At 47.2% G+C, this 576,716-nt stretch overlaps 2 protein-coding genes across 4 annotated transcripts; both read left to right on the top strand.

Annotated features, from left to right (window-relative positions):
- Window positions 1–94,836: 94,836 nt before the first annotated feature.
- klf17 (Kruppel-like factor 17) lies at window positions 94,837–98,579 on the top strand. Its single transcript, XM_038794116.1, has 3 exons — window positions 94,837–95,094; window positions 95,960–97,004; window positions 97,437–98,579. The coding sequence occupies exons 1-3, from the start codon at window positions 95,008–95,010 to the stop codon at window positions 97,610–97,612; spliced, it is 1,308 nt and encodes a 435-aa protein (XP_038650044.1). The 5' UTR covers window positions 94,837–95,007; the 3' UTR covers window positions 97,613–98,579.
- Window positions 98,580–302,623: 204,044 nt separating this feature from the next.
- On the top strand, window positions 302,624–562,488 carry slc6a9 (solute carrier family 6 member 9). 3 transcript variants are annotated; one of them, XM_038794114.1, is made up of 15 exons: window positions 302,624–302,816; window positions 307,173–307,227; window positions 333,589–333,760; window positions 500,023–500,179; window positions 509,684–509,815; window positions 512,063–512,324; window positions 525,184–525,316; window positions 528,875–529,009; window positions 531,282–531,385; window positions 534,724–534,961; window positions 539,242–539,376; window positions 541,083–541,182; window positions 547,831–547,931; window positions 554,136–554,306; window positions 556,184–562,488. In XM_038794114.1, exons 3-15 carry the CDS (start codon window positions 333,731–333,733, stop codon window positions 556,415–556,417), a joined length of 1,932 nt encoding a protein of 643 aa, XP_038650042.1. In that variant the 5' UTR covers window positions 302,624–302,816; window positions 307,173–307,227; window positions 333,589–333,730; the 3' UTR covers window positions 556,418–562,488. The 3 variants fall into 3 exon arrangements, with proteins under 3 accessions (XP_038650042.1, XP_038650043.1, XP_038650041.1); XM_038794115.1 differs by lacking the exons at window positions 302,624–302,816; window positions 307,173–307,227; window positions 333,589–333,760 and adding an exon at window positions 410,279–410,409; XM_038794113.1 differs by lacking the exons at window positions 302,624–302,816; window positions 307,173–307,227; window positions 333,589–333,760 and adding an exon at window positions 431,087–431,109.
- The last annotated feature ends 14,228 nt before the right edge of the window (window positions 562,489–576,716 follow it).

The raw sequence follows: 576,716 nt of genomic DNA, 5'->3' as shown, positions 1-576,716 counted from the left end.
GACCTCAGCGCCGTGAGGCGGTTGTGCTAACCACTAGGCCACCGTGCTGCCCATTAACTCATTCATAGGGATATGAAGATCACTAGCCAGATCTCGTCTTTTATTACCCATCCCTAAGTGCCCTTGAGAAGGTGGTGGTGAGCCAGCTTCTTGAACTGCTGCAGGCCCAGTGGTGAAAGTATACCCCACAGTGGTGTTAAGGAGGGAGTTCCAGGATTTTACCTCCGTGACCTGTGCCTTACTTGTGAGGTTTGGCAGTGGGGTAAGCAGCATATCTTCATCTAGTACCATTTTTCCACCGGAAGCCATCCGTGGCAATGCACCTGTTCCAATTGTCCCTGTCTCAGGTAAAATGTTAGCTGCCAGGCAAACTTGCACAAATCTGAAAGAACATAAGAACATAAGAACTAGGAGCAGGAGTAAGCCATCTGGCCCCTCGAGCCTGCTCCGCCATTCAATTAGATCATGGCTGATCTTTTGTGGACTCAGCTCCACTTTCCGGCCCGAACACCATAACCCTTAATCCCTTTATTCTTCAAAAAACTATCTATCTTTACCTTAAAAACATGTAATGAAGGAGCCTCAACTGCTTCACTGGGCAAGGAATTCCATAGATTCACAACCCTTTGGGTGAAGAAGTTCCTCCTAAACTCAGTCCTAAATCTACTTCCCCTTATTTTGAGGCTATGTCCCCTAGTTCTGCTGTCACCCGCCAGTGGAAACAACCTGCCCGCATCTATCCTATCTATTCCCTTCATAATTTTAAATGTTTCTATAAGATCCCCCCTCATCCTTCTAAATTCCAACGAGTACAGTCCCAGTCTACTCAACCTCTCCTCATAATCCATCCCCTTCAGCTCTGGGATTAACCTAGTGAATCTCCTCTGCACACCCTCCAGCGCCAGTACGTCCTTTCTCAAGTAAGGAGACCAAAACTGAACACAATACTCCAGGTGTGGCCGCACTAACACCTTATACAATTGCAACATAACCACGTATGATACACACTGGCTGGATGTTAATGAGTGGAAGTTCCACCTGTTGAAGAATGGTCCAGTATGGGACAATGGGCCTTTTATTAATATAAATTTAGAGTCCCCAATTTATTTTTTCCAATTAAGGGGCAATTTAGCATGTTCAATCCACCTACCCTGCACATCTTTGGGTTGTGGGGACGAAACCCACGCAGACACGGGGAGAATGTGTAAACTCCACACGGACAGTGACCCAGAGCCGGGAACGAACCTGGGACCTCGGCGCCGTGACACTGCAGTGCTACCACTGCGCCACTGTGCTGCCCTGACAATGCGCCTTTAATAGTCACACGGGTGCAGTCAATCACATCCTGCATGAGAATCCTTAAAACCCCTCCGCCGGTTTGGCCTTGGCCAGCTCCCATTTTGACCGGGGGCCCTTCGTCTCTGTCGCAGGGCCCTGTCTTTGTGGTCTCAATCTTGGCCCCCCCCCCCCCCCCCCCATTGTCTATTCTGGCTGTTCCTGTCTCCCCCCCTCCCCTCTCCACAACGCCTCACTTCCCACATCGGCATACCGCCCGCTTGCACACCCGCTCCGTTATACATACTTGCAGTGCTACGAGGTGGGGGTCCTGGGTTGGCAGTAACAGCGGAGTGGCCCATGGGATGGCGGATGATCACAACCCGCCCTGCGATGAGCTCTGGTGCTCCACATTGTATGACAATGTCTGACTCATGCCCACAGTAGCACCTTCCACCTGGGTGATTCCCTGCATGCGAGCCGGCCAGGCCATCACACGGTCCCATTGAATCCCTGGAGTGGGGGTGCTGGGATCAGTCGGGGCACCGGGGGGGGGGGGGGGGGGGGGGGGGGGGGCGGGGGGGGAGAGAGAGAGAGAGAGAGAGAGCACAGTCCTCCCACAATGCGAACGCTGGTTCCCCAGCCCCCCACCCCCACCCCGCCGGCAAGCCGGACCAGCCCACCCCCACACCCATCTGACAGAGCACCGGGGCAGGTTTTAATGGTGGTAACAGGTGTTTATAATGAAGAAAGACATAGAGTCTGTGCCCTAGCCCCTATAAGTAAACTGTGCCATGCACCCATGCCAACGTAACCGGTGTCTACCTTTCTGGCCTTACAGGCCCTAACACTACACCCTGGTGATTCCCCAGATGGTACAGCAGGAGTGGAGTCAGCCTGCTGTGACTCCTGCCCTGTGACAAGCATCCACGTTGGCATGCGTCGCCTCGGGCATCCCGACCAGGATGGGCCCGGCCGCTGTTGGGTACCCTGTTCTGCCCACCAGATGCACCAGGGACAGGAGGGAGGAGTCCGAGGTGCTGTGGTGTTCCGGCACCTCCCCTGCGGGAGTCACCGGCATGGGATCCATCACCTCCTCCTCCCTTGGGGTGCCCGATGGCCCCCGGGCTACTCCATGGGATGAGGGTGCGACCAGAGCCATCTGCTGAGGCCCGCCCACCACCTGGCACTGCCAGTCCTGGAGGCCTGCGCTGGTCTTGACCAGGGTCCGCACGCTCGCTGCCATGGGGCACAGGGAGTGGACCATCTCCGTCTGGGACTGCACCACATCACGCTACGAATGTGCCACAACTCTCTAGGTCTGTGCACCCCTTGTAGTCCCTGGCTGTCTGACTGCATCTGCACTGTGACTGGGAGTAGATATTCCAGAAGGCCGGGACCCGTCTGGACAGCAGCAGGTTCCTGGGGCTGGCTTGCCCTCCGACGTCCAGCCCCACGGCTGCTCCTGCCTCCAACTGCTGTACCGGATAAGCTGTCAGGTGCTCACCAGATATTGTCCAGGTGTTTCCTCACTAGTGTGCCCAACCCGGGTGAGAGTCTCTGGGATGGTGCAGGAGACAGCTGTGACAGAAAGTCAGTGTCAGCCTCCGACCCGAGCTCCGGGGTGTCCTGAGTCTCGGGCAGAGGGCTGGTGTTTGGTCTGAGCTCGGCTGTCTGGGGGGCACCGGCTCTGGCACCGGACAGCACGAATGATTAGACAGCAGGCCGGGGAGGTTGGGGGGGAGAGTGGGAGTGGGGGTCGAGGGGGGGGTGACCATGGAATTGATTGGGTTCCATGTGACGACGATTCTAGCACATTTAAAGTAGCTGAATCGGTGCAGGTGTTGTCGTAAAACACCACACACCCTTCGCTGGCGTCAACATTTAGCCTCAGAAACGGAGAACCCAGCCCCTAGATTGGAGTCTATGCCATAGTTTTGGTGAGTGCCTTTATATTTTTATTTTTATTTTTTATAAATTTAGAGTACGCAATTATTTTTTTCCAATTAAGGGGGCAATTTCGCGTGGCCAAACCACCTAGTCTGCACATCTTTGGTTAAAGTCCAATAGGTTTGTTTCGAATCACTGCCCCTTCCTCAGGTGAACCCTCAGGTGGGTTCCAGAAACATATATACAGACAAAGTCAAAGATGCAAGACGATACTTTGAATGCGCGTCTTTGCAGGTAATTAAGTCTTTACAGGTCTAGACGGTGCAGCTGGAGAGAGGGATAATCACAGGTTAAAGAGGTGCGAGTTGTCTCAAACCAGGACAGTTGGTAGGATTTCGCAAGCCCAGAGTGAAGCCCATCCAGACCAGGGGATCTGTCAGCCCACAGACCCAACAAGTTGCTCAATACCACTTTCCTGGCCACTGTCATTTTCCTGAGGTTCTCCCTCCCTACCATTTCCTAATGTGCAGCTATTTCCAGAATTCCCTTGGGGGGGGAGGGAGGATAATAATAATAATCTTTATTGTCACAAGTAGGCTTACATTAACACTGCAATGAAGTTACTGTGAAAAGCCCCTAGTCGCCACATTCTGGCGCCTGTTCGTATACACAGAGGAAGAATTCAGAATGTCCAAATTACCTAAAGCACATCTTTCAGGACTTGTGGGAGGAAACCGGAGCACCCGGAAGAGACCCACGCAGACACAGGGAGAACGTTCAGACTCCGCACAGACAGTGACCCAAGCGGGAATCAAACCTGGGACCCTGGAGCTGTAAAGCAACAGTGCTAACCACTGTGTCACCATGCCGCCCGTAATGGAATTCTTTGTGGAGTCCTTCATTCCGGGTCCCTGTAGTTTAGAAAAATGCAGTACTCATAGGTAGCAGGCTTTCTGGAGTGACACTTTATTTCTCATCAAACTGGGCCTTCAGCTCAAGGTTCGCATTTAGGCTTCTATCTTTCTGTGGAGAGAGTTGGTCAGCTCTGCCATTTGCCTTTCAGGGGAGAGTGTTAGCTGGTTCTTTCTGGAGAGAGCTACAGCGGTCACCGTAGGCTTTCTGGAGAGAATTTAACTTTATCTTTTTGGAGAGGACTCAGGTTGATCTCTTCACTGGGCTGCCAGAATCAAGACTGAAATCAAACTCAAACCTTGGGAATCTGAAAAACATATCAGTGGGATCAGATCCAATTACCATCTGTTATCAGACAGAGCACGGACTTTTGGGTCAATTCATTAGCCACCAGTCAATAAATCAAACCGAGACTCCACCCATCTCTCTGTCACTGGTCAATATCCAGTTTAAACCAGTTTCTTTTGGGTTCTTCTGTTTTAATTAAAGGTACAGGCTGCTTGACTTAAAGTGAGATGTCCATTTATCATCCATGGATCAAAATGTAATGGCAAAAATAAAAGTATGAGGAAATAAGTGAACATAGATATAGATAGATTGGAGAGTTGGGCAGAGAAATGGCAGATGGAGTTCAATCCAGGCAAATGCGAGGTAATGCATTTTGGAAGATCTAATTCAAGAGCGGACTATTTCGTCAATGGAAGAGTCCTGGAGAAAATTGATGTACAGAGAGATCTGGAAGTTCAGGTCCATTGTACCCTGAAGGTGGCAACGCAGGTTGATAGAGTGGTCAAGAAGGCATACATCATGCTTGCCTTCATCGGACGGGGTATTGAGTACAAGAGTCGGCAGGTCATGTTACAGTTGTATAGGACTTTGGTTAGGCCACATTTGGAATACTGCGTGCAGTTCTGGTCGCCACATTACCAGAAGGATGTGGATGCTTAAGAGAGGGTGCAGAGGAGGTTCACCAGGATGTGGCCTGGTATGGAGGGTTCTAGCTATGAAGAAAGGTTGAGTAGATTAGGATTGTTTTCGTTGGAAAGACGGAGGTTGAGGGGTGACCTGATTGAGGTCTACAAAATTATGAGAAGTATGGACAGGGTGGATAGCAACAAGCTTTTTCCAAGATTGGGGGTGTCAATTACAAGAGGTCACAATTTCAAGGTGAGAGGCGGAAAGTTTAAGGGAGATGGGCGTGGAAAGTTTTTTACGCAGAGGGTGGTGGGTGCCTGGAACGCTTTGCCAGCGGAGGTGGTAGAGGCGGGCACGATAGCATCATTTAAGATGCATCTAGACAGATATATGAACGGGCTGGGAAACAGAGGGAAGTAGACCTTGGAAAATAGAGGACAGGTTTAGATAAAGGATCTGGATCGGCACAGGCTGGGAGGGCCAAAGGGCCTGTTCCTGTGCTGTAATTTTCTTTGTTCTTTGTTTAAACAGAGAACGAACAGAAAGGACCCTTACGCTTGTATCAGGCACTGTTAAAAAATGGCGCTCCAATATTTGACAACCAAAGTTGCTGCCATGGTGGGCTTAATCAGAACCAGAGTGCCCTTGTGAGACCTGGCCCTTCATTTTCCATCAGCTATGTGCCGAACAACAGGGTGGAGAATTTGCCTTTGGGGCTGTCAGCTTCCTCGCGTTTTTTCCGCCCGCTCCGCCACCCTGTCTATTTTTGAGAAAATTCCGCCCTCTGCCCGACCATGTAGGTGGCCTATTAGGTGGCCTGTACATCACTCCCAAATGACTTTTTTCCTTTTACCTTCTCTCATCTTAACCCAAACTGCTGTTGTTCAGCTGCTTCTGAGAGCAACTCTTTTGCATGTCACTTAATTTGTTTTTTCCTCTTTTATGGGCAGACTTAATGGTTGAATCTACACATTTATGATGCATCATCGTAATGCTTTCAATTATTTGAAGTACAGCCCCAATCTAATAGCAGTATCTTGCCGAATAATGTGTGAAAGAATCCATCAGAGTTGTTTTTAGTTGTCCAAAATACCATTTACTGTCACTTCAAAGCAGGCCTCGGGAGGAGGCTTAACATGTTGGTGAGCTAAATTACTGTACTGCAGAGCCATAGGATGTGGATTTTTCTTTGCAATTCCCCTTACAGTGCATTCCAATCTTAGCTGTGTGAAGTTGTGACACAGGAACCAGGCTAATATCATCATAGGGAAGCTGGGATAATCAGAGCTTAACTCTCTATCAACCCTCTGTGCTTCCTAGCAATTGGTTACAGAATATCTTTGGCAGACATGTTGAGCGGAACCCCCAGTGGGATTTTCCAGTTCCGCCAAACCCAATGGACCTTTTAATGGCTCACTGCATTTTCCAGCTCCATCGCGCAAATTGCGTCCATGGAAAAAGAATGGCAGCATAAGTCTTAGGCCTGAATTTAGCGCTCGATGGGTGGGCGTGAAGTTGACAGGCTCGAATGCAAAATGTCAATGTGCCATCTTGTGACATTACAGTGAATGGGCGCAATGGGATAGCTGGAATCACATCCGCTGCTTTTACACTCGATGTGCAGGCCACTTGGCCAGCCGTCCTTCACATTTTTCATGAATTCTGTATCCAAGACAGGGTAAAAGGTTCACTCGGTCTGGGCAAGGTGGGTAGGTAGGAGTTTTGATGTGTGTTGTTTGAATTAGGTTTACAGATTGTTTCTGCCATTTTTTCTGTGCTCTGGAGAACTCTTGGATTCCTCAGCATTTGCAGGGGCTTTCCGCCGAGAGACCCCTTCAGTGCACAATCCTGTGCAATCATCTTCCAAACAATGGGGATTGTCCACTCTGCCTGGACAGACCTCTTCAGAAGAGGAGGAATGGGCCAGAACGGAGAGGAGGTCAGCTGTCCGCAGACACCGCCCCATATTGGGACCTTTTGAATGGGAGGTGCAGCCAGAAGAAGTGCAGGACCAGCAGAAAATGCAAGGCAGAAGGGTCCAGAGAAGGTGCCATTATCCAGCAGGCAGTACAGGCAGTACTCATGTTACCTGGATATATTTGAGGCTCAGTGCTGAAGAAGGCTCCGCCTCTCCAGGGAGGCTGTCACCTTAAGTGACAGTGACCCTGAACCTTTACACTTTGGGTTCTTTCTAGGCGTCAGGAGAAGATCTATGTGGTGTTTCCCACTCGGCTGCCCATGGCTGACAAGGATGTGGGACGGGTGCATGTGTCAGCTGTTAATCCTCTAGGGGGAGGTTCCCTGAGTCCTTTTGGGGCTGTGATGATGAACGACCTGAGGGAGGAAGCAAAAATGTCAGTATCAAACATCATAATGAAGTCAGAGTGCACGCAATTTGGTTCCTACTTAGAATGGACATCTGGCTATTCAATGGCTGAATGGACGAACAATGGGAAAAACTACATTCCTACATTCAACCTTACAACCATAACAATTCTCATACTCTACACCAATTGTTTCCCTTTCCAATGGACCCTTACCCTCATCTGACATCCCTGACTCTCTGTGACCTGTGGACCTGGATCCGCAATTACAGGCTGTTTTCAGGACCAGCTCCACCGCCTGACAGGGGACTAGCAGCTTTGGGATCCCCCCACCCATCCATCCTCACTCCAGCGCATTGTGACTCCTCTTCCCTTGAAAGGGAAAAAGTGCTTCATTCGTCCCCATTCTACATGCCAGGACATTGCAGCCTCACCCCCAAAGATGCCGGTATAGTTGCCCATCACTGTTGCGCATCATCCTGCGATACATGGCAGACATGGTTTATCATGTTACAGGATTCTGCATTTCACATTCTTGAGCATCAACATGTCACCCACAAAGACCCAAGGTTCCAGCTGAAATCGGTACTCATTCCGGCAGAGCACAGAAGGTCATCAAACCTTTTCTGACACTGAATCCAGATTCCGTGCACAATGTCATGGCCACTGACCAGGACTGCCACATCAGTCCAGGTCTTTTGGTGAGGTGAGGTGGCCGTCTCTTGCCATTCCTTGGCAGCAGGATGTCTCCATGGTCATTTACTGCTTCCAGCGGGATCCTAAGGCACTCATTTGAGAAACAGGCCGGGAAAACGCCGGGCATTCCCTCACATCTGGCATGGGGTCGACAACGATGCCCTCCCGGACACAGGAGGAGCACTCGAAAGAACGAACGATGACCAAAACATTCCAACACCCTAAACACCTTCCGGAGTTTCTGCTTGCGGTCTTCCGGTATTCAGGGAGCTAGATTTAAATCTCCCGCCCGCACCCTTCCTGTTCCTGGCACCTACACTCTTCATTCCCCCGCCAGCAGTACTGCACCTCTCTCAGCGTGCATTTCATGCCGCATGTTAAATGGCCAGTCAGCATGAAATTGACTTTGGGAGTCAATTGCTGGAGGTAGCGGATTACACATCCGCTTCCGGTCCCGCCAATCACACTCTAATGCCATGCTGAAAATTCAGGCCTTTAAGAGCAAACCCAGTCTCTCCACTTCGTCTTGTGAATTGAGAGTTTATTTTGCACTGTGTTTTTGTAATTTAGCAGGCAGGGCAGGAGATCCCTGACTGTACTGTTTAGAAAGCATTAATCATTTTAATGAGTCATCTCCATTAATTGCTCCCTAATTAAACAGTGTCACGCAACAGAAAAACACTGACAACATGTTTTTGCAAAAAAGACACCACTAAGTTGATGGGAAGATTTTAACACCCCTCCCCAACTAGTGAGAATGGTGTGAGTGGGGATGAAGATGGTGTTTCCAATGCATTCCTGCCCCATCACCATCTTTACTTGTGTTAATTCAGGCACAAGGTGGCCTGGCAGGTGGGGTCCCACTTTCAAATGGGTAGTTGTGTCCTGATGACTTCATTGGAACTATGACACCATTTTACTTTCCAGACCCCCCGAGTCTTCCATGGGGTTGCCATGACAACAGAACTATGGCTAGAGTCATGTGAAGAGGCAAGGGCAACTTATTAAAAAGAGTACTTTCCTGGGTAATCCATGTGGGCTAGATGGAGCAGAAATGTTATCCCAAGCTTTATGTAGTATCCACTCTCCCAGTATTGCCATCAGCAGCTAACCCCACTGCCATTTTTTATTTGATGTCAAGAAGCCTTCCTGTACCTGGTCCTGAAGCATAAAACACAATATTTCTTCCTGTCCCTTGGCCCTGACACCACTCCTACCAGTTTTGGGCAATGAACGGCACTGGATTATTGAAATTAGGTTTCCCCCCTCTCCCTCACCCACTTCCACCCGAATGCACCACTGTTTAAAATCGAACCCAGTGTATCAGACTGTCTGCTTTGAAAGACATAATTTTTCAATGAGGAGAAAATATTTCCTCTCTTGCTGTTTCGTAACAAAATTATTGATGCATTTACAATTTTGCCTCAAACGATGAAATCTTGCATTTTGAAGTAAATAATTGTCAACTTCCGAATTACATTTTCTTTTTGTTCAATATGCCTTTGAGCCCAATTGTCTTAATCTATGATCAGCTGTTTCCCATCTTCGCTAATAGCAACAGCTTACTTACATGCAGAGGTATACAATTTTGTTGGTGTTATTAGTGGTACACAGTTACCAGATTCATAGGATTCCTATTTAATGCAGGTGGAACCTGTTTATTTAAATGACAACGCTTCCATTAAAATAGCAAACCGGAGAATGCTGTGTAAACAAATTAAGGTTCACTTGCTAATGTCAATAATCATTTCTGGCCTGATTTACCTTGCATCTCCTTGATGAGTTAATGCATCAAAAGTAGGGAAGTAAAGAGTGGTTCTGCAGTTCAATATTCGCAACATTCCAGCTTTCCAGTTCTCACAAGAGGGCATTTTGAAAAATCCTCAGGTTTCCAGCCCATGATACTCCATTGATCCCATTCTGATTTCCCAAAATGTGTTTGGAGTCAAGTCACAGGGATTATTTTGCCTTACTCTGTCTTGTTTTCCTTCTCCTCTCTTTTTTAACCCTCTCAACCTATCTTCCTTTCTCTATGCCTATTATCTGTCCCTGTCTACCATGCCAGTCTCACCTCATTGCCTCATCTACCTGTGACTCTCTGGGAGAAATCTTGGGTCGTTACTTTATATGTGGGCATGAAACATGGCAATGCAATGGTCCGTCAATGAGCAGGAAACAAATAAGGAGGAGGATCAAAGATTTAGTTATTTGGATCATTTTTAAAAACCATGTCAATAATAAAATCTTCTGAGAACATAATTGTGCTGCTTATTCATGGCAATTTTCTGCATGTGTAAACCTGCAGTTATCAACGAATGCAGATGCTATCGTGTTGTTGCTCAGGCCGTATAAATCTTGAGCCATGAATCATCAGATGCTTCACATGATCAACATAATATTTGGTTAATTAACTATTTTGCTGCGGGTTTGCATTGGCTGCATTGTAACATTTCATTCCCACTTGTCTTGGCCTTATCTGCAAACAGCAAATTCTGGTCCTAGCAGGGCTACTGGCACAGATGCAGACAGCTGAAGGGTTTGTGTGCGATGGAAGTAATGGCCACACTTTTTTTTAAATTTAGAGTACCCAATTATTTTTTTTCCAATTAAGGCGCAATTTAGTGTGGCGAATCCAGCTAACCTGCACATCTTTGTGTTGTAGGGGTGAAACCCATGCGCACACGGGGAGAATGTGCAAACTCCACACGGACAGTGACCCAGGGCCGTCCTCAGCGCTGTAGGCAGCAATGTTAACCACTGCACCACGTGCTGCCCATAATTGGCACACTTAAACCCACGCTTCCCCCCTATCCTCGTAATCCAATAACTCCACCTAATCTTTTGGACACTAAGGGGCAATTTAGCATGGCCAATCGACCTAACGTGCACATTTTTGGATTGTGGGAGGAAACCCATACAGACACGGGGAGAACGTGCAAATTTCACATGGTTAGCCGAGGTCGGAATCAAGCCGGGGTCCCTGGCGTTGTGAGGCAGCAGTGCTAACCACTGTGCCACCATGATGTCCCTCTTGCAATTTAATGGCATGCCAAGATGCGGCGCCTCATTCGCACCTCGTCCTTCTCCTCGGCCTATTGGGTAGCCGGCTCTCCATCCTGAGCGGCTGCCTCTTGTTCCTCTGGAGCATGCTTCGCTGCTGCAGCTTCCTCCTCCTCCAGCTCGTATTGCTGTAGTGCATCCCCAGGGCTGCAACAACTAGGCTGGCTGGTTTAGCTCACTGGGCTAAATCACTGGCTTTTAAATCAGACCAAGCAGGCCAGTAGCACGGTTCAATTCCCGTACCAACCTCCCCGGACAGGTGCCAGAATGTGGCGACTAGGGGCTTTCCACAGTAACTTCATTGAAGCCTACTCGTGACAATAAGCGATTTTCATTTCATTTTAGGGGCTGGTTTAGCTCACTCGGCTAAATCGCTGGCTTTTAAAGCAGACCAAGCAGGCCAGTAGCACGGTTCGATTCCCGTACCAGCCTCCCCGGATAGGCGCCGGAATGTGGCGACTAGGGGCTTTTCACAGTAGCTTCATTGAAGCCTACTCGTGACAATAAGCGATTTTCATTTTTCATTTCAGGAGGAAAGTCATCCATTGTCTGCACGGGGTGAAAGGCCGACATGTTAGCATGGTGTGCACTCCTATGCCCAACCAGAGCCCCCTCCCCCTCCCCATCCCCACACTGTGCCCTGCACCGTGGGGGCCACTGACCCTGGTGCCCATCCCTGCTGCCAGGCCTACCATTGGCTGGCACTGCCCATGCCAGCAATACACTCCATTGTCCCTGTCCAGCACCCCCCTGTAGGGGCTACTGTGGTCGTTGCCCTGCCAGTGGGTGGCGGCCAGTTATGCGGGGAGATACGGTGCAGGGTGGGGCTGGGTATGGGGGTACTGAGATGGGGCACCCATATGGCCAGTGTCACTCTGCAAAACCAAGGCCAAGGTGGGTGGTCAATGGAGTGCGCAGCAAGATGACTGCCTTGCAGGCCGCAGCAATGGTGGTCTGTGCCTGGAGACAGCTCCAGACCCATGGGGGTTATCCCGGCCCCATGCCCCTCTCCTGTCCCCCTACCACCCACCCCTGCCCTGGCAGTGCCCCCCCACCTTGCCAGCCCAGCCAGTATCCAGCCCCGTTGCCAATGATCGCGCCTCTCTGTGCCCTACCTCCCCTCTCTCCCTCATTTCCCCGTTTCTCGATTTTAAAAAGCACAAGTGAACCTCACCCTCGGGAATTCCCCGAGTGAAAGCGGAGAAATGCAGAGACCCTGGAGAAAACCAGGCCAGGCCCAATAACGATACGCCAATGACGTTTACTGTATGTGCGGAGTGGAATGCATTGACGCTGCTGCCGAGGCAAGTAGCGATTTGGCGTGAAACTGGCATGAAACCACCACAATTTCGACATCAGAACCAATTCTCCACCCAATCATGTTTTGCACTTGTGGCATAGTAGATCGAGAATTCCGCTCATTGTTTTCACAATGTCATACAAATGGTTGCATATTCAAATAAGCTAGTGTTTGATCTGATTTCTACATTGCTTTTGATTTATATCTACAACACATAGAAAAAATCGTGCATTCATCCCACCTGTCATGTAACCTGTAGCACAATTGAATTTAAAAGTATGGGATGGTTGGCACATGGGTTATCATTTGAATAGTTTAGTCCATGCCAAAATACCCCGCATTATATCAAAACCACAATTAAGCACATTCCTTCCTGTAATTACTGCTTAATTGCCGATTGTTATGCATTCCTATTTATGAAGACTTTCAACCACTTTCCCCGCTGTTCATTCAGGAAGATTGTCAACAACCAGACAGCATTCCCCAAAATTGAAGGAGCACAGATATCTTGGAGGGTTGTGAGGTTGGTGGAGATAACAAAGATAGGGAGGGGCAAAGCCTTGTATGGATTTGAAAACAAGGGTGAGAATTTTAAAATTCAGACCTTGCTTGACTGGGAGCCAATGTAAGCCAGCAAGCATGGGGATGATAGGGGTATGGGACTTTGTGTGAGTTAAGGCACAAACAACAGTGCTTTGGATGGCCTCAGGTTAGCATGGCTGCCTACAGCGCTGAGGACCCAGGGGTACACGGTGGGAGATCTGCCAGGAGTGCATTGGGATAGTTGTGGACGGCACGATGGCACAGTGGTTAGCACTGGTACCTCACAGAACCAAGGACCTTGATTCAATTCTGGCCTTGGGCACTGACTTTGTGGAGTTTGTACGTTCTCCCCGTGTCTGCGTGGGTTTCCACCGGGTGCTCAGGTTTGATTTGACTGAGTCACCTGAGGAAGGAGCAGCACTCCGAAAGCTAGTGATTCGAAACAAACCTGTTGGACTTTAACCTGGTGTTGTAAGACATCTTACTGTGCCCACCTTTGGACTGTGGGAGAAAATCGGAGCACCCGGAGGAAACCCACGCAGACATGGGGAGAACATACAAACTCCACAAAGTCAGTGACCTAAGGCCAGATTTGACTCAAGGTCCCTGGTGTGGTGCAGGTAGCAGTGCTAACCACTGTGCCATCATGCCATCCACAACTACTCAATGCACTCCTGGCAGATCTCCCACCTTCTACCCCCGGGTCCTCAGCGGCGTAGGCCGCAATGCTAACCTGAGTTAACTTAAGTTATGGGGCTACGGTGATAGGGCGGGGTGGACAGTAGAGTGGACATGGGTAGAGTGCCCTTTCGAAGGGTTGATGCAGACCCAATGGGGCAAAAGGCCTCCTTTTTTTAATATAAATTTAGGCAACCCAATTATTTTTTTTTCCAATTAAGGGGCTATTTAGCATGGCCAATCCACCTAACCTGCACATCTTTGGGTTGTGGGAGTGAAATCCACATAGACACAGGGAGAATGTGCAAACTCCACACAGCCAGTGATGTGGGGCCGGGATCGAAACTGGGTCCTCAGTGCCGTAGGCAGCAATGCTAACCACTGTGTCACCGTGCTGCTCGTCGAGAGGCCTCCTTCTATGATAGAGATTCTATGATATTTGAGTCCAAAAGCATGGATGAGGGTTTCAGTGGCAGATGAGCTGAGATAGGGGCAAAGTGAGGTATTGTTATGAAGGTGGAAATAAGCATTTTTCATAATGGCACAAATATGGGATTAGAATCTCATCTCAGGATCAGATGTGACACCAAGATTGCAAACCAAGATTGCAAACAGACTGACTTAATTGCAGATTTTTGCCAGGGAGACAGGTGGTACCAGTAACTAAGGAATTGAGACTGGAGCGGAAAAACAATGGCTTCAGTCTTCCCAATATTGAATGGGGAAAATATTCTGCTCATCCAGTATGGAGGGCAGATGAGCAGTAGGATAATTACCATCTGTGGAGGAGTTGGAAGAGGTGGTGGTGAGTTTGAGCTGTGCCTTCAGATGATGTCGCTGAGGGGCAGTATACAGACGAAAAATAGAAAGAAGCCAAAGGTAGATTCTTGGGGGAACAGACATAACAATGTGGGAACAGGAAGAGCCATTGCAAGGGATTCTCTGACTGCAATTAGATAGATGAAAATAGAACTATGTGAGAGTAGTTACACCCAGCCAGTGTGGAGGTGTTGGAGGAGGATGGTGTGGTCAACCATGTCAAAGCTGCAAACATATCAAGGAGGCAAAGAAGGGCCGGAATTCCCCGGTCGTTGCAGTTCAAAACTCTCACTGGCAACGCCAACAGGTTTCATGGCAGCATGGGGTGGTTATAATGTGAAGTCCTATTGCCAATCGGTAGGAAGATAGAAGATAGAATCCCGCTGTCACGAATGACTGTGAAACACGCGGCTGACAGACCGGAGAATCACGCCCAAGGTCTTTGTCACAGTCACGTAGGATGTCATAATCCCCTTCCAAGGGCTGTATTGTATTGGAACTCAAACAGAGGAAAAATCCAACTAGGATTCTAGGAGCAGAGAGGCAGGTAATCAAGATTAGCTATGGTAGGGAGCAGCACGGGAATGCAGTGTTAGCACTGCTGCCTCATGGTGCCATTGACCCAGGTTTGATCCTGGTCCCGAGTCACTGTCCATGTGGATTTGGCACAGCCTCCCTGTGTCTGCGTGGGTCTCACCCCCACAATCCAAAGATATGCAGGGTAGGTGGATTGGCCAGGATAATTGGAAAACAAAAACTGGGTACTCTAAATTTTTTTTTTTTTAAAGCTTTGGTACTAATATATCTATTGTATATTGAACCTAGGGAATATGGTGAAATGAAAGTATTATCTATATATTAACAATCACGTGTAGAGTAAGGAGAAGAAGTAGGGGTACATGTCATTTTGGTCATAATATTGTATCAATACTTGAAATTGTAAATTGATGGGATCAATTTTCATCTTGATCTTCATGACATAGTCAAGCAGAATGCATCGTCTGTCAGTTGTAGAATCCACTTGGGGTCTTTTCTAAATTCATTTATGGGATGTGGACCAGCATTTTTTGACCATCCCTAGTTGCCCTTCAGAAGGTAATGAGCTGCCTTCTTAAACCACAGCAGTCCCGGAGGTGTAGTTACACCCACAATGCTGTTAGGGAGGGAGTTCCAGGATGTTGCCCCAGCAACAGTGAAGGAACGATGATATATTTCCAAGTCAGGATGATGAGATTCTTGGAGGTGAACATCCAGGTGGTGGGGTTTCAAGGTATCTGCTGCTCTTGTCCTTCTAGATGGTAGTGGTCGTGGATTTGGAAGGTGCTGTCTGAGGAACCTTAGTGAGTTACTGAAGTGCATCTTGTGGACGGTACACACAGCTGTCACTGTTCTTCGGTGGTGGATGGATGAATGTTTGTGGAAGGGGGAGCAATCAAGCGGGCTGCTTTGTCCTGGATGGTGTCGAGCTTTTGAGTGTTGTTGGAGCTGCACTCATGCAGGCAAGTGGATAGTATACGTTGCACTCCTGACTTGTGCCTTGTCGATGGTGGACACGTTTTGGGGGAATCAGGAGGTGAGTTATTCACCGCAGGATTCCGAGCCTTTGAGAGGCTCTGGTAGGCACAGTATTAATATGGCGAGTCCAGTTCAGTTTCTGATCAGTGGTGACCCCACAGGATGTTGATTGTGGGGGACTCAGCGCCGGTAATGCCATTGAATGTCAAGGGGCAATGGTTAGATCGTCTCTTATCGGAGATGGTCATTGTCTGGCACGTGTGTGGCCCAAATGTAGTCACTCTGACTGCACCTCTGGCATTCAGCTCTTTTGTGCATTTTTGAACCAAGGATATAATGAGGTCAGGAGCTGAGTGACCCTGGCGGAACCCAAACTGAGCTTGCGTGAGCAAGTTATTGCTCTGTAAGTGCTATCTGTAAGGTATGATTCTGTGAGTATGACAGGCTGCTTGACTAGTTTGTGAGACAGCTCTCCCAACTTTGGACATGTCCCCAGATGTTAGTAAAGACGACTTTGCAGGATCAACAGGGCTGGGTTTGCCGCTATCGTTTCCAGTACCTGGGTCGATGCCGGCTGGCCCATTCGGTTTCATTCCTTATTTGTGGTTTTGTCGGAGTTGAATAAAACTGAGTAGCTTGCTAGGCCATTTAAGAGTTACCCATGTAGGCTATACCAGGCAGATTGTCTTCCCGAAAGTAAACCATAGGGTTTTTGCGAAAATGGTCGTCATTAGGCTTGTGACTTCAGATATTCTATTGATTTTAAATTCCACCACCTGTTATGGGTGGGATTTGAACCCAGGTCCCCAGATCATTACCCGGGGTCTCTGGACTATTAGCTCAGCAACATGACACCACCACCACTGCCTCCCACTATATTCAATTCCTCTATTGTGCAGTACATGGGTGATGGAAGCTTAACTCAACACAGTACTAACGAAAGGTCGTAACTTGAAACTTTAACTCTGTTTCTCTCGCGACAGATGCTGCCTAACCTGCTGAGTATTTCTGGCATTTTGTGGGGTTTTTTCAGATTCGCAGCAGTATTCTACTTCCTCATCACTACCTTTTGGTACTTGACCTTTGTTCAATGTGTGTGACACCTCGCCCATTAGTACTTCTAAGTGATACAATTGAGGAAAGAGTAGGTGTGTTTTTTGGCTGCAAGATTTCACTGACAGTGGGACTGTGATGACCACAGGTTTCCTGGAACTGTGCAGGGATCATACAGAGGAGTCTGCTATGTCTCACACCAAGCTTGTCCAACCTATTCCTGCAAGGGGCCACTTTTCAATTTTTTTCTAACTCAAGCAAGCGGCTGATGAACAAATTTTAAAAAGCTGATGTTTGGCACAGCAATAAATATTTTTTTTCCCATTTAAGGGGCAATTTAGCGTAGCCAATCCACCTATCCTGCACATCTTTTGGGTTGCGGGGGTGAAACCCACGCAGACACAGGGAGAATGTGCAAACTCCACACGGACAGTGACCCAGGGCCGGGATTCAAACCCGGGTCCTCAGTGCCGTCGGCAGCAATGCTAACCACTGTGCCACTGTGCTGCCCTCACAGCATTAAATATGAATTTCAACACAAATGGTGAGGTGTGGAAAAAAGAAACAACTTGTGCAGCAAAAATAAAGCGATGTCAGAAGCAATAAAAAATATTATTTTTAATGATCTAATTATTGCTTTGACATTGCTTTATTTTGATTTAAATGATCTAAATTAATTAAGATGGCTATTAGAGTGTGAGAGGGCCAAATTGTGTTTATCAAGCTCACTCTCAATCCCACGGTTCTTATTCACCAGCCGTCACACTGTGTGAGTTGCTGTGAGTGCGTTGATGTGCAGCAGTGAGGATGAATATGAGCCCTGAGACTAGAAGTGAGTAAGACTCTCTCCCACCCTCACTCATACCCACCCACTCTCGCTCACACAAACGCACTCTCGCTCACACACTCTCTCACGCACACACTATGGGCTGAATTCTCTGCCGGCGGAATGCTCCATTTTGCCGGCAGCCCGGGGGTTTCCTGACGGCCAGCAGCGACCCTAGGGTTGCTGGCGTGCCGGGCAAGCTGAACTTCGGCGCCCTTGTAGTGATCCTACATAACAGCCCTTACAAGTGCCAATTTTAAAGGCCTCCAGCGCTGCGCTCCATCACCTTTCCCCGCTGCGGATAGCCTTTTCCTGCTCCCCTCGGCGGCCCTCCTCCCGCCGAGGACCCTCCGTGCAGCCACTGCCTCACACAGACACTGAGCAGCCGCCAGCGGCTGAACCAGAGCGCAGTGCTGGAGGCCTTTAAAATTGGCACTTGTAAGGGCTGTTATGTAGGATCACTACAAGGGCGCCGAAGTTCAGCTTGCCCGGCATGCCAGCAACCCTAGGGTTGAGGCCAATCAACATGGCGGCCGCACAGGGGGCGGGGCCGGGGCCAAGGAGCACCCCACGTGACTCCGGGTTGCGCCTGGGCAGCTACTGAGCATGCATAGCTGCTATCAAGCGGAGGCAACATGTTGCAAATGCGCAGATCGTCCTTAGAATCTTACAACCTCAGTACTGATGGCGCCCCCTAGCACATGGCGCCCCGGGCTACTGCCCGAGTTGCCGGTACCTTGAGCCGGCCCTGCTGACGGCCTGGGGCTGCCCCACAATGGGAAACCCCACTGAACAGCTGGCGTAATGGAGCATCCGCCGCCAGCATGCTGAAACAGAAATGTGGCGCAGCGGGCCGGAGAATCCAGCCCACTGTCTTGCTCACACACACACACTCTCTCACACACATATTCAGCAGGATTCTCCGTCCCACCGTCGCCATTCTCCATTTCGCCAGCAGGCCAATGGGGGGGGGGGTTTCTCCAGTCGCCGACGCCGAATTCGCACTCGGTGATCGGCCAGAGAATCAAACTTCCTGACCAATTCGGCCAGTTTCTCTCCCCACCACCAGCAGCCAGATTATCTCTCTCTCCCCCCCCCCCCCCCACCTCACAAGCAAGAAGTTTCTCCTCCCCCGCCACCAGCAGCCAGTTTCACTCCTACCCCACCACCAGCAGTCAGTTTCTCCCTCCCACCAGCAGCCAGCTTCTCCGCCCCTCACACGAACAGCCATTTTCTCCCCCCCACCAGCAGCCAGTTTCTCTCCCCCCCACCACCAGCCAGTTTCTCTCCCCTCACCAGCAGCCAGTTCCTCTCCCCTCACCAGCAGCCAGTTCCTCTCCCCTCACCAGCAGCCAGTTCCTCTCCCCTCACCAGCAGCCAGTTCCTCTCCCCTCACCAGCAGCCAGTTCCTCTCCCCTCACCAGCAGCCAGTTCCTCTCCCCTCACCAACAGCCAGTTCCTCTCCCCTCACCAGCAGCCAGTTCCTCTCCCCTCACCAGCAGCCAGTTCCTCTCCCCTCACCAGCAGCCAGTTCCTCTCCGCTCACCAGCAGCCAGTTCCTCTCCCCTCACCAGCAGCCAGTCTCTGCCCAGTAGTCGTCCCCCCCTCTCCCCCCCCCCCCCCCCCCCCGACTATCCTCGCCAGCATCAACTCGTTCCCTCTCCCACCCCTTCCCGCACAAGGATTTCTGATATTGGGACCCCCATATTGGATCTCCTGTAAGACCCTCCCCCCCAATCGTCAGTATGGATGCCAGTCCCCCTCTCTCTCCCCCAGGTGAGCAACACCCTGCTATGGGGAGAGAGGGGGGAATTCTCCACCCATTCATTCCCCTCTCCCTTACAGCTCTCTACTCATGCACTACCCCTTTCAGTTCCTGCCCCTTGGCAAATACCAGCCCAGCACCCTGACAGTGCCAACCTGGCAGTGCCAAACTGCCAGATTGGCACTGCTAAGAGTACCAGAGGCAGTGCCATGGCACTTACCTACCATGTCCTTAACCGCCTGGGGGGCTCCAATGTACTCCTAGCACCTTCCCCCCTCCGCCCAGGCATGGTCACCATGTCTGGCCTCCAGTGGTGGAGACCAGCAGTGATATCTGCCGGTTTCATGCTGCACCAGTGAGGGGATAATACCAGGAGCCAGGAGCTGAGAGAATCCAGCTAATTTAAATATGCTTATCTGGTTCATGCCCAGTGAGTGTGTGAACCAGATTACATCACCTGCAGCAAGTCGTGAGCACTGTGCTCTGTTCGGTGCCCAATGCTGAGTGGATTTAGGAGCTCCCCCGCTATTCTCCAAGCATATTCTCCAAGCCAGTGTATCACCCCATAATTTGCAACAAAAAAACATTCCTTTAAGGCAGTGTTTTTCAAACTTTTTTTGCCCAGGACCCATTTTTACTAATCGGCCATCCTTCTGGACCCATGCCGGCCGACCTTCGCAACCCACGCCGGCCGACCTTCGCAACCCACGCCAGCCGAAATTCGCGACCCACCATTTTCTCTTACCTTCAATGTGAGAAGTGAGCCTGGGATTATATTCTATAGTAGCGAAGAATAAGAAATGACCTCATTGAAACAGGTATTATTATCTCAGGACTCTACAGAGCAGATGCAGAATGTAAGTTTTCCTCAGATCATAGAATTTACAGTGCTGAAGGAGGGCATTCGCCCATCAAGTCTGCACCGGCCTTTGGAAAGGGCACCCACCCAAGTCCACACCTCCACCCTATCCCAATAACGCAGTAACCCCACTTAAGGGCAATTTATCATGGCCAATCCACCTAACCCACACATCTTTAGACTGTGGGAGGAAACCGGAGCACCCGGAGGAAACCCACGCATACACAGGGAGAACGTGCAGACTCTGCACAGACAGTGACCTAAGCCAGAAATCGAACCTGGAACCCTGGAGCTGTGAACAACTGTGCTAACCACTATCCTGAGGGTATAGGTCGGGATTCTCTCCGACCCCCCGCCGGGTCAGAGAATCGTCAGGGGTCAGCGTGAATCCCGCCCCCACCGTCCTCCAAATTCTCTGGCCCCCCCCAAAAATCGGCCCTGTGTGAATCGCGCCGCCCACCTCGGAGAATGGCATGGACCGGCGCGACTCAATGGGCCCCGGGGCTGCCCGAATTCTCCGGCCCGCGATGGGCCAAAGTCCCGCCCGTTTTTTGCCAGTCCCGCCGGCGTAAATTGGAGTAGGTACTTTACCGGCAGGACCTGGCAGCGCGGGCGGCCTCCGGGGCTTTTGCGGGGGTGCGGGAGGATCTGGCCCGCGATCGGGGGCCCACCCACCCGGCGGGCCTGTGTCATGGGGACACTCTATTGTTCCGCTGCTGTAGCAGTCCGCCATTGCCGGTGCAGAAACGAAGCCCTCTCCGCATGCGCGGGGATGATGCCAGCACATGCTGGCGCTCCTGCGCATGCGCCAACTCGAGCCAGCCACCTTCGGAGCCGGTTGGCGTGACGCCAAGCCCCTTTCCTGCCAGCCGGTGGGGCGCAAACCACTCCGGGGTGGGCCTAGCTCCTGAAGATACGGAGGATTCCGCACCTTTGGGGCGGCCCGGAACCGGAGTGGTTCACGCCACTCCATCCCGCCGGAGTTGCCCACCCCGCCGATTACGGCAGAATCACACCCATATAGACTGCAAATTACAATGCAACGATTTTAGACATAGATTTTTTTTTTTTAAATTTTAGATTACCCAATTATTTTTTCCAATTAAGGGGCAATTTAGCGTGGCCAATCCACCTACTCTGCAAATTTTTGGGTTGTGGGGGCGAAACCCACGCAGACACGGGGAGAATGTGCAAACTCCACACGGACGGTGACCCAGAGCCGGGATTGAACCTGGGACTTCAGCGTCGTGAGGCGGTTGTGCTAACCACTAGGCCACCATGCTGCCCGACTTTAGACATAGATGAGGAGGAATTACTTAACTCAAAGTATTGCGAATCTTTTTAATCTCTAAAATTCACTATCAAAGAGAATTCTGCAGGCTCAGCCATTGAGCAGATTCAAGACAAATGCAGGAAGACTGAATTGAACTTCTAAGAAAAATCTTCTCCTGGGTCAGCGCGCAAACATCAGGAGGAGGCAGTGTTTCTCGCTGAGCTCAGGGCATGCGCACTGATGAGCAGGCATGTCTGCACAGCACACCTGCATTTTTAAACCTGCTTGTAGCCAGCAGTTTTAAAACCCAGCTGCTGCGGCCATTACGCCTGAATTCCCGCGATCGGGAACGTCGCGATGGATGGCTCCTCGACCATCCCAACACCCGCCCGCGACCTGCCCAAGGAATCGCGACCCCTACTTTGAAATGCCTGCTTTAAGGCACAAAAACCCCACAGAAAATGTGGTCCAACCATGGCTAACAAGAGGAGTTAAAGATGGTATCAGTTCAAAGGAAGAGGGTTGTAATTTTGTCAAGAAGAGCAGTGATTTTGACCATTGCAAAGATTTTACAATTTAACAAAGGAGAGTCAAGAAATTGCCAAGGAAAGAGATAAGAGAATGTGAGAGCAGACAAGCAAGAGACATGAAAACAGGTTGTAAACCTTTCTATTGGTATGTAAATATGAAGAGATTAGTGGAAGCAATTGCGGGCCCATTAATGGCAGAGACAGGTGAAATTATAATGGAGCATAAAGAAAAAGCAGAGACATTAAGTAGTACTTTGTATTTATCTTCAGAGAAGAAGACATTCAAAAAGTTAAAGACATAATGGGGAAGAAATCATATTCGAGAAATAAATGGAACTGAGTTGCAACAAATTCCTCAGATCTGACAGCCCACATGCTCAGGTTTTATAAGTGGTAACTACAGTGATAGTAGATGGATGGGTTTTGATCTTCCAGAATTCCTTAGATTCTAGAATGGTCCCCAAGGATAAGCAGGTACAAAAAGTGACGCTGTTATCTAAGAAAGGAGAAATAAAGAAAATAGGGAACTACAGGCCCGTCAGCCTAACATCAGTAGTAGGCAAAATGCTAGAATCTATGATTAGGGTCTTGATAACAGGGCACTTAGAAAATCATAGCATGATTAAACAGGGTCAAAAAGGCTTTATGGAAGAAAAATCAGGCAGCACGGTGGTGCAGTGGGTTAGCACTGTGGCCTCGAGGCGCCAAGGTCCCAGGTTCGATCCCGGCCCTGCATCTCTGCTCATGTGGAGTTTGCACATTCTCCCTGTGTTTGTGTGGGTTTCGCCCCCACAACCCAAAAGATGTGCAGGTTAGGTGGATTGGCCACGCTAAAGTGCCCCTTAATTGGAAAACAAAATGAATTGGATACTCTAAATTTAAAAAAAAATGGACAAAAAATCATAGACTGGAATTTTCTGGTCCTGCCCATCACAGGATCAGAAATTCCCACCCAAATTCAATGGACCTCTGGCTGATCCGTCAAATCGTCTGTCCTGGCGGCAACAATTCCCGGAGTGGGCTGGGCCGGAAAATGCCAGCCATATTTGACAAATCTGTTAGAGTTTGAGGATGTAATACACAACCAATGGGTATTGTGTATTTAGATTTTCAGAAAGCGTTCAATATGGTGCCAAACCATAGGTTCATAGAATCACAACAGTGCAAAAGGAGGCCATTCAGCCAATCGAGTCTGCACCGACCCTCTGAAAGAGCACCCAACTGAGGCACACTCACCCATCCTATCCCTGTAACCCCACCTAACCCATGCATCTTTGGACAATGGGATGAAACCGGAGCAACCGGAGGCAACCCACGCAGACATGGGGATAAAGTGCAAACTCCACACAGTCACCCAAAGCCAGAAATCACACGGGTCCCTGGTGCGGTGAGGCAGCAGTGCTAACCATTGTACCACCTTGCCACCCAGGCATCCAAGATTATTACACATTATTAGGATCTATGGGATTAGCGGAAATATATTAGAATAGATTGCGGATTCGCTGATGAACAGAACACAGAGAGAAGAATTTAACGGTATAATTTTAAGTTGACAAGTTGTAACTAGCAGCAAGGCCACATCTGGATTCCTTGCCTAAGGACCGACATATTTACCCCAGCGAAAGCACAACAGGGGTTCATTAGACTGCCCCCTGGGATGAGGGAATTAACCAATGAGGGGAGATTGATTAAATTAGGCCTAAACTCTCTCCTCATTCCTCTAAATTCCAGGGGTGATCTAATTGAAATATATTGGCTCATAACCATCTGATTCCCCAGCATTGTATTCAGAGAGTACCCCAATAATGTGCTGGAGAATCCCTTGAGGAAGTTCCCGAGTAACGATCCAGCAATTGCCCAGAAGTGCGAACTTCCTCTGGACAATTACGTTGGGCTGGGAACCATTTGAATGGGCAGCACGGTAGCATAGTGGTTAGCACTATGGCTTCACAGCGCCAGGGTCCCAGGTTCAATTGCTGGCTTGGGTCACTGTCTGTGCATTTTCCCTGTGTGTGCGTGGGTTTCCTCCGGGTGCTCCAGTTTCCTCCCACAAGTCCTGAAAGACGTGCTTATTTGGTGGTTTGGACATTCTGAATTCTCCCTCAGTGTACCCGAACAGGCAGCGCAATGTGGTGGCCACGGGCTTTTCACAGTAACTTCATTGCAGTGTCAATCTAAGCCTACTTGTAACAATAAAGATTATTTAAAAATATATAATTTTAATTTGATGCTAAACCTTCATGGATCAGGGCTTGAACCCAGGTAATCCCTGTAAACATGCTCGATTGACTTGGATGCCTGATCCCAGTAGGTGTACCAGCATTGAATGTACACTGAGTCATGTTAAAGACTGAAATTACAAGATTTCCTACGGTAGGTATGTCCGACCGACAGCTTCCTTCCTCACCTCCATCATGTTCCTCATTGTGACCAGCATTTGGATAAAGGTAACCCAAGGCTTTGGCTTCACAGGTCCATCACAGGAAAGTTGCCGCAAGATCAGATAATGTGTATGTAGGTACCAGCCTGGTTTCCCACGTTGGCAATGCCTGCCAAAGTAATGGCAGAGGTCTGCTGGAACACCCAAAGATTTTCAATGTCAATTGTGTAGATAAACCAGAAAGAGCAAGTTTTTCCAGAAACTTTCAATATCCCACAGTTTCCCTCCGAACAGCAAGTTTAATGCAAATGCCCAAAGGTTCCAAACTACCTGTTTGGTTAACCACAATGCTGACGCTGTAATACTGCATCCTGCCAATCTCTGTGATAGATGACACCATCCTACTGTCAATTACAGTAATATCTGATTTAACATCTGCCCTCTCAGTTCTGTATCCTTGTCTTTAATCAAATGGTTTATGTGTGGATTAACTGGTAACTTGAAGTATTTAATCAGCAGAGCAATATCTCATCATTCTGCAGTTCAGACAAAACATAAAATTTCATGTTCCTAACCTCACTGTAGAACCTGCAGAAAGCTTTAAACAGAAAGCACATTTGACTTGCAAAATAACAGTTGCCGTGACATGTTTGTATGTTTGGTTAAAAATAACAATACCAGCACAAGGGCTACATACACAGATTACTCCAAGTTGTTTTGCATTGAGGGCAATTCTCCGGGGCTGTTAGCCCTAGCGGGATTCCCGCTGGCCCATTGTATCAGGAGCGAAGCCCAAAGCGGGATTCTCGCTGGCTGTCAAACCTGTCACTAAGCCCCGGGCTTGCTCCTCCTGGCGAGATCAGCTTCTCGCTCAGAAACAGTGAGAAGCTGATCAGAATACATTATCATTCATCTCAATCTCATTAGCGATGCTCCCTTCCCCCCCCCCAGCTGGAAGCAAGGACCAGGTACAAGTGACAGAAAGGGGGATCAAGTCTTGGGGTGAGTTCTTTCTCTACACTTACCACCAGGGTGCCAATGGGGGGTCACTCGGGGGCAGTAGGGTGGTGGGGGGGGAACTTAGACTTGGGCTGGAGGGACTCAGGTCAGCAGTCTTTCCCCAGATGGGGGTCATGTGGCAAGTCTGCCCGCTGTAGCCTTGTAAACCTTTAACCTCTTTCCCAGGATGTCAATTCCAATGATCTGTCAGATGAAGGTAAGTCTTCCCTCTGTAGCTTTAAAACCAGTGATGCCTCTCCCAGCATGCCACGGCATCGTGGCCCATTGGTTAGCACAGCTGCCTCACAGCACCAGGAACCCTGGCTCAATTCCGGCCTTGGGTGACTGTGTGGAGTTTGCACATTCTCCCCGTGTCGCTGTGGGTTTCCTCCGGGTTCTCCAGTTTCCTCCCACAGTCCAAAGATGTGAAAGTTAGGTGGATTGGCCATGATAAATTGTCCCTTAGTGTCCAAAGATGTGTCGGTTACGTTAGGCTGGGTGAAGGTGTTATTGGGATAGGGCGGGGGAGTGGGCTTGGGTAAAGTGCTCTTTCGGAGGGTCAGTGCATACTCCATTGGCTGAATGGCCTCCTTCTGCACAGTAGGGATTCTATGATTTTATGAATATTAATGATCTATCAGATGAAAGTAAAAATATTCCCTTTGAAGTTCTTTTTTCACATTCAATTTCATTCCACTTTAACTTTTTCAAGCCTTTGGGCTTGCTGAGAATCCTAAAAGATTTGCACTGCATTGTTTGTATTCAATTTCATGGTCTATTACCTTTTACAAGCTTCTTGATTGACAGGTCCAGGCTATTTCTTTTTTTTTAGAAACTATTTTATTCAAGGCATTTTCACATAGACAGACACAAAATCAGAAGAACAACACAACAACTCAAAGAACAACCACACCCCACCTGCCCCCCGATGCCTACCCAACATCGCATCCCACCTTCCCCATTTTAAACCCTTATCCCGCACGAAACTCCTTGCTGACCCCTCAATACCCTTGAAGAAATCAATAAACATCTGCCACCTCCAGGTGAACACTTCTGCTGACCCCCTCAAAGCGAATTTGACCTCCTCCAGCCTCAGGAATTCTGCCAGGTCACTCACCACACTTCTGCTACCACACTCCCGCTTTCAGTGGCTTCAAGTCCCGCCACCCTAGGCAAAATCCGTCTCTGGGCTATCAGGGAGGCAAAGGCCAAAACATCAGCCTCTCTCACCCACCCCCCTGGACTCCTGGGTCTTCCGACACCCCAAATATCACGACTAGTGTAGCCACCTGGGGTGGCCACGTTCCGATTTCAAAATGGATACTCGCAAAGAGTGCAGGGAAAAATGGACAGCACTAGAAAAACAAGCAGGTGCAAGGTTCCTGTGGATTGGAACTTGCAGAACACAGACAGAACTGAAACTATGAGCCATTAGCATAGTAATGAGCTATCTCCGGGGACAAAAAGAAACATTGAAACAATCGGTACCAGGACAGACTTCCCGGCGCCAGTGGAGGCTAAAACAAGGGCAGGCCAACGGTTACCTAGAGCCCGCCCAACGATCAGGGAACGACCCCGTTATTGGAGAGAATCGATACAAACGATTGGGACATGGTCCAATTAATTGGGACCAAGTCCAGGGACCGCCCAGAAGGGCGCGAAACCCTGGGGGCTATAAAACAGAGTCCCCAAGATCAGTTCGCTCTCTTAGAAGCTCTTGAGAACTCTTACTTTCTCCATCTTCACTTTGGCATTTGGCTCTCAGCGACGAGAGGCCCACCAAGCACCAGCCAAGTAAGTCTAAGGTCAACGCACGCTACGAGATAGGTGCTCCTAGCTACTATTCTATACCAGTTCGAAGCCAGCAATGTCAGAACCGGACAACGGCCATTGTTCCTCTGACTGAGTGGGCCACTCGAAGCTAAGTATAGGCTTTTAGTAGTAGTTGTAGTTTAGCGAGTAGAGTTTATGCATGAGTAATAATTGACTGTGTGTGTAAATAAATGTGCATTGATTTCAAACTTACTAACTGGTGTATCGAGTCATTGGTCAGTATTCGGCTTTGAACCCTGTGGTGGTATCAGAAAGATACCTGACGACTCTTGAGCAAAGGTAATTAGAACAGAGCAAATTAAGGGAAAGCATAACGAGCAGCACCTCTGAACTTGGAACCACCTTCCCATCCAGCAGCTCGGACTGTACGTCCAAGAACCCCTGCCAGAACTCCCTCAGTCTTGGACAACCCAGAACATGTGGATATGATTTGTAGGCCATACGCGCATTGCCCACAGCTACCCTCTACCCCCACACAGAACCTACTCATCAAGGGTCACATGAACCCTTTGCACCACTTTATTTTTTTTAATAGATCTAGTGTATCCAATTTTGTTTTCCAATTAAGGGGTAATTTAGCGTGGTCAATCCACCTACCCTGCACATCTTTGAGTTGTGGGGGTGAGACCCACCCAGACACGGGGAAAATGTGCAAACTCCACACGGACAGTGACCCAGGATGGGATTGAATCCGGGTCCTCGGCTCCGTGAGGCAGCAGTGCTAACCATTGCACCACTGTGACGTCAGCTATGCACCACTTTAAACTGTATGAGGCTTAACCTCGCACATGACGTGTTCAACCTCTGCAAGGACTCCGTCCACATCTTGACACCGCCTCCCAGCCCCAGCGCCTCCTCACATTTACACTTAATATCCCCTCGCCAGGGCTCCCTCCCACTCCATCAACTCCTTCTAGATATCCAACACCTTCAACTCCCCTATTTCGTCCTGCGACAGCACATTGTCCTACAACCCCTGGGCGGCAGCCCTAGAAAGGACTGCACCTCTCTCCTTAATAAGTCCTGAACCTGCAGGTACCTAAAACCATTCCCCCAGGGCAACTCATACACTTCCTCCAAGTCCTCCAGCCCCGCAAGCTTTCCACCTCCAAACAAGTCCCCAAAACACTCAATCCCCATCCTCTGCCGGTCCCTAAACCTCACATCCAGCCCCGCTGGTACAAACCTATGGTTATCACAGATTGGCGTCCACACCGAGGTGCCCTCCAGCTGCACACACTGCCGCCACTACCCCCACACCCTTAGGGCCGACACCAATACTGGGCTCACTGAGTACTTGGCTGGCAAGAATGGTAAAGGCGCCAACAACAAAGCCCTCAAACCCCTCCATGATGCCGCCTCCACCAATCCCACACCGACCCTTCGCCACAGCCCATTTCCTTACCATAGCAATATTCGCAGCTGAACAATAGTTCATCATGAGCAGCAATGCAGGCCACATCCCCCCCTCTCACCCCTGCTCCATGAAAGCCCGCTGCACCCGCCCATACAAACCCAGAGATCAGCCTATTGACCGTCCTAAAAAATGACTTGGGAACAAAGATTGGGAGGTTTGAAATACAAACAGAAACCTCGGCTGCGCTGTCATTTTTACAGTCTGCACTCGTCCCGTCAGTGCAGCACATCCCACCTCTTAAAATCTGCCTTCATCTGCTGCACAGCCAAGTTCAGTTTACAAAACTACGTCCAGCTCTGCGCTACCTGGATACCGAAGTACCTGAAACGAGCCCCCACCACCCTTAACGACAACTCCCCTAATCTCCTTTCCTGCCCTCTAGCCTCAATTGGGAACACCTCGCTCTTTCCCATATTCAATTTGCACCCTGAAAACTGGGCAAATTCCCCCAGGATCTCCATGATGTCTCCAATGCTGCCCACCGGGTCTGAAATATGTATTTAACAGGTCGTCCGCATACAATGGCATGTCCCGCCGCTCGATCCCTCTCCAGTCCCTAAGCGCCATTGCCAGCGATTCTATCGCCAAGGCGAAAAGCAAGAGGGAGAGTGGGCACACCTGCCTCATTCCACGATACAGCCCAAAGTACACCAAACTCACTTGGTTCGTCTGCATGCTCACAACTGGCACACCATACAGCTACCTGGCCCAATCCACATAACCCTGCCAGAGCCCGAACCGTCCCATCACCTCCAACAAATACGCCCATTCCACCCGATCAAAAGCCTTCTCCGCATCCATCACCACCATTACCTCCACTTCCTGACCCTCAAAAGGCATCATAATTACATTAAGCAAGGGCGGCATGTGGTACAGTGGTTAGTACTGGGACTACCAACCGCCTCACGGCGCTGAGGTCCCAGGTTCGATCCCGGCTCTGGGTCACTGTCCGTGTGGAGTTTGCACATTCTCCCTGTGTCTGCGTGGGTTTCACCCCCACAGCCCAAAGATGTGCAGGGTAGGTGGATTGACCACACTAAATCGCCCCTTAATTGGAAAAAAAAATAATTGGGTACTCTAAATTTATTTTAAAATTAAAAAATAATTACATTAAGCAGCCTCCTCACATTCGCTGGCAACTGCCTACCCTTCACAAAACCCGTCCTTGCCTGTCACCCCCGGATACAGTCCTCAATTTGCGATGCCAACACCTTCACCAATAACTTGGCATCCGCAGTCAATGTTAATATTTGGTGGTATGACCCACACTGATCCGGGGCCTTGTCCCTCTTCAAAATCAGGGAGATGGAAGCCAACGACAATGTAGGGAGGAGTTCCCCCCTCTCCCTCGCTTCATTATACAACCTCAACAGCAGTGGCCTCAGGCCCGCCAAACCTTTTACAAAACTACCAGAAATCCATCTGGTACCAGGGCCTTCCCTGCCTGCATCGTCTGCATACCCTCCATCACCTCCCTCAGTCCAATTAGGGCCCCTAAGTCTCTGAACCAGCCCCTCCTCCACTTAGAAAAACTCTGACCTACCCAGGAACCGTTGCATTCCCGCCTCCCCAGTTTGGGGCTCTGATTCATACAGCCTCCTATAAAAGGCCTCAAAAACCCCCATTCACCCACTCAAGGTTCATCACCACCTTACCCTTATAGAATCATTGAATTTGCAGTGCAGAAGGAGGCCATTCTTCCCATCGAGTCTGCACCGACCCTTGGAAAGAGCACTCCACCCTATCCCCATAACCCAGTAACCCCACCCAACCTTTTTTTTAACACAAAGGGCAATTTAGCATGGCCAATCCACCTAACCTGCACATCTTTGGACTGTGGGAGGAAACCGGAGCACCCAGAGGAAACCCACATACACACGGGGAGAATGTGCAGACTCCGCACAGTCAGTGGCCCAAGCCGGAATCGAGCCTGAGACCCTGGAGGTGTGAAGCAACTGTGCTACCATGCTGCCCATGCTGTTATCATCCCGAACTCTACCAATCTCCCTCGTCACCTCCTGCTTTCTCAACTGGTGAGCCAAGATCCTACTCGCCTTGCCCCCGTATTCATACATTGCCCCTCTGGCCCTCCGTAACTGCGCCACTGCCTTCCCCATAGAAACTAAGTACTCAGTGAGCCTCTGTCTCTCCTTCAACAACCCTGTCTCCGACGCCTCCGAGTATCCCCTATCCACCCTCAAAATCTTATCCACCAGCCTTGCCCTCTCCTCCCACTCCGCTTTATCCCTATGCGCCCAAATTGATATGAACTCCCCCTGACTACAACCTTGAGCGCCTCCCCACAGCGGAGGGGCTCTGACCTTCCCCCATTTGGTTCAAAACCATGTAGCCATGAATGGCAGCCCGCACCACTCACACACCTCCTCATCCGCCAGCAACCCCAAATCCAGCCCCCACTGTGGCTTATTTGATATCAATCCGGGAGTACACGCAGTGCTCATGGGAGGCGTATGAAAACTCCTTCCCCCTCCACTCTGCCCCCCTAATACACTCCATAAAACCCCTCATCTCCTTCGCCATTGCCAACACCCTTGACGACTTGGTACTCGACCGGTCCAAGCTCGGATCTATGACCGTGTTAAAATCATCCCCCATAATCAACTGATATGAGCCCAAGTCCGGGACGTTCCTTAGCGCCAGCCACATCAAATCCACATCATTCCAATTCTCGGGATAAACGTTTACCAGAACCATCGGCATCCCCTCCAACTTCCCGCTAACCATAGCATATCTCCCCCTCAGATCAGCCACAATATTCCCTATCTTGAATGCAACCCGTTTTTTTTTAATATATAAATTTAGAGTACCCAATTATTTTTTCTAATTAAGGGGCAATTTAGCATGGCCAATCCTGCACATCTTTGGGATGTGGGGGTGAAACCCACGCTAACACGGGGAGAATGTGCAAACTCCACACGGACAGTGACCCAGGGCCGGGATTCGTACCCGGTTCCTCACCACCGTAGTCCCAGTGCTAACCACTGCGCCGCGTGATGCCCCTTCAACCCGCTTATTAACCAACACCGCCACCCCCCTCATCTACATATCCAGCCCTGAATGAACACCTGCCCGACCCACCCCTTTCTCAGCCTCCGCTGGTCCCCCAACCTCAGGTACATCTCCTGCAAAAATGCCACATCCGTCTTCAAACTCTTCAAGTACATGAACATATGCAACTGGTTAACCGGCCCATTCAACCCCCTCACATTCCACGTGTCCTACCTGGTCAGGGGGCTCCCCTCCCCTTTCCCCTGCTGATCAGCCATACCACACCTTGGGCCAGCCTCCAGCCTGTGTCACTTGATACTCCAGGCCCGCCCCTGGATGTCCATCACCAACAATCCCTTCCCGACTGCGTCACACCAACCACTCCCTTGCCAACAACTCCCATCCTAAACAAAAACAACCCCATTCTGCCCCCCGCAAAGCCTTCCTCCTGGCAACACCCCCAATTCAATCCCATTAACTAGCCTGCCTGGCTAGCGTGGTGGTCCCCGCCCAAGGCCTCCAACCCCTCCAACCACCCCTCCTCCCTCCAGTTCCCCTCCCCCATCCAACCATCCCAACCGTCGACACCTAAAGAATAACAAAAGGCACATTCATCATCACTGCTCTCCAGCGAAGACCTGCCCCAGAAAACCCCCCACCCAAATCTTTACAACGCACATTAAACTCCTCCAAATTTCAATGTCCTCACACTCCTCCCAGATCATTGGGCGAAATTCTCCCCTACCCGGCAGGGCGGGGGGTCCAGGCGTAGCGGAGTGACGCCAACCACTCCGGCGTCGGGCCTCCCCAAAGGTGCGGGACACCTTTAGGGGCTAGGCCCGTGCCGGAGTGGCTCCCACTCCGCCGACTGGCGCCAAAACTGGCGCTACGCTGATCGCCGTCGGGGCTGGCCGAAAGGCCTTCGCCGGTCAGCGTGAGTCCACGCATGTGCCGGAGTGTCAGCGGCCCCTGACGTCACCACCGGCGCATGCGCGCTGGAGGGGGTCACTTCCGCCTCCGCCATGGTGGAGGCCGTGGTGGCGGCTGAAGAAAAAGAGTGCCCCCACGGCACTGGCCCGCCCGCCGCTCAGTGGGCCCCGATCGCGGGCCAGACCCCCGTGGGGGCATCCCCAGGGTCTGATCGCCCAGCGACCCCCCCAGGACTCCGGGGGCCCGCTCGCGCCTCCAATCCCGCCGGCACAGAGGTGGTTTAAACCACGTCGGCGGGAGAGGCCTGACAGCGGCGGGACTTTGGCCCATCGCGGGCCGGAGAATCGCCGCGGGGGGCACGCCGATCGGCAGGGCGCAATTCCCGCTCCCGCCGATTCCCGGGTGGCGGAGAATTACGGCCACGGTGGGGGCGGGATTTACGCTGGCCCCAGGCGATTCCCTGACCCTGCGGGGGGTCGGAGAATTCCGCCCATTGTCCCTCACAAATTCCATCGCCTCCTCTGGCGTGTCAAAATAAAGCTCTCGCATCTAGAAAGTCACCCACAGGCGGGCCGGGTATAATAACCCAACTTCAACCCCTTTTCAAAACGGGCAGCCTTAATCCAGTTGAACCCAGGCCACTTCTTCACCAGCTCTGCACCCAGGTCCTAGTACACCCACAGCTCACACTTCCCAGGTACACTTCCTGGTCTGCCTTGCCCCTCAAAGGATCTTCTCCTTGCCCAAAAAGCAGTGGAACTGCACCACCATCGCCCTCGGCGGCTCACCCACCTGAGGCCTCCTCCTCAGCGCCCTGTATGCTCAATCCAACTCCAGAGGCCAATCAAAAGCCCCCTCCCCCATCAATTTCTCCAGCATCCTCGCCACATACACACTGGCCTCTGCACCTTCAATGCCTTCAGGCACCCTGACAATTCTTACATTTTGTCTCCTGGAGCGATTCTCCAGATCCTCCAACTTTTCCCTCAGCCTCTTCCGGTTCTCCTGCATCACTCCCCCCTCCGTCGCCAATGAGGCCAACTGCACCTCATGCTCCCTCAACATCTCCTTCACTTTCTGGTCTCCAGCCTCTGCTCAATCCACTCGATCACAGATCTCTGCAGGTCCACCACCTTGGCAAGGTCTTCCAGTGCCTCTTTCCTCAGAAACCCAACCAACTGCTCAAAAGATCACTGGGTGGGCAGCACGTCCCCCTTGCCCTCCGCCATCTTTACCTGTGATGCACCACAGAGACTCTCCTGCTGCTCAGTCTTTCTTGCACCAGTCCTTGTCCACGGATCCATCCATTAACCACACCAGAGGAGTATTACCTTCCCCAGGCACCCCTGCACCTTTTGCCCTCAAACACTATGCCCTCCAGGCAAGAAAAGATTGAAAAAATCTGCCTTGAGCGGGAGCCTCCAAATGTGCGACCACCCACTTCATGATTGCCACCTGATGTCCCAGGTCCTCTTTTGAGCAGATGCTGTTTTCTAACCGCAGTTTTTTTTAAAGAAGCTTTTTTCTTTGTTCTGAAATGTTTCCTGGGGAGAACAGGTATTGTTTCTAACTGCAGTTTTGTTTGGCTGAGGTTTCCTCTGTTCTGAAGTCCTTCCCAGAAAGACCAGGTGCTCTGACTGAGTGCTGGCCCTTGGCATCTTGGCAGTGCCAAGCTGACACTGCCCTCTGGCACCCTGACAGTGGCACCCTGGCAGTGGCACCCTGGCAGTGGCAACCTGGCACCAGGCAGCAATGCCAGATTGCCACTGGCAGGGTGCCAGGCGACAGTGCCAGGTTGGCACTACTAGGAGTGGGGCCTGAAGGGAAATGAAAAATGAAAATTGCTTATTGTCACAAGTAGGCTTCAAATGAAGTTACTGTGAAAAGCCCCTAGTCGCCACATTCCGGCACCTGTTCGGGGAGGCTGGTACGGGAATTGAACCATACTGCTGGCCTGCCTCGGTCTGCTTTCAAAGCCAGCGATTTAGCCCAGTGCGCTAAACCAGCAATCAGGGAGATACTGAGGGAGGAGCCTGAAGGGGAATGGGCCTGAAGGGGAGCCCTGAAAGTAGGCCTTTCGTGAACCCATAGCGGGGTGTTGCTCACTTGGGAAGACCTTGCCGGCGACTGTGAAGGAAGACCTTGTCAGCAATTGGGGGGGGGGGGGGGGGGGGTTGGGGGTAGCTTGCCAGCAATTTGTGGAGCTGTAGAGTTAACCTGAGATTGCGGGGGGGGGGGGGGGGGGGGGCTTTAAAAATAGCACCACAATCTCTGAGTATTTGAACTTGCCGACTTCTTAGAGTCCCACGGTGCGAATCACCCCGGCTCCAACACAATTTTCTAAATGTGGGTGGATTGCACTCTGGATTGCGCTGATCCACCTGACGGGAATCAATGTCATTTACCGCTGGAAACTACACTTCCAAATGTTTTGAGAGAATTTCGCCATTATCTGGACCGGGTCCGGAATTCTCCATCCATTCACCCCAGTGGGATTCTCCGGATCTGCTGCAGTGAATGAAGTTTTGGCTGAGTGCCAAATTCCGTGTTCTAATTGGCAGTGGTTGTGGAGTGATCTCGGATCAGAGAATCCCGGCCCTGATGTTAATCTCTGCAACAAGTGCTGCATAGATAGAAAACCTAAACTGAAATTAAAATCCATTACTTGCATTGATAAAAAGGCATTATAGGTCACAATGATGTGTATTGTAATGAATAGTTAACTCACTGAAATTGCGCCAATAATTAATATTGCTAATACTCAAATTCCCCTTATCTGACTAAAGGATAACTTTTTCCAGCAACTTTCACCCCTTTAGAACATTCCAAAACTCTTTTTGGCCAATTAAGTGCTTTGGAAGTGTTGACGCTGTTGTCATGTAGGAAACAAGACAGCCAATTTGCACACAGCAAACTCCGTCAAACAACGTTGTGATCACAACCAGATATTTTGCTTTAGTGACGTTTGTTGAGGGATAAATATTGTCGGGGACCGCTGCTTTTGTCTGAATGATAATGCCATGGAATCTTCTACATTAACCTGAGGGGGTAGATGGGGCCTCAGTTTAATGTCTGTGCCGTAAAGGTAGAACCTACTTCAGTGCAGCATTCCCTCAGTACTGCACCAAAGTGTCAGTCTAGATTTTGTGCATAAGTCTCTGGAATGAGACTTGAGCAGAGAACCTCCTGACCCTGAGGCAAAGTGCTACCCTGAGGCAGAGCCGAAAATAATGCAATCGCTCACTGGTGTTACATAAATAACTAGTAGTAGCAGGTGTAACATCCTGAAACGTTACTTGGAGCCAGTAGTAATATTATGGCCCTCTGATATTAATCTTGGAACGACAGTCAGGTTTCTCTTGCACTGCACGAGGTGTGAACAAGCTCTGAGTACTTGACTAGGCCCGATCCTTCCCTCTCTGTATCCTCAGACTTGCGGTTTGTGCGGCTGTGACAACTCTGAATGGGCCATCTGGTTGGAGCCAATCTGCGCTTGTGTTTGCACATCAAGACCAGCCAGTGTAGACCGGCGTGAACCACAAAATTGCCCTTAGTGTTGGGTGGGGTTACTGGGTTATGGGGATAGGGTGGGGAGGTGTTGACCTTGGGTAGGGTGCTCTTTCCAAGAGCTGGTGCAGACTCAATGGGCCAAATGGCCTCCTTCTGCACTGTAAATTCTGTGAAACATCAAGAAATGGCTCAGAGGGCTTCAGCATTTGGACACTTCTCTCGAAGGGCACAAGATCCTAAACTCAGCTCATTATAAATATTTGAAAGCAAAGTCCTGGACTTGGACTCGATAAAGCTTGTTGGTGCTGGCACTCTGTCGATGAACCTCATTTCTCCAAACCCTTTCAATTCCCCCTTTTCAAACACTTATCCCATTTCTTTTTTGGTGATGTTCTACTCTTTGCTGTCATTGCTACTTGTGGTGAAGCATTCCATTGTCAAACAGCTCTCAGTTCTAAAACTTTCCCTCCCCTTGGCTATTCCATTGTCTCTCTCCCTTTGTTCCTTGTTTGTCCACCTGTAGGGCTCCCAGTTTTCAATTGCCATTTTACTGGTTGTGCCTCTCTCAGCATTACTCACGTTATAACCATTGTAACCATCATTCCACCCCACAATACTCCGCTGCCTTGACAGAGCATCAATGTCTTCTGGAATGAACATACAGTAAACACCGTTTGCATATCATTTGCGGGCACAACCCGATATTCTCTGGGGCCACTGCGATTCTCTGTCTCCAATGGGCCGAATTCCCGACGGCGCGGTTCACTTGTGCTTTTAAAAATCGTGGAACCGGCACCGTGGCCGATGAGGGAAAGACAGATAGGCACGACTTTGGTAAGGCGAGTCGGACACTGGCCGGGCTTGCTGGGGTGAGGGGGCCCTACCAGGGCCAGGGGGTAGGGAGGGTGACCCCCTGACCCCCCTCTCCCCCCACGAGACTCGGTTGGTGTCCAAGCATGGATCATCATTACCGTGACCTACAATGCAGCCACCTTGCTGTGCACCCCACTGACCACTCACCTTGGCCCCTGATGCTGCAGTGTGCCATCGACCGTAAGAGTACCCCCACATCCCACCCTCCTTTAACAGGTGAGAGGCGAGTAAATATTGGTATTCATACGGAGTCGGGTGTCCTTGTTCACAAATCACAAAGTTTAAATTGTTTGTAGCAACAATTAAGAAGGGAAATGGTATATCATTCTTTATTGCAAGGTGAATTGAAAATTTTAGAAACGTTTTTCCAAATAAGCAGCAATTTAGCATGGCCAATCCACTTACCCTGCACATCTTTTGGGTTTTGGGGGTGAGACTCACGCAGACACAGGGAGAATGTGCAAACTCCACACGGACAGTAACCCTGGGCTGGAATCAAACCCGGGTCCTTGGCGCAATGAGGCAGTTGTGCTAACTACTGCACCATCATGGGGGTGTCAATTACAAGGGGTCACTATTTCAAGGTGAGAGGGGGAAAGTTTAAGGGGGATGGGCGTGGAAAGTTTTTTACGAAGAGGGTGGTGGGTGCCTGGAACGCTTTGCCAGTGGAGGTGGGCGAGGCGGGCACGATAGCATCATTTAAGATGCATCCAGACAGATATATGAACAGGCGGGGAACAGAGGGAAGTAGATCCTTGGAAAATAGGCGACAGGTTTAGATACAGGATTTGGATTGGCACAGGCTGGGAGGGCCGAAGGGCCTGTTCCTGTGCTGTAATTTTCTTTGTTCTTTGTTCTTTATGCCGTCCCCTAGGTGAATTGAAATACAAGAATAAGGAATTCCTACAGCAATTATCTAGGACATTGAGACCGCACCTGAAATATTGTGCACAGTTATTGTCTCCTGACCTAAGGAGGGTTATGCTTGACTTCGAGAAGGTGCAATGAAAGCTCACTAGTTTGATCCATGGGAGGAGAGATTGAGTAGAATGGAACTTTGTACTCCAATGAGAGAAAAACATCCCCAAACGTTGAGGGGGCCATATGGCTGGGAAACCCTCTAATTTTATTGAAATGTATTAAAATGTATGGAGTTACATCACCAGAGAGGGGTGGGGAATATCCAAAAATGAAATCTCTCCGGCAAGATTCTTGTTTTCCGAGTCTCATGAGATTTTGTTCCCGCGCCGCCATTTGCGCTCATGGCGGACGCTGCCGCCAATTTGTGGCACAATTGTCAGAGGCCGATTGGGATTTTCCAGTCAGCCTCCAGTCCTCTGGGAGCATCAGGGAACAGCTCAGTTGCCTGGAGCTGGCCTTCCAGTGGTATCCAGCTTCTAAGGGCAATTTTCAATCCAAAGTTAAAAAGTTGGAGAAAGGGTACCTCCGTCTCTCTCTGACTTACCTAAGAAATTCAGTGCTGAACAGTCCCCTTTCAGCACTCCAGCTTCAAGAGCCCACCTACCATCCTCAATTGGACAGTGAGCCCACCCAGTTCTGGAAAAGTCACAACTGGAGCTAGAATCCACATAGGGCAGGGTTCTGACCCTTACTTGACCCTGTACGGTACTGAAGCACCTGGGAAAACCTCTGACCTGTGTCTATTTGAAGTACCTTTGCATGTTTTTCCTCGATGAGTGTGTTATATAGATGCCTTCTGCTACTGGTGCTGGAGAGATGGCACAATCATTCTTCTGGGAGATGAATAATTGTACAATTCTTTTTCTGCTAAATGCTCCCTCTGCACCATTCAACAACGTGCCGAAACTTTGATATTCTGGCTTCCGTTGTGCCAAAGGTTGCTGATGCATCCATCCTGAACATGCCAATGATTCCCACCTTACAATTTAGGCTGTAGTTGATATTCCTTGAAGTTGACCAATTTCATTCCCACTCTGCCTCACTTCCACTGACAGGGCGGGGCATCAGACTTCCTACTCTGCTGGGTTTTTTTGTCACGGCAAGTGATTTTTGATTCATTGGTTGATACTTAATGCTTAACAAATTGTGATTTTAGTTTGATTTAATCAGGGAACATTAAGCCTAGAGAGATCTATCCAAAATAATTCAATTCTTTTTGGTCCCAGGAACGTTTTGTGCTTGATGGGAACATGCCAAATTTACAGCTTTTAATCACATAGATATGATTTGTTTTGCATAACTGTGCAATTACAATCAAAGATAAAAGGTCAAACTTCGGTTTGTTTGTCCCTGTAAGTAAATTTGCCAGCTTCATTCTCTTGTGAAAGTGAAATTCCCAGCGTTTGTGATTCTAAATTCTGATCCGGCTAACCAACATTGACAAAGTGTAAATGTGCATTGCACCTTGAGCTTAATTTTCAAAGGACACATTTAACTTTCTTTGTTTTTACAGAGAAAAATTGCTACAAAAACTACTTTTTGATTCTGAAAAGACGACAAAACATTTTGATTTGGTCATGTTCCGATAGGAAGCATGATAAACCCCTGTTTTTAAAAAGCAGATACTTGAAAAAGTGCATCGTTAACTGCTCGTTTAGCTCCCAATAGCACTTTCAAAGTTGTTCAACTGGTTTGTGAATATGTCAACTAATTATCTGTAGTAGGCTCTCATTCTTTTCCCCTTAATCAGCATGTGTTCCCCTCCCAACTTCTACAGATGAGCCTGCGCTTTCATGCACGCATACAGAAAGAAAATAAACCATGATTGCACAAAATAAACAAGGGCGGCAAAAAGAAATGTGATTGAAGTGGAAGCAATATAACCCGATGACTTTTAATATTAAATCAAAAATCGCCAAGAATCCAAACGACCAAAGCTGTGACCATGAGTTATTTTGTTTGTCATAGGTCCTGACATTTGTGAAACTTACTTCTTCAGAAAGTTTTAATTATTTTAAATCTCTGATCAATTAAATCTGATTTGCTTCATCTCTTCAATATCGTGTCTCTCAGTGCAGCACTCTGAATTCTCAGCTGCAGAGTTACTTATATTTAAATGTTACTTTTTGTTTCCACGTCATTCTCTCCTTTGCAATCTCTTGCTGAGAGGGGCCGGAGCAGCAATATTAACTAATAATCTTTATTGTCACAAGGAGGCATACATTAACACTGCAATGAAGTCACTGTGAAAATCTCCTAATCGCCACACTCCGGCACCTGTGGTTAGCACTGTTGCTTCACACTGCCAGGGTCCCAGGATCGATCCCCGGCTGAGTCACTGTCTGTGCGGAGTCTACACATTGTCTGCATGGGTTTCCTCCCATAAGTTCCGAAAGACATGCTGGTTAGGTGAATTGGGCATTCTTAATTCAGTGTACCCGAACAGGCACCGGAATATGATGACTAGGGGATTTTCACAGTAACTTCATTGCAGTGTTAATGTAAGCCTACTTGTTTTTTTATATTTTTAGTGTACCCAATTATTTTTTTCCAATTAAGGGCAATTTAGCATGGCCAATCCACCTAACTGCACACCTTTGGGCTGTGGGGGTGAGACCCACCAGACACGGGAAGAATGTGTAAACTCCACATGGACAGTGGCCTGGGGTTGGTATCGAACCTGGGTCCTCAGCGCCGTACGCAGCAGTGCTAACCACTGTGCCACCGTGCCGCCAGATGTGACACTAATAAAGATTATTATTATTAACCAATTCCAGCCTAATATCAACCCCAATTTGCATAGTAAAACAGGCCAGCCATCTGAAAGAGGTGCGGCCAACAGGCACCATGCACTCTGCCCGTCTCAAATTTTCATCAGCCTCATTGTTGGTGTTAGTGATCGAGGCAGTATGGCTACCCCATCCTGTCAGCGGCAAATGATAAAGAAGTGAACAGTGACCTCTCAGTGTGCATCCTGCTGTCCCTCCCATCTTCAAAATGCGATGTCCTTCGTTAGGGTTGGAATTCAGGCACTCCTAGTGCACCCTCCATTAAGATATGTCAGAAACATATTTAAATGAGATGACTTCCCATAACTGTATTGTGCAAAACCTTATCATTCGGCTGCAGGCATGCGTGGTCTCAATGTGTTGAGGTTCCAGCAGCATTGTGCCAGGAAGCCCTATTCACCCCAAGTAATACTTCTTTCTCCTCTCAGTCTGTATATGTGTTCATATTTTAAAATTCGAGGTAATTACTGATTGAAATAACTATTGAATACAAGATACAATGTCACTGACGGAGAGAATGGTTAACTTCAAAGTCCTTCCTCACATATATGGATCTCTCTAATTAGTTTATTTTCTCCTTTGAGATCGTGGCAAAGGAATAATGTGACCTTTGATGCTGCGGGTTAAGCACTGTCTTCCCACATTTAGGAAGATAAAGTTTACAGACACCACACAAGAAAGCAATCCATAAGTTATCTGGACTGTTGGAACCTGTATACCAGTTGCACACAGGGCAAATTAAGAACCCAACTCCAATGCAGAGAATCTTAGAATCCCTACAGTGCAGAAGGAGGTCATTTAGCCCATTGAGTTGACACCAACCCTCTGAGAGAGCACCCTACCTAGGCCCACTCCCCTGCCCCTAAGCTAACCGTAGGACACTAAGGGGTAACTTAGTATGACCAATCCACCTAACCTACACATCTTTGGACAGTGGGAGCAAACCAGAGCACCTGGGGGAAACCCATGCAGACACAGGAAGAACATGTAAATTCCACATTCACCCAAGGTCAGAATCAAATCCGGGCCCCTGGCGCTATGAGGCAGCAGTGCTAACCACTGTGCCACCCCCGCCTTAACATGAATGAAGCATTTATTGCATAGGTTAAGTGCTGATATATAACAGCCACTGCGGTCTCTTTAGCTGGCTCCCGGTTCTTAAAAGCACGTTGTTGCTTTTGTTGCCACTTCCTATCTTTTTGCTCTTGATGTTGTTGTTGAGCAAGTAAAGGATGAGAAAGATTTTGCAGACTTTCTTACAGCTCTCAATGTACTGCATCTGTCAAGTGTGCCTTTTCATTGATCAAATGATCACTGGGATAAAAGTTTCTGCTTTGGGAGCAACTGGTAAATCAGGGTGCACACTGCACTTGAGGAAGTAATGGGCAACATGGATAGAGGGGAACCTGTAGGCATGATGTATTTGGTTTTCCAGAAGGTATTTGACCAGCTGCTACAACAAAGGTTACAACACAAAATAGGAGCTCATGGTGCAGGGATGTTTCCTCTTGTGGGAGAGTCTAGAACTAGGGGGCACAGTTTAAAAATAGGAGCCCCCTATTTAAGATGGAGACGAGAAGAAAACCTTTCTCTCAGAGGGTCATAAGCCTATGGAATTCTCTTCCCAAGAGAGTGGTGGAGGCAGGATCATTGAATATTTTTAAGGCAGACTTAGTTAGATTCATAACGAACAAGGAAGTCAAAGGATAAATGGGATCGACTGGAAAATGAAGTTGAGCCCACAATCAGGTCAGCCATAATCTTATCAAATGGTAGAGCAGGCGCTAGGGTCGAAAGGTCTACTCATGCTCCTAATTTGGATGTTCATATGTTTGAAAATTTCACCGTTTTTACAAAGTCAAGTTATGGTTCAAGTTTCTGCTCGGAGAATTCCCATTTGTGCCGAAATCAGGGTGGCGCCGCTTTTGCAATGCTCTGCCCCCTGTAGGTCACCACCTGAGGCCTTCCCCTGATGATCTGCCCCTGATGGGCCAAGATCCCGGTGGCGTGGAACACTTGTCCTTTTTATTTTCTTAAACCCGGCATGGCGGCTGCAGACTGAGTTCTGCATGCAGGGGGGCTTTGGCAGTGGCTGGGGACACTGGTGGGGGTGTTCCGGGGTGGCGAGGCTGATTACGGGGGCAGATTTTGGCAGGCCGGATGTGTGTCGGGTTGGTGCCATGTTGCATGGTGCGGCCGCTGCAGGCCGTGTGCGTGCACGGCCACTGACCCGACAATTCGGGGGCTTTACGCTGCGTGCCCGCTAGCCCAGACGGAGGTTCGATGCAGCTTTTGCGCCATTTTTTCTGTGGTAAAACGGCACTGTTCCCACGCTGATGTCAGCACTTCATCTTCAAATCAGAGAATCCAGCCCTATGTTCTCCCGCCGGAGCTCAATGCACCTGATTTATGCTGCCACTGGGAGCGATTCCCAATCCTTAGCCATGCAAATTTATACATGGTGAGGATTGCAAGGGTTCAGGCCGGCATTTTGAGCGGGCAGCCAGATAGCATGGTCCTGCGGCTGTCCACCTCTCCTCTACCCCGCATCGCAATTCAGCCCACCTGCATCGCAATTCTGTCACCCCCCACCCCCCCCCCCCCACCCTCTCCCTCAAGGATCAAGTGTTAGGTAATAATAATCTTTATTGTCACAATAATCTTACATTAACACTGCAATGAAGTTACTGTGAAAATCCCCCAGTCGCCACATTCTGGTGCCTGTTTGGGTACACAGAGGGAGAATTCAGAATGTCTAATTCACCTAACAGCACTTCTTTCGGGACTTGTGGGAGTTTTGTGAAGCTTTCAGCTGAAAGCAAGGCAAGTGGGGGCATATATTGGAGAAATGTGGGAGAAAATGTGTGTAACCAGCTACCTACTTTTGAGGATATAAATAAAGAGTATTCAAAGACTGTGCTGACAGTGTACTTGGTGTTTGTTGCCTGCCATGTTTAGCTGATCACACATTAATATGGTGACATTACAGTGATGCGTAATATTGTGAGCATCTCTGCATTTAGAAAGATTAACTTCTGACAAAGTGTTGTGTGTTCTCCATCTATGATGGTCCACCGTAATTGGAGTTAAGCACAATTCAGTTAAATTTGAAGACAACGTAATCAAATAAAGCTACCTATTAGCACCTATTTGCCTTGACAATTTTACCTTACAAATATCTGCCTCGCCTGCTGCCCATTGCAAACCAAGGGTGAACCATCACTTCCTCTGTCTCTCGGCACTGTGCCAGAATTGTATTATCCACCCCAAAGGTCTCTATCAAGTTTACCATTGCATTACACCGTATAATCTAAAATCCACATCAAATTATACGTTACAGAGATTACCCTGTTTGAGGCATGATAGAACTTGGATGCAGACACAGAAAAGAAAATAGACAAAATGTAAAAAATGTATCATTCCGAATAAGCTGCATTCTGTAATTTTATTTGAAAGGATCAAACAAGATTATTTCTAAAGTTATAAAAGTACATAGCTCTGAAGGATGGATGTATTAGTCCTGTTACAAATAAGGGAAAGAAGCAATCCTTTCTAATATCTGAAGATCTGCTGAAAATATTTAAGCTATGATGCTTTTCAATATTCCAGTGTCAACATTTAATACCTGTTTTCAGGTACTCGAATTTTTTGAATGTCCATTTTCTCACTGCTTCCCCTCTTTCTGCTACATCTTATGCACCTCATAGTGAGCATTCTGGTGACAGGCAAGTTTCACAGAATTATGAAACAATTTTTTCAACTTCCAAACGGCGATATGCCAAAGCCCCACCTCGGCATTGTAAACATTCTTGGGCATGCTCAAGTCTTGCTTGGTTTGCATTTTGCCTTGATTATGGGCTTCATTATATCCTCACTAAATCTCTGTATGAGGTTGACCAGAAATGACATCAATGATGAATGAACTGTGCATGCTTGTCTCTCAGGATGTCTCATGAAGCTTTCATCCAATTTCCCATTTCAAACAATTCAGTCATTTGCACTGCCTTAGTATGAATGAATCCTGCATACTTGTTAAATAATATACATTGACAGGCATAATTTTGAGAACTCGCTTGCAAACCGTGTTCATGTAATAGGGCCCAGGAATATGACCGGAATTCTCTGGCCGCTGGGATTCCCTTTTCCCTCCGGAAGCGCAACCCCGCCCACGGGTTTCCTGGCAATGTGGGGTGGCTTCAATTCCATTGACAAGCAGCGGGAGTACAGAATCGTGTCAACGTGCAGCGCGCTGCCGAGAAATCTGGGGCCGGAGACTGGAGAATCCAGCCCTCTGTGCAGGAACATGAATAGGTTGCGTGTGCTGTCAAAAATAACGTGTACAATTGGACAAGCTGGTAACACGGAAAGTGTCTTCTATTTTCTCAAGCGGCCGGTGTTAATTTTGAACCAAAGGTAAAACAAACTTTCAGTGAAGTAACTACTACCCGATCATTATGGCAGCAGGTCATTGCAAAATTGATTTGGGTTAGGTGTTCTTTGGAAGATGCTGGTAACATGTGTTTTCCATTGGTTTCCATCAATAGTGAGTGCTGTTGCTTTCCCTGATCTTGCCAGCAGATTATGTTGCCATATTTTCTTTGCTCAGCCAAAGCTTCACTACACATTGCTCCTCGGTCGTTTCCAAATTACTTTGTGTGGGAGCATCTTAGCTTGAACTAATTGTTGGATATCCTTGGGCCTGCTCCATTCGCATGAGGTTCCTGGGAAGGGCACTGCTAGCCTCATCTGCTGGCCATGCCAGAATATGTGCAGTCAAAATGAGATCGGCTGATTGTAATACAATCAGTGCTTGTCCCCGGCAAGTATGGGTGCACTTGAGTGACCAGTTAAGGAGGGACGATGGGAAACGTGAGGCTGGATAGCAACTTGAAGGCATTCCCAGTTGGTCAGTCCTCTTTCCAATATGCTGAGCAGAGATCTGTGTTAGCGTCCTTTACAGGGAGCATGATTCAACCAAAAACATTCTTTGTCCGGTTTCGAGCGTGTTTAGTGGGGTGTTTCTCAGAGACTGAGGCACTGAGAAACTCGTTATTCAACGGCACTTTCTCATTTATTTTGACCTCGGGGAGTTTCTCTCTGCCGAGGCCGCACTTAGAGTGCGTTCCTGCTGATGAGCTGAAGCTTGCCAGCAGGAAAGGCTCCTCACAGATCGAGCCACCATTTTGGAAGGCTGCCCTGATCTTTCACCCCTCCCCCCCTTTCATCCCCCCTTCCCTGTTTTTGACTCTCCTCCTCCCCAACCTTAGGGAGGCCCCCAGTAAGAACCCCTCCACCTGGTAAGGACCCCCCCCCCCCCCCTCTCCCGAGTCCGATCCCTGGCAGTGGCCCTGCCAGGCCCTGGCACCCTGGCGTGGGGGTATGTCATGTGATGACATGGAAAATCCATATAACAAGTTTGGGGGCAGTTATTCCAATTGTCACAAACTTAAAGCTCACAGAGATCAAATGCAGTTGTGGAGAGTGGGTGATTGAATACATTGAATGGCATTACATGCACAATAGCACAGTGGTTAGTACTGTTGCTTCACAGCGCCAAGTTCCCAGGTTTGTTTCCCGGCTTGGGTCACTGTCTGTGCGAAATCTGCATGTTCTCCCCGTGTTTGTGTGGGTTTCCTCCGGGTGCTCCGGTTTCCTCTCAAAAGTCCCGAAATGTGTGCTGTTTGGTGAATTAGACATTCTGAATTCTCCCTCTGTGTACCCGAGCAGCTGCCGGAATGTGGCGACTAGGGGCTTTTCACAGTAACTTCATTGCAGTGTTAATCAAAGCCTAATTGTGACAATAAAGATTATTATTATGTCATTCCGTAGTTTACCTGAGTCAGTGATTTTGAAAGCAGGTGATGATTGAGTTTAAAAAAAAATAAATTTAGAATACACAATTATTTTTTTTCCAATTAAGGGGCAATTTAGCTTGGCCAATCCACCTAGCCTGCACATCTTTGGGTTATGGGGGCGAAACCCACGCAAACACGGAGAGAATGTGCAAACTCCACACGAACAGTGACCCAGAACCAGGATTGAACCTGGGACCTTGGCGCCGTGAGGCAGCAGTGCTAACCCACTGCTCCACCGTGCCGCCCTAGGCAATGATTGAGTTGTCTGACTTAGGGGTGGCACAGTGGTTAGCACTGCTGCCTTCAGCACCAGGGACCCAGATTTGATTCTGACTTTGGCTGACTTTCTGTGGAGTTTGTACCTTCTCCCCTTATCTGCATGGGTTTCCTCCTGTTGCTCCAGTTTCCTTCCACAGTCCAAAGATGTGCAGTGCCTTGCCATCCACTCTATCCATGCCCCTCATAATCTTGTAGACCTCTATCAGGTCACCCTCAACCTTCGTCGTTCTAATGAAATCAGTCCGAGTCTATTCAGCCTCGCCACATAGCTAACACCCTCCACACCAGGCAACATCCTGGTAAACCTCCTCTGCACCCACTCCAAAGCCTCCACACCCTTTTGATAGTGTGGCGATCAGAATTATATTCCAAGTGCAGCCTTAACAAGGTTCTATACAACTGCAGCATGACTTTCCAGTTTTTATACTCAATGCTCCGTCCAATGAAGGCAAGCATTGCGTATGCTTTCTTGACTACCTTGTCCACTTGTGTTGCCACTTTCAAAGATCTGTGAACCTGCACGCCCGGATCTCTGACTTTCTATATTCCTAAGAGTTTTACCATTTTCGGTGTATTTCCCCTTTTTGTTAGACCTACCAAAATGCATAGCCTCACATTTGTCTGGATTAAACTTCATTTAGCATTTCTCTGCCCAAGTCTCCAACCTATCTATGTCCTGCTGTATCTACTGACAATCCTCAACACTATCTGCCACTCCACCAACCTTGGTGTCATCCGCGAACTTACTAATCAGCAGCTGAGGTTGAGATGAGTAGGATGATCACTTGCATCGAATCAAAGTAGACGGCCTGCTTTTAGATATCCTGCCTTGATGGGTTCTCAACAGCTTCAGCCCTGTTTGAACATGAATGGAAGTTCCTCCTCTGGAAAGTAGCACCAGTTTCTATACGGAAGAAAGACAGGCTCATTGCAGACATTGTGAAAGAGCAAATAAACCCAAACAAATATGTTTCTGTCTCTTTCATTATTTACTCAAAACTTTACAAATGGGAGGAAATCACCTACAGACGAAAATAACCCAGTTTCCAATGAATTACAATTATCAGCATTCTTTTCATGTGATACCTTTCACATTCTTCATATCAGTTAACACTTTTCAAAATGAATGTGCTGAGTTAAAATAACAGCAACAACTTGCATTAATGTGGCACCTTTGGCAGAGGGAAATGGCCCGAGGCCCTTCACAGAAAAAGAGGGGCACTGAGAGGAGACCAAAACCTTGGTAAAATAGGTGGGGTTGAAACTTCTTGAAAGAGAATAGGAAGGTGGAGAGGCAGAGGAGTTTAGGAAGTGAGTTTCCCTGTTTGAGGCATAGTTATCTGAAGGAAATGTCACCATTCGTGGAACAAAAGGATGCGCAAGTAATCATAGAATTTACAGTACAGAAGGAGGCCATTCGGCCCATCGAGTCTGCACCGGCTCTTGGAAAGAGCACCCTACCCAAGGTCAACACCTCCACCCTATCCCCATAACCCAGTAACCCCACCCAACACTAAGGGCAATTTTGGACACTAAGGGCAATTTATCATGGCCAATCCACCTAACCTGCACATCTTTGGACTGTGGGAGGAAACCGGAGCACCCAGAGGAAACCCACGCACACACGGGGAGGATGTGCAGACTCCGCACAGACAGTGGCCCAAGCCGGTATCGAACCTGGGACCCTGTAGCTGTGAAGCAATTGTGCTATCCACAATGCTACCGTGCTGCGAAGTGAATGGCGAACTTTTAAAAAATTCTCTCATGGGATGTTAGCGCGCTGGCTGGGCCAGAATTTGTTGCCCATCCCCGATCCCATGAAGAGAATGACTCTCTAGGCAATTTCAGAGGGCATTTTAAGAGCATCATTGCTGTGGGTCTGTAATCACATGTAGGCCAGACCAGGTAAGGATGGCAGATTTCCTTCTCTAACGGACATTAGTGAACCAGATGAGTTTTTATAACAATCGACAATGGCTTCATGGTCATCATTAGACTATTAATTCCAGATATTTAAAAATTGAATTCAAATGGCAACAGCTGCTGTGGTGGGATGCGAACCCACGTCTCCAGAACATGACATTGTGCTTGCCGGATAACTAGTCCAGTGACCACACCACTACACCATCACTCTCCTATTTGCATGGAGGTTTGTAAGCTGGAGTCAGTAACAAATGCAATGCCCAGGGATTTCAATGAGGATACCAGGAGGCAACGTAGATCGCCGTGGGCAGGGATGATAATTGGGAATGATCTCATGCAGGAAAGGTTATGGGCAGCTGGGTTTTACGAGAGTCAATGTTTAGAGAAGTTGAAGGGCAGGATAGGACCTGATGTAACTGGTCCCTGACCCTTTTTCTCTTCGCTGCAACTGGGAATTGGCAATTCCCTCAGCCAAAGTGAAAGGAAAAATCTATCCTCGAATAAAGCTGCAATAAATTTTTATGTTGAAATCTTTGATAAAAAACTTAGCAAACTACTTTGAGAATATATTGTGATTGTTCAGTGTGGCAGACGTCCGAAGTATGCAAGCAGTCTGCTAATTACATGCATGTATATTGCCCCTAGATGGGATAGGGTGCAGGATTGGGCCTATGTAGGGTGCTCTTTCAGAGGGCTGAGACTTGATGGGCCAAATGGCCTCTTTCTGCATTGTAGAGATTCTATGGATTCTACATAGTTAGCAGGCTGCTGTCTGAAGATAGTGGTTCACATGAACAGAAAGGAATACCACTCCTTAAAGTTGCAACTGATTTATTCATACAGGAAGAAGTACCTGTACATCAAACAACGTAGCCTGACATTTGCCATGATGCATTGATAATGAGACTGGCTTCTGTAACAGCTATTTGCCAATTAGGAGATAAGAAAACCCAGCTATTGATCTTAAAGGAAAAACGCTAGTATTTATATAGCATCTTTCACAACCTCAGAATATTCCCAAAGAACTTGACATGAAGTGCTTTTTCCTCTGATAAAATATTTTTATCGGAATTTGTCGCTGTGCCTCTGAAGAGTGATACAATGAGGCTCGTGCTTCTACTCTGGTAACTCTGGAACACATGAACCAATATTGAAAATATAATTCTGCTATCAAGTGGTGCTCCATGTTCAGTTATCAGGGATCGTCGTCAGCCCTGGCATCCGATGTAATTGGAGAGAAAAACAACTGAAGGATGAGGAAAATATATGAGAAAGGGAGGACGACTCGGAAGCAGACAATGAAGAGTGGAAGAAAGAAGATTCCTGTGCCTGTCTCAAGAAATGTGAGGGATTCTTTGATAATAGATGTTATCTTGTGGAAATATATAACTTATATAATTATTTGCAGGCGCACCTAGATGGCCATATCCAAACTTGGCATTGAAGAACTGACTTTACCATATTTGGTAAACACACCAGCGTCTCTATTTCCCACAACATTCTGCTTTTGTTCCGTTGACAAAGATCAACATCATTACTCCAGTTTATTGCATTGAAACATGATATACACCACAATTCACTCAGTCTTCATCAGAGAGCATCTCCCCTGCCTTAAATCTTGAATAGAAATTTCTCCGACACGTCCCCAAGGTTATAACAATGGCGTGCTGATTTTTGTGTGCATGAAACTCCTGGGACTGAGGTGGTTGCTGTTTCGATGCTTCCAAAACAAAATGTTAAGGCACCTCATTATGCTGCTGTGAAATCCAGGACCTAATAGGGAGGGCAGAATTTTCTTATCGTGGGCCCTGCCAAAAAAGTGGCACCATTCGTCGGTCAGGAACCCATTGGACTCTTCACGGGGCTTTAGTCGGGATTCTTTAGTTGAGCTATGGCCTGAGCATTCCAGCTCAGGGTCCACAACCAGTCAGGGGGGTGGGCAGGATGAGCCGTAGCATCTTCAACAGAAGAATTTCTCATTAAAGAGACCCCAACATGGGTTTGAATGGGTCAACCAGGCATGAATATTTCAGGCTGAAGAAACAACAGGAATGGAGAGGAGACCTGGGAAAGCTGCTTGCTGGGTCTTATAATAATAATAATGATAATATTTTATTAGTGTCAGAAGCAGGTTTACATTAACACTGCAAAGAAGTTACTGTGAAAATTCCCTTGTCGCCACACTCCGGCACCTATTCGGGTACACTCAGGGAGAATTCAGAATGTCCAATTCACCTCGCAAGCATGTCGTTTGGGACTTGCAGGAGGAAACGGGAGCACCCGGAGGAAACCCACGCAGACACGGGGAGAACGTGCAGACTTCGCACAGACAGTGACCCAAGCGGGAATCGAACCTGGAACCCTGGCGCTGTGAAGCAACTGTGCGAACCACTGTCCTACTGTGCCACCGCCCATTTTTCAACACTTGCCTGGGGATCCTGCTGTAGGATCTGAGGGGCTTCAGGGAGTTGAGCTCTCCCAAGGACAGGAGGAAAAGGGCAACCTTTACAATCAAGCAGGAGTGTGGGGGGGGGTGATGAAGGAAGTCAGCAGCATAAGTGTGATCCCTCCAATCTGGAGTCAGTGCACCACATTGTGCCTTGTCCAACATTCTCCTGCACAGCACACCTTAGGTTAACGCACTCTTGCTACTCCCTGCAGGTACCTCACATCCCCATATGAACAGCCAGCTCTCACACTCAAGCTCATCCTACTGCCTTCTCGCACAAATGCTTTGCAGCCACCTTCCACACACATTGTCTTTCTCTGCACATCATTCTCAACAGTCAAAACTCTCTGATTTCTGGCCTTGCAGGAGAATGGAGTACATAACCTCAGCGAAAGGTAGAGACCTCGGCGGGGTGGCCCTCCTTTATGATTTGTGGCTCTGGTCTTCTGGTCCACAGAGAAGGAGTTCTTGTTCCAGGGACTGCAGATGTCCATAATGATCTGCCATGAAAACCTGAGCCTCCAGAGGCAATGGTGCTCACACACATTGAGAGAGCTGAGTCTCTGCCTGCAGATCCCGTGTTGAGAGGTATCTCGCCTCTTTGGCTCTGCATCTCTGTGTCCATCGCCTCTACTTTGAGGAGTGGCAGGTTGTTGAGGAGAAGACAGCTGGTGCTGCTTCTGTTGGTGTTGAACTTGTTGCTGCTAGTGCTATTAGTTTTGGTGTTCCTTCTCCTTTTTATCTTTGCCAGAGGTGTCAGGTGGAGCTGCAAAAGCTACTTCCATGCTGCAGTTAAAGCTGACAACCTGCAAGTGCAGCTGAAGGTGAGTGAAGTGGAAGATGAAGTTCACTATCACCTGTCCTGCACTGGACACACTGAAGGATTGCTGTGAGCCATAACCTCTCACCTGGTCATGGCTGCAACTCTTCAGCTTTGATGACCAACGGTTTCCCAGCCTGAAGTAGCACTCACACTCTGATCCGTGCGACATGGCGGACTCAGCGGCACCTGGAATGTAGGTCCCCCTGAGATCATGCGCACCCGTGGACCGGTGCCACCCGATCGCTTGCCTGGTCGTCTGTGAGGCCCTACCCCCAGTGAAGGATCCCCCCCCCCACTCCCCACCAGGGCAGGCGCAGACTGAGTCTGGAGCCGCCACCGGCCATTCCCGTTGGGCAAAATGTGGTTAGAACCACGCTGTCAGGAACTCGGCCAGTTGTCCATGAAGAATCGCCATGTCAATGGCCCCCTACCCACGTGCACACAATTCGTGGCAATTCTCTGGGGACCAGAGAATCGCGGGAGCAGCATCACGCCGGATCTCAGCGTCAACTCCCATTCTCCGCCCCCGCGCCAATCGCAATTTCGGGGCGGAGGCTCAGAGAATCCCGCCCAACAGCTTTGATGCCAAGCCAAGGAAGGAGACATCAGAAAGGGTGAACCAAAACTTGATTAAAAGGGTGGATTTAACAGGTGAACAGGGAGGAGGAGAGGTAGAGGAGAAAGAAGGAAATCCCAGAGCCTAGACAGCTGAAAGGAGGATTGAAATTGCATTGAGTACTCTATTTCAGGACAATGATTAACATCTTTGTGTTAAGATTCCTCCGTGGGTTATTTTACCAAAGTCATAAACATATTTAAAATGAAGAGATCCCAAATCAATAGAACCCCAATTTTACACATTAACCATGAGACAAAAAGTAACACTCGGCAGAATTTTAAACCTATTGGTAGTTGTGGAATGGTTCGTGAAGTAAAAATGAATGTTGAATTGATTCTCATAAACCAATGGTAGCAATGAAGGAACATTCTGACTGGTGTGAAGCTGGCAGTATCTGTTGTAGACGCATTTCCCAGAAACAACCTGCGATTAATATTGAGGTTTATTAGCGGTAGCAAAATGCATTGCGGAAAAAAACTTAACTGCAAATAAATCTCGCAATTTTGTATTTGAGTTCAATTTCAGCATCCACAGTCATAGTTGAAAACATAAATACATAAATGTGTGTTCTTGATGGTGTGACACAATAAGTGGAAAGTGAACTATGTATAGAAACAAACAACTTTGAAATGTTGGCTTTGCCAAGTTAATGGAGTGCTCCAGTGGAAACAGTTTTGCTCTTTTCCATAAAAATATATAGCTCCTAGATCAGAATCTGTGGGTAATCATAATAATGACCTCCTGTTTGGTTGATGTTGATGTCCCTGGTAAAGGTGGTGCATCCTCTCCAGGGCCACGTTTTCCACTGAATGATGAAGTTTGGTTTTTATGCATTTCTCTCCAAACATCTAAACTTGTTTGACTCTGTTTGTGTTTTTTAAATATTTGTATTATTTTCCAATAAGCAGTATTGTTTTTTTTAAATTCTGTTCCCCTGTTTCAGAGTCTATGCCCTGTGACGCTGTTTTGTATTCCACTCTCAGCACTGGCATATCTCAGCCATCAATAGTTATGCGGTATGTAGGAGCTGTATGTGAGAAAAGCTGTACATGGCTTTCTCTTGAGCCTTGTGGGAAGCTGTCAAAAAGGCTGTGGTTGGGCAGCACGGTGGCACAGTGGTTAGCCCTGCAGTCTCACGGCGCCGAGGTCCCAAGTTCGGTCCCGGCTCTGGGTCACTGTCCGTGTGGAGTTTGCACATTCTCCCCGTGTCTGCCTGCGTTTTGCCCCCACAACCCAAAGATATGCAGGGTAGGTGGATTGGCCACACTAAATTGCCCCTTAATTGGAAAAAATGAATTGGGTACTCTAAATTTATAAACATTTTTAAAAAGAGGAAAAAAAAGGCTGTGGTTCATCCAGGGTACTCTCATGATGCTTAGTGGACATTTACCTGTGAAGAGCCTGGGACCTCACAAAGAAAAATAAAACATAGTTTTGGAAGGTCATCGGCATACATAACAGCAGGACTTCTGGTAGGAGCAGGAACAAAAATAAAGGACCGGGCCATATACAGACTGTCACTTCTTCATACATTCATAAACTACCTTAAGATCACTAATGAGTTCCCAGCCACCAGTGACTCCCGAAGTTAAAACTTACCGGCCACTGTTGCGCAATAGGGCCACAGCATACAATAGTAAAGGAACCATGACAGAGGGAATTGAGCCATGTTGAGTTCCAAGAGAGTAAGACGAGGCTGGATGGTCTCTACTGCAATGCTAGGAGTATTATAGGTGAGACTGATGAGTTAAGGGCATGGATTGGCATGTGGAATTGTTGCAATCACAATGACATGGTTGAGGTAGGGGCAGGACTGGCAACTCAACATTCCGGGGTTCCGGATCTTCAGGCGAGACAGGGGAGGGTGTAAAAGAGGTGGAATCACAGTATTAATTAAGGAACCAATTGCGACCAGTTAAAAGGCACCCTGATCAGCACAAAAAGGAAACACCCCCAGCCACCCCCCCAACCCCCCTTCACAGACACAGAGGACCCCCTCCCCTCATAGGCATCAGGGACCCTCCCCATATCCCAAGATATTTTAGAAGTATATTAAGGGGAAGAGGATAACCAGGGAAAGAGTAGGGTCCATTAGGGACCAAGCGAGCAATCTGTGCTTGGAGCTGGAGGACATTGATAGGGTGTTAAACAAGTACTTCACATCTGCCTTCTCTCGGGAAAAGGAGGATGCTGGTACAGAATTCCGAGAGAGGGACTGTGAGGTTTTTGAATAGTTTGACATAGGGAGTGAGGAGATATTGGAGGTTTGGAGGGCTTAAAAGTGGACAAATCTCCAGGTCTGGATGAGTTGGCTTTGGGGGTCATGGGTGGGAGGAAGCTACAGGGGCTCTTATCCAAATATTTTATTCTTCTCTGGCCATAGGGAAGCTGCCAGAGAATTGGAGGACAGGGTGGTGGTAGAAAGCTGTTTGTGTAAATGGAGGCCGGTGTCCAGTGGCGTATCACATAGATAAGTGCTTAGTCCCTTATTGTTTGTGATATATCTAAATGATATAGATGAGAATGTGGGAGGATGATAAGTAAGTTTATGGATGACACGACGATTGGCAGAGTGGTTATTAGTGAGGTAGAAGGTCTGAGGTTGCAGAACGGTATGGACAGGATGGTCAAATGGGCAGATCGGTGGCAGATGGAATTTAACTCTGAAAAGTCTGAGGTGATGCCCTTTGGAAAGAGTAACAATGGCAGGACTCTAGGAAGCTCAGAGGAATAGAGGGATCTTGGGATGCTTGCCCACCAATCTCTGAAGGCAGCAGGATGGGTTAATAGCATAGTAAAGAAGGCATACAGGACACTTGCCTTTATCAGTCATGGCATAGATTATAAGAGACAGGAGGTTATGCTGGAGCTGTGCAAATCTTTGGTTAGGCCATTGCTGAAGTACTGTGTGCAGTTCTGGCCGCCTCGCTATAGGAATTGCACTGGAGAGGGTGCAGAAGAGATTCACCAGAATGCTGCCTGGGATGGTGCATTTAAGTTGTGAAGGGAGGCTGGATAGGCTTCGATTGGTTTCTTTAGAGCAGAGGCGGCTGAGAAGGCATCATTTTAAGTTGAGGGGCAGGGGGCTTGGAGGGAATTTGAGGAAACATTTTTTCACAAAGAGGGTGGCGAGAGTCTGGAATGCATTGCCTGGGAGGATGGGAGAGGCGGTAAATCTCACAACTTGTAAAAAGTAATGTTCAAGGCTATGGGCCAGGTGCTGGGAAGTCGGATTAGTGTGGATTTAGTGTAGCTTTATCAGTACATATTTTATGGGTCGATGAGCCTCTTCTATACTGTATGATTCTGTGACATCTCTGGTAAGATTGTGATGCAGGTCTTCTTGCCAGCAAATGCAGATTCAGAACCCCCATTTGGACCTGACGTTGGGGTCCTGAAACCCTCAGGAAACTCCAGCCCCTGGCGTTAGATCATGTACCATGATTTCTCAGATTCGTTCCACCAATTATAGATCTGAAGAGGCCTAGCAAAAATTTGAAATTATTTTTATGGGCCAGGCGACAACCTCCAGGTACCAAGAAAAATAATTCTGGTTGCTGCCACACCAGGGCTCCTTCCCACAATCATGATGCTCTCACACTTACCCTTTTGCCAGTCTGGCTAGGCTATACCAGCTAATTTAAATCTGACGAACTGCATTGGAACACTCATTTCACACCTTACAGCTTTTTCTCAGAGCCCCGGGGGTATTACAGTCATCCTCTAGCACTCAACCATCCAAAGGTCAAAATTGACCCCACATGAGGTGATAAAAAAATTTACCTAAAGAGGCACAGCCATACAGTGAGAAGAAACAGACAAATTACTTTATAATGGAACCAGCAGATAGCTAATGCAAGTCCAACCAGTTTCCTGAGGAAAGTGTTACTCCACCTAGATTCCAGGGAAGTTGTTCTGTCATATAAGCTTGTTCTTTTGATGCCAAATTTTCCAATTTATACTGTAAGGTGGATTCCAGGGCAAACTACAAACTTACAGCTCTTCAAGCGATTGTGAATGTGCTAATTTTAAATATGTTCTATGTTCTATGTAACTTCCTGTTTTCTTACCAGAGCCTTACCTGTTGTAGAAAGGAACGGTTGCAAAGATCCACATAGTGATACACATTCCTCGCCTGGATGTGTGGATTATGGTATCAATCCACCATTGTCCAAAGCAAAAATGGTAGGCTTTACACAAATGCTGATGGCAAAGGCCATTTACCATTGCACTGGAAGCACCGAGCAAGTCCTGTTGTTGCTCTGCACTCACCCAGGCAAGAGGAGAGTTTTCAAACACACTCCTGACTTGTGCCTTGGAGATTGTGCACAGGCTTTCAGGAGTCAGGGAACTAGCTATTTTTTGCAAAATCCTCTGCCTCTCACTGGCTCTTAAAGGACAGTATTGAGATTTACTGATCCAGTTAGGTTTCTGGTCCATGGGGCAGCACAGTGGTGTAGTGGTTAGCACTGCTGCCTCACGGCGCCGAGGTCCCAGGTTCGGTCCCGGCTCTGGGTCACTGTCCGTGTGGAGTTTACGCATTCTTCCCGTGTTTGCTTGGGTTTCGCCCCCACAACCCAAAGATGTGCAGGCTAGGTGGATCAGCCATACTAAATTGCCCCTTAATTGGAAAAAATGAATTAAGTACTCTAAATTTTAAACAAAAAAATGTTGGAAAGAAAGGGCGGTAATGAAGCAGCTGAAGCTGGTTGGCCGAGGAACTACATTTGCCTGGGGAATTCCCGCACGGATGTCCTTGGGCTGAGGTCATTGGGCTCCAATTACCATAACCATCTTCCTTTATGCTAGATATGCCTCCAGCCAGTGGAGAATTCCCCCACTGGTTCCCATTGACATTAGACTTACCAAAAAGGCTCCTCGGTACAGCCTTGGTTAAATGCTGCCTTGGTGTCAGGGGCAGTCACACTCATCTAGCCTCTGAAATTCAGCTCTTTTGTCCAGTGGAATTTAGCTGTGTAAATATCAAAAGCTAGCTCATAAATGTCAGGCCCACAGAATCCAATCCAAAACTGGGTCAGCACAGAAGTGGTTTATGATTAGTACCAGATTTTCTTCTTCAGTGTTCAATGGCTCCTTGTTTTTTTTTCTTTTTTTTTATAAATTTAGAGTACCCAATTCATTTTTTCCAATTAAGGGGCAATTTAACGTGGCCAATCCTGCACATCTTTGGGCTGTGGGGCGAAACCCCTGCAAGCACGGGGAGAATGTGCAAACTCCACATGGACAGTGACCCAGAGCCGGGATCGAACCTGGGATCTCGGCACGGTGAGGCAGCAGTGCTAACCACTGCACCACCTTGCTGCCCTTAATGGCTTCTTATTAATCCAAATCTATTTATTTACTGGGAAAGGAGAGAATGTAAATTGATCTATACACATTGACAGGAGCTGGCAATATACGTGGAATCCAAAGAGTTCATTCTTCACTATGAACTGACAGCAGGAATACACTTAAAGTTTGTAGGAATTCCCGTGTTCAATGAGAAATTCAGTTCCAAATGCTCCTCTGAGAAGGAAAACAACAAACCACAGCTATTCATCTTCTTTTCACTGCTGTCTTCCTGTGGTATTATAAATGACCACCAAAACTTCAAAACAAAATTCAAATTTAAAGCTGACAACTCTCAAAGGTCTCAATGAAATATTGCAATCCTAGGAAAAAGAATGCATTATCTCTGAGAATTCCAGCACTCGTGTTTTCATTTCCCCAGTACATGATAATAATCCCCTGGTTTGAACCGTACAGGTGAGATAATCTCTGACTGGACACAACTCAGCATCAGGATCATAGAAACGGTGCAGAAGGAGGCCATTCGGCCCATTGAGTTTGCACCGATCCTCTGAAAGACACCCTACCTAGGCCCACTCCCCGCTCAACCAGCCCTATCCCTGGTTACCTAACATGCACATCCCTGGATGCTAAGGGCAATTTAGCATGGTCGATCCACCTACCCTGCAAATCTTTGAACTGTGGGAGGAAACCGGAGCACCTGGAGGAAACCCATGCAGACACGGGGAGAATGTCCAAACTCCACACAGTCACCGAAGGCCGGAATTAAACCCCGGTCCCTGGTGCTGTGAGGCAGCAGTGCTAACCACTGTGCCACCCAGTGATGGAAGGATGAAGGTAATGTGAAAAATAGAAGTATAGAATCAGAGTGCAATCCAAAGGAAGAAAAATAGAACGTAAAGGAAAAACTTAAAGTGTGAAAATCACTCACTTCAAAATACATAGCAAATTAAATCCTAACCTGAGAATTAAGAAGTTACTCACTTTGTTTCGAACAATTTCATGGTGTTTTCCCGGTTGTATGTGGTATGAAAAATGAAAAGAAAAACAAAAGGAAAGTACGGTAGGGAGCAAAGCATATTACACAGGAAAACTCTGATTGTCCATTCCAGTCCTGTGAGGTCTCAGGTGGAGTGTTTTAGGAGGGGGCAGAGGAGGCCTCATGCGCAGACCTCAGTTAAATTATGAATTTGCATAGCACTTGTCCCAGTTGGGTGCTTGAAGGGCTGTTTAATACCCAGATACAATTTTTCAGCTGTTGGGAGGAGTTCAGGGCCAGTGACCAGGGAACGGGGCGGGGGCAGAAGTCCAGTAGATCACCCTGCTCAGGCCACAGGTGGGAAAGGATGTGGGGGGGAGGACAGATGGCATCAGCTCCATCACTGGTCCCCTTTCCAGGGGTCCTCCCTATGATCTGCCTTTCCTTCTCATCTGGCCTTGCCATCAACTCCCACCCCTTCTCCCCTTAGGTCTCCCCTCCCATCCTCACCGCAAGACCATGCACTTGCTGTCTGTTCTTATGGGCCCCAGCACTCACACTGGTGGGACAAATTGTAGTCCCAGCAGTGGCCACTGCTCCCGATATCCCTGCTGGAACTATGGAGCTCCTGGCCCATCAGCTAGCTAGCTAGCAGTTCTCTGAGGTGGAATACTCACTCCTGAGTGAGGGGCAGAAGTCTCATCTCCAAACTGTTAGCGCACCTAGTGCCACCCAAACGCCAACTGTTTGAGTACCAAGCACAATTCTGCTACTCAAAGGCAGGTTGTTGTCAATTTAGTTTGCATTTAAATTATCATTTTGATTATGAACATTTTGCAGTTTGCACACTAAGGGTTGATTTCTCCCATTTTGAGACTAACTGCCGTGGCGGGAATAGGACATGGAGGGCGGAATTCTCTAATAACAGGGCTATGTCCCCACGCCGGCGTGAAAGGTGGTGCCAACCACTCCGGCGTCAATGGTCCCCAATAATGGGGAATGCTGCCCTTCCTCAGGGGCTAGGTTGGCGCCGGAGTGGTCCCCTCAGCTCCAGCCGGCACAGAACGGCCCGCGCGTATTCACGCATGCGCAGAACGGCCGGCGTATTTCCGCGCATGCGTGGGGGTTCCCTTCTCCGCACTGTCCCCCGGGCAATATGGCGGAGCCCTACAGGGGCCCGGCATGGAGTAAAATAGGCCCCCACAGAACCAGCGCACCTGCCGATCGGTAGGCCCCAATCATGGGCCAGGCCACCGTCAGGGTCAGATCCCCCCACCCCCACTCCAGGACGGCCTCCACACATTCACCTTCCAGGTCCCGCTGTGTGGGACCTGAGTAACCCACGCCGGCAGGACTCGGCCAAACTTGTCAGCCACTCGGCCCATCGGGGCCCGGAGAATCGCCGGGTGGGCTGCTGTCAATGGCCTCAGGGATCCCGCGGGCACCTGAGAATTGGCGGTGGAGAATGGGGAAGCCGGAGTCAGGCCGGCAGGACCCCTGGAGATTCTCCAACCAGGCGCCGGGTCGGAGAATCCCGGCCGGAATATTTCCTGCTGCAGAGGCCAATGGGGAAACACCCCAAATTTTCTGGTCCCAACCTCATTAGTTATGCACCCAGGTGTTTTACACTGTATACAGGGGTAGGGCAGGCCTGGATGATGTGTAGAAGGACATCGTGTCCAGGTGCCATATTGAAAAGGCATCAACATCACTCACCCACTATTGAAGAAAGAAGATAACATCCTGCAGGTGAAGATAGCTTTCCGGGTGCACTCTGAGGCTAAAAGATGTGCCACCTGAGAAAGAAGATGGATCCCCAGGAACATTCTGAGGCTGGAGGACATTCCCCTTCCAGCACAACAAATCTGGAAGGTCCACCTGCAGATGCGTCCCTGACACATTGCTGTGGTGTTCCAGGGTCCAGAGCTGCAAGCGGCCTCCACCCTGAACTCTGAAGGCAGCCCCAGATATTGTTCAGGTGAGTCCTAACATCTGCATGCCACTTTGTTCTAAATGTGTTTCACATTTACATGTTTTCCCACCAGCATTGTGGAGAATATGGCATGGGAGGGAGTGGGTGCAGGGGCTGTCAAGCCTTCATTTGCATCCCATTGACAGGATGCAAATGAGGACTGCACTGCACTGGTGCCTCCGGTGGGTTTTCTGACACACTATTGGAGGCACCAGCAGAAGTTCCACTGTAAATTCAAGGCAGCATGAAACCGATTTCTGGTCGATTGTTTTTAATCCAAGTATCCAATTAATTTTTTTCCAATTATGGGGCAATTTAGCGTGGCCAATCCACCTACCCTGCACATCTTGGAGTTCTGGGATGAGACCCACACAGACACGGGGAGAATATGCAAATTCCACATGGACGGTTACCCAGGCTGGGATCGAACCCGGGTCCTCGACGGCATGAGGCAGCAGTGCTAACCATTGCACCACCATGCTGCCCATCTGGTCAATTGTTTAGCTATCAAGGGGCTTATTTAGCACAATGGTTAAACAGCTGGCTTGTAATGCAGAACAAGGCCAGCAGCGCAGGTTCAATTCCCGTACCAGCCTCCCCGAACAGGCGCCGGAATGTGGCGACTAGGGCTTTTCACAGTAACTTCATTGAAGCCTACTTGTGACAATAGTGATTATTATTATTATTATCTTTCCCTTCACACTTGAATGTATCTCAAGTACCCTGCCCTGATGCTAACCACAATGTTTATGAGCACTCTTGCTATGATTGACAGCTCCCACTACATCAAAAAGAGCTAAGCACTTTCTCTTACAGACAGCAGATTCCACCATGCACCTGGACAAATAAAACTGTCAATCACTGGTGAGTGAAATATATTGCTGTCTGAAATTGAATGGAAGCTTTGCATTTCAAAAGCTGTCAGGGGATTTCAAGCCCTTTCATGTGTACTTGGCTTTCAAGAAGCCTCTGCCACTAGTAACAGTTGCTGTTTTAAACACTTTTGTCTGAAGCAACAGATGATAGAGAAGGGTGAGTCCAAATGCAGTGGTCCTTTACTGTACTGTCTGGACTGCTGCCCTGTTTTCAGGCAGGGGTTACTGATGTGGGTTTCCGATAGAGGTCTCTGATGGGGGTCTTTGATGTGGGTCTCTGGTGGGGGTCTGATGGGGGGGATGATTGGGGGTGACTGATAGGGGATCTGGTGGGGCTGAGTGATGGGGTCAAATTGGGGGGGGTCTGATGGGGTAACTATTGGGTGGTCTGATGTGAGTGACTGATGGGGGTGTAATGAGGAGGACTGGGAGGGGTCAGTGGGAAGGTTGGTGGAGAGGGGTGGGTAATTCTTATGCATGTATACTGTTGACGTGTGACTCATTATTCCCATGGGGGGAGGATGCCCCTACTTGTCAGTTGGGGGGGTGGGGGTGCAGGATTTGCATTGTGGGGGGAGTGGAGCATTCCAATAGACTTTTGGGAGAACCTCAGTTCTGCATTGACCCCCTTGATCTACCTCAGCATCCACTCAGGCCACGCTTGGGCAAACATGCACCAAAACCCACCTGGTGGGTCTCCTACTGTGGATGTTGGTGCATAATTTGGGGGGGGGGGGGGGGGAACACGCGAATTGGCCTTCCAGCCTGTTAATTATATTGAAATGGCTGAAAATCACTGGTTTGCATCCTCCTGTGGCACACGGCGGCTGCTGTGCTGAGGCCTGAGGCTGCTACAAGGGATCGGAAGCGCCAAACCCATCTTTCTCAGGATGCTCCATTCTCCGCCCGATAGGCAATCCTGGTCACGCCACCAGGCAATGGTGAATCCACAGGTGTATGTTTTCAAGAAGGAATTGGATATAGCTCTTGGGGCTGAAGGGGTCAAAGCACAGTGCGGGCAAGTGGGAGCAGTTGGATGACCAGCCATGATCAGAATGAATGGTGGAGCAGGCTCGAAGGGACAAATGACCTCCTCCTGCTCCCTTGCTTTCCATGTTTCTCTGTTAAAGTAGCCAGCAGCTGGAGCAATGCACCTTGGTTTGTAAATTGGAACAATGAAACTTGCTCCTGGATTGTTGATGAGAAGAGCACCTCCTGATGCAGCATCATTTTCAGGTACAAAGAAGCTTAAGGCACTAGGTTCAGGCAGGGAGAATAGCCCCAAAACTCTGCTTGAGAACAAGTTTCAGTGAATGGATCTGCCATTGCTTCTCAAAATTTCACAGAATGGAGATTCCAGAATTCCGCATTCACTGTAATCATGCTTAGCTGTGGCTGTCAAGGATAACCTTAACTCCCCAAAGAGCATGGTTCACCAACAAGAAAATACAATCACTTCATTTAGTCATGCAAGTATTTCACATTAAAGTGGGCAGTTTCTCTTCCCTCTCTCTCCATGTTGTAATCCATGACTTCATCTTAAACGTTGACCAAATGCATCCTGAGCTGAAGGAGCCATTGTGAGAGTTGAGGTGCAATTTTACTAGTCTCCTAGGATGATTGGAGCCATGCTTTTGAGAACACAGTTCCAGGTTTCCTTGCACCAGCTATAAGCGTAAGTAACAATGCAATTTTTGCAAGTCTCTGCCCCCTCACACGCACGTCTTTGTACTTTCTGTTATGCGCAAGAGCCCTGGAGCTCGGATACATATCTGGTTCCCTCAAATTGATGGGAAGAAACACATCTGTGTCCAAAAGCTCCCCTGAGAAAATGGCTGTGTCTGCTCAAAGGACAGTCCACTTACAATGGCACTTTTACAGATACCAGTGGTTTGGTAGCAAATGGGCCATTCCCATGCTGAACTGACCAACAGTTCAGACTTAAGGTAGACAATGATACATGAGGGGGTGGGGTGATGGCAACCTGGCTGTTGCTCCAGCTTCTTCAACAGGCAAAAGTACTAAAAATGGAATGTGTAGGACAAGGCTTAACAGGGCATTGGTCCAACCTGTATCACTAGAAAATTACAGTCTTTGCTCGGGCTCCTTTAATGTACAACATTCCCTGAACGTGCTCAGTCTTCAAGAATTCTCCATTGCTTCCAACCTGCAAAACAGTCCGAGTGGGATTCTCTGTCCAGCGACACCTGAATCGCGAAATGTGATCAGGCAGAGAATCGTGTGTCGGCCAGAAATTGAGGCCGCGCCAGGCGCCCAACGGAATGCAATGCCTCGACAGCTGCGTGAATGCGTTCCACGCTGCTCGTTGGCATGGGCATGCAATTTGTACAGTAAAGACTGTTGGTATGTCATTAACGGGCCTGACCTGGCATTCTCCAGGCCTCCCACAATTCCACCTCTGCCAGGTGGAATTACCGAATGCAAGGTCCACTTGGGGTATTGAAAATCAGGAAATGGGCATCGTGGTTGCTGAGGGAGAGAGAGGGGATACGAAAAGTGTCCACTATCACTTTAGTGTTCTGGCAGTTGAGCCTCTTGTCGGGGGCATCTGCCAGGGTCAGGGGGACGTAGCAGGTGGGAGGGGGGAGCAGCCAGGAGGTGGGGCATGGGGGTGGGGTGGCCGGGCATGAACCATCATTGCTATAGCCTGCAAGGCAGCTATGTGGCTGTGCACGCCACTGACTGCCCACTGTGAACTGAGCGTCACAATAATAATAATAATAATCTTTATCAGTGTCACAAGTAGGCTTACATTAACACTGCAATGAAGTTACTGTGAAAATCCCCTAGTCGTCACACTCAGGCGCCTCTTCGGATACAGTGAGGGGGAATTCAGAATGTCCAATTCACCTAACAGTCACGTCTTTTGGGACTTGTGAGAGGAAACCGAAGCACCCGGAGGAAACCCACGCAGACACGAGGAGAAAGTCCAGTCTCCGCACAGACAGTGACTCAAGGTGTGAATCGAACCCAGGTCCCTGGTGCTGTGAAGTAACAGTGCTACCCTCAAGTCACATGGGTGCCTCCCCAGGTTATCCCCCTCAGAACCTTCTGGCCGACCCATCAATGGGGTGGGCCTGTTCAAGCATAACCAGGCCCCCTTCTTGGCTGAGATGAGGGTGTGTGGGGAGATGAGTGTCTGTATGCAGCTCCTGCCTGTCAGGATCTCCAATGCCGATCCTGAACCTGTCATATCACACGCCGGCATGCATTGGAATTGCACTAGTTTCACTTGGTGCCGGTGCTAGCCCATTAACCTGTCCTGAATTGCCCAGCAACTGGCAACGCTTTTAGGGCCATTGAGCACTCTCGATTAAGTCCCGGCATCAGCACTTCTCTCAAACTGAGAATTCCGCCCCATGTTCTTGACTGATATTCCAGGATGTGTTGCAGTATCTCCTGAGTGTATCCTTCTTGAGGAACTGATCAACCTCAAGCAAATTCTATAGCCTGATTGCAGTATGAATTTTGCATGAATCCGAGACCAAATTCCCATTGCATTTTTTTTTTAAATTTCCAATTAAGGGGCAATTTAGCATGGCCAATCCAACTACACCAACCAAATCCATCAACCATGATTGAATGGTGGAGTGGACTCGATGGGCTGAATGGCCTTACTTCCGCTCCTATGTCTTATGGTCTTACACTCCGCATCTTTGGATTGTGGGGATAAGTCCCATACACACATGGGAAAATGTGCAAAGTACACACGGACAGTGACCTGAGGCTGGGATCGAAGCCGGGTGCTCAGCACAATGAGGCAGTCGTGCTAACCACTGCGCCACTATGCCGCCCAAAATCCCACCACATTGATTCAAAATCTCCGGAATTATGGATGCAAGTTCATAAAGTTGACTGCATTTTCCCACTCTTTTGTGTAGGTCTTTCCAATTCCTGATCACAGAACAATGTAGCGGTACTGGTCTAACTTGTACCTCTTTCTCAACTTCAATCTAAACAGCTGGCTTGTAATGCAGAACAATGCCAGCAGCGCGGGTTCAATTCCTGTACCGTCCTCCCCGAACAGGGGATGTGGCGACTAGGGGCTTTTAATAGTAACTTCATTGAAGCCCGTTTGTGACAATAAACGATTATTATTATTATCTGAGCAGGTACTGGTGCTAAGCCTCGGGTACAAACACAATGCGAAAATTCAATCAGCATTGAGACCATTAGAATCTGATACTCAAATATTGTGATCAAATGTACAAAATAATATCTAGCCAGGGAATTAATGACAGACATGTATTGGGGAGCGGGGCTTTGTTAGTTTTGGCTTAAATGTGCACAAGTGATTTTGTTGTTTATATACATTCTGGCTTAACACCAACTTTGGTCCCCACGCATGTCTGTCATTGACCTCTGCCCATCCCTTAATTTGTGTGTAATCACAATACTGTTAAATGCTTGCTCTTGTCCTCTTGCAACTAGAAGTTACTTTAAAAATTCTCTAAGTCCATCCCTGAACTCCTGGGATTTTCCTGAATGCGTCTGTTAGCTTTGGCACTTTCCTTACGACCACACCTGTTATCAAAACAGAACAATATATGTGGGCTCAGCAACAAGAAGTCAGATATTAGCTGCAGCCGAAAGTGAATAACTAGCACCCAGAAGGTGCATGTTGAGGCTCATTTTGCCTGTCATTTTTCTAATAATAGTGAAGATTTTGCCTTTGAGAAATGAAATCAGATCAGACATAAGACAGGTCCTTTGACACAGTTTGCATTCTAGCTAAAAGTAGAAAAAAATAACTATAAAGACAATCAACTTACTATCCAAAGCCAAATTATGCTCAGGCAGTAACACTGCTATTAGAGTGCAAAAAATTACACAGTTGCAATTCCCTGATTATGTTGCCAATAGAATGAATGAAACATTAATTCTTCCAGTTCATACTGAAAAACCTGATCGCTGACATCTTATTATTTAGATCACAGAACCGTGTGTACCTCGTGGCCACTACAAGTCAATTATTCCTCGCAAGATATCTACACATCTTTGTCTGGATGGGGATGACTCTCTCGATTATATATTTTTGAAAAAATTGCTTTTGGTTTAACGACAATAGGACCTTTTTGCAAAATCTCAAGTTTTCATCTAACTCACAAACTGAAGAAACAGAGAATGCAGCACCCCCATTGGATAATAGCGTCTGTAACAAAGTCCATATTGTTTGACCTTAATTCTCAAAGAGACCTTTGATCTCAGATCAGATTGGTTCATTGATTTAATTAAGAGATGGTTCCTTTGATCAAAAAATAATCTGGCTTTTTTTCTCCATTGTGAAGATTTGGCTATATGAGTTGTGTTTATAACTACACAAACAAAAATGTACGTTTCCTCTTTTTGTATGTGGTGAGATCAATCTGATATGTTTAGTAGCACAAAGTATGATTTGAATTCTTTGTATAGTTATCTCCTACAATAATCAGCAAGTCGCATGAGATACCGTCTAATCTGATCTGGGAAAGAGAATGCTGCAACTGTTGGGCCTGACACCTACAGAGTTAAAAGCAAGAGCTTTTACACAGCACGGGAGAGTTCTTCTGAAAGCCGGGAGGTCTAAGCAGGCGCTCTCCGAGAGATTCATAGTGCAGTCATCACCAAATTGACAGCAGAAGTAATGGAGCTATTTAGTCTCATTTTAAATTTCAAGCACTTTCTGTCTCTCAGGCCCTTTACTCCCATGTTTTTCAGACTTTTTTCTCCCACCTTTACCAAACGGTCAACCTTTGTTCTTGGGCAGCACGATAGCATAGTGATTAGCACAATTGCTACACAGCTACAGGGTCCCAGGTTCGATTCCTGGCTTGCGTCACTGTCTGTGCGGAGTCTGCACGTTCTCCCCGTGTGTGCGTGGGTTTCCTCTGGGTGCTCCGGTTTCCTCCCACAGTCCAAAGATGTGCAGGTTAGGTGGATTGGCCATGCTAAATTGCCCTTAGTTTCCAAAATTGTCCTTAGTGATGGGTGGGGTTACTAGGTTATGGGGATAGGGTGGAAGTGTGGGCTTGGGTAGGGTGCTCTTTCAAAAGAACCGGTGCAGACTCGATGGGCCAAATGGCCTCCTTCTGCACTGTAAATTCTATGATTCTTTGTTTTGTTCAGGACCCACGCTGCTCGAACTTCGCAACACACCATTTACGCTTGTCTTTAATGGGACAGTTGAGTGTGCTTGGTCCTCACAATCTCACTTGTTTTGTCCTTCAATGTTACATTTCTGCCTAAGGACTTCAGTTGATGATCTAAGTTCTCGCTGCATCATTTGAAAACAATCAAGAGGTTTGTCCTCGAACTCACCATGCTTAGTCTACAAAGGCCTTTGAATTTTTGAGGGTATTAAACTCTTGTTTGCCAGTACTTCCCTGCATATAACACACATGGGCTTTGCAGCCTGAGATGCATTGGCACAATTAACAAAGCCATACCTCAAGAAAACATTTTTATACTGCCTTGTTCCCATTTCAGTTTTTTCTTTGTTGGCTGTTCACCAGAGGCACAGTCCTACAGGGTGCATGACGTCAGTGCACATACCGGGTGCGCAACCGCTTCTGGCTGGAAGACTACATCGTTCGCATTTAAAGCCCAGTCGTGGCCAATATTTCTTTTTTTTTCAGGTTTTCCTTCCACTTTTATTAGGAGTGACAAAAATTCTAACATTAGAAGCAACCAAAAGTGGACACAATGATTGCACTTCAAAAACTGGGTGTTTATTTTTTGAAACTGTTAATTGGGATGGCAGCACGGTGGCGCAGTGGTTAGCACTGCAGTCTCACGGCACTGATGTCCCAGGTTCAATCCCAGCTCTGGGTCACTGTCCGTGTGACATTTGCACATGCTCCCCATGTTTGTGTGGGTTTCGCCCCCACAACCCAAAGATGTGCAAGGTAGGTGAATTGGCCACGTTAAATTGCCCTTTAATTGGAAGCAAAATAATTTGGTACTCTAAATTTAAAAAAAAGTTAATTGGGCTGATGAAAGAATGAACAGCACAAAGCTAATGGCATTAACGTGTCAGCTTTATTCTTTAATCCCAGGTTTCTATGAAGATTCTAACTTCATTATCTCAAATATTCGGTCAGTGAAAGTCTAGAATTTAGGTCTTGGTTCTGGGACTCTCGGCATCTGGTGCAGTTTTCCAAATCCACCTCGACCTGAAACCTAGGAGCTGGTTTAGCACAGGGCTAAATCACTGGCTTTGAAAGCAGACCAAGGCAGGCCAACAGCGTGGGTTCAATTCCCATACCAGCCTCCCTGAACAGGCGCCGGAATGTGGCAACGAGGGGCTTTTCACAGTAACTTCATTTGAAGCCTACTTGTGACAATAAGCGAATTTCATTTCATTTCATTTCATTCACCTGCATCATAATCTGTCCCATATTCATCACATACCTTAACACCAGATTTTCTTTGCCCAAACTCTCTATCTTCTTTGAAACCAGTATCCCAATCTGTTCTGATGATTACTGCATCCAAGCGTGTTCCATTAATAAATCCCATGCACTGTCCAGCATCATTACATGTGTAATATTTCACAAAACAGAATCCACAGAGACTTCCGGTGGCGGCCATGTGTGTTGGTCGTACATTTGGTAGCTCCCACTTGTGCCGGTGTTTTTGGACCTTTTCCCCAATTAACGAGTGGATGTTTTAATGGAAAGAGGTGCAGCAGTGGTGAAGGAAGAGTTTGTTCCATTGGTGGATGGATTTGTGGACCGAAGTGGTTTTAGGTGAAAGGAGCTGTCGGAGCGAGAAACTTTCCCTGCTGCACAGGGGAAGATGGTGGAGGGTAAGTGACCATCTCAGTGGCATATGAGCAACTGGTGGACTTCTTGATCGAGAAGTTCACCCAGCAGAGGAAGGAGTCTCTGGAAGACCTGACAAGGACGATGGTTCCGCTTAAGGTGGGGATGGACCGTGTGGAGATGAGGCTGGAGTCTCAAAGCCAGGCGATCCAGAAGGTGGAGGAGACGGTGGTGGAGCATAAGGAGCAGCTTACTTCATTGGCGGCCGAGATGGGGGTGATGCGTGATCTCCAGAAGCCGCTTCAGGAGAAGGTGGAGGATCTAGAGAACCGCTCCCCGGAACAGAACCTGAAGATCATAGAGTTACCAGAGCGCACTGAGGGAGCTTGTATGTGGCCAAAATGTTGGAGAAGTTGCTGGGAGAGGGGGGTCCTTGAATGGCCTCTGGAGGTGGACCGGACGCACGGTGGGGGAGGTAATGAGGAAGCTGCAGGGTAACGAGCCGCCAAGGGCGATGGTGGTGCGGTTGCACCGGTTTCTGGACAAGAAGTGGATCATGAGGTGGGCCATGCAGAGAGCCGATGTACCTGGGAGGCCAGCGAACTTCAAGTATACTAAGACCTGGCTGTGGAGCTGGCCAAGTGGAGAGCGGGCTTTAGCAAAATGCCCTCTTTAAGAAGCGGATGAAATTTGGGATGCTGTACCCGGCACGCCTCTGGGTGACCTACAATGGTCGCGAATACTATTTTGGGACGCCGGAGGAAATGATGGAGTTTGTGAGAGACAATGGACTGGCAGGAGAAGGAGGACATTGCATTTTGGAGGAGGTGTCCCCTCTGGGGGCCATTGTCCTTTGATCTTGGGCGGGCTAGTACATGGAAGCGCATTGAGGGGTGAGCAGGTGGTTAGAGTGTTGATGGGGGTTGGGATTGTTGTTTTGGGGGGGGAGGAGAGGCTGCTGACAGGGGAGGGTTGTTGAAATATGGTATGAGGAGGGTCAATGACGGTGCACATCCAAGGGTGCACCTGATGGGGTGGGGGATGCAGGCTGGTCCAGGAGGGGCTATGGTTGATCAGCAGGTTAAGCGAGGTGGTTTGTGAGCAGGTGACGGCTGCTATTCTGGGATATGTGGAGCTGAATGGCTGGTTTTGGCCGCTACGCTGTGGAACGCACTAAGTAAGGGGGGGGTTAATTTCAATATGGGCGCACAGAGATAAGGTAGAGCGGGCAGAGATGGCAAGGTTAGTGGGGAAGATTTTGCAGGAGGATAGGAGGTATTTGGAGGCCATGAAGGCGAGGTTGTTGAAGGAGCAACAGAAACCTCAGATGGAGATTGGGCTGATATCCACGGGTAAGGCGGTTGGGCAGTTGAGGAGAGCTAAAGGAGCGGTGTATGAATACGGGGAAAAGGCAAGTAGGATGTGGGCGCATCAATTGAGGAAGCAGGAGGTGGCGAGGGAGATCGGAAAGGTGACGGGTAGGGTGGGGGAACACGGTCTTATATCCGGTGGAGGTGAATGGGGTGTTCAGAGATTTTTATAAGAGATTGTACGATTCAGAGCCGCCGGCTGGGATGGAGGAAATGAGGCATTTTTTGGAGGGGTTGTTGTTCCCCAGGGTGGAGGAGGACCTGGTGGAGGGTTTGGGACCCCCCCCATTGGGCTGGTGGAGGTAATGGGGGGTATGGGGGTGATGCAGGAGGGGAAGGCCACAGGCCCCGACGGGTTTCCAGTGAGATTTTATAAAAGGTTTTCAGGGGACTTGGGGCCCCTGCTGGTAAGGGCGTTTAATGAGGCGAGGGAGCAAGGAGTGCTCCCCTATGCTGTTGCAAACTTCGATCACCTTAATTTTAAAGGGGGACAAGGATCAGCAGCGTGGGTCCTGCAGGCCAATTTCATTGCTGAATGTGGACACTGTTGTTGGCCAAGATCTTGGCCTTAAGAAATTAGGACTGTGTGCCGGGGGTGATGGGGAGAGCCAGACAGGATATGTTAAGGGAAGGCATTTGTTGACTAACATCAAACGGTTGTTAAATGTTATAATGATGCCCCTGAAGGGACAAAATGTGGAGGTGGTGATCACCATGGATGCGGAGAAGGCCTTCGACCAGGTGGAATGAGACTATCTGTGGGAGGTGCTGGGACGGTTTGGGTTTGGGCAGGGGTTTGTACATTGGGTCCGGCTGTTGTACTGGGCGGCAGTTGCAACTTTGTGAATGAACTGCGTGAGTTTGGAATATTTCAGTCTGCATCAGGGAGGCAGGGATGACCACTCTCCCCATTTCTCTTTGCCTTGGCTACAGAGCCATTGGCAATGGCACTGAGAGTGACAAGGGACTGGCAGGGAAAAGGGCGGTGGGGGCGGTGGGGGGGGGGGGGGAGAGGGTGTTGCTGGAGCACAGGGTCTCGTTGTACGCGGACGATCAGCTGCGTTATGTATTAAACCCTTTGGAAGGTATTGGGGGAGTTATGGGCATATGGGAAGAATTTAGCCAGTTCCCAGAATATAAATTGGATATGGGGACAGCGAGTTTTTCCCAATTCAAGCGGGGGGGGGGGGGGGGGGGGGGGGGGGGGGGGGGAGCAGGAAAGAGGCTGGTGGAATTGCCGTTTGGAGTTAGTGGGGGCGAGCTTTCGGTATTTGGGTATTCAGATGGCGCAGGGGTCGGAGTAGTTGCACAAGCTGAATTTGGCTCTGCTGGTGGAACAAATGAAGGGGGATTTTAGGAGGTGGGATGTGCTCCCACTGTCGCTGGGGGGGCGGGTGCAGCTGGTGAAGATGACAGTTCTCCCGAAGTTCTTGTTTGTGTTCCAGAATCTCCCGATCTTCATCCCTAAGGCTTTTTATAGGAAGGTGAATGCACTGATTTTGGGGTTTGTTTGGGCAGGTAAAGCAGGTGAAGAAGGTGCTTCTGGTGTGGGGTCGAGAGTGGGATGGGGGGGGCAGGTTAGCTCTTCCAAATTTGATGAACTACTACTGGGCAGCGAATATAGCCATGTTGAGGAAGTGGGTAGTGGGGGAGGGGTCGATTTGGGAGCAGATGGAGGCAGCCTCTTGTAAACCTCAAGTTTGGGAGCCCTGGTGATGTCACCTATACCGTTCTCGCCGGCCAGGTACTCCACAAGCCCAGTAGTGGTGATGATCCTAAGGGTGTGGTGACAGTGACAGCAGCACCTGAGGCTGGAGGGGGCCTCGGTTTGGGCACCGATCTGTGGGAATCATAGGTTTGCTCCAGGGGGCTGGACGGGAGGTTGCAGGGGTGGCAAGGAGCTGGGATTGAGCGGTATGGGGACCTATTCGCTCGGGGCAGTTTGGATGGGTTGGTGGAGGAATTTGTGTTGCCCACAGGGAATGGGTTCCGGTATTTACAGGTGAGGACGTTTGTTCGGAAGCAGGTGCCGTCCTTTCCTCACCTGCCGCCCCATTACAGGACAAGGTGGTGTCACAATCAGGGGTAGGTGAGGGTAAATTGTCAGAATTTTATAAAGACTGATGGATTGTGAGGGAGCCCCGATAGAGGTAGTGAAGCGTAAGTGGGAGGAAGAGTTGGAGGTGGAGGCTGGGGTGTGGGAGAAGGCGTTGAGGAGAGTCAACACATCCTCATCATGTGCTAGGCTTAGCCTTATTCACTTCAAGGTGGTCCACAGGGCACATGTGACTGTGGTGAGGATGAGCAGGTTTTTTGAAGGGGTGGAGGATAGGTGTGGGCGATGCGCGGGTGGGCCCACGAATCATGTCCACATCTTTTGGGCCTGTCCAAAGCTTGGGGTATCCTGAAAGGGGTTTGCCGATGTTATGACAGAGGTCTTGAAGGTGAAGGTGGCCCAGGTCCAGAAGTGGCGACCTTCGGAGAGTCAGAAGACCGGGTAGTCCAGGGGGCGAGTGAGGCCATCTTGGTCTTTGCTTCCCTGGTAGCCCGGAGACGGATCTTATTGGAATGGAGGGACTCGGGGTCATTGAAACCGGGGATGTGGGTGAGTGACCTGGCAGAGGTTGTTAGACTGGAGAAAATAAAGTTTTCCTTGAGAGGGTCTGTGGAGAGGTTTGCCCGCAGGTGGCAGCCATTCTTTGAGAATTGTTAAGATGTCCGCAGTGGGGGGAGGGGTAAAAAATAGAAGGTAGGGGTGTTGGGGAGTGGGGGTCGGGATGGTGGGGTGTTAGGTATTTAGTTGATTTGATTATTTGCAGCCCCCTTGGCTTGTTTTGTTTGTGGTTGTGTTTGATATGTGGATATATAAATGCCCTAATACAATATTTAGAAAAACCCAGAATATTCTAAAAAGCCAGTCCCGGCCCTTGGCCGCCTCTCCCAAGATCGGGAACACCCTGACCTATCACTCCGCGACCCTCCCGTCACCCACCCACGGGTTGCAAATTGCAGTTTCAATGTCCCTAGTGAAACGTGGCAACAAGTTGTCTAGAAATCCCATTGCCTGTACATTTTGGTTCATCCTTCTTTAAATTTAAAGTACCCAATTAATATTTTTACCAATTAAGGGGTAATTTAGCATGTCCAGTCCATCTACCCTGCACGTCTTTGGATTGTGGAAGAGAGACCCACGCAGACACAGGGAGAATGTGCAAACTCCACACGGTCAGTGACCCGGGGCCGGATCAAACCCGGGTCCTCAGAGCCGTGAGGCAGCAGTGCTAACCACTGCGCCACCGTGTCGCCCTCGTTTTGGTCCATCCGTAAACAATGAGATGCATGAATCTCACAAGTGCCTGTGAGGTTCCTTCACTCAGTTCCATATTTAATCAGGTATTGGCCACAGCCTCTTCTGTCTACTGTTCAAAATGCTAAAAGTCACATGGGAAGTTGCAGGCGCCGTAACAATTATGTGTTCACTTTTTAAAAATATAGCTTTAAAATGTATAATATCTTTATGCCTCTAATGGACAAATCATTCCTTCTTAGTCACTGTCTTATTATTCCCATCTGAAATGATGCTGACTACAACCTGAAGAAATTGTATATGGAGAAAGCATCAGCTGAGGCACAAATATTTTATATGGTTAACCATTATGTACCACCAGCAGGTTTTTACAATTGGGTTACTGCAGAGATTAAGGAACTAACAATAAATATATTTATTTCCAGCACGTAGTTTACATTACTCAGAGTGGGCAAAGAATTATGCACTATGAATAGCAAAATTGTAATAGCCACATGTTGTATGTAACACTTAACACACAGAAATTTTATTTTAATATTAGCATAGACTTTCTGAACTATTAAATGATATCTTAATTAAAAATTACAGGTACCGTTTTCAGAAAGATTATGATGATAGATACCGATTGAAAAATAATTGAATGATGCATGGAACATGTTAGGATGGCTGCTGAGACCACGGAAAATGTAATGTCAGGGAAGGCACCTGTTCCAGGGTGTGTAATACAGGATGGAGGCTTGATAGATATCTGGACTCTGTCTGATTTCCCTTCAGAGGACAGGGATGAACTTTGCAAAGCTTTTCCTTAGGAAATTAACTGAGTTGGATGCAATCCACCGTGGAGTGATTTGCATATCATTGATGAATGTCTTTTTTCATTCCACTTAATTTTATGTCTGTCCTTTCTTCTTTTCTCCTATTTTCTCCGACTCTGATCCAAAAATTGAAGAATTTGATGGGCTAAAGTCCAAGTTATTTTCTCCACACCAATATTTTTTGTAGGTATGCTATTTTAAATTTGTCACTTAAATTTTTTACTTAAAAGCGATTGCGGGCAGCACGGTGGTGCAGTGGGTTATTCCTGCTGCCTCACAGTGCCAAGGTCCCAAGTTCAATTCTGGGTCACTGTCCATGTGGAGTTTGCACATTCTCCCCGTGTTTGCATGGGTTTCGACCCCCAGCTCAAAGATGTGCAGGTTAGGTAGATTGGCCAGACTAAATTGCCCCTTACTTGGGAAAAATTAATTGGGTACTGTAATTTTTTTTTTTTTAAAGGGATTGCAAGTATTTCAAAGAGCCTTGTTGGCTTTTCTAACGATGACCACACAAGCCTCTGGCACTAGTATTTGCTTGCTTGAAATCCCATTGCTGCTTGTCAAGCAATTTGCTTGAAGTGCTTTGCTAAACACATCCAGGCAGGTAGTTTCTCAACATTTATAAAAACCTTTTACCACTAGCACAGGCAAACTGTAATTCATTCCACAAAACGGAATAAATGTACCTGTGGCTTTTACAGTTGGGCAGGAAAGGGACATAGGAGGCTATAGGAAAGGTGGCTGGAGGAGATTGACTTGGGTTGTAGTGGAGTAGGCCCTAAACTCTGGAATGCGATCTCCTATTCCGCTCCATCTCTCTACATCTTATTATTCCTTTCTGATGCTCCTTACAATTTATCTCTGTGACCAACCTTTTAGTCATCTGTCCCAATACCTCCTTACATGGCAGGTTGAATATTTTGTTTGATATTGTTCTGTAAACTGCCACGGAATGTGTTATTACAACAAAACCTCTTTATTCATGTAAGTTGTTGTTGGGAGTTGTTTCCTGCAGTGGGTTTATTTCTCGTTTAACAGTACAAATGTCAAAATCTTTTGATATTACCAGGTGGGAAGCTGATGTCTCGGCGTGGCTAACAACAGAGCATCACAAGTTATTCATAACTCACGGTGCATCTCTTCCTTGCCACAAATGGTTGTTTTATCCTAAATAGCAGTGACAGTGTGCATATTAAACACACCCTTTTTTCCCCAGCAAACTGTGAGGATTGAGGTCAACAAAAGTCTAGCTTATGACGTTCATCATCAATCTTGTCTTTACAGAAAATTCCAGGCCTACAAACGAGGATCTACAAACATTTTTTTTCCAATTAAGGGGCAATTTAGCGTGACCAATCCACCTACCCTGTACCTCTTTGGGTTGTGGAGGTGAGACCCACGCAAACAAGGGGAGAATGTGCAAACTCCACTCGGAGAGTGACCCGGGGCCGGGATCGAACACGGGTACTCGCGCTGTGAGGCAGCAGTGCTAACCACTGCGCTTTGTGCTTCCCCAGGATCTGCAATCTGCAGTTTGGATGTCAAAGCATCACATTTCATTGCTCCTCCTTCAGTGAGATGTGAGAGCCGAGATCCCTGCCTTTAGTCCTTGTTCACGTAACATGTACAAATTCAGCAAAATGAAAACTGTTTCACTTCATTGCTAAAGTTGGCCTGTTAGTGGCCCTTTCACCTTCATCTTAAGATTAACATATTCTTCCGTTTTTTTTCATTCTTGTGGGCTTTCTGTTGATTGTATACAGTGCTGGAGTCAGCCCGGTACATTCTTAGTATAGATATAAGACAGATATCAAGAAGCAACTTCCAGGAATTGAATATCAGTTTTAAAAACGTGTTATTTGTGTAAAATTAAGTGGAATGCAAATTACAAGTATGCTTACATCACACACATGCAGCTTTTCACTTAATTATTAATTTTAAAAAATGAAGAAGCACATAATGCCAGTTAGACAGAAATTAAAGATGTGCAGGTTAGGTGGTTTGGCCATGCTAAATTGCCCCTTAATTTCCAAAAGGTTAGGTGAGGTTGCTGGATTGCGTGGTTAGGGTGGAGGCGTGGGGTGCTCTTTCCAGGGGCCGGTGCAGACCCGATGGGCTGAATGGCCTCTTTCTGCACTGTAAATTCTATGATTCCATGATTCTAAAGTGCACTTCCACAAGCAAATGACAATCTTTCAATCGTTGGAATTAAAATGGTAGTGGGAACATGGATACAGACATGGCTAAAATGGCAGAGATCGTGATGACAGTTGTGTTTCAGATTGGACAAATGTTGTCCTTGTTTCAGGTATTGTTTTAAAAATAAATTTAGAGTGCCCAATTATTTTTTTCCACTTAAGGAGCAATTTAGTGTGGCCAATCCACCTAACCTGCACATGTTTGGGTTGTGGGGATGAAACCCATACAGATATGGGGAGCACATGCAAACTCCACACAGACAGTGACCCGGGGCCTGGATCGAACCTGGGGCCTCAGTGCCGTGTGCAGCAGTGCTAACCACTGCACCACCATACCACCAGATTCAGGTATTGAGGACGAAAGTTTGAAGTTTGCAGATGATGCAAAACTTGGAAATAAAGTATTCACTGAAAAGATCAATTCTCCTTGGACTATCCCTCAGGATCAAGAATTACTTGCAGGGTGGCACAGTAACGCAGTGGTTAGCACTGCTGCCTCATGGTGCCGAGGACCTGGGTTCGATCCTGGCCCTGGGACACTGTCTGCGTGGAGTTTGCACATTCTCCCCGTGTCTGCGTCGGTCTCAACCCCACAACCCAAAGATGTGCAGGCAAGGTGGATTGGCTGCACTAAATTGCCCCTTAATTAGAAAAAAAATAACTGGTAATCGAAATTTATTTTTACAAAATGACTTGCTTCCACTCAGGTTTGGTGGTTTTTGAGATGACAGATGGGTCCAATGCATGATCTGCAGAAGGACATAATAATAATCTTTATTATTGTCACATGTAGGCTTACATTAACACCTCAATGAAGTTGCTGTGAAAACATAGGTTGATGAAATGGGTAGATACATGGCAGGTGAAATGTGAAGCTTTGCATTTTGAATTTTGAGAAAACAAACAATACAGGTGGAAGAACAGAGATGCCAGCATCTTTGGATTTTGATTTATTGCCGCATGTACCGAGGTACAGTGAAAGATATTGTTCTGTATACAGTCCAGACAGATTGGTCCATACATGAAGAACATGGGGAATATGACAGATACACAATGGAAATACATAGACACAGACATCGGGTGAAGCATTTGGAATGTAGTGCTACTCAGTAGAGAAGATGTATGAAGAGATCAGTTCAGTCCAGAAGAGGGTCATTCAGGACCCTGGTAACAGTGGGGAAGAAGCTGTTTTTGAATCTGTTGGTGAGTGTTCAAAGACTTTTGTATCTCCTGCCCGATGGAAGAGGTTGGAAGAGTGAGTAACCCGGGTGGTTGGGGTCCTTGATTATGCTGCCTGCTTTCTCAAGGCAGCCGGAGCTGTAGACAGAGTCAATGGAAGGGGAGCTGGTTAACGTGATGGACTGGGCTATGTTCACGACTCTCTGCAGTTTCTTACGGTCTTTGGCCGAGCAGTTGCCATACTAAACCATGCAGACAGACAGGATGCTTTCTATGGTACATCTGTAAAGATTGGTAAGCTCCCAAACAGGCTCCGGAATGTGGCAACTAGGGGCTTTTCACAGTACCTTCATTGAAGCCTACTTGTGACAAGCGATTATTATTATTATTATTATGTGGACATACCGAATTTCTTTAGTTTCCTGAGGAAATATAGGCACTGTTGTTCTTTCTTGGTCGTCGCATTGACGTGGGTGGACCAGGGCAAATTGTTTTGATATGTACACCTAGGAATTTGAAGGAATTTCATACATTGTTGGGCATACACAACTTTGATGAAGGCAGGATTAGTCAATAAAGCTTTTGAAAAGCATATGGAATGCTTGGCTTTCCAAATAGTGGCAGAGTGTAAAAGTAGGTTATATTAAGGGTGGGAATTTCCAGCCATTTGGGCCCAATGACAGTGAGCCTCTGCCATGGGGTCCCCAGCAGCAGAGGGTGCAAACAACAGGTAACCCCGTTGACAGCGATGAGACCAGAAGATCCCACATAGCCAATGAAGGGCAACCTCCACTTCTGCAAAACATGCCGCGGGAGAGGGTGGGGACATCCAGCCCTAAATCTTTAGAAATCATTGATTAGGCCTCATTTATAACATTGTAACCAGTTCTGAACTCTATCCCTTAGGATGGATATTGGATTGGATTTGTTTATTGTCTCGTGTACCGAGATACAGTGAAAAGTATTTTTCTGCAAGCAGCTCAACAGATCATTCAGTACATGGAAGAAAAAGGAATTAAACAAAATTCAAGAAAATACATGATAATACATAATAGGGCAACACAAGATATACAATGTAACTACATAAGCATTGGCATCGGATGAAGCATACAGGGTGTAGTGTTAATGAGGTCAGTCAATAAGAGGGTCATTTAGGAGTCTGGTGACAGTGGGGAAGAAGCTGTTTTTGAGTCTGTTCGTGCGTGTTCTCAGACTTCTGAATCTCCTGCCCGATGGAAGAAGTTGGAAAAGTGAGTAAGTCGGGTGGGAGGGATCCTTGATTATGCTGTCCGCTTTCCCCCGGCAGCGGGAGGTGTAGATGGAATCAATGGATGGGAGGCAGGTTCGTGTGATGGACTGGGCGGTATTCACGACTCTCTGAAGTTCCTTGCGGTCCTGGGCCGAGCAGTTGCCATACCAGGCTGTGATCAGCCCGATAGGATACTTTCTATAGTGCATTTGTAAAAGTTGGTAAGGGTTAATGTGGACATGCCAAATTTCCTTAGTTTCCTGAGGAAGTATAGGTGCTGTTGTGCTTTCTTGGTGATAGCGCGACGTGAGTGGATCAGGACAGATTTTTGGTGATGTGCATCCCTAGGAATTTGAAACTGCTAACCATCTCCACCTCGGCTCCGTTGATGCTGACAGGGGTGTGTACAGTACTTTGCTTCCTGAAGTCGATGACCAGCTCTTTAGTTTTGCTGGCATTGAGGGAGAGATTGTTGTCGTTACACCACTCCACTAGGTTCTCTATCTCCCTCCTGTATTCGGACTCGTCGTTATTCGAGATCCGGCCCACTATGGTCGTATCGTCAGCAAACTTGTAGATGGAGTTGGAACCAAGTTTTGCCACGCAGTCGTGTGTGTACAGGGAGTAGAGTAGGGGGCTAAGAACGCAGCCTTGCGGGGCACCGATATTGAGGACTATTGTGGAGGAGGTGTTGGTGTTCACTCTTACTGACTGTGGTCTGTTGGTCGGAAAGACAAGGATCCAGTTGCAGAGTGGAGAGCCAAGTCCTAGGTTTCGGAGCTTTGATATGAGCTTGGCTGGGATTATGGTGTTAAAGGCGGAGCTGTAGTCAATAAATAGGAGTCTGATGTAGGAGTCCTTGTTTTCGAGATGCTCTAGGGATGAGTGTAGGGCCAGGGAAATGGCGACTGATGTGGACCGGTTGCGACGGTATGCGAATTGAAGTGGGTCAAGGCGTTCCGGGAGTATGGAGGTGATGCGCTTCATGATCAGCCTCTCGAAGCACTTCATTACAACTGACATCAGGGCCACCGGGCGGTAGTCATTGAGGCATGTTGCCTGGTTCTTCTTTGGTACCGGTATGATGGTGGTCTTCTTGAAGCAGGTGGGGACCTCGGAGTGGAGTAGGGATAGGTTAAAGATGTCTGCCAGCTGGTATGCGCAGGCTCTGAGTGCACGACCAGGGATCCCGTCCGGGCCCATTGCCTTCCATGGGTTCACTTTCAGGAAGGCCGATCTGACTTCGGAAACTGTGATGGTGGGTATGGGTGAATTATGGGCTGCTGGGGCACTCAACAGCGGATTGTTGGTTACCTGCTCAAACCGAGCATAGAATGCATTAAGTTCATCGGGGAGGGGTGTGCTGCTGCCAGAGATACTGCTCGGCTTCGCTTTGTAGCCCGTTATGTTGTTTAACCTGTACCTGATATTATACCTGAGAGAGGATAGAGAGGAGATTCGTCAGACTGATACCAGGATTGGAGCACCTCAGTTATGTGGAGAAAATGGAATTGTTTCCATAGTGCAGGTAAGGTTAAAGGAGATTTGATATAAGTGTTCAAAATTATGAAAGGTTTTGATAGAATAAATAAGGAGAAACTGATTCCACTGGCAGGAGGATTGGTAACAGGTTCAAGGTAATTGGCAAAGGTACCAGAGAGGAAATGAGGAGATTTTGATTTTGCTAGGCCATGAGGACAAGACAGCTAAATTGGAACCAACTGAATAGTTTTCCAAAGAGATAGAATGGGCATAAGGGGCCAACTGGCCTCCTTTAAGTTTATTATTGCATCACATCACTGTCCAATTTCTCTTGATAAAGGGGACAATTCTCCAGCCACGTTGCACCCAGTGCAATCCCATTATGTCAGGAGAATTCCATGAGAAGCCAGAAACAGGATTTGCGCTGGGCATCAGTCAGTTTCTGATGCCCCCGCCTGCTCCAGCTGACGTGATCTAGCATATTAAAAACAGCAAATAAATATTCAAAATTGACTTTAAACCAAATTCACCCGGCTCCTGCTGTTCTCGCACCAGCCAGCACAATACGAAGCCGGTGTGGATTGCTACTGGTCTTGACAAACAGAGACCAGACATGATGATTATGCCAGAGGCGGGGGGGTTTTGGAGGCATTGTAGCCCCCGGATGGTCAGGAATAAGGCACTGCCCCCTGGCACCCTGGCAGTGACAACATGGCAGCATTGCCAAGGAGTAGGTCCTGAAGGGTTGTAGCATGAAGGGGCAGGGCCTGAAGGCAGACCCTTTGGGAAGGTGCTGAAGCCCTGATACTGTCGATCCTGGGTGGTGGGGTGGCAGGGGTTGAGCAGAAAGGCTCACTAAAGCCTATATGCCAGCAATGGTGATAGGTGGGACCTTGACTGTCACTGTGAGAGCTGGGTGCCCTCCCGGTCTCTGTGAAGCCGGGTTTGCCAGTGTGTTTAGGCCTCGCCCGTCTCAATGCCAGTGCAAAGAACACCCCCTCCAAATAAAAGTCTCAGTGTGAATGGATTGTGATCGGGATTGCGCTGATCCATCTGTCGGGGATCACGACAAATTTCCTGCCGGAGCCCACACTTAGAAATTCTTTGGGAGAATTGCACCCACAGGGTGGGAGTCTCCGTTGCCCGACGGCGATATCGTAATCGGCGATCAGGCGGGGAATCCCTTTTCACGACTGAATCGGGGGCTGGTGCCTGTTTTCGGATGCTCCACCCCCTCCAAAATGGCATCATTGGTGAGTATGCCACACGCCGTTGGGACGGCCTCAGGGTGTCACCTTGAAGGCCCATCTCCGATGTTCCACCCCCGATGGGCCGAGTTCTCGATTGCGCGGATCACTTGTGCTCTCAGTTTTCGTCAACCTCACGTGGCGGCTGTGGACCATGTCCAACGTTGCCACAGTCAGGGCGAGGTTGGGGGGGGGGGGGGGTGGAGAGCCGCTGGCCGGGGAGGGCGGCAGTGAGGGCTGGGGGGACTGGTGGTCTGGGGCTGGTGAGGGGGGCGTCCAGGCTATCTGGCAGGTCAGGTCCACGCGCGGCTGCGCCATGTTGTACGGTGCGGCCTCTGCAAGTCGTCGCTGTGCGCATGCACGGCCACGGAACCAGCCATTCTCTGGCCATTTTTGGCGCTGGAGCTGGGAGTTTTACCCGGCGCCACTGCTAGCTCCTCACTGGTCCCATAATCGGTGCGGGTTCGCGCCAATTGTGGCATCATAAAACGCCACTGTTCCCACACTGGCGTTGGTACTTAGCCGCAAAAATAGAGAATCCAGCCCACAATCTCTCAGATTCACCTGTGAAAATCCATTCCTACTGATCATGAGTCCTGACAATAGATGAAAGAGAAAAGAAGGGGAAGGTCAGATCTCGGTGCAGAGGAATCAGTGCACACAGACACTAGGGAAAGCAAGACAGCAGAAAACCACAACTGCAAAGCGTTTCTGTTCCTTAAGGCTGGCCCAAAGAAAAGCTGATGAATAAATTATGTGGGAGGGGAGAGACACAAAGATCTGCCTTTGTAAAGTTAAGTACATGGAAAGGAAAATAAACAAATAGTGCAAGATGTACAAGGTAGTCTAAAGAGAGAAAGAATCAATTAAAATCCCCAACCATGGATTCCTTGTAATCGAGTTAAATCTATCATTTAAAACATTTACTGTTTATTCAGCAACAAATCGAAGATTCCGATCGAATGTTTCCATGTTTTGACGTTATTGTTAGGATGGCCTGTAATATTTTCTGTAAATAATAATGGTAGTCGTTTTTGTGTGTTTACAAAAAATTGTTTTAAAGTCTCACCACATCATACGAAATCCTGAGATATTTAAGCATGATTTGCCAACTGTTTGGCGTTATCAGGCTGACTGAACTATAAAGCTGCTTTAATGTGTTTGGAAGGCAGGAGACTGATGGAGGTGATAGCCTGACTGCTGTTCTGTGTACGTCTGCCTCGCAAACAAACATCTCTAATTACTATTCCCATTGCCATATACTTCCTTTTCATTAAACTTTAGTTACTTGGGAACAACAAGAAAAAGAAGAAAACTATGTGTTACTTTGGTGCTTTCAATGCAATAAAGATGACTGAACTTTGGATAAAGTATGATTAGTATCTCAATAGGTTAATTTAGCAAATACCTTGATTACAGCTAAAACAAATGTCTTGAAAACTTACTGCACTTAATTGCCTCAAAGGGTTTTGTATCATTTCTTTTGTCTGAACTCCTTCTCGACCTGATTGCTGACTTTGACATAGTTGACCACATTATCCTCCTCTAATGCCTCTCCTCCGTCATCCAGTTGAAAGGGACTGTCCTAGTTCTGCTATTATTTATCCAGTTGTAGCCAGAGAATCTCCTGCAATACTTTCTCTTCCCACTCCCACGGTGTTACTTCTGGAATTCACCAGGGATCCATCCTTGGCCCACTCCAAATTCCCATCTACATGTGCCCATTGGTGACATCATCTGAAAACTCAAGATCATATTCCACATGTCCGCTGAGCAAACCCAGCTCTAACTCCCCACCACCTCTCTCTACTTATCCACTAGACCCGCTTGGCATGCTGCTTATTTGCCATATTCTATCGAATGAGCGAAACTTTCCAAAATTAAATATTAGGGTGATCAATTTTATCTTCAGCCCCACAACGTGCTCCACTCCTTAACTCTTCTTGGCATTTGCTGGATGCTGTACAACACAGCTCACAACCTTAGGATTCTCAAATCCTGAGAGGAGTTTATAACTCCATATCTTCTCCATTACCAGGGCAATCTATTTCCACTTCCATAATATCTTCTGTCTCTGTCTCTGCCTCAGCTCATGTCCTGCTGAAACCCTCATCCGTACTTTTGTTACCTCCAGATATGTCTATTCCAATACTCCTCTTAATTAAGATTGTTGATACAGGGAGCCAAGACTGTGTCTGGTAACTTGTAACCATGTTCAGTTGCCCACAGTCATTCATCAGAATGATGCACCTATTAGCCAATGGTGTGTGATGAACAGAATAATTGCTATTGATGGAGTTTCTGGCAAGATCATGAGATACAAATTGTGAAATGAAGGGATGCCCAACCTTTGGCCAAAGGCATCTTCCTGAAATTAAAACAGAAAATGCTGAAAATACATTGCAGATTAGGCAGCATTTGCCGAGAGAGGAACAGAGATTAAGTTACTGTACCAAGTTTGGCAAGTTGTTGAAATATTCAAGCCATTCATGTTCTACGATATATATTGAAATGACAAATATCTGAGTACCAGGTTGATGTGCTTTCATCAGAATTGGGAAAAGTTAGAGATGTACTAGGTTTTGAGCAAGGGGGGAGGGGGGGGGGGGGGGGGACCAAGCTCAAAGTCAGGAGAGACTGAATGACAGAAGAGGTCATCTGACAGGACCAAAGGGAACATGAAAAGAAATAAAGAACTAAGAAATGTGCCCCGAGCAGGTCTGCAGCTGTGTGAAAGCAAAGAAACCCCAAAACATGCAAAGAAAAGGGAACATAAATGGAATGGGGTGGGTTGGGGACAGAGTTTACGGTCTAAAATTGCTGAACTCAAGTTGAGTTGGGAAATCACCATCCTGAGGCTTGGTAATTTGAATTTTAATGGAGCTCAGTCTTATTTGTATATGTAATTCTTCCTTGCTCGTTTATTCTGCTTGGAATTTATGGTTTGGGGATTTAGATAAAGCCGTTCTTTGGTGTGATTGTCTCATTGATATTTAAATCGTAATTCAGATATCTGATGTTTATTATCATTAACCAATTAAGGCATAAACAGATTTTGCATCCCACAGTTTAAACTTTATATTGAGTCCCCAATCTCCATGGTTTGCATATATGGCTATGAAAAGAAAAGGCCTGAACATCACTTGTGGAAAGCAATGATGCACTTTAGCATTCAACCTATATTCACATGGTTCTCAGTAGTCACAATTGAGGAAACAACTGTTAACCTGCACATTATATCTTTGATCAAATCCACATGTCACAAGTTATTGAATTACAGTTGTTTGCAAGGCAATTAGAAGGAATAGTCCACAGTTGATGTTTGCATCTTTCTGTCCCCACCAGGACCCCCACCACCCCACACACTCACACACTACTCCCCTCACACACACACACACACACACACACACCCATACCACCTCCAGTTGACTGTGGCACGCCTCACTAGGACATGGAAAGAGTTTCATGATCCACATTGTGATCTAACATTGGCCGATCAGATCTTTCGGTCTCTCCCAAGAGACTACCATTGATGAGGAAGTCCCGCACCATTCAATGGTGCCAGCACTGCCTTCTTCAAGCTGTGTCAACATGACGTTGACAACAGGGACCTTTGGAAGCCAACGAGGGTCCTGTTTTATAAAGCCATTGTGTTGACCACCCTCCTCTACTGTAGCAAAACCTGGACTGTTTATCAACACCATGTTAAGATCCTTGAGAGCTTCCATCAGTGTTGAATCCTGTGGATCAAATGGGAGGGCCGCAGGACTGACACTAGCATTCTCTATGAAGCTGCGTCTACCATCATCGAAGCTCTGCTCCTGCAGAGCCAAATCTGATGGACAGGTCACTGTGTCTAGATGTCTAGAAACTGTCTCCTTCAGAAGGTTCTCTTCTCTCATTATCCAATGGTATAAGGGCAGCCAAAGGAAAAGGTATTAAGGATACATTCAAAGCCGCCCCAATGCATGAAGGCGTTAACACCACTGACTGGGAGGAGAAGACTGCGGACTGTTTGCTGTGATCCACCTGGTCCATCAAGGCGTAAGCTGCTTCGAGGCTCAGTGACTTGATGGCGAGGGAGCAAGGCAGCATGGCAGCGGCAGAGGAAGGAGAGGGAAGCCAACCTGGGGCTGCGAATTCCACTTCCCCACACAAAAACATGCCCCACTGCGGAAGAACTTGTGCAACCAAAATTGAGCTATTCACTCATCTGAAGACTTATGAACTCTGACGGACATCAACCTCGATTTCGAGGGACCACTGACAATACAATTGAACCAAAATCACTCACATTGACTCCCTACTCAACTATAATAATAATCTTTATTAGTGTCACAAGTAGGCTGACATTAACACTGCAATGAAGTTACTGTGAAAATTCCCTCATCACCACACTTCAGAGCCTGTTCGGGTACATTGACGGAGAATCCAGAATGCCCAATTGACACAGCAAGCTTGTCTTTCGGGACTTTTGGGAGGAAAGCAGAGCACCTGGAGGAAACCCAGGCAGATATGGGGAGAACGGGCAGACTCCGCACAGACAGTGGCCCAAGCTGGAAACAAGCCCGGGCCCCTGACTGTGAAGCAACACTGCTAACCATTGTGCTACCATGCCACCCTACCTCCCTGGCCCCTCAACTCCTCTGCAACCCAACCTGGCAATCACTCGCGACCTAACCGAATTAGCCCTCGGCCCGCCCACCCACTTACTCACCTCACCCATCACCCAACCCACCCAGCAGCGAACCCACCAGCCACTTAACCCACTTACCACACCCACCCTAACTCCTTGCACAAAACTTTACATGGGCCTGTTTGAATTGTAAACTCTTTACGTCCAGAATACAGCAGTTGGTGCATTGAAAAGGGTGTGTGGCTTATCTTCCCCCAACATCTGGCACTAGGAAGAAGTTGTTCTGTGCCATGTACGCTGTGCATTTCTGGAGAATCATGATTCAGGCGATCTGAGCCATTTAATGCAGGGCTTCAGATTGGTAAAGTGCTGAAGGATGAACTAACTCTTGGGATAACCATCACATAAGCTCAGTGGGGAAAGGCCACAGAGAACACTTTGGAACCCCCCCCCCCCCCCCCCCTCCCCACTCCCACCTTGAATTGTGGGCATCATGGAATATATATTGTAAATAGGAGACACCTCAGAGTGTCACTTACTGTGATTAGCAGAAATTAAACTATAAAGGATTCTGTGTAGTATCAAATTTGAATTATTACGTCATGTACTTTTACCAGTTTTAAGAATAAACTCTTCTTTTGGAAGAATGTGTTTAGTTTTAGTTCAACTTTCCACATGATGTTTGGGAGAACATTTGGGCAGTGAGGGGACAGTTCTTTTGTTAAAAAGGAGATCTTTGCTTTGAGGAGATCAAATAAAGGAGTGTGGAATCTACAAGGCACGTCATCTAAGGACAAAGCTCCTTGTTTACATTGAGATTATTTTGTTTCTGTTCCAGGATTCACCAGAGGCCCATCAAAACACTCGATGGGATTCACAAGCCAGGCCTTTCTATGATCAGGTGGGTCGCCTGGAGAGATATGGCATCTTTGCCCAAGCTGAGACCACTAGGGTGGAAGGTGTAATCGTGGGAAGACAGATAAAATGGCCCAGTGGTATAGTCAGAAGAGCGAATCACGAACAACCGAAAGCATCTTTATACCGAGACACCCAAGTCACAGAGATTTGATCTCAATTCAATAGAGGGGGCGCCATAAAACATTCAAAAAGGCAAACTACTGGTTTTCGAATTGATGGACCCCCTCATAGGCACTAGTTTTCTCTTGTGAAGTAAATTGCTTTAAACCAGCACCTCAATACCCCGGGCTCATTTCATATTTCCAAGTCCTATGTTAAATGGTTTTATTACATTGCTGTACCGTCTCGGTTAAACATTCTCTTCTCTTGCTTACTGCCATTAGATTTTATTCAGCTCGAACAGAAACATGCAGATTGTCCTGTCTCTCCCGCACCATGGTTTTGTGCTGGGGGTTTTTTTTTTGACCTAGTGAAAGTTGAAAGTTGGATTGGCGCCAACTTCCCTCTCTCTGTCACTGTCTCTGTGACACGCCGAAGCCCAAACTCCATCAGGAAACTCGCAACATTCCCATTTCCTTCTGGTCCCGGAGCGAGACAATGCCGCATTCTGATTCTGATTTGCGTAGTTAGGTTAAAAATAACAGGGGTATATAAAGAGAAGAGAAGGCGAGGAACCCCGACCACAACACAGCTTTTTTGGCTGAGCTCTCAGAGCTCCCTCGCACAAGTTCAGAGAAGCTCACGCGCTTTCGTTTCCCACTGCAATCGCCAGCAGTAAATGCAAACAAAAGACTGTGGCTGCCGATTATCGTAAATGCATCAAATATATATTGACTCATGTTATTTACCATCAGGTCACCTTATGGAAATGAGTATTTAATCTGCATTTTTATTTGTAAACAGCATCTTCATTTGAGTTACTGTACATGGGACCTAGTAATCATTTAAACATTCACTAAACTGAATCACATGAACATCAAATGCAAACTGTCCAATCTTTGGTAACCCAACTGAGGACTGTAAATATCTTAACAAATTAATTTATGTAGACGTTAGTTTACTGAACCCTGTTTAAATGTATAAAATTAAGGTGAAGTGTTAGACAAGTGCACATTCTCTACACCCTTTCAGTCCTGTTATAATGCATTTATTTTTTAAATCGTTGTGTTCCACAGATCTGAAATGTAATCCGCGCTGAAACCGCTTTCAGTCCAATAATAAGTGGGCTTTATTCATCATTCCAGTTCTGGGATCACTCAGGTACACATCCAAGGGAATTCAGAATATTACCATGAAACTTCGATCATTCCAATTGTCCTGATTATTTACTTTTGTTTTGTTCTGCCGAGTTTCCCATATAATGGGCAGAGTATTTCCAATGTTAGCAAACTTTTACAGCCTGTCTCTAATCTTCAACTCTTGCCCTGATAAGATTCTTTGGGTCCACTTCGGGAACTGTCAAATCCCAGATAAGGATAAATGACTTCAAGGTTAAGAGTCACTTTTTTGTATTTTCTATTTCTCCATAATACAGTAACAGGAATGAACTCAGTCCTGGAGCAGATCAAATCGAATAATACATCACAAGAAAAAGAAACAAATGTTAAAAACTTTTTGTTATCGGATTGGCATTCGACTGTTCAATGACAAAACTTAAGGTCGCATATTGGTCTAAATGATTGTAATTTCCTAGCTAATGGTATCTACAGTATCAGGGTAAAAAGTAAAGTAAAATCACCATAGTGCCAGATGACCGACCATAGGCTGCTTTCTCCTTTTGAGTGGGAGAGGTGGTGATTTCACCTGAAGATCATCACCACCTCAGGCGAGGGGCAAGGTTGAGAAGGCAGGGCCTTCACAAATGACCTCAGCTGGCATGGGAATTGAACCCATGCTGTTGGTCTTATACTGCATCACAAACCCTGCCAACTGAGCTAAATCACGGTAAGCATTAGCGTTGGTACCAGTTTAGTTACAACCCACCCCTAAACACACACACGCACACCCTCATTCCCTCCACTATCACTACTGTCTCTGAGCTGACAAAACGGCTAACACATTTTCCATTCATCCAACACAAAGTAATGGAAGGCAATAATTTGTGAGAGCAGGCAGTGACTTCTGGACTTTGTATATGTGTTTGTGCGTTTCTTAGTCTTTGTGTTGCAGTGTGTGTTTCTGAGTTTGTGTTTTAGTGTGTGTTTCTGTGTGGGTGTGTTTTTCTGTGTCTTTCTGTCTATGTGCGTGTGTTTGTGTATATTCCAGTGCTAATGTGTCTTTCAGTGTGCCTGTGTCTGTGTTGGGGTTGTGTTTCTGTGTGTGTGTATTTCTGTGTGTGTGTTTGTGTTGGGTGTTTGGGTGTGTTTCTGTGTGTGTTTGGGTGTGTGTTTCCTCTGTATTTCTGTGTGTGTGTCTGGGTTGGGATGTTTGGTTATGCATCTGTGTGTATGTGTGTCTGTCTTGGAGTGTTTTGGTGTTTGCTTCTCTGTATTTTCTATGCGTGTGTCTGTGTTGGGATATTTGGGTGTGTATTTCCTATGTGTATTTCTGTGTGTCTGTGTTGGGGTGTTAGGTGTATGTTTTTTTTCTGAGTAAAACTGTGTGTGGCTGTGTTGGGGTGTTTGGTGTGTGTTTCTCTGTATGTTTGTGTGTCTGTGTTGGGGTGTTTGGGTGTGTGTTTCCTCTGTATTTCTGTGTGTGTCTATGTTGAGGTGTTTTGGTGTGTCTGTGTTGGAGTGTTTGTTTCTCTCTATTTCTGTGTGCCTGTGTGTGGGATATTTGGGTGTGTGTTTCTCTGTGTATTTCAGTGTGTGTGTCTGTGTTGGAGTGTAATATTATTATATTATTATATATTATTGGGTGTGTGATTCTCTGTATTTATGTGTGTGTGTATATTGGGATGTATGTGTTTGTGTGTCTATGTTGGAGTGTTAGGGTGTTTGTTTCTCTGTGTATCTGTATTGGGATATTTGGGTGTGTGTTTCTCTGTGTATTTCTGTGTGTGTGTGTCTGTGTTGGGTGTGTGTTTTTTCTGTGTAAAAGAGTGTGTGTCTGTGTTGGGATGTTTGGGTGTGTGTTTCCCTCTATCTGTGTGCCTGTGTTGGAGTGTCTGGGTGTATATCTCTGAGTGTGTCTGTGTTGGAGTGTTTGGGTTTGCATCTGTGTGTATCTGTGTTGGAGTGCTTGAGTGTGTATCTCTGAGTGTGTCTGTGTTGGGATGTTTGGGTGTGTGTTTCCCTCTATCTGTGTGCCTGTGTTGGAGTGGTTTGGGTGTGTGTTGCTCTGTGTATTTCCGTGTGTCATAGAGTCATAGAGGTTTACAGCGTCTGTGTTGGGGTGTTTGGGTGTGTTTCTGCGTGTGTGTGGCTGTGTTGGAGTGTTTGGGTTTGTGTTTTTGTGAATGTGTTGTGTATCTGTGTTGGGATGTGTTCCTGTGACTGTGTGTGTGTGTATTTCTATGTCTGTTTAGTGTAGTCGATTATCTTAGCCCTACTGTTACACATGTCAAATACCTTTGTTGCACCATCATGGAAGATTAAGTTACTGTACCAAATTTGAAAAGTTATTGAAAAAAATCAAGCCATTTTATGTTCTTGTACGATATTTATTTGAATGACAAAGATATGCGCTCATGGTCTATTAGCCTATCGAATCCTTCTTTTCCGTCTCAAATTGAGGGTGGGGTGATTGATCCCTTCCAAAAACCATCGAATATCAAACTTGAGTAACATGTGTCAAATAATTGGTGTTTAGTCGTTTTGCAACATGTCTGTCTCGTTCTAAGTGAACCAGATAATTTTCTTATACTGTAATCGGAAATTGTACATTTTTTAAAAGTCTTGACTTTTAAAGTAGAATTGACAGAATTCTAAAGTAGAATTGACAGAAAATAATTGTGATTTCCATTTTAAGTGGACAGCTGATATGTTTCATTCCTTAACCTTCTTCAAGATTTTCCATGGTTTCCGGTTCGTGGGCAGGGTAGAAAACCTCGAAGTTACCTCGAAAGTTTGGAACTTAGATCTGGAGACAGCTTCTCACCTGAAGAAAAATATACTGTCGACTCCCTTTCTCAATCCACAGATCATTCATTGTATGTGGCTTGAAATGAAACTGGACTTCAACAGGGAGAATACATTCCAAAATTATCACTTTTGCAACAACGCTAAAGGAAGAGATGGCGAGGCAAATATTTAGAAATCAGCGAATACATCATTATTTAAGTACCTCAAAATACAATGAGGGCAAACGGAATCCTGGTGAATTGCACTTCTCTGGCAGACAATATGCATTGTACTGTCGTACAAAGACACCAAGTAACAAGCAAAACAAACACTGTTGCTAGTCAGTTTGTAACATTATTTTTTAAAAAACACTTGGGTTTATTTCATCACAACAATTTCATTTTTTTAAATGGAGTTCCTAAAATTCGTAACTCTGACGAACTTCTTCAAAGAACGTTTCTCTTTCAGACAGGTGTATTTGGTGAGAAGATAGATGTCAAAATTAGCAACTAACCGGATACATGGATGGAACCCACTTGTAATTAAAATGTGAGCGGGGCACAGCCACTTTAAGTTATCCCGCGACATTGTTCATATTCCTGATTGCAAAAGTTAACCTGTAATAAAGGAGAAAGACTGCGGGAAGTCAAAACATTTCATGCATTTCTGAGACTGATCTCACCAATACACTTGACTGCTTATTTGCCACATTGAAGGTAGCCCGCGAATTCTGAGGAATTATTCTGTGGTCGGATCTTTGTGAAACTCTTTCAACTCTATCAAAATAATTGGGACTTGCCCTCCCAGATTGCCCTGTTCCCAGTTGAGACTTTTACCCTTTCGTTGAATGTGTGTTTACTCTCTCAGTTTCTTTATTTACCTTTGCTTCCGGGCTGCTTGTATTTATCCCATTAATCCCAACACTGTGGGATGGTATTCATCCCATTTGCACGGTAAGTATTAAAAATAATTTTGAAAAATGTCTGATCCAGAACTAGAGCCATCCTTCCGGGAAGGCTCCCGTGTGCGCTTCTCAAGCCTTTGCTGCGTCTTCTCTCAATCTCGACTACACTCAGAATAATTAACACAAATTCAAACTCTTCCAAGATATTCCCCAGAATGAGCATGTGGAAATAATGGCTATATCTTCTTATTTTCGTTTCATTATCAGACCGCGAGGTATGTACGTCCTCTGTTAACATGGACAACAAAAGAAGACAACATATAACATTTAATATGAGTTGGTTTGCGTTGCAAGTTTTATTTAATCGAATATGAAGCTGGGCGCGAACATGAGATAACCTCTTAACTGGACCGCTTCCACCGACAATATTCGGAATATTCCCAAATAAACGAAATACACCAGGAAAAGGAGTTTTGTTTGGGGGGTGGGGGGGGGGGGGGGGGGAGAAATTGAATTGATCTTAGAAGACATTAACACATTAACCACATTAACCATGCAAACGGAGTGGACACAATGCAGTGTCAGAAAATGTACTCAGTAACCAGGGTTTCTGAAAAAATGTGTTGTCTTGTGATCCTGTTACAGGTGTGTGTGAATGTGTGTGTGGCGAATGGCAGAAAATGTGTGTGTGAGAGAGAGAGAGAGAGAGAGAATATGTGGGTGTGGGTGTGAGAGAGAATGTTTGAGAATGTATGTTTAAGAATGTTTGCGAATGTGCGAGAATATGAGGCTGTGCGTGTATGAGTGTGTTACAACATACGTTGTATGAACAACATGCTGGAGGGTATGTCTTCCCCGCCAGCATTGAAATCAGTCCCACACTAAAAGTCAAACATTTAGTTCGGTAGGCTGAAGCTGACCTTCACGAATACAACTCTTTCAGGAATTGTTTAAGAAGTTCTATATTGTCCCTAGTTTGACTTTCTGGCCGGAATGTCGGGGTGGGATTAAAATATAATGAACAAATATACACCTTAAATCGGATTAGATATAGATTATTTTTTTTAATATTGGTGTTTTACATCAAGACAGCTCGTTTCAGCTGTCTGCTGAGAACTGCCTTGTGAAGATGTTTGAAGGTATTGTCATGAGAAGTTATTGGAATTTCACCTGCGGGGGGCGGGGGGGGGGGGGGGGGGGGGGGGGGAGGAACTGACTCCGGGAGTTACTGCCTTGCTGCTGCTGTTTGCCTTTCGCGGCCTCGGCAGCGGTTTCAATAAGCCTGGAACAAGGCAATAATCTTTCTGGGTGAACTCACTCTCCGCGCCCCCCCCCCCCCCCCAACCCCCCAACAACCCAACCCCCCAACAACACACACTCCCCCAAAGCCTCTTTTATACCAACACTAAATTTAGATCACGTCAGTGTTACTGACTTGCCTATCTTTCTGTGACATTAGCGACACCATTGGACAAAGTTATAACTTTTTTTGCCCCCCCACAAAAAAAACAAAAACAAACAACTTTAACTCCACATGCACCAATGACAGCCTGGACAGACGACAGAACCAATCGTTGCCCTGCTCCTCCGCCCACCTCTCCAACTGTTTCAGAGTGATGAACCCGAATCCCACCAATTAGGTTTCAGAAGGTCATGTGACGTCTCTTTTTTTTGGAGTTGGCCCCGTCGGATTGGATGATTCGCAATTAGCTATTCATCACGCTCATTAATATTGATGAATCCCTCAGCCAATCAGGTATAGGCTAGAGTGTTAACAAGCCGCACTCCCAGAGTTGGGGAAACAGTTCTGAACTGATTGCTCAGACAGAAACTTCTTTTCACACATTCACAAAGCTGTCCCAGCTTTTTTTTTACTCGTTGGAATTAAGATCCAGGAGGGCAGTTCATTTCTGCTTACCCCTTGTTGTGAAGACAGTCTTCAGGCAAGGAAGGAGGAATGGCCCTGGCAGACACTATGCTTCCTTCAATTGCTACCTTTGCCAGTCATCAAACCTTGATGCAAAAGCAAACTGAGATCATCAATGTAAGTATTTAACAAGCCTGACGGTTTCTTTGCGTTTCCGCGGAAAAGGTGTTTTACTTTCCTCTGGCCCGTGTATGTGCACGCCTTATTTTTAATTCATTTTAGTGGCATCTGGTTTCTGAAACTTTCTTTCCGCCGCAGATCGTGTTAGTTTAATTCGGTGCTAAAACAAGGCTACTTTCAACGATTGACATCTTTCGCCATCTGCCAAACTTTTTACTAACTTGTGGTTATAATATTGCAGTAAAGTTGCAGAGAGGCGCTCGCTCTGGACCCTTTCACTGTCTCAAACGGGCAAATCGTTTGCAATCAAAATCTGTCTTGTGAAGTTTAATCTTTGTTTTAAAATCAGCGTTGCTCTAACAATGTGCATCAGTAAACTTTAAGTCCCCATTGTTAGTCGGGAGAGATTGAGGCAAATTCTGGAATCCGCCTTCTCAAAGAAATACTTGGACTGGGGCACAGGACCAGATAGTAAAGGTGCACGGAGTTAAATGAACGAACAAAATGTTTTAATATTAGGCTTTTGCTGGGGATCGCTGAGTTTTAAGGTGGGTGAACATCTGGTGTGGTGGATTGTCTGGAAGGGAGAGCAGGATTGTGACACAAGGCAGAATTGACTGTACAAATATGTTTTACATATATATATATATGAAGCACGGCTCTTTGAAGAAATCCAAACTGGTTGAGCGGGTTTGGTAAGGTCGGTGCATCAAATAACTCCGTCCGGGAGGTTCCTTAAAGAACATTAGGTGGTGGGGGAGTGGGGGGGGGGGGGGGGGGGAGCTGCCCTCTTTATAACACAGCTCAGCTTTTTTTTTCAACCACCCTCACTGATTCTCTGACTTTGTTTTCGTTCCAATAGAGATGGAAGGTCGAGGAGCCGGTCTCCAAGTGTGCCTACCAGATAAGACCTCCCAACAACGCTGCCTTCAGCTCACTCGAACCCCCTGCTGTCAAAAAGGAAGACGACGAGTTGGGGAAATTCGTGGATTTGGAGTTTATCTTGTCCAATACGATGGGTTCGGAGAGCAGGAGCGGCGGAGGGCACCATTCAACCTACCCTCTGCCTGAGACCCCGGAGAGTTGCAGCACAGTGTATGACAGCGATGGCTCCTACCCGCCTTCCAATAACTATGGGAACAACTTCGCGGGGAGCCCAAACCAGAGTCTGGTGGCTGAATTGCTGACCCCGGATTTGCCAAGCAGCTTTTCAGGCAGCTGCGAGCTCGCTCAGGACTTTAGCATCAAGGCTGCCATGGAGAGTACAGAATATACTGAGTTAAGAACGCCCAACATGGGCAGCGCTATGCAGAGAACCATCCCCATGGAGCATATCCACCACTTGGGACATAAAATCAAGAGAGAGCCGCAGTCAGGCCAGTCTTGTATGCTTGCGGGGTCTCCTTCGGAATGCATGGGACCAATGATGGACCACAAGCCCAGTCTGCCCCCCATGCACCACCACCAGCTGCAGATGCACCGCCACAGCCTCGGGCATCACAGAGTGGCCCATTCAATGCCTTCGGGCCAAATGGTCAGCAAGGAATGCCAGCCGCTGGCCGACATGCACCGCCGTTCGCACCTGCCCTTGCAGCAACAGTACCAGCTCGCCTACCCGCCCCACTATGGCCACCAAGTGCCCACACACTTTCACGGACAGTTCAATGTGTACCGAGATCCGCTGAAAGTCCCCGCCGCAGGCATGCACGGGATGATGCTGACCCCTCCGTCCTCGCCCCTCCTCGACTTCTTCCCGCCCGTCGGCGTCCCGGAGGACAGCAAGCCCAAGAGGGGCCGCAGATCGTGGGCGAGGAAGCGCACCGCAACCCACAACTGCGAGTTCCCGGGCTGCGGCAAGATGTACACCAAGAGTTCACATCTCAAGGCGCACATGAGGACTCACACAGGTGAGTAGCTGCCAAGCAGGAGTGGAACCGTGGGGGGGGGGGGGGGGGGGGTGGAGACAGGAACCGTGCTGTGCTTAGAAAGATAAGACCTTATGGAAAATGTAACTGCGAGAGAGGGAGGGAGAGACAGGTTTAAAACTCATCGAGATATCTTTCAACGACGTTTCCCCAACGTAATCATGTGTGCACAGTATCGAACGGAACAAGTGTCTCCGAAGTGTCAGCTGCATAGACAGATAAGCAGGGCGCGTTCAAGTATTTATTGAGCAGATACAAAGCCACACACCGTTTGTGTCGGGATAGAACAAGCGGGAACAAGAACTTGGCAGATTTTGTTTTTCAAATTGCAGTCAGTGTTTTGGAAATTGGATCCTCCAACTAACTTTGTTCCTTTCTCTCTTTCTCTGTCTGTCTGTCTCTCTCTCTCTCCAGGTGAGAAACCTTATCATTGCAACTGGGAAGGCTGTGGCTGGAAATTCGCTCGGTCGGACGAGCTCACTCGCCACTATCGCAAACACACCGGCCACCGCCCCTTCCAGTGTCACCTCTGTGAGAGGGCATTCTCCAGGTCTGACCACCTTGCCCTGCACATGAAGAGGCACATGTAAACAGTGAGGGCAAACCTGGGCACACTATTTATACAGATCAAATTATTTACAATATTTTGATACTGGGTAATGACTAATTTATGTATATAAAGGATCTTAAAAAGGTAGCACTAAATTATTACTCAGTATTTAAAGAGAGAGAGAACCTCTTGTCACCCTGATATATCTCCCAGAGAAAAAAATAAAGTATTATAACTGAAGACAATAAACTCAGCTGGAGGGAAATGGGTGGGGGGGGGCTTTATGTAAAAGAGACAGGGCCGGACCCAGTTGTACATGAAATGTATATATAGCCTATATTGTTTGGGTTAAAACTGAATTCGCAAGCAGAACTAAATGAAGCAAAAATATACTTTAAATGCAAGCTGTATTGCTGCAGGATTGTTTGTACATGAGCTTATTTGCTAAACGGACACTCACCTAACAAGAGGCAAGCTAAATGAAAATACAGTTGCAATGAACCTTGTTTTATTTAGATGTTGGTTCAAACTGGCACTAATATTTTCACGATAAGATAGACCAGGTACTGCCTTGGATGAAGTTGTTGACCTCTTTTTCTCTAATGTTTATTTTGTTTAGTTCGCATTGTATAAAGAGAAGGCAGCAGCTCCTTTTAAAAAAAATATACTTGAAAAAACTTTCTGACGTAAATACAGCCACACACACAAAAAAAAATAAAAGTTCGCAAAGTATGACTCACTTCATTGTCCCGGGCATAAACTGAAAAGGACGTGTTCTATGCAGATGGTGTTGAAAAGACGTGTTCAAAGTGCAATATTTTGTTTCCTTAATCGGAGTTCTAATGTTAACACCGAGTTATCTAAACACTGGAACTAACTGCTGTTTTATTGATGGGAGGTTTCTGGTGATCCAATACCATCATTACCGTGAAACTCCATTGCATTCTTTATATTCGTGTTTTTGATTTTATATATATATATAATGAATAAAGCATTCAAACACAGTTGTTGCAGGTTCCTTTGTTTTTGTTTTGTTTTGACGACGGGGGGCAGACAATCCCAAACGGTTTGGAGATTCACTTTTTGAATATTTGCTCCAGCACAATTAGTTTCCCAACTGTCCCAGTTTGACACGATGTGTCACTCCCGCCACATCATTCCTACCAACTCCAAAACGTCACTCATTGTTTCTGGAATCATTTAAATCTATATATTGAACGTTTCTGTCAAAACATGAAGGATTTCTGACCACTGCCAGTTTCCATTTCAATATTTAGATGCACCGATTATTTTGAACGGTTCCACGGCTCTCGGCGCTGAGATACCTGTCTGGAGCTCACCAGGACCGGGATCACAGCGAAATGGGCGGGATCACAGCAACTTTGAGAAAAAAAGTCCTGTCACCCACTCACTCCGAAGAGGCTACCGAGAGGCGATTCCCTCTCCATTGTTTAATAGCTCGGTTCGATAGGAGGGAGATGTGTGTCACTTTGAGTTAGAAGTGAAGCGCTGATAAGAGCCGGAATACTATTATAAATCTAGATTCGTTTCCACATTCTTATTTCTCATAAGCAGCTAGACAGGGATTGATGTGTCTCAGAGTCCTGGTTGCCGTTAGGGGTGGCCTTTGATTTGAGAGTGAGTGCAGCTTGGAATTAACCAGATTTACACAGAAACATACATAGAAACATGCACAGAAAATAGAAGCCATTTCTCCTCACCTCAATCCTAAAAGGTTTACCCCTTATCCTCAAACTATGACCACTAGTTCTGGACCCTCCCACCCTCAGAAACACTCTTTCTGAATCGATCCTGTTAGAATTTTGTAAATTGCTATGAGATCCCCCCTCACTCTTCTAAACTCCAATTTACTTCAGAAACTAGAACAGCGAAAGTGGACTAACACACTAGCTTTTGCCAGGTAATTTCAACACTTGCAGGGCAAATTGATGGGGTGAATATCTCGGACATCTGACAGAAAGGATCCCGTGGAATAAATACACTGGGGCAAATTCAATGTCAGTCCTCAGAAACCGCGGGACTGTAATAGGACGCCGTCTAGAATTCGTTATCAAATGCCATTGCATGACCCAATTTATGCAGAAAAGCTGCGAAGCTGGTGTTAAATCCACTCTGCAGCACTGAGGGTGCTGTTCGGAAGTTTGAATGAGAACAGGGAGTGTTGGCTTGTCTGGAGGAGTGCTGGATGCTGAGATTCAGCTCGGCTTTGGCGCTGAAGTGGGTGATCCCCCTAAAGTGAAGAATACCCCCTCCCCCCGCTTCTCAGTAATTAAAATTCACAAGTCTAGTGCCTCTGTAATTTTGTTAGCAGGTCGTCAGATTCAGCGAAAGAGAAACGAAATGGTGTTTATTTGACGTTCCGGTCCCGGCATCACGTTTTCAAACAGCTCACCGCAAATTATCATTAGTTTTTTCAAAGCACAAAACGAACTTCAAAAAACAATCACATTCTGCTCAATTCAGTATCCCCGTGTGGTAAACCGTACTCCCACTTCTCACCTCTCAAGGTCAGAAGTTCACAGACGCATGGCAGGGATTTCATTGTAAATTAATCGAGGCTGACTGCAGTGCATCCACAATATCCTGGCCAATCAGATTTACTAAAACAACAGATTATCTGATCACTATTACATTGCGGTTTATGGCATCTCGCTGTGCAGAAATTGTCTGATTGCTCACATTGCAGCAGTGACTAGTTTTAAAATACAGGTACTCCACTGGCTGTAAAGCATCTTGGACAATCCTGCCGTGTGAAACATATGAAGATGTTTTTTTCTACCTTTTACACTTCAAATCAACTATTAATGAACAAAATCCAAAATAATTCTTGTTTATCATAGAATGGCCACGACTTCAGATGACCTGACTCTCAGATGCCTTCCTCAGTGACAATACTTCATAAATACTGATTACTTAGCTGAGGTATTAGAGAGCAACCAAAGCATTAATAGAGAGGTAACACTTTTAAAATCTGAAGAGTAAATTGATGAGGAAAGGGAATCAATTATTTAAAATATAACTGCTATTAACATTTTAAAAAAATCATTTTAGAGTACCCAATTCATTTTTTCCAATTAAGGGGCAATTTAGCGTGGCTAATCCACCTACACTGCACATCTTTTGGGTTGTGGAGGCGAAACCCACGCAAACACGGGGAGAATGTGCAAACTCCATATGGACAGTGACCCAGAGCTGGGATCAAACCTGCGACCTCGGCGCCATGAGGCAGCTGTTAAAAATTAAAATGTATCCACCGGATAGCTTATTGCTAACAGGAAACCAGTGTCAATAGTTAATTGAATGAACCATTCAACTGACCTATAATTAATCCTAATTTGTAATTAAAAGCATTGTACTTAAAATGATTGGAATGAGTGAATAATACTTTGAAGGGCCAAATAGAAGAACAACACTGTGTTGCTTTAGGACTCTGTAGGATAACTTTGCAATTGATAGTTCAATTTCTGTTCATCAACACGAGGGGTGTTAGGGTCAAGGTATGAACAGCTTTGTTACATTATGCACCCTCTGTCGCTCTCAAGTGCACTCAAATTTGGTATAGGGCTGGCTGCATAAAAGAGAAGCATTGTGAACCATTACATCACTTAATTTACAGCAGGTTTTGACGTGAAAAAACAATGCGGATTTGGGATAATTTATACAGAATATAGGTAATGGAGAATCAAGAACATCATAAATAAAGAGCAAGCCCAAGAATAATAGATGGTGAAAATAAAACTGGGTAATTTAATCTTCAGTGAGTGCACTGTAAATGAATCTGTATCCCATTATTTTCATAACTTACATTCTAAATGGTCTCCAGTAGATATAAGTCATAGAATCATAGAATCCCTCCAATGCAGAAAGAGGCCATTTGGCCCATTGAGTCTGTCCCAGCCCTATGAAGAGTACTCCAAGCTAATCTAACCTACACATCTTTTTTGGACACTAAGGGATAATTTAGCATGGCCAATCTACCTATAATGCACATCCTTGGGTAATAAACATTAAAAATACATATGATTGCCCACTAACACGTCCGTAGGTCTTTATTACAAAACTTCAATCGCTTAGATTTTGCAGTGAAATGACAGCACTTGCCAGTAATCGTAAAGGAAGCTACCAAAAAAAGATGCACTTATATTCTAGTGTGGATTTCCTCTTCATCAATATCAGTTTGAATCTTGCACCAAGAAGATCTCCACGTATCTTGCAGCAGTGATGTCATCAAGCAGGATAAGCAACCAATCGCACTGAAGTATTCTCACAGACATAAAAATGGAAGTAAAATACATTTAAATTGTTCACTTTTAATTAAACACGTATGGCGCACTTCTCCCAAAAAATGACTAGTTGTCATTTTGGATGGATTTGGTGGGATATTTACTGCCGGATTTTTGGGTCAGATCCAGACCTTGATTCATCCATACTGAGTTACATTTATGGGCCTTGAGAGTTTCTTCCCGGTCCAGCCCACACTTGGAATTTTTTTTTAATCAGTGGGGAGCTGAACTTGCTGGTGAGGCCAGCTCCTCAGAGACCGGGACACCATTTTGAAAAGGAGCCCCGATCTGTAAGTGAACTTGAGAGTCCCCCACTCTTGCCATCTATGGACAGTGCCACTCCCTGCAGATATGGGCATTACCCCCCAACTGAGCACACCCTGCTGTGGGATTGCTGAGGGATCACCCTTTCAGGGTCCTCTTTTCATACCCCCCTTCAACACCCCACCCTTCATACCCTTCATACCCCGTTCACCCCACCCTTCACACCAGCATTCACCCTCCTTCACTCCCCTTCATGGGCAAGGCCCCCCTCAGGCCCTGACCCAAGTGGCAACTTGGACCCGGGCACCCTGGCAGTGCCAGTCTGGCACCCAGGCAGGGTGCTCCCTTCCCTGTCCCCAACCATCTGGGGTCTCCAATGGCCTCTGAGTCTCTAGGAGTGGCCATCACAAGTGGAGACCAGTGCTAATTTATTTAGTTTTTGGAATCTTCCACTGTAATTATGAATTTTGTACATTGTAAATATCTAAATACATCTGATTTCAACAAAATGTGATGTTCTCAAAAGTTTATACCATGAGACTAAAATGGTAAGATCACATCAGTTCTGTGATTTCTACTTGATTGCAGACCTGGGTGGAAGAACACTCTGTGGAGAAATGTGGAGTCACTGAGAGTAACTTCTGGATTTCCACATTTAACTGTGCATGTGCAGACGCCCATAGTTGCTGTCTGTTTCAGAGGAGTAATGATGGTGAATTCTGACACTTTACTTTCATTAAAAATTGAGTTCAATGTCATGAAAATCTACTTAGCTTTATTATTAGATGGCTTTCTGAAGTTTTTTTTGTCATGTAAATACATGATTACCTCCCTCCCCTGGCAAGTAACATTAGAATCCGACTATCACCCCTTGGCATTCAATGACATTACCATTCCTGAATCTCCCACCATCAACATCTTGGGGGTTACCATCGACCAGAAGCTTAACTGGATCCGCCACATAAATATTGTGGTTGCAAGAGCAGTTCAGGAATCAGAATCCTGCAGGTGAGCAACTCATCTCCTGACTCCACAAAGTCTGTCCACCATCTACAAAGCACAAGTCAGGAGTGTGATGGAATACTCTCCCCTTGCCTGGTGAGTGCAGCTCCAACAACATTCAGAAACTTGCAACCACCCAGGACAAAATAATCTGCTTGATTGGCACACCACCTACAAACTTTCCCTCCATCACTGTCACATAGTAGCAGCAGTGTGTATCGTCTATAAGATGCACTTCAGCAACTCACCAAGAGGCAGCGCCTTCCAAACCCATGACCACTACCATCTAGGACAAAAGCAGCAGATACCTGGGAACCCCACTACCTGCAAGTTCCCCAAACTACCCACCATCCTGACTTGGAAATATGCCGTTGATCTTTCACCATCACTGGATCAAAATCCTAACAGCACAGTGGGTGTACCTACACCACATGGACTGCAGGAGTTCAAGAAGGCAACTCACCACCATCTTCTCAAGGGAAATTAGGTATGGGAAATAAATGCTGGCCTAGCTCCCGTGAATTAATTAAAGAAATAACCTGCTCATCTCTCTCCAACAAAGCTGGTGAGGGTGGGTTAACTAAAATATCGAAACTGAGATTGATAGATATTTGATTTGGCAGCGGTATTAAGGAATATGGAACTATTGTGGATGAATGGAGTTTTAAAAATAAATTTAAAGTGCCCAATTATTTTTCTTTCCAATTAAGAGGCAATTTAGTGTGGCCAATCCACCTAACCTGCACATCTTTCATTGTGGGGGTGAAACCCATGCATATATGAGGAGAATGTGCAAACTCCACATGGACAATGACCCGGGGCCGGGATCAAACTCGGATCCTCAGCTCCATAGGAAGCAGTGCTAACCATTGCGCTACCGTGGATGAATGGAGTTAAGATACAGTTTAACCATCATCTATCGTACATCGTGGTGTATAAATTGACATTTGAAGCCTCCAGAAGTGGGGATCAGCTTACATGATGAGTATAAAATGTGAACTGCGGTTTAGGTGTTGGGTGGTCGCCATCTTGAACAGTCATAAAAGCTATAACATGAGTAATCCATATTTAATTAATGTGAAGTTTATTCAATTAATTAATTGTACAAAGATACCTTTAACACAATCAGTGCATTTTAAATCTTCAGATTCATTGTCTTCACCATTCGAGGAAGCAAGTACATCAAATTCATTCTGAGTCATTTTGGCTACGGCATCATTGTGAGGATCCCCTTCAGTGCTTACACTTTCAGATGAGGAATCGTTTCCCTCTCCATCCATTGGATTGGATCATTTGACAATCCGATGACATTTGGCAGCGTCCACAATTTGGGAATGAAACCACACAAAACATAGAGCGGGGCAACACACAATGATCCACTCTTGGTGAAGGATATTTTCTCCGTCAACCATCCACCTATTCCACTCAGAGTGAACATGGCCCTGAATGGTTTGTTGAGGAAACCATCCAAGGGTGTGAACTCCAGATATTAGACCCCCAGGCATCTCCTGATCGCAATCTGTTACATGGGAGAGCTATATGTCTCGCACAAATTAGCTTCATTCTCTATATTGCCCACCAGGACATCTATTCCACACATTATTGATTAATAGCTTCACTCCATCCTCATGCATCCAAACATTGCCATGGATATGCACAAGAACTCCTAGAAGGATCATGGTGATCGGCATGGTCTTACATTGAAAATTTCCATCGACTCATTTTGTCCCATCGGTCATACAGGTTAGTACCACCGTAAAGCGTGCGATTCCATGACCTGTTGTTTTCACTGGAACTGTTTCGGTGGTCAGTGTCATGTTTGGATGGTCAGCATATCAAAATTCTTGGATGCTTCACCCATGTTGTCAATATGACTTAATGGTTACTCATACTCAGCAACATACATAGAAAATAGCAGCAGGAGGCCATTCGGCCCTTCCAGCCTGCTCTGCCATTCATTATGATCATGGCTGATCATCAAGTTCAATGCCCTGATCCCGCCTTCTCCCCATATCCCTTGATCCCGTTAATGCCAAGAGCTACACCTAATTCCTTCTTGAAATTACACAATGTTTTCGCCTCAACTACTATTTGTGGCAATGAATTCCACAGATTCACCACTCTCTGGGTGAAGACATTTCTCCTCACCTCAGTCCTAAAAGGTGTTCCCCTTATCCTCAAACTATGACCCTTAGTTCTGGATTCCCCCACCATCCGGAACATTCTTTCTGAATCTACCCCGTCTAATCCTGTTAGAATCTTATACATTTCTATGAGATTCCCTTTCATTCTTCGAAACTCAATTGAAGATAATCCTAAGTGATTTAGTCTCTCCTCATATGACAGTCTTGCCATCCCAGGATTCAGCCTGGTCAACCTTCGCTGCACTCCCTCCATAGCAAGAACATCCTTCCTCAGATAAGGACACCACAACTGCACACAATACTCCAGATGTGGCCTCACCAATGCCCTATACAATTGTAATAAAATATCCCTATCCCTATATTCAAATCCTCACACTATGAATGCCAACATACCATTTTCGTTACTGCATGCTGTACCTGCGCACTTACTTTCAGCGACGGATGCACAAGGACACCAAAGCCTCGCTGAATATACACCTCTCTCAATTTACACCCTTTCAAATAATAATCTGCCTTCCTATTTTTGCTCATTAAAGCAGATAACCTCACAACTATCTACGTTACACTGCACCTGCCATGCATATGCCCACTCATTCAGCCTGTCCAAATCCCTCTGAAGCATCTCTGCATCCTCCTCACAGCTCACCCTCCCATCCAACTTTGTATCATCTGCAAATCTGGAGATAATACATTTAGTTCCCTCGTCCAAATTATTACTATATAATGTAAACAGTTGGGGTCACAGCACAGATCCCTGCGGTACCCCACTAGTCACTGCCTGGCAATTGGAAAAATACCCATTTATTCCAATCTTTTGCTTCCTGTCTGCTAACCAGTTTCTACCCTTCTCAAGACACTACCCGTAATCCCATGAGCTTTAACTTTATATACCAATCCGCAAAACTCGTGAATTTGCCACTATCTGGTGGTGAATCAATGAAAACTGGTAATTTTGGCATCAGAATCTTTTGGTCGTCTCTGAGCAATCTTGGTCTTCTGTGGTAACACTCAAATATTTTGTTCAATAAAGCGGCTGCACCTTTGCTCGACTCAGTGTTTTTCTGGTATTCTAATGCATTGCATTTTGGGTGACAATGTAATCATTCCAACAATTTGGAGGACCCATTTTAATACATGCTTCTCAAGATCAGGTCAGCTGTCACTCCCTGTTCTGATAGCACATTTGACCTTCGGCACCTACTTCAAGGTCCTTCTTCTTCCAATCTCGCACCAGTTTTTAACTATCATCAAATTCCCTCAACCCAACACAGTTGTTTGATGAATTTGCAAATATTATTTGACCTTTTAGCTCCAAAGCAGCTTTGTACTTTTTTCTTTTTGCTGGAGGACCCATTCCTGTTCATCTCTCACCATGCCTAGCGCAGTGTACTCTGTATGGTCATGTTTTAAGCACCCATGTATCTTTTTTGCAACACAGCCTGTAACATTTGCTTGACTCAATGAGCTGATTACAGCATAAGCTTAAGTAAGACATGCATTTCTGAGTGAAAAGTTAAGGCTGACTGCTAATGTGAATATAGCAATTCATAGCTCAAAAGCAGGGTCTACTTACACATCAAGATCTGGATAAGTATGACATTTGGTGCTAAAAATTGGGTTGTCTTATACCCCGGGCTGATTGCGATCTACGGTAATTGAATGGTGGAATAGGCTCAAGAGATTGAATAATCTTGCCTTCGTGAACTGAATGGCTCCATCATTCATTGTATAAAACCATTGAACAATTGGATAATTCATGTGATAATTCAAGGACGGGACGATAGCGCAGTGGTTAGCACAGCTGCCTGGCGCTGAGGACCCAGGTGCGATTCTTGCCCCGGGTCACTGTCTGTGTGAAGTTTGCACATTTGCCCCGTGTCTGCGTGGGTTTCAGCCCCACATTCCAAAGATATGCAGATTAGGTGGATTGGCCACACTAAATTGCCCCTTAATTGGAAAAAAATAAGTGGGTACTCTAAATTTATGTTAAAAAATTCAATAATTCAATATCAAATCAAAATAATATCCGTAAAATGGTGAAAAGTTAAACCAGCATTCTAAATTTGGACACCTGTAATTTTAAGAAGCAACAAAAATGATCCATTTGTTGGTGCAGTTTTTAAAAAATGATTTAACCATTTAGTGGCTGATACTTTCATCAAGGTGCCTCTTTTTTGTTATTTCTTATTTGTTGTGTCTAAATGCTGAAATGCACCCGAGTGAATTGATCAGACCTGCAGCTAGCCACATGGTAAGCCCCCAAGCAGGGCAGGGAAAAGCTGACAGCTTTCCGAATTGAATAGGGAGGAAAATTACAGTGAAAACAAACTTAGAGCAAGTTACTTTATTTGGATTTGGATTTGGATTTTGTTTATTGTCATGTGTACCGAGGTACAGTGAAAAGTATTTTTCTGCATGCAGCTCAACAGATCATTAAGTACATGACAAGAGAAGGAAATAAAAGAAAATACATGCATTACACAATGTAAATACATAAATGAAAATACATAATTGCACAACAATGCATACATTACACAATGTAACTACATACACACCAGCATCAGGTGTAGCATACAGGGGTGTAGTGTTAATCAGGTCAGTCCATAAGAGGGTCGTTTAGGAGTCTGGTAACAGAGGGGAAAATGCAGCTTTTTGAGTCAATTTGTGCTATGCTCTCAGACTTTTGTATCTCCTGCTCGATGGAAGAAGTTGGAAGAGTGAGTAGTTGGCAGGTGGGAGGGGTCTTTGATTATGCTGCCCGCTTTCCCCAAGCAACAGGAGGTGTAGATGGAGTCAATGGATGGGAGACAAGTTTGTGTGATGGACTGGGCTGTGTTCACGACTCTCTGAAGTTTCTTGCAGGCTTGGGCCGAGCAGTTGCCATACCAGGCTGTGATGCAGCCAGATAGGATGCTTTCTATGGTGCATCTGTAAAAGTTGGTAAGAGTTAATGTGGACATGCCAAATATGCTTAAGTTTCCTGAGGAAGTATAGGCACTATTGTGCTTTCTTGGTGGTAGCGCTGACGTGGGTGGACCAGGACAGATTTTTGGAGATGTGTATCCCTAGAAATTTGAAACTCCTAACCATCTCTACCTCTGCCCCGTTGATGCAGACAGGGGTGTGTACAGTTCTTTGCTTCCTAAAGTCAATGACTAGTTCTTTAGTTTAGCTGGCATTGAGGGATAGATTGTTCTCGCTGAACCACTCCACTAGGTTCTCTATCTCCCTCCTGTATTCTGACTCATCGTTATTCGAGATCCTGCCCACTGTGGTTGTATCGTCAGCAAACTTGTAGATGGAGTTGGAACCAAATTTTTCCACGCAGTTGTGTCAATACAGGGAGTATAGTAGGGGCTAAGTACGCAGCCTTGCGGGGCCCCGGTATTGAGGACTATTGTGGAGGAGGTGTTGTTGTTTATTCTTATGATTGTGGTCTGTGGGTCAGAAAGTCGAGGATCCAGTTGCAGTGAGAAGCCAAGTCCTAGGTTTTGGAGCTTTGACAAGAACTATGATATGCACACTGGATCACTATCAAATGGTCTCAAGTTGACTGTGTGAAAGGGAAGCATTGTGAGAAAAAATCTAGGTTTTGTATAGTTTAATAATTTATGTAAATTAAATCTCCATTCTCTAATCACATCATAGAACAACTTTGACACATATCTGGAAGCGGGTCAATTTCAAAATGTGTGCTTGAAAATATATTTTTTAAAAGATTGAAAATTTGCTTCCATCACATGAATTTGCCATAGTTCACCATTTAATTTCAAATAATTTAGTTCAGTTACAGATTTGAGTGTATCTTAAGATGTTGAAACGCATGATGCAAGTTCTCCAGCTAGGTGGCAGTACTTAGCACATTGCTTTGGCTACAGCACTATAGCACCTTCTTGTGGATACCTTCATGAAGTTCAGATCAGATGCTTTGAAATACAGTAATGGAACTTTATTCTTCGCGAACTGGACTTTTTTTTTTACAAAGTTCTGGAAACAAGAGCCATTGGAATAAGTAGTACTGCATGAATCGCAGAGAATTCTGTGACAATTCAAAGTTCATAAATGCCCGATAATAACAGTTCCCTAACACGCATATCACAGTGGTTAATTTGTTTCTCTTTCGGCTTTTCCCAAGTTACATGGGGCCACCACAATGCTGGTTGAGCACCTTCATATCAACCATCCCCGCCACCTGCATGCCCGACTCATCCGGACTGGGGACCAGCACCAATACAAAGTGGCTAGCCTGCACCAATAGCGGGGCTTTTTAACACACACACCACAGTAACTGACTTAATCTATTTGTTGCGCTCGTATCATCTTCAGCATGGAGATCATCAAATGTCACTGCTATAATTTGCACCAGACACCTCTATCTGCTAGATCAACCACTGCAGACAAATGTTATAGTCCAAAACAATAACATTAACACTAGATAGTATATATTATAACAGACAGCAGACATTCTGGAATGATTACAATGATGATGGTTATAAAACTTTGAGTTTTGTTCTTAAGGCTTGAGAGTATAATCAGAGTGCTAATATGAGAGAACCACATTGTTAGCATTCTCGGTTTCTCTTATTCTTTGTACAGGATTCAAGTGTAGTTTATTATCATATATTTTATGTGGAGTATATAATGTATATCATTTATAAGATATTATTTATTAGCTTTATATATAATAGACATTTCATGATATATAGTGAGGCTGTTGCTTCTCAGAAATGTCTGTGGCACTGCACCTCTGCATGAGAATGGGCAAGCGATGTCTCAATGAACTAGACACTGAATTTTGGTTGTGTTTTAACAGCTTTTGTAGTGTTTCTGTTGAGCATTGCCTCAATGGTGAGTAGACAAATATGTATATGCATGTGAACCTGCCCCAAGTAAAATTTCCTACTTTTTGCAGTGCAACGCTCAATTCATTGGGATGTTTGCTCGCTATTCATCAATGGACTCAAACATTTGAAGGAGTGTTGTCGTGTTGCTGGTAGGTGCTTTCAAATATTAAACTTTGAGCTCACTGTTTTTTTAAATTATTGTCACAAGTAGGCTTACATTAACCCTGCAATGAAGTTACTGTGAAAATCCCCTAGACGCCATACTCCGGCGCCTGTTCGGGTACACGGAGGGAAAATTCAGAATGTCTAAGTCACCGAACAAGCCGTCTTTCGTGATTTGTGGAAGGAAATCGGAGGACCCGGAGGAAACCCACGCAGACACGGGGAGAACGGGGAGAACGTGCAGACTCCGCACAGACAGTGACCCAAACTGGGAATCGAACCTGGGACCCTGGCGCAGTGAGGCAACAGTGCTATCCACTGTGTTACCGTGCGACCCCTGAAAAAGAGTTTGTGATGTTGCTTTCTGCTGCTCCTTTGCTTCACTTCAGAACTCCTATGATGCATGTCCCAAAGGCAACACTCCTTGGAGCCACTTTGCTGTTACACGCAGTGCCAACCACTCCAATTGGCTTGCTGCTGACTGTTGGGTTTGGAGGGGAAAGAGGAGTTTGTGTAGCACAAGAAGAGCTGTAATGGCCTCTGGAATCACATTAGTGACCCACTTGGGCAGCCTATCCTTCAACGAGGAAGTAGCTGCTTGATGTGCGGTATGCTTGGATGCTGAGCTGAAGACTGCATCGAGCATAGCTTGTTGCTGTGAAAATGCAGCTGCAACAATCTTTTCTTGCCGTTTCAAGCTATGGCTGGTGTAATTTGCCAGTTGGCCAGTTGCACATATACAGCTGCAACAAGCAGGTGGCCGCAGCGGCCTTTGTCAGCAGCACTATGTCAGTTTCCTGGAAGGAGTCTGAATTTCTACCCAGTGGATGGACTTCGGAGAGTACAGCATATTACTTATAGTACCCAAGTTGCCTTTAGATTGTCAGGTAACAATTCTATGCCGATTATACATCGCAGAGAATTTAAGTCCATTAATATCTAGGTCATCTTGGATCTCTGGAACCGAATAACTGCAGGAATCTCAATGCTACTTTTATTTTCTTGCTTGTGTCCTTTTTGTAGAGGGGTCTCATGGTGCTGTGGTAATGTTCCTACTTTGAGGCTATAAGTTCTGAGTTCAAGTCCCACTCCAAGACTTAATGGCCATGGAAGATGTTTTCCTTCCAACATGCCTGATGGTAGGTGTAAGGAGTGGGAGAGCTTCCTGGTCAGCAGTACTGCACAAGGTAACAACAAACCACCGCAGTACTTTACCAAGCATAATTTTGGACCAATCCAATGAAAGTCCATGGCCACCAATGCCGTCTTAGGGCATGGTACTTGGAGAAGAAGGTCTCTTGATGAAAAACTTGCACAGAAAGCTAATGGCTAATGAGAGTAGCTCAGAACCCCAAACTGAGGCTGAAAATAAAAGCATAGTAAGGCTCTTCTACACAAATGTTCCTGGAGCATACTATTGAGAGATTGAAGTGGTAGCTCCAATTCTGGATGAATTAACTGCTGAAAATAGAATCTCAAAGATTATTTCTATCGACTTTGTTCTGAGCTCTTCTTCCTGTATAGGAAGAAGAGGAGGAGGCAGAAGGAGCAATGGACCTTACTGATGTAAAATAAGGAATGACTGACCAAACTTCTAATTGAAAGCAATTCTCAAGCCTCTAAAAGAGCAATTTCTATGCGCACCTTCATATTTCACTCGCTATAGTAAAGCGCTGGGCCAAAGTTATTTATTAATTCATCCCCATCCCCACATTTGGTCCAGTGCCTAAAGTCAGATGTTGCTTCTGGCCAACAAATGTGAACCACACATTATTCATCTCTCCAAACTTCACCCAAGCAAACAAAGCACTGGGATTCACTTCTGGAGGAATAGAATACAAAAGCAGGGAGGTTGTGTCAAATTTATATGGCACCTCACGTAGACCAAACTTTGTGAACTTCTTGCTTCAAGAATATATTCCGGCAAAAAGTACAAAGAGGATTTACAAGGATGTTAGCGGAATCGAGCGGGTGGCCTTATCAAAAAAGATTGAAGACTGGAGCTGCAGAGTGTGGTGAGAAGAGTTAGAACTCACAGAGTGTAGGTTACAGTTTGGCCTTGAGAATTGGCAAATGGAAAGGTGAAGGAAGGTGCAGAGGCCAATGTGAAGTGGGTGACCTGGGAGGAAGGCCAGATGGAGCACTGAAAGGGGAATGAAAAAAAAAAGATGAAAACGAGAAAGCCAGCCCCAAAACGGGGAATATTGACGAAAAGAACAGTTGGAAATATCTAAACTATCTCTTAAAAAAATTAGAGTGCGTGCTTTCTTGGAAATAGCAAAGTCCAAACCTATAGTCCTGGAAAGTACCTACGAGGCGGCAGCAAGGGGCAAGTAGCTGCAAACATATTGCGACAAATAGGAAACATTTATATCTTTGAAAGTAATTTTCTCATTACAAGCAATATTCAGTGTCAAGCCTTGACATAAACAGCGTAACTCAGAATTGTGACATGAAGCAAGGTTTTGTGGGCACACTGTAAACCCAACATCAGATTTAGAATGAAATCGAGGTCCACGGTTTGTAGTATATTTGGAATATATATGTTCCATATTGGCTGGCAATCCGCTGCTGTAAATCAAGAATTTGTAATGCTGTAGTATAAATCATATGATTCTATATATATTCAGGTCATGTACCTTCGCCATCTTTATTACCCTTTGACCGAGGTCGTCCAGCTTTTATCACATTATGTGGGTTTGCTGGATAACCATTAGTAAAGTAAAATAAGCTAACTTTGAAGAGAATGAGTTATTTGTTTAGCTGGTAGCTGGCAATAAGATAAGGCAATATTTCAGTCCCAGAGTTCTGTTGATGTTCATAAGGACCACACAAATGAAATATTGCCCTGTAACTCACTGCCAGTCATTTCTTTTTCTTTATGTACAATATAACGACAATTATCGGTGACTGATAAGGCTGAAAAATGAGGGACTTTAGCCAACTCCATTCAGCCATAACCATTCCTAATAATTGCCTCAGTAACCTAGCCAAGTCCTTTGTCCAGAACCAGAGAGTACTGGGGGATATGATAATTAACTAAGGAAGCTTCTAACTACATGTTGTTTAAGAATGCAGGGTGGATGTTACGCTTGTTCAGTCCATTTCTTTTGATTCTGGGAACGAAGCAGCATCCTGTCCGCCAACCTAAACATTCCCTCCCTCCACCACCGACCACAGTGTCAACAGTGTACACCATTTAAAAACAAAACTACTTCAGCAACTCACCGAGGATTTTTCAACAGCACCTTGCAAACTCATGTCCTCTACCCCCGAGAAGGACAAGTGCAGCTGGCACATGGGAATACCGCCAGCTGCAGGTTCCTCCCCAAAGCACACACCATCCTGACCAGGACTATATCTGTGTTCCTTCACTATCCCTGGATCAGAATCCCAGGACTTGCTCCTAACAGTACTGTGGATGTACCTGCAGCAGATATACTGCAGCACTTTAAGAGACATACTCAACAGTACCTTCTCAAGAGTAATTAGAAGGGGGACAACAAATGCTGGCCGCATCCTGTGAATGAAATGGTGGCGCAGTGGTTAGCACTGCTGCCTCACAGCGTCAGGGATCCAGGTTCGATTGTTGGCCTTGGGTGACTGCCTATGTGGAGTTTGCATGTTCTCCCCTTGTCTGTGTGGGTTTCCTTCGGTGCTCCAGTTTCCTCCCATAATCCTGATTACGTGGATTGGCCATGTTAAATTGCCCCTCAGTGTCCAAACATGTGCAGGTTAGGTTAGAGGGTTACAGGGTTACAAGAATAGGGCGGGAGAATGGGCCTAGGTAAAGTGCGCTCTTAGAGAGTTGATGCAGTACTAGGTGCTCGGGGAGCCCAGCGAACCATGCCCATATGTTCTGGGCATGTCCAGTGTTGGGGGACTTTTGGAAGGGGGTAGCAAGCACGGTGTCGAGGGTGGTAGGATCCAGGGTTGAGCCAGGCTGGGGACTTGCGATATTTGGGGTAGCAGCGGAGCCGGGAGTTCAGGAGGCGAAAGAGGCCGGTGTTCTGGCCTTTGCGCCCTTAGTAGCCCGGCGTAGGATTTTGCTTCAGTGGAAGGATGCAAGGCCCCCAAGCGTGGAGGCCTGGATCAATGACATGACGGGGTTCATTAAGTTGGAGAGGGTGAAATTCGCCCTGAGAGGGTCGGTGCAAGGGTTCTTTAGGCGGTGGCAGCCTTTCCTGGACTTCCTGGCGGAACGGTAGGGAAATAGGCCAGCAGCAGCAGCAACCCGGGGGGGGGGTTTGGTTCGGTGGGAGGGAGAATTGTGTACATGGGTTTGTTGGATGTGGCGGGTGTTATCTCTTTCCTTTTTGTTGTTTGCTTTTTTTGTTTTTGTAGTTGCTGGGGGGGTGGGGGTTGGTTGTTGTTCTTTGGTTTTTACTATGGTTGTTTTGTTAATATTGTTTTGTTGTTTATATTTTTTGAAAATCTTAATAAAAATTATTTTTAAAAAAAAAGAGAGTTGATGCAGACACAATAGGCCAAATGGCCTCCTTCGGCACTGTGGGGTTTCTATGGATTTTATGAAATGAAAATGAATTTCAATCACACTCAGACTTTTGGGAGTGAAGTGTCCATCTGCTTGCTAGCTGGAAGAATGCTCCAGAAAGTGCATTACAGAAATTGCAAACTAATACCCAATGGGCATAGTGAAGATTATTAGAAAATCCAAACAATTCAGCATTGAATTGAAAACTGACAAAGTGAGGTCATGTTCTGTTCTCATTTAATCTGTTCTTTGAATGCGTGTGACACTGGCAAGGATTAATTTAAAAATAATAATCTTTATTATTGTCACAAGTAGGCTTACATTAACACTGCAATGAAGTTACTGTGGAAATTCCCGAGTCGCCACATTCCGGCGCCTGTTTGGGTACACAGAGGGAGAATTCACAATGTCCAATTCACTTAACAGCACGTCTTTTGGGACTTGTGGGAGACTGTGATGGGCCTAGGATCCCTATCATTTTTGTGGTGATTGTGTTTACTCAATGGGATGAGATAGGAAATTCCAGAGTACTGACCAGTACTGATGAAGGAATGGTGATTTGTGTCCACGTTTGTCACTAATGTGTGACAAAGTGATGGGCCTGAACTCTACCCTCGGAGTGTGCGCAAAGTGGTTGGGGCTGGATGGGGATGTAATCCTCGCTCCTGGCCAAGATCATGTTCTTCATGTGATATCCCTCTGGGTGGCCAATTAACACCAGCCCCACGTGAAACGCGACAGCTGATTGGGTTTTCAGTGCGGGCAGGGGTGGGAACACATTGGATCCCGGGTCCAATGGGGACCCCAAAATGGGGTTTAAAAACTGCAGAGACATCTCCCTGGAGGCTTCCTGGAGTTGTGGGGAAGGTTAAGGAAGCTGTCTGGAAGGAATCGAGTCAACTTCCTGTTGTGCAGTCATGGCCTCAGCACCTGGTGGAGACGGAAGGCAGGAGGGAAAATCTGGTGAGCACTCTGCCCCCTGTTTGTCAGATGAGTGCCTGGAAATCCTGGTGGAGGAGATCAGTGTCAGGCAGGATATTCTCATGTCCAGGGATAGCAAGAGAAGGCTACCCCACTTGAGCAAAAAGACCTTGACAGAGGTTGCTGCCCAGATCAGTGGGTACAAGGTAGTGCAGCACACGTGGCTTCAGTGTCACAAAATGTTCAGTGATTTTCTGGGGTCGGCAAGGATAAATGTAGAGAGGTCATGGAACAGTGTGGAGATGTGTAGTCGGGTGCCCGCTCCTTGGGGCACTCACGGGTATAACAATGTGTCAGTTGGCACTGAAGCCTGGTCTGCCAAGGCCGGGATGTCAGCACACTTGGCCTCAGTGCTTTGGAGGATGAGGTGTTCCACTGTGACAGGCCCTCCAAACTGGCTGCAGGAGGTGTTCAGGGCGAGGGAGGGGGTGGTTGGAGTGGGCAGAGAGAGGGAGAAGCTTGAATGGTCCTTCAGACGTGGACCAGACTCGCACATGTGCCCGCCGACCTTGATAATGCACACCTGCGCGATAATGTCGGAAAGCACAGCTATTTCATTCTCGGTCGGGTCAAGTGCACATACGACCTCCAAACGTAAAATCAAGGCCCTGGTGCTCATACAATAATTCTTGTCTTACCATTCTCAGTGACAGAGGCCATGAAGAAGGAAGAGATGTTGAAACAAAATTTGGAATAGTTGCTGGAGGGTACAGAATTTGAGTATTGCTGAAGAAAGAGACATGCTATTGAAGCTTTTCATCTTGTACTCATCCGGACAGATACTAGAATGGCAAATTTCAAAGAGGCAATCATTTATAGTGCAGGATGCTGATTGGTCGAAGCCTTGCTGAAGGTGAGAGAAGCTGAAGATCGTTGGTATATGAATGCTTTGTTGGGGAATTCCAGCAGTGATGATACAATGACTAGCCTCCAACAACAATAACCATCTTCTTTTGTTGTCAGATGTCACTGGAAGGTTTTCCTTTTGACATCAGTTTTGTTGGCACTGACTCAAAGCAGCTTCTTTTGCCTCTCCTCTGACATCCATATCTGAATCAAGATTAGGTGTGAAGGTAAGATGTGTCTTCTGGAGTTAGGGTTAAAACATGTTGTTCAAGCAAAGAAGAAGATGCTCTAACTGGTTGTTGTATTTTTGACCTGATGTATTGGTCTCATCTGCACATTTCAAGAAGTATGCCAGTTTCAAATATGTGACCTTGTGACTTCCTCATAAGCTGTTTGTTTCGATTTTTCTCTGCCCACACCTCCTGGTTCACAAGACGGACTTTCATCTGTTGCTGCAGCGAGTTTTACCTGGAACAGGTCGCTAGCCTGTTATCAGTCTTATAGTTTGATGGGCGCCGCATGGCTGCCCAGGAGTCTCTCCCACTCTTACCCTTGCCATTGGCGTCTGTTGGAAGGATTTGCGGGTTGATACTCATCCTGTTGGCCACGTTATGAACACACCTTCCTTGGGCATCTAGCCTGGAGCTTCTGGCTCAGAGGGAGAGACACTACCCACTGCGACACAAGACCTCCTTCACCCTAATAAGAACAAGTTAAAATTGCAGACTGGAGGATGAGCGCTGGCTGATTTTAGCTGCCTGCTTGCCTTGTTTCCACCAGGTAGACAAGGTTAAAATTACCCCTTTAGTTAGTGCATATAAGTTTAATTCACATACACAAACAAGATTTTACTTTACTCTCACTTGGATGAGTCTGGGAATTCTCTTAAAAAAAAGAACATCAATCCCACCCTGATTCAGATATTTATCCTCATCATATTTGAGCAGATGTGTGGACTTCAAGTGACGGGAATGTGCTGAGCAGTCGCACATCAGGTGACTGACTCTCCTCCCGAAAACAGCAAAGTAGGCATTTGTGGCCGAATTTAGCCGGGAAAATCAGACTCATTTGTCCCCTCATCCACAAAGGCAATAGAGAGGAAAATAATGCCAAGAAGCAGCAGCTCGAAATGCCGCAGGAAACCAGAAACTGCGGAAAAGGACAGGAGCAGCGAGCAAGCAGATCAGCGGTTGCAGGAGGCGAGAAGTCCCCGACCACTTTTGAGCGAGGGAGACCGGAGGCCCAGACGGCGGGCTACCCCTCCCCCCTCACTCCCCCCCTCACTCCCCCCCCACCCCCCAACCCCCCCTCCCCCCCACCCTCCCCCCCACCCCACCCCACTGCCACCAGGAGATAGATGGAAGATGTTCCTAACGATGGAACTAACCCCAATGAAGGATAGGATTACGGCGGAAATTCAAATGGCAGTCAAGGTGGTGGTGCTGGAGGCGCTGGCCGTTATGCAGATGGCACTTGATGGCATGGGAAAGTGGCTGGAAGCCCAAGGGAACACAATACGGGAGCTGGAAAAGGTATCATACGACCAGAGCGATTGAATTGTCACCCTGGAGGTCGAGGTCAAGGTGGCGACCCAGGGGAGCCTGAAAGGGAAGGTCAAAGACCAGGAGAACCGAACCAGGCGTCAAAATATCCGAATAGTGGGCCTGCCAGAGGGAATTGAGGGCAGAGGCCCAACTGATTTTGTGGCCCAGATGCTGGGCAACCTAGTTGGAAGGGACAGTTTCCCCAAACCGCAGGAGATCGACAGGGCCCACAGGTCACTCCGACCAAAGCCCAGGGCTGGGGAGCAGCCGAGGATGATAATAGCCAAGCTGCACAGATACCAGACGAAGCGCAGGACTGAATTCAACCACGTGAAGTCGGCCCAGTATAAAAACAATGTTAGATTCGGGATGTTATTCCCAGCCAGACTCTTGATCACATACCAGAACAGAGAGCATTATTTTACTACCATGGCAGAGAAGGACAAATTCGTCCTTATGAATGGACTAGACAAACGGAAACCGAGGCAGCTGTGAGGAAGACACAGAGAAAGCAATCAAAATGGATAATTTAACGCAAAACTGCACTGCCTCGCTATGAGTAAGGGAACCAGCTGATAGGAAAGAAGGGCAGCAGAGCGCAGGGAGGGTGAGGCGGAGACAGAGAGGATACCAACAGAGCGGGTGTAGGAAGGGGTCAGAGCAACCCCGGGAGGGGGGGGCAACCACACTAGTGGGAAAAGCTTGTGCCAGGAAACATGAGAGAGAGGGGTCCGTGGCGCATCTCCCAATGGGGAGAGAGCATCTGACTGGGGGGGGGGGGGGGGGGAGAGACACAGTGTTGGGGGGGGGGGTGGGAGGGGGGTAGATAGAAAATGGGAGGCACGGGAGAGGGGGGTGCGGGGAGGGCAGAGAGGCGGAATCAAGACCATGGAGGGAACACAGCAATGGGGGGGGGGGGGGGGGGGGGGGAGTGCTCGAGACTGGCTTCAGCAGGTCAATTTCGGAAATGTGGAAGAAGTTAGCACCATAAAAAAAACTTTGGAGGATCCCTAAACATAGGGAAACCACGGAGTGCAGGGGCGCACCCACAGGGCTTACACACATTTGGCAACCATGTTGGGAGTCCCCTGGAAAGAGAAACCCCGGAGCACAGGAGCCTGACCTCATGATGAGAACTGTGACCGTGGCCATTTTGGATGGCCCCCTAACAAAGGATAACCCCGAAGTGCAGGGGCGCATCCTCAAGGTAAGTGTGATTGATCCCGCAGGAAGGGGGAAAACAGAAAAACCTCTAGGATAGTCACCTGGAACGTTAGGGGAATTAACAGCCCAGTGAAAAGATCCAGAGCCTTCGCCCACCTGAAAAGTATGAAAGCCAACATTGTCTTCCTCCAAGAGATTCAACTGAGGGAGAAGGACCGACTGCGGGTAAGGAAGGGCTGAGTGGGACAGACCTATCATTCTTGTTACGGGATGAGGGCTAGAGGGAAGCGATTTTGATAAGCAAGAAGATGGTGTTCAGGGCAACAAAGATGGTTATAAATCAAGGTGGATGGTATGTCATGGTCAGCAGTGTCCTGAATGGAGGACTGGTAGTCCTGGTGAACATGTATGCGCCCAACTGGGACGACATGGAATTTCTAAAGAAGACCATGGCAGAAACCCCCGACATAGACACACACTGACTGGTCATGGGGGGGGGGGGGGGGGTCTTTAACTGTGCACAGGGCCAGCGACAAACAGATCAAACCCCAGGACAGGGAAAACAACAGACATGGCTGGGGAACTGGGAACGTTGATGGAGCAGATGGGGGCTGTGGACCAATAGCAGTTCATGCACCCAGGTGAGAAAGAATTTTTGTTCTTCTCACCAGTCCACAAGGTCTTTACCTGCAATGACTTCTTGGTAGTGGGAAATTCGGTGCCACCAGAAATAGAGCGGAATACTCCGCGATTGTGAACTCCGACCATCTCCAACGTGGATGTGAGGTTGGAGATGGGTCGTGCCCATGCCCCCTGTGGTGGTTGAACATGACCCTTCTGGCCGACAAGGTCTTCTGCCAGAAAACATCACAGGCCATAGGTGAGTATGTTACGAGCAACCAGAACGGGGAAGTCTGACGTTCCACATTCTGGGAGGCACTGAAGGCAGTAATTAGGGGAGAAGTTATAGCCAACAAGACCCGCAGAAATAGGAATGGGAGGGTGGCTGGGCAGCAGCTGATCAACTCCAAACTGGAAGTTGACAGACGGTACTCTGAGACCCCAACCGTAGAGCCTCTGGTGGAGATGAAAAGTGTTGTGTTCTGTTATCTTGCCATTCTAATGATGTACACAGAACATCTAGTTGTTTAACTGGAACAATAATTTATTGATGTACATGTGGAAAGATAACAAACAGATTACTATACAGAGAAATTACTATGTGTGTTCGGTGAACTCTCCTGGAGCTACACTACATGCAACTATCCTGTTGTGCACCTTACTACCAATTGGTGAATGTCTCACATCACGTGACCAATATCTAACGCCACCAGCTGGTTGGAGGTCGCACCACTAACTATGTACAAAATTATTCAAAGGCATATCACCACATCCCCCTTCCTTTGGAGATGTTACCATTTATATACAGAAAACCTTATTTGCATTATCCTTTAACATATATCATATATGTACATACAGATTCAACTATGCTTCAATTAACATGATATGTCTGATGAATGTGTCCCTGGTGCACAACTCATTGTGCATCTCCAACAGGATCACCCCATTGATCTTCAGGACTCTTGTCAGCTTCCTGATGTCACTTTTCCTCCTTGAAGATTGGTTTCCGTGCAGGTCTTTTTTACCTCAGCCTTTTGACGCGATACATCCTGAAGACTGGTATCCTTGCTGGCCATGCCTGCGTCACCAGCTTCTGTGTTACCAGCTGCTTTCGCTTTTTTACGCGATGCTTTTTGCTGCTGTGTCATTGTGTACTTTCTGGCCTGTCGGCCACATTGCCGATGTCTTCTTGTTCAGTCTCATGAGTGTCGGCCACATTGCCGATGTCTTCTTGTTTGGCGTCACAGGTACATTATGTCCCACTCTCTTTCTCTTCCTTTTCTTTTTCGTGAGAGCGATTTTGTGACAGATGTTCTGAGTGTGCCACTTTTTACGCTTGGGGCTTTGGTGGCACCCATCTTGGCTCTGGCCTGCACCATGGGAGCGGTTGTTTGTGGATCGTCTGCTGAGACTTCTAGTGTTGGCACACGTTTGAGGGACTGTGCAGTCATGGTGATCTCTGCACCTTCAGTAGAGGGCTGCAGAGCCTTGCACTCTGGTGTCTGGGTTGGATCCACATCCCCAACATTGGGTGCTGTCCCTGCATCCTGTGTTTCAGCCCCAAGCGACGACTCTTTGTCACTCAAAATGATAATGCATTGGGTCATGTTTTCCTGAACAACTGTTGTCGTGGATACCACGTCTTGTTGGATGGTATAAATACCATCTGTTGTTGTGGAGCTGCATACAGATACAGCCATCTGCTCCTCCAACTCATCTTTCAGTGGAGTCGCCTCGTGTATTGGGGAGTCCACTGCCGGAACCATTTAGTAGGCCTGAGATGATTTACCGTATGCCTCTGGAGCTAATTTCTCCAGAATGAGCATTATATGTTCCATTATTAGTTTGTTCGCAGCTGAGTTGTTCTCATCCAAAGTGTCTGCTACTGCATGTGCCATCTTAAAGGCTGGTTTAGCACAGGGCTAAATTGCTGGCTTTGAAAGCAGACCAAGGCAGGCCAGCAGCACGGTTCAATTCCCGTACCAGCCTCCCCCGAACAGGTGCCAGAATGTGGCGACTAGGGGCTTTTCACAGTAACTTCATTTGAAGCCTACTTGTGACAATAAGCGATTTTCATTTCATTTCATTTTCATTTTTCATTTCAAAGCTTTCACACTTCACGGTGTGAAAGAGAAAATGCTGGAAAATCTCAGCAGGTGAAATCTGCACAGTGGCCTGTGCAGACTGGGTGACCCTTGTAATCACCTCGTCACACACGGCAAACCAGTGCAATGGCATCTTACTGTCATCCCCTTCTTTTTTTTCATAAATTTGGAGTACCCAGTTATTTTTCTTTCCCAATTAAGGAGCAATTTAGCGTGGCCAATCCACCTAACCAGCACATCTTTGGGTTGTGGGGGTGAAACCCACGCACACACGGGGAGAATGTGCAAACTCCACACGGACAGTGACCCAGGGCTGGGATTCGAACCCAGGTCCTCAGCGCCACAGTCCCAGTGCTAACCACTGCACCACGAGCCGCCCCCCTGTCGTCCCCTTCTGGTTCAGCATCTGAGCGTTCGCTTCCCTCATCGTAATCATAGTCGTCCATCGTTGTAATGATCATCGACATAATCAGTAACAGCATCACATCGTCATTGTCTTCCTTGATGTATAACGCTGCTGAATGAAATTCAGAATGAAATTATGTTTTCATTCAGGAATTTACCAATTTTTATGTCAGCAGCGAGCCTTGCTGCAGAGCTTCGGTCTAACAATCCATGCTTCAGGAGAAGTGAAAAAGTTGAAGAAGAAGACATTCAGTTCAGTTTTAGTAACTGTTTTACAAGTATCCCGACCCTTCGTTTTGATGGTTTCCAGTGTGACATTTTTGGCTTTCTTTCAGTCGATGTGGCACCCTGTGCACCCGTGATCGCAAATATAATAATCATTATTGTCACAAGTAGGCTTAGATTAACACTGCAATGAAGTTACTGAGAAAAGCCCCTACTCACCACATTCCGTCTCCTGTTCGGTACACAGAGGTAGAATTCAGAATGTCCAAAGTACCTAACAGCACATCTTTCAAGGCTTGTGAGAGGAAACCGGAGCACCAGGAGGAACCCACACAGACAGGGGGAGAATGTGGCCCAAGCCAGGAATCGAACCTGAGACCCTGGCGCTGTGAAGCAACAGTGTTAACCACTGAGCTACCGTGCCAGCCATAAAAAGAAGCCTGACCCATCATGCTGCACTCCACCTGGTATGTTTTTGCGAGTACCTCATTTGTGAAGTACTGATTTGGGTCAAATTTAAACTCCAGAGTGAAGCTCATTGGCTGTCCTGGATCTGAGAAACATACAGTAACATCTTGTAGATGCTGCAGGATGGGCTCATCATGCTCCTGGGTCATGTGACTGAGCATATCCTCATTTTTGTAGACTGCTAACCAGAACTCTGAAGTCCCCTGTGGATCCTCCGTCCCTGTCTCTGGTTGAATTTCCTCCACTTGCATCATGGCTTGTATCTCATCGGATAATTGCGCCACTGCATTTAATTGTGAGTCGCAGTACTCTTCTGTTGCCTTGCTGTTTGGGACGCACAGCCGCTCAACTAGATTCAGGGCCTCACACACATCCTCCTCTATGATGGAGTCATGTTCCGTGCCCACAATGGAAAATGGAACAATGTAAAACTTCTGTTGTTTACCCATGCTTCGAGTTCACATTCCCCTAAGTCTCAATCTCATTCCCACTACAGTCCACCAGCAGTCTCGGTTGACTGCCAACTTTCGGTGAACTTGCAGCCCGTGCAAATTGGACAGACTGAGGAGGTTTGCCCTCGCACCCGTGCCAAGTTTGCATTTTATCAATGTGCCAATCAGCATAACTGGTATTGTCCGTCTGTTTTCAACGGTATCAGCTGGATAGTCACTATTATTACAGCTGGTCAATAAGACTTCTTCAATTTTTATATTCAGACTCTTCTGGCGGGATTCTTCCGAATTGGCGTGATGGCCCGACGCTGCGCGAACCACTCCTGTGTCGGGCCGACTGGAAGTAATGGAATTCTCCGCACTTCCGATGGCTAGGCCGGCACCGGAGGGGTTGGCGTGCGCCAGCCGTTGCCGATGGGACTGCATGAGTTAGCGCAGGTGCAGAACCGCTGGCGTGGTTTCGCGCATGCGCAGACTGGCCGGCGTATTCTGGTGCATGCGCAGTGGGGGGTGTCTTCTACGCACCGGTCATGGCGGAGCCCTACAGGGGCCGGCACAGAAGGACGAAGTGCCCCCATGGCACAGGCCCGCCCGCAGATCAGTGGGCCCCGATCGTGGGCCAGGCCACCGTGGGGAACCCCCCCCCCCCCGGGTCGGATCCCTCTGCGCCCCCCCCCCCTCCCTGAGGACCGCACCAGCCAACTTACCAGTCGGATACCGCCATGTGGGTGTGGGATCATGTCCAATCCACGCCGGCGGGACTGGCCAAAAACGGGTGGCCACTCGGCCCATCGGGGCCCAGCGAATTGCTGTGGTGCTGCTGCCAATGGGCCCCAACCGGCGTGGCGTGGTCCCCGCGTGAAAACCGGCGCCGGAGAACACGGCAGCCGGCGTCGAAGCGGCGGGGCGGGATTCACGCCGCCCCTGGGGATTCTCCGACCCCCACCGGGTCGGAGAATCCCGTCCATCATATCCTTAGTTGAAATCCGATCAATGACGATCAAGGGGCATCTCATCAATTGCGTTGACTGATCCTGTTTGGTCCACTGTAGGACGTGCAAAACATTGTTTCGCAGAATGATTTGTATGGCCACACTTGGTACATAGTTTTCCATATGCTGGACATTGCCGTGGCCCATGTCAATTGCCACATCTCTGGCATGAGATGGCAGACCTGGTCAGCCACTTAAAATGGCCGCCCGCACTGACACCACGGGCAGGTGTCCCTGTCCCGCCGCATGAGATGTTTGGTGCGAGACGCTGATCAATGGGGCTTCCCATTGTGGGGCAGCCCCACACCATCGGGAAACTCCCGGGCTGCCAGAAAAATGTAGAATCCCGACGGTGGAGAATTCAGCCTCACGTTTTTTATTTAACTGCGGCACAGTGCTGAAAGCGCTGGCATCGTCTTCCATGTTGGCGCCGAGTGTACTGATCTGCTGTGCAGCCAGCTCACTCGCATGGCACATCCTAGCATCCTTTTCTAATTTCAGGTCTTCTTCTCTCACGGAGCTTTTCACTCACTATCCCAAACACTATTTGATTGCAGGTCACCAATGACTTTAGATTACTGAAAATGCAGGACTGGGCCTTCAGCCTCAAGTCGGTGACAAAGCTGTCAAAAGATTCACCTAATGTTTGGGTAGGCGTACGAAAAATGTTTCTTTCAAATGTTTCATTTTTCTTCAGAGAGCAATGGCAATCGAAATACTTTACCATCTCATCGTAGCTCTTGCTTTCCTCTTCGCTATCAAAAGTGAGGGTATTATACATTTTGATTGCTTGAGGGCCTGCTAACGTGAGTGCAACGCAATGCACTTCCCATCAGGTTGTGCCTGCAGGCCAAGGGCTGAAACATAAGAGTTTAAACTGTTGTTTGAAAACATGCCAGTTTTCGTCTACGTTACCGGAGACTTGAAGCTGGAGAGGGGCCTTTATACCGTCCATCTCAAACTTCACCGCCATTTGTTGCATTGAGTTGCCAATATCCATAATCGTAGTGGAAGAATCTTCACGTTTTAGTTCTTTGGCTTGTTCCGCCTCATCTTTTCTGCTTTACCTTTAAATGTTCTGCACTCCTGGTACCACGTTGTGTTATGTTATCTTGCATTTGCAAAGATTTACACAGCACATCTAGTTGTTTAACTAGAACAATAATTTATTGATGAACACGTGGAAAGATAACAAACAGATTACTATACAGACAAAGGTACTATGTGTGTTTGGTGAACTCTCCTGGAGCTGCCCGATATGCGACTATCCTGTTGTGCACCTTATGACCAACTGGCGAGTGTCTCATGTCTTGTGACCGGTGTCTGACGCCACCAGCTGATTGGAGGTCGCACTACTAACTATGTACCAAACTATTCACAGGCATATCATCTCAAAATGGACTTTAATCTGCTGTCCACCAGGAAAACAGTGGACCAACCCCGCCAGACATGGGGTCCTTTTATGAGCATGGAGACAAGGCTAACCGCCTGCTGGCTCACTGAGAAAGCAGGCAGCCACGAGTGAAATAGTCCAGCTAAAGGACGGCAGAGACAGACTGGTAGCCGAACAAAAAAAGGTGAACGAAGCATTTGAGGCCTTCTACCAGGGACTGTACACCTCCGAGCCCCCCCGACAGGGACTCGGGAATTAAACGGTTTCTCGATGGACTGGACATACCAATCGTGGGGGACGATAGATGGAGGGAGCTTTAAGTATCACTAGGACTGGGAGAGGTAATGGAGAGCATCAACTCCATGCAGGCGGGGAAGGCGCCGGATTGCAATGGGTTCCTAGAGGACATTTACAAAGAATTCACACCAGCACTCGCCCCGCATCTGCGGGAGATGTTTGCAGACTCACGAGCGAGGGGCACCATGTCTCCAACGTTAACACAGGCCACCATGTCACTGATACACAAAAAAGACAAAGCCCCAATGGAGTGCGGATCCAACACAACCATTTCACTGCTCAATGTGGACACGAAAATATTCGCAAAAGACTTGGCCAAGAGACTGGAGTACTGCGTACCAAAGGTGGTCACAGAAGACCAAACAGGCTTTGTTAAGGATGGACAGCTAACTGCGAACATCAGATGGCCGCTGAATCTGATAATGACCCCATCCAGGGAGAGAACACCAGGGGTGATCATCTCCGTGCACGCCGAAAAGACCTTTGACAGAATCGAGTGGCATTACCTCATTGAGGTGTTAGAGAAGTTTGGACAGGGGACAGGGTTCACCTCATGGGCAAAACTCCTGTACAACATCCCCAAGGTGGAGGTATGGACCAATACTTCCAGCTGCACAGAGGCACAAGGTAGGGATGCCCGTTGTTCCCATTCGTGATCGCCCTGGCAATTGAGCCGCTGTCAATCGCTGCAAGAAGTGGGAGGCTGGAAGGGAATTTGAAGAGGAGGCAGAGAGCACAGCATCTTAGTCTATGTGGATGATCTGCTCTTCCACATCTCGGACCCACAAAACAGCATGAAACAAATCATGAAGCTCCTGGAAGAGTTTGGGGCCTTCTTGGGCTAAAACCCAACCTCGGCAAAAGCGAAGTATTCCCTGTGAACCCGAGAGGGGGTGGGCAAAGATGGAGGGACCACCAATTAAAATGGCCCCAAGCAAATTCCGTTACCTTGGGATCCAGATAGACCATGACTAGACACAGATCCACAAATGGAACCTGAACAGTCCTGCGAAGGAAGGAAATAAGAACCTACTGAGATGGGGTGCATTCCCGTTCTCACTGGTGGGGAGGGTGGGAACGATCAACATGAATGTACTGCGCAGGTTCCTCTTCCTGTTCAGATCATAACCAATCTACATACCCAAGGCCTTCATCCAGGCAATAGACAAGACAATTATGGCGTTTGTGAGTGTGTGTGGCGGTGGGGGGGGGGGGGGGGGGGGGGGGGGGGGGGAGAAGAATCCAAGTATCCCCAAAACAGTACAACAAAGGAGGAGAAGTATCGGAGGCTTGGCCCTTCAAAACCTGCAATACTACCACTGGGCATCCACGGCCGAAAGAGTGAGGGGATGGATGAAGGACCCAAACTTAGATGGCTGAGGATGGAGGAGTCTCCCTATACAGGAATGACTTTCTGGGCCGTCGCCACGGCAGTACTCCCATCCCCGCCAGCAAAACAAGCCCATTGGTAGCAGCAACTCTGAGAACCTGGAACCAGATGAGGCAGCACTTTGGTCTGACCAAGAAATCCATCATGGCCCCCATCTGTGGCAACCACAGGTTTCCAACAGCCATACAGTGCAGCACCGTAGCACATGTGATAGCACTGTGGCTTCACAGCACCAGGGTCCCAGGTTCGATTCCCTGCTGGGTCACTGTCTGTGCGGAGTCTGCATGTTCTCCCCGTGTGTGCGTGGGTTTCCTCCGGGTGCTCCGGTTTCCTCCTACAGTCCAAAGATGTGCAGGTTAGGTGGATTGGCTATGATAAATTGCCCTTAATGACCAAAAAAAGGTTAGGAGGGGTTATTGGGTTACGGGGATAGGGTGGAAGTGAGGGCTTAAGTGGGTCAGTGCAGACTCGGTGGGCTGAATAGCCTCCTTCTGCATTGTATGTTCTATGTTCTATATGAGCAACACCACCTTTAAGGGGTGGAGACAGGATAGGGAGGGGCACTGACAGTTAGCGTCTTTTACACGAGGGACAGACTAGTGACCTTGGAGGAGCTGATGGAGATACTGAAAAAACCAGATGGGTATAAACTCTGGTCTCTGCAGGTCAAAAACCTTCGCCGCAAGGAGACAACATACCCAAGGATTCCGAGAAACACAACGTTGGAGGAGTTACTGGACGCAGGCAGTCCGGGGCAGGGGAACTAGTGGGGACCTGTATGGACGACTTTTAGAAAGGACGCGCTCTGCACTGGACGAAACAAGGGAAAAATGGGAGGAAGAGCGAGGGACGGAAATAGGGTGGGGACTCTGGAGTGAAGCACTGAGCAGGGCCAACTCCACCTCCTCCTGTAAAATGCTAGGCTTCATGCAGCTGAAAGTGATGCACAGAGCGCACCTGACAAGAACCCGAATGAGCAGGTTCTTCCCGGAGGTGGAGGACAAATGTGAGCAGTGCCAGAGGGCCCCGGCCAACTACGCTCACATGTCTGGGCATGCCTCAGACTTGTCAGGTTTTGGACAGCCTTCTTCCAGGCTATGTCCAAGGCTGTGGGCATGAGGGTGGAGCTGTGCCCAAGAGTGACAGTCTTTGGGTATCGGACAATCTAGACCTATGTTTGGGGAAGATGGTGGATGTCTTTGCCTCTGCTTCCCTAATCACCCACCGGAGAATCCTACTTGGCTGCCGATCGGCAGCACCATGCACAGTTGCAGACTGGCTGGCAGACCTATCGGAATTTCTCCACCTGGAGAAGATTAGGTTCACCAACCGAGGGTCTGAGGAGGGCTTCCACAAAACCTGGAGGCCATTCACTAACTTGTTCCAAGACCTGTTCAAAGCCAACAACTAGAGTGAGGCAGAGGGGGAATGCACAGGAGCCAACAGGACCACAGGGAGCAGACAGAAACGGGACGGAGGGGATGTAGCAGGAGCCAGAGGAAACAACCAGAAAGTGGCTGACACCGAGGTCAGAGGGCCTAACACAAGGCCACAAGAATGAGAACCTTCAAAGGCAGGCCGATAACAGGATAGAGAGAAGGAAAAAGGAGAGTGGGGGAAAGGGAGAAGGAGGACACTGCCCACATACAAACACCACTACCCGTGATATAGTAAAGAGTCAAGGAAAGGACCCTGAAATAGTGAAAGAAGAGGGGTGGGTATCAGGGAGGGAAAGGCAGAAAAAGAACCACTTGTAAATTGTAATCATCACATCTACCTTTAACAATTGTACAGTTTATTAAATGTAAAATCTTTATTAAAAATATTTCCAAAAGAAATGTTTGAGCAGTTGTTACACACAAGACCAGAGAGTTGATATTTTAATGCTGGTCCTTCCTTTACATAGAATTTACAGTGCAGAAGGAGGCCATTCGGCCCATCGAGTCTGCACTGGCTCTTGGAAAGAGCACCCTACCCCCTACCCAAGGTCAACACCTCCACCCTATCCCCATAACCCAGTAACCCCACCCAACACTAAGGGCAATTTTGGACACTAAGGGCAATTTATCATGGCCAATCCACCTAACCCACGCATCTTTGGACTGTGGGAGGAAACTGGAGCACCCGGAGGAAACCCACGCACACACGGGGAGGATGTGCAGACTCTGCACAGACAATGACCCAAGCCGGAATCGAACCTGGGACCCTGGAGCGATTGTGCTATCCACAATGCTACCGTGCTTCCTGTTCTTATTCCCGTCAAAAAGAGACTATTCCTAATGTTACATTATAATATTCTTTGCTACTTTAGTTTGATCCAGTCACGCTTTGCAGTTGTTGAATTTATTATTGAATAATTTTCTAACAAAATATAATTCTTCAAAAGCTCTCTCTTATCTCACCCACCCACCCAGTTCCAACAATTTTAACCTTCAAACCAATGTTCTTTTAACATTGAAAAGAATCTCTCCACAGATCCCTGCTCTTAAAACAGCTTCTATGAAGTTCTAGAATGTTGAGATTTCCTCAAAATACAAATTTTGTCTTTTCAACTGTAATTCTGCTTTGCTTTCATTTGATAACATAATTGTTCAAAGCCTCTGCCTGTGGTTAACTTCAAAAAGGCCATGTTAATCATGGCTTCATTAACATCTCCTTGAACCCATAACTGTATTGCATGACAAGTGAAATAAACAATAATTATAATTTCTAAGATATATTTGCGCTGTCGTTTTGTTGGTACCATCCTGTGTGATTGCAACTGATACAATGAGTGACACAAAAATCCTGGAGATCATTATTTTTTAAAATTCCAAATATGGCACATATCACGCATGGCCAGTCATGTGATACAACAAGTTTCTCTATGGGTGGGGTGAGATGGTACAGTAGGAAATGGTTCTCTGTTTCTACGTTTTCTTTTGGCTTCCGACCATCTTTCTCCCAGTTACTTTTCTCAGTCTTTCACATTCTCCTCTTTTTTCACTTTAATTTTCTCCTTATATCTGTCTGGTCACCACACTGACGTTTTCATTCAAAGATGATGTGCTTCCATTTTGTTGCATATGCTTCTCCAGTGAGAAAAGCAGAAGCGTGCTGTAGGGTCTTAAAGTTTAAAATCCCTTTTCACTGGTTACATACTCTAGGACTTAGCTGTCACCCAACAGCAACCTTTTACTTCTGTGGGCGTAGAAGAGAAAAAACTCAATGGATCTTGCATGGGTTATGACCAGTCTCATATTTATCCTGCATAATCAACATACATGCGATTGATTTAGTGGCAGATGTTTTTATTGTTTTCTGTCGCCATCTTTTCTGTCTAGTTTTGCTGGAGCAAGTACCCCAGCCTTTGTAAATGCATCTATGTAATCAGCTATTTGGGAGGTGCATTAAAAGAATGACTCAGGAATGGCTCCTCCTCCAAATCTCTTTTTTCCTTCAGCATCTCTCTCAGGTTGGGACTTGGAGCACGCCCTTGTGGAATTTTTGGCACCTATCTGACAACAAATGTGCTATTATACCATGTATATTTCATTTATAAGGTGCTCTAAATGGAAGTATATAACCTGTAAATAATGGTGGTGAGTTCAGGTTCAATGATCTGAATGGAAAAGCAAAGTCAGCGTGGTCTATAATGGACACTAAGTTCAATATTATCTGCTCCACATCACCATCCAAATGACTGTGTAAAGGGCCTTTAGTCCCAACATAGGTTGTACTAAAACATCCACTGACAACACAACAGTGTGTGTTCATAGCATTGATTATGCCGTTGTCACTTCACTTGTCAATAGGATCTGACTAATCGTAACACTGAGTGGTCCTGTGAAAGCGTTCCAGTTACAGTGGTCACCATTTCAACGGTGATTCATAAAAGAGGATGTACCAAGTGATTCAAGAACCGGCAGAGCCTACTTGGTGTCTTGGGGTATCTTGCCAATGGATGTCGAAGCCAGAGGTTGAGCGTCTTCTTGCCGGTTCATCTCTTGGCAGCTTTACTTGGGTTGTTATGGTAACCGTCTGAGTGGTGAGCCAGCCTAACCAACGGCGAGCATCTTGCACCTGCAAAGAGAATGGACAAACCAGTTGTGCAAAGTGAAGATAATTCAAAGTTAGTTCCAGTCAAGAGTATCTTTTCTCTTTTGGCTCCCAGGAACTTCTGTTCAGAAATGAAAAAGACTGGACAATGAACATGACTTCAAAGATTTATTTGTCGCCGTACCTTACTATCTCCAGATTCATGCATATAACCGGAAGTCAGATTCCTCGACCCATAAAGAAACTGTAGCTTCACAGCGCCAGGGTCCCAGGTTCAATTCCCGGCTGGGTCACTGTCTGTGCGGAGTCTGCATGTTCTCCTTGTGTCTGTGTGGGTTTCCTCCGGGCGCTCCAGTTTCCTACCAGTGTCATAATATACATCCATGTATATGATGGAGTGCAGACAGGCAGTGATTGACACACAGGATGACCAGTGAACGCACAGAACACAGCAGCCAATCACCAGACAGGACACGACCACTATAAAGCCAGAGGGCACCAGTTTTCCCGCTCTCTCGGGATCCAGCCTCTGAGACAGTCCGAGCTCGTGAGTATTAGCCAGTGCAAACACCATGTGGTAGTCAGTTAGTCTGGTCAGGCTAGCCTTAGGTCTCCAGTCAAGTCAGCATAGTGTCAACCCACAGTTGAACATGTAAAATAGTTAGATGTTATATAAAATCGTGTTGCATCTCATCAAGTGTTGGAAGTCTGACTCTCGCTACACAGCATCAAACGCAGTCCACATAGACCCAGCCTAACCAACACATCAACCAGAAGTCCCAAAAGAAAGTTTTGTTCGTTGAACTGGACATTCTGAATTCTCCCTCAGTGTACCCGAACAGGAGCCGGAATGTGCCGACTAGGGGATTTTCACAGTAACTTCATTGTAATGTTAATGTAAGCCTACTTGTGACACTGATAAAAATTATTATATTATAAAGTGGTGTGTCTGCCATTCATAGCCAGAGGTCTCGCAGCCTTATTCCCTTGTCCAAGAAGACTGTAACACTGGCTCCCACATACAATTTAAAGACTGTGAGATGACCACTAATCGAGACCTCTGCATTCCACAATGAAAATCCAGGGGGTTGATCTGGCAAGGTGGGACAGTCTCCCTCTGTCACTGGTGGGTCGGGTACGGGCGGTTAAAATGAATGGTGCTGTCGCGATTCCTGTTTATTTTTCAATGCCTGCCGGTTTTCCAGCCAAAGGCATTTTTTAGAGAGATTGAAGAGATTGGTCTGTGCGCATACAGAACCCTGACCTTCCCGTTGCTTGCCATTTTAACACAAGGCCCTGCTCCCATGCCCACATGTCTCTCCTTGGCCTGCTGCAATGTTCCAGTGAAGCTCAACGCAAACTGGAGGAACAACATCTCAGCTTCCGGTCAGGCACGCTACAGCCTTCAGGCCTGAACATTGAATTCAACAACTTCAGATGATCAGCTCTACCCCACCTCGACCCATTGTTTTCATCCCATTTCTTTTCAACTGCCTCTTACCGTTTCTTTCTTTCTTGACGTATATTTAACCCCCCCGCCCTATCTTATCCACCTTTCCTTACCCCTTCTCCCCATTGCTTCCCCCTTCCCCTCCCTCACACCTCGATCTGTCACAGTTTACCCTCTGATGTTAGTTTCTCTGCTGTTTGGCCTCTCACACCTTTTGTTCTCTCTGGGGACTGCCATTAGCACACTTTCCCCTTGGCTTCTGTGGCTGTTAGCACCCGGTTTCCCTGGGTTTCTGTGGCTATGACTGACCTTTCATTCTCACTCCACAGTATAAATATTTCCCACTTTTTCTGTCTGTTAGCTTTGACAAAGAGGCATTGGACTCGCAACGTTAGCTCTTTTCTCTCCCTCCAGATGCTGCCAGACCTGCTGAGATTTTCCAGCATTTTCTCTTTCTTTCAGATTCCAGCATCCGCAGTTATTTGCTTTTATCCAGGATTTTGGACCTCACCCAAGAAGCATGGTTGTCATTCCTCTTCATGTGGTACCTTAATATGGTGAATCATCATAGAATCCCCAATCCATTTGGTTCTGTTAGTTTTGCACAGCTTTATGAAGTGTCCTATGTGTTGCAATTAAAGCCTTGTGCTGAGAATGCTGGACATTGGTCTTGCCTGTGGGGTTGCTTGGCTCACAGCGCTGGCATGGTCACCCGCCCTCTAGTGGTCAGTTAGCGTATTGCTTCCCTTGGTCTGGAGTGTCTCTGCTCTTCTGCTGTTTTACTCGCTGCATAGTGTGGACTGCTCTGTACCATTGTCTTTGCCCCTTAAGATGGATCTGTGCTGAAAATGGATTTCACATAGCCTGACAATCTCAACGGCCTTTGAAAGTGTCAAATCTTCCTTGGCTTGAAGCATGTCCAGAGATGGCCTTACCCTTTTGGGGCCTGACGCTCTCCCTCGTTTAGAGGGGGGCCCCAAATCACATCAGACCCCACCCTCTGGTGATGTGGCAGCCCGCCTCCAATGATATCGAGCACCGCTTCCAATGACATCGATGGATGGTCAAGTCAAGCCGGGTATCATAAAAGACACCGCAATCGATCGGAGAGAGAAATTACTCACTGTCAGACGTTAAGGGGGGATGGGGGGGAAGAGGGTCGGGGGATATTTTTTCTTATGGGGTGTTTATTTGCTTTGTACATATAAAAAATGTTCAATAAAATATTTTCAGAAAAAAAGAGAGAGAAATTACTTGACATTAAAAAAGGCAGTAAATTGAACAAGCAAAACAACAAGAGGAAAGAAGATGTTGGTTGCTGCCCAGCTCTCTCACTCTCAGCTCTGCCTGGTTGGGTTCTAGCGCTGGTCACGTCACCCCACTCCTGCTGTCCACTGCTCCCTGATTCCCCGAGATACGAAGTAGGCACTTGCCTGGTCTTCTTCGCACCTCCCGACTACTGCTCTACTCACCTCTCAACATTCACTCGGGTGGCCGGGCCTTGAGTTTCGGCCCTCGATGACCATGTGTGCTCCTGGCTGGCTGCCTGGCTGTTCCTGGTTATTTGACCTGGTGTTCTCTGTTCTTTGTGATTTGTTGCCCGCCCACCCACCTCAGCCCACTGCTCGCTTCAACGGCCGCTGGCCAGTGCCTCCACCTTGCTGAACATTTCCCAGGCTCGCACCCCAATGTTAGGTCAGTGACCTCACTTTTATCTCAGGCTTCAATCAGACTGAATGCCAGGAACCTGGCTGCTGCTTCGCACCTTTACGCAATAAAAGAGGCTTCACACCAATTCAGTAGATCAGTGTCTGAACTACTTTATGTCACCTCACCACCTCTCAACATTTGGCCAATTGTTTTCCCGTTCTAAAGGGGCATCCACCAATCAGAGCCCAATGTTCTTCTGTATTGCCTGCTGATAGGCTCTAGAAATTCAGCAAATTTAGAGCAACCAAGGCTCTGACTGGTCTTCCTGTGGTGTTCCCACCATAACAGGCACCTTGATGTATGGGGCCACCCCATTGGCTAGGGCCCGTGCTGCAGTGCTGTGTATTTAATTGGCCAGTCCACCTCTGATCAAGTCTGAGAGTGCATCAGTATTGGGACAGGAGGAACCTGTACCGTTGGGACAGTCTCCACCTGAACCGATCTGGGACCTGTGATCTAGCAGAAAGGATAAACAAGATGGTAACAAGGACTTTAAACGATCAAATGGGGGGCGGGGAGGGTTGCGGGGTGGGGGGGGGGGGGGCTGGAGGCAGAGGAAAAGGCCTCAGGGGTACTCAATAAAGTTCCAGAAACAAGTAGCAGGGCAGAGAGTAAAGAAATAGTCAGAAACCCAACGTCAGAACCTGCAGCTAATGGCAAAACTACAAGAAACATACTGGTTAAACCAAACGTGAAAAATAACTTACAAACAAATACAACTTCAGTGCTGAGGGACAGGTCAGGGGGAATAGCTCAATTAAGAGTTCTATATACAAATGCACAGAGTAGGGCAGCACAGTGGCGCAGTGGGTTAGCGCTGTTGCCTCACGGCGCTGAGGTCCCAGGTTCGATCCCGGCTCTGGGTCACTGCCCGTGTGGAGTTTGCACATTCTCCCCGTGTTTGCGTGGGTTTCACCCCCACAACCCAAAGATGTGCAGGCTAGGTAAATTGGCTGTGCTAAATTGCCCCTTGATTGGAAAAAATGAATTGGGTGCTCTAAATTATTTTTTTTAAAAAATAAATGCACAGAGCAACTAGATGAGTTGCCGGCGCTAATGCAAGTTGCAGATTATGATGTAGTGGCTATTACTGAGAAATGGCTGCAGGATGTACGGTGTGACATTATGTAGAATGTTTAGAATATAAAGGACTAATGGAATATCATAATTGACCACGAGATGGAGCTAGATGCAGAACTATATAAAACACTGACTCTCAAGCTTCTGGGAGAGGGCAGGAGAGAGTGCAGAGGAAAGGTCTAGAGACTGCAGAGTACAGTTCTAGATAGAATGTAGAGACTAGTATTAGTAGAGTGGAGATCGGAGATTATTAGATTACCGTTTGCTATAGGAGTAAGTGGTCAAGCTTTAATAAATAGTGGAATAAATTTTAGCTTTGTTATTGAACTCAGCTTCTGTGGCCTTTGTGACCACTACAACACCATCCTGATAGTAATAAGAATCACAAAGATCATCACAGTCACGACTGGGAACTAAATATACCTGGTTATAAAGTTTACAGGAAGGACAGGGAAGATGGAAGAGGGTGTGGAGTAGCCTTACTGATTAGAAAGACTATCACCTCAATGGTGAGGGAGGGTATAATGAGAGGAAAGCATCCAGTGGAGACCATATGGGTGGAACTGAGGAACAAAAAAGAATCTAAAACTGTAATGAGTGTTGTGTATCGACGCCAGGTAGCAGCTTTCTGGTACTAGATTATAAAAAGGCAGAAATTAGACAAGTGTGCAGCAAGGCAGAATAGAATTCATGGGGGATTTCAACGTACGTATAGATTGGGAGAGGCAAACAAGCACCTGTCAGAAAGGTAGTGAGGTTTTGGAATGTATCTGGGGTAGTTTCCTGCAGCAATATGTTCAAGATGCAGCAAGAGGCAGGCAATATTAGATTTAGTTATGAGTAATGAGCTCAATTTAATTCGGAGCCGAACTGTACGCGAACACTTATCAAATTGTGATCACAACATGATTGAATTCAGTGTAGCGTTTGAAAGTGAAAAGCAGGGCAGCACGGTAGCGCAGTGGTTAGCACTGCTGCCTCATGGCGCCAAGGACCCTGTTCGATCCCGGCTCTGGGTCACTGTCCATGTGGAGTTTGCACATTCTCCCCGTGTCCACATGGGTCTCACCCCCACAGCCCAGCCTAGGTGGATTGGCCGTGCTAATTTGCCCCTTAATTGGAAAAAAGTGAAACGCACATTTCAGATATGAGGGGCCGGATTCTCCCGTACTCGGTGGGGCGGGGGGGTCCCGGTGGGACGGAGTGGCGTGAATCACTCTGTCGTCGGCCCGCCCCAAAGGTGGATCCATTTTGGACCAATAAAGGATGCTAGAGCAGAGTACTTTCTAAATGGCAAAAAGGTTAGGTGCAGTGGATGTCCAAAGAGGCCTGGGGGGGTTCAGGTGCATAGGTCCTTAAAATGCCAGGAACAAGTGCAGAGAAGTGCAAAAAGGCTAATGGAATGCTCGCCTTTACATCTAGAGGATTGGAATATAAAGGCATGGGGTTATGTTGCAGCTATACAAAACCCTGGTTCGACCCCACTTGGAGTACTGTGAGCAGTTCTGGGCACCATACCTTGGGAAGAATATTTTGACCTTGGAGTGAGTGTAATGTAGGTTTACAAAAATGAAACCTGGATTACATGGGTTGAGTTATGAGGCGAGGTTACTCAAATTAGACCTGATTTCCCTAGAATTTAGAAAGCTAAGGGGTGATCTGATCGAAGTATTCAAGATATTAACAGGGAAAGACAGGGTAGAAAAAGATAAACTATTTCCACTGGTTGAAGATTCTAAAACTAGGGAGCACAGTTTAAAAATTAGGGCCAGACTATTCAGGAGAGATGTTGGGAAGAACTTCTTCACTTAAAGTGTGGTAGAGGTTTGGAACTCTCTCCCACAAAATGCAGCGGAAGCCAGACCAGTTGTTAATTTTAAAACTGAGAGAGATAGATTTTTGTTTAGCAAACATATTAAGGGATATGGGCCAAAGGGAGTTAGGTGACCAGCCATGATCTCATTGAATGGCAGACAGGCTCGAGAAGCTGAATGGCCAATCCTGTTCCTATGTTCATCGAGGCATTTGGAGGCTGGGTAGTATTCAGTGGTGCTTCCTTGTCATCCTTTGAACAGCTATGCCAACAATTTGACATTACGAGAAATTCCTTTTTTCAAATATCTGCAACTTCGAGACTTTATCCTGAAAAAAACAACTTTGTGTCTTGACTCTTGGATTTCGCCAATGGAAAAAATCCTGATTTCTGTGGAGCCGAAACAGTTAATTAGCAAGTTTCATGATGCCTTATGTTCTAGATCCTTTGTGCGTAAATTGGGCACCTTGCAGTCTTGGGAAAGACACTTCTCAATTAATAATGATAAAGAGATATGGGGTAGTATGTGGGATTATGCCAACTAAAATTTCAGCATGCAATAGAATGAAGGAGAGTTTAAGATATTGGACCACTTGAATATCACACTGAGTCTGAGCCACAGGCTTGATACTGCTATATCCCTGATGCACCTAAAGTGCCTGTTAGTTGAAGGTGATTATATAAACTGTATATGGATGTGTATCAGTCCTATTGGTCTGGTGTAGTTAAGGTGCCTGAGAGGGTCTTCGAATTTAATCCTTTGTTCCTAATTCTGGGTCTTCCAGATGGGAGAATTATTGATGTTAATGAAATAGGCTCAGAAAATATTCTCTGCTCCGAGATCAGTGACAAGTATCCTTCAATTCAAAACTGACATAAAATAGTCATAGAATTTATCACTATGGAATTCCTGGCATCTGTGATCCGTTCTAAGTTTGATACATTCCGTAAAGGTTCCGTAAAGTTTTATCGCAGATTTTTAGGCTCTACTTTTTCTGACCTGCCTTTGCAAGGTTTCCTAATACCTATACATTAAGGTGCGTACCTTAATAAGTTATCCTATCATGTTTATTTGGCCTTATCCTCTTTCACACCCCCCCCCCCCCATTTTCTGATTGATATGGTATGGAAATAGAGGCACTTGTTCTTAAGAACTGTTGTTGTGAATTTATCCTGTCTCTCTCTGTTCTTAAATATGCAGAAATATTTGTTCTGTACTGTACCAGTTGTGCTTTGAAAATGATCCACAATGCGGGCTGTGTATCCATGTGCTCCCCTTCCCTTTAATCACGAGCAACTGCTATGAAATTGTTTGGCCTGGCGTCTGGATGTGCTGCTTTTCTTTTTGTCCAGCACTGTGGTGATATGCATCACTGTAAATACACAAGAGGTTAATGTAAATACACTATGATTAAGTAAACACTAGAGGGAGCACCAGAGACATGCAGACATACAGCTAATGAACACATAGAATAATGGGCAGTCAAGCCACCCAGAGGTGACACTACCACAAGGGGGTATTACACAACCCATATATAAGGACAGGGCACACATGCTCTGCCTCTTTCCTCAGGCGACACTTAGAGAGTAGGACAGGGGCAGATCAGAAGCATCACACCCACCACGTGGCTTACAGCAGACTGGGTAGTTAGACTGAGTTACTATAGCAAGATTAGCAGGAGAGTCAAACTCATAGAGAACTGTGCTAATGGTTCAATAAATCACATTGAACTTACTTCAAAGTCTGGAGTATCTTTTGGTCAAAGCTGCATTGAGTTGCAGCCTGTGTTATCCCACAGTACACAACACAACATGGTACCAGTACTGCCTGTTGAATCGAAATAGTTCAACTCAGCAAGATCCGTGACTACCAGCAACAGCACCCAGGCAAGATGAATGAGATTCCAGTTCCTCAGCAGCTCAGGTACCACGGCAATCTCAGTGCCAACTGGCATGCATTCAAGCAGAGATTTGAGATTTACATGGTAGCATCCAACCTAGATGGCGTGGCCGATGCTGAGAAGATAAATCTACTCACCATTGCGGGTGAAAGTGCAACAGAAATCTTCAACTCCTTCAAGTACTCCAAAGGGCAGGACAAGAGAGACTTCCAGACAGTCCTGGGCAAGTTTGAAAACTACTGCGAGGTGAACACAACAGAAATCGGTAAAACTGGTGCCTCTACAAAACCTACAAAAACAACAACAAAGACAACAACAAGAAGTGTACCAGAGGCAACTAACACAACAACAAGCACGTCAATAACAACAATGACAACAACAATAGAACAACAACTGGTATGACATGGTACAACTCTGCCCATGAAGGACAATGTTACTGCTCAGCTCAGAACAATGGTAAGAGTGCAAACATACCATGGCATGTCAACGCATCTTACCAATTCTCGTTTGCTACACTACGGACAAGCAAACCAGCTTTCGGAAAGATGTCATCAAGAATTGCTACCACCAGCATAAAAAAAAGAGTCCAACTCAGACAATGAAGTGATTTGAACATTTGAACACCTCCTGAAATACCAGGGCACTGACGGTGTTCCACAAGGGAATGACAGGCGCCAGAATGTGGCGACTAGGGGCTTTTCACAGTAACTTCATTGAAGCCTACTCGTGACAATAAGCGATTTTCATAGGGGGGGTGTTTGCTAGAGCTGTTGGGGAGGGTTTAAACTAATGTGGCAGGGGGATGGGAACCGATGCAGGATGTTGGAAGGTAGTAAAACAGGGACAGAAGCAAAAGGAAGTAAGGGGAAAAGTGCAAGGCAGAGAAGACATAGTCAAAAATCTAAAAGGGCGACAGTACAAGGTACAGTGACTGAGGGGAGCTCAGTGAATAGGCCCAGTAATACTAAAAGGACTAAAACTGGAGATGTTAAGATTCAAAACAGAGGTAAAAAAACCAACATAAGTGTACTTTACCTGAATGCTCGTAATATTCGGAATAAAGTAAATGAGTTGATGGCACAAATCATCGTGAATGACTATCATTTAGTGGCCATTACTGAAACATGGTTAAAGGATGGTCACGACTGGGAGTTAAATATCCGAGGGTATCAAACTATTCGGAAGGACAGAGTGGATGGTAAGGGAGGTGGTGTTGCTCTGTTATTTAAGGATGACATCCGGGCAATAGTAAGGGATGACATCGGTGCTATGGAGGATAAGGTTGAATCCATTTGGGTGGAAATCAGGAATAGTAAGGCGAAAAAGTCACTGATAGGAGTAGTCTATCGGCCACCAAATAGTAACGTTATGGTGGGGCAGGCAATAAACAAAGAAATAACTGATGCATGTAGAAATGGTACAGCAGTTATCATGGGGGTTTTTAATTTACATGTCGATTGGTTTAACCAGGTCGGTCAAGGCAACCTTGAGGAGGAGTTTATAGAATGTATCCGCGATAGTTTCCTAGAACAGTATGTAATGGAACCTACGAGGGAACAAGCGGTCCTAGATCTTGTCCTGTGTAATAAGACAGGATTGATTCATGATCTCATAGTTAGGGATCCTCTCGGAAGGAGCGATCACAATATGGTGGAATTTAAAATACAGATGGAGGGTGAGAAAGTAAAATCAAATACTCGTGTTTTGTGTATAAACAAAGGAGATTACAATGGGATGAGAGAAGAACTAGCTAAGGTAAACTGGGAGCAAAGACTTTATGGTGGAACAGTTGAGGAACAGTGGAGAACCTTCCAAGCGATTTTTCATAGTGCTCAGCAAAGGTTTATACCAACAAAAAGGAAGGACGGTAGAAAGAGGGAAAATCGACCGTGGATATCGAAGGAAATAAGGGAGAGTATCAAATTGAAGGAAAAAGCATATAAAGTGGCAAAGATTGGTGGGAGACTAGAGGACTGGGAAATCTTTAGGGGGCAACAGAAAGCTACTAAAAAAGCTATAAAGAAGAGTAAGATAGAGTATGAGAGTAAACTTGCTCAGAATATAAAAACAGACAGCAAAAGTTTTTACAAATATATAAAACAAAAAAGAGTGGCTAAGGTAAATATTGGTCCTTTAGAGGATGAGAAGGGAGTTTTAATAATGGGAGATGAGGAAATGGCTGAGGAACTGAACAGGTTTTTTGGGTCGGTCTTCACAGTGGAAGACACAAATAAAATGCCAGCGACTGATAGAAATGAGGCGATGGCAGGTGAGGACCTTGAGAGGATTGTTATCACTAAGGAGGTAGTGATGGACAAGCTAATGGGGCTAAAGATAGACAAGTCTCCTGGCCCTGATGGAATGCATCCCAGAGTGCTAAAAGAAATGGCTAGGGAAATTGCAGATGCACTAATGATGATTTATCAAAATTCACTAGACTCTGGGGTGGTCCCGGTGGATTGGAAATTAGCAAACGTGACACCATTGTTTAAAAAAGGAGGTAGGCAGAGAACAGGAAATTATAGGCCAGTGAGCTTAACTTCGGTAGTAGGGAAGATGCTGGAATCAATCATCAAGGAAGAAATAGCGAGGCATCTGGATAGAAATTGTCCCATTGGGCAGACGCAGCATGGGTTCATAAAGGGCAGGACGTGCCTAACTAATTTAGTGGAATTTTTTGAGGACATTACCAGTGCAGTAGATAACGGGGAGCCAATGGATGTGGTATGTCTGGATTTCCAGAAAGCCTTTGACAAGGTGCCACACAAAAGGTTGCTGCATAGGATAAAGATGCATGGCATTAAGGGTAAAGTAGTAGCATGGATAGAGGATTGGTTAATTAATAGAAAGCAAAGAGTGGGGATTAATGGGTGTTTCTCTGGTTGGCAATCAGTAGCTAGTGGTGTCCCTCAGGGATCCGTGTTGGGCCCACAATTGTTCACAATTTACAAAGATGATTAGGAGTTGGGGACCAAAGGCAATGTGTCCAAGTTTGCAGATGACACTAAGGTGAGTGGTAAAGCGAAAAGTGCAGAGGATACTGGAAGTCTGCAGAGGGATTTGGATAGGTTAAGTGAATGGGCTAGGGTCTGGCAGATGGAATACAATGTTGACAAATGTGAGGTTATCCATTTTGGTAGGAATAACAGCAAACGGGATTATTATTTAAACGATAAAATATTAAAGCATGCCGGGTGTGCAGAGAGACGTGGGTGTGCTAGTGCATGAGTCACAGAAAGTTGGTTTACAGGTGCAACAGGTGATTAAGAAGGCAAATGGAATTTTGTCCTTCATTGCTAGAGGGATGGAGTTTAAGACTAGGGAGGTTATGTTGCAATTGTATAAGGTGTTAGTGAGGCCACACCTGGAGTATTGTGTTCAGTTTTGGTCTCCTTACTTGAGAAAGGACATACTGGCACTGGAGGGTGTGCAGAGGAGATTTACTAGGTTAATCCCAGAGTTGAAGGGGTTGGATTATGAGGAGAGGTTGAGTAGACTGGGACTGTACTCGTTGGAATTTAGAAGGATGAGGGGGGATCTTATAGAAACATTAAAAATTATGAAGGGAATAGATAGGATAGATGTGGGCAAGTTGTTTCCACTGGCGGGTGAAAGCAGAACTAGGGGACATAGCCTCAAAATAAGGGGAAGTAGATTTAGGACTGAGTTTAGGAGGAACTTCTTCACCCAAAGGGTTGTGAATCTATGGAATTCCTTGCCCAGTGAAGCAGTTGAGGCTCCTTCATTACCTGTTTTTAAGGTAAAGATAGATAGTTTTTTGAAGAATAAAGGGATTAAGGGTTATGGTGTTCAGGCCGGAAAGTGGAGCTGAGTCCACAAAAGATCAGCCATGATCTCATTGAATGGCGGAGCAGGCTCGAGGGGCCAGATGGCCTGCTCCTGCTCCTAGTTCTTATGTTCTTATGTTCTTATGTTCTTATTTCCATAACAGCACAAGAAAGCCACTCGACCGTGTAAATTCATGAACTTTGGACTCGTAACTATTATTTGGTATTGTATAATCCTCAATGTCATCATAAGTATTCTTTAATCTTGTATAGTCATCACAGTCATCATAACTTGTACATGTAATCACTTATTTACCTGTTTTTGTTCAATTTGTCTTTAACTGTACAGAAAATATGTAACACGAAAAAGGGGAAATGTGGTGATATGCATCACTGTAAATACACAAGGGGTTAATGTAAATACACTACGACTATGTAAACACTAGAGGGAGCACCAGAGACGTCATGACATGCAGACATACAGCTAATGAACACATAGAATAGAACATGACCAATGGGCAGTCAAGCCACCCAGAGGTGACACTACCACAAGGGTGCATTACACAACCCATATATAAGGACAGGGCACACATGCTCTGCCTCTTTCCACAGGCGACACTTAGAGAGTAGGACAGGGGCAGATCAGAAGCATCACACCCACCATGTGGCTTAGAGCAGACTGGTTAGCTAGACTGAGTTACTATCGCAAGATTAGCAGGAGAGTCGAACTCATAGAGAACTGTGATAATGGTTCAATAAATCACATTGAACTTACTTCAAAGTCTGGAGTATCTTTTGGTCAAATCTGCATCGGGTTGCAGCCTGTGTTATCCCAGATTACATAACAGAACAAGCACCATTGCTGCAACATGCTACAAAAGTTTACTAGGTGCCATTTGCACTTATTTCATCATCACTTTGGGGAAATGTTAGGGTTAAAGGGTTAAACCCTGGAGATTGATCAGTGCCATTTTGCACCATTAGTGTAATATGAATGTGCATCATTGCTTCACTTTGGTGATTCCCTGCAATGTCATTGAGAGACCACGAACATCTCTCAGCTATGCCTGTCTGCTCATGTGGGCACACACAGTTCAGATGGGTGGCCCTTTAATCGGCCTCTCCCAGTGCAGTCGGCTGCCGCCCGAGGCATCTGCAGAGCCCCCAGCAGCAAGGGCTGCTCTCATTATACATTTTCTCTGCCCAATCATGGCATGTAAGAAGATAGTGGCAGTGAGCTCTCCCTGTCCGAATATGTTGGACGTTAACGTTAAGCCGACCTTCCCTTATAGACCAATCTGTGCTCCCTCTGTACACCTTGATCCCATTCTTCATGTGGTGTCTATCCATTAGTTTTTTAAAACTTTTTAGAGTATCCAATTCATTTCTTCCAATTAAGGGGCAATTTAGCATGGCCAATCCACCTTCCCTGCACATCTTTAGGTTGTGGGGGCGAAACCCACGGAAACACGGGGAGAATGTGCAAACTCTACACGGACAGTGACCCAGAGCCAGGATCGAACCTGGGACCTCGGTGCCACGAGGCCGCAGTGCTAACCCACTGCGCCACCGTGCTGCCCTGTCTATCCATTAGTTAGCACATGGACATCCTGAGGTGGAGGTGCCTCTATCCTGTATTCACCTTGGATCTCAACATTGTGACGCCACGTGCACTGATAATCATGAACCCCCTCACATACCCCCTGGGATTCTCTTGTCCCTTTCACCTCTCCCTGCAGCCACGTAACATACTGTAGGCCACTTCCCTCCCGCTCCTTCGCCAAGCAATCCCTTACTGCTGTCTGGTGGGTTGTGACTTTCGTGTTAGCTCCCCCCCCCCTCCACAATGTTGTGGTCCAGCGAAGCCTGGCACTGAATACCATGAACGCTGCCCGAAACAAGGTAGGTGAACAGTCCTCGAATGCAGGAATGAAGAGCAGGTCCCCAGGCGCACGTCGCTTATCTACCACTGTGAAATACGTCGGCATGATGGCACACCGACATAGCCTCATGATCCAGCGTAGGGGATGATCTGGGGATCGAGGATTACAATAACTCCAAATCCATGGAAATGACATTCCCAACATTCAGCAGCGGGGAACGTGAATACCATTGACAGGAAGGGTGGACGTTTGCAAACTGGGTTTACCACAACGTAAAACTGATTTTTACAATCTGGCAAGATTTTCCGCTCCCGTCCACCATGATACCTGCCGCAAAGGGATGCGGAAAATCCCGGCCTATGATTCTCTCCACTCATGAGCTGCATTTGAAATTGCCCAAACTCATCTTGCAAGAGCTCCTGTGGTCCGAGCACAGTACAAGTACTGAATCTATACATTTGAGCTGCATGTGACCTTGGAAGTGAAAGATCTTCCAAAGGAACTGCAGGAACCTATCCTCCATGTTTGTGGAGGAATGATTTTTGTTAGTGGTTTCAAAAGGTTGTAATTGAATGGTTCAACCACCATGTGGCGCAATGCAATCAGGAGGTAAATGGTAAAATCCTGCTGCAACAATTGCTTGGCTAACCCAGTAATGTTTATTTTCCCATCACAGTGGAGCTTGCATGTAGATGACTCTCCCTTTGCTATTTTAATACTAGTCACGGTAATCAGTAATGTGCAGTGTGAGGATTTAAGCTTAGTATTATCACTTAAGGGAGCCAAAAGATAAGCCTGCTCTATGTTACTTCAATTAAAATGTCTCACTTGTGAAATTGTGATTGGAGCAATTTGGAACCAGACTTTTTAACATTATCCAGAAGTAAAAGTTCTGAAGAAACTTGCTGCTAACCTTTACCTCACTGCATGCAAATTTTGCATTTCTTGAAAAACTATTTCCTGAATGTAGTGACTCGCACTGGACTGAAATCCAATAGTCAGGCAGTGAATGCAGTTTCACAGAGTGAAATTGGTATTCTGTTGCAAGCTCAGAATGGGCAATGGTGAACCAGTCTTAGAATGTGTCTGGTTTTCCTTCCCATTGTCTTCGAGGAAGAAGAATTGGACACAGTGTGTAAAATGAACTGATGATCCTCAGTCACGAGGGGCTGATTCCCCCCCCCCCCCCCCCCCCCCCCCCCCACACCCCCTCCCCCCCCCCCCCAAGGGCAGGAAACAAAAGTTGGTATTGTATCTGCACCTGGATTCCACCCCCACCCCACCCCCAAAGGGGACACAATCATTCTGTAGCCCCGTAGTTGTCCAATTGGACACAATTCATGTCAATTAAGGGGGCACCCGAGTGAAAATCACAATAAGCGTCTAGTCAGAAACCTTCCAGCTTCTGAGGAGCTGCAGGCTGTAATGAATGGTAAGTAACTAAGAGAGCACTTCAACATGGAGGCACCCTTTCCACTCTTTTTGCGTCTAAATTACAAATAAATTCAGCAGCAAAGCAACCACAGTGGGTGTTGAATGGGGGCGGAGGCAGCCCCTCTACAGAATGGCCTAAGGCTGGTCTTGGACCCAGGCCAGCAGAGAGCACCTGTAGGCCTGCAGCGCTGCCTCACCGGTCTGCCGTCGTCCACTGACACGGAAACCTGGATGCCGATCGGAAATTACCAATAGGTCCCCTTTAATTGGCCTCAAATAAGCACTGAATGCATTTAATCGGCTGACCACCCTGTGCGGGTGCGTAGCCCTACCAGCCATCGTCCTGTCTCTCCAGAAGTGGCCCAGAGATGGGACAGGGCAGAAAAAGTGGTACACTGTCTCTGGGACTAGATTCCAGCTCTCTCCACCATCAATCTCAACCTTAGCACGGGCAGAAAATCCAGTCCATGATTCCTGCCATCATTGAACACCAGTTCCACCTCCTTCATATTGTAACCTAGCAAGTGAATCTTAGTAAATTATTCAATTGTGAATACATCAGAACCAAGGTCCATGCTGTTTGACAATCAGGAATGGGAATCTGAGGGCAGCACTGTGGTGCAGTGGGTTAGCCCTGTTGCTTCACGGCGCCGAGGTCCCAGGTTCGATCCCGGCTCTGGGTCACTGTCCGTGTGGAGTTTGCACATTCTCCCTGTGTTTGAGTGGGTTTTGGCCCCACAACCCAAAAGATGTGCAGGCCTGGTGGATTGCCCATGCTAAATTTCCCCTTAATTGGAAAAAATTAATTGGGTATCTGGCTGTGGCTTCCCTCCTGCCTTGCTCAGAGGACTGTACGACATTCACAGCTACCTGGACTGTAACTCAGCCCAGACCACTGACTGAAACTACGATTTTTTTTAAAGGTGGAAACGGTTTTTACAAAGTAATCATCAGCTCACTGAATGGTCAATTTTTACTCAAGGCCACATTGGGGTCAAATTTTGATCAAATCTTGAACTTCTCTAACAGACCTGCAATGAAAATCCTACATTCACGCGTGTGCTGTTTGGCTTACACCCACATAGAAGAAGCACTAACAGGAATATTACATGAATATATCAAATGTTCGTATGTATGCCTCACGGCGCTGAGGTCCCAGGTTCTACCCCGCTCTGGATCACTGTCTGTGTGGAGTTTGCGCATTCTCCCCGTGTTTGCGTGCGTTTCGTCCCCACAACCCAAAAATGTGCAAGCTAGGTAGATTGGCCACTCTAAATTGCCCCTTAATTGGAAGAAATGAATTGGGTACTCTAAAATTTTTTTAAAATGTTCGGATGTATAATGCACTGATTTGCGTCTCCAACCTATGACGTGGGCGAGGCCATGCCCACCCCCACTCTCGTCTAATGCAAAAAGGGAAAGTGAAATTCTGCCATATTTAGATTTTAAAATTTAGAATAATATGTAACAATCCTTCAGAAAGCAAAGGGGCATTTATCACTCTACATCCACTAGAGCAGCATTTCCACTGGTTTAAAATATTAATCTGGTTCTTATTGTGGGCACTGTCAGGACTGGAAAATACTTTTACCCTATTAATGAACAGAAAAGGCTATTACATATGACTTCTCGAGTTTCAACCTACTCAATAAATCCCAGTAAATAATTCAACTGTGAGTAGTTAAATGGGAGCTTCATCCTTTAGATCTATATATAAATTTGGGTCCAGAGAGGAATATATCCAAGTTTGTGGATACTGAGCCAAGACGTGTGGTGCATTCGGAAAATCTTCCCAGGTAGTTGCATAGATTTGACAATTTGGAAATGTAGATTTTAGTGAGAATGGTGAGAGAAGCTAAAAGGGTTAAATTACAAGGACAGGTCGCAATGACCAAACTCTTAAAATAATCTTTATTGTCAAAAGTAGGTATCCATTAACATGGCAATGAAGTTACTGTGAAAATCCCCTAGTTGCCACACTCCGGCGCCTGTTCAGTTACACTGGGCGGGATTCTCCAACGGGAGTTAAAGTGCCGACACCGGAGTAAAAACCGGAGTGTTTTACTCCGGCGTTGGCGCCCATTCCCAGACTCCTATTCTGGGGCCTCCGTGGGGCTGGCAGCGGCGTGGCACAATTTGCATGGCGGGTCCTCGGTGCGGTGTCAGAGACGCGCCGCCGCATAAAAGACGCGGCGCCTTAGGTCCCGCGCATGCGCAGTTGGGCCAGCTCAATCCTGCGCATGCGCAGTTGGGCCACGCCATCCTGCGCACGCGTGGAGAACTTCTTACATGCGTCGGCCCCGACCCAACATGGGGTTGGTGTTCAGGGGTCGGCCGCGCCGGTACGTAGTCCTGGGGTGGAGAGGCTGGCCCACCAATCGGTTGGCCCCGATCGTGAGCCAGACCGCATCGGAGGCCCCCCCCCAGTGAAGGAGCCCCTCGCCCCCCCCAAAAGCCGCCCCCTGAGTGTTCCTTCAGAGTTCCCTCCGGTAGCAACCAGGGGTGAACAGCGCCGACGGGACTCTGTCGTGTTGGAGCGGCCGCTCGGCCCATCCGGGCCGGAGAATCGGCGGCCCCGCCGATTCCAGTGGCCCGTGGCCGGCGCAGCGCCAAATGCGCTGGCGCAAATGGCGCCGATTCTCCGCACCTCGGAGAATCGCGTGCTCGCGTCGGGGCATGGCGCGATTGCTCCGATTCTCCGGCCCAGCGCTGGGCTCAGAGAATTGCCCCCCCCCCCCCCCCATAGAGGGAGAATTCAGAATGTCCAATTCACCGAACAAGCACTTTTGGGACTTGTGGGAGGAAACCAGAGCACCCAGAGGAAACCCACACAGACACAGGGAGAACGTGGAGACTCCACATAGACAGTCGCCCAAGCCGGGAATCAAACCTGGGACCCTGGAGCTGTGAAGCAACAGTGCTAACCATTGTGCTAGCATGCAAATGGAGGTTTAGGGGGCAAATAAAGTTGAGATGCACAGAGGTTGATGCAGTGTGATTGTAGACCGGAGAACATCCCAAACAGAGTAAAGAAAGTCGGAATTCGCTGCAGTGGAGGAAGGCTACTTTCCTATTTCCAAAACCCTTTGTGTTCATGTTGCAGATAATTAGTTAATTTAAGCTGCCTATAACCTAAACTAGATCAAGTAATTAAATTAAAAGGTTGAACACTGTAAGCTAATAACTTGCATTAATTAATTAATTAAATAAGTAATACAAAGTTTCACAAGGAAGGCTGTGGCGGATTTCACTGCTGAAATTACAATCCTGGAGAACGAGAGCTGGTTTAGCTCAGTGGGCTAGACAGCTGGTTTGTAATGCAGAACAAGGCCAGCAGCGCGGGTTCAATTCCCTTACTAGCTCTGTGTACCCGAACAGGCACCGGAATGTGCTGACTAGGGGCTTTTCACAGTAACCTCATTGCAGTGTTAATGTAAGCCTACTTGTGACACTAATAAAGATTATTATTATTATTATTGTGGCAGTAAGTGCTTATATCTCAATGGACTTCAGTGAAAACTTTGCAGCATCAGGGTGGATCAGTGTTACTTGGACAGTGGGATTCAGTAAGCAGTCACAGGTTTCTGGTTAGGAAGTGGTACATGTCTGGTTAGTGGACAAGGAGAGCAGGAGGTTTGCTGTGAATCAGGCACATGGTAAGACCCAGATGCAGTTCTGGAAGAAGCTCAAATAGGTTCTAGGATGTGGATGAGAGAAGGTCTGCAGGGCGAAAACTGACCATAGCACTGTGACAAAGGAGGGCATTCAAGTCAAGGGAGTGGATGTTTGATGTGATGAGGGGGTATCAATTGGTCTGCTTTGTCCTGGATGGTATTGAGTTTCTTGCACTCATCCAGGCAAGTGGAGAGTATTCCATCATACTCCTGCCCTGTGCCTCGTAGATGGTGGACCGGATTTGGGGAGTCAGAAATCGAATTACTCGACTTCAAGTGGCTGCCATGCGCGGGTAGGTCGCGTTTTCAGCAGCTCCTGCTGCTAACGGACTAACGGGCCCTTTCAAGGAGCTTTGACAACCACTTTTCGACGCAAACCAGCGGGCAAATGGCGCTAGAAGGCTTCCCACAACAGTTTATGGAGGGGACCAGGAGCAGGGCGGCCAAACAAACGACCAGCGAGAAGCGGCAGGAACGGGCGCGGGAACAGAAAATGGCGGCCGGCTTGGATCAGGCAGCGTGGGCCCAGTGGTCGCAGGAACAGCAGGAATTCCTTAGAAGCTGCTTTGCTGACCTGAAAACGGAGATGCTGGCCCCAATGAAGGCCTCAATGGAGAAAATGGTTGAGACCCAGAAAATGCAGGAGAAGGTGATCAAGGAGATTGACAAAAAGGTCTCAGGTAACGAAGACGAGATACTGGGCCTGGCTGTCAGGGTGGAGCCACATGGCGCCCTGCATAAGAGGAGGCAGGAGAGGCTGGAAGTCCTTGAAAACAGGTCCAGGAGGCAGAACCTGCGCATTCAGGGCCTACCTGAGGGTGCGGAGCACATTTGTGACCACGTTATTGGGGTCCCTGATGGGGCCAGAAGCATTCCCTCGGCCTCTGGAACTGGATGGGGCGCACAGAGTTCTTGCAAGGAAGCCCAAAATGAATTAACCGCCGAGGGCCATGGTGGTACGGTTCCACCGCTTCTCAGATAAGGAACGAGTCCTGCGATGGGCTAAAAGGGAGCGGAGCAGCAGGTGGGAGAACAGTGTAATCCGCATCTACCAGAACCTGGGAGCAGAACTGGTCCCGGCGCGCTGGATTCAACCGTGCTAAGGCGGCCCTCCACAGCAAAGGGGTGAAGTTCAGGCTGCTGCATCCGGCGAGGCTGTGGGTCATGTACCAAGATCGCCACCATTACTTTGATACACCGGACGAGGCGTGGAACTAAATCAAGCAAGAAAAGTTGGACTCGAACTAAACAACAACCACACTGGGACGTTACTCTGGTGAAGACAGTAATTGTGAGTAGCCGGAGGCAGCGACATTATGTTGTTTCTTCTTATTTTTGTTTGTTCCCTGTTTCTTCAGTCATGTTTTCAGCTTTGGGAGAACTCGGCCGCAGGGGGAGGAGGGGGGCCCTACACGTAGGGCTGCTCTCTGGCAGCTGGAGCCGTTTCTTTGGTGGGGCTCGGGGTTTGCGGTTTGTTTCACTGGGGGGGGGAGGGGGCGGATAATGTTCTTTGGGGGCCATTGAAGCAGATAAGCTGGGCTTTCCATAAGGAGGGAGGGGCTCGCAAAATGAGGCATCTGAATAATCGGAGACAGAGGCGGGAGCGGCCGGGGTCAGCATGGGTCAGCTGACTCACGGAAGCGTAATGGGAGGAGAGCCAGTGTCAAGCATGTGCTTGACTTAGGGGTTTGGGATCACGGGGTTGCTGGGGGGAGGGGGGGGGAGAATGGGATGCTGCTTGGCTGACAGAAAAGGTGGCAACATTGGGAAACAGAGGGAGAGTCGGGGGGTGGCCTCCAATGGGAGGGCTCGAGTAAGCGGGGGACGCAGGCTCGTAGCTGGCTTAAAAAGGGAGATGGCTACTCGGCAGGGGAGGGTGGGTGTCAGCCCCCCATCCAGGCTGATCACGTGGAATGAGCGGGGCCTGAATGGGCCGGTCAAGAGGGCTCGCGTGTTCTCGCACCTAAAGGGGTTAAAGGCAGACGTAGCCATGCTACAGGAGACACTTCTAAAACTTGCGGACCAAACAAAATTGAGAAAAGGGTGGGTAGACCAGGTGTTCCATTCGGGGCTGGATTCAAAGACCAGAGGAGTAGCAATCCTGGTTAGCAAATGGGTGGCTTTTGAGGCAGGGAATATTGTAGCTGACAAGGGGGGCAGACACATAATGGTCAGCGGGAAACTGCAGGGGACTCAAGTGGTGCAAGTGAACGTTTACGCCCCAAACTGGGACAACGTAGAATTTATGAGACGCACGCTGGGTAAAATTCCAGACTTAGACTCACACAATCTGTTTATGGGGGGTGACTTTAACACAGTTACAGACCCTGCACTGGACCGGTCAAACCCCAGGTCGGGGAAGCGTCCAGCGGCGGCTAAAGAACTGAGGGGATTCATGGAACACCTGGGGGGCGTAGGCCCGTGGAGATTCGCCCGCCTGAGGGCGAAAGAGTTCTCTTTCTTTTCCCATGTCCACAAAGTCAACTCCCGTATAGATTTCTTTGTGATGAGCAGGGCATTGATCCCTAGGGTGGAGGGGACAGAATACTCGACCACTGCAGTCTCCGATCATGCTCCACACTGGGTGGATTTGCGTCTTGTGGGGGGAGATATGGAGGCTAGATGTGGGGCTGCTGGCAGACGACAAGGTTTGTGGGCTGATATGGAGGAACATCAAGAATTACCTGGAAACTAACGATACGGGGGAGGTAGCGGCGTCCACGGTGTGGGGGGGCCTTGAAGGCAGTTATCAGAGGGGAGTTGATCTCTATCAGATCTCATAGACAGAAGAAAGAAAGAGCGGAGGGAGAAAGGCTAGTCGGGGAGATACTCAGAGTATACAGGAGCTACGCGGTGTTGTTGAAAACTCACCACAATTCTTAGACGTCCGCCTATACCAAAAAGGGCCGACATTCTAAATGGTGAACAGGGATTCTCACTCCCCGACTCCGATGCAGGCTTCGGTGGGTGCTATTCAGGTCAAACTATATTTTCAAGTTATCCCCCGGTATAACCCATACCTTCACCGAAGATTTCATCTACTTACCACTTAGTAGCATCGATCCTGGGTCCCGTATTGCTAAGTAAGTAAAGTAGACTTAGGAATAACCACTGTTTCAGGTTAAATTAAGTTATTTTATTATTATATTTTTTCTTTTAAAAGCTGCAATCACTTTCTTTGCAGGAAGGTAAAAAGATCTTGCTTCTCGATCCTTCTGGTTGGTTGATGGGACCTTCAGGCACAACTTGACAATCAATTTTCTTTTTAAAATCTGGTCTTCTTTAGATGTATTCGCTGGTGAGCTCAGTGCTATGTCCTATCTTTCCCATTTACTGAGCTGTGAGAGCTGACTCTGCTGGCTATCTCTGAGCTGACTCTGAGCTGACTCTGCCTCCTCTTTAAATTCTAGTCTTCCTTAGATGTATTAGCTGTTTTAGCGCCTGCTATGTCTTATCTTTCCCATGTCTGAGCTGACTGTAAGCTGACTCTGCTTGCTTCTCTTGTTCCTTCTCTGCTTCTCTCCTCTCTCTGAGTTCTGGTAGTCCCTGCTCTGGTCTCTGGGTTTATATTCTCTTTCTAACAGTTATTAAGTTTTTATGACTTTATTGTAAAGTAACTTTTATTTCACTTTGATTGTAAAAAGTATCTTTGATCTAAACATTCTAATACAACTAAGTATTCATTTTGACATGACCTCACCTCTCAGGTCTCTGATTACATTGTTTCCTTTGTGATGTTCAAAGTTCCTTTGTGATATTCAAAAATGCTTTGGTTTCAATAGAGGTGTGAATTTTGGTTTGGTTCCTGTCATTACTATAGTTTTATTTTCCAATTGTGTCCCCAGCTCATAATTTTGACTTTGATTTCAGCTTTAAATTATGTTTCTCGTAGACTGATAGTCTTCAGTTTTCTGTAATTTACCTGGTATCGGCAGAACTACACACCTAGAATTGCCACCAAATTCAACTGAACCTCATCCTTTGCTTTCCAGTTGCTTACTAAGATAGTTAATTTCAATGAAGGTGTCAAACATTGCTTTTAGCTGTATGCTAAAATCCACTTGGTCATAACTTGAAGGGTTTACATTTATCACCTGAAACCCTCATCCATGCTTTTCCAGCTGCTTACTAAGATGGTTAGTTTCAATGAAGGTGTGAACCATTGTTTTTACCTTCATACAAAAATCCTGTTTGAGAGAAGGAATCTGCATTTTATAGTCCTGCTCTTTGCAGAGCTGTTAACCCTTTGTGGGATCTTTCCCTGTATCCTCTCATGTTTCTCTCAGACCAGATATTGCCAGACTTCCATGTTTCAAATGACACATCTTTCCATATGCCTCCCTGGTAGCTCGAAGATGGATCCTTTTGGGCAGCACGGTGGCGCAGTGGTTAGCATTGCTGCCTACGGCGCTGAGGACCTGGGTTCGAATCCCGGCCCTGGGTCACTGTCCGTGTGGAGTTTGCACATTCTCCCCGTGTCTGCGTGGGTTTCACCCCCACAACCCAAAGATGTGCAGGATAGGTAGATTGGCCACTCTAAATTGCCCCTTAATTGTAAAAAATAATTGGGTACTCTAAATTTTTTTAAAAAAGAAGATGGATCCTTTTAATGTGGAGGGACGCGAAACACCGAGTGTAGAGACCTGGGTTAGTGACATGGCTGGGTTTCTCAGTCTCGAGAAAATAAAGTTTGCCTTGAGAGGGTCCATGGCGGCGTTCTCTCGGAGGTGGCAGCCGTTCCTCGACTTTCTAGGAGAACAGTAAAGGTCAGCAGCAGCAGCAACCCGGGGGGGGGGAGGTGGGGGGGGGGGGATCGTCACGTTTTATTGTTCTTTTCTTTGTATATACGGTTAACATTTATTTTGCTTTGTTAATTGTTGCGTACGGTTGTGCAAAAAATTATGTTTATGACAAAAATTTGAATAAAAATAATTCCAAAAAAAAGAAATCGAATTACTCACCACAGAATTCCTAGCCTCTCATCCGCTCTAGTTGCCCACTATTTATTTAGCAAGTCCAGTTCAGTGTTTGGTCAATGGTAACCCTTAGGATATTGATAGATGGGGCTTTAGCAAAGTTAATACCATTGGATGTCAAGGGGCAATGGTTAGATTCTCTCTTGTTGGAGATGGTGCTGTCTGACACTTGTGTGGTGTGAATGTTATTTGTCACTCATCAGTCCAAGCCCAGATGCATTTGGAAATGGACTGCCTCATTAACTGATGTGTTGCGAATGTTACTGAACATTTGTTGAGAAAAGGACAAATACAGCACAGGAACAGGCCTTTCGGCCCTCCAAGCCTGTACTGGCCATGATACCACACCTGACCAAAACCTTCAGCGCTTCCTTAGCCGTATCCCTCTATACCCATCCTATCCATGTATTTGTGCAGCCATCAGTGCAGCCATCCTCACGTCTGACCTGCTGCAGGGGTTTCACACCCATTCGACTACTGTGCCCCCAACTGACCAGAGTTTCAGTTCAGGAACTTTATTCCAGCTGTAGCAGGGGAGCAAAGCATCCACTAGGTGGCTTGCCAGCTCCCCGATCATAGAAAATACAGGGCAATTATACATTTGCTTATCTTCCAAGAAATTAACATCTACCAATCAAAAGAGGTCATTGATGTAGGAATTATCTGTATAATCATAAACTGGCATGTATATTTATTTATAATATTGGGTGGCATGGCGGCACAGTGGTTAGCACTGCTGCCTCACGGCACCAAGGTCCCAGGTTTGATCCTGGCCCTGGGTCACTGTCTGCGTGGAGTTTGCACATTCTCCCCATGTCTGCGTAGGTTTCACACCCACAACCCAAAGATGCGCAGGTTAGGTAGATTGGCCACGCTAAATTGTCCCTTAATTGGAAAAAAATAATTGGGCACTTTAAATTTAAAAAAAATGTTTACTTCTAATACTGTCAGGTACATATTTGTCTCTACTTGACATGAATAAGATAAAGATATGCCTGACCATTGGTGTACCGTACTCCCTTGCTATTGTTCCTTTACTGAGTGGACACACATGAGCTGCAGTTGCACAATAATATAGTCTCCCTATAATTAATATAGCAAGGGTCCTTAAGTTGCATCTGTAGATAGTCTGAGCTGAAGCGACTGGTTTCTCATCACTAGTTTTCTGTCTTTAAGAATTTAGTAGCTACCACCCAGTGCGCCTATGTGGTTTTTAAACCTGTATGATATTTAAACCTTTCAGTCCCCCTTCTGACCTTTGGTTTACCCAAACAAGCCAATTTTATGTTGAAATTTCCTCTTCCCGAACCTCTTCCGTCTGAACAGCAGGAACTACAAACAAAACATCAGTTCCATATTCAATGCACAACTTGCGTGGGTGAAAGCTGCTTTTTATTAACTAATCCCAAGTCACATCCTACAGTGATGTGGCGATGCCGGCGTTGGACTGGGGTGAGCATAGTAAGAAGTCTTGCAACACCAGGTTAAAGTCCAACAGGTTTGTTTCAAACACTAGCTTTCGGAGCACTGCTCCTTCCTCAGGTGAATGTTGAGCAAGGAGCTGTTATGTTTCTTAAATGAATGCTAGAAGTCGTTCAGCAGTTGAAGGATGGTTTATTGTGCTCCACAATAAATGACTTCGATAGCTTTTACTTACAGAATGGCACTTGTAAATATACTGCTTTTCTATACTCTGCAACTAGGCCTAACCACACTTGCAGCCCTGAGCTCAACTTCCGTCCCTGTCCTGCTCCCCTGTCTCTCCAGCCAAAGTGCACAAGGGCGGGCCTTCGGTGTCACTCTTATATGTCCCCGTACTGCACCCTGGTGGTACTTCCATTTCCCATCAGCCCCTTCTGTACACACTCAGGCGAGGATCACTACAGGAGCAGTGCTCCGAAAGCTAGTGTTTGAAACAAACCTATTGGACTTTAACCTGGTGTTGTGTGACCTCTTACTGTGCACATCCTACAGTGTGATCAAAGATGCTCCTGCATACTAATTAGCCTAAATGAGGGAACATAATTCTTAATTGGTTTAAGGAGTGCGTGATCAATCTGTGATTGGTAAAATTGGTTTCTCGAGGGTGATGGTCATCTCTTAATATAATTACCCATAGTCCCCTATTTTGTGCAAAACCAAATAAACTCAGGGACCCCATAGTCCCTTGACTGGCATTCTGAGGTATCAATCACTTCTGTTACTTCTAATAAGATAAAATAATGTTTTTATAACTCTCTTGCCCATTTCTTCAGAATGGATCAAATATATTTTCTATGTTTTGGACAGGTTATTTGAAGGTCGCTGTTACTTCTCTATGTGCTTACTTAGAATGAGTTTCTTTACCTTTAAAATTACACAAAGTCTGTATAAAATACATATCAATGTTCAAAATTGATTGGTCTGCTAAATATAGCACATTACATTCAGTAATTTGAAGAACCAAAAAATTATGAAAGTTAATTACAGAACTTAATTCTAGGGCAGCACGGTGGCACAGTGGTTAACACTGCTGCTTCACAGGTCAGCATGGTGGCGCAGAGGGTTAGCACTGCTGCCTTACGGTGCCGAGGTCTGAATGTAATGTGCTATATTTAGCAGAACAATCACTTTCGAACATTGAAATGTATTAATATTAATTTTAGTTTAGTTCGCTCATAATATAAGTAAGTCAACTCAATATTTGACCCCCCCTCCGAAATAACTCTACATGTTTTCTCCTATAAGTGTGGGGACTAGACCGCTTCAGCACAAATCATTTAACAGACAAAATTTGACCTGTTGCCATGCTATTAATTTCATTCATTGCTCCCATGTAGATTAAATGTTATTTCACATATAATAATGTTCCAGTTTCACAGCGCCGAGATCCCAGGTTTGATCCCGGCTCTGGGTCACTGTCTGTGTGGAGTTTGCACATTCTTCCCGTGTTTGCGTGGGTTTCGCCCCCACAACTCAAAAATGTGCTGGCTAGGTGGATTGGCCACGCTAAATTTCCCTTTAATTGGAAAAAAATGAATTGGGTACTCTAAATTTATTTTAAAATGTAATGTTCCAGTTTTCACAGGGTGACATCTTACTCCTTCACCCTCTTTTCTGATTATTATTCTTCATCACTTTCTTTCTCGAGCCCTTGAGTGAGGTGATTTGTGCAGGGAGAAAATTTGCTTTTTTAAAATTCCAGTTTCCTCCTCCCATGATATATGTTAAATTCCATTATATTTCATAATCTACTGTAATCTGAATATGGGGCTGGATTCTCCATTTTAGCCAGTACTTAGCCGCGGGCATTTTACAATGCCAAAATCGGCGCCGAACATCCACCAATTCCGAGACCGTGAGGGGCTAGCAGCGGCGCCAGGTGAAACTCCCGCGCCGAATACGGGTTCATGGTCACGCATGCACACGGCGACGACCTGCAGTGGTCGCGCCGTACAACATGGCACCGGCCGTGCACCGAACCGACTCGCCATCCCTGACTCCACAGGCCACCCTCTGGCCACCCCCTGACCACCCACCACCAGTCCTCCCAGCCCTTGCAGAAGATCCCCCCAGCCAGCGGCACGGCTCCCAGCCGAGTGTGGTGCCGCTCGTCACAATCCGCAATCGCCATGCTGGGTTCCTGACCACTCAGACCACACGTCAACTTCGTGGTCAGGAATTCGGCCCATCGGGGGCAGAGAATCGCGGGACGGCCTTCCGGTGACGTGCCAACTGCGTATAACATGATTATGCCACTTCCATAGGGCAGAGCATGGCTGACCGGCATCAAACTTCCGCCCGCCCCGAGTTGGGCGTGGGAATGGATTCTCCGCCCGATCGCCGATTTCAATATCGGCGTCGGGCAACGGAGAATCCCATCCATAATCTCGGAATAATTAGATTAGCATTCCTTTTTCTCTGATGCTCATCTGCATACATCATGTGGATATTTTTACCAGGTTTACTTGCTATCATGCCCTTATTTAGTCCAATTCAAATGACTCAACCTTTCACTTTAACTTTACTTTTTTTGACAGGTATCAGTGTGTTTAATTTATCCTGATCGTTTTAACATTAATTTCTCTATGGAGTACGTGTCAGTGCCTTGAAAATTGAAAGGTGTTGTTTCATTCTACTGGCCCCATTAACTGTTTCACGCCATGCTGTTTGTCAACTAGTGTGCATGCCTGGGACCGGCTCTTTAATGCATAATTGTAGTACTTTCAAACCCTTGAATGGGTCCACTTTGAACCGGTTTCCTTCATATCTGTTCCTTCATACATAACTCATCTGCACACATACACAGTGTCCCAAATGTCATACCGCACATTCTTTTTTAAAAATATTTTTTATTCTCCTCCTTTTTCACATTTCCTCCCAAATTTACCCCCAACAATAAACAATAATCAGTGACGAATGTAATGTCAATCCCCATATCAATAACAATGATCCCATCCTCCCACCAACCTCCAAACATTAGCACGCATGTAACCATAAACAAATGACAAAAAGGAATCAGGAATCACCCATAGTCACCATTAACACATACAGTCCCCCTCCCTGCAACCCTCCCAGCCCTTCCCCCATAATGTTCAATGTAATCCAATTCTTGAAAGTACATAATGAATAACGCCCATGAATTGTAGAACCCCTCCATCCTTCCCCTCAGTTCAAATTTGGCCTTTTCAAGCGTTAAGAATTCCAGCAGGTCCTCCCGCCACGCCAGGGCACAGGGTGGAGAGGTTGATCTCCACCCTCATACCGCACATTCTTGAACTCTTTGTGATCTTATCAAAAGATCTCAAAGTTTTACTTATCCTTCCACGTATCGTCCAGATGCCTCGGCTGGTCAAATTTTGTTCTCTTAAATAAAAACATAGGGGGTGTTCTCCAGGCACATTACACTCTTGCTTCAGCGAAATGAGTTCGGTGAATAGCGAGAGAGGCAGAAAACGAGAACCGCGCCAGGCGCTAAACAGTTTGCAATGCAACCGGCCCGCTCTCGTAGGCGAAATCGGGATGTTACCATGGCAGGGCGAGAAACCAATTATCAACACATAAGCCCCACTTCCATACAATTAACGAGAGTCACCCATATGCAACAGCCTCCCGTGATTCAGCGGCCTTCCCAGCAAGTGGTCACGCTGCCACTGATTAATACTCCTTTTGAAAAACGTGAACCTGGCGGAAGGGTTTCTGTGGTGAGCCGGGGAGATAAGTAGCCATCTTTGCTCACAGGCAAAGAGCCCGGGGGCGCTGGGCTTGCCACCTCGGTATTCGACTGGGGTGGGGAACCCTCGGCTGGGAGTGGGCTGCCTTGGGAGGGTGGGGGGGGGGGGGGGAACTGGGGGGGGGGGGGGTGGACAACCGCCCACAGCACTGCTATGCCACCCCTGGATCGTGTGTACCCATTCCAGGGGTAACACACATCCCTGCCCGTCTGCCTCACCGACCACCCATAACCCCCACAGACTGTTGAAGCCTCGGGCTGTGCGGCTGAGGCTGTTGCTAATAGGGAATTGGCTATGGTTAAGTGAGCACTTCACACAACCCAAGTGGATTCCTGTGGGTGGGCGGGTCATGTGGCATATGGGAGTCATTGCCTAGCATCCCAATCACACATTGATGGCTGGACCCTGTGCTTGAACACTGCGGGAGGCAACATCACACATGCAACAGTCATCCTCCGAACATCCAGGGGATGGGACACAACTCCGGGGACACGTCCATGGCCAGGGGGTGGGCGAGTGACAACAGGAGGGGGGCGGATGGCTGGAGAGATGGCCCAAGGGCTTGGAGGTCGACGCGGATTGCGGAGGGAAGTGATAAAGGCATCATACTAGTTGTGCACAAAGGTGTTGATTGTGTTTTACAATTCCCCACCCTCATGATGGTGCTGGCCCCTCCCCACCCCCAGCCGCCTCATCTCCTACCTACCCTCCAAACTCCTCCCCCCTTGCCCCAGTGCCCTCAGTGATCATCGATTGTGCTTTGTCCTCCTTGCTCCATCACTACATCTAGCTATGTCCCCAGGATACACATCTGAGGTGGGGGCAGCCAGCTGCTTACCACGTCTCTTTGCCCTTGATACCCTTGGCAGGCATCTCTGGGGGCTCTGGGGCCTCAGGGCCCCGGCTCACTTGTCGGCGGCACATGCACATCCGTGCCGCCCTATCCCGTGTGCTGGCTGTGATATGGGGCCACATCAGAGGGGTGGAACTCGGGACAGCTGGTGGCAATTTAGTGTGGCCAATCCACCTACCCTGCACATTTTTGTGTTGTGGGGGCGAAACCCACGCAACACAGGGAGAATATGCAAACTCCACATGGACAGTGACCCAGAGCTGGGTTCGAACCTGGGACTTGGTGCCATGAGGCAGCAGTGCTAACCACTGTGCTACTGTGGTGCCCTATGTGAAAATCCAAGTTTTCAGAACAAGACTTCTTTTTGCAGCCCAAGACTTTTCGGTTTCAAACTGCCCTTCTGCCAACCCAGAATTGTTTTCAGGAGATCTTCCCCACACAGCCGACACCAAATTAACTCAATATCTCTCCTTAATGTTTTTTTCCTTTCCATCTACAATCTCATTTTCCTCAACAATTCTTTGAACTCAACTTTTCCAAAACATAAAAACCTTTCTCATTTTCCCAAGGCCCACACTTTGGGGGTCAAATAAAATTTAATAGCTTTCCCTTGTTTATTCATTAAACATTTGAAAGTCGTAAAAGTTTCTTACTCCCCATTGAAATTTAACAGCTGAAAAAACACGTCCGTGTGTATCTCCTAATGCAAATTCTGAATTCAGCCTATCTACCTGTAAAACCACTTGACTGTAGTTCCATTACAAATGCATGCATTTAGCACCTTCGTTCCATTTCATGTCTTGATTTTTCGAGGAAAAGGTTCTCCATTTACCATTTCCCAGCTCAATTAAATCACTTACACACACAAATGCACAGTATTAAAAAGAAAGAAATAATACAATATTCCCCCAAAATAACATTTATTCTTATAGTATTCAGAGGGACATAGGTGTCCTACACAAATTATAGAAAGTTAATATGCAGGTACAGCAAGCAGTTAGAAAAGTAAATGCTATGTTAGATTCTACAGCCTCGAGATTGGAATATAAGGGTATTATAATTTTTTTTTTTTTTTTTTATATAAATTTAGATTAGCCAATTATTTTTTCCAATTAAGGGGCAATTTAGCGTGGCCAATCCACCTACTCCGCACATTTTTGGGTTGTGGGGGTGAAACCCACGCAGACACGGGGAGAACGTGCAAACTCCACACGGACAGTGACCCAGAGCCGGGATCGAACCTGGGACCTCAGCGCCGTGAGGCGGTTGTGCTAACCACTAGGCCACCGTGCTGCCCCTGGGTATTATAATTTTGATGAGTCTTGATGAAACCACACCTGGAGCACTATTTACAGTTTATGTCTCATTAACTAAGTGAAGGATATATCTATTTTAGTGAGGGGTGTCGAGAAGGTTCACTAGATAGTTTCCTGGAAGGAGAGGGTTGTCTTCCCAGGACGGGTTGAGTATATTCCCCAGAACTTTTAAGAATAAAAGGTGGCCTAATTGAAGCATATAAAAGTCTTAACAGCCTTGATAGGGCAGATACTAAGAGGATCTCTCTCCTGATCAGGGACCTAGAACACAGATCACAACCTTAGAATAAGGCCTCATGAGAAGATGAGAATGTTCTTCACTCAGAGGAATGTGGATCGTTGGAATTAGATACCCTAGGGAGTAGTCATTAGCCTCGTCATTGAGTATATTCAAGACAGATATTTACAGATTTTTGGGTGTGTTATGGGCTTAGAAACTCCAAAGTATATTATGAAGTTCACCTGACCTATAACCTTTATGTTGAATTTGGCTAGGATGAGCACAAAACCCTTCCCCCTCAGGTGTGATTCATCGGGTTTCCTAGCGCTTTAATCAAAACAAGGTTTATTCTAAGAATGTAGTTAACATATATATAAACATAGCAAGAATTTTTATCAACTACAAACATAAAGACAACACAACAACTACCTTCTTGCTTTTGTAATCCATGCCTCGATTGATAAAGGCAAGTGTCCCATATGCCTTTTCACCACCCTATTAACCTGCACTTCTGCCTCCAGAGATCTTTGGAGAAACACTCCAATGTGCCTTTGTTCCTCAGAACCCCCTGGTGTCGGGCTATTCATTGAATACTTCCTTGTCACATTGCTCCTTCCAAAGTGTATCACCTCACACTTTTCTGGGTTAAATTCCATCAGCCATGTTTTGGCCCATTTGACTATCCCATCTATATCTTCCTGCATGCCAAGGCACTCAACCTCACTGTTAACCACCTGGCCAATATTTGTGTCATCTGCAAACTTACTAAGTCCACTCCAGATAATCAGCCATGACCTTACCGAATGGCAGAGCAAGCTGGGAGGAGTGAATGGACTACTCCTGCTCCTATTTATTTTGTTCTTGTGTTCAGATGATTACAGGGAGTTTTGACGTGGTTAGAGATAAAGTATTTAACCTGATTGGTGTGTCCACATCAAGAAAGCATAACCAAAATTCGAGCTAGATTATTCAGTGGTGATATCAGGAAGCATTTCTTGGGACCAAGGGTGGGTGGAAATCTGGAACTCTCTCAAAAAGCTGATGTGGCTCAGTTAATTGAAAATTTCAGAACTGATCTGCAGATTTTGTTAGGTAAGGTTGTAAACAGTTACAGAATCATGGCAAATAAATGTGGTTCAGATAAAGATCAGCTAGATCAGCCAGAGCAGGCTCGAGTGGCTGAATGACCTACTCCTCTTTCCTTGTTCAATGTAACAAATTGTGAATCAGTACACGTTTGGACACAAGAACGGCAAATGGAAATGTAGCTCAAGTAGAGAAGTATAGACAAAGCAATTAGATGCCCAAGTAGATATTTAATTCTTGGGTTCAAGTCAATAAGTCATTAAAAGAAAGCTAAAGATAGAAAAAAAATTCAAAAATGTTAAGAAGATACTGATTGAGCTTTGTCTCAAGGGGTATTGAATTTAAATGTAAGGCAACATTACGATGCAATAATAGCAAATAAAATATTACGGGTGCTGTCATATCTGAAATCAAAACAGAAAACGCTGCAAACTTGCATGCAATATCTGAGGAAAAAGAGAGTTATCATTTCAGGACAATTATCTTTCAGCAGAAGTTGCTACGGCACTGGTTAGAGATCATTGTGAATATTGTGATTAATTGTGGATACCTCACTTTAGAAAGGACATAGTGACCTTTGAAGGAATCCAGTTAATTCAACAAGCTGCAAAAGAGGGAGATGGGATAGGAGAAAGTTGCATGATGGGAGTTTGAAATGAAGGCTCCGAGAGCAAGGGTTACCGTGTTACAAAATCAAACTGCGCTGTGTATGACAATATAGACTTCCACCTGAAATGCAAACCAGGAGCCGCAGTGGCCAAGTGAATAGTGGCACGTCCCAGTTCTCTTACCTTTCCAATATTTGTGATGAAAATGAAATGAAAATGAAAATCGCTTATTGTCACGAGTAGGCTTCAATAAAGTTACTGTGAAAAGCCCCTAGTCGCCACATTCCGGCGCCTGTCCGGGGAGGACTGGTACGGGAATCGAACCGTGCTGCTGGCCTGCTTGGTCTGCTTTAAAAGCCAGCGATTTAGCCAAGTGAGCTAAACCAGCCCCTAAATATATAAATTATTTCACTGGGTTTATGTCCTAGGTGTCATAAAGGCTGAATTTCGAATCATATCGGCCTGTAACCTCCGTTCCTTTTTTTAATTTGCAGAGATTCTCCATCGCACATGCGCATCGGGCAATGCAGGAGTCCCGCCACATGGACAAACACTGAAAGCGCGCCACGTTTAAACTATCTGTCCGTTTTGTTTCACCTCTTTTCCAGATGCACGAACTGGCTGACCGAAAAGCCAAGGGACGGTGCTGATTTAACCGGCTTGCCCAGTTCAGTACATTTTTACGCTTTTTTATTTGTGCTTATTTTTCGGTCCAGAATCATTGAGCGGAGGCAGGAGAACTGGAGAGCATTTAAAAATTTTTTTTTTTATTAATTTAGATTATCCAATTATTTTTTCCAATTAAGGGGGCAATTTAGTGTGGCCAATCCACCTACTCTGCACATTTCTGTGTTGTGGGGGCGAAACCCACGCAGACACGGGGAGAATGTGCAAACTCCACACGGACAGTGACCCAGAGCCGGGATCGAACCTGGGACCTCAGCGTCGTGAGGCAGCTGTGCTAACCACTAGGCCACCGTGCTGCCCCCGGAGAGCATTTTTATAGTGGGTTAATGTTTTGTAATATTCGTCATTAGTATTTTGAAATATGTTTAAAATGTACATAAAGTGAAAGAAAGATTTTTTTTTAAACTTTAGTTTGTCATGAGGCTGTGTGTTCCATTAAACCTTACTTTAATGTATAAAGTGAGCTTGGAGTCACAGAAAATGAAAGAAAGATTTGTTTTAACTTTTGTTTTCTCTCCGACAGGTATTGCAGAACCCAGTGCAGCTTCAAAATCTGTAGTCATGCTTCACCTCTGCTGGGGCATCACACTTTTAGCTTGGCTTTTTAACATCCTTGAAGTTCTTTTGAGTCTTCAACATAGGCGCAGGGATCATGAGAGAAGAGTCAGGCTACATCTCCGCCTGGCGAGGAAGCAAATCAATTACCCACCCTAAGAGAGTACAGGCAAAGAACATCATATGAAATGACGGCAGAGGAGATGTGTGCCAGGCAACTGTGCTTCAGCAAGGAAGTAATGGGACAATTCTGCGAAACGCTGAAGGCAGACCTGACGCTGAACTGTAACTGCTGCAGTTATCAGTGGAAGTGAAACGCATGACGGCGTTGAATCATTTTGTGTCTGGGTCCTTTCAACAGGGCATTAGTGACATATGTAACATTTCACAGAATGCTGCTAGGGCCTGCATTCACCAGCTAACGAATGCAATTTATTGTAAGGCATTAAACTTTACAAACTTCTACAAATGCTTTATCCAAACATCAAAGCACAGCATTTAAATATCAGATCATTTAAACTGAGTAACATAATTGAGATAGACAAAGCAGAAAGGTAATACAGGTTGTGCATCTCTTAATAAAAATGCTCGGGGCCAAGAGTCTCGGATTCTGGACATTTTCAAATTTTGGAGTACTAAGCTGAAACAACCCTTGTGTAATGATGTCTGTATGCACGGATGGTGAGGTCTTTGTAGTTTACGTGATCAGTGAACATACGGCTTTGTAAATGTTTATTAATCAACTAAAACACTAAAGGGTTTCTATGATGTCTACTAAGATTACGATTGGATATGACGGCTAAATGCAAACCACTACGATTAACTATTATTAATTACTGTTGACTCAGAGCTGCTCGATCTGTGACTGCAGTCTGTGCCTGCTGTCCAGCTTGACCCTGTGCTGTCCAGGTTCTGTGTCACATGTCTGTGTCCCAGTAATGTTCTCCTGTTGCCACGCCACCTGTGGTCGGAAGCTAAAATACATCCTGTCTCACCATGTAGGTGTCTTCCAGTGACATTCTCCTGTCGCCACGCCACCTCTGGTCAGATGATAGAATGCGCCTTGTCTCACCATGTGGCCGTCTTCCAGTGACCTTCTCCTGTCGTGACGCCACTGTGGTCAGATGCTAGAATACTAATCCACACATACAGCCACCAATATTTACATACAGTTTGGTTATTATGTTATATACATAGCTGATAGTTCACATATCATCACACCTCGGACACTGTTCAGAGTTGCCGGTCAGTACTGTGTCTAACGGTGAGTGCACAGCTTCCCTCCCGGGTAATTTAGCATATCCAATCCACCTAACCTGCACATCTTTAGACTGTGGGAGGAAACCGGAGCACCCAGAGGAAACCCACACGCATACACGGGGAGAAAATGCAAACCCTACACATCCTGGAGCTGTGTGGCAGCAATGCTAACCCTGTCCCACCGTGCCGCCCCCTTGTTTAACGTCGGTTTGCTTGAGAGCAACGTTACTTCCAGCAGGGTAAGGGTGCACAGTATGCCTTTCCACCCCATAAAATTCAGCCCAAAGACAGCAGCATTGACATTAATAACTGGGTCCTCCCACCAAGCATTCAAAATGGTGACAACTTCTCCATCAACCTGCATCACGCTTTGAGTCACAATGTCTGAATGATGAGACAGTCTTACAGCAAAGAAGAAAAGAAAAGGAAGCAGATCTTGCATTCCAGATCCCAGTATCACGTGGGACACTCTGCCCCATGATCCCAAAGATCAGTTGCATGAAAACCCATGGATGTCAACAAGTAGTCTAAATGTTCAATTCAAGCAACAATTCTAATAATTAACTACTTGATAATTCATTAGTCATCCCAGTAATTGGTCTCTTATGTGTCGTTTGCTCTACCCGATCTATTCCAGATGAATCTAATATTTTGATAGTCACATCTGATTTTGATTTGATTTATTATGGTCACATGTATTAGCATACAGTGAAAAGCATTGTTTCTTGCATGCTGTACAGGCAACACATACCATACCATAGGGAAGGAAGGAGAGACTACAGCATGTAATGTTACAGTCATAACTGGGATATAGGGCAAAGATCAACTTAATACGAGGTAGGTCCATTCAAAAGTCTGATGGCAGCAGGGGAGAAGCTGTTCCTGAGTTGGTTGGTACATGACCGCAAACTTTTGTATCTTTTTCCTGACGTAAGAAGGTGGAAGAGAATATGTCCGGGGTGCGTGGGGTCCTTAATTATGCTGGTTGTCTTTCCAAGGCAGCAGGAATTATAGATAGAGTCAATGGATGAGAGGCTGGTTTGCATGATGGACTGGGCTACATTCACAACCTTTTGTAGTTTCCTGCGGTCTTGGGCAGAGCAGGAACCATACCAAGCTGTGATACAACCAGAAAGAATGCTTTCAATGGTGCATCTGTAAAAGTTGGTGACAGTCATAGCTGACATGCCAAGTTTCCTCAGTCTTCTGAGAAAGTAGTCGTTTGTGGGCTTTCTTAACTATATTGTCGGCATGGGGAGACCAAGACAGGTTGTTGGTAATCTGGATAACTAAAAACTTGAAGTTCTCGACCCTTTCTACTTCGTTCCCACTGATGTAGACAGGAGCATGTTCTCCTCTACGCTTTCTGAAGTCAATGACAATCTTCTTTGTTTTGTTGACATTGAGGGAGAGATTATTGTCGTTGCACCAGTTCACCAGATTCTCTATCTCATTCCTGTACTATGTCTCGTCATTGTTTGAAATCCGACCCACTACAGTGGTGACATCAGCAAATTTGAGAATCGAGTTGGAGGGCAATTTAGCCACACAATCATAGGTATATAAGGAGTATAGTAGGGGACTGAAGACACAGCCTTGTGGAGCACCGGTGTTGAGGATGATCGTGAAGAAGGTGTTGCCTGTCCTTACTGATTGTGGTCTGTGGGTTAGAAAGCTCAGGATCCAGTCGCAGAGGGAGGAGCTGAGATCCAGGTCACGGAGTTTGAAGATGAGTTTAGTTGGAATAATAGTGTTGAAGGCTGAGCTGTAGTCAATAAATAGGAGTCTGACATAGGTGTCTTTGTTATCTAAGTGTTCCAGTGTAGAGTGCAGGGCCAGGGAGATGGCATCTGCTGTGGACCTGTTGCAGCGGTAGGCTAACTGTAGTGGCCCAAGGCAATCCGGGAGGCTGGATTTGATTTGTGCCATGACTAACCTTTCGAAGCACTTCATAATGATGGATGTCAGAGCCACTGGACGATAATCATTAAGGCACGCTGCCTGGCTTTTCTTTGGTATAGGGGTGATGGTCGTCTTTTTGAAGCAGATAGAGACCTCAGATTGTTGCAAAGAGAGGTTGAAGATGTCTGCGAATACCCCCGCCAGCTGATCCGCGCAAGACCTGAGTGCACGTCAGGGTACCCCATCCGGCAAGTGGCTTTTCATGGGTTGACCTTCGAGAAGGCTGCTCTGACGTTTACAATGGTGACCCTCGGAGACAAGTTCATCCAAGGCTTCCCGGATGGAGGGTACACTCTCGCTGACCTCTTGCTCAAAGCGGGCATAGAATGCATAATTTCAAGATAATTATGTACAAGGAGGCCATTTAGCCCACTTTAATCATCTAACAAGATTGACTTTAACATTGTGACATCAAATTGTTTCTGAAATAATTCTAGCATTGACATTAATAAATGGGAGAAGCTGGCTACCAATTGTTCAAAATGGTGACAACGGTCTGGATTCTCCGCGAATTGTGATCAGGTGGAGAATCGCATAAAACTGAAAAAAGTCATACAAGGCGGGCTCACCCTTCGGGCACCGTGCCCTGGCACTTCTCATTGAGGGTGACACCAGGTAGGACGTTCACGTCATGGGAGCCTTGCCCTGCCCCATTTTACAGCAACCCCCCCTCATCCCCCCCACACACCCCAACCAGCATACCCTCTACACCCATGCCCAGCCCATCCCTTACACCCAGGCCCAGCCCATCCCTTACACTCATCAGACAGAGGTTAGAGGCATGTTGGGCTGTTGGTGCAAAATTGATTACTGGTGATTGTATACATTGTTGTGCCCTGACCCCTAACTATCACCTATATACTACACCTGGGCCTCAGCCATCAACTGCACAGTGTGGCTCAAGCCTTGGACATGTTGACCTATGGCTCTGACTTCTTACCCAAGCCTTACACTGCAGATGCCACCCGACCAGTGTTGGCCTGGGAAGCATGTATTGTGGGCACCCTCTCCTGTGCCAAAGGTGGTTGGACTTCCCCAGTTGCACCTGCAGGTGCTGTAAAGTTGCTGACAACCCCTCTTATAAATCCTGGCTCTGTGGCTGCATCTCTATCAGTGATCTCTATCAGTGATAGGAACATACCTTACAGAAGTGCAACAGCTGTCCAGACTACAGCTAATCCCTGCGACCGGACAGCCATCCAATCGCCCACTCCCTCAGGAGTCCCTGCCTCCACCTGAAGTGCTGCAGCATGTGCGAACTGCGCATCATTGGCAAGACACAGGAAGCAGCAGCTGTCAATGCCTAGAAAGAGAAAACCAGTCAGCTGTGTTTAAACCCCCTCAGATCTTTGGTGTGCAAGCTATTCCTTCATTTCAGTTCGATATTTATTTTACGAGGCTGTGATTGACAGCTTCCACAACCCCCCCCCCCCCCCCCCCCCCCCACCCCCCAGCTGTCAGCATTATTCCATTCATCTCCCTTCATGGGTGAGTAATTTCCAAGTGGTCTATAAGCAATGCTTATCAAGCTTTGATTGACAGCTCCTGGACCACTTCATACACCTCCCTTCAGGTTGAGTGACTCTGAATTGGTCAGCTAGAAACTGACAGCACTTAACTGAGGGAATTAATACAGCTGATTGGTTTTCTCTTTCCAGGAATTGACAGGTGCTGCTCCCTCTGTCTGCGCCAGCAGGTGTATGCCCAGGTGAGGGTAAAAGCAGCAATTTTGTTTTCACTAACTCTGCCTGGACTGCTCTTTAGCTTCCTGACAGGTGTCTCTCTTCTGTGGGGTTTGTGGGGGGAGGGGGTCTCCTTAATTGGATGTCTCTGTGAGCTTCTCTTTATTTAGGTGTCTCTGTCGGAAGGGCTCTTTATTTAGTGGATTTCCAAGGGATCTCTTTATTTAGTAGGTCACTGGGGGATCTCTTTATTAAAGGAGTCTCTGGGGGTGTCTCCTTATTAAAGGGGCTTCTGGTGGGGGAGTGTGGTGACGGGTGTGGTTTGGGTGGGATGGGCAGGTCTTGCATAATGAGGGGAGGTTAGCCCTCCAAAGGACTTTGGGGGCAACTCCCTTAAAGACTTACCCCCTTGGCTCACCATGAGGTCCACCGCAGCAGGTACACCAGGTTTGTCAGAACCAGTAGTAATTCCCACCCAAGTGATTTCCAGCCCAGAGGACCAGAGAATCATGCAGGCCCGGACAATATGCTGTCCGGCCCGGTACGTGGATGCAAATTGATCTTAATGACCCACTTGAACCCTCCCGCTGGTGTGGTGCATGAACCTTGATCCCGATGCCAGCAGGGGACCGGAGCATCAGAAACGGATCCTGTTTTCACCCCGATGCTGGATTCTCCCCCTTAGTAGTAAGTCCGCTACTGATGGCATGAGATGGAGAATAGAGGCCAATGTCTTAATGATGAGACTGTCCCTCAAAGAGTTCCCTTCCCCCCTGGCCACGGCTCCTCTACCGCTGCCGCCAGCCAAGTACACCACCAGCCCGGTAGTGGTGGCGACCCTGCGGATATGGGGCCAGTGGAGGAGGCATGTGGGGGAGATGGGGGCGTCTGTCTGGGCGCCAATCTGCGACAACCATTGGTTTGCCCCCGGCAGTATGGATGGGGGGTTCCGAGTATGGCGGCGAGCAGGGGCGGGAAGGGTGGGTGATATGTTCCTGGAAGGGAGCTTCGCGAGTTTGAGGAGCTTGGAGGAGAAATTTGGGTTGGTAAGGGGAAATGATTTTAGATACCTACAGTTGCGGGACTTTGTTCGTAGACAGGTCCCATCTTTCCCGCGCCTCCCGCCAATGGGGATCCTAGACAGAATAGTCTCTGGGAGGGACGAAGGGGAGGGTAGAGTCTCGGGTATTTATAAGGTGCTCATGAGGGAGGAAGGGTCCCAGACAGAGGAACTGAAACTTAAATGGGAGGAGGAGCTAGGCGGGGAAATGGAGGATGGGCTGTGGGCAGAGGCCCTGAGTGGGGTAAACTCGACCGCGACATGTGCTAGGCTCGGGCTGATCCAATTTAAGGTCGTTCACCGGGCCCATATGACGGTGGCTCGGATGAGCAAATTTTTCGGGATAGAGGACAAATGCGCTAGGTGCGCGGGAGGACCAGCGAACCATGTGCACATGTCTTGGGCATGCCCTGAGCTGAGGGGGTACTGGGAGGGATTTGCGGGGGTCATGTCCCAGGTGCTAAAAACAAGGGTGGGGATGAGTCCAGGGGTGGCAATTTTTGGGGTTTTGGAAGACCCGGGCGTCCAGGGGGAGAAAGCGGCCGATGTGCTGGCCTTTGCTTCCCTGATAGCCCGGCGACGAATATTATTGGCGTGGAGGGACTCAAAGCCCCCGAAGACTGAGTGGTGGCTTGCGGACATGTCAAGTTTCCTGGGGATGGAAAAAATTAAGTTCGCCTTGAGGGGATCTGTGCAGGGGTTCACCCGGAGGTGGCAACCATTTATTGACTTCTTTGCGGGAGAGTGAGCGTCAGCAGGGGGGTGGGGGGAGGGGGGGGGGGGGGTAGAGTAGAGTAGGAGGGAAAATATGGCGGGTAGTACGGGTGGGAGGGGAGCGGGCTTGTGCAATACGGTACGATGGAAGTATTGAAAGTACGTGGATGTTTGCACATTTTTGCCTTTTTTGCTTCCTTTCTGATGATGTCTGTAACTGTTTATAAAGCCAAAAACTACCTCAATAAAATTGTTTATTAAAAAAAAAGAGTTCCCTTCCCAACTCAACCTGAAAAGTGGCCCAATGGAGGTAATTCAGACCATTAAGGGTGTTGACAAAGGTAATGTGGAATATTAATTAAACTGGAAGACGAGAACTAAGATTTTAGGACACATATCAGGAGCTCATATGAAAATGAAAATGAAATGAAAATCGCTTATTGTCACGAGTAGGCTTCAATGAAGTTACTGTGAAAAGCCCCTAGTCGCCACATTCCGGCGCCTGTCCGGGGAGGCTGGTACGGGAAGCAGCAGCAGTAGAAGCTCTGGATTTTGAAAAGGTGGCGTCTTCACCTTTAATGCACAGTGAGTTCCTAAATTGGACTGGGTCAGCTGACAGAAAGGTATTGCCAGCTGAAGTTGGAAAATTGTTTGTAGCTGCAGCTTTTAGGGGCTCTGGTTGTGATTTAACAGGGCATCTAAAGTCTTGTTCTACACAAGTTTTAACAGCATCTTAATTTCCATTGCTGTGTTCGAGGTTTTCTGCAACTAGTGTAGTAAAGGAGGGCTTCTCTCTGTTCGGGACAGCCAGATATCTTCTTCATTCTGCATGAGGAGCCAGGCAAAGGCAATGTGTGTTCAAAAAGCAAGGCACCTAGGAGCTAAGGAGGTAAAAATTTAAAAGCTGGAGGACTTCAATGCAATTTATCACTATACCAAGCTGATGGGAAAATTGTACATGCTGAACCTTCCAATTTGACTGATGTTCCATGCAAAACAATCACAACGCAACTCTTTCCAAGCTTCAGATGGAAATTGACACTGCAGCAGGGCACATTGTATTTCTGCTCCTCATGAATGTCCCGCCTTCTCAACCTTGCCCCTCACCTGAGGCGTGGTGATCCTCAGGTTAAGTCACCACCAATCAGCTCTCCCCCTCAAAGAGGAAAGCAGCCAATGGTCATCTGGGATTATGGCGACATTATACTTATATTATTGTTACTTCAAACTGGAACTTTTGCCACATTACTATTTGAGAAAATAAGGCTGCAAATTGACCAACCTGTGTGCAGAATCATAATTTGTTTATACATAAACTGGGTTCAAAGGGAGGCACTTGGGTCGAATGCTTTGTATGTCATTTAAGATTCCAATAGCTCAGTGCTAGTCCTCTGCTTACTGAACAAGACAGTAATGTACAGGAGCGGGGAAAACCAAATGGACAGAGAGATCTGGCAATAAACCTCTGCATCAGTTTGGTCACACCATGATTGGAACTTTATATTTAAAAGAGAGGATTCCACCTTGGAATTTTTATTGCCCAATTTTAATTGTAGCAATAATAGATATTGCAAAGAACATTAGGGGCAAAAGACTCCAAAGTTAAACAAACAAACACTGAACAATTCAGCTTCACATTCACTTGCCTACATGGTCCATTAAGCCGCAGAATAGGTCTGACCTTGATACTCAATGCATTCCATACAAGTTAATTCTGTCAATGCTCTTTTACTAATTTCAATATTATTTGCATTGATTTTCATTTTGGAAGTAAACATTTCATTTGTTTTTGTAAGAGCACCGTCGGTCAGGTCAAGAGGCTAACAGAAAGTGAGGCCGTCTCCAACTAAATCAGGCAATTTGCTGGCCTACTGCTTGTTTACCCTATGTAAGTGCCAGTGCCCATCTTTAATTGAATACCCACTCAATGCAACAGTGGACGTATTGGTTGATGGAATGTGTATATGTCAGACCCCCACAATGGTATTATTAATCCCATGCGGCGGGATTCTCCGTTCCTGAGTCTAAGTGTTGACGCTGGGGCAGGATTTGTGGATTCCTACGACAGCAAAACTGGTGCCGCACCTGGACCGATTCAGCGACCGTTGAGGGGCTAACAGCAACGCAACATGATCGATTCCAATGGAAAATGGTGTCAGGTCCGCTGGGGTCGGGATTGACACTCGAGAGGCAGCCGCATGTTAGTACTCCACTCCCCACACACATTTATTCCAGCCAAGAAGATGGCCCTGGTTACGCTGTAGTACTCCCATCCCGCTGATGGGCCGGCTGGGGCCAGAGGGCACTTCAGGTGGGTAGCCTAGGCGGACACACATGCAAACCCATGTCCCTAAGTTCACAATGGACAGTCAGCGGCGTGCGCAGCTGCCTGTCTGCCTTCCAGGCTGCGGCAATGGTGTTCCATTCCCATCCACCTCGACCCCACAGCCCACCTCCTGGTCACCCCCTGCTGCTCCCCCCAACTCTGGCAGAAGGCCCCCGGCCAGCGCACAACTGTCAGCAAACTATGGTGATGTTGGACACTTTCCGTACCCCTCTCTCCCCCACATCAGCCATTATGCCTTTTTCACGACTTTTAAAAACACAAGCGAACCTGGCCACCGGGAACTCCCCCTAGTGGCTGCAGAGATTTGCAGAGACACCGGAGAATCCCCGGTCAGGCCCGCTGCTGATATGCCAAGGGTGTTTACTGTACATAATAATAATAATCTTTATTAGTATCACAAGTAGGCTTACATTAACACTGCAATGAAATTACTGTGAAAATCCCCTTGTGCGGAGTGGAACGCATTGTCTCCATTATTTTAGGCAAGAAGGCATGGAGGTACCCTCCTCTCACTGTGACTTTCAAGCTTCTCTCATTATGGCCCCATGGACAAGTGATGAGCAGCATACAAGAGCACTTTGGGGTGACTCACTTGTACTCGTGGAGAAGGTGTTGTTGCCTATCCTTGCTGATTGTGGTCTGTGGGTTCAGAAGTTCAGGATCCAGTCGCAGAGGGAGGAGCTGAGGCCCAGGCCACGGAGTTTGGAGAGTTTTGTAGGAATAATGGTGTTGAAGGCTGTGCTGTGGTCAATAAATAGGAGGGCGCTCGGTTGCGGTGATGCGGAGCTAAGCCGCACGTTCGGTAGCTCCCGCTTTTTTCGGTCTTTTGGGCTCTTTTAATAGCCCGTAGCGGTGCTGGTTGGACTTTTCCCCGTGTGGGAACACTCTCTCTAAGATTCTCCGCCGGTGGGTGGCCTGGACTAGGAGTGGAGAGATCAAAAAATCGACTTTGGAGCAGAGAAAGGTGCGAGGCAGAAGAAGCAAGATGGCGGCGGGCGGGGAAGCAGCAGCAACGTGGCAGCTGTGGGCGCGAGAGCAGCAGGAGCTGCTTCAGCGCTCCTTTAAGGAGCTGAAGGCAGAGATTCTGGAACCGTTTAAGGCCTCCCTGGACAAGCTCACGGCGACCCAGACGGCTCAGGGTGCGGAGATCCGAGAGCTTCGGCAAAAGGCCTTGGAGGGCAAAGACGAACTCCTGGGCCTGGCAGTGAAGGTGGAGTCGCACGAGGCGCTCCATAAGAAGTGGTCAGTGAGGATGGAGGATATGGAGAACCGGGCCCGTTGGAACCTGCGGATCCTGGGCCTCCCAGAGGGGCTGGAAGGTTTGGATTTGGGGGCCTATGTGGCCATGATGCTGAACACGCTAATGGATGCGAGGTCATTCCAGGGGCCTTTGGAGCTGGAGGGTGCCCATCGGGTGCTGCTGAGGAGACCCAGGCCAAACGAGCGACCTCGGGCGGTGCTGGTCCGTTTTCACCGCTTTGTCGACCGCGAGTGTGTGCTGCGTTGGGCGAAGAAGGAGAGGAGTAGCAAGTGGGAGAATGCGGAGGTCAGGATATACCAGGACTGGATTGCGGAGGTGGCGAAGAGAAGGGCTGGCTTTAACCGTGCGAAGGCAGTGCTCCACAAGAAGGGGGTCAAGTTTGGCTTGTTACAGCCGGCACGCCTGTGGGTCACGTATAAAGATCGCCAGCTATATTTTGACTCCCCAGAGGAGGCCTGGACATTTGTTCAGGCAGAGAAGCTGGACTTGAGCTGAGGACTCAGGGCTGGGGAATGCTGTATACAGCACGGAGGCTTTGTTCTCCTGGGTATCCTTTTGCTTTATCGGTTCTATTGGAAGATTTGTTTTACTGTTCTGTTTTTTTTTCTGCTTGTTTGGGACTGTTATCTGTTTATTTGGGTGTTTTGTCATGTTTTGGGTCAGGGGGGTGGGGCTTGGGATGGAAGCGTGGGCTTTTCTCCCGCGCTAGAGGAGCGGTGGGCGGGGCCAGCACTGGGGAGGTGGCTGTGTTGCACTGGGGGGGGGGGGGGTCATTGGGGTGGCGGGAGCAGCCGGGGTCAGCAGGAGTCGGCTGACTTACGGAAGTACAATAGAAGGGGTTACGCAGCTAGGGGGGCCCTAGCTTGGGGGGGGCGGGGGGGGAGGGGGTGGGGGGGTTTGGGAGGGGGAAGGGGGGGGTACCGGGTTGCTGCTGGAATGGCCAAGGCAGAGCTGGAGCATGTAGAGGGGGTCGGGATGGGGGTCTGTCGCTGTGGGGAACGGGCTGAGCGGGGGGCGTGGGCACGTGGCGGATTACGGAAGGGTGATGGCTAGTCAGCGGGGGAGGGGGGGCAGGTGGCCCTCCGATCCGGCTGATCACCTGGAATGTGAGGGGACTGAATGGGCCGGTTAAACGGTCCCGCGTGTTCGCGCACCTGAGGGGGCTGAAGGCGGACGTGGCCATGCTTCAGGAGACGCACCTGAAGATAGTGGATCAGGTTAGATTGAGGAAGGGATGGGTGAGCCAAGTGTTTCATTCGGGGCTGGATGCAAAAAATCGGAGGGTGGCGATCCTGGTGGGGAAGTGGGTGTCGTTTGAGGGGTCGAATGTGGTGGCAGACAGCGGCGGGAGGTATGTGATGGTGAGTGGCAAGCTGCAGGGGGAGCGGGTGGTGCTGGTTAATGTATAAGCCCCGAATTGGGACGATGTGGGTTTCATGCAGCGTATGTTGGGCCGGATTCCAGATTTGGAGGGGGGGGGTTCTGATAATAGGGGGGGGGGGGATTTCAACACGGTGCTGGATCCGCCACTGGACCGATCCAGTTCCAGGACGGGTAGGAGGCCTGCGGCGGCTAAGGTGTTGAGGGGGTTTATGGACCAGATGGGAGGGGTGGATCCATGGAGGTTTGCGAGACCGAGGGCCAGGGAATTTTCATACTTCCCCCATGTGAATAAGGCCTACTCCCGGATCGACTTCTTCGTTATGAGTAGGGCGCTGATTGCGAGGGTGGAGGATGCTGAGTATTCGGCGATAGCCATTTCCGACCATGCCCCGCACTGGGTGGACCTCGAGCTGGGGGGAGGAGAGAGACCAGCTCCCACTTTGGCGCTTGGAGGTGGGGCTGCTGGCGGATGAGGAGGTGGGCGGGCGAGTTCGAGGATGTATTGAGAAGTATCTGGAGGCCAATGACAATGGGGAGGTCTGAGTGGGGACGGTCTGGGAGGTGCTGAAGGCGGTGGTTCGGGGGGAGTTGATCTCCATTCGGGCCCGCAGGGAGAGAGGGGAGCAGAGAGAAAGGGAGAGATTGGTGGGGGAGATGGTGAGGGTGGACAGGAGATACGTGGAGGCCCCGGAGGAGTGATTGCTGAGGGAGCGGCGTAGTCTCCAGGCTGAGTTCGACTTGTTGACCACCAGAAAGGCGGAAGCTCAGTGGAGGAAGGCACAGGGTGCGGTGTATGAATATGGGGAGAATGCGAGCAGGATGCTGGCACACCAGCTCCGTAAGCGGGATGCGGCTAGGGAGATTGGTGGAGTTAAGGATCGGGGAGGAAATGAGGTGTGAAGGGGGGTAGACATTAATGGGGTCTTCAGGGACTTTTATGAGAAACTGTATCGGTCCAAACCCCCGGCGGAGGAGGGGGGGATGGGGCGCTTTTTGGACAGGCTAAGATTCCCGAGGGTGTAGGAGGGACAGGTGGAGGGACTTGGGGCGCTGGTTGACCTGGAGGAGCTGGTCAAAGGGATAGGGAGCATGCAGTCGGGGAAGGCGCCGGGGCCAGATGGGTTCCCGGCTGAATTTTACAAGAAATATGCAGACCTGTTGGGTCCCCTGTTGGTTAGGACCTTTAACGAGGCAAGGGAACATAAGAACATAAGAACATAAGAACTAGGAGCAGGAGTCAGCCATCTGGCCCCTCGAGCCTGCTCCGCCATTCAATGAGATCATGGCTGATCTTTTGTGGACTCAGCTCCACTTTCCGGCCCGAACACCATAACCCTTAATCCCTTTATTCTTCAAAAAACTATCTATCTTTACCTTAAAAACATGTAATGAAGGAGCCTCAACTGCTTCACTGGGCAAGGAATTCCATAGATTCACAACCCTTTGGGTGAAGAAGTTCCTCCTAAACTCAGTCCTAAATCTACTTCCCCTTATTTTGAGGCTATGTCCCCTAGTTCTGCTTTCACCCGCCAGTGGAAACAACCTGCCCGCATCTATCCTATCTATTCCCTTCATAATTTTAAATGTTTCTATAAGAACGCCCTCATCCTTCTAAATTCCAACGAGTACAGTCCCAGTCTACTCAATCTCTCCTCATAATCCAACCCCTTCAGCTCTGGGATTAACCTAGTGAATCTCCTCTGCACACCCTCCAGTGCCAGTACGTCCTTTCTCAAGTAAGGAGACCAAAACTGAACACAATACTCCAGGTGTGGCCTCACTAACACCTTATACAATTGCAACATAACCTCCCTAGTCTTAAACTCCATCCCTCTAGCAATGAAGGACAAAATTCCATTTGCCTTCTTAATCACCTGTTGCACCTGTAAACCAACCTTCTGTGACTCATGCACTAGCACACCCAAGTCTCTCTGCACAGCGGCATGCTTTAATATTTTATTGTTTAAATAATAATCCCGTTTGCTGTTATTCCTACCAAAATGGATAACCTCACATTGGGCAGCACGGTAGCATAGTGGTTAGCATCAATGCTTCACAGCTCCAGGGTCCCAGGTTCAGTTCCCGGCTGGGTCACTGTCTGTGCGGAGTCTGCACGTCCTCCCCGTGTGTGCGTGGGTTTCCTCCGGGTGCTCCGGTTTCCTCCCACAGTCCAAAGATGTGCGGGTTAGGTGGATTGGCCATGATAAATTGCCCGTAGTGTCCTAAAAAGTAAGGTTAAAGGGGAGTTGTTGGGTTACGGGTATAGGGTGGATACGTGAGTTTGAGTAGGGTGATCATTGCTCGGCACAACATCGAGGGCCGAAGGGCCTGTTCTGTGCTGTACTGTTCTATGTTCTATTGTCAACATTGTATTCCATCTGCCAGACCCTAGCCCATTCACTTAACCTATCCAAATCCCTCTGCAGACTTCCAGTATCCTCTGCACTTTTCGCTTTACCACTCATCTTAGTGTCATCTGCAAACTTGGACACATTGCCCTTGGTCCCCAACTCCAAATCATCTATGTAAATTGTGAACAATTGTGGGCCCAACACGGATCCCTGAGGGACACCACTAGCTACTGATTGCCAACCAGAGAAACACCCATTAATCCCCACTCTTTGCTTTCTATTAATTAACCAATCCTCTATCCATGCTACTACTTTACCCTTAATGCCATGCATCTTTATCTTATGCAGCAACGTTTTGTGTGGCACCTTGTCAAAGGCTTTCTGGAAATCCAGATATACCACATCCATCGGCTCCCCGTTATCTACTGCACTGGTAATGTCCTCAAGAAATTCCACTAAATGGGGCAGCACGGTGGCGCAGTGGGGGGCAGCACGGTGGCGCAGTGGGTTAGCACTGCGGCCTCACGGCGCTGAGGTCCCAGGTTCGATCCCGGCTCTGGGTCACTGTCCGTGTGGAGTTTGTACATTCTCCCCGTGTTTGCGTGGGTTTCGCCCCCACCCAAAAATGTGCAAGTTAGGTGGATTGGCCACTCTAAATTGCCCCTTAATTGGAAAAATGATTGGGTACACTAAATTTAAAAAAAAAAAAAAGAAAAAAAAAAAAAAAAGAAATTCCACTAAATTAGTTAGGCATGACCTGCCCTTTATGAACCCATGCTGCGTCTGCCCAATGGGACAATTTCTATCCAGATGCCTCGCTATTTCTTCCTTGATGATAGATTCCAGCATCTTCCCTACTACTGAAGTTAAGCTCACTGGCCTATAATTTCCTGCTTTCTGCCTACCTCCTTTTTTAAACAGTGGTGTCACGTTTGCTAATTTCCAATCCACTGGGACCACCCCAGAGTCTAGTGAATTTCGGTAAATTATCACTAGTGCATCTGCAATTTCCCTAGCCATCTCTTTTAGCACTCGACGATGTCTCGGGCACTGATCTCCCTGATTCTTAAGCGGGACAAGGATCCCCTGCAGTGTGGGTCATACAGGCCAATCTCACTTTTGAATGTGGACGCCAAGTTGTTGGCAAAGATCTTGGCCGTGAGGATAGAGGACTGTGTGCCGCAGGTTATCCACGAGGATCAAACGGGGTTTGTGAAGGGGAGGCAGCTGAACACCAACATAAGGAGGCTCTTGAACGTTATAATGATGCCGGCGGTAGAAGGGGAGGCGGAGATTGTGGTGGCGCTGGACGCGGAGAAGGCCTTTGATAGGGTTGAGTGGGGGTACTTGTGGGAGGTGTTGGAAAGGTTCGGGTTTGGGGAGGGGTTTGTTAGTTGGGTGAGGCTGTTGTATGAGGCCCCAATGGCGAGTGTGGCCACGAATAGGAGGAGGTTGGAGTATTTTCGGCTATTCCGAGGGACGAGGCAGGGGTGTCCCTTGTCCCCCCTGCTCTTTGCACTGGAAATTGAACCCCTGGCTATGGCGCTGAGGGAGTCGGGGAGTTGGAGGGGGCTGGTCTGGGTTGGGGAGGAGCATCGAGTGTCGCTCTATGCGGATTACCTATTGTTGTATGCGGCGGACCCGGTGGGGGGAATGCCGGAGGTGATGGGGATTCTCCGGGAATTTGGGGATTTCTCAGGATACAAGCTCAACTTGGGGAAGAGCGAGCTGTTTGTGGTACACCCAGGGGATCAGGAGGGTGGATTGGCAGGCTTCCACTGAAAAGGGTGGAGAGGAGCTTCAGGTACTTGGGGGTTCAGGTGGCCAGGAGTTGGGGGGTCTTGCATAAGCTTAACCTCACAAGGTTGGTGGAGCAAATGGAGGAGGAGTTTAAGAGGTGGGATATGCTGCCGCTGTCTCTGGCGGGTGGGGTACAGTCAGTCAAAATGACGGTGCTCCCGAGGTTTCTGTTCCTGTTCCAGTGCCGCCCCATCCTTACCCCGAAGGCCTTTTTCAGGCGGGTTAACAAGAGCATTACGGGGTTTGTGTGGGCACACGGGACCCCGAGGGTGAGAAGGGTGTTTCTGGAGCGGGGCAGGGATGGGGGGGGCTGGCGCTGCCCAACCTCTGTGGGTACTACTGGGCTGCCAATGCAGCGATGGTGCATAAGTGGGTAATGGACGGGGAGGGGGCAGCATGGAAGACGATGGAGATGGCGTCCTGTGTGGGCACGAGCCTGGAAGCGCTGGTAACGGCGCCACTACCGCTCCCTCCAATGAGGTATACCACGAGCCCGGTGGTGGCAGCTACCCTCAAAATTTGGGGGCAATGGAGATGGCACAGGGGGGAGGTGGGGGCCTCGATGGGAGCCCCGATACGGGGCAACCACCGGTTTGTCCCAGGGAGAATTGATGGTGGGTTCCTGAGTTGGCACAGAGCAGGTATCAGGAGGATGAGGGACCTGTTTGTAGATGGGAAGTTTGCGAGCCTGGGTGCGCTGAAGGGGAAGTTTGGGCTCCCCCCCGGGGAGCGCCTTTAGGTACATGCAGGTAAGGGCGTTTGTCAGGCGGCAGGTGGCGGGGTTTCCTCTGCTGCCGCCGCGTGGGATCCAGGACAGGGTTCTCTCGGGGGTGTGGGTTGGTGAGGGGAGGATTTCGGCAGCATACCAGGTGATGCAGGAGATGGATGAGACCTCGGTCGAGGAGCTGAAGGGTAAATGGGAGGAGGAGCTGGGTGAGGAGATATAGAGGGGACGTGGGCGGACGCCCTGGGGAGGGTGAATTCCTCCTCTTCTTGTGCGAGGCTTGGCCTCATACAGTTTAAGGTGCTGCATAGGGCCCACATGACCGGGACAAGGATGAGTCGGTTCTTCGGGAGTGAGGACAGGTGTATCAGGTGCTCAGGGAGCCCAGCGAATCATGGCCATATGTTTTGGGCATGCCCAGCGCTGGGGGAAGTTTGGAAGGGCGTAGCAAAGACGGTGTCGAGGGTGGTAGGATCTTTTATGAAAATTTTGAATAACAATTATTTTTAAAAATAAATAAATAAATAGGAGGGCAGCACGGTGGCGCAGTGGTAGCACTGCAGTCTCATGGGGTCTACGTCCCAGGTTCGATCCCGGCTCTGGGTCACTGTCCGTGTGGAGTTTGCACATTTTCCCCGTGTTTGCGTGGGTTTCGCCCCCACAACCCAAAGATGTGCAGCGTAGGTGGATTGAACACGCTAAATTGCCCCTTAATTGGAAAAAATGAATTGGGCACTCTAAATTTAAAAAATAATTACATAAATAAATAGGAGTCTGACTTAGGCGTCTTTGTTATCTAGGTGCTCCAGGGTTGAGTGCAGGGAGATGGCATCTGCTGTGGACCAGTTGCAGAGGTAGGCGAACTGTAGTGGATCAAGGCAATCCGGGAGACTGGCGTTGATTCGTGCCATTTCCCAACACGCAGATTTGCTTCTTTGACACAGTCTTCTACACACTTATTATTAAGTCAGTTACTGTAGTGGCGTACTCATTCAGGCTGGTCGCAGAGTTTTGAAATACTGACCAGTCCACTGACTCTAAGCAGTCCCGTAGGAGATCATCCGATTCCTCAGACCAACAATGCACGACTTTCTTTGACGGATTCTCCCGCTTCAGTTTTAGCTTATAAGCCGGGAGCAGGAACACAGCCTTGTGGTCAGATTTGCCAAAGTGTGGGCTGGCGATAGAGCGGTAGGCATGTTTGATATTTGTGTAGCAGTGGTCCAGGATGTTTGGGCCTCTGGTGAAACAGGTGACGTGTTGGTGGTAACTTGAAGTATGCTCTTGAGCTTGGCCTGATTGAAGTCCCCGGCCACAATGAACAATACCTCGGGATGTTTTGTTTCAAGGCTATTCATCCAGCACGATTTACTCGCCTGTATGGGATTGGATGTAAAATGCCGTCAGGATAACGGAGCTGAACTCCCGAACGCAGGCCTGGCCACCGTGGAGGCCGTCCACGGAGTCGGCTCCCCCCGCCCCCTCCTCCCCCACCAGGATGGCCCCCACAGCCAGATCGCCGAGGTCCCGCCGGGTAGAACTATATGCAAATGACGCCGGCAGGACTCGGCGGAACTCGCGGGCACTCGGCCTATCAAGCGAGGGGAATCGCTGGGGTGATTGCTTTCAACGGCGGCACCGGCACGATTAGCGGCAATTCTCCGGTCACCGGAGAATCAGCGGCCCGGCGTGGGAGCAGCGTGGCGGGATTCGTGCGTCCCCCCTGGCAATTCTCCGACCCGCCGCGGGATCAGAGAATCACGGCCCTTGCCTTCCACTGATTTTACTATGTAGGAATGTGGAGCTACTTGCCTAATTATTATAACTGGAGCTGTCCATCCTCCTTCTGGATTTCTGATTCTGACAAGGTCATCCGTGAGAGACCACCTGTTTTAAAAGACCATTTTTTCTTGGTCTTAAATGAAAAGTCCCACTATGTGCCCAAACTGTGTGGTTGGAGTAAAACCTGATGTGGAGATGCCGGCGTTGGACTGGGGTGAGCACAGTAAGAAGTCTACAAACACTAACTTTCGGAGCACTGCTCCTTCCTCGGGCTCCTTCCTCATTCACCTGAGGAAGGAGCAGTGCTCCAAAAGCTAGTGTTTGAAACAAACATGTTGGACTTTAACCTGGTGGAGTAAAACCTGAAAGTGCTTGAAAAACTCAGCAGGTCCGGTAGCATCTCTGGAGGGAGAAAGACAGTCAACATTTCAAGCCCACTATGACTCTTTTTCTGAAGTGTAGTCACTGTTGTAATGCCGTAGAAGGGCAGCATGGTGGCACAATGGTTAGCACTGCTGCCTCACAGCGCTGAGGACCCGGGTTCGATCCTGGCCCCGGGTCACTGACCGTGTGGAGTTTCAACCTTCTCCCCGTGCCTGCGTGGGTCTCACCCCCACAACTCAAAGATGTGCAGGGTAGGTGGATTGGCCACGCCAAATTGCCTCTTCATTGGAAAAAAAAGAATTGGGTACTCTAAATTTCTTTTAAAAACAGCAATGCTGAAGATACAGCTGCCAATTTGAACAAAGAAAGGTCCCGCAATCAGCAGTGTGATAACGATCAGATAATCTATTTTAGTGATGTTGATTGAGAGATAATCTTCTTTCAAAAGTGCTGAGGAACCTTTTATCCATCTGCGAGGTCCTCGATTTAATATGTCATCAAAAATCCATCACTTCTGACAGCGCTGGAGCGGGGTTTCGACTCAAAACCTACTGTCTCGAAAGCAAAGAGTGCTACTACTGAGCCAAAATAGAATAAAACAAACTCTATTGGTAAGAAGAGTGAAAGTTATTTACTTCAGGCAAAAAAATGGCTTTCTACTTGAATCGACTCGCTCTTATCAAGAATTCAGTATCATAATAATAAGTGCTGTTAAACCACCATACATGGACTAAAACCCACACAATTATGCTAGCTGTTTATCTGGGGCGCGATTAAACCGACGAGGACCCTGGCGCACCAGTCCAAACACAGGAGAAGCCAAAATCAGGATCCGAGTCGGGCGCCAATAGGTTCACAATCTAACCAGCCCTCTCCCATTGGCGTGTTCCAGATCCGGCACAGATGTGCCGAGACACCAATTGAGACCAATTTTTTTTTTTTATAAAATAATTTTTATTGGAATTTTTTACAGAAAATATAACAAACAATGAAATGCAACAAAATAACCCCATAATAACTTTAACACCCCCCAGACCGTATCAACGCATGTATCACATCCCAACCCCCCCAACCCCAATGAACAACAAGAGAACTTAAAAATAAATTTAAATTAAATAAACAAACATAGTCATCGTTCCCCCCCCCCCCCACCTCCCCCCCCCCTCCCTTTTCCTCCCCCTTCCCCCCCCCCCCCCCCCCCCTCCCCGGGTTGCTGCTGCTGCTGTACCCGTCCTCGCCACCCCCTTCCAGAACTCTTCCAGTGCCGGGCATGCCCAGAACATATGGGCATGGTTTGCTGGACTCCCCGAACACCTGACACACCTGTCTTCGCCCCCAAAGAACTTACTCATCCTAGACCCGGACATGTGGGCCCGGTGCAGCACCTTGAATTGGATGAGGCTAAGCCGCGCACATGAGGAGGAAGAATTAACCCTCTCCAGGGCATCAGCCCATGTCCCGTCTTCGATCTGTTCCCCCAGTTCCCCCTCCCACTCAGCTTTCAGCTCCTCTACTGACGCCTCCTCCACCTCCTGCATAACCTTGTAGATATCAGATATCTTCCCCTCTCCGACCCAGACCCCCGAAAGCACCCTGTCACTCACCCCCCTCGCGGGAAGCAAAGGGAATCCCTCCACCTGCCGTCTAGCAAACGCCTTTACCTGCAGACACGTGAACATGTTCCCCGGAGTGGAGCCCAAATTTCTCCTCCAACTCCCCCAGGCTCGCAAACCTCCCATCAATAAACAAGTCCCTCAGCTGTCTGATGCCCGCTCTGTGCCAACACTGAAATCCCCCATCAATGTTCCCCGGGACGAACCGATGGTTCCCCCTTAACGGAGCCTCCATCGAGCCCCCCACTTCTCCCCTATGTCGCCTCCACTGCCCCCAAATCTTGAGGGTAGCCGCCACCACCGGGCTCGTGGTATACCTCGTGGGAGGGAGCGGCCACGACGCCGTTACCAGGGCCCCCAGGCTTGTATCTCCACAGAACGCCCTTTCCATCCGTTTCCATGCTGCCCCCTCCCCCTCCATCACCCACTTGCGCACCATCGACACATTGGCCACCCAATAATACCCCGAGAGATTGGGTAACGCCAGCCCCCCACAATCTCTACCCCGCTCCAAGAAGACCCTCTTCACCCTCGGGGTCCCATGTGCCCAAACAAAGCTCATGATGCTGCTAGTCACCCTCCTAAAAAAGGCCCTAGGGATAAAGATGGGCAAACACTGAAAGAGGAACAAGAACCTCAGGAGAACCGTCATTTTGACGGACTGCACTCTACCCGCCAACGATAGCGGCACCATGTCCAACCTTTTAAATTCCTCCTCCATCTGCTCCACCAGCCTGGTAAAATTAAGCTTACAGAGAGTCCCCCAACTCCTGGCCACCTGCACCCCCAGGTATCTGAAACTCTTCACTGCCCTCTTAAACGGGAGCCTCCCAATTCCCTCCTCCTGATCACCCGGGTGTACTACAAATACCTCGCTCTTGCCTAAATTTAGCTTATAGCCCGAGAAGCCCCCAAATTCCGCTAACAGCTCCATCACCCCCGGCATTCCCCCTTCTGGGTCCGCCACATACAACAGCAGGTCGTCCACATACAGCGATACCCGATGTTCCTCCCCACCCCGCACCAGACCCCTCCATCTCCCTGACTCCCTCAACGCCATAGCCAAAGGTTCAATCGTCAATGCAAAGAGCAAGGGGAACAGGGGCCACCCCTGCCTGGTCCCACGGTAGAGCCTAAAGTACTCCGATCTCCTTCCATTGGTAACTAGACTCGCCATCGGAGCCGCGTAGAGCAGCCTCACCCATTTGATGAATCACTCCCCGAATCCGAACCGCTCCAATACCTCCCACAGGTACCCCCACTCAACTCTATCAACCGCTTTCTCTGCATCCAGCGCCACCACTATCTCCGCCTCCCCCTCCACTGCCGGCATCATAATAACATTTAGCAATCTCCGCACATTTGTGTTGAGCTGCCGTCCCTCGACAAATCCTGTCTGATCCTTGTGTATCACCCCTGGCACACAGTCCTCTATCCTGGTGGCCAGGATCTTCGCCAGCAACTTAGCGTCAACATTGAGGAGCGAGATAGGCCTGTATGATCCACACTGCAAGGGGTCCTTATCCCGCTTCAGGATCAGAGAGATCAGTGCCCGCGACATCGTCGGGGCAAAGCCCCCCCCCCCCTCCCATGCCTCATTGAAGGCTCGCACCAACAGGGGGCCCACCAGATCCCCATACTTTTTATAAAATTCCACCGGGAACCCATCCGGCCCCAGCGCCTTACCTGACTGCATTTGTCTAATCCCCCTGATTAGCTCCTCCAACTCTATCGGCGCCCCCAGCCCCTCTACCAGCTCCTCTTGAACCTTTGGGAAACATAGCCTGTTCATGAAGCTCTCCATCCCCCCTCTCCCCATCGGAGATTCCGACCGGTACAGTTCCTCGTAGAAGTCCCTAAAGACCCCATTTACTTCTGCCCCCTTCTGCACTACATTCCCACCCTTATCCTTCACTCCACCAATTTCCCTAGCTGCATCCCGCCTACAGAGCTGATGAGCCAACATCCTGCTCGCCTTCTCCCCATACTCATATACTCCGCCCTCCTCCACTGTGTCTCCGCCTTTCTGGTGGTCAACAGGTCAAATTTGGCCTGCAAACTACGCCATTCCCCCAGCAACCTCTCCTCCGGTGCCTCCGCGTATCTCCTGTCCACATCCAGGAGCTCCCCCACCAGTCTCTCCCTCTCCTTCCACTCCCTCCTTTCCCTATGGGCCCGGATGGAGATCAGCTCCCACCGGATCACTGCTTTCAGAGCCTCCCAGACCATCCCCACCCGGACCTCCCCCGTGTCCTTGGTATCAAGATACCCCTCGATACTTCCCCGGACCCTCCTACACACCTCCTCATCAGCCAGCATCCCCACATCCAGGCGCCAGAGCGGGCGCTGGTCCCGCGCCTCCCCCATCTCCAGATCAACCCAGTGCGGAGCATGGTCTGAAATCGCTATGGCCGAATACTCGGCATCCTGCACCTTCGGAATCAATCCCCTGCTCAGGACGAAAAACTCTATTCGGGAATAAACCCTATGGACATGAGAGAAAAAGGAATACTCCCGCGCTCTCGGCCTCCCAAACCTCCAGGGATCCACCCCTCCCATCTGGTCCATAAACCCCCTCAGCACTTTGGCCGCCGCCGGTCTCCTACCCGTCCTTGAACTAGACCGGTCCAGTGGGGGATCCAGCACTGTGTTAAAGTCTCCCCCCATGATCAGGCCCCCTGCCTCCAGGTCCGGAATGCGGCCCAACAAGCGCCTCATGAAGCCAGCATCATCCCAATTCGGGGCATATACATTAACCAGCACCACCTTCTCTCCCTGCAGCCTACCCTTCACCATAATATATCTGCCCTCCTTGTCCGACACCACCTCAGCCGCCTCGAACGCCACCCTCTTCCCCACCAGAATCGCCACCCCCCGGTTCTTCGCGTCCAATCCTGAGTGAAAAACCTGCCCCACCCACCCCTTCCTCAGACGAACCTGGTCCGCCACCTTCAAGTGGGTCTCCTGGAGCATAGCCACGTCCGCTTTCAGCCCCTTCAGAGGAGAAAATACCCTAGTTCTCTTAACCGGCCCATTCAGCCCCCTCACGTTCCAGATAATCAGCCGGATCAGAGGGCAACCCGCCCCCTCCCCCGCCGGCTAGCCATAGCTTATCGACTGCTCGCCCCACGCCAGCGCGCCCCGCCCGACCCATTCCCCATGGCGATAACTCCTCTCCTCTACCCCCCCCCCCGGCCCACACCAGCTCCTTCCTGGCCATTCCAGCAGCAACCCGGTATCCCCCCCCCCCCCCCCCCCCCAGGCTAGGACCCCTCCTAGCCGCGACGCACCCTCCATGTACTTCCGTGAGTCAGCTGACTTCTGCTGACCCCAGCAGCTCCCGCCAAAACCCATCCCCTCCCGGCATGGGGTCATCCCCCCTCTTGCCACACCTCCTTGGCACGGCTTCAGCGCGGGAAAGAAAACCAGTAGAGGCCACGCCCCCACCGCCAGCTCCGCCCCCCCTGCCCCGCAGCGCGGGAAACCAGAAGAAAGCCCGCGCTTTCATAATGCCACACCCCACCCTTCTGACGCAGCTCCCCAAAATCCAGTTTCACCCCAACCCCCAGCCCCGTACAGAAGAGAACATATAAAACACAAACCCCCAACATTCCCCACATACCCCACAACCATACCCAACAGACAGACCCGCCCGGAAACAGAGCAAAAAGAAAACGAGCATAAAAAACACGTGTCAAAATTGCAGAACAGCAACAGCGAAAACAGCAACGGCCATAGTGTGTCCCCAGACCCTAGTTCGAGTCCAGCTTCTCCGCCTGTACAAAGGCCAACGCCTCCTCCGGGGACTCAAAGTAGTGGTGCCGGTCCTTATATGTCACCCACAGACGTGCAGGCTGCAGCATTCCAAATCTGACCTGCTTGGCATGCAGCACCGCCTTCGTCCGGTTGAACCCGGCCCGCCGCTTAGCCACCTCCGCACTCCAGTCCTGGTAGATTCGCACTACCGAATTCTCCCACATGCTGCTCCTCTCTTTCTTGGCCCAGCGCAGCACACACTCCCGGTCGCTGAATCGATGGAACCGCACCAGCACTGCCCGCGGGGGTTCATTTGCCTTGGGCCTCCTGGCCAGCACTCTGTGAGCTCCCTCAAGCTCCAGGGGCAAGTGGAAGGACCCCGCTCCCATCAACGAGCTCAACATCGTGGTCACATACGCCGGGAGATCCGACCCCTCCAGCCCCTCCGCCAGGCCCAGGATCCTCAAATTCTTTCGCCTCGTGCGAACGTCCAGCTCCTCCAAGCGGTCTTGCCACTTTTTGTGAAGTGCCTCGTGCAACTCCACTTTCCCCACGAGGACCACGGCCTCCTCCTCCCGCTCAGTGGCCTGCTGCTGCAACTCCCGAATGGACACCTCCTGGGTCGCCTGGGTCTCAAGCAGCTTGTTGGTAGTCGCATTCAGGGAGTCCAGCAACTCAGCCTTCAGCTCCGCAAAACAGCGCAGACGAGAAGCTTGCTGCTCCTGCGCCCACTTCCACCAGTCCTCGGGTGTTCCTCCAGCCGCCATTTTGTCCTTCATCCCCCGCTTTTCTTGGGGAGCTGCTGCAGCTTTTTCTTTTGCCCCACTCTGGGTGAGCACCATAAATTATGGGGAATGCTCCTCTAGACACCTTCCCCCACCGGGATCCGTCGAGACAGCGCCGTTTGGGGCCCTCAAATAGGCCCAAAAGTCCTTAAGTAGTGGGAGCTGCCGAATGTGCGGCTTAGCTCCACATAGCCGCAACCGGAAGTCCAATTGAGACCAATTAAGAGCAATCTCCACCTCATTAACAAGATGGTAGCCCAATCTAACCGCCTCCTGGGAACTTGTCAGCTCCCAGTGAGAGGTTGCATGAGTTCAGTTTAGCACTCCCATTTAAAAATGGGAAGCTGGTAGCCCTGCTGCCTCATGGCACCGAGGTCCCAGGTTCGATCCCGGCTCTGGGTCACTGTCTGTGTGGAGTTTGCACATTCTCCCCGTGTCTGCGTGGGTCTTGCCCCCACAACCCAAAAATGTGCAAGGTAGGTGGATTGGCCTCACTAAATTGCCCCTTAATTGGAAAAAAATAATTGGGTACTCTAAATTTTTTTTAAAAAATGGAAAGCTGGGACAATGGCTGCTGAGGGGAGCTGAGGAGGTGAGTAGCTATTTCCTGTCTCGGGGGGGGGGGGGGGGTGGAAGCAGGGGGGCTAGTGGGGGGGAGGACCTGGGTTGGGGCCATAGGTTCGGGGTTGCCCTTGGACTGAGGGGCTGAGCGTCTGCAGGGCCTACAGGCCATCTCCAATATTGTGCATGCCTATAACAGGAGCAACTATAGCTGCTGTCCTACCAAACACCTTCAGAGCCCTGTTCGTGTTATATGCTGACAGTCACTGTAACAGCCTCTGGCAGCACACCTGAAGGCTATTGCTAATAATGAATAGGCCTTGTTAGTTATAAGAGCACTTCACATGCAGGTTGTGTTTGCTACTTGCTCCTGCTGGTGGCTGCAAATGCCTGGAGGGTACTGTTGCTGTTTTCTTCCTTTTCTGTAGCTGGAAAGAAGGGCATTTTTAAAAAGATACCTGCGTCCTGAAACACCCAGCTCAGGGTTAGCACTAGGACTGCGACGCTGAGGACCTGGGGTCAAATCCCGGCCCTGGTTCACTCTCCGTGTGGAGTTTGCACATTCTCCCCATGTCTGCGTAGGTTTCACCCCCACAATCCAAAGATGCGCAGGGTCGGTGGATTGGCCACGCTAAATTGCCCCTTAATTGGAGAAAAAAATAATTGGGTACTCTAAATTTTTTTTTAAATGGTGCCCGAACTGACAGCCACTGCCATTGCCTCCCAGGCGGCATTGGTGGCCCTCCTGTTGGTCCTCCGACCCTTCTCCCCCCCACTCCCCCAAGGAAACAGGGTGTCCCATCTACCCCCTAGACAACCAGCAGCCTGGCCAGGTCATGCCACGAAGCAAGGAACTGGCCTATGTGGTGCCATGGTTGTGTGCTCCCTGGGAGTGAGTTTGGAGGGAGTGTTTATGAGCAGCTCCCCCTTCTTAGTGAGGTGCTGCCGGACACGGTTCCAGCGAATCAGCTGTCGGGATAGCCAGTGTGTGGGATCATTTTCGGCATTAAGTTCAATATGGGCCGCAGTGAAGTAGGATTGCTCTGCTGTCACCTTGGCATTGACCCTGTGGTAAATGAGGAAGGTGTGGAGTGGGCATTTGATGGAAGTGGGGGGAGGCAGTTGGGGTTGCTGACCAGGAAACAGGATCTCTGGGCCAGGAAGGGGGGCGGTGGTGGGTGTGGAGACATTGGTGATGACAATTGGTCATGGATATTTCATCGTTGAATAAATTTAAGATTGAGATAGAGAGAGTTCTAGCCTCTCAGGGAATCAAGGCATAAAGGGAGCGACAGGAAAGTAGAATTGAAGCCCAAGTTCAGCCATGATTGTAGTGAATGACCGAGCAGGCTTGAGGGTCTTCTTCAGCTCCTATTTCTCTTTTCCTTCCAGACTGAGGAGTAGTTCGCTCCTGACTCCACTTCTTTTGTCATTATTTGGTTTGGAAGGGGTGGACTGAGGTTTCACCCATTGCAAGGCAAAGAGAGAGCTCCTGAGAATGCCAGGTGGATCCCATATGGAATGCTGACTCCATAATGTGCAGGGTAGGTGAATTGGCCACACTAAATTGCCCTTAATTAGAATAAAATAATTGGGTACTCTAAATTTAAATAAATTAAATTAAATTAAAATTTTAAAAAGTTATGTTTATTTTTGAAAACAGAAAGGCTGTGTGTGTAAATCAGAAAGCAAAAAATAATGACTGGTTGTGCAAATTACTTGTAACTTTTGCTTTTGGTGCTATAAACCTCTGAAAACATATTAATCTGATAGATAATCCGAGGCCCTGAAAATCTACAGGCAGGGTAGGCAAAAACCCAGTCAGGATTGTGTCCATTGATCTTCGAGCACCAGCCCTGCCAATGTTTGCAGGGTCAGTGGGAGGGCATCTCATTTATAGAGGGCTGAAAGGTACCATTGCCTCCATGGGCAATCTCCCATATAAGGGAGAGCAGCCAAAGTTTAAAAACAAAAATGTTTTCACTCGTCTTTGGGGGTCTCCTCTTGTGGACCCTTACTGCGATTCACCCTCGAGCTATGCTTTTTTTTCTTTATAAATTTAGAATACCCAATTTTTTTTTCCAATTAAGGAGCAATTTAGCATGGCCAATCCACCTACTCTGCACATTTTTGGGTTGTGGGGGTGAAACCCACGCAGACACGGGGAGAATGTACAAACTCCACATAGACAGTGACCCAAGGCCGGGATTCGAACCTGGGTCCTCAGTACCATAGGCAGCAATGCTAACCACTGTGCCACTGTGCTGCTGTTGAGCCATCAATTGCACGAGAGACGAGTTGCTATACAAAAGTTAGGCTTTAATAAGCTAGAATGTAGCCCTGCGATTGTCTACAATAAAATGGACAACCGCCTGGCGTTTCCGACTATTTATACCTCGGTATGGAGGCGTGGTTAACTCAGCCTCTCGACCAATCGGAGAGCTGTCGCATGACTGGTCTCAACCAATCGGTCGAGAGGCACATGACCGACCAGGGCCAATGGTAAGCCGGTGCTCTGCACCAATGGCAGACAGCTATGCAAATCATATCACCACAGCTGCCCTCTCGAGCTATGTTTTAACTTTCAGGAAGAAGTTGCTCTCTTCCTACTTGGAGAATTGGGAACTCTTAAAATGGGGAGGTTTTAGTCCAATGTTCCAGTCGGCATCATTCTTGGCAGAGTTTCTGGGCAGAGGTACTGTTTTCACAATCCTGCTGGGAACTTCCAAAGGGATAGGAATTCCAATGCAACAAGGTACCTACTATTTGTGTTCAGATATTATTCGAACCTTCAACGAAACTCAGGGCCAGAGTTTCTCCTTATTCACAAAAATGCACAAGTTTTGATTTTGATCTTCTGATCATTCCATTGATGTTCTGTTGATAGAAAATGTAAACATTCAAATTATTAAATTGAGACAGAAAGATACAAAGAGAAAAAGAAAAGAATCAAAGTGACTTTCCTCATCTTAATTTGATATCTACTTACATATTGTATATAATATCCACTCATTCAAACATGCACATAAATGAAAGAGACCATTGAATTTTCAAACCAACCACACTCCTATTAGAGAATTGAATAGAAGGAGAGAATGATGGTGGGGGGGGGGGGGGGGGGGGGGGGAGAGGGGGGGCTGGTGAAAGACTCTCTCCAAGCAAAAACACACATCCTGGCTGGGAAAAGTAAATGGGACAAAACTTCAAAGAAAAAGAGTGGGAAGGAAGCATAAAAAAGAAAGAGGGAGTCACTCTTCTTTTTTTAAAATTTATTAACAGTATCCAATTTTTTTGCCCAACTAAGGGACAATTTAGCCTGGCCAATCCACTTAACCTGCACATCTTTTGGGTTGAGGGGGTGAGACCCACGCAGACACGGGTAGAATGTGCAAACTCCACACGGACCGTGACCCAGGGCCGGGATTGAACTTGGGACCTCGGTGCCGTGAGGGGGAGTCACTTTTCAATAGTGTAGCTCACTATATGGTATTAAAAAAAAGCCCGCCAGAAAATCAAACAAGTTTTCCAGCAGTTTCATGAACACTGATGGCTCCAATTGGGGACAGCAGCTTCTGTACCTGAGCTCACGAAGCATCATGGAAGCCAATTGCCCATCCAATCTTTCAAAATAAACCCAACCTAATTATATGAACTTCAATATTTTTCTTGGAGCTCCAGCAAACATTCCTCAGCAAACACATAAAAATAGCGTTAATGGATAACTCCTTTTGTAATTCAGCAATCACGAAGCAATGTTTTGATTTCAGAAGATGTAGCGTAGGATGTGCTCATCTCTGTAAAAATCTACCTTGGATTAGATAATCAATAAGGGTGTGGTAGTCGGTATTAGGATATTACGGTACCCAGGTTGGAGGTACCTGATGCTGTAAGATCATTGGTGAAGCCTGCCTGCTGGTTCCGCCCAGTAAGGCGGAGTATAAGAGTCTGTGTTTCCCTAGCTGCTGCATTCTGTACCTGCGCTGCTGGGGGAAACATCTACTTCAATAAAGCCTTCAATTGTCCTACAATCTCGATTCGGGAGGTATTGATCGTGCATCAAAGGGCAAATAGGTGGGAGGGGTGAGGAGGTAAGGCAGGCACAGGAGCTAACTGGGTGATCTATATCCGGCAATGCCAACTTGTTTGGTTTATATTTGCATGAGACATTGATAAGAAGCGTGTCCTAAAAAGCAAGCAATGGGATTTATGTTAATGAGCTTTTCGGAATGGGATTAAGTCATCAAATATTGTTTAATCAGGAGATACAGCAAAGGATTGGTGCTTTTTATTTTCTTCAAGTGAGGTCTCCAGCAGAATGGAGCAGCAGTTGCTTAAGGGAATCTTGTGAAATCAGTAGGAGCCTGAAAAAGAAAAGGATTGTACAATAAGCAGTGATATCTTGTGACAGCTACCTAAATGGGTGAAGGAAAGCAAGAGGGGGTAGCTGAGAATGCTGAATACCCCTCCTCTTGTGTAAGTACAAAGGACAAGTTCAGCTCTGACCCCATAAAGGGAACGGCTATTAGGTGAAGTGGATTAAGAATACTGCTGCCTTGGAGAAGTGAAGGGTAGCGAGGAAATGTACAGGCAGAACGCCAACGTGCGTCCATATTCTGAATCTGTGTTTAGCAGGAGCTCCAACCCATTGATGGTTATGTAATGGAGGTAAGGAAGTAAGAACGCTGTTGCTAACATTTGGTGCTCAAAACTGAAGAATACAGTGGAGCTCTTTCAGAAATCTACGAAGCCAAATAGTCCGACATTCCTCGATGAGCTCTGAGGAGAGGCTGCAGTAACTCATCGCGACTGCTTCATTTTAGTCACAAATGATGTAAAGCTTTGGTGACCAGGCCCTTATGTGTGACATTTATTATCCTATTGACATGGAGCCATTCAAAGTTAACTTCTTGTTTTGTGACTCTTTTGGCATTTGTACAGCTTTCTTTGTGAATGGAACTAGTAAAATTTCCCCTTGCTCTGGAAGTAAAGGATTTGCTGAAACCATTAGTTATCAGTTCATTTGAAAAAAGAGATAAAGGTGTAACCGAATTTTCATAACATATCTTTCCTTAATGATTACGGCATATAGGGCAGCAGGGTGGCGCAGTGGGTTAGCACTGCTGCCTCACGGTGCCGAGGTCCCAGGTTCGATCCCGGCTCTGGGTCACTGTTCGTGTGGAGTTTGCACATTCTCCCCGTGTTTGCGTGGGTTTCGCCCCCACAACCCAAAAGATAAGCAAGGCAGGTGGATTGAACACGCTAAATTGCCCCTTAATTGGAAAAAAATGAATTGGGTACTCTAAATTTAAAAATAAAATGATTACAGCATGTGCTGATTTCTACTCATAAATATACATTACTGCCTGATAGGCCAAAGGCATTAATATGTGACGGCGGAAAGTGAGTAAAATACAGACCAGGTATAAGATGAGGTGCAGGGATTGCTGGGCAATGGGGAAGGAGTGGAGAGCAGACCTGGGGGAGAGTAATGGTACACAGGAGCTAGGTACAGTATTAGTGGGGAGCGGAGATGATGCCCCCCCCCCCAGGTGCAGGGGGGCTGTGATAGGGAGAATGTAGATTGTAGGCATTGGACCTGCTGTGACCCATGTTTCTGCCAACTTGTTATGTGCCCGTGCTTAAAGAAACAAATCACGGGATTCTCCATCCAGCGACACCAGAATTGCGAACACGATTGGCAGGAAATCGCGCGTAAACCGAATACCGTGGCCGGTGTTGGGGGCCCGATGGAATGCCAAGCTGGTTTTAAAAATCAGAAACCAGGTGCCATGACTGCTGACAGAGAAAGGAGGTTGGACATGTTCCCAGAGGCGTGATCGTGAGCTGCCAGTCCTGCCGCTGACATGGCTGCCTGGGGTGTGGGTGTCTGCCAGAGGCAGGTGGTGATGAAGGGACGGACCGTGGTATTGGATGACCCCTGGGACCAGAGTGATGTCCAGGAACAGACCGCCACTGCCACAACCTGCAAGGCAGCCACCCTACTGCGCACCCCACGGACCACCCACCGGGGAATAACCACCTTACCCCCCAGTCCACACACAACCAGACACCACCCAGCAGCGCGGCATCACGCGGCCTACCCAGGGGAACTTCCACGGTAGCCACTACAGGAGGGCGCCAACGCGGGCTGCAGAGTATACCGCTCCAAAGGGAAGCGGCAGCCGGCAGTTGCTCTGCCAGCAGGGACGGATCCTTCGGCCAGAGGCCTCCATGGTACCAGGGATGCAGAGAGCAGAGTGCGGGGGGAACGGCCATGGGGGAGTGTGGGAATGGGAGAGGGGGGTAGAGGGAGATGCAGTGGTAGAAGCTGCAGTGCAGGCAGGTGCCACCGTCTAGCCCGTTGGACCTGGTTGGGCCCAGTATCCCCTTGGCACAATATGTCAAATTCAACGTGGACTGAGACCTCCAGGATGCGCAGGCAGCAGTGTTCGCCACCATCGCCAAGATGCCCCAGGTCACGAGTGATAAAAATGACGCAGGTCCCCCTACAAGCACTGCTGCATAATAGGCTGGTCTTCACAAACCAAAAAGGGTTCCAAATGACGAAAGTACAGCAAGTCTGAGACCACGAGATGCGCATCATGCATGTCTGCACCTAATACCCTTCAAGACTCCTTCATCCTGGCACACTTTATTTTTCTTTTTATATATGAAATTGGAGTACCCAATTCTTTTTTACCAATTAAGAGGCACTTTAGCATGACCAGCCAACCTACCTTGCACATCTTTTTGGGTTGTGGGGGTGAGACCCAAGCAGACACGGGGAGAATGTGCAAACTCCACACAGACAGTGACCTGGGGCAGGGATCGAACCCGGGTCCGCGGCACCGTGGTAGCGGTGCTAACCATTGAACCATGCACCCTACATCCTGGCACACAATTTTTTTAATAAACATTTTATTGAGGAATTTTTGGTTTTACAAAAACAACAAAATAAACAATGTACATGAATTTATAAACATAGTGCAAAAGCCGTCTTCCTCCCTTACAGGTCCCACCTTTATTAACCCCTACACTAAACTAAGCTAACCCCCCCCCCCTCCCTCTCTGCTGATGATTAATTTTCCGCAAAGAAGTCGACGAACGGTTGCCACCTTCAGGCGAACACTAACATTGACCCTCTCAAGGCGACACTTGATGGTTCCTGACATTATTGAGATGCACCCTCAGGTGAGGAGTTGGATCCTGAGCGACAGAGGTTATCCGCTGCGGTCATGACATATGGTTGGATCGTGAGTTGGGGGTGGTGTCGGGGTGGAAGTGATGTAGGGGTAGTGGGGTGGGGTGGGGATGATGGGGTTTGTGCCACACATGCTATAGGGACACTTGCTTGCCCGATGCTGACCTCCCACCTCAGCGACAGCCTTCTTTCCAACCAGAATCCACCAACCAGGTGCAGTGCCCGCCACTTCGTGATGGTGAGGGGTTGCAGGTCCGGTGGTCCCCCTCAGTCTTCTCTCTCTCCCTCTCTCTAACTGGGCATGGCGGGCGGTATGGGTGTTGACATGTGGTACAGGATGGGGTGCGAGCAGACTGGCGGCGGGTGAGATTCGGTAGTCCTCTGGGTGGGGTCGGGGTGGGGTTATAGGTGTGTGGGATGGGGGTTGGTGTCAGGGGTGTGGTACTCACCCTGGCCACCCTGAGGAATTTTTGCAGTTTCTTCTGACACTGCTGCCCGGTCCTGACGGTGGGGCCTACAATGCTTATGACCTCTGCCACATACGCCCAGGCCCGGTGTACGGCAGTGGGTGGCAGCCTCCTTCCCACTCTGGGGTACAGGGTGGCCCACCTATCCTCCTTGGCATCCAACAAGGTGTCCAGCTCCGCATCCACAAATCGGGATGCCGATCTTCGTGCTGCCATCCTGTTGGCTGCAATGAGTGTGTGTGGGGAGTGGAGTGCTAATCTGAGGCTGCAGATTGTCAGCCCCTTGAGTGCCAATCTCGATCCCGTTGAATCGGACACCATTTGTCATTGGAATTGCTCGAGTTCCACAAGGCGCCAGTGCTAGCCCATTAACAGGTCCGATTACGTGGTCGTAGTAGTCCACGATTCAGTTCCAGCATAAACACTTTGGGCATGATTCTCCATTGCCCACGCCGATACCGTAATCGGCAATCGGGCGGAGAATCCGTTTATGACTGATTCGGGGGCGCACCTGTTTTTGGATTCGCAGCCTCCACCAAAGCGGCGTCATCGAGGAGTACACCACATACCATTGGGTCAGCCTTAGGATGTTACCTGAAGGCTCTCCCCTGATGCTCCGCTCTCAATGGGCTGAGTTCCCGTCGGTGCGGTTCACGTGTGCTCTCAGTTTTGTGAACCCAGCGTGGCAGCTGTGGACTGTGACCAGCGGCGCCACAGTCGGGGTGTGGGGGAACCTTGCCGCTGGCCGGGGGGCTTTGGCGAACGCTGGGGAGAACGTCCAGGTGAGCACTATCTCGCAGGTCGGGTCTGGTTGCGGTGGGCGCCATGTTGTATGGCGCAACTGCTGCAGGTCATAGCCTGAACATGTGCGGACACAGACCCAACAATTTTCCAGGCGTTTATATCGGGAAGGCCATGCGTTGGCGCACCGGTGCTGGGGCGGCGCCATCTTTTTCGGCGTAAGAACAGACACTTCCTCCGGACATAGCCTCAAAATTGGAGAATCTAGACCAGGGGTGGGCAAACTACAGCCCGCGGGCCGCATGCGGCCCGCCAAAGGTATTTCTGCGGCCCACCAAGTCATTAAAAAAAATTTTTTTTAATTTTTTTTTTTTTTTTAAATTTTTTTTAAGGTTAATGGGGGGGGGGCTGTTGGGTTACTTACTGGTATAGGGTGGATACGTTGACTTGAGTAGGGTGATCATTGCTCGGCACAACGTCGAGGGCCGAAGGGCCTGTTCTGTGCTGTACTGTTCTATGTTCTATATGAGGCGCCCAGAATCATAACCGGGTGAAGTAATTATTTTACTTAATATACTATGCGGCCCTTTGTGAATTGTGAATTTCTGAATGTGGCCCTTGCACGGAAAAGTTTGCCCACCCCTGATCTAGACCATAATCTCTGAAATGGAGAATCCAGCTGCACATATAAAATGTGCATATGACAGAATTTGGAAGAATAGAAAAATTCTTGGTCAGGTGCCCAGCCTAAAAACTACACATGATTCAATGAACATACGTAATTATGAATATTAGGGCTGAGTATGCAACATTAACTCACAACAATACAATGTGGCAACATGGGCATCCGCAGCAGCCAGCTATAAGATCAGAACTGCATTGTTCTCTTTGAGGTGAAGTAGCAGCAGAATGGGACTTCCATCTGCCAGGCCTGTGCCACATGACCCATTTTCCTGGATCAAGGATCATAAGTAATGCAGAAGGCACTGCCAAGAGAAATACAATGATTCGTTAAACTGTTAAATTCTGCAGAGGGAAATGCTTCAACAATGACTATCCACATAACGCAAGACTGACAAACAATTACCGTATATACTCGCGTATCCTTCGATCTCGCGTATCATGCGACCCCTAAATTTTCAGCCCAAAAACATGCTTTTATAGTATACCTCATGTATCATGCAAGTCACTTTTTTGACATGACAGCTGACACTCAGGTAAGCTTTCCGCCTAAAACTGCCGAATGAGAAACAGCTGTTTTGCTGTTTCTAATCACGGAACTAAACCTGATAATAAATAGCCACGGTACCTAACAGGTGACACAATCAACCCTTAGCAAAAATGGAGAAAAGATCAGCGAAGAAATATACAGCCAAATTGAAACTGCAAGTTGTTGCCGAAGCGGAACAAAGCAGCAATGTTAAAGCTGGAAACCTGTTTGGTGTCGGAGAAAGCTGTGTCCGAAACTGGAGAAAGCAAAAAGATCAATTGATGGCAAGTCCTTCCTATAAATGCGCAAATCGCGGGTCGAAATGTCATTGGCCGCAGTTAGAAGCTGAAGTCTCAAAGTGGGTGTCCGAAAATCGGGCAAATGGTTACATAATAACACTATCTAAAATAAGACTTTATGCTTTACGAGAAGCTAGAAACATGGGCATTCGTGAGTTTACTGCAAGTCCCGGATGGTGTACGCAGTTCATGAAAAGACATGACTTTGTGTTAAGAAGAAAAACAAAAATTGCACAGAGACATCTTCAAACGGAAATTAATGCCCAAGCTTAAATTTCCAAGTGGTATCATTGTCCATGTCCATGAAAAAGGTTGGATGAACGATAATTGCTGCATGATTTGGCTGAAGAGAGTTTGGGAATCAAGAGCAGGTGGTTTACTACGCCAAAAAAGTTTACTTGTTTGGGATATGTTTAGGTCACATCGAGTGGATGCCATTGTGAAAGCTGTTCGTGAAGAAAACACCGATATAGCGATCGTTCCAGCTGGCTTGACTAGCGTTGTTCAGCCACTTGACGTATCCATCAATAAGCCATTTAAAGACAATCTAAGGAAGAAATGGAACGACTGGATGATGGAAGGAGAGAAATCATTCATGAAGGGAGGGAATGTGAAGGCTCCGGATTTGGCTCTATTGTGTTTGTGGGTAAAAGAGGCATGGGCTGGGATAGATGGCGATTTGACCGTTAAAGCATTTAAAAAATGTGGAATAGCAAATGCTTTGTATGGAAGTGAAGATGATGCTTTATTCGAAGATGTAGGAGAAGAGGATGAAAATATTGAAGACCTGGAAGATAATCAGTATGACGACTGCCTTGATGAAGAAGAATTCCAAGCTTTATTTGACGATGACGATGACAATGAAAGCGAATTCGAAGGATTTTAGTTCACCTGAATTAGTTTGTTTTAATGATGTTTTTACATTTTAATAAATGTTAAATAACCAATGTTTTCCTGTTTCATATATCATTATGTTCAAAAATAAATACCTGTATAACAGTTTCATTAACTACTGGATGCTATGTGACTTATCTTGGCCAGCATTTGACACCCGCGATTTTTGTACCTCGCGTATCATGCGACCCCCGAAATTTAGGCTTCAAATTAGGTGCTCAAAAGTCGCATGTTACGCGAGTATATACGGTAAATGTGTTTTTGGTACATATAAAGGAATTCATTCCTTCTTACTAGGGCCTTAACAGACATCTTTGCAGCATCCTTGAGCACGGGTGAGGTCCCGGTGGACTGGAGAATTGCTAATGTTGTCCCTTTGTTTAAGAAGTGTAGCAGGGATAATCCTGGGAATTATAGACCTGTGAGCTTGACGTCAGTGGTAGGCAAACTGGTGGAGAAGATACTGAGGGATAGGATCTATTCACATCTGGACGAAAATAGACTTATCAGTGATAGGCAGCATGGTTTTGTGCAAGGAAGGTCATGTCTTACAAACCTAATAGAATTCTTTGAGGAAGTGACAAAGTTAATCGATGAGGGAAGGGCTGTAGATGTCATATACATGGACTTTAGTAAGGTGTTTGATAAGGTTTCCCATGGCAGGTTGATGGAAAAAGTGAAGTCGTATGGGGTTCAGGGTGTACTAGCTAGATGGATAAAGAACTGGCTGGGCAACAGGAGACAGAGAGTAGTGGTGGAAGGGAGTGTCTCAAAATGGAGAAGGGTAAATAGTGGTGTTCCACAGGGATCCGTGCTCGGACCACTGCTGTTTGTGATCTACATAAATGACCTGGAGGAAGGTATAGGTGGTCTGATTAGCAAGTTTGCAGATGATACCAAGATTGGTGGAGTTGCAGATAGCGAGGAGAACTGTCAGAGAATACAACAAAATATAGATATATTGGAGAGTTGGGCAGAGAAATGGCAGATGGAGTTCAATCCAGGCAAATGCAAGGTGATGCATTTTGGAAGATCAAATTCAAGAGCGGACTATATGGTCAATGGAAGGGTCTTGGGGAAAATTGATGTACAGAAAAATCTGGGAGTTCAGGTCCATTGTACCCTGAAGGTGGCAATGCAGGTTGACAGAGTGGTCAAGAAGGCATACAGCATGCTTGCCTTCATCGGACGGGGTATTGAGTACAAGAGTTGGCAGGTCATGTTACAGTTGTATAGGACTTTGGTTCGGCCACATTTGGAATACTGCGTGCAGTTCTGGTCGCCACATTACCAGAAGGATTTGGATGCTTTGGAGAGGGTGCAGAGGAGGTTCACCAGGATGTTGCCTGGTATGGAGGGTGCTAGCTATGAAGGGTTTGTGGGGGTGAAACCCACGGAAATCCGGGGAGAATGAGTAGATTAGGATTGTTTTCGTTGGAAAGACGGAGGTTGAGTGGGGACCTGATTGAGGTCTACAAAATTATGAGAGGTATGGACAGGGTGGATAGCAACAAGCTTTTCCCAAGAGTGGGGGTGTCAGTTACAAGGGGTCACGATTTCAAGGTGAGAGGGGGAAAGTTTAAGGGAGATGTGCGTGGAAAGTTTTTTACGCAGAGGGTGGTGGGTGCCTGGAACGCTTTACCAGCGGAGGTGGTAGAGACGGGCACGATAGCATCATTTAAGAGGCATCTAGACAGGTATATGAATGGGCGGGAACAGAGGGAAGTAGACCTTGGAAAATAGGAGACAGGTTTAGATAAAGGATCTGGATCGGCGCAGGGTGGGTGGGCCGAAGGGCCTGTTCCTGTGCTGTAATTTTCTTTGTTCTTTGTTCTTATCCATCAACACGTGACTCCAACATTGGGTTGCAAACTAGCGAGTGTCAATACACCAATTGCGCAGTAAGAAGAGCTCCTTCAGTGAAATGCAAATTTGGGCAGTGACACAATGTGGAACTTTACAAGACAGTTATGTTTTAAAATATCTCTTTTTAATTTAAAGTAAAACAGAATGTTTTGAATAGTAATCATAATAATTCTACCTAGATACTGGCCCATGTGATCTGTAACCAAAATCTATTGGAGATAATTATGGCAGTTTTCAGAGAGACACAAAGAGACACATCGACACTGAGAAAGAGCTGCTGTTGTTTAGAGCAGAAGTAAAGATTCTGCTGCAGTGTGGAATTTCTTTTTTTAGTAGAAATTTAGAGTACCCAATTCATTTATTCCAATTAAGGGGCAGTTTAGCATGTTTAATCCACCGACCCTGCACATCTTTGCTTTGTGGGGGTGAAACCCATGCAAACCCGGGGAGAATGTGACCAGAGCCAGGATCGAACCTGGGACCTCGGCGCCGTGAGACTGCAGTGCTAACCACTGAGCCACCGTGTTGCCCCCGTGTGGAATTTCTTCACAGCTGTGAGTGGCCATGTCTTCAATTGGTGGTGGCCCCTGTCCCGGAGCATTCACTCCTGAAAGGGTGAAAGGGAACAGCTCTGGGACCTGGGGCTGCCTTTGTATGTAAATATCATGCCTGAGGGATCCACTTTCGATGGTCACAGGCCGACACAATGCTTGAAACACCATAAATATGCTGCTAATTTTATCTCTGCATCTTGTTTTGAAACTATGCTTTATAAAAAAACAACTTTATGAATTTACTGGCTGAAAACCTCATCAAGAATAATTGTCTTGAAGGAGTGTGAATGGGAGCCATCTTCTGACTCACTAACAAAGCATTCAGCAAACCACCTGAGTACGCCACTGTGTGGACACAAACCATTAGATGTAATCTCTTGAACAATGGGACTCTGTCTGTGAGAGGAATTTAACCAAACATAATCTAATGCCGTAAACTGTGCTCCTGGACTCCACTATACCACAATGATGCTTCAGGTAACTGGGCAGTTGGGGAGAGAGGGTCATATGACTAACCCTTTGTGTTTTTAAGCACATTTTTTCTCTTCAAACCACCTTCAAACCAATTGAGATGCAGAAGGTTCAAGATCCTAGTTTAGGTCACTTGTTCTCTCTCCAAGCAGTTTGCAAGTTTCAAACCTTGTCTACTATTTCTGATCTCCACATACCCCAGACAGATACGTTGTAAAGAACTCAACCACACAGCTGCTGTCTTCAGAAGAAATCACCTGTTCACATCTTTGGACCGCCTCGACAATAACCATAGAAGGACCACTGAGTTCAGCCTGATGCCAATCATGTCTCCAATCTTCAAAAGCCAAACATCCTTTAATTTCATTGGACTTTAATTTGCTTAAATGTTTCTTGCACCTGCAATATTTTTGTCTGGGTGTGAATGTGTGTGTGTGGTTGTGCACATGTGTGTATGTGCAGATGTGTGTGTGTGTGTGCTTTTGTGCATATGTGCACATGTATGTGTGTGTGGTTTTGTACATGTGTGCACATATCTGTGTGCATGTAGGGTATGTGTTTGTGTGTGCATGTGTGAATTGGTTGATTTGATTTGATTTATTGTCACGTCTACCGAGGTACAGTGAAAAGTATTGTTCTGCGTACAGTCCATAGAGATCATTCCATACATGAAAAAAAATCATAGGACATACATAAACACACAATGTGAGTGCAAGTATGTGTGTTGTGTGTATGCATGTTTATGTGTATGCACAACCACACAAGAAGCGGTTAAAAATGAGTTCCTCATCCTGCCCCTCTAACTATAACTTCTCAGGTTTTTATGTTAACTTAACCATTTATGTACTGACTGCAAATAACTAGTCTGGTAAGCTTTCTTGAGTTTAAAACAAATGAGTTTGTTTTTATTAAGTCAAATATCCACCCAGGAAAAGGTCAGAGATTTGCAACACACACAGACACACATTGAATCATAAACTGTACAGTAGGTAGTTGCTTTATTAGCCAAACTAAAAATTCAATGCTAAAAGGTAAAAATGGAATATTCACTGTTTATGAGTCCTTTGCTGGTATTTGTGGTTGCAGCAAACTTCTCTCTACGGTGGTCTTGAGATTTAAGGCATTGTCGCCGATGAACTGCTGGATGCGATTTATTTTTTAGAACGTAATGTCATTTCCAGAAGTTGTGTATTTTTGCACCTGAAGTTCTTTTCAATAGAAATTCTCTATCTCTGTGCTGAATTTTAATCTAGATAGAATAGGGGGCTGGATTTTCCGATTCTGGGGCTATGTCCCTACGCCGGAGTGGGAATGGTGATTCCCTGTTTTGCTGGGAGCTAGCAGGACTGCAGCGTACAGCACCCAGCTGTAGCTGCCGAATTGCCCCGGAGAATTGCTGGGTCCGTGACTGCGCATGCACACGGCGGCAGCCTGCAGCGGCTGCACCGTGCAACATGGCGGTGGCCTCTTGTGGACCCGGCCCGTGAAATAATCCCCCCCTGCGGCAGGCCCGCGCGCCCCTTCCCCCCCACCACAGTGCCCTCAGCCCCGAATAATGTCCCCCCCTGCCCGCAGATCGGCCCTCCCCCGATTGTGGCGCCGCTGGACTGAGTCCGCAGCCGCCATGCTGAGTTCCAGACGGGTGAGACCATGAGAGACCCACGCCGTCGTGAACTGGGCCGGTCGGGGGCGGAGCATCGGGGGGCGGTCCACGGGTAATGTCCTGAGGTTGTCGAAATATGGCGCGGCATATTCTTTCAGCACCCGATTTGGAAGGGACGGAGCATCGAGAAAGCGGCGCTGCCCCCGATTTCATCGGAAATTTGGATTTTCCGGCCAGTTGTCGAATGCGATTTCGCCGTCGGCGATCAGAGAATCCAGCCCAGGGTCTTAATTTAATAATAATATTAATAATAGTAATCGCTTATTGTCACAAGTAGGCTTCAATGAAGTTACTGTGAAAATCCCCTACCTTGGGAAATAAGAGGAGAGGGTGAGTATTACTGACCGAAGACAAAAGCAAATTACAGGCGGTGGCAGCCTTTCCTCGACTTTCTGGCTCAACGATAAGGAACTAGGTCAGCAGCAGCAGCAACCCGGGGGGGGGGGGGGGGGGGGGGAGGGGGGGAAAGGGGGGAAAGGGGGGGAAGGGGGGGAGGTTTCAGGGGGGTATTGTTTATGTTAATTTAATTATTGTTAATTTATTTTGTTGTTTATTGGGTTTTGGGGGGTGGGGGGGTTCGTTATATGCGTTGTTACGGGTGCCGGGGGGTGTTTATTATTGTTATTATTATTATTATTGTTCTGTTGCTGTACATTTTTCAAAAAATTTCAATAAAAATTATTTTAAAAAAAGACAAAAGCAAATTACGGCAGGTACTGGAATCTGAAACAAAAACAGAAAGTAATGGACAATCTCAACAGGTCTGGTACCATCTGTGGCGATAGAAGGGAGTTAATGTTTTGAGTCTGGATGACTCCGTGTCAAAGTATTACTGCCCTTTTGGCAGATCCTTCCAGGTACTCTTTTAGCAGTTTGCATGCTGTACTGAAAAACATTTCCAAAAATGGTAGCTCCAGAGGCAAAGACTCATCTTCCCATAATTATTTCAGAAGATGTTTGCTTAGCTGATATATGGACAGACCTTCTGGCTTTTATGTCATAGCTGAGGTGATTATATTATGTAATGTTCCAGCCATTAACTCTTGGATAGCCATTTAAAAAAAAAAAAAATTTTTTATTGGAATTTTTTACAGAAAATATAACAACAAACAATGAAAAGCAACAATAAAACACCATAATAACTGTAACACCCCCAAGACCGTATCAACGCATGTATCACACCCCCCCCCCCCACCCCCCAAACCCAGTAAACAACAAGAGAACTTAAAAATAAATTAAATTAAAATTAAATAAGCAAACATAGTCAACGTCTCCCCCCCCCCCTTTTTCCGCCCCTCCCCCCCGGGTTGCTGCTACTGCTGACCCAGTATCCTATCTTTGAGCCAGAAAGTCGAGGAAAGGTTGCCACCGCCTAAAGAACCCTTGTACCGATCCTCTCAGGGCGAATTTACCTTCTCTAGCTTAATAAAACCCGCCATGTCATTGATCCAGGTCTCCACGCTTGGGGGTCTCGCATCCTTCCACTGTAGCAAGATCCTCCGCCGGGCTACTAGGGACGCAAAGGCCAGCACACCGACCTCTTTCGCCTCCTGCACTCCCGGCTCCACCCCAACCCCAAGAATCGCGAGTCTCCAGCCTGTCTTGAGCCTAGATCCTACCACCCTCGACACCGTCCTCGCCACCCCTTTCCAGAACTCCTCCAGTGCCGGGCATGCCCAGAACATATGGGCATGGTTCGCTGGACTCCACAAACACCTGACACACCTGTCTTCGCCCCCAAAGAACCTACTCATCCTAGACCCGGACATGTGGGCCCGGTGTAGCACCTTGAATTGGATGAGGCTAAGCCGCGCACATGAGGAGGAAGAGTTAACCCTCTCCAGGGCATCAGCCCATGTCCCATCTTCGATCTGTTCCCCCAGTTCCCCCTCCCACTTAGCCTTTAGATCCTCTACTGACGCCTCCTCCACCTCCTGCATTACCTTGTAGATATCAGATATCTTCCCATCCCCGACCCAGACCCCAGAAAGCACCCTGTCACTCACCCCCCTCGCAGGAAGCAAAGGGAATCCCTCCACCTGCCGCCTAGCAAACGCCTTTACCTGTATATACCTGAACATGTTCCCCGGGGGAGCCCAAATTTCTCCTCCAACTCCCCCAGGCTCGCAAACCTCCCATCAATGAACAGGTCCCTCAGCTGTCTGATGCCCGCTCTGTGCCAACCCTGGAACCCCCCCATCAATGTTCCCTGAGACGAGCCGATGGTTCCCCCTTAACGGAGCCTCCATCGAGCCCCCCACTTCCCCCCTATGTCGCCTCCACTGCCCCCAAATCTTGAGGGTAGCCACCACCACTACTCGTGGTATACCTCGTAGGAGGGAGCGGCCACGGCGCCGTTACCAGGGCCCCCAGGCTTGTATCTCCACAGGACGCCCTCTCCAACCGTTTCCATGCTGCCCCCTCCCCCTCCGTCACCCATCTGCGCACCACCGACACATTGGCCGCCCAATAATACCCCAAGAGATTGGGTAACGCCAGCCCCCCACCATCTCTACCCCGCTCCAAGAAGACCCTCTTCACCCTCGGGGTCCCATGTGCCCAAACAAAGCTCATGATGCTGCTAGTCACCCTCCTAAAAAAGGCCCTAGGGATAAAGATGGGCAAACACTGAAAGAGGAACAAGAACCTCAGGAGAACCGTCATTTTGACGGACTGCACTCTACCCGTCAGCGATAGCGGCACCATGTCCAACCTTTTGAATTCCTCCTCCATCTGCTCCACAAGCCTGGTAAAATTAAGCTTACGGAGAGTCCCCCAACTCCTGGCCACCTGCACCCCCAGGTATCTGAAACTCTTCACTGCCCTCTTAAACGGGAGCCTCCCAATTCCCTCCTCCTGATCACCAGGGTGTACTACAAATACCTCACTCTTGCCTAGATTTAACTTATAGCTCGAGAAGCTCCAAAACTCAGCCAACAGCTCCATCACCCCCAAACCATTAGATGTAATCTCTTGAACAAGGAGACTCTGCCTGTGAGAGGAATTTAACCAAACATAATCTAATGCCGTAAACTGTGCTCCTGGACTCCACTATACCACAATGATGCTTCAGGTAACTGGGCAGTTGGGGAGAGAGGGTCATATGACTAACCCTTTGTGTTTTTAAGCACATTTTTTCTCTTCAAACCACCTTCAAACCAATTGAGATGCAGAAGGTTCAAGATCCTAGTTTAGGTCACTTGTTCTCTCTCCAAGCAGTTTGCAAGTTTCAAACCTTGTCTACTATTTCTGATCTCCACATACCCCAGACAGATACGCTGTAAAGAACTCAACCACACAGCTGCTGTCTTCAGAAGAAATCACCTGTTCACATCTTTGGACCGCCTCGACAATAACCATAGAAGGACCACTGAGTTCAGCCTGATGCCAATCATGTCTCCAATCTTCAAAAGCCAAACATCCTTTAATTTCATTGGACTTTAATTTGCTTAAATGTTTCTTGCACCTGCAATATTTTTGTCTGGGTGTGAATGTGTGTGTGTGCTTGTGCACATGTGTGTATGTGCAGATGTGTGTGTGTGTGTGCTTTTGTGCATATGTGCACATGTATGTGTGTGTGGTTTTGTACATGTGTGCACATGTCTGTGTGCATGTAGGGTATGTGTTTGTGTGTGCATGTGTGAATTGGTTGATTTGATTTGATTTATTGTCACGTCTACCGAGGTACAGTGAAAAGTATTGTTCTGCGTACAGTCCATAGAGATCATTCCATACATGAAAAAAAATCATAGGACATACATAAACACACAATGTGAGTGCAAGTATGTGTGTTGTGTGTATGCATGTTTATGTGTATGCACAGCCACACAAGAAGCGGTTAAAAATGAGTTCCTCATCCTCCCCCTCTAAATATGACTTCTCAGGTTTTTATGTTAACTTAACCATTTATGTACTGACTGCAAATAACTAGTCTGGTAGGCTTTCTTGAGTTTAAAACAAATGAGTTTGTTTTTATTAAGTCAAATATCCACCCAGGAAAAGGTCAGAGATTTGCAACACACACAGACACACATTGAATCATAAACTGTACAGTAGGTAGTTGCTTTATTAGCCAAACTAAAAATTCAATGCTAAAAGGTAAAAATGGAATATTCACTGTTTATGAGTCCTTTGCTGGTATTTGTGGTTGCAGCAAACTTCTCTCTACGGTGGTCTTGAGATTTAAGGCATTGTCGCCGATGAACTGCTGGATGCGATTTATTTTTTAGAACGTAATGTCATTTCCAGAAGTTGTGTATTTTTGCACCTGAAGTTCTTTTCAATAGAAATTCTCTATCTCTGTGCTGAATTTTAAACTAGATAGACTAGGGGGCTGGATTTTCCGATTCTGGGGCTATGTCCCTACGCCGGAGTGGGAATGGTGGCAATTTACGCCAGAAAAATTGGCGCAACACAGCCACCGATTCCCTGTTTTGCTGGGAGCTAGCAGGACTGCAGCGTACAGCACCCAGCTGTAGCTGCCGAATTGCCCCGGAGAATTGCTGGGTCCGTGACTGCGCATGCACACGGCGGCAGCCTGCAGCGGCTGCACCGTGCAACATGGCGGTGGCCTCTTGTGGACCCGGCCCGTGAAATAATCCCCCCCTGCGGCAGGCCCGCGCGCCCCTTCCCCCCCACCACAGTGCCCTCAGCCCCAAATAATGTCCCCCCCCGCCCGCAGATCGGCCCTCCCCCGATTGTGGCACCGCTGGACTGAGTCCGCAGCCGCCATGCTGAGTTCCAGACGGGTGAGACCATGAGAGACCCACGCCGTCGGGAACTGGGCCGGTCGGGGGCGGAGCATCGGGGGGCGGTCCACGGGTAATGTCCTGAGGTTGTCGAAACATGGCGCGGCATATTCTTTCAGTACCCGCTTTGGAAGGGACGGAGCATCGAGAAAGCGGCGCTGCCCCCGATTTCATCGGAAATTTGGATTTTCCGGCCAGTCGTCGAATGCGATTTCGCCGTCGGCGATCAGAGAATCCAGCCCAGGGTCTTAATTTAATAATAATATTAATAATAGTAATCGCTTATTGTCACAAGTAGGCTTCAATGAAGTTACTGTGAAAATCCCCTACCTTGGGAAATAAGAGGAGAGGGTGAGTATTACTGACCTAAGACAAAAGCAAATTACAGGCGGTGGCAGCCTTTCCTCGACTTTCTGGCTCAACGGTAAGGAACTAGGTCAGCAGCAGCAGCAACCCGGGGGGGAGGGGGGGAAAGGGGGGGAAAGGGGGGGAGGTTTCAGGGGGGTATTGTTTATGTTAATTTAATTATTGTTAATTTATTTTGTTGTTTATTGGGTTTGGGGGGGTGGGGGGGTTCGTTATATGCGTTGTTACGGGTGCCGGGGGGTGTTTATTATTGTTATTATTATTATTATTGTTCTGTTTCTGTACATTTTTCAAAAAATTTCAATAAAAATTATTTTTAAAAAAAGACAAAAGCAAATTACGGCGGGTACTGGAATCTGAAACAAAAACAGAAAGTAATGGACAATCTCAACAGGTCTGGTACCATCTGTGGCGATAGAAGGGAGTTAATGTTTTGAGTCTGGATGACTCCGTGTCAAAGTATTACTGCCCTTTTGGCAGATCCTTCCAGGTACTCTTTTAGCAGTTTGCATGCTGTACTGAAAAACATTTCCAAAAATGGTAGCTCCAGGGACAAAGACTCATCTTCCCATAATTATTTCAGAAGATATTTGCTTAGCTGATATATGGACAGACCTTCTGGCTTTTATGTCATAGCTGAGGTGATTATATTATGTAATGTTCCAGCCATTAACTCTTGGATAGCCATTTTTAAAAAAAAATAATTTTTATTGGAATTTTCTACAGAAAATATAACAACAAACAATGAAAAGCAACAATAAAACACCATAATAACTGTAACACCCCCAAGACCGTATCAACGCATGTATCACACCCCCCCCCCAACCCAGTAAACAACAAGAGAACTTAAAAATAAATTAAATTAAAATTAAATAAGCAAACATAGTCAACGTCTCCCCCCCCGCCCCCTTTTTCCGCCCCTCCCCCCCGGGTTGCTGCTACTGCTGACCCAGTATCCTATCTTTGAGCCAGAAAGTCGAGGAAAGGTTGCCACCGTCTAAAGAACCCTTGTACCGATTCTCTCAGGGCGAATTTACCTTCTCTAGCTTAATAAAACCCGCCATGTCATTGATCCAGGTCTCCACGCTTGGGGGCCTCGCATCCTTCCACTGTAGCAAGATCCTCCGCCGGGCTACTAGGGACGCAAAGGCCAGCACACCGACCTCTTTCGCCTCCTGCACTCCCGGCTCCACCCCAACCCCAAAAATCGCGAGTCTCCAGCCTGGCTTGACCCCGGATCCTACCACCCTCGACACCGTCCTCGCCACCCTTTTCCAGAACTCCTCCAGTGCCGGGCATGCCCAGAACATATGGACATGGTTCGCTGGACTCCACAAACACCTGACACACCTGTCTTCGCCCCCAAAGAACCTACTCATCCTAGACCCGGACATGTGGGCCCGGTGTAGCACCTTGAATTGGATGAGGCTAAGTCGCGTACATGAGGAGGAAGAATTAACCCTCTCCAGGGCATCAGCCCATGTCCCATCTTCGATCTGTTCCCCCAGTTCCCCCTCCCACTTAGCCTTTAGCTCCTCTACTGACGCCTCCTCCACCTCCTGCATTACCTTGTAGATATCAGATATCTTCCCATCCCCGACCCAGCCCCCCGAAAGCACCCTGTCACTCACCCCCCTCGCAGGAAGCAAAGGGAATCCCTCCACCTGCCGCCTAGCAAACGCCTTTACCTGTATATACCTGAACATGTTCCCCGGGGGGAGCCCAAATTTCTCCTCCAACTCCCCCAGGCTCGCAAACCTCCCATCAATGAACAGGTCCCTCAGCTGTCTGATGCCCGCTCTGTGCCAACCCTGGAACCCCCCCATCAATGTTCCCTGAGATGAGCCGATGGTTCCCTCTTAACGGAGCCTCCATCGAGCCCCCCACTTCCCCCCTATGTCGCCTCCACTGCCCCCAAATCTTGAGGGTAGCCACCACCACTACTCGTGGTATACCTCGTAGGAGGGAGCGGCCACGGCGCCGTTACCAGGGCCCCCAGGCTTGTATCTCCACAGGACGCCCTCCCCAACCGTTTCCATGCTGCCTCCTCCCCCTCCATCACCCATCTGCGCACCACCGACACATTGGCCGCCCAATAATACCCCAAGAGATTGGATAACGCCAGTCCCCCGCCATCTCTACCCCGCTCCAAGAAGACCCTCTTCACCCTCGGGGTCCCATGTGCCCAAACAAAGCTCATGATGCTGCCAGTCACCCTCCTAAAAAAGGCCCTAGGGATAAAGATGGGCAAACACTGAAAGAGGAACAAGAACCTCAGGCGAACTGTCATTTTGACGGACTGCACTCTACCCGTCAGCGATAGCGGCACCATGTCCAACCTTTTGAATTCCTCCTCCATCTGCTCCACAAGCCTGGTAAAATTAAGCTTACGGAGAGTCCCCCAACTCCTGGCCACCTGCACCCCCAGGTATCTGAAACTCTTCACTGCCCTCTTAAACGGGAGCCTCCCAATTCCCTCCTCCTGATCACCCGGGGGTACTACAAATACCTCACTCTTGCCTAGATTTAACTTATAGCTCGAGAAGCTCCCAAACTCAGCCAACAGCTCCATCACCCCCAAACCATTAGATGTAATCTCTTGAACAAGGAGACTCTGCCTGTGAGAGGAATTTTACCAAACATAATCTAATGCCGTAAACTGTGCTCCTGGACTCCACTATACCACAATGATGCTTCAGGTAACTGGGCAGTTGGGGAGAGAGGGTCATATGACTAACCCTTTGTGTTTTTAAGCACATTTTTTCTCTTCAAACCACCTTCAAACCAATTGAGATGCAGAAGGTTCAAGATCCTAGTTTAGGTCACTTGTTCTCTCTCCAAGCAGTTTGCAAGTTTCAAACCTTGTCTACTATTTCTGATCTCTACATACCCCAGACAGATACGTTGTAAAGAACTCAACCACACAGCTGCTGTCTTCAGAAGAAATCACCTGTTCACATCTTTGGACCGCCTCGACAATAACCATAGAAGGACCACTGAGTTCAGCCTGATGCCAATCATGTCTCCAATCTTCAAAAGCCAAACATCCTTTAATTTCATTGGACTTTAATTTGCTTAAATGTTTCTTGCACCTGCAATATTTTTGTCTGGGTGTGAATGTGTGTGTGTGCTTGTGCACATGTGTGTATGTGCAGATGTGTGTGTGTGTGCTTTTGTGCATAAGTGCACATGTATGTGTGTTTGGTTTTGTACATGTGTGCACATGTCTGTGTGCATGTAGGGTATGTGTTTGTGTGTGCATGTGTGAATTGGTTGATTTGATTTGATTTATTGTCACGTCTACCGAGGTACAGTGAAAAGTATTGTTCTGCGTACAGTCCATAGAGATCATTCCATACATGAAAAAAAATCATAGGACATACACACAATGTGAGTGCAAGTATGTGTGTTGTGTGTATGCATGTTTATGTGTATGCACAGCCACACAAGAAGCGGTTAAAAATGAGTTCCTCATCCTCCCCCTCTAAATATAACTTCTCAGGTTTTTATGTTAACTTAACCATTTATGTACTGACTGCAAATAACTAGTCTGGTAAGCTTTCTTGAGTTTAAAACAAATGAGTTTGTTTTTATTAAGTCAAATATCCACCCAGGAAAAGGTCAGAGATTTGCAACACACACAGACACACATTGAATCATAAACTGTACAGTAGGTAGTTGCTTTATTAGCCAAACTAAAAATTCAATGCTAAAAGGTAAAAATGGAATATTCACTGTTTATGAGTCCTTTGCTGGTATTTGTGGTTGCAGCATACTTTTCTCTCCGGTGGTCTTGAGATTTAAGGCATTGTCGCCGATGAACTGCTGGATGCGATTTATTTTTTAGAACGTAATGTCATTTCCAGAAGTTGTGTATTTTTGCACCTGAAGTTCTTTTCAATAGAAATTCTCTATCTCTGTGCTGAATTTTAATCAAGATAGAATAGTGGGCTGGATTTTCCGATTCTGGGGCTATGTCCCTACGCCGGAGTGGGAATGGTGATTCCCTGTTTTGCTGGGAGCTAGCAGGACTGCAGCGTACAGCACCCAGCTGTAGCTGCCGAATTGCCCCGGAGAATTGCTGGGTCCGTGACTGCGCATGCACACGGCGGCAGCCTGCAGCGGCTGCACCGTGCAACATGGCGGTGGCCTCTTGTGGACCCGGCCCGTGAAATAATCCCCCCCTGCGGCAGGCCCGCGCGCCCCTTCCCCCCCACCACAGTGTCCTCAGCCCCAAATAATGTCCCCCCCTGCCCGCAGATCGGCCCTCCCCCGATTGTGGCACCGCTGGACTGAGTCCGCAGCCGCCATGCTGAGTTCCAGACGGGTGAGACCATGAGAGACCCACGCCGTCGGGAACTGGGCCGGTCGGGGGCGGAGCATCGGGGGGCGGTCCACGGGTAATGTCCTGAGGTTGTCGAAACATGGCGCGGCATATTCTTTCAGTACCCGCTTTGGAAGGGACGGAGCATCGAGAAAGCGGCGCTGCCCCCGATTTCATCGGAAATTTGGATTGTCCGGCCAGTCGTCGAATGCGATTTCGCCGTCGGCGATCAGAGAATCCAGCCCAGTGTCTTAATTTAATAATAATATTAATAATAGTAATCGCTTATTGTCACAAGTAGGCTTCAATGAAGTTACTGTGAAAATCCCCTACCTTGGGAAATAAGAGGAGAGGGTGAGTATTACTGACAAAAGCAAATTACAGGCGGTGGCAGCCTTTCCTCAACTTTCTGGCTCAACGATAAGGAACTAGGTCAGCAGCAACAGCAACCCAGGGGGGGAGGGGGGGAAAGGGGGGGAAAGGGGGGGAGGTTTCAGGGGGGTATTGTTTATGTTAATTTAATTATTGTTAATTTATTTTGTTGTTTATTGGGTTTGGGGGGGTGGGGGGGTTCATTATATGCGTTGTTACGGGTGCCGGGGGGTGTTTATTATTGTTATTATTATTATTATTGTTCTGTTGCTGTACATTTTTCAAAAAATTTCAATAAAAATTATTTTTAAAAAAGACAAATTACGGCGGGTACTGGAATCTGAAACAAAAACAGAAAGTAATGGACAATCTCAACAGGTCTGGTACCATCTGTGGCGATAGAAGGGAGTTAATGTTTTGAGTCTGGATGAGTCCGTGTCAAAGTATTACTGCCCTTTTGGCAGATCCTTCCAGGTACTCTTTTAGCAGTTTGCATGCTGTACTGAAAAACATTTCCAAAAATGGTAGCTCCAGAGACAAAGACTCATCTTCCCATAATTAGGGCAGCACGGTGGCCTAGTGGTTAGCACAACCGCCACACGGCGCTGAGGTCCCAGGTTCGATCCCGGCTCTGGGTCACTGTCCGTGTGGAGTTTGCACATTCTCCCCGTGTCTCCGTGGGTTTAGCCCCCACAACCCAAAAATGTGCAGAGTAGGTGGATTGGCCACGCTAAATTGCCCCTTAATTGGAAAAAATAATTGGGTAATCTAAATTTAAAAAAAAAAAGAATAAAAATTATTTTAAAAAAAGACAAAAGCAAATTACGGCGGGTACTGGAATCTGAAACAAAAACAGAAAGTAATGGACAATCTCAACAGGTCTGGTACCATCTGTGGCGATAGAAGGGAGTTAATGTTTTGAGTCTGGATGACTCCGTGTCAAAGTATTACTGCCCTTTTGGCAGATCCTTCCAGGTACTCTTTTGTCAGTTTGCATGCTGTACTGAAAAACATTTCCAAAAATGGTAGCTCCAGAGGCAAAGACTCATCTTCCCATAATTATTTCGGAAGATATTTGCTTAGCTGATATATGGACAGACCTTCTGGCTTTTATGTCATAGCTGAGGTGATTATATTATGTAATGTTCCAGCCATTAACTCTTGTCTAGCCATTTTTTTAAAAAAATAATTTTTATTGGAATTTTTTACAGAAAATATAACAACAAACAATGAAAAGCAACAATAAAACACCATAATAACTGTAACACCCCCAAGACCGTATCAACGCATGTATCACACCCCCCCCCCCCCACCCCCCAAACCCAGTAAACAACAAGAGAACTTAAAAATAAATTAAATTAAAATTAAATAAGCAAACATAGTCAACGTCTCCCCCCCCCCCTTTTTCCGCCCCTCCCCCCCGGGTTGCTGCTCCTGCTGACCCAGTATCCTATCTTTGAGCCAGAAAGTCGAGGAAAGGTTGCCACCGCCTAAAGAACCCTTGTACCGATCCTCTCAGGGCGAATTTAGAACATAGAACATAGAACGATACAGCGCAGTACAGGCCCTTCGGCCCTCGATGTTGCACCGACATGGAAAAAATCTAAAGGCCATCTAACCTACACTATGCCCTTATCATCCATATGCTTATCCAATAAATTTTTAAAAGCCCTCAATGTTGGCGAGTTCACTACTGTTGCAGGTAGGGCATTCCACGGCCTCACCACTCTTTGCGTAAAAAACCCACCTCTGACCTCTGTCCTATATCTATTACCCCTCAATTTAAGGCTATGTCCCCTCGTGCTAGCCACCTCCATCCGCGGGAGAAGGCTCTCGCTGTCCACCCTATCTAACCCTCTGATCATTTTGTATGCCTCTATTAAGTCACCTCTTAACCTTCTTCTCTCTAACAAAAACAACCTCAAGTCCATCAGCCTTTCCTCATAAGATTTTCCCTCCATACCAGGCAACATCCTGGTAAATCTCCTCTGCACCCGTTCCAAAGCTTCCACGTCCTTCCTATAATGAGGCGACCAGAACTGTACGCAATACTCCAAATGCGGCCGTACTAGAGTTTTGTACAACTGCAACATGACCTCGTGGCTCCGGAACTCAATCCCTCTACCAATAAGGCCAACACACCATAGGCCTTCTTCACAACCCTATCAACCTGGGTGGCAACTTTCAGGGATCTATGTACATGGACACCGAGATCCCTCTGCTCATCCACACTACCAAGAATTTTACCATTAGCCAAATATTCCGCATTCCTGTTATTCTTTCCAAAGTGAATCACCTCACACTTCTCCACATTAAACTCCATTTGCCACCTCTCAGCCCAGCTCTGCAGCTTATCTATGTCCCTCTGTAACCTGCAACATCCTTCCGCACTGTCTACAACTCCACCGACTTTAGTGTCGTCTGCAAATTTACTCACCCATCCTTCTGCGCCCTCCTCTAGGTCATTTATAAAAATGACAAACAGCAACGGCCCCAGAACAGATCCTTGTGGTACGCCACTCGTAACTGAACTCCATTCTGAACATTTCCCATCAACTACCACTCTCTGTCTTCTTTCAACTAGCCAATTTCTGATCCACATCTCTAAATCACCCTCAATCCCCAGCCTCCGTATTTTCTGCAATAGCCGACCGTGGGGAACCTTATCAAATGCTTTACTGAAATCCATATACACCACATCAACTGCTCTACCCTCGTCTACCTGTTCAGTCACCTTCTCAAAGAACTCGATAAGGTTTGTGAGGCATGACCTACCCTTCACAAAACCATGCTGGCTGTCCCTAATCATATTATTCCTATCTAGATGATTATAAATCGTATCTTTTATAATCCTCTCCAAGACTTTACCCACCACAGACGTTAGGCTCACCGGCCTATAGTTACCGGGGTTATCTCTACTCCCCTTCTTGAACAAAGGGACCACATTTGCTATCCTCCAGTCCTCTGGCACTATTCCCGTAGCCAATGATGACCTAAAAATCAAAGCCAAAGGCTCAGCAATCTCTTCCCTGGCTTCCCAGAGAATCCTAGGATAAATCCCATCCGGCCCCGGGGACTTATCTATTTTCACCTTGTCCAGAATTGCCAACACTTCTTCCCTACACACCTCAATGCCATCTATTCTAATAGCCTGGGTCTCAGCATTCTCCTCCACAATATTATCTTTTTCTTGAGTGAATACTGACGAAAAGTATTCATTTAGTATCTCGCTTATCTCCTCAGCCTCCACACACAACTTCCCACCACTGTCCTTGACTGGCCCTACTCTTACCCTAGTCATTCTTTTATTCCTGACATACCTATAGAAAGCTTTTGGGTTTTCCTTGATCCTACCTGCCAAAGACTTCTCATGTCCCCTCCTTTGTCGTCTCTGCTCTCTCTTTAGATCCTTCCTCGCTTCCTTGTAACTATCAAGCGCCCCAACTGAAACATCACGCCTCATCTTCACATAGGCCTCCTTCTTCCTCTTAACAAGAGATTCCACTTCTTTGGTAAACCACGGTTCCCTCGCTCGACCCCTTCCTCCCTGCCTGACTGGTACGTACTTATCAAGAACATGCAATAGCTGTTCCTTGAACAAGCTCCACATATCCAACCCTTGCAGCCTACTTCTCCAACCAACACATCCTAAGTCATATCTAATGGCATCATAATTGCCCTTCCCCCAGCTATAACTCTTGCCCTGCGGGGTATACTTATCCCTTTCCATCACTAACGTAAAGGTCACCGAATTGTGGTCACTGTTTCCAAAGTGCTCACCTACCTCCAGATCTAACACCTGGCCTGGTTCATTACCCAAAACCAAATCCAATGTGGCCTCGCCTCTTGTTGGCCTGTCAACATATTGTGTCAGGAAACCCTCCTGCACACATTGTACAAAGAACGACCCATCTAATGTACTCAAACTATATCTTTTCCAGTCAATATTTGGAAAGTTAAAGTCTCCCATAACAACTACCCTGTTACTTTCACTCTTTTCCAGAATCATCTTCGCCATCCTTTCCTCTACATCCCTAGAACTATTAGGTGGCCTATAGACAACTCCCAACAGGGTGACCTCTCCTTTCCTGTTTCTAACCTCAGCCCATACTACCTCAGAAGAAGAGTCCCCATCTAGCATCCTTTCTGTCACCGTAATACTGTCCTTGACTAGCAGCGCCACACCTCCCCCTCTTTTGCCCCCTTCTCTGAGCTTACTAAAACACCTAAACCCTGGAACCTGCAACAACCATTCCTGTCCCTGCTCTATCCATGTCTCTGAAATGGCCACAACATCGAAGTCCCAGGTACCAACCCATGCTGCCAGTTCCCCTACCTTATTTCGTATACTCCTGGCATTGAAGTAGACACACTTCAAACCACCTACCTGAGCACTGGCACCCTCCTGCGAAGTCAAATCTGTGCTCCTGACCTCTATACTCTCAATCTCCCGTACCCCAAAACTACAATCCAGGTTCCCATCAAAACTACAATCCAGGTTCCCATGCCCCTGCTGAATTAGTTTAAACCCCCCCCAAAGAGCACTAATAAATCTCCCCCCCAGAATATTGGTGCCCCTCAGGTTCAGATGTAGACCATCCTGTCTATAGAGGTCCCACCTTCCCCAGAAAGAGCCCCAGTTATCCAGAAATCTGAATCCCTCCCGCCTGCACCATCCCTGTAGCCACGTGTTTAATTGCTCTCTCTCCCTATTCCTCATCTCACTATCACGTGGCACGGGCAACAACCCAGAGATAACAACTCTGTTTGTTCTCGCTCTGAGCTTCCATCCTAGCTCCCTAAAGGCATGCCTGACATCCTTGTCCCCTTTCCTACCTATGTCGTTAGTGCCAATGTGGACTTCGACTTGGGGCTGCTCCCCCTCCCACTTAAGGACCCGGAAAACACGATCTGAGACATCGCGTACCCTTGCACCTGGGAGGCAACATACCAAACGTGAGTCTCTCTCGCTCCCACAAAATCTCCTATCTGTGCCCCTGACTATTGAGTCCCCAATTACTAATGTTCTACTCTTTTCCCCCCTTCCCTTCTGAGCAACAGGGACAGACTCCGTGCCAGAGGCCCGTACCCCATGGCTTACCCCTGGTAAATTTACCTTCTCTCGCTTAATAAAACCCGCCATGTCATTGATCCAGGTCTCCACGCTTGGGGGTCTCGCATCCTTCCACTGTAGCAAGATCCTTCGCCGGGCTACTAGGGACGCAAAGGCCAGCACACCGACCTCTTTCGCCTCCTGCACTCCCGGCTCCACCCCAACCCCAAGAATCGCGAGTCTCCAGCCTGGCTTGACCCTGGATCCTACCACCCTCGACACCGTCCTCGCCACCCCTTTCCAGAACTCCTCCAGTGCCAGGCATGCCCAGAACATATGAGCATGGTTCGCTGGACTCCACAAACACCTGACACACCTGTCTTCGCCCCCAAAGAACCTACTCATCCTAGACCCGGACATGTGGGCCCGGTGTAGCACCTTGAATTGGATCAGGCTAAGCCGCGCACATGAGGAGGAAGAGTTAACCCTCTCCAGGGCATCAGCCCATGTCCCATCTTCGATCTGTTCCCCCAGTTCCCCCTCCCACTTAGCCTTTAGCTCCTCTACTGACGCCTCCTCCACCTCCTGCATAACCTTGTAGATATCAGATATCTTCCCATCCCCGACCCAGACCCCCGAAAGCACCCTGTCACTCACCCCCCTCGCAGGAAGCAAAGGGAATCCCTCCACCTGCCGCCTAGCAAACGCCTTTACCTGTATATACCTGAACATGTTCCCCGGGGGGAGCCCAAATTTCTCCTCCAACTCCCCCAGGCTCGCAAACCTTCCATCAATGAACAGGTCCCTCAGCTGTCTGATGCCCGCTCTGTGCCAACCCTGGAACCCCCCCATCAATGTTCCCTGAGATGAGCCGATGGTTCCCCCTTAACGGAGCCTCCATCGAGCCCCCCACTTCCCCCCTATGTCGCCTCCACTGCCCCCAAATCTTGAGGGTAGCCACCACCACTACTCGTGGTATACCTCGTAGGAGGGAGCGGCCACGGCGCCGTTACCAGGGCCCCCAGGCTTGTATCTCCACAGGACGCCCTCTCCAACCGTTTCCATGCTGCCCCCTCCCCCTCCATCACCCATCTGCGCACCACCGACACATTGGCCGCCCAATAATACCCCAAGAGATTGGGTAACGCCAGCCCCCCACCATCTCTAACCCGCTCCAAGAAGATCCTCTTCACCCTCGGGGTCCCATGTGCCCAAACAAAGCTCATGATGCTGCTAGTCACCCTCCTAAAAAAGGCCCTAGGGATAAAGATGGGCAAACACTGAAAGACGAACAAGAACCTCAGGAGAACCGTCATTTTGACGGACTGCACTCTACCCGTCAGCGTTAGCGGCACCATGTCCAACCTTTTGAATTCCTCCTCCATCTGCTCCACAAGCCTGGTAAAATTAAGCTTACAGAGAGTCCCCCAACTCCTGGCCACCTGCACCCCCAGGTATCTGAAACTCTTCACTGCCCTCTTAAACGGGAGCCTCCCAATTCCCTCCTCCTGATCACCCGGGGCTACTACAAATACCTCACTCTTGCCTAGATTTAACTTATAGCTCGAGAAGCTCCCAAACTCAGCCAACAGCTCCATCACCCCCGGCATTCCCCCCTCTGGGTCCGCCACATACAACAGCAGGTCGTTCGCATACAGCGATACCCTATGTTCTTCCCCACCCCGCACCAGGCCCCTCCAGCTCCCCGACTCCCTCAGCGCCAAAGCCAAAGGTTCTATCGCCAGTGCAAAAAGCAAGGGGGACAGGGGGCACTCCTGCCTGGTCCCACGGTAGAGCCTGAAGTACTCTGATCTCCTTCCATTGGTAACTACACTCACTATCGCAACCTCACCCATTTGATGAACCCCTCCCCGAATCCGAACCGCTCCAGCACCTCCCACAGGTACCCCCACTCAACTCTATCAAACGCCTTCTCTGCACCCAGCGCCACCACTATCTCCGCCTCCCCCTCCACAGCCGGCATCATCATAACATTTAACAATCTCCGCACATTCGTGTTGAGCTGTCTTCCCTTGACAAAACCTGTCTGATCCTCGTGTATCACCCCTGGCACACAGTCCTCTATCCTGGTGGCCAGGATCTTCGCCAGCAACTTAGCGTCAACATTGAGGAGCGATATTGGCCTGTATGATCCACACTGCAAGGGGTCCTTATCCCGCTTCAGGATCAGAGAGATCAGTTACGTGACATCGTCGGGGACATGCCCATGCCTCATTGAAGGCTCGCACCAACAGGGGCGCACCAGATCCGCATACTTTTTATAAAATTCCACCGGGAACCCATCTGGCCCCGGCTCCTTAACTGACTGCATTTGACCAATCCCCTGACTAGCTCCTCCAACTCTATCGGCGCCCCCAGCCCGTCCACAAGCTCCTCTTGCACCTTTGGGAAACGTAGCCTGTTCATGAAGCTCTCCATCCCCCCCCCCCCCCCCCCCCACCCCCCATTGGTGGCTCCAACTGGTACAGTTCCACGTAGAAGGCCCTAAAGACCCCGTTCACCTCTGCCCCTTCTGCACCACATTCCCACCCTTATCCGTCACTCCACCAATTTGCCTAGCCGCATCTCACCTACGGAGCTGATGCGCCAACATCCTGCTCGCCTTCTCCCCATACTCATATACCGTGCCTTGCGCCCTCCTCCGTTGTGTCCCCGCCTTTCTGGTGGTCAACAAGTCGAACTTGGCCTGCAAACTACGCCGTTCCCCCAGCAACCCCTCCTCCGGGGCCTCCGCGTACCTCCTATCCACGTCCAGGAGCTCCCCCATCAGTCTCTCCCTCTCCCTCCTATCCCTCCTTTCCCTATGGGCCCGGATGGAAATCAGCTCCCCCCGGATCACTGCTTTCAGAGCCTCCCAGACCATCCCCACCCGGACCTCCCCGTGTCGTTGGCCACAATTGTTCACAATTTACATAAATGATTTGGAGTTGGGGACCAAGGGCAATGTGTCCAAGTTTGCAGATGACACTAAGATGAGTGGTAAAGCGAAAAGTGCAGAGGATACTGGAAGTCTGCAGAGGGATTTGGATAGGTTAAGTGAATGGGCTAGGGTCTGGCAGATCGAATACAATGTTGACAAATGTGAGGTTATCCATTTTGGTAGGAATAAAAGCAAACGGGATTATTATTTAAACGATAAAATATTAAAGCATGCCGCTGTGCAGAGAGACTTGGGTGTGCTAGTGCATGAGTCACAGAAGGTTGGTTTACAGGTGCAACAGGTGATTAAGAAGGCAAATGGAATTTTGTCCTTCATTGCTAGAGGGATGGACTTTAAGACAAGGGAGGTTATGTTGCAATTGTATAAGGTGTTAGTGAGGCCACACCTGGAGTATTGTGTTCAGTTTTGGTCTCCTTACTTGAGAAAGGACGTACTGGCACTGGAGGGTGTGCAGAGGAGATTCACTAGGTTAATCCCAGAGTTGAAGGGGTTGGATTATGAGGAGAGGTTGAGTAGACTGGGACTGTACTCGTTGGAATTTAGTAGGATGAGGGGGGATCTTATAGAAACATTTAAAATTATGAAGGGAATAGATAGGATAGATGCGGGCAGGTTGTTTCCACTGGCGGGTGAAAGCAGAACTAGGGGACATAGCCTCAAAACAAGGGGAAGTAGATTTAGGACTGAGTTTAGGAGGAACTTCTTCACCCAAAGGATTGTGAATCTATGGAATTCCTTGCCCAGTGAAGCAGTTGAGGCTCCTTCATTACATGTTTTTAAGGTAAAGATAGATAGTTTTTTGAAGAATAAAGGGATTAAGGGTTATGGTGTTCGGGCCGGAAAGTGGAGCTGAGTCCACAAAAGATCAGCCATGATCTCATTGAATGGCGGAGCAGGCTCGAGGGGCCAGATGGCCTACTCCTGCTCCTAGTTCTTATGTCTCAAGATACCCCTCAATACTTCCCCGGACCCTCCTACACACCTCCTCATCAGCCAGCATCCCCACATCCAGGCACCACAGCGGGCGCTGGTCCCGTGCCTCCCCCATCTCCAGATCGACTCAGTGCGGAGCATGGTCTGAAATTGCTATGGCCGAATACTCGGCATCTTGCACCTTCGGGATCAATCCCCTGCTCAGGACGAAAAAATCTATTCGGGAGTAAACCCTATGTACATGGGAGAAAAAGGAATACTCCCGCGCCCTCGGCCTCCCAAACCTCCAGGGATCCACCCCTCCCATCTGGTCCATAAACCCCCTCAGCACCTTGGCCGCCACCGGCCTCCTACCCGTCCTTGAACTGGACCGGTCCAGTGGGGAATCTAGCACCGTGTTAAAGTCTCCCCCCATGATCAGGCCCCCTGCCTCCAGGTCCGGAATGCCGCCCAACATGCGCCTCATAAAGCCAGCATCATCCCAATTCGGGGCATACACATTAACCAGCACCACCTTCTCTCCCTGCAGCCTACCCTTCACCATAATATAGCTGCCCTCCTTGTCCGACACCACCTCAGACGCCTCGAACGCCACCCTCTTCCCCACCAGAATCGCCACCCCCCAGTTCTTCGCGTCTAATCCTGAATGAAAAACCTGCCCCACCCACCCCTTCCTCAGACGAACCTGGTCCGCCACCTTCAAGTGGGTCTCCTGGAGCATAGCCACGTCCGCCTTCAGCCCCTTCAAATGAGAAAATACCCTAGCTCTCTTAACCGGCCCATTCAACCCTCTCACGTTCCAGGTGATCAGCCGGATCAGAGGGCACCCCACACCCTCCTCCGCCGACTAGCCATAACTCATCGACTGCGCGCCCCAGGCCAGCACACCCTGCCCGACCCGTCCCCCATGATGATACCGCCTCCCCTCTACCCGCCCCGGCCCACACCAGCTCTCTCCTGGCCCTTCCAGCAGCAACCCGGTGCTCTCCCCCCCCCCCCACCCCCTCAGGCTAGGACCCCTCCTAGCCACGACGCACCCTCCATGGTACTTCCGTGAGTCAGCTGACTTCTGTTGACCCCGTCAACTCTCGCCAAAATCCGGCCCCTCCCGACATGGGGTCATCCCCCCTCCTGCCACACCTCCTTGGCACCGCTTCAGCGCGGGAAAGAAAACGAGTAGAGGCCACGCCCCCACCGCCAGCTCCACCCCCCCCGCCCTGCAGTGCGGGAAACCAGAGGGAAGCCCGCGCTTTCACACTGCCCCACCCCACCCTTCTGACTCAGCTCCCCAAATTCCAGCTCCACCCCATCACCCAGTCCCGTACATAAGAGAAAATTAAAAACAAACCCCCAACATTCCCCACATAACCCAAAACCATACCCAACAGACCCACCCGGAAACAGAGCAAAAAACCAGCATAGAAATTTTTTATTTTATTTTTCAGTAGTTGGGAAGATAGTTCAGTGGGAATGGAGGCTAGGGCAGTTGAATGTTCCTCCTGCAGAATGTGGGAGGAAAGGGTCACCTCTAGTGTCCCTTCTGACTACATCTGCGGGAAGTGCACCCAACTCCAGCTCCTCGAGAGCCGCGTTAGGGACCTGGAGCTGGAGCTGGATGAACTTCGGATCATTCGGGAGGCGAAGGAGGTTATTGAGAGGAGTTATAGGGAGGTAGTCACACCTCAGGTAAAAGAAGAAGGTAGATGGGTTACCGTCAGGGGAGGGAGAGGGAACCGGCAGGCAGTGCAGGGATCCCCTGTGGTCGTTCCCCTCTATAACAAGTATACCGTTTTGGATACTGTTGCGGGGGACGACTTACCAGGGGTAAGCAATAGGGCACAGGTCTCTGGCACAGAGTCTGTCCCTGTTGCTCAGAAGGGAAGGGAGAAGAGGAACAGAGCACTTGTCATTGGGGACTCCATAGTTAGAGGAACAGACAGGAGGTTCTGTGGGAACAAAAGAGACTCACGGTTGGTGTGTTGCCTCCCAGGTGCCAGGGTTTGTGATGTCTCTGATCGTGTTTTTGGGATCCTTAAGGGGGAGGGGGAGCAGCCCCAAGTTGTGGTCCACATAGGTACCAAGACATAGGTAGGAAGAGAGATGGGGATTTGAGACAGAAATTCAGGGGGCTAGGGTGGAAGCTGAGAGCTAGAAAAAACAGAGTTGTTATCTCTGGGTTGTTACCCGTGCCACGTGCTAGCGAAGTGAGAAATAAGGAGAGAGAGGAATTGAACATGTGGCTACAGGGATGGTGCAGGAGGGAGGGTTTTGGTTTCCTGGATAATTGGGGCTCATTCTGGGGTAGGTGGGACCTCTACAAACAGGATGGTCTTCACCTGAACCAGAGGGGTACCAATATCCTGGGGGGGGAGATTTGCTAGTGCTCTTCGGGGGGGTTTAAACTAATTCAGCAGGGGGATGGGAACCTAAATTGTAGTCCCAGTGTACAGGATGTTGAGAGTAGTGAGGTCAGGGATAGGGTTAAAAGTTCGAAAGAGGGCACCGGCAAGCAAGACGCTGGTTTGAAGTGTGTCTACTTCAACGCCAGGAGCATCCGGAATAAGGTGGGTGAGCTTGCAGCATGGGTTGGTACCTGGGATCTCGATGTTGTGGCGATTTCGGAGACATGGGTAGAGCAGGGACAGGAATGGTTGTTGCAGGTTCCAGGATTTAGATGTTTCTGTAAGAACAGAGAAGATGGTAAAAGAGGGGTGGGTGTGGCATTGTTAATCAAGGAATGTATTACGGCGGTAGAAAGGACGTTTGAGGACTCGTCTACTGAGGTAGTATGGGCCGAGGTTAGGAACAGGAGAGGAGAGGTCACCCTGTTGGGAGTTGTCTATAGACCTCCGAATAGTTCCAGAGATGTAGAGGAAAGGATTGCAAAGATGATTCTCGGCAGGAGCGAGAGTAACAGGGTAGTTGTTATGGGGGACTTTAACTTTCCAAATATTGACTGGAAATACTATAGTTCGAGTACTATAGATGGGTCAGTTTTTGTACAGTGTGTGCAGGAGGGTTTTCTGACACAGTATGTAGACAGGCCAACAAGGGGCGAGGCCACATTGGATTTGGTACTGGGTAATGAACCCAGCCAGGTGTTAGATTTAGATGTAGGTGAGCACTTTGGTGATAGTGATCACAACTCGGTTATGTTTACTTTAGCAATGGGCAGGGATAGGTATATACCGCAAGGCAAGAATTATAGCTGGGGGAAAGGCAATTATGATGCTATTCGGCAAGATTTAGGATGTATAGGATGGGGAAGGAAACTGCAGGGGATGGGTACAATCGAAATGTGGAGCTTTTTCAAGGAACAGCTACTGCGTGTCCTTGATAAGTATGTACCTGTCAGGCAGGGAGGAAGTTGTCGAGCAAGGGAACCGTGGTTTATGAAGGAAGTTGAAGCACTTGTCAAGAGGAAGAAGAAGGCTTATGTTAGGATGAGACATGAAGGCTCAGTTAGGGTACTTGAGAGTTACAAGTTAGCCAGGAAGGACCTAAAGGGAGAGTTAAGAAGAGCGAGGAGAGGACACGAAAAGTCGTTGGCGGAAAGGATCAAGGAAAACCCTAAGGCTTTCTATAGGTATATCAGGAACAAAAGAATGACTAGAGTAAGATTAGGGCCAATCAAGGATAGTAGTAGAAAGTTGTGTGTGGAATCAGAGGAGATAGGGGAAGCGTTAAATGGATATTTTTCGTCAATGTTTACACTGGAGAAAGACAATGTTGTCGAGGAGAACACTCGGGTTCAGTCGACCAGGCTAGATGGAATTGAGATTCAAAAGGAGGAGGTGTTAGCAATTTTGGAAAATGTCAAAATAGATAAGTCCCCTGGGCCAGATGGGATTTATCCTAGGATTCTCTGGGAAGCCAGGGAGGAGATTGCAGAGCCTTTGTCCTTGATCTTTATGTCGTCTTTGTCGACAGGAATAGTGCCGGAAGACTGGAGGATAGCAAATGTTGTCCCCTTGTTCAAGAAGGGGAGTAGAGACAACCCTGGTAATTATAGACCTGTGAGCCTTACTTCGGTTGTGGGTAAAATGTTGGAAAAGGTTATAAGAGATAGGGTTTATAATCATCTTGAAAAGAACAAGTTGATTAGCGATAGTCAACACGGTCTTGTGAAGGGTAGGTCATGCCTCACAAACCTTATTGAGTTTTTGAGAAGGTGACCAAACAGGTGGATGAGGGTAAAGCGGTTGATGTGGTGTTTATGGATTTCAGTAAGGCGTTTGATAAGGTTCCCCACGGTAGGCTATTGCAGAAAATAAGGAAGTATGGGATTGAAGGTGATTTAGCGGTTTGGATCAGTAATTGGCTAGCTGAAAGAAGACAGAGGGTGGTGGTTGATGGCAAATGTTCATCCTGGAGTTCAGTTACTAGTGGTGTATCGCAAGGATCTGTTTTGGGGCCACTGCTGTTTGTCATTTTTATAAATGACCTGGAAGAGGGTGTAGAAGGATGGGTTAGTAAATTTGCAGATGACACGAAGGTCGGTGGAGTTGTGGATAGTGCTGAAGGATGTTATAGGATACAGAGGGACATAGATAAGCTGCAGAGCTGGGCTGAGAGGTGGCAGATGGAGTTTAATGCGGAAAAGTGTGAGGTGGTTCACTTTGGATGGAGTAACAGGAATGCAGAGTACTGGGCTAATGGCAAGATTCTTGGTAGTGTAGATGAACAGAGAGATCTCGGCATCCAGGTACATAAATCCCTAAAAGTTGCCACCCAGGTTAATAGGGCTGTTAAGAAGGCATATGGTGTGCTAGCCTTTATCAGTAGGGGGATTGAGTTTCGGAGCCACAAGGTCATGCTGCAGCTGTACATAACTCTGGTGCGGCCGCACCTGGAGTACTGCGTGCAGTTCTGGTCACCACATTATAGGAAGGATGTGGAAGCTTTGGAAAGGGTTCAGAGGAGATTTACTAGGATGTTGCCTGGTATGGAGGGAAGGTCTTACGAGGAAAGGCTCAGGGACTTGAGGTTGTTTTCGTTAGAGAGGAGAAGGCTGAGAGGTGACTTAATAGAGACATATAAGATAGTCAGAGGGTTAGATAGGGTGGACAGTGAGAGTCTTTTTCCTCGGATTGTGATGACCAACACGAGGGGACATAGCTTTAAATTGAGGGGTGATAGATATAGGACAGATGTCAGAGGCAGTTTCTTTACTCAGAGTGTAGTAGGGGTGTGGAACGCCCTGCCTGCAACAGTAGTAGACTCACCAACTTTAAGGGCATTTAAATGGTCACTGGATAGACATATGGATGAAAATGGAATAGTGTAGGTCAGATAGGCTTCAGATGGTTTCACAGGTCGGCGCAACATCGAGGGCCGAAGGGCCCGTACTGCGCTGTAGTGTTCTGTGTTCTATGTTCTAAAACACATGTCAAAATTACAAAAACAGCAACAGCAAAAACAGCAACGACCATTGTGCACCGGACCCCGCAGCCCCCAGACCCTAGTTCGAGTCCAGCTTCTCCGCCTGTATAAAGGCCCACGCCTCCTTCGGGGACTCAAAGTAGTGGTGCCGGTCCTTGTATGTCACCCACAGACGCGCAGGCTGCAGCATTCCAAATTTGACCTGCTTGGCATGCAGCACCGCCTTCGTCCGGTTAAACCCGGTCCGCCGCTTAGCCACCTCCGCACTCCAGTCCTGGTAGATTCGCACTACCGAATTCTCCCACTTGCTGCTCCTCTCTTTCTTGGCCCAGCGAAGCACACATTCCCGGTCACTGAATCGATGGAACCGCACCAGCACCGCCCGCGGGGGTTCATTCGCCTTAGGCCGCCTGGCCAGTACTCTGTGGGCCCCCTCAAGCTCCAGTGGCAAATGGAAGGACCCCACTCCCATCAGCGAGCTCAGCATTGTGGTCACATAAGACGGAAGAACCGACCCCTCCAGCCCCTCCGCCAGGCCCAGGATCCTCAAATTCTTTCGCCTCGTGCGAATGTCCAGCTCCTCCAAGCGGTCTTGCCACTTTTTGTGGTGCCTCGTGCAACTCCACTTTCCCCACGAGGACCACGGCCTCCTCCTCCCGCTTCGCGGCCTGCCGCTGCAACTCCTGAATGGCCACCCCCTGGGCTGTCTGGGTCTCAAACAGCTTGTTGGTAGTCACATTCAGGGAGTCCAGCAACTCAGCCTTCAGCTCCGCAAAACAGCGCAGAAGAGCAGCTTGCTGCTCCTGCGCCCACGTCCACCAGTCCTCGGGTGCTCCGCCGTCCGCCATTTTGTACTCCTTCCCCCGCTTTTCCTGGGGAGCTGCTGCAGCCTTTTCCTTTGCCCCACTCCGGGTAAGCACCATAAAGTTTGGGGAATGTTCCTCCAAACACCTTCCCCCACTGGGAATCGTCGAAACAGCGCCGTTTGGGGCCCTAAAATAGGCCCGAAAGTCCTTTAATAGCGGGAGCTGCCGAATGTGCGGCTTAGCTCCGCATCACCGCAACCAGAGGTCTTGGATAGCCATCTTGATGACAAAGGAAGAATACCTTTACATGTAGCCGCTGTCCTGGTAGACCTTTTGTCTCTACTTGATAAGGTAGCCTTATAGAAATGCAAATTTGAGATACAGTGCGGTTACAATAGATCATTTGAAGTAGTTCTTGACATTGGGTGGTGTGAAATTCCATAGAAGGACATTAAGGCATGTCTGAATTGTAATTCACATTTAAACTTTCCACAAACTAATCACTTTGCAATACCAGACATCAAGTCACTAGTGCAGCCAACTTAAGCACGTGTCCTTCCTTGCCTTTAAAAAGTTATTTCTGAACAGTTCAACATACGTTTCATCAGCTGGTGAAGTTGTAGATTGATAGCGCACATACATCATGACAATTTGTGTGTGTTTGAAAGTTGGGGGGGGCGCGATTCTCCGCTGCCCACGACGGGTCGGAGAATAGCGGGAGGGCCTTCCCGACATTTTTCCCGCCTTCCCGCTATTGTCCCCCCCCCCCCCCACGGCCGCCCCACGACACGAATCGCTGCTCGCCTTTTTTTACGGCAAACAGCGATTCTCCACAGGCCGATGGGCGGAGTTCCCAGGCCTTTACGGCCGTTTTCACGAACGCAATCACACCTGCTCTCACCGTTCGTGAAAACGGCCACAAAGTGCCGTCCTGGACAACCATGGAACCGATTGGCACGGCCGCACCACGGCCATGCCAAGGGTGGCATGGGCCTGTTTTCGGTGGGCACCGATCGCGGGCAGCGGGTCCGATACCCACGCACTATTTGTTCCTCCGCCGCCCCGCAGGATCAATCCGCGGGGCGGCTGAGGGGCATGACGGCCCGCGCATGCGCGGGTTTGACGCATCTGCACGATGACGTCATCCGTGCATGCGCGGGTTGGAGCCGTCCAACCCGCGCATGCGCGGTTGACGTCATCGTGCGCGTCAGCCGGCGTGACGCATGGCGCGCGGACTTAGCGACTGTTGCTAAGCCTGCAATGCCGTGCTTCGCGGGGCCGCGCTGCTAGCCCCGACCGGGGGGGGAGAATCGGGTCCTGGGAGGGGGCGCGGAGGCTGCCGTGAAACACGGCCAGTTTCCCGGCAGCCTTTACGACTCACCGCATTTGCGCAGAATCGCGCCCGCGGTGTTTTTACTATTTTACTTTAACAGGTTTAAGTATGAGAAATTCTATTCCCTTTCTTTTTGAAAACACAAAGAAGCCCATACATCTTTTCGTAGAATCATAGAATTTACAGTGCAGAAGGAGGCCATTCGGCCCATCAAGTCTGCACCGGCTCTTGGAAAGAGCACCCTATCCAAGCCCACACCCCCACCCTTTCCCCATAACACAGTAACCCCACCCAACACTAAGGGCAATTTTGGACACTGAGGGCAATTTAGCATGGCCAATCCACCTAACCTGCACATCTTTGCACTGCAGGAGGAAACCGGAGCACCCAGAGGAAACCCACACACACACAGGGAGAATGTGCAGACTCCGCACAGACAGTGACCCAAGCTGGGAATCGAACCTGGGACCCTGGAGCTGTGAAGCAATTGTGCTATCCACAATGCTACCGTGCTGTGGTCACAGCATATATAAAGTTAAACATTCACTGAATTGTCAAGTATATCCTTTCTTTCAAAAACCCTTTTGTGGCCAAACTAGGAATGGGGAAATTTGGGGAGCAGTTGGTGCCCCCCCCCCCTCCCCCCCTCCCCCCCCTCCCCCCCTCCTCATCTGATCATAACAGGAATTTGGGGGCTGTAAGTTCATGATTGAACCCAAAGGCAAATGGGAAATTGCAAGCAGGAAATCAAAATGACTTGATGAATTTACTGGCTGGAAACCACAAATTATTATTTTTGAAAGACTAAAACCACATTCCAAGGATTGAAATTACCAATGAAGGTGGATCCACATTTGTATTTCTGTACTTACTCCATCCAAAGTTGTTGATATGGAGGCAACCTGCTTGCAAAGCCTCACCAGGAAAAATTGCCTGACATAGAAACATACATAGAAAATAGGAGCAGCAGGAGGCCATTCGGCCCTTCAAGCCTGCTCCTCCATTCATTATGATAATGGCTGATCATCAAGTTCAATACCCTGGTCCCGTCATCCCACCATATCCCTTGATCCTTTAGCCTGAAGAGCTAAATCTAATTCTTCTTGCAATTACACAATGTTTTGACCTCAACTACTTCCTGTGGTAGTGAATTCCACAGATTCACCACTCTCTGGATGAAGAAATTTCTCCTCACCTCAATCCTAAAAGGTTTGCCCCTTATTCTCAAACTATGACCCCTAGTTTTAGACTCCCCCACCATCGGGAACATTCTTTCTGAGTGTACCCTGTCTAATCCTGTTAGAATTTTACAAGTTTCTATAAGATCCCTTCTCATTCTTCTAAACTCCAATGTATATAATCCTAACCGACTCAGCCTCTCCTCATATGACAGTCCCGCCACCCCAAGAATCAGCCTGGTAAATCTTCGCTGCACTCCCTCCAGAGCAACTGTTGGTGATTTAACCTGAGGGTCACCAGAGGTGACCAGAGGGGAGCATGATCAGATAGTGTTTCGGTGGGCCCAATGGTTGTCAAGGGTTAGTATAGCAGACAGATTATTATGTTGTGGGGATGTTGTGTGGTTTACTGGGTATCTGTTGGGGCCTGGCGAAACGTTCCTGCTGCTCCTGGCCTACAAGCAGTGCTGAAAAGACAATTACTTCACGCATTCAGTCCCTTTCTTTGCGGACTCTTTTAAATAATACTTTATTCCAAACATACTTCATAGAATCATAGAAACACAGAATCATAGAATTTGCAGTGCAGCAGGAGGCCATTCAGCCCTTCGAGTCTGCACGGGCCCTTGGAAAGAGCACCCTACCCAAGCCCACACCTTCACCCTCGCCCCGTAACCCAATAACCCCACCTTTTTTTGAACACTAAGGGCAATTTATCATGGCCAATCCACCTAACCTGCACATCTTTGGACTGTGGGAGGAAACTGGAGCACTCGGAGGAAACCCACGCACACATGGGGAGAACGTGCAGACACTGCACAGATAGTGACCCAAGCCGGGAATTGAACCTGGGACGCTGGAGCTGTGAAGCAACTGTGCTAACCACTATGCTACCGTGCTGCCCGTCAACATAGCAACATAGCTTCAACACCATACACCTACAGTTTGTACATTTTTCCCCTTTTATCCTCCCCTCTCCCCCTCCCGTGACAAACAGCTCTTCAAACATAGACATAAATGGCTTCCACCATGCCACAAACCCCTCCTCACCACCCTCTCCTCTGAACCCCTCAGGGGAAACTTGATCTTCTCCAACCTGAGAAACTCAGACAGGTCCCCCAACCACGGCGCTACCTCCGGTGACGCAGTCGAACTCCAATTCAGAAGTATCCGTCGCCGAGCAGTCAGAGAGGCAAAAGCCAGAAGATTGGCCCCTTTTCCCTCTTGCAGTCCCGGCACCTCCAACACCCCAAAGATTGCCACCAGAGGGTCCAGCATCATCTCAACCCCCACAATGCTCTACAGACTCCCAAACACCACCTCTCTAATCCTGCACACTCCCAGAACATATGAGCATGGTTTGCCAGCCTCCTCACACATCTCTCGCATTCACCCACTGCTCCTGGGAACAACCCACTCATCCGGGCCCGAGTCATGCAGAACATGTGCTCCACCTTAAATTGTATAAGGCTCATCCCTGCGCAGGAGGAGGTTGAGTTGACTCAACGCATTACGTCACTCCAGAGTCCCCAATCTATCTTCCCTGCCCAAATCCTCCTCCGACTTCCACCTGATCATCTTGACTAAGGCTATGCCCTTCTCTTCCAACCACCCATAGATAGCCCCAGTCCTTTCTCCGCCTCCACACATCCGGGAGCAACAGCTTCTCCAACATGTCTTCAGGTACCTGAGGAAATGAAGGCAGTTACTGGCGCGCAAAGTCCCACACCTGCAAATGCCTAAATTCACTCCCCCTCAGTAATTCAAATATCTCCCGCAGTTCCTCCAGTCCTGCAGATTTGCCCTCACAAACATGTCTCTGACTCTCACCAACCCTTCTTCCTGCCATCACGCATATATCCCATCCAACCCCCCCCCCCCCACCCGCGCAAACCTATGATCCCCACATAACAGAGTCAGTTTAAAGTGCCTCCTCAGTTGGTTCCAGATTTTAATCGACGACCCCACCACTGGGCTACTTCCCCGGGCATAACGGCAGCAGGGCCATCACCTTGGCCTACAAACCTGCCCCCTTACACAAATCCTCCTCTAACCTGACCCAATCCGACCCTCCTTCCCCCATCATCTTCTCAACATTTGCTGCAAAGTAATAGTGCAACAAATTCAGGAGAGACAGCGAAGTACGGGCTGGAGCAGGAGGAAATGTTTAGATACATGCAGGTTCGCGATTTCGCCAGGTAAGGAGATTCAGAGCTTCCCAGTGGAGCCGGCCTCCACATTGCTGGAGGAAGTGCTGATGACAGGGAGACTGGAGAAGGAGGTAGTGTCGGCAGTTTACGGGGCTATTTTGGAAGAGGAGAAGGCGCCACTGGAAGGGTTCAAAGCAAAGTTGGAGGACGATTTGGGAGAGGATATGGAGGAGGGGTTCTGGTGTGAGGTGCACCGGAGAGTGAATGCCTCCACCTCGTGCGTGAGGTTGGGGCTGATACAGCTGAAGGTGGTATATAGAGCACACCTCACGAGGGCAAGGATGAGCCGATTCTTTGTGAGGGATAGAAGCTGTGTGTGAACGTTGCGGGGGGGGGGCCCCGCAAATCACGTTCATATGTTTTGGTCCTGTCCAAAGCTGGAGGATTACTGGAAGGAGGTTTTTAAGGTAATTTCTAAAGTGGTGCACGTGAAACTGGACCCGGGCCCCCGGGAGGTCATATTCGGAGTGTCGGACCAGCCGGGGTTTGAAACGAGTGCAGGGCAGATGTTCTGGCCTTCGCCTCGTTTATCGCCTGAAGGCGGATCATGTTGGGATGGAGATCAACCTGTGCCCTGGCGTGGCGGGAGGACCTGTTGGAATATATGTCTTAATGGTGACTATGGGTGATTCCTGATTTCTTTTTGTTATTTACATAGAATTTACAGTGCAGAAGGAGGCCATTCGGCCCATCGAGTCTGCACCGGCTCCTGGAAAGAGCACCCTACCCAAGGTTAACACCTCTACCCTATCCCCATAACCCAGTAACCCCACCCAACACTAAGGGTAATTTTGGACACTAAGGGTAATTTAGCATGGCCAATCCACCTAACCTGCACATCTTTGGACTGTGGGAGGAAACCGGAGCACCCGGAGGAAACCCACGCACACACGGGGAGGATGTGCAGACTCCGCACAGACAGTGACCCAAGCCGGGATCGAACCTGGGACCCTGGAGCTGTGAAGCCATTGTGCTATCCACAATGCTACCGTGCTGCCCATGCAGGCTAATGTTTGGGGGTTGGTGGGAGGATGGGTTTGTTGTTGTTTATATGGGATTGACATATTCATTACTGCTTATTATTTATTGTCAGTGGGTGCAAATTTGGGAGAAAATGTGAAAAAGGAAGAGAATAAGAATTTTTAAAAAAAAATTCGGGAGAGCCAAACCCCCCCCCCCCCCCCCCCCCCTCCCCCCCCCCCCCCCCCACCCCTGGCCAAACCGCGACCCCCCCCCCCCTCCCCCCCGCCTCTGCCTTTGTAACAGGGACCTGCTGACCTTCCACGCCCTACCTGCCCAGACAAATTCTGAAATTAGCTTGTCCACCCTCCGGAAAAAGGCCTGGGGGAGGAAAATCGGGTGGGACTGAAATATCAAACAAAACCTTGGCAGTACATTCATTTTTACCACCTGTACCCTCCCCGCCAGTATTGAGTGCAGACTATCCCACCTGTTAAAATCCTGCTTGACCTCCTGTACCAGCCCTGCCAGGTTCCACTGTACACATGCAGTCCTTCTTACCTCTGAAACATCTGACTGATGTGAGTTAAAAATAGAATGTCAGTTAAAATGGAGACAGACAACTGAATTATAATAGTTAAATGGCCAACACGACTCCCATGAGTGGATCAGATGTCCACCCTCAAGCACCTGCCTTAAAGCTGGAAGTTGGTTTCCTGGTTCAGATTTTCTGAACTTTCACCTGTGATCTAACGAGTCTTTGGGAGACCAAATTCAATTCAATTAATATCCAGGTTCAGAAATCCATTTGAAAGCCACTAAGCAGCAGACAGATTCCTCTGATCTGAGTGCCTACAGCTTGGCATCCCTTTAAATAGTGCTTCCAGTCACCGCAGTCAATATGTGAAGACAACCTCACTCAATAGGGTGAAAAACCTTTTAAAAATCGCATTGGGGCCCTAATTACATTGCAGGACGATTTACATTTAATCATGAGGCATCTGGGGCGGGATTCTCCCATCGGGTGGCTAAGTGCCGACGACAGAGTAAAAACGGGAGCGTTTTACTCCGGCTTCGGCGCCCGTTCCGTGATCCCATTCTGCAGCCTACAGGGGGCTAGGACGACGCTAGAGTGGCCTACGCCGCTCCAGCTGCTGATCCCAGCCTGAACCCAGCGACGCGGGGTCCGTGAATGCGTAGTTGGGCCGGCGTCAACTAGCGCATGCGCAGTGACCTTCTTCCCCACGCCGGCCCCAACACCAAATGGCGCAGGAGCCGGCGCGGAGGAAAGGAGGCTGGGGGGCAAAGAGGTCGGCCTGCTGATTGGTGGGCCCCGATCGCAGACCAGGCCACTACAAGACCCCCCCACCCCCCGGGGGTTGGACCCCCCTTCCCCCCCACAGGTCATCCCTGGACCCTTCAACGCCGAGGTCCCGCCAGCTCAGAGGATGTTAGAACGGCGCCGGCGGGACTCGGCTTTTTGATGACAGGCTGGAGAATTGGTGTGCCGGCCCAGGCCGGAGAGTCGGCGCATACCCCAACCAGCGTCGCGCCGACCACGCTGTTGCCGATGGCGCCGATTCTCCGCGCTACGGAGAATTGCGTCCTGGAGTCGGGGCGGGGGGGGGTCGGAGAATTCCGCCACTGTTTTCCCGATTTTGCACAAATTGTTGGAACTTAACATCTGTGGTTTGAATTGCGGCTTTGTTTTCAGTTTCCGTGTCTAAATGTTGTGGAACAGTATTACTTTCTCTGTTCCCAACTGATACGTTGGCACCTGATCCAGCCCCCAAGTTAAAATGACTGTCAATGGGTATCTGGCAGGAATAGGGTGATAAGCAATCCACGCTATTCCTTCAGGGTCAGCCAGGTTAACAATGCTCCTCGAGAATTTTTTCCCCCGATTCTCACATCCAGCCTATTTACATATATTGTAAGCAGCAACTTCATCCCAGAGATACCCCATTAGTTACCACCTTCCATGCTTGTTCAGCTTCACTTGCAAACAAACTTCTTCTGTCAAGCAATATTCCACCCATTGCAATAGCATTCCATAGGTACTATCCAACCTTGTTGAACATGTTTAAGGGCCATTGGTAAAACAAATAAATACTGATCATAGTATGCAATTTAGAGAATCCAATATAATCTGTTGCTCTATTCAGTATCGGATTGAGCGCGAGCATAAAATAGCACTCTTTGTTTTAGGGCAGTAAAACACACCCACTCAACCTTTAGTCAATAGTTGCTTATAGACCTGTAGTGCGTTCAATATTTGTTGAACATAGACTCTATTTGATCTGAAATCAAAGATAAACAATGCCTCAGTGGAGATATGTGTTATCAATCAACAAAGGCTCAACGTTTCTGCCTTACATGCCATGATACACTAATGGAAATGCTTTTAATCATGGGTGTTGGAACCATGACAACTTCATCACACTTTGTAATTATGCTGTAACTCTTCCCAGTATGTGGAATTCAAAAGAAAAGACATCCAAGGGTCAGTTGACTTCTGGAGCCCGGCTTCTTTTCTAATTTTTCATGGAAGAATTGACGAGTAGTGGCAATCTTGATGCCCCCCCCCCCCCCCCCCCCACTAAATAAAAATGGGCTGAGACGGGAGGATAAGAATCTTCCCCAAGGGAAGGGGAGAGGCTTGAAGGCCGAGTTTTGTCCCTCCAAGGTGGTTATTGTGGTAATATATCTTTTTTTTTTAATGTTTTTATTCCAGATTTTTCAATAATTTTTACCAAACACTACAAAAGAGAAAATAATGCAAAGAAAACAAATCAATATGCCAAGAAAAACAACTTAACCCTCTAACCAACTAAAAATTTAACACACAAAACAAAGCGAAGTGGGTGGTCTTGGGTGGTCCGCCCCTTACAAATAGCATGAAATCAGCACCCCCCACCCCCCTCTGGATTGCTGCTGCTGCTGACCTCCACCTAACGTTCCGCGAGAAAGTCAAGGAACAGTTGCCACCGCCTAGAGAACCCCTGCAAAGACCCTCGCAAGGCAAACTTTATCTTCTCTAACCTGAGAAACCCCGCCATGTCATTGATCCAAGCCTCCACGCTTGGGGGATTCGCAAGAGCCTTCTCTGGGCTACCAAAGAGGCAAAGGCCAGAACTCCGGCCTCTTTCGACTCGGATGGAACACACCATTACAAGAGGACATAAATTTAAGATAAATGGTGGAAGATATAGAGGGGATGTCAGAGGTAGGTTCTTTAGCCAGAGAGCAGTGGGGGCATGGAATGCACTGCCTGTGGAAGTAGTTGAGTCGGAAACGTTAGGGACCTTCAAGCGGCTATTGGATAGGTACATGGATTAGGGTAGAATAATGGAGTGTAGGTTAATTTCTTAAGGGCAGCACGGTAGCATTGTGTATAGCACAATTGCTTCACAGCTCCAGGGTCCCAAGTTCGATTTCGACTTGGGTCACTGTCTGTGTGGAGTCTGCACATCCTCCCCGTGACTGTGTGGGTTTCCTCCGGGTACTCCGGTTTCCTCCCACAGTCCAAAGATGTGCAGGTTGGGTGGATTGGTCATGAAAAATTGTTCAACATTCTATGATTAACCTAGGACAAAGGTTCGGCACAACATCGTGGGCCGAAGGGCCTGTTCTGTGCTGTATTTCTCTATCTATCTCTATCTATCTATCCTGCACTCCCAGATCGTCCGATACCCCAAATCTCGCTATCCCCCAGCTCGGTTTTACCCGAGTGTCCAAGACCTTGGACATAACATTTGCAAAGCCCTTCCAAAACTCTATAGGTGCCGGGCATGCCCAGAACATATGGACATGATTTGCTGGGCTCCCTGAGCACCTTACACACCTGTCCTCCACCCCAAAGAACTTGCTCATTCTCTCCACTGTCATATGCGCCCAGTGCACCACCTTAAACTGAATCAGGCTAAGCCTGGCGCAAGGTGAGGAGGAATTGACCCTGCCCAGGGCGTCAGCCCACAGGCCCTCATCCAGCTCCTCGCCCAGCTCCTCCTCCCACTTGCCCTTCAGCTCCTCCACCGAGACCTCCCCCGCCTTCTGCAGCTCCTGGTATATTTACGATATCTTGCCATCCCCTACCCGAGACCACCCTGTCCTGTATCCTCCGGGCAGGCAGCAGCGGGAATTCCCCCACCTGCTATTTCACGAATGCCCGAACCTGCATGTACCTAAAGGTATTTCCCGGGGTAACCCAAATTTCTCCTATAGCGCCCTCAGCCTGGCAAAGGCCCCATCGCTAAACAAGTCCCCCATCCTTTTAATTCCCGCCCTATGCCAGCTTAGGAACCCATCTATCCTACCTGGAATGAACCAGTGATTGTTCCGTATCGGGGTCCAGACTGAGGCCCCTACCTCCCCCCATTCCGTCTCCACTGCCCCCAAATCCTCAGTGTCGCCGTCACCACCGGGCTCATGATATACCGCATCAGCGGAAGTGGCAACGGTGCCGTCACCAGTGCCCCCAAGCTAGTATCTATACAGGACACCGCTTCCTGCCATTTCCATGCCGTCCCCTCTCCCTCCATTACCCATTTCCGAATCATGGATATATTCGCTGCCCAGCTGCACAAGTTCGGCAGCGCCAACCCTCCCCTCCCTACGACTGCGCTCCAAATTCAGTCTCTTAACCCGCGGGATCTTATTTGCCCACACAAATCCCGTAATACTCCTGTTTACCCGCTTAAAGAAGGACTTGGGGATGAGAATGGGAAGGCACTGGAAGACGAACAGGAACTTAGGGAGGACCGTCATCTTTACGGACTGTACCCTGCCCGCCAGGGAGAGTGGTAACATGTCCCACCTCCTAAAGTCCTCGTCCATCTGATCCACCAGCCGCGCTAAATTGAGCTTGTGCAAGACCCCCCAACTCTTGGCCACCTGGATACCCAAGTACCAAAAGCTCCTCTCCACCATCTTGAGCGGTAGCTCCCCCAACTTCTTTTCCTGGCCCCTCATATGCACCACAAAAAGCTCGCTTTTCCCCACATTTAGCTTGTATCCCGAGAAGTCCAGAATCCCTAAGAATCTGCATGACCTCCCCCATCCCCTCCACCAGATCCGCAATGTACAGAAGCAGGTCATCCGCATATAATGAGACACAATGCTCCTCTCCCCACCCTCACCCTGAACCAACCCCTTCCAGTTTCTGGACTCCCTGAATGCCATGGCCAGCGGCTCAATCAGCAGGGAAAACAGCAGGGGGGACAAAGGGCACCCCTGCCTCGTTCCACGATATAACCTAAAATACTCTGACCGCAGCCTGTTCGTCGAAACACTCGCTACCGGGGCCTGGTAGAACAATGTGACCCACCCTATGAATTCCTCCCCGAACCCAAATCTGCCTAACACCTCACACAAGTACTCCCACTCCACCCGATCAAAGGCCTTCTCCGCGTCCATTGCCGCTGCCACTTCTGCTTCCCCCCCCTCCGAGGGCATCATGATCACATTCAGGAGCCGCCACACATTCGTATTCAGCTGCCTGTCCTTCACAAACCCCGTCGGATCCTCATGAATCACTCCCGGGACACAATCCTCAATCCTAGTGGTCAAGATCTTGGCCAACAGCTTGGCATCCACGTTGAGAAGCGGCCTATAGGAGCCGCATTGCAACGGGTCCTTATCACGCTTGAGGATAAGTGAGATCAAAGCCTGCGACATTGTCGGGGGAAGGATTCCCTTTTCCTTAGCCTCTTTAAAGGTTCTCAGCAACAGCGGACCCAGCAGCTCCGAGAACTTCCTATAGTACTCCACATCTATGGACTCCACACCTATCCCTAACACGCGTGTTCCCCCCATCCCTAATTCCCCGAATCTCCCTAGCCGCCTCTCTCTTCCGCAGCTGATGCGCCAACATTCGACTTGCCTTCTCCCCACACTCATACACTACTCCCTGTACCTTCCTCAGCTAAGCCTCAGCCTTCCCCGTGGTTAGCAAGTCAAACTCCATTTGGAGGCTCTGGCGCTCCTTCAGCAACCCCTCCTCAGGAGATTCCGCATATCTCACTATCTCCCCCACCAATCTCTCCGTCTCCATCCCCGCCCTCTTGTCCCTGTGGGCCCTGATTGAGATTAACTCCCCCCTGACCACTGCCTTCAGCGCCTCCCAGACTACACTCACCGACACCTCCCCATTATCGTTGGCCTTTACATATCTTTGGATGCACGCCCGGACCCGCCCACAGACCTCCTCGTCCGCCAGTAGTCCCACATCCATTCGCCACAGCGGGCGCTGGCCTCTCTCCTCCGCCATCTCCAGCTCCACCCAGTGCGGGGCATGGCCCGAGATCGCAATGGCCGAATACTCTGCCCCCTCCACTCTCGGGATTAGCGCCCTGCTTAACACAAAAAACTTATCCGCGAGTAAGCCTTGTGTACGTGGGAGGAGAAGGAAAACTCCCTCGCCCTTGGCCTGGCAAATCTCCACGCATCCACACGCCCCATCTGGTCCATGAACCCCCTCAGGACCTTAGCCGCTGCCGGCCTCTTACCCGACCTCGATCTAGACCGATCCAGTGCCGGGTCCAGAACCGTATTGAAGTCCCCCCCCCCCCCCCCCCCCATTATCAAACCACCTGCCTCCAGATCGAGGATCCGGCTCAACATCCGCTTCATGAACCCTGCATCGTCCCAGTTTGGAGCATACACATTCACCAGCACCACCTGGGCCCCCTGCAGCCTGCCACTCACCATAACATATCGACCCCCTTTATCCGCCACAATACCCACCGCCTCAAATACCACCCGCTTACTCACCAGGATTGTGACCCCCTGTTTTTCGAATCCAACCCTGAGTGAAAAACCTGTTGGGAGAGGTATCCAAAAATGTTATTGCTGTTTACAATGTGCCTTCACAAACTATTTGCTCCTCGACATGGGTACACTAGTAGTATTTCCTTTAGAATAGACCGTGGCTGGGAGAATGAGCAGAGGTCATGCAGAGCAGGACAAAATGCTGGCAGAGGAAGGAGGAGGAAACAAACGTGCTCTCAACAGGAGGCTCTATCCATCCTAGGACATGCAGGGAGTCATTCTCAGAGAGAAACAAAGACATTGGGCTGGATTCTCCGTTCCTGAGACTAAGGGTTGATGCTGGCATATGATTCGTGGAGTTCCACGACAGCAAAACTAGCACGAGAGGGCCCTGGATACGTTTGGCAGCCGAGAGGAAAGGGAAGTTGCCGGGGTGGAGATCGGCCATGGGCGAGGCAGTGAGGCTCCGCTTTGTTGCATTCCCCGTGACATGTGTGCCAACACCTTCCCCAACACCACCTCCACACCACCCTTCCCCACACCACCCTCAACATCACCCGCACCACCACCCCCACCCTCATCCCCATCACCGATCCCCGGTGAGCCTTGGTCTAATCATGCATCTTGTCTTGTGTCTTGCAGGACCTGCTGGGGATGGGGGGTGGGGGGGAGGAGTTGATCTCGTGTCCCCCGCCCCAGCCAGTGCCACAGCCGGAGCCCCAGATGCGAAGCGGTGACGAGGACAGCAGCACGGATGCGAGCCATGGACCTGAGACCCAAGCGGCCCCAAGGTGACAATGATGGCGCCCATCCCTGCTGCCAGGGGTACCGTTGGCTGGCACTGCCCTCATTGGGGCCCGTCTTGGGTGTGGCCTTGGGTGGTCCCTCGGTGATTGGCGGCCGGGTTGGCTATGGTATTGGGGGCAGGAGGGGGATCATAGTGCCGGAGTTGGTGGGTTGCAGGGGTGGGTGCACCCATATGGTCGGTGTCACTGCGTAGAACCAGGGGCCGAGGTGGATGGTCAGTGGGTGTGCAGCAAGATGGCTACCATAATGGCAGTCAGTGCCGGGGCACCGCCCCAGTCCTGTGGGGGGGCACACCGGCTGCTTGGCCTGTACCCCCTCTCCCCCTCCCCCCAGGGCCCTTGCAGGCCCACCCCCCCACCAGTGCAGCCAGAAGCCAGTCCACGCCATTTCCTCACCTCCTCTCTCTGAAGCTTAGTAGCCACGACGCTAGGTTTACGACTTTTGAGACCACAAGTGAACCACGCCATTGGGAACTCGGCCCATCAGAGGCAGTGAATCTTGGAGGCCCCGAATGTCAGGCCCGCTAATGATATGCCGACTGTACATTTACGCTGCAAGGCCAGCGACACACTTACTCCATTTGTGGGGTGCTGGAGCATCCCGATTTGGCGTCAAACCGGCGCCCACCTCGATTTTGGCTTCAGAAGCTATTCTGCGTCCAATCGCATTCCGCGATTGCGCCGTCGGCAAATGGAGAATCCCGCCCTTAGTCTCAGAAACGGAGAATCCCGCCCAATATGTCTGGAGGGCCTCCTGCGGATACACGTCTTCTAATTCTCACTTCCTCCACCAAAGGCCCCATTGCAGCCTCTGAAAATCTTGGAAGACACACTCTCTCGCGTTGTGCCAATCTTCTCTGCTTCCTGGGTACGATTAATTTCCTGTAGATGTATTAGGAACTTCTCCAGCCGCAATGCAGTTAGTTCCCTTTTAAGGCATGCAGACTGGTTAGAAGTTGTTTGAGCAAGTTAAGATTTTGGGCCTCTTGCTGATGTGCTGAGCCAATAAACAGTGCAGTTAACACTAGCCACAGGCATCAATTATTCACATATGTAGACAGCATGAAATTGGCATGATGACTGCATTACATTGAACGAGCATGAGTTAATTGTGCAATGCAATTCCTGCACCAATTTATGGGGTTATCCAATTTAGTGCTTTATTTTTACAATTACAATTTAGCAGTCAAAAATATGGGAAGGTAAACAGGTTTTGAAGGTAATGTTCAAGAATGTGAGGGAGTGAAATATGTTGTGACCCATTAAGGTCTGTTTTTACTCTCATACCTCTCAGGAATTTAATTCATGGAGCAAGCCATGATAGATCAAGGTTTCAATGAATGATAGCTCAGTAAAATCAGTAAGTTTATTAAATATCTGCAGCACAACAAATCATTGCTCACTCAACATTTGTGACACATTGTAAACGGCACTATAAGTAGCTGTTGCTACACCACACACTCAAATCATGGCTATAAATACTGATTAGTGGAGTATACCTTTTTTTATCCAACTGTTATTTAAATTATGGTTATTCCTCGTCAGCAAAGATGATTGTCTTCCATAAATGTGACAATGGTTGATGAGGTTAATTCGGGGTCTGCAAAATTTATGGCACATAGGGCATCCGTTGTCATGTGGGATGGCTGGACATGTACATAGAACATAGAACAGTACAGCACAGAACAGGCCCTTCGGCCCTCAATGTTGTGCCGAGCCATGATCACCCTACTCAAACCCACGTATCCACCCTATACCCGTAACCCAACAACCCCCCCCCATTAACCTTACTTTTTTTAGGACACTACGGGCAATTTAGCATGGCCAATCCACCTAACCCGCACATCTTTGGACTGTGGGAGGAAACCGGAGCACCCGGAGGAAACCCACGCACACACGGGGAGGACGTGCAGACTCCACACAGACAGTGACCCAGCCGGGAATCGAACCTGGGACCCTGGAGCTATGTGTTATCAGTTTGGGTCATGTGTGTTCTTTTCACCACTTGTCCTTTTCCTCTTCATTTTGTTATCATTGGGTCTCAAAATGCTGGGATTCTTCCCACAGGCTCTAGTGTCTGGTGTCTGATTTTGTCCAAGGCGATGGTCTCCCAGGAGTTAGTGTCAATGCTGCATTTCTTCAGCTGGCTCAGAAAGAGAGGCACCCGTGCGTGGTATTTTTTAGTGAAGAGAAAACATCGTACACCAGCTTCCACCCGTGTCTTGATGGAACAAAACTCTGACCAAATACTGTAGCAAGGAAGCCAAGACAATTGGAGGTTTCGTTCTGCTGCATCCTTTGTCTGCCTGTTCTGCTGTGAGGATATGTTCAACATGACTTGATCGGGAATGAAGTGAGGTCCAACATTTATCCAAAATGATCCCATTTAATGAATTCTTATGCGTTGTATACCTCATACGGATTAAGGTCTATTCCCTGCCTTGCAGACCCCAGCACAAAAGCAATTGGGCAACAGAACATTTTACGTCTGTACCACCAGCAGATCCTGACATTCTGGCGATTGTTCCCTGTTTCAAGCGGTTTTTTAGCAGGAAGAACCTAAAATTGGTCAAACAATAGGAGTACGAGAATAAGAATCAAGCTGTAGACTTCACATTGCCTGCAGATTTATTTTCTTCAGGATTCCAAATGCTGCTGACAGCTCCAGTTGCCAATTTTGGAAGGGCTGTCATAGTTTTGACACATGTGTTAAAACATTATCCATTACTATGTTATGGTATGTACTTCATATACAGTGAACTCTTGTTGAATGATAAAACACACCTTCAGTGAGCAATGAGAAACTGTCTGTCTTTGAGTCTTAATAAAATAAGCTCTGTGTAAAAAAAATATATTTAGTGTAGTTTAGGGCAATGAGCAATTAATGGCCTCATTGAAAAAGTGACAGAGGATGTTTTACTGCCTTAAGGTAAAGTGTGTTTTTGTACAATCTCCATCACTTGTATCACAAATGGAGAAATGATTTATGTTAGTTTCTCTAAATTGCTGTCAATATTTATTTTTGCTCACCTTTGGGTTTAAGATTGTCGAGAAATGTAGCAGGGAATAAGGAACAAGGCAGAACAGGAACTGGGAAATTCGGATTGTGTTGTTCAACCACAGCCAAGGGGTGGGGGAATTAGGATTGGTCAATTCTTACTCATTTATGGGCGGCATTGTGGCGCAGTGGTTAGCTGATTTACTAATTTATTATATGAATCGTTTTTGGTGGACATTGCAACATTTTTATTTGTGTTTCAATGTAAAATAATAGCCAGATTTATTTTTCAGTGGGTTAGCAATCTGTCACTGCCTCCATCAAGAGAATGTCAACCTTCCCAGTGGCTTGACTTTGGTAATACTTGGCGGAATGAGAGCAGTAGATCTGTTCTAAATTAGTGACTTCATAAAAGAATATAACAACTTTCAGTGACCTTTATTTCTGTCTGGCATAAGGTCATGGAATACTGTTCGGTGTTGTAGTATGAAATGCAGGATCTTTAATAAAAGCTGCAGAGTAGAATTCCCTTGCCTATGTGTTGATGCTGCTGGTTCTTTTCTCTCATACCTCAATGACTGTTTTGTTGGTCGGCCAATTTTGGCGACAATTATTTTAGCTTCAATCTCCATCCTGATTAAACATTGCAATTGTGAACTTGCACAGAATAATGAAATCAACAATTAAGAGCCAAATTGTGCTGATTTCTGCAACTGTTGTTTTGTGCCTCATATATCTAAACTAAAATATATTGGAAATTGTGTTCAATGTTCCAGAAATGCTCTTCCATAAACCTGCCAAGAATATTCTGATATAAACAAAATTTTTGTCTCATATAAAATGATTATTATTCATCAAATGATGCAATCAAAGAAAGCCTTTAAGATTTGAAAGCTATCCATCATTTTATGACTAAAATAAAAGCAAACATACCGCGGATGCTGAAGATCTGAAATGAAAACAGAGAATGCTGGGAAATCACAGCAGGCTTGGCAGCATCTGTGGTGAGAGAAACAGAGTTAACGGTTCAAGTCCAATATGACCCTTCTGCCGAATATTCTCATATTGGACTCAAAACTCTCTTTACAGATGTTGCCAAACCTGCTGTGCTTTTCCACCACTTTCTGTTTTTACTCAACCATTTTAAAGAATCTACATATTAAACATTTAGGACGCGATTTAACCGGAAAAAAATCTATGTCCGCTTTTGAGCATGTTTAGCGGGTTGTTTATCAGCGGCTCCAGCACCAAGACACACCCTGCTAATCAACAGCACTTGTCCACTTTTTCTGGCCTTGGGGGAGTTTCTCTCCACTGAGGCTGGACTCAAGTCATTGCCTGTTGGCGAGCCGAGCAGGAAATGTTCCTCGCAGATTGGGGCGATAATTTGTCTGGCTGCCCCAATCTTTTCACCTCCCCTTTCAGCGCCCTCTTATTTTTGACCGCCCGTGCCCCCCAACTTTGGGGCGGCCCCCGGGAATACCCCTCTCCACCTGCTAAGTCCCCCCCTGGCCTGAACCCTGACAGTGCCAACCTGCCACCCAGGCAACCTGGTAGTGCCCCACCAGCCTGGCAGTGCCACCCAGACCTCTGGCAGTGCTAGTGTGGCACTGCCAGGGTTCCCGGGCAGCGCTGCCAGGGTACCAGGCTGTCAGTATCAAGGTGCACGGGTGCCAGAGGGAGAGCCAGGGTGCCATACTGCCCTAGCCCTGACCACCCAGGGGTCTCAAAAGGCCTGGAGGGCCCCCCTCCATTGCCATTACGATTGGCCCATGTTTGTGGAAACCAGTACTAAACAATGCCCTGGCAAGGTCCCGGGTGCCAGGAGAATCACATGAATGCTTATTTTTTTATTTAAAAAATAAATAAATTTAGAGTACCCAATTAACTTTTTCCAATTAAGGGGCAATTTAGCGTGGCCAATCCACCTAGCCTGCACATCTTTGGGTTTTGGGGGCGAAACCCACGCAAACACGGGGAGAATGTGCAAACTACACACGGACAGTGACCCAGAGCCGGGATCGAACCTGGGACCTCGGCGCCATGAGGCTGCAGGGCTAACCCACTGCGCCACCGTGCTGCGCCACGAATGCATATTTAAATGAGCCTCCACAAACCACTTTCCGGAAGCACTGACCGCCCCGTGAAAATCTTCCCCGCAACAACCAATCAGCATCACCGCTCTGCTGGACACTTGCCTTCACACAAACATGATTAGAAAGTTGGGCAGAGAAATGGCACATGGAGTTCAATCCAGACAAATGCGAAGTGTGAATTTTACAGTAAATGGCAGAACCCTGAGGAGCACTGACATACCCAGGAATCTGGGTGTTCAGATCCATTGAATGAAAGTAGCAATGGAAGGGGATAAGGTGGTCAAGACGGAATACGGCCTGCTTGCCTTCATGGGCCAGAGCATTGAGTACAAAAGTTGGCAGTTCATGTTCCAGTTGTATAAAATTTTAGTTGGGCTACATTTGGATAATTGCGTGTAGTTCTGGTCACCACACTCCCAGAAGGATGTGAATGCTTTGGAGAGAGCACAAAGAAGGTTTACCGGGATGTTGCCTGGCCTGCAGGGTGTTAGCTATGAGGAGAGGTTGAATAAACTCGAATTGTTTTCGTTGGAAAGCGGAGGCTGAGTGAAGACCTGATTGAGGTCTACAAAACTACGAGAGGTCTAGACATGGTGGATAGTCAGAAGCTTTTACCCAGGGAGGAAGGCAAAGTTACAAGGTGGCACAGGTTCAAGGTGAGAGGGGGAAAGTTTAGGGGAAATGTGCGGGGAAAGTTTTTCATGCAGAGGGTGGTGGGTGCCTGGAACACGTTTTCCAGTGGAGGTGGTGGAGGCAGGCCTGATAGCAATGTTTAAGATATATCTTGATAGACACATGAACGTGCAAGGAAGTTAAGGGATACAGATTGTTTGGGCAATAAGTAGTAGGTCTAAATAAGGAATCTGGATCGGCGCAGGTTTGGTGGGCCGAAGGGCCTGTTCCTCTGCTGTAATGGTCTTTGTTCTTTCTTCGTTAACCTGCTGGACAATGCTGCGCAAACCAAATGTAAAAAAAAAATCACATGGGCATTAAAAGAGACGCATTAATTTTTCACTTGCTCCTGACATTTTCACTTATTAACTTCTTAATCATTGGAGATGGGTACAGAAAGCTATTTGACAAGGCAAGACAGCTAAAGGTGGCAGGGCCCATGGAATACATCCAACCAGTTGGTAACCAATGGGATGGAGAGAGTTTCAATCTCAGGTGGTAAGAGTGAAAGGGGTTTCTGGGTGGAAGAAGACCATCTGGTTTTGGGGAGCCTCAAGGACCACTCCCATTTCTTTTAGGCCCACAAAAATAAAACCATCGGGTGGAATTCTCCATCTTTTTTTCTATGAGTGATGGCGGTTGATGCCAGCGGCACCATTCCCGCTAACCTGAATGGCATGAAGTCGCATCAGATTCAGCATTGGGATCCTCATTAATTATGCACAATGAAGTATCTCTCCAAATCACCTGGTGGATCAGGAACCGACCCATCCGCCTGCCGTCAGCTGGTCCAGATGCCATATTTAAGCACCAGTGCTACACACTCAGCTCACTCTCTCCAGACCACTTGTCCTCATGAGGTTGTGCAGGATGTCATCAACCCATAGCAAAAAGGCTAGCAGCCTCAAGAAGGCGTCTGCACCCTTTGCAACCACCATGCGCTCAAGGCCTTGATTAAGGAATCCAGGCACGGAGACATGTCCTCTACTCCAAGGATGGATCAAGGAAGCACAGTAACCTCACCTCTCTGACCTGGGAGGCCATTTCCCAGGAAGTCCAGAAGCACAATCCAGAATTACCTCATCCGCTCCACTAAAGTGAGTCTTCTTTGAAATCCCTCCAGTATCAAACTGTCAGCACGGCTTCAAATACTAAAATGGCTACTCTCTCTTCACAGATCTCACCCATTGGATTGTTTCCCGTACCAGCCTCCCCAGACAGGCGCCGGAATGTGGCGACTAGGGGCTTTTCACAGTAACTTCATTGAAGCCTACTCGTGACAATAAGCGATTTTCATTTTAATTTCATTTTGTTTATTGTCACGTGTACGGTACACGTGACACGGAACAGTATTTTTCTGCGAACAGCTCAATAGATCATTAAGTACATGAAAATAAAATAAAATACATTATAGGGAAACACAGTGTAACTACATAATACCGGCATTGGGTGAAGCATACAGTTGTGACTCTAGGACATGTGGGGCTGGAAATTACTGCTCCAGCCCAGGGTTTCGTAATATTGGTTCTGCAGTAAGTGTTAAACTCTAGTCGGCACCATCAAGATGTAGACGACATGGGAATGAGGCACCTTGACCTATCTCCAGATGGCCCATCTCCTGCAGGTGTTATGCTGGGATCCTCTGGCATGCACAGGGAGGATGTGTGTCAGCCAGACACCCTCGGAACCTCGAGTCAAGAGACTCCAAAGGTATACAGCCACTCAGAGTCCCCTCTGCCTGTGCCCGTACCCACTCCAGAAACACAAACCACTGGGGATGCTTCTTCTCCTAAACAGGAGATACTTATGAGGCTTGGGCCTTCTGGGACTCAGGCCATCAAGGGACGGGCCACCAACGTCATCACAGGCATTTGGACGTAGCAGTCAGCAGGCTGCCTCTGCCCCTGCTGCGGATGTAGTGGTAGGGTGAGAGAAGTTTAAAAACTCTAAAGTCACTCACTTGAGATTACCCTTCACCCTTACCCCCACCGCCCTTTCAGAGCTCTCCTTCAAAATCGCCTCCCTTGTCTTCATCAGCGCTCCCCACCCCAACCTCCCTCACCTTGCACGCCACCCGAGTTGAGTTTTGGTCCATTGGGGTGGAGGCTGCATGAGTTCTGCAGGATAAAGCTGTCCAGACATGCAAAGTTGTGTGACACCGAGAGCAGAAGTTCCCTGCAGTCTCCACCCCCAGGACCAATACCCACTACAGATCTGAGCCAGTCAAACGGCCTGGTGGAGGATGGCAGGTTCAGGAGCAGCACTGTGCTGTCCATCAAGAGGGCATGAACTGGTCAGCCCAGCAGAATGGTGTCCAATGTAACAGAAACTACGCAGCGCTATGGCAGGAAGGCTATGTATGATGCACTCACCTCGAAGACTCAATCAAACTAAAGTCCGCCTTGTGCACGCCACTCTTTTTCAAACTGTTTGAGGCCAATGTGATTTCTAGCTGTCATGATGCATGATTTGATGGCCTGACGAGATTTCGGCAAGCAGCTATTTTAAAGAGCGTTCATGAGATGCAATTGAATGCCAATGTCGTTCACGCCACCAGGCAGCGGGAGAACCGATCTAACATCGAGAGAATAGTGAACCGTTTTTATCCCAGCGAGTTTCCAATTCACTGGATCCGGGTGGATTCTCCACTCTCACTGGCACTAAACGTGCCGCGTGAGCACGATGGAGAAGTCTGCCCATAAGGAGGAGTTGTCTCCTCTTCAAGCAGACAGCCAACTAATATTTGATGGGGCTTTGGCGGCACCCCATGCCAAGAAGGATTGCCCAACAACAGCAAGCATAATTTGATGTACATCATAAACAATAATATGCATTTTAAATGGGCATGTTGCGTGACTCCAGGGGATCCTCTGTTCCCCTCCCACCTCCAGAGATAGGGTCAGGGGAAGGTTGGTACAGCAACAGCAACAGTTGGAACAGGCCTGTTCGCCATTGCCAACAATTTTGAGGGCAGTGTCACTCCATTTCAATCAGTTAGGAAGCCTAAAAACCTGACATTGCTCAAAGTGGGTAAATCAATGGAAAAGTAATATTTTTATTTTTGATACGAGAAGCAAGCTTTTAAAATGCAACAATGAGCTGTCAGCTGGGGATAAAAGTCAACCATTATATTGTGAGATCAATCGTCTTGTCAGTCTCGTTCCATTTTTGTCAAAGCACAGAACTTTTAGAAAGACTGAGAGTATTTTTGTCCCTTTATTTTGCCACTTCCCATTAATTATCTGAATCCCATTAAATGTCACCTTGTACACAATTTTCCAATTCCAGTACCACATTTGTGTTATCAAATCTGTGCCTTGAACTGTGAATAATTATGTGAATAAATATGAACAACTGAACTATGTGTCTGATTATGTTACCTTTGCAGCATGACTGGCACCAGTTGTTGACAATTTAGAACTGACTCTCACTGCTGCAAGTAAATGGGCTCTTTGCCAGATTCCAAATCTTCACTCTAAATTTAAAATATGATAACTTTCACAACAATACACATTTGGCGAAATTGTCCGGCTCGCAATGCTGCAAATACGAACCGCACTCAGGCGCAGAATCGGGCGTTTGACTAAAATCGAGGTCCGCACCCGGCACTGATTTGGGTGCCTGGTGTTGATTTCGCCGCCCGGCACTGATTTGGGCGCCCAGCGTTGATTTGGGCGCCCGGCGTTGATTTGGGCGCCCGGCGTTGATTTGGCCGCCCAGTGTTGATTTGGACGCCTGCCGTTGATTTGGGCGCCTAGCATTGATTTGGGCGCCCGGCGTTGATTTGGGCTCCCGGCGTTGATTTGGGCGCCCGGTGTTGATTTGGCCGCCCAGTGTTGATTTGGGCGCCTGCCGTTGATTTGGGCGCCCGGCGTTGATTTGGCTGCCCAGTGTTAATTTGGGCGCCTGCCGTTGATTTGGGCGCCTGCCGTTGATTTGGGCGCCCGGTGTTGATTTGGGCTCCCGGCGTTGATTTGCGCGCCTGCCGTTGATTTGGGTGCCTGGCATTGACTTGGCCGCCCGGCGTTGATTTGGCCGCCTGGCATTGATTTGGCCACCCAGTGTTGATTTGGGCGCCCAGCGTTGATCTGGCCGCCCGGCATTGATTTGGCCGGCCAGCATTGATTTGGCCGCCCGGCATTGATCTGGCCGCCCGGCGTTGATTTGGCCGGCCAGCGTTGATTTGGCCGCCCGGTGTTGATTTGTCGCCCGCCGTTGATTTCAGCGCCATACTCCGGTCCCTTGCCGGTGGAGATAACATGGTCTGCACTCCACACATTTAAATGTGATTAGCACATTTGACCAACTATGCTCTGGGCCTCCATGATGCTCTGCCTATTTTTATTCAATTTTGAATTTTTACACTGTACACACAAAGAAAAAAACAAATTGGATGAGAAGGTAACAGTTTATATGTTGTACTTTTTCGTTGTCGCCGTTCCCCCCCCCCCCCCCCCCCCGTCCCCCCTTTGCCCCCTGCTGGCCCCTTCCCTTCCCCTACTTCCCCTCTTCTGCTATTCCGCTAAATCACTGGCTTTGAAAGCAGACCAAGCAGGTCAGCAGCACGGTTCGATTCCCGTAACAGCCTCCCCGAACAGGCGCCGGAATGTGGCGACTAGGGGCTTTTCACAGTAACTTCATTTGAAGCCTACTCGTGACAATAAGCGATTTTCATTTTCATTTCATTTTCATTTCCTAGGTCCTTTCCCTTCACATTGGTGGTTTGTTCGGTGTTTGTCTTTTTCTTGTGGCTTCGTGTTGGGCCTCTGGTCCCCGTGCCGGTCCCTCTCTGGGCTCCCCTTTGGTGTTTCCTCCGGTTTCTCCCCCCCCCCCCCCCCCCCCCCCCCCCCCCCACATTGCTCCCTCGCTTCATTCCTGTTTGCTTTCTGTGGCCCTGGTGGCTGCTGTCCTCTCTGTCTCCTCCTCAACCTTTCCAGCACTCAGCTATCCTCACCCCTTCCTTCCCATGAACTAGTGATCCTACTCACAGCGAGGCAGTGCCGTCCTGCGCATACGTTATCCATGTCCTTCACGTTTTTTTCTCTCTGCGTCTTCCTCACCACTGCGTTGTTTGCCTTTTGTCCAGGCCGTTCGCACACATGAACTCATCCGCCTCTGCCCAGGGTGGTGAAATAATATTCCTTATTCTGGTATGCCACCCAGAGCCTGGCTGGGAATAACATCCCAAATTTTATACCGTTCTTGTGCAGGTCCTGCTTAGCGTGGTGGTTGAACCCGCCCCTGCACTTTGCCAATGTCCTGATGCACCCTTATTCTGTGTCCTTCCCAACTGCTCACTTTGGTCTACCAAGCCAAGCGCAGGATATTGTCCCGATCCTGATATCTGGGCAGCTTGCCGATTATCGTACTCGGCTGCTCCCTGCCTTGAGCTTTGGTCGGAGTGACCCGTGTGCCCCATTGATATTGAGGAAGCTGCCTCTTCCAAGTTTCCAAGCATCTGGGCCACATAGTCAGTCGGGTCTCTGCCCTCGATCCCTTCTGGCAGGCCCACTATTCATATATTCTGTCACTTGGACCGATTCTCTTGGTCCTCAGCCTTCCCCTTCAGGCTCCCTTGGGTAACCACCAACCTCTTTATCTCTGGCTCCAGGGTGACGATCCTGTTGCTCTGGTCGGTCGATGCCTTTTCGAGCACATGGATCATTCTTCTCTGAACCTCCAACTTCCTTCCCATCCCCTCGAGCGCTGTACGCATGGCGGCCAGTACCTCTGCCACCACCACCCTGACCTCCACTTGGATCTCCACCTTTATCTCATCCTTCATCGCGGTCAGCTCCTTCATCAGGAAAGTCTTCCATCTCTCTCCAGGTGGAGGGAGCCCCTCTTCCGGGTCGTCGGTCTCCCTCTCTCTGGGGTAGCCAGGGACCCCCCGCCTTGTGGGTCTGCTAACTCCCTCACTCGCTGCTCTTGCCTTTTTCCACCATTACCGGCTTTTCTGTGGCCTCTCGAGCTACTATTTTCTGGCATTCTACTCTTCTTCTTTGCCTTTTTAATTGAGGAGCTGAATGAGTCCGACTTGTGGTGATATGCATCACTGTAAATACACAAGGGGTTCATGTAAATATACTAAGTCTAAGTAAACACTAAAGGGAGCACCAGAGACATCATAACATCAGACATACAGCTAATGAACACATAGAATAGGACATGACCAATGGGCAGTCAAGACACCCAGAGGTGTCACTACCACAAGGGGGCATTACACAACCCATATATAAGTGTTAATCCCTGATTAATTTGCTGTCAGTCTAGATTCAATAAAATCTGAGATGGATTTTCAGGTATCATATCATTTAATAATAACTAACTTGCAAGGCTGACTCAATCCATAGGGCCACAGGACACACATACTGTCTTCTGCAGCATCCAGGATAAAGAGAACCTCAAACAAAGGAACACTGGAGATATACTTCAAATTACATCAAGATTCGCATACAAACTTCCCATTGGTCATTTTACACACCTCCTGACCTGGTCATATATCCTAATTGGCTCTCTCTATCCTGGGCCCATTTTTTACCCAGCATCCTTTTCACTACCCTCTCCACGAGGCTACCATCCCCCGGGCCATGCTTTGCTCATCTCTTTGTTCTCTGTCTGTGAACACATTACCCTCAGGGTCCTACTGTCCCTCATATTTGTTTGCTCACTTCCTCATAAGGACAGGGCACACATGCTCGTTCTCCTTCCACAGGCGACACATAGAGAGAAGGACAGATCGGAAGCATCACACCCACCGCATGGCTTAGAGCAGACTGGTTAGTCAGACTGAGTTACTATAGCAAGATTAGCAGGAGAGTCGAACTCAAGTAGGAGAATTGTTAACTGTTCAATAAGTGTGTTAAACCTATCTCCAAGTCTGAACCTTCCTTTATCAGAGCATACATCAAGGAAGCATCTTATGCTACATGAAGAAGCAAAACACAACATGACACTTCCATTAAATTTGGCTGAAAGTGCTTATTTTGCTGTGTTCGAGAGGACAGCGACCTGATGTCCCTCGACTCAGCACATCCCTTGACCTGAAGTCTCTTGTTGTGTGTCTCATCCTCTGACATGAGACGCCTTTGGCGAGCAGACTCTGAAGGGTCTGGACCTGGATAGGCCCAGCTGACTTTCGGTGATGATGTGCCACCCTACTCTGCCCGCTGCCCATCAGATGAGACAGTGTCAGGTGGAGGGGATTCAGTAGTGCTGAGTTTTTCAGCCCCTCCCCTGTGGGAGGCACTGGCACGAGGAACATCACTTCATCCTCCCTCGGGGTGCTCAATGGACCCGGGACATTGGGATGGAGGTAAGGCCGAAGTGGGTCCTGGAGGCTCCTCCGTCACATGACACTGCAGTTCCGGAGGCCTGCTCTGGTGTGAGCCATGGTCTTGATGCCCTCAACCATGGAGCACAGAGATTGGTCCACGTCCCTCAGTGAGTGAGTCCTGTCCCTCTGTGCCTCAGGCATGTCCTTCAGTGACTGGCCCAGGTCAGTCAGCACCAGTCCAAAGTTATCGACACCCTCAGCCATGACCCTGTGTGACTGGGCCACATTCAAGAGCAGCACAGCAATATCCATGTGGGCCTAGTACATGGCTGCCTGTGACTGGGATCCCCTGTCCTGAGCTCAACCATCGACTGCACTGTGCGCCCCAAGCTTTGGACATCTTGACCTATTGTTGTGACTTTTTTACCCGAGGCTTCCACCGCATAAGCCACCCATTCAGTATTGGCCTGGGTGCCACGCATTGTCTGCACAATCTCCTGCGCCTGAAGGTGGTTGGACTATTTCAACTGCACCTGCAGGCGCTGGCAAATTGCTGACACCCCTTCCTGCAGATCCTGGTTCTGTGTCTGCATCTCCACCAGTGATGGGATATACTTTCCAGAAGTGCGATACCTGTCTGAACTACAGCTGTTTCCTGGATTCGGGTGCCCTCTGACTGTCCGTTTCCTCAGGAGTTCCGACATCCATCTGATGTGCTGCAGCATGTGTGAAGCGCACACCAGAAGTTGACCCAGGAGCTTCTCCTCTAAAATGCCCCACCAAGGTGATAGTCTCTGAGATGGTGGAGTGTGCGGGTGAATGCCATCCCAGACTGGTCCTCTGGGATGTGCTGTGGCTGTGCCTGGGGGCAAAGTACTCCAGACAGGCTGGCCTGGTATGATGGTAATTCTTCAAGACAAAAGACAAAAGCATGGTGAAATCTTGGGAAGGAGTGGTCTGGGGGAAGAGGAGACACATGGAGGCAAGGTACACCGGGGGGTGGGGGGGTTCTGTAGCTGGTGGTATGTGTGTTCAAGGCACCTAGCCAAAGAGGACAATACAAACGTTGGGGTTAGATGCAGGGTGGGTGTGAGGGAGATGCTAGCAGGTGGATTTTAATTGACTTCTATGGAAGTAGGGGTGTGATGTGAGGAGTTGAGGGACAGGAGTGAAGCCAGGGTAACAGAGGTGGTGACTCCCCCGAGCTGCCCTAAGGTGGTTGTTCATCTTCTTCCGGCACTGCGTGCCAATGCGCCTGATGTGGCTCACCGTGTTAGCACCTCGGCCTCCTCTGGCCAGGCCCGGTTGATGACCACGGGTGGTAACCTCCATGGGAAAGAGGGTGTCCCGCCTCTCTTCCACTGCATCCAACGTTCGATCAAACTCCGTGACTATGAAGCATGGTGCTGCTCTGCAATGAGCCATCTTCTTGGCTGGAATGGGAGTGTGTGGGGAGTCAAGTGCTTGCTAAGCAGCTCCAGCTTGTCAAGCTCCCACCGCTAATTCAGGCCAGCGAATCTGATACCGATGAGATGGAGAATCGCTCTAGATTCACGTGGGCAGAGTGCTGGTCCATTAGCATGTCCTGAATGGCTTCAGAAGTAAAAACTCCAATGGGAATGCAAACGGCAGGAATTCAGTCCCAGTGTCAACACTTAGAGCTAGATTCTCCGATTTTGAGACTGGCATGGGAACAGTGGTGTTTTACAACAGAAAAATCGGCTCAACAGATGCACCGATTCAGAAACTCTAAATGGGCTAGCATCATCGCCACGTGGAACACAACCGGTTCCATGCGAAACGGCGCCAGATTTTCCGGGCCCGTGATTGCTGCACATGAGGCTCACATGCCACATAATTGGTCCGGTACATCAGATGGAGGTACGAGCAGCTGAGGGGCTGGACAGTCGGAGGGCAGGCCAGCCCCAGGAACCAGCCGCCGTCCAGACGGGTCCCAGGCCCATGCAACATCCAGTCCCAGCCACAGTGAGGTGCAGTCAGAGACCCAGGGACTACAAGAGGGGATGACGGCCGGCTTCCGGCACCTGCAGGTACAGGGGGAGGAGTCCATCCGAGTGCAGGAGCAAGGGGTGGTGCTTGTCATGTGTGCCATCAGGCCGACCCGCATGGGTAGCATCTGCGGTGGAGGCAATGGGGACAATGGGGTAGGATACAGGTCAGCGTGTGCAAGGCCTGGGGCGTTCTGTGCAGCCGCGGTCCGAGGCCCAGTACAGGGCGGCCTTTTCACAGGCAGCCATGTGCCAGAGCCAGCTGGGCATCGCAGCGGCGCTCCTCAGCGTGGCCCAGTCACAGCAGGCCATGGCTGAGAGCGTCAACAGCTTTGCCCAGGCACTGGCCAGCATGGTGTAAACACTGGGCAGGGTGGTCGAATCCCAGAGGGAAGTGGCCCAGTCCCAGAGAGACGTGGCCCAGCCGCAGAAGGATGTGATCCAGTCTCAGAGGGATGTGGCCCAGACTCAGAGGGTCATGGCCCAATCACTGAATGATGTGGCAGAGACCCTCAGGGTGGTTGCACAGTCCCAGACAGAGATGGGCCACCCCCCTATGCTCCATGGCCGCGAACATGCAGACCTTGGTCGAAACAGAGCGGGCCCTCAGGACTGGCAACGTCAGGGCGGAGTGCCCTCAGGGGGTGACTCCGCTTGCACCCTTGGCCCATGGAGTAGCCCGAGGGCCATCTGGCACCCCGAGGGAGGAGGAGGTGCTGGGGTCCATGCCGGTGACCCCCACAGGGGAGGTGCTGGAACAGCACAGCACCACGGTCTCCCCCCAACTCTTGTCCCTGGTGCATCTGGTAGGCAGCGGGCAGAACAGGGCGGTACCTCACCACACGGAATGCCCGAGCTGCAGCCGGGTCCATCCAGTCCGAGCGCCCCAGGAGACGTGCGCCAACGGGGACCCTTGTCGCAGGGCAGGTGCTAGAACAGGCTGCCTCCACGTTTGTTGTACCATCTGGGGAACCACCAAGGGATAGTGTTAAGGCCCATAAGGCCAGAAAGCTAGACGGCAGTTAAGTTGGCACGGGTACAGTTTAGTTATAGGGGCTAGGGCATATACTGTGTATATTTGTTTACAATAAACTGGCAACACCTTTACCCCTGGCTCGGTGCATTGTCTGATGGAGTGGGGTGCGCCAGTCAGTACTGGCTGGGGTAGTAGGGGGTGGGGGACGAGTGCAGGCCCATGGGTGGACCGTGCCCCCCCCCCCCGCCCTGACTGTCCCTATCACCCGCACCGCAAAGATCCGACAGGACTGTGTGATGGGCTGGCTGGCTCGCATGCAGGGATCACCCAGGTGGAAGGTGCTACTGTGGGCATGACTCAGACATTGTCTAACAATGTGGAGTACCGGAGCTAATCGCAGAGCAGGTTGTCATCATCCTCCATCCCATGGACCAGACCTGCTGTCACTGCCAACCCAGTGCCCCCAGCTCGTCGCGCCGCAGGTACGTGTCATGGAGGAGGTGTGCATGCGGGTTTTTGGTGGTGGGGGATGGTGGTTTTCGTTTCCCTGGCCAGAAACCCCCTCCCCAAGTTGGTGAAACGTGAGACGACGAGGATGTCCCGTGCGCACTGGCCCTGGCGATGGCGTTGTGCGGCGTCCCGTGCCTGCCTGGGCCTCATGTCCCGCTCACCATCCCCCTCCCCCGCATCCTCCTCGTCGGACGAGGCCTGCCCTTCCTCCTCCAACACATCGCTCTGCTGCTGGCCTATATTGTGAAGGATGCAGCAGGCTAGTATGACGCGGACGATTCTCCTAGCCTCGTACTGGAGGGCCCCACCAGAGCGGTCCAGGCACCTGAAGCGCATCTTCAGGATGCCGAAGCACTGCTCGATCACACCCCTGGTCGCTGTATGGGCATCGTTGTAGCGGGTCTCCACGTCAGTCTGTGGCCTCCGGATCAGCCACAACCACAATGGGTAACCCTTGTCGTCCAGCAACCAGCCCTGCAGCCAGGGGAGTGCCCCTTGGACATGTTGGGGGATCACCGAGTGTGCCAAGATGAAGGAGTCGTGAACGCTGCCGAGTGGTGCATTTTGGTCGGAAGAATAAGGAAGTCACTTGCTGTTTGGAAAATACATAGGGGGATGGGTGGGTTTTACCTCAGGGTTCAGCGGGCGGGAATGGTTGAGGGGGGAAGCATCAAACAGGAGTCGGAAAACGGCTTTTACTCCTGATGGATTTCTCCGTTCGATTGCCGCCCCCACAACAGCAATGAGATAAAGGAGATATCTAATTTACGAAACAGACAGGCTCTTACCCCTGATTGACCCCCCCCCCCCCCCCCCCCCCCCCCCCCACCGGCCTACATTGGACTGTCCATTCGCGCTGACGTGAACCACAGCAAGTCCCCCACAATATGCAAATGGCAAACAGAACCCACCGGATTGCACCGGTGAGTACAACCTCCGGGGTTAAGAGGGTCATACCCGGGCAGTACCCTGGCACTTCCTCCTGGAGTGCCCCCTTCAAAAGCACCCTGATCTTTTAAAGTTGCTGGTGGGACGGGCTCCTCCAGCATGATGTCATGGGACCCACTTCTTGCTTTTTGCTTGATTAAGAGTCAAAAGATAAGGCAGGAAACGCCAACAATATAGTCATTTCCCCCTGAGTTTACACTTAACCAAAAATGACAACGTTCTGACGTCTGTGTCTGAATGGCACTGTGAAACAGAGGGATCTGGAAATACAGAAACACTAATCATAAATAGTAATGACAAAGGCTAATAAGGCCTTTATAAAGCAAACAAAGCACCAGGATTTATTCTAAAGATGAAGGATTGAAAAGCAGAGAAGTCATGTTGAACTTGGGTAAAGTCTTGGTTAAGCTTCCCTTCGATAACTGTGAACCATTCTGACTTCCCTGTTATCAAAGTGTTTTGAGGAACTGAAGAAGGTACAGTAAAGATTTGCAACAATGATAACAGAAATAAGAGGTTATATCTTTTAGGAATCATTGAATTTGTTTGGATTGTTTGCTCTCGAGTAGAGAAGACAGGGAGTGAACTGAATTGTTTAAAATTTATTTCGGGGGTATGTGGGCACCGCTGGTTAGGCCAGCATTTATTGCACATCTCAAATTTCCCTTGACATAAAGGACTTTACAATTACAAAACAGGATCAACAGAGGAAACACTTGCAGTCAAGATCAGATATAGGACCAGAAATCTGAAAATAAAGTCACCATAGTCCTGGAGGACCATAGGCTGCTCTCCCCTGTAAGAGAGAGCTGACTACAGTATCCCACCTAGGTACCGCAATACCCCTAATATAGCCTACCACAGTCTCTTGCTTCGATATAGAATTAATTCCAATCTTTACTTTTGGTAAGTGCAGGTGAGGAACTTACCCAGCTGTAAGCAGACACACTGGCTTATTTTTAGGAGATAACATAAGAACTAGGAGCAGAAGTAGGCCAACTGGCCCCTCGAGCTTGCTCCGCCATTCAATAAGATTGTGGCTGATCTTTTGTGGACTCAGCTCCACTTTCCCGCCCGAACACCCTTTATTCCTTTATTCTTCAAAAAACTATCTATTTTTATCTTGAAAACATTTAATGAAGGAGCCTCAACTGCTTTACTGGGCAGGGAATTCCATAGATTCACAACCTATTGGGTGAAGAAGTTCCTCCTAAATTCAGTTCTTAATCTACTTCCTGTTATTTTGAGGCTATGCCCCCTAGTTCTGCTTTCACCCGCCAGTGGCAACAACCTGCCCGCATCTATCCTTTTTTTAAAATTTAGATTACCCAATTATTTTTTCCAATTAAGGGGCAATTTAGCATGGCCAATCCACCTACTCTGCACATTTTTGGGTTGTGGGGGTGAAACCCACGCAGACACGGGGAGAATGTGCAAACTCCACACGGACAGTGACCCAGAGCCAGGATCGAACCTGGGATCTCAGCGCCGTGGCCCGCACCTATCCTATCAATTCCCTTCATAATTTTATTTGTTTCTATAAGATCCCCCTGCATCCTTCTAATAACTAGTAAAGTCACTCTAGTCACAGACGACTACAGGCTGCTTTTACCTTTGAAGGGGAGAGCTGACTGGTGGTGATTTAACCTGAGGATCACCACACCTCAGGCGAGGGGCAAGGTTAAGAAGGTGAGGCCTGATGACTTCCGGTGGCGGCAATGCGGAGCTAAGCCGCATGTTCGGCAGCTCCTGCTTTTTTTGGATTTTCGGGCTCTTTTAAGAGCCCGCAACGGTGCTGTTTTGACTTTTTCCCTGGGGGAAACACAGCCAGTGTGCCCAGCGGCCGATGGATGGACTGGACTCGGAGCGGAGTGGTCCAAAAATCGGTTTTACCTCAGAGAACGGCGAGAGGCAGAAAAGGCAAGATGGCGGCGGGTGGGGAAGCAGCGTGGCAGCTGTGGGCGCGGGAGCAGCAGGAGCTGCTTCAGCGCTCCTTCATGGAGCTCAAAGCCGAGATTATGGAGCAGTTTAAGGCCTCACTGGACAAACTGGTGGCGACGCAGACGGCTCAGGCCGGGGAGATTCGGGATCTGCGGCACAAGGCCTCGGAGAATGAGGATGAGCTTTTGGACCTGGCAGTGAAAGTGGAGTCGCACGAGGCACTGCACAAGAAATGGCAGGCGAGGATGGAGGAGATGGAGAATCGCTCCCGCCGGTAGAACCTACGGATTTTGGGCCTCTCGGAGGGGCTGGGAGGTTCGGATTTGGCGGCCTATGTGGCCCTAATGTTAAACTCACTGATGGGTGAAGGGTCGTTTCGTGGTCCCGTGGAGCTGGAAGGCGCCCATCGAGTGCTGCAGCGGAAGCCCAGGCCGAACGAACCGCCCAGGGTGGTGCTGGTCCGTTTTCACCACTTGGTTGACCGGGAGTACGTGTTGAGGTGAGCGAAGAAGGAGAGGAGCAGCAGGTGGGAGAATACGGACGTTCGGATTTTTCAGGACTGGAGCGCGGAGGTGGCGAGGAGAAGGGCTGGCTTCAATCGAGCGAAGGGAGTGCTCCACAGGAAGGGGGTGAAGTTTGGCCTGCTACAGCCGGCTCGCCTCTGGGTCACGTACAAGGACTGCCAGCTCTACTTTGACTCTCCGGAGAAGGCCTGGGCATTTGTCCAAGCTGAGAACTTGGATTTGGACTGAGGACTGGGGGGCTGGAGGGAAATGTACTTTCCTTTCGCCCATAGTGGCTGTGTTTGCTGATGGTTGTTTCCTGTTTGTTTTTGCTGTTTTTGCTATTTGAGTTATGGTTATTTGGGTTCTTTCGGGGTTTCTTTCGGGCTGTTGGTTATTTATTGTGGTGGGTTGTTTTTGTTTATTCCACTGGTGGGTTGGGGAGTAGCTTGGGGTCCCGATGGTCATGTGTCCGTCTTTTTCCCGCGTGTTGGGTCGAGGGGCGGGGCTCGGGTTGGAAGCGCGGGCTTTCTTCCCGCGCCGGAGGAATTGGGGGCGGGGCCGGCGCTGGGAGGGAGGGATTGGCGGCTGTGTTGCATCCGGGTGGGGGGGTTGTGGTTATGGCGGGAGTAGCCGGGGTCAGCAGAAGTCAGCTGACTCACGGAAGCATAATGTTGGGGGTAACGCAGCTAAGGGGGGCCCTAGCTTGGGGGGGGGGGGTTTGGGGGGGAGGAGGGGAGGGGGTGGGGTGCCGGGTTGTTGCTGCAGGGACTGTGAGGGAATGGATGGTGAAGGGGGGTGTTGGGAGGGGGGTTTGCCACCGTGGGGAGCGGGCTTGGGGGTTTCCCCGGGCACGTGGTGGGTTGAGGAAGGGCTATGGCTGATCGGCGTAGAGGGAAGGGGACGGCCCCTCGGGTTCGGTTGGTCACATGGAACGTGAGGGGGCTGAATGGTCCGGTGAAGCGATCCCGGATCTTGGCTCACTTGAGGGGGCTGGGAGCGGATGTGGCTATGCTCCAGGAGACGCACCTCAGGGTTACGGATCAGGTGAGGCTAAGAAAGAGTTGGGTGGGACAGGTGTTTCACTCGGGGCTTGATGCAAAGAACCGTGGGATGGCAATTGTGGTGGGTAAGAGCCTGTCGTTCGTCGCATCCAAAGTGGTGGCGGATAGTGCAGGTCGTTATGCGATGGTGAGTGGGAGACTTCAGGGGGAGCGGGTGGTCTTGGTTAATGTTTATGCGCCCAACTGGGATGATGCGGGCTTCATGTGGCGTATGCTGGGCCTGATCCCGGACCTGGAGACAGGGAGATTGATTCTGGGTGGGGACTTTAACACGGTGCTGGATCCGGCTCTGGACCGCTCGAAGTCTAGGACGGGCAGGAGGCCGGCAGCGGCCTCGGTGCTGAGGGGGTTCATGGATCAGATGGGGGGGTGGACCCTTGGAGGTTTTTGAAGCCGGGGGGTAGGGAGTTCTCCTTTTTCTCCCATGTTCATAAGGCTTACTCCCGGATTGACTTTTTCGTGCTTAGCAGGGCGCTGATCCCGAGAGTGGTGGGGGCGGAGTATTCGGCGATAGCCATTTCTGATCATGCTCCACATTTGGTGGACCTGGAGCTGGGGGAGGGGAAGGATCAACGCCCGCTTTGGAGGTTGGATGTGGGCCTTTTGGCAGAGGAGGAAGTGTGCGGGCGGATCCGTAGGGGTATAGAGGGGTATCTGGAAACCAATGACAACGGGGAGGTGCAGGTTGGGATGGTTTGGGAAGCGCTAAAGGCAGTAGTTAGAGGGGAGCTGATATCTATTCGGGCGCACAGGGAGAGGGGGACGAGGGTCGAGAGGGAGAGACTGGTGGAGGAGATGGTCAGGGTGGATAGGAGATATGCAGACACTCAGGGGGTTCTGAGGGAGCGGCGCCGTCTCCAAGCGGATTTTGACATTTTAACCACCCGTAAGGCGGAGGTGCAGTGGAGGAGGGCACAGGGGGCGGTGTACGAGTACGGGGAGAAGGCAAGCCGGATGTTGGCTCACCAGCTCCGGAAGCGCGAGGCAGCTAGAGAAATTGGGGGAGCCACGGATGCGGGTGGGAACTTAGTGCGGGGTGGAAAGGACATCAATGGGGTGTTCAGATCCTTTTATGAGGGGCTATATCGGGCGGTACTCCCCGGGGAAGCAGGCGGGATGGACCGCTTTTTGGATAAGCTGGAGTTCCGAAGAGTAGGGGACGAGCGGGTGGAGGGTCTGGGGGCCCCAATTAAGCTGGAGGAGTTGGTGGAGGCGCTGGGAAGCATGCAGACAGGGAAAGCGCCGGGGCCTGACGGGTTCCCGGTGGAATTTTATAAGAAATTTTCAGATTTGCTGGGCCCGCTGCTGGTGAGGACCCTGACTGAGGCCAGGGAGGGGGGGGCTTTGCCCCCGACGATGTCCAGGGCAATTATCTCTTTGCTCCTGAAGCGGGACAAGGACCCCCTTCAGTGTGGGTCTTATAGGCCGATCTCGCTCATTAACGTAGATGTCAAGTTGTTGGCAAAGGTGCTGTCCAGGAGGCTGGAGGATGTGGTCCCGACGGTGATTCATGAGGACCAAACGGGGTTTGTAAAGGGGAGACAATTGAATGCCAACGTGCGGAGGCTCCTGAATGTTATGATGATGGCGCCGGTGGTTGGGGAGTCAGAAATAGTGGCGTCCATGGATGCGGAGAAAGCTTTTGATAGGGTGGAGTGGAGTTACCTGTGGGATGTGTTGCGGAGGTTTGGGTTTGGTGAGAGGTTCATTAGCTGGGTGAGGTTGCTGTGCAGCTCCCCGGTGGCGAGTGTGGTGACGAATGGGAGGAGGTCAGAGGACTTTCGGCTTTCCAGAGGGACGAGGCAGGGGTGCCCCTTGTCTCCCCTGCTCTTCGCATTAGCAATTGAGCCCCTGGCCATGGCGCTGAAGGACTCGAAAGGTTGGAGGGCGATTGTGCGGGGGAGGGGGGGGGGGGGGGCACTGTATGTCATGGACCCGGCTGAGGGGATGCCAGAGCTGCTGAGGATACTTGAGGAGTTTGGGGACTTTTCGGGATATAAGCCAAATGTGGGGAAAAGCGAGCTGTTTGTCCTGCACCCGGGGGGTCAGGAGAGGGAGATAGGGGAACTCCCGTTGAGGAGGGCTGAAGGGAGCTTTAAGTATCTTGGGGTCCACATGGCTAGGACCTGGGGGGCTATGCATAGGCTTAACTTTTCGAGGCTGGTGGGGCAGATGGAGGAGGAGTTCAGGAGGTGGGATGCGCTTCCGCTCTCGTTGGTGGGCAGGGTCCAGTCGGTTAAAATGACGGTGCTCCCGAGGATTTTGTTTCTTTTCCAGTGCCTCCCCATGTTGATCCCGAAGGCTTTTTTTAGAAGGGTGAATAAGTCGATTCTGGGGTTTGTGTGGGCGCGGAAGGCCCCGAGAGTAAGGAGGGTATTTTTGGAGTGAAGAAGGGAGGTAGGGGGCCTGGTGCTGCCCAACCTGTGTGGATATTATTGGGCAGCGAACGTGGCGATGATTTGCAGGTGGGTGACAGAAGGGGAGGGTGACGCATGGAAGAGACTGGAGGTGGCATCCTGTGCGGGTACGAGTCTGGAGGCCTTGGTGATGGCCCCACTTCCACTCCCCCCGGCAAAGTACTCCACGAGTCCGGTGGTGGTTGCGTCCCTCAAACTCTGGGGACAGTGGAGGCGGCATAGGGGGGAAGTGAAGGCCTCAGTTTGGACCCTGATACGGGGCAATCACCGTTTTGCGCCAGGGAGAACGGGCGGGGGATTTGGGAGCTGGCACAGGGCAGGCATCAGACAGTTTGGGGACCTCTTCTTGGATGGGAAGTTCGTGACTCTGGAGGAGCTGGTGGGGAAATGGAACCTCCCCCCGGGAACGCTTTTAGGTACATGCAGGTCAGGGACTTTGTTAAGAGGCAGGTGGAGGAGTTTCCGCGGCTGCCGCCAAGGGGGGTGCAGGACAGGGTGCTTTCGGGGACGTGGGTCGGTGAAGGAAAGATCTCGGCTATTTACCAACTGATGCAGGAGGAGGAGGAGGCCTCAGTAGATGAGCTCAAAGCGAAATGGGAGGAAGAGCTAGGGGAAGAGATTGAGGATGGGACGTGGTCGGAATTCTTCCTCCTCTTGCGCACGGCTCAGCCTAATTCAGCTGAAGGTGTGGCACAGGGCTCACATGACGGGAGCAAGGATGAGCCGGTTTTTCGGAGGGGAAGACAGGTGTGGGAGGTGTTCGGGTGGCCCGGCAAACCACACCCCTATGTTTTGGGCATGTCCGGTTCTGGAGGGGTTTTGGAAGGGGGGCGGCGGGGATTTTGTCGGAAGTGGTTGGGTCTAGGATCAAGCCGGGCTGGGGGCTCGCGATCTTTGGGGTAGCTTCGGAGCCGGGAGTGCAGGAGGCGAGATAGGCCGGCATTCTGGCCTTTGCGTCTCTAGTAGCCCGGCGCAGGATTCTGTTACAGTGGAGGGATACACAGCCCCCCCCGAGTTCGGAGACCTGGGTCAATGACATGGCTGGGTTCATCAAGTTGGAGAGGATGAAATTTGCCCTGAGGGAGTCGGTACAGGGGTTCTTTCGGCGGTGGCAGCCCTTTCTCGATTTCCTGGCGAAGGGGTAGAGAGTGGTCGGTCTCGGCAGCAACCCGGGGGGGTGGGGGGTGGGGGGGGGCAGGGGGGTTGGGTTTGGTGATGGTTGGGGGGGGGGGGGTTTTGTGGCGGTGGGTTTGTTATGTTATTTTCTTCTTTCTTGTATTGCTATTTGTTATTATTTATTTTTGGGGGGAGAGTTCTTTTCTTGTTTTGTTTTGGCGTGGAAACACGCCTTGTTTGTTTTAAATTGCGGGGAGAAAATTTGTTATTGTTATTGTTATTAAAAAACTTGAATAAAAATTATTTTTTAAAAAAAGAAGGTGGGGCCTTCATGACTATGACCTCAGCTGGTACAGGGTTTGAACCTGTACTGTTGGCCTTAGCTCTGCATCCCAACCAGCTGTCCAGCCAACTGAGCTAACCTGGTTCCCTTTTAGGTTATAGCATTATGTGGTATACTGTCTTCAGCTTTCCTGGTCCTATGAACTTGCCCACAGATCGAGCTCTGAAGTGTTTGAGTCTCAGTTTTTCAGTTCCTCTTTACATATTAGCTGCAAGTCACTACGAGCTTTGTTGCTCAAGATGAACAATTCTCATTCGGAATCAGATTCAACATTTCCGTCATTTCTTCCCTCTCGATGTTGGAGTGTTGCATTAAATTCTCTATGACCAAGAGTTTTATCTCTCTGGCCTGTATAATGTTTGCATGATGGCTGAAGAGAGCTTTTTTACAACCATGGTTCAGCATCAGAAAGAACCGGAAATGCTGCGCCTGTGTCCAACATAAAGTGCGTCTTGTTTCATAGGAAGTATCCTATTTGGCTGCATCACAGCCTGATATGGCAACTGCTCAGCCCAGGACCGCAAGAAACTTCAGAGAGTCATGAATACCGCCCAGTCCATCACACGAACCTGCCTCCCATCCATTGACTCCATCTATACCTCCCGCTGCCTGGGGAAAGCAGGCAGCATAATCAAAGACCCCTCTCTCCCGGCTTATTCAATCGGGCAGGAGATACAGAAGTCTGAGAACACACACGACCAGACTCAAAAACAGCTTCTTCCCCGCAGTTACCAGACTCCTAAATGACCCTCTTATGGACTGACCTCATTAACACTACACCCCTGTATGCTTCACCCGATGCCGGTGTTATGTTGTTACATTGTGAACCTTGTGTAGCCCTATTATGTATTTTCTTTTATTTCCTTTTCTTTTCATGTACTTAATGATCTGTTGAGCTGCTCGCAGAAAAATACTTTTCACTGTACCTCGGTACACGTGACAATAAACAAATCAATTCAATGTTTCCCTGTTCTAGGATATCAGCACTCCAGTACCTTCCACTTGTTTCCCGGATCTCTCCAAGAAAAAGCATCTTAATATCATGAATATCATGTACTTCATGGATCTTGCAGCCTTTCGAAGTCTTCTGTGCAAGGTACTTGCCACAGCCCAAAGTCTGGAAGTGGCCCATCTTTCTGCACTAATAGCATTCAACCTCTTTGGCAGGGCATTTTCAGATCTATGTTTTTCCTTGCCATACTAACTACAGTGAGCTTGAGCTGTGGATGGACACACCGCCCATCTCCCCAGCTTTTAACAGCAGCTTTCTTTTTTTATGTTTGACATAGTCTGTTGAGTCAGCTATTTTTGGGATAACATTATCCCTGTCACCTCGAATCACAGATAGATTCTTCTTCTTGACCACGGTTTGTCTACTCAGTTGGATTGTCTTTGCTAAAGTTAGATTATCTCTTGACTGCAAGTGGTCAGAAAAGGCAACATCCAACACTCGCACAACAATTCTGTCCTGAGCAGCTCATCCTTTCAGGTGCCATACTCACAGTTCTCTGCAAGTCTACACATGTGCTTTATAAATGCATCATTGTTGGGTTTGTTTGTTAAATTTAGCCCACTCAACAACAGTATTCTTTGTCAGCTTTAAGTATGTGCCAGGTTCTTTGATTACTTCATAGTACATGGCTTTTTCCTGATGAGGAGATCATCTCTGATTCCAATTCAGCCATGCTTTTTGCTTGGTTGGCATGTGTGACTTCCTCAAAGATTTCCAATAATGCCGGAGACGAATCCATTAGTATTCTTGCACTCACTGCTCCTGTATAGTATTCTTGATTTTGTTTGCCTGATACAGAACATATAATTTGGCTACAGAGGTTTATAAAATAGTTTTATTGGAACACACCTTACTGCTCAGGCTACATCTTCCACAAGGCCGCACAAGAGAGAAAATCATGTGATATTGCTTCACTTCCTGTGCTGATGTGCACAGTATCTGATTAGCATATTAAGCAGGTAGAATTAACCAATTACACTGAAGAAACCTCCCATCAATGTCTTTGCTGGCTGGTTGCCTGGTTTCCATCGATCAGGCCAGAAGTGTAGTAAATCGAAGCAGAAGGCCTCATCTGTAACTGAGAAGATTTGGGGGAAAAAGACCAGTTAGTGCTTGCATTTATGTCCTCCAAAGCTCCTACAGTGGGCATGCTAGAATTGGCAATTGATCAATGCGGCTTTGCCCTCCCATATGTCTGCACGGACATCAGTGCTGTGCTGCAATATACTCCCTGTCACTTCATAGAAAGAACTGTGAAAATTCTCAAAATTACAGGAGAGCCTCTGTTGATGAATATACCGTGTCTTGGCAATATATGGATATTATAGTAACTGGCTCTCTTCTCCTAATCTTTCCTCCCTTTTCTTGCTACTCATCACTCATCAGGCTTTTGCCGCCTGCTTCTCCTCACTAAAGCACTGCGGTTATAAGCCAACCTGATCCAACCCATATCAGCTCATAGTGGTTCTGACACAGCCGTTTCCCTGAGCCTGAACCTTGACTGATTTGATCAATATTCCCTCCTCCATCAGGCCTCAAGTTTGTTCATTGAGGAAGGCTGTACTTGCTGCTTCTTCATTTTCCCTGCCGGCAGTCACCAAACAAAAGGAAGGATGTGCACCATATAAATCGGGCATTTCTTTAAGACCTGCTGCCCTTCAGATTTTTTGCCTCCAGGTTGACGAAAGCTCCCTGCATTTGAGAAACCTTCACAGACACTGCAGCCTAACTCCATGAAATCAAGACACGATTGACATTCCATACAATCTGCATGTGTGTACATCAGAACACTGAGAGTAAAGGGCTACTTTTTGCCCTGAGTGGGGATTGAGAACTACAGGTAGTAATGAATATCCAGATATCTACAATCTAATTGAAGAATTCAGGTAATTCATACACATAAAGATATAATGATGATGGTGATCTGACAATGATTACAAAGTAGGTTACTGATATGCACTTGAAATACCAGATTTTTCTGATGGTGGAATACAGGGAAATATAGATAGTGGTTATGCATTTACAGTAGTGTTGTATCTGTAAGATCTCTGATACGTTTGACCAGTTCACTTACTCAAAGGTTTTACCGAGGTGTCTTTAATAATGAAGAGAACAAATCACAAGCACAAGTTCAACAATATTTATTTAACACAATTAACCCACAAAATATATTCCAGATGTACCCAAAATCAGTTCATACTGCACGCAAGCATGGCTTGGTAGGGCTCGATCACTGCGTTCCTCTGGTCGTCTTCACAAAGGTGGGCCTCGCTGACAACCTCTTCCTTCTGTGGTCTGGTCTGGTCAAAGTCATCTCTCCTGTCGAATTTGCGCTCCTGATGTGCCTTGGGTGCTGTTTTTATTCCCCTTCCTTCATGCCTTTTTGCCATTTCCTCTGACTTTCTGTCAATAATGGTTTGCACCCATGACTTTCTGTCAATAATGCATCAGGAGTTGGGTCTCAGCACCCAATGATCCGGTTGATGAGCGTTTGACAGGACACCTGAGCTCTCCCCATGTGCCCCATCTCTGGTGGTGTGGGCTTACATAGCCTGTTCCTGTATAAGGTACCAGCAGAAGCTCGAGGTGACAGAAAGTCTGGCTCAAACTGGGCTGCTGACAATAGACCCGTGCATATCAATAGGGCACAGTGATCTCCTGATGGGTGATTAACGGGTCAGGTCCAGACATTTCCTGCACCTTGTCTGTTGGTTGTGTATTTGACTTTGGTCAAGTCTGAATTCCAAGGGCAGCACGGTGGCTCAATGGTTAGCATTGCTGCCTCACAGTGCCGAGGTCCCAGGTTTGATCCTGGCTCTGGGTCACTGTCCGTGTGGAGTTTGCACATTCTCCCCGTGTTTGCATGGGTTTCGCCCCCACAACCCAAAAGATGTGCAGGCTAGGTGCATTGGCCACGCTGAATTGCCCCTTAATTGGAAAAAATGAATTGGGTACTCTAAATTTATTTTTTTAAAGTCTGAATTCTAACAGCCTGCCAGAAGTTTGACTGCAGTATGGTTTTAAAATGCCGAATTCTTTAATTTAAAATGGCCAATTTTAATCTGGCCTAGAACTAGGCCTTGCTAGGTTACTACAATAGGTTGATTGAGTGTGAGTAGCTCCCAAGATGGCAATACAAGGAAGGAGGTGTAAACCGCAAGGGAAAGCTCATGTGGTGCCTATCATTTAGACATGAGATTGGACTCGTGCTTTCAAAGATTCATCGCTTTGACACCAGAAGGATTATTTTGTGTCTTTTATTGAAAAATACCATCCTCGGGTAACGATGCTTAAAAGAAAATTAATTAGGAGGGAATTCTGAGTGGCAAAATACATTCTTAAATTTAATATCATTTACCAATAGAGAATTTTCTGCCACTCAGATTTTCCTCCTAATTGATTTTCTTGTGATAGAGAATTAATGAAGCAAGACTTCGAATTATAGATGCCTTAAACCATAATGTGTGCCCCTGCTTGGAATTCCTTGGCTGCTATGAGCAGCATTAGACAGCTGCAGAAGCATGGAGAACATTCTGTGAATAGAGATCATTATGCCACTGTGTGTCTGCCTGCAGTTGGTGTTCCCTGCATTTAGTGGCTGCCACGGTTTGAGTCCGTGCCTGTTCTCCTGAGAATTTTGCATTTTACTGCATTATTCATGTTGATGTGCACATTTTTGTGAATTCTCATGTGCGGGGGGAAAGCTGGTGCGCCTTTTTCAAAAACTGCAGGATTTGCTTTTGAGGCTGATAGGCAAGCGTCTGCTTCACACAGGTTTCCTGTCCCCTGTGTACACTACATAACATACTGACAGATCACACTAGATGCGTCAAAATGTGTGCAGAGATTGCCTGCAGAGAAAGCTATTCTAAATTCCACAAGTCCGCAAGAGGTATTCTTCCAGCTTCAGCAACATCAGCCACTCCCATGATAAGCAGGCTACATGTTTCCCCATGATCTAGTGTACCTTTGTTACCCAGTAGCTAGTTAAATTATAGCATCACCCAGACTTTGTTACAATACTTCCCCCATGCTTCTTCTGGATACTGCGATCTCTCATGTATTGCAATGTTCTGTTTCATTTGAAGCCAGATTGAAAAACACTCCAGAGAGACAAGATCAATTAAAAATCAACCAACTGGTTTATTTTACACAGAATACATGAATGTACAACTCATAGTTTGCCACAGAGCTACATCTATTTCCTATTTCTCTTGAAACAATAAAGAAATGTACACACAATTCTGTCTCTCTTAGAGAAAAGCACAACGGAAACTGACACTCGCCTTCTCTTCACAGGCTGTGTGTGTCTTCATACATCAGCCTGAAATCTCTCAGCCTCTCTGACAGAATGGAGCATAAAGGCTCTCTGTTTTGGAATGCCATCCTCAGTGGGAAAAAGACTTGCCCCCAACACCTTGGTCAGAATTTTCCATTTGGGAGACTGTGGGTTGGATTCTCCGATTTTGAAGCTATGTCCGGAGCATGTGTCTGGTATCATGACCAAAAGGTCGGTGGCGCCCCCGCACCGATGCTCCGCACCGATGCTAGCAGCCATGCTACGTAACCCTACCCCCCCCTCCCCCTCCCCCCGGCTTTCCCTGCAGATACGGATGGAGAATTGCCGGGTCCATGGGTCGCATATGCGCATGGCGGTGACCTGCAGCAGTCGCACCGTACAACATGGCGCCGGCCTCTCGCAAACCCGGACTACAAAATAGTGCCACCCTGTGAAACCCCCCCCCCCCTCGCCACCCCGGACCACCCCCCACCAGCCACTCCAGCCCCCGCCAAATCCCCCCCTGGCCAGCGGAGTGGCTCGCCCCCGACTCTGGCAGCACTGGACACAGTCCGCAGCCACCACACGAGGTTGACGAAACCTCACACCACAAGTGATCCATGCTGTCGGGAAGTCAGCCCATCGAGGACGGAGCATCTGGGGAGGGCCTTCAGGTGACATCCTGAGGCCATCCCAATGGCATGCGGCGTTCTCATCGATGATGTCGTTTCGGAGGAGGCGGAGCATCAGAAGACAGGCGCCGCCCCCCTGATTTCGCCGGCAAAATGGATTCTCGGACCAATCGCCGAATTCGATTTCGGCGTCGGCAGTCGGAGAATCCCACCCGATGTTCTCCCGCTGGAGATGAATCACCTCTGATTTGCGTTCATGTTGGGAACGAGAATTCAGAGGCGATTCACTATCCCTTGCCATGTAAATTTATGCATGGCGGGAATTGCGAGGGATTTCCTCGCGAATCTCATTATCGGGCCTACCATCTTGAGTGAGCGACCAGATAACAAGGTTCGATGGCTGGGCCCCTCCCACCGGGCCCCTCCCACCCACAAAACGATTATGCCCCCCCATCGTGGGATTTCCCAAATCATCTGCCCCACCCCTCCCACTGTATGAGGGTGACCGAACCCCTCCCCACCACAGACCCCCATTACAGAGACCTCCCACTGGAGACAGCTCTTGGACCACAGCTGCCTTTGATATGGTCCAAGAGCTGTCAATCATAGCTAGATGTCTTTAAACATTGCGGCTAGTTTCACAGTAGGCTACTTGAGATCCACTCAGTTATGAAGGGAAATTAGATTAAACAATCCAGACAGCTGGTTGTCTGCAAGCTGTCATTCACAGTTGAGTAAAATCAATTTCACTTTGATGTGAATGTAAGCTTTGCAGATCAAAGTTATGGGGGGGGTTTAAACCAAACGTCTTTTTAAAATTTAGAGTACCCAATTCATTTTTTCCAATTAGGGGCCAATTTAGTTTGGCCAATCCACCTACCCTGCACATCTTTGAGTTGTGGGGGTGAAACCCACGCAAACACGGGGAGAATGTGCAAACTCCACATGGACAGTGACCCAGAGCCGGGATCGAACCTGGGACCTCAGCGCCATGAGGCAGCAGTCCTGAGTTCACCTGTAAAGAAATTGGACCTCCCCCTACCACGGACACGAGTGCCTGACATCACAATCAGCTGAAAATTCTTTTCATCAAAAGAGTCCTGCAGTAATCCTAGGGCCGGATTCTCCCCTACCCGGCGGGGCGGGGGGTCCCGGCGTGATGGAGTGGCGTGAACCACTCTGGCGTTGGGCCGCCCCAAAGGTGCGGAAGTCTCCCCACCTTTAGGGGCCAAGCCCCAACATTGAGAGGCTAGGCCCGCACCGGAGTGGTTGGCGCCCCGCTGGCTGGCAGGAACAACCTTTGACGCCACGCCAGTTGGGGCCGAAGGGACTTCGCCAGCCGGCGGAAGTCCGCGCATGCGCCGGAGCGTCAGCAGCTGCTGACATCATCCCCGCACATGTGCAGGGGAGGGGGTAACTTCCGCCTCCGCCATCGTGAAGACTATGGCGATGGTGGAAGGAAAAGAGTGCACCCACGGCACAGGCCCACCCACCGATCGGTGGGCCCCGGTCGCGGTCCAGGCCACCGTGGGAGCACCCCCCCCCCCCCCCCCCCCCCGGGCCAGTTCGCCCCGCGCCCCCCCCCAGGACCCAGGAACCCGCCCGCACTGCCTGGTCCCGCCAGTAAGTTAGGTGGTTTGATCCCCACCGGCGGGACCGGCATGACAGCGGCGGGACTCCGGCCCATCGCGGGCTGGAGAATCACCGGGGGGGGGGGGGGGGGGGGGGGGTGGGGGGGCGCCAACAGGCGTGGTGTGATTCCCGCCCCCGCCGAATCTCTGATGCCAGAGACTTCGGGACACGGCGGGGGCGGGATTGACGCCGGCCTCCAGCGATTCTCCGACACGGCCGGGGGGGGGGTCGGAGAATCCCACCCCTAATATCCAAACCCAGCTCCCTGAACTTATCAGAACTACAATTTAAGAGTGGGAAAATATTTCCTTCTTTATTGGACTCACAAAGACAAGTGAACTGTTGACTATTATTTTTATTTAATACTTGTGGAAGTGCACTATCCCCTTTAATTGTATCTTTCTGAAGGATTTGGTGTGGGGCTGACATAGCATTAGATCTTTCAGGATGAGTGTGTGAATAAACAATTATCTCTATGTTCAATTATGTTCAGCCCATGAAAGTCTGCTGCTGATAGTTTTAAATTGGCCACACGCTCATAGAGGTTTATAGGTACAGACAGATACATTGTCAAAACTAAACTATATTATATTTTTGATTTGAGTTAGTGAAAAATATTGTTCTGCTTACAGTCCAGGCAGATCGCTCCACACATGAAAACATGGAACATAGAACACGCTATAATAACAGATATAAAAGATGTCGCAAGAGGATCTGTGGGGGAGAGCTCGCAGAGAGTCGCCACCCTCCGGCGCCATTTTAAGAAAAAATGAAGAGAAATAAGTGAAACAAAATGTTCAAATCCAGCTGCAGCCTGTTGTTATTGTTTTATGCCCACTGTCAGGAAGAGGAAGAGCTATCTGTGTATCTGGGTGTATGGAGGTATGAAGTATATGGAGGTGCAAACGTGCTGGGGTGTTGACCCGATGCACACTTTTCCAAACTTACTCTCAGCTACTGCCTCTAAACCTGCTGCCTTGGAGCTATTAGGAGCTTCAGGAAAGCTCAAAACAGGTATATGCTAGAGAAGGGCTTTTGGGAAGCTTGGCAAGAAGAAAGGGGATTCTAGGGTGGGAGAGCATGAATTTCCCGATGGGATGCAGAGGTGCAATCCTGGTTCCACAAGGGAAAGATTTTCATTTACCTTGAAGGATGTCTTTATTCTTCCCAACAGTTGCCATAAAGTACTAGAGCATAAGAGGACGTCACGTGTCCCATCTGAAGGAGCTATCCAAAGACAGAATAGACGGCAATGGGGGGTTTCGGTTTATCTTTCCTCCCCTGCCCATTACAGTAATGACTGCTATTTTAACCCCTTTCTTCTTTTACTTCCACCCAGGGGTTATAGAATCTTGGAAGTTCAATCACTTCTCCAGGAACTAAGGCAAGGTCTGTCACGGTTTTCCAGAATTCACATTGATTTCTTCTCAATGTTCAGTGTTCCAGATAGTCTCCGAAGTTTGAGATCGCTTAGGCTCCTCCCACTAAGCCACCCACTAACAGCGAACTCACAAAATTATTTGTATTTTGCTTTGCTAGTTGTTATTTCTCAAGACAGAATTTGCGTTATTAGTCGAGCCCCAAAGTTACAAGGTAGAAGCATAAATGTTGTTTGACCCTGTATCGAACATGGGTAAAGCAAGTTGTGTATGTACGTCCACTCATGAGAGAGGCATGAGGTTCTTTGTACATCAGGCATGTAATAAGCGGCTGACAGAATACTCTACATTCTCAATCCATCAAACAGAACCTCTTTGGTCTAAATTTAATTTATTTAATCTGATCACAGCACAGTATTATATAAAAAGAAACTACAGTTCCCATATCCATGTTGAATATATTTAAAAACAGTGTTACAAGTTTTGACACCATAATCGACACCTTAATCATGATTATTGTCACAAGTAGGCTTACGTTAACACTGCAATGAAGTTACTGTGAAAATCCCCCAGTCGCCACACTCCGGCGCCAGTTTGGGTACACAGAGGGAGAATTCACAATGCCCAAATTACCTAACAGCACATCTTTTGGGATTTTATGGGAGGAAACCCATGCAGACACAGGGAGAACGGGCAGACTCCACACAGACAGTAAGCCTAGACATCCTGAAAGTCGTGCTGTTAGGTAATTTGGACATTTTGAATTCTCCCTCTGTGTACCCGAACAGGCGCCGGAATGTGGCAACAATGGGCTTTTCACAGTAACTTCATTGCTGTGTTAATGTAAGCCTATTTGTGACAATAGATTATTATTATTATTATTACAATAGAGTAGTTACATCATAATCCTTTCCAATAGAATGAACTTCTAAAATCAAAGATCATTTTCTTTTCAAATGCCGTTTCTTGAGCATTATAGACTTTTGGGAACATATAGGCCGGATTTTCTGAGCCCGCGCCTGTCGGAGAATCGGTGGGGGGGTGCGTGAATTCTGCCACGCCGCTCCGACGCCGGGCTGCGGTTCTCCGGCAACTGGAGATCAGCGCCAATCACGCCCGCTCGGTCGCTGTGGCGTCGGTCGGGGGGGCGCTGAAATAGGCCCCCTTGGCAATTCTCCGTGGGTGATGGGCCGAACCCCTGCTGAGTTCCGCCGAGTCCTGCCAGCGTGGTTCAAACCTGGTACCACCCGGCAGGTTCCTGGACCCGAGGTCGATGTGGACGGTCGGCGGGGGGATCTGACTCCAGGAGGGGCCTCCACGAGATCCAGGTCCACGATCGGGGGCTTCCGATCGGCGGGCGGCCGCCATCTGGAGGGGGCTACCCCCTTCCGCGCGGGCCCGCTGTTCGGTCACCGACATGTTGCTCCCCGCCGGCGCGGTGACAGCAACCACGCACATGCGCCGGCACAGAGACGGCCTTAGCGCACATGCGCTGTCCCGCGCCGGCCATGCAGGGCCGGCTTTCGGCACCGGAGCAGCGCACAGCACTCCGGCACCGTTCTATCCACCGAAGAACAGGAGAATTACTGGGCCTGGAGGAACATTGACGCCGGCGTCGCTCACACTGGTTTTGATGGCAGCATCAACACTTGGCTGCGATGTCGGAGAATCCCAGCCATATTCTATGTTCACCACGTTGGGGAACTAGATAATGCAGCAAACTTACCAAGTCTACTTGCACAAATATCTTACACCTGTGTTTTTCAAACGTTGTTTTCCTGGGACCCAATTTTCCAATTTTGCAACCCATGTTGGCTGACCTTTGCGACACACGCCATGTTTGATTATTTTTAATGCGGCAGGTGAGCCAGCTTGGTCTTCACAATCTCACCCAATGACGTTCACAGGAGGAGAGGGCTGTGCACATATCAGGTGCAGAGTTCAGACAGTTCCTTTCTGCCATCTTCATCTTTGTGAGAACGGAATCGCTAACCTTGCACATGTAGGTCGTTGTGAAGGGCAATAGCAACAAAATACTTGTTTTACTCAGTATTTGATACCCCTTGGAAATGCTGTCAACATCATGGACTTGTGGTGTATTTTTAATGCGCTGTCACAGGTTTACAGGTCCTTCCTGTTGATTGCCATATTTCCCATTTCATTTATTTTGTCATTATCATTTGTGATTTAAAAAAAAATTTGTTTAAAGGATGTGGTGTCGCTGGTTATGTCAGCATTTATTGCCCATCTCTAGTTGCCCTTCAGAAGGTGGTGGTGAGTTGCCTTCTTAAACCACTGCAGTCCTTGAGGTGTAGGTATACCCACTGTGCTATAGGGGGGGAGTTCCAGGATGTTGCCCCAGCGACAGTGAAGAGGTGGCGATATATTTCCAAGTCATGGTGTTGAGTGACTTGGACAGGAACCTCCATGGATGTTTAATGGACATATGCCTTTAAGTCGAGCAGAGGAAGTGAGAATTCAAAAGTTATGAACCACTTTCGAACATCAGAACTCAGATTTTTGACACCCGAAAGATCGGGGGGACTCATTTCAATTGGTTGGATAGTGGTCAATGATTTGGCCAAAGCGCCATATTCTGCCCGGCGACAGCTGGTGATTGGGTCCCACCCGAGTGGGGTGGTTTTCTGAGACCAAGGAAAGAGCAGTTGGGTCCTGGACAGTTAGAGAAGCAGCTGTGAGTGCCTGTCTCTCTCTCGCTCTTTCTCTCTCTCTTTCCCCAGAAAAGCTGCGTAGCTGCTGTATTTCTGAAGCTATGGAGAACATGGATGAATCTACAGTGCATACCATCACAGATTGAAAAGTCGAACGGAAATCCCAGACTGAAGGAAGGTGTGCAAGAAGACAACCAATCATCATTATTTTGTACCCCCCTTTTTACCTCTGTGTTTCTTTGTCTGCCTTGTGTTTGTGTGCAGCGGGTGGGAAGGGGCAATTTAAAGGGGGGGGGGGGGTTAGGAAATAGATCATAGTTAACCAGGTGCAATTGCTGCATATTAATTATGTTTACATTTACAAGCCTGGTGACTGTAGTGATTGGGCAGCCAAGGGTCAAAGGTTTTGGGGTGTTTTTCTAAGAATTATTTGTTAATTTCAATTGTGTTGCGACTCTGGGATGAGTGTGGCTGGAATTGACTGCGCATTAGCCCAGGGGGTCTTTACACAGATCAGCAGCTCAATCTCCTCATTTGGAGTCAGCTGTAGGTTAATAACTGCTCTGGTGTCTCAAACTTAAAGGGATTTTTCACCCACCTCTCCTCTTTCAAAGTCTGAAACCTGTCCTCTGGAAAGTAGCATCAAACACTGTTGATCATGCAGCCAGATATGACTGAAAAAGGCTTGTCAATCTATTGGCAGTTCCCTCACCAATACTGTTTTCTTTGATGTGCCGTAACAGTGAGACTAACCTGTAGTAGTTTTGGTTTTGCATTCGTATCCTCCTTGTTGGCTGTTCACCAGAGGCCCTGGAACTCGCATAGAGCCAGCAGCAGCACTGCTCTGACCGGTTGTGGACTCCTGCGCAGCTCTCTCCAGCAGGTTGTAATGTGAGATCCTGGCCAGCATGCCCTGCCGTGTCCCTGGCCATCTCTGCTTGTAACAAAATGATCCATCAGCAGCTGGAAAATGAAAGAAGCTCGCCTCTGTAATTTGGCGCCAAAAGCACGTACGTACAGTGGACTTGGTGTCAAGTGTGAGTGCAGGACATGTGGCCTGTTCACTGTTGCCTCGGATAGGTGCAAGACTGCATGCCGTTCCCATTTTAAATGCTGATAGCCGCCATTGCACCCCTCTTTCGGAATTGCAACTGATCGCTGAACAACCCTTCTGACACCCGCCACGGGTCGAGACCGGCCCTTTGAAAACCCTGTCTTACACAAGAGAGTAGTTGGGTGACCACCAAAAAAGATAAAGGGAGCAGGTAGAGAGTGCAGGAGTCCCCTGTAGCCATTCCACTCATAAGCAATATACCTTTTTGGATACTGTTTGGGGGGGAATGATTGTTCAGGTGAAAGCAGCAGTAGCCAGATCTGTGGTGCTGTGACTGGCTCTGGGGCACAGCGGGAAAGCAGAAAGGTAAACAGGACCGCAATGATAGCAGACTCTATAGTTAGGGGGTGTGGTGGTATGACTAAGGGTATCACGGTACCTGGGAGTGTGAGCTGCCATTGGTGCAGAGGACTCGCTGCTCATTGGCCCAGGTATATCATGTGCCTCTCAGCCGATTGGCTGAGAGGAAGGTAGCCCCGCCTATGAGGCGGGGTATAAGAACCCGTGTTCCCTGGCAGCCAGCCATTCTTCTGTACGTCTGCTGCCGGGTCCACTTCTTGCGTATTAAAGCCTATCGTTCGGACTTCATCTACGTTTCGTGTCCATTGATTGTGCATCAATTTAATACACAAGATTTTAAAGGATGGAGTTCCGCATCAAGCCGGAGTGTCTTCAACTCAGCCCTCACGCAGCAAATGCATCAGCAGCATTTAAGCACTGGCTGGCTTGCTTCAATAGCTACCTGAGCACAGCCAAAAACGTCCTGACGAGGGAACAGAAATTGCACATCCTCCACTCGTGCGTCGGCACCGCCATGTACACGCTCATAGAGGACACAACAGACTACGACGCGGCTATGGACTTACTTAAAGGACATTTCATACGGCCGGTGAACCAAGTCTACGCTCGGCACTTACTGGCCACGAGGCAGCAGATACCTGGTGAGTCTCTGGACGAATTTTACAGTGCGCTCCTCGTGCTGGGGAGGAACTGCGGCTGCCCACAGGTGTCTGCTGCTGAGCATACCAAACTTCTGATCCAAGACGCCTTCGTTGCAGGTATGCAGTCCTCGCAGATCCACCAAAGACTGTTAGAGAGAGGGACTTTAAGCCTCACGGAGGCACGGGCCCTCACCTCCTCCCTAGACGTTGCAAATCGGAACGTCGCACGTATGCCCCCAACCGCGCGGCGGCCCCCTGGGCAGCGTGGAATGCGACCTCCCTCACCCCCATGGACTCAGACCCCCCCAGGCCTGCACCGCAGGGCGCCCTGAAAAACCCACGGGGCCCCGCTGCTATTTCTGCGGCCAGGCAAAGCACCCCCGTCAGCGCTGCCCGGCCCGCTCCGCAACCTGCAAGGGCTGCGGCAAGAAGGGCCACTTTGTGGCCGTCTGCCAATCTAAAGTGGTCGCTGCGGTCCCGAGCAGCGACCGCGGGTCCTCCTCCCCGCTCTCCCCAGGGGCCCCGTGCGGCTTGCGGACCTCACTGCCCCCCCCCCCACTGCCACGTGCGATCCCCGGGCGCTGCCAATTTGGGCCCCCAACGCCATGTGCGATCCCCGGGCGCCGCCATTTTGGACCCCCGACTCCATGTGCGGGGAACGGGCGCCGCCATTTTCCCAACCCCCACCATGTGCGGCCGCCGGGCGCCGCCATCTTGGATCGGCACCGAGGACCCCGCAGGTGACTACTCTCTGCCTGATGACGACTCGGAGTTTCTGCCACGACTCGCCTCAGTCACATTGGACCAGTCGCGGCCTCGCACCCTATCCATAGCGACCACGAAGATCCTCCTCAACGGCTACGAGACAAGCTGCCTGCTGGACTCCGGGAGCACAGAGAGTTTCGTCCACCCCGCCACGGTAAGACGCTGCGCTCTTCCTGTTTATCCGGCCAAACAAAAAATCGCTCTGGCCTCCAGTTCGCACTTGGTACAGATCACGGGGTGCTGCATAGCAGACCTCACGGTCTAGGGGCGGGAGTTTAAAAACTACAAGCTACTCGTCCTTCCTCACCTCAGCACGGCAGCACTCCTGGGGTTAGACTTCCAGTGCAACCTCCAGAGCTTAACTTTCAAATTCGGCGGCCCTATACCCCCCCCCCCCCCCCCCTTACTGTCTGCAGCCTCGCGTCCCTCAAGGTCGATCCCCCGTCCTTGTTTGCAAACCTCACCCCGGATTGCAAACCCGTCGCCACCAGGAGCAGACGGTACAGTGCCCAGAACCGGACCTTCATCAGGTCCGAAGTCCAACGGCTTCGGAAGGAAGGGGTCATCGAGGCTAGAAATAGCCCCTGGCGAGCACAAGTGCTGGTGATAAAGACCGGGGAGAAAAATAGGATGGTCATAGACTACAGTCAGACCATCAACAGGTTTACGCAGCTGGACGCGTACCCTCTCCCACATATCTCCGACCTGGTCAACAGGATCGGGCAGTACAAGGTCTTCTCCACGGTGGACCTCAGGTCCGCCTACCATCAGCGCCTGTAAATTATATTGGTCGACCATTCGGTCCATCTCTCGTTGGAAGACCGAGACCCCGTTTGTGACACCAAAGGGAACTCTTAAAAAGTGGTAGAGTCGCCCATCCGCTTCGAACGCAGTGTACTTTCGGTCACTCGCGCGGATGGGCGACTCTACCACTTTTTAAGGGTTCCCTTCATGCTACAAATGCATCAGCAACTTTTAAACACACTTAACACTTAGACTTCATCTACGTTTCGTGTCCATTGATTGTGCATCAGGGGGACAGACAGGAGATTCTGTGGCCCCAAACGGGAGTCCAGGATGTTGTGTTGCCTCCCGGGTGCCAGGGTCAAGGATATCACTGGGCGGCTGCAGAACATTCTCAAGGGGGAGGGGAAGAAGCCAGAATTAATTGTGCATGTTGGCACAAATAATGTAAATAGAAATAGGAATTAGGTCCTGAGGAGTGATTAAATAGAGCTAGGAAAAAAGGTTAAGAAGCAGGACCTTGAGGGTGGTCATCTCTGGATTACTTCCAGTTATGTGCTACTGAGGGGAAGAACAGAGGAATATGGCAGATGAACGCATGGCTGAAGAATTGGTGCAGGGGGCTGTGACTTCGATTCTTAGATCATTGGGATCTTTTCTGGGGCAGAGGTAACCTGTTTAAGAGGAACAATATCCTGGGGGGCAGATTTGCGAGTGTCACAAGGGAGGGTTTAAACTAGATTGGCAGTGCGGTGGGATCCTCAGCAGCAGGGAAGCAAATGAGGGGCTGATAAGAGATGCAGTACTCAGCACCGGCAAGCTGAATAGACATGATAGGCAGGAGCACGGCACGGAGCAGGGAAAACCTGTTGGATTAAATTACATCTATTTCAATGCAAAAGGGTTGACAGGTAAGGGGCTGGTTTAGCTCACCAGGCTAAATCACTGGCTTTTACAGCAGACCAAGCAGGCCAGCAGCACGGTTCGATTCCCGTACCGGCCTCCCCGGACAGGCACCGGAATGTGGCGACTAGGGGCTTTTCACAGTAACTTCATTGAAGCCTACTCGTGACAATAAGCGATTTTCATTTTCATTTCAGGTAAGGCTGATAAACCCAGGGCATGGATAGGTATGTGGAACTAGGATAACTGAAACATGGCTAAGGGAGGGACAGAACTGGCAGCTTAACGTTCCAGGGTACAGGTGCTTTAGGCAGGACATGTAGTTACATTGTGTGCGCCTTGTGTTGCCCTGTTATGTATTTTCTTTTCTTTTCATGTACTTAATGATCTGCTGAGCGGCTCGCAGAAAAATACTTTTCACTGTACCTTGGTACACGTGACATAAACAAAATCCAATCCAATCTAATTTTTGATTAATGGGAGCATCATGGCAGTAGTCAGAGATGAAATAACCAAGGGTATATCCAGCAAGGCTTTGTGGGTGGAACTAAGAAATAAGAATGGAAAGGTGACCTTATTGGGATTTCAATATAGGCTTCCCAAGAGTCAAAGGGAATTAGAAGAACAAATACGCAGGGAGATTGGGGAGACTTGTAGGAGAAAAAGGGTTGCCATAATAGGGGATTTTTATTTTCCTAACATAGACTGGAGCTGCCATAGTGTTAAGGGCTTAGATCGAGTGGAATTTGTTAAGTGTGTTCAGGAAAGTTTCCTCAGGCAGTATGTGGAGGGTCCTACTCGGGAAAGGGCAAAACTTGACTTACTCTTGGGAAATGGAGCAGGGCAAGTGACAGGTGACGGTGGGGGACCACATTGGGACCAGTGACCTCAGTTCTATTAATTTCAAAGTAGTTATGCAAAGGGACAAGGTGCAAGTTCTAAATTGGGGCAAGGCAAAATTTGATGGAATTAAACAGGAATTTGCAAGGGTTGATTGGAGTAGCTTGTTTGAGGGCAAAGGACCCTCCGTCAAGTGGGAGGCCATTAAAAGTGAAATAGCGAGAGTTCAGGGTCTATATGTTCCTGTTAGGGTGAAGGGTAAGGCTGGCAGGCGTAGGGAACCCTGGAAAACCAACCATATTGAGATCTTGGCCAGGAAGAAGGAGGCATGGCTCAGGTACAAGCAGCTGGAATCAAGGCATTCCCTGGAAGTGTACAGGGGATACAGGAGTATGCTAATGAAGGAAATTAGAAAACAAAAGGGGGCATGAGTTCTCTTTGGCTGACAGGATTAAGGTGACTCCAAAGGGATTCACCTTAATGTGAACAGCATGGTAGCACAGTGGTTAGCACAGTTGCTTCACAGTTCCAGGGTCCCAGGTTCGATTCCCAGCTTCAATTCATTGTCAATGCGGAGTCTGCACATTCTCCCTGTGTTCGCGTGGGTTTCCTCCGGGTGCTCCGGTTTCCTCCCACAGTCTAAAGATGTGCAGATTAGTGGATTGGCTATGCTAAATTGCCCTTAGTGTCCAAAAAGGGTTAGGTGGGGTTACAGGGGTAGGGTGGAGGTGTGGGGATATGGTGGAGGTATGGGCTTAGGTAGAGTGCTCTTTCCAAGGGCCGGTGTAGACTCGATGGGCTGAATAGCCTCCTTCTGCACTGTAAATTCTATGATTCTTTAAGTATATTAAAGGGAAAAGAATAACTCGAGAGAGAATAGGACCCCACTAAGAGCCAAAATGAAAAAGCAGGAGATAGGCGAGGTTCTCAATGAATATTTCTCCTCTGTGTTTACCATGGAGAAAGATATGAAGACTTGGGAACCTGGGAAGGTTAATGGCGATATATTGGGGACAGTTCATATTACAGTAGAGGAGGTGATGGATGTATTAAAATGGATGAAGGTGGATAAATCTGACCAGGTATATCCAAGAACACTGCGTGAGGCTGGAAGAAGAAATTACAAGAGCCCTGAATGAGGTATTTGCATCATCGTTAGCCAAAGGTGAGGTACCAGAAGACTGGAGGGTAGCAAATGTTGTGCCCTTATTTAAGAAGAGCTGCAAAGAAAAACCTGGGAATTATAGATCAGTAAGCCTAAAATCTGTGGTGGGTAAGTTACTAGAGATGATTCTGAGGGGTAAGATATACAGGCATTTGGAAAGACGGGATTTGATTAGGAGCAATCCGCATGGCTTTGTGCATGGGAGATCATGCCTTACAAATTTGTTAGAGTTCTTTGATGAAGTGACCAGCGAGGTTGATGAGGGCAGGGTGGTAGACGTAGTCTATATGGACTTCAGTAAGGCCTTTGATAAAGTTCCACATGGTAGGCTGCCTTGGAAGGTTAGATCACATGGAATCCAGGGAGAGCTGGCAAATTGGATGCACAATTGGCTTGATGGTCAGAAGCAGAAGGTAATTGTGGAAGGATGTTTGTTGGACTGCAGGCCTGTGACTAGTGGTGTGCTTCAGGGGTCAGTGCTGGGTCCATTGCTGTTTGTTATCTATATTAACGATTTGGATGAGAATGTACAAGGCACGGTCAGTAAGTTTGCAGATGACACTAAAATAGGTGGTATTGTAGACAGTGAGGAAAGTTATCAGAAATTGCAGCAGGATCTTGATCAGCTGGGGGAGTAGGCCGAGAAATGGCAAATGGAGTTCAATGCATATAAGTGTGAGGTGTTGCATTTTGGAAAGTCAAATCAAGGTAGAACTTTCACGGTGAAGGGAGTATTGTGGAACAAAGGGACCTTGGAGTTCAGGTGTACGGTTCTCTAAAGGAGGAGTCACAGGGAGATAGGGCAGTGAAGTAGGCTTTTGGCATGCTGGTCTTCATCAGACAGGGCATTGAGTATAGAAGTTGGGAAGTTATGTTGCAGTTGTACAGGACATTGGTGAGACAACACCTGGAGTATTATGTTCAGTTTTGGTCACCTTGCTATTGGAAAGATGTTATTAAACTGGGGAGAGTGCAGAAGAGATTTACAAGAATGTTGCCAGGACTCTGAGTTACAGAGAGAGATTGGACAGGCTAGGACTTTCTTCTTTGGAGCGTTGAGACTGAGGGGTGTTCTTATAGAGGTGTATGAGATACTGAGAGGCATGGATAGGATGAATGCACTCAGTCTTTTCCCAAGGTTGGGGAATCAAGAACTAGAGGGCATAGGTTTAAGTTAAGAGGGGAAATAATTAATGGGAACCTGAGGAGCAACGTTTTGCACACAGAGGGTGGTATGTATGTGGATTGAGCTGCCGGAGGAAGTGGCTGAGGCAGGGACATTGACAACATTTAAAAGGCATTTGGATAGACTCATGGGTAGGAAAGGTTTACAAGGATATGGGCTAAGTGTAGGCAAATGGGGTTAGCTTAGATGGGCTTTTTGGTTGGCATGGACCAGTTTGAGCCGAAAGGCCTGTCTCCATGCCGTAGATTCTATCATTGGCTTTGTCTATATATGCTGTGCTTGTGTAACCTACCTTTTCACTCACCTGATGAAGGAGCTACTCTCCAAAAGCTCGTGATTCCAAATAAACCTGTTGCACTTTAACCTGGTGTTGCAAGACCACTGGGCCCCCTCCGGTCTTCTCCCACTCCCGGTCGTTGTGCGCGGCCTTCTCCTTGGGGGGGGGGGGGGGGGGGGGGGGGAAACACATACCACAAAACTTTTAGATGGTCCAACGCAATCAGCCGACGGGGGAGGTAGTTGGTGGCCTCAGTGACGGCTGGCATGGGTGCTGGCAGGGTGGGGATTCGGCTGTCCCCTGGGGTTACAGGTGTGTGGGGGTGGGGAGGGGGGGGCGATGTAAGTGCCAGGGGCACAGAGCAGCCAACTCACCCTGGCTGCCCTGAGGAGCTTTTGTCGTTTTGGCTGGGACGGTGTGTGTGTGTGTGTGTGTGTGTGGGGGGCGGGGGGGGGGGGGGGGGGGGGGGGGGGGGGGGGGGATCGCTATGTGTGGCTGCGGCGTGTGAGCTTCATGAATGCCAATCACATAATCTACATTTATGTTTTAAAAAATTTTTTTAAATGAATGCCAATCACGGACCCAATGAATCCAGTATCGTTTTAGTGGAATAGATTATGTTCCACCTGACGATGGTGCTGGCCAATTTGTGGTATCAGAATTGGTGCAGCTGTGGCGCCAATTTGTCTCTCGTACAAGTCCACAAAAGCTTCGCTGCCATCAACACTTAGGGCGGGATTCTCCGATTGCCGACGCTGAAATCACGTTCGCCGATCAGCCAGAGAATTCATTTTTATGCCAAAATCGGGGCCGGCGCCCCCTCAAACTCAGCGTACTCGGGGCAGCACGGTGGTGCATTGGTAGCACTGCAGTCTCACGGCGCCGAGGTCCCAGGTTCGATCCCGGCTCTGGGTCACTGTCCATGTGGAGTTTGCACATTCTCCCAGTGTTTGTGTGAGTTTCGCCCCCACAACCCAAAGATGTGCAGATAGGTGGATTGGCCATGCTAAATTGCCCCTTAATTGGAAAAAATTAATTGGGTACTCTAAATTTATATTAAAAAACAGTGTACTCGAGGAGTATGTTGCATGCCGTTGGGACGGCCTCAGGACGTCACCTGGTGCCCTCCCCCGATGCTCCATCTCTGACGGGTCGAGTACCTGACAGCGTCAGTCGCGTGTCCTCTCACTTTTCACAAACCTGCCGTGGCGGCTGTGGACTGTGTTCAGCGCTGCCACAGTCGAGGCAGGGAGCCGTTCCGCTGGCAGGGGGGCTTTGGCGCGAGCTGGGGGGACTGGTGGGGGATGTCCCGGGGGCGGCGAGAGGGTTACGGGGGGCAGTTTTGGTAGGCCGGGTCCACACGTGGCCAACGCCATTTGTACGGGTATCAATGAGATCGTGGCCTGCACGAGTGCAGGGGGCAAGGTGCCCCTTGCCAGTGAGTCCACGAACATGTCCCTTAGATGTGGGGCCAGGGCTGATGCGAACGTTTTATAGAAGTCCGCCGGGAACCTGTTGGGTCCCTTTACCTTCCCGCCTGCATGGAGCTGATGCTCACCATGATTTCTCCCAGGTCTGTTGGTGCTTCCAGCTCCCGCCGTCTGTCCACCTCCACAACTGGCATTTCTAGTCCGTTGAAGAACCGTTTCATCCTTGTGTCCCCATTGGGGTATCGGAGGTGTAGAGTCCTCGGTAGAAGGCCTCGAATGCTCAATTGACCTTGTTCTGTTCCGCTACCGGTTAGCCTCTGCCATTCTTTACCTGCACTCTCTACCTCGTGGCTGCCTGCTTTCTCAGCTGGTGAGCCAGTAGGTGGCCAACCTTTTCCCCGTGTTCGTAGGCGGTCCCTGTGTCTGGTGAAGTTGGTACACTGCTTTCCTGGTGGATAGCAGGTTAAAGTCTATTTGTAGCTTTTTCCTCTCCGCCAGCAACTCTACGGTCGTGACCTCGGAGTACTTTCCGTCGACCTCCAAGATGAAGTCGATCGGCTGTTGCCTGGCCGCCCTCTCTTCCCTGTCTCTACGTGCCTATAGGCTATAATTACCCCTCGGATCACAGCCTTTAGTGTCCCCCCCAGAATGTGGAAGATGAGACTTCCCCATTCCGGTTGTTACTCACGTAGTCGCCTATGGTCTGTGATGTTTTCTGGCAGATGGCCTTATTGGCCAGGAGGTCCGTGTCCAACCTCCATGTGGGGCGGTGGGCACAGCCCTTCTCCAACCTCACATCCACGTAATGTGGCGCGTGGTCGGAGATGACGATCGTGGAATATTCCACTCTTACTATTTCTGGAAGCACCGATTTCCCCACTGCAAAGAAGTCGATACAGGTATATACATTGGGCGGGATTCTCCGACCCCGCGGCGGGTTGGTGAATCGCTGGTGGGTCTCGAATCACGGGACACAGCACCACCACCGGTCTGCCAATTCTCCAGCGACCAGAGAATCGGTGCCAATGGCGCCGGCGAGGTCGGCGCTGCGCTTGTCAGGGACCACTCAACGCCACCCCCCCCGGCAATTCTCCCCACGCAATGGGCCGAATGCCCGCCGGGTTCGGCCGAGTCCCGCCGGTGTTGTTCTCGTGTGATCCTACCCGGAGGGACCTCAGCATTCTGGCTGCGGGGGGCGGCCTGGTGGGGGGGGGGGAGGGGGGGGGAGGGGGGAACCGACTCCGGGGGGGTGGGGCCTCTATGGTGGCCTGGCCCGAGATCGGGACCGAACAATCGGCGGGCAGGCTTATCCCGGTGGGGGCCTATGTTTTTGTAGGTCTCTGTCATGTTGCGTCGGGGTGGCGTGAAGAAGGCAACCAACGCGTATGTGCAAACTCGCGCCGGCTGTTGCGTGCATGCGCGAACTTGTGCCGGCCGTGGCATGCATGCGCGAACTCGCACCGGCCATGCTGACGCCCGTATCGGCAGCTGGAGCAGCGTGAGGCTCTCCAGTGCCGTGCTGGCTCCCTGTGCGGTGCAGAATCGCTGATCCTTGGGGCCAGGCGACGCTGTCGTAAAACGCTCCGTGTTTACGACGGCATCAACACTTAGCCCCAGGATTGGAGAATCCCGCCCATTGTGTACTGGTGAAAAGAACGAGAATTCCTTTCCTCCCGGGTGTAGGAACCTTCATGGGTCCACCGGCCCCATCTGTTCCATAAATGTTCCCAGTTCCTTAGCCATGCCTGATTTTTTTCCCCGTTCGGGAGTTCGATCGGCGGGTCAGTGTGCACTGTACGCAATTAAAGTCACCCCCCCATTATCAGTCGGTGTGTGCCAATGTTGGGGATTTCTGCCATGGGCTTTTTAATAAATTCTGTGTCATCTCAGTTGGGAGCATACACATTCACCAGCACTACCGGTCCCCTATCCAGGACATCGCTAACCATGATGTACCATCCCCCAGGGTCCGTAACTGTCCTGGTCTCAGTAAGTCTCATCCTCTTTCTGATCAGTATGGCAACACCTCGTCCTGTAGCATGCATGGTACGTCTGTCCCACCCAGCCCTTTCTTAACAGTAGTCTGTCCTTTTCCCTCAGTTGTGTCTCCTGCAGATAGATTATGCCAGCCTTCAGGCTTCTTAAGTGGGCGAAGGCTCTGGATCTTTTCACTGGACCATTAAGTCCCCTTACATTCCAGGTGACCATCCAGATGTGGGGTTTTGTCCCCCGTTCCTGCGGGATCAACCATACTTACTTGTTGGACACGCCCCTGCACTCTGGGGTTTCCCCTTTTTAGGGGACCGTCCAAAATGGCCACGGTAGCCGTTCTCACCTTGAGGTCAGGCCCCTGCGCTCCGGAGTTACCCTTTGTCCAGGAGGCACCCAACATGGCTGTCAACTGTGTGTACGTCACATGGGTGCGCTCCTGCACTCTGGGGTTTCCCTCCAAAGTGGCTGCTTGCGGTTCCATCTTGATTTCTCGGCCTGCCCCATGCCTGTTGAAGCCTGTGCCTATCTTGCTGCCAAGCCACCGGGCTGGTTCAGCTCTGAATCCGTCTTTTCTGCCTGCCTCCGTTACCCTCATTGCCCCCTCACCTGCTTTCCTTGTCACCGCTCCCTTCTCTCTGTCTTCCAACTTTAAACTGGAAACGAAGCAGTACAGTCCAGCGCAAACACCAAGACAAACACAAAGCAAACACAAACACGCTGGTCTGCGTTCTTCTTTCCCACTGTGGTCCTTTTTCGGCACGTCCTCACTGCTGCCGAGCTTGGTCCCTTTCCAGGTTGTTCACTCTTACAAACTCGTCGGCCTCTGCCTGCGTGCCAAAGTAATGTTTCTTCCCCTGGTACGTGACCCAGAACATGGCCGGGAACAGTATGCCGAACCTCACCCAATTTTTATAGAGTGCCAATTTTGCTCGATTAAACTCGGCATACTTTTTTTGCAATGCCTGCCCCAATGCCTTGGTAGACCCTGATCCTGAGTCCTTCCCATGAGCATGAATTTGTCTGCCGGGCCCACCTCAGGATCTTTTCCTGGTCCTGGTACCGGTGCAACTTAGCGAGGATCATTCTTGGCTGCTCCCCTGCAATGGGGTTCGGCCAGAGCCACCTGTGTGCCCTGTCTAGTTCTGGGGGGCTAGGGATGCTATCCATCCCAACTAGGTTCCCCAGCATTTGGGCGATGTAATCCATTGGGTCCCTGCCCACGATACCCTCCAGCAAACCCAGAATCCGGACATTTTGTCATTGGGACCTGTTCTCCTGGTCCTCAACCTTCCCCTTCAAGTTCCCCAGGGCTGCCACCAACCTCTTCGTCTCTGCCACCTGAGCCATAATCCTGTCGCTCTGATCTGAAGATGCCTTTTCCAGGTCCAGGGTCGTTCTTTCCTGTGCCTCCACCTTCTTCCCCAGGTCGTCTATTGTGCGATGGAGAGAGGCCATCGCCTCCGTCAGCACCTCCTTCATCACCACCTGGAATTCTATTTTCATCACCTCCCTCATGTTCCTTTTTTAAAAACTCATCCATCCGTCCCCAGGTGCGGAGGGAGAGGCCGACGCTCACGCTGGTTCCGCCGCTCGGGTCTCCGGTATTTCCCCGCCTTGATTAGTCGGAGCATCGACCTAGCTTTGTGGGTCTGCTGGTCCGTCCACCCGTTGCTTGTGTCCCTTTCCGCCACTCCTGCCTTCTCGTTGACTCTTCGAGCTGTCGTTTGCCGGCATTCTCTTCCCCACTGTTGTTCTTCATCTCGTCTAGGTTTCCGATAGTTTTGAGTGGCTTTCTGAGCCAAACTATCTCTGAACAATCACTCTTTTGGTTCCAGTTGGGAGGAGAGCCACCTGATGTGCATCCGCTCAGCACATCACCACCACCGGAAGTCCTCGAGTGGGTGAAATAATGACCCGGAATAAGTAACCACCATCTAGAGGAGTGGGTGCAAAGCGGAGCTGGAGTCAGTAACCAACACCTAGAAGCGTGAGTGCAAAGGGGACTCAGACACGGTAACAACACCGAGAAGAGAGGACCCGGAGTCAGTAACCAACACCTAGAAGAGTGGGTGGAAAGAGGACCCAGACACAGTAACCACCACCAAGCAGAATGGATGCAAAGAGGACCCAGAGTCAGTAACAACACCTAGAAGAGACAAAGAGGCATCAAACTCGAAACGTTAGCTCTTTTCTCTCCCTGCAGATGCTGCCAGGCTTGTTGAGATTTTCCAGCATTTTCTCTTTCGTTTCAGATTCCAGCATCCGCAGTAATTTTCTTTTACCTAGAATAGTTAACCAGGCCATTTGTTTGAATTCAATTGAGAGCAAATGTGCTGTGGCAGAAATGAAAATGCGACTTCACAGGAAAACAGAAAAGTGCATGTTTTGTGAGGAGCAAAAGATAACTAAAGGTCTATTAAGGTGGAGGAAATTAGAAAACGAGAGAAAGCTAGCTAGAAATATAAAAACAGAGAGTGACTTTCTACAGATATTTTCACAGGAAAAGTGTGAGTAAAGTGAGCATTGGTCCTCTCGAGCATGAGAATGGAAAATTCATTGAACAGAAACCCCGTGCCTGTAGTGGTCACAAGTAAAATCCCAGAAATAGTTGTCAATCAGGAGGTGAAAGGGAGGGAGGAGCAATTACAATTATCAAGAAAAGGTTACTGAGAAAATTACGGGAACTAAATGTTGACAAGTTACAAGGCTCTGTCCTGATGGAGTTCATCATATAGTTTTAAAAGAAATAGCTGCTGAGGTAGTCGGTGCATTGGTTTTAATTTTCTAAAATTCCCTTGATTTTGGGAACACCCTAGCAGATAGGAAAATAGTGAGTGTGACTCCTTTATTCGAGAAAGGAGAGAGGCAGAAAGCAGGAAACTATAAGCCAGTTAGCTGAACATCTGTTGCAGGGAAATTCTTGGGACCTATTTTGAAGGAACTTTTAGCGGGGCACTTAGAACATCTCATAGCATCATAGAGCTTAACAGCACGAAAAGAGGCCCTTTGGCCCATCGTATCTGCACCGGTCAGCAAGCACCGATCTATTCTCAGCTCATTTTCCAGCACTTGGCCTGTAGCTTTGCAGGCTGCGGTTTCAAGTGCTTATCCAAATACTTCTTAAATATTGTGAGGGTTCCTGCCTCTATCATCCTTTCAGGCAGTGAGTTCCAGATTCCCACCATTCTCTGGGTGAAAGTGTTTTTCCTTAAATCCCCTCTAAATCTCCTGCTCCTTGCCTTAAATCTATGCCCCCCCCCCTCCCCCCAGCCCCCGGTTATTTGCCCCTCTACGAAAGGGAAATGTTCCTTCCTATATACCTTATCTATGTCCTTCATAATTTCTGCTCTAAGGAATACAAACACAGCCTTGCCAGCCTCTCTTCATAGCTGAAATTCTTCATCCCAAGCAACATCCTGGTGAATCTCCTCTACACTCTCTCTCGTGCCATCACATCTTTCCCACAGTGTGGTTACAAGAACAGCACACAGTACTCTGCTGTGGCTGAACAAGCACTTTATACAGCACCACCATAAATTCCTTGTACCTGTATTCTATGCCTAGGCTAATATAGGCAAATATCCCATATGCCTTCTTAATCACCAGTGCTGCTGCCTTCATGGATCTATGGACATGCACCACAAGTCCCTCAGGTCCTCTGTACTGCCTAGCATCCTACCGTTCATTGTGTATTCCCTTGCCTGCTTAGTCCTCACAAAATGCATCATCTCACACTATTCAGGGTCAAGTTCCATTTGCCACTGGCCAGCCCATCTATATCGTCCACTAATCTAAGACTTTACTCGTCGCTATTTACCGCACGACCAATTTTTGTATCATCTCCAAAATTAGTGATCATACCTTCCACATTCACGTCTGGATCATTAATATACACTACAAACAGCAAAGGAACCAGCACTGATTCCTGCAGTACTCCACTGAAACAGGCTTCCAGTCAAAAGAACAGCCTTTGACCATCACTCTCTTGCCTCCTGCCAGTCAGCCGATTTTTGGATCAAATTTGCCAAATTTCCCTGAATCCCATGGGCACTTGCCTTCTTGATCAAGACCTTGTTAAAGGTCAATGCAATCAGGGTTGCATGGTTTTGTGAAAGGGAAATAGGTTTGACTGATTTACTAGAGAGGTGGCGGCGTAGTGGTATTGTAGTGGCAATGATGCAGGAGCCCAGCACATCAGTGCAAAATAAATTACTTTCACATTACTCTTCAGCCAGAATTGCCGAGTAGATAATCAATTTCAGTCTTCTCCCGTGTTCCCCAGCATCACAGATACATGTCTTCAGCCAAGTCAATTCACCCCATGTGATATCAAGAAGCAGCTGGACACTGCAAAGGCTATGGACCCTGACAATATTCTGGCAATAGCACTCAAAACTTGTGCTCCAGAACGCTCCGCGCCTCAAGCCAAGGTGTTCCAGTACAGCTACAACGCTGGCCTCTTTCAAAGAGTCGTGAGTCTTTGGAACTTTCTTCCCCAGAGGTAGAGCGAGTCTCTTTTTTTATAAATTTAGAGTACCCAATTATGTTTTTCCAATTAATGGGGCAATTTAGCAAGGCCAATCCACCCAACCTGCACATATTTGGGTTGTGGGGGTGAAACCCACACAGACACGGGGATAATGTGCAAACTCCACACAGACAGTGACCCAATGCCGGGATTCGAACCTGGATCCTCAGTCCCAATGCTAACCACTACGCCACGTGCCGCCCCTGGTAGAGCGAGTCTTGACTAACAAGGGAGTCAAAAGTTACCGGAGTGGGCAGAATGTGGTGTTGAGAACACAATCAGATCAGCCACCATCCTATTGAATAGTGGAGCAGATTAAAGAGGCCAAATACCTACTGCTGCTCCTGACTTGTACGTATGTTATCCCATCCCATTGCAGTGTGACCTGCACACAGGGCCTATATGCAGATCGAATGCAAATTAGGTATCTTTAACTTTAAACCTTATCTTTGATCTGAAAATCATATGGATACTTTCAAACCTTCCTTTGTTTACCAAGTATCTTCAAAACTTTCTTTGATCTGGGGAATTTACATGAATAATTTCAACCCCTCCCCCGCCCCAAGCCCCCACCCTCCACCCCACCTCTGGTTTATACCTTTATTTCAAACACTCTTCTGAGTTGCAGGCAGTCAAGCTGTCTCCTCAAGAGACATTCAGAAAGGCCACTAGAATACTAAGCATGAATAGCTTTCACCACCAACCCATAGAGCTACCACTTTGATTTGCAATTTCAGACCTCTCTTATAAACTGTTCCAGGTTAAAGTCCAACAGGTTTGTTTCAAACACAAGCTTTCGGAGTGCAGCTCCTTCCTCAGGTGAATTCCTCTGGTTCTCACCCCAGTCTAACGCCGGCATCTCCACATCATAAACTGTTCAGACTAAGCATTCTTGTATCTGGTTCCTGCAATTAGGAGCTTCAGTTATCCGGATAGATTGGAGAGTTGGGGCTGTTTTTCCTTGGAGAAAAGAGGTATCTAAATCAACAGGTGTCCAGACAGAGCAGATTGAGAGAATATGTTCCCATCTGTGGATGGATCAAGAATGAGAGGGCACACATTTAAAGTAATTGGCAAAAGAAGCAAGTGCAACATGAGAAAAGGCTTTTTCACACAGTGCATGGTTAGGGTCGGGAATGCATTGACTGACAGTGTGGTGGAGGAAGGTTTAATTGAGGCATCCAAAAGGCCTATTATGTGGAAAAGAACAATGTGCAGGGGGAAGATGGGGGTGAGGTGAATTGCTCATTTGGTGACTTGGTGGTGACATGATGGGCTGAATGGCCTCCTTCTGCACTGTAACAATGGTGATTCTAAGCAGAAATCCAAAGGAGGAGGTGGGGAGGTAGGGAGGGCTAGACTATTGCTTTATTGGTGGGGGTGTGAAAATTGTGATGGGGATGGAAATGTTTATTGTACCGCAGTTAAGATGCTATTATTGTTATTATTATTATTAATAAAACTACAAATACCCTAATAAAAATATTTTTTTAAAAAACAATGGTGATTCTGTGAAACTAATGAAAAAGAAAACCAGGGGCGGAGATTTCCTATATTTTGGCAGAGGGGCATGTCGTTTGGCTCATAGCTGAAAGAAATTGAACTGGCGGGTCCTGTGATGCAACAATGGTGGGCAGGCCTGCCCCGCCAGTAGCCTAATCTTTTGATGATCATAGTGTCATTTTTAAATTGCGCTCTGACACAAATAATTTAAAATAGAACCTGGTTTCCCCCCCCACCAACACCCCCCCCAACAGATCATCCTCCCAAAGAACCCCCCCCCAGTGTCAAGGGGCAGAGTCCAGGCATGACCCTCTCCACCCTGAGTGCTGCACTTACCTAAACTCCTCTGGTGGGTTCTGCTTGCCAGGTGCTCACAGTGGGGGCCTGTCAGGAATGGATGATTAATAGGGGTAGGTTGGGGAGGGAGTGGGGGTGAGGTTAGAATATCGGGCGTAGAGGTCTAATAATCAGATGTAAATGTATCCTGACAGGGATCCTGACATTGAAAGTCAGGATTCCTGTCATGTTGAAAGGCAGGGACAATTGTCATGGGAAATCTCACTGGCATAAATCGCATTAGAGGATTTTACTCGCCTGCCACTGATCCTGGTTCCAAAAAGGGCAGCAGAAAATCACCCTTCCAGATGTGGTGTAAAACAGGCTGCACATGTGGACTGCAGGTGAAGACTAATTTAAATATTTACAACAACAATGTATATTTTTTGTTTGGCCCTTGTTCCGTACTGTAACGAATTACTTATTTGTTGATGTACTGCGTACTTTTTCGCATTCACTATAACTATCTGCCATTCTTTTTGTCTACTGTGTACATTTCCTTGGCTGTAAAAAAATGCTTTTCACTGTACTTCTGTACAGGTGACAATAAATCAATCAAATATTTATGTAGTATTTTTAATGTAATGAAATACCTCGAGCCACTTTGTAGAACATTATATATTTTTTATAAATTTAAAGTACCCAATTATTATTTTGTCAAATAAGGGGCAATTTAGCAAGGTCAATCCACCTACCCTGCACATCGTTGCGTTGTAGGGGTGAGACCCACGCAGACTCGGGAGAATGCGCAAGCTCCACATGGACAGTGACCTGGGGCTGGGATCGAACCCAGGTCCCTGGCGCTGTGAGGCAGCAACGCTAACCACTGTACCACCGTGTCACTCTTGTAGGAACATTATAAGGCAAAGAATGGCATCTCTTTTTTTTTTTTTTATAAATTTAGATTAGCCAATTATTTTTTCCAATTAAGGGGCAATTTAGCGTGGCCAATCCACCTTCTCTGCACATTTTTGGGTTGTGGGGGCGAAACCCACGCAGACACGGGGAGAATGTGCAAACTCCACACGGACAGTGACCCAGAGCCGGGATTGAACCTGGGACCTCAGCGCCGTGAGGCGGTTGTGCTAACCACTAGGCCACCGTGCTGCCCTAAAGAATGGCATCTCCACCCTAAACTATTCTCCCAGTTCTGCCCTGCTTCTTTCTACCTTCTCTTAATCTTTTCTCATGTCCATGTTCTCTTGAGCTTCATTGATTTTTACTTCTTTTTTCCCCTTTTCAGGTCTAAACTGGAGAATGGGTGGAGAAGGGGAAACCAGCCATATTTGGTGCTGAAAACACCAGCGCACATTACCATGCACCATTTTTTGTTTCTGGCTCCAATGCTCTTGGCCTAACCTACATTCTCACATTCCTTTGTCCTTGTCACCTCCATGCCACCTGGTAAAGATTGAGTACAGAAAGCACTGGGCAGACCACACAAGTTACAAAATATGGGGTCAATTGTCCATACAGGACAGAGCAACCCCCTTGATTTGCACCCCATCCACCACCTTAAACATTCACCCCCTCCTTACAGACACATGATAGTGTACCATCTACAAAATGCACTGCAGCAACTCATCAGCTCTCCTTTGACAGCACCTTCCAAATCCATGACCTCTATCATCTTGAAGGACAAAGGTAGCAGATGCATGGGAATACCACATCCTGCAAGTTCCCCTTCAATCCACACAGCGTCCTAACTTGCAACTACATTGCTGTTCCTTCACTATTGCAGATTCGAAACCTTAGAACTCTCTGCTTAACTGTGGATGTACCCACACCACATGGACTGAAGTGACTCAAGAAGGCAGCTCATCACCACCTCCTCAAGGGCAATTAGGGATGGGCAATGAATGCTGGCCTAGCCAGCAGTGCTCACATCCCATGAACAAATAGAAATTATGTCTGACTTGCGAAGAAAACATGTAAGAAAATGGACATGATTTTGGAGTCTAGCAGGTCCTACAATATCAGTTGCAGCATTGCTACATTGCTATATTAACGAAACTTGATGCAGTCACTGGAAACATAAATTAAAATAGAAAATGCTAGGAATACTGTTCCTCTCTCCTCAGGTGCTGTCAGATCTGCTGAGTCTTTCCAGCATTTTCCTGTTTTTACTATTAAGTAAGAAATCTTACACCAGGTCAAAGTCCAACAGGTTTGTTTTGAATCACTAGCTTTCGGAGGCGGCTCCTTCATCAGGTGAGCTGCGCTCCGAAAGCTAGTGATTCGAAGCAAACCTGTTGGACTTTGACCTGGTGCTGTAAGACTTCTTACTGTGCCCACCCCAGTCCAACGCCGGCATCTTCCATATCTTTATTATTAAAGCAAGCGACTTGCTTTTCCCCGACTTGTTTGATTTCATCCATGGGCGGCACGGTAATGCAGTGGTTAGCACTGTTGCTTCACAGCGCCAGGGTCCCAGGTTCGATTCCCATCTTGGGCCACTGTCTGTGCGGAGTCTGCACGTTCTCCCCATGTCTGCGTGGGTTTCCTCCGGGTGTTCCGGTTTCCTCCCACAATTCCCAAAAGAAGTGCTTGTGAGGTGAGTTGGCCATTTTGAATTCTCTCGAAGAGGCGCCGGAATGTGGCGACGAGGGGATTTTCCCAGTAACTGCATTGCAGTGTTAATGTAAGCCTACTTGTGACAATATTAAAGATTATGAAGTTTGCAGGAAGACTGGAGGCAAATAAAATGTAGATGTCTATAAATGCAGAGCCTTGACCACTCGTGTTTCCAAGTGCCCCCTCAGGACCCTGCGGTTGAAGTGTGTTCCTCTTCTTGATTTCATTTCCCAGGAAGTCCATTCTTGATGGGAAATTGTCTGACGTTTCCGAGTGGCATCCCGAGGTGGCTGGAGATGAATGACCAACGTCGTGGCTGGTATTTTTAATTTTTGCAATCCTGATTAAACTGCCGTCTTTTGAGTGTGATTTAAAGATGAGATCCAAATGAATTAGGGCGCGTTTAGCTCTGGCACTGGCTCATCCCGTTGGCAGGCTGCCCGTCTTTATCAATGTGATCGGGCTTGTGTCTGCAAACCAGGTAGGTGAAGAGCATGCATGCCCTACCAAGTGATGCCACACTTCCAGAATATTTAGGCTTGCGGTGTGACATTATACAAGACCTCACGAAATATCAGTGCTCAGAGTATAATGTGTCCGTTGGATGACGAATTACAAAATAATGCACCACCAACTCTCCTCCTGCACTATCAGCTTGCAATTTCTTCATAATAGATTAATTGCCGTTTATTTTGAACGCACTGCAGTGGCAGCAGAATGAGAGAGAAAAAAAAACACAATTTCAACTGCCGTTGCGTTTCATCACCCAACACATATCAATGCTGTCCCCTTCCTTCCCCAGCCACTGACGCTTCGCCTATCAGGTAAATGCGAGAGGGTCTGATGCTCGCTCGAGTGGGGCGGGAACTGGAGGGTGCAGCCCCAGCACAAATGAAATGTGAGGCTTCAGCTCGAGGGGAGGAGTCTGAGTCCGCGAGTGGAGTGGGTCATTCAGTACAAGAAAGGCTGACGCAACTCACGGGGACCAAATCTGTTTGGGAGATCTCCACCATAAGACAAAGCAAAGAATTGTGTGTGTATGTGTTCTCTTTGTAACAATCCTGACTGATGGTCAGACCTGCCAACGTACAGAGAGGTAAGGTCCATGCCCATCGTTTTACTGTTGCATCTTCTGTCTCATTGATGGTGGCTTGGCATGTTTTACTATACTGGAGGGGCTCTCTCTCTTTCTTTGTGCTTTTACTGCAGCGAGCGACGTGTTCGTTAAGATCTGGCGAGGTTTGACTTTGGGGCGGACTTGTGGACGCGGTCAGTGTGAGAGTGGGTGTTGCAGACGGCTGGAGTATATATGTGTGTGTGGTGTGTATTATATGTTGACTGCAATGAAACTTAACCCCCAGAGAAGGGGCTCCTTTCATTGCAAAGTGATATTGACGCGAACACGTGGCAGATGCTGCTGCCAAGAAACGGAAACAGATATTCTTGTAGCCAACTGCACGGAGCAAAGATAAAAAGCGGCGGGGTCGTCTCATCTGTAATGGTCACAGCAGTCCGGGCAAGGGCAAAATTATGACAAGTGGACCTCCGGAGCTCCGTGCAACATGAACGTCCCGCCGCCACTGTTGGAGGCACCGTGCTGCCAATACATAATGTAACCTTTTTCAATTTGTACATGCGTTGCATCGCAAAATGTGCGCCACTTCCAGTTCCCAGGCGATCATGTTGAAATAATTGCCGCATTTACACGTTGGGTAATCTTGCTTGATCAGTGATGCTTCAGTCTCTTGCTTTTTTTTATTATGGTGGAATTATTAATTACACCCCCACCATTCATTTGAGGCGACGGAGCGGATTTATAAAAATTGATTTCCCCTGAGTGTTCGATAAGGGTTAAGAAAAACATCCCTGCACTCGGAATTGAAAGTAGATAACGGTACAAATACATAGCCTGTGGTGGTGGTTTGGGAGGGGGGGGGGGGGGGCATCCGTTAACGGAAAAAGACAGCAAGCATTTCAGCATCCTTTCAGTGAAAGGGCAAGGTGACATTTTGGATGTAAGAGACTTCAAAAGGGGCTTGCATCCAATTAGCCTTGTTTTTTTTCTCTCTCTTTGAAGACACCAGCAAACATGCTCTGCATGTTCTCCATGTCCAGGTTAGACTCCAGACGTCGAATGATATGCAAATATTTGTTGCTCTGGGAAGTTTGGGTTGCAATATTCATTTTTAAAAATATATGTTCTGGGTGGTAGATAACTGTGATAGAGCAATGCCTAAGACCCATTGCAAGAAAGGCCCTGAAATTCATAAAAGGGTGGAACTGAAGAAACCTGTAAGCCAAACTAGACTAGGTGTGAAGTTGTTCTCCATGAAGGACATTGATGAGTCAGCAGCGCTCTTGGCCATTTCATGGTAGTTTGCATGCAAACAAAGTTTGTACATGACAGTGGTTAGCACTGCTGCTTCACAGAACCAGAGACCCAGGTTCAATTCCAGTCTTGGGTGACTGTGGAGTTTGCACATTTTCCCCGTGTCTGCGTGTGTTTCCTCCGGATGCTCCAGTTTCCTCCCACAATCCACAAGATGTGGGTTAGGTTGATTGGACATGCTAAATTACCCCTTAGTCTCCGAATGGTTAGGTGGGGTTACTGCCTTATGGTGATAGGGTGGAAGCATGGGCCTGGGTAGGGTGCTCTTTTGGAGGGTTGGGGCAGAATCGATGGACTGAATAACCTTCTTCTGCACTGTAGTGATTTGTTGAATTCCGCTTTGCAATTTCCCATTGTGGGATTGTGAATTTTGAAACCCTTGTTTCGAATCATGGGCAGCATTGTGGCACAGTGGTTAGCATTGCTGAATTACATTGCCAGGGACCTGGGTTCAATTCCGGCTTTGTGTGGAATTTGCACATTCTCATTGTGTCTGTGTGGGTTTCCTCCCGGTGCTCCAGTTTCTTCCCACATCCCAAAGATGTGCAGGCTCGGTGGATTGGCCATGCTAAATTGCCCCTTAATGTCCAGGTATGAGCATGTTAGGTTAGGGGAATAGGGTGTTGGCTAGGAGAGTGGACCAAGGTAGAGGATGCTCTTTCGGAGGGTCAGTGCAGACTCAATGGACGGATGGCCTCCTTCTGCTCTGTTGGGATTCTGTAATACAGTACCATAGCTGTTAGATTATTGCACCATTATTTTCCAGCTAATGATGATGTATGTGCTTTGTTGCATTGATGATGTTGCATTTGACATTTATGGCCAATTTATAAATGATGATCAGTGATGTCATTGACTCCCCAGTACATTTATTCATCTATAGTCAGTGGACCCGTCTTGTTAAGTTTCCAAGTGTCAGTGGCCATTCTGATGCATTAACATTTTCACGAAAAGTTGGTTTCAGGAGTACACTTTTTATATTTAGTTGGCCAGCATCACTAGGGCTGAAGATTGATGTGTTGCTGAAACTGATCTCCTATGAGAAAGCTTGAAATATGAATGTCAGAAAGAATTTTTGCAACAAGTTGATATCTTTAACTTCTGCAACAATGTTGCAAGGAAGAGTTTCAATAAATACAAAGCACTGTGGCTTTTAGATACAAAATTAATGGGAACGTTTTTCATTTTCATTTCAGAGTTCTCACTGCATGACACTTCTTTTGACCCGATTTAACAGTTATCTTAATCCTCTGTTTGCATATCTATATATTTCTGTGTATCTCTGTGTTTCAAGGTATTGGCTTGTGCGATCCTTTTTCAGTGTCGTTGTATAGTTTGTTTCTTTACGGACTGTTCTCACTTCTTCACTCACCTATGTAGTCTGATGCACTTAGTCATTTGTGTGCCTACACAAACACAGAACATGTACATTTTAAATGCAGCTATAAGTATGCCCACCTATCAGCCATGATTGAATGGTGGAGCAGGCACGATGGGCCAAGGGGCCTAATTCTGCTCCGATATCTTATGGTCTTATTGACATCGTGTCGCCAGAGTAACATTGGTAGTGGGAGAAATGCATTGAGAGATTATGGGCGCGATTTAACCAGAAATAATTATGTCTGGTTTTGGGCATATTTAGTGGTATGTTTCCCTGTGGTTGCAGAGCTGAGAAACACCCAGCTATTTAATGGCACTTTGCTGATTTTTTGGCCTTGGGGAGTGTCTCGCTGCCCAGGCAGCACTTAGAGTAATTTCCTGCTGGCGAGCCCAGCAGGAAAGGTATTTTGCAGATTTGGGTGGCATTTTGTGTGGCTGTCCCCAAACTCTCTCCCCCCCCCCCCCCCCTTGATCCCTCTCCCATTTTAGATACCCCCATATGCCCCTCCCCAACTTTGGGGAGGCCCCCAGGAACACCCCTTCACCTGGTAAGGCCTCTTGGGCCCAAACCCTGGCAGTGCCCCTGCCAGCCTGGCAGTACCAGGGTGGCACTCCCAGGGTCCCTGAGTGGCATTGCCTCCTCCAGGGTTAAGGGTGCTGCAATGAAATGAGAGTGGGGAGGCACAGGGAGGGTGCATGAAATGAATTTTAATACAAAAAATGGTGACACAATATATTGAAAAATATTGCCCCATGAATGAGGATCTTGTGGCACAGGGGCACGGGGTTAAGATCCAGAAATTGTCTGGGTGTCGGGATCTCAACCTCACTTTGAAAATCCAGCTCAATGACTTTCCTCAGTTAGGTTTCGCCAGAATGTGCTGCTTTTCACAAGCTACAATCATGAATAGCAACAACCACTTACATTTATATAACATTTTTGTGGTCACGTGATGGCGCAACCACTAAAAGGGTCACCTGCTAGGAGCGCGGGAGCTCTTCCCGGGAGCCCGACAGAGTACAAGCATGAAGTAGCTGCTTAGTTCATTAATAAAACACTGTTTATTACAATTCCTTGTTGTCAGTGTTTAGGGAACCCGACACATTTACAATTTGCAACATAGAAATAACATTCCAGGGTGTCTCACAAAGTCAGAAATTCTACACGGTTGTCTGCTATCTTTTCCTCAATGTGACCATTGAATTACATTTTTGGACGATTGTAATACTGATGCCCAAGCGAGATACCCGTTGAGAAAGCAGGATTAAGCTGCAGTTTTAGGGACTAAAAGAAGGGAGATTTGCTCTTTTCCCAACCTCTGCGAGTCCTCACCTAGTGGGCATTGCCAGTAAAGAGTATGTTTTCTGCTTGTGTGCTCCTGCATAGAGGCTCATGTACCAGGAGCAGAAATCAGATCACATACTCAGGCCCTGCTTTTCCAATAGGTAAGTTTAATGGACAGCAAATCCTGGCTGCACAATTTCTTGATATGTGTTTCCAATAGGTATGACTCCACAGTGGGAGCACACAGGTGAAAAATGTACCCTCTGACGCCAAAGCTTTCAGCATAAAGATTGATTTCCTTGAATATCCCAAATCATGTATTATTTGCAAAAAAGTGTCATATGAAGTTCTAACTCACACTTTAATCGTGACCCCTTACTATGTTTTCTGTTTGCCAGGCATTAACTGTCGAGATCTATCGTCGCAAGCAAGGCATTGAGAAAGGATACCGAGGTAAGGCACTCCACCCACCACCTTGCAAGAATGTTTAGATTTAAGCACTCTCCTGCAGATGGTAGATGAAGTTTAATTTGGATAAATGTGAGTTGGTGCATTTTGGTAGTTCACATCAGGGCAGGATCTACTGGTCTGGAGTTGGGGAGAGTTACAGAACAAAGATATCTCGGGGCACAGGTTCATAGCTCCTTGAAGGTGGTCGCAGGTAGACAGAGTGCTGAAGAAGGCATTCATCATGCTAGGTTTTATTGGTCAGAATATTGAATACAGGATTTGGGACGTCTTGTTGAAGTTGTACAAGACATTGGTAAGACCACACATGGAATACTGTGTTCAGTTCTGGTCACCCTATTACTGGAAGGATATTGTTAAACTAGAAAGAGTGCAGAAGAGATTTACGAGGATGCTAGCAGGACTTAATGGTCTGAGTTATAAGGAGAGGCTGGATAGGCTGGGACTTTTTTCCCTGGAGTGTAGAGGATTAGAGGTGATCATATAGAGGTCTATAAAATAATGAGCAGCATAAATAAGGTAGATAGTCAACATCTTTTCCCAAAGGTAGAGGAGTCTAGAAGTAGAAGGCATAGGTTTAAGGTAAGAGGGGAGAGATACAAAAGGGACCATAGGGGAAATTTCTTCACCCAGAGGGGTGAGCATCTGGAACAAGCTGCCAAAGGTCGAGGCAGGTAAAATGTTTTCCTTTAAGAAACAGTCAGACAGTTACATGAGGGTGGGTATAGAAGGATATGGGCCAAATGCGGGCAAGTGGAACTAGCTTAGTGATAGAAACTGAGCGGCATGGCCAGACTGGGCCGAAGGGCCTGTTTCCACGCTGTAAACCTCTATGACTCTATGACTCCTGATTTACCATGCAAAATGTGGTAACTGAATAGCAAAAGTTTAGTCCGCCACTGTGTGAGCATTAACACCTGTATTTCCTGGTATAACTATGTGAAATTTGCCTGGTTACTTATTACCTGAGGAGGTCACTTGCGGTATCAAGGATCTATAAAGCTTATATTTATGCTGATATCGTTTCATTCAATTTCTGGAAGACTGGTGGCTGAGCTGGTTCCTAAATTACATGCCGCTGAACCAAATTGTTGATTGTTGTGGGCATCACAGAGACATGGCTGGAAGGGGATCAGGGCTGGGATCTGAATATCCAAGGATATGTGCCCCATCGAAAAGACAGGCAAATTGGCAAAGGGGCAGGGTTGCATTGTTAGTAAGGAATGAAGTTAAATCGATAGCAAGGATCAGAAGGCATAGAATCTCTGTGGGTAGAGTTGAGGAATCATAAAGGTAAAAAGACCCTGATGGGTGCTATGTTCAGGCCCCCCAGCAGTAGTCAGGATGTGGGGCAGAAAGTAAATCAGGAGATAGAAAAGATATGTAATAAAGGCAATATCCCAATATTCATGGTGGACTTCAATATGCAGGTGGACTGGGAAAATCAGGTTGCTAATGGATCCCAAGAAAATAAATTCATGGAATGTCTAAGAGATGGTTTTTTGGAGCAGCTTGTGACAGAGCCTACTAGGGAATAGGCAATTCTAGATTTGGTGATGTGTAATGAGGCAGACTTGCTTAGGGAATTTAAGATGAAGGAAGCTTTCGGGAACAGTGACCACAATATGATAGAGGCTTGAGTTTAAGAGCTGCGGGGTTATGCTGCAACTGTGCATGACCCTGGTGAGACCACATTTGGAATATTGTGTGCAGTTTTGGTCACCTCACTATAGGAAGGATGTGGAAGCATTGGAAAGGGTGCAAAGGAGATTTACCAGGACGCTGCTTGGTTTGCAGGATAGGTCTTATGAGGAAAGGTTGAGGGAGCTAGGGCTTTTCTCTTTGGAGCGGAGGAGGATCAGAGGTGACTTAATAGAGGTTTATGAGATGATGAGGGGGATAGAGTGGACGTTCAGAGACTATTTCCTCGGGTGGATTTAGCTGTTACAAGGGGGCATAACTATAAGGTTCAGGGTGGGAGACATAGGAGGGGTATCCGAGGTAGGTTCTTTACTCAGAGAGTGGTTAGAGTGTGGAATGGACTGGCTGCTGTGATAGTGGAGTCGGACACTTTAGGAACTTTCAAGCGGTTATTGGATAGGCACATGGAGCACACCAGAATGACAGGGAGTGGGATAGCTTGATCTTGTTTTCGGACAATGCTCGGCACAACATCGAGGGCCGAAGGGCCTGTTCTGTGCTGTACTGTTCTATGTAATTTACCCTGGAGTTTGAGAGGAAGACGCTGGAATCAGATGTAACAGTATTACAATTAAATATCTGTAACTACAAAGAAATGAGAGAGGTCCTGGCCACAGTTGGTTGGAAAAGGAGACTAGCAGGGAAGACAGTGGAACAGCAATGGCAGGAGTTTTGGGGGGTTATTTAGGAGGCACGGCAGAAATTCATCCCAAGGAGGAGGAAACATTGCTAAGGGGAGAACAAGGCATCCATGGCTGACAAGTGAAGTCAAGGACAGCAAAAAAGCAAAAAAAAAAGAATACAAAGTGGTGAGAATTAGTGGGAAGTCAGAGGATTGGGAAACCTTCAAAAGCGAGCAGAGGACGACCAGAAAAAGCAATAAGGGGGGAAAAAGATGAAATATGAGGGCAAGCTAGCGAGTAATATAAAATAATTGGGCAGCACGGTGGCGCAGTGGGTTAGCACAATTGCTTCACAGCTCCAGGGTCCCAAGTTCGATTTCCGGCTTGGGTCACTATCTGTGTGGAGTCTGTACGTTCTCCCCGTGTGTGCGTGGGTTTCCTCCGGGTGCTCCGGTTTCCTCCCACAGTCCAAAGATGTGCAGGTTAGGTGGATTGGCCATGATAAATTGCCCTTAGTGTCCAAAATTGCTCTTAGTGTTGGGTGGGGTTACTGGGTTATGGGGATAGGGTGGAGGTGTGGAGGGTGGAGGCTTGAGTCGGGTGCTCTTTCCAAGGGCCGGTGCAGACTCGATGGGCCGAATGGCCTCCTTCTGCACTGTAAATTCTATGATCTATGATCTAATTCGTAGATATTTTCAATACAGAGAAAGAATGTTCACCGAAAGCATTTATGAGAGGTACTGTTAAAAAAATATTTTCTGTATGGTTTCCGCATTTGGGAAGGTTGCCTGCAAACCATCTGTATATGCAAATAAGTTGGTGATCTCGAAGCACAGAGTTCATCATTATTGATGAAATTAATGAATTGTTTCACTTCATCGTCAAAAAGATTTGTGTGTCTGATCTTCTGGTAGAATTCAATTGATCATTTACTGCAGCGGCTCTTAGCATTCTCATCCAAACTTTTGTTGAAAAGCATGCAAAATAGTTCAACCGGTTTCTTCAGATATTCACTTATACTCTGCAATTGCACCATTATTGTGTCATGAATAACAAAGTGTGGGACTATAGCTGGACAAAACAGAGAAATCGCTCTACAACTTCACCATCGCTGGTCACATATCTTAAAATTAATGTTCATTGGTCCACATGACTCACAGTTGGTGTTGAATCAACTATTGTGGAATAGTATTTGGAATCTTCTACTTCATCAGTGAATTGGTTTCTAAGCCGCTCTGCCATTATGGCGATGAAGTCATCAAAGGTTCTGTCGGGGCAGCACGGTGGCACAGTGGTTAGCATTGCTGCCTACGGCGCTGAGGACCCGGGTTCGAATCCCGGCCCTGGGTCACTGTCCGTGTGGAGTTTGCACATTCTCCCCGTGTCTGCGTGGGTTTCACCCCCACAACCCAAAGATGTGCAGGATAGGTAGATTGGCCACTCTAAATTGCCCCTTAATTGGAAAAAATAATTGGGTACTCTAAATTTATATTTAAAAAAATCAAAGGTTCTGTGCATTAAAAAGTTGGTCTTCCCTAAACCACAATATCGATCACTTTTTAAATGCTCTTTGTCAAATTCAGTGAGATATATTCAAGGCTAAAAAATACCTCCTTCACTTGACACTGATGACTCATCATGTCCTCTAAAAGAAAGTCCCAAGGATGACAGCAGTTTGACTTTGGCAACAACATGTCCCAGCACTTTCCTCCTTTAAGAACAATCCTTTTCAAACTGAGCCGACAGAATCAATTCTTCCAGATAATTTATATCTTTGAATGAATGCAAACATATCCTTAGTATGACTTTTGGATGTTTCATGATCAGCAATATCTCTTCCAACATTTCTCCAGTTAGACCACCCATCGACAAATGATAGCTTCCTGTGACTGGGGTCAGGGAATAATTTGCAAACATAACAGTAGACTGCTTTAGCGTTTTCCAAACAAAATCAACCAATTTCTCCTTTCCCTCAACCATTTCTCTTCATGCTCAGAAAATGGGACTCATGACGACTTCTAAACTGTTTTTGGCCTTGAATCTCATACTCTTTTCTCAAATTTTCCATATTATGTTCTCTGGTCTCTTTATTATGAAATATTCAATCATACCCAGTGGACTGGATTTTGGCCATTTGGCAATGTCTTCAGGGTAGGTTTCTTCCCTCACTTTAGAACAATGAGCTTGAGCAGTATCTTGTAGTCCCATTCTCATTTCAGAGTCCACTTGTTCTTGTTCAAGTTTTTCACCAAGTTGCCACCTAGCCCTCTCACTACCAGCCCGGGCATCTGGTTGAATCTCCCCGCTGGTCCCTGAAAACTACCTTGGTGCCAGCCTGGCCCCCACACCTTCTGACTGCTCACAACTCTCGCTCGGGTGGCTGGGTCTTGAACCTTGATGACTGCATGTTCTCCTGCCTGGCTGCTGCTAGATGCTGGCTTTATCTGGCCTGCCCTGGCCCAGCCTCTATTCTTTCTTTGGCTGCTCGGTTGCCTGCCCACCCTCTTCAGCCCTGGCCTGGAGGTCGAGACTCATCCCTCTGCTCTCCTCGAAGGCCATTGGCCAGTGCCTCTTTCTCAGTCCTTGCTGAAGGCCTAGAAGGCTCACACCCCAAGGTAAATTCGGCGATGTTACTTTTACCTCAGGCTGCCAGACAGAATGTCAGAAATCCAGCTGCTGCTTCACAAAAGGAAAGTTCAGAAACCTCACGTCAGACAAGCAGGAGATCCATCCGAACTTCTCTCTAGCCTCCACCACTGCACAACATCTAGGACAGTGCTTTCCCGTTCTAAGTGGACTCCGCCGATCAAAGTCCAATACTGTTCTGTATAGCCTGCTGATAGGCTCATTTCAATTTCGTTAGCCTGTTAAAAATTCAGAGCTACCTGGCTCTTATTGGTGCTCCAATAGCCACCTTTCAGTATGGGGCCCCCTCTTTGGTCAGGATGTAAACATGCTGTAAACATCTTTGACTCTATGACTCTAACTAAGGAAGCAGTGGGCGGCACGATAGCGCAGTGTTAGCACTGCGGCCTCACGGCGCCGACGACCCAGGCTCAAACCCGGCCCTGGGTCACTGTCCACGTGGAATGTTCACATTCTCCCCGTGTCTGCTTGAGTCTCTGCCCCACACCCCAAAGATGTGCAGGGTAGGTGGATTGGCCACACTAATTTTGCCCCTTAATTGGAAAAGTGTTTAAAAAAAACTAAGGAAGCGGTGTCAAATTGAAAGGAAACTCATATCATTCCGTAAAGATGATGAGTGACAAGTCAGAAGGTTGGGTAAAATGCAAAGAACAGCCAAGAATGACTAAAAAATTAATAAGGATGTAAAACTTTGAGTACAAGTGAAAGCTAGCTAGAAATTCAAAAGCGAAAGTAAGGGTTTCTACAGATATTTTAGAAGGAAAAGAGTAATGAAAGTGAATCTTGGTCCTCATGAGAGTGAGAATGGGGAATTAATAATGGGAAATAAAGATATGGTGGATTAATTGAACAGATAGTGGGGGCAATTTTGAGCCCACGCTAGCCGTCAGCCTAAACGGCTACTTGGGCCCCAAAATCCCGCAAGAGGCAGGAAACGAGATTCTCACCGGCAGGATCTCATTTCCCGATTTTCCACACCCCATGCCGTGACGTAATAACAGGGTCCTCTTTACAATAAATTTAAATCTCACTATAGGATTTCACTGTTAAATGTTCCCCCTTCACTGAATTTGCTGATGACACAAAGATAGGTGGGAAAGTAAGTTGGGCGGTATTCTCCCCCCGCCACCCCCACGCCGGGTGGGTGAATCGCCGGGGAGCCTCGCGAGTCGTGCCACACTGCCCCGACACCCACACACGATTCTCCCACCCCCATGAAACCAGCGCCGCAAGAATCGCGCCGGGCCACTCAGAGAATCGTCGCAAACGGTGAGCAAAAATGACAGTCCTGTCGGCCCCGTTCACCCCTGGTCGCTGCAGGCGGGAACTGTGCGGGAACGCGGGGGGGGGGGGGGGGGGGGGGGGGGGGTGGCTGGGGCAGGGGGGCTCCTTCACCGGAGGGGGGGCATCCGATGGGGTCTGGCCTGTGATTGGGGACCACCGATCGATGGGCCAGCCTCTACCCCTCGCGGCCGGCCCCAGAACCCCGGCGCCATGTTGGTGAGGAGCCAGCGCGCGGAAGAAGTTCCCCGCGCATGCGCAGGAATGAGCTGCCCCAATTACGCATGCGCTGGTTGGCATTAACCGCTCCATCGCTGTGCTGGCCCCCTGAATAGGTCGTGCCCGGGACCTGTTCACACCGTCGTGAAACGCGACGGCGTTCACGATGGTGCGAACACTTGGCCTCAATTTCAGAGAATCTCGCCCGTTATGTAGGGGCCACAAGAAGCCTCCAAAGAGACATGGATAGGTTAAGTGAGTGGCCAAAAATTAATGTGAGAAAATGTGATCTTTTCCACTTTGGCAGGAAGATTAGGAAATGAAATGAAATGACTTATTGTCACGAATGAAGTTACTGTGAAAAGCCCCTAGTCGCCACATTCCGGCGCCTGGTACGGGAAGTGAACCGTGCTGCTGGCCTGCCTGGGTCTGCTTTCAAAGCCAGCGATTTAGCCCTGTGCTAAACCAGGCACGCTTGGAAACTCAGTTGAAGCCTGACCCTTCAATCAGATTTCAGCTCTATCAGTAATATTAGCCCCCCTCATTAGGTGGGCTGTTTGAGCTTAACTTTTATGTGAAAAGGGGTCCAGCTGTTGGCATGTGTTGAAACATTAGCCAGTTTTCATTACCTCTGTTGAAAGGCCCTAGATATGCTGTGTGGCAATGGGTGTCCACAGAACAGCATCACCTTATGTGACCAGGCTCTGTCTCTGAATACTGTGGCTCGTTGTCAAATAGAGGTCACTACAGCCAGCACCCTTTCATTCCCATTGGTGGAATAGGGTTGAGGAGGATTTTTATTCCTGGTGAGTGTGCTGATCCTCGGAATGGAAAGGAATCAGGTTAACTGCAATGTGTGCTTTTTACGGGACAATTTAGTGTGGCGAATTCACCTACCCTACACATCTTTCTGTTGTGGGGGCGAAACCCACGCAAACATGGGTATATTGTGCAAACTCCACATGGACAGTGACCCAGAGCCAGGATCGAACCTGGTACCTCGGCACAGTGAGACAGCATTGTGAGCTGATAAAATATCCACACCCGACCTCTGGTCGGACTTCAGGGGGCGACCATGAAATACGAGATTGCGTATATGACAACTGAGGACTTGATTTCTGGCCCGTTTTGCCTGCGTAACAGGAGCTGTGCAGGTGAAAAAGTGAGATAGTGGAATAGGTAGAATTCCTCTTCTGGTGTGGGAAGTCGATTGGTTACCAAATGAGGAGTATGTAGAATAAAGGGCTCTCTTCGGACCCGGGTGGTGCAGGAGGGGAAAACAATGCGGGGGGGGACCTGTGCCGTCATTGCCCGCTCAGTGGACGACTGAGAAATTGGTGGAGTTTCTGATAGGGTAGTTTAAAAAGCAGGGGCAGGTGGTCTCAGACGATCTAGCAAAGGTGACTGAGCCAATTCGGACAGCTCTGGAAAGGGTGGAATAGCATTTGGTGGCGCAGAATTCATAAATCCAGAATGTGGCAGAGACGGTCACAGATCATGAGGACTGGATCCTTGGAGGCAGAGGTGATGATGGTGGCGAGGGGCAAAAAATGGTGAAGGCAAAGATTGACGACTTGGAGAATTGTTTCAGATGGCAAAATCTGAGGATTGTTGGGCTGTCCGAGGATACAGAAGGAGCGAAGGTCACAGAGTATGTGGCAAAGATGGTGGGCAGCTGGTGGGGGAGGGGGTCATTGCACACCCTCCTGAAGTGGACCAGGCATATTGGTCATTGAGGAAGAAGCCTAGAGCCGGGGAGCTACCATGGGCGATCATAATCCGACTTCACAGGTGCTTAGACAACAAAAAGATTCTGAGGTGGGCGAAGGATACACGAGAGTGCAGCTGGGTAGGCTACACTGTTAGAATTTACCAGGACTTGAGAGCAGAACTGACAAAAATGAGGGTGGGATTTAATAAGGCCAAGTAGGCTCTTTTTAGGAGCAAGGTGAAGTTTGGAATGGTGTACCCAGCCCGCATGTGGGTCACGGATGAGGGCAGAGACCATTATTTTGACACGCCGGAGGAAGCGAACAACTTTATTAAGGAACACGGGCTGAGGGACATTTGAAAGTTTGGGATGGTTTCAACTGCATGGTAAATTTATGGATGAGTGTTATGTATTGTTTTCCTTGGATTTTCCTGTTATATTGTATATAGTTCCGTAATATCTGTAACCCTGCATTTGGGGTATTGGTTTTTGATGTTTTTACGCAAGTGTTTGGAATGGTTGAGAATGTGGGGGTATGGGGAAGGATTGGTTTGGTGTACAAGATTAAAATCAGGTTTGAGTAGGGGGGCCTGCGTGTGGAATTTTTGAAAATATAATTTGTGTTTCTCCTCAGGTGGAGGTCAGTCTGCTAGCAGAGATGCTAGTTAACAGAAGTGAAGTGGGGGGGGGGGGGGGGGGGGAGAGATGTGGCTGGGGATTAGTGGGGGCAAGGAGTGGGCTATTAGTAGTGAATGTCTCTTTGTGGAGCTATGGGGTGGAGGGAGGTGGCAGCGGCCATCATGGGTGGGCCTGGATTCTGGGGGCGGGGTGGGGGCCCAGGTTGTGGCCCAAACCCGTTCAGACACTGGGGGTGGCGAAGGAGTTGCTTGGGTTCATGGAGCAGGTGGGGGGGTTGCTGATATGTGAAGGGAAAAGAAGTTCTCCTTTTTCGCACGTGTACACCGGGTTTACTCCCATTTTTCATGGTGGATAAGGCATTGCTCCCTTTGGGTGGTAAGGTCGGAATACTAGGCACTTGCCATATCCCGCTCCGCACTATGTGGTTTTGTGTTTGAAGAGCGGTTGCCCCAACAACCCCTGTAGAAGTTGGATGTGGCATTGTTGGCGAATAAGGGAGGATGGAGAGGAAAACCGTCACTACAGGAACATAAGAGCGAGGAGATCTCACCTTCCATGTTCTGGGAAGTGTTAAAGGTGGTGATTAAGGGAGAGTTGATCTTGATTGAGGCACACAAAGAGAAGGCAGGAAGGAAGGAGAGACAAAGGTTCATAGAGGCTATTCTGGTGGTGGACCAGCAATATTTGGCTACCTCGAAGGAGGAGTTGATGACGGAACAGAAGGAGCTCCAGATGAAGTTTGAATTGGTATCGACGGGGAAGGCGGTTGGCCAGCTGCGTCATGTGCAAGGCTGTTCTATGAGCATGGGGAGAAGGCCAGTAGGTTGACTTACCAGTTGAGACAGCAGGCGCCTTTGGAGTCCCAAAGCCTGTCTCACAGGAGATTGTGGCAGCGATGGGAGGCACCCAGGTGTTGGCCACAGTGGAAAGCCTGGGGTTGAAGTCGCATCCATGGCTCAGTCCCTGAGCACCATGGCTGAGGGCTTCACCTGCATGGCAGCGCAAGGGGACACCGGGGCTTCGGAATCCCACTCCAGCTACCCCTATATCCCATGGAATATCCCAGGGGCCCAAGAGCACCTGGAGGATGGAGGAGGACCCGCTGGTGCACAGCCTGGGGCCTTCCACCCAGGAGACCCTGAGAATGCCCAGCCAATCTTACACACCCCCCCCAGGTTGGGTTTCAGATATTTGGGAATAGAGGTGATCCGCGACTGGGTATTGCTGCACAAGCAGAATTTGGCCCGGCAAAGGGGTAGAAGGGATGAAGGGGGATTTGAAAAGGTGGGATGCTCTTTCGTTATCATTGGCAGGGTGGGTTCAAACGGTGAAAATGATGGTCCTTCCAAAATTCTTAAAGATATTCCAGTCCCCCATCCTCTTTTATCTAAATATTCTTTTGTGAATATTAATCAGCTGGATTCGACCGTTGTCTGGCAGGCAAGCCAACCCGGGTTCGGAGCTCCTTTTTGCAGAGAGATAGACAGTCAGGGCGGTTGGCATTGCCAAATTTGATGAACTGCTACTGGGCGACGAGTATTGAGAAGGTTCGGAAAAGAGTCGTGGAGGAAGGGTTTGTTTGGGAGCGGACCAAGGAGGCTTGCTGGACAGGAATGCCTTTGAGGACATTGGTGCCGGCTGCCCTTCTGCTCTCGTGCTCTATGGTAGTAGCTTCCTTCAGAGTGTGGCATCAGTTTAGGCAACATTTTAAGCTGGAGTCTGTGTTAGAATTTCTCTGGTGCAGAAGGAGGCCATGCGGCCTATTGGGTTTGCACTGGCCCTCTGAAAGAGGGCCCTACCTAGGCCCCATCCGTATCCTACCCCACCTCACCTTTTGGACACTAAGGGGCATTTTAGCATGGCCAATCTACCTAACCTGCATATTTTTAGATATTTGTGGGAGGAAATGGGACCACCCGGAGGAAATCCACGGAGGCACGGGGAGATAATGCAAACTCCACACAAACAGTCACTCAAGCCTGGAATGCAACCCGGGTCCCTGGCGCTGGGGGAAGCACTGCTAACATTGATGTGTGGAAACCGTAGATTTATCTTGGCTGGAATGGACTCGTCGTACAAGGTCTGGGAATGGGAAGAGGTCAAAAGGTGTAGGAATGTATTTGTGGAAGGTAGGTATGCAAAAGTTTCAGCTTCCCAGGGTGGGGGTGAGGGATATGTTTGGGTATTTACAGGTGAGAAACCTTGTTCAGAAGGAGCTAGCTAGGTGTCTTCGGTTGCTGCCCCCTCTCTGATCGGTAAGGTACTGTCTTTGAATGAGATATGGGGAAGGAAAGACCTCTGATATTTATAGGCAGTTGATGGGGCCTCACGGTAGCATGGTGGTTAGCATCAATGCTTCACAGCTCCAGGGTCCCAGGTTCGATTCCCGGCTGGGTCACTGTCTGTGTGGAGTCTGCACGTCCTCCCCGTGTGTGCGTGGGTTTCCTCCGGGTGCTCCGGTTTCCTCCCACAGTCCAAAGATGTGCAGGTTAGGTGGATTGGCCATGCTAAATTGCCCGTAGTGTAAGGTTAATGGGGGGATTGTTGGGTTACGGGTATGTGGGTTTAAGTAGGGTGATCATGGCTCGGCACAACATCGAGGGCCGAAGGGCCTGTTCTGTGCTGTACTGTTCTATGTTCTATGTTCTATGGTGAGGGCGAGGGCTTTGCTGGAGGAGATAAAAAGAAAATAATAATAATCATCATTATTTGCACAAGTAGGCTTACATTAACACTGCAAAGAAGTTACTGTGAAAAGCCCCTAGTCGTCACACTCTGGCGCCTGTTTGGGTACGCAGGGAGAATTCAGAATGTCCAATTCACCCAACAGCACGTCCTTTGGGACTTGTGGGAGGAAACCGGAGTGCCCGGAGGAAACCCATGCAGACACAGGGAGAACTCGCAGACTCTGTGCAGATAGTGAGCCAAGCTGGAAATCGAACCCTGGACTCTGGAGCTGTGAAGCAACAGTGCCAACCACTGAGCCACCCATTAGGTAGGGGCTCTTTCAGAGCAGCGGTGCAGACGCGATGGGCCAAATGGCCTCCTTCTGCACTGTAATGATTCTATGGTTCTAAAATGGGAGGAACAGTTGGGGTGTACATTTAGGGGGGTGTGGAGTGAGGTCCTATGTTGGGTAAACTCTACACCCTTGTGTGTAAACCTCAGCCTAATACAGTTTAAAGTGGTGAGCAGAGCGCAGATGAAGATAACACACGTGAATGGGTTCCTTTTGGAGGTGTTGTTCAAGGGGACCGGTGAACCACTCACACATGTTTTGGTCCAAGAGCACCTGGAGGATGGAGGAGGGTCCGCTGGTGAACAGCCTGGGGCCTTCCACCCAGGAGACCCTGGGAATGCCCAGCCAATCTTACACCCCCCAACCCCCCCTCCCCTCCTTCGGGGCACGAGTGCACCTCAGTCACAACAGACAGAATGAGGTTGCACAATAACACCACTGCCACCCGAATGTATACCCGGTCCTCTAGAGAGCGCACACCAAGTGTATCTCGGGCATCAGGGCGTGGAAGACAGCAGGCTCCCTCTACTTCAGCTATGCCTCGGCATAGAGGGATGGTACAAAAGTTTACGGAATTGCAGGTGCTTAGCATGGACGTGGATGAAGTTAGGCACTAGTGGCTAGGGCACACTGTCACTTGTGCAATTTTGGTCTGTCACTGAATTAAACATTAACACTTTAAAAAAAAATTAGAGTACCCTCTTATTTTTTTTAAATTAAGAGGAAATTCAGCGTGGTCAATCCACCTACATTTTTTGGGTTGTGGAGTTGAGGCCCACGCAGGCATGGGGCGAATGTGCAAACTCCACACGGACAGTGACCTGGAGCCAGGGTCAAACCCAGGTCCTCAGTGCTATGATGCAGCAGTGCTAACCACTGCACCACCATGCTGCCCTTGTTCCTCACTACTTTAATGCCTCAGAATCCATGCCTCATCTCACCAGCGGGGCACATTTGTTGACATTAACCTCTATGTTCTCCAAGCAGTTAAGTTCCCTCAGTATGACTGCTTAATTTGCACTGAGATGACTCAAGCATGATGCAGGGAACCCTAAACCCTTGCCTCTAATCCCTCTCTCTCTCTTGAGCATAAGGACAGAGCAATGTAGTGTACAACCTCGCTCAGACATGAGCAGAGGAGTAAGCGGGCTGGCATCAGACAGACAGGAATTAGACATAAGCAGTAGCCGAGGAACATCACATATCATTCCTCACTGCAAGTCGTCATCACCCTCCTGCATTGTCTGGGTAGCAGGCACTCTAGGACTCCCCTTCCCCAGCTGCATGATTAGTGAATGTTTGGCCACCTTCATCTCATGGTCACATAGAGGTGGTGACGTCCTGGGGGGACACCCTGTTGGCCTCCACTAGTCCTCCTGCCCATGCGTACACTCACCCTGCCTGGCCTCCATCCTCAGCCTCCTCAGCAGGCTCTTCCTCGGCACTCTCTTGCACATCCTTCTCAGTCGAGGACATGTGCCGCTCCTCCAGATCAGCATCTGGAAGCTCTTCACCCCACTGCAGAGCCAGGTTCTGGGGGTCCCTTTACGGACTTCACTGAAGGACTCGGCCGGACCAGTCAAGTCAGTGGAAATGCACCTTTACCAGTCTGATGCACTGCTTCATGACTGAGCAATACGCATTGTGCGTCTCATTATATATGGTCTCCGCTGCGTCTCTGATTGCCGCCACACATTGCTGCTAGAGTCTGTCCTCCTCCAATGCTGCAATCAATAAGATTGCCAGCTTCACTGGCCCCATGCCCAATCTGACCGGTCTCCATGAGGGATGAGGGAGAGAAAGACAGGTTGTTGTTGCAGCCACAGATCATTAAGGTCCCCTGACCTATCGGCCACCCTGACCTGGGAGTAGCCAGATCAAGAGCATTGCTGGCAGCGGTTGCGCACTCGCAGCTTGGGTGCCCACTCGCCTCCAAAACAGAACTGCCCTTGCATATGCCCTCGCTCATTCAAACTCGCATCTGCCCATTATCCTGGGTATGCCCTCCCTCAAACCTGTGGCCACTGGGAGTTCTTTCAAGAGGGAGATGTGTTCCGTCATCATGACTGGCTGTGGACAACTGGATGATCAGGTCTGCCTTTCAGTGGGGGTAGGGCTAGAGGGAGCCTGACTTGCAGGCGTTGGGCACCCGGGAGAGAAGCGGCCCCCTTGCCACTTGTTCCCATGCCACCAAGTGGGCAGCTCTGACACCAGAAGCTGAATGCCAGCCTTGTCCATGGGAATATTTTGTTTATTAAACAATCAAGTAACAAAGATTTGAAAATCAACCACATAAGATTCCACATATCACACTAACCATTAAACAACAAGGAAACATCACTGTTCCATATTGGTATCAATATAAAGCGATATCAGCTCACTTTGACAAATAAAACAAAACACACAGTATCACCCCTTGCAGGTTCCTCAACAGAAACGGAAGAATATTACCATGTCCATGTTGTAGAAATAATCTGTCCCATCAATGTGTTACTTGCTCCATGAGACTGGAGAGCTAATGTTGCTAAGGGTTAACTCCTGAGGGCCAATTAGTGCCACGAGCATGAGGCTCAATGTGGTTAATGTCTCCTTCAAGGAGAAGCAGTGGTAATAGGGACCCACACTTAGTCAGGTCGGAGATTTCAGAGAGCTCACTGATGTCATCCCTCCATATTTAAGCATACTGGATAGCTAATCCTCAGGTGTCATAATGGTATTATCATTAGACTAGTAGTCTAGAGACCCAGGGTAATGCTCTGTAGCCTGGGTTCACGTCCCTCCATGGTGAAATGTGACTTAAATAAAAATCTGGAATTAAAAGTCGAATGATGCCATTGTTGTAAAAACCCAACTGGTTCACAACTGCCCTTCAGGGAAGGAAATCTGCCGTCCTGGCTGGCCCACATGTAACTCCACACCCACACAGCGATGTGGTTGACTTTTAATTGCACCCCTTCTGAAATGGCCCAGCAAGCCATTCAGCTCAAGGGCAATTAGGGATGGGTAACAAATGCTAGCCCAGCCAGCAATGCCCACATCCCAAGAACAAATAAGGGGGAAAAAAAGCTATCGGAGACCAATCAGGGCAGATGCAACATGGATCTAGATTCTTTCCCTCCCCGACCAAGTGTTCTCTACTCCTCTACTTGAAGAATTTCTGATCCAATGTTTGAGGCTGTAGCATCAATGAAAAAGAAAATGGCTGCCACGTGATACAAAACGGGCTGGCACTTTACGAAGAATTAACGTTGCATTGCTGGCAGAGATCAGTCATAACCCAGGAATACTTACAAGATGTGAGGTGGGAAACAGTTTACCGCAGTTAGTTGTGTATCCGAGTAGGTTTGAAATAAAATGCTGGCCCATCGCCAGTGCTGACATGAGAGATGTTCAAGAGGCAAATGTGAAATCAGAAATGGAGCACACAAGGACCATACTGCGATGGTGAGAAATTGAAAGTATCCTCCGAACTAGAATAAGGAAAAGAAGCAGCAGCTGCAGCAGGCAACAATATAATAGAGGGAAAGATGAAGAAGTGGAGCAAAGAGTTCCATATAAAGCATTAGATATAGCTGGAACTCCCATAGCAAGGGAATGAGTGCAGTTTCAAGAATCTTAGAACAACAGAATTTTGAACATGTTAAAATCCATTTAGTACATTGTATTTGCTGGCTCCTTGACAGAACAGTCAGAAACTGATTCTGTTTCACTGTTGTGTTCTGAAAGCATGGTATCTTCTTCAACCTCAGAGCTTATCCAGTTGGCACATAAACGATGCTGCGGTCTTTGCCTCAATGAACCTCTGTGGCAAAACATCAATACTCCTACAATTTGAAAGAATTTGCTTCCAACAGCTTTCCTCACGCTCTAAGTGACAATTTTAAATCAAAATCCCTTTATCATCAATCAGAGGAAATAACTCCCCGCCCCCACTATCCACCCTTAACTAAACCAATCATCATTCCAAACAAGTTCTGTAAAATCACCTCTCAGCTTTCTCTGCTCCATGGAGATGGTTGCACGATCATAAATCCTCAAAATGTGGCTGTCGCAAAGCCGACATATCTGTTGCGATCGACTGAAGCCTTTTTTCCATCCTATGAAAACTTCACACAATTTTAAGCAGCATTATCAAATCTCTCAGCTGTTTACGTTCTAATAGAAATAGTCTCATTAACTCAAGTCTCTCCTCACACTATAGTTTCCCTTTCCTGGCATCATCCTTCACAAGCTACTACACTTGCATGATGGCTTTGATGTCATTCTTATCGTGGGGCACCCAGAGATAGACAGCAGCCTAAAAATCACCGTGTACAACCTCATTTCCCCTTGTACTCTGTGCCTCTATTTATAAAAACCAAAAGGCTAGTGGTGTTTTCGAGGCTTATCCATCTCTACTCACATTGTCAGGAATGAAATATTTGAGTCCCTAAGTCTCTTTGTTTGTAAGATTCCAAGCATTATTCCATTAAGTGTATACACCCATTCATTGTTCTTCATCATTAAATAATACTTAATGTCGTAGCACAATAGAAAGAAGACAAGCTGCAGGTGTGGACCTCAGTAATGAAAAGAAAACTTGCCATTTTGGTGCAATGCTAATTAGTGTACAGAGCTGAAGAACCAGAAATTTAAGGAAGGGACACATCAGGACAGTCAGTGATCAAAAAAGAAACATAATTTTTTTTAGAAAAAGCTATAAGGAATCAGTGGGGTCACCAGAGGGGAAATAATCAGAGAGGTGCTGGATACGCCCAACTCAGAACAAAGGTGAAGAAAATCACCAGAAATCTAAGTCATGGAAACAGAGAGGGCAGGCTTGAGATGAAAACACAAGAATTAGTCTAAAAATGATTATTGACAGGATGATGTTATAACCCATTCAGGTCTTAACTACCCTGTGGATCTTGCAGTATATGAGCTCACCCGATAAGGGGGTGGGGGAGCCGTAACAATACTTGGCTTTGTATAAATAGAGTCAGCCAGTGTATAAATAGACTAGAGAAGACGCAGTAGGGAACTAATGGAGCAGCATATAATCGTAATTTTTCTTTTAACCAAATCGGTGTGTACCCTTCGTTGCCCTTACTAAAGATTACCATGCAAATGCTCAACGCGTTCTTTGGACATTCATTTATCTTCTATTTTAATGCAAACATTTTGTTCAAGTCGGTTATGCAGTCGCTAAAATAATAGAATTGTTATGAGAACATGTTCAACATTCACCTATTAATATCGCTGGCAGTTATTTCTAGGTGATTGTCTGGAAGTGGGGAAAGTGTGAAAGACTGGTGTGCAAAAATGAAGTTGTATTTTAAGCTTGCAGAATCAGCAAGTGCTAATAAAAAAAGACAGTGACCAGAAATGAGGTTGGATGAAGTGAAAACTAAAAGCAGGACATAGTAAGCAAAAGACAGCGAAAGGAAGAAGTGAATGTCAAACATGTATAGCCTGAAGATAAGGAAAGAAGATGACAGAAACAAAAAGAAGTTAGGACACTAAATAGATGAAGGGCTCTGATAAAAGAAACTAGAAAAGGAGCTAGCTTTTCAGCAGACAATTAGGGTGAATCTGAGGAAGAATAATCAAAAGGAAACAGCGAGGTAACGGCCAATTTAATGAGAGTTCAGTGGCTGTCTAGCATAAAGGAATTGTTGAATAAAGCGCATCTAACAAAGGATAAGAATCATTCAAGAAAGAGGAGAAGGGTAAACACCATAACTGGACCAGGCAAAGTCTGAAGGACATTTATTGGTTCATTGCTTTTGCAAATGAAGAAATAAATCTTCTGTTAAATAAGGAATTGTTGAGTTGTTTGCAGCATTCTTTGAAAATCTCACAATACACTATAATTCTTATCTTTCTTCTATCTTACTTAACACTGTTGAACATATGTTGTTGCAGTGGTTCAGGATTGTACCCTTACATTTCAATTAGAGTCCTGGTCAAATGTGTTAGGCAGGACTCTCCTTCCCTGGGATGCCCAGAATGCATTCCCCGATGCGGCGGAGAATCGAGCGTCGGGGCAAAATCGGGATCGGCACCAGGTCCCGACCCGGACGTCATGCTCCAACCCCCTGCTTGTTGTGTAAACGGGTTCCATGCCACCAGCGGGGGTGGGGGTGGAAATAAATGCAATTGAGTCGCTCATTTGCATCTATTTGGCAAGCCCAGCACCCTATGCTCTGCCCTCCCGTGATTCTCAGTCCCCGTGGCTGGGAATCACATGGGCTAGGTTCCCTTGTGGTCTCAGCAGACGTGAACCTAATGTCATGGGTTCCAACACGCCAGGGCCACGACGGAAGAGACCACCCTAGGACAACCCTCCCCCCCCCCCCCCCACTGCCTCCCCCACACAGCAAATCAGCCTGCCCCTTGCACAGCAACCCCCAAACCCTGGATTGCATTGGTGACCGTCTCCACTCCCAAGTACGGGGGTGAACTGACCCGTCCTCCTGGACCCCTGTAATAGGGAGACACCCCACAGGGACCCCTGTAGTAGGGTGATGCCCCACATTGACTCTATGCCTAAAGGAACCCATCCACAGACCCCTCCCACACATGGAACCCCCCCCCCCCCCAGAAAAGGGCCCCCCGTCTGGAAGCTAGAGAGCAGTACAGACAGAGCCTGTGGGAAGCATTATACCTGTGATACTTACCTTGCAGCTCCACCTATCTATTCCTGGAAGGAGAGCAGCTGTGCCTGTGTCTGGTTCCCACAGATCCACTACCTGCAATCCATTCATGGCTTTCCAGTAGTGGTTTGTGCTCAGCAGCCCATAAAAAACGTGCAGCTTCTGATCCATTCGTATCTCTTCACACTTCAGTGACCTGAGTGGTGAAACCCCAATATTTGTAAACATTGACCACATCAAAGAGATGAAAGTGCACTAAGTGCATTCCAATCACTCAAGTGTATGATTTCACTGCACTTTCATTGCCTCAGAGCGGAGTGCACTGGGATCGGAATCCAGGCCAATATTCAATGGTGTTCTATGTCTGTTAGAAAAGAGCTTTGCAGCTCAAAAGTATCATTAAAGACTGTTTGAAATAATATTTACAGGATATGCTACTTCTCTGCAACTTGAACTTTCAATGAAAAAGAAAGTCCCAATTAATTACTGATGTTCAGTCATGTATTTTACAGCACTTTAGTTTAAATTACAAGATAGAATTACTCAGGCCTGCTGTCCTTTTTAAATACATTTCTTTGTGTCATGGGATTAGATTAAAAATAAATAACTGAAGAGGCACTTATTTTTTTTTTCCTTTTTTATAAATTTAGAGTACCCAATTATTTTCTCCAATTAAGGGGCAATTTAGCATGGCCAATCCACCTATCCTGCATATCTTTTGGGTTGTGGGGGTGAAACCCACGCAAACACGGGGAGAATGTGCAAACTCCACACAGACAGTGAACCAGGGCCGGGATTCGATCCCGGGTCCTCAGCGCCGTTGGCAGTAATGCTAACCACTGTGCTGCCCGAAGAGGTACTTATAAAGTATGATTCATGTTGGAGCAATAGCCTGAATATGAAGACCCCCCGAACACTTGAGCATTAGCTGAATCTGGGTATGTGGTTCAATATCAAGAGATGTATTAGGACAGCATGGTAGCATATTGATTAGCACAATTGCTTCACAGCTCCAGGTTCGATTCCCGGCTTGGGTCATTGTCTGTGTGGAGTCTGCATGATCTTCCCGTGTGTGCGTGGGTTTCCTCCGGGTGCTCCGGTTTCCTCCCACAGTCCAAAGATGTGCAGGTTAGGTGGATTGGCCACACTAAATTGCCCTTAGTGTCCAAAATTGCCCTTAGTGTTGGATGGGGTTACTGGGTTATGGGGATAGGGTGGAGGTGTGCGGTTGGGATGGGTGCTCTTTCCACGAGCTGGTGCAGACTCGATGGGCCGAATGGCCTCCTTCTGCACTGTAAATTCTATCTATCTATGTATTTGCTCATTGAACCAGAAATTCATGGGGATTCATCATGAAAAGATTTTCTCAGCGTAGGACAGAAATGATAAAATCTACTGAAACTATTTTAGTTATTTTTATATGAACATTTTTATCACTTTTAAGAGGGGGGTAGATTTTACAAAGTTTCCCTCATTAATGGATGGGAGTGAATAAGCCTGGCTCAACTCTGCCCCTGAATTCTGGATGTGCACTCCATTCTAGGTGGGCCCCATATCAAAATAATACCCAAGCTATTTTGACCGTACGTGAAGGATTATACATTTTAAGATATAGGAACAGAATTAGGACTTTGGCCCAGTGAGTCTGCTCTGCCATTTGATCATGACTGAGGCATTCTGGCCTTAACCCACCGATCTGCCTGTTCTCCATAACCCTTTAATCCATTGCCAATGAAACAAATCTGTCTTAACTCCTCCTCCTTAGGGCAGCACGGTGGCCTAGTGGTTAGCACAACCGCCTCACGGCGCTGAGGTCCCAGGTTCGATCCCGGCTCTGGGTCACTGTCTGTGTGGAGTTTGCACATTCTCCCCGTGTCTGCGTGGGTTTCGCCCCCACAACCCAAAAATGTGCAGAGTAGGTGGATTGGCCACACTAAATTGCCCCTTAATTGGAAAAAATAATTGGGCACTCTAAATTTACTAAAAAAAAAATGTTTAAAAAAAAAAAAAAAAAAAAAAAAAAAAAAAAAAAAAAAAAAACTCCTCCTCCTTAAATTTACTCACCGTGCCAGCATCCACACACTCTGGGTTAGCCAGTTACACAAATTCACAACCCTTTGGGAGAAGTAGTTTCTCCTCGACTCCGTTTTAAATTTGCTACCTCTTATTCTAAGACTATGACCTCTTGTTCTACATTGTCCCACAAAAGGAAGCACCCGCACAACATCTGCTTTATCCATGACTTTTATCATCTTGTATACCTCAGTTTGATCTCCCTCCCCCTCCATTCTTCTAAAATCTCGAGTGTAGACCTAAACTGGTCAATCTCTCTTCATTCAGCATCCCCCATATTTCTAGAATCAACCCAGTGAACTTCCTTAGAATTGCCTCCAAATCTTTCCTCAAATGACGGGAGCAAAACTGCGCACAGTACTCCAGGTGTAGTCTCACCAATACTTTGTACAGTTGCAATCACACTTCTTTACCTTTGTACTCAATTCCCATAGCTCTAAATGCTGACATTCCATTCGCTTTCTATATTATCTGCTGTACCTGCTTGCTAGTTTTTAGTGACTCAAGAACGAGTACCCCCAAATCCCTCTGCAATGGAGCACCCAAAGTCTTTGACCATTTAGATAATAAGTTGCCTTTCCATTTGTCCGACCAAAATGCATGACCCCACACTTATCCACATTAAACTCCTTCTGCCACATTTTTGCCCACTATCCATGCTATCTATATCCACTTGTAAGGTTCTTATTGCCTCCTTGCAACTTACTTTAAAAAAAAATTTAGAGTACCCAATTCATTTTTTCCAATTAAGGGGCAATTTAGCATGGCCAATCCACCTACCCTGCACATCTTTTGGGTTGTTGGGGCGAAACCCACACAAACATGGGGAGAATGTGCAAACTCCACACGGACAGTGACCCAGAGCCGGGATCGAACCTGGGACCGTGGTGCCTTGAGGCAGCAATGCTAACCACTGTGCCACCGTGCTGCCCTCTCCTCTCACCTATTTTTGTGTCATCTGCAAATCTGGCTATAGAACCTTCTATCCCTGTATCCAAGTCATTTATACAGATTAAAAATAGCTGGGGCCCAAGGACCGAACCATGTGGCACCCAATAGCTACATCTTGTCATCCAGAAAATGACCCATTTATCCCGACGGTCTTCTGTCCATCACCAGTCTTCCATCCAAGGTAATAAATTACCCGTAATCCCATGTGATCTAATCTTGTAAATATCCTTCTGTGCGGCACCTGAGCAAATGCCCTCCAGAAGTCCAGATATATTACATCTACAGGATCCTCATTATCAGCTTAGCTTATTACATCTTTGAAGAACAAATTAGTCAAACATGATTTGCCCTTCATAAAACCATGTTGACTCTGATGCCTGGTGTTTTAACTTTCCAAATGTCCTGATATTACTTCCTTGATAATTGATTTGAGCAATTTCCCAACAACAGATGTTAAACTAACTGGTCTATAGTTTCCCACATTCTGTCTCCCTTCCTTTTTGAATAAGGGCGTTACATTAGCAATTTTCCAATCCACTAGAACCGTTCAATGTCCAGGGAATATTGGAATATTATAACCAATGGATCCACTATCTCCGCTGCCACCTCCTTTAACAGCCGAGGATGTAGGCCATCAGGCCCAGGGGTTTGTCTGCCATCAATCTCAACCATTTGTTGAGTACTGTTTCCCTATCGATGTTGATTGTTCTAAGTTTCTCCCTTTCTATTACCTCTGAATTGCCCATTCCTATAGGAACGGTACTCATGTCCTCCACCATGAAAACTGAGGCAAAGTATTGATTTAGCATCTTTGCCATTTCTGTGTTCGCCATTATTAACTCTCTCGTTTCATCTTCCAAGGGACCAATATTTAGCGACTCTCTTCCCTTTTATGTACTTATAGAAGTTTTGCTATCTTTTTTGATATTTTGTGCTGGTTTTCTTTTGTAATTTTATCTTAGCTCTTTTTATTACTTTTTTAAGTAAATCTTTATTTATGTTTGAAAGTTTTCCAATCTCCCAGCCTGCCACTGGTCTTTGCAATATAATATACCTTTGTTATTTTATCCTTGACCTTGTTTAGCCATGGATGTTTTTTTACCCCTATTACCATCTTCCTTCCTCATTGGAATATATTTTAGTTGTGAGGAATTGAGTATCTCCTTAAATAACTGCCACTACTCATCAGCTGTTCTATCTTTTAGCCTTCCTGCCCAGTCTACTTGGGCCTCATGCCTATGCAACTTCCTTTGTTTAATTCCAGAACACTAGTGTGAAACTCCACTTCCTCGCCCCCAAACTGAACTTTGAATTCTACCATACTATAGTCACTATTCCCTAGAGGATCCAGAACTATGAGGTCATTAATTAATCCCTCCTCATTACACAATACCAAATCCAGGGTAGCCTGCTCCATGGTTTGTTCCCCAACACACTGTTCCAGAAAACAATCTCCAATGCATTCAATGAACTGTGCCTCCAGCTACTCTTGTCAATTTGATTCTTTCAGTCTATGTGCATATTAAAATCACCCATGATTATTGCTGTACCTTTCTTAAAAGCTCCAGTATTTCCTGGTTTATACTGTGCCCCACTGTAGAACTACTGTTTGGGGAACAATAGATTGCTCCAACCAATCTATTCCCGTTGCTATTTCTTATTTCTACCCAGACTGATTCCACATCTTGATCTCCAGTGCTTATGTAATTTTTCATTACAGCACTGACCCCTTTCCTCACCAGCAGGGCTACGTCACCTCCTTTTCCTTTCAGTTTGTCTTTCCGAAATACTGCGTGATGTGTTGGGTAAGCTGGGTCTGCGAGGACTGCATTTACTCTAGCAGTGAGCGAGACAGGCTTCCAACACTTGAAGAAATGCAACTCTATTTTATTGAACTCTTAACTATCATACATACTTTAACTGGATTGACACTATGCTGAGTTGACTGGAGACCGGAGGCTAACCTGACCAGACTATCTTACTACCACATGGTGAATGTTCTAGTTGTTGCTCACGGGCTCTGACTCTCTGAGAGGCTGGATCCCGATAGAGCGGGAAAACTTGTGCCCTCTGGCTTTATAGTGGCCGTGTCCTGTCTGGTGATTGGCTGCTGTGTTCTGTGTGTTCATTGGTCATCCTGTGTGTCAATCAATGCCTGTCTGTGCACCATCATATACTTGTGTGTATATTATGACACTGCGTATCCTTGGATATTCAACTCCCAGATCGAGTCTCCCTGTAACCATGTTTCAGGAATCGCCACCAAATCATATCCTTTTGTTTCTATTTGCACCGTTAACTTATGAAGCTTGTTCCGAATGCTTTGTACATTTAGATGCAAAGCTTTAAAATTTGTTTTCATGTTAAATTTCCCTACTCTTCTATAATTCCTTGGTGCGTAAAGAGATTCACCCGTTCTGTCCCTCACCTTTATTTTCTGGTAACCATCTGCCACACCGCCATCTTGTCCTCTTACACCTTCTCCTTTAATTTATGATTTCTGATTTCCCCTACAACTGACACACACCCCCTCCGCCCCCACCATTCAGTTTAAAGCCCAATCTACAGCCTAGTCATGCAATTCGTGAGAACTCTAGTCCAAGCATGATTCAGATGAAGTCTGTCCCATCGGAACAGCCCTCTCCTTCTCCAGTATTAGTGCCAATGTCCCATGAATTCAAACCCATTTCTCCTACACCAATCTTTGAGCCACGCATTTATCTCCTAATCGTAGTGACCGTATGCTGATCAGCTCGTGGCTCAGGTAGTAATACAGGGATTATTGCCTTTTTGGTTCTGCGTTTTAATTTAAGGTCCTAGCTGTTCATACTCCCTTAGCAGAACCTCTGTCCTGGTTCTTCCTATGTCGTTGGTACCTATGTTGACCATGACAACTAGATTGTTACCCTTCCACTCCAAGTTTCTCTGTAGGCCAGATGAGATATCCAGAACCCGCGCACCAGGTAGGCAGCATAACCTTCGGGATTCTCAATCCTGGTCTCAGAGACAGTGTTGAGTCACCTAACTATACTATCCCCTAACTATACGACTACATTGCTTTTCTCCCCCCCCCCCCCCCCCCCCCCCCACCCCGGTACCATCCATGGTGTTGTGGTCAGTTTGCGCATCCTCACTGCAGTCCTAGTTTCCGTCCACACAGGGAGCAAGAATCTCAAAACCGTTGGACAGGGATAAAGGCTGAGGCTCCTGCAACCCTACCTCTTGGATCTCTCCACCTGCCTCACTCGCAACCACACCCTCCTGTCCCTGCTGACCACTGGCCGAATTTAAGTTAGTTAGTCTCAGGGGTGTGACTGCCTCCTGGAACCAGTGGACATGTACAAACCACCCCCCCCCCCCCCCCCCCCCCCCCATGTGTCACAGAGTCCGAAGCTCAGAATCAACTCTGAGCTCTCAGAGTTCCTCAAGTAACCAACACTTTCTACAGATGTGGTCACAAGTAACCACAATGAGGTCCACCAACTCCCACATCCCGTACCAGCCTCCCCGAACAGGCGCCGGAATGTAGCGACTAGGGGCTTTTCACAGTAACTTCATTGAAGCCTACTCGTGACAATAAGCGATTTTCATTTTCATTTAATCATGCAGGAACCACACATTACTTGAGCCTCCACCTCTATTTTATTTAATTAGTTTTTAATTTGGTTTTTAAGTTTAATTTAAAAAAATGTGTTTTTTTTACATCTCTCCTTATACCACAGTCTGAAAGCAATTTATAACCAGTAATTTAAAGTAGTTTTTCAAACAGTACAGCTTCCCTATTAGCCAATCAAATCATGGCCTTCCTGTAATGTTACCTACCCAGGCTGCTGTTCGAATTTCTCCTGCTCTGCTCAGTTCCACTCCCTCGTTACTACCAATTATAGCCCTTACAGATTATAAACCACAAAATGTGTTTTCAAACTATAAATTGTAATGACTTACCGACCTTGCCCATTACTTACCAATCAGCTCTCTGCCTGTAGCCTCAGTTGCAGCAGGGCAAGAGCCTTCTCTGAAGATTTAAAAGTTACAACGTGAGGAGGGAAAGCAAAGACCACCTCCTCACACTCAAATTCTGTTGACAGCAATCCACCTCTGAATTGGAGAAATATTTTGTAAAAATGCCAAATCATTAAGGACCTTCTGGAATCAAATGGGATTTTTCAATATAAACACCATGGGGCATGCTCATAAATAATACACTGAAGGGAAATTTAGTGCACATGGAGAAATGTGCAAAGAGATGTTCTGATTTATCATGCATGAAGCATTGAGCAAGCGAGACTGAGACTCACTTATTGCGCAAATTTACAAATGCACAATTTGGACTTCAAAATCCTTAAAGTGAAAACAAACCTAAATTGTCATTCCTACTAAGTCTTTGATTGTAAACATGACATCTCACCATTAGGTATCTTCCTCTGTACTGCAATGGGCTTGCAACTCACCAGGTTTATCATAAACATTCATATCACTCGATGTTGAGTCGTACATGCGTCATTAAGGAGGCAGAGTGGAAGAAGGGTATTATTGTGGGAGTTGATTGTGCATTGTACCTTAGTAGAAAGAATTCAAATGAGTTGCAAAATGTACTTCAGCTTTTTGATGATAATCATTGAAAGGGGAGGGAGAGAAGAGTAGAGTAGGAGACGGTGCATTGCAGTGAGAGACAAAGGACTTCAAGTTAATGTATGTGTAAATTAAAGTGCACCTGGATTTTACTGGGGATTAGCTGCACAGATAATGCAGATTGAAGGAAAAAATTGGAATACAATCACTCTTGGTCTGGATCTGACTGCAGAGAACCGAACTAAATAAAACCCACTGTGTCACATGTTATTTCAGAGTGATCAAAGTTTCTGGATTCACCAGTGAAGACAACCACAACGAGGGAGAGCCAGAGGGCAGCAGTGTCTGGACAGAACTGAACAGGACAGAAGTTCATGAAGCGTGTGCTGTGAAAGCTCTGAAACAATTCATTCAGACCATGGTGGACAAAAGCTCTGAAGCCATGCTGGTAAGATCCGAAAAGTTACTCCTTAAAATTAAAAATCATGTCAAATCATTTAATTTCTAATGTTATGTTGGCAAAACCTGGAATGTTTTATCTATCTATAAAAATCGCTGAATTTTATCTGTTTGTCAGTCTTGCTTTCTTGTAAAAAGAATCAGATCCAAGCTTGGATCTGCCGTAGGTGCCTTCTTGGGTTCAGTGGTGTCAGTTGCTCCTGCGATTGACCTATGTATCTTATTTTTATGAGTGGCTGAATCACATAGCCTCAGATTGACTTGCTTGAGATTACAACCCAGAGATGTAACATGAGCATCGCCTTGTGATCTTGGAATGGTCAGTGAAGTTTTTTTTGCACAAATGTTTCAATTCTTTTGAAATGCAAACAGTTGGTGTGATAAGACGTGACATGAATCTATCAGTTGCTTTATTTCACTGCAAGGTAAATATATGGAATAGTCGTTACAATTGGATTCCTTCATTTTAAATGGTGCAGTGTATCTTTGTGTAATAACTTTTTTTTAAAATGCCACGCTACCACACGTCAGCAGGTTAATCAGGGTGTCTTTCCATTGTTCCTCCTGTATTTTAAACTGTCTTGAACCTGACTAAAGCGTACAAAGTTCTCCATTTGAAACCCTGAGGATGTGGTTCGTTCATAGTACCCCATCCCCTTGTCCAAGTGTTGGGCTGGAAGAGTTGCCAATCAAACCTGTTACTGCACCTCTCTCTTTGAAACTAGTTTGGTGCAAAGCTCAACAGAAATGGCGTTCCAACCTTCTGTGACATGAGCATTTGTTTGGAAGGCCAGGCTGGTTTTTGAATGTCCCAGGTAGGAATTAGTTACGTGGCTTTACGGCACACTCTCTAAATGACTGCCATGTGGCCTTTATTTCTTCATTTCAGAAGGTGCACCTTGTTTTACAATTACCAATTAGATTCAGCTCTTTTCTAGTTGTTTGGGGCTCCGTTATATAGGCTGTTATTGCTGTTTGGCACATGGATTATTGAAATTTGATGAATGTATTCAATTTTTATTAGTAACTGTTTCTGAGGACAAGGCTAACTTCCACAGTGTGATATTCATGTCTGCCTAAAGGTGGTGATAGTGGACATCACCACCTGTTGCAAACAAGGAAAGGATCACCTGAAATTGCAACCTACCCTTTAATTAATTAGTTCTTAAACCCATATTTAAACATTAAGCAAATCAGATACTGGTTGAAACCACATTGACACTCTTTGTTATTCCAAGTCTATTGCTTAAGCGCTGGATTGGGGAATCCCACTCCTAAACACCGCCAATAATTGCAGGGTTCCACTCAATAATAATTTTACTCAGTTAACAAACAGAAGTGTTAACAACAGCAAATGTCCCAGTGCAGAACTCTTCCATTTTGAGACCAAGTCCCGGTGGGGCTGGGAATGTGGATTGTTTCCTGGTGTGGTAGCTGGTGGGACATTGCATCAAATCTTCCATAGCATCCCTATAGGGGCTGGTTTAGCACAGGGCTAAATCACTGGCTTTGAAAGCAAACCAAGGCTGGCCAGCAGCACAGTTCAATTCCAGTACCAGCCTCCCCGAACAGGTGCCGGAATGTGGTGACTAGGGGCTTTTCACAGTAACTTCATTTGAAGCCTACTTGTGACAATAAGCGATTTTCATTTCATTTCATATAGTGCAGAAGGAGGTGATTTGGCCCATCAAGTCTGCACCGACCCTCTGAAAGAGCACCCTACCTAGGCCCCACCCAACCTACACATCAACAATTTTAGCACAGTCAATCCACCTAAACTGCATTTTTGGACTGTGGGAGGAATCTGGAACACCCAGAGGAAACCCACGCAGACATGTGAGAATGTGCAAATTCCACAAGGCTGCAGTCGAACCTAGGCCCCTGGCGTTCTGAGTCAGCAATGCTAACCACTGCGCCGCCCGGCCCTGAAGTTGTTAATTATGCATTCAGGTGTTTCATGCCATATTAAGTGGCGGGGCAGGTCTTGATGGTGTAGAGTCTGCCATTTTATCCAGGAACCAGGGGCTGGATTCTACGTTTTTGGGCCGCCGTTATGAAAAATGTGGTCTTTTATGCCAGGAAAACTGTGACAAAAGGCCACAGATTCACCATTTTGTTGGAGCCTAGTAGGCAGCTGTCGCAGTGCTCGTAGCTCTAGCTGCCGATACTGCCCCCAGCACTTCTGGGTCAGAGGCCGTGCATGCGCATGACGGTAGCCTGCAGAGACTGCGCTGTGCTCCATGGCGGACCCAGCCGCGGACCTGGACCGGCAAAATAGTGCTCTGCATCGGCCACTCGCGCACCCCTAGACTGCCCGCCCACATTGCCTCCAGCCCTGAATGAAGATCCCCCTGCCCTACGTTCGGCCCTCCCCCGACTGTGGCGGCCCAGGACTGAGTACGCAGCCAGCATGCGAGGATCCCAGACGGTGAGACCACACGAGTCCCTAGCTGTCGGAAATTCGGGCGGTCGGCAATGAAGCATCACGGGACGGGCCTCAGGAATGACCTGAGGCGGTGGATACTCGGCGCGGCGTATTTTTGGGCAGGCTGAGAATTGAAAAACCGGCGCCGCTCCCGATTTCGGTGGCAAAATGGATTCTCCGCCCCTTCATAGAATGCGATTTTAGCGTCGGGGAGCAGAGAATCCAGCCCCAGATTGAAAAGATGCCTAACTTCACACCCCACTAAGAGAGAAAGAATGTGAACCTCCTGAAAATTAAGATAGATCTCTGGGAGCACTCTGAAACCGGAAGATGGACCTCCTGAGAAAGACGTTGGCCTCCAGGAACTTTCTGAAGCTGGAAGGTGGACCTCCTCCAGGGCACCAAATCTGAAAACTCCACGTGTAGATGTTCCCCCCCCCCCCCCCCCCCCCCCCCCCCCCCCCCCCCTCCCCCCCACCCACTGCTGTGGTGTTCTCGGCTCCAGGGTTGCAGGCGGCCTCCATCCTGAACTCAGAGCCAGTCCTAGGCATTGTTCCGGTGAGCCTTGATATCTGTGTGCCACATTGATCTAAACTTGTTTTCCTGCTGGTGTCGCAGGAAATCGGGCGTGGATGACCGGGTCTTAATCTGTATCCCATTAGCGGGATGCAAATCAGATTCATGCTGGTCTTTACTAAGTGTATGATGCACAAACCACCAATTACACATTGTTCAAATTCTGACTGATGATGGGTTTTGTCACCAGGAAGCTCTGTATTAATTTACTATCCTTAGCTGCCCTAGTAATAGCTATCGTCTTGAATCATCACAGTTTTTGCAAATTTTCTCACATAAAACTGGACTGCTTGCCACTTCAGAGGGCAGTTAACCAAACTGAGAAAGGACTCGAGTCGCAGAAAGGTCAAGCCTGGAGAGGACAACCAATTTCCTTCCCTAAGGACATTAGTCAAACTGTTGAGTTTTTACAGTAATCCAGCAGCTTCAATTGTCCCTTTTACTAATAGCAGAATCTGGAGGGGGTCAAAAGATTTAAAGCTAAGCATACGCCACATTCATTCTCTTGTGTTGGAGGAAGAAAATGTAATCTCCTGAAAGCAACACAGATACTGGCACAAAATTCAGTTTCTATTTTGTTTGATGTCCCTCCATTCTGCAACCCCCCCCAAACCCCAACATCAACAAATAAAGCTTTTGGATACATTGGCCTATTAAGATTTGTTTTAAATTCCTAAGATGTTTAAAATATATTTCATTTTTCTACCTGAACCCCTCCATGCCGCAACCCCTCAAACCCCTGTTTTGACGAAGAGTAATTCAAACTCGGAATGTTAGTTCCTTCTCTCTCCCCAAATGTTTTCAGACCCGCTGAGATTGTCCAGAATTTTCTGCTTTTGTTTCAAATTCCGGCATCCTCAGCAATTTACTTTTATCTTTGTGTCCTAAATCTTTATCTCACACTCTGTAAAATGATTAAAATGTGAAGGATAATCGGTGCATTTTACTTCCTGGTTTGCCAACTGTGAGGTTTCTTCAACGTGATTTGCTGATTAGCCCAGTTGATGACATCGCTGTTGCTGGATACTAGGGATCACCGACAGCTGACGCCAGAATGAAAGTAACATCAGGAAATGCGAATTTCAAGCCATGGAGCTTGCTAAATTTTTCCTCCTTGCTTTCTTAAAGGTCAGCACCCAACACTATCAGGTAGCATATTTAATGAAGTTGTAAATGGATGATTTGGCCTGTATTCCCGTTCACCTCTGCAGTGCAAAACACTTCACGTTCCTTCGTCTTAGTCCCCAAATGGGAGAATTCCACCCTTCAGCACAGTTTTGGTATAGTGCTTGGAGTTTCTTCTCCCCATGCTGACTTCTCTTCTCTCTGCCTGCCCCAAGCTCAGAAGAACTGACTGCACCATTACCATCCTCAGGGATTTCCAGAACAGGAATGCACCAGCAAGAAGCCTCCTAATGTCTCCTTTTGGGGTGGACCGGGTTAGAAATGGGCATTACCCCATCTCCACTGGACTCAACACATGCCTTTGGTTAGGTCACTGCTCAGTCAGAAGTTGAACATTAAAGTTGCTGGCCTATCACGTGGACTCTTCTGCCTCTTTTAAAAATTTGACCCTTTCTTCTTTGAGTGCTCCAACTTGTGTCTGCCTACCTGGCAATGGCGAGCACCAACTGGCAACAGAGACCCCGCCCTTCATAAGTAGCTGAAGCCGCAAAAAAGGAACTGGTTGTGGGTAATGGCAGGCTCACAGTGACAAGCAGGAATCCTCCTCCAACCCACCATGGTCTGAATCAGGAACATTTAGATCTCTATTTGATATATTTTTTTAAATATTCATAGTAATCTTTATTGTCACAAGTAGGCTTACATTAACACTGCAATGAAGTTACTGTGAAAATCCCCTAGTCGCCACATTCCGGCGCCTGTTCAGGTACACAGAGGGAGAATTCGGAATGGCCAAATTACCTACCAGCATGTCTTTCAGGACATGTGGGAGGAAACCGGAGCACCCGGAGGAAACCCACATAGACGCGGGGAGAACGTGCAGACTCCGCACAGACAGTGACTCAAGCTAGGAATCGAACCTGGGACCCTGGTGCTGTGAAGCAATAGTGATAACCACTGTGCTACCGTGCTCCCCCTATTGCCCAATATTTTGGAATGCAGCATGAACATGGCCGTTGAACTTTATTGAAACTAAAAAAATTGTTTGCTTAATTTTATTGTAAACTGGCCTATAACCGTTGAGATCACTTTATTTGTAATTTAAAACTCTTCTTTTTGTGCAGAAGGTAATATTAATTAGAAAAAGAAATTAATTTAACTTTAAGAAAATTATCCAATAGCCAGCAATGGTTTTATTTGGTATTGCATCATTATGGCTAAGGCTGTCAGCAATAAATTAAGAGTAATGCCCACGCTTCCAGTCCTGCAGTTTCAGGGAAGGTCAATGTGCAATGATTCCACAGAAAAAAATAAAACTTTAAAAGTGGTGCTTTATGGTTCATTTGATTCACCTTTACCCTTCATAATTGATCAATAAACTCAGCTTAAAAAAAGAGAAAAGTAAATTGACATTTGTGCTTTCAACGGGCACTCACATCCCCACAGCCAACTTCAAAATGGAGTTCTTCTCCCATCAAACTGCCCCTCTCCTTCCCGCTCACTCCCACAGCCCTCTCACCAATATCAACAAAATGCAAAGCGATGGAAAGGGTCATCACCAGTCCTATCAAACAGCACTTACTCAGCAAAACACTGCTCACTGACGCTCAGTCTGGGTTCCGCTAGGACCACTCATCTTCTGGCCCAAACATGGACAGAAGAGCTTGAACTCAAGAGGTGAGGTGAGAGTGACTGCCCTTGACACAAAGATAGCATTTAACCAAGCATGACATGAAGGAGCCCTATTAAAACTGGAGTCAATGGGAATCAGGGAAAAGTTCTCCACTGGTTAGAGTTATACCTGGCAGAAAAGACGAAAGTTGTGGTTGTTAGAGGTCAATCTTCTCAATCCCAGGCTAACACTCCAGGAGCAGTGTCCTAGACCCAACCATCTTCAGGTGCTTGATGAATTACCTTCCCTCCATTATAAGGTCAGAAGTGGATATTTGACTGATGACTGCACAATGTTCAGCTCCTCAGTTACTGATGACTGCACAATGTTCAGCTCTTCAGTTACTGAAGCAGTCTGTGTCAATGTGCAACAAGACCTGGACAACATTCAGGTTTGGGTTGATAACTGACAAGTAACATTCACGCCACATAAGTGCCAGGCGATGAAAATCTGAAACAAGAGAATCCAGTGATCTCCACTTGTCAGTTAATGACACCTCCGTCACTGAATCCTCCACTATCAACATCCTGAAACTGAACTGGATGAGTGCAATTCCAATAACATTCAACAAGCTCGCCACCATCCAGGACAAAGCAGACTGTTTTATTGGCACCTCATCCACCACCTTCAACTTTCACTCCCTCCAACACCAACACAAAGTGGCATCATTGTGTACCATTTACAAGATGGACTGCAGAAACTCAGCAAAGCTCTTCCGACAGCACCTTTCAAACCTGTGAGCTCTCCTGCCTACAAGGACAAGGGCAGAAGGAGCATAGGGACACCACCAGTTGCCAGCACCCCCATCAAGCCACTCACCTTTCTGACTTGGAAATACATCATCATTCCTTCACTGACAGTGGGTCAAAATCCTGGAACTCCCTTCCTAACAGCATCGTGGATTTAACTTCGACTCTTGAACTGTAGACGTTCAAGAAGGACCGCCATTTTGAAAGGGTGGCCAATCTCTAACTGAGGCTGAGGATCCTCCACCTGTCATCCCCCACACCTCCCCCAAGTGAGGACACCCTGCTATGGGGTCACTGAGGGCCACCCTTTTCAGGCATCCATACCTCCCCTTTTGGGCCCCCCCCCCCCCCTTTCAGGACACCACCCTTAACCCCCCCCCCCAACATTTTTGAGGCCCTTTCATACCCACCCTTCACTATCTCTCCCCCCACCCCGCCCACCCTTCATAACACGCTCACTCCTCCTTTCATCGGCATGGCCCGCCTCAGGCTCCGACCCTTGGCAGTGCCACCCTGACACCTGGACATCCTGACACTGCCACCATAGTGTCAGACTGGTAGTGCCAAGGTGCTCGGGTGACAGAGGGAGAGGCAAGGGCCTTCCTGCCCTGTCTCTGACCACCTAGGGTGTTCCAAGGGCCTGGGAAATCCCCCAGGTGCTGTTATGCCTGGTCCACATTTGTGTGGACCAGTACTAAATAGTCCAGACCTCGCTGAGGAGGCCCTTAGTTGCTGGCCACCGGGAGAATCCGGCGCAGACAGATTTAAATGAGCCATACCTATCTGGATCTCGCCCAGTGAGAGCGAGGTCCAGATCGCATCGTCTTGCACGGTTCGGTTGAATCTTGCGAGACATCTCAAACGTCGCGAATCGCGCGTGAATAAAACAGTCTTGTCACGACACCAGCGTGCAACTTAGCCAAGCAAATTTTGCTTCCATACCGGATATAAATTGCCACATCTTGGGACACTTGACTGGTTGACCTTTGTTAGATTGATTCTCAGTTTGTTGCCTCCTAGAGCATATTGTGCCATTATATTTACACTTGGTATTTGATTTCTGTTCCAGCCCAAAGTAAATTAGTAGTTGCTCAACGTTACTTCAACTGCTCTTTACTGATTTGATGCTGGATTGTCTATGGACTCAAGGTTTGAATTTAGAAAAATGTACAAAAAGTTAGACTGCAACTTGCCCAACCAGCCTGTGGTGATGGTTAACGAGAAAATAGTCACATTTACCCACTCTGTTCCCTTTCCTTTATCTATCTATCCAATTTAATCTTTAATGTTGACATCTTTTCTGGATGGATAAGTCCTGAAGTCAAGTCCTGCATAATATATACATGTGTGTATATATATTATATATATATCTTTTAAAAAGCTATCAATAGTAATTAGAAAACACAGCTATCATTGTGATTTGCAAGTTGAAATAAAACGGGTATTATTAGATCATTTTAGTGAGCCTTTAATGCCACTGTTGAGCTGAGTATTGTAGCTGATGTTCAGTTATACTTTACTGTTTACAATGAAACCGGGCAAAAAATGTATGCTATATTTTCTGAGGAATGTAACAGCCTGTTGATCATTTGAATAAAGTGGATAGCAACACTGTAGCAATAACTCAGGATGAATGTGAGTACAAATGGTCCTTTGAAAGAGTTGTTAGCTTGAAACAATAATTTTCCAGGGTGATCATCATTTCTCAGTAATTCTTGTTAGAGGGGAGGCAGTGGCATAGTGGTATTATCGCTGGAATAGCAATCCAGATACCCAGAGTCATGCTGTGGGGACCCGGGTTCGAGACCCGCCATAGTTAGATGGTGAAATTTGAATTCAGTAAAAGTCTGCAATTAAAAGGTGACAATGAAACCATTGCCAATTGTTGTAAAAACCCATCTGGTTCACTAATGTCCTTTAGGGAAGGAAATCTGGCCGACATGTGACTCCAGATCCACAGCATGTGGTTGACTCTTGACTCTTAAATGCCCTCAGGGATGGGCAGTAAGTTCTGGCCAATGAACGAATAAAAAAAGAAATCTAGAAGTCACCGTCAGTGATATTAGCAGAAACCTTTTAACATAACGCTAATAATCTATATTAGTGTCACAAGTGGGCTTACATTAACACTGCAATGAAGTTACTGTGAGAATCCCCATGTCGTTCAGGTGCACAGAGGGAAAATTCAGAATGTTCAATTCACTAAACAGCACATCTTTTGCGACTTGAGGGAGGAAACCGGAGCACCCAGAGGAAACCCATCCAGACACGGGGAGAACGTACAGACTCCACACAGACAGTGACCCAAGACGAGAATTGAACCTGGGCCTTTGGCGCTGCGAAGCAACAGTGCTAACCAGTGTGCTACCGTGCATGCATAACAAACCCAACTGATCCACGTCTCCAATTCATCCAGTGTTTCCAGGACTTCTCAGCCTGTGTTATAATGGGCACAGGCTCTGTCTACCCGTTATAAGGTCAGCGTCATTAAGGAATAAACGGAAATTTGAAGCTGGGGCTCAGACTACCTACATCGGGCGTCCCACTGTCCCTGTTATTTTAGGATCCTGCGCACCCAGTGTGTGTACCGTTCTTCAAATAGCAGTGATTGGGCTACTTTAGGAGTTCAGAGCAGGAAGGTGGCTTAGTCCTTTGATGAACAGAACACTTTCTATATTAACATTTCTTGATCACTCTCATTATTAACCTGAGGCCAAAGTTGATCAGACTGAAATGGTGTTATGGAGCATCCCCCATTTACAATTAGGTGCCAGATCTCTTGTGGGCATAAAGCAAATGGGCACTTAAGATGCATCTGGAGTCCCAGAAATGCCCATTACCCATGAGAGCTCTTTGAGGTGCATCCTAGTGATTAAATTACCACCTAATGGGAGACTTACAATGATGAGACAGAAAAGTTGGAGGCAGCGATTCTCCAAAATATATTGGTGTTTTCTTAAATAAAACAGTGGATTAATCAGGGTGTTTCTTTTGTCTTTGACTAATCTTGCTGGGAGGCATCTTTCCATTGCATTTAATGTCTGGTTATATAAAACAAAATGGATTTTAATAGTACTTGCTTATTAAAGGTTTACAGCATTCTGCACCTGGCTTAGTGCTTGAGGAGACAGCAACCCCAGGCTAGATGGGCTTTATTTAGCAAGATTTCTACCTCCTTGTTCATCAGCCACTGGCAGGTTTTTAAAACTAATAAAGATCAAACAAACTACACTCATAACGTAGGGTATTTCATCTCTGACATTTTTAATGAGTTATTTGTTGAAAATAACAACAACACAGAATGTAAACTATTGCTCGTTAATTTTGCTCTCATTAATTCTGAACCTTATTTTACAGGAATTTGTTTGGAACTAACTCTATATTGAACTCCCTTATTACAAGAACTCCTTTAATGTGTTATTGGAATACAGATGCATTTTGAGTTATACAGACGTTGACGTATTAGAGGTGGAGAGGCTTGTTTATCAGGAAGTTGGTTCTTGTATGTGTCAAAGTAATTTGTTGCTCTGTATTTATAAAATACTTGGCACCCAATATACATTCCACAATATATTTCACAATATATATTTCACAATATACAGTCCACAATATACATTAATGATCTGGAAGAATGAACTGACGGCTCTGTTGCTAAGTTTGCAGATGATGCAAATATTTGTAGACGGACAGGTAATATTGAGGTAAACGTGCAGATTCAGTCAGCAGTTAAGAAGGCAAATGCAATGTTAGCATTCATGTCGAGAGGGCTAGAATACAAGACCAGGGATGTACTTCTGAGGCTATGTAAGGCTCTGTCTGGTCAGACCCCATTTGGAGTATTGGGAGCAGTTTTGGGCCCTGTATTTAAGGAAGGATGTGCTGGCCTTGGAAAGGGTCCAGAGGAGGTTCACAAGAATGATCCCTGGAATGAAGAGCTTGTCATATGAGGAACGGACGAGGGCTCTGGGTCTGTACTCATCGGAGTTTCGAAGGATGAGGGGGGATCTTATTGAAACTTACAGGATGCTGCGAGGCCTGGATAGAGTGGACGTGGAGAAGATGCTTCCATTTGTAGGAAAAACTAGAAGCAGAGGACACAATCTCAGAGGAAAGAGACAATCCTTTAAAACAGAGATAAGGAGGAATTTCTTCAGTCAAGAGGGTGGTGAATCTGTGGAACTATTTACCACAGAAGGCTATGGAGGCCAAATCACTGAGTATCTTTAAGACAGATAGATAGGTTCTTAATTAATAAGGGGATCAGGGGTTATGGGGAGAAGGCAGGAGAACGGGGATGAGAAAAAAAATCAGCCATGACTGAATGGTGGTGCAGGCTCGATGGGCCGAGTGGCCTAATTCTGCTCCTATGTCTAATGGTCTCCAATTCTGATGTGTACGAGGCTGAAGATTTGTAGGTTGTGGACCTAGCCATTTAGTCTGGTGGCCCTGCTATATTTCAGTGTCAATGTGAGGCTTCCATATTACTATAGATTAAACAAGTGCAGCACTATTTGGCACTCCCCTCCAGCACCTTGTTTATATCTGGCAGCTGGGATTTCTGGTGGTTTCCCATGGAGGTGTCGTTGCCCAGTGTCAGATGGCTCCAGCACCAAACCTTCTGGACACCAGCCTACCTCCATTCACCCAGTGTATCATTCTCCGCAGATATAATAGGTTCCAACTGAGCATGAGGAGAAGCTTCCCTTCCTGTCATGTGGTTTGTAAGGGCTAGGTAAAAAAAATTCTCCTTGCATAACATTGTTGGTCTTTGATTTCTCTGCAGCACTTAACTTCTCAATGTTAGTCACCTGTGAAGCAAATTTTTATAACAATAACAAAAACATAAACATGGTAAAATAAACATTTGCCCACCCGACCCAATCTTCACACACCATAACCATCTAACATCTATCCACCCGCCACCCCCTCTTTTGGAATACTGCTTCTGCTGACATTTTAATGTTCCCCGAGAAAATCGACGAACGGCTGCCACCTCCGGGAGAACCCCATCATAGACCCTCTTAAGGCAAACTTCATCTTCTCAAGACTGAGAAACCCAGCCATGTCACTGACCCAGGTCTCGACATTCGGGGGTTTTGAGTCCCTCCACATTAAAAGGATCCATCTCCGGGCTACTAGGGAGGCAAAGGCCGGGACATCGGCCTCTTTCATTCCCTGAACTCCCGGATCTTCTGACACTACAAAGATCGCTATCTCTGGACTCGGCACCACCCGGGTTCCTAGCACCGTGGACATTGCCTTTGCAAACCCCTGCCAAAACCCTCTAAGCTTCGGGCATGCCCAGAACGTGTGGACATGGTTTGCTGGGCTCCTCGCACACCTCACACATCTATCTTCTGCAGATGGACTACAATAAATAACTACGCACAATTCTCATCAGAATTGATTTCAGGAGGTGGCTGGCAAAACATTTCAGTCCTACAGTTCCTTTTTGCATCAAAACCTATTCCTTGCAAAATGACTGTGCCTGACTCACTGAATAGGAACTGGCTGCTAAGTAGAGTTTTCTTCATGGATTGAAATGGTCGATCGTAGCGAGGAAAGGAAAAAATCAATGTCCTGGAATGCTTGTGGTAAAAGTGTTGTGTTTGTGGCACATTTATGGGCACAGTAAGAAGACACACACCACCAGGTTAAAGTCCCAACCAGTTCATTTGAAATCACCAGCTTTCGGAATGCTGCTCCTTCATCAGGTGAAGTGATGTTGCACTTTCACCTGGCGTTGTGAGACTTGTCTTCCTCGATAGTGACGGTTGTGGGATTGGAAGTCGCTGTCAAAGTAACCATCGTTAGTTCGGGGGAACATTCTGTGGATAGTGCATTCGACAACTGCAGAGTGCTGGTCGTAAGGAGGTGGCTATTGATTTCACTGCCAGGATGGATTAAACATAATTACTTGATGTTGAGCTTCCCCACTTCTATTGGAGCAGCACCCATTCGGGCAACTGGTGAGCATTTCCTCGCGCTCCTGATGGTAGTGAGATTGAAGGATTGAAATGTGAACCACTTATTGCAGAGCACCCAGCTGCTGCACTTTTTTTGTAGTCACAGTGTTCCAATGGTTGGACCAGTTAAATGCCTGATCGATAATTCCCTGTAGGATGACCCTGGTGGGGAAACCCAACAGTGAGGCTTAACCAAAAGTGTTTGGGCTTTGTTTTGTTTAAGGTTGTCATGCCCAGCCACTTAATGAGGTGCAGACATTAACTCCTACTTCTCAACCTAAGTCTTGATGTCATCCAATGCCCTGTGCAAGCTGATGCTTCATTTAGGTGGATGGAGCTGAAGGCTGTAGAATCATCAATGTGCAGGTCAACTCCTGACTTTACGGCAAAAGGAAGGTTATTGATGAAGCACCTAAAGATGATTAGGACGGGAATGCTGTCCTGAGGAATTTTAACAGCAATATCCTGAGGCTGTGATAGTTGATCTGACATAGCCAAGTAAGAAGTCTTACAACACCAGTCCAACAGGTTTGTTTCAAACACGAGCTTTCGGAGCGCAACTCCTTCCTCAGGTGAATGGCGAGGTATGTTCCAGAAACATTTATATAGACAAAGTCAGAGATGCTGGGCAATGCTTGGAATGCGAGCATTTGCAGGTAATCAAATCATTACAGATCCAGGGAACTTTAACCTGTGATTATCCCTCTCCCTGGATCTGTAATGATTTGATTACCTGCAAATGCTCGCATTCCAAGCATTGTCCAGCATCTCTGACTTTGTCTATATAAATGTTTCTGGAACATACCTCGCCATTCACCTGAGGAAGGAGCTGCGCTCCAAAAGCTCGTGTTTGAAACAAACCCGTTGGACTTTAACCTAGTGTTGTAAGACTTCTTACTGTGCTCACCCCAGTCCAACGCCGGCATCTCCACATCATGACATAGCCAAGACTGTGATCTTGTGAGCAACCATAGATTCACCTTGATCTGTTAAGTTTAGTTTTGCAGCAAAATTGATCAAGTCACAAGCAAAGTTGATGATGTACTCTGGCTGAAGCATCAAACCATGAGGCTCCAGGCACTTGTCGTGCTCTCAAAACTGTAGGCAGTTCACATCTACTCGGTCCCTGATCATTGGTCTTCATTGATTTCCTATTTAACTTAATTTGTGCCTTGAGGGCAGGTATCTGTTCCATGCCTAATTAGGCCTTTCGAAAATACCGCGGGCAGGACAATGTCGGCTGGAATTGTGAAATTACTTGCCTGTTTGTCTCAGTGCCTGACACCGTCAGCTTGCAAACATCCTGCACCAGATATAACAGGAGTGAAATAGCCAGAGCATCAGTCACATGATGACACTAGTCAAGCCAAACATCGAAGAATAACATGCCTGCATACACATTAGTTGCCAGTGTGTCCGTAGTTGCTTATAAAAATCCATGAGCCCATTTCCCACCCCCAGTTTTTTCCTCCTGATGTACCAGAACACGTCTTTCAATCCCTCCATACTGCTCCAGCATACGGATGAGAGCACAGGTCTAAAGGGTTAAAGATGAGAAGAATTCATGGTGAAATTGGTGTGCAGGAGATCAGATTGACACTGAGCTGGAGGGATTGGAGAAGAACAAGGGCATGGACTAACCAAATTGTAACAAAGTCTCGTGACGAGTGCGGTTAGCTGGTGTTTCCTGGCGCTCCAGTGCCAAGATACACCACGCTATCCAAATGGATCTTGTTGCAATTCGGGGCTTCAGCAGGGAACGCCACGCCGGGGACGCACTTAATCCCATTTCCTGCACTGAGGAGCTCCACTTGTGCAGGAAAATAGCATTCCAAATACTTGAGACCCCCCCCCCCCCCCCCCCCCCCCCCCCCCCCCCGCGACCTTTCACATGAACCCCAGGCCCAAACCCCATCGCAGGGGAATTGCCAGCCTGGCAGTGCCTCTGCCAGTGGCACCTGAGCAGTGGCAGACTGGCACCCAAGTGACACTGTCAGGGTGGAACTGCTTGTTCCCTGAGGTGCCAGGACCCAGGTGGCACTAGCAGTGCCAGGGCACCACCCTGCCCAGAGGGCAACCACCTAGGGGCCCCAATCTCCTGGGTGACCCCCTGGGTTCCTGACCCCCCCCCCCCCAAAAGTGCTGTTCTGTCTGGTTCCCATTTATGGTAAACAGCACTGACCTGCGCTCAACTGAGGCCTCTGAGGCAAAGGGGTTGGATCCCAGAGCCTTGGTAGATCAGGCGAGCGCACATTAGATTGAAACTAGCTGTTTCTCTCCAATATGCAGATTTGCCAGATAGTTATCCCTCCTACAATGGGCGGGGTTCAGATCACGACGTCTCACGGGATCACGTTAGATCTCATGAGGCTTGGCGATCATGTTAAAGCCCGGAAGAGGAATCTCCCGGCATGTACCAGCCCCGCCACATCGCCGTTCGGGTGCAGTGCGGCCGGTGAAGTCTTTGTGACACATTTGGGAGTTGGATGGGGTCGGTTGCCTCAGAACTGTTGGCATTGGAAAGTTGAATGTAGCAGACTGTGTTTTGTGACACACTTTGGATAAATGTTGGTCTGTTGGAAATGCACATCATTTTCAAAGTATAAACTGCTCATAAGTGAACCAGGGTGCATCATTGATAACTTAACATAGAAATGCAGCACAAACTAAGATGCTGACTTCTACTGTTCTCTTTTAGCCTTTGATTTGCATATCCTTCCAATGCAAAATGAATGCTGTTTATACGCACTGGTGAGGTTAATGAATCCGTGTAGTTACTGGGTCTTACATGGCAGTATCACTCTTGAGTTATTTTTTTTATTGCCCGTGTTTTTTTAAAAACTTGGCGGCTTTAGTTAGTTTCATGGAGATTAGAGTGAGATTGTCTGGTCTCTCCTGCCGGTGGGATCTTCCAGTCCTGCCGAAATTCTTCCCACCCCCTGTGATGGGTTCCCCACCGACTGAGCGGGCCAGCCAAGCAAAAGCCCTTAGGCTTCGGCAGGACCAGAAGATCCTACTCATGGTCAGTGGCTTGCTGCATCTGCCAAGTAAAGACCCTCCGCGATGGTGGGACGTGGGTTGGGGGGGGGGGGGGGTGGAGGGATTCCCAGCTATAAAACAGCATTTGCACATTGAGATAAAGGGGAAAATAATAGGCTGAATTTTGCGGCTAACACGTGAAACCCAACATTGGGATGACTTCCAGGCTAGGGAGTGATAGGTTATCAAACTAAATATTTCTAGAGGATGATGATAAATATGCCGCATGAAGGAGCCACGCACAACTAGGGACAGCAACTGGGTCCCACAATTGGGAGGTCCAGTTATCACAAGCTGTGGAAATGGTCACCCTGTACCCCTGCAGTGCGGACAATGCCTGATGGGCCAGTAGCGCAAACTTCAGTGAAAGGAAGCAGCTGCCATTGAAGTAGGGCAAATATTAGTGGAGAGATCAGTCTTGACGAAGTAGCTACAAGGATATGCCTGGAGCCTGGGGATAGATCAGCATAGTGAATTACTGAGGCAAATAAATACAAACCCTCAACTGATACACAGCTGGGACCTCCACTTTAACACCAACCTCAATTTGTTGGTGGGCACCTGACACAGCAGGTCATGCAGTAGCACTTACACCATGGGAAACTGAAGAGAAATGGCCCAGTGGCAACCATAACTGGCTTCTCTGCATTGCGAAGTGTAATTGTTAAATCTGCTAATCCTGCCTCCAGGAAAAAATTATAATTTACGTGTGTGGGCGTCACTGGTTCTGCCTGTATTTATTGCACATCCCAAGTTGCACTTCAGAAATTGGTAGTGAGTGGCCTTCTTGAACCTCTGCATACTTCAGGTGTACGTACGCCCACTGTGCTGTAAGGGAGGGAGTTCCAGGATTTTGTCCCAGCAACAGCGAAGGAATGGCGATACATCTCCAAGTCCAAGTAAGTGTCATGGAGGGGAACCTCCAGGTGATAGGGTTTTCAGGTACCTGCTGCTCTTGTTCTTCTAGATAGTAGTGGTCATGGATTTAGGAGGTGCGTTGGTGAGTTACTGCAGTGTATCTTGTAAATGGTACACATGGCTGCCACTGTTCGTTGGTGGTGGAGGGTTTGAATGTTTGTGGAAAGAGGAGCAATTAAGCGGGCTGCTGTGTCCTGGATGATGTTGAGCAACTTGAATATACAAGTTCCAACATTTCCTCATAATCCTGCTGCCAAAGCCGCCTCCACTTGCTTGGGAAATTCTGGCCAATATCACCATCATCAAATAGCATGACCGTATTCACAAAACCAAGCTGTGCTAGGGGAGCCCTCTGGGGAGCCCAGTTGTGTGTGTGTGTGGGGGGCTGGGGGGGGGGGGGGGGGGGGCGGAGAGGAATTCCCTTAATGTGTGGTGTAAAGGGAGAGCACTGAAGCATTTGAAGGACCGGGCTTGGCAGTGAAGGGGAGACCTGGTATTAACTGGGTGAAGATGGCAGGGGATGGGGAGGGGGGGTGCTCTTTGAAGTGCCTCTTTGAAGGGAAACAAAGCAATTCCTATGACCACCTGCACAGTTATCATGAGAACCTCCTTGATGGTGTCCCTATGTTTCAGGAGCTCTTGTGTTAGGAGCTCCATCCACTCCCCTGTCGGTGGATGGGCCGGCGTTTGTGTTGGCGCTGTCTCTTGATCCACCATGTCCTGCACCGCTTCCCTTCTCATGTATGCAGTTTGGACCTTCCTCCCCTGGTTCTTGCTACTTTTGCTGTCTTTTCGGCTTCTCTACTGGTTTGAAGGCATTTCCTCAGGTGGCAGTTTGTTTTGGGGCAGGAGTGTTGCGCGTTTTACTGGAGTGTATTAACACGCCTCCGTTTAAAGGCCGTGTGCTTAACACTACTATGGCTCTGTGTATGTAATTATGCTCAGGAGTCGCCAGGTGCCGTATTTAGACACCTCACAACTATATCAAGGTCAGGTTCAAAGTAATAAATCTGTACACCGATTAGTAAGTCCAGACGATTGATATTTATTATGACAAATATAATAAATGCACATGCATGCGCTAAAGAGACTAACTTACTTCTAATACTAAACAACTAAAATACTTATCTAGACAGGAACAGGCAAGGTCAGGGAGCAAGGCCTTTGTCCCGTTCTTGGTCTGCAACTCTCAGGTACTTAAAGTTGTCAGGGTCTAGCAAAATCTGGATCCCGTAGCGATCGTCGTATTGGCACTTACAGTTCGATGGCTGATGCTCAACGGCTGGTGCTGAAACTGGAGTCAGGATGCGATGTAACGAGTCTGGGCCGGAGTCTGGAAGCAACAGACCGAACCATGTGCGGGGTCTACTTTTATAGGTCCCCCAAAGTCCGTGCCCCTTCGGGGCAGTCTTTTACCTGCCATGTATCGATTGGGCCTTTTCCCAATCGATATCTTCCAAACCCCCCAATCTGAGGGTCGCTTCTCGATGGGTGGGGCGGTACCTATGGTTCTTTGTGTTGGATACTATGGTGCCGTTCTGTCTGGGCGTCTACTCAAAGTATCCATTCATACTTAAATGTTTCTATTGTGCGGGCCTGGATCTGGATCACCTCATTACTATGTAGATCCTGTTGCCATTTACACCTTTGGCTGACACTCTGCACCTGGCCATAAACTGGTTTCTGTACGTGCAGAATGCTAATTAGCCTTCTGCAAACTGCTTGTCCTTGCTAAGACTGTTTTCTCCCTGCAGCCTTAGCAGTTCTCCATTTTGTAGCCCAGTGTCCATCTTAGGTGGCTACAAGGACTGCACGGTATTTTTGTTGGCTCAGTGGCCGATTTTTGAGTTAAACGGTCCGAAGTATATATTTGAAAATGCTACTACTAAAATATTTTTAAACAAAGAATACGAGGTCCAAAGTTGCAGTTTCTAGGGGAGAGCCACATTTTGTCCACCAGTTCAGCACATCACCACCACTGGAAGTCCCCCTAAAAATGGCGGCGTTTTACAAGAGTCGTCTTCGTGCACTGGCGAGTTGAGCTCGTTGAGCAGGAAATGAGGCAAGTGTGGCCTCAGCGGGGCGTTCATTACTGAGGCTAGAAAGAAGCGTCAAAATGTCCTGTTAAATAGGGGCTACTTTAGCTCACAAGGCTAAATCGCTGGCTTATAAAACAGACCAAGCAGGCCAGCAGCACGGTTCAATTCCCGTACCAGCCTCCCCGGACAGGCGCCGGAATGTGGCGACTAGGGGCTTTTCACAGTAACTTCATTGAAGCCTACTCGTGACAATAAACGATTTTCATTTCATAAATAGCGCAATGTTGGAGTGCCATGAAATGTACCACTAAACGTGCCCAAAACTGAACTTTTGTCCCTCTGAATCTCACCCTAGATGTCAACTGATACCTGACAAATATATCGGCCAGGATTTTCTGGCCCCGACATCGCAGGTCCCGCTGCGATGGACGCGGAAGGCCATTCAAACCCCCCCATCAATTTGGCGGATCCAGCTCTGAAAGATTGACATGATTTTCCCGATAAAGCTAAGCTCTTGATGATCTGTTGAGCTCGTGAAGTTCAGTGCTTTTGGTCTTCGAGCTGTACACTGGATTGCTTAGAGCATTGTAACAGCTATTATCCAAATCTTTTATTCAGTCACTCTCTGAGCTAACAAACTGCAGTTATTTTGAGATGACTTTAGTGAAGAATGAGTGCTTTGGCTTTTAAAGAGGGGGAGCGAGTATTCATAAAAGCTGTTTAGTCTTGTTATTACCTGCTGATATCGAAGTCTGCAGTTCCAAGAAACATAAATGCCTGACCTCCATTAAGCCAACATATAGTTACAATCTTTGAACCAGAGCACAATTCCTTAATTGATGGAACGCAGGAATCAGACTAACTCAGAAGGGATGGAATAGCCGAGCTTCCAAAATGACCCAGACATGGGGCTCAGAACTTTGCGATGAATACTGTTGTGAATTATAATATGTTTACGCTGTCCTAAGATTCCCGAGAAGGACAGTGGATATGAAGTGACCAGCTTACTTAGAAACTTCCAATATTGACTAACTCATGATGCAATTCAATCTATCACAGAACCTTTATGTTTATGCACTTTGTGTGCGAGCTTTGTAAGTTCTAAAACAGCTTTCAAATCATGAAAACAGTGGTGATGCCAGGCTGTATGTAAGTCTGCAAACGTCCTGTCAAGGATGTGCCTCCTTGTAAGAACCCATACATCTCCGATACGATCGGCACTCCAATTTAAAGAAAGGAGAAACAAATGTTCCTGACTGATAGAAACTTCTTAGTGTTTAGTGTTTAGCGGCACGGTAGCGGTTAGCACTGTTGCTTCACAGCACCAGGGTCCCAGGTTCGATTCCCGCTTGGGTCACTGTGTGGAGTCTGCACATTCTTCCCGTGTCCGCGTGGGTTTCCTCCAGGTGCTCCGGTTTCCTCCCACAAGTCCCAAAAGACGTGCTGCTGTTAGGTAATTTGGACATTCTGAATTCTCCCTCAGTGTACCCGAACAGGCGCTGTAATGTGGCACCTAGGGGCTTTTCACAGTAACTTCATGACAGTGTTAATGTAAGCCTATTTATGACAATAAACATTATTATTAATGTTCCAAATTCTGTTCAATTGCAGTATTTCTATTTGGAAATGTAGGGAAGTAAAATGATGTGTATTTGCGACATTTGCTTTGACCATCAGTTTACTTATAACGCTGCTACTTCAACCTTGAGTGCGATGCACTGTACATTAGTAAATCATTAGTAAATGTCATTAATCATAATTCACTATTTTGTGAAAGACAAAGAGCTAAAGTTGCATCACAGTTTGTTGGCCTGTGGCTTGATCGTCATTCTCACTCCTGTGCGGCATCTGATTTGGATCTTGACTTTGCACGCAAACCTGGTCAACATTATAGCGGAGCAATAGGACATATATTTGTTGTCATCGCTTCAGCCTGGCTTGGTTTTACTCTAGATTCGAGATCTCAAGCCACTCTGCTGTTAATCATAGTGTCACTTACAATGAAGCTTAAATCATTAACTGATGGGTGTGGAAATTGTGTAGCTAATTCATCATTAGATGAATCAGGTAAAATGCCTGGCGGCAGCATATGCTGCAAGTTCTTTTTGAAGTTCGAAATATGCGTGTCACGGCTGGAGCGGGCCTGCGCATGCATGTGGGTTGCCGTCTCCGCGCCAGCCCAGGCAGAGCCCGACAGGCGCCTGGCGCGGAGGAACATAGCCCCCCCCCTCCTCTGGAATTAGCCCGCCTGCCGATTGGTAGGCCCCGATCGCGGGACTGGCCACCGTGGAGACCCCCCTCCCAGAGTCGGATCCCCCCCCGGCCCTCCAACCAGGAGGCCCCCATAGCCAGAACTCCAAGATCCCGCCGGGTGGGACCATCCGCAACCCACGCTGGCAGGACTTGACGGGCCTTCGCCGCTCTCAACGGACCCCTGACCGACGTGCGGCGACCGCACAGGCGCGATTGGCGGTGATTCTCTGGTGACCGGAGAATTGGCGGCCCGGCGGTGGAGTGGTGTCGCACAATCTCCACCCCCCAAGCGACTCTCCGCCCCGATGTGGGATCGGAGAATCTCGGCCAGGATCTATGCACATTTGGAGGTGAATGGTCTTATTAGTGACAGACAGCATGGTTTTATACGAGGGAGACCACGGGCGGGATTCTCCTCGACCCGGCGGGGCGGGCCATACCGGTGCTGAGCAGTGGCGTGAACCACTCCGGCGTCGGGCCGCCTGGAAGGTGCAGAATCCTCCGCACGTTAAGGGGCTAGGCCGGCGCCGGCGGGGTTGGAGCAGCACCAACCGGCACAGACGGGCCTCCGCCAGCGGACGCGAGTTGGCGCATGCGCGGGAGCGCCAGCATGTGCTGGCGTCATTCCAGCGCATGCGCAGGTGGGTTCTTCTCTGCGCCGGCCATGGCGGAGGTTGACAGCAGCCGGCGCGGAGTATGCCCCCACAGCACAGGCCCGCCCGCGGATCGGTGGGCGTTGATCGTGGGCCAGGCCACCGTGGGGCCGCTCCCCAACCACCACCCCAAGGACTCTGCAGGCCGCCCGCAGAGCCAGATCCCACCGGTATGGACCTAGTTAGATTTACGCCGGCAGGACCGGCCAAAACTAGGCGGGCACTCGGCCCACCGTGGGGGCGGAGAATCGGCGGTGGGGGGGGGGGGGGGGGGGGGGGGGGGGGGGGAGGGGGGGGGGGGGGGGGGGCTGCTGCCAGCGGCCGGTGTGGCGTGATTTCCGCCCTCGCCAAAACACCTGAGCCGGACCGGGGGGTGGGGGTGGGGGGGGGGGGGGGTTGGAGAATCCCACCACGTGTCTCAATAATTAAATTGAATTTTTTGCGGAGGTGACAAAATTGATAGACAAGGGAAAGGCTGTGGATGTTGTCTGCATGGACTTTAGTAAATCATATAATAAGGTCCCTCATCGCAGGCTTATGCAAAAGATTAAATCACATGGGGTCAGGGGTGAACTAGCTGGATGGATTCAGAATTGGCTTGGCCATTGAAGACGAAGGTAGCAGTGGAAGGCTGTTTTTACAAATGGAGGTCTGTAACTAGTGATGTTCCGCAGGGATCGGTACTGGGACCTCTGCTCTTTGTAATATATATAAATGACTTGGAAGAAAACATAGTGGGTCTGATTAGCTAGTTTGCGGATGATACTAAGATGGCAGGAGTTGCAGATGGTGATAAAGATTGTCAGAGAATACAACAGGATAGATGGGTTGCAAAAATTGGGCAGAGAAATGGAAGATGGAATTTAACCCGGACAAATGCGAGGTGATGCTTTTTGGTAGATCCAATTCAGGTGGGAGCTATAAGATAAATGGCAGAACCATCAGGAGCATAGAGACATAGAGAGATCTGGGCGTGCAGCTCCACAGATCCTTAAAAGTGGCAGCACAGGTGGAAATGGTGGTAAAGAAATCATATGGCATGCTTGCAGTCATAGGACGGGGTATCGAGCATAAAAGATCGCAGATTATGTTACAGTTATATATAACGTTGGTTAGGCCACATTTGGAACACTATTTCTAATTCTGGTCACCGCACTACTAGAAGGACGTGGAGGCTTTGGAGAGAGTACAGAAAAGGTTTACCAGGATGTTGCCTGGTATGGAGGGTATTAGTTATCAGGAGTGATTGAATAAACTGGGATTGTTCTCCCGAGAGAGATGGAGGCTGAGGGGTGACCTGATAGAAGTTTAGAAAATGATTAGGGGTATAGATAGGGTGAACAGTTGGAGGCTTTATCCCAGGGCGGAAAGGACAATTACAAGGGGGCACAAATTCAAGGTGAGGGGGGGGAAAGGTTCAGTGGAGATTTGCGGGGCAAGGTTTTTTACACAGAGGGTGGTGATGGCCTGGAATGCCAGTGAGGTGGTTGAGTCAGATATGCTAGCGACCTTTAAGACTTATCTTAAAAGGCACATGAACAGATAGGGTATTGAAGGATACAGGTGGTAGGGTATAGAAGGATACATGTGGTTGGTCGAGATAGGTCACATGTTCAGCGCAGGCGTGGAGGGCTGAAGGGCCTGTTCCTGTGCTGTATTGTTCTTTGTTCTTTGATCAGTACTTTTTATGCTTTTCTCCATCACGCCTCTTCTTAAACATAGCTATGCTGTTTGCCTCAACCTACTCCATGTGATAGCAAGCCCCATTCTTAACCAACGCCTGGATAAAGAAATTTCAACTGAATTCCTTCCAGGATTTATTAATCTTACATTTGTGGCACCTAACTTTGATCTCCTGACCTATGGAAACATCTCTACATCGACCCCCTCAAACCACTTCATAATTTTACAGAGCAGTATTCAGCCACTTTTCTCAAGGAAACAAGCCCAGCTGTCTTTCCTGACAGTTATAATCTCACAGTTCCGATATCATCTTTGTAAATAGGTTTTGCACCTTCTCCAGTGCCTCTATGTCCTTCTTAGAAGTGTGGTTCAACTGCATGTCTTTGGTGAAGGCCCACAGCACAGGGTAATTTTGTGACATTTAGTGACAGACGTTTTCTGATGAGCAAATTGTATGATTTTGTTCATTTAATTTAATTTAATTTAATTTAATTTAATTTAATTAAATTTAACGCAAGTGTTGTTGAATTTTATCACACTGCCTTGATTTTTAAATTTTCATCCTTGTTTTTAAATTCTGCCTTGGGGTCACCCCTCCCTATCTCTGTAACACTATTCAGCCCTACAACCTTTAGAGCCTCTTACGGCCTCTTGTGCCTCCCTAAATTTAATTCTTGGCATCTGTGCCCTCAGTTTCCAGGGCACTCCAGCTCTGGAATTCCCCCTCTGGTTTTCTGCCTCTCTTTCCTTCTTTAAGACATCCTTAAAAACGACCTCATTGAGATTTTGATATCTGCATTGATACCTTCCGACACGGCACTGTGTAAAGTTTCGTTTGATAGTGCATCTGCGAAGTGTCTTACCTGAAGGTGCTATATTAATGCAAGTTGTTGCTGAAGAATATGAGACCCATCTGATTTATTTCAGTCTGTTACTCGTAAGAGCTGACGTCTGTGACCAGGTGATCAGTCCACTCAGTCCATCATGTCAGCTGGGAACACGAGAACAGATGTCTGCCGTCTCCCCTCTGGGGCAGGACGATATGTCCATCTATTCATATTATATATTTTGTTTAATTTTTGTAGCCTCAGTTGGTTTGTCAGAAAGCAAGTAATGAGTGGCAGACGGACAACACAGGGCTCAGATGACAACAGCCGAGGCATTCTGTGCACGTTCTTGCAAATGCCCTTGCCAACCGTTCCATTTTAGCAAAGCACTCATCCTGAAGAAATTAAAGATTGCACGTGCATGTATGCGTGATGTGAAACTCAAAAATCTCTAACAAATGTTCCGAGAAATCATGATTTACAGCACCTGCACCTCACCATTGAAGATCAAGATGAGAAAAGACCTTTATTTTTAATTTTGAATGGAATCGCTATTGTAATGCCAGGGCTGCTTCAGATTACAAGGTAGAAACTCCAGAACATAAGTTGTCCTGGCCATGGAACTCCCTGGGACTGCTCGCTCAAATGTTAAAACAGTTCTTCATTGATAGAATCTCTACAGCGCAGAAGGAGGCCATTCGGCGTACTGGGTCTGCACCGGCCTTCTGAAAGTGCACCCTACTTAAGCCCATGCCTCCACCCTATCCCCGTAACGGCAACTAACCTTTTGGACACTTCAGGGGACAATTTTGCAGAGCGAGGCCAGCAGCGTGGATTCAATTCCCGTACTGGCTGCGGTTATTCATGAAGGCCCCACCTTCTCGACCTTGCCCCTCATCTGAGGTGTAGTGACCCTCAGGTCAAATCACCACCAGTCAGCTCTGCCCCTCAAAGGGGAAAGCACCCTATGGTCATCTGGCACTATGACGACTTTATTCTGTCAGATAAGCATGTAATTGTGGCATTTCATTTTTTTATGATTACCCAAGTCAAATGCGCTCTGGAAGGTGGCACAGTGGTTAACACTGCTGCCTCACGGCGCCAGGGACCTAGATTCAATTCCGGCCTTGGGTGACTGTTTGGAGTTTGCACGTTCCCCCCCATGTCTGTGTGGGGTTCCTCCGGGTGCTCAGGTTTCCTCCCACTGATGTGCAGGTTAGGTGAATTGATTGTGGTAATATTGCTCCTTTGGTCTAACGATGTGCAGGTTAGTTGGGTTTACGGGGATAAGTTGGGGGAGTGGGACGATGTGCGATGCTCTTTCAGAAGGTCAGTGCAGACCCAATGGGCCGAATGGCCTCTTTCTGCACTATAGGGATTCTATGGAAATTTTCAGTGCTAAATTTCTGCCGGCACCTTTTGTACTACTGATAACTGAATCAGTGTATTAATTTACTGCTTTTTTAAAACAAAGTTTCTGCATCACATTGAGTTGCATGTAATTATCCCCCCCCCCCCCCCCCCCCCCCCCCCCCCAATACCAATGTATGCCAACGTTGTGAACTTTTTCATGTAAGTAAGCTGGGTTCATTTGTCTTCAAATTTTAAATGTTTACTCTTCCTGAATCCCACCCTCTGGGAACATCTATAGAATTGCGTAAGATCTACAAATCACTTGACTCAACAAAGCCAATTTATGCTGCACCCTAGCTCTTTTCCACCCAGACTATCCCTCTATCCCTTCCAACCCTGCTCCCATAATTCTCTGTTCACTTCTCCCTCTTGAACACTTCTGAATACAAACTTCTTTCCACTTAGTGTCAAAGCATTTTCATTTTATTTTAATTGCCAAACGAGCGTAGAACAGGAAGCTGTTTGTTCTAGTTTCTGTTTTCATTTCACATTTCCAATATCCACAGTATTTTGTTTTTGTTACACTGAATTTGTCACTGCATTTTATTGGCAGCGCCTCTTAGCATTTTAATTTCAGTTTCCCTGTCTTTTCCCTCCAACCCGTAGCAACTTGGGTGAACAGAAACATAGACCCCCGAAAGTAATAGCTTGAGTCTCCCATTCCATTACTGGCATTCAAAGGAGAAGGAAAAGTCCGTCCATTGCAAGGTTATTTCCTCTTTTAGATCTCGTATATCTTGCCTGCCTAATGAGGGAAATTGTGAACTACAAACAGAAGGTGCGAGAAATACTCAGCAGGTCTGGCATCATCTGTGGAGAGCTAAACGTAGTTATCGGGCGGGATTTATTGGCCCCGTTGTGCCCGACTTCGTGTTGCGGCGAGGCGGGTAAATCTCGCGAGAGGCCTCTCGCAAGATTCGTGATGCTTGAGATCTCTCAAGAGATTCAACCGAACCTCGTGAGATGTTGCGATCTGGATCTCACCCTCACTGTGTGTGACCCAGATATGCATATTTACACGAGCCATGAGTATCATTTAAATATGTCTGTATTGTATTCTCCCGGGGCCAGAAACTATTGGCCTCTCAAAGAGTCCTTGACCGGGTCAAGGGCATTTTGTGCTGGTCCACACAAATGTGGATCAGTCGTAATAGCACCGGGCGGGCGGGGGGGATCACCCAGGCCATTAGAAACCCGTGGGCGGTTGGGCTCAGGGCAGGGGGGTACCCTGGCACTCCTGCTGACAGCCAGATACTGACAGCCAGGCACCTTGGCACTGCTGCCTGTGTGCCCTGGCAGTGCCCAGGTGCTAGGTTGCCCGTGCCAAGAGTTGGGCACAGGGGGCCTTGCCCGATTTGGGTGGGGGGGGGGGCTTGAGGATCACAGAAAAAGTATGTTCGGGGGGTGGTGGGGTTGTCCAGAGGCTGTGGTGGGGATGTTCAGGGGTGCCAAAAGATCGGGGCTGTCTTTGAAAATGGTGCCCAGGTCCGTGAGTCGTCTTTCTGCACTGGCGAGCTGAGCTTGTCAGTACAGGAAATTATGTAAGTGCGGCCTCGGTGGGGCGTCCAAAGCCAAGAAGCAAAAATTGTGTCTCAAGTAGGTGTGATGGACTGTCCGTATGGAGTGTGCACATACTCCCTGTGTCTGTGTGGGTTTCACCCCCACAACCCAAAGATGTGCAGGTTAGATGGATTGGCCACGCCAAATTGCCCCTTAATTGGCAAAAATAATTGGGTTCTCTGAATTTCTAAAATAAAAAATTGGTGTGATGGAAGGATAACAGCCACACTAACAAAGGAAATAAGAAAGAAACAAGGGACAAAAATAAACTAACAATAAGACACAAAACAAATTGGGGCAGAGGTTTTAATCTAACTGTTATGATCTAAACTTGGAGGATCTCTTGACTGTTTAGTGTAGAACCAGTATCCTCCAGTGAAATTGAGCCTAATTGATCTTGTATCCTTTGATTTTTCAGTAACAACCAGCAGTTTCATTACAGTCATTTTTCGGGACTCCCATGGTTAGCACCAGCAGAACCAAAATGTCTGGCCCCAAGTCTGCTAACTTTTGGACCTTCTTGATGGCTGGGGAGGAATGAAGGGGTTGGGTGGAATGGTGGGTAGGAGAGAACAACGACGTGAAGAGTGATTTCCCTGAAGCAGTAATTATCAAAGTGGGGGTCGCGACCCGATGATGTAGAATGGATTGCCAAAAATGATCCCCAAAGATCGGCAGACCATTTTTTCCGTTTTCTCTCTGGGTAAATTCTCACTGCTGTGCAGTGTATGACCACATGAGGCTGATGTAGAAGCCGGTGCTGTAGACTTCCTTGCCTTGCTGGACCACAGTGTAGTTGGGGCAGTTTGCAGTCGGAGACCTGTCAGATCCTTTTTGGTGGCATTTCCTGCTGCTGTGTTCAGCATCAGGATCTGTATTATTTTGTGAATTCAGTGTGTCATTAACAAACCCGAGCACTGGTTATCATTCTCTCAGTTAACTCGGACATACAGTCTCCTCCACCCCTACAAGCCCCAATGTCCACTCCATCCACTTCCGAATTGTCTCTTCACACCGGGGCTCATGTTCTTCAATGACGCTTCTTTAGTTCATCGCCTCCCCTGCCGCTCGCCATCCCCTCTTTCCAGATACCCGTCCCCAAGCATTTACTACATGACTTGATCAGCTGAAATGGTTTCTGTACTGCAGGGATGTTTGCATCTATCGTTACTGGGGTTTCAATTGTTCGACAAAGGTAGCATTGGATGGCAACTAAACTCATGTATACAGGGGCTGGTAAATGTTGCAGGTGTATGGAATGGAATGCGTCTGCACCTTTTGCATATTGATCAGTTGATTTGTGCCCAGCGTTGATTTTTTTCTCATCATGTTTTCAGTCTGTTATTCATTTTAGTGGGAAATGGTACTGAAAGGCGTCCAGTGATATTCTGCCTGACCGTGTTTTTAGCTCCGCTGTTAGGGCTCCCGTTACTGAAATTAAAGTTTTGAGTTTAATTTCCTATCCGAGGTCGTGTTTTGTGAACATGACATTGTTAAAACTGCAATGTTGAGCCTGTTAATCTTACCAGCAAACAATCCTGAGTTACACCCATTAGCAAGGTCAGGATAGAGCTGTTGTTTAAGATGAATCAGCAGTTCAATTTACAATTTTACATTTAATAATACAGAAGTGCCAACAATGGGCGTGAAGTTTTTAAAAGTAACGATGGAAAATCTTTTGTGAATGGGGCGTGGATGGCAAGAGTTGGCCATTCTGTGAATGTGGGTCGCCGGCAAAACAGTTTGAAAAACGCTACCCTAAAAGCTTTTTGTTTTAAAATTTATGCAGTGAGGCCTATTGGGGAGGGGAATTACTATTCTTTGTATTAAAAGTAATATCCCATGGAGCAAAAGATCTTTTAGAGTTTTGGGGCATAAATAAGTCATATAATACTTTAAACACTTCCCTGTTTGAGTCTCGACTTCTTTCTGAAACTTGCTAAGATTCTATAGGCAGTGTTGTGAATGTACAAGTCTGTGCCGCATGTGTCTGTGAGCAGATGATGAATTGTACATGTTTGAATTGTACATATGACTGAGATGTGTGGTCAGGTGGACTGCCTCCAGCAGCATCAAGGGCCTAGCTTGGACCCATATGTTCCATGAAATCTGGATGTCCTGTTTTCTGCTTGATTTGCACTTCATTTGCTTCCACTGCACTTTCTTTCCACACAGGATTTCAAAGGGACATTCATTTTCTGTATTAAGCAGCTGGATTGCCATGAGCAAAGTGCTTAATAACCCACACAGGCCCCCCAACAAAAAGTTATGTTTAAAGCTGAATAAAATCCCAAAAGTGATGTCCTACAAATTCTGGATATTACATAAGTTAAATTACATTTTACATTATAATATTTTAAAATATAATTCATGTTGAGTAAAAGTTGCCCAGTTTTTGTGGGCTAATTTAGCCCTGCGCAATATTGTCAGGAGGGTGGCCACTCACACTTAAAGCAGGGTTTCACATATCCAAACTGAAAACCATGTTGATACTTTCTGGATGGCATCAAGAGAAGACAGTAACAAAGATCGCGTCGAAGATTTCTTCGTTTGAGATGCAGCTCTGAAGAACCAATCAACATTTAATGGTGAAAAATAAGAAAGACAGGGGTGGCACAGTGGCATAGTGGTTAGCACTGCTGCCTCACAGTACCAGAGACCCGGGTTAAATTCTGGCTGTGGGTGACTGTGTGGAGTTTGTACGTTCTCCCCACATCTGTGTGGGTTTCCTCCGGTTTCCTCCCACAGTCCAAAGATGTGCATGCTAGGTGGATTGGCTGCGCAAAATTTCCCCTTAGTGTCCAAAGATTGTGTGTAGGTTAGGTTAAGGGGCTATTGAGACAGGACTGGGAAATGTGCTTGGTGGATTTCAGAGGGTCGGTGCAGACTCGATGGGGTGAATGGCCTCCTTCTGCGTTTTAAGGATTCTATGATGGAGGCACAGCACGGGTTAGATTAGTTACTTGCACTGATGTGACACTTTAAAAAAAAATTTATTTTATGCCAAATGTACATGAAAGGTTACAAAACATAAACAATTCAGGAAACAAACTTCCCTACACACAACTAAACATTGTACAAATGTTTCCCCTTTTTCGCATCTCCCCCCCCCCATTAACAATTCCTCAAACAATGTCATGAGCATCCCCCACTGTGCCTTGAAACCCTCCACTAAACCCCTTAACTCGTAATTGATCTTTACCACTTCTTTTCTGCAACCACCGGTGGCGTTGCTGACCGCTATTCCAATAAAATCAGAGAAGGGAAGGTCACAACATCGGCCTTCCTGCTCTCCATCAGCTCCGGCTTCTCCGATATCCCAAATATCGCCACCAAATGGTCCGGCTCAACCTCCTCCCCCACTGTCCTTGCTAGCGCCATAACTCACCTGCCCAGAATCTCTCCCAACTTTTCGCAGGCCCAGAACATATGCGTGCGGTTCGCTGGTCCCTGCCCACATTTCTCGCACTCGTCTGCCAACCCCTGAAAGAACCCACTCATTCTTGCCGGCGTCATATGTATCCAGTATACCACCTTGAACTGTATCAGGCTCATCCTTGCACACGAGGAGGTCGCATTTACCCTTCACAGTGCTCACTCCATACTCCACAGTTTATCTCCCCTCCCAGCTCCCCCTCCCACTTCTCCTTAATCTTCACCACCTGCTCTCCTCCCTGCTCTCTTCATGAGAAAGACTTCCATGTTCTAGGGTTAGGCTAATGGAGGTCGTGGAGAAGGACTAAATTGGAGACTTTCTGAAGTTCTGGGTGGCTCCAGTGCACATTGGGCGGGATTTTCCAGCCCTTTCTGTTGGCAGCAATTTTCAGTCCTGCCGACGATGTCTCTCCTGTGCGAACAATGGTTGACACCGATGGCATCAGAAGATCTTGCCAGCGGCCAATAGTGGCCCACCTCCCCTGCCGCCAAGCATGCCGTGCGGATACGGAAAATGCCACCCATTCTTTATTATTCTTTCTTCTCCCTATTTATTCACTGATTCACATTTGTTGCAGCATAACACACAATATAAACTGCAGCTTAAGAGATATCTCAAAGGGGAGGCACGGTGGTTAGCACTGCTGCCTCACAGCTCCAGGGATCTGGATTTGATTACGGCCATAGATGACTGTCTGTGTGGAGTTTGCATGTTCTCCCCTTGTCTGTGTAGGTTTCCTCCGGGTGCTCCATTTCCTCACACACTCTAAACATGTGCAGGTTAGGTGTATTACCCATGCTAAGAAAAATTACACCTTAGTGTCCAAAGATGTGCAGGTTAGATTGGGTTATGCGGATAGGGTGGGGCAATGTTCCTGGGTAAGGTGCTCTTTCCGAGGGTCGGTGCAGACCCAATGGACTGAATGGCCACCTATTGCACTGTAGGGATTCTATGTATTCTATTCTATGGATATCTTATTTTGACCTTACAAATTACCATGAGAAGGAGACCCTGGAGGGAAATGGCTGGTCTGTCTCCCAACACCTTGGTTCATTTTCTCTGCCATTGATAAATAGCAGAAAAAAATACATCTCTGCAGGTTCCGTTTGTGATCTGCAGGAGAGAGCCTCTTGGTTAATTATAGAGCATGAATCAAGAGGAAAAGGTGTAGGTAACTGGAGGCAAAGAACACGTTGCCCAGTTGGCCAGCTCATGTCTCCTCAGAAGCGTGACCTCAGGGCCGGCCTCATAGGGCTTTCCAACAAACAATGTCTCATATCTGACCACCGGCATTTAATGTACTCCTTTCAGTTTGCGCCGGGTAGCCCATCAAGAGTGGTAGTGACTGTGGCAGAGTTCAATAATTGCATCTTTTCAGTGTCGTTGGATTACCTTACTGGATTACAGAACACCATGTTCAAAGTGTCTACTTGAAGATTATCTGCAGTGGAATCTCCATAATTGTATATGGATAGAGTGTGGCAGGTGCATGTAGGTACCAACCTCACGCTGATGTTTCTTCAGATCCCCATTCTCAGTCACCAAGTCTATTCAGGAGATGCCTATTGTCAGAAGCTGCAAAGTGAAAAATCAAAGGTGCAAAGATAATGCATAAAACAGTATTGAGTCACAGATAAAAGTTGCAGTGTAAAGTAGTTTAATCATTGAATGGCAGCTTTTGAGTACAGAACAGGTTATGAACCTCACACAATTATATGTATTGACACACTCAATCGGCATTGATGCTACTGACCACATAATTGCCCCGTTGCTGGTTTTAGTCCGAAGGGAAATCTTTAGTTCGAAGGGCACAGTTTTCAGGCCTTTTCATTCGTTTTTTAAAAATAAATTTAGAGTACTCAATTATTTTTTTTCCCAATTTAGCGTTGCCAATCCACCTACCCTGCTCATCTTTCAGTGTGTGGGTGAAACCCACGCAGACGTGGGGAGAATGTGCAAACTCCACACGGACAGTGACCCGGGGCTGGGATTCGGACCCAGGTCCTCAGCGCTGTGAGGCAGCAATGCTAACCACAGTGCCACATGCCGCCCTTGGCCTTTTCATTCCTGATTCATAGATATCAGGTTATATAAAGTGGTGCGATAAAAAATAATTCAAATTTCTGAATGGAAAATACATTCTAATATTTGCATAATATTGATGGAGCATGGAAATTAGTTCCTAAATTGGATGTCAGATTTTGCTTATGGCAGATGTTTGTTCTTGGCTTCATGTCTACAACTAATATTGGGACGTTCGGGAATCTGTTAATAGATAGTACAGATATTTTCCTAATCATTCAGACAACAAATTACCCTTGAAATGGATTCACTAGCAAATGTATTCTTCGATCAAAATTATTCAGCAAAACACCATGACGTATGCAAAAGCAAAATTCTGCAGATGCTGGGAATCTGAAATCGAAACAGAAAATGCTGGAAATACTTATCAGGCCGGAGAGGGAAACAGAGTGTCTTCCAGCTTCAGTGTTTTTGAGGACTTTAATCTTCCAGCCTCAGTGGGTTCCTGGAGGTGCATCATTTTTCTTCAGGAGTTCTATCTTCTATCTTCAATGGCAGAAGTGATGTCCCACACAATCAATGCCATGGCCACTGTTGTTCACATCACTTAACTAACAATTTAGACTTTGGAATCAATTTCTTAATTTGTGGATGACTCCTCATGGGGACTTGTGTCAATTCCGCGAAGGACTGCAACAAGTTATAGAGGACATGAATAAACTTGCAGAATAGGCAAATGAATTTCAACATGGTTGAGTGTCACGTAGTAAATTTTGTCGAGAAAAGTAAAAATACATGCAACTAGTTGAATGATGTGTACTATTATTAGAATAGTGTTTAAAAATAAGAATCTAAATGGGGTAGAGGAATGAAGGGACCTCAGAGTGCAAATACATAAATCACTAAAAAGTAACATTGGTTAATAAGCTCGTAATAAAAGCAAGCCAAGCACTGGGAGTTATTTCCAGAAGGACAGAATTCTTAGTTGTGCTAAACATTTCACGAGCCTTGGTCAGGCCACGTGTGGGGTACTTTGTGTAATTCTGGGCTCTATATTATAGAAAGGATATAGTGACATTGGCGAGGGTGCAAAAAGAGTCACAGGGATGAGACTAGAACTGAAAAGTTTCACCCACCAGGAAACCATGAACAGACTCTTTTGCAAATGAATGGCTGAGGGGGTGACCTGATAGAAGTCTTTAAAATAATGGAAGGTTTTGACACAGTTAACGTAGAAAAGCGTTTTCATTTGTTGAGAAGAGCAAAATTAAAGGCCTCCAATGTATAATGGTCACCAAGAAATCAAATTGGAAATTCAGAAGTGGTGGGAGTGCACTTCCATTGGTAACAGTTGAAGCAAATAGGATACATGTATTTAAGATTAAGCTAAACAACAGCACAAGAAAGATGGGAAGGAAGATTATGTCAATAGAGTTAGATCAGGAGTAACTTAAGCTGATTGAGGGTTGAAAATTGTCCAGGACAGCAGAGATATCTCACCTGCTCTTCTTCAAAGTAGTACAATGGGATCTCTTTCACCACCTATTTGAGAAGGCAGACAAACCTTGACTTAACAACTAATCTGAAAGAGGGTGCCTCAAGAGTTCCCTAGTACTGCGCTGGAGTGCAAACCTTGTTTTTTTGTTCTCAAGCTCTAAAGTGGGATCTGAGCCCACAACCTGTTGCCTTAGAGATAAGAGCCAACTGAGCTATGGTTAACAGACAATCCTAAATTGCCACCCCGAACCTGGGACCACAGCGCCGTGAAATTGCAACCCTAGCCATTGCACCACCATGCTGACCAGCAGAACATACGTTAGCTGAGATATATTTTTATAACTCTCTCTTAACTGTACAATTAGTTATCCTTGGTGACAAAGGCTGAGGAGGCGGCGTCACAGATTAACACAAATACTTGCTTTTAACAAGAAAGCAACTGGGCAAAAATATGAAAAGTTTTACATCACAAAATCGTGATTAGGGTGGCACGTGGCACAGTGGTTAGCATTGCTGCCTATGGAGCGGAGTACCCGGTTTCGAATCCCGGCCCTGGGTCACTGTCAGTGTGGAGTTTTCACATCCTGCATGGGTTTCACCCCCACAACCCAAAGATGTGCAGGTTAGTTGGATTGGTCAAGCTAAATAATAATAATCTTGATTGTCACAAGTAGGCTTACATTAACACTGCAATGAAGTTACTGTGAAAAGCCCCTAGTTGTCACATTCCGGCACCTGTTCAGGTATACTGAGGGAGAATTCAGAATGTTCAAATTACCTAACAGAAAGTACAGACTCTGCACAGACAGTGACCCAAGCCAGGAATCGAACCTGGGACCCTAGCGCTGGGAAGCCATAGTGCTAGCAACTATGCTACCGAATTGCCCACTTAATTGGAAAAATTAATTTGCCCTTTAATTGGGAAAAAAATAATTGGGTACTCTAAATTTTAAAAAAATGAAATAATGATTTGTTTTGCCTTCAGGGTTGGATTTTCTTACTGAAAAAGAAATGTTATGAATTGCACTCTTGGTATGAAGATCTACTAAATTGTAAACCGTACTTGTATTTTGGCCATTAAAATGTATATTTAAAATTTTTTAAGAGCGTCAAAAAAAGTCTGCCCTCCTGTTACACAAAAATCTGACCAAATACCCTGATGTGAACCATGGATGTCTTGGCTATTTTGAGATGTTTTTGTGGATTCACTTCACTGTGTTTTTCATTAACTGCAGAGCTGTCAGGGCTAATTCGATGAAATTTTAAACTTAAATTATTTTCCCAACTAATGAAGCAATCATACCTACAACAAAATAACCTAGTATTGAATGTACTGACCCACAGGGCATTATTCTCCTTCTGTTGCTTACACAATAAATGATTATGTACCTACGTAACATATTTGCGCATCTCTAGTCCAATCCCATGAATTGGCTGAACTGTCAGTTGAGGAACACTTCGAATACTCTGCAAACAATCATTGTTTTTTGACCTCTAGTAGAAGTAGGAGGCAGTGGTTTGCCAAAAGCCTGCTTACATAATCATACTCGCAATTTTGAAGCCTGCATATAGGGCATTGTTGACAGCGTTATCTCATATTTGACTGTGTGAGTGTCTGGAGACGCCAATCTTAAAAGTACTGTGCGGTCACCAGGATTATGTGAAAAAATGGTCACGGCATTGAATCAACATTTTAGAACCTTCGGTCTTGGCTAAATAACAACTGGGGAGATGGCAGCGTACTGTTAATGTCAATGGATTTGTAATCCAGAAGGCCAGATTAATGGCTTGAGGTCATGGGTTCAAACGCCACCATGGAATTTAAATTCAATTAATGACATGTGGAATTGAAAGCTTGTTGTAATGATATAACCAGCATTGATTTTTTTTTCAGGGAAAACCCCACCTGGTTTGTGAATATCCTTTAGGGAGAGAAATCTGCCATCCTTACCTGGTCTGGCCTATATGTGACTCCAGACCCACAGCAATGTAGCTGACTCTGAAATCGCCTCGCAGGCCATTCCGTTCAAGGGTTTTGGGACTGGTCAACAATGTCAGTGATGCTCACATCTCATGAGATAATCCATTTTTAAAATTGCCTGTGTTGTAACATACATGACTAATGGCAAACAACGCAGCCATGATTGAATAGCAAAGCAGACTCGATGGGCCGAGTGGCCTAATTCTGCTCCTATGTCTTATGGTCTTAAAAGGCAGGAGTTCCAATTTTTATGTCTGTCCTTGGAGGTAACCGTGAATGTATTGACCTGATCCCAGATTGGTCTGCAGGTTTGTAAAGAGATTCAACCCATTTGAATGTTGAGTAAGATGAGCAAATGATATGTTTTGTCAGTGGGAGGCGACTTTTATTTGCTCCACAGTAAAGCTTCTTGTTGAAGTTGCAAAGGAAGCTTCGTGCCGTGAATAGAAAAAGCCTGTTTAACGCCAGCCTGTGAATGAAAAGCGGACTGTTTTTCTATGTAACGTTCTAGGTGGCTGTACAACATTCTCCTTTTAATCCTCTGTGACTGACAAAGCTCAGAAAAATAGATGCAAAGTCAAGTCACTAGCTGTTGTACTTTTTCAAGAATTAGTTTTTGCTTTTTTGAAGGAGAGGCTGTGGGTACAAGTAGACGTGTGTTTAGATAAATAACACCCTCTAGTTCGAAGAATAGTTTGAAGCGTTACAGTGCTATCTTCTTATTTTGGCCAATTTTAATGGTTGTGAATTCAATATTCCAGTCTTTCACCACTAATTGAAAGGCCGCTTCGCATGTTGACTCTCATTTTGGCAACAGCTTGCTTTGCTGTAACAATCCACACATCTGCAAGAAGACATCTGGAATTCTTTAATGTTAAAGAGGGTAAAGAATGGATGTTTAGCTGGTGAAAAAGGGTTAAGGTGGCAGGCTGAAGGTAAGGGCGAAGAAGGGTTGATGAGGATGCGTTCGATGATGCAAAGGCAGATGATGAGATGGAGGAACTAAAATGTTTCTTGAAATGTAGGGCCAGATTTTACAAGGTGCCATATATGTGGAATTCCCTTCTAGAGTCACTGTTAGGGTTAGTATGCCAGTATTATAAATTAGATTGGATAAGTAGATGAAGCAAAAATAATTGAAAAGATGACAACATATGGACAAATATGTTTAGAACTATTTGCTCATGGACGACAAATGCTGGCACAGACTGATGCCGAATGGCCTGATTCCACGCTGTGGCTCCGATTTTGATGCATATATGATTCATTGCCATTGGAAATACTAGGCGGCTGATAGCACCAACCCCAACACCAATGAATCATTACCATCACTAGAGATAAAGAGAGTGATTTGGTGAAGAAAAAGGAGCCAGGTAAACATGTGAGGAAGTACCAACATTAAGCTTTAAGTAAAGGATCCTGTTCCTGGAGTTCCCTTCACATGGATAACTCACTAAGCCTCCATTTTCTGAAACAGTTTGTAGAAAAGCTACAACGGAAAATTACATTTTCTACAGCAGTTTGGAGTCCTGTCAGCAAAGGTCACCTGAATGTATCTACTCTACAGCCTGCCTTCAGATTGAAGGTTGGTTTTGTGATTTGGAGATTTTGTAAATAAACATTTAAAAAATAAATAGACCATTTCTAAGAAAACCTAAAGAGGAGGCATCGAGTTACTGTGATTCTACCCTGCAAATTACCCTTGCTTTTTTAAACGAATAACATAGATCTGGTCTGGACAGTTGTTACACCAGAGAGCTGCAACAAAGCATAAAAGATTGAAGATGGAAGCAATAGAATCTGTGGAAGAGCGATGAAGAAGCCTCTTATCCTCAATAATCAGTTGAATTGATTTGTTTTTTAACTTGTGTCAATTCAGAAAAACACAAGGTTGACAGGGCGGCACAGTGGCACCATGTTTAGCACTGCTGCCTCATACCGCCAGGGACCCAGGTTCGATTCTAGCCTCGGACAACTGTCTGTGTGGAGTTTGCACCTTCGCCCCGTGTCTGCGTGGGTTTCGTCCGGGTGCTCCGGTTTCCTCCCACAGTCCAAAGATGTGCAGATTAGGTGGATTGGCCATGCTGAATTGTTCTTTAATGTCTAGGGATGTGCAGGTTAGGTGGGGTTACGGGGATAGAGCAAGGCGGGCGAGGGGGGTTGGACTTGGATAGAGTGCTCTTTCGGAGGGTGAATGCAGACTCGATGGGAAATCTTATTGACATTGGCAGGACCAGAAGATGCCAATGGTGCATCCAATTCCCCATTGAAAGCCATGATTGATTCTGCTTCCACCAGGCTCTCAGGCAGTGCATTCCAGATCCTATCCACTCGTCATTGACATCACGTCGCGCGACTCCCAATTAAGTGCTTTATCCTTGTTCCACCATTAATTTACCCACGGCACCGGGAGGCCCATGTCAAACAGTCGCCTGTCAACTTTTACTGGGTGAACTGGTATTGGTACAATTGGAAGCACTTTCATTTTATTATCACAGAACTGTATTTTTAAATACTTTAGACTGTATAAAGGATTTAAGGGTACAGATGGAAACATTTTCACTTTATTATGAGAGAGCTGTATTTTTGAGATACTGATTGTTTAAAGGTTGCAGATGAGTAGACTTTTACTTTATCGAGGGAGCACTTTAATTTATATTGCTATAACATCACACTGGATTTATACTTAATGTGGTTATGTGATAAGACCTCCGCAGATCACGAACAAATTCCAGAGTTATACTCTTTTAATAAAAAAAAACAAAATCAATAAATGTAACAAAAATGACAGTCCCGGTGGGCCACTGTAACTAAAACAAAACGTCAAAGGGAATCTTAACTAATTCAAACAAAATTTCAGTACTGGGGTTGATGATGCACCCCCGTGGAACTAACCGTTAACGGAAGACCTGAAGCATGCCAGTGTTCCAGAGTTATATTGTCACTTTTCATTTGTTGGAAGAGTGACATTACAACCTCGGTTCGTATTTTTGCTTGGATCAAGTGTAGATTCAAACCTTGTTTTTAATTCCACCGGAGAAGCTGGATTCTGAGTGAGCGACTGACTGGGGCAGAAGAGAGACACTGGCTGGGATTTTACGGGATCTGCCATGGGAGATTTGGCCGCCCAGCCGAACGTCCATTGACTTTCAGCAGGACTGGACGATCCCGGCGGTGGGCGGGGCTGGAGAATCCCACCCGCTTACATATTGTCCTTCATGTGCAGGCAATGCATTGTTATTGCATTTCACCTGCTATCAATTGTACTGAACAACTATTAGAAAGAGGCTAGTTATTTTCAAAACTTGATATTAAACTGTTTTCAGTCAACAAGAATGTGGCATTATTTATTTCCTGCTGCAGGTCGAGATAAGCATAAAGCCGCCTGCTAACAGCTAATTAGTTCCTGCTGTGTGCTCCGTGCAATAAACCATTTCAAACACATTTCCAGACCTCCTCCTTTGTGGTCTGATAAACAGAGGCTGCATTCAGCCAATATTGGGGTTTTTTGTTTCCTCCCCAAATTCTGAGTTCTGAAATGGCACCTGAGCAAAATAGCCTAAACAAAAAGAAGAAATGTCATCTCAGTGACAATTAAAAGTGCGGCAACAAGCAACTGGCCTTGAGCAACAGATTCTTTCTATCCATGCTGCTCACTGAGTGAAATTTACTGGAGGTGGGGGAGAGTGAGTGTGAGTGGGGGGGTGGTGGGGGAGGGGATTGTTGGGCAGCATATTCCTCACCTCTCCTCGCCCCCACAGCAAAGCCGGTCTTAAAACCCACTGACTTCTAAAAAGGGCAGCCACACAATAATAATGTGCCGGAAATGGTCTTAAGGTGAGAGTGGGATGTTCACCCCTCAGGGAAAGAAAGGTCTGCCCTTGCGGGCTGTCACCAATCTGACTGGCTGGCAGCTGCATAGTCCCAGCAATGCCAGAATAACCATAATGGCTGCTGCTGGGACTACAAGGCAGTGCCCAGTAGAAGATCCACTTGCCTTACGGTGGATTACTGGTGTTTTTGATCATGGAGGGGCTGCAGATCCTAGTGAGGGAGTGAGACGCGTGGGTAGATTGGAGGCCAGGGTGCGCGTTTGGGATGGGGGGGTTAAATTTCTCCTAGCTCTCTTGAATTGACTGGTAGAGCACCTGCAATATAATGCAAGGAAAACTTGCAGTCATCCCAGTTAAAGACCAAGGGGACGAAATGGCGTCTGGAACTACAGCAGCTGCTGGCACAATACCAGGGTCAAAGATACTCAGCTACATTTATAAAGTGTCACATGATTTGGCCCTGACCTTTGGGGCCTGTGTCAAATCCACCTCAGGCTACTAAGGTGAAAGACTCCTCTCTTTTTAAAAATAATTTTTATTGAGATTTTCACAAAATATCAAAAACAGAAAATATCAAAAAGAAAACAGTATTACCAACAAAACAACAAAAAAAGGAAAAAACCCCAAAACTAAACCCCCCCCCCCCCCCAATTTTCCCACCGTTCTGCCAGGAAGTCAAGGAAAGGCTGCCACCGTCTAAAAAACCCCTGTACTGATCAAAACCCGCATCATCCCAGTTCGGGGCATAGACATTCACCAGCACCACCCGCTCCCCCTGCAGCTTGCCGCTCACCATCACATACCTCCCGCCACTATCAGCCACCACCTTTGATGCCTCAAACAACACCCTTTTTCCCACCAGGATCGCCACCCCCCGGTTCTTTGCATCCAGCCCTGAATGAAACACTTGGCCCACCCATCCCTTCCTCAGTCTAACCTGGTCCGCCACCTTCAGGTGCGTCTCCTGGAGCATAGCCACGTCCGCCTTCAGCCCCTTCAGGTGCGTAAACACCCAGGCCCGCTTGACCGGCCCATTCAGCCCCCTCACATTCCAAGTTATCAGCCGGATCAGAGGGCTCCCTGCCCCCCTCCCCTGCCGACTAACCATAACCCATCCCCTGCCCGCCCCAGGCCCATCCACCCTCAGCGCGGGAAACCAAAGAAAAGCCCGCGCTTTCCCCCCGCCCGACCCCGCCTCCTCTAGGGTAGCTCCCATTGTCGGCCCCCACCACCAGCTCCCCACACTCCAAGTCTACCCTCCGACTCGAGCCCATCCACCGAACTCACACAGAAAGACAGCGCCCCACCCGCCCTAGAAACAACACACAACCAGCATAAAACAGAGAACCCCCCCCCACCAAAAATTAACAGTTACATACAAACCCCCGCCCCCGACCCTCAGTTAGAGTCCAACTTCTCGGCCTGCACAAAGGCTCACGCCTCCTCCGGGGACTCAAAGTAAAAGTGACGGTCCTTGTAGGTGACCCACAAATGCGCCGGCTGTAACATGCCAAACTTCACACTCTTTCTGTGGAGCCTTTGTATGGTTGTACCCGGCCCTCCTCTTAGCCACCTCCGCACTCCAGTCCTGGTAGATCCGCACCACCGTGTTCTCCCACTTGCTACTCCGCTCCTTCTTGGCCCACCTAAGCACGCACTCTCGGTCAACGAACCGGTGGAACCACACCAGCACTGCCCATGGTGGCTCATTCGGCTTGGGCCTCCTGGCCAGTATTCTGTGGGCTCCCTCCAGCTCCAGGGGCCCCTGGAAGGACCCAGCTCCCATCAGCGAGTTCAGCAAGACGACCATATAGGCCCCCAGGTCTGACCCCTCCAGCCCCTCCGTGAGGCCCAGGATCCGCAAATTTTTCCGCCTCGACCGGTTCTCCATCTCCTCGAACCTCTCCTGCCACTTCTTATGGAGTGCCTCGTGCATCTCCATCTTTACCGCGAGGGCCGAGGCCTCGTCCTCTCTTTCGGAGGCTTGTTGTCGGAGCTCCTGGATTGCCACCCCCTGGGCTGTCTGCGTCGCCAGCAGCTTGTCAGTAGTAGCCTTCAGCGATTCTAGCAGCTCCACTTTGAGCTCCCGAAAGCAGCGCTGGAGAGTCTCCTGCTGCTCCTGCTCCAACCGCCTCCATTCCTCGAGGCCTCCGCCGGCCGCCATCTTGTTTTTCTTTCCCCGCTTTTTCCTAGGCGCTGCCACCGCTTTTTTGTTGACCCCACTCCTGGTCCAGACCATAGAACACTGGGGATCTGCCGCTGACACCTTCCCACGTCGGGAACCGTCGATCAAGTACCGCTGGGGGCCCTAAAAAGAGCCCAAAAGTCCGTTCCAAGCGGGAGCTGCCGAACGTGCGGCTTAGCTCCGCATAGTCGCAACCGGTAGTCCGAAAGACTCCTCTCTCTGCTGTCCTGATAGGGTTTTGGATAAAATGTATTCAGCTCATTTCCTAATGTCGTGAGTTTCATGGATTCGCAGCAGGAAACCACTAAATAGGTAGCCTATCAATTACTGGACCCACCCAGAGACCCGATGCAAATGGAGACCCAGGGACTGAACAACGGGATGCCAGACATCTTCCAGCACCTGCAGACGCAGTTGGAGGAGTCCATCCGCGTCCAGGAGCAGGGATTGGTGCCACTCATTGCAGCCACCCAGGCCGACACCGCACGTGTGGCGTCCGCGGTGGACGCAATGGGGGAAACTGGTTCGGCCATCGGTCAGGTTTTGCAAGGCGTTGGGCTTCATGTGCACGCGTCATCCGTGGCCCAGGAGAGGACTGCCCTCTCACAGGCAGCCATCTCCCAGAGCCAACAGGACATTGCCGCCACGCTCCGGGGTCTGGCCCAATCCCAGCAGGCCATGGCCCAGTCCCAACCACAGTCTTTTGGGTCAGACTTTAAGCTGAGGTCCTGTCTGCTCTCTGAAGTGTATTAAAAAGATTGAAGCAGGGATTTTCTACCTCGGGACATGGCCACCATTTATCCCACAATCAATGCTTAAAAAACAGATTTTCTGACCATTATCACTTTGATTGCCGTGGTACCTTGCTGTGAGCAAATTGGCTGCCGCACCCCAGCTACTCCACTTCAAAAAGTACTTAATTGGCTGTCAAGTGGTCTGGGTTGACCTGAGGTTGTGAAAAGCGGTATATAAATGCAAGTCGTTCTTTATTTTACCTGCCCTGGAGTACTTGACGCTGTCATTAGATACTTGAAAGTCGAAAAGTGCTCCATTTCGCAGTGTAAATATCACTTGCCTTCAGATTCACTTTAGTCACTCTTGAGCACCTTTGCTAAAGGACGGAGGCATAGTGAACATCACTTAGGCGTGGATATTCATTCCAACCCATATCCTGGAGGATAATTTGTGAAATTACTCTGGAACTCTGCCAAATGACATGATGATTAATGTCAAGATCTAGGCAAATATTTTTGACAAACATTTTTATTTTCAGTACCTCTAATGCTGACCCTTGTGAAACAGTACACTATTACCCTGTTCTGAGCCTGTTTTTCAAATAGAATCCTGTATTTTCCAAACCGAATGATCTCTGTGATATTCTTAGCATCCCATTTGGTGATAATTACTCAAAGGATCATAGAACGTACAGTGCAGAAGGAGGCCATTCGGCCCATCGAGTCTGCACCGACCCACTTAAGCCCTCACTCCGACCCTATCCCCGTAACCCAATAACCTCATCTAACCTCAGAATTCCTACACTGCAAAAGGAGGTTATTCAGCCCACAAAAGAGCACCCGACCTAGGCCCCATCTCCTGCCCTATCCCCAAACCCCACCTAATCTACATATCTTTGTACATTAAGGGGTAATTTAGCATGGCCAATCCACCTGACCTGCAAATCTTTGGACTGTAGGAGGAAACCGGAGCTTTTGGAGTATTATTGGAGTATTATTATTTTTGAGTGGGCATCACTGTGTTCCATCTGTAAGAATGGATTGAACCAGAGTAGGTTATTGAGACTTTTCTTCGAAAAGGCTATACAATTTACATTGCGTATCCCCCCCCCCCTTCCTAAACCTATATTTATTTACTTTAGGAAGAGATTTGAACCATGGGCTAGATTCCCCAGTCCCCCAGCTGCGTGTTTTCGACGGGAGGCACTGCGCTGTTCGCTGGCAGCAGGATTCTCCTCCTGCCACGTGCCAATGGGCATTCCAATTGAAGCCATCTCACGCCTCCGGACACTGGTGGGCGGGGGGGGGGGGGGGGGGTGGGGGGTGCTACAGGTGGGAACAGAGAATCCCAATGCCGGAGAATTCCGGCCATTTTCATTTCAAGTTTATCTCCAATTTGAGCAAAAATCCAACATATCGATATAATCTAGATTATTTAACCCTATCAAATTGCATTCTGCAATTGTCACATTTGTTTTTACGACTACAGAACCAGTGTTTCAGAGACTATTTTATCTCTTTGGTTAATCCTTTTTTAAATTCACAAGAAGATGTTTATCCAACTCAGTTAATTGACACAGCATTAATTTTGTTCCATATATCTTGATCTGTAATCTCATTTCAGCTGTGACAAATGGAGCATTTTAGGAATGTTGGATTCTAAATATTGAGACAATGTCAGAATTAAAGCCTCGGACCATAATGTGTTTGACTGCAGTGGTCGTGTTTTTAAAAAGGATTTTGTTTTGTAAAGACCGAGGAGCTTCTCGGAGCCAGAAGATAAAATAGACCAAACGAATGTGGTTTTTCAGTCTGGTGAATGGATTTTTCTAAATAACCTTCTGGATCTATGAGAAATGTGTTAACACTAGTTATTCAAGTTATAATTCAGTTCAAACGGGGCATGCATATCTAAATATTAGTCGCAAAAATACATTAGACATACATATTTTGCCTTGTTTTTGTTTTTTATACTGAAACATGTCCCTGCTTAAGTGTATACCTTGCTAGGAAATTTCTCCAGCAATTTGGCAGTTTATGGTAGCATAAGTTTCAACCAGAGGGAAGGCCATTGATCCAGCTAGCCCACTAAACACAGCATTTGCGTGGCACATTTTTAACAACCTTGAATCCCAACTACAGAAAGGAACCCAGCTAATTCCTTCTTTAAATCCATTAAGCTTTCTCAGTCCGCCAGGTGTGCCAGCAATCCGATCCACAAATGTCTTCTCTTAAATTAATTTTTTTGCAATTTTTCCTAAAATATCTGCTCTTGGACTGTCCCTGTCTGCCATTGTTGTTTGGGCTGGACTTGAGGGCAGCATGTGATCCTGGAGAGCAGCTGACTAGATTGAAATAGTGCTGATGTGAGGGCGGCTTGCATATGATGCATATTTGTTTGATCATCTTCTAGGGCTAAAACGTAACGACCCAGGGCTGTTTCTCTGGAGATTAAGAGTAGGTGGGTGAGAGCCAATGGTAAATGCTAAATGCTTGTGGAAGGGTAGGCTCGATGCACAAAAGGGCCTCCCTCTTCTTGTTCATGCAGTCCTATAATTTCCTTTGTGATTTCTATAATCAGGATGGCTTACTTAACTTTAGTTTTCTGATCTCCTTTCCTTCTGTTCTACTTCTCTGGAAGTCCTTCGTCAAGCTTGTTTCCCTTTTCCTCAGGGATCCACTCACTTCAAGGTATCTCCTCTGGTTTGTTCCCTCACTGCTAAGTGTCTTCCTCCAGACATTACGTTTGTGTGCTCACTCAACAAAAATGCCATCTGCTATCCCTCGAGGTTCCGCCTGCTGCCTCCTGCTGCATTATTTCCCCATTACTGTGAGCACTGGGCAGAGCAATTTCCCAAGATGGCGCCAGAGCGAGGCGACTTCTTGCAAGCTGTGCCCAGCATACCCTCTAATTCTATCTTTTACTCTCGTTCTATGCTTCTAAAACTTCATTCTAATTACATTATATTCTGCAGTCTCTCCTTCCTTCTCTATGTACGGTATGCATTATTTGTACAGCATGCAAGAAACAATGCTTTTCACTGTATACTAATACATGTGACAATAATAAATCAAATCAAAAAGCATTCTGCTAGGTATCTTTCATATTAGCCGATATTTTTGGTTGTTATGTTTCATCTGGCCTTGTCAATGCCATCCATGGGTTTCCGGTGCCATTGCTGCAGATGGCAGTTGCAAAATTCTAGAAGCGAACAACGCAGATTATTAGATTGATAGACATTTACAGAACAGAAGAAGAACCTATGGCCTATTGTGCCCAAGCTGGGTAAACAAAGATCTGACTGCACTGATATCATTTTCCAGCGCTTGGCCTATAGCCCTGGAGGATACGGCAACTCAAGTGAAATATCTGAATAATCCTTAAATGTCACGAGAGTTTCTGACTCAACCACCCTTTCAGGCAGTTCCAGGCTCCCGCCACCTCTGAGAGAAAAGGTTTCTCCTCAACGCCTCTCTTAGCTTTCTATCTGTAACCTTAAATCTACCCCATGGTCCACCAATGGAAAAGGCCTTCCTATACCCGTATTCCATGAGTCAAGGGATTTGAATCCTTTTACATAAGATAAGTATAAGGAGCAGCTAAACCATTCTGGCATTTGTCTCCTTTTGATGATCAGCATTATGGGACCATTCAATTGATGACACATCCTATTTAAGTTCATGTAATGGGGTGGGGGGTAATTTTGACTCTGTGCGAGTGTAAAACAAGAGATTGTGAATCAGTAACCCGGGCCGGGATTCTCCCCTATCAGACAGGGCAGGGGGTCCAGGCGTGTTGGAGTGGCGTGAACCACTCCGGCGTCGGGCCGCCCCAAAGGTGCGGAAATCTCCGCACCTTTAGGGACCAAGACATCACGTTGAGGGGCTAGGCCCGCACCAGAGTGGTTCCCACTCCGCCAGCTGGCGTGAATGGCCTTTGGCGCCACGCCAGCCGGGGCCGAAAGGACTTCGCCGGCTGGCGTAAGTCCGCGCATGCTGACGTCATACCGACGCAGGGGAAGGGGTCTCTTCCGCCTCCGCCATGGTGAAGACCATGGCGAAGGTGGAAGAAAAAGAATGCCTCCACGGCACAGGCCCGCCCGCCGATCGGTGGGCTCCGGTCGTGAGCCAGGCCACCATGGGGGCACTCCCCGGGGTCAGATCGACCCCCCCCCCAGCGCCTGCTCGCGTTGCCAATCCCGGCGGTCAGGTAGGTGGTTTAATCCACGCCGGCAGGAGAGGCTAGTCAGCGGCGGGACTTCGGCCCATCGCGGGCCGGAGAATCGCTGCGGTAGTCCCGCCGACCGATGCGAGGGGCCCGCCGACCAGTATGGCGCGATTCCCGCCCCCACCGAATCTCGGGGGGCGGAGAATTCGGGACACGGCGGAGGTGGGATCGACTCCAGCCCCGGGCGATTCTCCGACCCGGCGGGTGGTCGGAGAATCCCGCCCCTGTTTTCTATTTCTCCCAATTTTTTAAATTTCCATTAAAGTCAATTAAAATAAGAATTAGAGGTGATGCACAACCTGTTGCTGATTCGCTGTCACTCTTTTTACACTGTCATACAAAGTCAGAATTACTGCCACTGTGTACACAATTCCTAACCAAACATTGTATGCAGTTAAGCTTGTTGTACAGTGTCACAAACAATGCACTTTAATCATATTTTAAATATTTACCGTGAAAAAAAAGTCAGAATGACCTGTAATTCTGAAACAGCTCAATTTCTCAAACGGTCTGAATGTCAAATGTGTACAAGTAAACGAGACCTTGCATGCTACAGTCAATTTCTATTGGGCACATGTACATTGAGAGCAATATTATAATAGGAATAAGCCCTTTCACACCAAACTAAAGGCACAATCAAAACATAAAAGAAAACTGCATTGTTTAAAAGTCTTCAAGAAAATACCAAGGGCACGATTTAGTGGCCTCGTTGTGCCCGACTTGGTGTCAAGACCTTTTGCTAGAAATGCCTTGCACGATTTAACAGAATCTCGCAAGACGTCAAGAGCTGGATCTCTCCTTGCCTGAGCATGATCTACATCTACATATTTAAATGTGCCGTTAGACTCATTTAAAAATGGATTCGCGGGATTTCCCTGGCGCCCCGTACCTAACAGCTGTGTCGGCGACACCTCGTCAGGGCTCTGTTTAGTACTGGCTTCCACAAACGTAGACCAGTCATTATGGCACCTGGGGGGGGGGGAGGGTACCGAAACACAAGAGACCCCATGGTAGTTGGGGACAGGGCAGGGCGGCATCTGGCACTGGGCACCATGCCACTGCATTCTGGGCATGTGGCACCACCAAGGTGACATTGCCAGGCTGGCTGGGGTACTTCCAGACAGCAGTGCCTGGGTGCCAGGTTGGCACTCCCAGGGATCAGGGTGGGGAGGGGGCATACCAGGTGGAGGGAGTGTGAGGGGCTGTTCCGAGGGGCCCCCCGGAGGTTTGGTGTAGTCAAAAATGGGGAGGAAGGGGGGTGGGGGGAGATCGGGGCAGCCAAATAAAATGGCGGTCCAACTGCGAGGAGCCTTTCCTGCTGGGCCCGCCAGCAGGAAATGACTCAAGCGTGGCCTCAGCAGAGAGAAACTCCCCAAGGCCAAAAAAGCAACAATGTGCCATTGAATACCGGGTTTTCCTCGGCGCTACAGCCGCCAGGAAACAACCCGCGAATTGCGCCCAAAATCGGACATCAAGATATTTTCCATTGAATTTCGCACCAATCTGTCATCACCCGCAGATTACCAAGCAATTCTATGACCGAAACCGTTAGATTGGATTTAATTTTAATTCGTCATTTTACCTACGTTATAACTCTCGTCCTTCCTTTGGAGGCATACCATTTTGTGTCTTAGCAGTCACTAATGAGGCTGCCTACTTGTGATGCGATTCATTTTTACAGAGTTGGTACTTTGGAATTAATGTATGGCTAATGTTGGACCATCCAAATTGACAAATACTCTTGGCTAGTTACTGCTTTGCCGTTTATCTGGCTCGTATCCATTTAAGACACTGACTTCTATGTTAATGAAACAAGTTGCACGCTTCATCGGATTAATTCTAGTTCTGGAATGAGTCCTGAAGTGGTTGCGCTCAGAAAGAGAAAAGTAACTAAATGGACAACACTCCATGCAAAACACGTTATTATTTTAAAATTATACCTATTAGTAATAGTTTATGCAGAAAATATCCCTCAGAAATTGTCTGCTCAAATTAATATGCTTCCTTTTATCACTTTTCACAGCAAGCTGTCTGTGAAACCTACTTCTATAATAAACTTCATCATTTGAAATTTACATTTTTATTTTTTACACAAGTATTTTATTGAGAGGAGGAAGGAATCCTGTGTGCTTTGAGAACTGAAGGCTTTCTTGACTCTTGCCAGAGGGGCCTGAATTAAGTGGTATAATTGGAGCTGTGCCTCTGACACAGCATCTTTTGTGGTGTTTGTTGCCGACAGGAAAGGCAAATATGTTTACGCTAGGTTTGGTAAAATGGCGCGTTGCATAATTGGGTAATTATGGAGGTAATTTCAGTTCCACCGCTTGGGCACAGATCAGTAAAATGAAGATTAGGCAGCCTCCCTGCCAAATTACCACTCAGGCGATGAAAATGTCTGCCGATGACGGTGGTTTGCAGGGAGAAAGAAAATAGATTTCTTTTTTGCAAGTCATTGGCACAACAGGGGATGGTTTCTGAAAGAAAGGAAACGAGAAAGGAAGCAAGTGAGATCAGGTTGTCTTGTTTTACCTCACAGTCAGTGAAGTGATTTTTTGAAGCATTGGCGGGATTGGTAATCTTGGGAAGCACAGGCCAGAATTCTCCCGATGGTTCGCAGGATCCTGTCCGCAGCGCACCCTCGCTTGCGGGTTTCCCAGCGGCATGGATTCAATGGGGATTCCCATGGACACTGGTGGGATTAGAGAAGCCTGCTGATAATGAATGGCACACTGCCTCCCGCTGCCAAGACACGCGCAGCTGGAAGTCCAAAGAATCCCACCCATAATTACACATTTGCACAGCAATGCTCCACAACGAGCAATGGGTCAAATTTCAAGATCATTTTTCGTTGCTCTTGACTGAGAACTGACCTGTTCCTCCTTCAGTTTGTGCCATTGTATCTCGTACATGCACCTGAAAGAGCAGACTTGGATTTGGTTTAATGCCTCATTTGAAAGATGGCGTAATAGCACAGTGGGGAGCACTGTTGTTTCACAGTTCCAGGGTCCCAGATTCGATTCCCGGCATGGGTCTGTGCAGAATCTGCACATTCTCCCAGTGTCTGTGTGGGTTTCCTCTGGGTGCTCTGGTTTCTTCCCACAGTCCATAGATGTGTAGGTTAGGTAGTTGGCCATGTTAAATTGGCCGTAGTGTCCAAAACTGTTGGGTTACTGGGTTACGGGGATATGGAGGAGGTGTGGGCTTAAGTAGGGTGCTCCTTACAAGGGCTGGTGCAGACATGATGGGCCAAATTACCTCCTGCACTGTGAATTATATGAAACAGTACGATACTCTTTCAGATCTGCACTGCAGTTCCAACCCAGATGATGTGCTCATGTCTCTGGAGTGCGGTTTTAACCCACAGCCATGACTCATGAAGTAATACCATTGAGCCAAAACTGACATAATTTAAACACCTAATTATTAAGTTCAGCTAGCAACATGCATTGCATTGTTAGTGTCCTCGATCTATGCAGTCACCACCCGAAAGCAGCAACTAAATCAAATGAAGGTAACTGCAGTGTGGTGGTCATATTCAAACAGTACTCTGGTAAATATATGGAAAATGTGGTTGGAAAAGCTAATACAAGAGCAGTATTCCTCATGGAAGCTGAATCCCTTTTGATAACAGGATGATGCCAGGTCTGGAGTCCCAATTATGTGATGTTGCACTGACAGCCAAAGGCAAAAGGATAGCAGCAGTCTCAGATATGAAGACTGTAGAATTACAGAGTGCACTCTTGACTGTATTGTAGCCACTCCACATCCTTGCTTGAATGAGTCCAAATCAATGCAACATGCTCATAATTGTGGTGGCACTATTCATTATCAGCATACGTTTCAATCTTTATATGTCACAATGAAACATGTGTGAGCCGAACTAAAACTGCCTTACAACTGCTCTGTAATGAAAAGAGAATGTGGAAAAGGGAATATATATTTGCCACATAACTTTCTGCAGCCTGCAATCAGGCTGTGCAGTCTGTATCCCTGTAGTAAAATATGTCACAGTGGACACTTATAGTTTGCTCTTGACTGAACTTCTTCCTCCATGATTGCTGAGGCCCACTGACTCTGTGTAGCTTCCATTCTAATAGTTTTGCCCTCTGCTCTGACATCAAGGAAGCTCTTTACTCCAAAGTGAGCTATTCCTTTCGACTGCACCTTATGCACCTACAAAGTATGCTCAGTCAGTCGTGGTGGGATGGCGGTAGAAAGAGGGGTGCCTCAGGTTTCTGCTTCTAGACTTATATTTTCATGCAACCGTCTGCGATGTCTGCAGTAGAATTTTCAGGTCAAACTAAATCTCCCTTCGCCTGACCAAACTACCTTTTCACTCAGGGGGAGCTAGTTTCAAATAGTATGGCATGGCCAATCCATCTCACTGGTGCCACAGACCCACTGTGCCATGGATGAACACAATCCCAGTTTAATTGCCACAACTAAGTGAGGGCTTATGTCTGTATTTCGATGTATCACGCCAGTCCTGTTTTGCAAACAACAAAGAAATGAATCTCTTGCTCTTGGATGCAATACACTCCAAAGTTATATCAAGAAACAGCTGATGTACTGGATACTGCAAATGTGACAGGACCTGATAATATTTCAGTAATAGAACTTACGACGCCCCTAGCTAATCTGGTTCACTGCAGCTCCAACACTGGCATCTATACCGGGCAATGTGGAAAATTACCCAGCTATGTTCTGTACACAAAAAGCAGGCAAATTGAACCCGGCCAATTACAGCCCCATTTGTGTACGCGCAATCATCAGTAAAGTGATGGAAGGAGTCATCAACGGTGATATCAAGCGACAATTGCTTAACAATAACTTGCTCACTAATTCTTATGTATGGCACCAAGAATCTCTTGCAAAACTAATCAATGGGGAATCTGGGGGGAAATTCTCCAGTGGCTGGAGCTATACCTGGCGCAAAGTAAGATAGTTGTGGTTGTTGGAGGTCAATCATCTCAGCCCTGGGACACCACTGCAGGAGTTCCTCAGGGGAGTGCCCTAGGCCCAGCCATCTTCAGCTGCCTCATCAATGACCGTCCTTCCATCATAAGATCAGAGGTAACACAATCATCCAGAAGAACATGGGATGCAAGTGCACAGGAACGCCACCACCTGGAAGCGCCCTTCAAACCACACTCCACCCTGACTTGGAATGATATTACTATTGCTGTGGGATCAATATCCTGGAACGTCCTCTCTAAAAGCACTGTGGGTGCATCGGTTCAAGAAGGCACCAAACTACCACCTTCTCAAGGCCGGTAAGGGATGGGTATTAAACGCTGGTCTAGCCAGTGATACCCACATCCTATGAATTAATTTTTAAAAGGAAGAGTGACATTAATGATGCTTTACTACTCCATGTCAACATCCATGCACAGTATTAGAAAAGTTAGACCAGACTATATAAAATATGATAGTTGATTTATAGTTACAAATATTACTGGTGCTTAACTGTTCAGTGTTTATATGTTCTGAACACAAGTGACTTGCAGTTATACCTCAGGACACTGTCAATTTGGAAAGTCTGCAGAAAACGACAAGCTGCACATCACTTCCATCTATGGAACTCCCATTCCAGTCATAATCTGAAATTTTGCTTCTTAAATGTAAAACCTTTAACTGCAGTATTGGCCATTCTTTCGTAAACAATAGGTGCTAGAACATATATTAGTCCTGTGGAAAGTCGCAAAATCTGCACGCTCCCACTAGCATCACCAACTTTTGTGGCTATTATTGCCATGTAATTATAACATCTAATATCCCAAAAAATAATTTGGAATCACAGTGAGAACCAAAACATGGTAAGAAAAATGCGAACTTAGATCAGCGTCCAAGGTTTTCTGCTGGAATTTGTTCTGCCCACTTATCGTAATGGCCACCACGATTCATGGAGCATTAGGAGTAAGTCAGCAGGCATTGCGAGCACCAACAGCTCTCATGCTGAATTCAGTTCCAAGTAGATAAAGTCGACATAGAGAAGGAAGCAGCAGGAAGAATGAGGATGGAAAAGCTAGGCAGCAATGACAAAAACAGCTTAAGAGAAAACCAAAACGAAGAGGAAACATGAAGAGAAAGCAACAACAAGCGATTTTAAAAACATTAACTTTTTCCTGAAGAGGTTTTGTTCACCTTCAATCAAAATACCTCAATGACTTGTTTCCATATATTTCACAATGCTTCTTTCTCCTTGTGTAAACAAGAGGAATCAGGAGAACCAACACAACATGGAGACTTTTTGGTGTCTTCCCAAGAATTTGCACGATCAGGGCAGGGAAAACTAATTTTGGAAGAAGTGGTCATGCTCCGGAATGGAAGTATAATTTGATACTCGGCCAGACTGCTTGCTTTCACACACAGACACACGAGGAGGTTGCAGGTCCCTGTCGACTAACGGAGCCAAATGCTGCAACACGGGAGGGAGGCTGGGGGGCGGGAGGGGGTCAGCAGGGTAAAGGTCTGCATTCCTCATCTGTGGCAGAGTTAAAAATATATTCTCTTCTGTAATTCATAAATTGGAAGTGTAAAAAAAGGATTTTGTTTGAGTTCTTTCATAGGCTCCTCCATTGATGGTCCAAATTAATACTGTATGATGCAAAGGAAGGATGTTCATTTACATTGTGCCTGTCACAGGATATCTGTGAACACCTTGCAGCCAATGAATTATTCTTGAAATGTAGTTATGGCTGTAAGGAATGGTGACATTATTGGAATTAAAATCCCTTCCTTATTGTAGTGCTCTAATAGTTTCTAATGACGGTACCAACCCAATAACTGGCGGATTGCCTCAAATCCTGCACCATATAGTTCACATATATTTCATGCCACCTAAGACCCATTCGGTGCCATGCAGGTTTTTTGAATTTACATAAATTCTGTCTTATGTGTATCAAAATGAGAGCAAGAGAATCAATAGACATAATGGGCGCGATTCTCCGCAAATGCGGAGAGTCGTGAAGGCTGCCGTGAAACTGGCCGTGTTTCACGGTAGCCTCCGCACCCCCTTCCGGGAACCGATTCTGCTCCCCGGTCGGGGCTAGCAGCGGGGCCCCGTGAACCACGGCATCGCAGGCTTAGCGAACGTCGCTAAGCCCGCGCGCCAAGGGTAACGGCGGCTGACGCGCACGATGACATCAGCCGCGCATGCACGGATTGGACGGCTCCAACCCGCGCGTGCGCGGATGACATCATCATGCATATGTGTCAAACCCGCGCATGTGCGGGCCGTCATGCCCCTCAGCCGCCCTGCGGACTGATCCAGCGGGGCGGCGGAGGAACAAAGGGTGTGCGGGTTTCGGACCCACTGCCCGCGATCAGTGCCCACTGATCGTGGGCCCATGCCACCCTTGGCACGGCCGCACGGTGCCATGGTTCTCCAGAACGGCACTTTGCGGCCGTTTTCACGAGCAGTGAGAGCAGGTGTGTTTGCATTTGTGAAAACGGCCGTAAAGGCCTGGGAACTCGGCTCATCGGATAGGGGCCGTAAAAAACTGGCGCGCAGCGATTCGTGTCGTGGGGCGGCCTTGGGGGGGGGGGGGGGGGAGGGGGGGAGAATAGCAGGAGGTAGGGAAAAATGTCAGGAAGGCCCTCCCGCTATTCTCCAACCCGTTGTGGGGGGCGGAGAATGCGCCCAATAGCTTTAGCTTCAGAGTTTTGCCAGCAAATTGACCATTGCTACAATTACAGTTCTGGATATGGGAATTCCAGTGGTGATTTCTTTCCGATTGCGTGATGAGGAGGGGGACGAGAACGCAAGGAGAACGGATACGAGGCAGGTACCACATATAGAAACAGATATAATTGCCGCAGACCACCTGTGAAGTAAATCTACCAAACCTGCAAAATAACTACCCAATTTGTGAGTCTACATTATTCAAACTTCACTAATTGTCTTACCTACATAACAGGGATAATTCATTGCTTATGGAGAACACTTGGCATTGCTGGAAGTCATGGGCATGCATCCAATGAGGTTGATATGATTAATGCTACTTGGGAACACAGAACTGCCCTATCATAAAATAAAGCACGGGAAATTCAGGAATTATCATGCTTTACATCACCGTATCATTTTACTCTGCGTGTATTTTTTAGTTACCCTTGGGGAGGCAGTGGTGTGGTGGTAATGTCACTGGACAAGTACTCCAGAAAGCTGAGGAGTTCTGGGGATCTTGGGTTCGAATCCCATGATGAAATTTGAATTAAATGAATAAAATCTGTAATTGAAAGCTCTTCTCAGTAATGGCGATCATGAAACTGTCACTGATTGTCATAAAAACCGAACTGGTTCACTAATTCCTTTTAGGGGAGGAAATCTGCCATCATTACCTGGTCCGGGCCTAGACTACATTTAAAAAAAATAAATTTAAGGTACTCAATTATTTTCCCCCAATTTTTAGGGGCAATTTAGCGTGGCCAATCCACCTAACCTGCACATCTATTGGGTTGTGGGGGTGAAACCCATGCACAACACGGGGAGAATGTGCAAACTCCACACGGACAGTGACCCAGGGCCTCAGTGCCGCAGTCCCAGTGCTAACCACGGCGCCACATGCCGCCCGGGCCTAGCTTCCATGAGACGCCATAATAATGTGGTTGATTCTTAACTGTCTTCTGGAATGGCCTAGCATTCCACCCAATTCAAGGGCAATTAGGGTTGGGCAATAGATTCCAGCCTTGCCAGTGACGCCCACAACCCAATAAAGAGTAAAAAAAAGGAACTATCAGCTAATTTCTTACCACTACTCAATGACTCTTACCACAACCTTGAAAGTTGAAGCTGCCGTGCTTCGTGGTGGCAGACATGCATCGCCATTAGTCGGCACCGGGATCTTCCAGTCCTGCCGCTAACAACAGGGTTTCCAGTTGTTTGCACCCTCCTCTGCAGGGGAATCCACTGCGTGGGGAGAGGGGTCGCCATCAATGGGACCCACAATCCCCCCCAGTGGGATTGGCTGGAAAATCCAATATGAATTAAAATTGGAAATTGTACCCATGTATAAATTGAACATTTGCTTCAGTAATTTATCAGCTCAAATTTCTAGTTCTTTGACTCTTTTTGTGCTCGTCATGAGTGCTGGTGCTACGAATGGTAAAATAAATGCTCTCCCTGTTGTGGAGTTAAAAGTCGAAACACTTATTCCATTAAGGTATGGTTTTGCAATTGGCGGGATCTTCTGGCTATTCCTGCCGGCGGGATCTTCCAGTCCTGTCAATGGCACACCCCCACCATGGGTTTCCTGGCAGCGTTAGGTGGATTCAGTAGGAAATTCCATTGACTGCACGGGACCAGAAGGTCCTGCTACCAGCCAATGATAGGCCTCCTCCTGCTGTTGAGAAACACGCTATGGGGAGGCCAGAGAATCTCGCCCACGGCGTCCGGTTGAAGAAAAGATATTTAAGGGCAGCACAGCGGTGCAGTGGTTAGCACTGGGACTACGGCACCGAGGACCCGGATTCGAATCCCGGCTCTGGGTCACTATCTGTGTGGAGTTTGCACATTCTCCCCGTGTCTGCGTGAGTTTCACCCCACAACTCAAAGATGTGCAGGTTAGGTGGATTGGCCAAGCTAATTTGCCCCTTAATTGGAAAAAAATAATTGGGTACTCTAAATTTTTTTTTTTCAAATGTAACTGGATTATCACTGATTCATAGCAATAACCTGTGACATAACTTTAATTTTACACAATGCACAGGTACCCTCCTGTGTTGAAGCATTAATTAAGTCCTTTCTTGGGTTTGAGAAGGAAATTAGATCCAGTGCCGCCAGACGAATAAGTCAATACTAATCAGAACCAGCTGAATGTGAAAAATTGTATTCAAAGGCTTGATATCCATGTAAGTGGCAAAAGTTCTGTGTTAGAAATTATTTACTGAAGGATGAAGAGTCGGGACTCCAGTGGCACTGAACAAACCAGAAGACTGAAAGGAATTATGAGAAACATTTAACACATCCAAATACAGTTCTGTAGATGTTGGGCCAGATTCTCAGTTTGGGAGAATATGGCGGGATTCATCGTTCCCCGACGACGGTTTCGTAATCGGTGATCGGGCAGAGAATCCCTTCTGACGCCGAAGTCAGGGATGGCCGTTTTATTTATTAATTTAAAAAAAATATTTAGAGTGCCCAATTCATTTTTTTCCAATTAAGGATCAATTTAGCGTGGCCAATCCACCTACCCTGTACATCTTTGGGCTGTGGGGGAAAATTAGTAAACTCCACACGGACAGTGACCCAGAGCCGGGATCAAACCTGGGACCTCGGCGCCGTGAGGCAGCAGTGCTAGCCACTGTGCTGCCCCCTCCAGCTGTTTTTATCGTGGGAGCCGGTAATTTTACTTGGCGCGGCTTCTAGCCCCTCACTGGTCGCAGGATCGGTGGGGGGTCGCCGTCGATTTCTTTGACGTAAAAACGCCACAGATCCTTTGCACTTCGGCTCAAAAAGCCCTATGTTCTCCCGCTGCAGGAGGATAGTCATTTTGAGCATGTGGCCAGATATCGAAGCCCTGTGGCTTGCCAACCCTACGCCCTGCACCGTAAATCTGCCCTTCCCCTGCATTGCAAAGCAGCACCTCCACCTCTGGATTTTCTTAATCCCCCCCCTTTCCCTTTCCCCCAAGGACAGGGGTGACCTTCCCCACCTGGGACCCTCTAAATAGGGGTACCTCCCCCTCCTACAGGGACCCACTGATTTGGTAGACCCCCCCCCACGAGGGACCCTCTAATTAAAAGGACCCCCCAGAGACCCCTTAACTAAAATGATCCCCCAGTGACCCAACTAAAGGGACTCCCCCAGACGCCCTCTAAAGAAAGAGACCCCCCTCACCCAAACTAAAGTGAGACCCTCACAGAGACCCCTAACTAAAGGGTCCCCCCCCCACCCCTCCCCAAGAAAAGAGACCCTTGCCTAGAAGCTAGAGAGCCAGACAGGGGCAATGAAAAAATGACAGTTGTAACACTCACCTGGAAGCACCACGGCCGGGATTCACCCTACCCGGCAGGGCGGGGGGTCCCGGCGTACCGGAGTGGCGAGAACCACTCCGGCGTCGGGCCTCCCCAAAGGTGCGGAATTCTCCGCACCTTTAGAGGCTAGGCCCGCACTGGAGTGGCTCCCGCTCTGCCGACTGGCGCCAACGGCCTTTGGCGCCCCACCGACCGGCGTCGGGGCTGGCTGAAAGGCCTTTGGCATGAGTCTGCGCATGAGCCGGAGTGTCAGCGGCCGCTGACGTCACCCCAGCGCATGCGCGGTGGAGGGGGTCTCTTCCGCCTCCGCCATGGTGGAGGCCGTGGTGGCGGCGGAAGAAAAAGAGTGCCCCCACGGCACAGGCCCACCTGCCGATTGGTGGGCCCTAATCGCGGGCCAGGCCACCCTGGGGGCACCCCCCGGGGTTAGATCACCTGCGCTCGCCCCAGGTCCCCGGGGCCCGCTCGCGCCGCCTGCCCCCGCAGGCACCAGAGGTGGTTTAAACCACGCCGGTGGGAACGGCCTGACAGCGGCGGGACTTCGGCCCATTGCGGGCCAGAGAATCGCAGCGGGGGGCTCGCCGACCGGCGCGGGGGGCTGCCGACTGGTGAGGCGTGATTCCCGCCCCCGCCGATTCCCGGGTGGCGGAGAATTCCGGCCATGGCAGGGCGGGATTTATGAAGGCCCCGGGCGATTCCCCGACCCTGCGGGGGAGGGGGGGGGGGGGGGGGTCGGAGTGGTCGGAGAATTCTGCCCCACATGTCCATTCCTGGAAAGAGAACAGTTGTAGGCTATGTTTAATCCCTCAGATCCTCTATCTGCAAGCCACTCATTCATTTCTCTGAATGGGCTGTGATTGACAGCTTCCACAAAACAGATGTTAGCCTTGCTTCGTTCACCTTCTAAGAGCTTTGACCACAATGTTTACAATGTGGTGGGAACTCACCGACAAAGCCGGGGAGAAACTCCCGGTCAAACCCACCTGAAATTACACTTAGAGCAGGATTTTCCGGCCACGCCTGCCCACGACTGGAAATTCCCGCCCAAGGTCAGCGGACCTTTACATGATTCCCGGCCCGTCCGTGGCGATCTTGTGGCGGGCGAGGCCAAAAAACCCAGTCCGGAGAAACTTTTCTGTTGGATTGCGCCCTAGGTGTTGACGCCTGTGCTGAATTGCGTGCTGTTTGCGTTCCCATTGGGGGCGCTACTTATGGAACAATTCAGATCACACTCAGGGGCCAGCACTCTGCTGGCACGAATTCCCGAGAAATTCCTAGCACAACGGGTGTTCTAACCACTGGGGCCGAGTTAGCGTCAAAGAGCCAGGCAGCTGGAGCTGTTTTTAAGCGCTCTATTTACCACACACTCACTGCAGCCACATAGATGGCTCACAGAAGACCTGCCCCCTGAGTTTGGCAGTCCGGTGTGGACCCACAGCTACATGCCAGTGAGGAGCGGAGGGATATTTTCTTCCCAACTTGGGCTGCAGACTCAAGCTTGCTCTCCTGAACACAGCCTGGGAGGTGGTGGCAGAGGCAGACGGCACTGCCAGTCTCACCAGTAGGAGGCAGCTGTTGTACCAGAGAGGAGGGGGTCACTGGTGAGACCTCTGTCCTGAGAGGGGCAGAGAACCAGGGAGGGTGCCATAGGCTGCAGTGCAGGTGTCCTCTTGTTGGGGCGAGCTCAGCCGATTCCCTGCTTCCTCTGCAATGCAACAGTGCTCTGAGGAGTGCCAATATCTGGTGGGCTCCTGATTGAGTTTGGCGCTTGATACAGCTGGGGTATGAGGGTGCCCAGAGTGGCTGCCTGGGTGGGCTCCCGGCCTTCTGAAAATTCCAAGGACACAGGCAGCACTCAGCAGTGTTAGGAGACAGGAGCCAGTAAGTAGCACAAAAGGGGTGCATTTAAAAGAAAGACTGCAGCAATAGCAGTCTGAGCCAGGCCATGACAATCCACGAGGGAAACACCCCAGATCCAGGGATTTGGCACCAAGTCACTACCCGCGACTGTCCCCGGCCTGGGCAGCCGTCCCCCAGCAAGCCAGACAATTTTCTATGGTTTTTCTGTGTCTCCCACTCCCCCTCCGCTGTCATGGCGCCCAGTCCATGTTTGTAAATACTTGTAGTAATTCACACCCACGGAACCGCTGCCTGAGAGGAGTGGAAGATCGCGGAAGGATGGAACATACTGTGTCCAACCCATTAATCACATTTAAATGCAGGCAGATGCCAGTTTTGCATGCCGGCGCGGGGCGCAAACCTCGTTATCGCCACCAGCAAGGGAGTGGAGCATGGCGGCCGAATTAGCGCCGGGCACGGACCTCGATTTTTGCTGGACATCCGATTCTCCATCCGATCGTGATCTGTGTTTGCAGCGTCGCGAGGCGGACAGTTTCACCCTCTGTTAATGCCTAGAATATCCTGCAGAGCCACCTGACCTGACCGCCAAAAATTCCCAATTGCTCCGAAGGTCATGGTCAGAAGAACACATTTGGAAAATCCACCCTATAGTTCTCAGTTTGCTAAATTGGCTATGGAGGCAAATGGACTGGTCGGCTGCTTATGTTGCCTGTTTCGGAGAAGGAAAGGCAAACAACAGTATGTAGTGTATGGAAGGGAAATTTGACTTCTCTATTGCCAACCTTAGTGAAGGCATTCACAGGTAATCCTGTAATCGCACAGCACAGAGGGATACCACATGGCCCATTGTATTTGGACCAGCTTTTTGAAAGAGCGATCCAATTAGTTGCACTGCCCAGCTTGTTCCTATTCAAATATTGAAGAGGATCAGTTGGCACTGGAAAACCGGCCCCCGATCTGTGGATAAAAGCAACAGATTTGGAGGCAAGAGGAAATTGAGTATGGTAATGACTGTTCTTTGTTTGAAAAATTACATATTTATGTGCATGTTGCTAATGGAGGGGAGTATAAGGCATCTCAGAGGGAGGAATTAATCTAGTTGCTAACTCAATACCTGAGTTTCCAGGACTAGATGTTGGTTGTGACTCATTTTCAGACACAATAACCAATGAAGTGTGTATCCCAACTGAGAAGCTCGGGACAGCTCCACTGAAATAGAGCTTTGGGCTTTATGTCTCGTTTCTTTTCATTTCAATTAGCCTCCAGCAGCTGTTGTTTCTTTAAATAAATTTAAAGTACCCAATTCTTTTTTCCCAATTAAAGGGAAAATTAGTGTGGCCCATCCTGCGCATCTTTGTGTTGTGGGGGCGGGACCCACACTGGCAGGGGGAGAATGTGCAAACACCACACGGACAGTGACCCTGGGATGGAATCGAACCCCAGTCCTTGGCGCTGTGAGGCAGCAGTGCTAACCACTGCCGCCCTCCAGCAGCTATGGTGACCCTTCAGGCAACTCATCCATATTAGCTGGGTGAATGTCGCGTTGCTTGTTCGGCTAGCTGCTGCCGGAAGGCGCTTCACAAAACGGGGAGGAGAACACAAATATTGTAGAGTCAGAATCGGTGAAGCAATCCTGGCTCAAAAGTAACTTATTTTAAAAATCTTTCATGGGATGTGGGCGACACTGGTTAGAGCAGCATTTATTGCCCATTGCTAATTGCCCTTGAAAAGGTTGTGATGAGCTGCATTCTTGAACCGCTGTAGGCCATGTGGAATAGCTACATCCACAGTGCTGATATGAGGGAGTTTCAGGATTTTGTTTTAGCGTCGGTGAAGTGACTGTGATATAGTTCTAAGTCAGGATGGTGTGTGACTTGGAGGGGAAATTGCAGGTGGTGGTATGGGAATTTAAAACAAAAGCTCATCTTTTGTGGGATGGGGCTGCAGTGGGAGTTGACATGTCCTGTGTGCAGCAAGCCTATGGCCTACCTGCACCCGGCATTCCAATTTCTGGAAATCTGCCTAAGCAAAAAATTGTGCACGATTCGGCAGCCTCGTCGCGTCCGACATCGTGCCACAATGCGATTGAATCCCGCGAGAGGCCTCTTGTCACTAGAGATGCCGCGATCTGGATCTCACTCTCACTGGCGTGGTCCAGATCAGCATATTTAAATGATCTGCACGGCTCATTTCAAGATCTGGATATCAGATTCACTTGTTGCCCGGGTCTGAGACCTCCGTGTCTGAGAGCCCTCACCAGGGTATCATTTGGTACAGTGTAATGGCACCTGGGGGAGTGGGGGTGGGGGGGGGGGGGGGTGGGGGGGGGGGCTGATCTCCCAGGCCATTGGAGACCCCGGGGTGGTCAAGGAGAGGGCAGGATGGAACCTTGGATCTCCCTCTGCCACCCAGACACCTTGCCACTGCCAACATAACACACTGGCAGTGCCCAGGTGCCAGATTGGTTATGCCAGGGATTGGGCCTGGAGGGAGCTCCGCCAAGGTTGGGGAAGGCGGAGGTTGAGAAGGGGGAAGGGAGAAGATTGGGGCAGCCGGTCAAAATGACCCTCCGATCTGCGAGCCTTAGCTCGCCAGCAGGAAATACTCTACGTGTGGCCTCGGTGGCCAAAAAAACCGGCAAAGTCATGTTGGTGAATAGCGTGAAATGGCCGAGAAACACCCCTTTAGATGCGCCATTCAGCAGATGTTAACTCAAGTTAAGTGAATCGTGCCAATGCTTCTCAATTGCAGATGAAATTGGCCTGACACTTGTTTTAAGTGGCTCCCAGAGACAGCTTTGGAATGCAGAACATGGGTCCCGAAAATTGTGCCATTTGTCTGTTTAATGGTGAAAATGAGGCCAACAAAGTTTGATTCCTGTCCCAACATCTTTGAATTAGATCATGAGAATTGAAAGAAAGCGTCTCATTAAACATTTGAAATTACCTACTTGGACACCATGGGCAGGATTCTCTCACCCTGAGGCTAAGTGTTGATGCCATCGTAAACGCTATCGCGTTTCACGACAGCGTCAACATGCCCTCAGGAGCAGTGATTCTGACCCCTACAGGGGGCCAACACGGCACTGGGCCCGCCCACGCCGGCAACAAATGGGCGGCGCGGGTCCGGGCATTGCAGAAAGAACAACATGGCTTCAGTGGAATCAAACATTGGGAAAGGTTGTTTCCCGGGTAGCTGATTCAACATCACGAGTTTTACATTATCTAAAGCCAAAATGACACCTTCTGTGGCATGGTCAGGGCACGGAGAAGGAAAGACGACTTCATGATGCCGCAGGCATTTTACCTACTGCTTCATCACTATGTATATTTTGTTGACTTACAGAACTATTAAAATTAAGTAATACTTGCAGCACAAGAGCATTCTTGCGCACTAATCTACGTCCTGATGGGGTTAAATAGTTTTCAAAGCATTCTTATGGTTGACTTTGCACTGCTTAGTGCTCAGCCAACTCTTATTTCAAGCTGTGTCCGCAGTTAATTGACATTAATGCAGTGGTCCTCAAATCAGAAGATCTGCCACATGCGATTCTAGTGAAGGGTCCAAAATGTTAGTGCCCTTTTTTTCCCCTTGGCATATCAGAACATCTTTAGGGCTGGAGGCATTGTGGTCACTGTCTTTGAAGAGCTGGCCAAAGGCCCGGGAGCTATTATCTACCGTTGTGGCTGGAGGCCATTCAGGCCTACCGCAACAATCAAGTTTCCTTCCAACACCACCGGGTGTGTGTCTATATCAACGGACTGTCCTGTGCCAGGTTTATGCATGGCCGAGGGTCAACACATGCTCTACAAATGAGCACTTTCAGGTCACCGCAGGCATATTACACTTTGGATTTGTGAAGCTTGTCCTGTACCCAGACAAAATTGGGCATTGTGGTGGATGGGATGGGATACAGGGTGGTTCGGGGTGGCAGAGGAAAATCAACTCAATTTCTTAGCAGCATTATTCTTGATCCACCTGATGCTGAATGGTTTGGGTGAATTTTAAGATCTCTTGTCTGAATGTTTGAGTTCAAGACAACAGGTGCACAGCTCATTGCAACAGAATAAGAGCTTCTTAAATAGCAATGAACGACCAGAGTGGACTGAGTAAACATGTTAGTGTTCCTAGTAACTTTCCATTGGACCTCTTTCAAGGATTGAGAATATTTTAGTGTATACCTGCTATGTGGTAATTTAGTATGCCAACTCAGTCTTGTCCTTATGTGCATTCTCTTCACCTTTTGCACCATCAAATCTCTGTTGCCAGGCCTCTGGAGCCAGCAGTCACAAGGTTTGTGGGTGGAGCTCTCATTAAATTGCTTTTTAATCTCGCCACTGAAGTATCACAAGACAACTGGCTGAGATTGGAGCCATGCTACATCGACATTCCACGTGCAAAATCCAGATTCACATATTGAACAAAGGAACAAATGGGAAACGGCAATGTAGCTGAATTGGAGAATTAATAACTTAACACTTGGGAGTGGGAACTTGGTAGCGGATCATTCTCCCTTTTCTACAACTATCTGGAGGGAAAAAGGAGGAATATTCAGCCCTTTTCTGTGGTATTCTACACTCCCAATACAGTAGGTGACATAAAGCTATTTGCTTTGTGACAAGTATGCAGTAATGGAAAAGGTTAAGTTAATTAGAAAAAAAAGATTTTGTGTTTACAATAATAGCACTGCCTGGGATTAGTTTGGGAACTGTGCTTGGTTTAACTGATTGAATTATGACAAAAGTGAAATGAACACCACATTAATCCTACTAGATAAGGAGATCAAAGCCTTCATTCTACTGATGAACATGTTCTATTATGGGTCTGATGGCACAGCCTGCCTACACCAAGAGCTTACAAACTGGCAGGAAGCCAACACAATACACATATCCTGCAACAAACTTGTTTTATGCATCAGCATGTTTAGGAATTCCACTCTGCTGTAACAATAGGAATACAGAGACCTCTATCCATGCTTTGATTGTCCTGTCTAACTAGGATCATTTAAGACACAATATCACATGCTACAGTGGAGGAGAGGAGCACTAGGCTCTCTGCATCAATTCATAAAGATGGGCTGCATGCCATTCCTTAGCTATAACATTGATGTGAAGCTGTGAAAAATACTTTAATGGCTTTAAAGCAATTGCTTCACAAATGTGTCTTTCTCTTTCACGGTTTATGAACTACCTTCCAGAATAGGTGAAATAGCCTGTTCTACATCTTTTCAAAACGTGTGTTGGGGGCAGAAGGATTGTGGTAACATAGGGTTAGAACAGTTCAAGGCCGGTGATTCACCTGGCAGTGTATTCGCAATCTCAGCGTGTGTGTGTGGGGTGGTGGGGGGGGGAGGAGGAGGAGAGTGCTGAGCCCAGGCGCTTTCCTCCATAATGGAGTGACTTACTTTCACATTCCTATTGACCGATTAGTGAGTGGTGTTGGCACAGTTTCTAGTTGTTGGGCAAAGCACTTGGGAAGACATAAAAAGTGGAAAGTGAGGAAATAAATAGTGTGGAAAACAAAAAGAATGTGACTGAAATGTAATCCTTGTTCCCTTCCTCACAGGAAGCCATCAGACTATTATTCTCATATATTTCGTGGTCGCAACAAATTGAACCTGGCGTATCCTATTGAAACACACTGCTGAGTCTGCAGTGGGCCCGGTCTGACTTTCTGTTTCATGCACCCTGTAATGTCCCAATTTTAAAACCACTTTAACCTGTTAATGAACTACACGTGAGACATTGGGCAAGATGCCAGTCCTGACTCCATGAGGCATGTCCACCATCAACAAGGTACAAGTCAGGGGTGTTCTGGAGTACTCTCCACCTGCCTGGATGGATGCAGCTCGAAGCTCAACACCATCCAGGACAAAGCAGCCCACTTAATCAGCGGCCCTTCCATCACCTTAAATACTCACTCTCTCCATCACTGGTGCACCGTGTCTGCCATGTGTACAATATACGAGATGAACTGCAGCAACTCACCGTTGATCTTTCAAACCCACGACCTTCCAGAAGGACATGGGGAGCAGCACATGGAACATTGAATGCCCCTTACAAGCCACACACCATTCTGACTCAGAAATATATTGCCATTCCTGCACCAACACTGGCTCAAAACCCTGGAACTCCCTCCATAACAGTACTGTGGTTGTACTCATACCACATTGACTGCAGCAGATCAAGAAAGCATCTCAACATCACCCAATAAGGGATAAGGATGACATAGAGCTTTTTGAATGTTGTCAGGGCTGCATCCAAGCAAGGGAACAGTATTCCACCAGACTCCTGATTTGTGCCTTTTAGATGATAATCAGACTTTAGGGAGTCCGGAGGTGAGTTGCTCACCGCAGAATTTCGCAGCCTATAGCCACAGTATTTATAGTAAAGTTTCTGATCAAGGGTTTGGATGGTGAGGGATTCAGTGATAGCAATACTATTGAATGTCAATAGGAGTAATCATTGAACAGAGTGGGCAGCATGAAGTTACTGTGCTGCCTCTATTATATTATACAGGTTGGGTTAATCATGGATCACGATCTGCATGCCACTTTTCAAAGGATGTCTATGTTCTCTCTTAATTTCTTTGAAGGGCGGCACGGTAATGCATTGGTTAGCACTTTGCCTCACAGCGCCAGGGACTTGGTTCAATTCTGGCCTTGGGTGACTGTCTGTGTGGAGTTTTCACTTTCTTCCCGTGTCTGCGTGGATTTCCTCCAGGTGCTTCGGATTCATCCCACAGTGCTGGTTTGGTGGATTGGCCATGCTAAATTGCCCCTTAGTGTCCAAAGATGTGTAGGTTAGGGTGGGGTTATGGAGTTACAGAATAGGCCAGGCGAACGGGCCTGGGGTAAGGTGCTCTTTCAGAGGGTTCGTGTAGACTCAATGGGCCGAATGGCCCCCTTCTGCACTGCAAGAATCCTCTGGTAAAACAGTTCACAACCACTAAAATAGAACCCCCCCCCCCCCCCCCCCCCACTGTATAAATATATAAGTATTTTGTAAGTGAAAGCTGTTGAGCATCACATTCCAGTCAGGAAAATGTATGTCCAATTTGCACCGTGGCCTGTCACTTGAATCTGACAGCACCAACTAGGTTCAGCAGGACTTGGCCTGGCTCCTGGCGATGAGGTGATTTTCCTGTCAGGGGCAGATGGAAAATTGTCATTGCTGAACTGACAACACTCAATATGTCTCTTACTGGCTGATCAGCAACTGACAGAACATTAAGCTTTTAATAGTTGTTTGGTATCAATAGAATGGACATTTCTTTTAGTCTGGAAAGCATTTCACTGACCTGATGGCATAGTGACTAAATGCTGCTCTCACCGTGTTGCATATAAATGGGGAGATTCCAGATTTGTGCAGGATCAGCTTAATTTAGCTTGGCACACTTAAGATCTTTTGGATAATATCTGGGTATATGGCTTTCAAGTGTAGAGACGATCAGCTTAACCGTGATGTTTCCAAGCTCTGATACCTGGCTAAATAGCACACGTGCGAAGAATGGGCACAAGGGTGAAGTAGGATGGGTGTTCCATGTAGCCTCACACCAGTGTAGCCAAGGGATACAGCGGCATGATGACTATAATACTGGACTTAATTTCCGGGATGTGGCCGTCGCTGGTTCGGCAAGCATTTCTTGCCTATCCCTAGTTGCCCTTCTGCAGGTGGTGGTGAGCTGCCTTCTTGAACCACTGCAGTCCCTGAGGTGTAGGTACACCCGCCATGCTGTTAGGGATGGAGTGTGACCCAGCGACAGTGAAAGGACGATGATATATTTCCAAGTCAGGGTGGCGAGTGATTTGGAGGGAAACTTCCATGTGGTGGGCCTCCCTCCCAGGTACCTGCTGCTCCTGTCCTTCTGGATGGCAGTGGTCGTGGGTTTTGGATAATCGAGAAGCCTCCATGAATTATCCAGAGAATGTGAGTTTAAACTCCCACATGACAGGTGGACAATTTGTATTCAGTTTACAAAGAAATCTGGGAATATAAAGTTGGAGCCAGTGAAAGTAAAGCTGCCAAATTGTCTTTACGTGGGCTGGCTTACGTCTGACTCCAGTTCCACACCAACATAAGTGACTCTTAACTGCTATCTAAAGTTATGTAGTAAACCACTCTCTCAAACCACTATCAAGGACTGTAGCCATTTCTGAAAAAAGCCCCTTTCTCAGGGAACCAGGTTTGGCAATATCTGTCAGCCGTGTCAATGATGCCCACATCCTCAGTAAGAATTTATTTTATAACAGTCTGACAGTGTTCTAAAGAGTAAGTGAGAAAGTAAGAAAAAAGAAAATTCACTTCTCGGAGTTATTGCTTGAACTGTGTCCAGCCCCGAATCTTTGAAAGGACATAGTCTTTGGTTACGGACGAGGAACTAGCCAAAGAGGTAGCCCCATGAAGCAAGAAAACAATACAAACAATTGAAACCATGAGGATAAACACCATTGTATTAGATTCATGTTAACTGCTTTCAACTTCATTGGAAGCGAAACTGGGAATAACTTGACCCTTAAACCATAAGGATAAACACCATAGCATTGTATTCATGTTAACTGCTTTCAACTTCATCCGAAGCGAAACTGGGAATAACTTGACCCTTACTTGCTGATGAGTGGAATTTTCCACTTCAAACTTGAGCCTCCCCCAACCTCACCAGAAGAAGATAAATGAGGCACCCAGCCAACCAAGCAGGAGAACTTAGAAAAAATAAATAAGATTGAAATTCAGAGTTGCTTAAGATAAATGTCGACAGAGTCAACAGGGAATGCAAACTGAGAAAAAGAAATAAGATTAAAATTGGAGATTTCTTATTTAAATCCTTCTTCCCGTCAGTCATTTGTTGTTACTTTTGATGTATTGAGATGCCGTGGCAATTGAATGCATTCTGCGATCTTGTACAGAGATAGGTAAACCTAGAATGCAGTTCACAGGCTCCCATGTAACACTGATCCCACATAGCAATGTTCTTGAATTGAATAACTCACCAAAGTGGAATTAAATGCAGTCATTGAATTGAACTGAAGGTAACTATGTTTGCTAAGACATGTTTACTTCTCAAATAAACAGTTCCTGGGGTGTTACACAGTGTACTGTAGGATCAGTGAAGTAAAAGGTGGCACAAATTGAGTCTAGTGTTCATGAGCAGAAACTAGATATCATGCAGACTACAGGCAGCTGAACAGGATAGACAGGTTAGCTTAACTGCGAAGATCCTTGGCAAACTATAAGTGGTTTTATAAATTAGTGAGATTATCTTTGGCTGTGCACATTAGTCTAATTTTCTTACCCCTGTGTTATCTTACTCTCTCCTCCACCGTGGGGAGAATCACGCAGGGGGGGTCCTGGGCAGGATTCTCACAGCACAGGCCTGGCCAGAGAATCGCCGGGTTGGGCGCGAATCACGCGACGCCGGTCCGCCTATTCTCCGGAGAATTGGCGCCATTGGCACAGCGCGGCCGATTCTCCACCCGAGATGGGCCAAGTGGCCGCAAAATAAATCCGAGTCCCACCGGCGACGTCCACGTGTGGTCTTACTCGGCGGGACCTCAGCGTGCATCCTTCTGGGGGAGGGGGGCTCCGACCCCGGGGGAGGGCGTGAGGGAGGGCCTCCGCTGTGACCTGGCCCGCGATCGGGGCCTACTGATCAGCGGGCCTCTCAAACTGGGGGCCTCTTTTGCTCCGCACCGGCCCTCGTAGCCCTACGTCATGTTGCGTCGGGGCTAGCGCGGAGAAGGAAGCCACCGCGTATGTGCGCAATCTCGCAGGTCGCAGTGCGCATGCCGCATTCGTGTCAGCCGCAGTGCACATGCGTAGACCTGGGGCGCCCATCTGACACCGGTATCGGCAGCTGGAGCTGGCCTGCTGAGGGGCTCTGAATTGGTGCTCCCGGGGCATTTTGCAATGGCGTTTATGACAGCGTCAACACTTAGCCTCAGCATCAGAGAATCCTGCCCACTGTTCTGCATTTAGTGGCCAGCGGGAAAGAGCCTATGTGGGAAACCTATCTTTCAGCAGCAGCAAGGCAATTAGGCTCTTATAAGCCAGATAAAAACAATTATCCCTGACACCACCAGGATTTAATGGCGATTTCTTGGTGGAGCATCATGCTTCCAGAAGGCCACCCAGTAAACCCTATTGAGTGGGCCAGTGGTCTACCATCAGGGTCCCTCATTCATGAGCATTCACTGGGTTGGGTGGTGGGGATCCATTGCGAGCCAGTGCATGCATCTAATCCCCTGTCTTGCCGATGAGTCCCTCCCCGTGACTCCAACCTGCCTCACTTATCTCTTATTCATGGGGCAGTGCCAGTAATGGAGAGCCAGCAGCTTTTGATTGGCTGGCAATTGGATTGTCAACCTATTGGGGTCTAAATCTGATGTGAGGCCCAGCATTGGCCAGTTAAGTGCCTGCATACCTTATAATTGTGCCAAACCTCCCAGAGAAAAGCGATGCTTGTTTCTTTCAGTTCTTCAACCAGTACACAGGAACTCTGTTGACAAAATTAAATTCTGCCCCATGTTTTACATCACTTAAGTCACTCATTGGGTGTCAGAATGCAGACCACGAGCGGAGGGAGTAATGACTGAGATTGATTTGCCCTACCTCTCGTCTGTTGCCTTCCTGTCAGAGATCTATCCGACCAAGCATGCATCTGAGAGTACTGGTACCGATGTGAAAAAGCCTGGTTGCACAGTCTAACAGGTGCCATTCCATCACTGTGTCACCACGGTTACATATCTTGAAATTTTGTTTTGCAGAGACCCTTTAACTTTCAAAAGACAGACTAGCTCCCACAGACCCATGGGGTTGAAACAGTTATATTTGACATACTGTCGGGGAGGTTTGTTTTTTTTAAATGTTTTTATTCTCCATTTTCACATTTTCCTTCAAAATGTACACCCCACCAACAAGCATTAAACGGTAACAGATACAAAGTCAGTACCCGTAACATCAGCAACGATCCCATCCTTCCACCACCCCAACCAACAGCCCACCTGTCAATATATGCATCAAATAAATCAAACCCTCCCACGGTGGGAAAAAAAACAAAGGCGAAAAAGAGAAAGGAGTCCGGAATCGCCCATGGTCACCATTAACCTATAGAGCCCCCCCCCCCCCCCCCCCCCCCCCAAACGACGCTCAATGCCATCCAACCTCTGAAAGAGTACCGTTAATGACACCCAAGAGTTGTAAACCCCCCCCCAACACCTTCCCTCCACTTCCTCTTGTAAAAATCCCCCCCCACCCCCCATCTCGGTTCCTTCCCCCCAACTTTCCACGCCGGCTAGACCCCACGGACCCTGTTCTGCCAGGCTCCGATTGGCCGCAGCCCCTCCCCCCACCTCACCCCGTTCACTGGCCGGCTTAGACCGGCCAGAGTGGAGGCCCCCGCCGGGGTCTCTTTCCCCCTTGCCCAGCCCCAGGAAAAACCCAGAAGTCCCCTTTAGCACACAAACCTCGCATACACACCCACACCCCAAAGAACGCTCATTACGACTGAAAGTCCCATTTCTTCTCTTGTCCAAATATATACAACATTGACTCCTATAGCCCATACACCACCATGCAGTGAAACAAAATAAAGGAAAAAATACAGTCATAAGGCTACATCGGTACAAGACCATTTCTCAATTCTGCCACAGTCCTTCTGCCTTCGCAAACTCCTCCGCTGCTTCCGCCATCTCAAAATAAAAGTCCTTGAACTTGTAGGTCACTCTCAGCTTCGCTGGATATACAATGCCACACTGCACCTTGCTAATGAACAGTGCCCTCTTCACCCGGTTGAAGGCAGCCCGCCTCCTCGCCAGCTCCACCGTAAAGTCCTGGTATACACGTATACCAGCTCCAGCCCACTGCACCACCCACTTCTGCTTGGCCCAGCACAGGACCTTCTCCTTTACACTTTACCTATGGAAGCACAGAGTCACTACCCTCGGCGGCCCTCTCGCCTTTGGTACAGGCCTCCAAGACCGATGAGCCCGATCCAGCCCATATCGGGAGGGATCCTCCCCCTCCCCCAATAGTTTAGCCAGCATCATGGCAAAATACTCAGTCGGCCTCGGTCCTTCCACCCCTTCGAGCAGTCCCACAATCCTCAAATTCTGTCGCCTGGATCTGTTTTCCAGGTCTTCCATTTTGCCTCGCAGATCCTTGTTGATCTCTATCACCGTCTGCATCTCCTTCCCCATCGAGGTAAGTTGATCACTGTGCTGCAGTAATGTCTATTCCACTTCCTTCAGCGCCTTGCCTTGCTCCCGCACCTCCACCCCTGCGCTCGCCACCGCCATCCTCACCGGGGTAATCGCCTCCACCACCAGCGCTTTCAAAACCGCCCCCATCTCCTTCCTCATTGCCTCCATGTGTTTTGTAAACTGCCTTTCGACTTCCACGGCCATCACCGTAGTTATTTCTTCAGCCGTAAGCAATGCAGCCTCCCCTGGTGCTCCAGCATCCATTTTATTTACTGACCCCTCGGTGACCTTTCCACTCTGACGAACTTTCAGCCGCTTTTTTCACGGCTGTTTTTTTGCTGATCTTCGGCAATTCCTCCCCCTGTGCTCTCTCCCGACTTTTGCTGCCTCCGCTGCCCTTAGGACTGAGCGTTACCCCCCGACAATGCCATTCCCGAGCGGGAGCTCTCCAACGCGCGGGAGCTCTCCAACGTGCGGCTGCCTCCCGCCTGCCGTCACCGGAAGTCTCTGTCGGGAAGGTTTGTTGACAGTGAAAAGGGGTGGAAGCTCCGCCGCATCCCAGAGTCAAAACACCCCAAGTTCCCCTTGAACCTTTTGCCCTTTGCACCGTGTGCTGCCTTGTCCTGAGTGGGTACATTTACATGCATTATACTGAAGGTCAGCCGTGCGGTAGTTCTCTGAGTTTCCTGCTTTTGCACACACACACACACTGTGGCTCAGAGTCAGTTAGAATGGGAGTTATGAGTTGCAGCTTATCAGCTGAAACAGGCAGAAGTGAAGAGCTTAGAAGCATAAACAGTACAAGTCGCTTCAGGAGCAACTTATGCAGCTGAGAGTGAGTTCCAGCAGCAATTCTATTTTTCAGGCTACTCACTGGATCAGTGTGAGACCACTGGGAGACTTCCCACTCAGATTGAAGGCTTCTCAGTTCAAACAATGGTATTCTTTGTGGTCATACCATTGCTTGTCATTACTATTATCTGTATGGAAGAGGAGCATCGCAGGATGGCACAACTAATATACAAATCAACAGTCACCAATCAACAATGAGTGAATCTGAACAATGGTCAGATTTGTATCAGCGTACTGTGGAAGTCAGGATTAAACGTGTGTCCCAAGCCTGCACCAATGGGCAATAGGACCACAGAGGCTAGTTTCTCAGTGGCAGCCAATTAAGAGGCCATAGCCGGTGACTGTTAATTCGTTGTTAATTGTGCTCAATTGTTTGCAGAGGGTGGGCACTAACTGGGGTTTTACTGGACCTCCTATTAAAGGGCATAGCCAAAAACTGTGAATGTATGGTTAGAAGGTGTCTGGTTGTAATGTATAACTGTAAATAAATATAAAAGTGTGTAAATATAGGCTCCAGTTCTATCCTTTGCCAACTAGTTTTCTGAAAGGAACAATGATGTATCAATCAGGCTGTAGCCTTGAAATCATTCCCAGGTGTTCACTATTTTTCATACTAACCATCAGAATAACCTGACATTATGGATTGATAATCAAAATCACTTTTTGATATTTTGCATTTAATGTGTAATTGATTACATGTGGTGTTAAAAATCACTCTTCAATGCTGCATCCCAACTGCAAAAGAATTTTCTTCAACACATTTCAGGGAACCGAACCCAGTGATGTTTTTGTTCACTGTGATGTGTTTACTCTTGTTTTGGTACTGCTTTGAACGGTCGTTGGCGCAGTTTTATTTTGCTTATATAATGCAGGGCAACAGCCTGGTGTTGTCCATGAGCCCATTAGCGCTTACTGCAACAGCAATCTCTTAAGGTCCCTCCCCACCTATCGGAGACGGTAAAATGTGCAGAGATGAAGCTGATCCTTCTCTTCCAAGAAAGAGAAAATATTGTGAGTGTGTTGTGCCTGGGTAAACCTGATAGCTGCCAACTGAGGCTATCCTATGTCAGTTGCTGGGGAAACAGGCTGAACACCCACTCTTATGTAGAAGCTACGCAGCCTTGATAAAGTTATGACAATTGCATTTGAAATGTTAAAAAGAAAATGTAGCAAATCAGAAGTAATTTCACAAAGAGGAGAGATGTACTGTGAGGTAACACATCGTTCTTTCAGATTTAGCACCTTAATTTAGGTAAAGTTCAAACTGATGCGATGAGTGTCTTATACAAGCCAATCATATAGCCTTACTTATTGAATAGCTTTTATGCAGTTACCAACCATTTCCAAATGCATGGGGGACCCCACAACATAAAACTATCTATAAATTGGAAATAATCAACCCAAGTTATCCATCTCACTCAGAGAGACCACAAGGAAACGCCGCTGTGGGGTAAAAGAAAGTCACACGGTGCAACAGGACGGCTACTTGAGAGTTTAGCCTCTGTTATCCCTGCCCTTGGGGTACTTGATGCTAACACTAGGTGGCAAAAGTGGAAAAAGAATAAGTTTTCCAGTTCTAATATCCCCATTTTGATGAATACAAAAATGAGGAGCAGTTTAATAAATAGTTCAGCTGACATTTTTAAACCAGTGTGCATAAATTTCACTTTTGAGGCTAATCCCCTGATTTGAATTACAGATGTAGTACTGGCTTGTAGCAGTTCAATGCACAGCACTAAATGCTTGAGCACAGATTTTCTAAATCAACATCAGTGGAAGCCAAAATGTTAATTCAGAAATCAAAAGCGGGGGTCCAAGTTTAAAATGTTAAGCTGGCCCCTAATACTCTGTAGGTAGAAATGTTGCATTCATAATACAATTTAGTTACATTCAGGCCCCAGTATTATTAAGTGCAGAATAGTAATTTAGGTGTTCAAAGAAAAATTACAGATTTACTCTTCTGAAGAGCTATCAAAGATGCTATGCTGATTGCAGCCCGAAATGCCCATGGATAGTTGTCCAGCAAACCCTGATGGGCGTAACCACTGGGGTTGTGGTGGGGCTGGAGGGGTGGAATGGGTGTCTTTTATTATCACTCACTCTGTCTCCAATCAAGGAAGCCAGCATTGGACAGGGGAAGGTCGCTGAAAGCCAACCCCTTCCCACCTCTGGGGGCCAAACAGCAACCTCATACTGTCATCGCTAACCTATCGACCGGGAATCCCATGAGTGGCTAGGCTTCTGATTCGCCGGCAGCTCTCGGCAGACAGGACCTCCACAGCCAGGAAACACAATCGAGGGGATGGTATGTTGGTGCTTAAAGGGCACTTAATTCCATCAGCAACTCCCCTCCCCCCTCCCCTGCCCCAGAAATGATGGGCATTCCCCCATGGGATCTCCAACCGGTGGGAGAGACCCATGTTGACCTGAGAAATCTGGGCTCACACAATTCACAAAGTCACTGGAGGAAAATCTCTGACTCTTCAAACTTCCTTATTCACTCTATTTCTGTCCCTCTGGCTGACTGAATCATAAAGTTTGACCATTGTGCATGGGTAAAGTTAGAGGTACAGGCCACATAATCTCATAGAGTTGTGCAATCAAGGATGCTAGGAATGGAAGTTCAGTAGTGAATCTCTATTTTTGTGTTTCAAAATCATTAAATAGATGCAGCACCATATCAAGAATGGTCAGACATCTTGTGGTAAGTCCTGAGTATATGGTATGATTCTTTCCAAAGAAAAAACCCTCTAAAATCCCTGTGTAGAGAAATGTTCCATAGGCATCTCAAAAGGGTAACCCTAAAGCCGGTTTTCCTTTCCTGCCCACCATGGGACAGGGCGGAAAATTTGATGGACCAGCCAAAGGTCCGTTGACTCCAGGTGGGAATTTCCAGTCAGGTCCCACTACCTGGGGCATGAGACCATACTGCCCATTTGTCCTGCGAACCAGCATGAAAACAAATAGCTCTAATTTGTCACAACTACAGATCATTTCAACGCTGATTCCATTTCTTCACAACTCTCTGTCTGAAAAGTATTTCCTGTCCTCTGTTCTGAAACCTTTTACTTCAATCTTTTATCTATTGCACTTCATTCTTCACCACTCAACTATTGGAAGCATCTCGTTCACCCCATTGCTTCATAACATTAAATGGTTCTATCATATTTCCTGCAAACATGTTCTAATGAAAACAGGCCCGATTTTTAAAATGTTTCTTCATACCTATTTCCCCATACAAGTCAGTATCCTTGGGTTCTAAAGAAGAGTCAGTGATATGTTAACTCTGTTTCTCTCCCACAGTTACTGCCAGACTCCAGCACTTTCTGTTTTTCGTTCAGATTTCCACAGTATTTTGCTTTTACTTTACATCCCAGTAAATCTGTGTTGTATTCTCTCTAAAGCCTCAATATCTGTGACATCCAATATTAAATGGAATAATCTAATTGTGGTCTTATTAAGATTCACCATTAGCTTTTGGCTTTTATATTCTGTACCTCTTGAAATTCAACCTATTTTTACATCAATTGTTTTTTTAAATAGCCTACTTTGGTCACAATGACTGAAAAGTATTCCTCGGCATTTGCTCAGTGGTTGCACAAGCTTGGGTGGGGAGGAAACAGCTTTAAGCCAAGGTCAGCCATGGCTAGAAACAGAAAGTAAAAGAAGTGGCGAAAAAATCTAAGAGACTCCTCCTCTAAAAGGCTGTGGAAAATTACTTGAGGCACTAATCCAGATAGTAATCACAAAATAATCTGCCCCCTGTCAGAGCATTACTGTATCTGGACTGATAGCTCATACAGCAGCTAAGCCTCACAAGATACTCCAGCTTTGAATTTTTGGCATGTTTTATAATAGTTACATATTTATGTAATTCTTAAATACAGCAAAGCCTGCCCAATTTACAACATAGATTAAGCATTTTTCAAGATTCAGTACAAGGTTAGTGTTTCACATTCTCCTCTCTTGGGCTACAAACATAGAAACAGAAAATTTGCAGCACAGTATGTGTTTTTTTTATTCTTTCACGGGGTGTGAGTGTCACTGACTAAGCCAGCATTTGTTGCCAATGAGAAGGTGATGGTGAGGGTCTTGAACTGCTCTAGTCCAGTTTATTTGGCCCATTAAGTCTGTGCTGGCTGAAAAACAGGGCATCGTGAATTGCGTTTCACGATGGCGCAAAACGGGCGCGGGGCCAGCACGGCGCTGGAGGGGTTCACGCCGCTCCAGCCTCCCTTCCCGGCGCCAAACCGTGCATGCGCAGTTGGGCCATGCCAACTCGCGCATACATAGGGGACTTCCTCAGCACACTGGCCCCGATGCAACATGGCATAGGGGTTCAGGGGCTGGCCGTGTAATAAAGTAGGGCTGGGGCTGGAGAGGCTGCCCCGACCTTCAGGCCGCCCCTGACCCTTCGCGCAGAGTTCCCGCCAGCAGCTACCAGGTGTGAACACCACCAGCGAGACTCTGCCGTTTCGGCACGGCTACTTGGCCCATCAAGGCCGGAGAATCGGCGGCCCGGCCGTGGACAGCGGCCCACGACCGGTGCCGCGCCAAACACGCCAGCGCAAATAGCGCCGATTCTCCGGTCCTCGGAGAATCGCCTGCTGGCATCGGACCGGCGCCGCGGGAAAAAATGGCACGAACGGCAATTCGCCATACGGCGCGACATGGGAGAATCGCGCCCACCGAGCCATCCTATTCCATCTGTCCAGCTCTCGGTCCGTCGACCTGTATTTTACAGCAAATCAAGCACATTACGAGCATCTTTTAAAGGCAATGAAGATTTCTGCCTCTGCACCCTTACAGGCAGTGAGCTCCAGAATGCCCACAAAAACATGTCTGGAAGTTCTCCCTCAGCTCTCCTCTTATCCTTCTATCAATCAGTTTATATCTTTGTCTTCTAGTCATTGATCTTTCAACTAAACAAGATAGGACCTTCCTATCTACTCTAGCTAGGTTCCTCATTATTTTACCTCAATTACATCTCCCTTTGCCTCCCCAATTCAAAAGAAAATACCCAATTTTTCCAATCTTTCCTCATTGCAATGATAATTCATTTCTGGAAAATCACTGTAAATCTCCCCAAGGTGATCAGAACTGAAGTCTGTACTCATTAACTGTGGCCTAACTAGTGTTGTATACAGTTCCAGCATATCTCCATGCACATATACTTTATGTCTCAGTTAGTAAAGTATCACTTATTAGATTGGATTTCTTTATTGTCACGTGTACCGAGGTATGGTGAAAAATATTGGGCGCGTTTCTCCGCAAATGCGATGAATCGCAAAGGCTGCCGTGAAACTGGCCGTGTTTCACGGCAGCCTCCGTGCCCCCTCCCAGGACCCGATTCTCCCCCCGGGCGGGGCTAGCAGCGGGGCCCCATGAAGCACAGCATCACGGCCTTAGCGACCGTTGCTAAATCCGCGCGGCAAGCGTCACGCCGGCTGACGCGCACGACGACGTCAGCCGCGCATGCGCGGGTTGGACGGCTCCAACCCGCGCATGCGCGGGGGCGGCATCTCCCTCGGCCGCCTCGCGGACTGATCCTGCGGGGCGGCGGAGGGAGAAAGAGTGCGTCCGTTACGGCCGTGCCCTGGATGCCCAGAACGGGCATGTTGCGGCCGTTTTTACGACAGCAGCAAGCAGGTGTGTTTGCTGCCGTAAAAACGGCCGTAAAGGCCTGGGAACTCGGCCCATTTGCCTGGGGAGAATCGCTGTTCGCCGTAAATAACGGCGAGCAGCGATTCGTGTCGGCGGGGGGGGGGGGGGGGGGGGGGGGAAGAAATAGCGGGAGGGTGTGAAAAATGTCGGGGACGCCCTCCCGCTATTCTCCGACCCGTCGTGGGCAGCGGAGAATCGCGCCCATTGTTCTGCCATCAGTCCATAAGAGGATCATTTAGGAGTCTGGTAACAGTGGGGAAGAAACTGTTTTTGAATCTGTTAATGCGTGTTCTCAGACTTCTGTATGTCCTGCCCAATAGAAGAAGTTAGAAGAGTGAATAAGCCAGCTGGGAGGGGTCTTTGATTATGCTGCCCGCTTTCCTAAGGCAGTGGGAGATGTAGACATGGTCAATGGATGGGAAGGGGGTTCACGTGATGGACTGGGCTGTATTCACGACTCTCTGTAGTTCCTTACAGTCTTGAGCCGAGCAGTTGCCATACCAGGCTGTGATGCGGCCAGATAGGATACTTTCTGTGGTGCATCTGTAAACGTTGGTAAGAGTCAATGTGGATATGTTGAATTTCCTTAGTTTCCTGAGAAAGTATAGGTGCTATTGTGCTTTCTTGGTCATAGTTCGCCCTGGGTGGACCAGGACAGATTGTTGATGATGTGCATACCTAGGAATTTGAAGCTGTCAATCATTTCCACCTCTGCACCATTGATGCATACAAGGGTGTGTGCGATGCTTTGCTTCCTGAAGTTATTGACCAGCTCTTTAGTTTTGCTGACATTGAGGGAGAAATTGTTGTTGTTACATCACTTCACTAGGCTCTCTATCTCCCTCTGTACTCTGACTCATCGTTGTTCGAGATCCGACCCACCTTGGTCGTGTCATCAGCAAACTTGCAGGTGGAGTTGGAGCCTAATTTTGCCACGCGGTCGTGTGTGTATAGGGGGCTAGGTACGCAGCCTTGCGGGGCCATGGTATTGAGGATTATATGGAGGAGGTGTTGTCTTTACTGATCGTGGTCTATGGGTCAGATAATAGAGGATCCAGTTGCAGAGGGAGGAGCCAAGTCCTAGGTTTTGGTGCTTTGATATGAGCTTGGCTGGGATTATGGTGTTGAAGGCAGAGCTGTAGTCAATGAATAGGAGTCTGATGTAGGAGTCCTTGTTGTCGAGATGCTGTAGGGATGAGTGTAGGGTCAGGCAGATGGCTTCTAGGGAGATGGCTTCTGTTGTGGATGCCATCTTAACCACCTTATCTACTCATTCTAATATTTTCAGGAGTCTTGGCTTGCACTCCAAGAACCTCCTGTTCCTCAATATAATGGGGGAGGTTGGGGATCGCTTCTAGGGCCCCGAAGATCGGACACCATTTGAAAATGGCCTCCCGATCTCCCTACACTGGGGAGTTCCGGTGAGCAGAGCTCCCACTGTACAAAACGGGGCTATGTGCAGCCTCTGCCACGCATTCACCGTTCAGACCCCTTATACAATGCAAGTTGCATTGAATAGCCATGCGTTTCTCAGCACTGCGCTCGCTATTCGACTTTGTTCCCTTTTGAGAGAATCACGCCCAAACCTTCCTTTTTTGGGTCAAAGGTGGGGTAAAATACATTTGGCGCGGAATTAAAAAAAAGAATGGCAAAGTGTTAGGTGTGACTGAATATCAGCGTGTTTCTCTCTGGAAACCCAGCCAGGTTTTCTGACCAGGGGTGGGATTCTTCATCCCGGCCAGCCCCATTTTCCGGCGTGGCACAGTGCGCCCCTGACGGCAATGAGATCCTACGTTCCGGTAGCTGGCCAATGAAGTTTTCCATTGTGGCCATCCCACGCCGCTGGGAAACCCGCGGGCACGGGTGCGCTGCCGGCAAAGCAGAAGATCCCGCCGATGGACAGTCCCACAGCACATCTTTTGACACTGTCAAAAAAAATCAGGGGCACAGCTTTGTCGTCACTCTGTCGGGACAGAGCCTGATAGAACTGTCAAACCCGACCACCCAGAAATCAGGCTGCCATCTTCAAAGGGCGCCTCGATTTGCGAGAAAAATAATTTCTCTCCCACACTCCCAAGGCCATGGCGGACAACCCCCACAAACCTCAGAGGTGATCCTCCCCCCTCCCACCACGGTATATCACCCTGCATGTTCGTTGGTTCATACCCTTCTCTCCCCCCCACCCCATGTAATGGGAAGCCCTCCCCTCCCAATGGAAGAGGGGTTACCCCCCACCGCAGTGCCTCTGCCAGGGGTAATACCCAGCCTCGGATCCCAATCAGGGGCCACCAGGCACCTCCGCACCCCTGGCGTGGTCATCAGGCCTGGTTTTTATTTTCGGAAAACAGTAGTGAATTTTGCTCGAGTAACGTTGCCACCACTAAGGGGGAGCATTCCATGGGGCTGGTCACTACGGTGTAAAGCCGTTTAATTATATTGAAACGCATGTAAGTTTATAGAAAACAGATTAATGCTCTTTCTGGGTGAGAACCTGATTACATCACCGCTGATGGGGGTGCGGGAAGATCTCAAACTGAGATCTCACCGGCGCAAATCCTGCTATGGCTTCCTTATGAGATTTTGGCAGCCATATTTGGATTCGCAGCCAACTGATTCAAAAAATCGCACCCGTGGGAGTTTGACTCTTTGACTTTAGAACATAGAACATAGAACAGTACAGCACAGAACAGGCCCTTCGGCCCTCAATGTTGTGCCGAGCCATGATTACCCTACTCAAACCCACGTATCCACCCTATACCCGTAACCCAACAACCTCCCCTTAACCCTACTTTTATTAGGACACTACAGGCAATTTAGCATGGCCAATCCACCTAACCCGCACATCTTTGGACTGTGGGAGGAAACCGGAGCACCCGGAGGAAACCCACGCACACAGGGGGAGGACGTGCAGACTCCACACAGACAGTGACCCAGCCGGGAATCGAACCTGGGACCCTGGAGCTGTGAAGCATTGATGCTAACCACCATGCTACCCTGCATGCTACCCTGGAAAGGTTTTTTGTTCTAAATCTTCTATTTCCTCTTTCAGTGCCCCCCACTGCTCAGACACTGAATTCTGTTGAAGTGGCTACCTCGAGTCCTCTTTTGCCAAATCACGTCTCAGCGTAGCAAAATTAGCCCTTTTCCAACTTAAAACTTTTACTCCTATGGCTGCATTTCCATGAAGAAGAAAGGTATCAAGACTCCGCAAATCTGTCTCCATTTAGGAGATCTCCACCCACCATCTTTTCCTTCCAGGGATGGGATGGAGATGGCATCCACTACCTCCAGAGGCAGTTCCAAGGCAGCAATCAGAGATGATCAGCTGGCGTAGCAGACAGACTGGAAGGCCCGCCTCCGTTTACTGGAACAATAATGTAATGGTGAATGTCAGGGCTTCAAATCTTCATCCCTCACCCATCCCAAATGCCCCCTCATACCGACTCCATGCCCATTTAAACCCCCACACTCCAATGTCCCCTCATGAACTCTATTCACCATCCATGTCCCCTTATGCACCTACGCCCCCCAAAACCACATTCCCCATCTATTCCCCCACATACACTTTTTACCTCGTGCCTCCAAGCTCCACCCCCCCCCATATTCCCCATGCCCCCTCCATGTTGCCTAATGTTTCCCATGAACTAATTTTCAAGTGTGCTCTTAATGAATGTAACCTCACTCTTCTTTAGCTTGTCATCACTTTATTGTTTTCATTTCAACAGCCGTGTTTCCGTTTTGTGATCTTGTTTTTAAAGATTAATCTGCGTGTTGGCGATACATCCTTCCTCTCTGTTTCTTAAACCTGTTACTCCTTTATTCTGTTACTTTCACTTTTGTTATTCTGTGTTTGTTTTCTTAAACTTGTTGCTACAGTGTTGACTATTCTTTTAGATAATTTCCAGCTTGGTTCCTCAATCTCCCAGGAATGAGAACCATATCAAAAGGGTTCACTGTGCGGTTCGGCGACAGGGGGCTGAATTCTCCGTCCCGCCGCGCCACGTTTCAGGTTCACCCTGCCGGCGGGATGCTCCTTTTCGCCGGCTGGTGAATGGGGTTTCCCGTTGTGGGGCAGCCCCACGCCGTCGGCAAACCCACGAGCTACCAGCAAAACGGAGCATTGCATCGGCGGAGAATCCAGCCCAGAAAGTTTTGCATTGACCAAACTGGAAATAGAGACATACCAGCAGTTCAGTGAAAGATTACTTCTGTTGTAAAACTGAGGTACTCTCAGATTCCAGGTCCAAATTGATCACAATTTCAACTCTGCTTTATTTCCAGTATCTGGAATTTATGGGGCAGCACAGTGGCACAGTGGTTAGCACTGCTGCATCATGGCGTCAAAGACCCAGGTCCGATCCCGGCCCCGGGTCAGTGTCCGTATGGCGTTTACACATTCTCCCTGTGCCTGTGTGGGTCCCACCCCCACAACCCAAAAATAAGCGCAGGGTAAGTGAATTGGCAACGCTAAATTGCCCCTTAAGTGGAAAAAAAGAATTGGGTATTCTAAATTGTTTTTAAATCGATGGAATTTATTTCTTGCCTATTTGCTTCTCCCTCAAATACTCATTAAGCCTCCCCTTAAATGTGACAATTCTGTCTGTTTTAACCATTCCAAATGGTAGCAAGCATCCCAGTCTCATCACCCTTTTCATATATTCGCCCACATTTGGTGGTTTGTGTACACTCCTAATTCTACATTTATATAATAATAATCACTTATTGTCACAAGTAGGTTTCAATGAAGTTACTGAAAGCCCCTAGATTCCAGCGCCTGTTCAGGGAGGCTGGAAAGGGAACTGAACTCACGCTGCTGGTCTTGTTCTGCATTACAAGCCAGCTGTCTTAGCCCACTGTGCTAAACCAACACCTAATAATATGACTATTACCAGTCCCTCCCTATTATTTATCTCAATACTTACAGCTCTTGTTTCTCCAACTTTGTAACTTATGTCTATTCTTGCTACTGCCGCTGTGTTATTTCTGATTTACAGAGTTGTGCCGCCTTCTTCTCTCCCTATCATTTTTACATACATTATGGCCAGCAATATTTAACTGCCACCCTGTCTGTATATAACCATGTATGAAAGAGATTTCCCAGGTTTCCTTTGCCCACCACAGATCTAAACTTGAATATCATTTACCAAGAGAGCCCTGAAAATAAAAATGAACTAAATAAACTGCCAAAATGATAGTTTTGATTAACTGCGTTATTACTTACCGTGATGGGTCTTGGCCATTCAATGCCTTGAGTTCTTCAAACAGTATTGAATGTGCACAATACTAATTTCACTGATTAGGATAATTGGATTTTAATTACTGTCTAATTACACTCTAAACAGAGTTTAACAAAATAAATAGCCAGGATAATAGATACCTGGGAGTGGTTGCTAGGCAATCATCCCATTGAGGACTTCAAATCTCGAATTGTGTGAACTAAGTTTCCAATTGAAATCTAAACCTCACTTGGAATAATCCCTATCAACATCATATTTTCTGATGTCCTGGCAAATCTGCTGTGCCCGTACATTAGACTGAAGAGCTCAGGTTGTGCGTGTGGCAGATCAGATGGAGGGATGCCAAGTCCATTTGGAGGCCAGCATCAAGATAAGGGTGTCAGGCTGTGACTTATAAAATGCCAGCAGTTGGACGTTGGGAAAGTAAAGTTAATCAATAAAATGAAAACAAAGTTGAGGCTTGGAGTGGAGCACAAATGGATGCATGAGCGAGGGATGGGATATATGTGATGCAGACCTCACTACTTATCATCGTTCACTTTTTAAATTAATTTCAATCTGTAGATCGAATCTATGCTGCCCTTAATTCATATTTTTTTGGGGGATCTTTTTCGTAAACAAATTACATTTTAGCATATGGAATCATCATAAGAGTCAGACAGGAGATCCTTTAAAATGCTAAACCAATGCATAATGTCAAGGATTAGACATAAATTTAGTGCTGTAATAAAGCTTCTGTTGACTGGGAAGGCATAGTAAAAACTGTTATTCCTGGTTTCTGGTCTTCACCAATCTGGTACGTTTACTTTGAGGTTGCTTCTGGTTGACACAAAGTAGGAACTGATGGAGACACTATGATATGAAATAAATATGGAAGCAGATACAAACTCACATCATGTGGAAGCTGTATCAGATCCACCGTTACCAGATGGGCGATCAGATATCAGGCAGCTGACCTCTTCTTCAGTTGGTTGTTCCTTTTTGTTTTTATCAGCTTTAAACCTTTTTCTTCCACTTAACAAGGGATTGTTTCATGTCCTTCAGATGCTGGCCAACTCTAGTATATCGAGCCAGCTACCCTTCCAAAAGAATGCAGATTACTCAAGCTTATGCTATGATTTCTTGGGGGTCATTCAATTCCAGGGCCAGATTTGCACGCTCCCCTACCGGCAGGATTTTAGGCCAAGGGCGGAGTGGGGGGTGAATTTGAAGGAACCCGCCCCACCCCAAGCACACAGAAATTTTACACTGAGGCGGGCAAGGCCTCGGACAGGAAGCCTGCCCTTGCCCCACTTGACACCCTTAACCGTTTATCATTCAGCCTCAATTTTGGGGCTCTTTGGAGGATTTACCCGGTGAAGGCCCAAAAAAGAACAGGTGTAAATCGGGGGCTGGAAGGTGGGGCGAGGGGCACCTCCTTCAGAAGCTCCCTTCTGAATGCAGGACAGTGACCACTGGACGACCCCCACCTCTTCCCCCACACACAGACTCTCTCTCTCTCCCCCGGCCTTATCCCGGTACCCCAATCAGTCCCTTCACCACCCACCCGCAACCCTTCCCTACCCTCCCCACCATGGGATGGACCCCTTAAACCCACCTTGTCCTCCGGTCCCGGGACTCGGGCTCAGGCATGTTGGTGCACTTCCCCTTCAGTCCACTGAAGCTCTTGTTGCTGCGGGAACTTGAGAGCTGCCGGTCGATCAGATTGGCCAGCAGCTCTCTGGGGGAGGGGAGGGGAGGGATGGAAGTCCAGCCTGCAGTTACTTATTGCTCATTCAAGCGTGAAGTGGCTGCAGGGCACTCGGGGAACACATCCCTGCACATTCTTCGAATGATGGGAAGGGAGACCCCATTAGAGAAACTCAGGACCAGATCTGCACCCTTCCAGCTGATCTCTCGTCATCCAGTGGTTCAACAATTTAGAATTTATTTGAAATCAAAATGGCCAAAAAAAACACACCTGCTCAGATGTTCCTACCCGTTAACCAAACTGCTGTTCAGAAAGTTCAGTTCAGTTGTGGTTTCAGCCTCTTATTGTGGAAGGTGGGGCTCCCCGATCTTCTTGGCAATGTATTGAACCAAAACCAAAGGCACAAATTAGAACTCATAAACTATTTTTGACGTTGCTCCACTTTTAACACTGTTGTGGTTGACAACTGTTGAGACATTTTGTGCGGTTCTGTTTTATCGTTAATAATGTGCAAAAAAAGGACGGGTCCAAGGCTTCCTGGTTCCCGGCTTGGGTTTGGCAGGACCGTCCAGTTCTAGCAGTGAGTTACAGGCCCTTTATTCAGACAGAGAGATGACAACAAGTATCCCAAAGAATACTTCTGGCAAGTGTCTGTCCTGCACAACAAAAAATTCGTACAACTTCGAGGTAGAGGAGGCTTCATACATTGAGCTTCAGACAGGAGGGCAAATAATTGCGCGGAAGTGGCAAAAGAGTTGAATGAACTATTGCATCGTCAGATGAAATGAGGTGGACTTAATTCACACATTAATCAACTCTGATCAAGAAGTACCCTTTTTTTTCTGCGGTTGATAGTTTGGGAAAGAAAGTTGCGAAATAGACAGGAACGGGTCTGACAAACATCACCAAGAAGAAATGGGAAACTCTGTGTTCTTGTCCATGCTGGTTTGATTTGTAATAATTTGTATTAAAAGGTCCGAATCATAATTGTAACTATCCGGGGAAGGATGTGAGAACTCGAGTACAGTAGGTTGAATGTGAATGCAAGCTCTTTTGTAAGAGTTGTCTTGTATTGAGCTAACCCTAGTACTGAGAAAAACCTTCACTGACCAAGGGGGAGTTTGTGTCGGCATCAAAGCAACATTGTTCGAGGCTCCAGGGGTGATGGCGTGAGGTGCTTAGGAATGGCATTTATCAAGAAAGTGCATTGTCCCCCCTGCCACTCTTTCTGTGATTACTCAGGGAGTCCCTGACGACTCAGTGTGGCTTCCTCCGTGAGATACAAGGCCCTAGCCTTCTTAAAAGTCTGCCAGTATGCATTCTGAAAACATTTTTTAAAAAATCACTTCGGCCAGAGTGGGCAAAGAGAGGGGCAGACAGAGAGACGGAGAGAGAAAGCTTTTTGAGTGTTGGAGTGTGTGTAAGTAAGTGCAGTTACTGGGGGAAGTCTATCTCCATATTTATGGCAACGCGTAGTGTCCTGTTGTTTTCATGTGAATTTGATAGGTGGACAATTCAGCGACACTTGTAAGCAACAACAGCAAAAAAAATCATTATGGCGCATTGTCGGAATGGGATTTATATCGAGAGCCAAGTGTCGAACGATTTCGTGCTTTTTTCCTGCCATGGCAGACGCGTGTTCTTTTGATAGACAACCAAAACTTCTTTTCCGACAAATTTATTTTTCTGCAAGGTCCAAAAAGGTAAAAGGTTTACACTAAACTCCAGACAAGGAATGGGGATTTTTGCGGTAGGTAAAAATACTCAACTTTTTAAATAATTAATCCATTAAGCATACAAATGCAGCTTTGTAATGAGACTAATGGGCTATTTGATTGAATTTGAAAATTTTTCTGATCGCTTTACAGTGGGAATGATTTTAGGAGGGCAAGTCATATGTAAGTATCAAGTTGCCAGCTTTAATGGGACAAGTGGAATCAGTTTAACAGGCAAAGAAATGACTACCTTCAAGTCAGACTGCTTTGTATAAATATTTTGAGTTGATTGTACATTGTTAGTGATATGATCCTTATCTTGATCTAGGAAATGACTTGAGATTAGAAACGTTCATGTTTGGTGAAGTTTATGACTGATAAGTGACTGTACGTGTCAACAAGTCACAGTAAAGCAAGCTGTCTGGTGCATAGTTTAACTGTGGGTGGGGGGGGGGGGGGGTGTTGGATGCCCTTCCCTCCAGGCTCCTGCTTGGCATCTCCACAATTTTATATGGGATGGTTTGCTCTGCCCAATTGAGGCCATTAAGTGATTACTTACAGGACATTTCCCACCCGGCCCCAATTTAAGCCTGGCTGATGTGTCCCTGTTTAGGCTTGGGGTGGGAAGTAGGATGGTGGGATGGATGTCTTCTTTCCACCTTTCCAAACATAGTGAATGGTCTTATGTTATAATATTGTCACCATACAAGATACTGGAAACAGATTTCCTTCAGACCATCTGTGCAATAGGACTATTGCACTAGTAGTTCTAAGGAGACCAATATCCTTTGGACAGATCCCATAGTCAACACCAGAGGCAATTTAGTCCCTCTTTATTAATTTAGGGTGATTATTTGTAATGTGATTGCACATGTAATTAGAAGTTTTCACAAATGCTGAATAAAGAAATAATTTGACCCAAGTCAGAAATGTTTGTCAGAAATTGGCAAACGTAATTCAATAATTTCAGGTGCATATGCTGCTCCGATAAAATAGCACATGTCACGTCACAAAGGCAAGGCAGACAGCAAGACATCTTTAAACATTGAAAAGCTCTACCTCTGGAAGTAAGTGTGGACATTGGCGTTCTGATAAAAGATACACCACGCATGATAGGTATACGGTGCACACTTATTTTCAACATTTAAATAACTGAAGACTATTAAATGTACTCAAATGCATTCTCCATTTATATTACGTTGCCTGTTTTGTAAAACTTTCTCTATTTACTCATTCTTAGCAATCAAAATTATTTTCCTTTGAACGCTTGTCAAACAGGCTTCTCTCTGATTGTGGCATCACATGCTCTGGACATAAATAAGTAATTAAGGCAAATCAATTCAGAAGCAAAATTATGTCAACATCCCTCATAAATATGTGACAAACATATTTGCCAGTAATTCATTTAGATTGCTTGTACAATTACCGCATTCCTTTGTAGATTTTCAGAATCTGATTTTACATGCTACTTTAATGTTGTCTGGTATGTTTTCTCCACATTAAATACATTCCTAAATACATCAGATCCTGTTATTTTAAAATTCTGCAAGTTATTCTGCACGCCATAAATTCTGTTTCTTGCATTCATGCTTTTAATGTTTCTCAGTTTCAAATGAGTTTGAGGCCATAGGACAGTTCAACATTTATAATATATATTGTTGGAAAGAGTTACAAGTTGCCAAAGCTTTTTGTCTTTTCACCCTTCAGGACAAACACAAGAATGGCAAATTTCAAATGACCACAGCAAATTATACCGCATACTATACAATTTAAATACATTATGTAGGAAAGTACAGTAAAAAAATAACATTTGGACATTCATGCAAGCACATAAATTGTAAAAAGTCTTTTGAAAGTTTAATTTTCTGATTATTGTGCAATATCTAATCTCACAAATTGCAGGTTTATCAACTCAACAGTTTATTATCAACTAAATTCCTGTTGCATAGTTGCCAAACAACTACAGTGCACATTAGCGAAGCTGTGGGGCTTTCTGTGATTTGAGAAGTGCAATATATCGTGCTCCTTAATATTAATAATAATAATAATAATAATAATAATAATAATAATAACAATAATAATAATAACGGGAAGTTCACTTTGGTCCTTTTGCTTCTTGAACACTGGACATGCTCTGGCCGCGAATAAGTAATTAAGGCAAATCAATTTAGAAGCAAAATGATGTCAACATGTGGACTAATCTGTATTTTCTGTGGCCTTCAAGTTTTGCGCACTTTGCTGCTGGGTCACGCAAATATTTGCTGATTGTAAAAGTTTAATACCAGTTCAGTCTTGAAGCTTTTGGATTATTCCAATTGCACAACTGATTCAGGAATCTCTTTCAGAGAAGAAAACGTGACCTTGCTTGTATGTCATTTAGTCTTATGCCAATACGGGTGACTTTTAACTGCCACCCAAAAGTGGTCTAGCAAACCGCTCAATTTTAGGGCAATAAGGGTGGGATAGTAAATGATCTTGTTAGCAGTGCCTAAACCATGAAAATTATTTATTTTTTTAACTGCTTGAGCTGTGTGAATGGAGCAATACTACAGGTGTGTTTCTAATTGTTCAAGTTTCTGTTCTTCTTGCAATGGACTCAATTTGCAAAATTGCAGGCATCCGACATATTGATTTTGGTCCATTAAAATCAGTAATAAAAAGACAATTAACACTAAAACCGCAAAGCGAATAATGTTACCATGCACTCATTTCAGATTCCTCACTTTAATTGAAATTATATTCATAAATTAATGAAAATATGTGGCCAGGACATATCTACTAGAGCTTAGAAGAGTAAGAGGTGACTTGATCGAAACCAGTAAGATACTGAAGGGTAATGAAAGGGTGGACAGGAAGTTTCTTCTTGTCAGAGAATCTAGAAGTAGGGGTCACTCTTTGAAAATAATGAATCTCTCATTTCAGCCAGAAATAAGGAGTAATCTTTTTCTCGCAGAGGGTCGAGAATTTCTGGAACTCTCATTCTTAAAAAGGCAGTGGAAGCAGAGTCTTTGAATCTTTTTAAGGCTCAATAGATTCTTGATTAATATAGGGGTGAAAGGTTATCGGGGGTAAGCCGGAATGTAGGGCTGAGGTTACAATCAGATCAGCCAAGATCTTATTGAATGGCAGTGCAGGCTTGAGGGGCTGAGTGGCCCACTCCTGCTGATAATCCATATGCTTGTATGTATATAGAATCTGATGGGAGGGGTGCACAATTTATGTTTTGAACAATAAATACCTGGCAATGACATCAAGGGAGTAATCAAATGAGGGAGCTGGATAACATTGTAATCCTCCAGTTTCCATATTTAATAACCATTCCCTCGAGAAGCTTCTTTAAGACCACTCTCACAGAAATAGAGGGCACTCAAGGCGAGAATTGAGAACAACCGGTTCACCCAATGTTCATCTCAGATGACTGCCTTTGCTTGAGAATAGGATTGACTTTTTTACCTCAGTGTATTGGTTGGTGGACCCATTAGAACAGCCGATTCAGAGTTTCTGTTATTAAGCTGTCTATTGGTCGCCATAGAGTTTGGGAAACTTGAATCTACTGATAAAATTACAGACAAGGAGCAGCAGCTTACCAGCCGTTAATTTTCAGCTAATATGTCGGTTAATTTGTAATGGTGCGTTAGTACAGAGCTCGTAAAGGTTTATTCCATTGTCTTTGTGTGTGGTGGATGTCATGACAACCAACAATAACCAGTTCTGCATATAGTTCATATAAGATGTAATCTGCACTCAAGGATTAAAGACTGTGACATAATGGCTGAGTGACAATCAGTGGATATTATAAAATAAAAGCTACTCTGATAACAAGTCAGTTATTATATACTGTTAAGCAGTGGCATCTTTCAGAAGGTAATCTGTGAGATTAAATTTGATACCGAGAGGTACATAGGTATAAGTGACAGAAGTAGGCAATTCAGCCCTTTGACTTGCTCCACCATTCAATCAGATCATGGCCTCAAATGCACTTCCCAGCTTATTCCCCCTATTCCTTTAACCTGTTTTTAAAATCAGAAATGTATCTATCTCCTTTTGAAACCTTTAATTATTCAGATTCCACCACACTATGGGGCAGCGAGTTCCACAAATTCACTACCCTCTGCACGAAGGTAGTTCCTCCTCCTCTAAGTTCTAAATCTACCACCTCTCAACCTATATTCTTAACCTCTCATTCTATATTGCCCCACAAGTACGAGCATTGGATTAGATTTGTTTCTTGTCATGTGTACCGAGATACAGTGAAAAGTATTTTTCTGCAAGCAGCTCAAACAGATCATTTAGTACACGAAAAGAAAGGAAAATAAAAGAAAATACATAATAGGGCAACACAAGGTACACAATATAAATACATGACTGTAGTATTAATCAGGTCAGTCCTTAAGAGGTTCATTTAGGAGTCTGGTAACAGTGGGGAAGAAGCTGTTTTTGAAACTGTTTGCACGTGTTCTTAGACTTTTGTACCTCCTGCCCGATGGAAGAAGTTGGAAGAGTGAGTAAGCCAGGTGGGAGGGGCCTTTGATTATGCTGCCCGCTTTCCCAAGGCAGCGAACATTTGCTCTACCTTTACTTTATCAATCCTTTTTAATATTTTATATATCTCAATCAGATCCCCTCTCATCCTTCTGAACTCTAGCGAGTTTAAGCCCAAACTGTTTAATCTCTAATATGTCAACCCTTTCATCCCTGGAATCAATCTGGTGAACCTCCTCTGAACTGCCTCCAATGCTACCGCATTCTTCCTCAAATAAGGAGACCGAAACTGGACACAAAACTCCAGATATGGTCTCACCAATACCATATAGAATTGCAACAACACTTCTCTAGTTTTATACTCCAGTTCTTTTGCAATAAATGCTAAAATTCCAATTGCCTTTTTTATTACATGCTGTACCTGCATATCAACTTTCTGCCATTCATGAGCCGAGACACCCAGATCCCTCTGCCCTGACGCATTTTGAATCTGCTTTCCACTTAGATAATAATTTGCTTTTCCATTTTTCGGCCAAAATGGATTACCTCACATTCTTCACATTATACTCCATCTGCCAAACAATGAGAGGGCTTAATGTTTGGAAATCCACTTTCACTTGAAACCATACGAGGCTGTCTATCGATTTCACAAATCATTGCACTTCAGAGTTTGAAGTTGCAGGGGTTTCTGAGAATCAGTCTGCCTTTCCCACTCAATCCTTATTTCGTGTGTATAATAGAATGATCATGGAATCACTACAGTGCAGAAGGAGGCCATTTGTCCCATCGAGTCTGAAATGACCCTCTCTCAAAGAACACCCTACCTATACCCACACCTCCACTCTATCCCCATAACCCAGTAACCCCACTTAATCTTTTGAACTCCAAGGAGTATTGAGAGGAGTTATAGGGAGGTAGTCACACCTCAGGTAAAAGAAGAAGGTAGATGGGTTACCGTCAGGGGAGGGAGAGGGAACCGGCAGGCAGTGCAGGGATCCCCTGTGGCCGTTCCCCTCTATAACAAGTATACCGTTTTGGATACCGTTGCGGGGGACGACTTACCAGGGGTAAGCAATAGGGCACAGGTCTCTGGCACAGAGTCTGTCCCTGTTGCTCAGAAGGGAAGGGAGAAGAAGAACAGAGCACTTGTCATTGGGGACTCCATAGTTAGAGGAACAGACAGGAGGTTCTGTGGGAACGAAAGAGACTCACGGTTGGTGTGTTGCCTCCCAGGTGCCAGAGTTCGTGATGTCTCTGATCGTGTTTTTGGGATCCTTAAGGGGGAGGGGGAGCAGCCCCAAGTCGTGGTCCACATAGGTACCAACGACATAGGTAGGAAGAGAGATGGGGATTTGAGACAGAAATTCAGGGAGCTAGGGTGGAAGCTGAGAGCTAGAACAAACAGAGTTGTTATCTCTGGGTTGTTACCCGTGCCACGTGCTAGCGAAGTGAGAAATAAGGAGAGGAGTTGAACATGTGGCTACAGGGATGGTGCAGGAGGGAGGGTTTTGGTTTCCTGGATAATTGGGGCTCATTCTGGGGTAGGTGGGACCTCTACAAACAGGATGGTCTTCACCTGAACCAGAGGGGTACCAATATTCTGGGGGGGGGGGAGATTTGCTAGTGCTCTTCGGGGGGGTTTAAACTAATTCAGCAGGGGGATGGGAACCTAAATTGTAGTCCCAGTGTACAGGATGTTGAGAGTAGTGAGGTCAGGGATAGGGTTAAAAGTTCGAAAGAGGGCACCAGCAAGCAAGACGCTGGTTTGAAGTGTGTCTACTTCAACGCCAGGAGCATCCGGAATAAGGTGGGTGAGCTTGCAGCATGGGTTGGTACCTGGGATCTCGATGTTGTGGCGATTTCGGAGACATGGGTAGAGCAGGGACAGGAATGGTTGTTGCAGGTTCCAGGATTTAGATGTTTCTGTAAGAACAGAGAAGATAGTAAAAGAGGGGGGGGGGGGGGGGGGTGTGGCATTGTTAATCAAGGAATGTATTACGGCGGTAGAAAGGACGTTTGAGGACTCGTCTACTGAGGTAGTATGGGCCGAGGTTAGGAACAGGAGAGGAGAGGTCACCCTGTTGGGAGTTGCCTATAGACCTCCGAATAGTTCCAGAGATGTAGAGGAAAGGATTGCAAAGATGATTCTCGACAGGAGCGAGAGTAACAGGGTAGTTGTTATGGGGGACTTTAACTTTCCAAATATTGACTGGAAATACTATAGTTCGAGTACTATAGATGGGTCAGTTTTTGTACAGTGTGTGCAGGAGGGTTTTCTGACACAGTATGTAGACAGGCCAACAAGGGGCGAGGCCACATTGGATTTGGTACTGGGTAATGAACCCGGCCAGGTGTTAGATTTAGATGTAGGTGAGCACTTTGGTGATAGTGATCACAACTCGGTTATGTTTACTTTAGCAATGGGCAGGGATAGGTATATACCGCAAGGCAAGAATTATAGCTGGGGGAAAGGCAATTATGATGCTATTCGGCAAGATTTAGGATGCATAGGATGGGGAAGGAAACTGCAGGGGATGGGTACAATCGAAATGTGGAGCTTTTTCAAGGAACAGCTACTGCGTGTCCTTGATAAGTATGTACCTGTCAGGCAGGGAGGAAGTTGTCGAGCAAGGGAACCGTGGTTTACGAAGGAAGTTGAAGCACTTGTCAAGAGGAAGAAGAAGACTTATGTTAGGATGAGACATGAAGGCTCAGTTAGGGCACTTGAGAGTTACAAGTTAGCCAGGAAGGACCCAAAGGGAGAGTTAAGAAGAGCGAGGAGAGGACACGAAAAGTCGTTGGCGGATAGGATCAAGGAAAACCCTAAGGCTTTCTATAGGTATATCAGGAACAAAAGAATGACTAGAGTAAGATTAGGGCCAATCAAGGATAGTAGTGGAAAGTTGTGTGTGGAATCAGAGGAGATAGGGGAAGCGTTAAATGGATATTTTTCGTCAATGTTTACACTGGAGAAAGACAATGTTGTCGAGGAGAACACTCAGGTTCAGTCGACCAGGCTAGATGGAATTGAGGTTCAAAAGGAGGAGGTGTTAGCAATTTTGGAAAATGTCAAAATAGATAAGTCCCCTGGGCCAGATGGGATTTATCCTAGGATTCTCTGGGAAGCCAGGGAGGAGATTGCAGAGCCTTTGTCCTTGATCTTTATGTCGTCTTTGTCGACAGGAATAGTGCCGGAAGACTGGAGGATAGCAAATGTTGTCCCCTTGTTCAAGAAGGGGAGTAGAGACAACCCTGGTAATTATAGACCTGTGAGCCTTACTTTGGTTGTGGGTAAAATGTTGGAAAAGGTTATAAGAGATAGGGTTTATAATCATCTTGAAAAGAACAAGTTGATTAGCGATAGTCAACACGGTTTTGTGAAGGGTAGGTCATGCCTCACAAACCTTATTGAGTTTTTTGAGAAGGTGAACAAACAGGTGGGTGAGGGTAAAGCGGTTGATGTGGTGTATATGGATTTCAGTAAGGCGTTTGATAAGGTTCCCCACGGTAGGCTATTGCAGAAAATAAGGAAGTATGGGATTGAAGGTGATTTAGCGGTTTGGATCAGTAATTGGCTAGCTGAAAGAAGACAGAGGGTGGTGGTTGATGGCAAATGTTCATCCTGGAGTTCAGTTACTAGTGGTGTACCGCAAGGATCTGTTTTGGGGCCACTGCTGTTTGTCATTTTTATAAATGACCTGGAAGAGGGTGTAGAAGGATGGGTTAGTAAATTTGCAGATGACACAAAGGTCGGTGGAGTTGTGGATAGTGCTGAAGGATGTTATAGGATACAGAGGGACATAGATAAGCTGCAGAGCTGGGCTGAGAGGTGGCAGATGGAGTTTAATGCGGAAAAGTGTGAGGTGGTTCACTTTGGAAGGAGTAACAGGAATGCAGAGTACTGGGCTAATGGCAAGATTCTTGGTAGTGTAGATGAACAGAGAGATCTCGGCATCCAGGTACATAAATCCCTAAAAGTTGCCACCCAGGTTAATAGGGATGTTAAGAAGGCATATGGTGTGCTAGCCTTTATCAGCAGGGGGATTGAGTTTCGGAGCCACAAGGTCATGCTGCAGCTGTACATAACTCTGGTGCGGCCGCACCTGGAGTACTGCGTGCAGTTCTGGTCACCACATTATAGGAAGGATGTGGAAGCTTTGGAAAGGGTTCAGAGGAGATTTACTAGGATGTTGCCTGGTATGGAGGGAAGGTTGTTTTCGTTAGAGAGGAGAAGGCTGAGAGGTGACTTAATAGAGACATATAAGATAGTCAGAGGGTTAGATAGGGTGGACAGTGAGAGTCTTTTTCCTCGGATGGTGATGACCAACACGAGGGGACATAGCTTTAAATTGAGGGGTGATAGATATAGGACAGATGTCAGAGGCAGTTTCTTTACTCAGAGAGTAGTAGGGGTGTGGAACGCCCTGCCTGCAACAGTAGTAGACTCACCAACTTTAAGGGCATTTAAGTGGTCACTGGATAGACATATGGATGAAAATGGAATAGTGTAGGTCAGATAGGCTTCAGATGGTTTCACAGGTCGGCGCAACATTGAAGGCCGAAGGGCCCGTACTGCGCTGTAGTGTTCTATGTTCTATGTTCTATGAGTAATTTATCATGGCCAATCCACTTAACCTGCCAATCTTTGGACTGTGGGAGGAAACCAGAGCACCCCGAGGAAACTCACGCAGGCACAAGGAGAATGTACAAACTCCACACAGATAGTGGCCCAAGGCTGGAATCGAACCCGCGTAATGAAAACTTACTGCCTGTTGGCACAAATGTTGCAGTTTCGCCATTCAGAACTCAACCAAGGTCACTCTTGTTCAGTGTAAATATTTGCACCTGCCCTGACTGGATGCACAAGAATCTGGTATTTGCTAATGATTTCCATCTCTCTGAAGCTTCTGAGGGCTTTTGCATATTTTGTGAAAACCTGACACGATTGTGCTACTGCAACAGGGTAGGTTTGTAGGTCATCTAGGGTGGCACGGTGGCGCAGTGGTTAGCACTGCGGCCTAATGGCGCTGAGGACCAGGGTTCGATCCCAGCTCCAGGTCACTGTCCGTGTGAAGTTTGCACATTCTCCCCGTGTCTGCGTGGGCCCTACCCCCACAACCCAAAGATGTGCAGGCTTGGTGGATTGGCCACACTAAATTGCCCCTTCATTGGGAAAAAAAGAATTGGGTACGCAAAATTTAAAAAAAAAGGTGAGTAGGTCATCTAATCCATTGTGCCAAATAGTTCTTATTGAGAAAAAGGAAATTTTGCAGATTCTGGAAATCTGAAATCAAAACAGGAAATACTCAACAGGTCTGGCAGCATCTGTGGAGAGAGAAACAGTTAATATTTCAGTTCAATGACTTTTTATCAAGTCGTTTTTGAAGTTAGGCACATAACCGGCTTACCCGAACAGGCGTCGGTATGTGGCGACGAGGGGCTTTTCACAGTAACTTCATACTTGTGACAATAAAGATTATTATTATTATAATAAAGAGCTATTGGGCAGTAGCTTGGTGAAATTTGCATATCTCAGGTTGCACTTGCAATAACGGGAAAGATCTGTACAAACCAGTCCTGCGGAGACAAATCACATTCGGCTGAGAGCTGTGCCAGACTAGATCAACAAATGCTGCCTGCGTGGCTGATGACAGGGCTTGGATTTGCTTCGGCTCCATGTGATTACACAGGTTGCGTGGCCCTAATGCTGCCCCTTCTTGCTAAAGAGAGAGGTTGAGGGAGGGGAAAATCAGCGGCTGTTTTTTGCACAACTCCTCGTGGCCTGAAGAGTTTTGCTAGAAGCTTTGGAGTATACATGCTGCCTTTCTCCTTGATAGTTGAATGCAGAAAAAGGGTGAGATGTTGGAATAATACATTTGTACTCTTACTCAATTTGATTGGATCGGGGTTAGACACCCACATGAATCAATATTATGCAATATATTTCAAACTGAATTGTTAAACCTAAGGCAGACAAAAAACGTATATGCTCGCTACTGACGTATGATCAGATAATTTTATATCATTGGTGGTGCAATACGACAGTCCCTTTTCTGCTGGTCAATCTTTTTTTTCTGGAAACATAGCACCTTAGGTTTATTGCTTATTCCCAGTCTTTCCAAAACTGCACCACTTTATTTTGGAGATGACATCACTGTCCTGGCGCATTTGTTACGAGCATATGAATAAAGATAACAACCAATTTGCTGAAGCTCTTATCTTAACTGCAGTCAGCTTCAGTTAATCACAACATGTATAAGGAGCTTGCTAACCTATTAATAAGATCAATGGATACTGTTTATGCGTGTCTCTATGGGTTTAAATTGTGACGTCAAAGCCCAAAACACAGCAGAGTTTAACCTTACAGTAGTTCTGACTGTACACACTTTGTTTAGGAAACTGTCTCTTTGTATTATCTCAGAAATATATTGTGGTGCCTTTTTGTCGACTCCCAGTACATAGTATTCAAGAATGAGAAATGTGCTCACCTCCAATTAATAGCCCATTAAATTCTTTTAGGAGCTTGTTAAAGGCCAGGGAGTTTGGGACTGCAGTTTTTTAATGCAATTCTGCTGAACCCAAACAATCTGGTGCACGTTAGTGCACAGATATCGGGTTCAAAATGGGAAGACATGAGAGGTTGTCTGCATTGGATAAATAATGTACATGCATGGCAGTTTCTGCTCTCTGATATGTGCATGACTTGGTACTAAAGCCACTTTCCTTTGATTAAGTGTTGCTGATCCTGCAACAGTACTGCTTGCCCTAATCAGCATGTTAGCAACAGGCTCCACCATTGCTGCCGTCTGTCTTTCCGCTAGCACCAGGCAGGCAACTCCTGCCTCCTGGAGATACTTGCTGCCACTATTTGGTGACCTAGTACATCTCCAATTCTTTAAGACAGTTACTTCAAAAAGTCATATTTGGTCAACAACCTCACCCTGTGAGAGTACTTCACAAACGCTCCCAACTCACTCTGCTCCTTTGCCTCTCCAACTCTTCTGAAAATGCTATTTTCAAGAATATTAGAGTTTCTGGTCCTGTCCAAACCAGAGCCATGTCCCTACTATCAAGGCTTACCCAACAGACAAGATTCACTCCTGGTAGCACACATTTGTAAAATAAGATCAAAATCAGAGTTTGTGTTCATTGATATGAATAAAAGTTTAAAATGGATCCATCGCTTTAAGGCTCCACTGAGCACTCATAACTTGTTCCATTACTTCAAGTTATTTAATTTTTTAGTGCATCATTTTAATAATTATATCCAACCGACATCGCCTGGTTATTGTCTCTACCAAAGGCGCTACTTCAAAATCTGTCTAGTTTTCACAAAACAAGAACAAATGAAACATTAAACTTAACACATGAATTTTGAGGCAGCCCCTCGAATGAACAAAAGACGGCAAAACTAAGTTTGATCTGTCAGTTTGCTAACAATTCCATGGCAGCAAAATACATATGAAGGTACATTTGCCAATCACAAACATTGTTGCAAGAGTGACAGAAAACCAGGCTGCAAACCCGATTGCAGAGCATCAGTCATAATGGCCTGGATTTTTGCAGAGATTGCTGACAGTGAACTGTCCACATTTTGCTGTCAGTATTCTGACTGAAACTTGGGAGACCACAAGACATTGGGGCAGAATTAGGCCACTCGGCCCATTCAATTCAATCACGGCTGATATTTTCTCATCCCCATTCTCCTGCCTTCTTCCCATAATCCCTGATCCCCTTATTAATTAACAACCTATCTATCTCTGTCTTAAAGACACTCAGTGATTTGGCCTCCAGAGCCTCCTGAGCAAAGAGTTCCACAGATTCACCACCCTCTGGCTGAAGAAATTCCTCCTCACCTCTGTTTTAAAGGATCGTCCCTTTAGTCTGAGATGGTGTCCTCTGGTCTAGTTTTTCCTTCAAGTGGAAACATCCTCTCCACATCTACTCTATCCAGGCCTCACAGTATCATGTAAGTTTCAATAAGATCCCCCCCTCATCCTTCTAAACTCCCGAGTACAGACCCAGAGTCCTCAGCCGTTCCTCATACGACAAGTTCTTCATTCCAGGGATCATTCTTGTGAACCTCCTCTGGACCCTTTCCAAGGTCAGCACATCCTTCTTTAGATACGCAGCCCAAAACTGCTCACAATCCTCCAAATGGGTTCTGACCATAGCTTTATACAGTCTCAGAAGTACATCCCTGGTCTTGTATTCTGGCCCTCTTGACATGAATGCTGACATTGCATTTGCCTTCTTAACTGCCAACGGAACCTGCACGTTAACCTTAAGAGAATCATGAACAAGGACTCCCAAATCCCTTTGTGCTTCTGATTTTCTAAGTATTTCCCCATTTAGAAAATATTCTATGCCTAAATTCCTCCTTCCAAAGTGCATATTCTCACAATTTTCCACATTGTATTTCATTTGCCACTTCACTGCCCACTCTCCTAGCTTGTCCAAGTCCTTCTGCCGCCTCCTTGCTTCCTCAATATTACCTGTCCATCTACAGATTTTGTATAATTTGCAAAATTAGCAACTGTGCCTTCAGTTTATTCTTCCAGATCATTAATATATATTGTGAAAAGTTGTGGTTCCAGCACAGACCCCTGAGGCACACCACTAGTCACCGGTTGCCATCCTGAAAAAGACCTCTTTATCCCCACTCTGTGCCAGTCAGCCAATCCTCTATCCATGCCAGGATCTTACCCTTAACCCCATGGGTTCTTAACTTATTTTACCGTCTCCTATGCGGCACCTTGTCAAAGGCCTTCTGGAAATCTAAATAAATCACGTCCACTGGTTCTCCTTTGTCTAACTTCCATGTTACCTCCTCAAAGAACTCTAACTGATTTGGCAGACATGATCTCCCTTTGACAAAGCCGTGCTGACTCAGTCCTATTTTACCATGCACTTCCAACTACTTTGCGATCTCATCTTTAATAACAGACTCTAAAATTTTACCAGTGACCAAAGTCAGGCTAACCAGGCTATAATTTCCTGTTTTCTGCCCCCCTCCCTTCTTAAACAGCGATGTTACATTAGCCACTTTCAAGTCCTCTGGGACCCTTCCTGCCTCCAGTGATTCCTGAAACTACCAATGCCTCCACAATTTCCTCAGCTATCTCTTTTCGGACCCTGGGGTATAGTCCATACGGTCCAGGTGATTTATCCACCTTCAGACCTTTCAGTTTCCCCAGAACCGTCTTCTTAGTGATGGTCACTGTACTGACCTCTGCCCCCGATTCTCCTGGAGCTCTGGAATCCTACTGGTATCTTCCACCATGAAGACTGATGCAAAGTAACTATTCTGTTTGTCTGCCATTTCTTTGTCCCTTTTAGGATTTAGGTGAATTGTTATCAGGGATAGCAAGGGTGAATAGCAGAGCAGACTCGAGGGGCTGAGTGGCCTACTCCTGTTCCTAATCCATATGTCCATATGTAACTGACCACAGCTTCAGAATTTAATGCATGGGGAGATTAATATGGGAAATTGTGCATTGCGGCACTCATTGCTCTGCCATAGACCGCACTGTGTTGCCTGCACCCTCAACCAATCTCCTCCCCACCATTGGAGTCAGTAATCAGTGAAATCAGTAGACTTGGCGATGACCGTTTTCATGATATTTCAGCCGTTGCAAAAATGTCTAATTTAGTGATTCATATATTCTAGGATTGGGGATTGAAACTTTTAAATATATGGAACTTAAACAAAACCCTGGTCAGAAGATGGTTAACAGACCTGTAGCAATTACAATTCAAAGGATGGCCTGTTATTATTTAATAATATCAGAGTTGGAAGTGGAAAAACATTAAACATTTGGTGTCCCCTTTCAGTGTTTCTTGGTGGAGATACCATGCCTTCAATTGTCCTCTTGAGGGGTTACGTCACCCTGATGGTTTCCCGGAAGAAAAGAGAAGGTTTTGGAGTTGAAATAATTAGTTTGGATCTCTATCTGAGATATCCTGGGTGTACCATGTTTCCATGGAGATAGGTTGCAGGGTGCTGCCCTTTTTGGTTTGGGCTTATCTTTATAATTTCTCAGAGATACATTGGAGCTGGAATTGATGGGAAAGAATGTTGCCAACAGTTGGTGCTTGGAAGTGGCTGTAACAAAGTGCTATCCGTAACCAAGGGTGTTTCTGATTTTGAAGTGACTGCACGGGGCATTGAGCCCCATCCTTGTGCTGGGGTGTCCAGAATTATGAGGTGCTTAAGGAGAGATGGAGAGTCGCCTAGCCAGATGCCTTTTGAGGCACCCCAAGAAATGACATATCTTGGAGAATAGCAAGAATGCTGAGGCGTATAAAAGTGAATTCTTGAAGTGAATTTCAGGAAAAGTGAAGAAATCCACAAAATCTTGTAAAATACATGTAACACATGGGTGAAAATAAAACTAGAATGGGCAATGATACAAACACTATCAGAAAGCTGGAGACAGTTCTCACTGAAAACAAGCAAGATATTAATGAACCTTCATGAAATGCACAGAATGCATACTTTTAATTCAAAGTCAAGTACTGATAAGACAGCAATTGAAAGAGAAAGACTAAAACTACAGCACATTTAGTCTGTACCTCTCCTACCTGTAATTAGCTGCTGATTAATCCCTCTACATTTGCAATAATTGCAACCATAATCATTAATGCTTCATGTAAGAAGTCTTACAACACCAGGTTAAAGTCCAACAGGTTTGTTTCAAACACGAGCTTTCGGAGCACTGCTCCTTCCTCAGGCGAATAGAGAGGTATGTTCCAGAAACATTTATATAGACAAAGTCAGAGATGCCAGACAATGCTTGGAATGCGAGCATTTGCGGGTAATCAAATCATTACAGAGCCAGAGATAGGGGGTAATCCCAGGTTAAAGAGGGCAGCACGGTAGCATTGTGGATAGCACAATCGCTTCACAGCTCCAGGGTCCCAGGTTCTATTCCGGCTTGGGTCACTGTCTGTGCGGAGTCTGCACATTCTCCCCGTGTGTGCGTGGGTTTCCTCCGGGTACTCCGGTTTCCTCCCACAGTCCAAAGATGTGCAGGTTAGGTGGATTGGCCATGATAAATTGCCCTTAGTGTCCAAAATTGCCCTTAGTGTTGGGTGGGGTTACTGGGTTATGGGGATAGGGTGGAGGTGTTGACCTTGGGTAGGGTGCTCTTTCCAAGAGCCGATGCAGACTCGATGGGCCGAATGGCCTCCTTCTGCACTGTAAATTCTATGAAATTCTATGAATTGTCTCAAACCAGGACAGTTGGTAGGAGTTTGCAGGTCCAGGCCAGATGGTGGAGGGTGAATGTAATGCGACATGAATCCAAGATCCCGGTTGAGGCCGCACTCATGCGTGCGGAACTTAGCTATAAGTTTTTGCTCGGCAATTCTGCGTGTCCTGAAGACCGCCTTGGAGAACGCTTAACCGGAGATCAGAGGCTGAATGCCCTTGACTGCTGATCAGCCTCTGATCTCCCTGCACCTTGCCACACACAACCAACCACTGCGACCCACCCCTCCAAAACCGCAGGGAAGTTATTTTCTCTTGGTTCCTTCCTCTTACCCAGCCTCTGACTTGTGGTCTCTCCCACTCACTGAACCTCTGCCTTGCCACTTGTCCCACTCCTTGACCCATCGTCTCACCGGTTTTTGCTCTTGCTGACCCTCACTGTGAAGCAGCACCCTGGAGATGAATGGGGAGAGGCAGGAGAGGAGCAGCTTCGACCATCATTTAAAAAAAAACATGGACTGCAATAGCCCCAACTGGGCACTTTTGTACCATCAAGACCTGCACTTTCACAACCCTGCTGCAGATGGGACCTGAAATGGGAACACAGACTCAAGAGCGAGTGGGAGAGTCGGGGAACAGGAGAGGCCACAATTCAAGGGCCCAGACTGGGAGTGGTCACAATTTGAGGGCCCGGACTGGGAGAGGTCACAATTCAAGGGCCCGGACTGGGAGAGGTCACAATTCGAGGGCCCGGACTGGGAGAGGTCACAATTCGAGGGCCCGGACTGGGAGAGGTCACAATTCGAGGGCCCGGACTGGGAGAGGTCACAATTCAAGGGCCCGGGCTGGGAGAGGTCACAATTCAAGGGCCCGGACTGGGAGAGGTCACAATTCGAGGGCCCGGACTGGGAGAGGTCACAATTCAAGGGCCCGGACTGGGAGAGGTCACAATTCAAGGGCCCGGACTGGGAGAGGTCACAATTCGAGGGCCCGGACTGGGAGAGGTCACAATTCAAGGGCCCGGACTGGGAGAGGTCACAATTCGAGACCAGGGAGCGGGTGAGGCCGCTCCAAAATTATGCTGATTAGGTCACATAGCCCTACGTCAGTCCGGCAGGAAATTACATTCAAATTAATCATGTGACGCCAAGTACCAGCCCCATTAGCTGACTGACATTATAATGAAGCAATGTTAGATGGGGCAATGTTAAACAGAGATTGGTATCTGGTATTGAAATCCAGTAAGTTGCTAGAGGAGAGATATAAATCTCTTCCAATCCACCTATAACTGTGGAGGTTTTAATTGCAGTAATAATTGGAGTTACATTCTCCATTCACATGTACTTTAAAAATTTTAAAAGGCCTGTACTGAAAGTCTCATACGAAGCTTCATTAGGCATACGTGGAGTCACCATGGATTAGCCCCTGTAGTGTCATGTGACATATCAGTGGCCAAAATTTAATTACAGTCTGGCTCTGCAATTGGGACTTGAACCTCATAAAACAGCCATTAATTTCTCAGGAATGTGGGGCGGGGTTCTCCATCAGCTGACGATGATATCGCGAAACACAATTGGGCAGAGAACAGATTCAATTGCTAAAATTGCGGCAGGTGCTGATTTGACGCCAAATTGCAATTCGGCGTCACCTCGACAGTGGCGTCAACGTGGTCCGGAAAGGACGTACAGTAAACACCGTTCGCATATTATTAGCGGGCCGGACCCGGTAATCTCCGGGGACTCCCCGATGCTCTGCCTCCGATGGGCCGAGTTCCCAGTGGCGCGGTTCACTCGTGCTTTTAAAAGTCGGGAAACTGTCATCCTGGCTGCTGAGGGAGAGAGAGGGGGTACAGAAAGTGTCCAACACCGCAATTGTATGCTGACAGCTATGCGGCTTGGCCGGGGGGGGGGGGGCTACACCGTAGGTGCCCTCTGGCTTCAGCTGACCCATGTATGGGCGCATTCCAGCACAACCAGTGCCATCTTGTTGGCTGTGATGAGTGTGTTTGGGGATTGTAATGTGTATATGTGGCTGCAGCTTGTCAGCCTCCCGAGTGTCAATCACCTACCCAGCAAATCCCGCACCGTTTTTCATTGGAATCTATTGTGTTCCGCTTGGCGCCAGTCCTAGCCCCTCGACAGTTGCTGAATCAATCCAGGTTCTGCGCCAGTTTTGCTGTCACAAAAGTCCACGAATCCTGCGTCGGCATCAACAGTTAGTCTCAGAAACAGAGAATCCCGTCCGAGGACTTTTCTCATATATCTGTTTACATCAGTGTTTTCAGAATTGGCTGAGTGCTATATTCACACCTCTTTTAGAATTTTCCCAAGTTTCATTCTACTGATGGAAGTGGAATGAAAATCAGGAGAACTCTGAACAACAAGGTATGCCCTGCCAAATTACCACCCAGGTGGTGAAGGTGCTCCACGATGTTCATGAGGTAATCCATAGATACATAGAAGATTGGAGCAGGAGGAGGCCTTTTGGACCTTCAAGCCTGCTCTGCCATTCATCACGATCATGGCTGATCATCCAACTCAATAGCCTAATCCTGCTTTCTCCCCATAGCCTTTGATCCCATTCTCCCCAAGTGCTATATCCAGCCGCCTCTTCAATATATTCAATGTTTTAGCATCAACTACTTCCTGTGGCAGTGAATTCCACAGGCTCACCACTCTTTGAGTGAAGAAATGTCTCCTTATCTCTATCCAAAATGCTTGAATCCATTATCAAGGATTCATTTGTAGCGGAACATTTAGAAAGCAGTGGCACTGCTTTCTAAATGTTCCGCTACAAATGAATCCTTGATAATGGATTCAAGCATTTTCCCCATTACCGATGTTCAGTTTATTGGCCTATAATTCCCTGCTTTCTCTCTACCTCCCTTTTTGAATATTGGAGTTGAGTGAGCTACCCTCCAATCTGCAGGGACAGTTCCAGAGTCTATAGAATCCTGAAAGATGACCATCAATGCATCCACTATTTCCAAAGCCACCTCCTTAAGCACTTTGGGATGCAGATTCTCAGGCCCTTGGGATTTATCCATCTTCAATCCCATCAATTTTCCCAGCACCATTTTTCTACTAAGGTTGATCTCCCTCAGTTCTTCCCTCTCACTAAACCTTTCATTCTCCAACATTTCTGGTGTCTGATTTGTGTCCTCCTTTGTGAAGACAGACCAAAGTATATATTCAGTTGCTCAGCTATTTCTTTGTCCCTTATTGTGCTTCCCCTGTTTTCGTACTGTACTTTCCCCTTCTTAATCAATCCCTTCATGATTGGACAAGTATAAGACCCAATTTTGAAGCTGTGTAAGTGAACGGGTTTTGCGTGAGTTAAAATTGGGCACACACTTTGTGAGTGATGACTGCATCTGAGGTACAGTAAAGAAGAGTGTGCATAGGGACAATGGATTAGGAGCATGCGTAGAACAAAGCGGGCACTGTTTCAGTTGAGGCACAATATGTGTTTATGGAGAATTAAAGAGGAATATATTCTCTCTCAATGTATTGATATAGAGAACATTGTTTCAGATGAGAAATACATATTTTGTTGAGTTTTATCCTGAGTTTTGTCTTGAAAGGTCTGAATGTCTTTCAATAACAACTTACAATTTATATTGCGCCTTTTATCATAGCAAAACATTCTAAAGCACTTCAAAGGTGCAATCAGGCAAACAAAACTGGATGCTGAACCATAAGAGGTATGAGAGGTGTGTTTTAAGAGCACCTTAGAGGAATAGATAAATGGATAGGCAGAATGATTTAGGGAAGAAAAAATTGTCAACCACAGGTTCTTAGAAATACAGAGTGTTATATCTGTCATCTTGATGTCTACCTGACATTGTATTTGTTGTCCAGTAATGCATACTTACAGGACAGAAGGTACTGGATACTTTGCTTCCCAGTAAACTATGCGACCTCTCCTCTGCACATGAAAATTCTGTTTGTGCACAACTAGAAAGAGCACCTTTAAGGGCTAGGCCAGCGCCGGAGTGGCTCCCGTTCCGCCAACTGGCGCCAGTGGCATTTGGCGCCACACCGACTGGTGTTGGGGCTGGCTGAAAGGCCTTCGCCAGTCGGCGTGAGTCCGGCCATGCGCCGGAGCGTCAGCGGACGCTGATGTCACCACTGGCGCATGCGCAGTGGAGGGGGTCTCTTCCGCCTCCGCCATGGTGGAGGCCGTGGCGGTGGCGGAAGAAAAAGGCCCGCCAGCCGATCGGTGGGCCCCGATCGCGGGCCAGGCTACCGTGGGGGCACCCCCCGGGGTCCGATCGTCCACTCCTCTCCCCAGGACTCCGGGGCCCACTCGCGCCGCCTGCCCCCGCCGGCACAGAGGTGGTTTAAACCACGTCGGCGGGAGAGACCTAACAGCGGTGGGACTTCAGCCCATCGCGGGCCGGAGATTCGCTGCGGGGGGCCCGCCGACCGGCGGGGCGTGATTCCCGCCCCCACCAATTCCCGGGTGGCGGAGAATTCCGGCCACGGCAGGGGTGGGATTTACGAAGGCCCCGGGCGATTTCCCGACCCTGCGGGGGGTCGGAGAATTCCGTCCCAGATTCTTCATTGAAAGCTGGCAAAGAACAGAGAACATTGCACAACAGTTAACGCATCTACTTCCTTTCAGCTTATGCAAACCTACTATAAGGCATGAAATGAATGTCCAGCTGCATCTGTGGAGAGGAAAACAGAGTTAGGGTGGGTCTTTCTTTCTGACCCCCTGCGGCGTGTCTTCTGGGTGTGAAGGCGGCTTGCCATAGGCCGCTGACGGGATCTTCTGTACCCACTGATGTCTATGCCATTTTGCCTGGCTCGCCCATTCCATTGCTGGGGAACCAGTGAGACTGAAAGATCTCGCGGTAAGGGCCAGTAATGTTTTGAGTTTGATATGAATCTTCTGGAACTGCTTTAGGCCGTTTGCTTCCAGGTATCAAATCATCTCAGTCCCAGGGCATCTCTGCAGGAGTTCTTCAGGGTCATATCCTACACCCAACCATCTCCATCTGCTTCATCAATGCCCTTCTCCCCATCATGGCTGTTCACTGATGGTTGCATAATGTTCAGCGCTGTTCACTTATCCTCAAAGACGAAACAGTTTGTGCCCATATGAAGCATATGCTGGACAATATCCAGGCTTGGGCCAAGTGGCAAGTCACATTCGTACATTCGCCCCGCCGCATTTCTGCTTCACCCCGCTGGCAGGATGTTCTGTTACACCGGCTGGTCAAAGGGGTTTCCCATTGTGGGGCAGCCCCACGCCGTTGGGAAACCCCCGGGCTGCCGGCAAAACTGAGCACCCCGTCGACGGAGAATCCAGCCCCTGGTCTCCACAAATGAGGATTAGATGGAATGGCACTTGCGGGGGTCTCCAAGGGTATTGGAGGCCCCCAGGTGCAGGGACACCCTGCTACTACCAAGGTTGCAACTGGTGATAAGGTGGCTTGCTGGTATTTTTTGTGCGGTGGCGATTGGGCTGGGTATGCGCTGGGTGGGTGTTGGGGAGGTGTGGAGGGAGGGCCGGGGACCCTCCCATAGTGCGTTGACGTCTGGGGGGTGGGGTCCTGCATTAGGGGTCCAGAGATCGGGATGCCATTTAAAAATGGCACCCCAATCTCTCGCTACACTGAGGCGTTTGGGCGAGGGCGCAGCTTCTCAGTGCACAAAACGGGGCTATGTGCGGCCTAGGCCACGCGTTCCATGCTGAGGCCCTCTAACGCGAGTTCCTTTTATAGCATGTTTCTTGGCGCTGCAATCGCTGGGAAACACGCATGTTAAATGCACTTGTTATAGGACTTTGTTTCCATTTAGTTGCATACTGCCCTTAATCTACTATCTCGAGCCTCATGGGAAAAAAAAAGACTTCCTATCGTACAGTATTAAGTTGGGTCCTCGATGACCAACATTTGGCAATAAGCGGCTTCGAATATTCTCTTTTTTAATGGTTGGAGCAGGAGGGATGTCATTGTCAGGGTACGAAATCACCTGGCCATCACCAGGTCAAATAAATTATAGTGTGTGTCCTTTTACTGTGCCCAAATAATGTTTATCAATGTCAACATCACATCAGCATCCGTTGTGACATTTCCATCTCCACACCACTATCCTTATGGTCTTTCTGAACAAGACTGCCAATTTAATAAGAATTAGTGCCACTTTAAGAACAGTGTTGCAGCTTTGTTCATCATGCCCACTAGAAACTAGATTAATACTTGCCAAAAATACAGGACCTTTAACAGCTGTGAAGGGTTTGATCCCTTCAGCCTAGACTGTATTCAAACCGGGATCTCAGATTGGGAAAAGCTGAATTGTATTCCATTGTTCTGTCCAATACACAAAACAAAAGTACGTTTTTCTCTTCTTGGACTGGACTCAATTCCCGGTTCGAAAGTGGAACAGCAGTTTGCTTTCCACATTCTGTATTTTACTGGAAATTGTGTTGAACACAGGGAAACGGAGGAATTCCTCTGGTGAATACTTACCATTGGTGCCAAAACATATTGATGTTTTGCTATATCTAGTAAGCGGCCCAGGCCAATATCCTTTTCCCTTCACAAGAACAAAATACTGTAGCCACGTGCAGGAAGCAGATTGTGCTGCCTCCCAGTTATGCACAGAAATTGCTGGCTGTCAGATCACGGCAGCCCTGCGCGCTAATTAAATGTTCTGGTTAAGTGCACAGCATGCTTGATGCCAACCTCTGACAGTATGAACAAATGCAAAATGACATTTCATTTTTATTTTTGGTGGGGCAGGAGGGAAGGAAGCTGTTTTTGGCACTTGACAGATGCCCATGTCTGCATGACTATCAAAGACTGCTCATTCAGACGAAATCATGAAATCAGTAAGTTGGTTGCCCCTTTATGAGTGTATCTTGCAGTAGACCTTCTAAAATCCATACATTTCCACAAGTTTAGGATTTTGACCTGGATCTTGGGCAAATTTGAATTAAAAACTATTTTCCAGCGTAAAGTGTAACACGTTATGTACAGAATAACCAGGATGTGCTGCGAAGAGAGAAACCAATGTTCAGCAATGTATATGGGGCGCGTTTCTCCGCTCCCCACGCCGGGTGGGAGAATCGCGGGAGGGCCGGGTGACTCACAACATGCCGCCCTGGCAACCCCCGCGATTCTCCCACCCCCCGCTCGGATGAATCAGCGCTCGGCGACCGGCGATTCTCCGGCCCGGATGGGCCGAGCGGCCTGATGTTCCCGACCGGTTCACGGCGGCGGCAACCACACCTGGTCGCTGCCGTCGTGAACATGGTGCCAAATGCTCGTTTGTGGCTTGTGCGGGGCGGAGAGGGGAGCGAGCACCATGGCCATGCTCGGGAGGGGACTGGCCCGCGATTGGTGCCCACCGATCGTCGGGCCGGCATCTCCAAGAGACGCACTCTTTCCCCTCCGCCACCCCGCAAGATCAAGCCGCCACGTCTTGCGGGGCAGCGGAGGGGAAGACGGCAACCGCGCATGCGCGGGTTGGAGCCGGCAGCCGTCGTGACGTCAGCCGCGCATGCGCGGGTTGGAGCGGCCAACCTACGCATGCAAACGTCAAGGCCCGGCGGGCAATATTTACGGAGCGTCGCTCCTAGCCCCCTGGGGGGGGGGGGGGGGGGGGGGGGGGGGGGGGGAATAGGGTGCGAGGAGCGGCCTCCAAGGCTGTTATGAAACTCGGCCGAGTTCACGACAGCCTTCCTGATGCCGCGCGGGAGCGGAGAATTCCGCCCATGGACTTTGTTCCCTTGGCTGTGGAATTGAAATGTAGGGAGGTATGCCAAGCAAGCAATTAATCTTGGTTAAACCAAACTTAAAGTACTGCATCAGTTCTGGTTGTCATATAAAGGATATTGAGCCACAGAAAAGATTTATAAGGATAATAGAAAGACATGCATGTTCGTATCAGGAAAGGATGAAAGGATGCATCTCGTTTCTCTTGAAGAAATAAGGTGGAGGGATGAGCTAATACAGGTCTTCAAAATTATGAAAGATTTTGATAGAGTGGAATCAGAGGGAATGTTTCTCCTTGTGGGAAAGGGCATAACTAGAGACCATTAATATAAAATAGTCACCAATGAAGTCTAACAGGTAAATCAGAAGAAACTACTTTACTTAAAGAATGATGAGAATGTCGAACCTGCTCTCACAGAGAGTGGCTCAAGCAGGTAGTATAGATGTGTTTAAGGGGCAGGTAGAAAACAACATGAAGGAAAAGGGTTCTGATGATAGATTTAGATGAGATTAGGAAAGGCAGCAGGAGGCACAAATAGGGCATAAACATTGGCATGGACTGATTGGGTCGAATGGTCTGTTTTTGTCATCTCTAGCATCTATCCAACAAAGTGAAAAATTGCCCTTGCATATCCTATTCACAAAATGCAGGTCAAATCCAATCTGCCCAATTGCTGACCCTACTAGTCTACTCACACCATTAGAAAAATGATGGAATGTCTTGCCTACAGTGTGTCAAGTGGCACTTATTCACCAATAACCAGCTCTTTTGTCCATTACAGCCCTGGTCCAAGCATGGACAACAGAGCTGAACTCAAGAGGTAAAGTGTGAGTGACTGTCCTTGATATCAATGTAGCATTTGACCAAGTGTGGTATCAAGGACCCTAGCAAAACTGGAGTCAATGGGAATTGAGGGGAGGGGCGGGGAGGAACTTCACAAACTGTCTGCCAGGAACTATCCTCTCATCTCCGCCACTTCTCAAACATCCAATTCCATCTTTGCCCATTCCAGTTCTTCTCTTCCTCTGATCACGTTAGCCGTTTTCCTTATCTCTCACCGTGCTGCGTTAGCCTGGATCATGTGTTCAAGTCTCTGGAGTTAGGCTAAAACCCACAAACTTGCGACTTAGTTTGTGACAGTGCCGAGGCTGACACCATCAGCAATCCCACTGGTTGTAATAGCATGAATTATATTATCATGTTATGTTTGTGCATTTATGCCACGCTTTGTTTTCATATGTTTCTACCATTTCTAATTCGAAGCAAATTCATTCAGGTTAAATCTTGTGCAAATGACTGGCCCGTGTGCACATTCTTTTCCACCTGATCAGCTCATATTTTAATAAAGAACTTGCTGGACGGCAATTACAGATATAGTTCAGGGATTAGTTAATGAATTATAATAACTTTACGGTTTCTTTGCCGCACAATTGTTACACTACTACTTACTGTGTACTGCCCTCAATGCTTCGGTGCACTGCTTTCGTCCTCACAAATTCAGGCTCCCACGCTTCTACTCTTCAACCAATTTCGTGCAGAGACCTGCCCTTAATATACCTTTACTCTGACTGCCCCTCAACGACTTCAAACCTGACTCCACTTGCAACAGGGATTAATTTTCCCAGATAATCAGGCCACAGATTTGTAATTAAAAATCCAAACTCCAAACTGCAACACAAGCTGCAACCTCACAAACTGTCTGCCAGGAACTGTCCTCCCATCTCCACCCCTTCTCATCTAGGGCTGGTTTAGCACAGTGGGCTAAGACAGCTGGCTTGTAATGCAAAACAAGACCAGCAGTACGGGTTCAATTCCAGTTCCAGCTTCCCCGAACAGGTGCCGGAATGTGGTGACTAGGGGCTTTTCACAGTAACTTCATTGACGCCTACTCGTGACAATAAGTGATTATTATTATTATCCTGTTCCATTTTTGCCCATTCCAGTCCTTCCCTTCCTCTGGACACCTTAACTGCATTCCTAATCACTCACCCTGCTACTTTTCCCACAGTAAAACTCTGAACAGCTGGCATCTACAATCTTCCCAACATCCACAAACAGAACGATCCTGTTTCTTGCACCACCAAACTGATTTCATCCTAGCTTGAGCCTATCCTTTTTCTCACCTTGTCCATTGTCTTTTTACATCTACGACTGTGAATTTTCCAAAGCCATCTGCCACTTTAACAGGCTCCAGGCAGCACACCTGAGAAAAGATGTATTGGCCGAAGAGGAAGTGCAGCATAGATTTAGAGTCATAACGTTTAACAGCACAAAAAGAGGCCCTTCAGCCCATCGTGTCTGTGCCGGCCATCAAGCACCTGTCTGATCCCATTTTCCAGCCTTTGGTCCATAGCCTGGTATGTTATGGCATTTCAAGCGCGCATCTAAATGCTTCTTAATTGTTGTGAGGGTTCCTGCCTCTACCACCCCTTCAGACAGTGAGTTCCAGATTCCCACCACCCTGTGGGTGAAACTAGAATAATTCCTGGTCTCCAAGGATTCAGCTACGAGGAAAAATTTAATAAACTAGGATTGTGTTCTTAGAATTTAGAGTATTATGGATTGATTTTATTGAAGTTTTCAAGACAGTAAGTGCAGCAGATAGGGTAGATTGGGAGAAACTATTGACACTAACTCGGAGTCTTTAGGGGGAAATAGTCTAAAAATTGGAGTCAGACCTTTCATGTCTAAAATCAGGAAACACTTATGAAAAAGGTGGTAGAAGGTTAGAACTTTCTTCCACAAATAGCCATTTTTGCTAGATTCATTGTTAATTTCAAAACTGAGAACATTAGATTTTAATTTGCCAAAGGTCTTAAGGAATTGAGGTAAAGGCAGGTTAGGTCGCATGTCGGCCATGATCTCGTTGAGAGATGCTGAACAAATTCCAGGGGCCAAATGTCCTACGCCTGTTCCGGTGCCCCGTTCTAATTTTCTGGACCTAACGGCCTCCTTTTCATAATGCACATCCAATCTCTCCACGCCTTCATCCCTCACTGGATGGCCTGAGGGCTCATGGCTTCTTCCTTGAACGGAGGCCCCACTAGCCTTCATCAACCCAACACCTTCTGGCTGGATGTTCTCACATTGAACAATTCTTCCTTGACCTCCACAAATAAAAATTAGAAACTGTAGGGGCAACACGGTAGCATGGTGGTTAGCATAAATGCTTCACAGCTCCAGGGTCCCAGGTTCGATTCCTGGCTGGGTCACTGTCTGTGCGGAGTCTGCACGTCCTCCCCGTGTGTGCGTGGGTTTCCTCCGGGTGCTCCGGTTTCCTCCCACAATCCAAAGATGTGCGGGTTAGGTGGATTGGCCATGCTAAATTGCCCATAGTGTCCTAAAAAGTAAGGTTAAGGGGGGGGGGTTATTGGGTTACGGGTATAGGATGGATACGTGGGTTTGAGTAGGGTGATCGTGGCTCGGCACAACATCGAGGGCCGAAGGGCATGTTCTGTGCTGTACTGTTCTATGTTCTATGTTCTATGTATGGATCCTAGATATGCCTGTTGTTATAATCTGACAGGAGACCTCGGGATTTGCGACATCAGAGTCTCTGTGGTCTCACCTAAACATGATTTACCCAGATGAGTAGGTGTGGGGATAACACTTTTTCCTAGAACTGCTGGGATATGAATACCCCCGACCCAGGTGTGGGCTGGGGAGACCCTTCGGGGAGCAGGAGGAGTGTATCGTAACCAGAATAAAATGAACTTTTCTGCAGTCATCGCTTCTGAGTGATCGTTTGTCTGAGACTTTACACCTGTCTTATTGTGAGATATGTAGAACATTGTTCTGAATTTTCCTTGGGTCCCTATCTCACTTCTTGTTCAGTGCATTAAATGATGCATCTCCTGCTCTTCCTGAATTGAAAAACTTCCTCCATTTTTCTTCCAATTTCCATCCTTACTTTGCCTGAACACTGTTCATATACAATTCTTTCCTTCCTTCATATAAAAGCAAAATACTGCTCAGATCTGAACCTTTAAATAAGTGCTGGGAAAACCCAGCTGGTCTGGCAGCATCTGTTGGGAGAGAAAGCTAGCGTTCTGAGTCCAAAAGTCATGTAGACACAAAATGTTAACTCTCTCGCTTCACAGATGCTACTAGGCCTGCTGAGGTTTTCAAGCATTTTCTGTTTTTATTTCAAATTTCCAGCATCCGCAGTTTTTTGCTTTCATTTCAGTGTTGAATTCACTGCTACTTCTCTTCTGGAATGCCTTGCCTGAAGTTCTCTTCTTTTTCCTTCCTTCCCTGTCAGTATTTCTGGGGATAGGCTATCAACCAATATTCACAAAAACTGACTCCCAGAGCTCCCTTTGTTGCACTTCCTGATCCTGATTCCTGTTGTATGTCGATTCTCCTGGCAGTTCTGTCTCTGTCACAAATTTTCTTTTTTATTCTTTTTAAAAAAGTTTAGAGTACCCAAATCATTTTTTCCAATTAAGGGGCAAGTTAGCATGGCCAATCCACCTACACTGCACATCTTTGGGTTGTGGGGGCGATACCCACACAAACACAGAGAATATGCAAACTCCACACGGACCAGTAACCCAGATCCGGGATCGAACTTGGGACCTCGGCGCTGTGAGGCAGCAGTTCTAACCACTACACCACCGTGCTGCCCTCAGATTTTCTTACGATGCAACTGTCCACACCAGTAATGTCTAATATGTCTTCCTTTTCCCCAACCAAGGATTTCCCCCCCCCACCCTCCATTCCTCCCTTGACAATGCTAATTCCATATCCCACACGTGCTATCACCTCTTCCCCTTCCTGACAGAACCGTGATAGGGTTCCCTTTGTCCTGACCTTCCAGACCATCAGCCTCCATATTCAATGGATCATCCCCTGCCATTGCTGCCACCTTTAACATGATGCCATAACCAAATAAGCATTCCCTACCCTTTCAACATTTGGAAGGGAATGTTTCCTCCACAATACCCTGGTCCATTCTCATTCTCCCCCAACAACCCATTCCCTTCCCACAGCACCTTCCCATTCAAGTGCAGGAGATGCAACATCTGCCCTTTTACCTCCTCCATTCTCACTCACTATACAAGGCCCCAAATATTCCTTGCAGGTTTCAATGACTTACTTTCATTCTTTTCGGTTTTGTTTCATTCATTCATGGGATGTGAGCATTGCTGGCCAGGCCACCATTTTTGCCCATCCGCAATTGCCCTTGAGCAGGTGGTGGTGAGTTGCCTTCATGAACCGTTGTAGTCCCTGTGGTGTAGGTACACTCATTACACTATCAGAGAGGGAGTTCCAGGATTTTGACCCAGCAACTGCGAAGGAATGGCCATATATTTCCAAGCCAGGATGCTGAGTGATGTGGAGGGCACTTCCAGTATACGTATATCGTAATTGTTGTTCACAATGCGGTCTCCTCTACCTGTGGGGGGACCAAACACAGATTTGGTGACCGCTTTGAGGAGCTTCCATTTAATCTGCAAGAGTCTCGAGCTTCCGCTTGTCTGTCATTTTAGTTCTTCACTCTCACTCTGATGTTTCTGTCCTTGACGTGCTACACTGTTCCAATGATGTTTGATGTAAACGCGAGGACAGCCGCTCATCTTTTGACTTTATGGCCTTAACATTGAGTTCAACCGTTTCAGATCATTACCTCAGCCCCAACTTGTTTTTCTGTTATTGGACAGTCACTGCAGGTGACAATTTTCTTCCCATGTCCGCTTTCTCCAGACACAGCTTTTGTTTATTTACTTATCACATTATTGTCTATTGTTGAATTTCACTATCATCCCTTTTGTCATTTAATCTCTCATGCTTTCCACCCTATCACAGATCTTCTCGTTAGTTCCTTCTCCCCATCCCTTCCCCGTCTTGGCTAAAAACTGTTATATCTCGAAGAAGCTCCAGTTTTGGCAAACCAGGAGCATTAATTCTGTTTCACTCACCACAGATGCTGCCAAAATTGCTGAATATTTCCAGTATTTTCTATTTATATCTGCAGTGTTTTGCTGTTGTATCACTGCCTTGTGGATTACTTGCTCATGTACATACTATATCGACATTTCTCTCGTCACTATGTTGTGGAGGTATTACCTAATTATTTTAAACACTTCCGTTGAAGTAAAAGATTGAAAACTTTCTGAGGAACATATTATACACTTGTATGCAAGTAACACCGTAATTATGGGCGCGGCACAGTGGCACATTGGTTAGCACCAGGGACCCGGGTTCAATTCTGGCCTTGCGTGGAGTTTGCACGTTCTCCCCATGGCTCTGTGGGTTTCCTCCGGGTGCTCCGGTTTCCTCCTACAGTCCAAAGATGTCCAAATTACGTGGATTGGCCATGCTAACTTGCCCCTTAGTGTCCAAAGGTTAGGTGGGGTAAGGGGTTCTGGGGATGGGGCAGGGCAGTAGACCTGGGGGGATGCTCTTTCGCAGGATTGGTGCAGACTCGATTGGTGCGGACTCGATTGGCCAAATGGCTTCCTTCTGCAGTGTAGAGATTCTATGATAATCATCCAGAAGCAAAATAAGTCCTTTAGATTTCCTGATTTCTCCATCGTGACATACTTTGATAATTTTCTGTTCCAAAGTTGAGCTACTTTTGTTTGTTGAACTACTGAAGCCAATATTTAGTCTCAACTGGTCGCTTTGATTTGCCAAGTTTGATTCATTACCAGCCTGGTGTTTTATAATTTGTTTTGATAACTTTCAGAATCTATTGGAAGCAATAATTTAGAATAAAACAAGGTAAATCAAGCAAACCATTGCATTATCCCTGCCAATGTATCTGTTTGGGTCCCAGGTTTAGTTTGGCACCGTCAACCACTGGAAGGGTTCCATCTTCTACATTTAGTGTGTATTCAAAGATTAGGGATTGATGAGCGCGTAGTGTGGTAAACAGTGCTTTTTGTGCTGGAGCTTGGTGTAGCTGTGGACGATAGGTGTGTGTATAGTCTGTGTTGCAGTAGCTTTAGGTACAGATTAATTTGTGGAGTGGAGCATGGTGTTGATTAGGATAAGATCATGGACGGCATCCGCTGCGTGTTTCTCGGCGATGCGCTATTCGCTGGCGGCGAGATTCTCCACTCCCGCCGTTTGTCAAGGGTATTTTCCATTGAAGCCACTCCACACCGCTGGGAGGGCTGCCAATGGAAAAAGAGAACCTCAAAAGCCAGAGAATTCCGGCTCATATCAAATTTATTATCCAAATTATTAACCATGTGTTAGGTATTCGAGAGTGGGCAGATATGTAGCAAATATTCAAAGGTAATTGTTGTTCAATTATTATAATGGGTATCAACCTCATAGTGACTAAGTTGTAATAAGTACAGAAAGGAGTTACATGGTGGATATTTCCATGTCAGCTTCCTTTAGCAACACCAGAATCTTAGAGTTTTATGACCCAGTACGAACTCAGTTTCTGTGCCATCAGTGGTCTGCCTATTTGTCTTTATTGATTTTAAAATGTAAACTGTGTCCTGTTGATACCATTTCCTCCCACCTTTCTGTTGTGGAAGTAAATGAAGCTGCTAACTATTCACAATCCGCCACCTTGCTACATGGCCACTCATGACCTGCACACAGGAAATTCACTTTCATCCGAATGGAAGTGTTAGAAATGGTGGAGAGGAGAACCCACGTCATTGCAGCTTTTATGCTATCAGGCTATGAAGAAAAGCTAAGGAACTAAACCGTATTTCATTAGAGAAAGATTAAGGAAGAATACGGTTCAAGCTTTTAAAATAATGAAGAGAATGGTGGATGGTTGACTAAATTTAAGTGCAGAGCCAAAGCTGATTATGAGCTCTTTTAAGATAAAGAAGCCACAAGCTTAGATTAGGATCTTCTTTACATTTAGAATTGTGACCTAGCAAATGGACTGCTAGCTAAGTGCAGTAAATACTAACTCAGCTAAAGCAATGATGGAGCCTCAAGAATGAATTTCAGATTGGAGACAAATGAACTGGGTTTGGTTTGTGTGACAGCAAACTTATCAGTTTGAGTGAACTTCTCTAATTCATACGTTCTTCTGGAAACCATTAAAAAGCTTAGCATTGACTATATTCCACAGAGTTGATCCAACCTATACCTGTGACTGATCAAAGGCATCATTAATTGAAATGAAAATGGCTTATTGTCACGAGTAGGCTTCAATGAAGTTACTGTGAAAAGCTCCTAGTCGCCACATTCCGGCACCTGTCCGGGGAGGCTGGTACGGGAATCGAACCGTGCTGCTGGCCTGCTTGGTCTGCTTTAAAAGCCAGCGATTTAACCGAGTGAGCTAAACCAGCCCCTTTTGCAGAGGTTGCTACAATCTTAACCAGTGCTGGGTATTTTCTGGAGTTAGGACTAACTTTAAAGCAACTTTGTAATTTCAGTTTTAAAAAACAAAATAAAATATTGGTTCCTAAAGTTCCATGTGAACTCATTCTGGTGTAGCCAAACTACAATCAAAATTCAAAGAGCTCAGACCACCTAAAGAAAAGGCCTTTAAGACAGAATGACCAGCCAGCAGAATTTTGCTGATTTTAATGACATATAGCACCTTCATCACAAACGGTAAGAATTCCTCTTTAATAAACAGATCTTTGTGAGAATGAAATAGCTAGAACTATCTGTGTTTGTCAACTGTGTGGATCATGAGCTCATTCACAAGCTGTGTTCGGAATGTGGCTTTCGACTGGCTTTGTGGTCAAGTGTAGTGGATTCAAATCGGCAGCATATAGCTGTGGTAAGGAGCCATGGGATATTGTTGTGTGCCACATTGGAGAAATATCCATTGGACACAGATTTCAGAAGAAATTTAGGAGAAAATAAATTTACTGTTTTGCTTTTCCTCCCCTCATTTATTTCTCTGCTGTCCTTAGGTTTCTCTGCCACCCGTAGCATCCCCCAAACCAGTTGACAGGCTGGGAACCTGTTACATGGGGCGCGATTCTCCGCCCCCCACGACGGGTCGGAGAATAGCGGGAGGGCCTTCCCGACATTTTTCCCGACCTCCCGCTATTCTCCCCCTCCACGGCCGCCCCATGACACGAATCGCTGCTCGCCGTTTTTTTACGGTTTCCCAGGCCTTTACGGCCGTTTTCACGAATTTAAACACACCTGCTATCACAGTTCGTGAAAACGGCCGCAAAGTGCCGTTCCGCACAACCATGCCACCGATTGGCACGGCCTCACCACAGCCGTGCCAAGGGTGGCATGGGCCCGCGATCGGTGGGCACTGATCGCGGGCAGCGGGTCCGATTCCCGCTCACTCCTTGTCCCTCCGCCGCCCCGCAGGATCAGTCCGCGGGGCGGCTGAGGGGCATGACGGGCCGCGCATGCGCGGGTTTGATGCATATGCGCGATGATGTCATCCGTGCATGCGCGGGTTGGAGCCGTCCAACCCGCGCATGCGCGGCTGACGTCATCGTGCGTGTCAGCCTGCGTGAGCCTTGGCGGCCGGGCTTAGTGAACGTTCTTCCCGGGGCCGCGATGCTAGCCCCGACCGGGGGGGGTGAATCGGGTCCCGGGAGGGGGCGCGGAGGCTGCCGTGAAACACGGCCGGTTTCACGGCAGCCTTTACGACTCTCCGCATTTGCGGAGAATCGCGCCCAGTGTGTCTTAACGGTACCATTATGCGGCCACGCCTGTAGAATTGGCCAGCAGTGATGCCACCCTCTTATCTTCCCTTGTACCTGTCCCTGCCTTCTCTTCAGATGGAACATTCAATACATGGAAATGCGAACTGAACCATTTGATCCTCCAATCCATTGCAGAATACCTTTAAGTCAGGGTTTTTCATGAAGTTATTGTTGTTTCAAGAATTTCCTGTCAGCCTGACAACTCTCAGCAAACCTTTCAATCATCCTGATTACCAAAGCCGAGTGAGACTTCCATTGGCATAAATGTCGGCCATTCAACCCCTGGGGTTTGCTTTGTCAATCAGTTAATTCATGGCCCATCTGTATCTGAACTCCCGTTTCCCATTTTTGTTCCCTCACTCCCTTGATATCCTTTCCAAGCAAAAATGTATTGCTCTCAGCCTTGAAGGTTTCAATTGACCTACAGCTTTTGTGTGAGAGATTTCCAGATTTCTACTACTCTTTGGGTGAAAGAAATGCACCCTAATTTCACTCCCGATCAGCCTACTTTTAATTTTAAGATGGTGGCTTCTGGTTCTTGATTCCTCTGCCGGAAGAAATATCAACCCCATCAAATCTGTTAATTGGATGGAATTTTACAGCCCATGGATGTTGGGAACAGGGAAGTGAGGGGTGGGGGGGAGCAGAGTGTGGTTAAAATGATTGAAGAAACATGTCAGGGAAGATGGGAACGCCAGTTGCTCAATTGCCAATCGAAGGGAGGCGGCAGCTAATTTGAATGGTTAGTGGCCATATTAAGGGTGATTTTCCCTGCCACTTGGGCAGAGCTCCTCCTCCCACCCCGTGCTGGAAGTAATCTTCCACTGGTTTCACAGACCGTGCTGAAGGGAAGGAGCCACCAGCAACAAATGCCCCCCCCCCCCGCCCCCAATCCCAATGCTGCTGCTAAAGCAGTCTTTCCAGGGCCCTGTCTGCTTAGCCATGTAAAAATGTATTTAACACTCACCCTTCCAAGGGCACCTCAAAATGGAGGCTGCCTTGTATTCTCCTTGCTGCTACAGCAGTTGCCATCTTTATCAGTGGTGCTGCTGAGGCTCCAGAGCTTCCAGCCCTCTGATTAGGCCAGCAGTGTGAAAGAGCCACTCACTATCTGTCTTGTCTGCCTGCCAACTCTTAACAGTCTCCTCCTAGAGATATCACCTCTGACTGAAGTGCACTGCACACCCGAAAACAACCCTGAAGATAGGACCTCAACCATTATTTAAAACATCTTGATTAGATCAACCCCATAAACATCTAAACCTACCTGCTTTCTAAAAGAAATAACTCCGCCCTTGTAAAAAACTTGAGACCTTAAAGCAAAGGAAATGAATCCGAAATATGAGGAGAAAATGTTTCTTTTAGTGGAGATGAGTGGCCACAGGAAGAATCGTCTATGGTGCAAAATAACAGATGGAACAAAATGCAAACAAAAGAACATTGGGAGATTGAAGCATAAACGTGATGATGCAGTAAACAGGCTACTGAATTATTTTGTTTTTCAGTTTGACCAAAATGTGAAAATAACTCATGCCTGGTAGTTGGCACATAAATTGTTCCTTTGATGACCTCGGAGGGCGGTAGCTTCTCAAAGGATCATTCGCCTAGAATACAACAGAATCATAGAATCGCTTCAGTGCAGAATTAGGCCATTCAGCCCATCATGTCTGCACCGGCCCGAGGAAAGAGCACCCTAGTTAAGCCCACTCCTCCGCCCTATCCCAGTAACTCTACCTAATCTTTTGGATACAAAGGGGCAATTTAGCATGGCCAATCCACCTAACAAGCACATCTTTGGACTGGAGGAGGAAACCCACGCAGACCCACTGCTTTTTATCATCGTTCATTCATAAAGTAAGGCAATTGTACTCTGATATTCCACAGATCATAGTGTGGACTATAATGCAAATAATATAATTGCAATGATAGTAGTCCATGTATTTTTGAATCAGACTTTTGATTTTAATGTCATTGTGTGTTGACGGGGTTGTTACAGATTGACTGTGCCCTCTTTTGCACCCCATGAAGCTGGCAGCCTCCAATTGTTAAGTCTGTTCCCAGGAGTGCAGCATGAACTTGACTTTTCAGCTGTGTCAATAATATAAGTTGAGCGTTGGCCAATTCACAGTAGGCTACAAGTGTCTGTGGTAAAATAGTCTTCTGTCTCCTCTGCTGGTGTAAATGTGAGGTGCACTTTGAATTCGGATTCTGAATTTTGTTGAGCTCTGGGGGCTGAAGAAGTGTCAGTTACTTTGCTATTTTATGATTATTTTTCAACAATTCTCACAGTCTGTGTACCCTGAGGCAGAAGAAAGAAACTGGGGATTCCAGTCAAGGGACAGTAGAAAATGCTGGTTTCCCCTGTCTTTCTGGAGAAGCAAAATACTCCTTATTTGAAAAAAATGCTTCAGAAGCTGTTCACAGATGGTTCACTCGAATAATTCCTGCGTTAAGTTATAAAGAAAGTTTGGACAAGTTGGATCTATACCCATTGGTGTTCAGAAGAATGGGAAGTGATCATATTGTAACATATAAGATCCTGAGGGGGCTTGATAGGATGGGCACAGGGAGGAGGTTTCCTCCTGTGGAGGAGACTAGAACAAGTGGACACAGATTAAGAATAAGAGAAATTCCTTTTAAGAAGGAGACGAGTAGAATATTTTTGACTCAGAGGGTTGTTTTTTTAAAAAATAATTTACGGGATGTGGGTGTCGCTGGCTAGGCCCATCCCTAGTTGCCCTTCAGAAGGTGGTGGTGGTGAGTTGCCTTCTTGAACCGCTGCAGTCCTAAATGTGTAGGTACATCCACTGTGCTGTTAGAGAGGGAGTTCCAGGATTTTGTCCCAGCAAGGAACGGCGATATATTTCCAAGTCAGGGTGGTGAGTGACTTGGCGGTGAACCTCCAGGTGGTGAGGTTCCCTAGTATATGCTGCTCTTGACCTCTAGATGGTAGTGGCCGTGCATTTGGAAGGTGCTGTCTAAGGAACCTTGGTGAGTTACTGCAATGCATCTTGTAGATCTTGCGCATTGCTGCCACTGTTTGTCGGTGATGGAGGGTTTGAATGTTTGTGGAAGGCGGAGCAGTCAAGCGGGCTGCTTTGTCCTGGATGGAGTCAAGCTTCTTGTGTTGTTGGAGCTGCACTCATCCAGGCAAGTGGAGAGTATTCCATTACACTCCTGACTTGTGCCTTGCAGATGGTGGACAGGCTTTGGGGGGGGTCAGGAGGTGAGTTACCTGGCATAAGATTCCTAGCCTTTGACATACCCTGGTAGCCACAGTATTAATGTGGCTAGTCCAATTCAGTTTCTGATCGTGGACAAATGTGGAGTTGAACATAGAACATAGAACAGTACAGCACAGAACAGGCCCTTCAGCCCTCGATATTGTGCCGAGCAATGAGAGACCATATTCAGATCAACCATGATCTTTTCGAATGGCGGAACAGGTTCAAAGAGCCAAATGACCTACTCCTGCTCCTAAGTCCTTTGTTTGTATGCAAGACCTTCTTTTAAAATAAATTGTGCACATTAGGTCACCAAAGCCTGGTATTGTTCAATTGCCCCACTCTGATGATATTCTGATTTTAGTCCCACTGCAATGGCGAGAAGCAGCATGAAGACTTACCCACCTTGTGGTGTAATCAGCAATTGCTATGTAAACAATATGAAAAGCTTAAACGATTAATGATAAAGATTGGATTAAAAGTGCCCTGATTTTAACATTCCTTCTTCAGTGGAGCTGTGCAATATCATTGTCAGCAGAAGAAACCCTAAATATTAAAATTCTGCTACTAACAATCTGCCATATAAAATGCGTACAGTTTCAAAAGGTAAAAAGATTGTTTATACTGCTACATCCCCCCACGAACCTCCATTTCAAGGCAGTGGGAGATACGCTGATAGACACAATAAACACAGTCGAGTCTGTCGCCCCAGCTGCTATGATATCCCGACGAGGACTCCATGGTACATTAAAATAACAGTTGCAGAACAATTATATACAAAAGAACCTTCTGTAAATGGCGCCATCTTCTTGAAAAATTCTTTGAATGTTTTGTTTGTTTCTAAACTCATGCCGCGATTACATCAATCGTGTCAAGTGGATCGCCGCGTATCATTGTCAGGATGAAAACAGCACATAGCTTTTCTCCCTTCCAAAAACTGCCAACCACCTTTATGAAGACAAATGTTCTCCTGGTAAACATGCAGTTCCTCGCCCAGAGATTAATACGTACAATAGTCATAATACATCACTGTTTATGCCTCACTAGTGATCCAGTCCCCGACTGCTAATTGGTTCTCTGAAATGTCGAGCCATAGTGGCTTGCACTGAAAACTCTGACCAGGGTTTAAAATAAAGAGATAAAATGGAGCAGTTACTGTTAACATACAAAGCAACACTGTCACTGAAATAGAGCAGGAAATGCTCGATATCACTCCCGGTTAGTCAACACTTGGAAAAAGATGGTTTGTATTGCTTTGTCTGTGTGCCAAACAACCTAGCGATTGGCCCCTACTTCTCCTAATTCCCAGGTATAAAACAAAATCAACTAACACCAATTTCATGGTGCCCTTTCCACAAGGAGGGGTATAAGTCAGGCGCCATATTAGAGTGGGGCAATATTCAGGTCTTCCTGCTTGCTGTTTAAAACAGGCAACTGGTGCATTGCATAAGGTATTGAGGGGTTGAACTCTCAGAAATTGGTTAGTACTGTGTGGAAGGATGTCTGGCCTAATCTGCTCAGACTTCTTAAGCTCTCATTGGCCTAAACGATTTAGTTGACCCCAGGAAGCTGCCAACGAAAAGATACGTTTTTATAAACTTTTTTCTTTTTTTAAATTTAGATTACCCAATTATTTTTTCCAATTAAGGGGCAATTTAGCGTGGCCAATCCACCTATTCTGCACATTTTTGGGTTGTGGGGGCGAAACTCACACAGACACGGGGAGAATGTGCAAACTCCACACGGACAGTGACCCAGAGCCGGGATCGAACCTGGGACCTCAGCGCCGTGAGGCGGTTGTGCTAACCACTAGGCCACCATGCTGCCATGTTTTTATAAACTTAACCTTCATGTGGAGATGGGAAGTGCGATAGTGAATGACCCAGTTCCACTGCATGGCGTTCCCTCCCACTCTTCCCCAGCACTTCCAGTGGATTGTTAACTGTAAGACAGCCAGCTCATATTCAATCTTGCAAGTGACAAACTGCCTTTGGACGAGTGACAGGCACCTCCGACTCACTTTTTAAAGTGAGGCCTAAGGCAAAATCTTTGTTGAACCAAATGCTTCCACGCTCTGGAAGGTGAGAATTCTGTGCCTACGAGAGGACCAGGACTAATTTCTAGAACTTTTTTTTAAAATAAAAATTTAGAGTACCCAATTCATTTTTTCCAATTAAGGAGCAATTTTTGTGGCCAATCCACCTACACTGCACATCTTTGGGTTGTGGGGGCGAAACCCACACAAACACGGGGAGAATGTGCAAACTCCACACGGACAGTGACCCAGAGCCGGGATCGAACCTGGGACCTCGGCGCCGTGAGGCAACAGGGCTAACCCACTGCTCCACCGTGCTGCCCTAATTTCTAGAACTTAACGTGGATAGTACATAGTCTTGCACCTTTGGGTATGTACTTGGATCCTGAAAGCTTAACAGTTGTGCTGGAATTCATTTATTCCGAAAAGTAAACTTTCATGTAGCCAGCACAGAGCTGGAAGGCTGAGGATCATATATTGGGAATTTATTCACAGGGACTGCAGCTTTTCATTCATGAAAACATGTCCAGTATCCCCAAGTGTGAAGTTCTGTGTCAAGAATCCTGAAGACAAACGTTTACGCCACAAATTCTAAACTTCCGTTCAATGCAAACGGTCTGTTTTGATCAATTTTATCAATTAGAACATAGAACAGTACAGCACAGAACAGGCCCTTCAGCCCTCGATGTTGTGCCGAGCAATGATCACCCTACTCAAACCCACGTATCCACCCTATACCCGTAACCCAACAACCCCCTCCTTAACCTTACTTTTTAGGACACTACGGGCAATTTAGCATGGCCAATCCACCTAACCCGCACATCTTTGGACTGTGGGAGGAAACCGGAGCACCCGGAGGAAACCCACGCACACACGGGGAGGACGTGCAGACTCCGCACAGACAGTGACCCAGCCGGGAATCGAACCTGGGACCCTGGAGCTGTGAAGCATTTATGCTAACCACCATACTACCGTGCTGCCCCATACCGTTACTTCCATAATTTAAAAAAATTGAATCCCCATTGCTGGAGCATACTTATGCTCTTATTATTTGGTTTCAAATTGTAGAACCTGATGAAACTGTGGTTTTTAAACTCGGGCCATAGATTATCAACAGGTTATACCTGACACTGATTACAAAGAAACTTTGGCTTCCTTAGATATGTTCATAAAATATAAGGGGTGGTTTGGAATATCTCAGACTTGAAGACAATGATTGCTGGCGTAAACACTGCAGATGTCATTCAAGCAATTTACAAAATCATCCGGCCATGCCTGAGAGTGTTACACGGTTGTTTTTACAAATATGTGTCTGTGCTATCCCCTGTAACACTTGGTGTGAAATATATTGGCAGGTGCGGGTAGGGGTGCACAGCTGGCAGGACCAGAGAGTCCAGCTGCCAGCGAGCGGCCGGAGAATCCCGGCCAATAGAGCAAGCTGCCATTTGTCATCTCCTTTATAATATGTGCATGGCCAAGGAGGAGCAGAGGATTAAGGGGGTGGCACTGGGACTGCCATCCAATAATATCCAAATGTCAATTTCTGTGCAGACAATGCATTGCCAGGGTTAACCAATGTACGAACATACAAATTAGAAGCAGGGGTTGGCCGCTCGGCCCTTTGAGCCTCACTCTGCCATCCAATAAGACCTCAACTCCACATTCCTACCCACTCCCGATAACCTTTCACCTCCTTGCTTATCAAAAATCCACCTATCTCTGCCTTAAAAATATTCAAAGCCTCCGCCTCCTCTGCCTTTTGGGGATGAGAATTCTAAAGACTTACTACTACTACTATTAATAATCTTTATTATTGCCGCAAGTAGGCTGACATTTATACTGCAATGCAGTTACTGTTAAAATCTCCCAGTCGCCACACTCCGGCGCCTGTTTGGGTACACAGAGAGAGAATTCAGAATGTCCAATTCACCTAACATCATGGGTGGAATTCTCCGACCCCCCGGGGGGTCGGGGAATGGCCCGGGACCGGCGTCAATCCCGCCCCCGCCGTGGCCCGAATTTTCCGCCACCCGGGAATTGGCAGGGGGCGGGAATCGCGCCACGCTGGTCGGGGGCCCCCCGCGGCGATTCTCCGGCTCGCGATGGGCCGAAGGTCCCACCGCTGACAGGCCGTTTCCGCTGGCGGGAATCAAAGCACCTCTGGTGCCGGCGGGATTGGCGGCACGGGCGGGCGCCGGGGTCCTGGGGGGGGGGGCGCGGGGCGATCTGGTCCCAGGGGGGGTGTCCCCACGGTGGCCTGGCCCACGATCGGGGCCCACCAATCGGCCGGCGGGCCTATGCTGTGGGGGCACTCTTTTTTTCTTCCGCCCCGCCATGGCCTTCACTATGGCGGGAGGGAAGAAACCCCCTCTCCTGCGCATGCGCCGGTATGACGTCAGCAGCCGCTGACGTCGCACCGGCGCATGCAAGGATTTACGGCGGCCGGCGAAGGCCTTTCGGTCCCGGCTGGCGGGGTGCCAGAGGCCGTTCGCGCCGGCCGGCGGAGAATTCTGCACCTTTGGGGAGGCCCCATGCCAGAGTGGTTCATGCCACTCTGTCCCGCCGGTACCCCCCGCCCCGCCGGGTAGGGGAGAATCCCGGCCCATGTCTTTCAGGACTTATGGGAGGATACCGGAGCACCCGGAGGAAACCCCCGCAGACACGGGGAGAACATGCGGACTCTGTACTGACAGTGACCCAAGCGGGGAATCAAATCTGGGACCCTGCCGCTGTGATGCAACAGTGCTAACCACTGTGCTACCATGCCGCCCTTACCACATTTTGAGAAAAACATTTTCCTCATCTCAGTCTTAAATTGCCGACTACTTATTTTTAAAGAGTGACACCTAGTTCTAGATTTTGCCACAAGAGGAAGCATCCTTTCTACATCCGCCCTGTCAGATCCCCTCAGAATCTTACATGTTTCAATTTAGTCACCACTTACTCTTCCAAACTCTAGTGGATAGAAGCCCAGCTTTTCCTCATAAGGCAACCTGCTTATTCCAGGTATTATTTACGTAAACCTCCGCTAAACTGCTTCCAATGCTTTTACATCTTTCCTTAAATGAGGAGACCAATATTGTGCACACTCCAGATGTGGTCTCATCTCCAGCTAGGCAATCACTTATTGCCCTTCCCTAGTTGCCTTTGAGAAAGTGGTGGTGAGCTGCTTTCTTGAACCACTGAAGTCCCTGAGATGTAGGTATACTCAATATGTAGCTATTAGGGAGGGATTTCCAGTATTTAGACCCAGCGACAGAGAAGAGACAACAAGCTAGGATGGTGAGTGAGTTGGCAGGGCACATCGAGGTGGTGGTGTTCCCAGGTATCTGCTCCTGTGGTCCTTCAAGATGGTAGTCGTTGTGGGCTTTGGAGACTTGGTGATTTCCTGTAGTGCATATTGTAGCTGGACGACACTACTGCTACTGTTCATCAGTGGTGGGAGAAGAGAATGTTTGTGGAAGAGCAACCATTCAAGTGTGCAGCTTTGTTGTGGATGGTGTTGAGCTTCTTGAGTATTTTTGGAGCTGCACTCAGCCAGGCAAGCGGAGAGTATTCCATCATACTCCTGGCTTACGCCTTTTAGATGGTGGGCAGGCTTTTGGGAGTCCGGAGGCGAGTTACTCGCTGCAGGATTTCTAGTCAGCACAACCCTAGATATTGTCCAGGCCTTTGGGCATGGAGTGCTTCAGCATTGCCGAGTAACATTTGCACCACACAAATGCCAGACAATGATTATCTCCAACAAGAAAGAACCTAACCATCGCCCCATGACATTCAAATAGCATGACCATCACTGAATGCTCCGCTATCAACATGCTGGGGGTTCTATTGACCAGAAGCTGAACTGGACTAGCCATATACATATATATGTGCAAGAGCAGGTTGGATGCTAAGAATCCTGTGACTAGTAACTCACCTAGTAACTTACTAGTAACTAGTATGGGGCTGGTTTAGCACACTGGGCTAAATAGCTGGCTTTTAAAGCAGACCAAGGCAGGCCAGCAGCACGAACAGGCACCGGAATGTGGCGACTAGGGGCTTTTCACAGTAACTTCATTTGAAGCCTACTTGTGACAATAAGTGATTTTCATTTCATTTTCACTTCACCTTCTGACTCATCAAAGCCTGCCGACCACCAACAAGGCACAAGTCTGGAGTGTGATGGAATGTAGTGGCGTAGTGGTATGGTGGCAGGAGTAGTAATCCAGATACCCAGCATATTGCTCTGGGGACCCAGGTTCGTACACCACTATGGCAAATGGTGAAATTTAAATTCAGTAAAAATCTGGAGTTAAAGATCCAATGCTCGGGGCGGCACAGTGGCGCAGTGGATAGCACTGCTGCTTCACGGCGCCGAGGACCTGGGTTTGATCCCTGCCCCAGGTCATTCTCCATGTGGAGTTTGCACATTTTCCCTGTGTCTGCATGGGTCTCAACCCAAAAACCAAAAAGATATGCAGGGTAGGTGGATTAGCCACGCTAAATTGCCCCTTATTGGAAAAAAATAATTTATAATCTAAATTTATAAAAAAAACAAGATCCAATGCTGACCACGAAACTATTGTCGATTGACGTAAAAACCTTTCTGGTTCACGAGGGAAGTAGATCTGTCGTCCTTATCTGGTGTGGCCGACATGTGACTCCAGATCCACAGCAATGTGGTTGATTCTTAACTGCCCTCTGAAATGGCCTAGTTCTGTTCAAGGGCAGGCAGGGATGGCCAAAAAATGCTGGCCCAGCCAGTGATGCCCACATCCCATGAACTGATATAAAACCAAATCTCAACTTCCCTGGGTCAGTGTAGCTGCAGCAATACTCGAGAAGCTGGAACCATCAAGGACAAAGCAGCCCGCTTCATTGGTACCCCTTCCACAAAAATTCACTCCTTCCATCACTGATAAACAGTAGCAGCGGTGTGCACCATCTACACTGCAGGCACTCACCAAGGCTCCTTAGACAGCACCCTCCAAACCCACAGCCACTACCTTCCAGAGGGACATGGGAACACCACCATCTGCAGGTTCTCCTCCAAGCTACTCACCATCCTGATTTGGAAATATATTGTTGTTCCGTCACTGTCGCTGGGTCAAAATCCTGGAATTCCCTCCCTAACAGCACAATGGGTGTACCTACACCACATGGACTGCAGCGGACAAGCAGCTCATCACCACCTTCTCGAGGGCAATTAGGGATGGACAATAAATGCTGGCTTAGCCAGAGATGCCCACATCTCATGAATGAATTTAAAAACAGCTAGGTTTGTGCATAGTTTAAAATTAAATTTTCATGGATTTTGAGAGACGGGCTGTCGAGCACTTTTCATTGGCCTCTCGAAGCTGGATATGAATCCTTCCAGATTGATAGGTTAAAAGACTTGACAGTGTGCTGGACATGATGTTGTAAAGTGAAGTATGTTTGATTGTGTCATCCCAGATTTTACCAGCCTCTGAACTCAGAAATGGTTAATGACTGGCAGTGTCATTGTGACGCATTGTGCTAAAAGTGGAAAATGGTGCAATGGAGAGTGTTCTTCTGAGCTTGATGCTGACACAATGATGAGCTTGACTCGGTATGACCGTGTTGCACTCAACTTTGAATGCTTCAAGCTGACACTGTGTGGCAAAATTATTTATTGGCAAAGATTTATCCCCATTGCTGACATCTTCACCTTAATGAGCATAAACCTTAGCATGAGAAACACCATCAGACTGAAATGTTTTGAGAACGCTGGTGATTCAGTGTGAATTCCTGTTAAGTATGTGTCTCTGATTGACTAATGACTTGTTTGAGGTAAGTTATCCATTTTTAACAGGAACCGACTCTACATTCCCAAGCTTTAGTAATACACACAGCTGTTTGACCTTTGGCACAACACTTCCATGCAAAGCATTTGTCAAAATATTTATTGCCGTACCAGCGTTATTTTATGAAAGGGCCAAAGTGAGAGTACTACCAGCATTCATTTCATTAGGAACCTCCATGTTCCTGGCTGCCAGTTCACTGTCCATTCTGATTCATGGCATTGGAAGAGAGGTTGTGCGAAACTTGTCAAGGTCACCAGCTGTTGTGGTGTTTCAGGACCTCAGAAAAGTGTGTTTTCTTCTTTCCCACAGCGGTCAGTAGTTTCTCCAGGTGGTATTGTTGGACTAACTTCTTACCGCATCATATTGTTTTACACATACCCCTATTTGGCACATTGTCCTTCCGAAGCATCCACTTCAGTACCACGCCTGATGTCCTGCCTGCTGTCTACTACCTACCATTCAACACCCATTTATTTTTTTCCTCATGGGATCAGGGTGCCACTGAAAAAGTGTTGCCCATCCCTAATTGCCCTTGAGGAGGTGGCGGTGTGCTGCCCTTTGGAACTGTTGCAGCCCATCTCGGACAGTTGGGAAGGGAATTCCAGGATTTTGATCCCACAACAATACAGGCATTATGATATTGTTTTATACTCGGAGGATGTGTGACTTGGAGGGGAATTTGCAAGTTTTGGTGTTTGCATGTACCTGTTAACCATGTCCTTCTAAGTAGTAGAGCTTGTCGGTTTGGAAGTTGCTGTCGAAGAAGCCTTGATGAGTTGCCACAGTGCATCTTGTATATAGTAAGACGAGGGACCCTGACAGTCTTCTGGCAATGGTACTAAACAAAGAACAAAGAAAAGTACAGCACAGGAACAGGCCCTCCAAGCCTGCGCAGACCATGCTGCCCGTCCAAACTAAAATCTTCTACATTTCCGGGGTCGGTATCCCTCTATTCCCATCCTATTCATGTATTTGTCAAGATGCCCCAAAAACGCCACTATCGTCCCTGCTTTCACCACCTCCTCCGGCAGCGAGTTCCAGACACCCACTACCCTCTGTGTAAAAAACGTGCCTCGTACATCTCTTCTAAACCTTGCCCCTCGCACCGTAAACCTATGTCCCCCGAGTAATTGACCTCTCTACCCTGGGAATAAGTCTCTGACTATCCACTCTGTCTCTGCCCCTCCTAATTTTGTAGACCTCTATCAGGTCGCCCCTCTCGTTCCAGTGAGAGCAAACCGAGTTTATTCAACGTCTCCTCATAGCTAATACCTGAAGACTTGTGCTCCAGAACTTGCCGTGCCCCTCGCCAGTTTGTTCCAGTACAATTATAATCATGGCATCTACCTGCCAATGTGAAAAGTGGCCCAGGTATGTCCAGCACACTAAAAGCAGGCCAAATTCAATCTGGCTAATTACTGGCCAATCAGTCTACTCTTGATCATTAGTAGTTTGATGGAAGGGGTTCTCAACAGTGTAGTCAAGTGGCACTTGCTGAACAATAACTCTCACTGACGCTCAGTCTGGGTTCTGTCAGGGTCACTCAACTCCTGACCTCATTACAGCTTTGGTTCAACATGAAAAAAAGAGCTGAACACCAGACATGAGATGTGAGTGATTGCCCTTGTTATCAAGGCAGCATTTGACCGAATATGGCATTCAGGAGCCCTAGCAAAACTGGAGTCATTGGGAATCGGGAAAACCCCGAGTCATACCTAGACCAAAGGAAAATGGTTGTGGATGTTGGAGGTCAGTTATTTTGATTCCAGGACATCACTGCAGAAATTCTTCAGGATTGTGTCCTCAGTCCAACCACCTTCAGCTGCTTCAAAGTTATTCTTTCCATCATAAGGTCAGAAGTGAGAATATTCGCTAATGATTGCACAATGTTCAACTCCACTTTAACTCCTCAGATTCTGAAGCAGTTCATGTCCAAATTCAACAAGACCTGGACTGTACCCAGGCTTGAGCTGAAAAGTGGCAAGTCACATTCGTACCACGCAAGTGCCAGGCAATGACCATTTCCAACAAGAAAGAAACCATCATCCTTTGACATACAATGACATTACCATGACTGAACCAGCACTATCAACATCCTCGAGGTTACCATTACCAGAAGCTGAATTGGGCTAGCACTGAAGAAGCTTGACACCATCTAGGACAAAGTAACCTGCTTGATTGGGACCCTGTCCTCTGGCATTAAATCCCTCTACCACCGATGAACAGTGGCAGCAGTATTTACCATCTGCAAGATGCCCTGCAGAAACTGCTCCTTAGGCAGCACTACCATCTACAAGGACAAGGGCAGCACATACATGGGTCCCCTCCTAGCCACTCGCCATCCTGACTTGGAAATATATCGCTATTCCTTCACTGTCCCTGGGTCAAAATCTTGGAACTCCCTCCCTAACAGCACAGTGGGAGTAACTGCAGATCATGAACTGCATCTGTTCAAACGAGAAAACGATAGGAAACGCTTGCTGGCCCAGCCAGCGAAGCCTAATTCCCATGAATGAATAATTTTAAAATGTCACGGTGCTATCACTATGTGTGGAGAGAGTGTTGCTGGGTGGGATATCGATCAAGCCGGTTGCTTTAGCCTGGATGGTGTCAAGCCTTTTGACTGCTGATGGACCTCCACTCATCCAGACAAGTGGAGAGTATTCCATCGCATGCTTAACTTGTGCCTTGTAGATGGGGAACAAACTTTAGAGAGTCAGGAAAATGAGTTGTTCGCCTCAGAATTCCCAGACTCTGACCTGCTCTTGTAGCCACAGTATTTATAATAATAATCATCATTAGTGTCACAGGTAGGCTAACATTAACACTGCAATGAAGTTACTGTGAAAATCCCCTTGTCGCCACACTCCGGCGTCTGTTCGGATACATTGAAGGGAGAATTCAGAATGTCCAATTCACCTAACAAGCATGTCTTTTGGGACTTTTTGGGAGGAAACCGGAGCACCCGAAGGAAAGTCACGCAGACATGGGTAGAAAGTACAGACTCCGCAGACAGTGACCAAAGCCGGGAAGCAAACTCGGGTCCCTGGCACTGTGAAGCAACAGTGCTAACCACTGTGCTACCGACCCGCCCACATATGGCTCTGAAGAATGCTAACCTGCAGGATGTTGATCGTGGAATACATTGAAGGACCAAATGTTAGCTATCCACCCTGATGAAATCACCCAATATGTAAGTTATTGCCCTGCAGGCAAACAATATATTGTAGCTGGTGCAAAGGAGAATCTGGAACTTTATTCAATTAGAAGTGAAGGAGAGAGGGCAGCACGGTGGCGCAGTGGGTTAGCCCTGCTGCCTCACAGCGCCGAGGTCCCAGGTTCGATCCCGTCTCTGGGTCACTGTCCGTGTGGAGTTTGCACATTCTCCTCGTGTTTGCGTGGGTTTCGCCCCACAACCCAAAGATGTGCAGGCTAGGTTGATTTGCCAGGCTAAATTGCCCCTTAATTGGAAAAAAAACTAATTGGGTACTCTAAATTTATTTTTAAAAAGTGAAGGAAAGGGATGGCTATCCAGAGGAGTGGGGGAGGAGGAGGACCACCTCATAGTATCAACATTTTTATTGCACCAAGAAACATGGAGCTGCATTTGTGTCTGGCAGTGAATATATTGAAGGATCACTTATGTTGATAAAAAGTTGTTTTGTGGCTCCTGCTGCAATCGTTTACCATAGTGTGCAATGGTGGCGTGTCCCCACACCACTATTTGTAATAATCTGGTGAACTTCATCAGTACCTTTGGAGGTCTGATGGTGCAAAACTTCAAGCAAAGAAAGATCATAACAGTGAACACTGATTGGAATTTCAAAGAGAAATTGAAATTCTTTTTACCTATGCATTCTTATGGAAAGTACCAGGAAGGGCCCTGAGCAAGAGGAAGCTTTATTATCGACCAAACGGTTTCACCATAACTTCGAACTGTAGCCATTCGTTCCTCATGTTTCAACGGTGGTTAGTGAAAAATGAAATTTTTGTTCTGCATACATTCCATATCTTTTTGTTAAAACAGTAAAAAAATATATACAAGGCCAAACGGTACAAACACTAATTTTGCTTTGGAGAAACAGGGTATCCTCCTCTCGGTACCAACGTCAGGGTGGGGGATAGGATACTCTGATTATTAAAACAGTCCACAACACAATTGGACAAAAAAAACAAACGGCACAAGCACTAAACTTTGCGCTGGGGAGACCAGGTACCCTCGCCACTGTACTAACAGAAGGGAAAGGAAGGGCGGTGATGGGGAAAGAGGGGCCTGGAGGGTGGTGGGGATGGAAGGAGATGGGGTGTTGGTGGAGGGGGGCCCAGTAGGACATAAGAACATAAGAACTAGGAGCAGGAGCAGGCCATCTGGCCCCTCGAGCCTGCTCCGCCATTCAATGAGATCATGGCTGATCTTTTGTGGACTCAGCTCTACTTTCCGGCCCGAATACCATAACCCTTAATCCCTTTATTCTTCAAAAAACTATCTATTTTTATCTTAAAAACATTTAATGAAGGAGCCTGGGCAAGGAATTCCATAGATTCACAACCCTTGGGGTGAAGAAATTCCTCCTAAACTCAGTCCTAAATCTACTTCCCCTTATTTTGAGGCTATGCCCCCGAGTTCTGCTTTCACCCGCCAGTGGAAACAACCTGCCTGCATCTATCCTATCTATTCCCTTCATGATTTTATATGTTTCTATAAGATCCCCCCTCATCCTTCTAAATTCCAACGAGTACAGTCCCAGTCTACTCAACCTCTCCTCGTAATCCAACCCCTTCAGCTCTGGGATTAACCTAGTGAATCTCCTCTGCACACCCTCCAGTGCCAGGACGTCCTTTCTCAGCTAAGGAGACCAAAACTGAACATAATACACCAGGTGTGGCCTCACTAACACCGTACACAATTGCAGCATAACCTCCCTAATCTTAAACTCCATCCCTCTAGCAATGAAGGACAAAATTCCATTTGCCTTCTTAATCACCTGTTGTACCTGTAAACCAACTTTCTGCGACTTATGCACCAGCATACCCAGGTCTCTCTGTCCAGCAGCATGTTTTAATATTTTTTGTCATTTAAATAATAATCCCATTTGCTGTTATTCCTACCAAAATGTATAACCTCACATTTGTCAACATTGTATTCCATCTGCCAGACCCTAGCCCATTCACTTAACCTATCCAAATCCCTCTGCAAACTTCTGGTATCCTCTGCACTTTTTGCTTTACCACTCATCTTAGTGTCATCTGCAAACTTGAACACATTGCCCTTGGTCCCCAACTCCAAATCATCCATGTAAATTGTGAACAATTGTCGGCCCAACACGGATCCCTGAGGGACACCACTAGCTACTGATTGCCAACCAGAGAAACACCCATTAATCCCCACTCTTTGCTTTCTATTAATTAACCAATCCTCTATCCATGCTACTACTTTATCCGTAATGCCATGCATCTTTATCTTATGCAGCAACCTTTTGCGTGGAACCTTGTCAAAGGCTTTCTGGAAATCCAGATATACCACACCCATTGGCTCCCCGTTATCTACCGCACTGGTAATGTCCTCAAAAATTTCCACTAAATTAGTTCGGCACGACATGCCCTTTATGAACCCATGCTGCGTCTGCCCAATGGGACAATTTCTATCCAGATGCCTCGCTATTTCTTCCTTGATGATAGATTCCAGCTACCGAAGTTAAGCTCACTGGCCTATAATTTCCTGCTCTCTGCCTACCTCCTTTTTTAAACAGTGGTGTCACGTTTGCTAATTTCCAATCCGCCGGGACCACCCCAGAGTCTAGTGGATTTTGGTAAATTATCACTAATGCATTTGCAATTTTCCTAGCCATCTCTTTTAGCACTCTGGGATGCATTCCATCAGGGCCAGGAGACTTGTCTACCTTTAGCCCCATTAGCTTGCCCATCACTACCTCCTTAGTGATAACAATCCTCTCAAGGTCCTCACCTGTCATAGCCTCATTTCCATCAGTCACTGGCATGTTATTTGTGTCTTCCACTGTGAAGACCGACCCAAAAAACCTGTTCAGTTCCTCAGCCATTTCCTCATCTCCCATTATTAAAACTCTCTTCTCATCCTCTAAAGGACCAATATTTACTTTAGCCACTCTATATTGTTTTACATATTTGTAGAAAATTTTACTATCTGTTTTTATATTCTGAGCAAGTTTACTCTCATAATCTATCTTACTCTTCTTTATAGCTTTTTTAGTAGCTTTCTGTTGCCTCCTAAAAATTTCCCAGTCCTCTAGTCTCCCACTAATCTTTGCCACTTTGTATGCTTTTTCCTTCAATTTGATACTCTCCCTTATTTCCTTAGACATTGTCGGTCGATTTTCCCTCTTTCTACCGTCCTTCCTTTTTGTTGGTATAAACCTTTGGTTTAAATCAAACCACTGTGTAAAATCGCTTGGACGTTTCTCCACTGTTCCTCAACTGTTCCACCATAATGTCTTTGCTCCCAGTCTACCTTAGCTAGTTCTTCTCTCATCCCATTGTAATCTACTTTGTTTAAGCACAAAACACGCATGTTTGATTTTACCTTCTCACCCTCCATCTGTATTTTAAATTCCACCATATTGTGATCGCTCCTTCTGAGAGGATCCCTAACTATGAAATCATGAATCAATCCTGTCTCATTACACAGGACAAGATCTAGGACCGCTTGTTCCCTTGTAGGTTCCATTACATACTGTTCTAGGAAACTATCGCGGATACATTCTATAAAATCCTCCTCAAGGCTGCCTTGACAGACCTGGTTAAACAAATCGACATGTAGATTAAAATCCCCCATGATAACTGCTGTACCATTTCTACATGCATCCGTTATTTCCTTGTTTATTGCCCGCCCCACCATAATGTTACTATTTGGTCGCCTATAGACTACTCCTATCAGTGACTTTTTCGCCTTACTATTCCTGATTTCCACCCAAATGGATTCAACCTTATCCTCCATAGCACCGATGTCATCCCTTACTATTGCCCAGATGTCATCCTTAAATAACAGAGCTACACCACCTCCCTTACCATCCACTCTGTCCTTCCGAATAGTTTGATACCCTCGGATATTTAACTCCCAGTCGTGACCATCCTTTAACCATGTTTCAGTAATGGCCACTAAATCATAATCATTCACAATGATTTGCCTCATCAACTCATTTACCTTATTCCAAATACTACGAGCATTCAGGTAAAGTACACTTACTGTTGGCTATTTTACCTCTGTTTTGAATCTTAACACCTCGATCAGTAACCTCTCCTAAGTTATATTTCCTCTTAAACTTTTCTCCTAATTTTCCTTGTCGTTGAACCCATATCTTAAGACCATAAGACATAGGAGTGGAAGTAAGGCCATTCGGCCCATCGAGTCCACTCCACCATTCAATCATGGTTGATTTCAACTCCATTTACCCGCTCTCTCCCCATAGCCCTTAATTCCTCGAGAAATCAAGAATTTATCAATTTCTGTCTTAAAGACACTCAATGTCCCGGCCTCCACCGCCCTCTGTGGCAATGAATTCCACAGACCTACCACTCTCTGGCTGAAGAAATTTCTCCTCATCTCTGTTCTAAAGTGACTCCCTTTTATTCTAAGGCTGTGCCCCCGCGTCCTAGTCTCCCCTGCTAATGGAAACAACTTCCCTACATCCATCCTATCCAAGCCATTCATTATCTTGTACGTTTCTATTAGATCTCCCCTCAATCTCCTAAACTCCAATGAATATAATCCCATGATCCTCAGACGTTCATCGTATGTTAGGCCTACCATTCCTGGGATCATCCGTGTGAATCTCCGCTGGACCCGCTCCAGTGCCAGTATGTCCTTCCTGAGGTATGGGGCCCAAAATTGCTCACAGTATTCTAAATGGGGCCTAACTAGTGCTTTATAAAGCCTCAGAAGTACATCCCTGCTTTTATATTCCAAGCCTCTTGCGATAAATGACAACATTACATTTGCTTTCTTAATTACATCTTCATGTAACAACCTGTCGCATCGCTTACCATTAATGTTTTTACTTCCCATTTTATTCCTTTTAGTATTACCGAGCCTATTCACTGAGCTCCCCTCAGTCACTGTACCTTGTACTATCGCCCTTTTTGATTTTTGACTGTGGCTTCTCTGCCTTACACTTTCCCCCTTACTGCCTTTTGCTTCTGTCCCTGTTTTACTACCTTCCAACTTCCTGCATCGGTTCCCATCCCCCCTGCCTGAACCATCTACAGAGGCAGAAAAACAAAAGAACCTTCAATTATGATGTACAAGCATGAAAGAGAGAGAGAGATAAGAGAGAGCAAATAGGTGCAGGGGAAGAGATGAAGGAGAGAGCCAAATACTGAGCAAGATGGCAAGGATGAGTGAATGCAGGTCTCGGCAAATATTTCAGCACAATATATATTAAAACTCACATTACTGTTTTTCATTTCCTTGCTTGTTATTTACAGCGAGAATATCAGCAAGAAGTAAATAACTTGTATTTAGATGGCATCTCCTTACATAATTGAGATGCACCGCAGAACATTTCAGAAAGGATTCATTACTTTTTAAGGACAGTCATTATTCTCTAGGTGAATGCAGCATCCATCCATTTCTGGGTGGAGAATGTACTGGTGATTTGGTTTGAAGATGAATAAGGAAGGTACATAATAATAATAATCTTTGTCACAAGTAGGCTTACATTAACACTGCAATGAAGTTACCGTGAAAAGCCCCAAGTCACCACATTGCGATTCCTCTTCGGACACACGGAGGGAGAATTCCGAATGTCCAAATTACCTTACAGCACGTCTTTTGGGACTTGTGGGAGGAAACCGGAGCACCCGGAGGAAACCCACGTAGACACAGGGAAAACGCGCAGACTCCCCACAGACAGTGACCCAAGCCGGGGATCGAACCTGGGACCCTGATGCTGTGAAGCAACAGTGCTGACCGCTGAGCTACCGTGTCGCCCATACCTATATTCTGCTTGGAACTATTTTAGAGATCTGTGTGTAATGGTAATAATCCATAGGTTATAGGGCCATAGGTTTAAGGTGCGAAGGGCAAGGTTTAGAGGAGATGTACGAGGCAGGTTTTTACACAGAAGGTAGTGGGTGCCTGGAACTCGCTGCCGGAGGAGGTGGCATTAAGGGGCATCTTGACAAATACATGAATAGAATGGGAATAGAGGGATACAGACCCAGGAAATGTAGAAGATTTTAGTTTAGACGGGCAGCATGGTCGGCACAGGCTTGGAGGGCCGAAGGGCCTGTTCCTGTGCTGTACTTTTCTTTGTTCTTTGTTTGAATTCAAGAATGAAGGGGTTTTGCTCAGCGAATGTTGATTAGTAGACATATATGTGTTTATGGTTTGTGAATGGGTAGCTTTTTGGGATCAGTATGGAAAGCTAGACACAAGTATAAATGATTCTATCTCTTCATATCTGATAACAGTGGAGGTCTGTTTTTTCATTGCTCTCTAGGTCTGCCTTTATAACATTCAGCCATAATAATAATAGCATAATGTGAACACATTGACACTGAGGACTAACCAGGTGAAACGGAGATGAAGACAAGCAGAGTGTGAAAGTGTGTACAAGAAGACAGAGATGGTGATTCATTCATTTACTGTTTGTAGTTCTGGCTGCATACAAATTGGGTGCCCTGTTTGTCAAAATAACAATAGTGTTTGTGCTTCAGTGAATAGTCCACTGATTACAGAACACTTGGGTACATTCTGAGGATGTGAATGATGCAAATTTAATACAAAAGCTTTCCTTACAGCAAGTGAGAGAGAAACAAATGTATTACAACACAAAGTGCATTGTTTTGATTGTACCCAGAAATGGTCAACCTGACAGTGAGTCTTATGGCTTGATCCTATGATCTCCTGTCAAGACACAGCGTACTCGGGAGTGCTAGTTTGGAAATCACATAACCACAAACTTTGATTTTCCATTCAGTCATTTAAATGGCTGGTAAACCGAGAACTGCACCTGTAATTTCCTGACTGAAGACCCAACAGTTGCCGTCCCTCAACTGATTGTCCAACTGTGTTTTCTTTGTACCAGCAGCCTCACTTCTATTCAACACCACCGAAACTCATTACAAAAGTACTGTCATTTTGGCCAATTTGCATATTATGTGACAGATGAGGACTGCAAATGTTCGATGAATATTAATTTCTTGGAGAACCTTTGATGAATTTCTTGGATTTTCATAGTTCCTGGAACTCGATCATAGAATTTGCAGTGCAGAAGGAGGTCATTCGGCCCATCGAGTCTGCAGAGGCCCATGGAAAGATTACCCTATCTGAGCCCGTACCTCCACCCTATCCCCGTAATCCCATCTGACACTAAGGGCAATTTAGCATGCCCAATCCATTTTACCTGCACATCTTTGGACTATGGGAAGAAACCGGAGCACCCGGAGGAAACCCTCGCAGACACGGGGAGAAGATGCAGACTCCGCACAGACAGTGACCCACGACGGGAATCGAATCTGGGACCTTGGAGCTGTGAAGCAACTGTGCTAACCACTGTGCTACCATGCCGCCCCCTGATGCTGGCTTTCATGATTTTTGTGGATCATAAACCTAATTTTTTCCTGCCCTTTTACCGTAGTCTTCCTGCTCGATGCATTCAGGAATTTAACCAGGCAACCCTCCACACAGAATTCAACCAGGGCCATATGGAGCCTGCAGCTTAGAGATGCACAGCCCAAGGACAGCTGTGCTTTTGATTTTTCTCTCTCCCTGGGGGACGTACCCAGGCTACATTTTCTGTCCATTGATTATGAATGGGTAGAAAATCAAATGCATGGTTAATTTCCACATGTGATTTTGCATGAAGCTGAGAAGGAAAAGGTAATGTCACAAACAAAGGAATACACGAGGCTGGACTGCAGAATACCCTCTGTTCTTAAACATATGAACATAAGAACTAGGAGCAGGAGTAGGCCATCTGGCCCCTCGAGCCTGCTCCGCCATTCAATGAGGGTTGAGAATAAGAACATAAGAACTAGGAGCAGGAGTAGGCCATCTGGCCCCTCGAGCCTGCTCCGCCATTCAATGAGATCATGGCTGATCTTTTGTGGACTCAGCTCCACTTTCCGGCCCAAACACCATAACCCTTAATCCCTTTATTCTTCAAAAAACTATCTATATTTACCTTAAAAACATGTAATGAAGGAGCCTCAACTGCTTCACTGGGCAAGGAATTCCATAGATTCACAACCCTTTGGGTGAAGAAGTTCCTCCTAAACTCAGTCCTAAATCTACTTCCCCTTATTTTGAGGCTATGTCCCCTAAAGGGGACATTAAAGGGGGAGAAGAAAAAAATTGGTTAATTTATCATGAAATATGGGCAGAATCGTAGAATCCATTCACAGTCAAATTATTGAGTGTTTAGAAATTTATAATAAATGACAGCCAGTATAGCTTTGCTAAAGGCAAGCTGTGCTTGACAAATTTAGAAGCAGTTTTGTTTTGAAGAAAGGCCCGATAGCAAATGTTTTTAAAATAAATTTAGAGTGTCCAACTTTTTTTCTTCCAATTAAGGGGAAATTTAGCGTGGCCAATTCATCTACCCTGCATATCTTTGGGTGCCACCCGGCCCAATTGTAAATGTAAAGGGAATACAACAGAGGCTGGTTAGAACTTTCTGGCAACGGATCGACCAAGGACAGTCCCGCCAAAGTCAATGGCATTTTCCATGACCGGCCATGACACTGGGGGGGATCCGTCACAAAGAGGTGTGGGAAAATGTAACTGGATTTTCAGAAGCTGATCGATAAGATGTCTCACAGGAGGGTGTGACAAAAATTCAGCCGCATGCATCAGACAAAATGCGGATAAAAGGTTGGATGGCAGGCAAGGAAGAAAGAGTCAGTGCAAATATGCTTTACTTGCTCTGGTCGGCTCGAAATCCAATTTTGTTTAGATACAATTGATTCGAAGTTCGGCATCGAGAGCCCTATATCAATATTTTAGACAAACAAATGTAAAGAATTTGACAAACGGCGAGGAGGCTAGTAAAAACATTCAGGAACACATCATAATAGGCAGGCAGATGGCAGATTCAATTTAATACAGACAAGTGTAAGCTGGTGCATTTTGGAAATAAAAATGAGGAAAGATGTTAAAGCTGTGGAGAACAGGAGAATCAAAGAGTACAACACATAATTTCTTCGAATTATAAGTGCAGGCAGATAAAACCACAAAAATGTTTAATAAGTCAGACAGAGAGTACAAGAGCTAAGTATGAAAAAGCACTAAATGATAAAAATACAAAACTATGTACAGTCTGATAGAATGAGCATTTAACATTGATTGATTGACCAAATTGATACCAGGAATGAGAAACTTAAGGAGAGATTGCAGTCGCGGGTTCTGTTCGAGCAGAGGGAGCTCAGAGTGAGATTTGATAAGAGTTTTCTAAAATTATCTAGGGCTTTGAGTAGGAAAAGTGGAGATGTAATTGAAATAGAGACCTTTGCACCTTTTAAGAGAAGAAATAAGCATTCAAAGCTTAAAGCATAAAGGAAAATACAGGAAAATGAGAAGACAGCAGGGCAGCATGATTTGTTTTGAATTATTCTCGCAAATAGTTAATACAGGCACAATGGACCTGCTGTGCTGTAAACTTCTATGATTGTATGTTTAGAATGTACAACATTCTATTATTCAGCATAACTGGTTCAAAGATATGCGTGAAAGAAAAGAGACAGTTGTTGAAAATTGTAAAACATGCAATGGCACAGCATGGAGAGGCACGTTGTGGAAATATTGTTGGGGGAAGAGTAGAGATTTTTGCTCTATGCCAAACATAGAAATTATGAGAATACATGACGCTGCAACTGGAGACAGAACAAAGTGCTGCAGTCTCCAGGGGTTTGACATTCCTTACCTCAATGAAAGTAAACTTCCACCAAAGCATTAAATTATCCCTTCTTTATTTTCCTTTTGTTACCCCAGCATTAACTGTGTGTTAATGACCCAATCAAAGCTAAAGAAGCACACTAGCTTCGCAATAACTGTCCCATTTATGGCACTGTCCTTCAATTCGGTAGCATTGTGATTAGCACAATTGCTTCACAGCTCCAGGGTCCCAGGTTCGATTCCCGGCTTGGGTCACTGTCTGTGTGGAGTCTGCACATTAGGTGGATTGGCCATGCTAAATTGTCCTTAGTGTCCAAAATTGCCCATAGTGTTGGGTGGGGTTGCTGGGTTATGGGGATAGGGTGGAGGTGTGGGCTTGGGTAAGGTGCTCTTTCCAAGAGCTGGTGCAGACTCGATGGGCCGAATGGCCTCCTGCGCAGTAAATTCTATAAAATTCTATGAAATTCATCTGAGTCAGAGATCCAAGTTCCGTGGAAAGATTGAAGAAGTTTTATCTTCAATCAAGATTACAACATAAGAAATGTAAGTCAGAGGAGGCTATGTAGCCCCTAAGGACTGCTCCGTCATTCAGTAAGATCACACTGATGTTCTACCTCATCGCCATTTTCCTGACCTATCCCAATCAACCCTGATTCCCTAGTGTCCAAAAATCTATCAGTCGCACTCTTGAATTTTCTCACCAACAGAGAATTCACAGCCTAATAGGGTAGTTTCCAAAGATTCACAATCCACTGAGTGGAAGACATTTCTCCTCATCTCAATTCTAAATGGCAACCTCCTATACTGAAGCAGTAACCTTTATTCCTAGACTGTCCAGCCAGGAGAAACGGCCATTCAGCATTTATCCTGTCAAGCCCTCGAAGACTGAGATCGCTTCTCATTTTTCTGAACTCCAGCGAATAACGGTCTATTCTACTCGATCACTCATCCCAGGAATCAATTGAGTGAACCTTAGGTGCCTCCCCTCTCAAACATGTATACCCTTTCTTCAGCACAGAGACCAAAACTGTACAGAGCACTCCAAATGTGGACTCACCAAAACCCATTCCAAAATCAGGAAGACTTCATTGCTCTTATATTGCAAACCCCTTGCAATAAAGGCTGACATACAATCTGCCGTCCTAATTTCTTGGTGTACCTGCATGTTAACTTTCTGTGATCTCTGTACAAGAACAGCTAAATCAGTGGTGGGCAACCTGCAGCTCAGGAGCCACGTGCGGCCTAGCTGGGTGAGTGCAGCCCACGAGACATTTTGCTGACCGTTACCCATGCGCTGGATTGCCACATTCTGTTGATTTCTGCCCACATAGGGCAGAAGGAGAAGGTGGCCCAACATTGACCGGCGTCTGGCTCTTCTGGTCCCACCATTCCAACTGGGTTGTCATTTAATGCACCCCTTGCCACCAGGAAAGGTTCCAGCTGCAGTTTTGCGCACATAAAATCAAGAACAAGTGAAGTGAGGTACATGTTGATTCCACACAACATTGACTGTGAGAGCTGTGCTTCCAAAGTGTAAATATTTGTTTTGTTTTTATCATTTGAAGTTGATGACAGGTCTATTATATTTGAATGATTAAGCATTTTGTGTAACTCGTCAGAAAATATTCGGCGTGTATTCAATTTTATTCATGGGGTCATGGTTAGCCAACAAGCCCGATTTCAACCTTGCGGCTCACTGAGGTTTTTCTTCTTTATTTTAAAAACTATTTTTATTCCGAATTTTCAACATTTTTACATTTGACAACAGTAACAAACTCACCCACCACATTAAACCCCCCACCCATCTATACCTTCCCCCCCCACCCCCGCACCCTTCCCTCAACAGTCAACGGTAACCAACTCTCCAAAATGCAGAATGAACAAACCCCAGATTTTGTAGAATTGATCACTCACCCCCCTTAGAGCAAATTTCATCTTCTCCAGGTCTAAGACGTCCAGTAGGTCCCCCCACTACACCGACGCACAGGGTGGAGAGACTGATCTCCTCTCCCAACAAGACTTGCCTGCGAGCAATCAGGCTAAGACATCTGCCCCTGCACCCGTCTGCATCTCCTACTGGTCCGACACCCCGAATATGACTTCCAGGGGGCCGGGCTCCACATCAACATGCAAAACCCCTGAAATGGTTCTGAAAACCACCCTCTAAAACCTTTCCAGCTTCGGGAAGGACCAAAACATACGTACCTGGTTCATAGGACTCCTCCCACATCGCTCACAGACATTCCCTCATCCCCTCAAACAGCCAGCTCATCCTTGACTTTGTCTGGTGTGCCCTGTACACCACTTTTAGCTGTATCAGCCCCCACCTTAAATTCGAAGTCGAGGCATTTAGGCTCACTCCACAGTCCCTCCTCCAGCGATGCCCCCCAGTTCTTTCTCCCACTTTGCCTTTAAACCCCTCCATGGACACCTTATCCTTCTGTCCATCTTCAACGCCCCACCACTGGCCACCACCAGTACGTCTCACTAAGGTGAAGGAAGGCCACTCATTAGCCTAGATTCCGATCGCTGATCTAAATCCTTCTGTATAAGTCTCTCACCTTTAAAAAAATGTTTCCCTATTCTTCCTACCAAAGTGGACAGTTTCACATTTCCCCATATCATATTCCATCTGCCACCTTCTTTCACACTAACTTAACCTGCCTACATCCCTTTCCAATTTATGTCTCCCTCATATCTTACCTTTCCACCCAGCTTTCTTTCATTAGTGAATGTAGATACATTAAACTGGGTTTCCTCATCTAAATCATTGATACAGATTGTAAATAGCTGACGCTCAAACCCTGATCATTGCTGCATCTAGCTGGCATCCGTCTGCCAACCTGAACCTGTTCACTGTTTGATTTATATTCATTAACCAATCCTCCATCCTTGCTAATACATGAGCACAGTAGCATAGTGGTTAACATAGCTGCTTCATAGCTCCAGGGTCCCAGATTCGATTCCTGGCTTGAGTCACTGTCTGTGCGGAGTCTTCAAGTTCTCCCCGTGTGTGTGTGTGTTTCCTCCGAGTGCTCTGGTTTCCTCCCACAGTCCAAAGATGTGCGGGTTAGGTGGAATGGCCATGCTAAATTGCCCTTAATGTCCAAAAAAGGTTAAGTGGGGTCACTGGGTTGCGGTGTTAGGGTGGTGGTGTGGGCTGGGGTGAGGTGCTCTTTCCAGGGGTCGGTGCGGACACAATGGGCCGAATGGCCTCCTTCAGCACTGTAAACCCTATGATTCTATGACTCCCAGTTGTGTGAGCTGTAGTCTTGTTTGCCAACCTTGAAAATATGATCTTATCGAAGTATATCAGATTGTTGATGGGATGGGAAATGTAAATGTAGAAAATTACTTCAAAGTAAGCAGTGTAAAAGACAAGGAATTGCAGGTTCAGGCTAGGAAAGGACCGATTTGGGACTAAGATCAGGAAGCTCTTCACACGAGAATGATCGGTAAACAAAATGAACTTCCAGGCGGTGAAGAGTCAAAAATCCTTGCAATTGTGTCAGATCGCTGGATGCTATTGTGAGGGACTCCTGGGTATCTTTGGATTTTTGAACTAAGTTAATTGAATGGCCACCCTCATCTGTAATTAACTTGTGAGTGGCCATTTAACAAGTTATTTGAACAGAAACCTGCCCTTTTAATTATTTCTCAATCCCCTTCGCAACCTTTAAGATGCTAGTCTCAGAGCCTGTCACTCAAAGACAGTGAGACCAGATGATTAAGGCAGCCTGTCCACAGTTTGTCTACTTAATCCCTATGGAAACTAGCCATGAGCCTCATTAAGTGGGGCCCCATTAAATTAAACTCCTGATCTCTGTCAATGACCCTCGCCTTGACCAAGTGTACTTGCCTCTGGGAACAGAGCATAACGTACTCAGAAAAGGAAAATACATTTTCATAGAGTTGCATAAGATTTTATTTTTGCGAAATTAACCAATTTGATAGAATTTCACGGATGTGCGACAAGGTAACATCGCACCAAAATAAAGCTGCAAGGGGCATGTTAATGTCCACAATAATCAAAATGCACGATTGCACTCCAGTGCAAAGTGAAGTCAAAGGATGTGTACTTAGTTGAATTGCTTTTACTGAGCCAGGTTTTTTAAAACTCTAAATTAGTAGAGAAATTCAAGAAGAGGCTTCTCCACAGGGAGATATTTGTCTGTTTAACTGTTTAAGATGGTCATTATAAAGTACATACAATTTACGCTGATTAAGCTATCTGCTTTCTTTCACAAAGAAAACTCAGTTTGATTCAAAATTAGACTTGTCCATGGATGCACTTCTTTCAGCTAAATGTTTTTCTTGATATTTTCACAAATGTACAATATGTTCAGTGTGGGTGTAAGACAAGCCAATCAACATCTCTGTCCCTAAATATCCCAAGCTGCCGTATAATTTTTAATATGAATACTCATTGTTTTACAAGTTTACAAGTTATGTTCTAAACATTTTTAGTTTGGGGCATAAACTAGAGACAGGCAAGAGTGGAGTTGGAAGCAGGAAGATAATGATCTTTAAAAGACCCAAGGGACAGGCAGCAGGTTACAGCTGAAACAATACTGTTGGCAACATGGTAAGTGAATGAGGTGGCAGTCAGCCGTGGGAATACATTAGGACTTGCCCGTTGGGTTTTCTGTTTCGTGGGCTGTCTGTGAACATTGAGGCAGGAATCTGTCATGGCAGCTGACAGAGAAGCTGATTGTTCTTCAGTACATGATTGGGTCCAGCGTAGGAGAAACAGTCAGTTAGAGGCTGAAAATAGAAACACAAAGCGAAGATTAATATTTCTTCGGCATGTCATTGCTAAATAGAAACAATTAGGGGCAGCACCAGTGTCATAGAACAAAAAAAACTTTTTAAAGCGGAACAACGAGTAACTAATAACTAATAACAAAGTTAAACATACAAAAGGAAACTTAAGAAATGACTTCATTGCCGATGACCAGCATATACTCTAGTCCCTGCAATACCCCCTAGTATCAGAAGGCTTTTGAGTGGACCAACATTTTTCTTAAGTGTGTGATTGTTTCAATGTTTCTGCAGTGTAAAATCTACCAGTTAGAAAATAGGAACATGCAGTTATAAAAATGTTACCAAAGCAAAAAGATCGCTCATCAGTCAAACCAAGCAACGTATGTAATCTATTTAGGTGCTTGAAGGTTAAATAGTGTATTACCATCCCTCTGTTCCTGCGCAGCTACATTTCAGGAAAATGTAACTTTCTGTGAAAATGTAGCTGTGACACCAACCTGTTAGCTCAGTGGCCATCTTTGTACTGAGAGTTAGAACTGGCCTGTACAAACTATAGCGTGTCGCACCTTATGAGGTACAATCTTCCATTTTTTTTATTATCGACTAAGGGAGGTTTTAGTTACCACTGCCAATTTGACCTCCACTGCTGCAGCCTTTCAGCTGCCTGGTAGGGATGGGTTGAGAGGACGTTTCCGGATCCTTTCGCCTGGCAAGAAGGGGAGAAAAGTGGCTGAAGAATGTCCAGAGTGATTGTCCTACCTGGAGGGGGCTAGCAGGTCCCGGAGTACTCCACGCAGCTCTGCCTGCCGATACGGGACCCTACACCTTCGGCCGGGGTCCTCGCATGGCGGCGCCCTGCGTCCCACGTGACATGGCGGACCCACACCGCAGACGGGCACCAAAAAGATAGGGCTCCCCCCGAGATTGCGTGCGCCCGCAGATTGGTGGCCCCCACTCGATAATTTAACAGCCGTTTGTTAGCCCAAACCCCCACAACCCCCCCCCCCAACACCCACCCCCAACCCCAACCCCACCCCCCCAACCCCCAACCCCCACCCGTGAAGGATCCACCTGCCCCCCCACCAGGGTGGCCGCGGACTGAGTGGGGTGGGGCCATGAGAGATCCACGTCGGGAACTCGGCCACTTACACTTGAGAATCACTACGGGGGCCTCTGTGAATGGCCCTTGACCTGCACCGCATAGACCGCGTGTGATTCGCGGCAATTCTCCGGGGACCGGAGCATCGTCGCGCCGGATTTCAGGTCTGACGCTTGGAGAATCCCGCTCCCGTTTTCATTGGTTGTCCAATTTTGCCCCGAGTGTCTTTCTCCCACCAACGAAGCTGTTGGAAGGTAAAACATTCACGACTTTACACACCTAGTGAGAAATTCTTCTGCTTTGAAAAATAGCCTTCCTGAAGAAAAGCTCTCTGGCAATAAAATGGCATGATATATTCATTGTGCATGCAGCATTGGCTGTCCCACAGCACATATGTTATTTTCTGGCTTTCAACTGGAATGTTAGAAACCACAAACTGAAAAGGTGCAATCTACTGCAGTGAAAGGCCATGGCGATGTTAGTTAACAGAATGTAAGTGAGAGTGGTTCCAGTTTTATCTAAAGTAGGGGAAAATGCATCTGCTTACTGAAATCATAGTGGTCTCTTGGTCAAGTTGAAGTCATCATCATAGTAAATTTCTATAATCTGCCATGGAACAAAAGGGGAAACCGAGCAAAGCTATGAAAGGGTTTATTTTTGCTATGGGTGGATTTTTTGCTACGTGAATCATAGACATTAAGAAAATTATAACTATTAGCAGCACTATTAAACAAATGCTAATGTTATACCAGTATAAGATAATCAAATGTTCGGTGGTAGAGTAAAGGTCAGTGCCCCCCCATATTGTGGGACTGCTAAAGGCTGACTTTTACAGTGAGATTTCTCAAGACCATAATGACATACTTTGTAACCAAATTGGAATGAAGAAAACTGGGTTTACAAAGAGAGTCACACAAAAAAAAACTTGTTTCGCCAAAAAATAACAGCAATAGTTACGAGTCCAAAGGTACATCTTTCATGTTAGCCTCAATGATATCTTTCTTGCTCGCGTATAGATCTTATTATTTATTGGGGAATTAAGTTACAAATTCTAAGCAGCCATAGGCTCATTTGTATTTTACTAACTTCTCATACATCTAGTTTAATATGCTATTTTGTCAAGACCAGCAGGCTAAATCACAGCCAGTGGATATGTTCAATACTGCTATTAACACTCAAGTTCTTTTAGTTTTGGCGGGTCTATCTTTTGGCAGACTCATGTAGGTGAAAGGGTGGAAGAATTGATTATTCTCTGGGAGTTAAGCTACATCACAGCTCCATCAGGTTCTGTGATGTACGACACAAGATATACGCTTAAAAATAATTCCCCAACTTGCTGTCAGCACGCCCGCCTGGGAAGCCACCTTATTGTCCACGGCAAGTTAATGCTAGCTGGAAGGTTGGTGAGCTCCTGGACACACACTGGGCGTTAAATGGAGCCCATCAACATTGATGGGTGCTGCTACTGCAGGAGGGCGACTTTGAGGGCACCTCCATCTTCAGGCACCTCTGAAGGGGTATATGGTTTAGTAAAGCTGGTCACAGATTCCAGGAAAGCCCTGCACAGGATGGTCTCAAACTGCAGCTGTGGCCAGCAGATCAACGCTGCTCAGGTGAGAGGGGAAAGCCTCACAGGCTCTCATAGTTTCATAGAATTTACAGTGCAGAAGGACGCCATTTGGCCCATCGAGTCTGCACCAGCTCTTGGAAACAGCACCTCACCCAAGCCCACCCCTCCACCCCATCCCCATAACCCAACAACCCCACCCAACACTAAGGGCAATTTTGAACATTAAGGGCAATTTAGCATGGCCAATCCACCTAACCTCCACATCCTCTGGCAGCACAGCGTGTTCCAGGCACCCACCACTTGCTAGCCGCCACCAGGAACCAACTGGGTTTTGGCTTTAGTCCTGGCAGTGTTCTTAACCACCCCACAGATGGGTACTTATTCAAATTTGCTATCCACTGCTGCCAGGCAGGCAGGTAGGTAGCCATTGCCAGCGATGAACTGCCACCAGCAAGATTGCCCAGGAGGCGGGGACGCGTCAAACCACTGACCCTCAATCTCATTTCTAAATTTCCTCCTACCTTCATAACTACTTTCCAGGATGAGGAAAATTCTGCCCGATCAATTCTTAATACAGTATGTCCAGCAGAATGTACTACAGACTTCACATTTGAGGCAACTTAGATATAGGAGCCAACTTTTTTAGCTTCTGGTCTAGACTGAAAGAGCTGCAGCTATGGGCAGGTTTCAGGCAGACAGAAATGGTTTTCTGTTATTTGCATCTAGTCTTAGCTGACCAACAAAGCTGAGAACCATTTAACATATATAAAACTTAATTCTCAAGCTCTGTTCCTGCCTAGCTGTGCTTTCTTCTTAAAAAAAAATCTCCTACCTGTCCTAGTCCAAGATTCATAGAATTTTGCCTACATGTAGACATGTATGGACTGATCAAAAAGTGCTAGAAAGCTTCCAATAGACAAGACATTGAATTGAGATCACATCTGCCCTCTTAGATGGACATAGAAGAGCCAACAATATTAATTGGAGAGCATATTGTCTGACTGGCCTTGGATCTCCCCGTAGACCTTCTCATTCTTCTGACAAAATAATCAAGTAGGAATTTAGTCGGGAAACCCATGTTATCAAAGAACAAAGAAAAGTACAACACATGAACAGGCCCTTTGGCCCTCCAAGTCTGTGCCGATCACGATTCCCTAACTTAAAAAAAGCCTTCTGCCCTTACCCGGTCCATTTCCTCTATTTCCTCCCTATTCATGTACCCATCCTGATGCCTCTTAAATGTTGCTAATGTGCCTGCTTCCACCACATCCTCTGGCAGCACAGCGTGTTCCAGGCACCCACCACTCTCTGTGTGAAACACTTACCCCGCAAATCTCCCTTAAGCTTTCCTCCTCTCATCTTAAACCTGTGTCCCCTTGTAATTGAGACTTCCAGCCTTGGAAAAAGCCTCTGACTACCAACGCCGTCTATGTCTCACAGTTTTGTAGACCTCTATCAGGTCTCCCCTCAGCCTCCGTCTTTTCAGTGAAAACAATTCTAGTTTATTCAACCTCTCCTCATAGCCAACACCCTCGAGACCAAGCAACATCCTGGTGAATCTTCTGAAAATGAAAATCGCTTATTGTCACGAGTAGGCTTCAAATGAAGTTACTGTGAAAAGCCCCTAGTCGCCACATTCCGATGCCTGTTCAGGGAGGCTGTTACGGGAATCGAACCGTGCTGCTGGCCTGCCTGGGTCTGCTTTCAAAGCCAGCGATTTAGCCCAGTGTGCTAAACAGCCCCCTTGCACTGTCCCCAAAGCTTCCACATCCTTCTGATAATGTGGTGACCAGAACTGCATGCAATACTCCAAATGCGGCCTCACCAAGGTATATAGCTGCTGCAACATGATCTCCTAACGCCTGTACTCAATCGGTAAGGATAGAGTTGCCATTGTCCCAGATGTCCTACTTTTAGCGGGAGAGCAGACTGGTGATGATTTGACCTGAGGATCACCACACCTCAGGCGAGGGGCAAGGTTGTGAAGGTGGGGCCTTCAGGAATGACCACAGCCGCTACGGGAATTGAACCTGCGCTGTTGGCCTTGCTCTGAATCACGAACCAGCTGTCTAACCAAGTGAACTAAACCGACCCCATCAGAGCTGGAGATGAAATGCAAAACATTTCGATCAATTGGCAGAAAGAATGTGAAGCACCAAAAGAAAGAAAATGATCAATTACTGTATAAAATAACTACTGTTGTGCGCAGCTATGTCCTTTCTGTAAGCCATAGGGTACTTGTGGTCACCAAGCAACCATGGGTATCCATTTCACATGGTTGTTCTCTACATTAGCCTCATTGTGGGATTGTTTCATTGTAAAAGAGGCCTTTCACCATCAATAGTTAAGGCTCAAAGTGATCCTGTAAAACGTTGCCACATAAATGCCTCAGTCTGCTATTTTGATGGAGGTTTAGCTCAGTTATTTTAGATATTCTATCATCTGATAAAATAGCAGATTGATGAATTTTATTTACAGTTATACCACACAAAGCAATTTCCAGCAGTCATTTTTAGATGCTCCTTTCTGAATTTCACGTTGTGGCCAGGCTGAAATGCGTAGGATTACACCTGTCGTGCTGCAAGGAGAGAATGGCTGCGAGAATATTACTTCCCTTTTAAATGCCTGCCCACATAAAATGTCTGCAGTGCTTGTCTGCCGAGGTCAGTAAGTTGTGTTTAATCCTTGGTTCGTCAGTGCACCATGTGCCATGTTAGTATGCCAGCTTCGAGTCAGTGCATCCACTGCAATCAAGCGTGATTTTGATAAGTGGTTGCAGTGCATCTGTTTACCCTGCAGCATTTTTAATGGGAAACAGTAAAAAAGGAAAAACACTGAAGCACTGAGTATGTGAAGGTTTGAGAACAGTTTGTCCTTGGGTTAACCTTGCTGAGTGAAGCCTCTGCCATACAATCCACCGTGATTCTGCTGTCTGCTTTTGAATAAATACTGAATATACTCAACAGCGTTTTTTTTTAAAGCGCAGACTCATAGGCTAGGGCCACGGGTAATGAGGCTGCACAGATGTTCCAGCTCACGTTTGTGATTGAAATACCATAAAAACAAGTGCCCCTTTGAAATGGTCAGTGTGAGTGCTGGAAAATCTCTGCAGGTCTGACAGCTGGCAAGATTCTCCGTTTGAGAGACTATTGGCGGAGTTCTCCATTGGACGACGCCGGAATCACAAAATGCGATTGGCCGGACAATCAGCGTTGCCGCCAAAGTCATGGGCGGCGCCGGGTTCACGCCTAATTGCAATTCTCAGTACCTCGATAAAGGCGTCAATGCATTCCACTCCGCACGTACAGTAAACGCCGTTGGCATATCATCAACGGGCCTGACCCGGTATTTTTTAGGGCCTCCGTGGTCTTCCGCTTCCACCAGGGGGAAATCCCGACGGAGAGGTTCACCTGTGCTTTCAAAAATCGTAAAACAGCAGCCATGGCTGATCGGGAAGAGAGGGGGGGGTACATACCATGGTGGTCCTACCAGGACCTGGGGAGTAGCGGGTGGCAGCCAGGAGCTGGGCTGTGGGGTCAGGATGGATGGGCACAGAACATCATTGCCACAGCCTGCTAGACAGCCATGCGGCTGCGCACGCCGCTGACTGCCCACTGTGAACCTAGCGTCATGGGTTAGATGGGTGCCCCCTCCAGGCCACCATGCCTAGCTGCCCTCAGTCCGAGCCAACCCATCATCTTGATGGGCGCGCTGCACCACAACCATTGCCATCTTGTTGGCTGGGAACAGTGCATGTGGGGAGTGAAGTGCTAATATCAGCCTCTCGAGTGTCAATACTGACCCCGACGAATACAACACAGTTTTCCAGTGGAATCAGTCGTGTTCTCCGTAGTGCAGGTGTTAGCACCTCAGCGGGAGCTGAATCAGTCCAGGTGCCACACAAGTTCTGGTGTCGTAGAAATCCATGAATGCTGCATCGGGATCAACTCTTAACCTCAGGAACAGAGAAGCTGGCCGTATGTGTTGACATCGGGATTGAATTGCATGAGGTTTGCGTCCCTGTTGAGGGCGCTATTTCCAGAGCAATTCAGGACACGCAAATGGGCCAGCACTCTGCTGGCGAGAATTCCGGGCTGGAGTTGACACCAAAGACCCTGGCAGCTGGAGGTCTTTTTAAGCACTCCATTTACCACACACTCACTGCAGCCACCAAGGTGACTCACAGACGACCTGTCCCCCGAGATTGGGAGTCCAAGGTGAACCCAGAGCTCCATGCCAGTGAGGAGCAGAGGGACACCCACTTTCCCAGCGTGGGCTTCAAACTCAAGCCTGCCCTCCTGAACACTATCTGGGAGGTGGTGGCAGAGGCAGTCAGCACTGCCAGTCACACCAGGAGGAGGCAGCTGATGATCCGGAGGGGTAAGGGGTCACTGGTGGGTCTTGTGCCCTAAGAGGGGCAGAGAAGCAGGGTGGCTATGGTGCATGTGTCCTCTAGTTGGGGTGAGCTCTGCTTCCTCTGCAGTGGGACAGTGCTTCCAAGGAGTGCTAATACCTGGTGGGCACATGATTGAGCTTGGCCCCTGGTGATACAGCTGGGATATGAGGCTGTCCAAATGTGTAGCCTGGGTGGACTCCGAGATGGCCAGAGGATGTCTGAGCATTTAAAGGACACTGGCAGCCCTCAGCATTGTTAGCAGCCAGGAGCCTGTAAGTAGCACCAAAGGGGTGGGTTTAAAAGGCAGACTGCAGCAAAGGCGTCACTACCCGCTATTGCCCCCAGCAGGGAAAACCATCTCCCAGCAAGCCCGACAGTTTTCAACAGTTTTTCAGTCTTTTTTTAGCCTCCCACTCCCCCTCAGCTGTCAGGGCGCCCAGTCCACATTTTGTCAATTACTTGTAGTAATTAGGCCCACGAGACGTCCGCCTGAGAGGAGCAGAGCATCACGGAAGGGCAGAGCATACTGAGCGGGATTCTGTGATCCTGAGGCTAAGTGTTGACGCCGTCGGAAACGCCATCGTGTTTCTTGACGGTGTCAACGCGGCCTCGGGATCAGCAATTCTGGCCCTTACAAGAGGCCAGCATGGCATTGGAGCGGTTCACGCCACTCCAGCTGCTGATCCCGGCGTCAACTGGGTGCCACAGGATCTGCGCATGCGCAGTGGCACCGGCGTCAGGGCGGCGTGGCGTGATTCATGCCGGCTGCGGGGATTCTCCGGCCCAGCCCCGGGCTGAGAGAACCCCGCCCACTGTGTCCAACCAGCTAATCACAGTTAAATGCATGCGAATACCGGTTTTACATGTCACTGCCGGTCGGCAGGGGGTCGCAAACCTCATTATGGCCACCAGCGAGGGACCGGCGCATGGCCTTCGATTCAGCGCCTGGAATAAACCTTGATTTTGGCTGGACACCCGATTCTTCACCCGATCGCAATTCGCGTTTCCGCCGTCGCGGGGCGGAGAATTTCGCCCAGCATGTGTGGCGAGCGAACAAAGCTAACGTTTCGAGTCTGGATGACTTTTCATCAGAGCTCCATCGAAGTGTTTTTATTTAAATCGTGACTGTACCTAACAGGACCCCTTTTAAAATAGATATTGCCTTCAGTGCACTTTCGTGCTCTTTATAGATGAAAAGGATGTCAACACTTGAGAGATGGAACACTTCCTGTTATAAGCACATGCTATCATTGTCAAATATTCCCAGGTCAGCTAGTCAATTGGTTAAAATTTTACACACAAAGTCGAGGACAAGTGTCGTCCTCTGATGAAGTGGAATTAAAGGCCATGGATAATTTGCAACCTCAGTGCAATCCTCACTTCAAAGACCAGCATTCTGTCCTTACTCATAAATTTCTGTTGTAAATTGTTAGGTCCAGATTTAAAATGGAAGCTGCTGAGGTAAACTTGCCTGTTTGCAATCGCACTTTCCTGCCAGTGGTGATGCTGTGCTCCTCTATTCCTGTGGGTGGAATTACATGTAGAGTGACAAGTTAACATTGGCAGTTTGCATTAGGAAGATGAGCACAGTAACTTTAAAGGAATAAATAAGTGTATGGAGACATCGGACTTTTAACACACTACATTATAGATCGTCAGGACCCACAACTTTAATTGACATTCTTAATTTGCTGCTGAGAAGTAAATTGCATAAAGTAGCTGTATCTCTTAATTGTAAATCTTCATGGCATTAATTTAAAAGATATCCAGCTGGCTTGTAATGTTGACTGAATGCATCCAGGTGCCTGGCGCGCATATGTGCAGAAGCTGTCAAACAGGATGCTTTTCCTCAATGAAGTCAATGGACCGTGTTACAACTGTGCTGTATTTTTTTCTCTTAAAAGAGAACTGGACCCTGTTGTAAACATGTATAAAAGCCTGACCCTGTTGCAAACATGACAAATTTCAATGGCCGATTCACAAATTAAAGCCAAGTGGTCCACATTTATTGTGGAAAAGTCTACGGAATGCTGCATTTTCTTCCCACTGCCTGGAGTGCTATTGCCTTCCCTTCCATCAGCACAACGTGGGTCCGATGACATCACTGTGGGTGACCTGAATGCTATGGTCGCGGCCATGTGATTCACACAGAATTTAACAACAATAAAATAAAAGTTTGTTTCAACTAACTTTATGATAAGTTAGAATACACAGCTTCAGGGCACAAAACTGCACTAAACGTAGCTGTTAGAAAGATGTATTAAATAACGAGATTAGAGTCAAGATTAGAAGAATGACAAAAGGTTGGCTTGCCTAATAGGGTCAAATTGTGTAATTTGCTGAAAATTTCCACAATACGATTCATAACTGTGAATATTGCAAAGTGATACACCTTGGAAGGGATAACAAGACAAGGGAGTACTCAATGAATGGCAGGACACTAGGAAGCTCAGAGGAATAGAGGGATCTTGGGGTTTTGGTCCACAGGTTAATAGGATAATTAAGAAGGCATACGAGACACTTGCCTTTATCAGTCGTGGCATACATTATGAGAGGGCGTCTGTTTAGCTCAGTTGGCTGGACAGCTAGTTTGTGATGCAGAGTAAAGCCAACAGCGCAGGTTCAATTCCCATACTGGCTGAGGTTATTCATGAAGCCCTACCATCTCAACCTTGCCGCTCAACTGAGGTCTGGTGATCCTTATAGGGGCAGCACGGTAGCATGGTGGTTAGCATAAATGCTTCACAGCTCCAGGGTCCCAGGTTCGATTCCCGGCTGGGTCACTGTCTGTGCGGAGTCTGCACGTCCTCCCCATGTGTGCGTGGGTTTCCTCCGGGTGCTCCGGTTTCCTCCCACAGTCCAAAGATGTGCGGGTTAGGTGGATTGGCCATGCTAAATTGCCCGTAGTGTCCTAAAAAGTAAGGTTAAGGAGGGGGTTGTTGGGTTACGGGTATAGGGTGGATACGTGGGTTTGAGTAGGGTGATCATTGCTCGGCACAACATCGAGGGCTGAAGGGCCTGTTCTGTGCTGTACTGTTCTATGTTCTAACCCACACGGGTTTCGCAGGGTCGGGATGAAACACTATCCCGCGGAGCTTGCAGAATATGATTTCCCCCCCAATAAGGTGGATCCTTAACAAGTTCATGTGCCAGTCAGCCACCGACTAGAGAAGATCCAGTAGGAAACTACTGGAGTTGTACATAATAGTTAACGTGAAAACAAAATAAGTTTGTTCTTGTCAACAACTCGGTGTGGACTCCTTTTGTTGACCCTTCCAAACATTTAGTTATCAGATTGTGTGTCAGTGCCTGTTCCATTTTTATTTTATTCTAATTTTGTTGATGAATGTTTGTACTAGTCAAGAAGAGGGACGTCAGTGTTGAGTAAATTAATACTTACCTACATAGAACATAGAAAAATACAGTACAGAACAGGCCCTTCGGCGCACAATGTTGTGCCTGAAGTTTTGTCCTAGATTAAGAACAAATTAATCTACACCCCATCATTCTACCGTAATCCATGTACCTATCCAATAGCCGCTTGAAGGTCCCGAATGTTTCCGACTCAACTACTTCTACAGGCAGTGCATTCCATGCCCCCACTACTGTCTAGGTAAAGAACCTACCTCTGTCATCCCCCCTAGATCTTCCACCATTCACCTTAAATTTATGTCCCCTTGTAACGATTTGTTCCACCCGGGGGAAAAGTCTCTGACTGTCTACTCTATCTATTCCCCTGATCATCTTATGAACCTCAATCAAGTCGCCCCTCATCCTTCTCTGTACATGTTGCGTCTTGCCCTTGTCTCAGATGATTTCAGATTAGCAATAGATTAGCTACAAGGTGGAGCTCTCTTTATTAAAGCATCCTAATTAATTGCGGATAGCGATGATGAATTGCGGATAGCGATGAGGATTGTCAGAGGTTACAACAGGATTTAGATCATTTGGAGATTTGGGCGGAGAGATGGCAGATGATGTTTAATCCAGACAAATGTTAGGTAATGCATTTTGGAAGGTCTAATGTAGGTAGGGAATATACAGTGAATGATAGAACCCTCAGGAGTATTGGCAGTCAGAGAGATCTAGGTGTACAAGTCCACAGGTCACTGAGAGGGGCAACACAGGTGGAGAAGGTAGTCAAGAAGGCATACGGCATGCTTGCCTTCATTGGCTGGGGCATTGAGTATAAAAATTGGCAAGTCATGTTGCAGCTGTTTAGAACCTTAGTTAGGCCACACTTGGAGTATAGTGTTCAATTCTGGTCGCCACACTACCAGAAGGATGCGGAGGCTTTAGAGAGGGTGCAGAAGAGATTTACCAGGATGTTGCCTGGTATGGAGGGCATTAGCTATGAGGAGCAGTTGAATAAACTCAGTTTGTTCTCACTGAACGACAGAGGTTGAGGGGCAACCTGATAGAGGTCTACAAAATTACAAGGGACATAGACAGAGTGGATAGCCAGAGGCTTTTTCCCAGGGTAGAGGGGCCAATTACTAGGGGGCATAGGTTTGAGGTGCCAGGGGCAAGGTTTAGAGGAGATGTACGAGACAAGTTTTTTACACAGAGGGTAGTGGATGCCTGGAACTCACTGATGGAGTGACGTTTAAGGGGCATCTTGACAAATAAATGAATAGGGTAGGAATAGAGGGATATGGACCCAGGAAGTGTAGAAGATTGTAGTTTAGACGGGCAGCATTGTCGGCACCGGCTTGGAGGGCCGAAGGGCCTGTCCCTGTGCTGTACTTTTCTTTGTTGTTTGTTCTTAATGCACTGTTTCTGACATAGAGCTGGGAAATTAAAGGGTTTTGAGGTACAAAGGGGGAAAAGTGACAGGAATTTGTCACAGAAGCACTTCTTTCAGTAGAGCAGCACCAGGCTTACATTTTCAAGACTTGTCCATGGAATCATAGAATCTCTAAAGTGCAGAAGGTGGCCACTCGGCCCATTAAGTCTGCACCTTACCCAGGCCTACCCGCAGACTGTCAGACATGGGAATGGCTCCTCCGTGGCTGATTTTTTTCTCATTCCCATTCTCCTGCCTTCTCTTCCCCCCCCCCCCCCCCCCCATGGACAATATGAATTCTCTCTCGGTGTACCCGAACAGGTGCCGGAATTGGTGACTAGGAGCTTTTCACAGCAACTTCATTGAAGTGTGAATGTAAGCCGACTTGTGACAATAAAGATTATTATTATAAAATGAACCCATTAAAAAAATCTTCACGTTACCTCAGGTTCTCAACAGAATTTTAGATTTTTACTTTGTTATCATCAGCTCTCTTTCCATACCTTTTCTTTAGCAATTATTTCAATGTTCCCTAGATTAAAACAAATTCCTAAACTAGCATTTATGATATCTTTGAAACTGCTGAATGTGGTGCTGCCATTGCCTTCCTATATATGTACACTGTGGTTACCTGTCCACGATGAGAATGCAGTGGAGCATATACTTAAAATGTCCTGACTGTATGACTGTTGCACAAACTCCAGTAACCCAACACGGCGTATGAATGAAGCTGACTGTTTAATCAGATAAGATCAACACATTAACAGTGAGCAGATGCTAATGCACTTTTTGATTGATACCCACATGCAAGCCCTTTCAAGAATCTGCTTTCTCGGAATTACATTTGAATTGTTTGGCCCCAAAGAGAATGAGGAAATTTCCATTTTAAGTTCCAGTTAAAATATCTGTTTACTCTCCCCTTGATCCATGCACTTTTTTCTGACCTCTTACAGTGTGTTAGCTTTTTTCTGATGTGTAAAAAATTCTGGAGACGATTGCTTGGAAAGAGAGGATTTACTAGCATACAATTTTCTTTCCTGTCAAATTTGGGTTCGTGCTGTAAATGTCTGGGAACTCATATTGCAATTGTCCCTCTGAAAATTATGCCTCAGCTTTACATTAGGCTGTATTCCTTCCATATTAATTCTATTGTAAATTTATTGAATCCTCTCACCGACTAGTAATAATCTTGCAAAGATGATTTGCATCTTTGCATCAACCACTGGGGCTGTTTAGCACAGGGCTAAATCGCTGGCTTTGAAAGCAGACCAAGGCAGGCCAGCAGCACGGTTCGATTCCTGTAAAAGCCTCACCGGAATGTGACGACTAGGGGCTTTTCACAGTAACTTCATTTGAAGCCTACTTGTGACAATAAGAGATTTTCATTTCATTTCACATGCACACAGGGACCGGCTCCTAGAAGTGTACAGAATAGGCAGATTGTGATGTCAGTCAGCATGTGATGCTTACGTGATGCTCCACGCTCCTGTCTCTTTTTAAAAATAAATTTAGTTTACCCAATTCATTTTTTCCAATTAAAGGGCAATTTAGCGTGGCCAATCCACCTACCTTGCACATCTTTGGGCTGTGGGGGCGAAACACATATAAACATGGGGAGAATGTGCAAACTCCACACGGACAGTGAGCCGGGATCGAACCTGGAACCTCGGCACCGTGAGGCCACAGGGCTTACCACTGCGCCACCATGCTGCCTGCTCCTGTCTCTTGTAACCATGCACAGCTGAACACCCATTCAGCACCAACAAAGATTCTCCTACCAGTGCTATTTAAAGGGATCATCAAGTACTTTTAGGTTAGTTGCCAATTGATTCCATCACCCTTTGCTTCAGTTGTCAAAGTGGTGTTTTCTAGTTGTTTCAGATTGCTGAAGTAGACAAAGTAGATGTGCTTTGGAACTGGATTGCTGACTTCAAACATTCTCCACAAAGCACTGTTGCTGGACAAGGTTCAGTAGCATGCTCTGCCTTAGAGCACAGCACGGCAGAGAGAATGAACAAAAAACAGGACAAATTGCTGGAAGCAACAGGAGAATGAAGGAAGAGAAGGGCTTTCAACCAGAGACGATAAACCACCCAGGATGTTCAGGGAGTGATTCCCTTATCCCTCAACCTCAGTGTGGAGCAGTGTGCTGGAAACTGCCACTTCACAAGGGCATCCTCACTGAAATCAGTTACCTACTATCCCACTGAGCCAGTGTTCCCCTCCCTGCCATAGCTTTGAACTCACATTTATTCAGTTCTTCTATCCTTACCAACACATTTCTGCAGGAGCTCATCTTGTCCATGAGATCCACATCCTGCTTCCTTGACCCCATTCCCAATCACCCAATTCCTTCCTGTCTCGATGTTAGCTGATATTGTTAAGGGTTCTCGCTTCAAGTACTGTTCTTATATCCTGTAAATCTGCCGTCATCACCCCCTCTTCAAAAAACACTTGACTTGACTGTCCTTGCAAACTAGTGACCTGTCTCCAACTTCGCTTTCCTCTTCAAAGTCCTTGATCATGTTGTCACTTCCCCAGACCTCTATGTTTGAATCCCTCCAATCAGTTTCTGTCCCTGCCAGTTTACCGAATGGCCCTTGTCAATGTCAAAGTGATATCCACTGTAATAGGGGCAAAGATAAACCAGCTCTTCATGACCTGTCTCCAAACTTGGCAAACCAGCCATGCCATCCTTCTCCAATGCCCTCTCCACTGTTGTCCAGCTGGGTAAGACTACACTCACCTGGTTCAGTCTTTACCGAGCTAATTGTCGCCTGAGAACCACCTGCATAGGCTTCCCTTCCTGCTCTCACACCATTTTCTCTGGTGTCCCTCAAGGATCTAAACTTGCCCTTCTATTTCATTTCTAAGTGTTGCTCTTCCATGCCATCATCTGGAAGCACAGCGTTGGTTGCATCCAATTAATTGTATCTCATAATTGATGATTCACAATATATGTAGATAAAAGTCAATGTGAGTTCAGAGTCAAACTCCACGAGGTACGGGGTTATGTCAGCAGGAACCGTCTGGTCTTACGACCAAAAGGTCGGCGCTGCCTCCACACCGATGGTCCGCCCGGTGGGGAGGCTAGCAGCTGTGCCACGCCCGGCTTTACCTGCCAATGCGGACGCAGAATCGCCGGGTCCATGGCCATTTATCTCCTTTGTGCTTGGTTGGGCACGGACCCAGCCTGACAAAAACTGCTCCCAGTAACCACTCGCTGCCCCCGGACCAGCCCCCACCGAAGACCCCCTGCCAGCAGCCCCCCCACCCAAACTGTGGCGCCGCAGGACACAGGGGGCAGAGCATCGGGGGTGGGCCTCAGTTGACATCCTGAGGCCGTCCCAACGGCATGCAACGAAGTCCGTGAGTACGCAGTTTTTGAGGGAGCAGAGCATGGTAAAAATGCCCCCCCCCCCGGATTTCAGCGTAAAAATGGATTCTCCAGCCGATCACCTAACAAGATTTTGGCGATCGGAGAATCCTGCCCATGATATTTCACATTGATGCTGATTCCTTTACGACTGCCGATCTGAAATGGAGATCGACTCCCCGGTTCAGTTCAGCCTTCGTGAATCCCACTGGTATCTAATTATTACTCTCAGTTTCACATCACCCCTCAGTGTACCTTCCTTTCTTCACCTGAAGGGAAGTGGGCTGGCAGGCCTTGCATACCGTGCTTTGGCCAGTTTTCGTGCATGAAGCCAGAGAGTGCATATTGCAGCTGAGCCAGTTCATGTTTTCATCCTCTATCGACATAAATAGAATTTCCAGTAGAGGGTGACTGGAGCGGCCTTCAGGAGCAGGCTGATATTTTACATATACAGAGCTTGGCACTGAAATCAGACATCGAGATTCAGATTGGAGTTGGGACCTTCTGATCTGCATGGCTCAGTACTTCAATAATCCATGCAATCCCAAGAATATAGGTGGGTCGAGAAAGACCATTTACTCTTAAATCTTATTGCGGAGGGGGGATGGTTCCATGATGTCAGAGGAGAAAGAATACAGCCCACCAAAATCAGCAATAAATGTACTGGACTTGTTCCATTTGCTGCTGAAAAGCTGGTTACTGCAAACAATGGCCGTGTGCACAATGCTGGATACTCTGTACTGGAGCGGTGGAACTGTTTGTAACAAGCTAATTATCTCGCCGTGCAAAATCTCACATGTAACTCCTTTTGTCTGGATTCAAATTCCACGCACGCCAATGAAAATAAAAACACTGATTTGTTGATGCTAACATTCTAACAAAAGGCTACATTGTTTCTCTTAACATAACAAAGATTATCTTTTATTAATCCTGCTTCATGGAGTTTACAGAGACACAAATTCTGCTACTGTAGCAGCTGCCTTCAGCTTTGTTTATTAGTTAGATGTTCCTGAGGTTTATTTTCTCGCTGAAAAGCACTGCACCACAATGGGACATTGGTCTCACCAGCGCTGGAATCCCTAACACCTTAGTCGTTGCTTATATTCAGATGGGAATTTAGACAGACTGTCATTGGGCTATTCAACTGGGGAGGGCATAACATAATACATTTTCCAGCAGGGTCCACTAGATAGCAAGGGGGGGGGGGGGGAGGGGGGGCGGAAACAATTGTGATATTTCAATGTTCAGCGGCACTGGAGATAATTGTTGACCATCTTCCACCTGAAGACCAAACTGAAATTAGTTGACTCAGTTGTGCGAAACGTTTGAGAAGAAATAATATGGCACACTTTTGAGATTTCTTTTTTTTTACCCATTGACCGTATGAGCTAAATCGCTGGCTTTGAAAGCAGACCAAGACAAGCCAGCAGCACGGTTCGATTCCCGTAACAGCCTCCCCAAACAGGCGCCGGAATGTGGCGACTAGGGGCTTTTCACAGTAACTTCATTTGAAGCCTACTCGTGACAATAAGCTATTTTCATTTCATTTCATGATCTTCCCCTCATACACACCAAACACAGATCCAGATCAGAAGTGGGTACTATCTGATCTGAATGACAGATGATCACACGATGCAGTCCCATTATCTATTGAAGCCCTGGAAAATTCAGTTTATTAATCCTGATACCACTGTAATTTATGTAACTCGTCGCTTGACTCCAAACAATGCTCTTGTGCAACAGGCTTCTGAGAAGTGTGCAAAAGCAATTCTTAACCGCAGATGGTGCTAGATATGGAATTCCTTGCCCAGTGAAGCAGTTGAGGCTCCTTCATTAAATGTTTTTAAGGTAAAGATAGATAGTTTTTTGAAGAATAAAGGGATTAAGGGTTATGGTGTTCGGGCCGGAAAGTGGAGCTGAGTTCACAAAAGATCAGCCATGATCTCATTGAATGGCGGAGCAGGCTCGAGGGGGTCAGATGGCCTACTCCTGCTCCTAGTTCTTATGTTCTTTATGTTCTTATAACATTGAGATATTTCTCACGAGGAATTGAAGAGAATCAAAAAAAAGTCATAACAAGACTGCATCCTGAGTGAGTAACAGCAACACAGTTAGTCTGCTGTCATCATAGCTGGGCATGATGTCCCGTAGGACGGCAGCCTATGGAGAGATGGAAGGAAGAAAATAAGCATGTTGTGATTGAACTAATTTCATATTTTAGTGGCAACATGCCATAAATCATGATTGGGCTTACCTCCAGATAACTGATGGTTACATATGGTCTTTTTTTTGCAGAATGGTGCTATCCCAGGTGAGATGGTGAAGAGAGATGAAAACTTGAAGCGTGGGAACTGGTCTAATCAAATAGAATTCATCCTGACTAGTGTTGGATATGCTGTAGGTCTTGGAAATGTCTGGAGATTCCCTTACCTGTGTTACCGAAATGGTGGAGGTATGTTGAATTTCTGTAAAGTGTGCGTTTGTGTGTGTGAATATGATGTCCCAGATTTTCACTCCTGAGGCAGCTGTACAGATTCTGGGAAATTCTGGAATCACTGAACCCAACTTGGGAGTAGCTGCCCTAAATAGCGGGATCTTTGTTTCGGGGCACTGGCTTTGTGTTGGAGTCAGGCTCCCGGAAACAGCTCGTAGGTAGCCACAGGAGCTGCCCAGTGTCAAGTCAGACAGGTTAAAAGCCCCGCCATGCTGCTCTAGGACTTCATTCAGTTGTTTAATTTGTTTTATTTTTATTTCATATTAAGCATGCTGGCCCTCACTCATCACCCCACCACCCACCAATTCCTCATGCTCCATCCATTGCAACTCATGCTCTCAGCCACCCACCTCTCAGCTCTCCACATACCCGTCATGCTAACCCATCCCCTCCAACAAGCCCAATGACCCCTCTAACCCTCCATGCCAACCAATGCCTCAACTAATTGTCACAGACCCTTATAGCCTCTATGCCGACTCATGCCAGCACATGACTCCTCACTCAACCCCATGACACCTTATAGCTCCATGCCAACTTAGTGCCAACTCGTACTAACTCATGTCCCCACCCAGCACTCATTTCTCTTACACCCTCCATGCCAACTCACCCAGTACCCAACGTGGCAGACCTCAGCAATGATTCTGAAATGAAATAAAATATTGTCCTAAATACCAATTACAGACTCCACTACTTTTAAAAACACTCTTCATCAATAAAAGTCCACTCAATACATTTACATCCTTCAAGTACTTTATCCATCATGAAAACAAACATTTGTATTAATAGCCCCACAGCAAAGGCTGTGAATCCCTTAATAGCCCTTCGAGCTGTCAATCAAACTGAATTTATAGCCTCCCCACCCCACTGTGATAATGATGGGTTATGAAAACAGTCAAGCAGCAATAGCACAACAATGATAACATTTAGGCTTATGTCAGCGAGCATCAATTGAAACTGCAAGCATTGATGCTTATAAACTCAGATACACAGCAGGCAGTGTTTTTTCCTCAAAATCTATCAGGCAGGGAATTTAAATAACTTTTGAAAAATAAATTTAGAGTACCCAATTCATTTTTTTTACAATTAAGGGGCAATTCAGCTTGGCCAATCTGCCTACCCTGCACATCTTTGGGTTGTGGGGGAAAAACCCACTTAAACCCGGGAGAATGAGCAAACTCCACACGGACAGTGACCTGGTGCCGGGAGCAAACCTGGGAATTGAATTTAAATAACTTGACAGTTCCACAGACCTTTTATGAGCATTCATGGCTACTCCTAAAAATCATACGTCACGCACTGGGAAATGGGCCTTACTCCAGTGAAAATCGGGTCTGTTTGAACTTAGAGTTCATTCAAATGGCCTGGCTGGGTTCGGGCCCCCAGGTGTGAACCACACCCCACCCCTTCTCCCCTCTTGGCAAAAATAGGATCTGTCGAAAATGGGAGCAGAAAATTCAAACTCAGGGCCCTGTCGCTATTTTGAATAAGGTGTGGGATCTCCATGACTCAGTGAAAATCCAGGCTACTGTGTCTGTTTATGGGTAAGTGTGCGCGGGTGAGTTTGTACATGCAAATCTTTGTGTGCATTTACATGTGTATATGGATCCGATGTACGGTATGTAAAGTATGCAACTCCATTCCCCCTTCACCACCAACATGCAATATCCATTGTTACCTGGAGAACCTGATGGGCAAATAGGAGAGGGAGGTAAAAGCTATGTAAGCACTGCTTGCACTTCATCACTCCTTAATTTTCCCCATCCTTTATTGTGGATAAATTAGAGCCTCCAATCAGCCACCAGAATGGCATGGTTACTGTTTAGACTGATATGGAAATAATGATGAGACTCAAACCTTGGGCGAAATTCTCCGACCCCCACGACGGGTCGGAATAGCGGGAGGGCCTTCCCGACATTTTTCCCGCCCTCCCGCTATTCTCCCCCACCCCCCGCCCAACTCCCGACCCGAATCGCTGCCGCTGTTTTTTTACGGCCGGCAGCGATTCACAGCTGTTCGATGGGCCGAAGTCCCAGCCCTTTACGCCGTTTTTACGAACGGCAAATACACCTGGTCTGGCCGTTCGTAAAAACGGCGTCACAAACTCGCTTTTTATAACCATGGCACCGATTGGCATGGCAGTACCACGGCCGTGCCAAGGGTGCCATGGGCCCGCGATCGGTGGGCCTTACGATTTCTCCCGTTTTGGGAGAATCTCGCCCCTTATCTTTCCACTCAAAGGTATATTGCAGTGGAGGTCTGACTGAATGATACTTGGTAATACAGTGTCTGGTACCCAGGGCTACTATCGTCCCTGCAATAAATGGCTTCCTGAATCTAAAGAGTTAACTTGAATTGTAAACGGTCTACTGAGCTCTAATTCTGACTCACCAGTTCAACATGCTCCCGATCTTCTTAATTCCTCAGAAAAACTTATATGATACAAAACAAAAACAGTTTTCAACAAAAACTGTGGGCGCGATTCTCCACACTCACGACGGGGCCGAGAATAGCGGGCGGCACAAATTTTTACGGCAACGCTGGTCCGACGCCCTCCCGCTATTCCCCCCCCCCCCCCCCCCCCCCCCCCCCCCCACGCCAGCCCCTGACACGAATCGCTGCTCGCCGTTTGTTTACGGCGAGCAGCGATTCTCCCCTGGCCGATGGGCCGATTTCCAAGGCCTTTACGGCCGTTTTCACAAATTTGAATACACCTGCTGTACAAGTTCGTGAAAACAGCGCCAAAGTGCCGTTCTGCACAACCATGCCACCGATTGGCACGGCCGCACCACGGCCGAGCCAAGGGTGGCATGGGCCCGCGATCGGTGGGCACCGATCTTCTTAATTTACCCCGCGCAGTCTTTGTTACTCCGCCGCCCTGCTGGATCAGTCCGCGGGGCGGCTAAGGGGCATTACGGACCGCGCATGCGCGGGTCTGACGCATATGCGCGGATGACGTCATCCGCGCATGCGCGGGTTGGAGTCGTCCAATCCGCGCATGCGCGGCTGACGTCATCATGTGCGTCAGCCGTCGCTAACTTTGGCGGGCTTAACGAATTTCGCTAAGCCCGCGGGCGTAGCGAAATTCGTTAAGCCCGCGATGCCGTAGTTCACGGGGCCGCGATGCTAGCCCCGACCGGGGAGCTGAATCGGGTCTCAGGCAGGGGCGCGGAGGCTGCCGTGAAACACGGCCGTTTTCATGGCAGCCTTCACGACTCTCCACATTTGCGGAGATTCGCGCCCTGTATCTTTTTTCACGTTGGCAGGCTTTTTGGTCACAATCCACAAACTCCTCTCACTCCTTTCCTCAGTTAATCCCATATATTTCCAAGACACATAAGCATAAATAAACAACTAAACGGCCTACTTTCCTTTCAGCAGTGGTTTGTGCAATTGTACAAAGAAGCTAAAAATTGAAGTACCAATTTTTAAGATACAGACAGGATAAATGTCAATTTACTCTCATAAGGCATTGGTTGCATATGTGTATCACGCTGCCATGTTCCAGCTGTTCTCTTTAACTCATTCATTTATTTTTACAGAACACAATCACAGGCTTTCCTTCTAACTGTGTCACATTGCCAGGTGTATTATTTTCGGGAATTTTCCAATAAAGTGTTATTTTCTCCGTATCATAGAATCAGGTGTCTTTTATTCTTATTGTCTCACATGCTCAGATGTCTGTTATTCTCACTCTAACATATTATAGATGTCTATTCTTCTCATTGTGTCGTATTCTCAACTGTCTGTTGTTCCAAGTCTAACACATGATCAGGTGTACTGTTTTCTGGAAAGTTCCAATAAAGTGTTATTTCCTCTGCATCATGGAACCTGGTGTCTGTTATTCTCATTGTGTCACATTCTCAGCTGTCCGTTATTCTCAGTGTCACAATTCTCAGTGTTACACATTCTTAGACGTCTGCTCTCAAGGTGTCTGCTTCTCAGTGTGTCACTTTCTCAGTGACACACATTCTCAGTATCATTCTCAGTGTTATCACATTCTCAATGTGGCACGTTATCATTTGTCACATCCTCAGTTGTCTGTACTCAACCTGTCACATTCTCAGGTAACTGCATTTAGGCTGCAGGGACCCTAGGGAAGAGAAGACTTTAGGGGTAATCCAATAAAGGACTTTAAAATTTTGGAAGGATTTGATCAAGTCGAAGTAGAGAATATTTTTTCACGTGTATGGTAATACAAAACTATTGAAGGGGGCGGCATAAACAATATGTTAGTCACCAATGATTCCAAAAGGGAATTTAAGAGGAACTTTTTAACCCAAATGGTGTTAAGAACGTGTGGAATTGTTGAAGCACACAGCAGAGATGTGTTTAAGGGGAAGTTAAATAACACAAAAGGGAGAAAAGATTGGGGGCGGGGGGGGGGGGTATGCTCAGAGAGTTAGATGAGGAGGGGTAGGAGGACATTGATGTGGAGCATAAATGCCAGCATAGTCCACTTGGGCCGAATTCTGTTTCTATACTGTAGGTGATTTGTACTCTTGTAACATATTCTCAGGTGTCTGTTATTCACAATTGAATACATTGCCAAATGCCTGTTATTCTTCTGTGTAACATTTTCTGTAACACATTCTCAGGAGTCTGTAACTCTCCATGTAACATATTCTGTAACACCTTATCCAAATCTGTACTTCACAGTATGTCTCAAGTATCTGTAATTCTTTACGTATCATGTTCATAACTCTATACATCCAACGCATTGCCAGCTACTGCTATTTGTCTGTTGAAATTGTGTTATCTTAGATTTCTGCCATGCCAGGATTAATATGTAATACTGTTGACATATATTTTCTTTTATAAATCTGTTAATTTTGCAGTCTCAATCAAGTTTGGTGAGTTGGAGCATAAGTGATCCACTTTCTGGTGATTAATAGGTGGTAATGGACTTCTCCATTTGGGACGTCAAAGAAAACATTGTCACCCAAGAAATAATACCTAAAATTTATTGAAATAAAGATGTTATATATTGAAAATATCCCTTATTAAGTACCAAAAATTGTTGAAACAGAGCAGAAAGCTCCAAAGATTCTTCCTCTTTGCTGCAATAAAGAATTCCATTCACAAAGGGTGAAAAAGTTTAAACCTGTGCAAATTCCTCAGAAAAAGGTTATATAGTAATTTAAATATCTTTTCAGCCAATTTGTGACCTTAATGAAATGTGAGTAGTCAATATAACAGTATGAAAAAGCACTGGCAGGTAAGATTAGGGAGTATCCCAAGATATTCTATAAGTATATTAAGGGAAGACGATAACCAGGGAAAGAGTAGGACAATCTGGTAGTGGGGCCGGAGGACATTGGTAGGGTGTTAAATGAGTACTTCACATCTGTCTTCACTCCAGAGTAGGAGGATGTGGGGAGGAACTATGAGGTTCTTGTACGGTTTGACACAGGGAGTGAGATGGTACTGAAGGTTTTGACAGGCCTAAAAGTGAGCATATCCCCAGGACCGGATGAGTTGTATCCCAGTTTGCTGTGGGAGACAGGGAGGAAATTACAGGGGCTCTGACCCAAATTTCTAATTCCTCACTGGCCACGGGGAGAGGCTAGAGGACAGCTAATGTGGTACCACTGTTAAAGAAGGGTTGTAGAGATATGCCAGGGGACGACAGACCAACGAGTCTCATGTCAGTGGGAGGGAAACTATTGGAGAAAATTCTGAAGGAGAGAATCTATCTCCAGTTGGAGATACACGGTTTGATCAGGGATAGTCAGCAAATTTGATTGATTTCTTTGAGGAGGTGACCAGGTGTGTAGATGAGGGGAGTGCCGTCGATGTCATTTATTTGGATTTAAGCAAAGTCTTTGACAAGGTCCCACATGGGAGGCTGATAAAGAAAGTAAGAGCACATGGATCAAGGGTAAGTTGGCAAGTTGGATACAAAACTGGCTTAGTGGTAAGAGACAGAGGGTGGTAGTAGAAGGCTGTTTGTGTAACTGGAGGCCGGTATCCAGTGGCGTAACACAAGGATCAGTGCTAGGTTCCTTATTGTTTGTGGCATATATAAATGATATAGGTGAGAATGTGCAGGAGAGTGATAAGTAAGTTTGTGGATGGCACAAAGGTTGGCAGGGTGGTTAATAGTGAGGAAGACGGTATTAGATTGCAGAAAGATATAGACAGATTGGTCAGATTGGCAGCTCGGTTGCAGATGGAATTTAACCCTGAAAAGTGCAAGTTGATGCATTTTGGAAGGAGTAACATGACAAGGGAATACTCACTGAATGACAGGACACTAGGAAGCTCAGAGGAACAGAGGGATCTTTTTTTAAAATAAATTTAGAGTACCCAATTATTTTTTCCAATTAAGGGGCAATTTAGCGTGGCCAATCCACATACCCTGCACATCTTTGGGTTGTGGGGGTGAAACCCACGCAGACACGGGGAGAATGTGCAAATTCCACACGGACAGTGATCCAGGGTCAGGATTTGAACCCAGGTCCTCAGCGCCGTAGGCAGCAATGCTAACCACTGTGCCACCGTGCTGCCCTGAACAGAGGGATCTTGGGGTGCTTGTCCACAGATCCGTGAAGGCAGTGGGACAGGTTAATAGAGTAGTTAAGAAGGCCAACGGGACACTTGCCTTTTTCAGTCGTGGCATAGATTATAAGAGAGGGAGGTTATGTTGAAGCTGTACGAAACTTTGGATAGGCCACAAACGTGTGAAGTTCTGGTTCCGTCACTATAGGAAGGATATTATTGCACTGGAGATAGTGCAATGACATTCACCAGGATGTGGCCTGGGATGGAGCGTTTGAGCTGTGAAGAGATGATAGATGAGCTCAGGTTGTTTTCTTTAGAGCAGAGAAGATTGAGGAGGAATCTGATTCAGGTGTATAAGATTATGAGGCGTGTGGACAGGATGGATAAGAAGCAGCTGTTTCCCTTACTTGAAGGGTCAATAACGAGGGACATAGTTTTAAGGTGAGGGGCTGGAGGTTCAGAGGGGATTTGAGAAATGTTTTTTCACCCAAATGGTGGTGGGAGTCTGGATTGCACTGCCTAGGATGGTAGTGGAGTCGGGACACCTCACAACTTTTAAAAAGTTAGCGGATAAGAATTTGAAAATCATAACATTCAAGGCTATGGGCCAAGTGCTGTCTGTGCGGAGCCTGCACATCCTCCTCGTGTGTGCGTGGGTTTCCTCCAGGTGCTCCGGTTTCCTCCCACAGTCACAAAAATGTGCAGGTTAGGTGGATTGGCCATGATAAATTGCCCTTAGTGTCCAAAATTGCCCATAGTGTTGGGTGGGGTTACTGGGTTATGGGGATAGGGATGAGGTGTTGACCTTGGGTAGGGTGCTCTTTCCAAGAGCCGGTGCAGACTCGATGGGCCGAATGGCCTCCTTCTGCACTGTAAATTCTATCTATGATAAGTGGAATTAGTGTTGGTTTAATTCAGTTTTGTCGGTGCAGATTCGATGGGCCAAAGGGTCTCTTCTGAACAGTATGTCTCAATGACTCTATAATGCGACTCTACAAAAGAATTAGGTGCGAAACATGTCCAGGATTTGATCCCTTTTTGATTGTTCTACATTTGCTCAACTGAGTACAGATAAACACAGGCAAACTTTACCTTCAATAATAATGCATATTTCAAAAACATTAATTCCCACGCTGGTTTTGATGATTTCAGCCAAGGCTTTGCCTACAGCCACAAGAAAGGGTAGCATTCGAAATCGTACTTGGCATCTAAGGAGAATTTATTGTCCTCGTTGTTTAAAGTGCTTGCATTTTAAGCATTCGCAATTACGTTCAGTAGCATTTTGCTCTGCATCTCACCTGGCTTTCTGCAGGGTGGTGTTCCATTTTTACATTTTGGGGGCCTTTTCTGCCAATATCTTTATTTTTCATTGTTGCTATGTAAATATCGCTATATAAAATGGTGAGAATGGGAATTCACTTGAGGCTTCCTTTAGCACCAAAGGATTTGGATGTAATAATAAAGTTCATCAGGGCGGCGTGGTGGTGCAGTGGTTAGCACTGCTGCCTCACGGCGCCAAGCATCCAATCCTGGCCCCAGGTCTTTGTCCGTGTGGAGTTTGCACATCCTGCCCGTGTCTGCGTGGGTCTCACCCCCACAACCCAAAGATGTGCAAAGTCAGTAAATTGGCCATGCTAAATTGCCCCTTAATAGGAAAAAAAGAATTGGGTACTCTAAATTTATTTTAAAATAAAGGAAGTTCCTTGGGGGTTCAACAGATGCAGATTCAACAGCACCTGATGTGTTTTGTTCAGATCTATCACTGCCCCAACGTTAATGTTTATTGTCGCCCCCATATGCACTTTGACATGTCACTTCACATGGCAGGTTGTCACAATGTTATATTATCTCAAAGCTATGCTACTAGGGTTAGATGAAGTGGCATGAGAGGAGACTTACATGGAGCATAAGCATGGGGTGGCATGGTAGCACAGCGGTTAACACAGTTGCTTCACAGCACCAGATTCCCAGGTTCGATCTCCTGTCTGTGGGGAGTCTGCACGTTCTCCCCGTGTCAGCGTGGGTTTCCTCCGGGTGCTCCAGTTTCTTCCCATAAGTCCCGAAAGACATGCTTGTTAGGTAATTTGGACATTCTGAATTCTCCTTCCGAACAGGTGCCGGAATGTGACGACAAGGGGATTTTCACAGTAACTTCATTACAGTTTTAATGTAAGCCTACTTGTGACAATAGTAAAGATTATTATTAGCACAAACATAGATCAGTTGAGCCCAATGAACTGTTTCTATACCATACATTCTGTGTAATCCCCTGTAATCTACTGAAGACTGACCTGCAGGTAACATTTGGGACAGAGCAACTCTTCCCACAGAGCTAAAGGGCACTATAGCATGCTACAGGAGCCCAAACACTCAAAGGTGGCATGTGCCAAAACAGGTAGATGATTATTGTAATGATGTGTATCATGGGAGGTGCCAATGTGCACACCTTAATGAAGTGCCGGCATGCAACATGGTCATTTCAGGATTGGTTGGAAATGGTAGTAGACAGCTTGTAAGCAGGAACAGAACAGTGAGCTCAGTAATGTACATTTTAGCTGTGCCACTGCCCCATTCCTGCCCCGCAGAGTTGGTGAAAATCAGCTGCCAGAAACTCAGCCAAGCAGGCACAATGCCTAAAATTAGCTTAAGTTCTGAATACAGCAAATTCCAAATTTATACATTTATGTAGGGATTTTTTTCACGTATAGGCAACTATCCTTTGACTTGCACAAAACAATAGAACTGTTGACTTAATTAACTTAATGAAGCATAACTACCCCAACCTATCATATAATTTATCATTATGCATCCTGAACAGGCAGCTATAAGTTTAGTGTTAAATTTAACCACAGTTGCGTTCTTGGATAAAGAACATTCCAATCTGAAACTGAGATGTTGAACAAGCTGTTCTTAGACATACTGGTTGTACAGTCTGTAATGATGGGTCTTCTTTTTTTAAAGGTGCCTTTATGTTTCCCTATATCATCATGCTGGTCTTCTGCGGTATTCCTCTTTTTTTTCTGGAGCTTTCCTTTGGGCAGTTCACCAGCCAAGGCTGCCTTGGTGTGTGGAGGGTTAACCCCATGTTCAAAGGTAAGAGGATCAATTTCAAAGATCACCGTGCTGTACGACAAGGCAATGGATAGGCAGCACGGGAAAGCTGGAGACAGTAATGTAACTTAAGAAGGATCTGTATTGAAAGGATTTTGGAAGAATCTCCAAATAGACTCTGGAGTCCTGTATCTGTTACTCATTTTAAAGGCTGGCAGGGAATATTTTGTACCACAATAAGATGTAATATTTACAGCAATTTTGATTTATGTAACTACAAACGCCAGTTGTGTAACAATCAAATGTAAATACGTTTACAAAGACGAGTCTTTCAAAATGATAATTATCATAATGTTTTCCATATTTGTTGCAGTATATTGAAGGAATGTGGGGAGAGACATATTAATGAGTTGCTGCTATGTTTTATGAAAATCAAGCTATTTAAAACAATTGTGAATCCAGTGTCCTGTAACTTGATCAGAGTCTTGAAGGGCGGTATGCTCCAGCCCTTCCCACAGGCAGAATTGTCCGATCCCGCCACGGTCAGCCCCCACCGTGGCTTCCCTAACAGCGGCACAGACGAGGAATGTAAATCGGCATCGGCAAGACGGGAAGATCCCGCCAGTGGCCAATGTCGAGTCACCCCTGTCGCAGGAAAACCCGCCGCAGGGGAGCTGGAGAATTCCACCCTTCACGTCCATCAGACATTTTTGTTGTATTTTCCAGCTGGCCTTGTGGTTTTTATTTGCTGTATGCTCATACATGCTAATCCACCAGGAAAATAAGGTGGTGTTATCTTAACGGCAGCCCCATCATCAATCCCCGTAACCACACACCTCCCAACCACCCCACCGTAATCATCCCCCACGCCCCCTAGCCACTCCAGCGGAAATGGTGTGTGAGATGGATTAAGAGCAGACTCAGTCCTCTTCCCAACCCAAGGCCATGCTGCTCAACAACTTCAAAATTGACCAGGGCTCCAACTACAGGCTAAATGTAGGCCAAATTAAAATGTAAGTCAGGTGCTGATTACGACATTGATGCTCTGACATGCTTTTTACGAAGATTCGGGTGGGCGGAAGAACTACTCCTGTCAAAGCTGCTAAAAAAAAATCATCCAGGGTTCACTAGAGCGGCTGGAAGAGACCAGGCTAAGTAACATCTCTGATTGTTCAGAAGACCAGGAAGGAACCCCCATGGCTTCCTTGCCCTGCACTTTCCCCTCCCCCACAAGGCCATTAGTTTGGAATCACCTTCACCCCACCCCTCTCCCCAACCCCTGGCACTTATACGGTAGCTCTTTCTCTTCGGTCCCCAGTGGCATAAGGCTCTTGCGTCAATTCCCACCCCTGATCAATCAGGCGTACCCCATTCTTCAAACTCCCGGGTGCACACCCTGTGCCAGGGATTGTGCAATATATCTATTCGTCACCCACCCCAACACCCACACATAGTAACAATCGGGGGCCAACCTAATTGTTTCTAAAGCAAATTCTGTACATATACGTATACATATATATGTTTGCATTTGTGAGCATACAGAAAATGTCTTGAACCCAAGTTATATCATACTGTGTAGAAGTTATTTTTATCTTTGCTGCTTTTCTTCTAGTTGTTTCACAGGTTGCTTTGTTTCATTATGTTTTTAATTTCTCTTGAGTAAAGTATAATGGGCGTGATTCTCTGTCCCGCTGCTCCCATTTTCTGGTGCAGCACGCCCCCACTGACAGTGGGATTCTCCGTCCCAGCAGCCAGCAAGTGGGGTTTCCCCCATTGTGGGCACCCCCATGCCATCGGGAAATCCGCGGACATGAGTGCGCTGCCGGCGAAACGGAGGATGCCGGCGAAACAGAGAATCCAGCCCATAACCTTTGTTAAACTTTCTTTTTGTCATTGTGAAAGATATCTGTATGTGAAAATGGCACAATTTTCTATTTGCCCTAAAAACCCACATCATAGTTGCCACAATTCAGAACAGTGATACTAAATTGACACCCTCATCCCAAGAACCACAGGGTGAAGATTGCTACCGTGCATTATTTGTGACAAAATTGTTAATTCATCTTGTTACAAACAGCACAGAGAGGGAATCTCCCTCCAAGACAGACATATCTGGCCTGAGGTGAAAGGTCAGCATTTCCAATTTCTTCATAAAATGGAAACATCTTCCAAGAACCAGAGTTTTTTGCTTCAATGAGTGTATCATTTCCTGATAGGAACGAGCAACTAAACAACCCTGAGATGTACATACCGAATTGTTTGACTTGTATTCCTTATTCTTGTGAACAGGAGTGGGGTATGGGATGATGGTTGTTTCCACGTACATTGGGATCTACTACAATGTGGTCATTTCCATCGCCTTCTACTACTTCTTCTCCTCCATGACTACGCTTTTGCCATGGACGTACTGCACTAACGAGTGGAACAGGGAAGACTGCAGTAGCATGCTGGACCCCAACAGAACTGCCAACATCAGTGATCTGTCACAAAACATCTCAACATTGCTGAACCAAACTGCAAAGCGGACCAGCCCTAGTGAGGAGTACTGGAAGTAAGAACAGCCTATCCAGTTAAGAACATGTATTGTTGTGGGACTTTTATGTCAGTAGAAGCTTACTGTTATTTCTTTGTTTCCAGCACTGTCCTCTCCTGGCTTACAAGTTGGGCACAATTCCATGGGCATTTGCAATCTTTTGGTTCCTCACCAATGCACACTGTCCATGTTGAGTGTAAAAGTTGGAAAATCTATAGTAGGCCCATCCCGGTCAAAGTTCTGATCGGTCCACTGGCAATGTCTGCCTTGGAACCTGGCAGACTTCCTAGTGTCCGCAGGAAGATCTTTTTTCATTTGTTTGTGGATGATGATGACTGGAGCCACATTAGTCGTAAAGCTGGGCACCCACCAACGAGAGCATTTGGGTTTCGAGGTGATGGTGGGGAAGGTGGAGGGCAATACTGCCCTCTCCTCCAGTAGGGAGGATTTGCTGTACTTTTAATTAGAAGAAAAATGTTGTCTCTTGAACATTCAGGATTCCAAGTCACAAATTCAGCCTGGATCCTTCCTGTATTTGCCACATCTGCTATTCATTGGCTAGGTCTGTCAAGTCTACCACTCAGGGGCTGTGGAAACTGGATCTCCTGATGGAGAAAATCCCCATTCCCGATTTCCTCCAAACAATCCAATTGGAATCCTTGATATATGGCTGGGTTCTGGCATATTTGAGCCCCAATCTAATTTCCAACTCATCGTACAGAATGTCACCAAAGTTAAGGCAGGGAGTATGAAATTGAAAATTGCTTATTGTCACGAGTAGGCTTCAATGAAGTTACTGTGAAAAGCCCCTAGTCGCCACATTCCAGCACCTGTTCAGGAAGGCTGGTACGGGAATCGAACCGTGCTGCTGGCCTGCTTGGTCTGCTTTAAAAGCCAGCGATTTAGCCGAGTGAGCTAAACCAGCCCCTCTAAAGGAAGGGACTATAGATTATCTGAGTGTCAGAGCCAAATTTTCAGGGCCTCTAAAGTCAGGAGTCGAGGCAGGGGCACTTGGAAAGTACTCGGGCAGCGTGTCAGCTTCAATGTGCCAATCCCAGTGTTGACCATGATTATGTAAATGGACAAAGAAGTTGTAGAAGCTGTCCATTTCAGAACAGGGTACATGGTGGGGAGCCTGTCATGGCTGCCGCAGGACATTAACCCAGCCCGGTAAGCGAGTCAGCAGGGCAGGGCATCACGGTGGCACAGTGGCTAGCACTGCTGCCTCACGCGCTGAGGACCCGGGTTCGATCCCGACTCCGGGTCACTGTCCATGTGGAGTTTGCACATTCTCCCCGTGTCTGCGTGGGTCTCACCCCCACTACCCAAAGATGCATGTTAGGTGGACTGGTCACACTAAATTGTCCCTTCATTGGAAAAAAAACTTTTAAAAAAGAAAAATGATTTTTTTTCAAAATGAAAGAGAGTCATCAGGGCAACAGGGGACTTGCCACTTGGTAAGAGGTGCACTTGGTGCAGGAAAAGTGGGCACTCAGCTTTGAACGTGGTGACACCTCCCAGCATCACGAATCTAGACAAGGTTGCCAAGGATAATTGGCTGGCCATTTGTCCAAAAGGAAGGTGTCAGCTGCCGTGGGAAAATGTCTGTCAGACTCTGGGACCCGTGGCAATAATGGGCGACACCTTTTGCAGAAAGTGCAAAACTCCGGGTATTACAAGGGCAAAGGAGAGAGAAGAGGGGCAGGTAGTCAACAGAGGCTAAACCTTCAACACAGGATTTACTGTTGAAGATGGAGCTGCCCGTAAAGGGCCAAGAATGCATGTCGCAGGGGACTGTGACTCACGGGGCAGTTGGTCGCAGACATCTGTGCCCTCATCATCAAAACCTTGCACCTCACAGCACTGGTCACCATACCCAGCTGGTAGCTGCCAAAGTCACTGTAGCCTTGAACTTTTTCACTTCGCCTCCTTCTAAAGATCAGCTGTGATCGTCGTGATATCACAGAAACAGCTGCACAACGCTCCATTGAACGTGTTACTATCCCCTCTTTGCTAGAGCAGGACAGTACATTCTTTTAACAACAGACATGGCCTTGCAGGGATGGAGGACATTAGTTTTTGCCTCCATTGCCAGATTTCTCCGGGTGCAGAGCATCCTCGATTACAGTCATGCGGTCATCAAGGTATGAGCTTCTGGCCAGTGAGATCCATCAACAGGAAGTAGTTCCATTCCCTCAATGTTTAACTGGTTGTCACCACCAGGGCCTTATGGATGGATCCTAAGGAACAAGGAAGGCAGGAGCCTGATACAGAGGCACAGAAGTGATACAGCTAATGCCACCTGCTCAGCAGGACAACCATTGAACACGCTATTGGGTTTCAAAAGATGTAATTCTGATGTCTGTACCAGTTGGGTGGTGCCCTCCAGTATTCCCCTGCAAGGGGCCTGGTCATTTTGGTGATCTGATGCACTGCCCATAATATTGTTTCCAGAACTTGAGGATAGTGGGGCTCTGGTGGGAAACAACACATCTATACCAGATCTGGTATTGTGGAAAAAGACAGGAGTAATTAATGATTTCATAGTGAAGATGCCATGGGTAGCAGTGATCATAATACTTTTACATTCAGTTTGAGGGAAAGAAGAGTGGTTCCAAGACAAGTATTTTAAGCTTAAATAAAATCAACTGTGTATGCATGAAAGCAGAACTAGCTAAAGTGAATTGGCAAATGAGGTTAAGGGGTAGATCAACAGTGATGCAGTAGCAGATAGGGGCAGCAGGGTAGCATGGTGGTTAGCATAAATGCTTCACAGCTCCAGGGTCCCAGGTTCGATTCCCGGCTGGGTCACTGTCTGTGTGGAGTCTGCACGTCCTCCCCCTGTGTGCGTGGGTTTCCTCCGGGTGCTCCGGTTTCCTCCCACAGTCCAAAGATGTGCGGGTTAGGTGGATTGGCCATGCTAAATTGCCTGTAGTGTCCTAATAAAAGTAAGGTTAAGGGGGGGGTTGTTGGGTCAGGTATAGGGTGGATACGTGGGTTTGAGTAGGGTGATCATGGCTCGGCACAACATTGAGGGCCGAAGGGCCTGTTCTGTGCTGTACTGTTCTATGTTCTATATTTAACCGTGTTTTTCAGAATACTCAGAATAGATACATTCTGACAGGAAAGAAAAAAATCAAAGGGCAGATCCACCATCTGTGGTTCACTAAAAAAGTAAAAGGTAGTAGAGTGGCACGTTAGCAGAGTGGTTAGCACTGTTGCTTCACGGCGCCAAGAACGCAGGTTCGATTCCCAGCTTGGGTCACTGTCTGTGTGGAGTCTGCACGTTCCCCCCATGTCTGCGTGGGTTTCCTCCGGGTGCTCCGGTTTCCTCCCACAAGTCCCGAAAGTCATGCTTGTTAAGTGAATTGGATATTCTGAATTTTCCCTCTGTGTATCCGAACAGGCGCCGGAGTGTGGCAACCAGGGGATTTTCACAGTAGTTTCATTGAAGTGTTAATGTAAGCCTACTTGTGATATTAATAAAGATTATTATTATTCTTAAACTTAAAGAAAAAGCATATAATTATGCAGGATAGATAACGGAGCAGAAGACTGTACAAAATATAAAGAACAGCAAAGAAAGACTAAAGGGTTAATAAGGAGGAAAAAAATAAGAGTATGAGGGGAAAGCTAGCTAGAAATTAATAATAGACGGTAAAAGTTTCTATAGAAACATAAATAAAATGACTTAACAAAATGAGCATTGATCCTATAGAAAGTGAATCTGGGAAATTAATAAAGGAAAATAAGGCGATGACAGATGAGTTGAACATGTATTTTGCATTGGCCTTCACTATCGGGGACACAAGTAACATCCCTGGAATTGGGAGGGAGGAACTCAGGAAAATTATAATCACCAGGGCAGTAGTACTTAGCAAATTGTTGGAGCTGTGGCTGACAAATACCCAGGTCCTGATGTACTTCATCCTAGGGTCTTAAAAGAAGTAGCTAGTGAGACAATTGATGCGTTGGTTTTAGTTCTCCAAAATTCACTAGATTCGGGGAAGTAACTCCTTCATTCTAAAAGGAGGGAGACCGAAAGCATGAACTACAGGGCAGTTAGCTTAAATCTGTCATAGGGAAATGTGAGAAACTATCATTAAAGATGTTATAACAGGGCACTTAGAAAAACTCAAGGCACTCAGGCAGAACCAACATGGTTTTGTGAAAGGGAAATCACATTTAACCAATTTATTGGAGTTTTAGAAGGATTCACATGTGTTGTGGATAAAGGGGAAGCAGTGGATGTACTGTTCGTACTTAGATTTCCAGAAGACATTTGTTAAGGTACCACATCAAAGGTTACTGTGGACCATAAAAGCTCATGGTGTAGGGGGTGACATATTGACCTGGATAGAAGATTAGCTAGCTAACAGGAAACCGAAAGTAGGCATAGCTGGGTTTTTTTCTGGTCGACAGGATGTGAAGAGCTGTGTGCCACAAGGATCAATGCTGGAACCTCAACCTCTAACAAATTGTATAAATGATTTGGATGAAGGGGCTGACGGTATGGCTGCTAAATTTGCAGGTGACAAAAGATAGGTAGGATAGTAAGTTTTGAAGACAGCATAAAGCAAATATTTAGCAAATGGAGTTTAATATGGACAAATGTGAAATTGTCTATTTTGGCAGGAAGAATAAAAGAGGAACTTATTTTCTAAATGGTGAGAGATTGCAGAGCTCTGAGATTCAGAGGGGTCTGGGTGTCCTAGTGCATGGATCATAAAAGGCTGGTTTTCAGGTACAGCAAATATTTAGGAAAGCTAATAGAATGTTGGTATTTATTGTGAGGGGAATGAAGATTAAATGTAGAGAGATGATGTTTCTGTTGCAAAGAACATTGGTGAGACCACATCTGGAGCATTGGCCTCCTTATTTAAGGAAAGGAAAGATGTAACGCAGTTCAGTGAACGTTTACCAGCCTAATACCAGAAATGGATGGGTTGTTTATGAGGAACGGCTGGGCTTGCATCCCCTTGAATTTGGAAGGGTACGAGGTGACTTGATTGAAACCGGTAAGAATGAGCGGTGTTGACAGGGGTGGATATGTGGAGAGGATGTTTCCCCTTGTGGCAGAATCTAGAATTTGGGGTTACAGTTTAAAAATAAGGGGTCAGCCATTGAAGACAGGTGAGGAGAAACCATTTTCTCCCAGAGGGCAGTGAGTCTTTGTAACTCCCTTCCTCAAAAGGTGGTTGAAGCAGAGTCTTTGAATATTTTGAAAGTAAATAGATTCTTGATAAACAAAGGGTTGAAGGATTAGGTGGGAGGTTACAAGCAGATCAGCCATCGTTTTATTGAACGGTGGGGCAGGCTCAAAGACCAAGTGGCCTCCTCCTGCTCCCTGTTGGTATGTTTGTATGTTCCTATCAGGGAAGTGCATGAGGTAAGGGAGGAGGGGGAAAAGGTGGCAGAGGAAGATGATGCCGAACATCTAGTGCTTTTTCACTCTTGGGCAGTTCACTTGTCATAATTGTGCTCGATTATGCCAACATGAATTCCACACACACGTGGGCAAAGATCATGGTCGGAATTTTACAGCCATTCATGCTGGGGGAATCTTCCGGTCCCACTGACAGCAATCCTTTCCACAGGTTTCCTGGCAGCGAGGGGTGCATTCAACAAGAAGTCCCGTTGACAATGGTGGGCCCAGAGGATGCCGCCACCAGTCAACGGCGGGCCACCTCTGCCGTCGCGAAACACGTTCCAGATTACGTGGAGAATCTCATCCCATAGATTTCGGGAGGTATTCTCCGCTCCCGATAAAAATCGGGATGGACGTCGTGAAATAGGCTGAGGTTCACGACAGCCTCGGGGCCCGCTCCCCGCACCTAATTCATCCGCACCCGGGGGGCTGGGAGCGGGCCTCCGTCTTTCCAGGCCGCGACCTCGGCACGCCGGAAATGACACGCAAAACGGCGCATTTGTGAGGTCATCCGTTCATGCACGGGTTGCCGGTTCCAACCCACGCACGCGCGGATGACTTCATCGCGCGAACCGCGCATGCGCGGTGGCCGTCTTCCTCCTCAGCCGCCCGGCAAGACGTGGCGGCTTGATCTTGCCGGGCGTCGGAGGGGAAAGAATGCTTCTGTTTTGGACGCTGGCCCGACGATCGGTGGGCACCAATCGCGGGCCTGTCCCCTCCCGAGCATAGTCGTGGTTCACCCGTGCCAATCGGGCCCCTAGATGCCCCTAACGGGCATCTGGCGCCCGTTTCACGAATGCAGCAACCAGGTGTGGTTGCTGCCGTGGTGAAACGGGCATGAATGAAGGACCGGCCGCTCGGCCCATCGGGCTCAGAGAATCGCCGTTCGCTGTGAAAAACGGCGAGCGGCGATTTTTCCGGGGGGGGGGGGGGGGGGTTGAATCGCTGGGGGCGCCAGGGGGGCGTAAAAAATGTCGGGATGCCCTCCCAAGATTCTCCCACGCCGCGTGGGGAGTGGAGAATTCCGCCCTTCAATCATGAATCTGGGCCGGGATTCTCCCCTACCCGGCGGGGCGGGGGCCCCGGCGTAGCGGAGTGGCGCCAACCACTCCGGCGTCGGGCCTCCCTAAAGGTGCGGAATTCTCCACACCTTTGGGGGCTAGGCCCGCGCCGGAGTGGTTGGCGCCACGCCAACTGCCGCCAAAATCGGCGCCAACGCCTTTGACGCCCGGCGTCGGGGCTGGCCGAAAGGCCTTCGCCGGTTCACGCATGCGCGGTGCGTCAGCGGCCGCTGATGTCAACACCGGCGCATGCGCGGTAGGAAGGTTCTCTTCCGCCTCCGCCATGGTGGAGTCCGTGGTGGCGGCAGAAGAAAAAGAGTGCCCCACGGCATTGGCCCGCCTGCTGATCGGTGGGCCCCGATCGCGGGCCAGGCCACCGTGGGGGCACCCCCTGGGGTCCAATCGCCCCCCCGGGGCCCCGCTCGTGCTGCCAATCCCTCCACCACCAGAGGTGCTTGAAACCACGGCAGCGGGAGAGGCCTCTCAGCGGCGGGACTTCGGCCCATCGCAGGCTGGAGAATCGCCGCGGGGGGCACGCTGATTGGCACGGCGCGATTCCCGCCCCCGCCAATTCCCAGGTGGCAGAGAATTCCGGCCACGGCGGGGGCAGGATTTATGCGGCACCGGGCGATTCTCTGACCCTGCAGGGGGTCGGAGAATTTCGCCCCTGAATTCTGGAGCAGCGCGGTGACGCAGTGGTTAGCACTGCTGTCTCAAGGTGCCGAGGTCCCATGTTCGATCCTGGCTCTGGTTCACTGTCCGTGTGGGGTTTGCACATTCTCCCATGTTTGCGTGGGTTTTGCCTCCACAACCCAAAGATGTGCAGGGTAGGTGGATTGGCCACGCTAAATTGCTCCTTAATTGGAAAACATAATTGGGTACTCGAAACTTTTTTTTTAATGAATCTGAATTCTGGCCAACTTTTTTTCCCTCACCTGAGCCCTGGGGGAATTGAATCTCATTATAATGTCGTTCCTACTCACTGCTCAAGCTGGAAGAAGTGCACTCTGCATCAATGAGTAAACCAAGATTTGAACCTGGAATCTTCTTGGTGGTTGACCGCACACCATGAAGTTCATTTGCCAAGCAAGGCATTAGGCAGATTTTATCGTAGCTTCAGTTTTCAAAATTACTATTGAGAGGGACAGTGATAGTAGAATGGTTAGTTACTCACCTAGCTTCTTGTTGATTACTGCGTGGGAGCTAGGATGGTAGTGAAGTCTAAGAATGTGACAAGAGAATATGAGATGCCATGCGGTCATGCAGATAGACGTTCTGAAGCAGCACTGTTTCCCTGCTTCATGCACACATTAAATAATTGCTTTTTTAAAAAACCCTTCTGTACTATGCACAAAATAAAATGTTCCCTGGTCTCTGTTATTACATCTCTGTCAATAGAGATCACGATGTGCTTTGCGAGCAAGTCTGGCATCTTTTGTGATGAGCATACTGCACCCTCAATGGCAGCAATAAGATGGGTACTCAGCCTGCCTGAGGTAATCACAGGCACAAACTTGTGTTGTGCTGCATGCATGCTGAACAGTATGCGACCCCAATAGCAATTCTGTCAAAGGTATGTGAAACAGGCTTCCTCACTACTGCTGTGTAGCCAAGAACTGTGCATATTATTACCCGAGAAATAATAGCTGAAATGAAAATGCCTTTTGCATATTCAATAGGCGACGTCGAGACTTTGAGACAATGAACAACAGTAATTAGTGCATTCTAAACTGGAGAGAAGAATTGTAAAGGAATCTGTCGCTGATAAGTAAAGCAGGACAATGTTTCTAAATCAATGCTAAACGAAAGCATGAGAGATTAAAACTTTCCGACTGATTTGCAGCTATAAATAAGTTGCTTTCTGTCAACAGCTATTCAGCAGCAGGAAGTAATAGTGTGTCTTTTTAAGAGGTTTTGTCTGCACCACAAGACTGAAGGAAGCTGTTGTTCCGCTGAAACATTTCCCTACCATTAATCTGTCAAATCATTCAGTCAGATTAAGGTTTAACAGCAGTTTGCTTTGGAGATTATTTACTGATCTCCATTCTTTGTCTGAAATCAACCAGGGAGTAATTGGTCTGTTTTTTGAGTGCTACCAATGTCCCTTGAGTTCCAAAATGGTGTCCTTCAGCAAGCACATATTTATGCAATGGATCGCGCCATTTTGATACAGTCATTAGCATTAATTCAGTGAACACCCACGAGAAGTATACAGAGAGGCAGTGTCCTACACTTCACCCAGTGACCTCTCTTAACTTCACACAGCTGAACCCATTTTCAACCGCAGAAAGTACTGCCTAAAGCACAATTTTAACAGATCATCAGCTGCTTGCAAGTTAGTTTTATTTGTTCTGTCTGCTCCTACAATTCTGTGAGTGTTTGGTGCTTTTCATAGTTGTTTCAAACATCTAGCAGGAGTGGTGTGGCAGGAGCTCAAGGATTTTTTTTTTTTTTTTTTTTTTTGCTGCCTTCAAGATTTCTGAACAAACTGATTGCTGCCAGATTGTTGTACACCAGGAAATACTCTCCTTTGAATATAGCTTAACTTGGAGAATGAAGAAAGGCAATACAGAGCAGGAAGAGGGAGGATGAACTATGGGAGAAGGAGATTTGGCAGGAGGCCATATCTACCTTGGCTATTCAAGGAGCAATTCTGCTCCAGTGAGAAACAGTGCATAAGATATTTATACTTCACTAAAGACATCTTCACAGAAAGCTACCATTTGTTGCAGCTGCAATTACAATCTCACAACAGGGCAAGGATCAGATTGCCAGTAATTGTGAAAGTACCTATAGTTGTTGCGAGGGACTAAGATCTCGCACTGTATATTTTTATAAAATATTTGGATATGCTCATTTCTATTTCTAAAATTTAGAAACTGAGGAAAGATCAGTAAAATGGTTGAAAACTATGGACCCCTGAATGCCACCTGGCAGTTTTAGGGAAACCCATATATCGTTATCTCTGAGGAATCACTAATTGCCACCCTTGCGGGCTGCATAGCCCAACCTCAAAGACAGATATTCAAAGCCCATCTACATTTCATCACCCATGCTGACCACAAGGAGATGGATTGTCTGCAACCTTCCTTTCGATTCCTAATGCTGAGGCAATTAACAGTCTTCGGAAACTAGACAATGGATACATTTCCTTTGTCAAAGGCTGGTTGGAGAGGTAGGAGGTCATGTGACATGGGCCTCTGGCTTGTGGAACAAGTACTATTGCTTTGCTGAACTGCCGTTTACCATCTAACTGGCAGTCTCACAGAAAAGCAGTTTTGCCCAGGTTGAACAGTTGGCCCCATCTACATAGCTTCTGCTGGAAATTCTGTACCATCGCCTACAAGACGGATTCATCTCCATGTGCCTATCTTATCGCGTGAAGTGAACAGCACCAGAAAAGTGAAATACACAGCATCGGTTTTCAGGCTCCTGACCCCTGTGAAGGAATACCTCATTGGACTATGATTCGAGACTCTGTAACCCATTTGAAACAATATTTCTATGCTCTGTGGCCTCTGCGCTGTAAATGTTTTATTTTTTCCAACCCTCCCTTTACAGTTTGAATGTCGAGGTGACATTGCAACTGTCCCTTTGTATTTTGAGTCTCTGCAAAAAAACTAACCCTTTGAGTTCATCCTATCTCAAGATTGCATAGGGGCTATTAAAAGAAAAAGCAGCAAAACCGAGGGGTTGGGAAATATGCCACTGCTCATAAAGAGGGAAAGAAATCAAAGGACCTTTTTACTTATGGACGTGTGGTGAGAGGAGAAGTTAGTGCTGTTTAAATTAACCCCCACCCCCTCCTGTCCATAATCTGGTGAACTTTTATCTCTTTAGGTCCTTCTAAGTAGGAATAGGAGATATTTTGTACTGTATTACAATGGAGCTCACTGAGCCTCTCCACAACCAAAGAGAGATAACTCCACTTAATTTCAACCCGCCAGAGAGAAGCAAGCAGAGTGAGCATGTGACTTTCCTAGGATTGCAGCCATGGTGCAAGGTGCCATTGCCTGCACGCACATCGCTTTGTGTGGTCTGGATGTCAACTCTATAGCTTATAATGGAACAGGAAGTGTCCCACTCAGTCAATGTCCATCTGCTGTGTGACAATGGGCAATGTGGCAGGTCAGAGCCTAGTATCCTGGCAGGAGTCATGATGCCTTCATTCTGCAGCTGTATGTGTGCCAAAGAGTGGCTAGTGGGCGGCAAGGGCGAAAGCTGGTGACACAGCTGAGATTTCACGTTGCCATTCTGAAACCATGCTTTCACAGCCCAGACTGCTCAGGGGGAGCGCTGCAGTACTTAGCAGAGGGGTTTAAACTTCTTGTGCTCTGTTGTTGGGTGTGCTGCCATGCCATCATGAGCGATGGTTCTTGCCACCAGCTATACAGCAAGCATCTGAGAAGGAGGAGGCCAAAAAGGAGAAGAGAAGAAAATTAGGAGGGAGAAGAAGGGAGGAGGAGGGTTAGACAACCCCTTTCTAACCAGGCGATCTGTGAAGAACCCTGCAGCATTACCTATTCACCAACAGCCACACAATGTCCCTCTCCTCTGTCACTGACCATCATGGCGTTCAGTTAGCCACAGTGCAAACATTAAATCTGCCACAAAATAGATATTTGAAACCAAATTTGTAAACAAAATTATGCCATATTGCATGTAAACATCCCTAAATCATCCTTGTGCATTCCCTGAGTACATGCCCTCCATGTACATTCATTATTTTTGTGTATTCTATTCATTTCTGTCCTCTCTGTTCCTTTGCCTGGCCTATTGCTCTTAACGCTGCCCCAGTGACTGTAAAAGGGCTGGTGAAAGGATGGTGACTTTAAGTGGAAGAGGCTGCAGATGTTCTTTGAGTACAAGCTCAAGCAACTCCAGGCTGCGGATGACACCTTCAATCTCAGCTGACAGGCAGCAGCAGGAATAACTAACTAGTTGTGGTAATCTGTTGGGAGCACAGATAGCTGGATTGTTGTGTCACGCTGCCTGCAAGACCTTGTGCACAGTGATGTCTTGATGGCATCAGTTTGAGTTTTCAGAGCAACAAGCTGAACTTGCCGGATAATAACCTGAACTTTCAGTGCTGCATTCAGGCATAGCATGGCTGCTGCTTGTGATGCAAAGGAACTTGCAAAAATGGTCACCCGACGATGCATCATGGTTGATTTCACAAGTGTGCAAAGGAGATTTTGGTCACCACTTTCACACTTGTCTGAATTAACTCCAAGTTGTGCGTACTGCTGTCTGCCAAATTGGTGCTGGGCTCCGTCATGCTCCTCCTCCAACATTGACCAGAGGATTTCCTGCACGTTTCCTAATGCACCAAGCATTTCTTTTATGCATATACTATCAGCATTTCTCTGTAGCTGCCCCATCAGTGTGCTCATCTGACTTCTCTGCAGCAGAACCCCTTTGTGACTTTTCCCTCAACACGCGTGCCCCCCACATTGGCTGCAGCCTACTTGTGCCCTTGTCTCACCATCTGCGGATCCTGCCTCCACCAAAACCTCTGGGTAGGTGCAGTGTCAGTATTGGAGCTGGTGGATGCAAATGCAAAATCAAGTGGCGGCGCTATATCTTCATCATCACTTTCTTAATGGAATTCCTTCGCTGACTGCTTAAGTTGCGTCTCTTGTCTATCTGATAGGAGAAAGACAGCAGGGTAAGATTGGGATGTGGGGAAAGGGGGGAATTAAACGATGCATGCTTACACCAACTTCAGCATATATATTAGAATGGGGTGAGGGGGAGGTGGATTGTGAGAAAGAAGATTAAGTGTGAAGATGCTGTCCTCTTCATTGTTTTTATCCCACTGTTGGCCATGGCCTCAGCAATGGGTGTTGCAGCAATGACAGCACTGCCTCCTCCATGCAGGCACGCCAGTCTCTCTAGTTAGCTCCTGCTGCCTTCCGGCGGCACGTTGCCCTGCAAGAAAGAGGGAAGTGTGTCAGTGAAGGTCACGCAGTCTGTTTGACTGATGTGGCAGTATGCACAAGCTGTGAGATGTGGCTGTGATTGCTAAGTGTATGAGGGTGAGCTGAAATATATGAAAAATGTATCTTAACAGTAATGGACAAGAGATTCTTGGTAAGTAAGTGATGGGGATAAACGGTGGCTGAGACCATCAGGCCAGTTGGTGGGATCGAACCCGGGACCTCGGTGCCGTGAGGCAGCAGTGCTAATCACTGCGCCACCATGCTACCCCAAATATTTGCTTCCTATTAGGATTTTGTCTTCCTTTGTTTTTCTTTCAAAAATCCCAGTTTTCTGTCGCGATTGAAACCAAGGTAAGTTATAGAAAGGTCTAGCGTGAATTTGGAGGAGGTGAATACAGTTTGACAATTTTGGAATATGTACTGACTATGATCATATTTGTTGACAGTTATTACGTGCTGAAGCTGTCCGATGGGATTGGAGACCTTGGGGAGGTTCGCTTGCCATTGCTGGGCTGTCTATTTGTGGCCTGGGTTGTGGTCTTCCTCTGCCTCATTAAAGGGGTCAAGTCGTCGGGAAAAGTAAGTGTCCTGCTGTTTTTTTTACAATTACACAATTGGAACAATGTGAATGGAAACACTGGTCAAAGGTGGCTGGAACTGAGTAAAGATTGAGAGTTGGACTAATTGCGTCTCCTACAGAGGGAAGTGCTAGTTTTTCCAGATTACAAGTGATTTCCCAGATTACAACGGCAGCCTCCCTTAAAGACCACAGTCTCCTGTTACTGCGTTACATGGGACGAAGGTTCGAGGCTTCATCACAGGTGGAATTTAATATTGCCGACATTGGCCCCGCCCACCTGTTGGAGAACCTGTGGAAAATCCGTGTCTGGTTTCTTAAGCTGGCCAGATAAGGGCCCACCCCATGATTCAGGGCCTTGGGAGCTGAAATCGCACCAGCCAACAGCTGGCAGCCAATCAGAGGCTGGCAGCTCCCCATTGTCGGCAGTGCCACCGGGCACAGTGGCTGCTACCAGTAGTGCTGCAGGGTTAGTGATTGTCGTGGACACCTGGACTTAAGCGAGTGAGGGCACAATATGGGTCATGGGGAGGGAGCTGATGTGGGACTGGAAGCGAAGAGACAAGGGGGTGCCTTTCCCAATTCTGGGAGCCTCGATCAGGCACTAATTTCCCTTGAAAAAGGAGATTCCCTGCAGAAGGCCACAGGCAAACATGACAGAGTTTGCCTGGTGGCCTTCAGGAGGCACGGGATAGCCGCGCCAATCATACTCAATCCCTGAGCCATCACTAAATGCTCAGGGATAATTGCTTTCAAACAGCTCAATAATGAGTCTAATTGACAACCCATGAGAATGCAAGTTCCTTCCAGGGGCCCATTCCCACCTCCAATTTAATTGCAGGAGGTTGGGTGATTGACACGCAATTTAGTGGGCCCAGCTACCATTTATTCTGCTGCAATGGGCCAGATTAAATCTAGTCCAAAGAATTCACTACTGGGTACTGATGGACAAAGCAGAGCACTCAGACATCTCTTCCCAGCAGTGCTTCCAGGAAAACAGAGAGCATTTCTCCATTTTAACCCTGCAACACTTCTCCCCTGAACTACAATACCAATAGGTAGATATAAAAACCTTTGTGGCATTTAACATGGAATCAGTTGATTTCTTATATATTACTGGGATTGATCTGGTTTCTATCAATATTCTCATCACACTCAAAATTGGAACCCCCCCCCAAACATCTGAAGAACGTTACTGAGAAAAAGAAAAAAAATAGCCAGTGACTACTTTTATTCAAATCAAAATATGTCCCACATTGCCAAATATCTTGTGGTAATGCCAGTCCAAGATATGGGCTGTGAGAATATCCAAATCTTTCTGTGAAATGTAGACCCAGAAACTTCAATTCAAATGAGGAGAATATTAAAGTGCTCAGTCCGCATCTTCAAACACCCAGGAACACCAACTGTCAATCAATTTAACGTTATATGCTCAAATTAGTTTCCAGAGTGAGAGGTACCAGAATCTCAGCAGTGAATCCTCAAAGGATCAACTTAAGTCTGAGCTGGGTTAGATGGAGGTTCTGAATAGAGGCAAGGTGATTTGAGTTATCTGTCCTGGTATGAAATAGGCGACCCATGATTGGCTGCACATTGTACACTCCAATTGATGTTCCTTGAAGAAGAAAAATGGGTGGGGTGTATCATGGGACAGCCAATTCAATATCACCCAATTTACCTCATTGTCTAAAGAGAGAGATTGGAAGGAAGTCAACTGCAACTATGAGGACAAGAACAAATTAACCCTAAAAGGGAGTAAAGATTAATTAATAAAAGTTAATATATTGTGAGCCTTCTCCACAGCTAAGCAGTAGCCACTCTCTTCCAAAACTTAGGGGTCAGTAACCCAACATCCTTCCTAGTTAGCAAGTTGGTCTCTTGACCAATGGTGAGAGATTTGAGGAAGAAAATAAATAGCTGAGCAATATTCTGTGTTCATCAGTTCCAACAGATTTGCAAAAGCCAAACACTTTCTGGAGCAGATTTAGCAAATGAATTCTCCTAGTTTAGAAGGTGTGGGGTCCCAAAGTGCAGTGCTGGAGGTGCAGCCTGTGGCCATACCCAACAAGTAGAGGGATCTTGCAGCTTATGCCAGTGATGGATGAGCAAAATGACACTGTGATACAGGAGGCCATTCAAGATGGGGTGGGGTGGGGTGGGGTGGGGTGGGGGAGTGAAAAATGATGTGGTAGTGGTAGTCAGGGAGACACATGGTGGCTGTATGCTCTGAAGATGCCAGGGGCCAAGGGTAAGGATATCTCCTCACTGCTGGAGGTGAAATGAGAGGGGAAAGACCCAGTTGTTGTGGTCTACATAGGAATCGTTGACATAGGTAGAACTTGGAATAAGGTTCTACTAAGAGAGTTTGAGGTTGAAATTAAAAAACAGAACTTCACAGGTATTCAGAGGAAACGGATGACCTTGAACACACACAGAAAATTGCCTTGTGGGTGCACCAAGCAATCAATAGAGCCAATGGTATATAAGTCTATTATGAAGGGATTGGATTATAAGAATGAAGAAGTCTTACTACAATCATAGCGGGTTTTGATGAGACCACACCTGGTACACCACACTTTGTTCAATTTTGGTTTCCTTGCCTCAGAAAGAATACACCTGTCTTTAGAGGGAATGTAATAACGGCTCACTAGATTGATTCCTGGGTGAGGGGGTTGTCCTATGAGCAGAGATTGAGTAGACTAGGGCCAGAATTCGGTGACCTCGCCTGCGGCTGGAATTCTCCTGCTCCGGTGTGTTTTGGCTGAGCACCGAATTCTCCATTGTTGTTGGCAGCAGTGACAGGTCGAATGGGTTCGGAGAATCCTGCCGGGCTCTACATTCCCTAGAGTTTAAGAGAATAAGAGGTGACCTCATTGAAATATGTAAAATTCTTAAAGGTTTGATAATGTAGATGTTGGGCAAATGTTTCCCTTGGCTGGCGAGTCTAGAACTAGGGTCAGTCTCAAAATAAAGGGATGGCCATTTAGGGCTTAGATTAGGAGAATTTATTTTATTCGAGAGGTTGTAGATCTTTAGAATTCTTTACTGCAGAGAGCTGTTGATACTCAGTTATTGAGTACATTCAAGTCACAGATCAATAGATTTTTGGATATTAAAGGAATTGTGTGGGAATAGTGCAGAATTTCAGAGTGGAACAAGAAGATCAGCCATGTTCTTCATGGGCCATTCCTTCCAACTCCTGTTCCTCATGTTTTACGTAAAAGCTTTACAAAGCACAGTAGCTCACTCATAGAATTTGGCCATTTAAAAAAAAAATTACTTTAAAACCATTTTGAGTCCCTTTTTATATTTTAAAAACAAGGAGCAACTTTGCTCCTCCACGAATCAGTGTTTCATTCCACTTTTTTTTGTAACCGGGCAAGACCTTGCTGAACTTAAATTTCCTGGTTTGGTTTTTGTTCAACTGCTCCGCTTCATTCCATTATTGCTCACATAAAACCAGCTAGTCAAGGAATGGTAATCAAATATTAATAATAATAACCTTTTATTGTTTAGTATTGTCAGACCCACCGTGAATATTGACTATGTTCTTTTTCTAGGTGGTGTACTTCACAGCAACTTTCCCATATGTGGTGCTGACAATTCTGTTCATCCGTGGAATTACTCTGGATGGAGCTGTCACTGGCATCAAGTACTATCTCACGCCTCAGTGGGACAAGATTTTAGATGCAAAGGTGTGTCGACTATGGCTTGTAGCTTTACTAGAGTCCAGGCAGAAAAGTACTGGGTTCCTGAAGATCAGGTGGTGGCAATATGCTCTGTTCCTTTGGCGAGTGTAGGTGGTGTCCCTGCCTCTGATCCAGAAGCCCTGAGTTCGAGTCCCACCCCAGGACTCGATGTTCAAGGCAGGTGCCTTTTCAATACGGCCAAACAGGTTGAGCGTCAACCTGCAAATCCTTCCAAAGTGCCAATAGCTGGCGGTAAGAGCAGGAGCAACTCGCTTGATGTGGAGTGGCGTCTCTCAAGCTCTAAGCCTCTGGCATAGACTAGTGACCTGTTCCGGTCTATGGAAACTGTCAAAGTCTATCTTGGTGCACCACTAGGTGAGAAAAGAGAATCGGGGTGGGATTTTCTATGCAACCCGTCGGCATGAACAGCCGGAAAGTTATGGCCCTGGAATTGGATTATGTTATCTGTCTTTGTTACAAATTCCCAGTGTACCATGGGGGGATGTGGGGTAGATGGTTCAGGACAGAGATGAGGAAAATGCCTCAGGACAGAGAGTGGTGAGCCTGTGGAATTCGCTACTGATGAAAGTAGTTGAGTCCAAAGCATTGTGGGCAGGATCCTTCGTTGAAGCAGGCGGCCAATGGGGTTTCCCATTCTGGCTATCCCATGCCATTGGAAAACCCGCGGGCATGGGTGCGCTGCCAGCGAAGCGGACGATCCCGCCGGTGGAGAATCCCGCAGTGTATGTTTTCAAGAAGCAGTTAGATATAGCCCTTGTGGCAAAGGGGATCAAAGGACATGGGGGGAAGGCGGGATCAGGCTATTGAATTGGATGATCAGCCATGATCCTAATGAATGGCAGAGCAGGCTCAAAGGGCCGAATGGTCTGCTCCTGTTTTCATAGTTTCTATGAAAGGGTCAAGTAGAAACCAGGTGCTACCTCGCAGGGAGAGAGAAGTGAAGAACCAATTCCAACCAGCTCTATCTTTGCAGGTTGTCCAGCATCCCATCAGAAAAACACACAGTAGTTGGAAATTCTGCACACCATCTAATCATTTGGTAGAAGAAGGAATTATGACCTTGATTTCCTTAATTTTACCTATTCTCAGACCGATTATTCAGATCAGGCAGGATGCTAAAGAGAGTTTAGGCAAAATAATGGAATTATTTCCACCTTCAGTAGGGGTATAAGCTGGGCAGTAGTGGGTTGTTACGGTAGCACAGTGAGGGCAGCACGGTAACACAGTGGTTAACACTGTTGCTTCACAGGTCCAGAGTCCCAAGTTCGATTCTCGGCTAGGGTCACTGTTTGCGTGGAGTCTGCACGTTCTCCCCGTGTCTGCGTGGGTTTCCTCCGGATGTTCCGGTTTCCTCCTACAAGTCCAAAGGTGTGCAGGTTAGGTGGATTGGCCATGCTAAATTGCCCTTAGTGTCCAGAAAGGTTAGGTTGGGATCTGGGGATAAGGAGGTTTGGGAATAAGTAGCGTGCTCTTTCCAAGGGCCGGTGCAGACCCAATGGGACAAATGGCCTCCGTCTGCACTGTAAATTCTATGAAACACTACCAGGATCTAAGGGCCTGTACTGTTCTATGTTCTATGTGAAGCTGTGTGCAACTTGGAGCTGATCTGTTATCACCATTTACAGTCCAGCTGAAGTTCAACGGTTCCACCCCTTTTGGGGAAATAATTCAACCAGGGGAACTCCTACCATAGTCCAAGCGTCCAGTTACAGACTGTTTCCAACTGATGGTGGTAAAGTTTCTTTGCTGTAATGCTGGGATAGCGATGCCACACGAGGTAAATTGCCATAGAATTTACAGTGTGAATAGATACACTCAGGTGGCTTGCACATTAGAGATGGGAGGGAATGTATTTTTAAAAAATTTGTGTGGAAAAAATTGATACATCCTACTCGGATAATGAGCTAACATCTGTGTGGATATCTGCAGCCCATCTAGGAAATGGCTTGTGGGGAAAATGTTTCGGAATCACAATTCTCATAGATTGTTGAGCAAATGAATACCTTAAAAATATTGGGTGGGATTCTCCGTCCCCGCTGCACCCGTTTTCCAGTACGCCCGCACCCCCTACCAGCAGTGGGACTCTCCGTCGCAGCAGCCAACCAATGGATTTTCCCATTGTGGGCACCCCCACCCCATTGGGAAATCTGCGGGCGTGAGTGCGCTACCGGCAAAACGGAGGACCCCGCAGACGAAGAACCCAGCCCATTATATTATGTAAAATGTTAACAGTTGTCTGTTTTGCATTCGATTCCAGGTCTGGGGTGATGCTGCTTCCCAAATTTTCTACTCCCTGGGATGTGCGTGGGGTGGCCTGATAACCATGGCATCTTACAACAAGTTTCACAATAACTGCTACAGGTTAGGGAATGAAAACAGCTTTTTGCTTTAACTCCTTATGTAATCCACTTTAGCATTTTATTGTTCATGACTTTCTTCATGGAATGGTTGACATTATCTGGCTGTTTTAGTGCCAAGACAAACTAAACCTCTTGATCCAAACCCAAATAGTGGCCAGTTTCAAAAATATAAATTCAGATGAGCATGGCCAATAACTTTTCCAGTCAAGGGCTGGGCTGGAAAAGGAATACCGTACAAACAAGTCCCTTCATTACAAGAGTGCTTATATGCATTGCGGTTGGTTAACATCAAAGCAGGGTAATGGAAATGCATTCCAGCGTGAAGGAAAAGATAGATCATCAATCCACCAAAAACTTGTCGCTGAGGTAATAAAACTGCCAATCACTGGCTAATGCAATGCATTGCTGTGTGAAATTCAATGAAAAATTTGCATTTTAAAATCTGTCATGGGATTTCAAGCCCTTTGAAGTGTACTTGGCTTTCGAGGAAGCCTTTGACACTTGTAACAGCTGCTGCTTTAAACATATTTGTCTGAGGCGGCAGGTGGTAGGAAAGGATAAGTGAAAATGCAATGATTTTTCACCCTACTGCCTGGACTGCTCTTCAACTTTCAGACTGTGATCCCTGATGGGGGTCTCCGATGGGAGGCACCAGTGCGCAAGGGTCGGGACACCCTCATGTGTGCGTGCTTTGCGGGTTGGGGGCACATTATTCCCGTGGGGGGAGGGAGGATGCTCCTACTTGCCAGCGGAAGGGGCAGGGTAGGATTTGAGTTGTGGGGGAAAGAGGGGCCAGCTGCCAGACCTCAGTATTGGGCCGCCCGCTCAAAATGGCGGCCCAATATCGGAGTCCAACACAATCCCGCAAACTCTCCTCTATGCATAAATTTGCATGGAAAAGGAGAGAGAATCGCATCTGGATGCCGCTCCTGGTATCAACAGTGACTAGGAGCGAGTCTCTGCCGGCAGGAAGACATAGGGTTCGATTTAACTAAATGGGAACAAAGTCCCATAGCTAGAGCAATTAGCCGCGTGTTTCCCGGCACTCGTGATACTGAGAGACACAAGTCTATAAAACACAACTGGTGTTTGAAAAGGAACTTCAACGGGGAACACATGGCCGAGGCCGTACATAGCCTGTTTTGTACAATGAGGAGCTCCGCTTGCCGGCACTCCTCATTGTAGCGAGAGATCAGGATGCCATTTTTAAATGACGTCCTGATCTCCAAGGCCTCGGAAGCCCGTCACGATCCGCCCAAGCCCTAATACACTATGGGAGGATCATCAGACCCCACCAAAACTTGCCCCCCGCCCCCCGCCCGCCCGATCACACCTGCACAAAAAATGCCAGCATGGCACCTTGGCAGTGCCCCTGCCAGATGGCAGTGCCACCAGGGCACCTCAGCAGTGTCAGGCTGGCACACTGGTTACACTGCCAGGGTGCAAGGCTGGCACTGCCCAGGTGGCACCAGCAGGGTCAGGGTATCACCCTGCCCAAAGGGCATGTACCTGGGGGCCTCCGATACCCTGCAAGACCCCCACAAGTGGCGTTCCGTCTTGTCACTGTTTGTTGAGACCAGTACTGAACAACGATCGCCCGAGGTCACTGAGGCAAGAGAGAGTTATCCCACGCCTCGAGTAACTCAGTAATCTGCATATTGAAGTGAGACTAGCTATCTCGCTCTAATATGCAGACTTGCAAAAACGTGGGCAATGGGCTGGATTCACATCGCAACATCTCATGAGATTGCGTTAGATCTCGCGAGGAGTTGCGAGTCGGGTTGATCCCAGGAGCGGGATATCCTGGCAAATATCAGCCATGCTGCACCGTGGTGAGCTGCTTTTCAGCCTCAGCGTGGCCATTAAATCACGCCCTTCCTCTTCAGAACGAAGAATCCAACCCATACAGTCTCAAGCTGTCTCTCCTTTTAGCCCAAGGAATCCTCAGGTTACAATACAGGTGTTGACTCTATTTCAAATAGCCCTCCATTTCCTGAATGCCTTTCAGCCTCCAAAGGTTAGCTACCCTGACAGCCCCGATTCCCCAACCTCCCCAACTCTCTCATAAGTGCATCTGAGCAAGGAGACCAATCTGGCTACATTGCTTTCAAAAGGAAACGCAGTTTTGCCATTCTTTTGGCAGTCAATTTAACCTGGACTCCATTAATCATGTTCTCCTCTACTGTGTGGAGGCAAGTACCCAGTCAGTTTACCAAACTCTGTACAAAAAACCGTGGCCCGAATTTTCTCGGAGTTGGGACAATTCCGCGCCATTTAAAACTGGAGGGCAGGACCCAATTCTTGGATTCCCACCCCTATTCCCAGTGACCCCAATTTTCACTGAAGTAGGATAAGACTGCGAGTAGCAAGCCTGCATCGTGCACTTCCATCTGGCTGGCCCCATGGCCTCATTATGTATGCTTGGCTGTGAGTTCAGAACAATAAAAGCATTAGCTTAGCAGAGGGTTCGGTTTCGACAATTGAAGTGAACTTGACTTTGACATTCTTAAGTGGTTATAACAAGTTATTCTTTCCATGATCTCCTTTGTCAATATCTCAATGTTTATTGGGACAAGAGGTTCATTAAGAGGTGTAAAGTGTTTTCTGGCTCAGTTATTGATATGATAATGATCAGCCTGACTGACACCTTTATAGGGTTCTATAATCAAAGATTTTTCAAACAAAGATTTGTGAATAGGTGTTTCTTTCTCTCAACAAATGCGCACATGCCATTGTAATTATATGGCTCATTGATTATGTATGCCGTACCTGTTGGGTGAACCAGCCTGCCTTGGCATTCCCCCCACCCCCATGGCCATTGCCACTCTGCTTCCGACTGGCCTGACTCCACCCTAAACCTACCCCCTGGCCAGAGAAAGATTGTGTGTATCGGGCACATTTGATCAAGATTGATCTATCAAGTTGGGAAATTTTCTGACTTGAGCAAACCACCTTGGTGGCAAAGTCTGTCTGGTCTGGTGGTATTATATGGTCTAGTGTCCTGGCTGTGAACAGGGGTGGTATCCACTGGCCCATTGAAAGCCCCTCTGACCACTGCCCATGACTTGTCTTGTCAGGGGAGGGCAAGGTTTGATCCCTAATAAGGTGTTGAATAAATTCTGAGGATTGTTTGAAACAATGTGCCATTTTCTAGGGGTCCCACCATCCCTGATGGGGGACTATCAGAAGCAAAGTTAAATTTCAGAACTGCATCTAAGGTGTGGTATAGTAATAAGTAATGGTGTTTGCAAGAGGGCAGTTCGATGCTGAATTCACTGAGTTCTTTCATTCTTTAAATCTCACCTTCATCTCTTACTGTTTCCCCTCTCGTTGTTGCAGGGACAGTATCATCATCAGTATTACCAACTGCGCGACCAGTGTTTATGCTGGGTTTGTCATCTTCTCCATTCTTGGATTCATGGCTGCACATCTAGGAGTCGACGTGTCAAAAGTAGCAGACCATGGTCCCGGACTGGCCTTTGTGGCATACCCAGAAGCCCTGACATTACTGCCAATCTCACCTTTCTGGTCCCTTCTCTTTTTCTTCATGTTGATTCTGCTGGGCCTGGGCACACAGGTAAGAGACACTTTCCAATTTGTTTCCTTGAATGGCAGTTTTCAGTTAGAATAAAGAATTGACAGATTCATGAAAACTGCATTGAATAAAACACCTAGAGGCAAGCGCTCAGAGTTTTGGCTTTCTCTTTGACTTTGAGGGCTGCAGAAGCTTCGAAGAAATTCAGTCAATTGGCCTTATTGGAAAGTAAAACAAGGCTGTATTGCATGATGCCACAATCCCAGCTGATGTTAATATTGGACAAGTCAGATACCAGGATGAAACCTGGCTTGTTAGAGCCTAACTTTGTTTTTTTTGCAGAAACCGTGGAGGAAAGTTACTGAATAAATTCACAGGAGTTTACTGATGAACTTTTAACATAAAGAATAAAACATTTATTAAACATGGTAAAATGAACTATATTACACCAGACAAAATGGTTGGAACGATCCAAACACAAACACAAGAAAATGATTCAAACTCACGCTATTTCTTTTATCCTTATAGACGCAAACGCCCAGTGGAGATTTACCACTATCTTAACACTATCTTGCTTGGGCTAGGCCAGTTGCAAACAATTTTCTTCCAGTGAAACTCTGAGCATTCGCTTGATGCTTTTTCACTAACGTATCTCTTCCTGAGATATCCAAAATTGCACTCTGAACTGATTGTTACTTCAACTGCAGAGCAAAAACATGAATTTCCTAAACTCAGTTCCGAACCAGCCTTGCAAGATTTCTTACTAGAGAGCATAGACCTCCTGTCTTCACTCTCTGACACACACAATCTGAACCTTTCTATGTTATTGGACCCCTGTCGCTCGGCAACAGCAGATTTTTCTGCTGTTTGTGTTTTTTGCCCCAAATCACTAAACTGCTGACCTCTTGGTAACCCATCTCTTCACTGCAATGGTTGTGAAACCTCATTAAAAATGCTTGTGTAGAAACAAATCCAGAAAACCTGACCTTTATGCGAAGAGGTCCTCCCGACCTCCCAAAACCGAGCTCACAAAATAACTTAATGAAACCAAAACCATATCCACTTTTCTCAACACACAAATATAAATGTAAATTAAACTTAAAGTTATACATTGTTCCTAACATTGGTTTGAAAAAACAAGCTGTCAGACCCAGTCTGTTTTGCCTGAAATCAATGCTCCAATCTTGAATCTTGAGAATACCATTGTTATTGGAAATTATGCCATATATTTGACAAGTGAATTTCAACAGAGATAAACGTGAGGTATTACATTTTGTAGAGGAAAGAAAAGGTCACATATTGCTTGGAAAATAAGAAGCTAAAGAAGGTTGTTGAGGAAGGGGATGTTGGAGTATAAAGACACAAATTGCTATAAGAAGCGGCACAGGTTAATAAGGCCATAAGAAGACCTAACCGAGGTGTTGAAAATTACAAAACATTTCAATAGAATAGACTGGAGTAAGTATCTCCACTTATGGGAAGAGTAAAATTAAGAGGCTATCAGTATATATTAGTCACTAAGACATCAAAGAAGGAATAGAAAAGAAACATCTTAACCCAGAGAGCAGTGAGAAGGAGTAGTTGAACTTGAATAGTTGAGTAGTTGATTGGATGCATTTAAGGGAAGCTAGATATGTATTTGATGGAGCAGGGAAGGGTTAAGCTTATTAGAGTTAGATGAGGAAGCATTGAAAGAGGCTTAAGTGGTCATTAATGCCAGCATAGGCTAAATGGGCTGAATTGCCTTTTCTGTACTATATACTCTATGTAATAAATACCATGATGCCATTTTCAAATAATGTTTAATTTTTCATGACATTAACACATCACATTCTTATTGAGATTGCTGTTCTTTTATAAAATTAAATCATTTAAAGAGAAACTTGAAATAAATCTAAGAATTGTTGAGAATGTTTACATTTTCAGTTCTGCATCAAAAACAAGAGACAACTCATCTTCATAATTTACCACCTACTGCATCAGAATATTGTCTATATAATTGTATGTATGGAAAATGTCTTATGACTGAAGGAACGGGTGGTACGATGTAGTTACTGAACTGCCCTTTCACCTCTGGACCTTGTCTCAAATGCACCCCAGACAAGTGGGATGGAAGTCACTACTGTCTGCTGATTTGTCAGAGGTCAAAGTGGGGCCAAAGTGATGCCTGGTGCGGGATACGCAAATGTCAAACTGGTGAACTAGGGGTGATATTCTGGCATTGAGAATATTAAAAACATGAGTTGGGAAAGTCTAGGAAACTTTACCGGGCATCTATTCCATGCTGTCGCTGAACTGGGAGCACTTGATGCTGACATTGAATAAGAAGTGAACACCCCAGCACTGACAGCCCACGCCTTAATGAGCGCAAAAAATTCACCCAATTTCTTGTGTTTTTTTAAAGATCATACCCACGGGTAGCCTGCGATACGATATTTATACAAGCCAACCAGGTAACACATGATGAGGAAGTTACAAGAGTGTTATGTCCGTTGGGTTCATGAATTGTATAAATATTGCATTATGCTGCTATTTATACAATGAAGGTGGTGAAAAATGTCAGCCCTTTCATTGTACAAAATATTTTTTATTTCATTTTTTAAAAATTAGTCCGGTACTTTATTTCCGTGGAGATGGAGTGGTACCTGACATGACTAGTCACACAATTGTGAAAGATTCTATATGGCTGTGCAGAGTAGGGCCTCAGCCCAGTCATCAAGGCCACTTTCATTGCATAAAAAAACTAAACCGCCCAGGGAGGAAAAAAACGTATACTGCAGTACCATTAACTTGATGCCTGCGCTGAGTCACAATCAACATCATTAACATCTCATCAATAACTGCACCGAATTCCACTCACAAACAGTTTCCAATATAGTACAGATAACATTTTTAAATAGCAACATTCTGTTTAATCATTTCTAACAATCATCTGACAAGGTACACTTTGGTACATGCGAGATAACATGTTGGCATCTTGTAGCCAGTACTGAGGTATTACCAGCTTTTTTCCCCCCCATACAGCGGAATAGCTGGAGTATTGTGTCCAGGTCTGGGTGCCACACTTTAGGAAGGGTGACAAGTCGTTATGTTTACTAGGATCAGACAAGTGAAGCGGGATTTAAGTAACATGGAGAGGCTGGAGAAAAGTTGGATTGTTCTCCTCAGAACAGAGAAGGCTAAGGGAGATTTAATGGAGGCATTCAAAATCGTGAGGGACTTTGGACAAGCGAGTAAGGAGAAGCAATTTCCAGTGGCAGATGGGTTGGTAACCAGAGCACAGAAATGTAAGGTAATTGGCAAAAGAACGAAAGGTGAGATGACAAGAAATTATTTTACGTGCTGTGTTATGATTTGGAATGTACCGTGCAAATGGGTGACGGGCGCAGATTCAGTAGTTACTTTCAAAAGGAAATTAGACGAGGACTTGAAGGGGAAAAATTGGCAGAACTATGGGGAAAAGATGGGAGTGGGAATAAGTGGATATCTCTGTCAGAGTCAGTACAGGCACAGTGGGTTCTATGCTTGCTTCTGTGCTGGCTTAGGCTATGAATATCAGGAAATAAATATGCACGATATCATCTGATATACATTATTTAATATACAGTTTGTAATGCATAATATATAGTACAAGTTGCTGTGCATTATGTTATAGAGTGTAATTTACACTGTTTAATGTACTTTATACTAAAATATAATTACAGCATACTATACAGTATCTAATACATGCAATACAGTGTATTTAATTACATTATGTAACTTATATTATGCTGTACAGTACACTATTTTGCATTATATAATTAATGGTATCTGTGCTGCATAATGTCATTTATATATTACTTACTGTAATGCAATGCTCACTGTTCCATATTATACTGTACCCAGGACAGTTATTGAGTAATATTCCATTTACATTGGCTCTCAGTCCAGGAAATTGCTTTGAGATGCTCCTGTTTCACCGATGTCACTTAACTCAAGTGTGGCAGAACCTTGAGCAGGAGAATCTCCGAGGAATTTCCATTATGCAGCGGTGCAGTATTCAGGCAACAGACCTCTTTGGATGCAAGAAGCTTAAAAAACCTTTGGGGTTTGTCCCAAGAATTCAGTTTGAGGTAAATTATTTCCCCTCATTAGCCATCACATGAATACATTATCTTATACTTGGCACCATATATTGAGTATACATCCTATTTTATTAAATGCCTTACATTCTTTTGAAATAGACACACCAATACATAATGTCCGCCATATAGTGTCATTCACTCTATATGGTATAGCATAATTTGTACAATAAATAGTAATGCTTCTGTTTGTTTCCCTAGTTCTGCCTGTTGGAAACATTGGTCACTGCTGTCGTTGATGAAATTGGCAGTGACTGGATCCGAAGGAAAAAATCCTTAGTGACTCTGACAGTTGCCATTGTTGGCTTTCTTCTGGGAATCCCCCTGACTACCCAAGTAAGACCATTGGAAATGTACATCTGCTATACGGTGCTTAATTCCATTTATGTTAACAGGGAAAAACAGACCAACTTTTGTTGGAGGAAAGCATTGAGCCTAATTAGAAATGGATTATCACAACAGCAGATGCATGGGAACGCCACCACCTGGAGGTCCCCCCCCACATCACGCACCATCCTAACTTGGAAATATATTGCCATTCCTTCATTGCTGCTCGATCAAAGGGGAGAGCAGCCTATGGGATTTGAAGGAAGGATTTGCCAAAGCAATGCAACACAATTCTGCATCCTCAAAGACAACCTACATTCTTTTCACACACTTTAAGGCATATTAAGTTTAGCGAAAATGTTTATTTCAGCTTATTATTTATTCAAGGCACCGGCGGGATTTCCCAGCACTCCTGCCCCTCCCCCTCACGCATCTTTGGCCGGTGGAAGGGACTTGCCATTGGCCAGCAGCAGGATCTACGACATTTTGCGTGGCTTGCCTATCCCGTCGCTGAGGAAAACGCTGTGGGGAATCTCCGTGGGAGGAATAGGAAGGTCCCGCCAGTGGGTAGAGCTGGAAACCCCTGCCCTTCGTAACTTTTTTTATCACATGCTTCAAACTCTATGATTCTTTGCAGTAATTTGCTCCTGTCTCAGACTTAAAAAGTAGATAAATCATATTACTGTGAGGAGCTGTCTCTCGTGCTTTATGTTTCTGAAGTGCTCTTGTATATATGTACTGAGCATGTCCAGCTGAGCAGATCTGCAATTGCTCACAAAGCTGGAGGACCAAATATTGCTCTTTTGATCAGGCAGATAGCATAAGGTATGTAAAAGTATCAGATCAGGGTAACACGGTAGCATTGTGGATAGCACAATTGCTTCACAGCTCCAGGGTCCCAGGTTCGATTCCGGCTTGGGTCACTATCTGTGCGGAGTCTGCACATCCTCCCCGTGTGTGCGTTGGTTTCCTCCGGGTGCTCCGGTTTCCTCCCACAGTCCAAAGATGTGCAGGTTAGATGGATTGGCCATGATAAATTGCCCTTAGTGTCCAAAATTGCCCTTAGTGTTGGGTGGGGTTACTGGGTTATGGTGATAGGGTGGAGGTGTTGACCTTGGGTAGGGTGCTCTTTCCAAGAGCCGGTGCAGACTTGATGGGCCGAATGGCCTCCTTCTGCACTGTAAATTCTATGATAATTGTGCTCCGTGAGCATTTCAGCTTCCAATTTGTGCAAATGGAGTAAAGAAGAAATAAAATGAAAATGTAATTCTACAAGGAAAATGTGACTTATTATCAAATGAATTACAAATTAAATTGAGAGTTGATTTAAAAAAGATAACTATTTTTTAGAGTTACTATGAAATGGCAATAGGTACTTAATAACACTGGATAAAAGCAAATTACTGCAGATGCTGGATTCTGAAACAAAAGAGAAAATGCTGGAAAATCTCAGCAGGTCTGGCAGCACCTGTCGGGAGAGAAAAGAGCGAACGTTTTGAGTCCAATGATTCTTTGTCAAAGCTAACAGACAGAGAAAGTGGGAAATATTTATACTGTGGAGTGAGAATGAAAGATGAGTCATAGCCACAGAAACCCAGGGAAACCGGGTGCTAATGGCCACAGAAACAGGCAGGAACAACAATTAAATCCCACTTCCTACAGTGGATTCCTTTTTTGAGGAAAATGTTCATCTTTTTTCTGTCTTTCTGTTGCAGGCTGGCATTTACTGGCTTCTCCTCATGGATAACTATGCAGCTAGCTTCTCACTTGTTGTGATTTCTTGCATTATGTGCATCGCCATCATGTACATCTATGGTAAGTATTAGTGGCGATTTATGTTGCCATTGTGTAGCTCAAACTGACCTAATGTAAATATGGACTGAGCATGTCCAGCTGAGCGGATCTGCAATTGCTCACAAAGCTGGAGGACCAAATATTGCTCTTTTGAGCAGGCAGATAGCATAAGGTATGTAAAAGTATCAGACTTGATGGGTTGAATGGCCTTTCTCAAAATATGGTCCTTACATTTATATGGCATTGTCCTCCATTGCCCTTTGGAATATCTAGCCTTGTAGGCACAGCTTATGATGTTATCTGAACCTTCTGGTTGCATTGGTGTGCTGTAGTTCATTGTAAATTAATATCCAGCATTCTTCGAATAAGTGCACAAGGAAACCTCTTATGTTCTACCAATAAAAGTTTTAAAAAAATTAGAGTACCCACTTATTTTTGTCCAATTAAGGGTCATTTTAATGTGGTCAATTTACCTGCGCATCTTTTTGGGTTGTGGGGTGAGATCCATGCAAACACAAGCAGAATGTGTAAACTCCACACAGACAGTGACCCGTGACCGGGTCAAACCCAGGTCCTTGGTGCCGTGAGGCAGCAGTGCTAACCACTATTCTATCAATAAAAGTTAACCTGAGAGAATTCCGACCTTGGGTGACTTTGCACGTTCTCCCCGTGTCTACATGAGTTTTCTCCGGGTGCTCAGGTTTCCTCCCACATTCCATAGATGTGCCGTTAGGTGGTTTGGCCATGCTAAATTGCCCCTTTTAGCTTAGGTTCGGTGGGGTTACGGTGCGCTTTCGGAGGGTCGGTTCAGACTTGATGGGCCGAATGGCCTCCTTCTGAACTGTAGGGATTCTGTGAAGGAAGTAGTTCAGGTTTATAATAATAAAAAAACAGCGAGTCCAATGATCATTTGCTGTACATCACCAAATCAATACTTATCTTTTTCCAACAATATTGCAAACTTGCAAATTTCATGTCAGCGTTCATATAGATATTTTATAATAAGACCATGTGTAAACATTTCTCTGTAATATTTGCTAATGAACCAACTTAATCACTCAAAATGCTTTTTGAAACTAAAATCTGCCATTTTTTCAGTAACTTAAATATTTAATGTTTAAAAATAAGGGGCGCGGCTCTGCAGGTCCATTAGCTGGGGGCGCAAACCTCAACTGCTGCAAAATCTCACAAAAGGCCAAAAACTGGATTTGCGAGATGTTGGAACTCGATGTTCACGGGCTTCCCTGATGACGGGTTCAGGTTCACACCCAGGAAGGGGGAGAACCTGATTTGAATGAATTTGAATCCATTTCAATATCACTGGCAAGCTTATCTTCGCATCCCATTAAACCTTCCAACCCACCAGCATGATCGGGCGCAATTCACTCCCGCTCTTTAAAAACTGGGACTAGGTGCCATGAACTCCGAAAGGGAGGAAGGAGGTTAGAATCCCTCGCCACCTTGTTCCAGAGTGTACAAGGGGACAGTATCTGCCTGGCTGCTGTAGAGAGCGGCTCGTTGAAGCGTGTTTGGAGGGGGCAGGGTTTTTCGAGGTGTTCATGGTCCACCGTCGTGATGGGGGCCGTGGCTGCTGTGTGCTGTCCTGAATCCCTCAGTCTGTCTGTTTTATAAAGTGCTCAAAGCCCTGAATGATTCATGAGTCTGTGTGTTTTATTAATTGTGCACAGCCCTGAATGGAACTTCTGCCTGCCTGGTTAAGGAGTTGAAAATGTGTTGCTCTATTTATTTATTTCGGTGAACCAAAAGCCTTTCCCTTATATCAATCAAATAGCCACACAACCAGTTAGTTAGTTCAAAAGGTAGTTTATTTACATAAGAGTTATCTCAACGGGCAAACACAATATCTACCACGAGTTAAACTACACCTATCAGCTACAATAACCTATACTTAACTTCAGGGCGACCAGCACTGTGCAAATGGATAAGGCCTTTATCTGGATTTCACTTGGCTGGTTTGAAGAAAGTGGCTCTGTCTCTGCTGGGCTTATCCGTCAGGTAGCGATCGTTGGTCTTGAACTTAACTGGCTGTTCCTTCTGCAATTGGGTGCCACAGGCCGGATCCAAGAGAGACAGAACACACGGCTGTGCTTTCTTTTATCCCCCTGGGATTTCTTGCTCTTTGGGGCAGTCCTTAACCTTGGACAGGGCTCTGATCACTTTCTTCTATTTAGGCCAATCAAGGGGCGGGTGCCTTGGTAGTTGGGCGGGTCCTTAGCGGTCATTGACCTTGGCAGTTGTGCTTTGTGAGCAAGGGAGTGGCGCCGACCAGTCTGTGGCTGTACCGGTTGCTTGTTTGGAGTTCTATTGTCCTGGGAAAATGGGCCATTGAAATGTAAACGAGCGGGGGTTTCGGTCAGGTCTGGTTACCTGTGTTTTAGATACACATAGGCTTTGTATCTGTCTGAGTCCTGAGTTGGCCATAATTCCCAGGGTCCTTTGCAGGTGGCCATCTTAGATGGCTACAAATGAGTGCTTAGTTTACAGCTGTTCGTGGTATGGCACGTCTGTGGATGTCGGGCTCATTAGGTGAGGGAAGGATGTGGTGAGAAGAAGAGCAGCCTGAGGAGCTGATTGGATGAGACCACGAAACAGAAGGCAAGGATATTGCAGTGGCTGCCCAGGAGTCTTTAAGTGCAAAGGCAATGCAACAAAGAGATATCGCCAAGACATAGTCTGATTATGAATGCTGTCCATTAGTGTATCCTAATTCAGCTGCAGATTGTGCCCTCTTGACATTCCTGAGAGTCATGCTCGTCAAACTAATTGGCCGTCATGAGTTGAGCCTTAACAATGTCAGCTGCCCACATTCTCAAATACAAGTTGACCCAAAATAGTTAAAATTTTGGAGGTTTGATGTTTTTAAGTTTCAGTTGCCCTTTATTTTTGTTTCGGACAGCGCCCCTTTAAGGGGCACTCTCTCTTAATTTGTCTCTCAGTTTGTCAATTTAGTTTAATTAGGTCGAACTCAAAATAGTTCAAAGTCAAGGTGAGAGGTGAAAACTCATATATCAATGAATAACGGGCGGGTGCAGGGGACTGAGAGGGAATGTGAGTGTATAACAGCCAAATGCAACGCCTGCCATAGAGGAAACAAAAGCTCTCAATGTATACACAGGTGTCCAGTTGTGTCTGCCCATGAGGGACGGTCGACCATTGAAGCGGCCTGATTGAACCCCCTGTGAAGTAGATGTTAAGGAAGGGAGCAATCAGGCGGAAGGTCACAGGCAACTCTGAAGGGAATTAACCGGGGCCGGTGGAATGATGAAGTTTGAAGACCGACAGAAAAGATAGTGAGTGGTGGCAGCTGGCAATAGAATGACAGCTTTCAGGACCATAAGAACAAGGGGTGCTGGGAGGATCTGAAGGCAAATGGTTAGAACACCAACCTGACTGTCTCTTTCTCTCTCTCTGTCTCTCTATCATCCCTCGCAGAGTTCTGACAGATCTTGGGTGGGGCCAGTGGAGCTGGCAACTTTGCTAATAATTGCGCAGGAGGAGCTCAGACTCCAGCAGCTATGAGAGACCGCACGCTGGGAGAACCCAGGGCTAGGGGCCCACAGGGCAGGCTCATGAGCCGTCCGTTGTGCAGGCCGAATAGGGGTCTCAAAGGCGAAGATGAAGGAGACCAAGCGTTTACAGGATCCAGGTGTCCTTCATGGAGCTGTTGGACAACTAGTGCCACTGAAGACTCCACCTCACAAGAGAGACCATGTGACAGGTGTGCAACATCCTTTCAAACCTGGCACCACATGGAGGAGGAGGGCATCTGTGACCGTGAAGGTCACGGCGGCCCTCAACCTTTACGCCACTGGATCATTCCAGGGCTCAAGTGGCGACCATTTTGGAATCACGCTGTTTTCATTTCCATTGCTGATCTGCCACAGGTGCAGGGGGCCACCGATGTCACTCATCTGGTTCTACGTACCCTGTGGCATCAGGGAGTAAACAGAACGGGGTTCCACTCCCATAATGTGCAGCTGGTGTGTGGCCACCAGGTGAGGATCATGTAAGTGTCCAGAGAGGGTCTCCCGTATTGCCATGATTTGCTATGCCCTCCATAACTGAGCACAGCAAGGGGAGGGGGTGACATCCTCATTGAAGAAGACTAAGGGGAGGAATGTCTCCTCTGATCAGGAGGAAGTCATGGAGGGAGAGGCCAAAGATGAGACAGAGGATGGAGGCAAGGTAAGTGCCAGGCTTCACATGGGCAGACGACCAGGGATGCCGTCATCGGGGGGGGGGGGGGGGGGGGGGGGGGGGGGGGGGGGGGGGGGGGGGGGGGGGGAGAGCGGGCACTGCTTGGGGAGTGGGCCAGGCTCTTTGGTTGACTTTCCTGCAGGCCGCAAGACATGGTTTTAATATAAGGCCTGGTCAAGGGTTTGAACAACAAATACCTCATTGGAGGCTGGTCATCTGGATGAAGGCGCAGTGGCTCCTCATTATTCCCTCGCAATCCAACCTCAGTGCCTGTGCAGGCCCGCTCCTGGTCTTTCCCTGCATGCTCCATGGTCCTCTTCTCAAAAGGAGTCAGGATCCTTAGTCCGGGCATTCCACTGCTATCTTCTCCTGCAGGGACACAAAAGGGATATTGTTAGTCGCACACCTGGTGGGTCAGAGGTCAAGGCGACTGGGATGGGCACTCCACTTTAGCAGGGAGGTGTTCTGTTGAAGAGTGCCCAGGGTGTTTGAGGATGATGCTACAAGGTTGGGTGCTGGGAACCTGAGAGGTGGTGGAAAGTGGGGTCAAGGTGACTTCGCAGGGTTGATGGAAGGGTTGATTTCCAAGGGGAGACAGGGGGCAGATCATTCAGCTTTTTTCTGCATTGAACCTTCATCCATTAAAGGGAGCATGGTAGCATAGTGGTTAGCACAGCTCCAGGTTCCGAGGTTCGATTCCCGGCTTGGCTCACTGTCTGCGGATTTGCACTTTCTCCCCGTGTCTGCGTGGGTTTCCTCCGGGTGCTCTGGTTTCCTCCCACAGTCCAAAAGTGCGCAGGTTAGGTGGATTGGCCATGATAAATTGCCCTTAGTGTCCAAAAAGGTTGGGTTGGGTAGGGTTACTGGGATACAGGGATAGGGTGGGGGTGTGGGCTTGGGTGGAGTGCTCTTTCCAAGGGCCGCTGCAGACTCGATGGGCCGAAAAGCCTCCTTCTGCACTGTAAATTCTGTGATCTATGATCCTCTTGGTCAGGCTGCTGGCTCTAACCAGTGCTGCCACCGTCTCCCAGTGGGATTGGTGACCTTGTCGGAGAGCATCCTCCCAACACATGAGTAAATTGTGGCCCACCTCTCCCAGACGGGATCCAGCAACCGAGTCAGGCCTGCCTCCGAAAATCTAAGAGCTGTTCCTCTAGCCGCCATCCTCCTGGCTTCAATGAAAGTACTATGCCGCTGTTTGCATGCAGAGCCCTCTTCACTGAAGTGCTTAGATGACCCCCGGGGTGAGCGAATCAGATTTTTTGTGCCTCAAGAGCGACGTTTTTCAGGTGGGGAGGGAAAACAAATTAAGTGAGCTAAAGATGACAATCTGGATTGGGTGGGCAGGATTCACACCGATGTTTGTGCCGAAAATTACACTTTGTAACTTTTTTGGTAAATACCACCCAAGGTTTTAAATAAAAGCTTCAAAATGTTACACTTTTTCTTTTTGTTTCTTTTTATAAATTTAGAGTGCCCAATTCATTTTTTCCAATTAAGGGGCGATTTAGCGAGGCCAATCCACCTACCCTGCATATGTGGGTTGTGGGAGCAAAACCCACACAAACACGGGGAGAATGTGCAAACTACACACGGACAGTGAGCTGCGGCCGGGATTGAACCCTGGTCCTCAGTGCCGTTCCAAAATGTTACAAATTTCACAACATGGTTACATTTTATATTGAATTTTTTTGGTGTATTTTAGTACTTCTATTAGAGGTTTTACCTGATGGGCCTCGGGCACTTTCAAAACGGTTTGGCCTTGGTCAGAATGGAAACTAAGGGGGAGAAGTCCCCCCCCCCCCCCCCCCCCCCTCCCCCGTGGTGTGTTTTTCGGCAATGGCGGAAGCTCGCCATTGGCCAGCAGCGGGACCATCCAGTGCCACCAGGGTCTGTGGCATCATGTATGGCTCGCCCACCCCACGGCTGGGGAACCTGGAAGATCCCGTCGGTGGGAAGGATCGGACAACCCCACCCTTAGTTAGCTGATCGGCAGACCCTGCTCTCTGCGCGTACACAGTACACAAGTTCTGTAGCCACCATACTAACAAAGTAATAGCCTCTAACAAAATCGATGTGGCTACCTTTAAAAGATATCTGGTGGGGTGGGGGGGGCGGGGAAACTGCAGGACAGGAGTTTTTATTCAAGTAAAATTACAATGTGTGCTTTTTTTTGTAAAGAGATTGTGCATGTGAGAAAGAAAAAAACACTGTGCTGTTGACTCATCTGTTTTATTTTTAGTTGGCAGCTAAGATATAGTTTGCAAACTTCAGAAACCTTATTCAGTTAATAGACGGCAAAAAAACAACACACACATGCAACATTCCTAATCCAAATTTGAATAATTCTAAAAAGGGTTGAATTTTGAAAGCAAACAGAAAATTTAGCAGATGAGGACACTTCTGGCCACTCTACACAGTCACTAACTAATGCCTCTCTTGCTTTGACAGGACATGATAAGTATTTCCAGGATGTTCAGATGATGCTTGGCTTTCCGCCTCCAATGTTCTTCCAAATCTGTTGGCGTTTTGTGTCACCCAGCATTATTTTTGTAAGTAGCTGTTAGATTTATAAATAAAAATGCATGAAGCAATGTGTCACCTCTTCACACACAAATGGCACTGAGTTTAGAACCTCGGCCTTTCAGCTCCGTGTTTGCACTCCAATCTATCCAGACTTGCTGCAATTTTTCATTTGGAAAGCTGTACGGGTGCATTAGAATGGACGGATCTCGGACTGAAATGGGGACCCACTGCAGCCTTCTCTTCACACCACAAAATTACCCATAAATGTGCGATGTCCATAAGTAGAACAGGCCAAAGTTTTCAACAAATTGGCTTTATTTAGGCGTCACGGTGGTACAGTGGTTAGCACTGCTGCCTCACAGTGCCAGGGACCTGAGTTCAATTCCAGTCCATCCAAAAGGTTAGGTGGGGTTACGGGAATACGGTGAGGGCCTGGCCCTAGGTTTGGTAGCTCTCAGAAGGTCGGTGCAGACTCGACAGGCCGAATGACCTCCTTTTGAACTGTAGGGATTCTATGATTCATAGATTCACAGACAATGACTAGCAAGAGGCCTTTTAACCCATCGTGTCCACCCTGGTCAACAATGATCTGACTACACTAATCCGATTTTCCAGTTCTTGGGCCGTAGTGCTGGAGTTTATGGCAGTGCAAATGAATATCTAAATACACCTGAAACGTTAAGAGAATTTCTGACTCAACAACCCTTTCAGGCAGTGAGTTCCAGACTCCCACCAGCCTGTGGGTGAAAAAGTTATTCATCAACTCCCCTCTTTGCCTTCTACCTCTTACCATAAATTGATTGACCCCTCTACTAATTGAAAAAGTGCCTTTCTATCCATCCTATCCACGCACCTCATAATGCCCTCTCAGCCTTTGCTGTTCCAAGGAAAACAACAACACTCTCTCCAATCTTTCTTCATAGCTCAGACCCTCCAGCCCAGGCCGCATCCTGGTAAATCTCCTCGGCACCCTCTCCAGTGCATAATGTGGTGACCAGAACTGCATGCAGTACTCCAGTTATGGCCTCACCCAATGTTTTTTTTTAGAAAACATTTTATTGAAACATTTGTAATTTTAACATTTTAACACTTTAAACAACCGAGCGGTCCGACACACGCAATGACCTCACAGTAACCTATCCAACCTCCGCCCGCCCTACCTCCTGACTATCCATATATTAGATTCCCCACCTGTATTCCTCACTGCCATGCCTCCCTTTCCCCCCCCCCCCCCCCCACCCTCTTCTGCTGTTGGTCACTTTTCCTTAAAGAAGTTGATGCACAGCTGCCACCTTCGAGCGAGCCCCTGAATTGAACCTCTTAAGGCGAACTTAATCTTCTCTCGTCTGAAAAACCCTGCTGTCACTAACTCACAATCCTGACTTTGGAGGCTCCGAATCCCTCCATCCCAGCAAAATCTGTCTCCGAGCCACCAGGGAGGCAAAGGCCAAAACTTCGGCCTCTCCCCCCCCGGGCTCCCGGATCTTCTGACACTCCAAATATTGCCATCTCTGGACTCGGAGTAACCCTCCCTTCCAGGACCATGACATAACATCTGCAAATCCCTGCTAAAATCCCCTCAGCTTTGGATACGCCCAAAACATGCGTACGTGATTCACCAGGCTTCCCCCACACCGCCCACATCTGTCCTCCATCTCCTCGAAAAACCTACTCACCCAGGCCACAGACATCACAGATCTATGACCACAGCGACGCCCCCTCCAGTTTCATGTGCTGCCTCCGTTGCCCCCACACTCTCAGGGCTGCCACTACCACTGGGCTTTTGGAGTACCGAGCCGGCAAGAACGGCAGAGGTGCTGTTAACAGAGCCTCCAGACTCGTGCCTTACAAGATGCCGCCTCCACTCGCTCCCATGCTGACCCCTCCCCCACTAGCCACCCAATAATAATTAATAAAGTTTGGAAGGGCCAAGCCTACCTACCCGTGCCCCATTCCAGAAGGATCTTCTTCACCCTCAGGGCCTTCCCAGCCCATATAAAACCCAAGATCGCCACGTTCATCTTCCTGAAAAATGCCTTTGGGATGAAGAGTGGGAGACATTGAAACACCAACAGCAATATCGGGAGGACTGTCATCTTCATAGTCTGTACCCTCCCCGCCAGTGACAGCGGGAGCACGTCCCACCTGCGGAAGTCCCCTTTCATTTGCTTAATCACCCTGCCCAAATCTAACTTAATGGAGCTGACCCCAGTCCCTTGCCACCTGAATCCCCAAGTACCCAAAACTCCTTCCCACCACTTTAAAAGGCATCTACCTCAGTCTCCTCTTCTGCCCCCTTGCCTGGATCGCGAAGACCTCGTTCTTGCTCATGTTTAATTTGTAACCTGAGAACCGACCAAATTCCTCCAGTATCCCCATAATTCCTGCAATTCCCCCCAATGGGTCTGTTATGTAAAGAAGCAAATCGACCCTATGCTTCACCCCCCTCTTACCATCTCCACCAAATGTTCAATGACTTAAGCGCCATTGCCAAAGGTTCTATGGCCAACGCAAAGAGTAGTGGGGAGAGCGGACACCCGTGCCTTGTCCCCCGTCACAGACTAAAATACTCTGACCGAACCCGGTTGGTCCTTACATTCGCCACTGGTGCCTGATAAAGCAGCTGGACCCAGTCCACAAATAACTGCCTGAACCCAAACCTTGCCAGGACATCCCACAGGTATTTCCATTCTACCCGATCAAAGGCTTTTCCTGCATCCATGCCCACCACCACCTCAACCTCGCGCACCTCCACTGGCATCATTATCATGTTTAGGAGCAGTCTAATATTGGATGTCAGGTGACGTCTCTTCACAAATCCCGTTTGGTCCTCCCCTATTACCCCCAGGACATAATCCTCTATGCGTCTGGCCAAGATCTTTGCCAGCAATTTTGCATCCACATTTAAAAGGGAGATCGGCCTCTACGACCCACAACTTTCGGGATCCTTATCCCGTTTCAAAATAAGGGAAATCGATGCCTGTGTAAACGTTGGGGGGAGCACTCCCAGCTCCTTGGACTAATTTAAAAGCCTTCACCAGGAGCAGTCCCAGCAATCCGGAAAACGTTTTATACAACTCAACCGGATAGCCATAAGGTCACGGGGCCTTACCCGATTTCATCGCCCCCAACCCGTCTACAACCTCCCGAAGCCCAATTGGGGCTCCCAAGCCTTCCACCAACTCCTCATCTATCCTCAGGAACTCCAGCACCTCCCAAGAATCGCTTCATACCCTCTCCCTGGCTGGGGGTTACAATTTATATAATCTACTGTAAAATTCCCGAACCACATCGTTCACTCAACGGCCGGATCCACCACCACCTTTCCCCCGTATCCTTTGCTCTCCCAATCTCTCTCGCCGCCTCCTGTTTCCTCAGCTGATGTGCCAGCCTCTTGCTGGCTTTTTCCCCATATTCATAGACTGCCCCCTTAACCGTCCTCAGCTGTCCTCCGCCTTACCTGTGAACAGGAGCCCAAATTCCAGTTGTCGTCTCTGACGCTCCTTCAGAAGCCCATCATCCGGAGACTCCGCATACCTCCTGTCCACCTGTAGAATTTCGCCTATCAGCCTGTCCAGCTCCGCCCGTTCAGCCTTCTCCTTATGGGCCCGAATTGATATGAGTTCCCCCCTAATAACTGCCTTCAGTGCCTCCCACAAAACCCCTTCCGAGATCTCACCCGTGTCATTGATCCTTATGTATCCCCAAATGGCCGCCCTCACCCGCTCGCACACCTCATCCTCCGCTAGCAGCCCTACATCTAACCTCCATTGCGGCCACTGGGTCTTTCCTTTGCTAATTTGCAGGTCTACCCAGTGTGGGGCGTGGTCTGACACCACAATTAAAAAATATATATTTAGAGTACCCAATTCTTTCTACCAATTAAGGGGCAATTTAGCGTGGCCAATCCCCCTATCCTGCACATCTTTCGGTTGTGGGGTGAAACCCACGCAGACACAGAGAGAATGTGCAAACTCCACACAGACAGTGACCCGGGGCCAGGATTGACCCTGGGTCCTCAGCGCCGTGAGGCAGCAATGCTAACCACTGCACCACCATGCTGCCCCCTCTGACACCACAATTGCTGAATATTCCGTATCCCCCACCTCAGCCAGCAGCGTTTTGTACCCAATGTTTTATACAGTTCCAGCATGCTTGTATGCTGAAAGTTACCATAGTCCCAGAGGACCATGGGCTGCTCTCCCCTTGTATGACCTCACACTTTCTGGGTTGAATTCCACTGCTCTGCCGACCTTACCAGTCCATTGATATCGTCTTGCAGTCTATGGCTATCCTCCTCACTAATTACCACCCCACCAATTTATGTCACATTCGCGAGCCTCTTGGTCATACGCTCCATATTTAAGGACCAATCATTAATGTACATCACAAATAGCGAGGGCCCAAGCACCGAGCTCTGCTGAACCCTACTGGATATAGACGTCCAGTCACAGAAACATCCCTTTACCATCACCCTCTGCTTCTCAGTCAATTTTGGATCCTAGTGCTACTTTGCCTTGGATCCCACGTGCTCTTATTTTCTTGATCAGTCTGCCATGAGGGATCTTATCAAAAGTCCTGCTAAAGACCATATAAACCTCATCAAATGAATTACGCTCATCAACACTCCTGGTTACCTCCTCAAAAAAATGTGATTAATTTGCCAACCATGAACTTCCCTTAAATCCATGCTGACAACCCTGATTCACAAAAGGATAGTTGGTTTAGGAATTTTAAAATGGCACGGAAATGCAGTGAGAGTAGAAGTTTATTATTCTGAGGCAGGTGGTTGAGGTGCATTGTTCAGATATAATTGGAGGTATATACTCTGCATTGAACCTGTTTATGTATCCCCGACCTGAGAGTGCACAATTCTGACACTGACAGAAATGGAACAACAATGACATGCGAGGTGGGGGCTGAATTGACCCCCACCACGTGTTTAGTGCCACCACTGAAGTTTGTAAAAAGTACTCTTGTTGTTCTTTGGGAATCAAGAGTACACTTCTTAAGGGAGAATTAAAGTGTGGAGGAATTCTGTTTTGCTCAGCCTCATGGTAACAATTCTTTGGGCGCGATCCAATGGCCACGCTGCACTTGAAAAGCAGCTTGCAGTGCAGCGTGGCCGACAGAAGCCTGGAGACCCCATCCCGGGACCTACCTGGCTAACAACGCCTCACGAGATCCAACATGATCTCACAAGACGTTGCAATGTAAATCCTGCCCATTGTGGGCGGGATCACATTTTGGCTAACCTGCATATTAGAGCGAAACAGCTATTTTCACTGTAATATGCAGCTTCTCGAGACATCCGAGGCTTTGGGATTCATCCCCTTTGTCTCAGATACCTCGGGCGAGCGCCATTCAGCACTGGTCCCCACAAATGGTGACTAGACGGAACGGCACCCGTGGGGGTCTCACAGAGGATCGGAGGCCCCCAGCTGCATGCCCTTTGGGCAGGGTGGTTCTGCGGCATTCCTGGTGCCACCTGGGCACCCTGATGCAGCGGGGGGGTTGCTTCGGTGGCCTCGGAGTTCGGGACACCATTTAAAAATGGCATCCAGACCTCTCGTACAAAACGGGGCTATGTGCGGCCTCAGTGTACTGCTTGTGCATAGCCAATTCTTACCAGTGGCAAGTTACATATACCAATAAAAGGTTGACTAACTATTTGTTTTATCAGGAATTCTCTTTTCCACTGCAACTAATTGACTCAGGGCTTGCCCACAGGATATGTTGCTTCTAAATATATCCTTTTATGTGGTGAGCTTATAAAATGCTTTAGAGTAACTGTCTAAAATCAATAACCGTTTCATTAGCAGACAGGCATTGCAGCCTCAAGAGAATAGATTGCTTCTGGGAGGGATAGCTTGCTCGAAGAGTTATTCCCGTACCAGCCTCCCCGGACAGGCGCCGGAATGTGGCGACTAGGGGCTTTTCACAGTAACTTCATTGAAGCCTACTCGTGACAATAAGCGATTTTCATTTCATTTATTTGAACTCACCGAATGTGGGCAATTGGGACTAGCTCAGTGGTAAAGATTGGGAGGCATGGACAAGTTGGGCTGAAAGGCCTGTTTCCATGCTGTGGACCTCTATGACTCTATGACTTCAATGATGAGAAAAATTCTCACCCTGAGAAACTTGCTCTTAAATAGAACTTGTTTTTCTCCGGATTGTTGATATGTGATTTGAGTAAACTCAGCCATATGTTTATTTGCTTTTTCCAGTTCATTCTGGTGTTCACTGTGGTCCAGTATAAGCCTATCAGTTACAATGATTACGTTTATCCATCCTGGGCTATCACTCTTGGCATCTTGATGGCACTCTCCTCAGTAATTTGTATCCCAGTTTATGCCATTTGGAAGATATGCATGTCAGAAGGCTCCACATTTTGGGAGGTGAGTGGACAGAGTATCAAATTGATTGTCTTAAATGCACCCAGAATAAGTAATGCAATTTTTTTTTAAATTGAGAAGTCTAAGCGAAGGATGCTTTTATGATAATTGAAATGACGAGGAGAGAAGACAAAATAAATTACAAAGTCATGGTGAGGTGGCTTTTAAAGGCTTGCAGATTCCAGGTCAACGGGAAGATTCAGGAGCTCCAGTGAGTTCTGTGAAAGATTGCAACACCATGCAATGATAGTTTATCTGTCGCAAATGTTTGCATTAAGATAATCCTCTTTTTGCGCGCTAAACATTCTTTTCAACAGTTCTAACCCCAGCCTTTGTTCTCGAATTCTGTCATTCTTCGAAGCAAAGCTCAGACAAACTTTATCTATCCCGTTTAATATTGTTATAATTTCTATAAATGTTTTGTCTCCTCTCCAAATGACAGCAACCTGGTTTCTGCAGTCATTTCTTGGAGCTCAATCCTGGGATCCTACTGTTCATTTTTCCCATTGCTTCAAATTTTCCCTTCTGTTTTAGCAATTGCAAGCGACAGCCATAACTCAGCTGGACACATTCCCACCTCCTGAATCAGAAACTTGTGGATTCAAGGTCTACTCCAGTACTTGAACACAAATAAGCTAGGCTGTCACTCCTGTGCTTTATTAGGGCAGTGCTGCACCGTCAGAGGTGGCGTCTTTCTCTGAGATGTTAAACCGAGGCCATGTAGCTCCCCTCAAGCGGATCACATAACAATGGGAGAAGGTGAAGTAACCCCGGTGTCCTAGTTAATATTTATTCTTCAGTCAAAAAAACAAACAGGTTTTCTGGTCATTACCAGTTGATTTTTGTGGAAAGTTGTTGCCTGGTCCTGTGAGATGCTGGACTTCCCTTCGTACAGGCTCCATAAGCTCCTCTTCTTTATGGTCTTGCCAGTGGCTCCCAGCGACTACTGGGATCGCAGAGTTGCTGGCTATCTGATTGGTCAGCAGATTTTTGAGATAGGAATTCCTCCCCAATGGGGGCACATGTCCCAACTCAAGGCAATAGCTGCAGGGTGTCCCAGCCAAGTGGAGACAGGCTCAAGCTTGACTTCTGCACTGAAGATGCAGAGTAACCATCTCTCCCCACCCTCCCCCCCACCACCCCCATCACATAAAGTTCAGTCTTAAATGCAGAATTTCCATGACTTGCCAACAATGGCATGATAAATCAAACTTTATATTTTAATTACAGTTTTTCAATTATCTTAACAATGCTCCTCATTTATAATTTACACATACATTGGGGCGGCATGGAGACACAGTGGTTAGCACTGCTACCTCATAGTGCCAGGGACCCTGGTTGGACTCTGACATCAAGTGATTGTGTGGAGTTTGCACATTGTCCCCGTGTCTGCGTGGGTTTCCTCCGGGTGCTCCAGTTTTCTCCTACAGTCCAGAAATATGCGGGTTAGGTGGATTGGCCATGGTAGATTGCCCCTAGGTGGGGTTTTGGGGATTGGGTGGGGAATTGGGCCTAGGTAGGGTGCTCCTTCAGCGGGTCGGTGCAGAATCGATGGGCCTAATGGCCTCCTTCTGCACTGTAGAGATTTTGCTAACCATAGCAAATAATAGCCTTTAATGATCCGGCTAAAGCTGCTAATGATCACTCCAGATGAGTCAATGCCTGTTCTGAGTGTCCACTTTGAAGTAGGTTTCTTTCTAGGTGAATTGAGAGAAGTAAATAAGATTAGGAGGCATAGTCTGAGTATTAAATAGTAATTGTGTTCAAGCGAATTTGGTAAGTCAGCTCAGCAGTGATCAGAATTCCTTGTTTCTTATGTCAGTTGCCACAACTCAATAACCAAGTTCAACCTGACCAAGTCTCTTTCTTGTTTTTGCCAGCGTGTGAAAAATGCAAATAAACCAAGCAAGGATTGGGGACCTAGTCTATTAGAGCACCGTACTGACCGATATGCAACAGTGGGTAGTCCATCCTATGAGTTCAATCTTGAAATTCAGCAACTGAATCCAGATAAAGAGCGGGAGAAGGAGCAACTACCAACAGAAAATATAGAACATAACTTCACCATACAGGGCAGCAATGGTTCTGCCAGAACACAGGAGCCTAATGTGTAGTCAAAGTCCTTTTAAATCAAAGAAGACATTTAATTGGGTTTGTGGGGTGGGGGTTGGTTGGGGGGTAGAACCTTTACTTATGGAGAAAGGTTCTTTCCCATTAATTTCTTATCTGATCTATGGAATTTGACAAGTAGTCAACACAACTTAATTGATTTTTTCAGGTATGTGTGTTTTATTTCTTCTTTTCATTCTTTTTTGTAGATATCAATAGAATCTCATAACTTAATATTTAAACCTGATTTTTATCAGAAATCAGTTTATTTTCGTTGTCATTTTGTGGAATGCAGTACTTTGTATACATACTATTTGTACATTAGTACAACTGATAGGTGATCAAAGAATTTCCCAGTCACAATGTAGCTTTTAGTTCTCTGTATTATTTCTTTTGAACATCTGTTTGTGCCTATCTACTCCACACCATAGCACTGCGTTTTATCAACATCAAGTTTAATATCGCAATAGTTATGAAGTAACAAAAACGATGAGAGGACGATTAGTGAAAGAAGCTGAAGGTGATGCCCATTTTATAGGAAATGTGTGACTGCACATTTTAAAGTAACCAACTGTTTACCAAGCCAAACTATCTCGGAGATAAGAATTACTCTGATCACTGTATGTGGCAGCTTTATACCTTTTTTGGCTGCATTTCTACAGTTTTGATATATATATGTTAACCAGGACAATTCCCCCCCCCCCCCCCATATTAAGTAGTTTCCATGATAGCTTTTACAGAAGACACAAATAAAAAGGTATATTACATATATTTAAGTCAGTTTTACTGAAGCACTAAACCACTTGTGCAGCTATTGGAGACAATAGATAATTGAATATTTTTATCCACACAAAGTGGCCTGTCACTGAAATAGCTCTTCTTGTTTGCAATGGCGACTTGTCCGTCAATATCATGCTCAGATGTGCTCTATATTATCAGTACCACTGCATAAGAGAGTCAATACGAGTAATCCAACAATGTAGTGTGCATGTCCAAAACAGTATCAGAAATGCATGAATATTTAGGAGTAATATTATTGATATCTGAAAATACTCAAGTCTCCAAATCCATTGGGATAACCCTGTGACATACCTTAACCTAGTGTTGACCTGATATGTACTGTTTGAGTGGAGATCAACCAACACAGAACAGTTGCTATCAAAGTTTTGCATGGACTTTAAGGAAGAGGCAGCGATATCCTGGAGCATTCAGAAATGGCAACTTGCCAATGATTTTGTAAACCAAGGTTCCTTTAAATACCTTTTTGAAAACAGGTACGAAAAATATCTGAAGCATTGGTCCACTGCATTATGGGTCTTTAACAATGCTGGAGAGAGGGAGGAGTTGGGAAAATTAGAAATGTGTCAGTAACTTTTACCGGCCTGCTGCATTAAAATATTTTCAGAGAAGAATTTGCCCTGAGAGTGAAAAATACTGTTTGAAAACAATGCAAGTCATTATCAACTGCATTTCACCTATTGACCATTGGCTGGGCACCTTAGGCAACCCTTTTGACACCTGAAGTGCTTCTGATTAAATTATCAGGAAGGCTGTTAAATCAACAGCCATCATGCCAGCCCCGGAGACAGTAAATGCAAATTGCATTCCTCCATCTGCTTTAGGTGCCATTTTCATGGGCTCACTGTCAACCCTGCATCCATTTTAGGCCAGAGCTAAAACGCGCAACCGATATTTTAAAATAATACGGACAAGGGCGAAGATGCTCATAAAGCTGCAGAGCTTAGCGTAGGGAGAGATAGAACAGCACAAGCAGATGATATATCCTTTTGCTGGTTTGAAACCTGTATTTCCCCACGAAACAAGTTGTAACAGAATGGGTCACTTCATTATTTAGAGCCATAGGTGGCTCACTAAAACCCGTGTACAGTTGCATTGATGTGTCAAACTATGTGTTAAGTGCTTAAATTGTACAGTGTGCATTCCAGTCCTAACCTAACAAATCCAGATGGGTTTATGCCAAGAGACGAAGCGCTTGGATCCAAATTTTGATCGGATTGTGAATTTCCATACACTGGAAAGAAATGAGTGTTCCATTAGGATTCAATTTTTGGAACAGAACTACGTTTATATCGGAATGCTTGCATGATGGGAATGGTCATGATGGAATTCCGTGCCTGCCTGTGATACACATTTATGTGATTCCCTTGCATTTGCTTGATAATGTGAAATCTTGATTACCTGGAAATATGTAATATAACAGAGTAGATATTGCCATTATGAAGGTGCAAATTAAATTGCCTCTCTTCTTGTTCTCCTTTCTATAACTTTCCCCTTTCCATTCTGTCCTAAAATCACTCACATCATCCAAATTTGTTCTTTCATACTTTTTCAATATGGGGTTTAATCTAGGCCGGACAATTGGCTTATCAGCTAGTATAAATCAATAATGTGCATTTATTGACTGCAGTTGAGGGTAATGTTAGCCTCTGAGTCAAGTCAGAGACTATTGGCTCGGATCCTGCTCCAGGGACTTAAAAGCTGATGCTCTATTGTATTACTGAAGAGGTGCTACATTATTGAAGGTGCCGTCTTTTGGATAAGACGATAAACTAAGACCCGTCTTCCTCACCGGAGGACGTAAAAGATCCCACGGCACTATCTTGGAAAAAGAGCAGGGAGTTTGATCCAGTGTTCTGGCCATCGTTGTACTTCAAAAGTACTTTGTTGGTTGAAAGGCGCTTTGTGATGTCCTGAGGCTGTGAAAAATGCTTTTTAGATGCTCAAAGAGACCTGAAGAGTGTACAATTGGACTCTGACCCGTCAAACCAACATAATATAGCTTTTGTGCCTCCAGGCCGTACAACATATTCAATCATGTTTATGACCCAAGAGGGAATAGTTTACAAATTACAACCAAAAATATTAATCAATATGTGTTTTATTATACTCCTGAGCTACATATACTGGCCCTTAACTCATATTGAGAAAACCGTATCCCACAATTCACTGACTTTCATTAGTAAACAGTCAGAAGAATTTTCTCACACAGCTGTTAAGTGCACTTTGTATTTCAGTTTAAGGAAGCTAGCTCAAGGTGGTTGAAGTCCTGACCTAGTGATTCTAAGCTATAATAACTGATGTATTATTAATTAATTAGTATTAACATTCAATGGCATACTGCAGTTTAAGGAAATCTATATGTTTGTCAGGTAACTAAACACAAATGTGTGGGATGATTAGGATTAATTTAAGTGTTGACTGGTAAGAATTTGGTTTGATAGATGACTACCTAGTCACTAACAGCTCAATAAAATTGACATACTTGTCAGTTACAATTTTGCTTCATTTCTGGGGCAGTGAAAGTAATTGCCAACCAAGCCAATAGTCTTTCACCAGTGTCACTGGTACTCTATTCGCAGATAACACGAGGCTAGATTTTCCAATCAGTGTTATTATAATGCCAGCAGTTAAACCTTGTTAAAATTAATGAGTCTTGCTGGATTACCACTTTCACAAAAAATAACAGAATGGAAAATTCAGGTTCATGTCTCCGGTTGTTACATAATGTTTGAAATGTTTGCACACACATCCAGAGGGACACCTCTCCCTAGATAATGTTTGCACTGCTGCAGGCCTTGGACTGTTCAAACCTAGAAAACATCGCAGCAACACCACATGACACCTTCCGTGGAACACAGAGCAGAGCAGATTATAGGGTCTCACAGGTGTCATAACTTACCCATGTTATACACTACACTAAATACGTCTTGATTGGTGAGAGTGGGGTTGGGGATGGTTAGATAACAATGTTCACTCTCCAGTGAATTCACTCAAGCACACACCTTTATAGTCGAAGCAATGATCTGGATTGTACCATGTTCCTGGTTCACTTTAATGTTCTCATTACACTGTGTTCCATTTGTTTTCTGTGCATGCACTTCCTCTATCTCTTTCTCACAATTATCAAATCCTTTCAACCTTCTACCTATTTATAGCTGTAAATATGTAGATTTGTAATCTATCAAGTTTCCCATCGCTCCTAGCAACTGTCCATCTCTTTCACCTTTTCTGAATGGCATATTCGTGACTTGACTCAGTAAGGGTTGTTGGAAAAGACTGTTGTAACCTATGCTTCCTTCCTACCTCTGACTTTGATCTATATAAAACACTCATGCTGTATTTAATGTGCGATTTAAGTTGAGCACCGCCTTGCTTTCCTGTTTAGATGTATGTGCTAGAAAACAAAGGAAGTTTTTACTTTCCAATGTGCCAATAGTTCAAAATGAGAACTATAATTGTGTACACAGTATTTTCTTGATAGTGTATATTGTTTCAAGTGACTGTAATCTGTAGTCTTAAATGAACAGTTTACTTGATTCTTTCAGTGTTTAGCAGAAGAGAGAAATATATATTAAATAAGCTACTTACTTGTGTAAATCTCTTTCATTCTGGGGTCAGTTGCATAAATCAGACATTATTGAATCCTGCAAAATGTTCACATCTCAATAGGAGATCTGATTTTGTTTCTGTTGTTTGTAGTTCATGACTCTATTTTGCTTCTTTTGCATTTAATATAATCATGTTCAGGCTCTTAAAAATGCTCGTCACCAGAGTGAAATCACAAACTGAGCGTAAACGGGTGATAAACTGTGAGAGATTACCACAAGTCACTAGCACCTCGTAACAATACCTCTCATTACAAATCATCAACTGCAACAAACTTCCTCTCCACCTCCTACTTCCCAGACCCAGTTGTTGCTGAATTCTGTTTCAAATCGGATGACGAACCTTAATAATGAGATGAACCACAATCCTGATTTTAAAAATTACTTGGCTCGTTCTCATTTTCCCCCATCATTTGAGATGGTGGGAGCTAGGTTTCGCTGTAACGTGACGGTATGCTTGTTGCCATATTAATGAGAAACCTTCTTTGAATAGAGGTTTGTCAAAAATGGGGGCTTTCCTGTGAGCTCTGAAGAGTGCATGGAAGTTGTCCACATTAAGTCATCCTTTGAATTTCCCTTTTGTGTTCTTAAGTATGAGTGGAATATCTTTACATCCATGTTGCACCTCCACCAACATCAAATTAGAAACTTGTTACTGGATGAAATGAAACATCAAATTCACACTCACTCCATGCTAGTTAGTTGCTATACCCAAAGCAATGACTCTCAGATACATACAAATTCACTGGGGGAGCTTCAAACACAATGGCTAAAATCTTCCGTCCTTGCTTACGGCTGGGATTCTACGGTGCTGTTGAATGTGAATGGAGTTTTGGCTAGAATGCCAAATTCTCCGTTTTCGCACGCAACGTGTCCAGCCACAGTCAAGACCGGAGAATCCTGTCCTGTATGAGTAGCTGATTGAAAGATTTGTACATATTAGGGAAGTATGAAGAAGTTACATAGTTCAGCTGCTGGAGGTGGCAGGGAGGACCAAGTCTCTTTCACTGTCATTGGGTTGCTGGACTTGTTGACGTGATTTTAATCGTTACCTATAAAATTCACCCTTTCAGCTCTGGGCCAGCTCAAGAATGATCTGATGTACATGTGAAATGAGCTTTGGCTGGTCTCATGCTACTCCTAATGGCCACAAGTCTACCATACACATGTACCCCATATTTAATATAACTCTGCATCCAATCTCACGCAAGTGGCTAGCTGGAATAGAGACTGGATTGATTTTCCCCAAGCTTGCGTTTTAGTGAACACGTGGCTAATACTACGCTTAACTTAATTGTATTTTGAGAGACCAACGGTGTATCAAAATTTGCATTCCCCGATTCAATACTCTTCATCTGAATTGGCATGGGAGAAAACAGAGCAAAACAAAGTTGTTGTTTGATTTTGCCACCTCCCAGTGGCAGTATGGCTGCTTTTATGCAACAGGCCCTACATCCATTACAACTGGTGCTGGAGGGCTGGTGTAACAGGAAGAGGATTTATCGCAGGACAGCCTGTGAGCACAGTATTGGTTACATCAAAAATCTGCTGTAAATTTTATTCTTGAAAAACAAACCCTGCAAAGCTTTAAAATGGAACCTGTAGATTCCAGAGTTTTTATTTTATAATCTTGTCAGAAATGTGAATTAAAAAAAATAATTAACCAGCAATGTGTTTTACTTGTTTTTATTAGTGAACAAATTACATTGTGCTTATTCTTGTGTTTTGTCACCAGGATAATCAGGTAGCCAGGTGCTTTCCTTCCCCCAAGACGTATGGCATGTAAAATCTGGAAAGAAAGTAAAACAAAAAGTATGTTTGTATGTGATTAAAATTGCAGAATCATAGAATTTACAGTGCAGAAGGAGGCCATTCGGCCCATCGAGTCTGCACCGGCTTGGAAAGAGCACCCTATCTAAGCCCACACCTCCACCCTATCCCCGTAACCCAGCAACCCCATCTAACCTCAGGGCAATTTAGCATGGCCAATCCACCTAACCTGCACATTGTGGGACTGTGGGAGGAAACCGGAGCACCCGGAGGAAACCCACGCCTACACAGGGAGAACGTGCAGACTCCGCACAGACAGTGACCCAAGCGGCAATCGAACCTGGGACCCTGGCGCTGTGAAGCCATGTTAGTTCTTGAGAGTTGATGGTGTCAAACGGCATGCCCATCATTTGGCCTTAAGTTGGACGTCTTCAGAGAGGCAATCATAGTGTGAACGAATTGCGTGATTTTTTTTTAAGAATCACATCAGTTCAGCAGAAAGTGTTTGTCTAAGGGGTTATTGAAAATGCAGTTCTGAGATCGAGAAGAGGGAATATTATTGGAAATTTGGCTGCGGTTGATCCTGGCACCATGAGCAGTCAAATTGTGACATTTTCCTTCATGAACATGTTTGTGATGTCATTGCATAATGCACATGGAAAATCTTGCCCTCTGGTTTCAGAAATTCCGACTGCTCAACACTCATAGCTACCACCCCGACGAGTTGCAGAAGCTAAGGCCTTGTAAGGGTACGTCAGGGTGGATTTTTAACAATTGTGAGTTTTAGGTGAACTACTCACCCAAGTTTCGACAACATGTGATTTTATTTTCCCCCTCAAGCAGACCAAGTCACTCTTTCAGAATTTGGATGCAGCAGCTTATAATCTAGTTTCCCAGGCCACCTATTTTTAAATGGTCCTGTATAGGGTAGAGATCTGACCATTATTGTGATAGAGGATTTCACTGCCAATAACCGGGAGCTTAGCACCCCCCTATTAGTAAATTGGGGCCGGAGGAGGAGGCGGTACTGCAATTTTGCAGGGCTCCCTCTTGTCCTCATAACATTAGCAGAAGAACCCCACAATTTTTCCCAAGGTTTTTACAACTTTGGTTGTAGTCATAGTGGAAACTCTTTTCCTGGTAACTAAATTGGATTGGATTTATTTATTGCCACGTGTACCGAAGTACAGTGAAAAGTATTTTTCTGTGTGCAGCACAAACAGATCATTTGTACATGAAAAGAAAATACATAATAGGGCAACACAAGGTACACATGTAAATACATAGACACTGGCATCGGGTGAAGCATACAGGAGCGTAGTATTAATCAGGTCAGTCCATAAGAGAATCGTTTAGGAATCGGGTAACAGCAAATAAGTTGTTTTTGAATCTATTTGTGCGTGTTTTCAGATTTTTGTATCTCCTGCCCGATGGAAGAAGTTGGAAGAGTGAGTAAGTCGGGTGGGAGGGGTCTTTGATTATGCTGCCCCCTTTCCCAAGGCAGCAGGAGGTGTAGATGGAGCAATTGGGTGTCACATGGCTGGGTGATGAGACCTCCAGGATTTAGTCAGGGAATCTTAAATATGGCTCAGCCCATGAAGAAATATGAATGATTTCAATGTTACAGAATGAAATGAAACAAAAGAAATTAATAAAAAAACATATCAAACCTGGCCATTAAAATGCAAGTTTTTCTTTTCTCATTATCTACATAGTATTATTGTACTCCAGCGCATTTAAATTAGATATTTATTTCAGAGATTTTTCCTTACATTTCCACACAACTTTTTATCAATCCTGAACTTAATTTGCTGTTAAACTGCAATGATTGCATCAGACGTTTGGATCACATTTATACCCAAATGGTACCAGTGCAACACCTCATTTGGCAGAAGCCCAGATGAGACTATCGGACATTGGGGGTGATGAAGAAGGTGGTGGGTACGCATTCACAATGATGATAATATGGACAAAGTCGGCAGCCCATTTTACACCCTGCGCTCCTATTTTTTAATATAATGATAATCTTTCATTTGACTATTACAAAGGGATCTGCTGACAACATTATTTGTCCAAAGTGCGCGCTGCACCTTTTCAACAATGTGACGATTTAAAAAAAAATATTGCTGCTGCTGACACTTCAAAGACTCCATCTAACATTCACTGTTCATTCTGTCATGGTGCTCAGCCAGTTAACTTTGCTGTTGAAACTCAGTCAGGCAAAAAATGATAAAAGGATGGCTTTGGCCATTTTCCATCAGAAGTCATTGACCTAGAAGTATATTTTTCTGAGATAGCTTTTTATCTCGTCTGAGGTTCTGTTGGGAACTCTCACACAATTTTATCATGCTCTTTCCCAAGTATTGCAGGCCATTAACAGTTCTGCGAAAGTAATCACAAGGAATCTGATCTTTGCTAACATGCCAGCTATTTCATTGAACAAGGGACGGTCTACCTTAAACTGATACTTAGCAAACATCAATGCTAAAATCCTGATGTAATTTACCATCATAAAATTCTCAACCTGCCCGCTTTAGCTACTCCACATACAATGAGCTGAATTTTCGTGGATGCGTGGTGGTGGGCTTGAGAGAGGGTCAGGAAAATATGGGGTAATGCCTGGCTCCACCACTCATTCCCACTGCCAGAGAACCTTCCCAGGAGCAGATTGAGTGCCTGCTCCATGCAAGTGGGCAGGCAATTTACATTGTTGGTGCTCTAATTAGGGGTCAATGGAGTAGGTCTTCCTTTCGTAGGGGGGTTAGGGTGGAGACATCGGAACCAGAGGCTCCATGCCTCTATAAAGTGTCTGTGGGTAGGGAAGACCAAATAATACTGCCTGAGAAATTCCCACTCTCCTCCAAGGGTCTTCACCAGGATAATGTTTTATTTCCATCCACACCTCTGAAGATGCCTCCATATAATAATAATCTTTATTGTCACAAGTAGGCTTACATTAACACTGCAATGAAGTTACCTTGAAAATCCCCTAGTTCCCACAATCCGGCGACTATTTTGGTACACTGAGGGAGAATTCAGAATGTCCAATTCACCCAACAAGCACGTCTTTCAGGATTCATGGGAGACACGTGGAGAACGTGCAGACGCCACATAGACCGTGACCCAAGTAGCGAATCGAACCTGGTGCTGTGAAGCAATAGTGCTAACCACTGTGCTACCATGCGATAGCCTCGTGGTCAACCATCTTGAGTTAGAGCACCCACCCTCTCGATCTTTCCTTGAATGTCTCAATCCTCTGTGACTGACTAACCTTCAAGTAGCTGTTTCTGGTCCATTTTTTCCCAAATCACATCTCAGTTCATTAAAATTGCTCTTAAACTTTCACTCCTGGCCTGTCAATGTCCTATTCTATACTAAATTCAACTGAATTATCATCGAGTAATAGAATGGTTACAGTACTGCAGGTGGCCATTTGACCTGTTATGTCCGTGGTTTTTCTCTGCAATCGAATCTTTCTCAGTCACTGCCGATCCCCTTAGCCCTGCAAATATTTTCTGTTCATAAAATTATGCAGTTCTCTTTTGAAAGCCACAATTGTGATCACTTCCACCAGAACGTTCTTCTGCTGATACTACTTCCACCTTCATAAAAACTAAAGTCAGAACCACCACTTTCCTTGGTGGGTTTGATATCCTACTGGCTAAAACCTTTCTCCCGAATGCATTTCAGGAACTCTGTACCTTTTAAAAAATATATTTTTCTTCAAGCAAAATTTTCATTATAACAAACCCAACAACAATACAACCCACCCCATCTTATTCCCTAAATACTCCCATCCCATCATGGTATATTTGATCGTCTCTAGGTTCAAAAATTACATCAGGTCCCCCAACCAGACCAAGATCTGAGGTAGCACAGAGGACTTCCACCCAAGCAGAACTCGCCTTTGGGCTATTAGCGAGGCGAAGGCTAGGACATCTGCCCTCGTCCCCATCTGCAGTACTGGCAAGTCAAGGTCACGGCTCCAGCTGAACCCAAACTCCCTGACATAGTATCAAAGGAGGAGACCCAGAAGCCAACAAGCTTGAGGCAAGGCCAAACCATGTGCGTATGATTCACCAGCCTCCTCGAGCACCACTCACACCTATCCACCGACAAGAAGATCCCACTCAGCCGCACCTTAGTCAGGTGCTGGCCAGGGGCCGGTTCAGCTCACTTGGCTATACAGCTGGTTCATGATGCAGAGCAAGGGCAGCGGGTTCAATTCCCACTGCAACGGTGGTTATTGATGAAGGCCCGCCTTCTCAGCCTTGCCCCTCACCTGAGGTGTGGTGATCCTGCTGTCATTGTGCGCCCCTTTAAAGCTGCTCATTATTGATAATAATCTTTATTAGTGTCACAAGTAGACTTACATTAACACTGCAGTGAAGTTACTGTGAAAATCCCCTAGTCGCCACACTCCGGCGTATGTTCAGGTACACTGAGGGAGAAATTCAGAATGTCCAAATTACCTAACAAGCACGTCTTGTGGGAGGAAACCAAAGCACCCTGAGCAAACCCACGCAGACATGGGGAGAACGTGCAGACTCCACACTGACAGTGACCCAAGTGGGAATCGAACGTGGGACCCTTGCGCTGTGAAGCAACAGTGTTAACCACTGTGCTGCCGTGATTGGGTTTGCTCTCTTCAGCGATCCCGAAGTGGTCATTCTGATTGATAAATCTGCCTGTGGTGGCATCTCACTTCTCCATGCAATGTTGCCGCTATTTCCATTCTGCTGGTTCTTTTGTGTTAAAGACCACTTTAACAAGAGAGCCAATAAGGAACAACCAAGAAAGCAAAGAACAATCAAAAACACTTGCACTCTTGATCATTGCGAAGAAATGTATAAAGAGGTTAAGGTATCCATGCGTGTGCCACATGACTGAGTATTGGACCCCATTCCTGATGATGATATTTATTTATTTTGTTTGCAATCCAAAAATGAAATTATCCACACCAAGATTCTTATTTAGGCACATGTGGCTAATGTACTGGAGAACACCGTTCGACCCAGAGCCAGACTGTGACTGGGGCATCCTGAAGCAACACATAAGTGAGACAGAAAATCTAGATAACCAAAAGTGTGTTTCCAGCTAGAAATGCTTGGGAGAGAATTGGAGACACAGGATAGATAACTGAGGCTGATTGAGGACATTAGTGAGAACTTGACTTTCTCTCGAGGTAATTTAAATAACCTTAACCCACAGGCAATTGAATTTCCTGAAGTATTCCCGATTCATCCCCAAGTTTGAAGGTGGCTTCATAGCCTTTGATAATCCGGCAGCTCAGTTAAAATGGTCAGCCAGAGTCTTGGACAGTCCTGATGCATTGTCAGCCGATAATAAAGGCCCGACAGGTTTATTCCATACTGTCTGCTGAACTCTCCAACAAAGGCTACTATTCTCAGTGGCTGTGAACTAATCTGCAACTCGTGTCAAAAGCCCACTCAGACTTGCCTGAAATTCAAGAGAGCCAGACATCGAGCATTTGACCGGTGGATCACAGCCCTTAGAAAATCAACGACACCTAATTCAAAAGCTGCCTCCCATACAGCCTTAAAACTCACCTGGAGGAAAGGGCTTCAAGAATCAGAGACACAGCTATCATGCCTGATGATTAGGAATGAACCTATAAATCTCTTAGATAAAAACAAATTTAGATCTAGTTAATCCTACCAGCAGGCGAGATGTATGGTGGAGGAACAGAGATAGACTCAAGTGAAAAGGGGAGAAGACAGTGCCGAGCACTCTCCAACTTCAAAAAGAAAGAACATGGAAGGTAAACCAGCCAGTAACTGCTGTGTATTCTTCTTCCAGAACAGAAAGTCTAGAGTTGTGACAGGACCATCTCCATTACCTGGAAGGAACTGAGCCCAGGCACAAATGGAACCATAACACCTGCCAAGTCTTCTTGCACAAAAGGGACAATGACTCCTGGTGTATCAAAGTTCCAAGAAAATTAATAATTATTTGTCTTCAAAAACTTTTTGGAGCGAAGGCTACTGAGATGCTTCCCAAAAGCAGAATGAACAACACAGTGCTAGTAAGAGGGTTTTATTGGCACATGTTTAAATGTTCCCCCCGTAAAGATTCATCAGCAGAGTAAGTGGATCACTGGTGTAGTGACGGTCGGTTTTGTTCTGAGCTTACCTATATTAGAAGTGGATGCTTGATTGGGAAATGACTTGGTTACCAGATACTGTGCTCAGGGGGTCAAAGACAGTCTATGGAATCTGGGGAAACAGAAGAGAACCATAAAAATTTTGCTGAGCATCAGGCAGGGAGGGGAGGAAAGCCAGAGGACTTTCCGAAGGACAGGGGAGGGCTGACCAAGGTGAAGAGCGTCAGAATGGAACCCACAACAGCTAAAGAGGCCAAAGCTAGGCCAGTAGGGTTGAAGGAAGCCAAGGCATGGCCATTAGAATTTTAAAAGAATAAGGAACTGAACCAGAGGTCAGGTTAACAGACAACTTCTATCAGAATTGAAGAAGAACAGAGAAAGTTCCTAAACCAGCAGACAATGAAGGAGGCGCCTTACTCATTTGCAGTGCCACAGGGCATTGCAGCAGGAGTTGGCCAGCCACATGTTGGGTTGTAATGTTCCAAAAGAAATGAACCAAATTGTGTCATGTCCCACCCCCAAAATGTAAGGATCTTCCTGTAAATCTGCAGCTGTATAGAACCTTAGTTAGGCCACACTTGGATTATAGTGTTCAATTCTGGTCGCCACACTAGCAGAAGGATGTGGAGGCTTTAGAGAGGGTGCAGACGAGATTTACCAGGATGTTGCCTGGTATGGAGGGCATTAGCTATGAGGAGCGGTTGAATAAACTCGGTTTGTTCTCACTGGAACGACGGAGGTTGAGGGGGCGACCTGATAGAGGTCTACAAAATTATGAGCGGCAGAGATGGGTGGATAGTCAGAGACTTTTTCCCAGGGTAGAGGGGTCAATTACTCGGGGGTATAGGAATAAGGTGCGTGGGGCAAGGTTTATAAGAGATGTACGAGGCAAGTTTTGTACAAAGAGGGTATTGGTGCCTGGAACTCGCTGCCGGAGGAGGTGGTGGAAGCAGGGATGATAGTGACATTTAAGAGGCATCTTGACAAATACATGAATAGGATGGGAATAGGGTTAGGGACCCCGGATGTAAGAACATAAGAACATAAGAACTAGGAGCAGGAGTAGGCCATCTGGCCCCTCGAGCCTGCTCCGCCATTCAATTAGATCATGGCTGATCTTTTGTGGACTCAGCTCCACTTTCCGGCCCGAACACCATAACCCTTAATCCCTTTATTCTTCAAAAAACTATCTATCTTTACCTTAAAAACATGTAATGAAGGAGCCTCAACTGCTTCACTGGGCAAGGAATTCCATAGATTCACAACCCTTTGGGTGAAGAAGTTCCTCCTAAACTCAGTCCTAAATCTACTTCCCCTTATTTTGAGGCTATGCCCCCTAGTTCTGCTGTCACCCGCCAGTGGAAACAACCTGCCCGCATCTATCCTATCTATTCCCTTCATAATTTTAAATGTTTCTATAAGATCCCCCCTCATCCTTCTAAATTCCAACGAGTACAGTCCCAGTCTACTCAACCTCTCCTCATAATCCAACCCCTTCAGCTCTGGGATTAACCTAGTGAATCTCCTCTGCACACCCTCCAGCGCCAGTACGTCCTTTCTCAAGTAAGGAGACCAAAACTGAACACAATACTCCAGGTGTGGCCGCACTAACACCTTATACAATTGCAACATAACCTCCCTAGTCTTAAACTCCATCCCTCTAGCAATGAAGGACAAAATTCCATTTGCCTTCTTAATCACCTGTTGCACTTGTAAACCAACCTTCTGTGACTCATGCACTAGCACACCCAAGTCTCTCTGAACAGCGGCATGCTTTGTGGAAGATGTGTGGAGGGTTAGGGACCCCGGATGTGTGGAAGATTTTAGTTTAGACAGGCAGCATGGTCGGCACAGGCTTGGAGGGCCGAAGGGCCTGTTCCTGTGCTGTTCTTTTATTTGTTCTTGTTCTTTGTTCTAATCCCTGTCTGTCCCTTGTTTTTTTTCCTGTTAATTCCTGCTATTCTGCTATTTCAATTTTTGTACCTGGACAATTAATAAGACCGATGCCTTTTAGATGAACTGAACCTTTAATTTTAAAACAGGAAAAACTCCGGCAGGATATGCTGTTTCGTCTGACATCAGTGACGACTCATCTTGATGAACTTGACTGGCGGCCAATTAGCTGTTTAAGATTGCAATGAGAATCATATGTTAGAGTTACAATTCCTGAAACCTGCATACAGATATTGATAAACATTCACCAGATAACATGTCACTGAGGATATTTTTAATAGGGAATGCAACTGATGTAGGAACTGTGGCAGTACCAGGTTATTGTAAGAGTATCTTTTGGCAGAGCAGGTACATCTCCCTGGGGGACGCTAATTTTATCAGTTTCAAGTGGATGATGGCCAGTGGGGGCAGCACGTTAGCACAGTGGTTAGCACAGTTGCTTCACAGCTGCAGGGTCCCAGGTTCGATTCCCGGCTTGGGTCACTGTCTGTGCGGAGTCTGCACGTTCTCCCCGTGTGTGGGTGGGTTTCCTCTGGGTGCTCCGGTTTCCTCCCACAGTCCCACAATGTGCGGGTTAGGTGGATTGGCTGAGCTAAGTTGCCCTTAGTGTCCAAAAAGATGAAGTGGTTATGGGGATAGGGTGAAGGCGTGGGCTTGGGTAGGGTGCTCTTTCCAAGGACCAGTGCAGACTCGATGGGCCAAATGGCCTCCTGCTGCACTTGAAATCCTATGATTCTACGATATACCAAAAGTTCTTCTGTACAGTGAACTGGCCACAGCTGTAGGACATCCATCCCTACCTCGGCTACTAGGACACCTGCAAGTGTGGTGTGAAGTTGGTGGCCATTGACACTGACAACGGGGATACAGTCGCCGATGGCCACGACCTCTGAAGGCTGATTTATTTTGGAAGGGGCATTGGAAGAGGCGAAAAGAAACTGCAAGCTCCGCCGGTCCAGAAGAGGGCCCAGAAAAAATAAACCGCCGGCGAGTTCTGCACCTCCTCAGCCCCACTGTCTCCTGTGGGAAACGCAGTAGAGACTGCCCTGTCAGAGTATGGTTCCCGGGCCACACCATGTGATGTTTAACACAGAGATGACCACCACAACTCAAATCATTATATCTCAATAATTATTCAAGGTGGCGCCAGAGCATGGCAACTCTCTGCGTGCTCTCTCAACCAGACCCCTTTCTTTTATCTCTTATCACCGCACTGACCGACTAAAACTCTTTTCCACTACCATTGTCAATGTAATCTGTTGATTATTCTTTTGTCTACTAGTATACACTGTGTATGTTCCCTTGGCCGCAGAAAAATACTTTTCACTTTACTTCGGTACATGTGACAATAAATATCAATCAATCAATCAACAAGATGGAAGTCTGACATACATTACAGCAATGAGGGACCTAAGTGTCATCTGGGAAAGGCAGGTGAAAGCGAGCAATTGCATAGTTGTTTCAGAGATTCAGTATAGCTATAGTGGGCTGAATGGATGGAGAGGGAAAAGAACCAAACGAAAAGTAACGGGAGGGAGACAGAGAGAGAGAACGAGAAGGAAACAAGAAGAAGACAGTGGAGGACACATAAAAGGGAAAGTAATCCCATCATAAACGCAAATAAAAACGTGAAATATCAGAACACCAGTGCTATACTATCCTTCTAAACCAATTAGCACGCACATTTCAATATTGTACACGTCACGTTGAAGACCGTACTTTCAGCTGACAAATAATGCACACCCCAGTCCAACGCCGGCATCTCCACAACAAACCTTAAAAGTAAGGGATATGTTTGGTAAATTGCCAAAGATGCCAAAAGTAAGTCTGAGACAGTGAAAGGGGAAACTGTTCAGCTGTTTCTCCTGCCTGGCACATGCCATCGACGCCTCACTCACTGGAGAGAAGTACACTGAAGACGCAGGTTTGCTACACTCACAGTTTGGTGTACCCAGTCAGGGTATTGTTGTTCCACACTCTCTTACTCAGCCTGGACATAACAGCTGCAGCTTTGGCAATATACGTGTTGATTTCAGCAGAGTGACAGATTGCAGCGCCTAGTCATGTGAAGCTATCCACAACTTTCAACATCACATTGTGTCTCAGATAGGGAGAGATGTGGATACTTTCCCTCCTTTTCTCACCTGATGCCAACAAGACATATTTTTGAGGAGTATTTTAACTCCTTGAGTGCTGTGACTTTGAAGAACAGACACAAAACAGGCTTTCTTGTAAATTTAAATCAAAAGAAAGGATTAACGTTTATTTCTCACACACCCAAAATGTATTCACAACAACATTCACTCCTTCACACATACCAAGACACTCATACCTCGCACACACACAAGAACAGATCTTGAAAGATGTAACATGCAATCAGTTACTTTGAGTTAAAAAAACGTTACAAAAAGGGTCACTTCTAAAGTATCCTCAGATGGTCGATGAAATGTTCGGATCATAGATTCCCTACAATGAAGAAGGAGGCCATTCGCCCCATCGAGTCTGCACCAACCCTCTGAAAGAGCACCCTACCTAGGTCCATCCCTCCAACCACCCTATCCTCATAATCCCACAACCTAACCTGTACATCATTGGACACTGAGGTTCAATTTAGCGTAGCCAATCCACCTAACCTGCACATTTTTGGAGTGTGAGAAGGAACTGGAGCACCCGGAGGGAACCCACGCAGACATGAGGGGAACGTGCAAACTCCACACAGAGTCACCGAAGGTTGCAATTGAGCCCGGGTTACCTGGCGCTGTGAGGCAGTAGTGCTAACCTCTGTGCCACTGTTGTTGCAGGCCTGAACGATTCTTTCTTGATGTACTGAAGAAAAATGAAGGCCAGAGGTTTCTGGTGATGAATTCACGCTGGTTTGCTCCAAACAACAGCAAACCTGTGGCTTTCCAGTTGAAATTGGTCGAACGCCTGTAGTAAAGAACTAGGGTGGGATTCTCCGACCCCCCCACCGGGATGGAGAATCGCTGGGGGGGCGGCGGCGTGAATCCCACCCCGCCGCTCCGATGCCGGCTGCCGAATTCTCCGCCGCAGGTTTTCGGGCGGGGATCGTGCTGCGCTTGTCGGGAGCCATTGGCAGCGCCCCCCCAACAATTCTCCGGACCCCAATGGGCCAAGCGGCCACCCGTTTTCGGCTAGTCCCGCTGGCGTGAAATGGACATGGTCCATCCTGGCGGGGCCTGGCTTGGAGGGTAGCTACCGGAGTCCTTGGGGGGGGGGGGGGGGGGAGGATCCGACCCCGGCGGGAGGGGCCCCAGGGTGGCCTGGCCCGCAATTGGGGCCCACCGATCTGCGGTCGGGCCTGTGTCGTGGGGGCACTCTTTCCCTCCGCGTCGGCCTCTGTAGGGCTCCACCATGGCTGACGTGGAGAACCCCCCTGCGCATGAGCAGGAAACACGGCGGCGGTTCTGCACATGTGCCAGAACATGCTGGCGGTTCTGCGCATATGCCAACATGCGCCTGCCCAAGGCTGCCCTTCGGCGGCGGTTGGCGCAGCGCCAATCCCTCCGGGACCGGCTTAGCTCCCGTAAGTGCGGAGGGTTCCACAACTTCCGGGCGGCCTGAAGCCGGAGTGGTTCGTGCCGTGTCGGGCCATCCGGCCAGTTGCAGAAGAATCCTGCCCCTGTACTCTGGTGGGTAGAATGAATACCCCCCAATTCTCTGCCTAAGGTGACTTAAGCTGAGACAGAGATGGCGTCCTTCTAGTCTTTGATAGACTGATATACAGGGCTGTCCTTGTGGGTTAATAATGTGGTGGCTCTCTCCAGTCAATTTCAGTCATGTGATGGCAGTAATCCATGGCCTACGCAATGAGTGGAAAGTCAATGTAATTGACGTAGGGCCATAGGGGACTGTAGGACATGGGACTAGAATTAGGCCTTTCAGCCCATCGACTCTACTCCACCATTCGATCATGGCTGATATGTTTCTCATCGCCATCCTCCTGCCTTCTCCGCAGCACGGTAGCATTGTGGATAGCACAATCGCTTCACAGCTCCAGGGTCCCAGGTTCGATTCCGGCTTGGGTCACTGTCTGTGCGGAGTCTGCACATCCTCCCCGTGTGTGCGTGGGTTTCCTCCGGGTGCTCCGGTTTCCTCCCACAGTCCAAAGATGTGCAGGTTAGGTGGATTGGCCATGATAAATTGCCCTTAGAGTCCAAAATTGCCTTTAGTGTTGGGTGGGGTTACTGGGTTATGGGGATAGGGTGGAGTTGTTGGGTAGGGTGCTCTTTCCAAGAGCCGGTGCAGACTCGATGGGCTGAATGGCCTCCTTCTGCACTGTAAATTCTATGATAAAATTCTATGATTCTCCCCATAATCCCTGATCACCTTATTAATCAAGAGCCTATCTATCTCTGTCTTAAAGACACTCAGTGATTTGGCCTCCACAGCCTTGTGCAGCAAAGAGTTCCACAGATTACCACCCTCTGTCTGAAGAAATTCCTCCTCATCTCAGTTTTAAATGATCATCCCTTCAGTCTGAGGCTGTGGCCTCTGGTTGTAGTTTTTCCTACTGGTGGAAACATCCTCGCCACGTTCATTCTATCCAGGCCTCGCAGTATCCTGTAAGTTTCAATAAGATCTCCCCTCATTCTTCTAAACTGCAACGAGTACAGACCCAGATTCCCCAACCGTTCCTCATGCAATGGGGTGTGGGGGTGGGAGGGGGGGATGTTTGATGCCCCATCGACATTTCGGCGTGATTATCCTCTGAATGTCTTTATTTGAAATCTCATATCATCGAGCAAGGCAGTCCAGCAGCTGTTGTTATTTTAAATCCCTTCCATTGAAGTGGTGTGGGCTAGTCGGTCAGCATCTGGGAAGGCGATTTATATTTTAAGTAATTCCCAGAAATATGTTCAGAGATGTCTGTGTCTATCTGTACCCAAAAACCAGAAAATAAGTCACCTGAGTCCATTTTAGGACAGTCCATATTCCATGGGGCTTCTTTTAAAAGTGCAGTGTCCATCTCCCAATAGGTTTTACGGGCCCATGACGTGATTGTGACAATTGTCAATGTTGGATAATGGCGGCGTGGCAACATCCTGAACCATGACATTTGTCTCCTCTGATGCTGAAAGTCAAGCCAAACTCTCTACAGGCATGAGAGAGAGTCATTTGCTGCTGAAGCTGTCCCTCAGTATGAAATGCCGGTGCAGCATCGTCGCCACAGAGCGACTCTCTCATGAGAACGTGGCACAGGTGGGCGAGACTGAGCAGCTTTCCTTCAATCCGAGTATGCGAGTAGGCATCTCTGTAGATGAGCCGAAGGCATATGGCCGCAGCAAAAAATAATGTGCCAAAGAGCGTTGATGCTGGAACACAAGCTTGTTTGACCCCACTGCGGTCTCAGGGTTCCCGATGTTACCCCATCATAGTTGACCTTACCCGTCATATTGATATGGAAGGAAATTACTTGAAGCAGCTTCTGGGGGGGGGGGGGGGGGGGGGGGGGGTGGCGGGAGAGCCAATTTTCCTCAGCTTCAATAGACTGCTCCTGCTTGATGGTCACATACCTTGGTGACATCAATCAAGGTAATAAATGGAGGCCTCCTTTGTTCACAGCATTTCTCTTGAAGCTGCTGGACTGAGAGGATCATGTCAACTGTAGACCTTACGGTTCTGAAACCACACTGAGAATCGGGGAGATACATTCAGCCAGAACCTGTAGTCTGACAAGGGCAACACTGGCAAATACGTTTCTCACAACGCTCATCCAGATGTCTCGATTATTGCTGTTGCTCTTGTACAGCGTCCCAAACTTGGCATCATGCACAACCTGGGACACTGCCCCCTCCCACCAGCAGATGTTGCAAGAGTGCCTGTTTCTTGTGCTGGTGGGTACATGTGGTATTAGCACCTGGAGCTTTGCCAGCTTGCAATGTATCTGCACTCTCCCTAAATGCCTTGACATCCTTCCTGAAGTTTGGTGTCCAGAACTGAACATCACACTTGAGTTGAGTCGTAATCAGTGTAATATAAAGGTTTAGCATAACCTCCTTGCTATAGGACTCTATGCTGCTATCAAATAAT

Source organism: Scyliorhinus canicula, chromosome 4, assembly GCF_902713615.1.
Source record: "Scyliorhinus canicula chromosome 4, sScyCan1.1, whole genome shotgun sequence".
NCBI classification, from domain to species: domain Eukaryota; kingdom Metazoa; phylum Chordata; class Chondrichthyes; order Carcharhiniformes; family Scyliorhinidae; genus Scyliorhinus; species Scyliorhinus canicula.
Note: the sequence above shows the minus strand (reverse complement) of the source record. Positions and strands in the feature narration are given on the sequence as shown.

Excerpts from the sequence above, each read along its gene's own strand:
- klf17 (XM_038794116.1), top strand. The coding sequence starts at position 95,008 with ATGGCCCTGGCAGACACTATGCTTCCTTCAATTGCTACCTTTGCCAGT. Across the intron at positions 95,095-95,959 it reads AGCAAACTGAGATCATCAAT|AGATGGAAGGTCGAGGAGCC; the intron begins GTAAGTATTTAA and ends TCGTTCCAATAG. Across the intron at positions 97,005-97,436 it reads GCACATGAGGACTCACACAG|GTGAGAAACCTTATCATTGC; the intron begins GTGAGTAGCTGC and ends CTCTCTCTCCAG.
- slc6a9 (XM_038794114.1), top strand. The coding sequence starts at position 333,731 with ATGGTGGACAAAAGCTCTGAAGCCATGCTG. Across the intron at positions 333,761-500,022 it reads AAAGCTCTGAAGCCATGCTG|AATGGTGCTATCCCAGGTGA; the intron begins GTAAGATCCGAA and ends TTTTTTTTGCAG. Across the intron at positions 509,816-512,062 it reads GGTTAACCCCATGTTCAAAG|GAGTGGGGTATGGGATGATG; the intron begins GTAAGAGGATCA and ends TCTTGTGAACAG.